This window comes from Paramacrobiotus metropolitanus, unplaced genomic scaffold, assembly GCF_019649055.1.
Source record: "Paramacrobiotus metropolitanus isolate TYO unplaced genomic scaffold, Prichtersi_v1.0 Parri_scaffold0000020, whole genome shotgun sequence".
NCBI classification, from domain to species: Eukaryota; Metazoa; Tardigrada; class Eutardigrada; order Parachela; family Macrobiotidae; genus Paramacrobiotus; species Paramacrobiotus metropolitanus.
In genome coordinates this window covers 444,376-870,654 of record NW_026570240.1, presented here as the reverse complement: position 1 = coordinate 870,654, position 426,279 = coordinate 444,376, and the positions used below count along the sequence as shown (strand labels likewise).

The 426,279-nt window shown below is 41.4% G+C and overlaps 82 protein-coding genes, 3 long non-coding RNA genes and 1 other non-coding gene across 161 annotated transcripts; 46 read left to right on the top strand and 40 right to left on the bottom strand.

Moving 5' to 3' along the window:
* Positions 1-2,070: 2,070 nt before the first annotated feature.
* On the top strand, positions 2,071-9,348 carry LOC129586190 (uncharacterized). The gene is made up of 11 exons (XM_055479251.1): positions 2,071-2,771; positions 3,015-3,221; positions 3,290-3,332; positions 4,054-4,163; positions 4,331-4,855; positions 4,946-5,128; positions 6,650-6,732; positions 6,834-7,458; positions 7,811-7,951; positions 8,097-9,083; positions 9,163-9,348. The coding sequence occupies exons 1-11, from the start codon at positions 2,708-2,710 to the stop codon at positions 9,261-9,263; spliced, it is 3,069 nt and encodes a 1,022-aa protein (XP_055335226.1). The 5' UTR covers positions 2,071-2,707; the 3' UTR covers positions 9,264-9,348.
* On the bottom strand, positions 9,291-12,440 carry LOC129586191 (uncharacterized). 2 transcript variants are annotated; one of them, XM_055479253.1, is made up of 11 exons: positions 12,169-12,440; positions 11,718-11,962; positions 11,490-11,558; positions 11,356-11,416; positions 11,006-11,288; positions 10,753-10,940; positions 10,539-10,688; positions 10,363-10,456; positions 10,049-10,289; positions 9,718-9,824; positions 9,291-9,526 (listed from the first exon to the last, which is right to left on the bottom strand). In XM_055479253.1, the coding sequence occupies exons 1-11, from the start codon at positions 12,256-12,258 to the stop codon at positions 9,504-9,506; spliced, it is 1,551 nt and encodes a 516-aa protein (XP_055335228.1). In that variant the 5' UTR covers positions 12,259-12,440; the 3' UTR covers positions 9,291-9,503. The 2 variants fall into 2 exon arrangements, with proteins under 2 accessions (XP_055335228.1, XP_055335227.1); XM_055479252.1 differs by having other exon boundaries at positions 11,356-11,419; positions 12,169-12,439.
* An 18-nt stretch (positions 12,441-12,458) lies between these two features.
* Positions 12,459-15,347, top strand: LOC129586193 (M-phase phosphoprotein 8-like). Of its 2 annotated transcripts, none has more exons than XM_055479255.1 (5): positions 12,459-13,441; positions 13,922-14,002; positions 14,185-14,259; positions 14,354-14,676; positions 14,782-15,347. In XM_055479255.1, the coding sequence occupies exons 1-5, from the start codon at positions 12,910-12,912 to the stop codon at positions 14,998-15,000; spliced, it is 1,230 nt and encodes a 409-aa protein (XP_055335230.1). In that variant the 5' UTR covers positions 12,459-12,909; the 3' UTR covers positions 15,001-15,347. The 2 variants fall into 2 exon arrangements, with proteins under 2 accessions (XP_055335230.1, XP_055335229.1); XM_055479254.1 differs by having other exon boundaries at positions 12,461-13,441; positions 14,179-14,259.
* Positions 15,348-16,080: 733 nt separating this feature from the next.
* Positions 16,081-21,206, top strand: LOC129586216 (coatomer subunit beta'-like). Its single transcript, XM_055479292.1, has 19 exons — positions 16,081-16,421; positions 16,489-16,626; positions 16,690-16,776; positions 16,847-16,973; positions 17,029-17,177; positions 17,530-17,676; positions 17,759-17,858; positions 17,935-18,077; positions 18,147-18,346; positions 18,473-18,672; positions 18,741-18,847; positions 18,905-19,048; positions 19,137-19,267; positions 19,324-19,531; positions 19,603-19,713; positions 19,803-20,017; positions 20,100-20,373; positions 20,539-20,877; positions 20,945-21,206. The coding sequence occupies exons 1-19, from the start codon at positions 16,419-16,421 to the stop codon at positions 20,978-20,980; spliced, it is 2,859 nt and encodes a 952-aa protein (XP_055335267.1). The 5' UTR covers positions 16,081-16,418; the 3' UTR covers positions 20,981-21,206.
* A 112-nt stretch (positions 21,207-21,318) lies between these two features.
* On the bottom strand, positions 21,319-23,767 carry LOC129586217 (forkhead box protein unc-130-like). Its single transcript, XM_055479293.1, has 3 exons — positions 22,855-23,767; positions 22,526-22,604; positions 21,319-22,371 (listed from the first exon to the last, which is right to left on the bottom strand). The coding sequence occupies exons 1-3, from the start codon at positions 23,449-23,451 to the stop codon at positions 21,710-21,712; spliced, it is 1,338 nt and encodes a 445-aa protein (XP_055335268.1). The 5' UTR covers positions 23,452-23,767; the 3' UTR covers positions 21,319-21,709.
* Positions 23,768-26,257: 2,490 nt separating this feature from the next.
* On the top strand, positions 26,258-28,457 carry LOC129586116 (solute carrier family 35 member E2A-like). Its single transcript, XM_055479123.1, has 6 exons — positions 26,258-26,797; positions 26,921-27,056; positions 27,402-27,650; positions 27,718-27,771; positions 27,835-28,035; positions 28,125-28,457. The coding sequence occupies exons 1-6, from the start codon at positions 26,560-26,562 to the stop codon at positions 28,291-28,293; spliced, it is 1,047 nt and encodes a 348-aa protein (XP_055335098.1). The 5' UTR covers positions 26,258-26,559; the 3' UTR covers positions 28,294-28,457.
* Positions 28,329-33,041, bottom strand: LOC129586115 (ubiquitin carboxyl-terminal hydrolase 5-like). Of its 4 annotated transcripts, none has more exons than XM_055479119.1 (20): positions 32,881-33,014; positions 32,662-32,822; positions 32,389-32,532; positions 32,263-32,320; positions 32,081-32,199; positions 31,835-31,929; positions 31,499-31,734; positions 31,305-31,399; positions 30,993-31,186; positions 30,843-30,917; positions 30,709-30,781; positions 30,502-30,630; positions 30,098-30,306; positions 29,901-30,023; positions 29,743-29,831; positions 29,553-29,675; positions 29,353-29,487; positions 28,956-29,080; positions 28,738-28,876; positions 28,329-28,636 (listed from the first exon to the last, which is right to left on the bottom strand). In XM_055479119.1, the coding sequence occupies exons 2-20, from the start codon at positions 32,788-32,790 to the stop codon at positions 28,458-28,460; spliced, it is 2,469 nt and encodes an 822-aa protein (XP_055335094.1). In that variant the 5' UTR covers positions 32,791-32,822; positions 32,881-33,014; the 3' UTR covers positions 28,329-28,457. The 4 variants fall into 4 exon arrangements, with proteins under 4 accessions (XP_055335094.1, XP_055335095.1, XP_055335093.1 ...); XM_055479120.1 differs by having other exon boundaries at positions 32,662-32,819; positions 32,881-33,012; XM_055479118.1 differs by having other exon boundaries at positions 32,662-33,041.
* Positions 33,042-33,637: 596 nt separating this feature from the next.
* Positions 33,638-39,398, top strand: LOC129586296 (soluble guanylate cyclase 88E-like). The gene is made up of 21 exons (XM_055479432.1): positions 33,638-34,355; positions 34,586-34,692; positions 34,893-35,135; positions 35,209-35,242; positions 35,327-35,352; positions 35,627-35,652; positions 35,785-35,842; positions 35,922-36,026; positions 36,216-36,317; positions 36,547-36,601; positions 36,831-36,884; positions 36,951-36,996; positions 37,093-37,122; positions 37,190-37,237; positions 37,565-37,638; positions 37,723-37,747; positions 37,842-37,988; positions 38,230-38,386; positions 38,649-38,758; positions 38,902-38,991; positions 39,068-39,398. Exons 1-21 carry the CDS (start codon positions 34,039-34,041, stop codon positions 39,113-39,115), a joined length of 1,902 nt encoding a protein of 633 aa, XP_055335407.1. The 5' UTR covers positions 33,638-34,038; the 3' UTR covers positions 39,116-39,398.
* On the top strand, positions 39,336-43,730 carry LOC129586295 (nucleolar and coiled-body phosphoprotein 1-like). Its single transcript, XM_055479431.1, has 7 exons — positions 39,336-39,399; positions 40,051-40,164; positions 40,228-40,293; positions 40,608-40,667; positions 40,773-40,858; positions 41,082-41,130; positions 41,270-43,730. Exons 1-7 carry the CDS (start codon positions 39,372-39,374, stop codon positions 43,291-43,293), a joined length of 2,427 nt encoding a protein of 808 aa, XP_055335406.1. The 5' UTR covers positions 39,336-39,371; the 3' UTR covers positions 43,294-43,730.
* A 561-nt stretch (positions 43,731-44,291) lies between these two features.
* On the top strand, positions 44,292-49,676 carry LOC129586352 (uncharacterized). Its single transcript, XM_055479535.1, has 13 exons — positions 44,292-44,588; positions 45,613-45,691; positions 46,291-46,341; positions 46,440-46,504; positions 46,607-47,809; positions 47,934-48,026; positions 48,107-48,116; positions 48,189-48,229; positions 48,307-48,334; positions 48,403-48,562; positions 48,626-48,809; positions 48,871-49,097; positions 49,252-49,676. The coding sequence occupies exons 1-13, from the start codon at positions 44,435-44,437 to the stop codon at positions 49,453-49,455; spliced, it is 2,499 nt and encodes an 832-aa protein (XP_055335510.1). The 5' UTR covers positions 44,292-44,434; the 3' UTR covers positions 49,456-49,676.
* LOC129586174 (uncharacterized) lies at positions 49,200-51,001 on the bottom strand. The gene is made up of 4 exons (XM_055479227.1): positions 50,770-51,001; positions 50,485-50,591; positions 50,207-50,416; positions 49,200-49,772 (listed from the first exon to the last, which is right to left on the bottom strand). The coding sequence occupies exons 1-4, from the start codon at positions 50,839-50,841 to the stop codon at positions 49,652-49,654; spliced, it is 510 nt and encodes a 169-aa protein (XP_055335202.1). The 5' UTR covers positions 50,842-51,001; the 3' UTR covers positions 49,200-49,651.
* Positions 51,002-51,136: 135 nt separating this feature from the next.
* LOC129586171 (endonuclease 8-like 1) lies at positions 51,137-53,975 on the top strand. 2 transcript variants are annotated; one of them, XM_055479224.1, is made up of 6 exons: positions 51,137-51,510; positions 51,782-52,001; positions 52,179-52,305; positions 52,490-52,594; positions 52,657-52,688; positions 52,830-53,975. In XM_055479224.1, the coding sequence occupies exons 2-6, from the start codon at positions 51,793-51,795 to the stop codon at positions 53,737-53,739; spliced, it is 1,383 nt and encodes a 460-aa protein (XP_055335199.1). In that variant the 5' UTR covers positions 51,137-51,510; positions 51,782-51,792; the 3' UTR covers positions 53,740-53,975. The 2 variants fall into 2 exon arrangements, with proteins under 2 accessions (XP_055335199.1, XP_055335198.1); XM_055479223.1 differs by having other exon boundaries at positions 51,138-51,491.
* A 200-nt stretch (positions 53,976-54,175) lies between these two features.
* LOC129586351 (tetratricopeptide repeat protein 36-like) lies at positions 54,176-55,975 on the top strand. Its single transcript, XM_055479534.1, has 5 exons — positions 54,176-54,374; positions 54,467-54,593; positions 55,326-55,388; positions 55,488-55,625; positions 55,764-55,975. Exons 2-5 carry the CDS (start codon positions 54,494-54,496, stop codon positions 55,973-55,975), a joined length of 513 nt encoding a protein of 170 aa, XP_055335509.1. The 5' UTR covers positions 54,176-54,374; positions 54,467-54,493.
* Positions 55,976-56,253: 278 nt separating this feature from the next.
* On the bottom strand, positions 56,254-61,021 carry LOC129586214 (DNA fragmentation factor subunit alpha-like). Its single transcript, XM_055479290.1, has 4 exons — positions 60,675-61,021; positions 60,043-60,264; positions 56,820-56,965; positions 56,254-56,746 (listed from the first exon to the last, which is right to left on the bottom strand). The coding sequence occupies exons 1-4, from the start codon at positions 60,793-60,795 to the stop codon at positions 56,567-56,569; spliced, it is 669 nt and encodes a 222-aa protein (XP_055335265.1). The 5' UTR covers positions 60,796-61,021; the 3' UTR covers positions 56,254-56,566.
* A 2,063-nt stretch (positions 61,022-63,084) lies between these two features.
* LOC129586273 (uncharacterized) lies at positions 63,085-71,203 on the bottom strand. Of its 8 annotated transcripts, XM_055479391.1 has the most exons (9): positions 70,388-70,506; positions 68,157-68,388; positions 67,446-67,947; positions 66,966-67,146; positions 66,551-66,681; positions 65,386-65,491; positions 64,574-65,056; positions 64,311-64,477; positions 63,085-63,425 (listed from the first exon to the last, which is right to left on the bottom strand). In XM_055479391.1, the coding sequence occupies exons 5-9, from the start codon at positions 66,614-66,616 to the stop codon at positions 63,348-63,350; spliced, it is 900 nt and encodes a 299-aa protein (XP_055335366.1). In that variant the 5' UTR covers positions 66,617-66,681; positions 66,966-67,146; positions 67,446-67,947; positions 68,157-68,388; positions 70,388-70,506; the 3' UTR covers positions 63,085-63,347. The 8 variants fall into 8 exon arrangements, with proteins under 8 accessions (XP_055335366.1, XP_055335370.1, XP_055335365.1 ...); XM_055479395.1 differs by lacking the exons at positions 68,157-68,388; positions 70,388-70,506 and adding an exon at positions 71,181-71,203 and having other exon boundaries at positions 67,446-67,778; XM_055479390.1 differs by lacking the exon at positions 70,388-70,506 and adding an exon at positions 67,201-67,301 and having other exon boundaries at positions 67,446-68,214.
* A 1,373-nt stretch (positions 71,204-72,576) lies between these two features.
* LOC129586291 (UPF0739 protein C1orf74 homolog) lies at positions 72,577-74,460 on the top strand. The gene is made up of 2 exons (XM_055479423.1): positions 72,577-72,909; positions 73,379-74,460. The coding sequence occupies exon 2, from the start codon at positions 73,404-73,406 to the stop codon at positions 74,214-74,216; it is 813 nt and encodes a 270-aa protein (XP_055335398.1). The 5' UTR covers positions 72,577-72,909; positions 73,379-73,403; the 3' UTR covers positions 74,217-74,460.
* A 291-nt stretch (positions 74,461-74,751) lies between these two features.
* LOC129586302 (uncharacterized) lies at positions 74,752-76,670 on the bottom strand. Its single transcript, XM_055479438.1, is given in 3 exon segments — positions 74,752-75,358; positions 75,361-76,080; positions 76,557-76,670. Coding segments are annotated over 3 exon segments (1,089 nt in total). The 5' UTR covers positions 76,594-76,670; the 3' UTR covers positions 74,752-75,026.
* A 790-nt stretch (positions 76,671-77,460) lies between these two features.
* Positions 77,461-79,352, top strand: LOC129586143 (uncharacterized). 3 transcript variants are annotated; one of them, XM_055479173.1, is made up of 5 exons: positions 77,461-77,584; positions 77,723-77,989; positions 78,093-78,343; positions 78,559-78,804; positions 78,938-79,347. In XM_055479173.1, exons 2-5 carry the CDS (start codon positions 77,849-77,851, stop codon positions 79,185-79,187), a joined length of 888 nt encoding a protein of 295 aa, XP_055335148.1. In that variant the 5' UTR covers positions 77,461-77,584; positions 77,723-77,848; the 3' UTR covers positions 79,188-79,347. The 3 variants fall into 3 exon arrangements, with proteins under 3 accessions (XP_055335148.1, XP_055335149.1, XP_055335147.1); XM_055479174.1 differs by lacking the exon at positions 77,461-77,584 and having other exon boundaries at positions 77,683-77,932; positions 78,938-79,352; XM_055479172.1 differs by lacking the exon at positions 77,461-77,584 and having other exon boundaries at positions 77,683-77,989.
* Positions 79,167-81,746, bottom strand: LOC129586142 (G patch domain-containing protein 3-like). Its single transcript, XM_055479171.1, is given in 4 exon segments — positions 79,167-79,698; positions 79,700-80,119; positions 80,642-81,154; positions 81,157-81,746. Coding segments are annotated over 4 exon segments (1,539 nt in total). The 5' UTR covers positions 81,556-81,746; the 3' UTR covers positions 79,167-79,491.
* A 204-nt stretch (positions 81,747-81,950) lies between these two features.
* Positions 81,951-89,375, bottom strand: LOC129586144 (endoribonuclease Dicer-like). Its single transcript, XM_055479175.1, is given in 21 exon segments — positions 81,951-82,351; positions 82,420-82,495; positions 82,581-82,758; positions 82,935-83,006; positions 83,008-83,281; positions 83,450-84,613; positions 84,706-84,965; positions 84,968-85,087; positions 85,200-85,430; positions 85,551-85,683; positions 85,780-86,073; positions 86,347-86,491; positions 86,660-86,821; positions 86,890-87,142; positions 87,293-87,520; positions 87,720-88,021; positions 88,196-88,321; positions 88,393-88,452; positions 88,522-88,629; positions 88,732-88,786; positions 89,001-89,375. Coding segments are annotated over 21 exon segments (4,449 nt in total). The 5' UTR covers positions 89,052-89,375; the 3' UTR covers positions 81,951-82,194.
* Positions 89,376-90,710: 1,335 nt separating this feature from the next.
* Positions 90,711-97,109, top strand: LOC129586152 (acetylcholine receptor subunit beta-like 1). The gene is made up of 15 exons (XM_055479192.1): positions 90,711-91,380; positions 93,404-93,537; positions 93,615-93,659; positions 93,727-93,836; positions 93,895-93,932; positions 94,432-94,523; positions 95,053-95,164; positions 95,254-95,414; positions 95,485-95,516; positions 95,590-95,621; positions 95,777-95,849; positions 95,921-96,088; positions 96,317-96,644; positions 96,722-96,764; positions 96,906-97,109. Exons 1-15 carry the CDS (start codon positions 91,215-91,217, stop codon positions 97,001-97,003), a joined length of 1,632 nt encoding a protein of 543 aa, XP_055335167.1. The 5' UTR covers positions 90,711-91,214; the 3' UTR covers positions 97,004-97,109.
* Positions 97,110-98,045: 936 nt separating this feature from the next.
* On the top strand, positions 98,046-105,695 carry LOC129586151 (acetylcholine receptor subunit alpha-like 1). 2 transcript variants are annotated; one of them, XM_055479190.1, is made up of 15 exons: positions 98,046-98,870; positions 100,783-100,952; positions 101,442-101,566; positions 101,630-101,698; positions 101,855-101,936; positions 102,080-102,109; positions 102,218-102,298; positions 102,709-102,832; positions 103,005-103,084; positions 103,266-103,325; positions 103,420-103,443; positions 103,515-103,601; positions 103,795-104,211; positions 104,272-104,320; positions 105,025-105,695. In XM_055479190.1, the coding sequence occupies exons 1-15, from the start codon at positions 98,798-98,800 to the stop codon at positions 105,237-105,239; spliced, it is 1,686 nt and encodes a 561-aa protein (XP_055335165.1). In that variant the 5' UTR covers positions 98,046-98,797; the 3' UTR covers positions 105,240-105,695. The 2 variants fall into 2 exon arrangements, with proteins under 2 accessions (XP_055335165.1, XP_055335166.1); XM_055479191.1 differs by having other exon boundaries at positions 98,050-98,870; positions 105,124-105,692.
* On the bottom strand, positions 105,112-112,428 carry LOC129586153 (acetylcholine receptor subunit alpha-type unc-63-like). The gene is made up of 18 exons (XM_055479193.1): positions 111,363-112,428; positions 111,156-111,260; positions 109,661-109,675; positions 109,570-109,599; positions 108,628-108,737; positions 108,390-108,482; positions 108,263-108,296; positions 108,064-108,110; positions 107,773-107,884; positions 107,549-107,651; positions 107,412-107,491; positions 107,249-107,308; positions 107,149-107,172; positions 106,959-107,045; positions 106,434-106,784; positions 105,799-105,816; positions 105,561-105,740; positions 105,112-105,495 (listed from the first exon to the last, which is right to left on the bottom strand). The coding sequence occupies exons 1-18, from the start codon at positions 111,471-111,473 to the stop codon at positions 105,457-105,459; spliced, it is 1,599 nt and encodes a 532-aa protein (XP_055335168.1). The 5' UTR covers positions 111,474-112,428; the 3' UTR covers positions 105,112-105,456.
* A 2,834-nt stretch (positions 112,429-115,262) lies between these two features.
* Positions 115,263-121,558, top strand: LOC129586222 (cytochrome P450 10-like). Its single transcript, XM_055479299.1, has 8 exons — positions 115,263-115,984; positions 116,360-116,467; positions 116,759-116,958; positions 117,531-117,724; positions 117,838-118,163; positions 120,092-120,334; positions 120,453-120,656; positions 120,948-121,558. Exons 1-8 carry the CDS (start codon positions 115,808-115,810, stop codon positions 121,170-121,172), a joined length of 1,677 nt encoding a protein of 558 aa, XP_055335274.1. The 5' UTR covers positions 115,263-115,807; the 3' UTR covers positions 121,173-121,558.
* Positions 121,559-129,919: 8,361 nt separating this feature from the next.
* Positions 129,920-143,319, top strand: LOC129586392 (protein unc-13 homolog A-like). Its single transcript, XM_055479611.1, is given in 25 exon segments — positions 129,920-130,052; positions 130,573-131,020; positions 131,323-131,463; positions 131,693-131,966; positions 132,172-132,517; positions 135,824-135,864; positions 135,993-136,086; positions 136,478-136,543; positions 136,618-136,846; positions 137,010-137,291; positions 138,103-138,218; positions 138,325-138,488; positions 138,568-138,718; positions 138,983-139,051; positions 139,176-139,265; positions 139,394-139,668; positions 139,735-139,820; positions 140,074-140,200; positions 140,253-140,349; positions 140,414-140,557; positions 140,929-141,459; positions 141,707-142,121; positions 142,199-142,355; positions 142,663-142,709; positions 142,712-143,319. Coding segments are annotated over 25 exon segments (4,845 nt in total). The 5' UTR covers positions 129,920-129,923; the 3' UTR covers positions 143,038-143,319.
* Positions 143,320-144,438: 1,119 nt separating this feature from the next.
* LOC129586391 (multiple C2 and transmembrane domain-containing protein 1-like) lies at positions 144,439-156,694 on the top strand. 3 transcript variants are annotated; one of them, XM_055479610.1, is made up of 6 exons: positions 144,439-144,835; positions 149,097-149,298; positions 149,682-150,177; positions 154,124-154,742; positions 155,061-155,473; positions 155,648-156,693. In XM_055479610.1, exons 1-6 carry the CDS (start codon positions 144,793-144,795, stop codon positions 156,416-156,418), a joined length of 2,544 nt encoding a protein of 847 aa, XP_055335585.1. In that variant the 5' UTR covers positions 144,439-144,792; the 3' UTR covers positions 156,419-156,693. The 3 variants fall into 3 exon arrangements, with proteins under 3 accessions (XP_055335585.1, XP_055335584.1, XP_055335582.1); XM_055479609.1 differs by lacking the exon at positions 144,439-144,835 and adding an exon at positions 146,811-146,931 and having other exon boundaries at positions 155,648-156,694; XM_055479607.1 differs by lacking the exon at positions 144,439-144,835 and adding an exon at positions 148,494-148,975.
* Positions 156,695-157,353: 659 nt separating this feature from the next.
* LOC129586150 (endophilin-B1-like) lies at positions 157,354-161,123 on the top strand. Of its 3 annotated transcripts, none has more exons than XM_055479189.1 (10): positions 157,354-157,930; positions 158,004-158,131; positions 158,554-158,698; positions 159,181-159,309; positions 159,439-159,572; positions 159,672-159,764; positions 160,000-160,014; positions 160,117-160,206; positions 160,478-160,578; positions 160,656-161,123. In XM_055479189.1, the coding sequence occupies exons 2-10, from the start codon at positions 158,096-158,098 to the stop codon at positions 160,891-160,893; spliced, it is 981 nt and encodes a 326-aa protein (XP_055335164.1). In that variant the 5' UTR covers positions 157,354-157,930; positions 158,004-158,095; the 3' UTR covers positions 160,894-161,123. The 3 variants fall into 3 exon arrangements, with proteins under 3 accessions (XP_055335164.1, XP_055335163.1, XP_055335162.1); XM_055479188.1 differs by having other exon boundaries at positions 157,991-158,131; XM_055479187.1 differs by having other exon boundaries at positions 157,354-158,131.
* Positions 161,124-161,127: 4 nt separating this feature from the next.
* Positions 161,128-168,363, bottom strand: LOC129586149 (choline transporter-like protein 2). Of its 5 annotated transcripts, none has more exons than XM_055479184.1 (23): positions 168,258-168,363; positions 167,785-168,025; positions 166,816-166,871; positions 166,468-166,516; positions 165,880-165,953; positions 165,694-165,778; positions 165,533-165,620; positions 165,205-165,312; positions 164,855-165,105; positions 164,673-164,785; positions 164,459-164,590; positions 164,247-164,346; positions 164,068-164,160; positions 163,887-163,983; positions 163,702-163,757; positions 163,461-163,637; positions 163,274-163,402; positions 163,080-163,149; positions 162,931-163,004; positions 162,802-162,872; positions 161,917-162,005; positions 161,765-161,849; positions 161,128-161,545 (listed from the first exon to the last, which is right to left on the bottom strand). In XM_055479184.1, exons 2-23 carry the CDS (start codon positions 167,811-167,813, stop codon positions 161,418-161,420), a joined length of 2,154 nt encoding a protein of 717 aa, XP_055335159.1. In that variant the 5' UTR covers positions 167,814-168,025; positions 168,258-168,363; the 3' UTR covers positions 161,128-161,417. The 5 variants fall into 5 exon arrangements, with proteins under 5 accessions (XP_055335159.1, XP_055335156.1, XP_055335158.1 ...); XM_055479181.1 differs by lacking the exon at positions 161,917-162,005 and adding an exon at positions 162,576-162,676 and having other exon boundaries at positions 168,258-168,361; XM_055479186.1 differs by lacking the exon at positions 161,128-161,545 and adding an exon at positions 162,576-162,676.
* A 1,898-nt stretch (positions 168,364-170,261) lies between these two features.
* LOC129586211 (pyrokinin-1 receptor-like) lies at positions 170,262-175,524 on the bottom strand. 2 transcript variants are annotated; one of them, XM_055479281.1, is made up of 10 exons: positions 174,688-175,524; positions 174,574-174,614; positions 174,289-174,368; positions 174,018-174,063; positions 173,611-173,802; positions 172,160-172,468; positions 171,350-171,394; positions 171,187-171,273; positions 170,920-170,991; positions 170,262-170,835 (listed from the first exon to the last, which is right to left on the bottom strand). In XM_055479281.1, exons 1-10 carry the CDS (start codon positions 174,924-174,926, stop codon positions 170,618-170,620), a joined length of 1,329 nt encoding a protein of 442 aa, XP_055335256.1. In that variant the 5' UTR covers positions 174,927-175,524; the 3' UTR covers positions 170,262-170,617. The 2 variants fall into 2 exon arrangements, with proteins under 2 accessions (XP_055335256.1, XP_055335257.1); XM_055479282.1 differs by having other exon boundaries at positions 174,289-174,384; positions 174,688-174,861.
* LOC129586212 (uncharacterized) lies at positions 174,674-182,800 on the top strand. Of its 7 annotated transcripts, none has more exons than XM_055479288.1 (10): positions 174,674-174,689; positions 174,809-174,912; positions 177,250-177,369; positions 177,440-177,740; positions 177,809-177,894; positions 178,035-178,127; positions 178,278-178,552; positions 180,465-181,115; positions 181,994-182,198; positions 182,282-182,800. In XM_055479288.1, the coding sequence occupies exons 3-7, from the start codon at positions 177,250-177,252 to the stop codon at positions 178,350-178,352; spliced, it is 675 nt and encodes a 224-aa protein (XP_055335263.1). In that variant the 5' UTR covers positions 174,674-174,689; positions 174,809-174,912; the 3' UTR covers positions 178,353-178,552; positions 180,465-181,115; positions 181,994-182,198; positions 182,282-182,800. The 7 variants fall into 7 exon arrangements, with proteins under 7 accessions (XP_055335263.1, XP_055335264.1, XP_055335260.1 ...); XM_055479285.1 differs by lacking the exons at positions 174,674-174,689; positions 174,809-174,912 and adding an exon at positions 176,860-177,075 and having other exon boundaries at positions 180,465-180,945; positions 181,015-181,115; positions 182,282-182,795; XM_055479289.1 differs by lacking the exon at positions 174,674-174,689 and having other exon boundaries at positions 174,759-174,912; positions 177,443-177,740; positions 182,282-182,795.
* On the bottom strand, positions 179,025-182,728 carry LOC129586210 (FGGY carbohydrate kinase domain-containing protein-like). Its single transcript, XM_055479280.1, has 4 exons — positions 181,970-182,728; positions 181,621-181,679; positions 180,448-181,099; positions 179,025-179,965 (listed from the first exon to the last, which is right to left on the bottom strand). The coding sequence occupies exons 1-4, from the start codon at positions 182,345-182,347 to the stop codon at positions 179,285-179,287; spliced, it is 1,770 nt and encodes a 589-aa protein (XP_055335255.1). The 5' UTR covers positions 182,348-182,728; the 3' UTR covers positions 179,025-179,284.
* Positions 182,801-183,922: 1,122 nt separating the features above from the next.
* On the top strand, positions 183,923-187,625 carry LOC129586127 (medium-chain specific acyl-CoA dehydrogenase, mitochondrial-like). Of its 2 annotated transcripts, XM_055479142.1 has the most exons (15): positions 183,923-184,201; positions 184,359-184,467; positions 184,530-184,558; positions 184,673-184,741; positions 185,307-185,377; positions 185,462-185,561; positions 185,738-185,948; positions 186,060-186,184; positions 186,269-186,281; positions 186,341-186,399; positions 186,469-186,520; positions 186,729-186,841; positions 186,908-187,084; positions 187,174-187,245; positions 187,309-187,625. In XM_055479142.1, exons 1-15 carry the CDS (start codon positions 184,187-184,189, stop codon positions 187,378-187,380), a joined length of 1,287 nt encoding a protein of 428 aa, XP_055335117.1. In that variant the 5' UTR covers positions 183,923-184,186; the 3' UTR covers positions 187,381-187,625. The 2 variants fall into 2 exon arrangements, with proteins under 2 accessions (XP_055335117.1, XP_055335118.1); XM_055479143.1 differs by lacking the exon at positions 186,269-186,281 and having other exon boundaries at positions 186,060-186,197.
* A 666-nt stretch (positions 187,626-188,291) lies between these two features.
* LOC129586141 (uncharacterized) lies at positions 188,292-190,585 on the bottom strand. The gene is made up of 3 exons (XR_008690105.1): positions 190,378-190,585; positions 189,052-189,113; positions 188,292-188,878 (listed from the first exon to the last, which is right to left on the bottom strand). It is a non-coding gene; the product is annotated as an uncharacterized LOC129586141 (long non-coding RNA).
* LOC129586138 (uncharacterized) lies at positions 188,423-193,751 on the top strand. Of its 5 annotated transcripts, none has more exons than XM_055479167.1 (8): positions 188,423-188,569; positions 189,038-189,125; positions 190,585-190,653; positions 191,206-191,704; positions 192,114-192,323; positions 192,538-192,630; positions 192,792-192,966; positions 193,139-193,751. In XM_055479167.1, the coding sequence occupies exons 4-8, from the start codon at positions 191,255-191,257 to the stop codon at positions 193,399-193,401; spliced, it is 1,191 nt and encodes a 396-aa protein (XP_055335142.1). In that variant the 5' UTR covers positions 188,423-188,569; positions 189,038-189,125; positions 190,585-190,653; positions 191,206-191,254; the 3' UTR covers positions 193,402-193,751. The 5 variants fall into 5 exon arrangements, with proteins under 5 accessions (XP_055335142.1, XP_055335141.1, XP_055335139.1 ...); XM_055479166.1 differs by lacking the exon at positions 188,423-188,569 and adding an exon at positions 188,673-188,702; XM_055479164.1 differs by lacking the exon at positions 188,423-188,569 and having other exon boundaries at positions 188,715-189,125.
* A 1,368-nt stretch (positions 193,752-195,119) lies between these two features.
* LOC129586139 (soma ferritin-like) lies at positions 195,120-197,896 on the top strand. Its single transcript, XM_055479169.1, has 5 exons — positions 195,120-195,342; positions 195,447-195,506; positions 195,621-195,767; positions 196,441-196,566; positions 197,439-197,896. The coding sequence occupies exons 1-5, from the start codon at positions 195,286-195,288 to the stop codon at positions 197,586-197,588; spliced, it is 540 nt and encodes a 179-aa protein (XP_055335144.1). The 5' UTR covers positions 195,120-195,285; the 3' UTR covers positions 197,589-197,896.
* A 671-nt stretch (positions 197,897-198,567) lies between these two features.
* LOC129586135 (recombination repair protein 1-like) lies at positions 198,568-203,551 on the bottom strand. Of its 5 annotated transcripts, none has more exons than XM_055479158.1 (15): positions 203,410-203,551; positions 202,274-202,524; positions 202,116-202,199; positions 201,843-201,947; positions 201,608-201,745; positions 201,430-201,546; positions 201,163-201,369; positions 200,796-200,959; positions 200,382-200,649; positions 200,132-200,311; positions 199,861-200,068; positions 199,726-199,803; positions 199,221-199,548; positions 199,088-199,153; positions 198,568-198,931 (listed from the first exon to the last, which is right to left on the bottom strand). In XM_055479158.1, exons 2-15 carry the CDS (start codon positions 202,508-202,510, stop codon positions 198,877-198,879), a joined length of 2,235 nt encoding a protein of 744 aa, XP_055335133.1. In that variant the 5' UTR covers positions 202,511-202,524; positions 203,410-203,551; the 3' UTR covers positions 198,568-198,876. The 5 variants fall into 5 exon arrangements, with proteins under 5 accessions (XP_055335133.1, XP_055335129.1, XP_055335130.1 ...); XM_055479154.1 differs by lacking the exon at positions 203,410-203,551 and adding an exon at positions 202,731-202,946; XM_055479155.1 differs by lacking the exon at positions 203,410-203,551 and adding an exon at positions 202,796-202,946.
* LOC129586137 (uracil-DNA glycosylase-like) lies at positions 203,148-206,955 on the top strand. 4 transcript variants are annotated; one of them, XM_055479159.1, is made up of 8 exons: positions 203,148-203,427; positions 203,851-203,994; positions 204,951-205,316; positions 205,378-205,432; positions 205,652-205,783; positions 206,123-206,220; positions 206,290-206,370; positions 206,550-206,955. In XM_055479159.1, exons 1-8 carry the CDS (start codon positions 203,425-203,427, stop codon positions 206,694-206,696), a joined length of 1,026 nt encoding a protein of 341 aa, XP_055335134.1. In that variant the 5' UTR covers positions 203,148-203,424; the 3' UTR covers positions 206,697-206,955. The 4 variants fall into 4 exon arrangements, with proteins under 4 accessions (XP_055335134.1, XP_055335136.1, XP_055335137.1 ...); XM_055479161.1 differs by lacking the exon at positions 203,148-203,427 and adding an exon at positions 203,461-203,617; XM_055479162.1 differs by lacking the exons at positions 203,148-203,427; positions 203,851-203,994 and adding an exon at positions 204,496-204,881.
* On the bottom strand, positions 206,927-210,360 carry LOC129586134 (uncharacterized). 2 transcript variants are annotated; one of them, XM_055479152.1, is made up of 3 exons: positions 210,213-210,360; positions 210,051-210,139; positions 206,927-209,894 (listed from the first exon to the last, which is right to left on the bottom strand). In XM_055479152.1, the coding sequence occupies exon 3, from the start codon at positions 209,795-209,797 to the stop codon at positions 207,221-207,223; it is 2,577 nt and encodes an 858-aa protein (XP_055335127.1). In that variant the 5' UTR covers positions 209,798-209,894; positions 210,051-210,139; positions 210,213-210,360; the 3' UTR covers positions 206,927-207,220. The 2 variants fall into 2 exon arrangements, with proteins under 2 accessions (XP_055335127.1, XP_055335128.1); XM_055479153.1 differs by having other exon boundaries at positions 210,051-210,131.
* A 601-nt stretch (positions 210,361-210,961) lies between these two features.
* Positions 210,962-213,642, bottom strand: LOC129586250 (uncharacterized). The gene is made up of 3 exons (XM_055479358.1): positions 213,116-213,642; positions 212,290-212,776; positions 210,962-211,920 (listed from the first exon to the last, which is right to left on the bottom strand). The coding sequence occupies exons 1-3, from the start codon at positions 213,400-213,402 to the stop codon at positions 211,240-211,242; spliced, it is 1,455 nt and encodes a 484-aa protein (XP_055335333.1). The 5' UTR covers positions 213,403-213,642; the 3' UTR covers positions 210,962-211,239.
* Positions 213,643-214,516: 874 nt separating this feature from the next.
* On the bottom strand, positions 214,517-216,099 carry LOC129586187 (3-hydroxyacyl-CoA dehydrogenase type-2-like). The gene is made up of 5 exons (XM_055479247.1): positions 215,934-216,099; positions 215,637-215,801; positions 215,228-215,392; positions 214,928-215,165; positions 214,517-214,834 (listed from the first exon to the last, which is right to left on the bottom strand). Exons 1-5 carry the CDS (start codon positions 215,949-215,951, stop codon positions 214,644-214,646), a joined length of 777 nt encoding a protein of 258 aa, XP_055335222.1. The 5' UTR covers positions 215,952-216,099; the 3' UTR covers positions 214,517-214,643.
* Positions 216,100-216,240: 141 nt separating this feature from the next.
* Positions 216,241-218,899, top strand: LOC129586185 (pre-mRNA-splicing factor RBM22-like). The gene is made up of 8 exons (XM_055479243.1): positions 216,241-216,488; positions 216,764-216,817; positions 216,998-217,160; positions 217,228-217,328; positions 217,567-217,943; positions 218,005-218,128; positions 218,238-218,479; positions 218,544-218,899. The coding sequence occupies exons 1-8, from the start codon at positions 216,435-216,437 to the stop codon at positions 218,575-218,577; spliced, it is 1,149 nt and encodes a 382-aa protein (XP_055335218.1). The 5' UTR covers positions 216,241-216,434; the 3' UTR covers positions 218,578-218,899.
* A 169-nt stretch (positions 218,900-219,068) lies between these two features.
* Trnas-gcu (transfer RNA serine (anticodon GCU)) lies at positions 219,069-219,162 on the bottom strand. Its single transcript is given in 2 exon segments — positions 219,069-219,113; positions 219,126-219,162. It is a non-coding gene; the product is annotated as a tRNA-Ser (tRNA).
* Positions 219,163-219,470: 308 nt separating this feature from the next.
* On the bottom strand, positions 219,471-220,652 carry LOC129586188 (neuropeptide-like protein 31). Its single transcript, XM_055479248.1, has 5 exons — positions 220,537-220,652; positions 220,357-220,469; positions 220,259-220,290; positions 220,126-220,158; positions 219,471-220,068 (listed from the first exon to the last, which is right to left on the bottom strand). The coding sequence occupies exons 1-5, from the start codon at positions 220,555-220,557 to the stop codon at positions 219,986-219,988; spliced, it is 282 nt and encodes a 93-aa protein (XP_055335223.1). The 5' UTR covers positions 220,558-220,652; the 3' UTR covers positions 219,471-219,985.
* A 992-nt stretch (positions 220,653-221,644) lies between these two features.
* On the bottom strand, positions 221,645-224,832 carry LOC129586186 (probable ATP-dependent RNA helicase ddx17). Of its 2 annotated transcripts, XM_055479246.1 has the most exons (5): positions 224,148-224,832; positions 223,487-223,851; positions 223,198-223,342; positions 222,367-222,442; positions 221,645-221,865 (listed from the first exon to the last, which is right to left on the bottom strand). In XM_055479246.1, exons 1-4 carry the CDS (start codon positions 224,501-224,503, stop codon positions 222,415-222,417), a joined length of 894 nt encoding a protein of 297 aa, XP_055335221.1. In that variant the 5' UTR covers positions 224,504-224,832; the 3' UTR covers positions 221,645-221,865; positions 222,367-222,414. The 2 variants fall into 2 exon arrangements, with proteins under 2 accessions (XP_055335221.1, XP_055335220.1); XM_055479245.1 differs by lacking the exon at positions 222,367-222,442 and having other exon boundaries at positions 224,148-224,829.
* Positions 224,833-226,859: 2,027 nt separating this feature from the next.
* Positions 226,860-229,870, top strand: LOC129586311 (uncharacterized). Its single transcript, XM_055479459.1, has 7 exons — positions 226,860-227,002; positions 227,127-227,225; positions 227,339-227,598; positions 227,932-227,984; positions 228,348-228,400; positions 228,546-229,512; positions 229,599-229,870. The coding sequence occupies exons 2-7, from the start codon at positions 227,196-227,198 to the stop codon at positions 229,607-229,609; spliced, it is 1,374 nt and encodes a 457-aa protein (XP_055335434.1). The 5' UTR covers positions 226,860-227,002; positions 227,127-227,195; the 3' UTR covers positions 229,610-229,870.
* Positions 229,871-230,364: 494 nt separating this feature from the next.
* On the top strand, positions 230,365-235,292 carry LOC129586397 (dynamin-1-like). The gene is made up of 4 exons (XM_055479622.1): positions 230,365-231,259; positions 231,325-231,736; positions 232,988-234,104; positions 234,185-235,292. Exons 1-4 carry the CDS (start codon positions 230,860-230,862, stop codon positions 234,917-234,919), a joined length of 2,664 nt encoding a protein of 887 aa, XP_055335597.1. The 5' UTR covers positions 230,365-230,859; the 3' UTR covers positions 234,920-235,292.
* A 140-nt stretch (positions 235,293-235,432) lies between these two features.
* Positions 235,433-239,514, bottom strand: LOC129586398 (solute carrier family 23 member 2-like). 2 transcript variants are annotated; one of them, XM_055479623.1, is made up of 13 exons: positions 239,351-239,514; positions 238,982-239,206; positions 238,660-238,817; positions 238,449-238,546; positions 238,223-238,275; positions 238,012-238,096; positions 237,835-237,931; positions 237,243-237,619; positions 236,969-237,079; positions 236,872-236,900; positions 236,488-236,767; positions 236,158-236,253; positions 235,433-236,003 (listed from the first exon to the last, which is right to left on the bottom strand). In XM_055479623.1, exons 1-13 carry the CDS (start codon positions 239,384-239,386, stop codon positions 235,822-235,824), a joined length of 1,827 nt encoding a protein of 608 aa, XP_055335598.1. In that variant the 5' UTR covers positions 239,387-239,514; the 3' UTR covers positions 235,433-235,821. The 2 variants fall into 2 exon arrangements, with proteins under 2 accessions (XP_055335598.1, XP_055335599.1); XM_055479624.1 differs by having other exon boundaries at positions 238,982-239,228; positions 239,351-239,492.
* Positions 239,515-239,806: 292 nt separating this feature from the next.
* On the bottom strand, positions 239,807-241,673 carry LOC129586288 (uncharacterized). Its single transcript, XM_055479420.1, has 3 exons — positions 241,208-241,673; positions 240,236-240,984; positions 239,807-240,141 (listed from the first exon to the last, which is right to left on the bottom strand). The coding sequence occupies exons 1-3, from the start codon at positions 241,418-241,420 to the stop codon at positions 240,093-240,095; spliced, it is 1,011 nt and encodes a 336-aa protein (XP_055335395.1). The 5' UTR covers positions 241,421-241,673; the 3' UTR covers positions 239,807-240,092.
* A 1,926-nt stretch (positions 241,674-243,599) lies between these two features.
* LOC129586228 (uncharacterized transporter YutK-like) lies at positions 243,600-248,474 on the top strand. The gene is made up of 16 exons (XM_055479308.1): positions 243,600-243,711; positions 244,003-244,284; positions 244,523-244,713; positions 245,049-245,198; positions 245,291-245,624; positions 245,707-245,810; positions 245,884-245,941; positions 246,166-246,228; positions 246,298-246,409; positions 246,481-246,513; positions 246,590-246,635; positions 246,796-246,821; positions 246,895-247,037; positions 247,105-247,257; positions 247,325-247,505; positions 248,162-248,474. Exons 2-16 carry the CDS (start codon positions 244,072-244,074, stop codon positions 248,266-248,268), a joined length of 1,914 nt encoding a protein of 637 aa, XP_055335283.1. The 5' UTR covers positions 243,600-243,711; positions 244,003-244,071; the 3' UTR covers positions 248,269-248,474.
* Positions 248,475-248,574: 100 nt separating this feature from the next.
* On the bottom strand, positions 248,575-252,172 carry LOC129586231 (uncharacterized). Of its 2 annotated transcripts, none has more exons than XM_055479314.1 (7): positions 251,892-252,172; positions 251,542-251,780; positions 251,073-251,131; positions 250,363-250,988; positions 250,214-250,301; positions 250,022-250,147; positions 248,575-248,877 (listed from the first exon to the last, which is right to left on the bottom strand). In XM_055479314.1, the coding sequence occupies exons 1-7, from the start codon at positions 251,986-251,988 to the stop codon at positions 248,736-248,738; spliced, it is 1,377 nt and encodes a 458-aa protein (XP_055335289.1). In that variant the 5' UTR covers positions 251,989-252,172; the 3' UTR covers positions 248,575-248,735. The 2 variants fall into 2 exon arrangements, with proteins under 2 accessions (XP_055335289.1, XP_055335290.1); XM_055479315.1 differs by having other exon boundaries at positions 250,214-250,283.
* A 242-nt stretch (positions 252,173-252,414) lies between these two features.
* On the top strand, positions 252,415-254,794 carry LOC129586229 (asparagine synthetase domain-containing protein 1-like). 3 transcript variants are annotated; one of them, XM_055479311.1, is made up of 3 exons: positions 252,415-253,078; positions 253,157-253,764; positions 253,939-254,794. In XM_055479311.1, the coding sequence occupies exons 1-3, from the start codon at positions 252,691-252,693 to the stop codon at positions 254,689-254,691; spliced, it is 1,749 nt and encodes a 582-aa protein (XP_055335286.1). In that variant the 5' UTR covers positions 252,415-252,690; the 3' UTR covers positions 254,692-254,794. The 3 variants fall into 3 exon arrangements, with proteins under 3 accessions (XP_055335286.1, XP_055335287.1, XP_055335285.1); XM_055479312.1 differs by having other exon boundaries at positions 252,415-253,764; positions 253,939-254,421; positions 254,508-254,657; XM_055479310.1 differs by having other exon boundaries at positions 252,415-253,764; positions 253,939-254,793.
* Positions 254,795-255,446: 652 nt separating this feature from the next.
* On the top strand, positions 255,447-258,495 carry LOC129586233 (receptor expression-enhancing protein 5-like). Its single transcript, XM_055479317.1, has 5 exons — positions 255,447-255,840; positions 256,662-256,755; positions 256,827-256,965; positions 257,482-257,623; positions 258,114-258,495. Exons 1-5 carry the CDS (start codon positions 255,627-255,629, stop codon positions 258,224-258,226), a joined length of 702 nt encoding a protein of 233 aa, XP_055335292.1. The 5' UTR covers positions 255,447-255,626; the 3' UTR covers positions 258,227-258,495.
* Positions 258,476-262,094, bottom strand: LOC129586230 (katanin p60 ATPase-containing subunit A-like 1). Its single transcript, XM_055479313.1, has 10 exons — positions 261,574-262,094; positions 261,264-261,445; positions 260,652-260,907; positions 260,472-260,584; positions 260,315-260,420; positions 259,838-259,996; positions 259,613-259,739; positions 259,382-259,519; positions 259,062-259,188; positions 258,476-258,938 (listed from the first exon to the last, which is right to left on the bottom strand). Exons 1-10 carry the CDS (start codon positions 261,736-261,738, stop codon positions 258,740-258,742), a joined length of 1,572 nt encoding a protein of 523 aa, XP_055335288.1. The 5' UTR covers positions 261,739-262,094; the 3' UTR covers positions 258,476-258,739.
* Positions 262,095-262,245: 151 nt separating this feature from the next.
* Positions 262,246-265,306, top strand: LOC129586232 (endoplasmic reticulum resident protein 44-like). The gene is made up of 12 exons (XM_055479316.1): positions 262,246-262,784; positions 262,876-262,954; positions 263,016-263,125; positions 263,268-263,310; positions 263,558-263,742; positions 263,805-263,923; positions 263,988-264,045; positions 264,111-264,224; positions 264,320-264,431; positions 264,509-264,650; positions 264,720-264,840; positions 264,924-265,306. The coding sequence occupies exons 1-12, from the start codon at positions 262,740-262,742 to the stop codon at positions 265,056-265,058; spliced, it is 1,263 nt and encodes a 420-aa protein (XP_055335291.1). The 5' UTR covers positions 262,246-262,739; the 3' UTR covers positions 265,059-265,306.
* Positions 265,307-266,207: 901 nt separating this feature from the next.
* LOC129586227 (integrator complex subunit 7-like) lies at positions 266,208-270,007 on the top strand. Its single transcript, XM_055479307.1, is given in 4 exon segments — positions 266,208-266,364; positions 266,367-266,614; positions 266,730-267,027; positions 267,343-270,007. Coding segments are annotated over 4 exon segments (2,880 nt in total). The 5' UTR covers positions 266,208-266,339; the 3' UTR covers positions 269,652-270,007.
* Positions 270,008-270,214: 207 nt separating this feature from the next.
* LOC129586202 (BUB3-interacting and GLEBS motif-containing protein ZNF207-like) lies at positions 270,215-273,158 on the top strand. The gene is made up of 8 exons (XM_055479269.1): positions 270,215-270,255; positions 270,373-270,472; positions 270,908-271,037; positions 271,498-271,777; positions 271,907-272,153; positions 272,248-272,442; positions 272,545-272,611; positions 272,670-273,158. The coding sequence occupies exons 1-8, from the start codon at positions 270,215-270,217 to the stop codon at positions 272,693-272,695; spliced, it is 1,086 nt and encodes a 361-aa protein (XP_055335244.1). The 3' UTR covers positions 272,696-273,158.
* On the bottom strand, positions 272,920-281,373 carry LOC129586201 (suppressor of hairless protein-like). 2 transcript variants are annotated; one of them, XM_055479268.1, is made up of 11 exons: positions 280,538-281,373; positions 275,589-275,916; positions 275,355-275,526; positions 275,147-275,291; positions 274,625-274,799; positions 274,403-274,540; positions 274,084-274,337; positions 273,801-273,956; positions 273,445-273,618; positions 273,250-273,369; positions 272,920-273,163 (listed from the first exon to the last, which is right to left on the bottom strand). In XM_055479268.1, exons 2-11 carry the CDS (start codon positions 275,653-275,655, stop codon positions 273,152-273,154), a joined length of 1,413 nt encoding a protein of 470 aa, XP_055335243.1. In that variant the 5' UTR covers positions 275,656-275,916; positions 280,538-281,373; the 3' UTR covers positions 272,920-273,151. The 2 variants fall into 2 exon arrangements, with proteins under 2 accessions (XP_055335243.1, XP_055335242.1); XM_055479267.1 differs by having other exon boundaries at positions 272,920-273,166; positions 280,538-281,365.
* Positions 281,374-281,692: 319 nt separating this feature from the next.
* LOC129586285 (protein XRP2-like) lies at positions 281,693-285,227 on the bottom strand. 3 transcript variants are annotated; one of them, XM_055479411.1, is made up of 9 exons: positions 285,000-285,227; positions 284,541-284,643; positions 283,954-284,071; positions 283,795-283,886; positions 283,539-283,654; positions 283,078-283,134; positions 282,487-282,752; positions 282,191-282,371; positions 281,693-281,981 (listed from the first exon to the last, which is right to left on the bottom strand). In XM_055479411.1, exons 1-9 carry the CDS (start codon positions 285,049-285,051, stop codon positions 281,806-281,808), a joined length of 1,161 nt encoding a protein of 386 aa, XP_055335386.1. In that variant the 5' UTR covers positions 285,052-285,227; the 3' UTR covers positions 281,693-281,805. The 3 variants fall into 3 exon arrangements, with proteins under 3 accessions (XP_055335386.1, XP_055335387.1, XP_055335389.1); XM_055479412.1 differs by having other exon boundaries at positions 282,487-282,746; XM_055479414.1 differs by lacking the exon at positions 285,000-285,227 and adding an exon at positions 284,826-284,970.
* Positions 285,228-285,800: 573 nt separating this feature from the next.
* Positions 285,801-288,920, bottom strand: LOC129586342 (protein Wnt-9b-like). The gene is made up of 4 exons (XM_055479525.1): positions 288,535-288,920; positions 288,153-288,454; positions 286,519-286,811; positions 285,801-286,359 (listed from the first exon to the last, which is right to left on the bottom strand). Exons 1-4 carry the CDS (start codon positions 288,744-288,746, stop codon positions 286,147-286,149), a joined length of 1,020 nt encoding a protein of 339 aa, XP_055335500.1. The 5' UTR covers positions 288,747-288,920; the 3' UTR covers positions 285,801-286,146.
* Positions 288,921-290,363: 1,443 nt separating this feature from the next.
* On the bottom strand, positions 290,364-294,544 carry LOC129586124 (GTP-binding protein 8-like). 3 transcript variants are annotated; one of them, XM_055479136.1, is made up of 9 exons: positions 294,148-294,544; positions 292,655-292,794; positions 292,298-292,585; positions 292,050-292,205; positions 291,696-291,794; positions 291,453-291,583; positions 291,055-291,157; positions 290,873-290,994; positions 290,364-290,607 (listed from the first exon to the last, which is right to left on the bottom strand). In XM_055479136.1, the coding sequence occupies exons 3-9, from the start codon at positions 292,538-292,540 to the stop codon at positions 290,523-290,525; spliced, it is 939 nt and encodes a 312-aa protein (XP_055335111.1). In that variant the 5' UTR covers positions 292,541-292,585; positions 292,655-292,794; positions 294,148-294,544; the 3' UTR covers positions 290,364-290,522. The 3 variants fall into 3 exon arrangements, with proteins under 3 accessions (XP_055335111.1, XP_055335112.1, XP_055335110.1); XM_055479137.1 differs by lacking the exons at positions 291,055-291,157; positions 294,148-294,544 and adding an exon at positions 291,174-291,264 and having other exon boundaries at positions 292,655-292,862; XM_055479135.1 differs by lacking the exon at positions 294,148-294,544 and having other exon boundaries at positions 292,655-292,862.
* LOC129586126 (akirin-2-like) lies at positions 293,006-294,718 on the top strand. 2 transcript variants are annotated; one of them, XM_055479141.1, is made up of 5 exons: positions 293,006-293,188; positions 293,490-293,631; positions 293,700-293,930; positions 293,995-294,069; positions 294,319-294,718. In XM_055479141.1, the coding sequence occupies exons 2-5, from the start codon at positions 293,547-293,549 to the stop codon at positions 294,327-294,329; spliced, it is 402 nt and encodes a 133-aa protein (XP_055335116.1). In that variant the 5' UTR covers positions 293,006-293,188; positions 293,490-293,546; the 3' UTR covers positions 294,330-294,718. The 2 variants fall into 2 exon arrangements, with proteins under 2 accessions (XP_055335116.1, XP_055335115.1); XM_055479140.1 differs by having other exon boundaries at positions 293,006-293,631.
* A 60-nt stretch (positions 294,719-294,778) lies between these two features.
* Positions 294,779-296,551, top strand: LOC129586123 (uncharacterized). The gene is made up of 3 exons (XM_055479134.1): positions 294,779-295,079; positions 295,174-295,296; positions 295,372-296,551. Exons 1-3 carry the CDS (start codon positions 294,779-294,781, stop codon positions 296,319-296,321), a joined length of 1,374 nt encoding a protein of 457 aa, XP_055335109.1. The 3' UTR covers positions 296,322-296,551.
* On the bottom strand, positions 296,424-304,568 carry LOC129586120 (unconventional myosin-VI-like). The gene is made up of 21 exons (XM_055479128.1): positions 304,436-304,568; positions 302,866-303,859; positions 302,713-302,782; positions 302,373-302,576; positions 302,036-302,200; positions 301,644-301,741; positions 301,001-301,560; positions 300,611-300,768; positions 300,454-300,545; positions 300,289-300,361; positions 299,954-300,081; positions 299,493-299,883; positions 299,178-299,308; positions 298,850-299,057; positions 298,459-298,700; positions 298,039-298,335; positions 297,823-297,971; positions 297,475-297,578; positions 297,254-297,388; positions 296,779-296,976; positions 296,424-296,714 (listed from the first exon to the last, which is right to left on the bottom strand). The coding sequence occupies exons 2-21, from the start codon at positions 302,977-302,979 to the stop codon at positions 296,551-296,553; spliced, it is 3,681 nt and encodes a 1,226-aa protein (XP_055335103.1). The 5' UTR covers positions 302,980-303,859; positions 304,436-304,568; the 3' UTR covers positions 296,424-296,550.
* A 32-nt stretch (positions 304,569-304,600) lies between these two features.
* On the bottom strand, positions 304,601-306,375 carry LOC129586125 (3-oxoacyl-[acyl-carrier-protein] reductase FabG-like). Its single transcript, XM_055479138.1, has 6 exons — positions 306,096-306,375; positions 305,977-306,029; positions 305,763-305,811; positions 305,396-305,664; positions 304,884-305,116; positions 304,601-304,739 (listed from the first exon to the last, which is right to left on the bottom strand). The coding sequence occupies exons 1-6, from the start codon at positions 306,241-306,243 to the stop codon at positions 304,718-304,720; spliced, it is 774 nt and encodes a 257-aa protein (XP_055335113.1). The 5' UTR covers positions 306,244-306,375; the 3' UTR covers positions 304,601-304,717.
* Positions 306,376-306,766: 391 nt separating this feature from the next.
* Positions 306,767-310,911, bottom strand: LOC129586121 (activating signal cointegrator 1 complex subunit 2-like). 3 transcript variants are annotated; one of them, XM_055479132.1, is made up of 11 exons: positions 310,807-310,911; positions 310,191-310,321; positions 309,671-310,033; positions 309,153-309,353; positions 308,834-309,033; positions 308,361-308,760; positions 308,260-308,286; positions 308,040-308,189; positions 307,707-307,978; positions 307,461-307,640; positions 306,767-307,400 (listed from the first exon to the last, which is right to left on the bottom strand). In XM_055479132.1, the coding sequence occupies exons 2-11, from the start codon at positions 310,311-310,313 to the stop codon at positions 306,950-306,952; spliced, it is 2,367 nt and encodes a 788-aa protein (XP_055335107.1). In that variant the 5' UTR covers positions 310,314-310,321; positions 310,807-310,911; the 3' UTR covers positions 306,767-306,949. The 3 variants fall into 3 exon arrangements, with proteins under 3 accessions (XP_055335107.1, XP_055335106.1, XP_055335104.1); XM_055479131.1 differs by having other exon boundaries at positions 310,756-310,878; XM_055479129.1 differs by having other exon boundaries at positions 310,191-310,347; positions 310,807-310,824.
* A 152-nt stretch (positions 310,912-311,063) lies between these two features.
* Positions 311,064-312,996, top strand: LOC129586122 (uncharacterized). The gene is made up of 3 exons (XM_055479133.1): positions 311,064-311,833; positions 311,978-312,432; positions 312,533-312,996. The coding sequence occupies exons 1-3, from the start codon at positions 311,113-311,115 to the stop codon at positions 312,905-312,907; spliced, it is 1,551 nt and encodes a 516-aa protein (XP_055335108.1). The 5' UTR covers positions 311,064-311,112; the 3' UTR covers positions 312,908-312,996.
* A 1,311-nt stretch (positions 312,997-314,307) lies between these two features.
* On the top strand, positions 314,308-324,587 carry LOC129586350 (protein transport protein Sec31A-like). The gene is made up of 23 exons (XM_055479532.1): positions 314,308-314,731; positions 314,867-315,158; positions 315,545-315,778; positions 315,883-316,025; positions 316,376-316,484; positions 316,645-316,806; positions 316,867-316,992; positions 317,061-317,264; positions 317,359-317,439; positions 317,531-317,648; positions 317,707-318,024; positions 318,092-318,408; positions 318,470-318,776; positions 318,849-319,366; positions 319,473-319,616; positions 319,706-319,952; positions 321,989-322,327; positions 322,628-322,749; positions 323,109-323,264; positions 323,324-323,401; positions 323,490-323,594; positions 323,744-323,821; positions 324,003-324,587. Exons 1-23 carry the CDS (start codon positions 314,619-314,621, stop codon positions 324,324-324,326), a joined length of 4,635 nt encoding a protein of 1,544 aa, XP_055335507.1. The 5' UTR covers positions 314,308-314,618; the 3' UTR covers positions 324,327-324,587.
* A 679-nt stretch (positions 324,588-325,266) lies between these two features.
* Positions 325,267-342,689, top strand: LOC129586424 (sorbin and SH3 domain-containing protein 1-like). Of its 10 annotated transcripts, none has more exons than XM_055479670.1 (22): positions 328,134-328,239; positions 329,131-329,417; positions 330,475-330,620; positions 330,856-331,126; positions 334,163-334,557; positions 334,701-334,860; positions 334,923-335,128; positions 335,208-335,283; positions 336,259-336,294; positions 336,425-336,502; positions 336,607-336,666; positions 336,777-337,045; positions 337,424-337,441; positions 337,756-337,975; positions 338,116-339,534; positions 339,894-339,986; positions 340,232-340,706; positions 341,058-341,172; positions 341,233-341,344; positions 341,540-341,620; positions 341,716-342,181; positions 342,251-342,689. In XM_055479670.1, exons 4-22 carry the CDS (start codon positions 331,000-331,002, stop codon positions 342,414-342,416), a joined length of 4,572 nt encoding a protein of 1,523 aa, XP_055335645.1. In that variant the 5' UTR covers positions 328,134-328,239; positions 329,131-329,417; positions 330,475-330,620; positions 330,856-330,999; the 3' UTR covers positions 342,417-342,689. The 10 variants fall into 10 exon arrangements, with proteins under 10 accessions (XP_055335649.1, XP_055335645.1, XP_055335647.1 ...); XM_055479672.1 differs by lacking the exon at positions 328,134-328,239 and adding an exon at positions 328,249-328,619 and having other exon boundaries at positions 329,242-329,417; XM_055479669.1 differs by lacking the exon at positions 328,134-328,239 and adding an exon at positions 328,249-328,619.
* LOC129586430 (uncharacterized) lies at positions 327,832-329,979 on the bottom strand. Its single transcript, XR_008690125.1, has 3 exons — positions 329,539-329,979; positions 329,098-329,399; positions 327,832-328,189 (listed from the first exon to the last, which is right to left on the bottom strand). It is a non-coding gene; the product is annotated as an uncharacterized LOC129586430 (long non-coding RNA).
* A 225-nt stretch (positions 342,690-342,914) lies between the features above and the next one.
* On the bottom strand, positions 342,915-346,572 carry LOC129586428 (uncharacterized). Of its 2 annotated transcripts, XM_055479686.1 has the most exons (5): positions 346,456-346,572; positions 344,333-344,543; positions 344,056-344,102; positions 343,579-343,778; positions 342,915-343,497 (listed from the first exon to the last, which is right to left on the bottom strand). In XM_055479686.1, the coding sequence occupies exons 2-5, from the start codon at positions 344,499-344,501 to the stop codon at positions 343,332-343,334; spliced, it is 582 nt and encodes a 193-aa protein (XP_055335661.1). In that variant the 5' UTR covers positions 344,502-344,543; positions 346,456-346,572; the 3' UTR covers positions 342,915-343,331. The 2 variants fall into 2 exon arrangements, with proteins under 2 accessions (XP_055335661.1, XP_055335660.1); XM_055479685.1 differs by lacking the exon at positions 346,456-346,572 and having other exon boundaries at positions 344,333-344,795.
* Positions 346,573-346,801: 229 nt separating this feature from the next.
* LOC129586427 (broad substrate specificity ATP-binding cassette transporter ABCG2-like) lies at positions 346,802-351,504 on the top strand. The gene is made up of 12 exons (XM_055479684.1): positions 346,802-347,404; positions 347,725-347,899; positions 348,047-348,357; positions 348,464-348,615; positions 348,791-349,038; positions 349,471-349,622; positions 349,690-349,730; positions 349,802-349,850; positions 349,954-350,078; positions 350,480-350,634; positions 350,804-350,964; positions 351,048-351,504. The coding sequence occupies exons 1-12, from the start codon at positions 347,187-347,189 to the stop codon at positions 351,196-351,198; spliced, it is 1,938 nt and encodes a 645-aa protein (XP_055335659.1). The 5' UTR covers positions 346,802-347,186; the 3' UTR covers positions 351,199-351,504.
* Positions 349,821-352,554, bottom strand: LOC129586429 (uncharacterized). Its single transcript, XR_008690124.1, has 3 exons — positions 352,303-352,554; positions 352,056-352,194; positions 349,821-350,151 (listed from the first exon to the last, which is right to left on the bottom strand). It is a non-coding gene; the product is annotated as an uncharacterized LOC129586429 (long non-coding RNA).
* Positions 352,555-352,668: 114 nt separating this feature from the next.
* LOC129586423 (DNA-directed RNA polymerase II subunit RPB1-like) lies at positions 352,669-361,418 on the bottom strand. Its single transcript, XM_055479668.1, has 27 exons — positions 361,255-361,418; positions 360,405-360,541; positions 360,179-360,332; positions 359,871-359,986; positions 359,621-359,794; positions 359,364-359,551; positions 359,192-359,288; positions 358,923-359,084; positions 358,493-358,846; positions 358,310-358,434; positions 358,038-358,248; positions 357,768-357,977; positions 356,473-357,663; positions 355,308-356,345; positions 354,581-355,239; positions 354,425-354,517; positions 354,342-354,368; positions 354,215-354,283; positions 354,101-354,157; positions 353,994-354,041; positions 353,847-353,891; positions 353,683-353,748; positions 353,605-353,613; positions 353,479-353,520; positions 353,372-353,410; positions 353,259-353,288; positions 352,669-353,118 (listed from the first exon to the last, which is right to left on the bottom strand). The coding sequence occupies exons 2-27, from the start codon at positions 360,492-360,494 to the stop codon at positions 353,079-353,081; spliced, it is 5,334 nt and encodes a 1,777-aa protein (XP_055335643.1). The 5' UTR covers positions 360,495-360,541; positions 361,255-361,418; the 3' UTR covers positions 352,669-353,078.
* A 197-nt stretch (positions 361,419-361,615) lies between these two features.
* LOC129586425 (dynamin-binding protein-like) lies at positions 361,616-366,983 on the top strand. Of its 3 annotated transcripts, none has more exons than XM_055479681.1 (13): positions 361,616-362,221; positions 362,418-362,621; positions 362,819-363,228; positions 363,364-363,810; positions 363,909-364,112; positions 364,190-364,339; positions 364,432-364,537; positions 364,724-364,854; positions 364,917-365,021; positions 365,113-365,241; positions 365,323-365,484; positions 365,554-365,937; positions 366,051-366,983. In XM_055479681.1, exons 1-13 carry the CDS (start codon positions 361,939-361,941, stop codon positions 366,669-366,671), a joined length of 3,336 nt encoding a protein of 1,111 aa, XP_055335656.1. In that variant the 5' UTR covers positions 361,616-361,938; the 3' UTR covers positions 366,672-366,983. The 3 variants fall into 3 exon arrangements, with proteins under 3 accessions (XP_055335656.1, XP_055335655.1, XP_055335657.1); XM_055479680.1 differs by having other exon boundaries at positions 365,110-365,241; XM_055479682.1 differs by having other exon boundaries at positions 365,110-365,241; positions 365,554-365,878; positions 366,051-366,211.
* A 611-nt stretch (positions 366,984-367,594) lies between these two features.
* LOC129586168 (alpha- and gamma-adaptin-binding protein p34-like) lies at positions 367,595-369,637 on the top strand. The gene is made up of 5 exons (XM_055479217.1): positions 367,595-367,717; positions 367,782-367,913; positions 368,152-368,510; positions 368,734-369,081; positions 369,198-369,637. Exons 2-5 carry the CDS (start codon positions 367,820-367,822, stop codon positions 369,258-369,260), a joined length of 864 nt encoding a protein of 287 aa, XP_055335192.1. The 5' UTR covers positions 367,595-367,717; positions 367,782-367,819; the 3' UTR covers positions 369,261-369,637.
* On the bottom strand, positions 369,595-371,465 carry LOC129586167 (beta-1,4-mannosyltransferase egh-like). The gene is made up of 2 exons (XM_055479216.1): positions 370,553-371,465; positions 369,595-370,446 (listed from the first exon to the last, which is right to left on the bottom strand). Exons 1-2 carry the CDS (start codon positions 371,335-371,337, stop codon positions 369,822-369,824), a joined length of 1,410 nt encoding a protein of 469 aa, XP_055335191.1. The 5' UTR covers positions 371,338-371,465; the 3' UTR covers positions 369,595-369,821.
* An 836-nt stretch (positions 371,466-372,301) lies between these two features.
* On the top strand, positions 372,302-377,205 carry LOC129586146 (protein ECT2-like). The gene is made up of 6 exons (XM_055479177.1): positions 372,302-372,594; positions 373,228-373,862; positions 374,524-374,868; positions 375,067-375,702; positions 376,092-376,403; positions 376,468-377,205. The coding sequence occupies exons 2-6, from the start codon at positions 373,420-373,422 to the stop codon at positions 376,811-376,813; spliced, it is 2,082 nt and encodes a 693-aa protein (XP_055335152.1). The 5' UTR covers positions 372,302-372,594; positions 373,228-373,419; the 3' UTR covers positions 376,814-377,205.
* LOC129586349 (transcription factor MafG-like) lies at positions 377,173-378,322 on the bottom strand (the record flags this gene model as incomplete). Its single annotated transcript, XM_055479531.1, has 3 exons — positions 377,173-377,539; positions 377,735-377,843; positions 378,158-378,322. Coding segments are annotated over 3 exons (324 nt in total), but the record flags the coding sequence as incomplete, so codon positions are not given.
* A 444-nt stretch (positions 378,323-378,766) lies between these two features.
* LOC129586145 (85/88 kDa calcium-independent phospholipase A2-like) lies at positions 378,767-384,375 on the top strand. The gene is made up of 17 exons (XM_055479176.1): positions 378,767-379,424; positions 379,521-379,742; positions 379,962-380,139; positions 380,207-380,394; positions 380,456-380,612; positions 380,722-380,815; positions 381,959-382,375; positions 382,452-382,467; positions 382,524-382,645; positions 382,713-382,863; positions 382,933-383,081; positions 383,174-383,198; positions 383,266-383,395; positions 383,456-383,535; positions 383,597-383,722; positions 383,792-383,945; positions 384,036-384,375. Exons 1-16 carry the CDS (start codon positions 379,165-379,167, stop codon positions 383,802-383,804), a joined length of 2,328 nt encoding a protein of 775 aa, XP_055335151.1. The 5' UTR covers positions 378,767-379,164; the 3' UTR covers positions 383,805-383,945; positions 384,036-384,375.
* Positions 384,376-385,381: 1,006 nt separating this feature from the next.
* On the top strand, positions 385,382-387,136 carry LOC129586278 (caspase-3-like). Its single transcript, XM_055479402.1, has one exon. The coding sequence runs from the start codon at positions 385,512-385,514 to the stop codon at positions 386,274-386,276; it is 765 nt and encodes a 254-aa protein (XP_055335377.1). The 5' UTR covers positions 385,382-385,511; the 3' UTR covers positions 386,277-387,136.
* A 327-nt stretch (positions 387,137-387,463) lies between these two features.
* LOC129586341 (uncharacterized) lies at positions 387,464-389,875 on the top strand. Of its 3 annotated transcripts, none has more exons than XM_055479522.1 (5): positions 387,464-387,519; positions 387,913-388,445; positions 388,555-388,848; positions 389,351-389,471; positions 389,540-389,875. In XM_055479522.1, exons 2-5 carry the CDS (start codon positions 387,954-387,956, stop codon positions 389,593-389,595), a joined length of 963 nt encoding a protein of 320 aa, XP_055335497.1. In that variant the 5' UTR covers positions 387,464-387,519; positions 387,913-387,953; the 3' UTR covers positions 389,596-389,875. The 3 variants fall into 3 exon arrangements, with proteins under 3 accessions (XP_055335497.1, XP_055335499.1, XP_055335496.1); XM_055479524.1 differs by lacking the exon at positions 387,464-387,519 and adding an exon at positions 387,695-387,708; XM_055479521.1 differs by lacking the exon at positions 387,464-387,519 and adding an exon at positions 387,733-387,844.
* A 264-nt stretch (positions 389,876-390,139) lies between these two features.
* Positions 390,140-392,129, top strand: LOC129586155 (uncharacterized). Its single transcript, XM_055479197.1, has 3 exons — positions 390,140-390,602; positions 390,789-391,616; positions 391,779-392,129. Exons 1-3 carry the CDS (start codon positions 390,410-390,412, stop codon positions 391,961-391,963), a joined length of 1,206 nt encoding a protein of 401 aa, XP_055335172.1. The 5' UTR covers positions 390,140-390,409; the 3' UTR covers positions 391,964-392,129.
* On the bottom strand, positions 392,082-402,543 carry LOC129586154 (autophagy-related protein 2 homolog B-like). Of its 3 annotated transcripts, XM_055479196.1 has the most exons (39): positions 402,155-402,543; positions 401,557-401,725; positions 401,083-401,229; positions 400,911-401,016; positions 400,656-400,845; positions 400,415-400,594; positions 400,107-400,212; positions 399,878-400,042; positions 399,764-399,817; positions 399,675-399,704; positions 399,478-399,610; positions 399,241-399,360; positions 398,912-399,098; positions 398,758-398,841; positions 398,439-398,695; positions 398,097-398,260; positions 397,924-398,035; positions 397,687-397,861; positions 397,481-397,626; positions 397,273-397,415; positions 397,055-397,218; positions 396,839-396,977; positions 396,523-396,704; positions 396,384-396,464; positions 396,211-396,317; positions 395,993-396,156; positions 395,868-395,932; positions 395,631-395,771; positions 395,176-395,457; positions 394,861-395,110; positions 394,536-394,663; positions 394,210-394,383; positions 393,964-394,147; positions 393,593-393,900; positions 393,449-393,531; positions 393,270-393,391; positions 393,016-393,170; positions 392,750-392,893; positions 392,082-392,629 (listed from the first exon to the last, which is right to left on the bottom strand). In XM_055479196.1, the coding sequence occupies exons 1-39, from the start codon at positions 402,320-402,322 to the stop codon at positions 392,363-392,365; spliced, it is 5,976 nt and encodes a 1,991-aa protein (XP_055335171.1). In that variant the 5' UTR covers positions 402,323-402,543; the 3' UTR covers positions 392,082-392,362. The 3 variants fall into 3 exon arrangements, with proteins under 3 accessions (XP_055335171.1, XP_055335169.1, XP_055335170.1); XM_055479194.1 differs by having other exon boundaries at positions 395,868-396,156; XM_055479195.1 differs by having other exon boundaries at positions 394,536-394,654; positions 395,868-396,156.
* A 142-nt stretch (positions 402,544-402,685) lies between these two features.
* LOC129586400 (serine/threonine-protein kinase unc-51-like) lies at positions 402,686-407,070 on the top strand. Its single transcript, XM_055479627.1, has 11 exons — positions 402,686-402,879; positions 403,042-403,145; positions 403,219-403,311; positions 403,365-403,415; positions 404,142-404,211; positions 404,358-404,599; positions 404,772-404,906; positions 404,964-406,204; positions 406,270-406,388; positions 406,466-406,608; positions 406,668-407,070. The coding sequence occupies exons 2-11, from the start codon at positions 403,056-403,058 to the stop codon at positions 406,878-406,880; spliced, it is 2,397 nt and encodes a 798-aa protein (XP_055335602.1). The 5' UTR covers positions 402,686-402,879; positions 403,042-403,055; the 3' UTR covers positions 406,881-407,070.
* Positions 407,071-407,490: 420 nt separating this feature from the next.
* Positions 407,491-410,280, top strand: LOC129586402 (multiple coagulation factor deficiency protein 2 homolog). 3 transcript variants are annotated; one of them, XM_055479629.1, is made up of 4 exons: positions 407,493-408,013; positions 408,075-408,235; positions 408,847-408,888; positions 409,268-409,643. In XM_055479629.1, exons 1-4 carry the CDS (start codon positions 407,844-407,846, stop codon positions 409,441-409,443), a joined length of 549 nt encoding a protein of 182 aa, XP_055335604.1. In that variant the 5' UTR covers positions 407,493-407,843; the 3' UTR covers positions 409,444-409,643. The 3 variants fall into 3 exon arrangements, with proteins under 3 accessions (XP_055335606.1, XP_055335604.1, XP_055335605.1); XM_055479631.1 differs by lacking the exons at positions 408,847-408,888; positions 409,268-409,643 and adding an exon at positions 409,968-410,280 and having other exon boundaries at positions 407,491-408,013; XM_055479630.1 differs by lacking the exon at positions 408,847-408,888 and having other exon boundaries at positions 407,497-408,013.
* Positions 410,281-410,302: 22 nt separating this feature from the next.
* LOC129586401 (uncharacterized) lies at positions 410,303-417,615 on the bottom strand. Its single transcript, XM_055479628.1, is given in 6 exon segments — positions 410,303-410,965; positions 411,070-411,214; positions 411,572-411,749; positions 413,173-414,412; positions 414,414-415,422; positions 417,218-417,615. Coding segments are annotated over 5 exon segments (2,268 nt in total). The 5' UTR covers positions 414,939-415,422; positions 417,218-417,615; the 3' UTR covers positions 410,303-410,785.
* Positions 417,616-426,279: the final 8,664 nt, after the last annotated feature.

Genomic DNA, 426,279 nt, shown 5'->3' with positions numbered 1-426,279 from the left:
GTTTGTTTGTTCGTCCGTTTTCTGAATCCTCTTTTTTTCATTTTATGGCGCTGAAGTATCACTCCCACTTTTTCAGCGAGCTGGGCTTGTTGTGATAAGGAGTTGTATGTACAGAAATAATTCGTAAAGCAAACAAACGCAATGTACCACACTGCGAATATCGCTACCGACTTGTGATTTCCGGTCGAATTGTGGACATATGCCGCATGTATTGATACGACATTACCCTCTCAATACCGCATCTGTCTCACATTGCATTTATTTGTACAAACTGCCTGAATTAACCTAAAAAATTTGCGGAATGCGAAAGTACTGCAAAAAATTAGCGCCCAGAACTCATCTTCCTCAGATGTTACATTTGACTCCATGCATAACATTTTTTCTTTTATACTGTTTAAAGCTGATAACGTATCTCAAGTAGAAATAGAACTGCGTACTCCTTAAAACTGATAAAACAATGGATATACGGACAGTGGAATATAATATGCATACAGATACAGTACGTGGCTGTACAGATGGGTCACATGACCCCATAACGCGTTGTTAAAACAGCCTTCTGGAGGGTCGGTGCCGGTGGTCAGATTACACTGAGGTTAAAACATGTCTTTCCAAACACCCTTTTATTGTTTATTAAAGTAAATTTGCGTTTTCTGATTACAAAAATTCAAAATTATATTTTGTGGAGAATGCGTGACGTTGCAAGTACAAATTTCATGTAAGCATGCGTATTGCTTTAATTGACTGTCATCCATCAAAATTTAGTAAATATGACGTTTTCAGCATTTGCTGCAACTGCGTAGCAGAAAACTAATAAAGTTGTCGTTATCGAGAACGGATCATGGGATTACATACTCTCATCTTCTTATGTATACATCATAAGAACACGGGTGTGTCTGCCATCAGGGTAAAACTTTTTGGTACTTAAAGAGCCGGGTTGGTGGGCTTGAACGGTCCATAACATGGCACATCGTACATGAGCCATCGATTATTTTTATTTTCCGTCCGTGTTGCATGCTTTTGCAGACAAAAAACGCTATACGTATTTAAATCGGATACGCTTTACCAGTTACACTTTGTCATGATTGAAAAAATGCCATCAAATTTGCTTATAGTTGTATTATAAAGATGTTCCCGGGATTGTACCGCTTGGCTTTTGTGGAGGGGTGTGTGATAAGGAAAGAAATGCAGATCGTCTCGTCTGTCAGATGCAGTTAACTTGGCTGTGAATAATAAACCAAATTTTAGCACTAAAATATATTTGATATTCGCGTTGAATCTGATCTATATAACATTAACAGATATCACATCCAGTAATAGGGTTTTGTCAAACCGAAATGGATGATCCTACTTGTACACATTTTACGACTAGGGCTTAATCACAGTTTTAGTCACATACAGACGCTGTACTATGCAACTTAAACAGTATAAATTAACCTAGGTTAATTATTCAGCGCTAAATAGTCCGGTTTAATTAAGATCATGATGGATTTCATCTTACAATGAAGTATTAATTTAAAACATTTAAATCTGTGCTAACTTGTACTGAGTTAACCGCACGCAGTACAACGATTTCCGTTGCCTCATGATTGGAACATGATATGTGAAAACATTAATGCAGTAATGTAAAACACTTCTGTAGAGGTTGCGACTGATCTCAAATATAGTCGTCTAACTCATCGGCAGTCAGAGATAATTATTGTAACAGCATATATATGAAATTTGGTTTTCGTGTAAAAATTATGCATCTTATGGTTGAAACAGAGCCAGAGATAATTCTGTAGCAAGCGATTGATAAGTAAATTTGTGACCGTTTGGCAAAATAGTCGTTAGCTACCCATTGGTCAAAAATCCTGATTGACAGTGACAGTTTAAATTGCTCTGCAACACATTTGCCGATCTGTATTGGTGCTAGCGGACCGCCCAAACCGTTGTCTTTGATGTATTGAGTTACAATCAATAACGCCGAACGGAAGTCCTTACGGAAGTTGCACTTCCTACCATTCCAGCTCGTAGATGGATTGCGCTATATATCTTCCGCACAGCAGTACAAGATCCTCGCTGTCTCGCAGTTCATGTCTCTTTTTTATTCCATTTTTACCGGGTCTTGTTTTTTCCCGGTTCGCAAGATATGTGCGAAAGGGATCGGTGTTGGCGATCGAGTAGGCGACAAAGTGGCAGTCGTTCTCATAAACTCCACCCTGAGCAAGATTTGAACAAGCAGCATCTGGTGGAATGTTATTCTTTATTACGAGTAGTTGATTATTTGGTGATATGAAATTACTCGTCGTGCCGCGATTGGATCTATGCCCGATTATATGTGCATTGGTGATGCGACGAACGAGCGGAAAAAGCGATTCTCTACGCCGATCACAGCGGTTGTTTTTCCGTAATAGACCATTTTAATAACCGGTTGTAATCTGTGTGTTGTGGATTTGTGGATGTGTCGTGTACAGGGCTCATCACGCAACATTTCTTTTCCATTAGCACCAATTGAGCAGTCGTAAATGAGCTGAACTTCCGCATACAGTGTCTGCTGGCGCGCTCAGGGATGCAGCTGACAAAAAAATGACCCCTTCGCTGCTAAGTGTCCTGCTTGGCGCATGCCATGCATCTAGCCGGCTAATATCCAGCTTCCTGCGCGCGATATCGCTGTTTTAGCGTGTACAGATAGAGGATACATTCAGCAATCTTTGACCAGCTTCCCGCCATGATCTACGTTCCTGTAACTATTTTCCGCCTATTTACGTCATTGTATATATTAGCGGTTCCCGGTAAGTTGTAAAATGTTTGTTCAAACGGGATTTTCGAATAAATTGGTTAGCGCCAGGCAATGTGAAGTGCCAACGAGAAATGTATGCAAATTAGTGGCACATGTTGACAGAAGCTTTTCAGCGGATGTTAAAGAGACTGGCAATATTCTATGTGTACGGCGAGGACGCAGATGTGCAGGCTGCAATTGGCATAATAAATTGCTGTTAAGGGAGAAACGCTGAGTTTTTCTGTCGTTTGTAAAGGACTGGGATCGCCTACCACAGCGCCTGTGATAAGGTCGCAATTTACACCGGACTATGCTAAACAGCCCGCGCTGTCCACTTCCATGGGCTACAGCCGAGTCGACAAATTCGGTGCCAGTTGTGATCTACTGCCTAATTTCCGCTGTGCATCGGGAGATTACTGCATACCCGTCAAACTAGTCCTAAATGGATATAAGGATTGCGAAGGTAATTATTATAAATACTGAATATCATGGATTTAAAAAGGATTGCAGATTAATATGCATTTTCTGCAGATGGCTCGGATGAAGACGCCCGTAAAATTAACTTCTGTGACTTGTAAGTACTTGCTCTGACGCACCAGAGAGGATACCGGTAAATCAATTCGTAATTATTTTTTTTACAAAAGTGTAGTACAAATAACACCTAGTAACCTACTGTACACAATAACAATTAATGTTTTCGCCAACCAGTTGCAAAGAAACCAATATCCAACAAAGGATGGACTACAGAAATTAAAAACCATAAATAATAAATAATTATATATGCATTCTTGTTCAGAAGAGTCGTACAAAACTTAAGCGCTACGTCCTGAAGACCACACTTGAAGGGCGGGAAATGACATCTTCATCGTGTCCAGTTCGAGCCATATCGGGTCACATTAAATTTAACCGTACACGTTATGTTAAGTCAGATTTCATTGTTTTTCGGTTAATCTGTGTTCACAAACCGTACTCTGTATAAATTCTGCATATTTTACTCATTGATCCAACCTTTTAACGGCAATCTTTTCCATCTGTTTTCGTACAAAAAGCAGTTATAAAGGAACACTGCCTTTTTTATGTACTTGCGGAAGTGAGGATATTGCGCTATGTAAATTTGCGTGGTTGCGTTAGTAGTTAGCAAATGCGTAGGCACACCGCCCATCAGATGCCGGTGACGTCTTGGGTTTCGGCATGCTAACGCTGGTATTTGTTTAATTGATCTCCTTCACATCTTCGGCGATTCTTGAATTAAGAGCGTTGTTGACTGATCTGGTTAATGGACATAATTTATCCAGGGGGCCATCCATCCACCGCTGTGCTCCCAATTCCAAATGTATTACCAGCCAATTTGGATATCGATGTCAGTGCCTGGACGGCTACACCGGCGATGGATTCTATTGCGAGCGTACGTCGAATTCGAGAGAGAAAAATACCAACTGTACCATATGTCATTGTTGGTTTGCGTAATGTCGCATTCCCAAAAAAGTCCGCGGTCATAAAGATTTAAGTGGCTGTGATCGAAAAAAGTGAAATTGTCATTAAAATAAGCCGGGCTTCTTCCTTATGGCGTAGGATTTCCCATGGGCATCCAGATAACCGTCTCCACCAACGATACACTGGAAGATGTGCCGGTATCTTTCAACGTCTCCATCCTAGTGTTTCCCAACGGACCCAATTCAAATCTGTCGCTGACCATTGTCGGTCTGCCGGCCAATGCCAAATTCAGTGTGGGCGCGCCGTGCAATGAAACCGCCTGGTGTTTTACTGAAGACGACTTCTCCTTCGGCACATATGTCAATACGGAGTTTTTTCCCCCACGGGACTTTTCGGGTGTTATTCCCTTAAATGTCATCGCCGAGATTTACCGCGATGGTTACTGGGTCACTGGGTATAGTGCCACCGCCTTACAAGTCATTCCTGTGCCTGATGCGCCGTATTTACGCGTCGGTACGGTGTGCTATGCCAGTGAGGAGACGGCGGAAATTATCATACCAGTCAATGCCCGCCTGTCGGACACTGATGGTTCAGAAGAATTAGAAATCGATTTCGATGGACTTCCCGATGGGTTTGATATTTCCACTTGGACGGATCAGGCCGGTAATTAGGTTCCTTATCCATATTCAGCTATTTCCGCTATTGATGGCTGTGATAAGTGTGATGTCAGGGCTGGTACTGCTGCGATTACAGATGATGTGGTCAATGTGGATACGGCCAACATGCCGGCGGAGAACACTATCACTACGCTCGTTATTAAACCGCTGGGCGAGCTCAACCCTTTCAACGCCACCATCTCCGCGGTGGCGCGTGAAAAAGCCAACGGAAAAGAGAACGTCACCGCCAAGAATATCATGATCGCGAAGTGCCCACCTAGTAAGTGTACACATAAAAAACAGCATCTAATTCTCACATCTGGTGCCATCAAAATAATGGTCTTAACTTGACTGTCATGTGACATGTGCAATTATACCTACTGAAATCATGTTACGAAAATCCACAAAATACGATTCATTGGAATTTATATTTAAAAGTTTCGCATTCTGAAATCAGTTTTCACTTATTTTATCGTTGCATCGATCGTATATGACAAATTTGTCCTGCGTTCGGCGGGATTTTATGATCGGATTATGATGAAGTGAGGGATACGCCGAAAGGCTATCCAAACATGTGCTAAATGTTTTTCCTGGATTTAATGCCCGCGCGTTTCTATATTTGAGGCATTTGAAAGCCGATTACGTCTGCATTGTTTTTTGGCCTTGAACCTATCCAGCTAACAGATTTAATGTTCCTTGCAGTAAGTGATACAGATCGATTGATAGCAGCTCTTCCCATACCCGCATAAAAGGTCACAGATCAGTGACCATGATAGACATAACCGTGACCGAGAGAATGCTTCAGTTGCGAATTTTACTAGCTAATTATTAATGGTTTGTTTAGCTGAGCGTAAACAATGATTATAGTCCAATTAGGAATCGATCGTGGCGTAGGGATGCCGGGATGGTGCCATATTCCAGGGCTGCTGCTGCTGTGAATTCTCGAGTGCAGTGCAAAGGATTATCATACTAATATACCCATGTTATGTAATTATTCCATCGTAATGAATATATCCGGCTCCTGTATAAACCGTAATTAGCAAGCAAATGACACAATAGCAAAATTTTGCTGTTTAATCGCTAATGATAACAAGTAACGATAGTCGATAGCAATGTAGGCCTATAGGACTACATTAAATAAAAACATAAAAACTGCGTAACAAACCATTTACTCGAACCAGCGGCTGTCTAGCTGGACAGCCGCTGGCACGAGTAAATGGTTTGTTACGCACAATTTTGCCATAGTGTTCCTTATTTTTCACAGTTTTTTCCCTATTTTTTCCACTTATTAATACCGCTTATGGTAAAAGATTATTAGTAAAAGGCTTGGTTAGCGCATTGCGGTTTTCAATACGTGCCATGATAATCCATTTAAGCTATTTTTCTGTTGTAAGAATAATAATTATTAATACGTATAGCAAAACGCGTTTGTTCTGCTTCGTACACAGTATGTATACTTCGTATGGACTGGTAAAATTAGATTGACATTCGGTTTATCCAAACTGTATACCAGACTCGAGAATTCTAAAACAAGGGCAAAGTCCAAATTTTGCGTTGGAATTATTTATGGATAAAACCGGAAACACTCAAAACTGCTGTAGTACTGATAGCTGATACCCGGTGCGCCGGCATTAAAGCAGTGCGACCGCGTTGGCCGATAGAGTTGAAGCTAGTAATCAACATGCATAGATCCATCTCAGATTGATTGATGAGAATTCGCTATTTGGACTGGTGGTTTCTTGTTTCACTACACATAACCATCTTTCATCTGCAGGCACTTTTTGTCCGTTGTGTCTTGCAGAGCCCAACATGAGCGTGATCTTTGACGTGCCGGAGCACGATATCCTCGAAGGTCATCCCATTCCGCTGCGCATTACTGTCAAGGTAGTCTCAGTTGCCCTTTGGGCGCTATCGCACACAACCACAGACACTGTTGGCAAACACTGAAAATGGCCTGACATTATTCTTCTTGATGATAATTACAGTTTGATCTGGAAGAAAGTCCCCGATTAATCTCCATCCAGCTGACCAATTTTACGCAGGGCGCATCGCTTAACCGGGGCCGGCGTGTGGGTAGCAGTTGGGTGTTGTCGCGCCAAGATTTATCAGCGGAAGACTTATTCTTAACGCCGCCGCAATACTTCTCGGGAGAATTGACACTGCACGCCCAGAGTGAGGCATTATACCGGGGATTTCTGTATAATTTGGACTCGGACGCCAGCATCAAGATAACCCCAGTGGCGACCACGCCCCTTCTGCATGCTTATCCCGAAGTAATCTGTCTGACGGGCGCCAACACCACCAATGTGTCCTTTGTCATTGACGCGGCCCTAGTGGATGTGGATGGATCGGAACATCTGGTAATTCAGTACAATATCCCGGAAGACTGGATGGGATCAGCTGGCACTTCTTTTCATGGCAGCTACAGTCTCATCACCGCACTGCCACACGAAACACTTAATGTCACTGTCTCCACGACCAGCGGCTTCCTCTATCCAACCGAAGTGCCGGTTGTGGTCATAGCCATTGAGAAGGAGAATGCCGATCAAAAAATTGTATTCCAGAAAGTCAAATTAATGAGCTGCGATGCGGCCATGTACAAGCAATCACGTATGTATCCAGGACACACTGCGTTTCTCCTCTGCGCTGTGTCGTAATGCAAAACGACTTCGTTCGCACATCCACTGCATTTACCATACGAAGCAGACGTGCAAAAAATCGATATCATTAACAGACGTTTAGATTTAATTTTCCTAAAGGGAATGAATGAATACCGTACAATCACCATGTAAATGCAACTCTACGAAATTTAGTTTTAGTAGAACTAAGATTATTTAAAAACGTGTATGACTAAGCACTTGCATGAAAAATCTAGTTGCTGGAGTCGAACAAAAGCAAAACAATCTGTGTCACAAAGTAACAGTAGATTACTTCTATGATTGTCTCATTCGTGTTTTTGTAGTACTGCGGCAAAGGACAACACTGATATGGAATGTTACAACGCCCGCTAGCTTGAATTCGCAGTTGCCGATTAATTTCGGCATCAATACTAGTAGCTCGACGTCGATATTTTCTCCCGTGGGGAACATTACCAACTTTACAGGTTGGCAGTTTCACAATTCGTATATAATACTGTAGATAGTGAAACGTAGTATTAGCAAAACCACTTTAATTATTCTTACAAATTAAAGCTTAAATCAATAAACCTGCTGGTTTTCTTAATACAAAGTAATATTACCCGTTCACAGACAACAGTTTCCCGGAAGGGGCGGCGTCGGAACTTGATCTCGTCCAGGAGGGCGTGGACTCCGCCCAGGATGACGAATCGGTCCCGGTGCGGTCGAACCGCAATTTCAGTTTCCTGGAAATCACGACATCCACGCCATCCACGACCACACGTAATCCGCTGAAAGTGCAACGATTAGCCAAAACGACGGAGGAGAAAACCGTCCGACCACAGCGCACCCGTCCAAGTAAACGCCGCAAGCCGAAAGGACCGCAAGTGCCGGGCCGGGCACAGATGGACCACGTCAAACTGGAACAGTACGCCACCATTGCCAACGGTACCGAGGATGTGCCGATCGGCGTCAACATAACTGTGATAACGAAGAATGCTCCTGTCCATTCCGCGGTACAGACCCGCATCTTCGGCCTCCCTCATGGCAGCTTCATGACGCGAGGAACACTGGAGAATCTCACCCACGCCTGGCTACTCAACCAGCGTGACCTCGCCCAGACACTGACGCTGTATTTACCGCGACATCTTAGCGGTAAATTCTCCCTCACGGTGGCATCCAGTTTGAATCTACCGCGAAATAAAACGCTTGTGGCCCGCGAAAACGTCGACCTGCGTGTGCGACCGGAAACGGACAGTGGGCAGTTCGAAATCACGAGTCCGTACTTTTCCTCCAAATGCTTCCAGCTGAACGACAAACGGCTGCGGTTTACCGTACGGGTCAAACTGGAGGACAACGATGGGTCGGAGGAGGTGGAATATTTGGAACTGCGCGGGCTGCCTAAGCACGCGCGAGTGGAACCGGGACGGATTCTCAACAATGACGAAGCGTATTTAATTTTCGGCCGGGAACTGCCTACTTTTGATATAATAACGGACCGAAATTTTCCGCAATTTGATATGACATTAGATGCGAAAATCCGAGAGAAAGCCACTGGCGTCAAAACCAGTGTTGTTAAACAGATTCCCATTGTGCCATGTTCAGGTGCCTCGCAAACAGGTGCGTATGGTAGTGATCGAAACTGAGTAGGCAACAGGAACATTAAATTTTGCACTGCATTTAACGGCGACACTTTTAGGAGATTTACGACGTTTTGGATGGACCAAGCGACTACGATCGTCATTGCTTTTTCTAATTTCTCTGCTTTCTGCAGTGATAATACAAAAATTAATTTGCTGACTTAAGTACATTTAGCGAAATGCATACTCCAAATGTTTTCTTTCACGCACGTGCAATACCTCAGCAGATCAAAAATTTATTAAATCCTAACAGAAATTCGTTTTACTGTGGAAAAATATATACATGACTACAAGGCACATCCAATTTCAATCAGAGACCGTAAAGTCCTTTAGTCGTGAGCAAGCACAAAGAACTTTCCAGATAGCGGAACTTTGATCTGTGCGTGGCGCCGAGAATCGTTCAGTCGGATTCGTCTGGATCATCTGAAAACAGAAAAGATACTGTGTCCAAAAACAGAAAATAATAAATCTGCGAAAACTTACATGATACATAAAAAAACTTAAGGAATCAACTTGCAAATTATTCACAATTAAAAGGTCTGTACTACAGTATTATTTGCATTTCCGAACATCCACTGTATTTACAGCGACTAGACTGACAATGAGCTTCTCACCACTCTCCGGCTCGATAGGTGTCCCTGTGAATATGAGTTTCTCGCCATCCAGACGAGCGGTCAATTTGCTGCATTGTGGTATCTTCTGCACCAGAAACTCCATCAACCTGCAAGACACAAAAATTCCAATTTCTCAGTACTGTGGAAAGAAAATATCACAAAATCACGTGCAATAACTGCAAAGAACCTCACGTGAATAGGAAAACTTTTGCTACCGAAATAGATTAAAAAACCCAAACGCGAACAAGCAACTACTTCAGGACGGACCAAGCTCTAGCACATTTGAACGACACAAAAATTCGTACAAAATTATCCCCATCAAAGTGCTTACTCATCATGTCTCAGCTCGTGCCAAAACAGTTTCTCGTTACAGACGCTGCACTTCCACCGAGGTTCTTTGCAAAACTGCTGCAAGGATAGGTAATTCTCCCCATCAAAAAAATTAATGTGGTCGCAACGAGAGCCTTTGCAAGCGTTACGGATCGGTTTGCACGTCACTCCGCAAAGTGTCGGCACAGATATCGTGCTCGGCGGTACTCCCGATGAGTTCGTGCCAATAAGGATATCATACACTGCAGCAATTCAATTTTCAAGCCAAATAATGACGGGTGAAATACTTCGATAAATCTGTTCGATATTACTTGCCCGTTTTCAGTGTAAATCTTGCTGGAATCAAAGGAGATGCCTTCATTATTCCTCCAATAGATCGAGGTTTTGCAACGAAAATATAGCCTTCATACTAAAAACAAGCATAACGCTTCTAACCAGTAAGCCGAAATACGTCAGACTGATACAGTACATAAATAGCAGCTAATACAAACCCGACAATGAAATTTGGCATCTTTTGGTCTTTCGGGAAACTTGAAATATAACACATTTTCTTCGCCCGCAACAATTCCGGCTAATACAATCGGATGACTAAAACAGGACAATTTGCTTTCCCAATCTTTCTGAGCAGGCGGCTGAATTGCCTGCAAAGATGACACCGGGTAAATGGTCGCAAAATTACGCAACACACAATCCGAAGTGCTTAACCTTTTTGAATTCTGATTTCTTGGAATGATCGTTTAGTGTGTAAACCAATCCCAGTGGATGCGTGTGTTCGCAATCATACCGTCCAGGTCCGAGAGTACGGAATGTTAGTATCACGTCACATCCATCACCACCTTCGGGTACACTGAAATTTACCGTGTTCGGAATAAATAGTCCAGTTGCAGTGCAACCTAAAACATAGAAAAAATAATAATAAACGCGTAAGCGGCTTATGCAATTAAAACGATTGCTGTACCAAAACCAAAATGCGCCAAACAAGAATGGATTTCATAGAAAGCTGGTTCCCAAATGCCCTGCAGTACACCAACATTCGCAGGAGATTCCATAGATAATGGAGAATTCGAAATCTTTAGCATGTCTGCAACATCGAAGACGCACTGATCGATTCCATTCTCGTTTTTATCCTGTGAGCAAATATCCAGCACGGGATCACGGGCATAAATTCGGCTTTTTCTGGAGATAGCACCGATTTCCGTGGGCAGCGTTAATATGTTAAAATCTTCAATGACTTCGGCATTCTGCAGTAAGTTTTTCGCTGTCAGAAGTTAACAATCTTCACATACAATGTATATAAAGACAGCTCACTTTTATTTTGGGATTTCGCGGTGAGTCCAAACCTTCGTGAGTTTTATCTGCTTCAGCGACACTACTGCCAAATCAAGCGGACTTTTACAATGAACTCTTCGGCATAAACTAAAGCTAAATGATAAATTACTGACCATGTGCTTTTGTCAGTTTCTCCAATAGTTTCCGAAGTGTTCAAGAGCGTCACATCCCCGTCATCCTCCCTGCAACATTCGATGCATAATATACAGTCAGACATTGTTAGTTAAACTGCGCATGTAATGTACCGTATTATAACGATAAGTCCAATACACGCGCAGTTTAACAATGCTAGTCAATCTCAAATACATTCAGAATTTGGAGATTCTCGACATTTTTCTCACTCTGTCTGCGAAGCGTTAAGTGGTGCGGGTATTTCATCCAACACCGAAGATTCCATAAACTCCACACAGCTGCGCACAGCTTGAAAGATTTTCACCGCTTCGATACGGTTTTTCTCCGAACCTCTGAAATAGCGATTCACACACATTTCCACTGCTTTCTTGTTCGTGATGCCGGAAGTGGCTCGGATGCTGAAGAGTGCCAAGAAGTTCTTCAGTTTGGCCATGGGAACTTCGGAAAACAACTTCTACAACGACAACATTACAGCATAAACAATTTACTACCGCAAAATATTAAATAATTAATGAACCAATTTACCACCATAATCGATTATGCTCTCTTTTTAAACCTTCAGTCACTCACGTATCATCCGACTAAGACATGACAGCATAATTAATAAGGACCAACGTATCGGGATTTCGGGAAACCTAAAAGCTTCAGTACCATGATTACCTGGATTATCCGTCTGTCGACCAAACTAAGACTCCCACATCGCGTGTGGTGCAGAATAACTTCTTCCAGCGTCGAACTGGACGAAGCCATGCTGATTGTCAGATACAAGGATGATTATTCAGTAACTAAGCGTAGAGACTAGAGTTTCCCAAGAGAATAAAGAAGGACTACATTATCAATAGTTAGGGAAACCTTTCTCCACCAGGAACGCTCCCTTAATCGGCGAGGAGCTCACAGGGCCTGACAAGTGTGAAGTGACAAAGTCACAACACATCATAGACGCCACAAACTCGTATACTAAATGTTCGTAAAAGGGGCGCACATTTCGCGCAGTTTCTGATGCTCAGCGGCTCACATGCGCCAGTGTGCACTGCGCACAGTTCCGGCTCGCCCATGAGGCGACACTTATGGGTGACTGACCGCGTTAAAAACTTCGAAGCAAGCCAGTTGTCCCAAGTTTGAAAGAACACTTCCAAAAGTAATCCAAACCTCTGAGTTCTGAGTTCGGGCCGAAAAAACGTTTTAATACGGATTACTAAAATTTATTTTATTTTCATCATTCAAAAACGTTCTGCAATTAAAAATTATAGCTTAATAATTAATGTTCGAATTTTTGTTATTTTTGTTAATTTTAAGCTGAGTGAGTGTTTTCCATAGCTTTTCGGTTTACAGTTTATACTGCTGTTTTGAAGCAAATTTTGATCGGACCCTTGTGAAACTATGCATTCTTGATTTTTGGATATGCCTGCTATCAAAGTCCCGCAAATGCCTCCAAGAAGATCTAGCACCACCGATACATCCTCTGGTGTCCGTCGTGAAACTTCCAGAGCTACGACTAAAACGCCATCCGTAGAACGATCCACACCGAAACGTCGATCGAGCACCACAAAAAGCGACATGACTTCTAAGAGGAAGCGTCCATCGAAAACTGCGAAATCGCAGACCGATAAAGATGCCAACAAAAACGGCACCACTGGAAAAAGCCAGGATTCTGACACGGCGGCATCATCAAGCACAACTGCTGATGAACCCATTTATGAAGTAGAGCAGATTAACGGAAAGAAAACGGTGAAGGGGAAGGTCTTCTATTTAGTGAAGTGGTTGAATTGGCCGAAAAGCCAGTCGACATGGGAACCTGCAGAACATGTGGCTCATTGCCATGAACTGATCCAAGAATACGACGAATTTCTTCAAAATAAAAAGACCAAGCGAGCTTCATCTGGGCGCTCCGCGAATAAACGCTCCGAAGCAAGAAATTCCAATTCGCGTTCAGGTATATTCATTGTTGTAATTTTTTTGGCAGAGTTCCAATTTGAATTTCAAAACTGAAATTCTGCGGCAGCTTTATAGATTTGTTAGCCTCTTACGGTAAATATTAACTTCAGGGACGAGTTAAGCACTTCTCGGATGGTCACTTGCCATTTGCTTCGGCCGGTTGCGAAATCAACAAATCCATAAAATTGTAATGAAAATAGACAGTTCTCCTAGCAGGTGTTACGAAAGTTTTCTTTAGTAAGCTGACCGGAATCGTTTTTCTGTTTGATTTCTTATCAAGGATCATGAACGATTTTTTACTGCAAAAATTTCTAGCAGCATACTGTCATACAGCGTGGCAGTATTAAGACAATACAACCAACGTGTTCTAAAAATGCAAGCATTTTAATGAATCTAATTAATGATATTTATACATAATAATTTTTTGTATACCCCATGTATGCATATAACAAAGAATTATCATATTTCCGATTTCCAGATACTCCTCATCCTGTTGCCGTTGAAAAACAACTGGATAATGCTGAAAAAGAAGCCGTTGACACAGCTGGAAAGCTGACTGGTAAGTATCAGCGGTCAATGCTTTCCTTGTCAGACTGGGAATGTGTAGGTTATTTCTCCTCCAAAAGCATAATATGCATTCCCTTAAGTTTTTTCTTTGCTTATCCCCTTGCTCTTATTGATATCTATTACTCCCGTTCATACAACCTCAGGCCTCAGCATTCATTAACGTGTTAGCTTCAGAAGCTGTTTCGGAACCGTCTAACTCTACTGGATTGGATAAATTGGACATTGTACTTATTAGCGAAGACGAATCAGGTACATACTAATCGTAACTTATTGTGTTCCATGTTGTAATTCATGGTTCTAAATAGTACAGTACCTTTATGTGTTTTTTATACTTACTGTTCAGATCATTCGCCGCCAAACAAAATTAAAGTTAGGAGCACTGCTCCAGTCAAGAAGGTGGAAATATCTTTGGTTCCACCCAAACCTGCTGAACAGGATGTGGAGTCTGTTGATATAGTGGAAGAGAACTCTTCGGAAACCGGCTTGGATTTGGCTGATATGGAAGATAAACAGCCGTCGTCTCCTGCTTCGGAGGTGACAAAGGAGCCGTCTTTCGAAGAAAAAAAGGTTGAAACGGCTGACAAGGAGACGGAGATAAATTTTCCAGACGCGCAGCTCTCGGAGGGGCTGATGGTTCCCATAATTGATTATGACAAAACAGCAGATGTAAGTATGACTTGATATGATTTATTCCTGTTACGAAGATATTTATTCTACTGAAATAAACATTTCGATGGACTTACCATTAAATTTGACATTGCTCGCTTTTAGGCGAATTTGTTACTGGATCTGAGACGACTAGCTATCAAGGTACAGAAACTCGTGGGCATGTCGAAAAAGCCGGGAGATCCTGATTTACACGTTGTTATCCATTTTGATGGATCGCCGTCGTTTTGTCGCAGCTATCCTCTCCGTGTTGTACGGCGGGCAATACCGGAAAAATTAATCGAGTTCTACGAAAGTTCAGCCAGGATTTTGAATGAGTTTTAACAGTGTCATCCGCTTAGGTTAATGTTAGACACTACACATTTTAGTGCTTTCATCTGTTTTTATGTATGGGTTTTAGTTTTTTAGCTGCTCTCAGCGATCTGAGTTAGGTTGTTATGAATGCGGTTTCGGATTATGCGTAACTTGAAAGCTGCATGAAACCGCTGCTGTTAATCGCCTTTAAATTATTGCATCTTAATCGACTATTCCAGTTGTTTATATTATTGTTGGAAGGATAAGTTCGCAAATTTCGCTTTCGATGATGTTATCTTCAATGTTTTCCATTGCTGTTGTACTCATCCGAAAATTTTAGCGCTAACTCGTGAACTAATTAAAACTTGCGTTGCTTGTTTTATTTTTGTTGATATTTCCTAACAATAAAAGCGCGTTTGCCAAATTCGTAAGCTGCGGTAGTTTGTACTTATGGAATGACTTCGGGCTTATGGAGGGAGTCGATTTTGGAACATCGTATGCTTCTCAAATTCTCAATATCGTGTTAACCAACAGCGGAAACTTGAGGCCGGGTCACGGAGAATTGAAAGAACAACTGGTTTGAATTAGCGGGAATTCATGCTTTTTCTAAATGAATAAGCGCCCCATCCGGGTGGATGGTTTGCACTTTGAATTCGATTTAATACACTGGCGCAAATTAAATAAGAGTTTTACAAATTTGCAACAAAATTACTAATATATTATATGTGCGGTACATACGTATTTCCATTGAGCACTGGCAATAATATTTGTAACCTAACAAAATTAATAAATTTTCAAAATTGACAAAAAGATTTGCCAAAAGGCCCGTTAATGGAGTCTCCGCTAATGGAGTTTGGGTACTGTAGTAAAGTGTAGTTGCAAATTGCAATAATAATAATAATACAGTAATAAACATCAGAAAGTTTACTTTAACCGGTTTCATATTGATTTTACTTATTTTAATACGTAGTACTTTGTGACAGAATCGCTTGTAAGCGGTCCAACCACCCGGGGAGGACATCTGTGTAGCAGTAACAATTTAACGTTGGAGTTTCCAACTTGGAAAGGACGAGTTGTGAAATGTGACGTGGCTGTAGAAAGCTCCAAAGCTGAACTTCAAAGCAAAACATGCACGGCTTTGATAAGCTTATCTTTTTAATTCTTTTCGTATTTTCCGTTTGCTCATATAAACTCCGAAGCATCCGTGATTTCTTTCCAGCGGAACTCTTGGTTAAAAAAAATAATTGTACCCACAATTAATTTTGTTTTTTCCGTATTCCATCGCATACATTTTGACTTACCTGCTTTTTATCCTAGTCAAATTTTTGTTACTGTTTGACGTCCACTCGCCTCTAATCTCCACCGCTCTCTGCATTTCCAGTGTGCAATTCCCTCATCCTGCAGGCGGACTGTTTAACGGGATTCGGTTGTGCAGAATCATTTGAAAAATGGTGAATAATCCTTTGCAGTTGTGCTAGTTACTGGCCTCTAAGATTATATGTTGTGCGTTATGTACAGCCGCTGCGTTTGGACATCAAACGGAAGTTGTCATGTCGGTCGGATCGTGTGAAGAGTGTGGACTTGCACCCGACCGAATCCTGGATGCTGGCCAGCCTGTACAATGGTCAGGTGCACATCTGGAACTACGAATCACAGGTAGATTGCCCCTCTAGTGCATCCGCCAGCGTTCCACATGACATCCTATGGCTTTTTGTGCAGACGATGGTGAAGACCTTCGAAGTGTGTGATCTGCCCGTGAGGACCTCCAAGTTTGTTCCGCGCAAGAGCTGGGTGATTACCGGCTCGGTAAGTTCTTTTCGCGTCTGCGGGATACTGTTTCCCGTAAGAATGTGGGATTAATTTACCGTCTGTGCAGGACGACATGCAAATCCGAGCCTTTAACTACAACACTTTGGAGCGTGTGCATAATTTTGAGGCGCATTCCGACTACGTGCGCTGCTTGGCTGTTCACCCGACGCAACCGTTTCTCCTCAGCAGCAGCGGTTGGTGCCGCCCTGATTTTCTGTACTGGATTGGGCTGATTTCGTTGTGATTTAGACGATATGACCATCAAATTGTGGGACTGGGACAAGAAGTGGCAGTGCGCCCAGACTTTCGAAGGACACACGCATTACGTGATGCAGATTGTCATTAATCCAAAAGACAACAACACCTTCGCTAGTGCGTCGCTTGATCGAACGATCAAGGTAGGTTTTCCTTAAGCTGATGAATTTTGCAACTATTTACGGTCATCTCACTTGGAAAATGTCGTTAGAGATTGTTATTTAATTTTTTTCTGTTAGTAAAATACATCAGCCCTCTATGTAACCATTAGTAAGATTAAATGCAAGCACCCTTAGTACTTTACCAAAGCAAGCGCAAATAATGCTCTTGACATACACTTTGTATTGAAGCGCTTGGGACGCTGTGCGAAGCTGATTTTTACACATATTCAGCTGAAGCCGATATACAGCGTTAAAGTCGCGCAATTACCCGTTTATGTGCGCATTTAACTCTAGCCATTTCCCAACAAGTTTGTTTCAGAACTTGTTGGTTTAGATCTGGCAACTTGGATCATCGCAGCCAAACTACACACTGGAAGGTCATGAAAAGGGTGTCAATACAATCGATTACTATTATGGTGGTGAAAAACCGTATTTGGTGAGCGGTGCTGACGACAAACTGGTGAAAATTTGGGATTATCAGGTACGTATTTATACAATTTTCTGGTTCTTAAGAATAAGAAATTTTTATGATCCAAACTTCTGTTCACTGGGTACGTTTTTAGAACAAAAACTGCGTTCAAACGCTAACCGGACATGCGCAGAATATTTCGGCTGTTGCCTTCCATCCTGATTTGCCGATCATTTTGACTGGATCCGAAGACGGTAATATTATATCGTATCAGCTGTGCCGATGGCCTTAAGTTTATGAAATCGTTATACTAAATTGTTTTCATTTTAGGAACTGTTCGAGTGTGGCATGCGAACACATACCGCCTTGAAACCACCTTGAATTACGGCCTAGAGAGAGTGTGGGCCATTAATTGTTTAAAGGGATCCAACAGCATTGCCATCGGTTATGACGAAGGCAGTGTCGTTCTCAAGGTAAATAATAACGTTGTAAATGCCGGAAGGTGCGCTGGTTTAGTAGGTTTATATGTGTCATCTTTCCAGCTTGGACGCGAGGAACCAGCTGTTTCGATGGATAACAGTGGTAAAATTGTATGGGCAAAGCATTCCGAAATTCAGCAGGCCAACCTCAAAACTGTTGGCGATGCCGAGATTAAAGACGGTGAACGTTTGCCACTGACTGTGAAGGATATGGGCGGGTGTGAAATTTACCCACAAACCATTGCTCATAGTCCTAATGGCCGGTATGCTAATCTTAAAAGAATTTGAAACTGGACGCATGATATTGTGATGCATGCGGACTTCAGTTGTGATACATGCAGTTGTCGTCCACCATGTGATCTTTTTGAATTTTTTTTTGTTTTTTACAGATTTGTTGTGGTTTGTGGAGATGGCGAGTTTATTATATATACTGCCATGGCTCTGCGCAATAAAAGTTTTGGACCGGCCCAGGAATTCGTATGGTCGCAAGATTCGTCAGGATATGCCATTCGGGAGAGCAGCGTTTCGTTGAAATTATTTAAAAACTTCAAAGAAACGAAATCGTTTAAGCCGGATTATGGGGCCGATGGTAATCAAAAGGATTTGATTGCGCTTTCTTTGTTCCATTTCATATATTATGGGGCTTGATTTGTACAGGAATTTTCGGTGGGACGCTGCTCGGTGTAAAAGCGGCTAATAGTCTTGCTTTCTACGACTGGGAAAGCAACCAGATGATACGTCGGATCGAAATCCAGGCCAAGGGGGTGCGAAGGATTGCATGCCTATTTTTTCTTGATAACTTGTACGTGAATATGTTGTAGGTGTATTGGGCGGAAAACGGCGAGCACATCGCCATTGCTACTGATGATAGCTATTTTGTGCTAAAATACGACGCCAAGGCTGTGGCTGCTTTCCTGCAACGTGGAGATGCTGTACCGGAAGACGGTGTTGAGGAAGCATTTAGCGTATGTTTTTGCCGCTAGTTATCATGGTTTCGCCTGCGATATTCTTTTGGTTCACGGTAACGCGAAATAATGTTTGTTTTCGATTTAGGTCGTCGGTGATGTCCAGGAAACAATAAAAACCGGTTTTTGGATTGGAGATTGCTTTATCTATACGAATACCGTGAACAGATTGAATTACTACGTCGGTGGAGAAATCGTTACCATTGCACATTTAGATCGGTAATGGTGCAGCTAATGCTCGTTTTAATTTGGCAAAACGATCTTAAATTTTTTAGAACAATGTATCTGATCGGGTACATTCCGAAGGAAAACCGAATCTACCTTGTCGATAAAGATTTGAATGTCGTTAGTTATCTTTGCTTGCTTTCCGTTCTGGAATACCAGACAGCCGTAATGCGGCGAGATTTTGCCACGGCTGACCGAGTCTTGCCAACAGTACCCAAGGAACAACGAACCAGAGTGGCCCAGTTTTTGGAAAAACAGGTAGGATTTTGGACCAGTCAAACTATTCTCTTTGAAACTGTTCTCGTTACTTTCAATGGTTCTGCCATTAGGGCTTTAAATCACAAGCTCTGGCGGTCACGACTGATCCTGAACACAAATTTGAACTTGCTCTGCAACTCAAAGATTTGAAAACGGTTTATGATCTCGCGAAAGAATCAGAAGTAAGTCTTTCTGTGTTTCATGTTTTCTTAGAAACTATTAATTGATTTAAGCTTGACAATCTTGAATTTGGCTGTTTTGATTTCTATAGTCTATCCATAAATGGAAACAACTAGGCGCCATTGCGTTGAAATCCGCCGATCTGCATTTGGCTGAAGAATGCATGATTCACGCAGAAGATTACACTGGGTTGCTCTTGTTAGCTCAGTGTTCGGGCAATTTGGAATTGATGAAACGCTTGGCTTCGATGGCCGATGAGAAGCAACAGTATAACATTGCCTTTACGTCGTATTGGAGTTTGGGGAAGTACGTGAGACAACAAAATTGAGCCTAAAGAAGTGATTACGACGTTGCATCTTGTTTTAAATGACTTTTGACTTTTGTGTAGGCTTGAAAACTGTTTGGAAATTTTGATCAAGTCAGACAGATTACCGGAAGCAGCATTCTTTGCGAAAACGTATGTTCCGAGCCATATTAACAGAGTATTGGCCATTTGGAAGGAGAAGATGGGCCGAAAGAATGCCAAGGCTGCCCAGGCGTTGGCTGACCCGATTCAGTATCCCAATTTATTTGGAAACTTCGAGGATGGTCTCAAAGCAGAACAGTTTTACACTCGTGAACGGCAAAACCTTGTGCCAGCGAACCGGTATAATTCTCTCCCGGTAAGTTTATAGCTTGTATTTCCGGTTATTTAAAAACTTTTGATGAAAACGAAAAATTTCATTTATCGAATTGAAAAATGCCAGACGTATTTCTTCTTCATACTCTGCTGGTTGTGGACGGTTATTATTTATGTTGTGTCACTTAACCGATTTTTATCCTTACAGAAAGTTGACGAGAGGAATTTGGTGGACGAAATGCAAAAAGCTGCCGAATCTGGGCGTTTTGTATACGATCCTGATGCAGCGCCAGCCAAAGCTGATAATGTTGAAACATTAACGGAAGGAACAAAATCTGAGGATGGAACATATAGTTCGCATGATCATGAAGAGAAATTTGAAACTCCTTCGCTACGCCGTCCTGTGGAAACGGAGACCATGGTGAGACACGCATCACCGGTACAAAATCCTACCCGTGCCACGGTTAATGGGGGCGACAATTATGATATTAACCAGCTCGAAACCGAGCTGGAAGAATTGGATTTTACGCATAATGCCGAAAACCATGTAAGTTTAACATGATAACATTTTGTCGTGCAGCACTGGGAATTCAGCTGTTGCTTTTCTCACACAGATCGAACTGGACGAAGACGACCAGAGCTTAATTTAAGCATTGGTAAAGAGTTTACGCATTTTTTATATTTGTCTTTGCGCTGCTACATTTGTAATTGTCGTATGAGGTACCCGAACACCAGAATTCCATGCTGTTCTCTTACATTCAGCAAATTTTATTCTGTCCGCTATGCGAATTGTGCTTCTTTTGATTTCTGTCAGATGGGGTTTCGTACTCTCTAATTATAAACTATTTATGTTATTTAAAGTGTTGCACCACATGGTTTGCGATGTTGGAGTATCGTTTTGACTTGCCGCTATGAAAATATTGTTGTAACCAGAGTTCATAACTCGCAGTCATGGCGTCACATTCTGATGCAAATATTAAGTGTCCTCTCCCGGCATTTACAGTACAGTAATGTAATCACATTTACAGCCTCTATTGCAGTTACTCTGCTTTGATGCTAAAGGCGTGAGAGAACATACTGAAAATAGTTTGCAGATTAATATTACAGATTAGTAAATAATTGTCTGGAATCAACTACGTCGTCCGCAATCCCAGAATTTGCCGCAACAATAAGAAATAAAGTGAATTATGACCGGTGATGCATGCCTCCACCCGCATAAAACCGTTAGAACTTATGTCTTGTTAAAACTAAGAGTCGAATCGAACAGTCACTAGCACAAAGGCACGGATTAGACCGGATATCAACCAAACAACAGATTTTTTTGTTAGTTTTCGAATTTAGATCGGTTTTATGCAGTGTCATAAGGAAGGTTTAGGATTTCAGGAGTATAACGGACTCACACGCGGTCTAGGGAACGAACTGTTGTTCAGAACAGGATACTGAAATCGCGAGACATTTGTGGATACCGGCAATGTCCGCGGTAACGCGACCATCGAATGACCAGTGCCAGTTTGCGCCGGTTGACCGGTATGTGTGGCGTAGAAATTAGTCAAAGGTCCAAATGGCTGCAGTCCAGAGTTGAGATTGGCCCACGACTGTAGAACGTTCATCTGGTTGCCCGGATTGATTGGAGTGAAAACAGTGCCGGCATTGCAGTGCTGTGTAAAGGCACTATTGGGAGATTGCGGTAGTCCCATCGTCATAACAGTCCGGTTGCCATGCGCCGAAAGGGCATTGGGCGGAAACGATGTGCCTGGATTAATCTGCACGGTAGCTGCCGGTGGGCAGTTAAACTTTGAATAATTGTGTTGGACATAGGACGCATAATTTGCTTGGGAAACTTGGAAAGCGGTTCTGGCATTTGGCGGGAATGAGAAAGGAATGGGATTGTCGAAATGTGTGCGTGTTGGAATTAAGATGTCGGCTATACCAGCAATTGAGTGATTCATCCGATAACCCGTGCGCTTCATTCTGCGACGTCTCTGATAGTTTCCGTCTTTGTACATATCCATTGCTGCTGGGTCGATTGCCCAGAAACAGCCTAGAAGAGTAGAAAATTCCAGAAAATTGAAAAATCAATGAACAAAAAAAGCAAACTGCACTTTAGGCGGATATGCATATCAAATTTAAAAGGACTTTTAATCTAACACGGCAATGATGTCTATCAGATGCAACAGTTTAATTTACATACTGACCTTTACGCTCTCCCATACCGGGCTCCCGCGGAAGTTTAATAAAGCAGTCATTGAGGCTCAGATTGTGCCTGATGCTGTTCTGCAAAGTAAATGAACAGCGGAGGAGATGAGCGAACAGATTTACGTTTCAGTTATGACAATGACAGTTTATAATTTATGTTTTACATATAAGAAATAACTCCAAGTGATGCAGATCACTGCCGAGAATCGGTGAGATATTTACAAAGTAGATACAAAGTTACCATTATTTGTTACAAGACAATACAATAGCTTGTGCCACTGCCCAAACAGTTCTATACGCATCATACAATTATGTGGCACATACATACCTGCCACCCTTTTTTGTTGGCACAGAAATAAGGATAATGTTTAGTAATATAAGTATAAATTTCACTCAAGGCTAGCTTTTTCTCGGGAGATTCCGTAATTGCTTTGAATATTAGAGCCACATAGCTAAGGGTCGGACGCTTTTCACTGTCGTCGGATTTCCCGGTGACGTTGACATTCGGCTTTGCGGTGTGCTGATTGGACCGATCAGTTTTCGGCTGGCTTTGATTGGACACCTGGCTATTCAGCTCCTCCGTGGCCACAAAAGCCGGTTGTATATCTCCTTGAAAGGTCAGCCCTTTTTCCGTTGGCTGGTCTTGCAGCTCCATGGCAGACAAATTTGAATAGTAAAGATTGGCACTAGCAGAGCAGAGACTGGCATACTGTAGCTGATTTGAACTTTCATCAATGGAAAACACACTGCCTTCGCATTCCGTTGTGTTGGCAAACCTTGACTCGATGGACGATACTGAAGCGCAATCAAGTGGTTCGGCATAATTAATGTTGATCCATGGTTCCAGTTTCGCTACTGGAATGCACTCCTGCTGTTCTGAATGTAATGCAATCGTCAAACCTTCCTCATCGACAAGCTGATCCATTCGATCACGTTCTTGGTGTTGTGATAGAAATATTTTTCGGAAAATACTACGTATTTTGGAAATTTTTGACTAAGCCAAACATGAACATCTAGTTGGTATTGATCCTGCTTATTATCTTATTTTCAAAAATATTTATGACGATGCAGCAGCAGTGTTTAAATTAGCGATTATGATGGTCAGCAGAACGTAGTGGACTCGGTAATAATAATAACGTGCGATGTTTATCACATACGCACTAAACAACTAGTGAAACATCCAAACAGTTTTGGAAATATGCACAACAAAAATGCAGATTCAGTAAGGTTTGGATGCGCAAATCGTGAGACCTTTGGGCTATGTAATGAACGCATCCTGTAAGTCTTATCACGAAAGTTGTTGTTTCTCACACATACCGTGTCATGTACAGATTTTTAACGGTTTAATAAGCCATGAGGTCGGCAAGACTTCACACTTCACACGTGCACAAGTACGGCTACAGCAAAGTGAGTATTAAAATGAAGACTTAGTGATGTCCATGTGGCACGATCAGTTTGGTGACTTAATCTGATATTGCACATTCTGCACTTATCACGACGACAGCATGAATGCATGTTTTTCTGTCTCGTACATGCAAGCAAACGGCATCAGTAGACGATAATCCTAGCCGCAAAAAACAGGGACACTAGCCACATTAAATTTAATACTGCGTCGACAACAACCATACAGTGCAACGTGGTCCTGTTGCAGACCCCACGAAGTTTTCGGGCACATCTAACGAAGCTTCAACTTCCCCTTTGTATAAATTAACACTGTTTTAGCGAAAAAGACACTAGTAAAAATTTTAGCTAGTCTAACCATAAGTACATAGTACTTCAACGAGCATGCTGTTTTTGTTCTTCTTCGGAGCGAGTGGCTATCACGCACGTCAAACATTATTAATTTGGTCCAAAAAATCAAAAACTACATGCTAGCAAAAACTAGAGCACAATAATTATGGTTTACTTGTATTCTTATATAAGTGCCGGGTGCTGACCTTTTACACGCGGTACATGCATGTCGCTTGTTTCTATTTTTATGCCCCGCTAATTCTCTTACAAAAAATTTCGCTTAATAACAGTAATATAATAAGACAGTGCAGTATATTATGTCTGTGGAACATTTTTTACGTGATTTATGGTGGAGTCTTACTCGTAGTCTTTTAGAGTTTCCTGGATTGACGAAGCAATAACCGTGTTACTAATAGTAATCTCATCTACTAATAGTAATCTACTCTAATTACCAACGTGAGCATTAGTGACGAAATCTGGGAACAGGCGTCCTTACCGGTCCGGGTGGGCGGTTTGGGCATCAGACGCACCGAACGACTAGCAGCTTCGGCATTCCTTGCCTCGGTCAATTCGGTGCGCTCGCTGGTGTCACACATGACTGACCTGTACACCGAAGCATATGCGACATGTGCGGAACAAGCTTGGAAATCAATGGGGCCCGCGGAACTCCCTGATGAAAATTTGCGTGCTTCGCAGCGTGCTTGGGACATCCCGGTGGTTCTTCACCAGAAAGAAGCAGTTTTTCGCCAAACCGATTCTGTTAACCAGAAAGCCCGGCTGCTAGCTGTGTCCCAGCCTGAATCTGGGTTGTGGCTCAATGCAGTTCCAGTGGCAAGCCTCGGCACTATGTTGTCAAATACCGAAGTTAGGATATCCATTGCGCAGCGTATCGGTGCCCCAGTATGCATCGAACACCGGTGCAAATGCGGCAGCAATGTTGACAAATGGGGATATCACGGGTTAGGATGCAAGCGTCTGAAGGCGAAAATTTCCCGTCATAATGAAATCAGAGATGTGATTCATCGCGCCTGTGGGTCAGCCAGTATCCCTTCAGTTCTCGAGCCACCAGGCCTTTACCGCGATACCCAGAAAAGACCGGATGGCATGACCTCAGTTCCCTTCAGCCAAGGAAAATCCTGGGTGTGGGATGTCACCTGCACGGATACCATGGCCACCAGCTACATCGCCAAAACATCCCAGGAAGCCGGCGCTGCCACCATGGCGGAGGCGAAGAAAACCATAAGCACGGATATTTACGCGATAATTTTAATTTCTCTGCTTTGGTTTTTGGAAACAATGGGTGTGTGGGGTAAAGAATCGAAATGTAAGATGTCTACACTCGGTAAGATGCTTTTTGAGAGGACACAGGAGAAACGGTCCACTCAGTTTCTGAAGCAGAGAATCAGTGTTGCTTTAATGCGAGGTAACGCTGCTTGTGTTCAGGAAACGTTTTGTATCGGTAAGAGACTGGACGAAGTGTATTATGTGTTGAAATGATGAACTGCGTAATTTGCTTTTAACCTACAGTATGTTAATGTGAATAACCCAATTAAAAATACATTCCTCTACTCGGTACAAGGGAGATCGAGCAAATTTCAGACACAGCTATTACGGCATGTTTTTATACCGCGCGGAAAAGAATCAACCCGTTACCCGACTACTTATGTTCTAGCTGCTTCAAGGCCCTTGAAGCCTTGCACAATACTCGTATGTTTTATGTTTATTTTAGTAATTTTGTTGAACAACGTTTTCTAACAGGTCAGCCGTCAGTGCAGTGCGATGAGTGAAACACAAGAAAACGAAACCAAACAAGCTAAATTACTTAACGATTTGCTTGGCTACATTTTGCAAAACGTGCAACGAATTTTGGCTTTGAGATTCCGGTACACTGTACAGCATTTCCTGAGAACTAGTTGTGTGTGCACACCGCGGCTAAAGTGACGTCATCGCGGAATTCAGCCAGCAGGTAACCCGAAAGCGGTTCAAATTTGTTACGACACTTTCCATGCAGCCCATGCTTCCGAAATGATGCCATAAACCACAATTGACACAATTCTCGTAAATTTATTTTTAGATACACACCATGATGTTGTTAATTCCAACTTTTACTCCCAAGATTTTGTGAAGACCTTATCATTAAATTATAGTGTTCGTGCTTGTGTTCGGTTGCAGGCTTTGATACTTTTGGAAAACGGAAAGATAAACTTTGACGGTTGACTCGCATTGAGATCCCCGATGATCCATTTGCTTATCTAGACGTGATGAGGGACGATCACCTGGCGAAGCTCTGTCGTGTTTTGCAATGGATCAGCCCTCCGAAAAGCCAGCGCGCCTGCAGGAGCTAATTCTCGATCCCTTGTTGCATGTGCGGGCGAACAAATCGAAAAATGCGCCACGGAATCTATCGATGGTGCGTGATGTGGGCATTCGCGAACCCCGTGTTTTCGTCATGTTGTGCCTGTGGTATTTCTTCAGTGGAGTGACGCTTTTCATGAACAAGTTTGTTCTTAATGCACTCGTCGGTGGATCGATTCTCTTAGGTACGGTTTTGTGTTGAAATGCCTATGCTGTACATTGTGTACAATATTGTTACATCGCTGCATTTCTAAAGTCACAGCGCTGTTCAAATAATTCTGCGAGGAAGGAATCGTTTTATTTTTTAGGTGTGTGCCAGGTTTTGATTACAACAATATGCAGTGCGGTGCAGTTATATTTTCCCTGTGGAATGTGGATTCCCGTCAAGCAGCCATCGCGACCACCGAGGTTTAGACGCAATCTGGTGTTGGTTGGAATTTTCAGGTACTTATTGAGTTAAATGTGAGTCTGTGACTAATCACTAGGTTTTTCACCAGATAACCTTCCTGGTTTTAAAATTTCTGTTCGATCGGGCATCTTGTAATGAATTTAACATGGTTCTGATAACTTGATTTACTTTGCGGTTACGATTATATTTAGCAAATTCTTGAATTTACATACGCGCATAATAAATTTATTAAATCTATGTATAAATAAAAATTGCTATGGCTGGAGTCTGGTTCTGCTGATCCACACACCGATCACATAATTACATTAGTATTAGCCTTAGGCAGTCAGTAGCACCTGTGTTTTATTGTACACAAAGTTAAAGTAACAATTTTGTTGTAGGTTTTTGACCATTTGGTTTGGACTGGTTGCCCTGGATTATGTAGCTGTATCGTTTGCGGAAACTGTGAAATGTTCGGCGCCAATATTTACTGTGATAATTTCCCGTGTTATTACCGGTGAACCAGCCACGGTTCCCGTGGTTCTGTCTTTGATACCCGTTATGACCGGCTTGGCCTTGTGTTCTGCTCATGAATTAAGTTTTAATTTAATTGGATTGATTGCTGCGCTGATAACGAATATTAGCGAAGTGTAAGCGATTGTGACCATACATTAGTGATGTTGGTTATACGTGCAGTAACTTTCCTTTTCCTTGCAGGTTCCAAAGTGTATTTTCTAAAGTTTTAGTGAGTGGGGATAAGCACCACTGCAAGTGGGTTCGAATTTATTTACCCTAGTGTAATTTCAGGTCGTGTTTAATGTGTATTTTTTGTAGTCCTGCAGAATTGCAGTTTTATTCTGGAGCAGCTTCTTTGATCTTCATTATTCCGTCCGCTTTCTTTTTTAAAATTCAAGATCCCTCTAATTCTATTTCTGTTGATGCATGGATTATGATCGCAGTAAATGGAATAAGTTTTCACGTTCAGAGCATTACTGCCAACGTTTTGATGGGCTATCTATCACCAACTACTTACTCGTAAGTTACAAAATTGCATCTGTTATCTGTTTTTGACCATTTCTTGTGGCGATTATGTTCTTGTTCATAATGGTGTTGTCTTGTTGCAGCGTTTCCAATACGGTGAAAAGGGCACTTCTCATTTGGTGCAGTATTTTGATTTTCGGGAATGCTTTGACGATGGGTGCGTGGATAGGGACTGGACTGATGTTCATCGGTGTTTTGCTGTATAACCGTGCAAAATCCGCAGCGGTCACTGCTGCGTTTACCTCGGACTGAACATTCCACAAAAAATAACGAATCTCACAAATGTGTTCAATGACTGGTTTTATATTTCTTATGCAGACCCGGAACTTTTTAACCCAACGAATCAAAAGTTAGAAATTAATACAAAAGATGTTTAGCAAAAAACGAAGCAAACAGCGAAAGTGAATTCAATTTACTCAGCATTTCACGCGCTCGTAAAGGTACAAATAACCCAGATCTTTTGGAGGCTTTTCCGAAAGAGCAACCTTTTCATCATTGTAGATGACCCACCGATCGTCTTTCAAAATATGAATCACATAATGGCCACTTGATGTAGAATTACCCATGTGGCTAATGAAGGCACGAAGGCGGTAGGCTATAAAGAAAATCAACCAACATAGAGCAATCGGAACGTGGTAAAACAAAGTCGTTATAAAACTTCATATCACAAACAAACTGCAAGCAACGAATACATACCGCCGGGGCCATCACGGCAAGCGGGACCGTCCTTAGGTGTAGCAGATGAGGCACTTGTGCTGTTCGTCGTATTATCGTGCTGTTCAAGATCGTCTGCGTGGCTGAATATCCAGTCGACTGCCCGTTCGATATTGTTATCCTGGGAAAAAAAACCATTACGTGACCTGCGAGCAAAATGTTCAAACGTTTTTTCTACTGCAGAAGCAGTAAATGCTCACGGTGTTCTGCAAGGCACGAATTGACTGAGCTCTGGTGAACCCCATGGTCATGATACTGGCAATGTTGTCCTCGGATATTGTAATTTCTTTCTTAGATCCCGGTATCACAAATGGACTGTTGAAATCTAGAGAAGATACAGATGAACTTTACAAACTTTGGCGTGCTTCAGGTATGTTTCATACGCACAGAAAGAACAGCAAACGACTGAAAAGATGTGCTTAAATCGAGCTACATGCTGAAAATATCACACTTAATTTCGATGCATCGTTAAAGCAACAGCCGTGTATACATTGCAATGCTCAGAGTGACGCGGAAGATCACGGTCTTACTGCACAAAGCCATAACTATGAAAAAAGAGAAGAAACGAAATCAAAAATTCATCGATGTTTCGTTTACCTGGATCAGTCATGTGTTCCACGATCCAGTTCATTGCATTTTCCACACTGGTGCTTCCGGTGCTGTACGCTCCGCGTAGAGAGCCTTCTCGCGAAAATCCCATTTCCATTAGCTGTTGGACCATGGCCTCGTCAACTACGAAAAATATTGTAAACATGCATCGGCTCCTTTTGAATGCGATGTATCACAGGATCTCTCACTTCGCACTACAGGGGCGGACACAGCCGGCTGATTTTCCTCTGGAAGCAGTTCTTCGTCCGGCTTTTTACCATATCCACGTAAGTAGCCAATATCGAGAGTCAATGGCATATCCACCAATACATCTGCATCATATTTATTTAAACCGCGAATTACGGTACGGGAACAAAAGGCTACAACCAATGCGTATACCCAGTTTTTTCGGTATCCAGTCATCCCCAACAGTAAACTTTTTGAGCTGAACAAGTAAAAAGTCAGGAAAAGTGGCGAAGCGAGTGCATCTGCAAAAGTTACCGACAAAAGGCGATACATTAAAGGCAAAAAACCATTAGGTTCGGGAGCGTACTTACTTTGCCGCTTTGGTTTTCGCCATCATGGCACTGCTGTAAAAATCCTCTAGTTCTTCCGTCGCTGCAAAAGCCTGAACGCAGCTTGAAAAGCTCAGCATCGGACGGACAATTTCTGTAGCGGAGCTAAAAAAGCAATTTCATACTTACCACAAACCACAAAAAACATTTGTTGCAAAAATATATTTATAAATACTCACGGCTTTGTTCCAGATGCCGCGGCTGCTGCTTTGCGCTCTTCAAATGCGGCTAGTTCATGTTTATTCATCGCCATTTCCATCGGAATGGGCACGGCCCAAACGTAATCCGATCGCGATACGTAGCGCACTTTGTTACTCTGTAGGCACTGGAAGCGTTCTTCCAGTTTAAATGAAAAGCATTCCGATGGGCTCCCAGTTCGATTATTACGCTGCAAACGATATTATTTTATTCTATCAGAAGCCTGTCAATTTTACTATATCGAAATCGTACGTGGATTTTCCTATATAAATTACACCGGATGACGAGCATGAGTAGAGCATCGATCAAGTAGATCAAGTTATATGTCTCGCAATACATTTATTACGTATTATACAACCATTACGCTGCTCCCCATTTTCCTCACCTCTATCATCGTAAGCAAATGCCGAAAATACTCTTCAGAATCTTGTTGGCGTTTTGTGCTGAATTCCTGATGATCTTTTCCGACCAAAGTTTTGAACATGTGCGGTCGTATACCCTGAGCAATGGGCAGCTATAAACAACAACACTTCCATGACTAGCTGTTCCCAGAATCTGTATTCACAAAAACTCCGGCAATTATCCGGCTAACCTCGTTTTCGCGAGGTGCCTCAGGTGGTGGCTTGGAATAGTGCCCCGACCATAAACCAACTGCCACTTTCGCCCTAAAACCAAAGTATTTTAATGACTAACCACCACCTGAATGTTACTGAATGCGCAACCAACATCTGAGTATTGAAATCATCCGGTGGAGGCACAGACAATCGTTTGCTGAAAATGTCCTCCGCTCCATAGAAGTACCTGTACATAATGGATGGTATAAATTTACGAAAACGGAAAAAAGTTTTGGGAGGTGGCATAGACAAGAATGCAAACCTCTGCTTGAATTCAGGAATAACGAAGATCATTTGCATCACAGAATTCATGTAGCAACTATTGCCCAGGTTGATCATGCCCGTAAATCCCGGACCGAACACTGGTTGCAGTTTGCAGTCGGCTTCCTGCAGCACCGACCACTCATCATACCGCTGATTAAGATCCAATTCCAACTCTGCCATCGACTTCTCCGTCTAAAAATAACAATAACAAACATCAATTAGGAATTAATAGTGGATTTGTCAGAACAAAAGGATTTTACAGTGACATTTCACACCTTTCGCCAAGTGAAATTAAAAACAGACAACACACCTTTTCCGCTTGTTGCACGTCGATTCCGAAGTGGGCCAAATGTTCAGCCAAAAGAGGATCGATAACCATATCGTCTTCGTCGTAAGAATACACGTCTATAAAGTGTAATTGTTCATGTCTGCACGGACATTTGTTTTCTAAGCGGCCGATAAACCACCACAATTTAAATCCGACGACTTAATACGAGTACCCACCTCCTCCTGTAGGCGTGATCGTTCCCAACTTCACAGCCAGTGGGTATTTCGTTGCGTTGTAGTGCTCAATGGCGTGGTTATTCCCACCGGTGCCGTCGAAAAATTTTCGTCCACAAAATATCCGCCCGTCGGTCAAATTCATCCACAGATTGTCCTTGAGGTCGCACTTTTCGCATTTCCAGCCCGATGGAGGCACTTTGATACCGTGATTTAGTTGCACAAGTTCGAAAGCATGCCTGTAACAAGAGAGAAGATTCAAAACAAAACATAAATGGCATGACAGCTAAACAGTTGTAATTTTCCACTGCAAAAATCAGTTTCCATAATGCAACATACTTGCTGATAAAACGCTGCTCTCCATCCCACGGCTTCATTTCCTCAACTTTCCGTGCAGAGTCGCAGTTTTGGACTCCGCTGATGGACTGCTGTACCTGAAGTAATTACACGAATGAGCCAACAAATTATTGTAAAAATTTATTTTACAATTTTAAAACTCATAAAAACTTAAATAATTTCGTTAGTCCTCTAAATATTGAAAACACGCAATGAATTCATCACAATGTCTTTTTTTTTATCACGTACCACAATCGGTAGATCATTAGTAGGCAAGGGAATCGTCAGAAAATCGGGGAGAATAACCAAGCTGAACTGTTCTTCGATGTCATACTTCGGCTCGCCCAGACCAAAGCCTCCTTCCAGCCCTGCACAGATGGATCATTACTCAGCATTTTTCGTGCGGGAATCTTTTCAGCCGCCACAATTACCAATGGCCAAACGTTTCGGTTGCTGATTCCCATCCGCATCCACCTTACTTTGAGGCACCTAACAAAACCAGGGAAAAACAATCAACATCGGTTGTAGGGAAGCGTAAACAGTTTCCAAAATGGTACCAGAACGGGATTACGCACTGGCTTTTTGGTTCGCTTGATGTGCAGAAACACCGAGTTCTCCGTTTTCGCATAATGCTTCTCCACATGCTGGCGGCCGAAACCCAGGAATGTATTTAGACATACGTACAGGCCTGTTTCCGATTCCTGCATTAAAGAACAATTGTCCGAAGGCTGCAGTTTAAATTCCAGAACTGACATTCGAACACCACACAATGGACCACAATCAGCAAAGCAGCAATTGCATGCAAAAAGCCTAAAACGTTACCAACATACCGGAGTATCGAACGAATACACACATTCATCCTTATAAACTCGATCATTGGCACGTGGAACGCGAATCTTTCCTGCATGAATGTTGTTCAACAAAATGGCTTCCGTGTCTCCTTCTCCCTTGCGAGACATGGTTCAAGCAGGTCCTTCTACCGTTCCAACTGCTATGAACTTATCGAATCAACCGCGTTTTTATAGCACAAGGAACCAGCTCGGGCTTACTAATACAATTTCTCCAGGTGAAAATAAATTTTCAAAGAGGTCACAGGACAATTATCTGTTCGCAAAGAAAACAAGCGTCAAAAGCTGAGAAAGAGAGTCAATCGGAAATAATAAAGATGAAACTTTATTAAAATTTTAAAAATCGAAATGCCACACACAGTAGTGACAGTACTCAACTACTCATACGTACGCTGTGCGGCTTCCAAGTATTGCGTTTTGATGTAGCTGCCTTCCTGTGTGGATGCCTTGTTTCCGCAAAAGTGTTTGTGTTTCGCAAAAGTTCGTCTTTTATCATTAGGAACGTTTAATAACACCGGCGACCGCACGCGCTCGCACATATTAATGTTATAAGTTCTAAATGCTTACTTCAACATGATAAAACCGTTACAAGTTAGGTAAGCAGAATGCAACTATTGATGCCACAACGTACAGATATAGTAAACCGGAAGTACACAACTTCTGATGATAAAAGGACTGCCGAATTCGTAGTAATCCCTAATAATAATGTGCCGGTAACATACAAGCGCAGCATGCTTGTCGCATTACAATAAAAAAACACGGCCTTTTTGTAGAAATTCGCAACCTATTTAGTGGTGGAGCCTTAATTGTGATCATCATCGTAATAAAGAGCACTTTAGGAGTCACCGAAGAGTCGATCTTTTGCAGATTCCATAAGCCAATATAGATCAATTACCGAGGTGTGAGGTTTACATCACGCTAACCCTGCTTTTTTCTGGAGATATCGGACATACGTGCGTCTGTAAATCCATTCGTAAAACGCTGATCTCACGAGTCCATGGTTTTTCCATTATTGTAAGTGCAGCTCCGGAACGGGATCCGTGTCATCATAACGACAGAATCCAATGCGCTCTGCTCCGTGCAAGCAACCTTTGCGTGCTAGACTGACTGCTGCATAAGCGTGTACGGTACATTGGTACCACACGCACACGACTATACCCATGCATGCGGTATCCTGCCGGGCGTGATCGCATTTAAGGCGGCGCCCGGTTGTATACTAGTGCGCAAGTTTACTTCCGATAGTTACTCCATCAGTGCCCAGTTTTTCATTACTCGAGCACGATGCTGTTAACCCTTTTGACTCTCTTACGAAGCGAAAATTAGGTGTGACATTTGTCCAGTGTAATTTAAATAAAAATCATGTACGGTTTACTGTTGGAAGCTGTGGCCCTTTTCATCAAGAAAACCTACGGAATTGACCAATGGACTGCCATTCAGCGCGAGGCCAAACTCGAGGGCACCGAAGGCTTCGGCATTCATGAAATCTATTCTGAAAATCTTATCCCGAAAATTGTGGATGTAGCGTCACAGCAGCTTAACATATCAAAGGAGGATTTACTTATCCGCTTCGGAGCGGACTTTGTAGATTTTGTGGAACAGTATGGATATGAACGTATTTTGCGCGTGCTGGGCAGACATTTCCGGGACTTCCTAAACGGTTTAGATAACCTTCACGAGTAAGCAAAATATACCGGCTTATATAGAATCCATGGTAGAACCTAGCGCTAGCTAGCGCCGCTCTTTTCTACATGTCAGCGATATGTATAAGGTATATATGGTGAACGCTCTTCATTTTCGTGATACAAAGTATTGACAAATACGTGTGGATGCCAAATATTTTCGGTAAAAGCTGTTCAATAGTTATGTCTAATCTAACTGAATAATAATGTGTTTTATTGTGCAATAGGTATCTCCGTTTTGGCTACTCCAAGATCAAACCCCCTTCATTTTTTGTTGAAAAGGAAACTATGCATGGCCTTGTACTGCATTACAGAAGCCGCCGACGATATTCCGGTGCGTCAATGTAGTTTGCTGTTTAATTGGTTTGTGCACCCGATAAAAAATAAAACTAGAATCTTTGTGTAAAATTCTATGCTACATAACTGCGTCAGTGGTTGTGAGGACAATGGAACTGCACATAATCGTGAGAAATTTGACAGTTCTTCTTTAACTGGACATGCATACGTACGGTACTTCTACCGTTTTTTTTGCAGGCTACATTAACTATGTATGCGGGCAGCTGAAAGCCGTGGCCAAAAAGTTCTACAGGAAGGATATCGACATAGAGGTTCTGTCGCATAATGTTATTGGCAGCCGGGTCCATGTAATATTCGATATTCAGTTCGACAACGAGGAATTCCTGAAAATCTCTGCGGCTAGCAAGAGTTTCGTTATTGACCGCAGTTTATTAAGAGTCAAGTCCGACCTGTTCTTTCAGATGTTTCCCTTCCACATTGGTAATTGTGTACATAAAAAATTGGTTTTCCTTTAATCGCCATAAATCGAAAGTAAAAACGTTGCTTTTTGCAGTGTTCGATAGTGAGATGGTTATCAAGCATGTCGGGTGAGATTTCAAACGTTTATTTTACGCAAGCTTCTGTTTTAAACCAATGAATGGAAGTTGGTGCAACGAAGGTAATATTTTCAGATCGGGATTATATGCGGTTAAACCAGGTAAAAGATTTGCTGCCGGAGGCTGACCGGATTTCCGGGCACTTCCGTTTTTATTTCTTAATCACTTTCGTACGACGTTGACAGCTAATCCACTCGTGTCTTAAATAAGAATCGTGGAACACCTTCAAAAATATTTCAGCAGTTTTTTTACGTTGGAATTAATGTTTTAGAATGTGATCAAAAATCGAATTCTACATATCCTATAAATTTACATGTTACGTAAAAACCCTAATTTATTAAAGTGGCAGGGTGGTTCAATAGCATCTTTTAATAGATATAATCGGATACGATGTCACACATGTAAGTGCAGCGGTACGGTGTTTTTGATTTTTTGATTGTGTAGATCCGGATACAGAAACGCTGCAGTACACTAGCAGCAGTAAAAAAACGTACCATTAAATACTGACTGCGAGATGTTTTAAACGTACACAGGTGTTCACCCTCTTGAAACCCATGATCGACTTCACATGGGATCAGCTCATCATTCACGGTACTACGACGCATGGTCAACCCCGAAAGCTGCATTTCACGAGCCAGTGATTAATATTACTTTAATGAATTTTTACCAGTAAACAACGCGTTTGAATTGAAAACTATCGATCGGGTGCTGCGGAAGGCCGGAGTAACCGATCGCGATGCGGCAGGCGGCGGGGATAGTGACCTCGACCAAGGCAGTGAGTTTACCGGCTTCGAATCCCACCGTTTATTAAAAACTCAAGTGTTCGATATACATGGTGAAATCATTAATACATGTGATTATTCAATCGTTACCCGCTGCAGGCGCTTACGCTGATTCAGTAACCAATTTAAGCTTTATGTGTTGCAATGTTATCATTTATTCTCCCTTGTGTGTCATCCATCAGGCTCCGTCCACGGATCGAAGCTATCAAATGCGACTACTGCTGTCGAGGACAGCGATAGTGAGGATTCCGATACAATCCAGGGCGTCCATTTGCATTTAAAAGGTTTGCCGGAATTAATAATTTTGTTAAGAGTAAAACATTTAATTATTTTCTTCCTACGGGCTTTACACTTAGAAGGTGAAAAACTCGCAATATCAAACAGTTATTAAATAGTACTTTGGAATGTCATAGATTTTAGCATGCAATATGCAGTGTACGGTGCATATATTTTTAACCCAGTTAGTATGAGACTAACTGACTAACCGAAGCTAATCACAAATCCAATTTGCAGGACAGATGAAGCCGATGTCAAATTGGGACTGTTTCTGCTTTTTGGGGACCCTTGTGTAAGAGTGCTTTGTTCTTATTTATATAACCACTTGGATATTACGTTTTTGCCATTTTGACAAAACAAAATAAAGCTGATTTAATTACGCTAACTGATGAAACAGCTTTAGAATTCACATTTACTCGATATACTGTACGATTTGAACGGTAACCATATCATATATATATATCATCATATAATATAATACTTCATCTGGATGTTCACAAAAAACTCATACACACTTCTAGGATGACAGACTTGTCCGTTCTCTTTAAAGCGGGACTGTATCTAAATGATTTAAGGTGAGAATTGTAAAGATGTCCTTCTTAAGTTGGTTCCAGATGTCCAGAAGCGTTGTTTCTATTTAGTATGCATGACTCGAGCCGCGACCTTTTACTTGCTGGGACACAACAGGTATGTCACGAATGGTTATCGATTAATACACTGACGTGCAACGTTTGATGCAGCTTCAAAAGCTGGTAATAATCAATTGTGGTTATGTAATTGCAGTCTGCCGAACTCAAACTCGCACTTGATCAGGTAAACTGGGCTGTACAGTAATTATAATAAGTTGTTACCAACAGCATAAGATAATACTCTCCGGCAGGAACAACAAAAAAGTCAAATCCTGGAGGACAGCATGAAGCGGCTAGATGTAAGTGCTGACATGTGGAGCGAAGGGTTTTCACAGATTCGATTTTGGTGATTATTGACTTACATATTGGTTTATACAATTAAATTTCATAAAGAACACTGTAAACAAAACAGCAAAGCGTTCAAGAAAAGAGTATACTACACAATATGGATATGACGTACAGTATTACAATAAATTCAGTGCGACTTATGCTGGAACGATGTGCGTTATCATAACTTGAGTGTTTATTCCATCAAAATTCTACAGTGCGCGCATTTACATGTGTTGTTTAATCGCCACGACATGGAAGATTGCTGTGATTTGTAATACTGTGACCTTTCTTTGCAGGACGAAAGGCGAAGAGCAGCAGAATTGTTATACCAAATGATTCCTCGTCAGATTGCGGACCAACTGCGTAATGGGTAATGTTTTGTCAGAACAGACCGAGTTTGCAATTATTTAATCAAATTGACCGGCGTGTAGAATGAATGACCTTTTTTTGACAGTGTTCCGGCAGAAGACACGTGGCAGGTATGAATATAGTAACTGGGGCATTCTGAATTACAAGGTCGTGAATCCAAAAGCTGGCATTAATTTTACACGAGTTTTCCTTTTGTCACGACAGGTGTTTTCGTCTGTCAGCATACTATTCAGCGATATGTACCAGTTTGTCAATATTTGCGAAAGCCTTACGCCACTGGAAGTAGTATCGCTTTTGAATGCAATGTATGTGAGTTTTGATCGAAAGACAGAAGAGCACAATGTTTACAAGGTGAGAACACACTAGTACATCTGCATCGTTATGACAATTTTAAACAATACCTTTAAGCCTTGCAACCAACTATGTAATCAAAAATTTAGAAGCAAGATAACAATTCTAATGCAAAAAGCCTTCTTGACGAGTTTTGTGAAATTATATTTTTGTATGAGTGCAGCTTACGCCTCATTAGAATGGGTTTATCAAAACCGATTCTTAGGTTTCTTAGTATTCAAAAGAGTGCGAAACTTTTCAGGTGGAGACCGTTAATGACAGTTACATGATTGTTGCGGGTGCCCCAGTTCCAGATAGCCAACATTGCTCTAGGATATGTGACATGGCGCTGTCCATGTTAGCAGATATTCAAAATGTTATTAATCCATCCACAGGAAAACATGTCACAATAAGAGTTGGTAAGCGTTGGTCTATTAATCCAATTTTTATAGTCCAACGATGGAATATAACATTATATTTATGATTACTTTATTACAAGTTTGTAAGAGGCACGGTGCTTACTATCGCAGATGCGAATTCAGTGGCATTCAAAAACTTAATTATATTGGATAGTGGGAACCATATGAAGAAGATATGATAACACTGCTTAATTCAAAATTTTGGATAAGGCAACATGCATAGGTACTCATATGAGAAGCTACAACTGTCTGTTTTGGATAGGAATACACAGTGGAACAATTGTGGGTGGTGTTGTGGGATTGCGGACGCCGAGATTTTGTTTGTTCGGCGACCCGGTAAATACGGCAAGCAGGATGCAGTCTTCGGGCGAGGTATACGATAGATCAAACTTAGTACTTAAATCTGTTTAATAAAACGGTTTCCTACAGCAATTTAGACTACGTCATTTAATAATTTTATCTTATACTGAACGTTTGCTTAAACGACCTTTTTTAACGCCTATACTTCTCAACAGCCGATGAAGATTCATGCTAGCGAAGCCACTGCCGAAAATTTGGACAGCAACATCTATCAGATTATTGAACGCGGAACAATCGACGTTAAAGTATGTAAATCAATTATTAAAATCAAATTTTATAAAAAAATTTATACTACTGTAGTAACAGGAAGTAATATTGCAGGGAAAGGGGTCGATGAAGACCTATTGGATTTTAGGCAAATCAGCATAATACAGCTTCATAACCGGCATTGCCGTTTATACTTGGACCTTTGGACGTTCGGAGAAACTGAAGCCACACCTCAAAAAGCAATATTTGCGAAAACCAATCAATGTTTTATTGTAGTAAATTTATGTACACTAGAGCCCAGTTTGATAACGATCTGGTGCAATTCGTAAAGACAACTACGAAATTGGAAACGATTATGATTTTGCTTTAAATAATCGGATATATTGCACGATCACTTATTCTGTAATCAGTGATTGGTATGAACCACGAAAATCGCGATGTATCATGTATGTTTGGTTCTTAATGTTAAAAATAGAAGAATAATATTCAGGGAAAAATATTCAAGGTCCTTTAAAATCTAATAACATACTGATTTGATAAAATACAGATTGTGAGAAGACATATTTATTGTTTTTAAAAGATATGACATGGTCATGGGCTCATGGAACGGAGCATTCGTATTGCGGGAAATGCGAAAGCTTTTTCTGCGCCGTATATATAACAACAACGTATTGTCGGTTTAGTCAGATTTAACGTATGCTCGTATCTCTCAAAGTTTTAAAATGAAATACATGTATGGACGTGGCTTTGCTATCTGGATTGTTTGTTGTACATCAAATTAATCAGAGCTGAAAGTCTTGCACGATAGCACTGCTGATACATGAGTCGTTAATTCATTAGACATCTGACCCAAATTAACCGGTAAACTGACCAATGGATGTGTTAAATGTTTGGATGTAGTTCGTTTTTGCATTAACAATCGTTTGTCAATCGCAACTAACTTGTGCTGCGTACAGGCTTGCAAGGAAAAAATTGGCAAAAATGTTGATGACAACTTTCATTTTCTGTAACTGCAGATAATTAATGTTCAGTTGCTAATATTCTCAGCCGATAACGCAGTTATATATATCCGTGCTACATTTGCGGAGAATTTACAGCGGCACCGGCTAATTGCTGTATCAGGATGAGAGCGTCCGCTCTGTCAAACACATGTGCCAGGATCAGAAGGACACGTGCCATGCCGATTTTCATATCCCACTTCCTTTTAATAGGTAACATTGTTATACCTAGCTCTGAATAGATCTATAACAAAGTTGTATTGGTTTTCTTTACAGTTCTTAGTTTTCTATCGCTTGCTTATTGTGATTATACGACTACTGACGGACCCACCACAACGCCGGGTAAGTCAAGTGATTATGCAGTTACCGACCGTGAAGTTCGGTTACTACAGTACGATTACTGTACTGCTACAAAACTACTGCTTCCCAATTCTAATTTTCAAAACTCAAACGAGCGATACCTTTATTTTTAGTTTTATTACGAAATCCTTCCTTCTACAAAACTATAAACGTTCTCAGATGTTTTCCGGTTTTGCATATATTATAGCTACCGATGCAATCGACTGCAGCGACCTGAGCCGAATTTCAGTTAAAATACATACTTATATATAACTTGCTTTTGGATAACCAAATAAAGATTGTGTGTGCAATTTCAGAACCACCTATCACATGGTTTGATTGCCCTGACCAATATTCTTATCACCCACATCCAGCAAGTAAGGATCAGAACATCGTTTTTCTAATGCGCACTTTTGTTAAACTACTCATTGCTTGATGCGCGTAAAACAACGAGTAAACCACGAATAAATGTTGTTTTACAGATTGTACCCAATACATCATTTGCGTTTTTGGGAAAGCTTATTTAAGAGCTTGCGAAGGAGGATTGAACTGGAACGATCAGCTGAAGGTTGGCATTAACGTGTTTATGTTTAGTTAATTTAGATTTACGAAGTGCGTAATGAGTGAATTCATAGGCTTCGTATTTAAATAATTATTATTTTTGCGATGAAAAGTCTTCTGAAAAAATTTATTCTGCGTTCAGAATAAATAATATCCAGGAGACTCCTTACTCACATTAATGATGACTGTGGATAGGGCAACATGCATGCCTTTTCTTTGTTATTTGATAGATTTGCGACTGGCCTAATCCCAAAACAACATGTCAACAAGTCGACGAAAGTAAGTCCAGCGATGATTTTTAAAGTTTATGTAATATAAAAAATGTTTCATTGTGTTTGTGTCCTTCATTGTGTAAGATAAAAATAACATCAAACATTCAATGACAAAATGCTGACCTTTGTTTATGGCTAATTTCCAGATACTGCCTACCGACCGGTAGCTTCGCCGACCGTCACCGCTCCGCCGTTATCCGATGACGATAATTCACAAAGAGACGATTACCAAACAGAAACACAGGGCCGCTACCGTGGATCGCAAGGTTTCAGTCATTTTAAGCCGGATGAAGACGCTGCAAAGGATCAGCTAACATCATTCGCCGGGAAAAAAGTCGTGTACTTCGACGCACCGACGGATGCAAGTAATGGAGACGCATCTGCATCCGATAACTCATTGGGCTCTACCAAACCCGACGGTGACGACGGCGGGCAGCCGGCTCCTGGTCAAGACATGTACAGCAGTGAGCAAAGGGCACCTCCAAAGAAAAAATCTGCAGGACCTCAAGTGATGCCCATTGGTCAGTTAAGCGGCTTTTCATCCGCCAATCGTGGCGCGCCACAACGAATGAGTTCATGGGATACCGGAAACGATGATTTTCCACAAGGAGACGGTCCAGATTCGCAACAAGCTCCAATGACCCCACCTGCTCCGCCGGCCGGTAAACCAAAGAGAGGTAGAGCACCAATGAGCGCTCAAGCCAGTTCGCCATCCGGTGGTAATCCTCCACCATGGGCGCAAGTGGCGCTGCAACGCAAAAAGGGCGGGGCGTCATCGTACACGCCTCCCGATGATGCGGCTCAGGATATCCCAGCACCAATCAAAAGCCAACCGCCCAAAGGCAACCGTATGGATCCGCCTCCGTGGTTGCAACAACAAAAACCAAGTGGTCGCAGCCCGCCTCGCAACGCGGCTCGGAACCGTGGCCCAGATGCAGCGGCGAACGGCGATGAAACAGAAGCCAGTCTGAACCGTCCGCAGAACAATTTCCCGCCCAAACAAACATCCGGTGCTCAACGAGATTACCAACCTCCGCCGCGCCGAACCAGCCAACCAGACCAAAATAATCGCAATGCACCGTCCGATAACCGCAGGATTATGCCGCAAACGTACCAACCCGACTCCGACAACCAGGTCAACGACGGCCCGCCTCCACGTAGTTCTCAGCAAGCTCCTTCACAAGGGTTTATTCCAAACGCACCACCTCGGTCAAGACAACCGCCACAAGGCGCTGCACAAAGTGCTCCACGACGAGCGTCGCCCAGTTCCGAACCGACGAGCTACCAAGGAAACATGCTTGGAAACTCCAAGCCAAGGTCACAGCCACCGCCGAAACCCTCCAATCGACGCGGCCCTACGGATTTCAGCAGTAATGATGCCGGTGCTGATTTCTCTTCCCGAAGACAGCAACGCCCTGTTTTTGGAGAGGATCAAGCAAATCCACAGGACAGACCAAGATTTCCCAATCCCGCAAGCACCAACAGCGATGACGAATCCAGCTCATCGCTGGCCATGGGGCAACCTGAACGAATAAATTCTAGACCGCCTCCTAAAGTGAGCAGAATGCCGCCGCCACCGTCTCGACAGGTATCGGGCGACGGTGACGACGAAAGTCAGAGTATTCCAAGTCGTTTTGGACCCCCCGCCTCGCAGTCGGACGATCAGATGCAGCAGCCGCGCCCATTCAGTCAACAACGAAACGGCCCGCCCAGCTCCAGTTCCAAACAACGAAGCTCCCAAAGCCGACAGCGTCCTCCGACTTCTCAACCGCAACAAGTGTTTTCGAGAGCACAGTCCAGTAGTTTTAGTTCGGACGGCGATTCTGAGCAATGGAGCAGCGGGTTTTCCAAACAATCACAAAGGTCACCACAACCCGTTAAGCAGTTCGGAAGCAACCCATCAGTTCTCGACGAGGTTAACGATGGGCCGAGCAAAATCGGAGCCCACACCGATGAGGATAGCGGTCCCGATGGACCGAGCAGCTTTGATATTCCCAAACGTATTTGGGGATTCGGCAGCAGAGGACAGGGAGGAGGGCCACCGGATATGTTCGGACCGCCGCCGCAGCCACCAGGATTTGGAGTGTTTTCTGGTGATTCCGGGGATGATCAGCCATCCGGGTCAAATTTCGACTTTCACAGATATAGGGAATTCTACGAGGGGATTTAGGTGGTTTGGGTAATAAAATTGGTACGTTGATTGACAGGTTAAAAAATTCTTAAGCAATTAAGCATGCGCGTGGTCGAAGTAACGCTATACATGCAACTGCATACCAAGAAGCAGTTTTTACTCTACCCTAAGTCTACAAATGCAGCAATAACTTTCAGAACATTTATTGAATTATTGGTAGCGTAATTGTATTGTATCGATATCATTTTGTGCTGGGTTCCTTTTTGCTGTACTTTTCTCATAAAATGTGCAGTGCCGGTGTCCTTGTGTTCTTCTTTGCATGTAAAAGAAGTGCGAAATACCGTCTGGATTATGCTTACAATTATTTACGGATGCATGGTTGCTCAATCTTACTTGTATAGAAGCATACCTTATGTGTTGTAACCAGAATCTCGACCTTGTTTCAGATGTTTCTGCAGTATAACAAGGCTTATCGGAAACTATGTGAATAGCACCGAAACTAAAAAAATGACATGCGTGTATGTTTTGACGTGCTTGTTGCGGTTTACAATGACGAAATCTAAATTTTGGCCGGCTGCAGTAAACAAATAGCCGTTATACGACATACGAGTGAATTTGATTAGTCGTTAGTTACATTAGTTAGAGAGCAGGATTGTTTTGCTTCGTTTTCAGGATTCCTTCGTGGTAATTAACGGCAATAGCGTTGAGTATAGAAGTACTATAGCCGTTTTGCTTACTACGACAACTGGGACGCTTTTTACAAAGAATTAACCAGTTTCCATCCAATGTGTTCGATTACGCACTCCTAAAAAATCTCTCGATACCACAAGTTACCGGAACTAACACATGACCATGATACATGATTTTAGCAAAAACAAGATAATTATGGATTAAGTCGTGACAATGGCGCTTAAACAAAAAATGAACGCACAATAACCACAGCACACAGCATTATACACAATTTGCCATAGACCACCGTAACCGTAACACGCTTGTGCGATGTGCGAAAATACGTTCCAGAAAATCGTGGTCATCTTTCTGACCACATCAAAAATCGCCGTAATTTTTTGTGCGCTACTCGTAGTAGTACTACAGTTCGCAGCAACTTGGCTAAACCTTTATGTTGATTATGCTAAAACTGCTAAAACAAATTATTGCATGAGCCGGTCACAGATCGCCGATGTCATGGTTATTGCCTATCATTGCAGTTTTGCTACTTGTGATATTTCGGGATCTGTGGTATTCCACCAGCAACAGACGCGAATTCCGCGAACTCACATCATTTCCTGTCAGAACTCTTACGAATGCCACCCACCAAGATTTGAGTTTTCCAGGTACGAATAAAGTATTTAATCACGTAATACTGTACGCATATGAGAAGACAGAGAGAATAACGCTTTCTTCTTCTTATTATCTACGGACATTACGGACATAATATCAACAGCAATCCATATTGCGTTAAGAACTGTATACTGTAGAATTTGTCTCATTCTACTATCTAATTTAAACAGGTACACTTACTGCAGTTACATTTTTTACGTTCAAAACGGTGCAGTGATGGCACACAAAACAGCTAGTCGAACTTATTGTTAATTAAAATTTTTTTACTGTAATTTTACTATTATTCACCGTCACACCGACTACGCACAGTTATATATATGTTGTAGTTTCGCACATTGCAATAACATGCTAACAGGTATTATATATTGTGCATGCGCACATACGTATAAAGGCCGGCTAATTGTAATTTACATCGCTACGAATATCTTACCAAAACTATCTAATGAATAAAGATTTCTCAAACCTACAGAAATTTACCTACCGAATCTGATCGTAATAATATCAGTATAACATTTACGTGGGTGCATTGGTTTGCGAACAACCATCGTTGAGCAACGATGAGCATCGCAAATAATTTGGAACTCGAAGCTGACATCGCCGAAGTGTGACGGTATATAAACCCAGTTGAGACCATGCCATTCCGAATCAGAACTATGTCAAACAACGTTTCCTCTTTGTACAATTAGCATAATCATCATTTACCTAAGAGTAGATGTCAAAATGCGGTTCAACCGTTTTACTCACAAATTTGTGATATTATCATATCTTATATTATTGCTATTCCGTAAGTAATTGCAGCTGATGAAAAGTTGATGTCTTTTGCTGACCGGTCGATGCGTGTTCTTAATTAAATTTTCGTCGCTATATAGTGATTTAAGTACTTCGCGTAATATTAGCTGACGAAATCCAAAGCAACTATGCAAAACTGTTTAATAGTTTTTAAAAAAATCTGTCCATTCACGGTTAACGAGTTTCTGAAAATTCAAATCGTGTTTTGAACATTGTTGCTGTTTTCAGTACTTGTAATAAATGTCACTGCCGATGGTACCTGTCCGGCCAAGTTTGGCTATTTCCCCGATCCTGCAGACTGCCAGGGGTAAGTCGTTAAAAGGTTGTTTAGTATTATATCAAACTGCGATAAAAGGATCGTTTTTAAAAAGCAGAACTATTTGCTGATATGCTGTCTTTGAAGAACTACAGGATGTTGCTGCTGTTAACTTTGCTGTTAACTTTTATAACTGTTAACTGTTATAAGGCATAAGCTATAATTTTGTCATGAGACATTTAGTCATACTACAAATGTAGTACAGACACAGCGGATAAATGCTTAGCGGATAAATGCTAAGCATTTATCCGCTGTGGTACAGATATGTATGGACACTGCTGCTTTCCGTTAAACTGGATGTACTGCATGTTGAGAGCCAGAGAAAACATAAAAAAGGACTAAGCAGAAACTCATCTATTTTTTTAACTTAGTAAATAATTAAATTAGAATGCCTTTTGCTTTACAACAATGGAAAGTAAGTTAAGTGAAGTATTACATGATATTTTTGTGGATATGCTTGTTTTGATATAATGCTAAGGCTCTTTAAGTGAGCACTGAACGGTTGATTTATACCAGTATCGACCTTTGAACGTCTAGAGTAGTATTCTACAAATACGACAGTCTTCGCTCAGTGAATGCGAATATTGTAGATACTTCATTTGCACATTTGGAAATGCCAAACCACGGAGATGTGGAACCGGGTAAATCCTGGAATATGTGTATACAGATTATACTCGAATATCAAGTTTGTACATTATATATCAAATATACTTCTTTAAAATTTGTTTTTGCCGAACAGACTTCATTATAAAACCACGACGCAGACTTGTGATAAGCCATCGGGTGATTGTACACAAGACGGAGGTAAATCCAGTTTTTTAGCCGATCCGCCCATTTCATGCTCTGATGAAATAAAAAACCGCATGCAGCTGTGGCATATTTTTATTTATGTTATATATGATTCAGATCAAGCGACACGGCCAAAGTATACCGGACCAATGATGAAAACCGGAAATGCTCCTCCCCAAACAGCTGCAGCACTTGCAACATCCGCTCCCACCGAAGCCGCACCCAGTGACCAGCAGGCGCCCACTCAGTTGGCCACACAAACGTCGGTTGATCAGCAGTATTCTCCAAATGCTAACAATCCTGACGACCAACAAGGACAATCCGCTGTAAACAATCCGCCACAGCCAGGAAACGTCAAGCAGATGTCGAAAAACGCCGACTTCTCCGCGCTGACCAATCGAAATTCAGGGCGTGACGCCGCTTTTGTTCCTAAATCCGTCACTGAAACGACTGCAGTTAACACGGTGAAGAAGCCCAGCTTCACCCAAATGAACGTGAAGCCATCGTTCAATAAACCAGATTTTTCAAAGCCAGCGCCGCAAAATCTGAATCCAGGGGACAAACCAAGCGCTACCGTGAAGACTCCGGTTAAAAGCAGCTACTCGGATGCCGTCAAATTAGCCTTCAACAGCAAGCCATCGTTCGGCGGTAAAAAGAAAGTCCCGGTTCAGCCCATTCCACCACCACCAACCGCGGCTGCGCCACCCGCACCGCTTCCCGATCGCGACAACAATCCGCCTCCCGAACAACCGAAACAGGACGTCAGTGATGGCCGAACGGGCGACGTCAACACGAACGACCAGAATGCGGACAATGCGCCGCCGCCGATGGCGCCCCGTCCACTCATTCCCAAAACTTTCCAACCGCGCCCGGCTGCAGCGAATAACCGGAATCCCGACGGTAACAGCTGGGGCCAAGATACACCGCCGGCGCAACCGAACCGCGGAAGTGACCGATGGTCACCGAAAAACCAAAACGACCAATCGGGTCAAGACGCGCCTGATGACCAACAAAGCCAAGACGGAGATGGGCGTGGCAGGTCCAGACCCGCCTTTGCCGCTTCGCAGATAGACCAGCAACCAGTGGACAACGCCATCAAACGGCCAGTCAACAATCGCAAACCACAGCGACCGCCACCGCTGTCACGGGAACGTAATCGCGCTCCACCAGAGGCTATTTCGCAGCCGGCCGACCAGAGCGCGTCGCAGTGTTCGGCGGACGTGTGTCAACTGCCAAATTGCATGTGTGGTGGTACGGGCATCCCAAATAAGATGCAAATTGCTGAAGTTCCGCAAATGGTGCTGTTAAGTTTCGATGCTGGTAAGTGGAACCAAACATCATGAACTCAAAAATTTTACAGCTCCAGCCGGTGCCCCTACAGTAAAATTTATGTAAGGCTTTATTTATAAAAGTGTTATTATTTCTGTTTTCTTTATTTTTGCAGAAATAAACGAAAGGAATCTTCCAATTTATGAGCAAATATTTCATAAGAATCGAAAGAATCCGAACGGTTGCAACCTCAAAGCAACCTTTTTTGGTGAGTATTGAATTTTGCGGTTTCTGTCAATTTTACCGTTACAAGCCAGCCTTCTGGTTGATATCACGTTTCTTTTGCAGTTAGCCACGAGTAAGTGCCATTAAAATCTGGTTCAACTGAGAATTAAAACAATGCGTGCAAACTGCAATCATTTGAAACTAGGTTCACAAACTACGGAATGGTGCGCTATTTGTACGAGAAAGGTAACCGGCAAGGACTGCGCAACATTTACGACCTCACACTCTATTCTCCGCTTTGTAATGTATAAATGTTTCTGCAGGTCACGAAATCGGCTCCCATTCTATTACGTAAAGATTTGCCAGAATCATACTCATGTGTACGTATGTTTTCCGAATTAAACATGCATGAACTGCAGACACGGAGTGGGAACCGGTTTCAAAGACGAACGAGCGTGGGAAACGGAAATGACCGGCGAAAAAGGCTTCCTGGCATCCTTCGCTTCCATTCGACCGGACGACATCAAGGGAGCAAGAGCCCCGCTTCTGGGAGGAGGTGGAGACGATCAATTTCAAGCGGTACGACTTTAATTCTGTCAAAATTACTTATTCCCAGTTTTCACATATCCTGGCTGACCACAGTTAGTCAATGGACAATTCACCTACGACAGCACCTTGGTCACTCCTACCTCCTCTAAAGCACCCTACTGGCCGTACACCCTGGACTACGGCGTCCCGCACGCCTGTGTGCAACCTCCTTGCCCGCAGCAAACATATGCCGGTTTATGGGAACTTCCGCTCAACCCCATCTACGGCCTATTTGGAGGTTTCCATCTTATTTCTCGTTAAATTCCCTATTATATTACTATGAAAGTCCTTTGTTTCAGAAAATTGTTACGAGGCGGATCGCTGCACGTTTGGAAGTACTGGGAATGAAGTATACAAATTAATGTACAGCAATTTCTACGACAAACACTATTCGACGAACAAAGCTCCGTTCCACCTGGCAATTCATGCGGACTGGTTAAAATACCCGCCACACCGGGAAGCGTTCGAAAGATTTTTAGATCTCGTCGCCACTATGCCAGATGTCTGGGTGGTGACCGGAAGTCAAGTAAGTAACTGGAGAAGTTTCTTTTTTCCCTATAAAGTTCATAAAGGATTTACCTGTACATTCGTTAGAAATTATGTTAATCGAAATCAAATGAATCCATAAATCGTTACGTATTATCCACCAGTATTTTAAAGCACATTCTTTTATTTTTCAGGCGGTTGCATGGATGCAGAATCCAACGCCCCTTTCCCAATTGACCAGCTTTGCGCCTTGGCAATGTAGCGCAGACGATGCCAGTCGACTGCCGCAGTGCGATACTATCAACGCATGCCCACTGACTTTTCGCAATCGATTGAGATACTTCTACACGTGCAGCGAATGCCCAGCGGAATTTCCGTGGCGACCAGAAGCAAAATAGGCGCAAGCATTTTGTTACCAAAATTAATAATTTAAAAAACGTAACCTTCTTTAGTATTAAAGAAAATTTCTCGTTAACATCACTTTACTAAAAGCACAAATAAAAAGATCAAAACAAAAATCGAAGATTACACATGGTAAGACTGGAGTTAAAAAGGTAACATTACAGTACAATAACACACTCTGGAAAACAATCGTTACCGGTGCATACCGAATGCAGAGAAATTCGAGGGTTGTGCATTTTTGCTAATAGAGTTTGTGTTAAGAGAAATATCTGCGGCATCCGACATGTTCATTTCCCTTCCAACTGGATTCGTGCTACAAAAAAAGAAAACTGATTCTGCCTGCGCTGGTTAATTCTAGGTTACTTGCGACATGTTGAGCGCAGATTACGACATTTTTGAGTTACATCAGTATTATTCTCGTTAATACAATTATTTAGTTTCTCCTGTATTTGCAAAACTGTTTCGCGGATGTGATCCGAAGTGCAATCTCTCGCACTTAAAGCATCGCACTGTCCAAGAACAACAGTATGTGAATACTGATAAGTAATGGGAATAAAACTCGAAGTACAAGCCGAACAAAAACTATCCAAGAAAACTTTCACAGCTGCAGTACCGCCAACTTCTGTCGTCGGAACGTTGCTTGTCACGCAAGTACGAATATTACGAACTTTATCTAAGTAATTTCTAGAAAATTTAACCATAGTATTTACTTAAAGGCAAAACGTTAAAATCGTCACTACCACTTGCCTGTTGCCAGCAATATCATCATCCAAAGAGCCAAAGATCCGCAAACGCGCTTCGTTATAAGCAGCCACTCGTTCCTCGTAGGTCTTTATTGGAAGTGAGGGAGCGACGGCCTTCTTTTCCTGACCAGGACGAGTCTGCATCGCTGGATCGCGTTTCAGTATTCGCACTTTGCCAATTTCGGGGGAGGAAGACAATTTCGTGACTGTGGATCTGCGAAACATTTAGGTACATCCCATACTTTGATCGACGCATTTTTTTGGTAATAAAAAGAAGTTTACGTTGTTCCCACTGCATCGTTTCGCGGAGATTCAGCTTGCGGGATCGGTTTTTCCTCGCTTTTCTTGAGGATCTTTTTGACCGTTTTCTTGGTCGCTGGCTGTGGAATCTATAGCCCCAAAGAAAACCGAAAAAACTGCAAACCTTTGTATGGTATTTGCGTTCTACAGAAAAACACGGAAATGCTAAAAGCCTCTAGAAAGTCTCAATGACATTTGCAAAAAAAGGGTTTCATAATATATGATCAGAGGCCAATTTCCGCCTTAGTGCACGTTTAGCTTCCTTACCGTCATCTCGTCAGCCAATTCTTCCCACGAGTCCCGGACGTCTTCCTCCGGATAACTGCTGGTTTTGTTCATAATACAGGTGAGATCATAATACAACAACAAATATAATTCCGTTTTGGTGCAATAATATAGCTTTGCAAGTTAAAATGAATCAATTGTCAATCTCCATTATAAAAGGTAAAAATACTGGAAAGATGTGGCGAAATCAACATTTACTAGCGCAAGCTCCGAGATAACCGAACGTACCGTACGTACGAGTGTAACGAGCACGAGTACGGCAGACGTAAATCCGAAGTGCGTAATGACCGATCCGCATCAGCATCAGCGGTGACGGTGTAAATAAAACCACGTGTTCTTTCTCACAAAGATCACATGCTCTTGCAAACGCGCCGAAACTTGCAGTCTGCTTGTCTCCTTGTTTTGGCTGGTCGCTTGTGGAACTGATCAGAATATTTTACTTTAGTCTTCTAAGTTAAGAGCAGTGGTGGATTAATGTATTTTTTCCATAGCGAATACTGGATCTGACTGTGACTTCAGATTGATTTTCCTGCGATCGTTAAACCGGGAACCATTCGCTCAGACGATCGGCTGTATGTCGTAAATGATCGTCAAGAGCCACAACTTCTAAAGGATGCCGGAACTTCCAGAAATTCATTATGCGTGCAAGTTGATCAACAAGATCGGCGCGGAAAAAAGATTCCGATCTCCCATTATAAAGTCTGGTGCGATCGTTTAGTAACTGTAAATCTGTAAATGTAATCCTTTCGCTGTATAGCGGTTAGGGATTGGGTACTGACACTGTAGGTGTCTATCTTTACAGTTTACATGTTGACGATGAAGTTGTAGACTTGTTAGCACCGGAATACCGTGTTTTAGAACTAGACTCTAGAGTTAGTTAAAGCTGACTTGTTACTTGTAGAAGTATACTCTGCCGGTGGTTTCGGTCTTTCGGACACAGTAGAAAAACCTTAATCGGACACCGGTTGAGCTGACAAGCAAATATGTGTTTCAGACGTCAGCAAAATGGAGAAAATCGAATGGGCCAAAGAGCATTTCACAGTTCGTGCGTTAAGTCGTGGAAAGGAACTACAAATGATCCTGGAGGAAGTCTCAGATAAGGCTGGATCGGCCCAGAACTCGGAATCGCTAAATGGTTCATCCAGTGAAACGAGCAACAGCAGTCTCATGTTGACGTTTGGGTTTGGGATGTCGGGGAAGTTTTCTTTTGATAGGTAAGTGAAAACGCTACGTGGGTTGAAAGTCGCAAACTAATAGTAAGTGTAAATTCGCCTTGTTATTATTTTGAATAACGCGTTTTTGTTGATGCTCGTGGTGTTATTATTTTGAATAACGCGTTTTTGTTGATGCTCGTGGTGCTTTGTGGTTGTACAGATGCGTATTATTTTCAGATTTGATGCGATTCCAAAGCACGCGCATCTGCAGTTCTTCACTGACGAAAACCCTTCCTATGTGCTGAGTTTCGTGGATTATCGACGCTTTGGAACTTGGCGTGTTGGGGATTTCGATTTCGCTCGAGTGAGGATGCGGTGCATTGTATAACAGTTAGTTTTATAATTGAAAATTGCCTGACATTTATAGTTTCATCAGTTCCTGATGTATTCTCGCTTATGTCACTGGCCAGCACTAGCAGTGATTATCGCAATTAGGAGAATTCTGATAGTTACTCTCGAAGAATTTCGCTTTGCTTTGCTGTTATTAGGGCCCAGACCCAGTGAAGGATTATAAAGATTTTCGACAGAACGTGCTTGGTAATCTTGATAAATCGGTTTTCAACAAAGCGATTTGCGAAGCTATTATGGAGCAGGTATTCATCAGCATGATTGAAAATTTGTTGCTTCGCGTGATTTATTATTTTTTTACTGGCAGAAATATTTCAACGGCATTGGAAATTACCTGCGGTAAGTACTGCATTGCAGTGACCTGCTTCTCATGCTTATTGTCGCCATCAGCTACATAATAATTGATATTGTAATAATGTGAGTTGCGGCTTATATATCCTTACTCCCTAAATAAACGCATAACCAGAATGAACGTTCTAGAGCGGAGATTTTGCACCGTGCTGAAGTGCCTCCATTTGTTGCGGCGCGAAGTGTTTTGGAGAAACTTGCTCCCAAGGATACAGTGGACGTTAATAACCCAGATTTATTGGATTACTGCAACTTGGTTCCGAAAGAAGTTTTCAATATCATGAAACCAGGCGAAGGATACAATCCTAAGTCTGATAAGGAAATTTACCGTCCGTTTAAGGGCTGGCTACGCTGCTACATGGTGGAAGGAATGACGAATCTGGTGGACCGACAGGGACGCACGATCTGGTTTGCCGGAAATCCCGGTCCAATGGTGCCTGCAAAAAATCAATCTAGACACGGAGCGCGAGGGAAACGTCGGCGATCACCATCGTCATCAGACGACGACAATAGTGAAGCTGGTTCGGTTAAAGAGAGGAAGGGTGTTAGCGAAGACAATAGTGAAGCGGAAGCTCTGCAGAGCCAACCGTCCGTTTCCCAGAAAATCAAACGTGAAGTGCCGCAAGTCACACCGGTTCGAAACGGAAAGCGTGGAGCTGGTGGCCATGCGACCTCAGCGAACGGGAATGGCTCTTCGTATTTTGTAAAAGTGGAATCTGACGGCGCTGCGGATACATTCGATATCAAGGCAACCGTGAAAGTTGCTGCGCGCTCAAAGAAAGGCAAAACAGCTCGACAGAAGGTGGAAGATCCGGAAATTTCTGAAAGGAAGCATTCTTTACAAATTAGAAAGCAAACAAAAGAAGCAGCGGAATCGGAAGGCGCCGATCCCATTAGTGGCGGAAAAACGGGAAAACGGGCTTCGAAAAAGGCAAAGGGGACGGAAAAGCGTGAAAAAGTGAAAAATGAACCGTTAATCGGAAGTGAGAAAGGAAATGTGCGACATTCTGCGCGACTTGTAGCGGTAAAGGATGAGCCTTAAGGAACTGGATGGGAAGCGGATGATGTTTTTTTTGCAAAGATGTGGAGAATTCGTTAATGTGGCTTTTTGCCCTGTGCGAAAATTCTGATGATTGTTATATTTCTTTCTAAAAAGTCACGTCGTAAATGAAATATGGTTGGTGACTGCTGTAGTTATGGTTGTGCATGGTTGATTGAACTTGATTCATAGTTATTGATCTTTGCGGACACTGATTCAGGCTTAAAATTGCACAATGATTTCTTCTGCTGATAGTTCTCCATTTAATCTACTTATCTGAGAATTGTGCATGCGGACTGTTTCAAAACAGATAAATTACGTGATAGATTCAGTTCTTTTTTGCTTACAACTTCCTACTGGAAAGATTTGGATCTGTTTAAATTAGAGCTCGAAACCTATCTATAATCTGCAAAAGTAGGCGTAGATGTATTCGAAACTTTACCGTTATCGCGGTGCAAGCGCTAGTCCCTACGGTACATATTTGAGCATGACAATTCACCTGTGCTGCAAAGTTTGTACAACATACATTTACTGTTAAGTGGATTTTGTATCTGTTCGTGCAATTTGCGTTATACTCGTAATTTTCCCCTTAACCATCTTCAAATAATCTCTTGCAATTTTATGAGACAGAATTTCTGGTAAGCCAGTTAATTTGTGTGCGACTGCATAGGATCGCCACTATTTTGTAGTTAATGTCATGTCAATTTTTACCTTTAATGTCTGAATTCAGCTGCAGATACAAACTCCTGTGCCGATCATGACCACCGTGAACGATCGCGCAGTATTAGACAGCATTTTTAATCCATATCTCCCCCTTGGTGAACATAACCTTCCTTGGACGACAGACAGCTCCACAGGTTAAAAAATATTTGAATAAGAGTTTAGCGCAATTACTTAATTACTTTGGTAAAATTAAGACTAAACGTTTTTTTGCACTGGAAAGAGCATAATTCAAATCTAAAGCTAATGGCGACAGTAAGTTATTACTCAGTATTACAGTAATAACTGCATAAGAGTAGGGCAGAAATAATCTAACCAAAATGAAATAGGTCAGATTTTCGTATATTACGCTACGTTTTTTTCTTAAGCGTCAGGCCGCAGCTTTGTTAATAACCAAAAAAGGGCTAGCATAGCTATCCGAGGCTTGCACAAAAATGTTTTGTATGAATTTCGCAGTGCATGTGCGTAATATCTGCTGACGTTGTATATGAATTATATAGTTTACGTTTAAACAGTTAGCGATGCACGAAATATACAGGTATGAAATGCATTTATTTGCACTCAACAAATTTAGTTCTCGTAAGTGCTGTAAACAGTTACCGCACCTACTGTATAATGTACACTTTAGAGTATTATGGCATACGAATGTTAAATCGCTGAAAAACTGCAGTAAAGTCTTTGCCGTGCCGGTTATCTTAATTGCCGGAAACGTTTGGTAAGACTGGTTAAGTAAAACACATACTTTACATTATTGTAATCCGTGTACTATGAAGATCATTTATTACGATACAACTAGCAAATTAAACAAAGCATAATTTTTTGATAGCTACAAGCAAAGATATGCAATTCCGAAAACAGATTTATTTCAGATAGCGCAACCACATGCGCGGACTCCGAGCTCCGTGACCCCGCTGCAGTCCAGCTGGAATTAGGTACCTTAGTGCTCCTACTGTATTGTTTTTATATTGGAACACTTAGTACACAGCAAGACTACATGTTCAATGCGTGCAAGTTTCTGCATGTGTGCTCAGATGCGGTGCAAGCTGCGGAAATAGGGAATCTGGAGGACGCTATTCGCATACTCACCGAATATGTTCGATTGTACCCAACCAGCGCTTCGGGATACAACAACCGAGCTCAGGCGTATCGCCTAAACGGCGACCTTCAGGGCAAGTACTTACAACACGTGAATTTGCAATTTTACAGACGTAGGCAGACAGTGAACTATACTCTATATACAGCCTCGCCAATCTGAATAAAGTAGGAAACTAAAACGCTGGGATAATTTATTATCTTTGTTATTTTAGAGGCGGAAAATGACTTAAATACTGCGATTAATTTGTGCCAAGATTGTGGCCCAGTCGGTAAACAAGCCTTTGCGCAACGTGCAATCGTGCGAGAATTGAAAGGAGACAAAGAAGGCGCTAAAAGCGATTTCAGTGCAGCGGCAGCACTGGGAAATACATTCGCCAAACAGCATCACCAGTCCAGTGAAAAGTCCGAGAAAAACGACTGTTAATTCTGCACCGAAACTAGAGCCGCCTTATAATTTAGAGTGATTCTGTACTGAGTGGTGTTTCGAAGTGCCGGCGAAACGCAGAACATGCTGATGAAACGCGCGAAACCTTCAGAAAGTGAAAATAGCTTTCTGAGCGCAATATCCGCATTTCGTTATTCCAAGAGCCCTTAATCAGCTGTGGTGGAATTACAGTATTCCGGTAATTTGTCGGAATAGTTCGGTACGTTAACCAGCTGAAATAATGTCAAATTATGGAAAAGACTAGGGAAACGGTGCGGTTCAGTTTGCTGGCTTTTTACTTTTCCTTACTCATTTCTCCAATTCTTCTTCGTAAAAAATAAACACTTTCGACTCCCATGGCCACTATATGCCTGATTATGAAAAAGGAAGAATGGAAACAATAAACACTTCCAAAAAATTGTAGCAAATGTACAAACCATGCAGCATGGAAAACAGAAAATGAGATCAATAAAAAACTGCTAACAAGATTGCGCCACAGCACACTCAGATTAGTGGCATTATGAGGCATTCACTGATGAACAATTCGTTGAACATTCCATAATGGTCCCGAAACCAATGAAGTAGGCAATCTCATGCTCCTTTGCTATTTCCCTGGTGATTCACCGCTTGATCGTATAAACTTAACATCCGTACGGCCTTTTGAGCGTCGTTATAGTCCATCAGTGCCTTGTGCGACATTTCCTGGATGGCATCTACAGTATCTCTAGGATACTTCAGTGCCAACAACTGCGGATCGGCATTTACAATTTCCTAGTGAAAACAACATGTTTGATTAAACTTCATTAATTATAGTAATATTGTAAAATATTAACACAAAAACTACCTCCAAATCGGTAGGACGTAAAAGAAGCCAAGGCAAGAGCTGCTTGTAGGCATTTCCGGTACACAACTGGTCTAATAAGTGAGACGCTCGGTTGTGGACGTTGCCAGAATCGACAGAATCCGCGCCGGAAGACCCAGAGGTGGATTCTGAAAAACAATACTATTAGGATTATCTATTACTCGAAACGCCTTCTTAGCACTGTTACAGATAAATTTCACAAGTAAACCTCAAACCGAAATTAAAAACTGCAATTTTCGGCGCATTAAAGTACCATTACTTAATATCGTACCGATTTAATATACTGTATTCACTGTGCTGTCTGTGCAAGAAACAGTAGTTTAAAAGCAAGTTTTTGGATATCAGTTTTAGTCCGGCCCGAGAACATCATAATATTTAGTGTTGCTTTACTTAGTAAAAGTAAATAGTAAACCTTACTTAGTAAGCGTTTTTTGTGTTTTACTAATTAAGTAAAACGTAAGTAGACTGCAAACAGAAAAGCAAATAGTAAGTAAAAAGTAAGAGCAGCCGAGTCGTGAAAAGTAAATAGTAAGTAATAGTAAGAGATACAGTATGGAGAAAGTTTATTTAGTAAATAGTTTTGTTTACTATTTGTCAGCAACAATGTAACAGTACCAAAACTCTGTCAAACTCAATTTTTTGTAAGATTTGACGTTTGGCAATACAGGTTTCTTTCTGCAGCGCTAAATTTTCGCTGCACTGCAGACGCTATTGAGCACTTGATGCGCGAGTTACGTGATGGTTAGATGGACTGTAATACCGTATCTAATATAATACTGTATCTACAAAGTAATACTCGTATAGTAAATGCATTCGCTTATTTATGAAATTTTGCTAATTTTATTCGCTATCGTGCTACCATGCATATTTTACATGTATGAGTCGGTTTGTCAAACACAGTAACTTTTAGCAAAACAAAATCGCTTCGACGGGAAAATGCACAGTCGAAGTACCAAATTTTCTGCGAACTGTTAAAATCGCAGTTCAAGTAATGATTTTTATATTAACCGATCTGTAAAAACAAAGATTGCAATATATTAAAATTTGTTGCGTACGCGGTTCATGCAAAAATCTAACAGGAATAGTAAATACTATTATTTTTACTAGTAATTACTAAGTAAGTAAAAAGTAAGTAAGACTGCGACGGAAAAGTAAAAAGTAAGTAATAGTAATACCGGAAGATTACAAAAAGTAAATAGTAAGTACATAGTAAAACCGGCGGCAGGAAAAAAGTAAAAAGTAAGTAAGCCGCTGGACCAATAGTAAATACAACACTGATAATATTCGGTGTGGTATTTTGCTGAACTTATCGTACACTCACGAAAAATTAACTATAAATATGACAATTAACCATGCATATTTTTACTTTCTTCTGTGTAATCGTAGTGTGTGGGAATTCTACTGTATTACCCTAAGAAACCATTACCAAGTACATCCACAGCTACTTTTTGTACACTGAACAAGATTACGAGGTAGTTGGGCACCTTGCAAGGTCCCCAACTCAGTCCAAATAGAAAAATGCAAATCTCCCAGCATCAGCGGTCACTGGTCAGCACTTAATACGGCATAAAAATCAACAACTACAACCACACTAAAATCTGTAGATTATGTTTTACTTACTGACATGGCTGCCGGGATCCATTTTCACTTATTATGTTTGCAACATACCGTGTACAAGGATAAAAACAAATAATCAGTTAAACCACAACACGATAAAGGCAATTTCTATATCCGCGATCTTCAGATCAAAGAAGGAGTAATCAATCACTGGAATAACTGGATGCTACAATTACCCCTGCTATTTACCACAGGAAAGTACTGGCTAGGCTGAATCAAAATGTTTTTGAAAAGAATACCGGCAATGTCAGAAGAATCAGGTTCCATTTTCATACACATCCTACGCAAATCCTAACATTTATAGGCAATAAAAATAGCGGTACCACCTAACAGCAAAATAGCGGTACCACTACTAAGATAATTATCGAACTGCAGCCTGGCTGTTTAAGAAAAATGAGACTAACGGTTAACTTCTGCTCGGGTACAGCCTTCCGACGCACATACACCAGTGATATTTTCATTTGCTCTACTATTTTGCAGTGTATCATGTTCCAGTAACGTAACCCGGATGACTAAATACATAATTCGGGAAAATGTGAATCGTCAACGCTCACATGATAGCTGCGTTTTACTGATTCTGCGTATCACCGAATGCGCCCGACTTTGACCTTGAAACGCGAAAGGTGCCTTAGGGATCGATGATGCAGCTATTCAGCACAGTACGCACGTTTGTTTATACGAGTATGGAGTGATGTCTTGTTGCATCGTTAGTTCATCCTGTACACGTACAACCCTTCCGAAAAAAACAGCTGTTGCAAACCGCAAAGTGGATTCGGTTATTTTGGCTAACACCGCAAAAGTGCTAATTATAAGCGTCTATAAGCCTGTTCGTAGCACTACTAAGAACTCCATCGGCGAAGTCAAACAGTGGATTATGCACGAGAAAACGCTATCACACATTAACAGTAAATGATTTTATTAAATGTATTTTTATTCTTCACTGCATCGCAGGACTGTTGTGCTGCATTAAAAATCCCAAACGAGAAGCCTCCTAAAACGAGGAGGTGCAATGACCGGTAATGCCAGTCATAATTACTTAAGAGGCAACATCAAACTGAAAACTGCTTATTTAGTCCTCCTGATATTTGTCAACTAACATTTTTTTTTATTTATCCAAAAACGAAATTCGCTTTTAACTTGAAAATCCTCTTCCTATGCATAGTGTAAAGTTGAATAACTTAATGTGTGCTTCACAAAAAAGCAGAATAACACCACTATAACAGAATCACTTATAACAGAATTTTAATTACCGCCGGATTTATTATTAAAGAGCTTGTAATTTATGTAATTTACATGATTACATAATTTATACAGTATTCATTTCCCAGCCGGAAATTGTAACCAAAACAAAAAGCGACTGATGGTTTTACAAATCTTGATGGAACTTTTCCTTTTTACTGCAGACATATTATTTATGAGTTAGCTCACGACGTAATTTCTTTCTCAAGAGGTTATTAACCTGACTTGGACTGTCCTCAAACCACAACACGACCGCGGCGTGCTCTTTCCAAGCCAATGAACTCCAGTCTGGCCTGATTATGAATTATCCGAGCAAGGCTGCAAGTGCTAGAAAACTTCACTGCCATACCTGCTGTACTGGCTTGAGTCCGTGGACAACTCGTATTACAGCACATGTTGTTGGGCCGCTCATAGAATATTCGAGGCATCCAGATTTCCTGATCTTTAAGGAAGATAAACGTCGAATGATCCGGGACTAACTGAAAATAATCTTCTTCGTCGATTTCTGTGCCGTCTTCTTCCAGAACTACACGGATTGGCTGATCAGCGTCGATGGCGAGTTTTCGTTTTCCTATTACAAGGATGAAAATTTGGCACCAGGAAGGAAGTGGTTAGAAAGCGCTTTTGGAAAGAAACAGCAAATTTTAATCTGGTACTTCAAAGTGATACACAAATAACAAACTGCAACACGAGACTGCAAGCTGCAAAATAGCCATGCACAACAGTAATAAGACGAAACAGCCCTGTTATAACTGAGATCCCTGTATCTGTAAGTGCTTCCGGAGAGCAGGAGAATACAGGGAACATGCAGACTGCTACATGGTAACATGTTGGATACGTTGCAAAAAATACTTAATTTAGCGTAGAAGAACTGCCAACAGGCGTCGAACGTCGATCAAAAGACCAACAACTAACAAGCAAGCTTGAATCCATCATATTATAATTTTGTTTGTCACAACATCTGCAACCTTAGTACCTTACCTTCAATTTTCAGTGTGTCAAGATTCGAAACAACACAACTTTTTTTCATCGTCCTCTTGAAATCCCAAATTTTGCAAGGTTTGGACATTGCACCGTTGTAGTCCCGTTCCAGGGCATCCATTTTTCGATTAAATACCGAATATGTTATAAGAAGTTGTGACACATTATTTAACTAGTAAACAGGTAACAGCGCAAAATCTAAGAACAAAATGATCGTCAATAGAAGTACAGCAATTTTGCGCAGATACATAAGTTTAGAGACAGAAAAACAGTGCAGTACGCACTGTCTACGCGTCTGTGTGCGAAACCATGCGGATGACCACCATGCAACGTGTCACTGTCCGCTCGCAAATACCGTATATGTGTTCATTCTGTCCGGACGTTCTGTGTTGTCGACGGTCGCGACAGCCTCGACCATGTAGAATCTATGACCCCTTCGGGGCGGGGTTTAATTGCACAGCAGCATTGTAAGAACTACAGTATCAATTTTTGTAGTCAAGTGAGTGCACTGTACGACAGTACCTTGTTGTACCGGTTCAAATTCCAGTATCCATGGTCCAGATTTGTTTTTATATTTTGTGTTTTCGCGCACATCTAGCGGATTTGTATAGACAAGTGTTCTGAACAAAAAAATAATTGAAATATAAAGACATTTTGTTGTGGATTTTTCGTATCATTTGGTATGCATACCGGAAGAGTACAGTACCGAAAATCAGACAAACACAGAGGTTTTCTCGGCGAGCAACTGGTAATAATAAGTATAGACTTTATGGTTCTCTGTCATTTATTTGGTATAACTTATCTATTGTATATATGTACTATTCTGTTCTGTTTATTGATATATAATTATCAATGATATATAAATTATGTTTTATTGATATATATAAATTGATATACTTTGTATAAATGTAGTTTGCATGACTAATGTGCATACGTTTACATACCACAATCAGTTGTCACTGATTTTGTAGCTCGGGCTGTTACAGAACGATACTCTGTAGTAAGTAACGCTACCTCAAACTAACTGAATATAAGACTGAAAAGATTATGTATTAATGTTAAAATTTACGTACAGTAGCATGATTGCGCAGTAACGCGAATTACAAGAAATATCTGTCTCGTATACATTACAAGTCGCCGCTGTCTCGTATACATCATCAAACTTCTGTTTTCTAGTACTTAGTTTGTACTTTCACGTGATACTTATTAAAGGTCCATCACACGTAAGAAATATCTACTTGCGCGAAGTAGTAACGTTTCTTTATATCTGAATATTCAGTCATTCTTATGGCTATCTGTGCTAATGTTTTTTAGGCGGTCCTTGTAGGCGCCCTTTAACTTAGTGACCTCGGCTTCCACAAGGCTGCAATAAGTCGTCAACCTGTTTAGAGGACCCTGTTCAGTGAACAGGGTCCTCCAATCGGGATGACCTTTCAACTCATAATGACCAATTTCTGTTGCAGCTACTATCCACTGCTAGCACACAGTTTAGGCAGTTTAACCTTTCAAAACAGGAAGTTGAAATTATTTACTTAGTGACTATCAAGCTAGTCGAAAATGACCTATTCTGAAAATTTTCGTTTCCGATGGTCAATTTGGATGTTTTGAAACGATTTCTGAAGGCGATCAGTATTCAGTGCAGGCAAGTATTTCTGCATGGATTTTTATTCGCTTTTTCCTGCCTAAAAGTCGGTGAAGCTTTTTGTTAGCTCATCTTGAGGTTGTTCTTTTAACGTGCAACGGCATCTGGGAAACTGTTTTGAAACAAATCTGCCTTTAAAACAAATTGCATGTGGCGCAGTTTCCAAGCATGTTGAATTCGACGGGTCGTTACTGGATAGAAGTTTTTAATTTATTTTTTGGTTGTCTTATCCAAAGTTTACGGGGTTTTGGATCGTAAAATATACTGTAGATTTGTTCCTTAATATCCTCCATCACGTGCCATCCATTTTTTAAAATTACATGTTTGAAAAAGTGCTGGTCGTAGCGCGCGCCACCCAAAGGAAATGGACAACATAACATCGCAAATCTTGCCCACGATACATACTCTACCCTACTCGTAGTATCTGAGGCTAAAAATGCAAAACTGCATTTCCATATTAAAAGAAAAAATACTATTAAAAAACTATTTCAACGAAATTATCATTATGAATTATTACTTATGTAAATTGCCACCGAGCATGTATCTAGATGAAAGTATTTAAGTAACGAAGTACTGTATTATTATAATTTAATCGTAAATAGTGAATGTTAACCGGTTGACTCAATTGACTCATTAACACGGCAAAAAGGCACACACTATACCGGCATCAACAAATCAAAGCTTCCAATAAACAGTTTCGGATAGTGAAATGGTTTCAACCTGAAGATTTACTACTTCTGGAGTATGTAGCTATGCAGTACAAAAAAAATGTTACCCACTGTACGACTAGCTTGATCAAATCCAGTCAAGAGTAATAAGTCTATAGCTAGTACTGTTATTGCTTTGTTGGCGTTTGTAAACCATATAGACATAAAAAAAACTGGAAAATATCTTCTCCAAAGCTTTGACTATGAATCCATGGATAAACCATCCACTCAAACCATTTTACTAATGATAAATGTGCAGGTTTCGTAATATCTACTAACGGCTGGGGTATATATACTCGTACAAGTGCGAATTAAGGCACAATTTTACATAAGACTAGCATCGATATCTTCTTCGGTTAGCTCTTGTTCGATCTGAAGCAAGGTCGCGCCATCGTCGCTTATCTGCAAAACAAAAGGGATTTGTCAGTTAAGGTTTTTTGTTTTTGTTATCCTCGGAAATGTCCTGTGATAGTCCATAGCTTCGTTAAGACGTTTAAAAATTAAGTACTCAAACTTAACGATAATTTTACTTATCTTTTAAATTTGTTTGGATGTAAACTAATATATGCGCCACATACAGTACTTAATCTCATCTTGCAACTACGCACACAAACGCATGGCTCTACAGAGTTACTGTAGGTAGAAAATTATATTATTATGTAATTATTGCGGTAGTTAGTACTAGTTACTGCGGTAGAACATTATATTATTCATCCCTATCCCTATAGCGCAATCGTTTTGACGCAAAACCGTCCAGATAGTCAGTTTACCATGTAACGAATGCATTGTCAACAAAATAATCAGTGAAAATCAATGACTAACTGGCATGTTTTGTCTAAACCGTAACAGATAGTGACCTTAATGAGTACTCCTTGACTGCACCAGAAAAAATCGCATTAGATGCCGTAACGCCTTTCCAAAAGATGCGCCAGTTGCATAATAAAGTTACGCTCAAAGCGTTCATTTCCAGGCCATTGAGAAGAATGGTTTGATGTTTAAAGGCCAGAGAACTTTTAGCCACTTGGGAAAAAATAATCGTCTATATCTTCCGAAAAAGGTAATGTACGACGTAAGTATGCTTATTTCCGGCTACATTTAAAAACATTTTATGGCGATGTGGAGAATGTTCTAATGAATATTTACTGTTTTATAATTCCATTTATATAGAGTTTGTATACTAAAACGAAATTGTACGTGTTCTTTGTTCTACATATCAAGTACTTATTCTTAGTTCTGTGATGCGTAAGTACATTAGACTTAATTTTCCGCGCGGCCCTTGTAACTTACACTCACTCCTCCATATGTTTTTGCACTGGACGCTTTCTTGTTAACAGAAATCAGGATTATTATGCCAATAACAGTTCCAAGTCCCAGAAGAGCAAATGTCGAAAGTAATACGATTATCAGAACTGCTTGGGGGTTTTTTTCGTATGTATCAGCAAGATTGATATCGTCTATAAAACAAATAAAACACCCCTGCTACACGGCAACCCAACGTCGGTCTGCTGCTACTAGTACAAGTATATTTTGTAAGGTAGCGGTATACTCACCTTTTTGGCTAATTTGGCCTGCAACCAATTTGCTCTTGTCGAAATTTTTCTCCATTACATGATTGACCGCTGATCCAAGTTCTTTAATATCAGCCATTTCTTCCGCTACAACAGCCTTTAATTTATCAAATTCATTTCGTAGATGCAGTTCTTCCTGCATGAGCTCCAGATCGATATTCTCCTGATCCGTTAAATCGTGATTGTCGTTGCGCATTTCAGCAATCTGTTTTTGCATCAAATACAGCTTCACGTTGCGCTGGCTTTGTGGCTCGTTGTCATGAAATGCCAAACAGCTACGGAAATATTCCCAGGTATGCGGTCTTCGGATTGTCTCACACGACTCACAGGACGTGTCGGATAAAACGCTGCACTTCCGGTCGATAAATAACAATGGCCCGCATAATGAGCACGGTTGACACTTATTCATGTGCAAATAGGATGAAGAAAATGATCGACCAGCTTCACAAGGCTCACACACGGTATCTGTCACGAGAAAACATCCATAAAGCCAATGCGACTGAACTTACCAGTTAGACGCATTTATATTTAATGGAGAGGATACTGCATGGATTTGCCCATATGAAATGTTTATTTTTACATAAAGTTTTCCAATCTTTTTCCTTTATACTGCAACTGTTGCATAAATAAGTAGCTGTTCAATGCCTTTACATGTGCTTCTAAATCCCAATAATAACTAAATTTAATCTGTAAAAAGCGGAAATTCATATAAGTACTAACTTCGAATTAGCTAGACCTATCGCACTGTAAAAACTATAAAGAAAATCCTGTTTTCGTTAGCTTAATCAGCCTACCGTGGGTGCTGTTGCAGAACGATTTCAACCCATGTCCAGCTGTACACGCCGAACAGACATGGTCATGGTGCATGGGATGTGCTCCGAAATTGAAGGCGACAATAACCTGAAAAAGTACCACAGACATTTAATAAAGAATTTTCAATTTCAAATTAACAACAACTTATTTTTAATATTCTGTTATTTAAACGCTAGCAAAATTTTAAATAAGGTTTAAGCCCACTCTTACACTTGATAAGCTTACGTCCATTATTGTGAACATGTTGTTATACCGTTATACCGTGAACATGTTGTTCCCAGCATCGATGTACCAGCACGTTTTGACAACAGAAACGACTGTGTTGGGGATACCCTTATGTAAAAATCATTAATACAAATGTTCTATCTATTGACACATGCAAATTGTATTATCCATATATCGAACAACTTGTTCGCGCAGCGGCTTATTACCGCGCTCTCTATTGATTTTGCTGGGTTAACCGAAATCCAATCCTGTATTAAGCAAAGAATTCAGGTACGCATACAAATTTATCAGAATGAGTTAGATAAATAAGTATTTAAAAATTACAAAAATTCTCAAAAATTCCTACGAAGAATTAGTCGTTTCGTACATTCTGGCGGATTACAAGAACTACCTAATAGGCTAATACATTTTTTGCCAGCCGTGCTAACACATTTTTTGCCTACATTTTTTGCCAGCCGTTTAAAGATTTGGTTTAATGTACTCGAGTATACTTGAAGTACGTATAGCAGATAATCTTCTGTTCGCTGCCGAAAATCGCTGTGTGTTGCAATTTTAGACGAAGTCCAGTCATTTTGTAATACTGAATGCACGAGTAATCTTTGTAACAAGCAAATAAAAAAACAGCCCTTTTGTAAATGATGAGATCAATAAGTGATATTATGTGCGAACTTCAAGAAAGATTAATTCCCTACGGGATGCCATAAGATGCCACTCGAGTGACACCCACTTTCCCAAATGCTAAATCCTTGTTCCTTTACGAATTAACGTACCGTGAAGTATAATAAAGAAAGAACATGCCCCAATGCAAAAGTTATCTAGAAATCGATCACTCTTTCTGTTTGCCTTACTTCAATATAACGCTCATGAGTTTAAAATTGCTCATCCTTCGTCCATACCATTATTGACATTTTACCTACTTACATCAGTTATCACAAGAAAGGTCAGGAACAAGGCGCCTCCAAGCCATGTGCATATGCCGTAAGACATTGTTGGTTATCCCTCCGTTGGAATTGAATAAGTTTGTGTGATTTGGTACCCGAAAGTGGGCAAAGCTATGAAAAACAATAAAAAATATTTTTAATTAAACCCGCCGAATCGTCGGTGTAGCTATCCACAACTAAACAATTTGTCAGTCCTAATAACAATAAGCTAAAAATAAAATCAGTGTGTGCAACTGGTGCGCGTTATGCGCTTGCATTAGGGTGTGCATTATTAATGCACACCCTAATGCAACGAATTCAAATTATATAGAAGCATGTATTTTGTACAACAGGACCTAAATAAGCATGGCACTAACGTAGGAGTAGTTCAGTATCACATAATTACCGTAACTTACAATTCGCGATCGGCCGGTATTGTGAAGTCGATTTGAAGACAAACGTTTGAATACTTAATTTAATCAGGGAGTTCTTTCATGAATGTAGACCTGCTGCTTTAAATATACCATGGCTGAGGTAACAGGACGAACAATCTGTCACATTGGGATCTTCATAAATGGACTTCCCGTGGAGTGAAATCTACATACTTTGCCATTTTATTAAATGTTCACTGCATCGGCTAGTGCTACTTACGCTGGGAATTCGATAATAAATTTGTTTGTCGACGTACACAACATGCAGTTTTAAGGGATGTGCTTGCAGTAGCCGTCTCAAACATTAAGCGAAGAATTGAACTAAAAGAATCGAAAACCGAAGAACTGAAAAATTAGCGTCACAGATGCAAATATTACGTGAAAAGCGGTATCAATCAATCTTTACTGGCGAAAAGACGAATACAGCTATGGCGAATACGGAATACTGGGGCAATACAAACTCACATGATATTAAAGAAGATAGGCTGGAAAATATGGATTTGTCTTTTGTACTGGCTGGACATGTTAAGACCGCTTCAATAGGTTTCACCGTAACCGGATGATTACGATGCTGGTGTGTGGTGTACCATTAACAGGACGGCATACTGGTGCACAGGAATTAATGGACCCAAGTGGGAAATTAGACGCGGTCGATCATTCAAAAAAATGACTCTTGAGAATTTCTCTGGGGATGTCACCTTTTCCGGCAAGACCATCCATCATGACTGTATGTCTGAGCAACATATATACACGTACAGCTATTATCCAAGACAAAGCCATGGATATCTCGGTGCATTCCTGATTCAAATTCAAAAACAGAACTGGTGCCGTACAATATCAAATTTCATCTCAAACCTTTGCAAAACCGGTAAACGGTCGCATAACTCGGCAAGCCATGCGGTCATCAAGCCCCTTGAGGGAGTACAGCGCTACAGTCATACTACGTAAATGTAAATATGCTGCAAGCCTGCAACCAACAAATATTGTGGAATTGTGCGATCAACTTTGCAAATTGATGCGGCAATTAAGTCAAATTCTGCAAAATTAAATACTAGCTGTTTTGGAAATTATATACTTATACAATATGCTGCTGCACAAGGTAACAAAATCAGCAAAATTTACGCAGCTGACGCTGGCGCCTGATTGTGGAGCTATGCACACACAAAAAACCGATACCTAAATGCAAGTTCATGAAGCTGATTTGTCAGTCTTTAAATTGGGAAGAGTTTTCACCGCAGACTGATTCCCAGCGATCTGATCACAGCTTCACAGGGAATGCCGGCAATAGCTCTTTATTTTGTACGGCAGGAGTCGACATCCGTATCAGTCGACATTTAATAGTCGAAGACGACGTTGAGTATAAAAATTCACTGAAGGACTGAAATGACGGTGCGATAACGATATGGCTCTACAGCGGGACAAAGAAATGTCAACACGCTGGATATTTGCATATTTGGATAATACTGCTGCAGCCGCTTTTCTAAAGAATAAGCCAAACACGCTTGGACTACCACCGATCCCTTCCACATTACATTTCTTCTGCGTCCAAACCCTGCCCAAATTCTGAAGTAACAAAACGTAGTGAGTCCGCACGCCGATTTTGAATCTACTCGTATACTGCATACTTATTTCGTGCATAGTATAATTCACTACCATCTTATCACGAAAGCACTGATACTGGTTTGACGCAATATTAAATACTTTGGTAATTTTCGAAAATACTGGTCTTCTTGAACAGTCTATTATAAATTACTGAATCTGAATCAAACTGAAATAGGCAGCAGGCACCGAAGATTGATTTCTCAAAGAGATTTTGTATCGCCTGGCTTCATAGAGCAAAGATTAACTTTTTCTTCTTGTACAACATGTGTTAAATATTACGATTTTTCAAACCACACCCTACGTAAACACGAGATAGGTTGTGTATTCTGTATACGAATCATTCTGAATCCAATAAAATTGTTAACTATAATAATACCAAATTATTTATTTATAAAAAAATCTAACGGTTCTTCACGAGTACGTATACGTTATAATTAATTTAAGTTGAACTCAGCACACCCACCGGTTCATTGTTACAGTAGTTTTTGTGTTCATTGTTCTAAACACACGAAACTTTCTCAATAAATCAGACTTAAAGTACCTTTGCAGGTGCGAAAAATTATTTTTTGTGTAGACCAATGCGAGAAAATTGTGAGGCGGCTATATATGCCCTCTTCAAAGTCATATACTGTATGTATAAGTATGCAGTAGCAAAAGCGTTTCCAATGCAAAAAACGCCCAGGTACGTATTAAAAAGGACAATCGCAAAGGAGCGATTTCGGTCTTTTGCCTGAAAACATAAATTATGTTAAAAATTTTACCTGCTTAACGTACAGATCTCATAATGTCATTATTAAATGTATATGGGCCGTTTGCCCCGGAAGCGATTAAAACTGCCATAAATTTGGAGTTTTCAAGTTGATCGTAAATACTAAATACTTTGTACAGCAAAACGCTGTTTGCACTTTGCATATATATTGTACGGCAGGTCAAGTTAAAAAACTGGCTTCCGCGGCTTACTCGTAGGTCAAGGATTGGTCGTAGAATTAAATGTACAAAAGCGTTGGTTATATTATTATACTATATATACATCAAAATGTATACTATCAAAATGTACAAAAATCAGATGTACATCAAAATTGTACATACAAAAACGTTGGTATTGTTGAAAACTTTATAGGTTATAATGGCTTGATTTAATAATTTCGTGAATCCTTTAACCAAATTCAGAAAGTTTTCGCACTTCGTAATCGCTATTAAAATTAAGGCCGCTAATAAAGTTAGCAGCTGTCCGGTAAGCTACGGAAACTATCGACAAACCGTCGATTTTATTATTGGGAAGAACCTTGATTTTTGTCGGAAAGTCGAAGCTACAAACACAATTTGTGTTTGAAGCATTACTTGAATAATTTACTTGAATAATACATTACTTGTATAATTTATTTTATTCTAGCTCGGAGTGTTTTGACCAGCTAAGGCCAAGGCTTTGGCTATGGCTATGGCCAAGGTGGATAAGGGATAAACCCTGGTGATGTTAGTCAATGTGGCAAAATTCAGTACTTTTTTCCGCGAGCCTTTTCCGCTTAGAGTAGTGAACTTTTTGCGGAAATCGGGTGCATATCACGGCCTGACGAGTCCAAGATGCACCGACATCGAAGTAAAAAAACACACCAAAATTTAATGGTGTATTGTGTCGAAGTGTACGTACTACAAGAAAGAATGCATGCTTACTATTTGGTTTAATAAGTAACGACAACTGTTTTGAAAGTACGTAATTTTTTCTGTTACGAGCGCAGTTGTCACAAGGTCGGAGTTTTTAGCTACGGGCTCATCCCGAGCCTCGCAGCGATAGTATACGCCAGTACCCGGTCCATGCGTCTGAAGTCCCAACTTAGTGTTCCGTTTTTTCATTCCTAACAACAAGCCTAACACAGATCGCGCAGATCTGTAGATGTGAAGCCCATCCGATTTCCCTCTGGTCCAGCCGAATTGGCGATCACCGCAGTCCATTCAACTGCTTGGCTCCCAAGAATCCCACTCAACAGAAAGCAAAGTTTTGCGATGAGATATATAAGAAAGGTCACTTTAACAGCGTCAAACTTACTCGCTCCCTTTGTCAGCTTTCGCCCTTACGGTTACACTGATTCTGCAAGAGAATGCAGTTCGTTTTGTTCTCCCCAATTTTAGTAAATGTCCTTCCATCGAATTCCGATACATAGAGCAAATAATAACTATACAGAGTAAAGCTCGATGAATCCAAAAAATAGTCACACACAAAATTCTTACTGTTCCGATTCGCCCGAAGTCCGAAACCGCCCGCCAAACTCCAACACCGCCGAAAGTTATTTTCTGTTATAATCTTTGTCGTTCCCAGTTTACTTATATCGTATTTGTAGCTTAACCTAAATTATCAATTTATAACATATGTATCGTCTTGCATATAGAAGTACACGCGCACACGAGCATATAGGACGTAATCTGAGCTGAGCGACAACAAGTTAAGCAAGAGCAATTCGTTGGACGTTTTGAGAATTATAATTTCTACCTGACCCTTTTCCGGCAAATGGTGAGGCTGCCGGTTTAAAATTCGACAAATGTACTAGTATTATGCGTTTGCGTAAATTTGTATTGTATTGTGCGACCGCTATAAAGTTATACCGTGGTTGTAGCCAGTTGTGTTTCGTTAGTTTCCCTTTTTCGGTGTGTTCGCTGCGGCTCCGACGTTCACCGAGGTGCGATCGATGCAAAAGGCAGCGAGAGTGGACCGGGGGGACGGAAAAAAAAGCTGGTGGAGAAGACAGCGATATCGCCACCGCCAAAGGGCAGAAGCGCGCGGCAGAGTTTACTCGAGCTCTCTATCCAGATACAACGAGGAAATGGCATTTGTGTAACGGGTACAATTCCCGATCAGGATATCATTGAGGAAGAGTTGCTGTTATAAATTTTTCCTACTGCTAAATTTGTGCTTGTTCCGTAGCACTTACTAAAGGTATTAACTCGTATTATGCGTAAAATTCGCGTTAGAGATGATATGCGGCCCATGGGGCGAAGGCATAAAGAGCCTATAGTACCGTATCCGTCGCGGAATAGCTCTGTCTACTAGCCAGCCACGTCCCAAAGATTTTTTCCGGCCGGCAGCGGTTGTCGAGCCAGATCCAAAGAAGGAACGCGCTATGAGCTATGGGCTTCGCTGAAAACAGAAAGCATAGCAGAAGTTTTTGCTAAAGCCTGTTATAGTTTTTATATTATTTTTTTGCTGTGCGTGTGTTTGTCAGCTGAAAATAGTATGTACATACCTGTGATTAAAGATGCACTATTTACCGGTCAAAATATACAGTACTCTAAAATATTTAAATATATATTAAAATATAGAATGAAAAATATAATAAAATATCTGTTAAAATATTTTTAATGTATGTATAAAGTAAGTATATTAAAATAAAAAAATAGAAAATACGTTTAAATATGAAAACAAACAAAAAAATTATGTGTGTTCGTACTGTTTTTCCATAGCGTCGGTTGCGATACTGAATGCCTTCAACTTGCTAGTTGGTACATAAACAGATTTGAATGTTAATAAATTAACTACATAAATTAAAAAATTTAAATGGTATGCGGAGTCAAAAGTGGTGTGCAAAAGGTGGTATTAGAGCCAACGGTATAAAGGTGGTATGCGGAGCCTTCACCTAAAATATATGTTAAAATATTTTTTAAGTATAAAGTAAGTATATTAAAATAAAAAGAAATAAAAAATACGTTTAAATATGAAACAAACATAATTATATAATATATGAATATAATTTTAATGAAAAATATTTTTATTAAAATATGAAAAAAAATATAATATAGTAAACTATAATAATATAGTTTGGCGTTTGCTACTCGCTACTCTACTCGTAGTCAAAATTTCAACCCTTGCGAATGGTTTCCAAAGTCAGAAATTTGAACCATTGAGCTCACCGTGTCTGTATGCGTCATGTGGTCACGTGACTGGCCTACGAGTACGTTTCGTTCAACTTCAGTGAAGCACGCATGGTGAACTGCGAGCATTGCTTTCTTCGACATGCGTGCTTGTGCCTCCTCGGTCATCTACTGCGAGAGCAGAGATCTAGATCTTCAGACTGTAGAACTGTGGATCCAGTGAGATTCGTAGATTTGATATCCTCCCGTAGTCCCGCAGGTCCTACACATCAAGTTGTATTAACGATTGGAGGAAGCTATTTGGAAATTCTAGATTATTTCGTATTTTATTGTGGGACCATATCTGATATTACATTAATCCGTTTAGATGATTTACGGAGGATTTTGCAGGTCTTCTACCTGATTTGAATCTACTGTATTGACTGGACGACTTCCTGCTGAACGGCCCTCGCTTGCGTCAGCCCAGGTGAGTACTATTCACGAAAAAAAGTAGCAGTATTTTGGGACAGTAATCCAAAATCGTTTCAATAAGTGCTTCATGTAGCTTTCACTTAGATCTGATAGGATTTCGTTGAGCAAGCTGACGTTGAGATTTTAGCTTGCTTTACGCTCAAAATCCACAACTGTAGTTTGTATTGGGATAACATCATAACGGCATTGTGCCACCATTCTAGGGTTATCTCAACGTATACCTCTTCCTGTTTTGACGCGCAGTAAATAGTTGATAAAAATTTTGGGTGCTGCTACATTACGTTTATGTTAATTGTTAATGGTCAATACTCAATGGAGATTTGCATGACGTTGTAGTCTTTTTTTGGGATTCGTCAAGTATTGCGGGATAAGTAATGCTTTACGTAGCAATTTGCGGGTTGATCTTTTAATATGTGAAAAACAGGAGTTGCAATAACCGAGAGATATAAGGGTTTGCTTTTCAGATTTTCCTCATCAGTGCGAAGGAGAATGTTCGAAGCTGAAGAGGAACAAGGGCAGTTCGAGAATGACCTGATACCCATCCAGGAAAGAATTCTGAACATTCTGGGACCATCCTTCGCCAAAAGAGCGGGCGAAATTGCGTTCGAGGTGGAGCGGTTGCGAGATTCGAAACCAGCTGTAATAATCGACGGGGGCGATGTGTCCTTCGAGAAGCTGGAGCGATTTGCTCCTTCTGGTCTTAACGTTGTGGAAATTGCCGGGCGCAAACTTCTGATAAACCTAGAGATTCTGGACGTACGCATGCCTTGGGGATCGCATGTGACCACGCGGAGATTACGACCTCCTATTTTTGTGGATATTTCACCTGGTCTTTCTAAGCCACGTTTGATGAACCCTCAGGATCTTCCCAATAGTTCACCGGATGTTGTTGCCAATTCGCATCTATTCTTTATGACTCTGGACATAACGGATATGATGCGTGACATTCGTGGAATGGTGGCGATGGGTGAACGGGTTATTGAGAAACGAAATCAGTGGTCCAGACAGTGGTGTGTTCCGACGGTGTACGGCTGCCTGCTTGGTTATCCAGTAGTATTATGGAGTAATTCCGAAGAGGCAAACTATTGTCTACAGAAGGACACTAAGGTGTGGAAAATCGAATGGATAGACGGAGAGTGCCGACGGCCCCTGTACTCCTTTTTTGTTCCCGATGTTGTCATGAACAGTAGTCTAAAGATCCATATCCAGCAGTGGACGGATCGTATATTCGACCGCAATTTGCCTCATCAGAATTATTATATGTTACAAACACTCCAAACCTTTGAGACTGTGATTTTATGACGAACAGTAATCCACCGATATCATACTTTCGTTGTGTTTTCACACAAGCTTTTAATACAAATATTTTTATTTTGCTTTTATTGTGCAACTGCTCGTCCTGTCCACCTGTATGACTGGCTCTGGTTTGTTAGAAACATTCTTTAATAACTTGTGCGACATCTTATCTTGGATACTGTCATTGCTTTATACTCTTGTCTTTGACATTTGACGTTTTACTTTTAATAAACCCTTTTGATACTGGTTGTTCATGTCTGCAATCCATTCATCACGCTTGCACTTACAGTCTTATATGTGATACAACTTACTACAAGTACAGTAAGGTCAACTTTCGTAATAACATGGTACCCGCATACCCCAAGTTGCGCAAAATACAAGGATTGTTCATACAATGTACGATTTACGTGAGAACTTGTGAAGCAGGCTTCAAAACACTGCTTGAGTCAGTAAAGGTTTAACTGGTATTCATATAATGTTTTGTGCTAATTCGGGAATTTATGAATGCATGCGCCATAATTCGGTCTTTCACTCGAATTTCGGCGCGCGTGGTCGTTTCTGTAGAACGCTGATGACAATTAATGTTTCAGATGACTATTGACATTGTTCCGGTTGGTACTTGGTACAAACGATTAATTGTAACAAACTGCGGTGGTTTGGCATATCAATCACGATAGAAATGCACTTTGTCACGTACTTTTTAATTTGTTAATATGCGAAAAATTGCACAAAAAGCATAGAATAAGCCAGCATAGAATTAGTGATCTTGCTACTTCAGTAAAAGACATTTCCAACGCAGCCCGTTGATTCATTGAATTAGTCATCTTGCTGGTCGTCCGATTCGGCTGACGCGGATCCGGCAGACGCCGATCCCGAAGCAGCCGCCGGTGCCTGGTCTTGTGAGTCATCCGACGACGAATCACCGAAGCCCGAAGCGCCCCCCAAAATCAGATCGGACACCTGGTGCTCGCGATTGCTAAACGAATCGGACTGGTACCTAGCCTTAATGGACAAATTAGCCGCCTTCAGGAAACTGCCGCGTGTTAAACTGTTGCGACTCTGTTTCTTCAGATGCGTCTCGCGGTTGCCGTCCACCGTCTGACGCACACTGCCACTGACCCCGCGATTAGCGTGGTCAGTTAACAATGCCCGGAAGAGAATTCGTCGGTATTGAGCGTACCCACAAACTGTGTCAGACGGTCACGGTTGCGCGTGAAGTTGCGCTCGGTTTCGGTTTTGGTGACCACCTTACTCTTGGACTTATCGTCGTTGTTTTCGGTCAGAACCGCCGTTCGCATGTTGAAACCTGGCCCTTCGAAGGTCTGCACCTGACCATTGCGGGTCGAAACGGTTTTGTTCATCTTTTTGATTTTGATGTTGTCATCCTGGAAGGAGTTCTTGTTCTTCTTTTTGACGCCCTCGTTAACAGAATCGATTGTGATTCGCAGACTCGGCTTCCGAATCTGTTGGATGTACTCCGCGATGTGGTCAGGTTGCTCGAGGCTGATCGAACCGGAATCCGGTCGCTTGAACGGAATGGAACCCGGTCTGTCGGGCTGGCCCACCAGAGGGTTTTGTACGTCGCCAGCAGTTGACCTTTGAGCCGGCTCAGGCGTTTCACTGGTTTGGTTCGCGGCTTCCGGTTGAGCTTGCGAATCATCTAATTTGGAGTTGTCGGCGGCCGCACTAGCACTTTGCGACTGGGCAGCACTTTGAACATTCTGTGGTCCACTGGCAGCTGCCGGTTCTGGCGTGGGCTGGACCGCGGCCGCATCCGACGGCTGAGCTTCTGGTGCTTGACTAGTTGAGCCGTCAGCAGCGTCATCGCCGGAAGTGTCTTGCGTTGGCGCGGCAAGGCCTTGCGATAATGCTGCACGAAAACATTGGGTTTACAGCGGTGATTGATTACGGCTTTTTTAGGAAACAATAGCTAAAAACAATATTTCTTTTCTCTGTTAATTCACTACTTAATTGCTCTGGTTTTCTTGGTTGCACTTACAAAGTGCAATCGGTAGCACCAGATAGCGCTTTTAATTTATTTTAAAAATGAATAATTTTATCTGTATTTTTATAAACTATTTCCAGTCCTTAAAAAACAGTTAATTTCAGCTTCACTGTAACCGGGTTGTTATCTCATATAAAGCCTTACAATGTTAGCGCAAAGTAATTATGGATTGTGCATGATTCTTCCACTTAAAGAACGAATGCGAATCTTCCAGAAGAAAGCGCTTTTATAATATTGACCATGATTTATGATTACTGTATTGATTCACTATTGAACGTCTAATCGTAAGCTCGATCCAAATGTAAATATGAAGACTTAGTATTAAACGATGAGGCACTCACCAAGCAGAACGAAAAGTAAGAGTGGCGTTTTATGCATTTTGGTTATGTAACACGTATTCCAACCGGTGCGGTGCAGCCAAGGTCGCGAATGTCCAAGCAAATGAAATAACAGATTATGACACAAACCGATGGACCGTTTTACACTTTATATATGTATCCATTGCTTTCCCTTTGTTATTGGAATTACTCCAATTTGTTGATCATGCGTGAGTTTATTACAGCGTTTTTTCTGTTTGTTGCAAGTAGTAATTAACACAGCAACAGGATCGCCCACCGCCGCAAGTTGGTTCCGGGCCAGGTTTCCGCGCATTCTTCTTGTGCATGACCTGACGGAAACAGGGCTTATACAAAAGGGAGTAATGCGCATGTCTGAATGTGTACCACACAAAATTCACCACAATAATCGAAGCAACGGTTTATCCTTAATGGATGTTTGTTGGCAATGTGACTGTTGATTCTGTTGGGGGATACGCAGTTTCTTTGTTTTTGCCTTACTTAAATTGTTATTGCACACTGCACATCCATAATTCTTTTTGCAAATAAAATGCATTATCAAATTGTTTTTATATTTTTTTTATTTAACTTGGTCCAATAAACACAGAAGAAAGTGGGCTAATTTTCGCAAATAATATTAATCTGCTTGCTAAAACAAAATTTGTAATAATTATGTTTATATTTACGTGTAAGTGTGCAATGTTTAACAGTACACGTGGAGTGCGGTGTCATTTTGATTGATGGGCATTGCATTACATCCCATAAATTTGTACAAAGCAGTTCTATGCGTTTATGATACCTTTTGGGACAGGTTTTCTTTTTTGGTGTGCAAGGAAATTAACACCTACTCTACGTTTGCGGTAAAGCCGTATATAATCAGCAGATCTACGCGCTAATGCCGTACGCAATACAATGTAAACAGGTGTCTCAATTCACGAAATCAAAAAATACTTTCGCCAGTTTAATGTTCTGGTCAGGCCGCAACATTAGCGCGCCGATTATTGGTATGCCGAACCCGCGCGTTACATAAGATGGTAATTGCTACTGCTGGACATTTTTGCGCTCTTACAATGGACGTAATCAGACTGCAACGCGACGTTTGCTCTGCCTTTAAGATTACACCACACGCAATGAAGCAAGAACATTCTAAGTGATTAAGATTGTTTTTCCAGAAAGGTTACGCCCAGCGACGTTAGCTGTCAGCGAAGAGTTATTTCCTTAAACTAAGCAATATTTGTACCTGCGGTCACCGAAAATCCAGTTATTACATCGACTGCTTGATATGCCTCGGTACCAAAATGTTGTCGACGAAAGTAATCCTGCTGACTATATCGTGTTGCACCTGTTTAGTTACAGAAAGCACTACCGACCGCGTACCACATGTACGCAGCTTGTCAGCATCTCAAGAACTTACTGAAAGTTTGCATAGATTATTAAGAGTACGTAATACTTGTTAATATTATATTAGCAGCGACTAAGCTGTAACGTCACAGGAAACTCCAGTAATTACTTATTAATCTCTGTGTTATGTGCAACTTTCAGGATTTTGACTCGTCTGCGGAGAGTAACGCCACCAGTCCATCTGTTCACGCCGCCGAAGGCGACATACATCCAGACAAGGAAACGGGATGGTGGAATGGACCACACGTCTGTCTTAGCCGGACCGCCACAGTGTCCGACGCTCCCAGCAATGATTCTGTTAACATTGACGGTGGTTTACTAAAAGGCCGACTGGATCGAAGCGTCTTTACAGTCTGTCGAGAAGACAAGACGATACGGATCTGCCGGACCGTGTAAGTACCATAATATTGTATATTAATTGTAAAGCACCCAGCCTAATATATCTATTTTATTCACGCTACCGTGTAGCGTGTGCGGAATAGGTAAAAAAATTAAGTAAGCACATGATTATTACGTACTTCCGCAGCAGCTTTCATTTAGTGCAGAACCGATAAGTTATGCGGAATAAATTAGAATAAATAAAACAATGTCTCTCTATTTTTTCCAGAAAATCTGTGAATGCCACGGCCACCGAAAATGTCTTGATTACCTATGCTTGCTGTGCAGGCTTTGCCTTGCACAATCACACGTGTTCCTCTGACAATAAGGAAAACAGCTCTACTAGCGATAATGAATCCACACCACACGCTGTAGTACCACCGGAAACCGAAAGAGCAGACAGCATTAAAAGTAGTTTGAGCGACGAAAAGCAGTTTTCCAGTTATTTTCAGCAGATGCTGAAAGATTCAGCGAAGTAAGCCGACTTGTTGTCTTTTGTCTTGTGATTAGTTTTCCCTGCTAACAAGTAGAAGTACTGTAAAGTACTGTAACTGTTTGATGCAGGAAGATCCAGCCTTAATCTCAAAATCCGCTTTAAATTTTTTCAGATCACAAGCTCTGTTTCTAAAAGCTCTTGATACTGATCAACCACAGTCGGTGGAAGACGCGGAAGATGATGACGCCCAAAGCGCATTCCAAAGAATGGCTCCGAAGGAGGTTGTGGACCGATCAAAGGTCACCGAATCGGCATCCAGTACTGTGAAGCCAATATTTGTGACTACGCTGGCTCCTAATACCAGCAGCATATCTCAACGAAATGCACATGAAAAATTACAATTTTCTATTTATTCATCATGATAAATACTGAGCACGTTATCAAAATTCGTTTGAGACACAAAAGTACAGTAACTTCATAAAAACGCTAACAATCGGACGGCAGAAAGGAAGCACCGGGAACATCAAGGGACAGAAATAAATAAAAACTAAACATAAATATCTAAGCAGCGCATGCTATCACCTGAAATAAACATCTACGGGCAAACCATATGGCAGTATATACCAAATAATATAAATATCTGAAAAGCAACCTACAAAGTTAACTTACTATGTACAAGCAATACCACTGCATTTTAGCAGATAGCTATTTTTAAGAGAAAAAGAGTTACTGCTTGGCTCTGTACTTGAGATTGGTGGCGGCAACCCGGCGCTTAAGCGAATCGCCTTCATCGTGGCTGTCATACCGCGTCGTAATCCTCACGCCGTTTTGTCCCGCTTCCAGAACAGCACTTTTGCTAATAGCTGTCATTTCTCGATCCAACCGTTTCACTGGCTTCCGATTCAGTGCGGGACCCAGGTAACCAACTCCTTTTCTTCGACCATGCTTGCTGACCTTCGCTCGCCAGTGCATCCGCCATACCTTCTCGCCATTTCCCAAGTCCACGCCCTTCCTTCCAACCGCTTCGCTCCATGATTTTTCTCCCAAAACCCTTTGTGTGTTTCTCAAATCCTCCTATTTTACATTGCACGAAATTATTTGAAGGACTGATTGACCGACTCCTCCTGAAGAGAGAAGGCGCTGAGCCATTCCGCATCTGGCGTTCGCGACGGATCTGCATGAAGTCACGAGCATCTTTGTCGCCAGGGCGATCCGCATCGTCCTCGTAGTACATCGACATGTCAACGTCCCAATCATCCGTCGCTTCATCCAGATCACTACCACCGTCTTGTTCCTTCCAGAAATTAGCATCCATATTCCAGACAATGCCCGGACCGCCTTTTTCCCATACAACCTGTTACAAGTAAAATTACTGTTACATATCTGTACTCTGTTACCCATAAATGTGTAACAGCCTAACAGCCAACTCGTATCTGTTATACTGCAATATCTGCAGTTCTGTACTATACATACATGAATTAAATAACAAACGCAGCCTGACAGTCATAATCATATTATTTTATACTGATGGTAAGTACACTATACCGTTTCTAAAGTTCTTACTTAAATTCGTTAAAAGCAAATCAGTCAACAGTGCAGTCGAGCGTTGTATTTCTAGCAAATAAGTCAACAGTGCATAGCAAAGCCACACTTTACTGCAATTTATCGTTAAGTGAACCGTATAATTTTGTGTACCTATGTCCTTTTTAAAAAAGAACTAAAGGTAAAATTTGAGTGCTACAGAGAAGAGTGGAATATTTGGTAATACATCTACGTAAATGATAAATACCAAGCAGCAGTCCCAAAAACAGCTTTTAATTCTGCATTCTCTTGAAGTCCTGATACTGCTTGGCCTTCTCTTGGTTGCAGAACTTACCTCTTGCTCATCCTCAAAAAGTCTTTCTTTATTCCGTTCATGCGTCGTAACGTCCTCACCAAAGGCTTCGTGTCTTTCCCATTCTTCGCACTCATCGTTGTCCGCGTCTGCTCGATCCTCGACAGGCACATCATCATCATCTTTTCCACGGCTCCCAGTTTGATGGCACTCAAATGGCGCAATATCTTCCTCTGAATCGCTCGTTGGTGCATGGTCCCGAGCGATTCTGTCATCCGTCCCGTAATTCATAGGAACCTGACCGTACTTTCTGTTTCGTCGGCCCTTGGGAAAACGCAAGCCCAAACTCTTAATCAGCGATGATGGCATCTGGCATTTCTGAATTAAAGCCAGAAAGAATTTTGTTGGCGTGCCCACGTTGCCCTGTGGCATCAGGGCTGGTGGGTTCATTTCAATGAGACTCTGCACATCTGACTCCTGCAGGTTCTGGTGATGGAGATGATAACGCCGCTCCATCCTTCGCTCGTGGCGCGTGAGATATGGTAAGGAGGGTGACGCTGATGAAGCACCATCTGAGGGCTGGTTTTATCCCCGGGCAGCTTCATAACAATAATGTGGCATCTCGACGGCAGAAGGCTACCTTTTTCGTCTGTCCAGTGCCTTCCGTTATACAAGAGGAATTCTCTCAGATTTGCGGACTTAACTTTGACAAAGCAACATCTGGTATGGTCGGGTGCTGAACTGGAAGAATTCTGTTGAGATTCCTTCTGCTCGGGTTTGCTACTCTCCGCTAGCACTTCTGGCCGATGACGATAATGAAAACAGGCAAAGCATTCTGTTTCAATCAATGTGGAAAAATAAGAGCGCAGATCACTGGAATGAAAGACTGCAGGAATATTGCGGACAACAACGATCTTGTGCTCGTCAGCCATAACATACTCGGTGAAACTACACATAAGTTAATAACTCAGTCACCTCACAGCAAAACTCTTCCATGGCAAGCGATTTAGTTCCACAAAATCCCTTTAGATTTTACTGCGAAAGTCAACAAACGGTAAAATTTCCTTCTTATGAAATCTGATGAACACTGATAATTTAAGTATAGGAATAGGCAGTCACACTTTCTTTCAATCGTAAATTTGTACTTTGTAAATTTGTACGTAAATTTGTAAACACACTATAACACAGTAACACACTGTGTTATAGTGTGTTTGAACTGTGTGTACATTCTTTACATTATTACATATTAAAGGCCCCGTTAAATGATGTGTGCAGTTGCACGGGAGTCTATAAAACTGACAGGAATTCAGGAATCAATTCACTTTAATTCACTTTCACTTTGTAATCAGAACGTAAAATCCATCCTCAAATATTTGGTATACAACTGCAACAAATATAAGTAATGTTTAAATACAGTAAAAATTAAATCCGAGGCGAAAATAAAAAATTTTTCCAAAAGAACAAAATAAACGCGTCGTATGTAATCAAAATTACGTAACCATACGAAAGCACCGCTGGCTGACATCACCAATCCAACGCACCACAATAAGTACGCCAAGGAACGTCTTCGATCACTAAAAATTTTGAGCGCCAAATCAATCACACGGCAGAGATTCGGGATACAAAGCGCGCAAAGCCTCGATGGCTGCATTGCACTTGGCAGCGCGACTGTTGTTCCCTTGTCCACGAAAGACTCCCTTATCGGTGACTTCCACCGTCGCAACCACTTTGCCCTTATCGGTGAGCTGCAATCTGAAACATGAGGGCGAGAAGCTGTAAAGTGTAAACCAAGTTTTATAAAACAAAGCAAGATTTCTTACGAAAAGCGAACATTGTTGGGCTCGTATTCCAACAGCACCCGAACCGAATTTTTTGGACAATGCTTCAGACAGAAATCTATACCATAAAAATAAGAAAGTAATACTCTTCACGTATTGGATGACAAAAATTAAAATAAAAGAAAAACTGCAAGTTATGTTACCGATTCGCTTGCGCATGAGGTTATAATACACTTTCCAAACCGCATCCAAGGAAAGTCCACTATCCAAGAATATTGCTCCCGCTACAGATTCAAAGATATCCCCTAAAACTTTTGGCGTTTCTGCAGCTTCATAGATATCAGTGTGCGCTTCCTCTTCATCGTCGTCAAATCCAGCATACTGCAAAATGCAAATGCTACAAATACAATACATTCGAAATAGAGGTTAGGAAAAATCTAAATAAAACTACAAATTAAGCCGAATTTTTCCAGTCCATTCAAATGGATAAATTAATTATTAAGCTTATTGCATCACAAATATAACAAGTCCTCATGACTCGATGAACAACCGCATACCACATCACTAGCTTTCAAAACTTCCACATCGGGATCCGCCTTCTTCACTTCTTCGGCAAAGCGAGAAATCAAATGAAAAAATTTTCGGAGCATGATATCGGATGCAGTGATGATATCCGTACTTGACAGCCAGCTTCGCAAATGTCTTGTTGTTAACCAAAGCCATGCGCAAATCCGTCAATTTTCCCGGATTTAAGGTCTTGTCTGCTTCGTATATGTGCCGAGTTACTAGGTAGTCCAGAATTGAATCGCCCAAGAATTCTAAACGCTGGTAGCAATCGGTCAGTTGATTTCGGTTATATGAATTATGCGAAAACGCTTGGAGCAAATAAGATTTATCCCGAAATCTACAAAGAAAAGCCACTTCAAAAGATAACGCTTGTAACAAGTTGTGCTAATACTAATGCACTAATGCATGTGTTATAACTTCAATAATTATAACATGCAGCATAAATTCCTTTGGTATAAATAAAACACTTTATTCAAAGTGTGCAGATGTATTTACTGCAACTTACATATATCCAATCCGTTTTTCGAAGTCTCCAAATGGAGCTACAAGTGTAGAAAGCTCCCTGAAGAGCGGATCGTCTTCAGCCCTTCGCAAAGAGCTAAATCCTTTATCAATCTGCCCACTACCAATCTTTCCGCGTGAATGAATTGCTTTCAATCCCATCCATTCCATAAAGCGCTGGGCGTAATAAGCATTTACCTCCAGAAGCATCATCCCGATGAGAGCTTCCACAACATCAGCCAAACTTTTATCGCGTAAAGGTAGATCGTAACGGTTAGGCTCTTGCAAACGATCCAAAGGGACAAAGCCCGGAGGTAAATAAAAGCGTTTTGCATCAGCCAAAACGTTCAAGTTCACAATATAACTTTGCAGATTCTTCAGCTTCCCCAATCGGTATAGATTGTAGTTGGAGACTTGAATTCCTTTGATCTCTGTCAAGCGACCTTCGTGATATTTTGGGTATTCCATAAACAAGTACAAACAAGTGGTCATTTTAAGGAATGCATCCCCGATCGTCTCCATGCGCTCCATATTGAAACAATCGCCAGCAAATGCAGTCGTCACTGCTTTGACAAATGATGTTACTTCCGGCAACGATGTCCTTGCAGTGCTAGAAAATTCATGGTCAAAAGCTTGCGGCGGTGCGACCCAGTCGCTTAAAGATCCATTTGCCACAGCACTTCGGTCCGGCATGGCAAATGAAGTAAAAGAAAATACCGGTTGTGTCGATGGACTGCGCTTAGCCAACTGATTCTTTTTCCATTCCCGGTTTCTATAGTACATCTGCTGCTTGAACTTGTCATAAAATATACCGTGTTCTTCAGCAGGCGAGTTTTCTGAGTCACTCGATCCAGTTAAAGATGAAAGCGAATCCGATGATGTGGGGCGTGGTGGTGGCCGCACATATACATCGTGATACTTCGGATCATAGACAAGTGGTTTCCAACGTTCCGGAGGACAAACGCTGCCCCACAAGGCCATTCCGACCTCTTGGTACAGATCGAAAACATTATGCATGGTGCGCAAGCGATACAAAACGTAAGGAAGGATCCGAAAAGATTGATGCCATTGAACGGAAACTGGCAAAACATGGCAAAACTCCATTGGCAGATGAATATCTTTCTTCGGGGCGGTTTTCACATCCGAAGGTTTAGGTGTAAAGCTCAGTCTAAAAATCACAGTTACAAATCCCGAAATAATAAGTCCAATATAACGCCAATGCTATCTAGTAAATTTAGCAATCTCAGTACATGTAGTTACCTTTTTGAGAGGTGACGAACATGGAGCAAGGGGGAATGTGGATGTTGTATAGAGTATCCGTATTTTCCCATCATATGCTGCACTACGTTGTTGTTCTCCTTTACAATGTAGTTCGTCGGCGTATATCCTGCTGGAACATCCATGACATAATAACGCCTTGACGGGTCTTCCGGTTTATAGGATGTCACGACCACGGCATCCCGATATGTATTAGCGTCCATGACCATCCAGTGGTCGTGCCAGCCATGGACAAATTCTTTACCATACTGAGGTCCGCAATCGTGTCCATACTTGCCGCAATTCTTCCAGTTTTCTTCCAAAGAATCTGATGTAAAAACATCCCTCCAACGGTAGGAGTGGATGCGTTCAGACTGGAGGGCACCTGTAAATATGCGGCGATTAAGATGACCATATAGGCAAAAAATTATAAGTTCTTAAAAAAATTAAAGAAATGTAAAAAAATTTTTTTTAAAAATTGTTAAGTTCATGCGTACAGTTCTCTGGTAAAACTGCGAACGACGACGAGTACCAGGTTGAGCCGACGCGATTGGTACTGGTTCCTTCTCGCGATATCCTACAAATGCGGCGATTGCATCCTTCCATTCAACTTCGTCGTCCTTTGGCAGCAAATGTTCAGTGCTCAGTTCACCGCGTTCGTGAAGCATTTGACAGCAAACGAGTGCCGCGGCCTTCTTGGCCAAAACGGGGGTTTCCATTTCTGGCCCCTGAAACAATTAAACAAAGTTCTTCCAATAGCCTAAGTAAATTACGTGTCCGTAAAAAAGTGCGTAGTCTTGCAAAATCAGATTTCAGAATCACAAACAAAATCAGTCTCCAACTCTTACCACAACTGCCTTTTCTATCGCCGCATTTAAAGGCAAATACAGTTTGCAGATGAACCGCTCGCTCCCCAATTTAATAATATCTGGCACCACTAAACAGGTGGTCATCTTGTCGTTCGGCAGTGAGTTGCAATATCTGAATAAAAAGAAAGAAGTGTAATTTCTGCTAAAAGGTCCATGATAGTTTTCGGACTCACATTACTCCAGCAGTCAACAATTAAGTACCACTCACCTTTGCAAACAATTCAATGCACTGCCCAAAGTTACACAAGCCTTACTCCCTGGAGGCCGATAGGGAGGATACTTCTCATCGGAAAAATGATCACTGCGATCCTCCTCAGTGGGACTGCTTCGATCTACGCAGTGATCTTTCATCACTGCATCCAACAGCTGGAATTCATGCAACTTGTTATTTCGAAAGTGTTCCACCTCGTCGAGGCCGACCATCATCAAAAATTTGGAATTTTTCGCCCTTGCTCTTCCTTTCGACTGCACATACGATCGGTAAGTCGTAGGTTCGTTGAATCTAGTAAAACTCCAAATTAAGCTTGTAAAAACTACAACCCCTGGTTCGTTGAAATCAAGTTATATGCCGGGAAAACGATACGGAGTAGGGCAATTGTTTACGCCATTAAGGTGCGCGGACAAACATGATAAGTACCAGTATATGACGCAGACAAAATTACATATATATAATAAATATATATATACTGTGTAAGGCAGGAGCTAACTGCGCAACGGTTGTTAAATATGTTAAAAATTCGAACATGTTTAATTTTTTCTATCTGGAGGAAATTACCTTATAATCAAATTGCATTCACGAACATCAAAACCTTCCTCGACAACGTCCGTGGCAATCAAAACATTCAACTCTCCGCTGCGGAATTTCGATAACGTCGCTTTCAATTGAGTGGCAGACAAGCCGATCTTGTCTCCAATGGTTTCTACAAAACACGACAACGTAAGTAAAACCAGTGAAAATGAAACCAGTGAAAAACCAGTAAAAAAAACAGTAAAAAAACCAGTAAAAAAAACCAGTAAACCAGTAAAACCAGTGAAAATGCGAAATTATCCGACAGGCATAAAAAAGTGACGCGAAATGGAACACTTGCCTTCTGAACCGCTTTCCTCTAGCTGTCCCACACAAAATCCGGTATTGATCCATTCATAGTTCTTCTCCCTAGTAGTACGTAGGAGCTGCAAAAACTGATGTAGAGCCCATGCGTTATACCGCTCTTTTACGAACACGATGCAACACAGTTCGTTGCTCCTTTCTGGAAATTAAGACATTGTGTGTAACAAAACCTACAGAAATAGGTACTCTTAAGAACTAAGAACATACCCCCGGCTCCTGCGGAAGCCACGACATACGGTTGAAACAATTCCAGCAACTTTATTACTTTCGGTGTCACAAGCCTCAGCAGGAAACGGTCGCTGCAATTTGGCTGCGCTTGAGGAATAGTGTAAGCCACCTCGAACCAGGTACCGATTTGTTGAAGTCTGCAGATACAGGCGCTGACCAGCTCGGAGAGGTCTCTTCGAAATAAACCTCGGCTCAGCATCATCTTCAGGTCCTTTAGCAACTGTTGAGATGTCTAAAAACGCATCCGTACTAACAAACTAAATTATCGCATTACTTGAATTATCTAACCCCTTAATTATCTAAGCCCCTAACGTTAAATTTTGTGCGCTTTATGATTTCATTAATAACTTGTGATTTCGTTTACAGCATCCTTAGTCCTTACTATGTAGGCACAGTAAATTCCCATAGTAGTCAAAGTATTGTGCACTTGTGAAACCGCATTTTTGATCTCCTTTATGGAATCTTTAACCCATTTTTCGCTGTCGAGTGGTGAGGCGTCCAAATTTGTTGGGCGCGACGAAAAGTCACATTTCTTTGCATTATCCAGCCAATCAACGGTTTCATTAATGCTTTCTATGATTTCCTGGTCCGTACCGTTGGGTCGAAAAACCTAAAATAAAATATATTCAACTTCAGTAGGTGTAAGGTACAAAGCGAATGCACAAAACTTTGTGGTATTAACTTCACATCCAAAACTACAAAACATTTTCGCCCATGTGAGTACACTGGGATTCCAGATCATGTCAGACTGTGCAAAACAAAAAAATGAAGCGTCAGCAGAACTCGGAAAGTACTTAAAGTTACCGCACCTGAAAAGTCACAATATTCGGGCTGGGACGAGCTCCATACTCGTTCAGGGACTCATCCACAGATGTCACAACTTTGCAACCAAGACATGACTCCAGTTGCTTGATTTCATCTTCCAGCTGTTCTTGTGGAGTCCTGTTTTTCTTTTTAAGCCTGACGTTAATACCAGACGCCGTCAAGCCTAAAATTCTCGGACCACGATCCGTGCTGGCATGCAAAAGACGCATAATTTGTCGATACGGATGTTCCTCTCCACCTGCGTGATGGCATTCGTCCACGATCAGCCGATTAATGTGTTTTGGCACTATAAAATATCAGAAACCATCATGCGACTGCACTTCTCAGTTATAACGAACGTCGGTATTTCACAGTTAACTATTCCAAAAAAATAAAAACTGTAACATAGGCTAGAAAACAGTCAAAAGACAACAGATCTGGATAACAATCAAATGAATCCGGAAAAGTTGTTTCTACGTACACAGAAATGCCTTTTCCAGCAAATCTTTCAGTACATCTGGCACCATCACAAGAATTTTCTTCGTCCGAAACTCGCGCTTCCATCCCGGAATATCCAAATCATCGATGTTTTCCGACGAGCAATACTCTGAAAAATATAGTTATCAGGCGATAAGCAAAAATGATTTTGGCCTCACAGTGTCCACGGAATTTCCTTACTTCCCACGCTAAGCCCAGTATGGTTGAAAAGAACGGTTCCCTGCTGCTCCACAAGAGCGACTAAAATAATTCGAACAATGCCGATTATATCCTGCGTGCGAACATGGTAAGTGAACGCCGAGAAACAACCTGTTGGAACAAGGAAAACGGATCGTTTGCCTCCGTTTTCCAAATCCTCTATCAATTCATGCCGCTCATGCTGTATGACCTGGACTGCAATGTAAGTCTTCCCAGTACCTAGATTAACAGACTGAACGTTAACAGACTGTATTCTTTAGTAACCAGTAAATGCAAGCGATATACGACAACTAAATGAATCAGTAAGCAAAATACTCGCACCAGTTCCGAGCACGCAGATAATGTCCTCTTTCAGGGCTTTTTGAATCAATTCATCCTGAAACAAAAACAGGCTGACATTCGCAATTTTCAGTCGCGCTTAACTTTTATACCGTTTTTAGCTATTCAGGCAAATTAAAAGCTAGCAAAATCGCAAACGCTCTGTGGTAAAGTATGGTTTATCAAACTACTACACGCAATAACCATCAACATACAAACAATATTCAAACTGTAGAAGACTCAGATTTATCCGGCAATTATTTCAAACTTACCTGATAAGGACGAGCTATAAACTTCTCCGTTGACGATTGTATGGCGGACATCTTAGCTTATGCGATCTTCCAGAATTCAGGCACCGGTACTGCTATCCTGACGCTGCAGGAGTTTTTGCCATCCAACGAGCTAAACCAGCAACTGCGCGCAAACCCTTGTTAGTAAGCGCAAAACCGATAAATGCGCGGCTTTCGATGAAAACAAATGTTTTGGATATATGTTAGTGCAACCAAATTAGAACAAAACAGCGCACTGCGAAATATTTGTCGCAACCACGAAACGTACACATGGTAAACGGATAAAGAAAGAACCACTCCTTACATTGTTAAAAACTTAAAATGAATATGGACCAGGCATGATCATGTTCTGATAAGTAAGCACTGCTGGAATTTTTATCAATATGCAAATGATGTCACAGCTGACGATGAAGCAGGCCAAGCCGCTGGCAGGCAGTTTTAAAGTGCAACTATCAGCACAGACTGGTCGGGCAGCGGCAGGCGGGTCTGACACCGACACCGTGCCGGCGTGCTCCAGTAATTAAGCGAATTTCAGTATTCGCTGATCGCACGATATTAGCAAACTCCATGAAATCGGAGTACTTACTATATTTACTAATGGTAAATTACAGCCTAGTAAATATAACAGAAGAATTAATTTCGTTTAAGTATAATGCATAACTTACATTGCAATACAAAAAGCGTCCAAAGGATTGCTTTGCACAAAATACACGTCAGCACTGTACCGAAAAGAAGGAAAGTTTTATACACATTACATATTACTGTCATTAGCGTTACAGGACATTACTATAACTATGGCGCACAAGTTGTATGTAAAAAGTAAAATTAAGTAAATAAAAACAATTCCGCTTGCTATATCACAACGTTGCATAATAAAACGGTTTAAGTTATGGCTGTGCATAGAAGCGGTATATCGGTACAGTATGCTTGTGTCGTTCATATCATCACTCCTGTGTGTTATAAACATCATAAACATCATCGTGTGTTATAAACATGAACGGATTTAATTTAAGCAGATTTAAGTTAACCGTACAATCATTGTAAAAAGTATTTTTAAAAAAATCGTTAGTAAGTAACCCGTAGTCTGCACTGCCCGGTAGGCAGTAAGGCATATACTTTCACGACGATTGACGCGTTTGACCATTGCACGCCGCACCGGCATTGTGACAACCTCTGCCTTTATGTTCCGTTCGAGCATCTAAAGTATTCCTCCTCAATTTTTCACTCCTTATTTCTACCGGGTACCTATAAATTCTACAGATGTGAGCAGTGGATCCGCATTCGTGCGATTACACGGGGTTTTTGACATTTATTAGACATCGGGGCGAATAGACCAAATCCCGAATCTTATGAAAAAGGTGGAAGTAAGGTTATGCTGTCAAAAAGTGGGCTGAAGTCAATACGCAGATGGGAAAAACTCTGCCGTACGTTTAGACCACGCCCTGTTTTATCCTTGCAGCTGGGACAGTGCACAAAAGGGCCGCTCTGCATTTCCTTGGCATAAACATCGTTCAACTTCCGGCCGCAAAATCTGTTCGGCCCGAAATGAGTGTTGCTTGGACAGACAGCGCAGCCAGGCAGCCATGATCGGGGAACGAATATATTCCACATGTAGGCAAGTATACAATACGTACACAGCGCACATACACATAAACATACACGAGTCGAGAGTCCACAAGGGATCGACCGCTACCATATCCCCAACGATAACTGTCCGTATTTGCATTTCATTCTCAGCCCTCTACTAACATTATCGACGTTGTAACCGGCTCCATTCCTGATACAACTGCTCCTTTATGATCACGTTATTTACCATATATAATTTTTACTTTTGAGCAAAACCCTCTGTGATGGTCCATTTAAGCGCTTGATTGATATCAATATTGGATCAGTTGATGATTTTTCTGCTGTGGTTTAATGGAGGGGGAGGTTCTCGGGGAAATGTGCAAATTAGACTATTGTGGCACTAAGATGCGGTGCGCGGTGCACGCACACCGACAGCAATAATTGTGACCACTTTCGCTGCATTTTAACATTTTAACCGAAATCACTATTTTAATTTATGTGCCTACGTACTGCCAAATGTGCATTTGTTTGCGGTCATCGGCACAGTTCTCCCTTGGAATACTTTATAGATATTTGAGTCTTAACAAGTAATGTTAACATCTGACCACATCATGGGATTCGGATATTATAATGATAATGCGGCTTTTGCAATTAATTTTGTTGTTAGCGTATAGCGGTACGAGTACTGGAGAAACAATTGCCATATATCGCCGATGTAATAGTTTTTTGTGTGGAGTACTAATCTGGATTATACGGTTATCGGTGTGTGATCAAGTATCAGCATACTCATACTTCGGTGAGTTGTTTATTTGGTAAACCTTCGTAAATGCAAGATCGATTGGCAGCGCACAATACTACAACTTGATAGCAGCAGGTAGATCACTGCATTTCTGGCTGCAAATTGTGATGTTTGGTAAAAAATCAGCGGAATTAACAATGAGCATGTCTGAGGACGAGAGCAGCGATAAAGCTCTTGGGAATTGGATGGTATAAGTGATCGGATTGAGTCTGTCGTGCTCTAGAAAACACTTTTCTGGATCTTTGCGAGTGGTCATTTTAGACGTATTCCAAGTAGTTGATGATGCTGTATGCCTAGATGCGCCATCCATGCAGCCATTCAGTAATACAGCCCGGCTTTTACTATGCGGCAAATTCGAGAATTTACAGTACTCGTATAACAAAATAGCTGAGTGGTTGAGATGGTTAATTGTCTCGTCAAATGCCATGATTATTTCTGATTGAATCATAAAGTATACACTAACAGTCTTTTCAAATACCTAGCGAACTAATAAAAAACTTCTATAGTAAACGGGTTTGCTAAACGAAACGGAATAAGAAATGCTCAACTGAATGAACTGATATCCATAGGAAATCGCCCTAGCTGGTATATGGGTTTCGATAGGCTAATTAATAGTACAACTTTCGGAAAAGAGCTGTTTGTTGAAGAAAGAAAAAAGACGTTGAAGAAAGCCGAGAAGGTTTGCCATTCAAAAAAAGTTCGATTAAAAAATTGACAAATGTAAGTGATCTGAATGCTTGCACTGCTATTCCCCGCAGACGGAAAGGTAAGCTTACACTGAATTGGACTGGCCTGGAATATGAATGTATATAAAGCAGACATTTACGTATATTAAGAGCAGTGTATGGCAGAACTAGCCGTCTCCGCAAATAAGGCTGTCCTCATAAGTGGTTCAAAATGAATGGAAAACTCATATAACCGGGTTCTAGAAAAAATTCCAGAAAAGCGTTGATTGAATGGGAAGCGGTCCGGAAAGAAAGCTCCTGGATATCGCTTCTCTTGACGAATGTTTATTCAGCGGCAAGTGGCTCGCTTGTTTGCGCTACTATACTTTATTAAATTCACATGTGCAGCGGATTCGTATAATACGACATCGATATTTATTTGCCAATATAATATTATCATATACGGCATCCGTACTCGGGCACAGGGAAGCGCATGCGTAGCACAAAAGAAAAAAGCCAATGCAGAAATACGTAAACATTGTTTTTAAGAATCTATTGCATTACGCTACTAAATACTAATTACTGCATTACGCGTGAAAATGCCGTATTTTCGTACAGTGAGTCGTATCTGCATAGCATATTATGTATGAAAATTAAGCGTTTTGACTCGCGACTACAGTAACACTTTGGTAGGTCTGCTTTTCATTTTCAGAGTTGTCAAATAAAACCTTTCCGCTTTAATGCGTTTGTTGCACAGTAGTAATAATATCTGATAATAATTAATCTAAACCCATATTGTGATTATATATTGTGTTAAAAATTTCTGTTTTCGCTAACTATAAACAGCGCATGTGGTACGCACACTGCTACATACCTTTTTCCCCATACTTATAAAGGTTACTAACATTTAACGTAGTCATTTGTTCGTGCCCTAGCAAAAAATGCGGATTACTGAATTTGTCACGCTCAGATCGAGGATTTGTTTAAATTATTATTCAAAATCTGTAAACTGTGGTTATGTTATTGCATTCTGTCATTGCAATCGAAGAATCTCCAATATGAAATTCTGGAGTAAATGCCGAACCAGTACATTGCTTGATTACTTGCCATAGCTCGCAGTGGAGACTGTTATTTTAAGTAGCCGAATAAAGAACCTTAATCTTAGATTAGGGATCCGGGATCCAATCCATCGATCTCGGAAGTAACATATTGATTATGAGCAGCAAGTTACGCAGCGATCAGACTCAGGCTACAGCCCAAGTTGTACCTGATATACAAACGCATGCGTGTGCTCCGTCATGGTGTCCGAAAAAACAATTACATTTCCTTACTAATGCCATGAACTGATGTTACAGGATCAGCGGAAAATCAAGGCGCGCTCATACGAGATCTATCATACGGCTACAACACACTGATTCGTCCTGTTACCAATTTAAGCGATCCAGTTAAAATTCATTTTGGGATTGTTCTAGTCTTAATCCTAGGCGTGGTGAGTCAAATTTGTGGGAAGGGAATTTTTCCAGTATAAGCTGCTAGTCCTGATCATTGATCATTTTGTAATTTTAGAACGAGAGAGACCAGGTTTTCAAGACTAATTTATGGTATAGGTTGGTAAGTGCTTTCGTAAATTTCGACAATTTTTATTTACAATTTTAATAACTGGCATAATACTTTCAAGGGTTGGAACGATCCACAGTTGGCTTGGACACCTGAAAAGTACGGAAATATCCAGGCCGTCAGGATGCCTGCCGATAAAGTGTGGACGCCGGACGTCGTTCTTTTGAACAAGTAAGTTGGGATTTCTTCCTGCGTGTGATTTTAAGCGGACAATTATGATCGTTTGCAGTGCTGACGGAAAGTACGGAGTTAGTTATAAATCCAATGGTAAGTCAATCTTTTGCTCTACCAGTAGAGGTGAAGGCAAATGCATGTAATCAGTTTTATCGCGCAGTTGCTAATTGTTACTTATATCATTTTACGTGAGCGTGCAAAATGGTAAAGCCGTTAGCGAACCAAGTATTGAACCGCCCATCTGGATCTGCTAATTTTCTAGCACAACCAAGTTGCACTCATCAATCTTGGCCGTAACTAAATTACTAGATATTCGTCTTCAAGTAATTTGTCATCCTTTGCGCATTCATATCTTGAAGTATCATCGAAAATATGATTCTGGAATGAGTGCAAGAAAGTTGTCAAAAACCCATTAAGCTTTTCTCCTTCAACAATCGAACTGTAGTGATAAGATGCCGTGGTGAATAGTCTGGAAACTAGAATTGCCCGGTCTAGTTCACATTTAAGTGTACAATTATAAATATGTGGTTTTACTATAGAAAGACAGAACTGTTTTATTCAAGTTTGTGTTGAAATCTGTATTTTTTTGCAGTTGTCATTTACTCTAAAGGAGACATCAGTTGGCTACCTCCATCAATTTATAAATCAACTTGCGAGATCAATGTCGTCTATTTCCCTTTTGACGTACGAAGTGAATATGCGTGTAGTAGCATCAATAGCGACTATATATTATGTTGTTATCGAATTTTACATGTATAGAAGTAGATCTGATGTTGCAACGATGCGCAGTGCCGTAATTAACAATGATGTCGACGTACATTTCATGATTTCGGTAAACTCATTTTATTATTTCCTTCGAGTAAAAAAAAGTGATTTATCAATTGTATAAATGTTATTTAAATTTAATTTTATGAACTTATCTTTTTTCAAAAACTAATTATCCAAATTGTAATGTACGGTCATATGCTGACTCAAATTCAATGTTCTCTCCGTCGCCGATCCGTGCACGTTTTGCCGATCCGTGCAAACTGACGTCGGTCAGTTTCCTGTTCTTATAGGAAAGAGGCTACCGTATGTGGAATTAGGCGAACTTTTGCTGCTCCAGTACTCTATATATTTGAATAAGAAAATATTTCTAAATCAATATATATTTACGGTCAGTAAGATTTAGCAGGCTTTCGAATGCTGTAAAGTTGTCTCGCGTTCTCTGCAGATTCAAACATGCAAAATGCGTTTTCGTTCTTGGACATGGAATTCTCAAGAAGTTCTTCTTGAATCTTTCGGCGAAACAAATTTTGTTGATCTAACTGACTTCACGGATTCCGGTATACAAAACATGCCGATTTATAATTTTTCTTATGTTATCGAAACATTTTACGTAGAAGTGTGAACTGTAAAACATGATTAATTTTAGGAACGTGGTGCATTCTGGAAGCAAAAGGCCAACCAATGTTTTACTACACTCCAGATAAACAGCCTCGCATTGAAATGGTGTATTATTTTGTGATACAAAGAAGGCCACTATTTTATACAGTCAATTTGCTCATTCCTACTTGCTTGGTGACCTTTCTAACAGTAAGTTTAGAGTAATTGCGTTTAGACGGCATTTTTTCTGATACAGATTTTTTATATAATTTTTATACAGGTCCTTGTATTTTATTTGCCTTCCGCTAGCGGGTAAGCTTTCGAATCGTTTGATTGTGTCTGTTCTTGTGTCTATGCCTGTATTAATTGCCAATCATGGTTTCAGAGAAAAGGTGGCCTTAAGCATATCGATTTCTGGTGAGTAAACTGCATAATTAGTCGCATAAGATCATCAAAAGTAAATTACACAAAACCTTAGAGCTTAATTAACCAAGAAAATAAGTAGGGACATGAGTCTGCTGTACAGAGTGATATACATTAACATTGTGCCAAGTGGAATAATTTCTTTTCAGTGACCTTGGTATTTTACCTTCTGCTGGTTTCCAAAATTTTGCCTCCCTCTAAAGACTTGCCTTTAATGGCTAAGTAAGAAATAAACATTAACTGTTAATTAAAAAACAGTCACAATACATAGATCATGTACGCTACCTTTGCAGATATCTATTGTTCGCTTTTGTGATGAATTTCGTCTCTGTTGTGGTCACTGTTTGGACTATCCATCTACATTACCGAAGCCCAAAAATCCATCCGGCACCACCCAAATGGGTTCAGTATTTATTTTTTCAGTTTTTGCCCGTAATATTCCTGATGAGGAAGCCTCGTCGGTACGTTGATGTTTTGTAAACATGATTCTCATGAAAAACAGCCGGTTTGATTGCTTTGTTCCATACATATATGTGTAACTGTATGTCACCGGTATACATACGAGTATGTATAACTAGCACTGAAAGAAACTCAAAATTCGAAATATCAGCTGTTACATTGTACAGTAGGCTGGTCAAAACTTTTGCGTCAATAATTCAAGTTTAAACAACATACTGCTTTTCGACTAGATACGTGCGATCTCATCAGTTTTCGGTTCGTAACCTCTCCATTCCCGGTGGGAAAGCCGCTTCACCGAATGTTAACAGTGCTACTGCAACACCCCGCACAAGCCACACGATGGAACCACCCGAATGCTTTCAAAAAGAAAATTTGATAGAACTGCAAGAATTAACTGCTCAAAACAGAAAACGATCCAAAATACCGTTGGTTAGGACCGAATCGATCACATCGGATTTGATAGACGATCCGACTGACGCTCTCAGACATAATCGCAGATACTTTGATGCACTAGACGTTATTGCGGATTCGTATAGGAGGAAGGATCACATACGACAGGTACAATACATCTATACAAGAATGCATTATGGTAAATATCGTAGCATGAGAAATAAAATAAGAAAGTTCGTTTTCAGATTGAAGAAGACTGGAAATGGATGGCTACGGTAATTGACCGGGGTGAGCTACTGTAAAGAATGAAAATTGCGGACCGATACTTGTATAAGCTGTCTCTGTTTACGACGCATATATACCTCGGAAATAAAGAAATTCATGCAAAAATTTAAATAGGAAATGACATTGCAATTTTTGGTACTGCAGGCTTGTTGTGGATATTTTTTATTGTCACGGCTGCTGGCTCATTGTCCATCCTTATGCAGGAGCAGGAAATCTTTGGAGATTTTCGATGCGTTCGATAATACAAACAAACAAAAGTTGTCACCTTGGAGAATGTTCAGTAATAAAGCTCATTAAATAAAGTAATTAAACGTCTTGTATTCTCTGTTTAGTGCACTGTTTTGCTTGTGATGCTTCGCGTTTGTGGATAGCTCATTATCTGCTTACCGAATGATTAAAAATGGAGAATCAAAACTGTTGTAGCAATACTGTATAGCATTAGACGCCAGTTGGCATGCATGGATTTTGTTTTCAGAAGGAAGATGGAAAGGAAAAATGCCGTGCACATTTTAGGCATATACGAAAAATGCTAATTGCTGCTACGGTAAAAGCTTAAATTTACTGCACTGATTGAACGATTTTTTTTGCCACATACATTAGAGTTTGCAGTTCTTACCATTAGTCGATAATATTTTTCAGTTACCAACAATATTAGTGAGAAATTAATCATGTTTCTATAAATATATATATTGGTCTTTCTACATATTTTTCGTTTCATGATAAAGTTTGTTACAACGTTTTTACAATGCTAGAGATTGCTACCGCTTGCTGATCGTCGTAATGATCGTGAAACATCACCAATACATTAATATTTACTAGTGGTGGAGTAAAGAATCGCCATTATACCGTGGGGTCACGACTCACAGTTGATGGTTAAAACAATCGGTATATAAGCGCGATACTATAAGCAACTTGTGCTACCAACCGATTTTTATATTTTTTTGTTTTCCAGTGGTGACTACACAGCATCATTATAAACTAGTAGAATACATCCTCCGTTTGATGGATGAGAGATAGTACATCGCGATCATCTTGCTTAATAAATTCCAAGTCTCCATACAAAAAAGGACTTCAGATCCCTTTGACAGATTTTAATGAGCCATGACGTTTTACATTTGGATTTTAAGGCACAGAATGGAATTCATAAGACAATAATCTTATTCAGAAAGGCACTTGTGACATACTTATATTGCGCATGGCTTAGAGCCATATTTAACTGCAGTATTGCGAATGATAACTACTTGCCAAAGTTTACGATGCATGCTGTAAAATGTGCGGACGGGTTCTGCACACAAGTTATACGATCAGCAGATGGCTTTATATTGTGCTACCGATACAATACTCTATATACGTGGTTGGTTAGCCGGCAAGTCAGTGTCAATGCATTCAGCTATAGATTCGTGCTTTTTCTCATCAAATCATCTCACGAAAGCGGATATCCTGCGAAGGGTCCTTCAGGACTGGACAACAGTAGAATCTTCGACGCTCAATTCGTGAGATAACACATCTTGAACGGCGCTTTCTGGATACGCCGCAGCACATACGCGGATAAGACCGCCTCCTCGTCATTCCTGCGTCCGCATAGTCAATACTCCTGGAAATTTTTTACCAATATAATATTACACAGGATCGCCTCTAATCAGTTGTGCCACCGCGTTCAACAGATTGCGCCGGTTTGGATTACTTTTAATAATGCAGTTTGGGATGGTCGTTATCGCCCTGATCCCCACTATGATTGTATGTTAAGTAGCTTAATGAACTGCTACAACAACCACTGGTATCGCACTACGCCGTACGTTTGTTTTCATTGCGCTCCGTGGTGACCTTAAGATTGGCTTGCCTAATTGACTTTAAATTCAGTCGGCAATCGTCCAGGTTGTGGTCACCAATTAAGACTGCGGAAGAAAGGATGCATAACACTTTATCACGGCATACCGGCTAAACTCGCCTTCACAAGTATTGTTAAGCTGTATGTAAACCGAGCTAGCCAAATAGCGCTTATTTCAACTACGGATGTCACGGTGGATAGCACGATCATGCTGACAGGTAAAGAAGTCATATGGGATTTCCTCCAGCTGTTCGTCCTTTCACACTCCATTCTCATTCAGTGTAAGTTCTTCGACACCCTTGCTTTAAATAATTTGAGTCTTTTTTCAGTGCAATTTCGCGCGAAATCTTGAGGTTATCTTATACTGCGCATTAAATTACGATACAATATACCGAGTACATTATTTCCAATTGAAAGATTGGAAATAATGTACTCGGTCTTGGTTTGATTCCTGAAAAGATAATAACAGTAATGTGCATAGTAAATTAATTACATTGGTGAATTTAAATTTAAATTAAACCATAATCTGCTTTAGTTGCGAATGCGATACTTTAAATTCGTATATGATTTTGGTGCTAGCATGTTTGGTGCATACCAGCTGTACGTAAGCGTGCACAGCGTACTCATTGTCAGTATTATAAGTTTATACATAAAGTTCAGTCTATACATCTACAAATTTAACCGCATAATAGGGCATGTGTTTCTTACAGTTTTTGCGAAATCATGACTAATTCTTTTACTTTTTATCAACTACGAATTATTTTGTGATAGCTATAAGTCTACAAGATGGATGAACATCTTCTCTGGATTAGAAAAGCCGCCCAAGCTTAAAAGTTCATTGAATAATATGAATATCCGTTTGTCGGCACTTGTAATTGGCAAACAGTATAACGCTGTAATGAATTGAATTCATGGACGAATTTCAAGGGGTTTATTATCATTTAGGGTATACGCTTCTTTCTATTGATTTTACTGTCTTTTTCATAGTATCTATGCCCTTTAGCGGACACGCATTTGCTCTATCCTTGATCGTTCTTGTTGAGCACACCCCAATTTCTTTATACCATTCTGTCTAGGGATTCGAATATCTAGCGACTTGAGGGCGGTGTAATCGAGCTTGCGTTAATTTTATGAGAAAACTACAAGCGTGAAAGCATGGAATTTATTCCAAACCGATTTGGACTCTCTCGTTTTATGATTATGTAAACTGCTGTGAACCAAGTATCAAAACTATTTTATGTCAAAAATGAGTGGTATGAAAGCACCGCAACTTACAGGGGCTTCCTTGCACATAATATATTCAGATTAATTGTAATTATGTATAAGTACTAGTACCACTGGTAGTATGACACGTTTTCCATCGAATTTTAAATTACCCATGCACTGTGGGCAAAACTAAATAGGCGGCAAAGCTAAAAAATGTGAAATCGCCATGACACAATATCTCATCAGAAACAAAGCTAACTGCAGTTACAAAAAGGTTTCGAACACACGTGCAAACATGTAGTGTGGAATATCTTATAAATTTAAATACTGTGCCTAGTAATAAACTCCCGAAACAGGAAAAGTTTTGTTAATACAGCTAACCCTGGCGTAACATTTTGCCACCAACAAGCCTGACAAAGTGAAACGGGGATTTCGATTCCGCCCGGATACGGTTAATCCTCTTAAAGGTCCCATATTTGCTGAAGCAGGTTGTTAACAATTTGTTAGAGCAGTGAAATTGTCAGAATTGCCATTCCGTTTTCATAGATAACAATTTCCGTTTATTTAACGCTCTGCGCATTGTTAAAAGCATTCTATTTGCTGCCTACCGGAAATGTATCGGCTTTCAGTGCCGAATCGTGTTTTACGGCACAATTTTGTCAGAGCAGATATATACAAATGCTTTGTAGAATGTACGACGACACACTAGCACAACGTCTGTTATTATTGCTTGCTACGTCCACATAATGCTGTCGGTTATTTAACCGTAGATTTGAATGACAATCGATTTTTAAATTAGGTGGCAATTAAAGACAACCCTTGAACGCAACAAAATAAAGGATAGCATAACCCAACGCTGAGGATTCGCGTATCTCATAGGCGCTACCTTAATCAGCAAGCAACTTAATTTATATATTGTATCTTACATTAAGCAATCAGATTGTTTGCCCATAAATATCTCGCTAATTAAAGTGTTGCTTTTTGTAGCTGCCTCGGCAAATGCTGACGCAAAACGTCTTTATGACGATCTCCTATCAACATACAATCGTCTAATAAGGCCCGTTGGCAATAATACCGAAAGGTTAACTGTCAAAATGGGACTACGATTATCCCAACTAATCGACGTCGACGAGAAGAACCAGATTATGACGGTTAATGTATGTACGTAAGCGCAACAAATTAAACTTCGCTCATTATTATTCGTGATTATTTTTTAAATCCGAAAACCTGCAACATCCCGAGTAGCACAAATTCTGTATAATTATATTGAAGGTTTACGCACGTAGCAATTTATTGCCGCGAATGTCTGTAGAGTTTGCGTTTCCGCTTAGCCCTTCCCAGCTTGTAAGGTAATTTTTGCGAATAGGCTTCATAATATTGGTTGAGGGCCAGCAATAGCATATACGAGTATAATTACAGTCACTGTGCATTTACCACACTGGACTATTTGTTGTTTTTTATGTGACTACATTAAATTTGATTTTAACATCAAATTTTAATGTGCTCCTGTATTTCAACATCAAATTTCGATGTTGGAATGCAACAGTGTTTTCTAAAACGCAAATGTTTAAATACTTTGTTCACATGGAATAGTTTAAATCATGGAATTAATATGCCTTACCGAATTACGAAACTGTTTTTCGAAGGTATGGGTGAGGCAAGAGTGGAACGATTCCAAGCTTAAATGGAATCCTAGGGAATATGGAGGAGTGGAGCGGTTATATGTTCCATCAACAATGATTTGGCTTCCTGATATAGTGCTATATAACAAGTAACTGCTGCAAGCAAAGCTGTTTCCATGCTAATTTTACAAGGTTTCGTTTGATTTTACCAGTGCGGATGGTAATTATGAAGTCACTCTCATGACGAAGGCTACGCTGCATCCAGACGGGCTGGTTATTTGGTAAGCTATTTTAATCCCTCTCCCGCAAGCATGCTCATGAACGTGAAAGGCTTTATACATTTCATATACTTCCATTCATAATAATTATTAAAAATATTCATACTAGTGCACAGGTTACTTAAATTAATAATGGTATAAATTCAACATTTCATTTAGGGAGCCTCCAGCTATTTATAAAAGCTCCTGCTCGATCAATGTGAAGTACTTTCCGTTTGATATTCAAGACTGTGCAATGAAAGTGAGTTTTTTCTTTAAAATTACTCAAGGCAACCGGGATTACGCTCAAAGTATTCACTATAGAAAACATTGCTGACCACCTAAACATGCACGCCGAATATTGCTGTACACAAAATGGCTTTATATAATTGTTACTGGTTTTAGTTTGGTTCATGGACGTACGATGGATTTCAGGTATTGAAATTACTGCCGCAACCATATAATTATAAATCAGTTTAAGAAAACAGATTTTATGCAAACGAATTTTGATAACGATTTCGGTGTATCGCTCGCATGGTTCAGGTTGACCTACGTCATATTGATGAAGTGGAAGGATATAACAATATTACCAGTGGAATCGATCTAGTGGAGTATTATTCTAGCGTAAGTTTTCTTATATTTTTATATATTTGGTTTAACAGAAATTTCGGCCTGTGAAACAGAGTGTATGCTTGTAATAACATTAATATTGAAGCTTATGTAACTTAACACTAACCGAAACAAACAAAAGAGTTATCATTTTTTATTTGATACAGCAGTTATTTTGTAATACAGTATCTGCCTACTTACCATGAACGAATTTAATCCGCATGACCAAGCAATGACTAAATGAATTCCACAACTAACTTTTTAGTTTTATGTAAAAATGATGTCATCTAAAATTAGCAGAAAATTCCAGCTTAGTTTTGGCTTTTAAATGACGTGCGTTCAGAAACATTATTTTGGAACACCATATAACAGGCACTATGTCGAAATGAACTACGGCGCGCGGTGGCAATATATTAGTGGTTTAGGTCGAGTGGGAAATCATTGGAGTGCCAGCTGTACGCAATGAAAAATTCTATCCCTGTTGTGCCGAGCCATATCCAGACATTACGTTTAATGTGACAATAAGGAGGAAAACACTCTTTTATACGGGTAAGAAATAGCAGCATTCTAAGATATATAAATCAGTTAGTTTTGTTTAACTAACCATGCCTTAAGCTTTAAGCCGAAGTATCTTATGGCTGCAGTAGGCTGCTGCAGTGATGGGAAGATTTAAACTTACTTATTACCAACAGCACTTACTGATATATATATGTATTTGCAGTTAATCTTATCATACCTTGTGTGGCCATTTCCTTTTTGACGGTTTTGGTCTTTTATTTACCTTCCGCAAGCGGAGAAAAGGTAAGTTATACTCTGCAGGCCCGTGATTCGTCGGAAGCTTTTCCATTAGTCTTGTGTACGTGCAACAAACTGCGTGACCTTTTGTTTTAGCGTTTTAGAATCATAGTTAGATTCAGCAGTTTACGTTAATCGTCTATTCGTACCCTATTCTAGCTTAATTACTCCAGTCTGTCCGTCTTAGGTCACGCTGTGCATTTCCATTCTGCTGTCGTTGACAGTGTTTTTTCTGCTTTTGGCCGAGGTAAGTAAATTGACGCTTTTGTCCTCATTTTCATCCAAAGTCTGATAATTCTTTTGCAAAATGTGTCGCATTATCGGAATCGTTTTTGTTGCAGCTAATCCCTCCGACTTCCCTTGTGGTAAGCAAAGTATTATAGGACAATTCGCTTCAAAAGTGAAAATAAAATCAATATCTGTTCGAAAATTTTAGGTTCCGTTAATAGGCAAATATCTGCTTTTCACAATGGTCCTAGTGACGCTCAGTATTGTCGTAACGGTTGCCGTCCTTAATGTTCATGTAAGTGCAGAGCACCTATAGTATCTACGTCTCGTAGTCTCCGAAATTCCGAATACCTACTACTGCATACTGTGCTGTGCGAAACCTGGTATGACGTGCAGTCATACAGGCTTGTGCATACTGTAAATATGCTTCTGAATTTTTAAATAATTTTTGCTGGAAAAGTAGACTTCAGCTCTTGTAATTATTTTAGTTTCGCTCCCCTTCTGCCCACCGCATGGCTCCATGGGTACGGCATCTGTTCATCGAAATTCTCCCGCGCTTGCTTTGTATGCAGCGCCCGATTGATGAATGGCATAGCAATCCCAATCAGCCGCGCGTACGTATCCGTACATGTAATGGCGTCGAAATTCGGGAGACTTTTGCGGAAGATATGACGGCTGCGGGATCGATCCGTCGGGCGCCGTTGGCCAGAGAAGCGACTTTTGACAATATACATCATAGTGGATCGTGGTTAACAAGAGCTAATGCGTTGGGCGAAACAGATCTTATGCTCAGTCCGTGTAATCAAGACAGTGATCGGGCAACCATACGGAAGCGGTATACGACGGATATACAGAAGGCGGTTGAAGGAGTGGTGTATATTGCCGATCACATAAGAAAAGCGGAGGTGATAATATAACTGATATTAAATGCCATAATTGCGCGCTACCAGATTCTTATCCTTCAGGAACTGAATGAAGTGATGGAAGACTGGCAGTTTGTGGCGATGGTGCTAGGTAATTACAAGTTCTACCCTACTTACAGAAATGCAGCTATTCAGCCAACTAATAGGCTGTACGCACATATACAGGTACATATTAAGAGTACGTTGCTTACCGCCATTGCAAACATAACCTACCTGTAAATACTGTATTACCGCTTTAAAATGAAATGCTTACATGCGTTGCATGTCACCGGTTCACAATTTTCAATTAAGTATCAATATGCATGTATATTGAGACCGCGAATGACTTTTTTACTGCTTTGATGGCTGCTGCCGAATAAACAAATGCTCCAAAGTAGTGATTTTTAACGTGTATACTTCAAATTTTGAACTTATGTCAGCGGTGGTTACCGCCAGCAGACTCGGAATTTTTTTTGAAATTCCGAGTCTGCTGAAAACTTTGAAAAGTTTCCTTTTCAAAGTATAATCTTTTGTTCCGCTCTCTCGCCGTTAGCTAAACAGCTTATCTCTCAAAAAAACATTACTTTCTAATACCTTGTTTGCAAACCGTGCGTGTAATAAGGCTGCAGACGTTAATAATCCCGATAAGATGTGTAATATTGCGCTGTTGTATCAGCTAGACTGGTGCAACTTGCGTGTTGCCGCTGCCGATTCTTAATATTTGTATATCGAGCATAAATCACTCTCCGGCTTAACAATGAATATAATTTGTAAAATTACGCTTCTGACCGCTTTAGATAAATAGAGACATTTCAGGATACACATCTGCCATGTGCACACAGCAACAGCAGCATGCAGATTGGTCCTGCTGGGTAACAAGTTTAATGACTTTCTTACGGGCATTTGAATTTCCAGATCGATTGTTTTTATGGATTTTTACGTTATCCTGCGTTATTGGCACACTTGGAATACTCTTGGATGCCCCCATGTTATTTGATTACAGAGAAGCTCTGGACAAGCGAAAGATATAGATGTTCCAGAAAAAATATATTCATCTGTTTTTATTGCCATGCGCATTCGCAGCTCGCTTTTCAGCTGGTCTGTACAAGTTGGCCCGTTTGAGGTGGGATATACATATGCATTGAACAAATATGCATGCAAAGTGTGGCTTTATTAAACGGCATGAATCGGTTTGTCCGGAATTGGTGCTCTTGGTAAAAGGTTAAATCCGAATTGCCTTTTACATCATTATGAATGCAAATCGAGCAATGCTGCTGAATCTTTCGCCTAAATAAATACCGCTCCTTTAAACCACAGTGGACACATTCTATCACAAATAGTGTGAATATTACCTCAAATAAGCATTTCATGCTTTCGTCGCTTCCTGGAATAACATTATAGCAATTCTTTTTTGGTATCGGCTCCTTTGTATCATATAAACTAGGCGCTCGCAGTATAATGACCAAAGTTCCCACAACACAAGCAATGCTAAATATCCATAAAAATAATCGATCCAGCACCATCGCCACGTACTGCAAATATGACACCGCAATTAATTGGCCGCTGTTTTTTTGCTTTCGGTCCACTTACCTTCCAATCTTGAACCGTCTACAAATTAAAGAATACAATAGTTATTATAAGTTGACTAAAGAGAAATTTAGGGTTTCCTAAATTCTTGTTTATAAGACTGAACGAGTGAATCGGGTGTAATACAAATCCGATTGCTTTTATTAATGTAAGTAATATTAGGGTGGGTTTGGTTGGAAGTAATTATCTTCTGGCAACGCTGGGTAGCAAATCAAAGTTTTATCATTAATTTTAGCGTTTTGAAGTAATCTACGTACAATGAACGTACATCATTTACAGCTGCAGTAAGTATCACAAAGCCAAACCTGACTTTCATTAATATATATTTTTTGCACGACCTAAAACATCTTTTTTTGCCAGACAAGCAATAAAATTTTAATTATTTGCTCAAAAATTGGGGTTTGTAGGCTATCGTCTCTTGGTGACCGGTCAGTTTCTCACAAAACCATTCAAAATTATGTGAATTATAACGGTCATGTAACCTTTAGAAAGTCAAACACACTGGATATGTTACCGTGTCGGTCACATTTCATTGTCTTACTTGCTGAGTACGCACATTTTACGGTAATGGTATTGGTCATTTTTTGTCGTATTCGGGCAGCGAGTATTGCTGTTACACAGTTGGGACCGAAACTTACATTTCCAAAAGCATCCGTTTCGCGGATGTGATCGGCGATGAAGCGGATCCCATCAATCGCTCTTTGGACATCCGAAGAATAAGGTCTTCTGCGCAGATGATCAAGATCGGGAGTAGACAGCAGATCTTCCTGGGTCATTACGGCAGAATAGCTCAGATGCGGCTGCGCTTGGTGGTTATACGGCGAATGCCGGCGCCGCGCGTGGTCGTCATTACAATTAAATCGCTGGGGCCCCATCAGATCCTCTTCTTTCCGGTGTGTCGGCCGCCGCATCAACAAAACACGCGGCAAAAACTGGATGAACACTTTTCGTACCCAGCGCGGCATGCGATGTGTTGCCGGGTTGCGAAACTAGGGCGCAAATTACATTAGTCTTGAAGACGCGATTTACTGTACAAGCACTCCGCCTAAGTAACCAGGAACGTTAGAATATTTTACGAATGATTCGCGTTATAAATCATTACTGGCGATAATTTGATTTTAGGCAAATCATCTGTATTTATGTATATAAGCAAAACGACTTACATGAACGTTCAGAACTGTTATCGTGACAACGATGCTTAAAGTGACCAATATCATTGTGAAGAGTAAGTATTTTCCAATTAAAGGAATCTGAAAAGAAAAAAAACAATTAAGTGATTGCTTTCCTGATGAAAAATCTTGTTGCAGAATTTGTAGTTAACGTCCTGTTAAATATGGCCGTTAGTTTACGTACCACCAGTGATGTAGGAGGAATAATCTGTAAACGAGATGGAAAGACTGAGGATTTGATGGTCAATTTGTCGGTAAGACATATACAGCTAAATAAAACTAACCTCTGCGAGAAGGAGGAAAAACACAGTCAAGGAAAGCAAAATAGAAATACACAGGGTAACCTGCAAAAGGTAATTTAATATTAATACAAACAATAGAGCCACAGCGATCTTTAGTGGACAGCACACATCTAATTGTAAACTGATATACAATGGTTGTTCTTACCTTTTCGCCACTGTCACTCGGTAAGTAAAATACTAAAATCGTCAGGAATGAAATGGCAACACACGGGCTGATCAAGTTAACTGTGAAGAGAGACAATACATAACAGTCGACCCACGTAGAAAATATTAGAAAATTACCGGTGAAAAATAGCGTTTTCCGGCGGATAATGATGGTGAAGGTGATATCCGGATACGGCTCCGTGCAGCACGGGTAATAGATGGTGTGCCGTCTTGCTGGCACCTATAAAGACTGAACGTGACTATCGATGTTTTCAAACAATACTCAGGAATATTTGAAAATCAAAAATGAGAAAAACAAAAATCTATTTCCGTGCAACACAAAGGACGAGCTGCAAACCTACCGCAATAATGTCCCATTCGATGCTTGGATAGTATTCCGACAGATCCATTCCAATAGCGATGTCGACACTATCATTGTGATATCCTCGTATAGGCTTCAGATCCACCGCCCACCTGAGCGTGCGAGATACTTCTTTAAATTTAAAATTATCAACGTGATTTGAGAAGAAATACCTATAAACAATAATATTTTATTCTACATTTTAGCAGCCGTAACATTTAGATATTACATATACAACATTATTTCATTACTGTACCTTTCACCATATTATTTGTTTCGTTGCCCAACTCACCCATCGTATGTCCAGCTTCCAAATTTCATTTTGCATTTTTGCTCATCCTAAAATTGATAACAGATTTTGTTAAACATGAAAGTAAAAAATTTGCGGCTTTATAGAGCAAAGCCCGGAAATATACTCGTATTACGCATATCGTAAAGCGTCCATTTACCAATAATAAAATATAGTGCAAATGCAAACTGAAATCACTTACATAAGGAAAAAATTCCACATTTATCAGGCAGTAACTGAAAAGGTCAATCGCATGTTTTTAATAATTTTTAAATGGCTTACGCTCAGAAGTCTTTGTCTCTCCCAAATGTGAACGATCGCCAACAAACCTTTTGTATATCGCGGGCGGCTCCCATCGTACATCACCATTGGAGCGCACTTCGACTTTTGTCATCAGTGTGACTTCGTAGTTACCGTCAGCGCTGTTAACAAATACAAAGCGATTTAGTTTTATTATGATACCGTAATCAGCGAATTTCTTATATGAAAAATTTTAACCGCATAGTTACTGCACATATTTTTTGCATGGTCGTATTACGGAAGTCACGCCTGCTGTACCGCACGTACTTGTTATACAAGACGATATCGGGCAGCCACATGTATTCACTGGGAATGTACAAAACAGTAATGTTTCCATATTCTTTTGGATCCCAGCTCAGCTTGTAATCATTCCACTCCTGAGCACAATAATAATTTTATTAACCCTAAATGTGTATATTTTACTCACAGCAAGGGTATAGTACTTATATCATTCATATTGCAGAGCTCTTCAAAATATCTACTGTGGTTAATTTGTTTTGTTTGATGTAGAATAAACAGTATGAAATCGTGCCCTTGGTTATTTTTGTGCAAAGTCATAAAGTGCAAACAATGTTGCTGCCTGATTAGTGACCGGAAGTCTTATTTCCGATCGTCCATCGATCGGACCGCACTAACTCAAGCGCAGGGCAAGATGGTTCTGTAGAGAAATGTGACGCAGCGAATCCAAGCAAAATTGTGACAGGAGCGAACTAAAAGTCTAGCCAGCTGGAAACATCACAAGCTCAGTAAATGATTCTCGAGATAAGTAACGATCCTGGCACTCTTGTTTTGGGAAATAACAGCGTAAGGAGATTTCCTTAATACCTAAAGGCCATTCCTTTAACTTTAAGCATGTCATAGCGGAGCCCAGCACATGTACAATACAGCAATCCAATTAGGCAGCTGGCTAGATTGCGTTGTGGGAACACGCACATATCTTATTGTCGTGTAGGTAACATATTCTCACCTGGTGGATAATACGGCAGTAATTAGTCAATCAATAGGCTGTGCTAATGTTACAATTCAACATTTTTTATTGACAATCCGCGCATTACCAAAAGTGGCGAAGCCTTGTGTATTGGAACTTTCTCGGTTAAGAAAAAAATTTATTATGAGTATTATTTATTATTATTTATTATGAGAAATTTATTATGAGTGGTCGCAAGGTTAATCTGTATATGCGCAATGCCATTTCGCGCGTTTCCTTACCTGGCGCACCCAAACATTTGTTGTAATGACCTAAATAGCTTTGGTAATTAATTCTCCGGTGCTTGCAGCTAAGGAATTCCAACGCTTTTACCTGATTCACTTCATCCTGCAAAAAATTTTTCACAGCATGTAGTTCAAAGGTTTATTTGCCATGCACGATTCGGCGATTTATTATTTAAATACAAATTTGTATTTGCGTACCCGCGGAGCTTCTGGTAAAAGCCGTGTGCATCTACACTGTTTTCGTTTTTACGTCGACTGCCACGGTTCGGGAATGCCCATTTGTACTTCTTGTATGATGTGCAGTTTAATGTACAGTTTAATTTTTTTGGATACGTGTTTTACTTTTCTTTTTGCACCTTACAAACTTTTGCAACTGATACAAATAAGTGAAGTACAGTTTTCGACGTGGTAAAAGGTTTAATCGAATTCAATCCAAATGACTGAGTGATGTATCTTTCGATTTTCTTCCTCAAGTGTACAGCGGATATGCAAACATTGTGTTAGTTGACATCAACATCATTTGAAAATGGGAAAATATTTATATTGCGATTTCTTTGAAATTTTCCCTTATTGCTTTTCCTGTTAATAAAATCATGTAGAAATCAGAAAAACAACTATTATTTTAAAAAAGGCATCTTCGCTTTTCCTGGTGCCATCAAGCAAAGCGTTGGCAAAGCAGTAATCAAAACCGCAACGAGTCAAGACTGGTAAAATCAATAGAAGTATTAATCATGAAATGACCAGTTACTAATGACATTATATGGCGCTATAGTACACTGTGCTCCTCCTTCTAACTTGTAAGGGACATTTATGTTTGTACTGCAGCGTGCGCGTGATGGCGGATGTTTATTCGTGAAAAGATCTCTATAAAGAGTCTGCTACTAAAAGCATACTCAAAGCAATTAAATTTACGCTTCCAAAAAGACACAAATTGACCATTTCTATAATTTTCTAGTCACGTCTGCACTATTACCGAACACTAAGCGTGAGTACTCTGTGAAACTGAATTAAAATGTACCACTGCGCAACCGCTACTCACTTATTATAAGTGTGGTATGCGGTGAAAACATTCATTCTTTGATTAGATTCATGAGGACCAATTTCAGGTACAATTACTAACGTGTTTCATCAAAATGTATAATGTGAACTTGTTTCTAAAATTCTTTTTGTTTAGACAAAATAACCTGAACAAGCACATAACTTACCTAGTATAACAACCTTTTTAAACTTCATTATTATCCTGTTTATCACAGCTGCATTTCTTGATAACCGTTTCCCGTGGAACTATGCATTTACGCTTTATACTGACTATAGCTAGGTACGAGCGTCGCGTAGGTACCGGCATCCGTGCCATTGCTGAGTTCGTAAGTCAATTAAGCAAACATTTTATAGGCTTCTCATTTTCTTCTTAGGGGGAGTTTTTAATCAAGCAGGCATGTTGATATTTTCGCTTGATGAGTATGAGAATCCCACGAGGCACAGTATTCCAGTGGACTGCACACGAGGAAGGGCGGGATGTGATTAAGAATCATTGAGCTGGGATAACTGCCACCATCCCAGAATAATTGAGACAACTAACTTACCACGTCAATGAGCTGCGTCAGCTTCAGTCCCAGGGAAACATTTAGGGTGCCCGTATTACTGCGAACCGGTCTAATCAGTTTATTGTAATCCTTCATCAGGTCATCCTGAGAAAACGGAAAAGACTTAATTCAGGCGTCAGCTGTATGGAAGTGCTTTGAATTGACACTAATTAGTTGCATCTAGAATTTCAGCGGGTACAAGCTTACGTATAAACGCTTTGCATCCTGGCTGCAGCAAACTGAATCCAAGAGAAGTATAAAAATTGGAATTATATATCTGATCCATTTCGGGGAGCGAAGTCCACAACACCACACCATTGCTCCAGACTTCCGGTTTCCGTAATGTGTCCCTGGTCCCGTGTATTGCACGAATGTTGCAAATTAACGCAATTTTAAAGCAAACCAGAGGGAAAAAAGATTTCTCAAAACCTTTTCAGATAAATTCCAAAACAGTCAATCAGTGCAACAATAACATCGAAATTCTCTCGCAATAAGTTGCGGTAAAGCGCATATCGGTAGTGTAAAAGCGAATGTGATTTTTGTGCTTTAATTAAGCAACAGCACCAACTTTGTGCACTGGATCACGGGAAAAATGCCGGTGAGATTTCGTTCGAAATGTTAATAAAAACGTAAGGTCCGTTAACACAAATCAAGCAACTGGTGATGCATAGCAGCATAATTTAAGAGGACATTTGCTACCGGGATGAACACATTATCCATCAAGTGACTACTCCCAGCGATGCCACAAATACACACAATCGAGACTGGAGAGAGTCCTTGACAGTCCAAAACATATGGCAAAATACGGTGAACGAATTAGTAGTTTTTGGCTACATCTTCGGAAAACTCAGATGAAATACTGGGATATTAAGTCTGATTTGCTGCAACCTCAAGCGTAATCACTGCAGATCCAAAACGGGTCCAAGTGCAGTTAATACGGCGGTCTTTTGCAACGCTGTCTGGTAACCCATATATCGCAAGAACGAATCGCATCGACGGATCCGATGAGCATTTTCATTGCTTATATTGCTGTTTTTTCGGATGCGTATATACGCCAGTCATATCCAAACCAGAACCCGGCTTCCGTCGACTGAGAAAACTAAGACCGTTCGATTCGATTCTCACTCCGTTAATATAATCCGCCAGACTTGAGATCCATCGGGGCCTAAGACTTTACTATAAGCCTTTCTCCAATGAAGATTCATGGCACAGATTGGAGGCGCAAGATGTTCAATAGGGTTTCAACCGGAAAGGCTTACAGCACAGGCTTTCCTTCGTTTACTCTAATTTTGGACTACTAATATTTAAACAGTGGCGCTATTACTGTACCAGTACGTAATATCTTTTTAACTGGTACGCACAAGGAACTTGTACTAACTTGTAAGATTTGTGAATCCACGCATACGAATGTCATGTACCGCATAGGCTATCTCGTCTGTGAAAGCCCCATTAACTGAACTGATAGTTGGGCTTAAATCGATGTTAATAATTAAATTGTCAGATATTTTAGTGTACATAATTTTTGACTACACTGATTAATACAAGTACCAAGCTTTATAAGAGGTTCGTCGTGCGCTAGCGCAGTAGTGTTCCGTATCTGTTTTATTATCCATTTAAGTACCACTTGGTATTATAACCGGTGACGATTCCACGTAAATTTAAATTGCTTATTAGTACACTTTGTTGTAATTGTAAGTCAACCAGATTGTATTAACAGTTCCCCTATTCGTATTTGTAAAGGCTAAACTATAACTTGTCGAATTATGTGATAGCAAAACAAAACGTTTTCCTATTTCGCGTAGTACTCGTATAAAGCTACAAGACATTTAACAGGATTAACACTACTGCAGCGTTAGTAAGCAGACAAAGGCGTCTCTACATCTGTTTCGGACAGCTTTAATACGACTTATTCCGTAGAATCAACTTAAGGAAAGCATTGCCACTAACAAGTAAAGAACCGGACATTTTACCAGGATTTAATTTAAGTTATCAAAAGTTCTTCTTTGGTTTTTATAAAACAATATTAGTGCGTATCCGATTGTCGCTAAGTGAGTAGTACATGCTCATATTCTGTACAAAGGTCACGGTTGTGAAAAGCCATAAATTACCAGACCAAGGAAAAATTTCACAAACTTGAGCTGCCACGTTAAAAATTTCGTGGTAAAAACCGCAGATGGGTAGATGGTGTTTGTAATTAATACAGGCATGAACACTTCGTAGGCTTCCTACAGATATGTGAAGCAATGAGGCTACCGGTTGCGATTTAATGAAAATGATATGCTGCTAAACATTGTCCAAATTTTTGTTCAAGATCTAGATACTGTACCGTATTCTATACGACGTCACGGGACCCTTTGGTCATATATTTTATTCCAATAGCAGTTCGAGGACTAGGGTAGCACGGGTATTTAACGCATTAACTTTGCCTGCGTAGGATTACTTGACCTTCTACAAATGTATTTTCAGAGTATTTTCACAATCGCTGTCCTCAGTATTCTGTTATTTAATATTTTCTTGAAATTACTGTAAAGTGCATCGCTCTTTTGTTAAACGTACCGTGACAAAATAACAAATACATGGCCATATGGGAAAATGATGATTGTATCGAAACCCGCGCAGTTAATTCTGAACGCATAAACTACGGCCCGAAATCCATATACGAGTACAAGTCCATGCGTTATAATAATTTCGGTAATATACTACGGTTTACGAAATTTTTTTGCCGTTCGATAATATTACATAGGTATCTGTTTGTAATGATAATGGGGCATGAAAATTTTTCGTATAAAAAAAACAGCATGACAAAGAACAAGAAATGCATATGTATGGGAGATTTGGCAATGCATACATATAAAATACGAATTACGCACTGATTAATTCGCATATCCTCAAATGCAGTCTTAAAAGTTTTGTTTGCAAAGCTTTTAACGAATTACTAGCGCAAAAAATGGGTAAAATGTAGTGGTGTGTTACTATTCTTCACATCTTTATTATCATATAATTGCAAGGAATACTTCCACGTTTACAATTAAATTAAAAAATCGCGACTTCCAGATTCAAACTAACTATCTCGAAATCCCCTTTAGTGCCATGTAAAATGATTGTACAGCAATTACAGATCGGGTACATCGATATCTGTACACCTTTGCTCAATTGTGTGCAATTTTGAAATTCTGGTTCCATACGTTAGTTACGCACTCTGAATAGCGTCATAATTATTTGATTGATATATCCATTAGGTTTCATCCAGTCTAGTAATAGTTTTAATGGTCAATCGTTTGGGAACCTGGAAGTGGAAACACGGCCATTGCAAAGTCTTGTACGGGTATATCGTGGCTATCGGTTGTAAGTGTTATTCGCATTCCTTTTCCTGGAATGTCAAATTCCCGTGCGTACTACACCTAATAATTATACTGTATGTCTACGAGCAACTTATAGGGTTAATCGTCATGCTACAAGCTGCAACAAATCATGGAAGCTGTATCACAATAATCCGACACAAACGTAAATTTAAAAACTCACATCCGAATCTTGGAAAACAACATTAATCGATACCTTTTGTAACATGTCTATAAATACCGTACACGTGCATGCATACGATGACCAGGTATAAGTAGGCAACTGAAGCCGGCTATTTTGCGAGATTCTCAAGATCGGATTTTCCGATCTTGCGAACTTGCTTCAGTTATTTTAGTACAGTAACAATCCATAGTACTATACTTAGTTACTTACCCATGCAGCTTGTACGTGCTACATATTGTTTGTTTCATCTACAACAATTGCAATTTTCGGCATTTCCAATAAACTAGTTAATTTAACAATATAAAGTCGTTTATGTAACAGTATTACGAATAACGTTCTAGTCTTTGGCATTTTGGCATTTTATTTTCGATTGTCTCGCGTTTGGAGTGGAAGGATCAATTTCGGTACATACATTCACTCATGCCGACACGTTTTTGATTGGACTGGTTCTTGTGGTTCGCTCGAGCGCGCGCAGTTCACGAACGCGTACTATTACGAAAGCGGGGCTTGACTTTCATTTACTATGGAAGTACCGAGTTTACTCAAATAGTAATCGCTTTTCGATAGCCATCTCTCTCGCTGGAGCAGTACTGCCGTGTGGTCACCAGCGTACCCGTCGCCAGCTGGGACTTCGCTTGGATATCGAGTTTTAGCGGGTTGCCCTGCAGCGGGCGGTATGTACGTGCAGTGGTGCACCGGGCTTGGGTTGCTGACAATGATGTGCGCATATTGACATATCATCGCTTACCGTTGTTTTCTCCAACTTTTTATTTTCCAGTTAAAAACGGTTACGTGCCGTTATGTTATACTTGTTATAAAACATCGGAAGTTAGTATAAAACGGCGGTGTTCATCGTTTTTCGCGAATTTTTCAATTTTGCTTCAAGCTGAGTGGCGCACCGCTACCGTCGAATCTTTTTTCTCAGCATTCCCTAGCCTTGTGGGAACCCAGAGTCTTCAGTTGCATCCCCGCCATCATTTACCGTGCGCGATACTATTGAAACGCTGGATGGTTGCTACTTGTTTTGCTTTTGCTTGCATCTAAATAGTTGCGATTGCGCATGCAAGCGCTGATTTATCGTCAGAGATCGTATCAAAAGTGTGACCTGGTCTACATATCATAGTAATATTATGTCCCGAATCGTACGTAGATTAGTAAGTCCTCATGCTTCGAATGCAGCATCTGGAACTTGTCCTTTCAAGCAATCTTCTTTTGGCGCCAATCACAACAAACATTCCACCAATTACTCAGCTGTGTACGCGGATTACAATGGCGATTCCCACGGCGAAATTGTTTCGGCAGATTCGGTAAGATTAATTTAGTATTTTATGTCTTATTGAGGTGCACAACGTAGCAAAAATTAATAGTCAGCAGTCAAGTGTTTAATGGCACAGATTGGCCCAGTTTCCGCATTATGATTTTGATCATTAATTCGACATAATACGATAATTGACGGTACCCTTCATATCGTGTGATTACTTACTTTGTGATGGAATTTATAAGCCAGCGAAGCATGTCTCAGTGAAATTAATCAGAGCAGATTTATGAATAAGTATACAACGAAAATCTCCTTGGTAATATCGCACCGCATTTCGAGCTGGAAAAGTACTACCTACGTAAACCCTGTCACTCATCGCGGTTTCGAGTCATTTTGAAAAAACAATGCCGCTGTCTATTTGCAGCTGACAAGGTGCTCGAATGAAATACCGGGGCCCAAAGGTCTTCCTTTTGTGGGAACCCTATTCGCGTATATAAAGAAGAACGGATTCCGATTTAACAAATTGTTTGAGGTGAGTTGCGGTTTATTGCCAGTGCAGGAAATAACGAACATAAAAGATAATCGGCACTGAGCTTTATTAGTTCGTAACTTTTCAAACAATTTTAATTCAGAATTTTTATAAGATGTAAAATAAACGGCTACAGCTTCACCTTGGAGTTTCTTGCGGTCTACGGTTTTCAGCAATACTGCAATAGCCAGTTACCGTATCTGTAATGAATTTTTATAGCAGTCCGAGTCCGGATGGCATTAAACACCAACCAGTAAACTTACGTTAATAAAATTATTGTTCCATTTTATTTAGGCTCACGTTCACCGATTTAACCAGTACGGCCCGTTTTTCCGTGAGAAGATTGTCGGGCGAACATTTAATGTACTGCGCGATTTACGCGAATGGAGAACAAAAGTGATTCAAGAAGAGCCCAAATGCCCGCGGAGAGTAGTGCTGGAGCCAATGGTTCGTTATCGGAAAATGCGGAATCTGAGTCAAGGCCTGGTTAATTCGTAAGTTTTAGTAGCACGTTAATTACTGATGCAAGATTGATTATGGCTTGGTGCTAATAACCACGCTTGCTGTAAGAAATTGTGTTCATATACCGCTGTTTACAATATAACCGCCTAGTACCGTTGCACACACATTATGACGACAGTAAAAACGTTGCAAAAATTTGATTCTGTATTAGTATGGTGAATAATTAACGAGATAAGGAAGACCGTGACCGAAAAGTCTGTTATTAATTTAGTTGCACTGAGTTTCTTTGAAAATTTAATTACATTCCGCTGCGTAAAAGAAAGAATTTTGTTGTGCGAATATTTCAGTGTTTGTCTCGTGCTTAAATAATTGCAGTACACTATGTGACTTTAAAAATGCGCACAGGAACGTATCATATGATTGAGATTTCGCGGAATATTTTTAAGAAATAACATGGACAAAAAGCGCTGAAGTGCATGACAGGTCACATTGTTAGTTATGCAGCAAAATGGCTAGAGTGCATCACGTCACTCGTACATGTGTTTACGAATATTACTCGGTGTACAATTGCAAAATTTTCTTATTTTAATTTGGCAAATTGCAGGCAAGGGGAGGAATGGTTCAAATTCAGATCAACATTTGACAAAAAGCTGCTTGCTCCTAAGGAGATTGAGTGTCATTTTGAACCATTGTCGGCAGTCGCAGATGACTTTATTGCACACCTGCAACATCTTGCCGACACGCAGACCAACACGGTGTATAACATCGAAAAAGAAGTATTCAAGTGGTCACTAGAATGTAAGTTAATTAACAACCTATGGTGCAAACAATATGGATGGACAGTACAGTATAATGTAATACAGAAGCACTCACACTTGCATTTTTCTAATTACTGTTTTTCTTCTTAATAGCGATTTGTGCAGTATTATTCAGCAGCCGACTTGGTTGTTTTCAAAGTCCGCCTTCGGAAAAATCCGAATATTTCATCACAAACTGTCGGAAATTTTTCACCAATCTACAGCAACTCATGTACGAACCACCGTACAAGAAATGGATGTCCAGTAAAACGTGGGATGATTTTGTGGAATGCTCGGATAATCTGTTGCGCCAAGGGATGGAGATGGTAGAATCAGTACCGAAGGATTCGCTGGCCGGTTATTTTTTGCTCAATTCGCACTTGCGAAAGGACGAAGTTGCCTTAACCGTGATTGATCTAATTATTGGCGCAATGGAAACAGTAAGCCTTCGTACTTCGTATCACAGATACATGCTATACATATTTAATGTACCCGTGTATATATTTTCTAGCACACGATAGCATAAGTGTATTAATGTGACAATGCATCATTGTGAACGATAAGTCAGTTTTTCAATGGTGTGAGCAATTGGGCTGCCCAAGTGTGAAATCGGCAACGGCGCTGTAGGTTTTGGTTTACCTGTGCGACTGTGCAGCAGCATAATCCAGTGCAGACTTCGATAAACATTAGCTCGCATGGACTGACAGTGAGCACTCAGCAAATGTTTGCAGCAAAAACCAATTTTAAAATTCTTTTTCCTCCTCACTCACGATTCGAACTATGTCACGGTCGTTTAGGGCTCGAGCGAACCATGTTACATAACGCTTGAAGTCAAAAAACACCGAACAACTAGGATTCAGTGCAGGAATAATAAGCCCTCTGTCAGATTACACTCTCGCAGATGATTGTTCACATCCGTTTCGAAACTGTTAGCAATTATCCAGAGGACAGCTGCTCAGGGCCTTGCAGATCGCCACCGTGTGATTAAGTATTTGTTTGGTTTTGGGCGTATGACCTCTGTGCCCGACGCACTATGAATTTAAGCTCGTACAAGTACTTACGTATTCTGAATTTCCAGTATTATAACTGGGGGTTTGTATACCCGCACTGTCCGGCCTTCCATAGTATTCCCGCCATTTTGTTACGGCACATTAGCACATTATGATGTAGTCTTTTGCACGTTTCGGTGAGATATGGTCGGGTGTAAGTCTTCGATATCAGAACCTGCTTTTAAACATATTTCGTAGTGTGCCCAAAATAATTGCATCGTTTTAAGAAAACGGGCGTTGCCGTCAACGGGGCTGCACCCAGTATCTGGACCACTAAATTTTTGTAATAAATTACGTTGTTCATCCTACCTTAATTGCGGTGGTTTGGCTGTTTGTCTATATTGTACTTGTACTGCGTATGACTAATAATTTTCCTGTCCGATTAGCCACTGCCAGTTATTATGAGAATCATCCGTGCAGTTTATTCTTTGGCAACCAGTTCAGAAGTTTTTCTTAGTGTTTTGCCGGAATTTCTGCAGAAGATTGATTTCTTTCCGCAAGTACGATTATTACCGCCATCATAAAAAGTTCCTTCTAGCGATCAGCAATTATTGTTGTGATTCATCACACCACTTTTTACTCTTATGTATATTATTATAGTTTTGATGCTTGCCAATGTCTTTATTAATATTTGTGGAAAACATCCGTATTCACGCACACATTTGTGAAAGTACTTTTTCCGTTTTTGGTCCTATACTTATACATGCAGCAATCGTTGGCTTCGAAATTCTTATGCTTTCTAAACTATAAATGGTTTGCTGCATATTATAAATTGTATTCTCTAACGACCACCAAATACTGAAGCATTTTGCGTACATATGAAGGCAATAAACTGGAGGTGTCGTGACACAGTTCAGTTCATTTTTTAATGTGTTGGTTAGTGTTGTGGTTGAATTATGTAAGAATAATCCCAAAGGTTTCTCACAAACCGCAGAAGGTTAGCAAAGCTTTCAGTTTTCTTTCGCACGGCATGTCTCGTGAATTTATCCGAATGAAAAAGTATGAGGGTCAAGCATGCCTGCGTAAACTCGTATTATCTGGTTAACACGTAAACAGTTATTTGTTCCGGTATAAAGCTTGCCGGTCTGATATGTGTATCAATCACAGTAAACCGGTTTCTGTCAGCTTACATTTTTTCTTATGTAGGTCGCTTGTTATGTAATATTACGTAAGGGGCATTGACCTGCAGATGCGGTGTAGATCTTGGCAAATAAAACATTTATCTTCATTGAGGCGCATTAAATGCGGTTGATATTAGTTCGCAGCGATTGGTTAAGTACATAGATAAGTCTTTTGTACACACTGCGACTGTTTTGCAGACGACCAAGACAACAATATGGAACTTGTACTGTTTGGCTAAATGGCAAGCAGCGCAGGAACGCATCCACAAAGAAATTGTGGATTCCGTTGGTGCTCGCCGGTTGAAATTGGATGATCTTCGGGATCTGCCGCTTGTTAAAGCGTCCTTGAAAGAAACATTACGACTATACCCGGCTCCTTTTGTGATAAGTCGCATACTGCAAAATGATACGAATGTGCGCGGTTACCGAGTTCCTGCTGGTGTAAGTGTTGCCCACTTCGCTTTGTAATTACGTTTTAGTGTAACAACTCAAAAGCGCATATCTATATCTTATATGTTACTGTATATATACGTACATGACACAAGGTGTGCGTTCACAGGAAGAGGTGGTCATCAGTTTATGGGCAGTGGGACATGACGAAAGTGTGTTTCCCGATCACTTGAATTTCATCCCCGAACGCTGGGTACAAAAGGATTTGACTCCCTCGCAAAAAATGTACTGCAGTCTGCCGTTCGGACATGGACGACGCATGTGTATTGGTCGCCGTATAGCGGAAATGAAGATTTACATACTTTTGAGCAAGGTATGAAATATGGTTGGTGTTACGAAAAACGACTGACCGTGTCCAGCGCTCTGCTCTTAGATAGTTGAACCGCAGCAATCTGACTGTTTCAGGAAGAAAGAAATATAATTAAAATTTTAAATTGCATAAAATAGTAATTGTATAAACCGAAGAATATTGTATGGTGCGAACCTTTCCACTATTTTTTGTAGATAATGCATTTTTCTGTGGGCTTCTGCACTCTTGCATCAGTTTCAATGCTTTTTGCCTCTTGTTTTCTTTAATTAACACAAATGTGTTGTATATGTTTAGCTGATCGGTAAATGCAAACTGGAGTGTGCCAACGAGGAGCCGGTTCAACCCATCATCGAAATGACCTTGGCTCAAGATCGACCTGTTCACCTTCGTCTCCAGAAACGTATTCCCGAATTCAACGCGGCACTCCTAAGTCATACTCGCCAAAGTAATACAGATTTTAGTCGCAATATTTGTCCGTTTGGCACTCAAACTGGAAGTAGTACGGCTGTTTGCATATAGGTCAAGCAGTACTGTAAGAAATCGCTTATTCCGTAATGGCAATAATTTGTGTTCCTCGTGTACAACCGTCCAGTTTACCATGCTTTGTTTGACGCAATAATATAATTACTTCCAACTGCTTACCAGGAATCTCTGAACGAAATCTTATATTACCTGCGTTGCGCTAGTTCCCTTTCCATGCCATTCATATTTTTACCGTTTCACACTTTTTGGCTAGTTAATTAATAATTCGTTCATGTTACGAAAACGTAGTGCAACTGCGTTGCGCTTTGTTGTTTCATGTGTTGAAGATTTCGCTTCAGTATTGAAATTGTTATAAAATATAAATACCTGAATAACGATTGCAGTAAATGAACAAAAAAATGAATAAATAAATGCCTGATTAACTACTTATTGTTCACTATTGATTAACTACTTTTCTGATAAATAAGAATGTGTTTTGTCGCAGACATGTACCGATCCAGCGAATTACTTTTCGAAGTCAGCCTAATGTTGCGAGTTATAGCATCATTTATGCAATTATTCATGCAAAAATGTTCAGAAATGAACGCATTACTCCAACAAACAATTTGAAATTGCACTATCGGCCTATCTTATGAAGACATTTAACACCCCGTCGTGACCGCGACCGGAAAAATATGCACAAATATCAAAATGGAAAACTTCGAAACGCTAACACATAAAACAGGCATCACAGAATTTGAAACCGAAAAGTTAATAAAAAGGTTTGATTAAAACCAAATTCACAAAAATTTAATTTTTTCCTATTTAATGTTGCAAAAACAATGCGTTGTGGCCTTTTCGTTAAAGATCGTGTAGGAAGTATCGTCAGCCTGTCCAGCACAAAACCGATCAGCAGGCAAAAGGATCCGCATCAGTGAGATGGATTCAAATTTAGCCTGGCAGTCAAATTTCCCCTCAACACACCTGGCAAAGCAATAACCAAAACTGCTACAAAATTTATTAATTTTATCGTAAAGCATATTGTTATGGGTTGCTGTAGTTATGTATAGAATCTGCAGATACCTCTTACTTCCGTACAGTGTGGTTGCATTACAGTGGTCAACGAATACAGATCAAAGCATCGAAGTACACTAGCATAAGGTTTGTTAGCAACATTAATAAATTATGACAGAGGGATATAATGTTTTACTGCGTGTGTTGCACAATACCAAGTCAATACTATTAAAGACAAAGACAATACCAGTAATCGTGTAATCACATTTGAAATTGTGAGGTGCGCTATCGAGAGTTCCTCTACCACAAGGCTGCAGTTGACGCCTTTTATATTATATAATGGTACCGTAGACAGCAATTTAATCCATAAAAAATTACCAGAATTGTGGTTTACCTGCTTGAGCAATTTCCTGTTAACATCCACTCCGGGAAGACCATGTTGTCCATTTTAACCCAGTGGCTGAGAAGCGTACACCCATGAGATTCTGACTTCGATGTCGCTGGACGCTTGTCACCAAGTCCTACCGTGTAAGGATTGTCGCCGAAAAAAACTAAATCATTGTCTTGAGTCATCTTTAAGGTTGATTTCGCAAAATTGTGAATAAACTTTCTGCAGTCCGCTCTTTCGGATATCTGGCCTGCTGGAAGCGATCCGCTCCGAAGGAGTAGAACCATGTAGACGCAAATAAGCCGGAACAATCGGTGAGGCAAACTCCGCAGCATCACGCAACTGCATGGATTGCTGCTAGGAAAACCCTTGGTGTGGCCAGATAGTACAAAATCATACTGATTAAGGAAACAAACAAAATCAAGGTAGGCCGTTCTAAAGTAAAATACCCTTCTGCTGGCTGACTGTTAGAATGGAGAAAACACGAAAGTCAAGCTCATCAAAATAACATCAACAAGTGCCGTGATTAAGGGTCCAAGGATGCCCCAAGTTTCAACAAAGTGAAACAATCCATATCTTCAGTTTTTGGCTTTGCCTACAGTGGATCCCTATAGCAGAGGTCCAGTGATCAACAAAGGGGGTAGAAGTTTAGAACAGGGCCTCGATATGAACTAAAAGTTTGCATTCGTATGCGTCCGTATAGGCGGTATAGCTGTCCCAAATCCGCCCACGTCCACTCGTCGTCCAGACACCATAAATGCCGTAAGCGCGTACGCTCCGTTTCCTATGTGTTTCGTTTCCATTTTAATTTTGTTATGGCATCAGTAATGCAGACCGCTTAGGACATAGAAAAGAAAAAGATACGGTACGAAAAGCATTGCAATTATGCACACAAGTGCGGCGGAAGTGTCTGTACAGTCGATTGTAACGATAAACGATCGTATAAACTATTGTAACCTGATACGATTTTGTAGTAAGTTCTAATAATTAGTTATGGCTACTTCTAACACGCCATAAATTTCAATCTACATACGAGTGCGCTTGCGATATTCAGGTAGCTTTCCGATTTGGCATAATCTTAAAGGCGTTAACGCCTTTAATTGGTTAACGTTAACCTTTGAATGGAATATTAAACTTCATAATTATGGCAGTATCAATTTGACTAACATACTGCCTACTATATCTGAACTTTAAAGCGCTTAAAACCACGAAAACATTGTTTTGGAAAGGTGTAATTAAACTGTCATTTTTGCTAAGTACGTATTTATTATCGGTCCCAAACTAGCAGCATAACGAAATTGAGGAAGCAACACGACAGACTGCCATGCAAGCTGCCAACCGGCATTACAAAAGAAATGAGTGTTCCAATTCTAAATATGTATAGAGCGTCATGCAAATGCTGATACGCACAATAGGAACTGGAATTTCAATGAGCTGCGAGATCCTATCTGTAAAGGAATTTGCTTGACAGCGTTGTCGTACTTGGCCATGGATCAATACCGAGCCGGGATTGAAATTATCCCGTATTTGTGACGCAGACATCCATCCGTGTACACTGTTGTCCCTCCGCTGACACAGCCAGCTGGTGACGTATGAGCTCACGCATACGCCGCCTGTGTTGGCTTTGATAAGAATTTGTATGCAGCACTTGGGAGACAGGGAAGAGACCGCTGCGTCCCTGCAGAACGGCAAACATAATCGAGCAATACGCTGGTGCGCGTTGTGCAGCGCCAGCGACATAGTAGTCAGCGCATGTACCGGACCTGATCCCATTTTATATCTACGTGTGATGTAATGATTTGCATTTCCTCTTCCAAGCCCATGCATATCTTCCACCGCTGTGCATTTGGATACACTTTTATTAACTCGGCACCAGCCATTTGTGAAAACACTCCATGTAATTTACCTTGTGTGCCGTCTACGGAAATTTAATTCACTTTACAGAATGGAACCATGCGGAAAATCATGTTGCACGGTTAAGGGAAACATTAGCAATCCATAACGGCGAAATCAACGGCAGCGACTGTTCCTGTGTCCTCTACGATTGCCGATTACACCGCTAACGAAGTTGTGATAATTTTTTATTCTGCGCACCGGGTTGCTGTACCACCGTCACGGATATACGCAATTCCCTGAAAATGTTTGAATACTTTTCATCTGGAAGAATGGCAGTATCTGGATAATTGATCCAGACTGTTAGTCAGTGTGTGCCGATTATACCGCAAATATGATTTGGAGCTAAAATATGTCCTTATTGTGTGTGACTGGTGAGTGATTGTAGGATTTAAGCTGCAGTGTCTCAAATAATCATCAGCGAATAAGTTTCGGAACCCAGGAAACTGTCTGATCGGTACAGTGAAATCGATTATCAAGAACCTTAAAGTGGAGACCAATACATTGACAAGTACTGCTGAAATCCATTTATTGTGAGCAAGCTCTCTGAGAAGTGCATCTGCAATCGGGGGGAGCATGCCATAGCTGATCACACGCTGCTGCATGTAGCAGTCAGTCAGTTGGCCACCGATATATCCAGAATAATTAACTTTCTGGAGCGAGTAGGTGCTGTCAGTTGGAGTGTATTTTGTCTGTTTTACTCTGCTATCAGATTCTCAGCAGGCCCATTTCGAACGATAGCCGCGTGCGAAAAGCGTCCGTAGCGAGATTCCCATAGTGGTTCGGAACAGTTTTTCTCCGAGTTTACGCCGAGGACAAATAGAGGAAGTACAAATTATACGGACTGACACGCAAAGGTCGAGTGAAGTCCACCTGAAATGGATGTGGCGGGACGGGAAATAATAGGCAATAATTGTTAACCGACCGGTTATCCAAGTCTTTCGCACGAATGATCATGATCATCGTTGTTTTTGTTAATCACATATTACAGTGATTAATATTCTAATATAGTGTGGTATAACTGACGCATTTAAAACGCCTGGAGGTTTTCTAGTTTGAGGTCATTAATTGTTCAACAGATGACGCTTCTTATGCCTATGATTTTCGGCCACCACACACGGCAAAATAATCTAAGCTAAACCTTTGTTATAAGCCACCTTCTAACTGGTAAAGTGACGTATACAGATGTATATTGTTACACCACAATCATGTATAATATCGTATCGTCAGAATAAGTACAGAAGCCTCAAAATTGGCGAAATCGAGCGTATTTAAATTGCAGTTCCATTATGCGCAAGTACTTGTGGTTTAATTAATATTAACCGTTCGTACGCGAGAATTACTTTTATCTTCATTATTTATTTCGCGGTTTACTGGTACTCTGTCGCGAAGACGGCACATTTGCGCACGCGCATATTGTCCCTATAGTGGACCCTCATCTCGTATTGTATTTTGCAATGTAAAACTAAAAGTGAAATGTTACAGTGGAGCGTAACGAATCTCAAATTTTCGGTAACCATGTGCAGCATATATTGTTCAGTTATAGCATTTTTCATACTATACTGTCATACCAATCATTACTTAATTGCGCGTTTCTTTTATTCCAGTAAAAAGAGGCAGACTCAACGGACCTCCAGGTAATTAAAGAAGGAGGATGATTGATAAATCTAGCAAACGAAAACTGCTTTAAGATACTTGCATTGGTATGTCGCAAATGTTTTCAGATCGCTTCAACAGTTACGTTACCGTAAAGCTCGAAAATGTGAAGAGCACGACAAATCCTGTGAAAGGATCACAACCATGCTGGGAACAAGAATTTATCTTGTAAGTATGATCCACTTATTTTACCTTTTGTAATTATTTATTGAATGCACAGTGCAGTTAGATATACTTGAAGCTTTAATCGTCTGATCTTAGCTACTGCGACAGAACGATCTATTCGTTAAATGGCATTGAAGTGCTCCACTGACGCCTTTGTACCGACGTTAATATACAAATGTCCGTTTTATGCGAAAATACAACTTTAAGACATATCTGATGAATTTTACAAAACTGCAGTAGTATTGTTTACGCAGCACGATGACAAGATCTTTTCAAAAAAAAGAGTGCTTTGATATCAATGCTGTTGCTTACGTTTGCCGGTGTGCTACAATGTTCAGTAATTTTTGCGCCAATTCAACCTAATAAATTTCGTAAGTTTGATACAATGTATTTGTACCCTGCTTGAAAAGCTGTATTCCGAGCTACGAAATAAGCTATCGCTGTTTATTGTCCTGTTGATGGTCTTGAAAAGGTAACTCTTTTCTAAGGGAATAACTTCCCAGTCCTTTGGACAGTCCAGTTCGTTCTGTTCCTGTCTAATCCTTTTCGTAAAAAATTATGTGGCAAGAAAATGTTCTGCGGAATTAGGCAGTGAATTTTAATTTGCAGTAACCCTTTATCGGAATGCAAATCCGGTGCGTGCATTTCAGCACCACAAGTTAGCAGTGTGAACTTATAAAATTTTGCCGTTGCAATCAGAACCGTGGTGTGGTACTGTTTGAAGTGTTAAAAAATGTAAGCAGTCGAATCGAATTGGTATTGAATCGCCACAAATTTTGCTATTGAATAATCAGCATTAACGAAGGTTTTTATGCCCATTATTTTAAAGGGCACTTTACCTGCCGACTATCGTGGTATTAATAGACTAACGATAACTTGCAAGCCTGCCTAAATTACCAACGGGTACTGCAGCATTACTTTACTTGTTAAATCAAATAAAATTTCAGCCAACGCCGAAAAGAGCTTAATAGCGTTAGTTGCAAATTGCAACTCGTAATTATGATCGGTGATACTTAATAACTTGGAATATTTAGAATTCTCCATGAAGCAGTGGTTACAGGAAAATGCCCTGTAATTGCGAGAAGTGGTTAGTGTTTTAATTGTTTACTAGCCGCGATTTCTTATTGCGTATATTAATTCACCGGGCGATTTTTTGTTAAGGATACGCGATGTATGAGTCTGACTATTAACACTGAAACAGAAATCGAAGGTTACTTGACTTTTGCGATTTCCCAATAATTATTACGGGTAGATAATCGATTCAAATACTTAATTTTTGGAACTGTATCGGGTAACTAAAATGCAGTCTGTACATGTGCATGACACATTATTTTGTCATGCGTTTCTTTGTTTACAGCACCAGTACAGTAGTAACACTAGCAGGGAAGATACAATATGCGGACTACAGTATTGTATTGTACTTCGTATATTATGTGTTACCTACTATACAATGTTGTCACAGTGCTATGTGGATATCATATTGGTACCAGTATCTGTATAATCTTGCCCACACCGGTATACTGTATCCCATTTATGTTTTAATTGTGTCTGCAGTCCGGAAAAACTCTAGTGTGGCTATGGACATCTTGAAAAATTTATAATCCCCGTCGTAGATTTACTACAATAGTCAATTTGAAAGCTTCGTGCTGCAGATTTTGCATAGTTTTCTACAGGAAGTTTTCAAAGATCCTTTTAGAACACAGACAGTCTGTTTTTAAATATTTGAGCAATGGCTAAGCCGCTTCTTCATCCCTGATGGTTTAGCTACCTGTTTTGTGTAACAGCAAAATTTTACGTGTAAAATTATGGTCAAATAAATGTACCGGTACATGTTCCATTTATTTGTGTCGAAGATGACTATTTTTATGATAAAATAATGACTATTTATTAAAAATTGAAAGTTTCCGTCCTTCGAATCCACTTGATTCTGGATGCTTTGTAAAGGAATAGAAATTTGGAACGTGACTAGAATAATGCAACTTTCCAGTGTTTGCTAAGCTTGCTCTTTTTTGCGCGGGCCTGCGTTTTATTTCCTTAACAGCGTATGCGGGGCATTTCATGTTACGTTTTACAGAACTGTTACAAATCCTGGATCCGACATTCCTTAAAACTGACACTATGAACATTTTCATACTTCCGATATTTGTACACAGTATTGTACTCCGCAGTGTATAATAGAGGATAGTTGGCGTATGACGGTTCCAGAACCATTACAGCTCTTCGTAAGCCGATTGCAAAGTCAGTTATAATTATTAGTTTAGTATTATGTTGTCTTTATGGTTTCGGAACGTTTCGGTGCAAGTATTGTACATTAGCTTTCGGTAGCATCTTTTCTAACAATAAGGTAGGTTCTAATGAAGCTGTGAAATTTTCGTTGCACTCGTATGAATACATGTATGTTGTCGTACTTTGGCGGTATTAAATGTGTTGTGATTGTGTTTCAACAGCTGCAACTAATATCGCCCAGTCTTTATTGCCGCCTGTATAGGATACAATACATGTAGCGCATGAAGTAAAGGTTATCGGAACAAATCCGTACATTTACCGCCTCTTGGATTCGTACCATAAAATTTGATGTTGCTTACAATTTGAAATTGTGGTGCTGAATTTAAGTCTCATGGGTATCATATTTTAAAGGCGAGTGAAACTTTAATGTTTTAAATGTTTATTCGAAATTGCTCTACTCCCACATTAATATGATTTTAAGATTTTTAAAGTCAAGCTGTTGTATACTTAACACATATCACGATTCACGTAGACGACCATCTTGTAATTTATATCGTAGTATTTTGCACTTGTGCAGTCGTACGTACGTTACGTATACATATCGGCAGTCATAAGGAAATAAGGCTCAGCTTGAGCGGTGTTTGAAAAAATTATTATGGTTCAGGTTCTGCTGTCCTTTTTTAAATTAATACTGTTGACTTTATTGATAGCGAAACCAACCGCCTCGACACCGGAGTGGTATTCGAGTTATGGAACAAGGGAATGCTCTGGGACAAACTGATTGGAACATTTTGGCTACCGTTGTTAAATATTCCTCATTCTAATGCGGAAGGCCCAGGCAAATGGATATTTCTTGATGCCGAATTTAATTTACGGAATGGAGAAGTTGTTGGTACCCACATTCCTACAGGTCACAGCCTCAACATCGACGCTCGCTTTGAGCTACCAGGAGGTATGCGCCGGAATTTATTGTACTTGCCTTTTTCTCGTGTTGAGATGTTGCTGCTTGTTGACACAGAAATCATTATGCATTATAAAGAATGCTGGAATATTTTTTATATAAAATTAATTGTAATTTTTTTTGTAATTTTGGTATTCCCCACGTGCTCACCGTACTTTTTAACTTTCGCAATCCACTATAAAATTTGTGGTTGTGAAAATAGTCTTATGTATCTCCAATAGTATTAAATTTTGCCGGGCCGATGCGTTTGATTAAGTGTGGTAGCGGATTCTTTCTGCAAGAACAAATTATTATATTTGTGACACCACTTCGTTTTAGTGTTACCTCTCACATTATTAAGGCAGTTGATTGCAAAAACTGTCTTTTTATTATCAATATTGCCATTTTCACCTCATATTTATCGGTTTTTAAAATTTATTTTGAACAAATTATCAGTTTAAAAAACTTATAAGTGCATGGCATATTTCTCGCTGAAAAATTGATGGTTTGACAGATCTTCAAGAAAATGAAGCCGCTGAACTGCAGAAAAAATTATCGGTGCTCAATTCCATTATGGACCAAGAACTGGCTACTCTGCATAAACAGCAACAGCACACGCAACGCCGGAGAGCATCGTATAACGTTATGCAAAATGGTAAGCCGCTGTAAATTGGTAGGAATATATTCGAGTCGAAATTCGAAATCGAAACGAAATCGAAACGAAACTTATTATGAATAAAATATATCATTTATTGGGTAAAAATTTGCACTAACCCTATGCAAGGTATCGGTGTACTCTTCGTTAGGTAAACTGCTGCGTGACCTGCGGCGATTAACGGAATATCAGTGAGACCGTTAGAAAGAATTAACTATAGTCTGTTGTGCAATTTTGAGTTAATAATTTAATAATGTGGTCTATACCCTGCAGTTGGGATAGCGGACCTACAGTTGGCCTGAAGCAGATTGCAAAGGGAATGATCGTTAGCTTTCCAACAGTAATGAGATCTGATTCATTAAGCATTGTAATTACTGACACAATGGCCGGACTGGCTCCCTATAGCGACATCCATTCGTTTCGCATCGCTGTTTAGTAAAATGTGATGGTTGCAAAAAGAAACCCAAGTCGTTCAAGAAATACGTAATGTAAGTGCGCTCATGACCATGATGTTTATTAGGCGTGTCCGAGGATTCGGATTACACCAGCGATGTCAACTACCCCGTGCAGCACCCCACCATCGCCTACCCAGCACAAATGCAGCACCAGTATTCGCCTTCCGTTCGCCGGCAGGATCGACCCCCTATGCAGAAGCAACGCTCAACCCTTTCGCCTTATTATGCCTCCATGGATAAGTCCGAAGCCAGCTTCGAGCTGCCAACGGAAGAGGGAAGCTTCGAAGTTCCCTATTCGCAGCAGTCGCAACATCGCGACATTCGGCCGCGTGACCCCTACGACGAACCGGAGCGCATTCCGCGGAGCAACAGTAACGCTTCGGAGCCCCTGTATTATAACAGCCGCCCGTCGCGAGACAGGTTGGTCAGCTCAAGCAATCGTCCGGCCAGGGAAAGTCCCAGTCAACCGCATCTTTCTTCTGTCTCCAGACTCAGGGCGAACTATGCGCGCAGGTATTGCACTGCAGTGTCTGAACTTTCAAAACTACATAGTGCATACGTAGCTGTTCAATTTGCAAGTTGGTTATTTAGTACATAAAAAATTCTGTTGCCCATGAGCTGGTGGACAAGGCTTTCGCTGCATGTTGCGAGTTTTCGAAATGAAATGCTTTATCGTTTTTCCTTCGAAATCTGACAAAATAAGGTCAGTTTTCTTTCTCTGAGATAAGCCTTCTATCAATGATAATTATGGAAATCATCTGGCGCAGTCTTTTGTGGCAGTGCAGTTGACGGTATAATTTTTCTTATTTTTACAGCAGAAGCCCCTCGCCGGATCCGGAACATTACCGATATCAAAATTCCGTCGATTACAGTGAATCGGCTTCCAATCGGGATTTCCGCACCGATGTCTATGGTGGATCCGTTGATTATCCTCTTGAGAATGGTGATTTCGACAGGTAAACCGAAAACATTACAACTTTTTGTGGAGAAAATAGCGTGTGTGTAGTGTGTACTACGTGATCAGACGAGTTGCTGAAACTGTCATTTTGCACACTGGTGTTCAATCAGTTGTGCCTACTACTGATACAATTATTCACGAAAAACCAGAAAGCACCTGAACAAGAAACCATTGACTATATCGTAGAAAACTTCTTACTGTTAATTTACATGGATACAATCATACAGGCACGACCATCATGAGCCTTCGGGTGACCGGTATTACGACGATTACAGCCCAGGAATGGAAGGATCGTTTCAGGACTACGAAGACGATAAACAACTACCACACCGCTACGATGAGCATGAGCAAGGTCACCTCGATGTTCTGGAAGATCACCGTCAAGACACTGTCTCGACAGGCCCTTCGTACCAGAGCTCCGGTGGAGAAAGATGACAAGAGACCAACAGCTCAGAGAATGGACACTGTTGAAACAAATTACTCTCAAGACCTGGATGCAGTGTACGTAGTGCTGTTGTATGCCGAAACTGATACGAGAATGCATGGGCAGCTTGATGTTATGGCGAATGTTACCCCTTTAGTAAAACAATTTGTCGGTATCTCAGAGTAGAGAATTTAAAAATGGATTTAAGAAAGCACCGCATTTTTCAACGTACTTACAGATGTATGTTATTCGTAAATGTACTGAACTAAGACCATGTATCAGGGACCAATGGAGTAAAGAGGGTAACCTCTCGGTTAGCCCTGGCCCCGAACAGCAGTATTTGGAAGAGATGGACCATTTTGATCAGAGCTTACCTGCTGATAATAGACAAGCTATTCTTCCGGTACAAAGCAAACCTGCCGCACAAGATATTCCGGAAAACAAAAAAGTTCCGCCGCTATCTCCACCGGCTATGATCGAAGAACAGCCAGTAATTACCGTATCAGAGGTCATCCAAGACGCACCTCTGCCACCACGCATTACCCGCGAACCTTCGCAAGAACAGAGGCTGGCCACAAAGCACAGGTGGCTCCTGGCTTATAACAAAGTTTGTGCTGAGTTGAATAAGGTAAGTTGTAATCTATTTGAACTGTAAATATATCGCGATGCAGCCGTGCGGTACTGAAGACGATAGGAAACATAATGACAGTAACAACACCGGTTAACTGCTGTAGAGCATGCTCAAAAGTATCAGTACGCATCACAAGCTGTGTTTGCTGTGTATAAGTGCTGATTAAATTGTAAAATGTATTGCTAATTACTCTTACATATTTCGTTGGTAGTTCATTATCAATAATTGTAGAGGGGAAATTTGATTACTGGGATGAGCAGTATTTAACTGACAGTTTTGTCGACTCTATACGGTGCACTTTTGCAAACTGACTGGGCATGAACATAGTTCAAGTAAAATAAGAATGCCTGTAAAATTTTACAATGGTAATTTGAACTCCACGGTTCTGTGATTATTATTACACTAACGCTAGACTTGATTAAAAATTTAAAATGTCAGTAAAATGTAACAGTGTCGTATTTAAAATGGCTTAGTTCAAATGCCATACGGACAAAATATCAGAATGATCTCGAGTAAAGTATCTACAATTTTGCATAAAACATCCTTATTTAAGATAAACCACAAGAGGTTCCGGATAAGATAATGAATCAAGCCGGACGTAACCGTAATTCTTTTTTTTAATTTCCGGGGATGGTTCAGTCATTCTGTCCTACGAAGCGTGTGTATGCTATATCATTCTGGTAAATCACACCTTTATCATGACCTTTTGGTGCTACATCGTAATAACAATTTCTTCGAGGAACAGTTGCAGGAATAGATCATGAGCATACTATCCTCCCAGTAAATGTAGTTATCAAGACGAGTCTGCGACATACCAGTGGTGCTTTATAATCAGTCATTTGCAATTTGTAAAGACGTAATGAGAAGTTGTCTTCATTTATCAAGTATTAAGGTCATACAGGTACGCGCTTGATGTTTGCATCCCAATCATGATTAATGCGCATTAATGTAAGTTTAGTTCACTCAATGCCTTGAACAACTGTAGGATGTAATTGTAGGTGGATAAAGCTACAATACGGTTATACATACGTATAGTAGGGTAGTGCATGGTGTCGTGTTATGTTTATCGCCTTCAGTGTTTGTTATTTTCATTCCATTATCGATCAGCGGAAGGGGATGTATTTAACAAATGGAGAATTTCAATTGTGGCATAAAATGCCGCGATGGCTGTTTGGGATATCAATACAAGTAACACTGAAGAAAGACTGCAGACTGTGACGATCACGTACATACATTGCTTTTTTATGCCGGGATGTGTTAGTAGTCAGCATTTCACAAGGAACACATCCCGTGGTATCCTGCCTGCATAGTCTCGTGTTAAATAGCCCTTCCTCTTCACATTCAGCATCCTTGTTGGCGGGAATAAGAGCGGTTTCATGGTTTGCTCTTCCATTAGCCAAGGCCGCATACACCGGGTGTTGTGTATGGAAAACGTTCCATATATAAGCTACAGCTAGGCGGCTGCACTGCATTTTCGGTACTCGGTGATGTAGATGATGGGAAGAAACAGGATAATTTGTGCTTCGTACACACACGTGGCGGGTACCGCGTATCCTTCCTAGTGGACGCCTTCTGGCGTTGCGCCTGTAAATTTATGGAGCATACTACTGGGATGATTGTACAGTCTGTGTATGTGCGGGCGCATGTTCCGCTTGCGTATACTACAGCGGCTTGATGAAGTAGCGGCTCTTATAGAATTGATTTGGACTTGGAAGCTTGTTTTATGTTAACCCAATGATGTGGGAGTTCATGAGTTGTGGAGTGCGCCTTCAGTGGCTGGTCTGTTAAATTGTCTGAACGAGCCATTTGAACTATGTTGTGTGTGTGGCGCGTCAGCGTGCAGCCAGGCTTACTTGATCACTTAGTTGTTAAATGGAATTTGACTTATTAGGTGATATGTGAACATTTACTGCTTGTCTCCAAAATTTTCCCTTCCTCCATGTTGCCGACAGGAATCGACAAACCCATCTCAATTCGTGTTCGACACTGTCGAATTATCTTGTCACATAAAATTAGCTCCTGTTTGGCACCTTCGGCGACTTAAGTATAATCAGAAGAAGCAGGCAGTTGGGGTCACGTTCTGTTGTCCAGAATCGTCCCGGTATTTGTGAAGTCGAAAATGCCAATGGGAAATCAACATATTTTTGTTGTGATAAATGGTCGCATGAACGGTGCTCGATCCGCATTCAGGTGTGAGGATTTTCGTGCCGCTAGCGGCATATGAAACTGATTCGGCATATTATTTATTTGTGATTGCAATACACCGCGTTTGTCTGGCAGCGAGATAGTCGAGGAAACATGATATATCTGTACGACGATTGAATGGTGTGAATTGATACAACAATGCCGCAGAAGGTTCTGCTGCGGTTAGAATGCGACTGCGTCGAAGCCTGCGCGTAGACTGTCAACCGCAATGGAGACACCACGTCGTCGTGGTGTCCGGCGGTCACTCCAAGACCAACAGGAGGATAAATACTCTCCTCCATCATCGCCCACGCTAGCCACGTTCCGTGCTGACTTTTTGGCGTTTTCGTCAATCATACGGAATGTAGCCAATTTGCTAACACCGAAACCGACCCGAAAACACGCACCGTCCTCGCATGCAGTGCAGCAGCCGATATTTCCTGCGCATCGCATTAAGCACTCCACCAGCCTGTGTAGCGTGCATCCCATCACGAAACAATCATCCAAATTTCATCGCTGCCGAAAACTGTGCGGCTGTGCGAGGAATGCGTATAAAAAACGAAAACATCGTCGGCACTCCGTTACCGGGGATGCCAATGTGTTCCACGAGGTTGTTTGGAATAATGAGCTCATTCGGACCAAAACAAAATACAATAAGTTTAGAAGTCGAGTGCAGAAGCTCAAGTTGGGGGTATGTATACTGTATGACAGTGGTAGCGCGTACAATGACCGTCTTGCAGGAGTTGTTTATTTCCTGTTAAGGTATTAATAGTTGATAGATCACATTTTTATAAAGAGCGCCTTGCAAAAAGTTCGATTTTTTTTGGTTGATGCAATTGATTATCTGTATCTTGGTAATCAGATTAGCAGGTGTGCTTTTATTGAATATGTGTGAGTGTATTGTTAGCTGTGGCATTCCGATGGAATCTCTTGTATCAGTTGTATGACACCGCAGTACCTGTACACAGCGAGCTGTCAGTGCGACGCTAAAAGATACTGTACAAACACAGTACGACGAACCGGGACAATTTAAATCACTTTTTCTGGGGATTTAATTGCTAGAGTCTGAATCCAGTTGCGTGGCGCTTTAAGTCTCAGCGTGCGGTATGTGTATTGCAGAACAACTTCGGACCAAATGACACCAGAAAGATGAACGGAGGGTACGTGTGGCTGTGAGCTGGCTGGCTTGCACAATATGCAGGCAGACGAGGATATTATTGCCGTTTGGCACTGTTGGGATGCTACAGCGGCGTCGTAATTAAGTTGATTACATACCTGTGCCTTGCAGGCTTCTTCCGGATTACAATCCCTTTTACAGCGGCATTGATTCCATGCCGGACATTCGTCCGCGCCGGAAATCAATCCCGCTTGTCAGTGAGCTGGTAAGTGTCGGGATGATGCACTTGAAATTTGTACCGAATGTGGCACCTGGTCTGTCTTGCTTCGTCCCTCCGTATATTTGTGCATAACTGTATAGTGTATACCATTGTAACAGTATAATATTGTCTACATAATATTGTATAATAATATGTGTACAACATATATGACGCGTTTTTTCCTTGAATCACCTCAACTCTCTCACACCTGCAATGTGCACTAACACCGCTTCCTTCTCTGCTTCTGCCTTGCATGATGACAGGTTTTGAAGGTACGTAGTCAATTATCTAATCGACAGCTACACATTTTCTGTGTTTAATGTGTGGGATTATTTTCGTCCTCTCATCTTATGCATTTTTCACCCAATCACGCGCAATTCTCCTTGTCGGCTTGCAGACGATGGCCGCGCAGAAGCGGAACGTTAATTTGGGCCCGATGGGTCCGGCTAACGACGAGGAACTCGTACGTAACTAATGTGACCCGACTAGCTAATTTATCCGTGTGACTGAGCATTGCGCCTGCCTGCTTAAATATAGAAACAGCACGTTTACAAGAAGGCCCTACAAGCGCTGATCTATCCCATATCTTCCACCACTCCGCACAGTTTCCATCCCTGGACGGCCACATCGCCGACGTACTGCTACGAATGCGAGGGCCTGCTGTGGGGGTTGGCGCGGCAGGGTGTGCGGTGTTCCGAGTGCGGTGTGAAATGTCACGAGAAGTGCAAGGATTTGCTCAATGCCGATTGTCTGCAGCGTATGTGCTGTGCCCGCTGTTGAAACAAAAATTTGTCCGCACAGTTGCACATCTGACTGTATCGGTATTTGCTCAAGGCCTTATTGGGAAGGATAAAACCGGAATGAGTGATCCCTATGTGACGGTGCAAGTGGGTAAAGTGAAGAAACGAACCAAGACCGTCTCACAAGAGCTCAATCCGCAATGGAACGAAAAGTTTTATTTGTAAGATTATTGGTGGGAGTGCTTCCCATCGGTGATTCGCCACCGGAAGCTGGTAAACATAATTTTTCCCTTCGAAATAGTGAATGCCACAATTCCTCGGATCGCATCAAAGTGCGGGTGTGGGATGAAGATAATGATCTCAAATCTAAACTGCGTCAACGGCTCACACGGGAATCGGATGATTTTCTTGGTCAAACTATCATTGAAGTGCGAACGTTAAGTGGCGAGATGGATGTATGGTATAACCTGGGTATGTACGGCAGTTAAACATCGCTTGTGGTTAGATATTCCGTGGTGAATGCCTGGCGTGAGGAGGGGCAGATAATACGTAAAGCACATTGTGGGAGGCGGATAACGCAAAATATTTGTATCGTATTTCTTTCTTCCCTAATTGATACAAAGTGATTTTTCGATAGAGCATACTTGATTTAGGCAATTAGATAGCGATCGAGCTTTTGATATCAAGCGTTAAGAACACTTTTACGTCAGTGACCGGTATCGCTTCCTAGTAAGTTAACGACGAAGTCAGGGAAATGTCCTTGTTCCTGCTGAGTGTAGTTAGCTCCACAGGTATCGCAAAATTCAAGCGCTAAGCAGGGCACGTTGTGTACAGACAGAGTATGAGCAAACAGAAATCCCATTCCGGAAAACAAGTTGAAACAATGCAAAAATGCAATATAACGTTCGTTATAGCGCGGTAGTTCCTATTTATTCATGGCCGACTGCGTCTGCTGCTTGCCGATTCATTGGTCTTAATCGGCTCCCAGTGGATTAAGCTTATAGCGTAATCCGTACTGTCAAATGAGTTCTCTTTCTACGAGAAAAATTTTCCTGTCGATAACCGTAAATGAAAATGCCAACAGTGGATATAGTTTTACGGCTCTTACCGCTTATTGATCCAAAGTGGAACCCAACTGTGTATGTATGTTACGCTTCCGACAAAGTATTACGTTTATGCGTAATTGCCTGTTCCACAACACTTACAGTCTTATGTTCAGGGGTACTTAACAGGCACGCTTTAATGGATGTTTTTGTTGGCTGACGTGTTACATGCATTGTAGAAAAACGTACGGATAAATCAGCTGTGTCTGGAGCCATCCGACTGCATATCAGCGTGGAGATCAAAGGCGAAGAAAAGGTCGCGCCTTACCACGTCCAGTATTCCTGTTTACACGAGGTATGCCGCTGTGACAGTGTCAACCACGAGCGCGCAGTCATTGATCATTCTGGCTGGCGCGTACATATGCGCCTATGTACCTAGCCCACTTTTCCCTCGTTTGCAGAACATCTTCAATTACCTTTGTGAGCAGCAACCTGGTAACGAGCCCCGGCTGCCGACAGCTAAGGGCGATGAAGCGTGGAAAGTTTATTTTGACGAAGCAGCACAGGAAATTGTTGATGAGTTTGCGATGCGATACGGCATTGAATCGATTTACCAGGCCATGACGTAAGGCTCTGACACTGCTGCTGCCCATTTGAATACGGTTAAGTAATAGACGTTCTTTTCTGTTGACATATCGATGCAGTCACTTTCAGTGCCTTTCCTGGCGATTTAACTGTCAAGGAGTCCCGGCTGTGATGAGTACACTTTTAGCCAATATCAACGCCTTCTACGCACATACCACAGCATCCTCCGCCGTATCGGCCAGCGATCGTTTTGCCGCGTCAAATTTCGGGGTACGGGATGACGGGCGTGTTTCTTATCTGTTCATACACGCAGCACGAGCATTCATGTTTCACATGTGTAACAACACACAACTTGACCTTCAAGCATCCATAAAGTTATATAACGCAGCTAAAATAATTTTCTGACGATTTCATCTTTACGCTCAACCTGTGTATATATGAAAAACCATTACAGTACTGCAGATTTTGATAGTATAATGAAGATATCTTTGCGTTTGCTATCAAACAGAAACGAAAGTCAGATCTAATTTGCAGAAAGAAAAATTTGTGAAGCTTTTGGATGGACTACATACGTCGCTTCGTTTGGAACTACAGATGTATAGGGTAATTATATAATATTTGTTAGTTTTGCTATTATGCATTCCCGGATGTCTTCAGTTTGATATTTAAGTTGCACAATATAACAGGCTATTCTTATACCAAATTATCGCAACTTTGATTTCTGCAGAACAACTTTTTGGCGTCCACACCGGCGCGACTCCAGGACTTAAAATCCACAGTCGACCTGTTGACCAGCATCACTTTCTTCAGAATGAAAGTAGGATTAATCGCCTAGCGCCTTCTTTTAATAATTTATTTGTTTATTTTTATCCGTTAAAGTTGTTTTCTAACTTCAGCATCCGTGAGCAAGGTATTTAGTAATTTATGTTTTCCTTGTTTACCCAGGTGCAAGAAGTTCCGAGTCCGCCGCGCGCCGCCACTGTTGTAAAGGAATGCGCGAAACATTGCCTCCTTAACACGTACAAGATGCTGTTTGACAACTGCAATTTAGTTTATCAGAAAGAGTATCAGCCCGATGGGACAGCTGGTGCCAGCGCAGAAGTGCCGGCTGAACATGAAGGTCCTACTTTGACAAGCTTAGCATTCTGGCACAACTTGATTGCAATTATCGTATCGGTCATCGAAGAGGATCAGAAAAGCTACGCGCCCGTACTTAATCAGTTAGTCTGGCGTTTCATTTCCCTTGGGTTATCAACAGACCGGTAATGATTTGAACTGGAATTTAGGTTTCCCCAAGAATTCAATATTGGTCAGCTGAGTGCTGCGGCCATGTGGAATTTCTTTGCTCTTGACATGAAAAATGCACTTGAAGGTATAGTGCAGTTGCACTCCAGCTTACCCTTATTTCGCTAAGTTCTTTGATAGTTTTGACGTGATGGCATTTTGAGTATTATTTATAACTGCCAGACAGATGAATTATTTGTCGTTCCTTCCGCATAATTATATTTAGAACAAACATAAATTTAGAAAACAAATATAGAAGTAGAAGTGTAAATATGAAGTTTTTTTTTGTTTAAGAAAAACTGAATTCCATGCGCCGCGACACAATGTTGGTTTGTTTTTAGAGCATGCAGTACATCGACTTTGCAAAAGCGCGGAATATATGAATTTGCATTTCAAGATCAAATGGCTGTACAACAAATACGTTGGCGACGTTCCGCCTTACAAAGACAGTGTTCCTGAATACCCTCAGTACGATGAAGGTTTCGGGTTGTCGATCGTAGTATAAGATTATGTTTTGTAGATGGTTTGAACCTTTCGTGATGCAATGGCTTGGGGAAAACGAAGACCTTTCGATGGAGTATCTGCGTAGCGCTTATGAACGCGACAAGAGAGACTTGGTAACCGTTATGAGATACGAAATTGATATGATTAATGTGTTTTACGTTGTGTATCTGTTTTCAGTTCCAACTTAGCTCCGAGCATGCTAACTTCAGCAGTTCGGTAGTCGATGTTTTCACCCAACTCAACCAATGTTTCGACGTGATTAAGAAGCTGGAGTGCCCGGATCCGGAAATCGTTAAGCATTATATGGCGCGCTTTGCGAAGGTAAACAGAGTTTCATCATTGTGCGGATGTGGAAATTAGGCAGTATTTCTCGATCATAAACCTTGTTATCTCTACTAATATGCAAACAGGAACAGGAAATTTTTTTATTAGAGTTAAACTGCGTTCTTGTGAGGGAAGCAGCTGCATGCGTTCGCCGGGTTGCATTTGATTTTGAACTTTTGGGGCTTCTACTGCTCTTCACGATTTATCTGTGCTTCACTTTGTCATATCAGTATCCGAATTACTTGCTCCGCTAAAAAAACAAAATACTTTGGTTTTAATGCGGGCATTTCTTTAAACATTTTTTCAGTGTCATTTCGCGTTCGCCTGTTAAGCGCTCATCGTGTCAAATGTTGTGTTTTCTTTTTCAGACAATCAATAAAGAATTGCTTACGTATGGTGACATCGTCAAGAAAGAATTTCCTCAGTTCATCGGCAATGATCGAATGGCCTGCACGGTTATGAACAACATTCAGCAACTGCGCGTCTTGTTGGAAAAAATGTACGAAGCAATGGGTGGGGACAAACTGGATGCGGAAGCGAGCGATATCCTTAAGGAGTTGCAAAATAAACTCCATCTCGTCCTGGATGATTTGGGTGGTATTTTCGCGCGCGGTCTGGAGCCTCGTGTGGCTAAGAGCGTTCAGGAATTATCCAAGCAGCTTGCCTCGGTTAAAGGGGATAAACAACAGGCATCAGGTGCCAGTTCACGAGTGACCGTGCAACAGGAAGCCGATGTCATCCTGCATCCTCTCTTGGAAGTCGTTGATAGCAGTCTGGGACAGTTCTTTGAAATGTGTGATAAGACCGTTTTGAAACGCTTGATGAAGGAGCTATGGAAGTTAACTATGCAAGGACTTGAAAAAATTGTAGTGTTACCACCATTAAGCGATTTCAAAAGTGTAAGTGACCAAAAATTACTTATGCAGCAACGTACATACAATGCAATGTGTAGCAATTGTATCGTTTTCATAGCGGTATAGTGCAGCTGCGGTTAGAAAGGTTTCGCTTAGACTTCTTCTTGGAAAAGATACATGTACTCGTACAGTATATTGTAAAATATATAATTGCGGAAATTGTTGATTTAATTTGTAATGGGAAAACGCTCAGGGGATCTGTACATGTTATGAATGATTTTATTGGGATTAGATCCTGCCTACAGCGAAAGTGGAAGACATGTCGCGGATGATTCTTAATCACGTGGCTACCAGCAAAGGCATTAATTTACCTGGAGTAGTTGAGCAGCTGTCTAAAGAAATGGAAAAGTCCCTGTCGCCGCGACAATGTGCCGTAGTCGATATTGCTTTGGATAAGATCAAAGATTTCTTCTACGCCGGTGGTCAAGGTTTAAAGCGGAGTTTCATGGAGAAGAGTCCCGAATTACAGTCGCTGCGATATGCTTTGTCCTTATACACGCAGACCACCGACAGTTTGATCAAGACCTTTATCAAGACCCAAACAACCCAGGATGCCCCCTGCCAAGAAGAAAACTTTGGGGAAGTCAATATCCAGGTCGATCTGTTTACGCATCCTGGTACCGGCGAACACAAAGTCACCGTCAAAGGTCTGCTTTTTTATTTCTAATTACACTGCTGTCATTTAATATTGCAAGCTAATTATTGATGGTTGCGTATTCTGCAGTGATATGCGCAAATGATCTCAAATGGCCGTCCACCGGTTTCCGACCGTTTGTTGAAGTGTGCATTGTGGGTCCGCATTTGGCCGATAAGAAGCGTAAATTCGCTACGAAATCGAAAACCAACACATGGGCGCCGAAATTTGCGGAGAGTTTCATTTTGTACGTAGCGCATGTTTATTAGAAAAATGCAGAGCCGTAGATGGTTGATTTGTCTAGATTTAAGCGTTTACCATTATCTGACAATGCAGTTAACATTTAGGGCTATAATAATTATTAATAGGTATGTGCAGCTAATTTTTATTTCGGGCGTATAGCAGTAGTAAGGCCTACGAATAAGCAAATGGTAGATCTCGCTTTTTGCCTCGAGTAGCTCATTTACATTGACACTCTGGTAGGTTTTCTATTTTTCGGTACATTCGATCACTTCCAGTCTTCTCCCAGAAGGTGCATGGTTTCTTTGCTTTAGTGTTCTGGGTAACGAAGATGAGCCGGACGCGTATGAACTGCACATCTCCGTAAAGATTACTGTTTCGCCCGTGACGACCGCTTAGTGGGCATGGCCGTGCTGCAGCTGAAAGACATCGTGGACAAAGGCAGCTGTACTTGCTGGTGTCCGTTGGCAAAACGCCTGCAGCTGAACGACACCGGCTGGACCATCTTGCGCATCCTGGCGCAGCGCAACAACGACGAAGTGGCCCGGGAGTTCGTTAAACTGAAGTCGGACACCCGCCAGGAAGCGGATGGCCCCGCGGGGCCCGGCCAGAATGCCCCGGCGCCCCAGGATGCCCAGGCGGCGCCGTCCAAGCCCAATCCGCAGCAGAAACCATCCGGCAAGAAATGAACGAAGACGACCCGATGCACTGCGTTGATGATGCAGGTTTTAGAGCTTCCGGTTTAGATCGTATCTTTCAGTATCCGTTGGTGGGGCATTCCGCTCTTTGTAGTTTTTGATTGATGCACTGTTTCGAGTCTGTTTTTGTCGAGTTTGTCGTCAGAGACGGATTCCAACTGGTCCGGTTGATTCCTTTCCTCCAAAAGTTTCCTATTTTTTATTATGTGAACAAAACTGTATTGTACAGAGTTCTTTTATGTGCCTTGCGGATCAGATTGGTTCCTATGAAAGTTGAGAAATAAAATTTTAAAAAAATTCTCCTGCGATCGATACACCCCGGAATGCAGTACGCCAATTTTGTGCTGTTTGTTATCTTGCTATTATTGACTGATCAATGAAACAAAGCCAATTTTGGGGCCAGCATAGAATTTCCCAGATGGTTTATAGGCAGTGCCAGTGCTGGTAGAATTAATTGACAACCGCCGGAAGGGCACTTTGGGATGCGCGGCAAAGTCGATAGTCACAGAACAGGCTTTGCGCGAGATTGTCCGATTCTGTAAAAATAACCCCGGAATATCAGTAGGAGAATAAATAATCGATTATCGACCCGGTCTGTATGCATTACGACTCTATTATGGAAGTGACAACTTTTAAAAAACGGTTGTGTTCAATGAAGCGTGCAAATTCTGTGGTTTATCCCTGTTGCACTGTAATTGACATAAAGTCAGTCCATTCTGGAGTCCGCACTGCTGAACTGCCGACGCGGGATCCACAAAGGGCAATGTATGGAGCGAAGTCAAATGAGAGAGCGCACTCAAGGTCATCAGCCTTCGCAATGGGCCACTGGCCAATAATCATCATTTGAAAGATAATGCTTTAATAGCATGCTTAAAAAGCAAGAGCCGACAAAAATAAATATTATGATTGATTTTTTTGATAAATAATACTGTACGTACTTGTAAAATAATTCGCGATGCGTACGACAGTTTCAACAGTTTTGTTGCTGATGTGGACGATACCGAAGTGATACAGCCCATGAAATCCTAACCAGCTCCCGTTAGGATTTGGAAAAGTTTCCGAATTGTGGCGTCCTGCGATTTGAGTTCGCTTGTTTACTACAGTATTGTAAAATGCTCACCGACCATACAAGCTGCGGTCTAGCTTCCTTCGGGATCTCTTGAACGAAACAGTGGCTGGCAAGATATAATACTCGTACAATACACCGTGGAAGTACTTACTTACATCATATTGCAAATGATAGGTACAACAGTTTTGTTGAGGGTTTATTAAACATGGTCCATGTATTAAGAATTTTTCCAGCAGATCCGGTAAATTGACCACGCCCAGCTACACCATCGGCTAATTGAGCAACGGACCAAACAAAACAATTTGTACTTATGCATTTTGCCATCGATCGAAGTTGACCGTGTGCGGTATCTAACTCTTTCCGTTTTGTCAGTTTCATGGACAGACACCAGAAGAATGGGAGAACGTACGATACGTCGGGAAGAATATTTGCCGTTAACTCGTCGGTGAATGGATCGTTTTATGATCCCATGAGAGTACTCCATTTGGCAATTCGTCCCGCAGTCAATCGGAATGCTTTGAGATTCTGGATATCTTCACTACGCCAGGACGGTTTTGTGGAGGCAAACCACTCAGCAGGATTTGACAAGAAACGACTGACGATCTGAGATTAGGTGATGATCAGCGAGTTTATCCCAGTTTATGTTTGTATTTTAACCATCACTTCCATCTGTGTTCATGGACCATCCGACACTTCCTGTTTCCCTGTCGTCCGTTCTCGGTAAGTTAACAAGTAAGGTTTAAGCTATCTGGCTGCATCTAAAGTTAAGCTCTGATTATAGCATTTATTTTACCGCATGAGGGTACACATTGGAAATGTATGACAATCGGCAAAACTTTTGTTGAACGATTGTACAACGAAATCTCGAAACGGTTTTGGATTTTCATTGCATATGAGAGCAATGTTTTTCATCATTTCCATGCAACCAAATGCAAACAGAAGTGCTACTAGTAATAGTAACTGTTTCAAATCGGGCGTACGGTCTTGCGCAACGGTGGCAGTTCATTGTCAGGTTGCAAGTACTGTACGTGTACAACTATCTGTACGTACTCGTACTTCCTGTGCATACTGTGAGGTCGAATAGAGATTCACTTTTGCCGCCCTCTCTCGGACACCCCCCTGTCAATTTTTTTTTGACAGGGGGCAACCGGTTTTGAAAAAATAGGGGAGGCAAACCCTTAAAATTTGCCGGTTGACACCCCCCCCCCAATGACACCCCTGGTCTTTAATACAATAATCGTGTAATGATTCGATTGGCATAAATACGGTTACTTATTCCCTGTTTCAAGTTCCCGCTAAAAATAAGGTAGGCTAACTGAAGGTACTTTACGCACCTTGCAGCGAACTACGTGTCGTTGTGTGACTGGCCTAACGGCATGGTGCGTAAACCACATTCGGTGAGGACCAATTTCGCAAATCAGTGGTCACCGATCATGTTAACTAATGTCAGCCTTAGCTGACACTACTTAAATGACGTTATTCAAAGTTAATTGTTATTGATTGTCTTGTGCTTATACAGATATATGTGTTGAACTACAGTAAAATGCATTTACGCTACCAAATCCAGATTTCTTCCTCTGATTTGTTATGTGCCACAGTGCCGCTATCACTCGCCATATACCTATACGCATTTTCGTTGGCCATATGTCTGCTCTCTTGTGCGATTTTTGAAATGTAAAAGTAGTTTAGCGAAGCTGGTACTTTTTATTTTGCATTGTCTAAACTCTGAAGGTTAGCTTTTGTACTAACGCGGTTCGAGTAGTTTTCAACCCGAACCATTTCTGCCTGCTGGCCGGGGGAAACAGAATGAGATTGTTAAGTGTACGATATTGACATAAGACTTATATATACATAAGACTAAACGATAATTATGTGGTTATTCGTAACAAATTAGTGTTCGTTTTATTGCGACAGTATTTTCTAGCTCTCTCATTATATCTGCGTTTTTTCCACAATTTGAAATTAGTATTACAAAATACTACTGGTATTGTATGTGACACTCATTTCTGTTAGATGTAACTACTTGTGTTTCTTTAATTCCTTTCGTGTTATAGTAGAAGTCAAGAAGTCGTGCCTGGGGTAGTGTTTTCGTTTACTACTACTCGTGGTATTAACTGGTAAAGGTCCTCTTGCGTGTTGAAAACTCCAATTCCATTCATGTTATGGCAGTTGCGCAAACAGTCTTGCTTTTGGCAACTTTTTCCGCCATGTAAATCTTTGCAAACTTGCTAAGCGTTCGTTTATTCGCATACTGTTTAGATGTTTCCAAAAAGAAATCCACAGCATCTTCTTTGCACTTAAGTTTCTTCTTTTTGCTTATTATGTTTGAATTTCAGTACGTCCATCTAAACGTACCTACGTTCTACAGTGGAAACAAAAGTCTGTTAGGCTGTGACCGGTGATTCTGCTGCTACGGGATAGTAAAGCCTGGTCAGTAGACGTACATATACATTTATCCGCTGTAGGTTTGCCAGGGTAATCTACTCTTCGTGTAGTGAGCGTCGAGTCATAAAATGTCAGTGCGAAGTACGAGTATTTCATTTTGGCTTTGCGGGAGAATATCGAGTGGACCTGCCGGTCCATAAAACCAGCATAAAAACCACTTTCATTGCACTTTCCCATTAACAGTAAATGGGATTGTGTTGCCTGCTTATAACTTATTTGATCACGGTATCGGAAAATCGTAAGGCTGGGTGTTGGGCATCTGGCTGGTGGATGAAAATTGACATTTTGTGGATGCAAGTTAAATATTAAATTGCGATGGAAAATGACGCAGAAGGTGCCGTGTGGGTGCTTTGGGATAATTAACCGCGGGGGTCAGTAAGTTGGTAATTCAACTTTTAAGTTGATATGTCTGCTTTAATGGAATCCTCATGCAGTTTTGAAACTTGTGGGTGTTCGGTATGAGCCCGATTCCGCTTCCGAACAGTACATGGCATTTGATATTAGTGTTGTAGTCTTGAGAGCGTACATCCACAAACCTGTTGTGATACTCTGCAGGTGCTGACGGGTGCTTCTTCCGGTAAATCAATCAGTAATGCACAGATCTATATACCGTACGACGGTATAAGGCGTAGAAGCTACAAGCCCATCCAACAATTCTTTGACCGCTTTAAGCGGGAATTTAAAGAAACGTGGGCTTGAGCCATTTAATGTGCTTCGACACGTCACGCCACATGGGTCTGCGTATTCAGCGTAAATAAGCAACAAATCTGCATGTGTTGCAGTTACTGTATCTGTGATATACAATGTAATATGTTTAGCATTATTTATTGCCATCATAATTTATATTAATTTTATGCTTTTGTAACAGTATCATCTTTGCTTTGCAATACAATATCGCGGTGGTACTTAATATCCATATTACTTTCAAATTACTGATTGCAACATGCCCGGGCTAAAGATGATTGATTCCACGCTGGTCTAATAATGGTCTATTAATTGTGATCTAATATATTATTATTGGTTGAATATTTATAAATATATCTGCCACTACACTACGATGCGTATTTGCATTACTGTGCGCGATTTATATGCGCTGCGCTTACAGCGGTCAAAGAATTGTTGGATGGGCTTGTACTACAATATCAACTGTTGATATCAACTGTAGTCTGTAGTCGTCTGTAACTGTAGTCGACGGTATAAGGCGTAGAAGCTACTACAATATCAACTGTTGATATCAACTGTAGTCGGTTGAGGCTGTGTATCCAGTACAATTCTTTCACTTCTATGGAAACTTGTGACTGTAATGTACAAGATTATGACATAAATTTATATCAACTGTATAACTGTATCTATACTGTATAATGTAGTTGTGTACAAGTACACTACCTGTTCTTACATCGTACAATATTAAAACCTTTACAAAATTATTATTGTTAGTTCTGGTATAGTCTGTATTTTGTATCCCTACTACAGTACGTTCGTTGTCTTTTCCATCTGCAGTGATTAAAATGTATTGCGCTTACAGTTAGGTGCACTGATTGATAAAGTACTTGCCGTATATTGAGGTATATTCCATTGTACGCCATGGCCGTCAGCTCTAGATATTATACAGTATAAACTACGCTGTATCACTCATTTGAATTTCACTGCGAACAGTTTTGTGCTTTACTTATTACCTTGGGTGACTGGGTCTTACTTGGCACGATTACCTGGCGTGGGAAAATTTGTAGTACTTCTACCCCAGCGGAAGCCTGGGTTTCGCATGCTTAGCTATAGTACTTACGCTTTAATGCTTGAGTAAATTCATTGCATTTTCGTACGAGTATTTAGGCACAAAAAGTGCAAATATTAACTACATTTGCTTAACAATACCACGGTAATGCATTTTGGAACAGAAGCAGCCGTTAACACCTGTGTACAGTTCCCATTTAACGGTGCCATATGCCTTACTGTGCCACGGGCATCACAGTAAGCACAACATTAATAGTCCGCCAAAAATGGACCGCAGATAATCAGATTGTTGGCTGACGAAAGCTATTCTTACGACGTTATTTGTTTTTCTGAAGCTTTGTGGCATACTGTACTGCAGCACATCAATGCATCTGCGCCGATAAGTTTCTATTTCTGAGTTCTCGGCTGCAGTGTTATCGCAAGTCGAAAGATAAGCGGCTTGCGTTATGACTCGGAATATAATGCTGGCTTGTCGTTTTGAAAAGGCAAAAACTAATGGTTGTTGGTGGACATTAATTTGATCGCGGAAACAAGTAGTTCCTTTATCGTGTGCTGCTGTTAAATACAGCTCTTTATACTTTCCGGATGTTGTTTGATGTAGTAGCATGAATACCTTGGATTCAGAGCCAAAAAGGCCTATGAAGCGTTTTTCCAGCTTGACATCTCTTATAAAACTCAAGAAAGGTGCAAAGCCACGTGCATTCGATTGCACTCATTGCAGTATAGAGTTTTCGTGGCCATGATTACAACACATACTCTCAACAAAATACGATCATTGAAACCCCGCTTTAAATTTACTTGGTAGGTACTAAAAAGTCGAAAGCAGAGCGACAAGGCTCCACTCATTCGGATGGCGAGGCCGAACATGCGATTCCAGAGAGCGGTGACAGCGTAGCAAAGAAGCCGGGATTGTTGGAGCGCTTAAGACCGCGGCAACGTAAGGAGAAGTTTCGCAGCGTGTCCAGCGTTGGCGATGGAACTGACGAAGGTCAGCGCCAGCGTAAAAAGTAAGTGTACTATTGTACGAGTACTTTATGAGCCTAATAAATTCGGTGTTGATCGACCAACTTACCTCTATGCAGTAGGACTTACCAGCTTGTGAATGTCATACCTGCTGTGCTTGAAAATGTAATTATTAGAATGTAGGAGAAATAGTTTTGAACCGTGTTAGTTTGATTTACTGGCTTTTTAAAAAGGTTTTTAATATATGGAAATATTTTGTAAAATTAAATAGGTAGGAGGGTAAGAAATGCAACGAAAGCAGAAATTCATAGAGTTTTTTATGTAATGTGTTGCAATTATGACTGCTTCTATCTATTCGGAACAGAAGTTTTGGCTACAGCAAAAGAAATGACAGGATTCTGGTACTTAAACAAATTTAAATTTGCAGAAAAATTTCTTTTGGATTTGGGTCCCGTAGCCGAAGCCAACCTGACTTGTACCGAGATAAGCCGACGAGTGTGGAAAATGAATCAGTCAAGAATGTTCCTAATACTCTGGATATTCTGGCCCCCGGCTCTCCTGCGCGCCTCAAGTTAGCCTCGAAACGTGATGACAATGCACGTTTGACGCCGGTAGTAGAAACGCCATCGGAAGATGATCGACGCCGTAGCTCTCCTGACATTAATCATACGAAGCCTCTCTTTAAACTCTATGAAGGCGGTGATGGCACGACAGGATTTAACGAAGATGATGCGATGCCAACCGATATGGAGAAAGCGGCGCGGCCGAAAATGGCAGCTTTTGTTCCGCCCCGCCCAAATGATACGGGATTAAACCGTGCACTGCCGGCGGCAGTTGGAGCACTGAAGGAGCAGCGTACTGTGGATGCGCCCGATCAGGCGCTGCCTATGGACTCTACGGCGGTCAATGGAAATGTTCTACAGGTATGGTTTCCGAGGTTCCAACAGCCAGGGTAAATGTGCGTTGTGTTTCGCACTGGGGCACGGACTGTTCATGACGTTTAAAGTCGACTGACAATTAAGTAGTTGTATAACTTGTATTAGAATTATTATTCCGTAACGTTGTGTAAAACTGTGCACATAAACCCTGTCAAGTTATTCATTTTTTATCCCGCTACAGCAAAAGTTTGACAGTTTCTTTAATGATTAAAGTTTCGCATGTGAGACGAGTTCGAAATTAACAATTGGAATTGTATGGAGACCGATTGTCTTAAAGTAAAAAAGGGAAAAGTATCGTCCTAATTAATGCGTGTAGAGTTGTATATTCATATATTCATTTTGTATATTCATTTTGTTGGAAAAGTATCGTCCTGATTAATGCGTGTAGAGTTGTATATTCATTTAGCGCATATTCGCGATAAGAATGTGATACCATTATTTCTAAAATGCCTTTTATCGGACTATATTTATTGTACGAAGACAAACACTTAGGATAATATATATTTGGCAAACTCGTGCGCGGCATGAATGAACCGAAATAGTACAATAGTACAACAGAATAGATTTCCTGCAAGACTGCTAGTTCTTAATATTTTATATTAAGTATCTGATTCAATATTAGCATGGGTTTTCTGTAGTTACAATTTCTTTGGTTTGAACTTTGCTAAAGGTATGCATGTACGCTAGAACTTTACACTTTAACGAAAATGTGGTGGATGTCAATTTGACATCAAAACTTACTATTAAACCATCTCATACGCAATAAGCACGATTTTAAGTATCGATTTAGAACATTACACGTCGTATACTGTACTGCGTGCTGACGTACATGAGGTGAGAGCGAACTTTTCTTTGCTGATGTAACGGAATGCTGTTTCTCATCATTGTAAGCTACATCATTAAGCGTCCCAAACACAATGAAAACACTGTCGGATTTCTTTGGCGTGAAATGAGCTGTAGATGATGGTTCCAGGCGAAAATCATCGTGCTGGTGCTCCAGTATTATGTACGACATGCCTGCTTCCCACATTACCATACGGTATACATAGTAACGAGCCGGGTTTGACAACGAAGCAGAATAATGCCAATCAATTTTTTGTTGGCCTTGCAGCTTTCGCATCGTGTATGTGTGCAATTGTATAGCCACTGTGCCGATTGTAGTTTCCGGCTTGCAGTCCTCTTGTAGTGTTGACAGGATGCATGCGCCTAAGACATTATTAGGCAGAAAATCCCTGAGGAATTCTTAATCGCGAGTTAAAGCCTGTTACGGGTTTTTGATGTGTTATTGAATTCACGCATTAATGTGCAAATTTATGATGTTTCAAGGACGATCTTGGATCAAAGGGTCACAATAAAACATCACTTGCTTGCAGTTAGTTAGTCATCCATTTCACAGTTGCAGAAGAAAAGACTTCTTTTTTGTAATTGCGAAATACCCGAATTCTTTTAGTGATCTAACGAACAATCGCAGCGTGGTTTTGCCAGCTAGTTGAAAGTATATTGCGGAAAGCTGGGTCGCGAGCTTGAAATATGCGAAGCCGTAAGGATAGCAAGAGTCTTGTGCATATCAAGGACGATGTGGAGGTACTGTGCTCTCCATACTTGTATTAGAAAAGCGGCAAAACAGTACATTTTCAGATCGGATTTGTGTGACTGAACCATGCAGTGGGAGTTTTACTTTGTCACGCTTCGAGTTCCGGTACAGTTTAATGCCAATTATGCTCGATATGCTGCCGTTGCGTTTTAGTAACAGAACGTTATGTAGCTATGTAATGTACGAAATATTATTTAATGCTATTGCTAAAATGAATTTGAACTGATAAAATGGAATTCCAGTAGGGTGAAAACTGGAAAACTTAAGAACTGTTACTAACAATAAGTCTTTATGGTCGCGCCAGCTCGTGGTTGTGACCGCAGTTTGATCAACATGCAGCTAAAAATTGAGGTACTTGCAGTGGATTACTGACGGCGTAAGTTGTAACGTAAGCAACTGCGGGATGGGACCGTTAAGTTGGGAATGCGTTACTATAGCCGAAAGTCAAAGTATTATGTTGACGATCTGCTTACCCACTGCTGTTTAGACTTTCGTTAATTAAGATAACCTGAACAGCATCAGCTGCAGGGCTTTCAGGGAAGTGAAAAGCTTGTTTTAAGTTGTGCTTCCCTTGATGTAATACTTCAAGCCCAAGGGCAAAGAAGAGAATAGATACTTACTGCTTTTGTGTTTCGCCGTACGTGGGAGGGTCGTAAAGGAGGAAACTGTGGCGAAACAAAAGCGTGTTCACTATAGCTAAACAAGTTGATTAACATATTGCAGATACATTTTGTTGTATGGTTGTGGATGACATAGAGTAAACGCTTCCGGTAGTTAGATGAGTTATTGGAAAAAGCATCAGAGCCCTAAATTCATATGACAGGAATACTCGCGAGAACAGAATTTGTTAGTTCAGCTGATCCGGACGGCAGGGAGGACAGCTAAACCACACTGGCGACATTTACTGTTGCGCCAACGAGTTGAATTTTTGAGGATCATATTGCTGGAATTGCCGCAGCAAGCATCATGTTTAACGCTTTCAATGTGAACTTCATTATTGTCACAATAGAGAGTGGGAATACTCCAGCGTTCACATTGGACAGGCGATTGTTAGGTGCGGAGCGACAAACGCCTGTAGTTAGTTTAAATGGGAACAGGTCTTTTTCCTGCTTCCTGCTGGCTGACTGGGCGATAGACTCATTTCTTCAGTTGCAGCCAAAATCATCGAATTTATGGCTAGACGGTGGTACCAACAATTTCGTTCAGTTGAACTCCCATGATCTGGAAGGGGAATGTTTAGTGTGAAGTAAATGACGCGGATAAAGTGGTATACAAAAGCTTATGGCTCTGATTCCAGTATATCTGTCCATGGATGCCCATAAACTGCCATCATGATGCGCCGTAAGTCAGGGCAGCCGCACCCGTTACTGGGAGAATATTTTCGCAATAACAAATTGCTGAAAAAGTTGCAGGTGAGCGATTGTATAAAGGAAGTCTTAAACAAGCAGATCTGGTTCCGGTTTCGGCAGTGGCGATACTTTGGTGAAGTGACTTTTCTTTATTCGAATCGATCTACAGTACCGTCGACGATTCTAACCATAAGTCATTATTGACGACATTCAACTGCAAACTTACAAATGGTGGTTGCCGGTAACCTTTTGTGTTTAGTGAGATATTACGTGCAGTTGGTATGACAGGTTATTCTTGGGATGAAATCGCCCAATGTTTTGAGAATCCCAGTCGTAAACACACGGACCTATGTGGGTACCTTACAGACTACGGGTAGAGTAGTTCGGCTACCAGTGAATAAATAGTTGATGGTGTATTGTATTGTGCGTGTTGAATGTGGCACGCAAATCTTCCTTTTCGTCAAAATATTGTTGTGAAATTCAGAATCATGAAGATTAATTAATTCTTTTACCTCAGGGCTCATATGCCCTTTCCATATGCCTTACCGTGGTTTAGGGGTAGTATTTCATTCTAGAATTGCAAAATAAGTAAGTGTTTTGCGGTAAATTCATGAGATATGGACTCGCTGCTCACAAATCAGTTGATAATTTAACGAGTCATAGCGAAAACGTTTTATTTATTAATGTAATAACGTGAAGTGCTTTAGCCGTGCGGCATAGCCAGCAATCTGTACCACATCCTTGCTGTACGTGAGCTTTGTCGGTGGTGAAATCATACTATTATGGATTACTTTAGTAGTACATTGTAGTTGTACGTGGTGCTTATACGCTGCATCTTGTTACTTCCAAGTTTACGATATAATATAAATCAAAGCTGCAGCTGCGGACTTTCGTATAGATGCAGTACCCGCGTACGCTTGAGTAAGCGAAATCTTAAGGTCGTTTTGTCTAAAAACGATTAATGTTCTACAGAAGAATGTTTTTGCAGTCGGAACTAGTTGGAGATGCTCCAAAGAAGAAGGTGCCTCCTCCTCTTACCCGTGGTCAGTCCAGCAGTCGCCTGCAGTCCCAGTCGTGGATCAACAGCGTCACCATCTTCCTTTTCGAGGGCAAGGACTTACCGGCAATGGACCGTAATGGCCTTAGCGATCCCTTCTGTAAATTCCGGCTGGGTAGTGCCAAATACAAAACCCGTGTGGCCTACAAAACCCTGAATCCACAGTGGATGGAACAGTTCGATCTGTATATTTGTGATCCAGATGATCGGACAGTGGAGATCACGGTGTGGGACTGGGATCGGGGCATGCGCAATGACTATATTGGAAAATGTATGATTGATTTGTCGTTGATTGAAACGGAAAAGATGTGCGATATGTGGGTGGACGTGCGGAATGAGACGAGCGAAATGTGTGGATCATTGCATTTATCGCTGCTGATCAGTGGAGGAAAGATGACAGCCGACAAGATTGAGGATGATACGAACTCTCCAGTGGAGGAAGCTGTCGGTGGCGGAATGCACAGAACGGCAATGTTGGAGAGGTACGACTGGAAGAAATCCTTGACGGATATTGGAGACGTCGGCATGCTGACCGTTAAAGTTTTCAGAGGTAAACAATGCATAGGTGTAATTGTATTAGAGCACTTTGCTTGGGCACAGGACGTTGTGGCAGATTATTAAGTACTTCTCTTTTTGTTGTACCACGTCACTACAAAGGCAAGGTATTATTGCTTTGAATACACAGTGGGCCGTGTGGATGGAAAATCGATAACAGCGCCTAATTGTGCTTTACGCACCTCACGGCACATGCATTCTTAGTAAAACAATTAACCTGCTGTTTACGCAGTCCGAAATTTTGTATGTGTTCATATTATATCATTTATATGTATAATGTTAAGTTAGGATCAAAAGTTTTTGCGTCTTCCAGGATGCTCCCTCCGCGCTGCTGATTTGAATGGAAAGTCGGATCCGTACTGTATACTGCAGTTGGTTAACGCCCGCCTGCAGACCCAGGTCGAGCCCAAGACACTTGACCCGGAATGGAACCGAGTATTCACATTTCCGGTCAACGATGTTCATTCGGCACTGGACATCACTGTAATGGACATGGATCAGGACAAGAAATCGGACTTTCTGGGTCGCGTAGCCATACCATTGTTGCGGATCCAGAACAATGAACGGCGTTGGTACGCTCTAAAGGATCAGAAGCTGCAGGGGCGGGCCAAAGGTGCAATTCTGCTAGAAATGGAAATGATTTATAATCCCCTCCGGGCAGCTTTTCGCACTCTTCATCCAAAGGAAGTTTGCTTTGACAGACAAGAGAGCAAATTTAAAACACAGGTGAGAATCGATATCCCACTCGACGATATCATCTGTTAACGACCATATTATTAAAAAGAAATGCCGCAGTACAATTTTTCTAAACTTGAGCTTTTCATATTGCTGCCCTGGCCGTAACTGATGACAGTGCGGGACTTTATTAGGGTGTCTGTGAAAAAAACTTTTTTGTTGCAGGTGTTCGTTCGGAATATCACGCGGTTGAAGAGCATCATGCTTCCGGTGTTGGAATTTGGACATTTTTTGCAAAGCTGTTTTAACTGGGAATCACGCGCGCGGTCCATGACAGTTTTTATCAGTTATCTTCTAATTGTATATTTTTTTCAAATGTGGATGATACCTGCCGGGTTATTGGGAATTTTTTTGATGTATTACATCAAGCAACATTTCCTGGCCTCCACTTACACCCGAGATCCACGCGATGAGGAATTAGCTGATTATTTGGATCAGAAACTTGACTCCGATGATGAAGACGAAGATAACGTTCGCTCATCCTATTTTTCTGGATCCGGTGGCAATAAAACTGCCAACGTGACCTTAATGACCCGAATGCGCGTAGCTCAAGAGCAGTTGAAAGTCGTGCAGAATTTGATGGGATTTGTAGGTGATCTGGCCGAGCGCATATCCAATACCTTCCACTTTACAGTCCCTTGGATCTCTTACCTGGTCATAATTTTGCTTACGGTGGCCAGTGTCATACTTTATTTCATTCCGTTGCGATTGCTGTTGCTGATTTGGGGAGTTAATAAATTTACCAAGAAGCTGCGCAATCCCAACGCTGCATCTAACAACGAGTTGCTGGATTTGTTGTCCCGCGTCCACACCAATGACGAAAGCAAAATGTACAAAGAACTGCGTCCACGGGATGTTCCCAATCAGGCTGCCGTGCATGTGGGAATGGCGGCCGATGGAACAATCATGCGTGAGCAAGGAACTCGACGCGAGTGAAGTTTTTGCAACCCGGTTTCTTGATAGCTTATTTTTGTTCGGCTATTAATTTTGTGATAATGTCCAAAAATATTTGTAATGCCGACGTTTATTGATCAATGTCTTTCCAAATTTGCAATGGTGTCCTTCATGGATCTCTTTTTTCGGTTCCAAATTCTGATAGTTTGTCCCTAATTTTAACGTCAGACCAAACGTGGCCGTTCAGAGTTTTAAGAGTATAAAATGTTCAGAGTTTAAAGTATTCAGCTGTTAATCATACGGGCAGATTAGCATCATATTGTCACAAGAGCACTTGAATTCTTCAGTCAGTCTTTTGATAATGCACAATCTTTAAAATATGCTTAAGAACAAATTTAGCTACTTAAATTAATAAGCGAGGATTTTGCTGCAAGACGACAAAAATATGGAAAAAAATTTATGATTGACTTTAAGGATTGACTTATGGGAAATACATTTTTTCGAACAGATAGATGGAGCACTCGTACTACAGCTAGCATCAGAGTATCGTACAGCTGCGGTTCGTTGCGACAAATACGGTTAAAGTAGAAATTTGTCCTTGTCTTCACTTATGGTTAGTTTATTGTCTATGCCGGCGGAATTCGCAACTGGATTACAATATTTCAAGGAAACGCCGGCATGTTCGTAGTGATAAACTAAGCAAAGAAACTTTATGATCCTGCAGTAAATTGGCTTTTTTGGTTGATCTGTTTTAGACGATTGCGAGATTCGTCTGCATACATGTGTAAATGTTGGTACTATGGTCAACGTACAATGTACTGTACATCAGTGACCACAATGCACGCGGGACGCCGCACCGCAGGTCTTTCCGCGGATACATGTTCAGCGGCGGACGGATATCCAGCGATCGATGCACTACAATACCGCGCTATCTTGATGGCCAGAATCTGTTGGGGCGTTATGAGTAGCGGATATACGTATATGAGACACTGCACTGCAGCCGGTTTGCATACACGGTCTACGGCAAGCGGAAGTCATGGAACAACTACAATTCCCTGGGATTATGTAATCCTGCCCAAAAAGCCGCGTCTGCTCCCTGCAAAATTCCACCACACACAACTGAATCGATACACAGCATCCCACGCACACAACTATACACCGAACAATGCCACGGCACATTGCACTGTGACAGGAGTTTGGTTAAGTGCTTTGCGGCGCTGGGGAACTGCATGTGCCACTGATCCGGCTGCTGTTAGGTGTTGTGCCACTGCTCGCAGTATGTGGCGTGTTATCCACTGTACCATGGCCACCAGCAACACAGGATCGGCAATATTCCTTGTTTCAGTCTCGGCCGCACTGTGATCTGTTCATCCCTGTTAGCAGTGATCCAAACAGCAGCAGACAATATCCGCAGCGAGTGATATTATTTTCTTTCAAGCCGTCGCCGCACACGAAGCGCCAGTGTTTTCCAGTTGAATGGGGCTGGTCATACGAAATCCGGGAACTGAATAATAAATCCGCCTGGCAGCGGCATCTTCCTACGCGTGTGCGCCTGTACGGTAATTGTTGGTAAATTGCGCCTGAACGGTCCCACGCCACGCTTTACCTTTACAGTTGTGGCCCACAGGCAGCGCGCCAGACAGGGCAAGTTGATGCACTAGTGAAATCACTGTTTCTGCTTGATTACATTTTAACGAATCTCACCCCACCGTGAACATCATGGACTTCAAAAAGATCCTTAATCGAGCGGTTCAGGTACGGTTTTATTTTTATATTCTTTTTCCCATTGCCCTGACAGTATCTGTACACGCGCATTGGTAAGCCGTAATCTGTGATTGCCGCTTTATGCGCGCCACATTATTTTTTTATTGTCTGAGCTTTACCTTCCGCATACGAGTACGCATTATGAGTCGGTGAATTTCGGTGCATGTTTTCTGGAGCATTTGCCTGTGAACGACTACAGCGCTCAATATTACGAGTGCAGTTATATATAAAACGTTCCCAAAAGTTATGCATGTTGTATGCACAGTGCGTTTATTGTCTGCCGGTAGTTATTCCTGAAAAGCACTAAAGCGGCACCAAAAGTATATGAATTCCTACTTTTTTATTTTTATTTACGAGTATCTGTATGAGCGTGGTGTGTTAAGTGCGATAAGATATTCGATATCTCTGCGCAGTTTGCGGAGGAGAAAGTGGGACGGGAAGTAGAGAAAACCCGGCTGGAGGCGGACATGGAACACCTGATCGATCTGCAGGATAAAGTGAAGAACAACACGGAGAAGATTGTTAGAACAACCGAGACCGTCTTGCAACCCAATCCCAGTAAATATTGCATACATACGTTTGCAAGTATCCCACTTTTTACGTACAATAATATTGCTGTACTGTACAATTGAGTGTGCGTCGCTGCTGCATATAAGTCTAGGAAGGACGGAAGGTCATAAGCGCGTCTTCGTTAAACTCTGGGTGTAATTTATATAGGCATTTAAAAATATTTGGTGGAAGTTCAAATTCTAATGGAAGTATTATATAGACGAAGGAATCAGCAAGGAAACCTGACAATTAATCAACCAATAATGGATTTTCTTCTGGGCTTCTCTTGTTGCAATATTTCAGTAGTCAAGTACAAATTATACCTTTTATACAGCGTTTTATACAGTTATGCATTTATGTACATACTTGAAATTATGCGCTTGACACGAAACTAAATTATGCAATGCATTATAGTCTACAACTGGGGATCGAGAACTCAAAATCGTGAAGCTAAAATGCAGTTGCATGTACAATACATGAAACCGTTGTAGATATTCGAATGGAGGAGTACGTATATGAGAAGTTGGACAAGCGACTACGCCAGCGAACCACACCGCTCTCGGAGATGGGTCAAGCCCTGATTGAGGCCGGAAATGATTTCGGTGCACAAGGCCCGTACGGTGCGTAGGCTGTATTGTGTGTCGGTTTCCGGCGCAGGAAGTTCGTTAGATTTCACAAAGACCGGAAAAACACTACCGGCAAACATGGAACCTTGTCATCAGCAGATCGGTGTTGAATCTCTGTTTCAGGCAGCGCTCTGATAAAGGTCGGCACCTACCAAAACCGTCTCGGGCAAGCTGAGCTGGATTTCGTTTCCAACAGCGCGGAAGTCTTTCTTACGCCGCTTAGGCGATTTTTGGAGGGAGACATCAAAACCGTCATGGTACACGTGGCACTGAGACGATATTAATAATATAATCCCTGCAGCTTGGATTTAATTAAAAATATTCTGTCGAGCTAATCAGGTGTTATTTTTGTTCAGAAAGAGCGGAAGGAACTAAACAACAAGCGCTTAGATCTCGATGCTGCCAAAAGTAAATTGAAGAAGACTAATAAGGACGATCCGAAAACTTACGTGAGTACATTCTTTTATTAACAGAAACACATTAAAATATATATTTCACCGTGAAAAACATGCTCAGCAGTATTGCACAACATCACAGCACATAATAATTATGAAATATCCATATGTTAAATTATTGAGTTCTGTAGTTTTAAGCGAGTGCAGACGCAGATTTTGGCTAATCAATATGCTTGTATCGTGCCATCGTAATTGCTTCTATTGATCTAATTGTTTTGTCCTGTTACAGGAAATCACAGCCAGGGTAAGTTTATTTCCGCTGTAAATGGTGTCAGGAAGGAATTCTAAATCCACATTGGAACCGGCATCCACTGTTATTTCTGCTGTCGCAACATTTATTTTGCAGATCGAAAACGAAGCCCGTCTAGCGAATTCCGAATTTGAGCGGCAAGCGGAAATTACACGATTACTTCTCGAAGGCGTAGCAAGCTGCCAGGTACTTCGTGATGCGGAGATGATCTATTTCTGATATTTAAAAACACTTGTGATTTATCATCGGAAGCAAAAGTAGGAAATTAATTAATGTGGCCAAAGAAAGGTTAATATTTCTTGCTTGACCCTAAAATGTGGTTGTAAGTCACTCGAATATCATGTTTGCTAACCGCACTCACTGGAATTTTGAATATGCATTATGTATAAGGAAAATAGGCCAACAATGAGAAGATCATGCAAAAATGCAAATAGATCATGCCGCCCGTTCTCCACAGGGAAATCATCTTCGGTATTTGAAGGACTTTGCCGAAGCCCAAATGAAGTATTACGCAATGTGTAAAAGCATCGCCGAAGAGCTGCATCATGAACTGTCATCGTACGCTGCGTGCATTATCATTTTTTTGCTGTATTATGCAACAGGGAGAAAATCGATAATATTATTTCCCCTTTTAGCGTCAATCCCACCGACTGCCAGCCGCCGACGTACAATTCCATGCCGCCAGTTGGAGCCAGGAAAGCGCGTGTACTGTGTGATTACGAGTCAGGAAACTCACAGGAACTGACTCTTCATGCCGGCGACATCATATTTATTACCTCCGTCGCCAGTCAAGATGGAGACTGGCTGCTTGCACAACGACCAACTGGCGAAAAAGGGAAAGTGCCGGCAACATATATTGAATTTCTCGAATGATCAACTGGCGCATGGCTGTCAGTGCGGTGACCGGAAGTGGTAGATTCGGTTGTATTGTCTGTCTGATCTTGATATTCACTACGGTACAGCTAGCAGTGTTTGGGTCTATTAATGCTTCGACCGATTTTTAAATGCGTGTTTGTGCGCTGTTTACCAGAATTCGGTTTTTCTGTGCCTTTCCAAGCAGAAGCGAGTAAAAGATGTAATAAAAATTCGTAAAGAAAATTCTTTAACCAATTATTTCAGGTAATTATTTGTTATATTTTTGCTCTGCAATACAGAACAGCAGTTGTCCAGAAATTTCCGAGCCATCAAAATATCACGTGGTACCTTATGTTACAAATATTACAAAAGTGAAAAAAAAAACAGACAACAACGCACTAGTTCAACAGAGTCAAGCAAACAAGAACAAAGTAAAGGTCATGCTAAACGGTAAATATAGAGGAACATGGTGTAATCACAACAACAATCGGCAGAGAGATCCAAGGATTGGCTATGCACATGGAAAGTCATGATTTTTTAAATCAGGCAGCAGTAGTTTTGATGTTCTCTTTTTTGGCTTTTTTGTTTTTCTTCCCTAAAATCTTCATTAAATTTTTGGACATATAGTAAGGCCTTTCCTTTGAGCCGTCATTTCGCTCCAAATCTTCCACTGCAATAAATATTAATTGTTGTAGATCATTCATAAGTCCCAAACTTAAATATGACTACGCATTAGTGTGCAGTGTGCACTTATATAAAAAGAGCTGCCTTTCGTAATTTACTGGCTTGATCGAAATGCATGCATGAATTTTGCACTGGAACAATTCATATTCACTGAAACTATTCGATACATCGCCAAAAAAATTATATATCCATACTACAAGCTTACGAAAGCAAAGGAAGAGCGTATCCACCGCCATCGCATAGACTCCGAAAAACGCAGACGCTATCAAGTAGCTTCCAACGATGACGGTCTACAATGGATAATGTTATGCAGTTACTAACATAAATATATATCTAGCGAACAGTCGTATCGCTCACGATAACAGGAACGTAATAATAATTTAACATGGGCGGATACTGTTCTAAACCAGGAATCCTTCTTGCGAAAAAGAAGAACGAGCCAACACCTAACAAACCATATAACGACTAAGGACACAAGAAGTATGAACGACAAATGCTCATACGGCACCACTGAAATACGGAAGTGCAACGAACAAGCACGCCATAAAACAACCACAACAGCTCATGCAATGAAAACCTGCCAAAGGTTCACCAACAGTTGGCCACAATACACCGCGAGAAGAAACAAGCATCGTGCAGCAAAAAAAAACAGGAAAAACGCAAAGATATCTAAGTCAACTAACATCATACAAACATCAATACAAAACATCAATATAAATTAAATCAAAATCCGACACAAAAAGACAAAACAGAGTCTAACAATTATTCTATGAAAATACGTGGAAAAGCACCGATATTAAACGTGCAAATGCCGAATGCGCACTGTTCGCAAATAATACACATGCCTGTCGTCCTCTTTCAACAGTTACGTAAAGCAAAACGGGACAACAAAGAATCAAACGCTCGTGAGTTTTCCAGTATGGATTCCCGGTGCACAGCAAAGAACACTCTATTTCTATTTCTAGCATTTCTATCATTTCCGTTGTTTACAGTAATAAAGCACTAATTAAACTTACAGCAACTGGCACGGCTATGTAATTCAACTGAGAAGGCTTGTTAAGCGGTGCTGGGAAGGCGTGATCAAAAGTGCCATCAAAGAAATGGAATGCAAAGACTCCTGCGGAGAATATGGTGCGAAAAAATGAAAGCAGCGGTGAGCGGCGAGTGCGGTGGCAGCATAATTGTGGAGCAGCGGCGTCAATCGAGCAGAAAATGGCAAATTTATGCAACAAAGCAACTTACCCACAGCTCCGACAATCACAAGTTTGCCCAAAAACAACAAAAAATCGGTAACTTTATCAAGGACAACAACCCTGCAAATCCAGAAATATAACAGACGTTTGATTCCAAATTATACCACAAACTGTGTACCTCAAAATGTTCCGCATTAACAATTCAAAAGCATTCTTAGCAGAACGGCAGAAATTTTTTCCGTATATGGCAACCTTAAAGAAAACAAATTCGTCAATACAGGATTAAGCTTTCTCGCTTAAAAATTTCCTTCTAAGGCACCTACTGACCATTATATACGCATTTCGGTTAATAAATTTCAGGAATTTCTCCAAACACCATAAGCAACATGCACAACACCTGCAAAGGGAAACAAAGCTATAACATATAATGATTGTAATCCACAACGTAACAAGAAAAAAACCGCAAGCAAAAAGCAAATATAGGGCCAGGTATACAAGATATAACAGATGTATGAACTTACTTCAACAAAAATCTTGCAATTCCAAGCTCCGATTTTTTCAGTTTTTGGTCAAGCTGTTCTAAAATCCATCTTATAAATCGGACAACAGCAATGATTAGGGAACCAAACGCAATGGACCCTAGATGATAACTGAAAAATACAACAGTTCACTGTAAAATTCACCAGCTGGTAAATCATAAAAGCAAACCGGAAACAACGTCCAAATGATGCTCCAAGTGGAAAAGCCGACAGGTCGTCTACTTTTCTCCGCGTGAAATAAAATGAGGCAAAGGCACCGGCCAAGGCCATCTCACCCAACCCAACAACAAAAAATCCCAGCCAAAACAATCCGAAGATGTTATACAGTTGCAAATACGCATACATGCTGTAAAATTCCTTAATTATAGGCAGTGCCAGTGGCTGTACAGTGTGAATCATAATGCACAAACCTGTCTCTTTGATAATCCCCAAATATGCATTCATGCGTGGCATTCGAAGCGAAATTCTGCAATATAGTATAGTCGGTTTGATTAAGTTGTTGAACAAAACTAAACAACATTTTTCTTGCACTATATGCTACTCGAACAGCACAATCAGATTACTCAGATACACCATCTTCACAAAACTCGATTACTTGTTTCAGATCGCAGGAAACTGGTTCTGCGCTAGTGTTTTGAGGAGCACCTTTGGTAACCAGGATTCCTTTCTGTTCACCCGCGGACGACATTAATCTGCAATCATTAAAGAAATTCATTCCTCTAAATATTCAATATAAAAAGCCATTTCCGACAGGAGCTTTAAGGCAGCGTCCTTACACTGCTAAAAGTCCCCAAAATCCAAAAACTACCAGTTGTAATATAAATGGCAGTATGGGAAACATTAAAGTGCACATCATTGTCGAAACACTCCTGCAAAAAAAACAACAGAACGTTTTGCACAAAAGTGAAACGAACTTCTGCTTCGAACGCAAATGTTCATTATTTCATAGTCATACTTGCTGGCTTCTTCGAGTAATGCCACCGCCAATCGTATCCGATTACGCAGAAATAATGCAATAAGTACCAAAATCCCCAAAACGATGGCGGAAATAATACCTAAAGAAAGATATTACACAGTTGTAATATACATAAACACACAGTTAAACAGTTATATTATACACAATTATTTATATTACACAGCTACTGAAAAACCTAGCTGCAGACTTACCAAATGCCATCCATGTTTCTCTTTGAGCCAGATAGCTATTTATATCCAATGTGAACAGCGGCGCCTGCCCACCGGGATCCCCTTTCCTAAGAGCATCGATGGCGGCCATTCTCGTAAAACAATAATAAACAGCTGAAAACATACTTTTACTTAGAGCAAAACTAATTGTTTCCAAAAATATGGTAAACAAACTCCAGGCATCATCTCAGTTTACCGTAGCTCAATAAACCCAACACTGCCAACATTCCCAGCCACACCATGGGTCCGGCCACCCAACGCATGATGACAATCCACAGAAACGAAATGACCATAGTCATTCCAAACGCTCTAGGAAATGTTAAAAACTTGTAAATCTCATGAATTAGCACTGGAAGTATTGACCTGATAAAAACGTACATGAAGATCATCCACCATGATACACTAAAGTCGTAAAATATTTTTTCGAGAACTGCTCGTGCATCGAACAGGTTTTTTGTGCCATTTGCAATCTGAGCCTGTGGCACCGGCAATTCGGGAACAGCGGCAAGGCGAGTGGCGTTTCTGTTATCAGATGATTGCAGAACGTTCAAAATTGGTATGCAGCGTCCTCCAATAGTCCCACTTTGGACGTAATACGAAGCACATCGCTGGCTTGAAGGTTTGGTAGCCTGTAGTCGCAGACTCGCAGTCATTCTTCATAATACTCCTTATCGAATTCACAAAATCCAGCTTTCAATTCACAGGCTGAATTTCTAAAGCTAATTTACCTGTGCGATTTTGTCAACGCCATCCAGACAAATAAGATCAGCCGGGTCGTTTTTAAAATCGATATTATCCCACACAAAGGTCTTGTTTGGGCATTGTGTCACGCATACCTACAAACAGTCAAACCGCTATAACACGAAAAAACTTAAAATGTTTCACAATAATAAGCAGTACACTTGCGTAAAATAAGTACATACACCAAGTCATTGATCCTACTAACACATACATGATATGAGCACGTAGAGGTAGCAGGTAGCTGCTATCAACCCAAACTTCACAACCACAACAATCATAATCACCTGCAGTTTTTAAATATTTTAGTTGGCTTACCGAAGGTGTACGGCAGCCGTGAAACAAAGTTTGTGGTCCCAGACACGTCGAAATGTCAAAATAGAATAAATATGGTCGATTTGTCAAACTTCAACCAAAACAAAAATCATGTAGTAACAAAAGGCAATGTATGGCAATATCGGCAACGGTATAAGTATTACTCGACATCCCCGTTTTGCCTTCCACATATTCTGCCACGAGAATCTGTTGGGTAAAGTAGTCGATCCCAGTTTCCATTCGCAAAAGCTGTGGACGAAAACGTGCACCCATAAAAACGGTAAAAGGAGCGAAGTTGCTGAAAACTGCAAAATTGTGCTAACGCCGAGATTATTACAGCTCGAACATACCAAAATACGCCACCACACCCCATCCGCCAATAAACGCCAAAAGCAGAATCAAACAAATGACATCAGTGCAGCTCCTGCAACAACGAAGGCGCACGTACAGTACGTATTACTATGCTGGAAGAATGCATAATTATATCCTTAAATAACCAGTTTCTGGCCGATATGAACAAGAATTTAATCAAGCTAACAAGCGCCTAAACTGAAAAAACAAACTAAAACTGTATCAATTACATGAAAAAAATATTAAAATTAATCACAAGACTGACATCATTGCAAAGCTGCCTAATTTGCATGAAGCTACACTAACAGTCCAATAGCACTGCTATAACCGCCGAATTATTAGCATGCGCCATGCAGTCAGATGTTTCACTTTTATTACTGTACTTTTCGAAACGTTACATAACTCAGTGTAGCGCAGTTCTCAGTTCTCAACACAAATGATCGATGGGAATTTGGAAACGAACCGTATGCACATAATCCCACAATGTCGTCCTTTTTAATTTAAACAACCATGGCGAGATGTGTGGTTTGACTTTAGTCACCCGTGCCGGAATGATTAATACTTTTAATAATAATGAAAAAACATACCGCTTTTTGATAGGTCCGTGAAAAGTGGGATCGAAAGTTCGTGGTTTCCCTAAAACATGTCAGAGAGCTACAAATCCAGAAAGCACTAAGCCGGTCATACAAATTTGCACGTGTAAATATGTAGGTAATTAACAACTGTAATCGGGAATATTATACAGTACATAAGTATACCGTATACGTAAGTAAGCAAGCTGCTGCATTTCACCAACCCATAATTACTGAACGGTTTGTTTCTCAAAGAAAAACCCAAAAGGCAGGGTTTCGTAGGTGTGCCATACACCATAAAAGAAAACAAATAAACAAACAGATTTCACCTGCAGTGCTAACAATACATTATTTCAAACTTACCATATTTTCCGCTGTCATCCACAGGCCCTTGAGAGCGGGCCATCGCGATCAAATCCCTGCAACAGGTGGGAAATTTAATCCGCTATATAGCGCTTCGCGATACTTCTACAGCGTGACTGCGTGAGCACCGCGGCAACACACTCGATCTCAATCGACCTAGTTCAACCAGGAAAAAATTCTGAACGATCTGCATACAGCGGAAGCCATAATCGGAACAGGTTTGGTAAACACAGAGGCAAATATGAGTCAGTTGCGTAAACGACTAAACGGCAAAACCATTCTTAAAAATGACGAATGCCAAGCGGCGCAGCTGAACAAGCAATAGTCCATTATTCCAACTGTAATGTTTTCTGTCAGCGCTGTCTCATGTACAATAACGGCACGCACAAACGTCAAAATACGAAATCAAAGCCGAATTGTATGTAAATTTAAACCACGTACGCGATTGCGACCGAAAAGTTCCCAACAAACTCTGATGGGAAGTGTGAGCTAATTCCAAACCGGTTATGCCAGTTTCGTATCCAAAATTCACTTTTTTCGGAAGCTAGTTACAACCTGGCTGCGACTACCAATTACAGATAAGTACTTCAAAAATAGCGCCGACACAGTGAAAAAGTGCTGCATGAAATAACTAGAATTAGGAGAAAATATTCAGGTGCAGAAATGGATCTCTAAAATTAACACGAGAGGCGAACGAGATTAACTTGTTTGCTGACCTAAATTATAGTACGTATCAAAGGCTGATAGTAAACACTGCCACATTATCAAGCGAACGCTTGATAAATCAACAAATATGCACTTGTTACCGCATAAAACCACGGTTGCGTCAAACACGGAATCAGATAAGAAGTTCATTAAATTGCCGGAACTGTATCGTGTTATGGTGATAGACTCTAGAGTACGTATTGTAGTACATGCTATACAATTAAAAGTGACGTTCCATTGTACAATCTGGATGTTCGAACTTACTCATCGCTCGCACTACGGGTCTCCGTCATTTTGTATTGAGTCTTTTGCAGAAGACGAAATCCAAGCTCTTATCGAAGCCCACCTAAAGCGTTCTCAGTGCAATTTTCAGGCAGGAACTCAGAAACAGCGGTCCGTGGTCAATGCGTTCTTGACAACAAAAGCTTTGAGCGGCAAACAAGGTTTGAGTAAACGTAATTGGTCCCAATGGCCAATGGGCTCGGCCCAGCAAGAAATTCAATCACTACGGACAATAACATAATTATGCAATACCGATACGCTCCGGGAAATGGTGAACGTATTACACATTTACGGCGATAGAAAGAAAATCATTCAAATTCGAAAATATGTAGCCATGACAAGTGTAGCATTGCACGGCAGGAAATCTGGAGTTATTATTGGTGACGGAGACAAAATACTTATTACTCGTATATCGAAAAAGTAAGTATGTTATTATCCAAATTTCAACAACCCACCGGGGTGACAATAATCCATTGGTAACCCATTTTTGCACATTCTGTGAATCTTTTGACGCTATCTAGTATCTACCATCTTGAGGTAATGTTGGCACACCGTAGTGCCGTGACTAGCTACAGCTAGTCTACACGCTACAGACAAAAAGGCCAATCATTTCTTTTACGGAGTCGCAGTTCATACAGTATTAGCGCCGCAGTGGTGCGAAAACCACATAAGCGAAAACAAACACAGTCGCCAGCCTATAAGCACTCACCACAGTATGCTAAATCGCTAAATAGGTAACTGGTCGATAACTTACAGTGCAGTCCTGATTAAGGGACAGCGCGTGTCAATGTAGGACAACTGACCGGCTGTTGTCTGAGTCGTACCATAAGGAGGAGGAAAACTGGAGAAGCCAGCATAGCATCCCTACTTCTATGCATATTTTGCAGTACCTCTATATCTGCAGTATGTAGTTACGAAGCATCCGTACTCGTGTTGGTGGAATCGATGCTCCAGATTACGTGCATTGACGTTAGCTCAAAGGATTAACAGTCTGAGTCGCTGACGTCAGATTCAGACTCCACTTCCGGGTTCCCAGAATAATTTGCATCGAGGGCAGGCTTCGTCAAGAGCAATAATTTGTCTGTAGCTACTAGCCACCGTCCGGTAACACTTTTCCGACGACATCATTTTCCAGTGGTGTTAGAACTCGCGCTCGTGCATTGATGTGGTTGACAACCACCGCTAGTTTTATACCAACCGCCGCCATTTTGTTTTATAGTTTTGTACAAATATAACACTTTATACTTATGTCGCAGAAAGTAAAAATACAGATACAGTTATTCATACATGCCGGTACATTCATTTGATTTCTTTGGCGCTGTACAGCATTGTTTCGACGAATCTTGAGCATGTAATTAAGAACGAAATTCTGCATAACCAGGAACATCATAATCGAATAACAGGTAACAAAAAAAAGATTACAATGTGTATCCGTTTTTTCTCAAAAACTTGTATTCTAAAATGAGTTGCTGCAGTTGGCGAAGGTTTTATGGCAGGAAGATAACAAAACACATATCGTCCAGAAACCCCGAAGGAATACAAAGAAAGTACTTTACGTACAGTATTGCGAAAAACATTTTCACGTCATCCCCGGTCGGTGTGGTAAAGCAGAATATTCATCCGCCTGATGTTTTGTGATACTCGAATTTGAAAGTGGGAATTCACAAGTCACAACCATGGCACAGTCAAAGCACTGTACGGCTAACTTTCGACCGAAGCAAAGTCAACCGTCTATATTTGCGACCACAGCAGTCTTGCAAAACCTTGGTGAATATTCAGTTTGTTATTAAACTTAAAGTATCGTCAAATTGAACACCTTTTGACCTTTCGAAGTTTTGACCTTTGATTTTTGAACTTTTGAAGTTTAAGTTATTCATATTAACCGATCGCTAGAATTTACCCATTTCTGTTTTCAAATTTTAAGTAAATGCTTTTTTGACAGTTTGGATAAAAGTCCAGTTCTAGTTGATCATAATTTAACGAAAAAAAGGAAGCACAAAACAATTTCTGGTCTTGAGAATGTGTGATTCCGCGTTCGAGCACCAACACTGTGATTCGTCGGAAATACACATTCGTCGAGGAAATCGGTAATTAAATTAATTTGTTTCATAACCCGCTGCAGTAGAGACTTCGAAAGTTTTATGACAACTTTTCAGAAGATGGTACTTTTCGTTGGCAGGTAGACAGAAGACATGACGGAAACGGCTCGCTCTACCCCTTTTTTGACGCAGTACTTGGTTGTGGTTTGCCGGGAAATGCGGCTGTACTTGTTCTCGGTACATTGATTCTAGATCAAGTAAGTCCCAAGGATTTTGGTTGTTTTTTCGGTGTTCAAATAAACGTTCCACATCGTTTTGTGTTCGACTTAGAAACTTTCTGCGCTGAACGGCATTATGGTACCCTGATCACCAAATGATTTCCGTATTTCCTATATTTTCTTTCCGCTCGATCAACTGATCATGACATGCCGGTTGTCATATTCTAGCAAAAATTATTGCGTTGGTACCAGACCGACGCTATATGTATTGTACATATGCTAGCTTCTAAGTTCAACTGTTGCTATGCTATTCCACCTACAGTACAGAATTACAGATAGAAATAAGCATTTTACAAAGCACTACATTGTTCTACAGAACGTTCCTAAGGTAATCCAGAAATTACAACAAATGCGTAAAGCAAAGCTCGCATCAACACCTTTAACGCCCACCATAAGCTAAATCTCAAATAAAAATCTTAGTTTACTCTCCTTCCAAATGAGCTCAACAAAATCATCTCTGAACTTAATTTCGTGTGATAGCATGAACAAGGAAGCCCATCAAAAAGGAGTCAGCTGCTCATTGTCAGACTGATGTCCTGTTCCACCATTGTTAGCCGTGGGAACCATGGTTTCCAGTTCGTCACTGCTAGCGCCCTGCGTGGTTGTAAGAGTTCTTCTGCGCAGGCTTATGTTACTGGTTTGGCTGTACGAAAATGTAGACGGACGTCTGGAATCAGATGCTGTCCATCCACAAGGAAGCAGCCACTTCCGCAACACTAAAAACGTTACAGAACATAACTTTAATACAAAGCATTCCATATATACAGTAAGCCAACGTATCGAATTGCGATGGCACTTACGATATCTGAATTTCTTTGTATGTAATGCATACATAATCGGATTCAGTGTCGGGTTCAAATAATAAAGTGTGCCTGCAACATTAAACTAGTTTTCTCATTTTCGTCGTTCCAAAAGAAGTTGACAATAAACATCTAAATTAAAGTCGTCACAGCCGCCATGCATGATGCATTACATCACCATTCTGCAGCACGTGCATCGATGACCGAATACCGCCACTCTCCATGCCATTACAGGCTACTGCAAATACCATACAAAGGAAGTCGTACCGGAAACCTTATGCAAATCTGTATACAAATTTTTCAGGAAATCCGACGCGGTTGTCCAGTCAACATACATCGTCATCAGGCGCTGAGCTGGGCCGGACAAAAAACGCGTTCATAAATACGTGGGTTGACAGATTTATCGTAGCGTGGAAAAGCTTTGACATACCATGAAATACTGAGAAACAAATGAAGAACGATGCCACAATTCCCACTGCAAAGCCAAAATTTGGTTAATGAGATTAACCTGCTTCGGATTAAACTAATTTAGCTAACCGGAAGTAAACACTAAACATGCTCTCGTTCCTGGAATTTAAGACTGCATAACATCATTACAACTACAGTTACTGTATTATATTCGCGTATTTCGAGACAGCAGCATCGATGAAGGTACAGCATGCGCATGCCGGTTGCTTGAATAAAAATTCAACTGTAATGTACATGCAGTTAAAATATTTTCTTTGAAAATCAAAACTGGAACAAAAAATTAGTATTTTTACACTAATTTTTCTGCATAATTTGATTAATTTATTGCAGTACGTAACACCGTTACATAGGCAGCGATAATGTACAAACCTAAAATGTTTATGTAATACATGTACTTCTCACAAGCTATAAATACCGTAATAGTTTGCATAGCAAAAGTAACCATTAGCACGCACATTATTGATCAGTTGTTACCAGCTGCTTACTAGTTGTAAATCGTATTGTAGTTGACATTTGTGCGGGGCTAATAAGTGTAGGTTAGATTTTCGTATGTAACCTACTGCAATCCCGCCGGAAATTCTAAACATATAAGAAGCAGAAGAAAATATAACAACAACTGAGAGTTACCATCTATTTCTGTCCCTAGCTTACAAAAATCTTTCAACTGATGCGAAACAGACAAATTCTTTGCCCATGGGCACATGTAATTGCGAGTGTCATCGCTTTTCACACGGTGTCCCTCATCTATCATTAATGAGCCTATCATTCTTACCAAGCATCTTGATGACAGATATTCTGGACCGTAAATGTCGGTAGTTTTTCCGGGTCTCCACGTTATTGTTGGGAGGAGGAGCGGGATGCGGATCGCCGGCAGGGAGTGGAGTCCGGTCGGACGGCGAGTGCAGAGGGGGTGTTCGAGCAATTTGCGTCTTTAATACGGCTTGCTGGGACAATGTTATCCCGATCTGTATGTATAGTGCAGCAAGCGCCACAAAGGGCAGCATGAAAAACGCCACAAAGGAATACTCCAAGAACCTCCTTATTATTATGTGCTCCCAGGCTACTCCACACCAGGCGGATTCTGATTACAAATCAGCAATTTAAATTAACGAGAACAACAAACATCCGTCCATTAACACGCTAATAGCGCTGATAGTACACACAGTAGTGCGAGATTCAAAATGATACTGTCGCAATAGTCTCGTTCGGTTCAGCTGATTACTGTGGAAAATCAGGAATGGATTAATAAAATATATAACTTGATCATGAAGTACAGTTAGTGTCCAGATCTGTGACTATGTATATATAGTTCTACTAAAAAAACAATTTTGCAAGCATTTGTATTTTTGAACACATTCTGATTTCCGGATCCGCAAACCATGCTTCCAAATATAATAGAGAAGTACATATTCTACTTATCGTATATATACGTACATCCCTTGCTATTTAATACCTCTGTTATTGCGATTTTAATGTGGCACACATCTTCTTACACTAAACCACATATGTGCCAAGCTTAACGATCGACTAACTAAATACACATAATTATGACTGCATTTGCAAGCAGCAGAATTGCGGCGTCTGCTATAGTTTTACGACCTACAATGTTCTTAGTTTTAGGATGCAGAGACAAAATTCACGGTCCCCTCGTAATAACTGATGCCGAACATCAGTCGGGCAATTCGTTTTCAAAAACGTTAAACAGACTGCTTTTCCTCGACATGGAGCTCACAATCTGCTGTTCGCAAAAATTTGCGCACGCAATATCGAATTACTTTGCTAAAAAGCAAGATTAACTCAGGAGAAAAATTTGTCTTTTACTGCCCTTTCTACGGAGCTAAATTTGCGACAAACGTATTCCAAATTCTGATCGACGAACGGTAGTCGGCGTGTACCTATACTGCTGTTTCTCCGACGGAATATCGATCACGAAAACTTATTGCTTTTGATAGCATTGATCTAAACTAATTTATTATTTACGTTCAAGACTCCAAGCTTTCTGTCTTATTTTTTCAGAGTACCGCGGTACATTTATGGTCTTTCGACTAAGCAAGTAAAAATGCAGTCGTTAATGTGAGATGCGTCGCATGGGGCTTCGTTTGACTATAACTTTTGTGTTCTAAATCTGCAAAGTGCTTCTTTTGCAAGAGCGTCAGTAGTTTACATTTTACTACAAATCCCGAAAGTATTTTAAATAAATCGTCCGATTAATGATAGTTTTACCTTTTATAAGACGTTTGGGATCGCCAGGATAAGGGAGATAATTTATTTCCGAAAATACTCCATACGGAACAGCATTTAGAATGGCGAAAATCCATATAAAAAACACAATCTTCCAGATGCGGCTCTTTCTACTGGTCATAAACATACGAGATAGTAAAGGGTATACTATCGCAAGATGTCGTTCGATCGTGACTGCAACAATATGGAACGTTTGACTCTTTTAAATACCATAATATAATTATCGCAATTGCCGAAATATTTATCCAAAGGAATACATAAATACTTGTATTTTGAAATATGTGCAAGAATTCATGAATGTATTTGTAAAGTACTCGTAAGGGTATTACTAATCTTCCTGTAAGGTGTTTATAATCGTACAGTATTGTTAACAACAATGCTGTTCTTACAGGCTAAAATGGTCATTATTGATATGTAGAGAAATGCTTCGCTTGCCTGCAACAATAAAGGTCACAATATTGGCTAATATGCAGTTGTTTACAACGGTTTTTGCATTTACTGCTATTAATGAATAATTTAATATTTGCAGGTTGGTGAAGTTAAAAATTTTTGTTTTTAAAGCTATGACTCATAACAAGATAAGTAATAAATTTTTGTTCACATATTTTGACTTATCATTACATCAGATGCTCCAGTTAAACAAGTATAATTTTAACGTACCATACTCCGAAACCGGCAAAACCAGATGTCAAAAGGAAAAGGATACTGGCTCCAAAAGCCGCGAATCTCGTCAGGTATTCCTGCAAAATTCAGAAACTTTTAAATCACTTTTCATATTAATGCCTTTTAAGCAAAAAATGTTATAGAACAGTCATTTCTTAGTAGATGATCTTGCGAGTTCCGCTCAGGTCAGCGCCGACTATAGCATCAATTAAATTTATCGTGCCTTCATTATGTGAGTTTTTATCTGCAAAGCGATCTTATCTTTACAATGATTTTAATTACCGAGTAGTAAAATAAAGATATCGGATGCGGCAAGTGAAAGTCTGCAAAACAAACGCAGTGTGGTTATGGTACACCGAAATCTTAAAAAAGGAAGTTCTTCGTCGAGCTGTATACAGGTAATAATTAGTGGGTGTATGGGTTCGGGCATTTTTTAATATGGTGATAGCGGTAGCCAGATTTCCGGTCATCCCGGTAAGGAATAGAAGACAATACACAATGGTTGATGGTATTGCAGAATTCGTGGTAGCCGGTCCAAAGATGCACTGGAGATAGCGGTCGATATCGAACGTCGTGTTTGGATTCCTTTTGATCGTTGCCAGGAACGCGGAGCAATTACTGGTGAGAGCACTCATGATGAAAAAACAAATAACTTGCACTTTGCTACTTATAAAATCATCGAAAAATATCACATTCCCAGCGTTTCCAGTCCCAGTTTTTGGCCAATCATTTCGGACGCGATCACGTGGTCAGAAAAAAGCTGTATTGAGACAAACGAGCGACAGTTTACATTGTTACAGTAGTTCACTGTATGACAGATTGTCGGCTCAATCAGTATCGTTTAATGGGAAATGTGATTAGGATGATAAACAGTATCCATTCAGCCAGGGGCGGTATCTCCATCTGTTTAAATTGGACGAATGCAGATACCGTAAAGATACATGCGGCGGATTGTAACGAGCTTTTGATGACGGATAGCTCAACGTGTCAGCAGACAATTAAACACAGCTTTTTTCTCAAATTCTGGGTTAAGATGAGCCAAATAACGGGAAGCGCACGCTAGCCAGTCAGCGTCCGTATTTTCCGGGTTTTGTCTGCGGCTGCAGCGACCGGATTGGGATGCGGGGAAACACTTGATACATGAGTAGTTAAAAAAGATAATAATATTCTGCAATTGACAACTTCCGATAAACAGTCGAGAGCAAATGTTTTGTTGTGGGCTGGTGTATAATACCAGCGCGTACAGATGCGTTCTTCGCCTGATTTTTAATTCCTACCCTGCTGCGTGCATGCCGCTACACGGACGGACAAACGTTGCACAATTGGAAGAATATCCCGCGTGAATCGCGCAACTGGGCGTAACCTGAGACGTACCGTGCAAGCTAACAGAACTAGACATCACTTGCGGATCATATTTGCATAATTCCTTCTTTTCATGATGATGTTCCTTGCCTTATAAGTGCAGATATACAAACACTTCCGCAACATCGCACGTAAAGATAACTTATGTATGACATGACATGATGTTTAGAATACCTATTATCATTCTAATAAATTGCCTTGTGCTACATATACAACAAGTGACACTTCTGCATTTTCAACTTATATCTTCGTATTTACATCATACTAACAAGCTACGCTGAAACAATGAAGCTCCACAAACATATCATGATAAATATGACTTACAACCCAACGTACTCTAATTAAGTCTGCTGCTGGAGCAGTTTTCAATTATCCAAAGAATTCAAATAAAAATGCCCAGTGCCTGTGACATGTCCGTCATGCTTAGCAGGGAGACGGTGACTCCTTGTTCGTTTGTTTGTCTGCAGTTTCTCCAATACCCATTTGTACAGTACATTTAGGGGGCGAATAATTTTCTATAACTAGACACTTATTTAAATTTTTCAAAATAAACCTGACAACACAAGTACTCAGGATATCAGTACTACCGCGTCACTTCCTAACCGGTAAGGCAAAAAATGGAATCTCGTTGAAATTGTATGAAACCTCTGTCGTTTGTAACTTGATTAATAAAAGCCGCATGGACTTATCCGTCTTTAATATCGTTAACACAGTATGATGGATAGTGATCCCAGATTTATTCAAAATTCAGAGTAGGCTATATGTATTATGTACGGTATGATGGTATGATTGGTATCCCACTGGATTCATAGCAGAGACTTATCGTTAGCATCGTACAAGTACTGTAACACATTACAATATAAGCAGGACCTACTGTATACAGTAGGTCCTGATATAAGTATGCTGCCCTCCTAATCTTTTATAATTTTTAAAAAATACATTTGCTTTGTTTTCTTATAACAATGGAGCGGATGCGAAAACTCAGGGCGTGCTGCACTGCTGCGGGCGATAAATGTTTTTAATGCTGTCGGCGAAAATTAAAAACATACATATGAATGATATGATAATATACGGTAATACATATTATTGATGTTAAAATTGCTATTGCAAGTTAACCACACACGAGCGGCAGCTGTAAGCGCGCAGTCGGTACTGCAGACCGCGCGGCAGCTTCATTATTAACGCGCACGGTTTCTTGAACTTTCTTCCAGAATAGTGCTGAGAATACTTACCAAAATTGTTTCACAAAAGACAAACCAACGTTCGGTGGATACATTTCGCAGTGTTGGATGGTTGAATCTGGAGTGAAGGATTAAACGAGCTCTTTCTTGTTTGTTGGTTTATGCTGCTGTTTGTTGTAATTTTGTTGAGATATCGAGGTTGTTCTAGCTTGCAGCTTGCTGTCATACTTTGTTGAAAATGGTGAGTACTGTATCTAATAGCTATCATGCATTCCTACGGGTGCTACGACGACCAGGGGCCAGATCTGTTCATACTGTCTGGCCTGCTGTCATTCTAAACCATTCCTCCAAGCGCTGAAACTTTTACTAGTTTCGTGAAAGATATGATATGTTGTAAATTGTATTGTATCTGTAGATGGTTCGTCGGCCTCTTCAGTCCATTCCAGTACATCAAACAATGATTAACCAAATTAACAAAACTCCAGAGCTCTGTAAACCGATGAATGACAACGGACCACTGCGAAAGAGCAGTAAGGTAAACAGAAATGGAAAATATAGTGTTAAGAACACGGGTTATCCGATCGGCTGTTAAATGAAACTGTTAGCAGGGGAACTCCGTAGTTAGCACGGAAAAACGCCTGGGTTCGTCCAAGGAGAAAAGCACCGTTAAGAAATTGCCTCCGACAGGCCAAAGTCGATCTCGCATTTCCGATGCTACGACCGCGAGGATTCCCTTCACCATATTTGAAGACAATCCATCGCCCAACCACCAACTGAAAGGGAAAATCTCACAGGAGATGAGCCATTCTGGGCTCAAGAATCGCGATAAGTCGGCGCGGCAGCACCCTCCCAAATCCACCAAGGTGGCTCCATCTCCCGACAAGGAAAATGTCTCAGCGTTGCAGAGTTAGTCTTATATCATTTTCTGCAACTAAGGCGGTTAGCTTATGCACGTAATTTTTGTTGTTGAACAGTAGCAGAGAAGGCGGCACAAGAGTGGAAGGATCTGGCGGAAACACGTCGAATGGCTTTGGAAGAAGCTCTGAAAGAGAATAAGCAGGTGCGTGGAGAATCGAGATGGTGTGCATCCATGAATGCAAAGAGTTGAAATATTAAGCCAATAATCTCGTATGAAATATTAGGTTGAAGTGTTGTACTAAGTCGCATTTGATATCTTTTTATTTTTCATTGTGGTGTTAGCTGTACAATATCCTGGAATCGTATAAGCGGGAGAATGAAGCCTTCCAAGACTTAGCAGAAAAAGCCAAGCTTCTGGAGGACTTAGTGGAAGAGGTGATTTATGACAATAATGTCTACTCTACAGCACACTGCGTAATCGACAGCATCGTCAGTACTCACGATTTTATGACATTCGTGTTGTGTAAATAATTGTAGGAATTTAATTATATTTGCGTAGGCTGTTATCTGCTTCTGTTTCTGCAGCTTACGGAGCAAGAGCGCGTCGAAATTAGGCACATTGGTACACAAACCGATTTGGGTATGGGAATTCCAAATTGACGCCAATTGGTTCTGTGATGTACCGCCTCCAGCTCAGCAGTTCCAAACGGGAGCAGCGGCAATGTTGCCATCGGGATTGTTGCTAACTTTGCATGTTTGCAAATGTTGAACGTCCTTTGATATTGTTTTGTTCTTCGTCTTTCGCCCACTGAGGCCTTGCGGTTTGTAGCGGTTGATCTGACGTAACCAATGGAACTGTCGTAAGTATTTCGTATGCTGTGTCTGTCTTCAGTGCATTTTTTATGTTTAAACCTTTTCAAATATGCGTCTGTGTCATTTGGGTGATTAGACTCGTTAGAGGTCTTGAAAAGGGCCTGGACAACTGATTCAGTCCACTGACATTTGTGAGACAGTAAATAAACATTCCCTTAACTTCCGCCAGAGCACTGAGTACAGTGATCTACGCACCACGCTGCTGGACCAGTGCTGGTCCACCGTCCACGCATCTATTTGCCATCGTTGCATCGTTATTATTTAACTTTATAGCAAGTAAGGTACCTCTGAGAACGACAGGAGTGCCCAGGACGGTCTGATCTAATGCTGATCGTACATATCGCAACAGCAGGATTACTAGAATAACCATTCCTTTATTAATTTTGTACTTGCACAAAGTACAATTATTAAGTGTTAGATTTAACGTTCCACTGGTGGGTTAAATATTAAGTCACTGGGTAATATTAGTACGAGCATATTAAGTCACTGGGCAATATTAAAAATTTTAAATATCACCAAATCATGTACTTTGTGATATATTTTTGCGATTAATACTGACTACCTAGTAACTACAGACTACAGTCATGAGTCAACTGTCCACCGGTGAAAGCTTTATGTACAGAAGAACATTAATTTACTTTTTATCAGTTTATTGGTTACTGTACTGAAATTTGCAACATTCAGAATTTGAGTGGCAGTTGTGGGCTGTAGATTGGTACTCAGAAGTCAGCCGAGTCGGGTAAACCCTCATTCATCAGTTGAAATTGCAATTTGGCTAATTTACGAAATATCTTATATCGTTTCTCGTGATAAGCTTTAACAAGCGGGTTCGGCTCAACCAGAGATCCCTTTCCTGCCATAGCGGCGGCTGCGGTCTGGACCGATTTAAAAGTTCCGGAAGCCGTCGCCGCTAAGATAGCCGCACCCAGTGTGACGCTCTCTTGAATTTCGGGCAGCATGACCGGTTTGCCGACAATATCAGTGAGGGTTCTGACAAATAAAGGATTGAGGGATAGACCACCACATACCGCTATGCTGGTAACGCGCACGCCATGCTCCCCCATGACCTCGATGATCCATTTGCTTTCGTACGCCAGACTCTGGAGTGCAGCAATGTATAACCTAATTAACGAATGCTCGGAGCTCCCGTCTAGTGTCAGGCCGGTGATCAATCCCCTGATAGAAGGAGCTGACAAGGGAGATCGATTGCCGTGAAAGTCCGGGAAAATGTGCAGCTGGTCGGACAAATGTCCAAAGTCTTCCATATGGTCCTTCTTAGCAATTTCTTTAACACGCTGATTCAACAAAGAATAGCAATCATTCATTCCCATTTTCTCCAAATTCACCAGATAGTACGGATGGGTTTGTATGATGTGGTCTAGAAACTGCCCAGCCGAACTCTAAAAGAAAACTGGATTAGCGCTCAACAGCCATTTAGAGTTACCGGCATTTTTGGCTCATAGACGCGATAGCTATTCCTTAATAAAGATTCGTTAGTGGTTTTCGCCGATGCTTGTGAAAATTAACTAGGGTAGCACATACAATTATACATAATGCGATCTGGAAAACTGATTGTTATAAAACAAAGATTTTCTTTCAGCTACTGCTGCTACGTACGCATTATATACTCGTATGTATATCCATAAAATTAACATAATAATTATTACTAGTAACACTTATCGATTTGAATTACTGACTGTAGAACAACCTTCAATTTGTAGCAGTATAGCTTACAAGTCAGCAGTGAAAAAAGTAAAAATGTGGGAGCGGGAGTGCATTATACGAGTAATATATATATCTATACGAGTATATCTGTACAAAGAAGAAAGCCAGTTATAAACTTTTGCGGTGCCGGAACGCAAATGCATGCAGAGTTTTATACCTGCCCTCCTTCTGTAGACCAACTTTGCGGAATAATCGCCGAATAGTACGGTCCCCAGACACCGGGTACAAACAATGGCCGATCACTGCTGATCATGAAACAGGTTGAAGTTCCACAAATCAAAGAAAGTCTCGACAACGGAGTGTGGTTTTCAGAGCCAGTATAAGTCGGAGATGAGCAAAAGGACAATGCCAAAGCGCCAGCGTGCGCATCGATTATACCCACTGCCACCGGTGTGTTTTCAGGCAAGTTCATTTCATTGGCCGCACGCTTGCTGAGGCCATTGCCGACCCTTTCCCCCGGATTCCTTACATTTATCCCAATTTTTTCAAAATTATTCTGACACAGATCTTCAAGGCCAATCTGCGTAAATATCGATGGATCCCACTGTTGCTGAGTGGGTTGCTCCGGGTTAATTTGATACAGCCATTTACAGACCACGGAACAAACACTGCGGTAGTCACTGTTCGTGGCTTTCCATGTCAAGAAATCACACAGGTCCATGAATTTTTCGGCGCTCTGGTAAACATTTGGTAGGTATTTCTTGATCCACAAAATTTTTGGCAGTTCCATTTCCACAGAGACTTTCCCACCGACAAATTTAAGAGCTATGTGGTCCTGCAACGCTTCATTGATGAAATCCGTTTCCGATCTGCATAGGACCATAGGTATGTACTCGTATATAGCTATCTGTATATTACGAGTATTATTAATTATACGCACAGTTCTTATGGAGATATATGGATAGCCGGTATGTTTACTTAATTTCTGCTGTATACCGTAGTAGCAGCTTGTACACCCAAGTAGATTACAGATTACCCAAGTAGTTATTTGCTTTACTCTTCGGCAAAACAGTGTACGTTAATGGCTCATAATCTGTCAGTAATTTAGATAAAAAATATTTACAGAAGGTTATGTCGTTTTCATAAAGTAATTGAACACTATATGAAAAAGAGCGTGATTTTCGTGGCTTAAAGCATTATTATTATTGCTTGCAATATGTAAAGCACCGTATTTATGATTAGTTTGCATTTACCTATACTACCGCATGTATCATGCGAAAATTTAATTACTGCTGATCCCGTCAAAAAACCGCGTAGAAAATGAATAATTCAAGTACAGTACATATTGGCATATACACGAGAAAAGAACCAGCAAGTGATTCGGGCCTACTTTGCTCGGTGATCCTGCCACATTATAATGTCAAAAGCGTGTTCCCTGGTTTGAGATAACTGTAAAACAGAATAAATACAACTGTAAGAACTTTGCGGCTAGGAACAAATACAGTATCTGATTGAATTAGACTAATTCAGAATTTAGACAACGTACAAATATTTTCTATAGTTACTAATGCAGTTAAAGACCTGCAACTCGTATCTATTTTAATAACAGCCACAGGTAACTAATGCGTTCTTTACTTCGTAAAATAGTTAATATTACAAAACGTACGAGTACGTGCAACTATCTGATGCTGAAGTAATAATAAATTTTTAATTATGAATTTGTTTATGCGCTGCCGTACGTTCCGTTCTGAATTCGGTTCCAGATTTCCAGCGAAACCAGTGGCTGAAACATCGGTAGGGATGACAGAGATTGGTTTTCCTGCATTGGAGTCAACAACCACGAGACTGCATGTGGCGTCAAATCCGATTCCCTTAACTAAATGCGCGTCCACTTTCGATGTCACAGAGCGCACACATCGGCATACAGCATTCCAGATCTGTCCAGAACTTTGGGAAATTGTTTCGCAGGTTCGATTTTGATGGCAGACAAAAGTTTGCCGATGTATAGAGATAGGCTCGGTAGCTGTTTTTATAAATCGTGTTTCCTGCAGTGAATATAATCCGGCTCGGACGCTTGCCGATCCCACATCAACACCGATGAAATATTCCTTCGACATATTTTTATTGTTGCTGCCAAGCAGGCGTCTTGTCCAGCTAACGAAATTCTTATGCAAAATACGTACTCAGTCTCTATCTCAGTCCCGCATAGCACTGTATTAAATCTATCCGATGCAGTTAAAAGTGTGTCAACTGCATACTAACGAGTATTAAGTATATCTATATATGGTAAAGGTTACAGGAGGGTATATCACAGAGAAACTGCTTATGGTTGGACTTCATGAACCTTTTTCCTGTAAAATCGTAAAATATTGCCATAATCGTCTAATCGTAAAACTATGTCCTAATGCACTGTACCGTCAGAAACACAGGTCCGCAACATAAAGATTAGAGAGACTGAAATATCTATATATTATGACTTGTGTACAATTCTCACAGTAGTAGGCATTTTTCGCAACTGTCAGTGCTGCCTCAAGGATACAATGCAGTGGTGTACGACCACAGTCTGTACAGTGTACAATATTAAAATTAATAGCCTACTTCTATATCGCTATACCTGGCATATATGGTGCTTACGTACGAGTACAATTGTACTCAATAGTCTACACAGTAAGTATTTGTTCCACATTGACAAGACTTCAATAAGAGCTCTAATATTCTTATTTAATACGGTAGATCTGTAAACAATACAAAATTTCAGCATCGGCTAAATTGGACGAAATGATCTGTACATGTGTGATTAGTCGGCCGCGGTTGAGGCGGTGTGATTGTGAAGTTAGTGCAACTACAAATCTTTTCTTTTATAGAAGACTCATGACTGTTTTATACCGCCGGTCTAAGGTGAATTTAAAAAAAAACATTGAAAACATTTTAAAAAATCCGGACTGCTCAAGATCAGTCCAACCCGTTCAGTTTGTAAAAAAATTCTAAATTATATCGTGAACAGTTATTTATCATAGGTAAACTCTGGAATTTTGTTTTGGCTGGTTCAGGAAAGTTTGCTCTTTTCGGGGTATTTGGAAATTTTAAAATCGGGTCACCCCGTTTTTAAGTTATTGCGTTATAAGAACCCGATGATGAAAGCACTTAAGCCACACTACGCGAGCCACTGGACTACAGTAACATAACAGTAAGCATTCACCGCCACACGTGTGCGGCTGCAGCATTTCTTATCACAGCGCAGCTGCTGCTGTAAATAGTGGTGAATCCATTTATTTTTGTGTGCTGGAATAACTGGATTTCCAAACAACAGTATGATTATAGTGAATTTTTTGCTGAAGTTTTAGAACAAAGTACAATTATAGTATCGGGAGATATGGAGCCAACTTCAAGACGTTAAATATTGTTCAGGTCATCGTGATTTGATGATTCATATTAATTACTAAAGATCATCAATTTGTACATTAATATGCATATTTGGCAGGATTTGGCAGGCTGTGCCGCTGTGGAAAGTAATACTCCGTTTCGCACAAGTCATGACGTAGTACACAGTACGCTGCGCAATAGCCAGATGGGTGGCCTTAATTAATTCCCTTAACTAAATTCTCTTAATTCACTGGTTGTAAAGCTTTTATACTTCGCTTATTATACAGTACTTTTTGTCAGTACTGTAGTCCCACTCATAACAGGTAAATCTGCAGTCACTGCAGTTAGGTTATCACTTAAAAGTTGTAATATTGTACAATTTTTTTATGATTTTTCTCAATCTCCATTTTGCTACTGAATCATGCCAATTCTTTGTAACTAACGCTCCGCAGATTGGAGCTCCGAAGCTGTGTGACTGCAGCTGACTCACGGAAAACCAAGTTGGAAAGCAAACTTGTGCCGTTCCTTTGAGCTTTTTCCTTCGTTAGGACAGAACATTTCAACGTTGAACAGTTCAACTTGAACTCGTGAAAATGCTTGCGCGCAAAGTAAGTTGAGTTATTTCACCATGCATGCGATGCGTTAAACTGTGTAAAACTCTATTAGAAATGAGGGTATATTGTATGCACCATAAACTGTACGGCTGCAACATTTATCTATATCCGCTGTTGTGGTAATTCCCGAGTGTTGCTTGTGCTCTCCCAGGGTCTTCCCATTGTCCTTCGTACATGCTCCCAGGCTGTCCGCTCTTTGGCGACCGTTCCGCAGACCCGCACGCATGCCAAGTCAGACGGGGTTTCCGGTATCAGTTTTGGTATGCTCCTTCTTATCTAGAGTGTGCTCGTGTTTTTCTTCAAAATGGTTTGTCAATTTTAGATTTATCGGACGAACAGAAAGCCTACCAGGTGAGGGTTACGTCTGTGATTTTGCCACCGTGCTCTTTCACGCCGTCCCACTAATCGGGGTTGTTACATAGGGTTGTTACTGGAAAATTGCGAATCATCTTTGTTGCTTTTTAGGAAGTGGTCCGCAAGTTTGCTCGTGAAGAAATTGCTCCAAAAGCAGCGGACTACGACAAAACTGGTGAAGTAAGTCGCTGTTTCTTCGCATATGATGCACATGCACTTATTTCAGTAATATGTCCGTACCAGCTTGCTGTACTAAAGTACTTATAAGTTATAGTTATGACCGTTTGAAAGTGTATATTTTTTTTGCCATATTGGAAGTTGGTGTACAAAATGACATACGAGAGTATGGTAATTACTGCATGAACACCTGGTATTGTTGTTGTGATATGTAAGATAAATTTAATACGAGATGTAAGATTTTCCTTTGTAACATTTTTTAACTGTTTTTGAAATCTGGATTCCGAAATGCTATAAACTACCGCAGCTAAGTAAGGATGGGAAATCGTTTTGTTAAGAATGTAACATTTGGTTGACATTTTGGTTTCTTTCCTGTAACGAAAAAATCGGTGCTCTGCTGTTTGGTGAATAGTGATTATATTTTTGAATTCTTTTGCTGCATATTTTGGCATTTTGTCTACTAGCAAATTGTTACAGATATTTAATTGTAAATATAGATTTGTAAAAGTCAGATTGTTAGGCTTGGCGCCGGTAAAACGAAGTTCATTTTCATTATTGTTTGTGGTAGTATCCTTGGGATATCATCAAGAAAGCTTTCGATCTGGGATTATTAAATTCCCATATTCCGCAAGAGTATGGGTAAGCAACGGGTATTTCTAACATACTGGTAGCAAATTGTCCGTTGGACGTGTGTGTTGAAGCGTTGATTTTGAAAATTAACAGAGGACCAGGAATGGGAAGTCTGGACGCTTGTGTTATCACGGAAGAATTAGCTTGGGGATGCACAGGAATTGCAACAGCCATTGCTGCGAACGGCCTTGGGGTATGCTTTCGGCTAAACAGCGTTCGGGTGTTTGTTGTTTGAATACTTGTGCCTTGTAAGCGTTATAACCATAGCGAAATTAGAACTAGTGGGAAGGTTGCCTTTTTGCCTTTTACGGTTAAGCGAGTAAAACTTGGAGAATGTTATGGACTTCTATATTTTTGATAATTTTCTAGCAAGCACCCGTTCTTCTTGCTGCAACCCACGAGCAGAAACAAAAATACCTTGGACGTATGACAGCCGATAACGGGGATAAGCCGCTTATGTGTGCGTATGCTGTGACGGAACCCGGAACCGGCTCGGATGTTGCTGGAGTGAAGACCAAGGCCGTACGGCAGAAAGACGGTTCTTATGTTTTAAATGGACAGAAAATGTGGATTACTAATGGTTAGCTGCAGAATCATTTACTCCACAAAGAAATATAGTTATCGTTTTAGGTTGTATGTGTTACAAATTAAGAAGTTAATTCCGAATAAAATGGCACTTGGCTATTTTTAGCTGGAAAGGCAAATTGGTTCTTTGTCCTGGCACGGACAGCCGACGATCCGAAAACACCTACAAATAAAGCTTTCACGGGATTTATCGTTGAAGCAGACACTAAAGGTGTAACGCTTGGACGCAAGGTTAGCTTCACTGGTATTGGGATGAATATCGGTGCACTTTTGGCTTTCTTGCTAACTTTTGATGCACACGGTTTTCTGTTTTAGGAATGGAATATGGGTAATCATCCTTTGATGTATGATGTTAAAGTGAACCATAGTTCATTCCTGTTATCGCAGGACAACGTGCGTCTGATACCCGTGGTATCACTTTCGAAGACGTTGTAGTGCCGAAAGAGGTACAGATCCGACTTTCTTCTGATTTTCTTCGTATTCGGACGTATGTATGTTTGGTTGGCTGTTTCTAGAATGTTCTCGCCGTTGAAGGCGCTGGTTTCAAGATTGCCATGGGCGCTTTTGGTAAATGTGATTTGCAGTTTAACGGTTTTCGTGGTAGTTAGACATTTCGTTGCCCGAGCATGGTACTGCTTGAGTAAGAAATCTAGGACATAACTGCAGTATGGCATCTTGCAACTTATGGGTGCAATTTAACATTTTAAAATCTAGATTTATACGAAATTGCTTAATTTTAATCACACTAAAGGATATGTTTTCGGTTTTCATCCAGATCAGACCAGACCCCCCGTAGGCGCAAGTGCTGTCGGGTTGGCACAACGGGCGATGGATGAGGCTGTCAAGTACAGCACGGAGCGGAAGACATTTGGCAAATTTATTTTCGAGGTATTTTGCCATTTAACGTGAAACTGTAGATGGTTAATTAACGAAAAAGGCCGGTTACTGATATAGCATCAATCCGTGGGAAACATTTTGGCTGACATGGCCATTAAAGTGCAGAATGCCCGCTTGGCAACATACCGGGCGGCGTGGGAAGTGGATCAGGGCAGGAATAACACATACTACGCAAGCATTGCCAAATGCTATGCAGCGGATATTGCTAACGAAGTAGCCGCGGATGCTGTTCAGGTAATAACTCACAAATGCTTTTGACATTTGGTTACCGGTAAATAATGGGCCTCGTCTGATTCTCTCGCGTTTTCATCATGACTGGATAGGTTTTCGGTGGCAATGGCTTCAACAGTGAATATCCTGTAGAAAAATTAATGCGTGACGCAAAAATCTTCCAGGCAAGACTTCAGTATTCTGTCCACGTCCTTCTTGTTGAGCTGTCAGTTCTCCTTTTTTTGTAGATTTATGAAGGCACCAGCCAAATTCAGCGGTTGATCATCGCAAGAGAATTAATCAAACAAGCTTCTTCGTGATCGGCGCTAGAGAAAACAACATTCTGATGGCACAGTTCAGATTGATTGTTGTTGTTTGCGTTCGTAATTCGGGTTATTTATTATATTTTTTGATTTTTTCTTTCTGTTTATAAGTGAAAACTTCTATAATCTACGTTGCACCACATCTACATAGAATAATAGTATTAACAGATTTTGCACCTGTCCGACATTCTTCGTCGTTTGTCGACAAAAACATATGGATGATCAAATAAAATTCTGAAGTGCTCGCAAGTGAAAAGATGTTGTAAGTGTAGGTATGTTTCTCGATCCGTCGGTGGTTGTATGAAGGGCATAGTAGTGAATGAGTATCAATTGTGAGATAATATGAAAATGCTGTATTTTATCAGTAAATGGGTCTGTCTTTGACTCTGCAACCGCTGCACACATATGTGGAAAAATGTGGACATGCGTATGCGTATGCATGGACATGCATGTCGGTTGTGCGCAACTGCTCGGATGACCTGTCACCTGGTGTCATCACGAAACATCGGAAACCATCCCAGAACCTACCATGCACATAGGTATGCTATGGTGGTCCATTAAAGCGTGCAGGGTGCAGAATCACTGGAATCGTTTGTTTTGCGCAGTTAATGCCTCATAGGCGTGGTAGCGAAAGGTCACCTGCATTTGATCACTTAATTAGTTGTGCGCATGGCAGTACTTGGACATGTACATGTCGGAGAAAAAGGCCGAGAAGGAAGACATACCCACGCGCGCATGGAAAACAAGCAAGTAGCGTCTAACGTGACCCACGGCTTCGAGTGGCAGCTCATCCTTTTCTCTCCCGTTGTCGCGGCCGTGCCCGACCCGCACTACCCAGCTCTTCAGCATCAATGCGCGTGCGCCGTGCATCCACTCGAGTGGCACGAAGACGTGCTCCGCGAGCAGAAAAACATGGCGTGATTTATCGACCAGGTAAAGAGGTGAAAACTAACATTTCTCCTCTTTAAGGTAAGTACCTGATATTACGCCTATGCTGTACTAATGATGCTTACTGATTGACTCTTCGATCCCCGCTCCTCTCCCTGTTATCGATCGCCAGTGCACTGTGTTAACGTTGGCACACTGCGCATGGCACATATATGGCACTGTTATATGCAGCATGCACTCGCTCATACCGGTACCGGAGCAGCTTGTCGGTTATTGATTTCTTATACTTACCGGCAAGGTATGGCACAGTAAAATAATATAATATATTATGTATGTACATACGGTAGGGAAAATTATTGGTATCTTCTTCCTATCTGCAAAATCGATAATCATATCCTCGTACAAGCTGGTCATGTGGAGTGATCGCACAGGTAGCTCCGACATGGATCGACAGCCGTACACGGGAATATTGAATCGCGCCTATGTGCTAAATGATCGAGAACCCTGTGTTGATCCACAGGACAACATTCCTGCTGCATGCTTCTAATTGGGCCAGTTTCCTTCTACAGTCTTCGTGGTTGAGGCGCGCTGAATACATAGTCTTGCACTAAATGAGACCGCATAATGGGGATTAAAGAGCTATTGAAATTACTGTCATTTGTAGTTGTTAGTTATTACCGATAGAGATGTGGCGTTTAATGCTTGAATTTTAATTGATCTTGAATACGATTTCTCTTTTCGTCGATATAACACCGAGTCTTTGCAGAAGTTAGCGCTTACTTTTAACTTGCACGGATTCACCAGCACTCGCGGAAGAAAACTTGGACCGTGTGGCCGGATCCCTAGATTGTATAGTAAGTAGTCTAAAAGTTGCTTTACAGTGCAGCAAAAATTTATTGCTGCCAGGAGCTAAGAAAATAGTTGATTTGGTAAATATCCTGTTTGCTTAACATTCGTAAATGCCTTATTTGGCGACAGAGTCTGCGGTTTTGAGACAGCGTTAATAGTTAACTAAGTAATTTTGTCACGGTGAAGTTGAAATGGTTAATTGCGTATGCTGTGTACAGTACACTCAGCTGTAAATGCGGAATGCGTCTTCCTTTGACTATCCCTCCTTACGTCATTTAGTAATGCAAAACTGTGGGCCTTCTGGACCTTCCTTTCGATATTTTTTCATTACGGTCAGCTTTTACGGTACTAGGTACATGTATTATTATACAGCAAATTTGACGCTAAAGTAACTGTTATGCGACACGACAAATTTTCACCCTGTCTGTTAATACTTTCGAAACAGTGTTTTTTTATGACGAATTCTTTTGTCGGTATTTTGGTTCTGCAAACATGATCCTGAATAAATTACATTGCTGTCTGCATAAGTAACATTTTCCTCCACTTTCGCCATGAAGACATAAATAATAATCTTGTCTCGATAACTAATCTTGACGCTACTATACACTAAAGTTGAGAAAGTTATAAAGAATTATTGATCGGCGCAGTTTATGGCTGATAGAAAATTTAAAGAACAATAATGATCATTGCAGCTTATAAAGAGTTTTAATGTTTTGCATTGGTGTTTATAAGTTAGCTCAGGCTAGACCGCAGTCGTTTTAATTAGAGGGCGCCGTGTGGATAAATATTATTGTTACTACGATATTTCATTAACCATACTGGCAGTACCAAATTACTGCTAGTATAAGAGTAATGTATCACACGGCACAGCCGCACGATAATAAATATTTGACAGTGTTTGCATTCTCTTTAAAATATATTTTTTTCATTGCGAATCCTTTCGTCTATGACTTTGTACTGCTTTTATATTTTTAATATCTGGGTTCATGGATAGACGAGTACGGCAGAATCAAATCAAAGCAACAACCAGCGAATCCCACAGCGTATGAGATTACATGACCCTTGCTGCTGAACGCAGGTACCAAGGGAGGCAAGACCTGTGACCTTATGAGCTAACTGTTTATAAAGAAGAACAGCGAGAAGCCATACTTCATTTTACAAAAAAAATAATAAACTTAACTGCCTTACGCATCTTGAAAGATTGTATTGCTTGCTACTGGCAGCATACGGAAAAGTTTGAACAATCCTCCGTTTTACCTGGATTCAGACATCAATCACAAGCTCGTACATAATATTGGATCCTGGATATACATGCCGGTAGAATGTCGATATGAAACTGCATTCATATCACGCATCGATGCACTGTACACAGCAGCAGCTGGAAACATTACAGGAATACCGTTGTTTATGCTAACTGCAAGCCGTATCGATTTTCTGATTAATGAAATTTTCTCTTTTGATTAGGTTTCTGAAAGAACACATTCCTACTGTATCGATATCCGGCAGCTTGGGTTGCAGCCGTCATTAGATTAGGTAAAGACCGCTATTGCGCTGACGTATTCAGACGGGACTTGCAATGATTAGAAAAATGAGCTGCGGGACTGCCAGCAAAATAGCACTGCAGCAACAAAATGATCTCGATGAACAAACACTCATAGGGCTACCTTCGTAATTATGTGCCAGGCATAGAATAGAATATACAGATTAGACAATCATCCAGCCTCTCAGACGGGAGCCTGCATTTCCACACAGGAAAACGAAGCACTTTTCTTGTCCAATGTCGGAAAGGTTATGTTGTTTCTCATAACCGATATCAACAGTACTTTCTCCGATATCATTTACATAAAGGTTAGTTAATTCTAATTCTTATTTCTGTTTCTCCTGCCGTTCAAAAACACTGCATCAGCTCCGATAAATACAATACTCCGATAAAGACTTCCCTTCATTGAACAGATTCAACTAACTTGTAAATGCCGTTGTCTTGATCAACAGTTTAAAAAACAGCGCATAATGCGATGATTATAAAGTATATCGTAGCGGGACTTTCTTACAGTTAGTAGTATTACTTATGACTTTTAATTGTAGGCATTAGAAGTTGGCTTGTCATTAGTATCACAGCGTTTATACGTACACGATGAGCCTGTATCCGACTGCAACCATTGTCAAGAGCGGCGGCATACCTGCTTCCAACAATATCGCTGGCCACAACGGTGCAACTGGATCGCAGCAGCCAATTCCCGCCGCGCCGGCCACCAATGTGTTAACGGCTCAGAATCCCACTACATCGAACAAACATCTGAGCCCAGCCAGTACCAGTTCCGAATGGCCGACTGGAAAAACCGGCTCAGGCAAACTAAAAGCTGCACCCCAACATCGGGCCTCCATTTTCGATAGTTTTGTGACGGTGAAAAATAGCCTTCGCAGCCCGCAGCTGGGAGTGGATCAAATGGAAGTGGCGGAAAACGTTACGCGTTCGCGAAGTTTCGTTGTGACCCGTGATCGTCTAACGCGTTCCCGCAGCGACGACATATCTGAACTGGATGACCAGCCTGATGATTCATCGGCATCTGTCACGGATGTTAGAGTAAGCAAAAAACAGTTGATTTTGTTGCGATTGGGGATACATATTGTGAAGAACATTAATCAGCTCTTCAAGTGCCGAGAATGCCTGCACCTGATCGTGAATTAAACTATATATCGGAGCAGTAGCAAGTAAATTACAACAGCACAACTGATAATTTTAGCCTCTGCAGTATGCTTACTAGACAAGTGAATGTCTGCATGTACGTTAACGTCGTGCGTATAACGCAGGGGTAACTATGATGGGATGACCTTTTGTGTTATCTTAGTGCTTACTGCTTACATGGAACAATACCGTAGTAAAACGTTTAAAACATTTGTGAATTATTAGGTTAGTAATGTTAAAGGCTGCAATAATTTGCATTTATATCAAATTTTATGTAAGAACGGTTAATACGCCTATATCGATACAGGTTCACATTCAAAGGGAAAATTCATTACTGTCAATCGGAACGATTACACCGCGGATCCCTGGACAACCCCGCACACCGTCTGGAAGTATAGCATATGTTGCGTGGGAAGATCATGATAGTACCTCGACCGTGGCGACCTCGCAACCTCCGTTGAAAATATGGACGGAAGAAGCCCTCCTGCAGTTTGGCCAAACTGCTTACCATGACGAGGTTAGCCCTGCTGTCGAAAAATTACTGTAATTCTCAAAAAACTATTTCCTCATCAAACGCAAATAGTCAGTTTTGCTAACATTGAACATTTCAATTCTACGCGCAAAATTATGCTATGCCAATGCGTGAGGTCAAGTTTTTTTATCACACGTATTCATTGTAAAATGTCTGATCTAACTGAGTTCTGTTATTAATCAACGTTATTTTGTTGCAGAATTTATCGCAGATAACGGATTATTTGTACATCGGTGACATTTACGCTGCAAACAATGATCATTTGATGTGTCGATTAAATATTGATGCAATTGTAAGTGCCGCTGCAAGCACAGTTAATGCACCTAGTAATGATGATGATTTATAAATACTGCACGTGACAGCATATAGAACTGCCGGTATATTACTCCTGCTTTTTTGTTGAGGTAATTTAATTCTTTGCATTCCTAAACATAGCTTTGCGGACTTATTTAGGTTGATATGAGTAATCTTCGGCCCGCTGATGTCCGGAAATTAAAGGCTTGCCATATTCCCTGCACTTGTCCAATTAGCACCAATCATCAACGAGCGAAACTGATCCTCGGCGTCAAAAATCAAGAATCGGAGGACATCCATTTGTACTTCGACGAAATTAATCGGTTTATTGAATGTGAGATCGTATGGCTTTCTGCTAAAGATTTGGCTGAATGCATAAATTATCTGCAGGGAAATTTATTTTACTGTTTCTATAATTTATAATTAACTGAAACTTGATAAATCTGTTTGCGTACAGTAACTCGATGAAACATATAGTATGCATAACGGGGAATATTTTCATACAGCAATCCGACGAAGCGGCAGGAAAGTGCTAGTGCATTCTGTGCGTGGACAAGGCCGGTCGGCAGTGGCTGTGATTCAGTACCTGATGCAGGTTCACCGTTTGAACATGCAGGCAGCGTTTCGGGTTACCAAATTAGCCCGTGTCCTGAAAATCAACCCGGGCTTCCGGGAGACTTTGGAGTTTTTAGAAAGCCAATTAAGACGAGAAGGGAAACTTCCACCGGCGGAAAGAAAGCATCGCCTGGCTCCCAGGCTTATTGTTTAATAAACGTCCTCTAACCATGGCTAGTCCTGAAAATGGAAAGGCTTAGTCATGCTCGATAATTATTTCTGATATCATGAACCGCATATTCCACAATTTCAGCACCATATGTTTGTACAATTACGTGGTTTTTGCACCATAGGCTATTTTGTGCGACCAATGGCCGCCGCTGAGTTTTATAAACAAAATCGTTCATGATTAACTATACATATTAATAATTCATAATTCACAAAATTTAATGTTGTATTGCATGCACATGATTTACTATGAAGTTGATATGCATCTGTATGTATTATAATATAGATATTTGCTCCATATAAAAAATGGAAGAGCAAAGTTTCTTTGGTCGGCAACTTCTTTGGGCTCTAAAAGGCTGGTGCAGTGTTGGTCTGCACAGTAGGGGCGAGTTCCTTTCTCACTGGTCGTGGTTGGCAGTGGTCGCCGGTCGCCTGATTATCCAACACGACTGCTGATAATTTACCCAAAAATGTCTCGACTGCAGATAATCTACCCAAAAATGTATATGTGGAAAATGGTTTAACAAACAGAACTCTGGTGTTGACGGAGATCAATGGCAGAGTATTACTTTTTACTAACTGCAGGCTAGTTTATCCAAATTAGAAAGGTAAGTACTGTAGGTACTGAACAGTAAGCTGTCTAGTTGGATGTTTTATAGCCTGGATTACCTACTCTAACCATAAGTGTTTTACAGTTTTATTTTGAAATTAAACAGAATTTTGCTATTTTAAATCTATCATGGCTCTCAGGGAGAACAATTAATTTTATACATCATTAGGTAATTAATTAATTCATGTTGCAGTTTACACCACGACGCACGCGTTATATGTGTTAATGTACATTTGAACAGTAATTACAACGTTATAATCATGATAATATAAGTACTATACACCTTTAAATTTAAAACCGGTTTACAGTTTTACTGCTTTACAATTTTACTGGTTTACAATTTTACTGCTTTGATACCTCAAAGTTTTTAATTTTTTTCCTGGACACGTACACTCGTACACGTGCAAGCAAAAATCCTGATAATTAGGTTATATTTTCTCACTCTTTAAACCATTCTTTAGTAGACAAGTTATGTTAGCGGCAGGGAGGTTATGTTAGCGGCAAAATTTGACTAGAAATATTTGGTTCTTTTAATTAAACAACACACTGCCGGGCGAGAACAAGACTTACGGTTAATAAGTTCAAGTCACATTTAACAAAAGTGAGTTACATAAGCTGTAGAAATACTCGGACGTTCGAATAAGTACTTATTGTTGACGTCTCTTTTCCAAGTGTATCTGTAATTCACTTTATCGAATTCATGACTATTCACCAATTTTAGATACGGCCTTGAAGGTATTTTTAACCATCAGATGAAAACTGCTGTAAAACATTACTTACTGTTAATTAGTGCTTTTACGTGCTTTTCTATCGTATCTGTATGTAGTTACTAGCTGCAGTACTTAAGTAACTGAATTTATTTTTCACAATCAGTTAAGTTTTTATTGATTTAGCTTAGTACGTCTTTATTATGATAGAAAAATTGTGCCTTTGTATACCGCCAATTAATAAAATATTTACTTTAAATATGTATTCGTAGTATGACGTGTGCCGCGTACAGGCAACGCATGCGCACATTCCGGGTACGGTACGTGTCATCCATGGAGCGTACCCAAAATTCTGTACTTACGTGCTCCGTCAGCCGACTTCGCCTTTCACAAACGTTATTTACTGTAGTCTGTACTCTGCAGTTACTCATAATTCATGAAAACTCTTTCGCGATAGTTTCTTGCTTTCGTGCTAGATTTACTAAACTGGTAGAAGTTTTTCCGATTATTAAACTCCTAGTATTTCCTCTTTAGCGTGCTGCGATTCCCAAAGATGGCCAATCCAGGAAACGTTAGTGCGGTCCGCCAAAACTACCATGCAGAAAGCGAAGTACGTTTGTGTTTCCCATAAATCAGTCAGATCGGTTTTCGTCAACACTTAACGAGCACTCTGTTACAAGTGTTGTTTTATGCTAAAAGAACGGCTTTTTGTAGGCCGCCATCAACCGACAGATCAATATGGAACTGTACGCTTCGTACACCTACCTTTCCATGGTGGGTTTCTGGAAGACTGGACACCATAAAAATAACTATACAGACACGCTTCAGGCGATTGGCTAATGCCAACTATCAGTTGCCGCTTTACCAGTTGGCTTTTCGTAATCGTAGGCTGCATATTTTGATCGGGATGACGTAGCCCTGAAGGGATTCGCGAAGTTCTTCATGAAACAGAGCCATGACGAACGGGAACATGCTGAGAAATTGATGAAGTACCAGAATATGCGCGGTGGAAGAATCGTTCTGGCGGACATCAAGGTTACTTTCTTACCCGTGTAATTAACGGTTTAGGCTTCAGGCTTTATGACTGCTAGATTGGTATCCTAGATAGTTATTTCATGAGTTCATGCAAGGGTGCCCTTTAATTTTTATTTACGTACTTATTATATTTTAGTAAGTCACTGACAGCACAGTACAATCGATAGACAATTTTCTGTGATTAGGCCGCTTTTATTGGTTGATGCTTAATAAGCCGAAGTTGCTTCGAAAATTTTTCTATGCAGATGTGAAGAAACAGATATCAGTCATTGATAGGCTATCTAATATGAGGCTGTGCTGTATAATTTGTAGTTGCTAACATTACTGTACCTATGTTTTTGCTAAAATTGGTAATATTACTTGTTTGCACTGAGAAAGCAATTACAGGTTGTTGAAGTGGTGCACTAGTGTACGATTATTTGTGTTATCGTTATTGTAGTACAATTAAAGATAAGGAAATTGGTGATTACAATTATGTCTAACTGAGAACCTTCCGTTTATTATGCTGTCGGTTTTGTTTGTTCTGGTTCACAAATACCAGTCAGTAAATCAGTGCAAGGATTGTGCCCTTCAAGTCGTTACCGTATTTACGCTTTGAAACTTGTTATTTACGACTACTGTTCGTTGAAGGCACATTTGTCTCATTCCCAGAAATGACACTGGCTGATTTCAGAAACCTGAACGCGATGAATGGGGAAGTGGTTTGGATGCGATGTCTGCAGCATTGCAGCTGGAGAAGAACGTGAATACGGCTTTGCTGGAAGTGCACAGCATTGCTAACAAACACGGCGATCCACAGGTATCAATTCATTACAGAAAGATGCGGTGTCGATTTAATAGCTGCCAGTGAACTATAAAAAACATTAATCTTAATACGATAGCATAACGGCATAATGGTCACTAGTTCAGAATATTTCTTGTGACGGACGCCTATTTATTTCTCTGGTGTTTCAATCTTTAAATACGGACATTTGAGGAATTCGGCCGCTTATGAAGATCTTGCTGACTTCATTTCTCATGCTTTTTGGGTATTGAAAATGAATTTTTTGTTATCTGGAATTCACATTGTTAATGTAATGTTTGTTAGGTCATTTTAGGATTGGGTATAATAATAAGATAGTCTAAAGAATAAAATTTAATTTATGGTATTTTAATGGAAATTCTAAATTCGAGCCCGTATCAAAAGACTTGTAATCTTGGAAATTTATATTCTAACATGTGTATTGTGTAACTGCTGTTCTGGCCAATAATTTTTGCGTATTGTATTATTTGGTTTCCACAAAGTAACGCGTGGTGTCTATGTGGCTTGCATAGGAAAAACAAGCAAGTGAATTCTAACAGTTTTTGCATGTGGAAACCGAAGTGTCGGTTCTGTTTTATCTTGATTTTGTATCGCTGAATTTTGGACTTTGGTAGTTACTGGTACTTAAAGGCAAAAACCTGTTTATCAATTCTTGTCTGCATTTCGTTGCAAGATTATGCAGTTCACGAATGGAGCTCCAGGTTGCTGAGTCTGATCTTTAAAAATTCAAAGGATAACCCTTTGAAAGCCTCTTATTGTTGTTTTTTGAAAACATTAGCTGGAATTGTTCTGCTGTGCAGCAGCTGTTACCTTTTAGCGTCCTGATGAGTTGCTTTTGAAACAAAGCGAAATCTGAACTTTATTTACAGATGTGCGACTTCATTGAAACCGAGTACCTTGAGGAGCAAGTGAAGTCAATCAAGGAGATCTCGGAGTATGTTACCAATCTGAAACGGGTTGGACCTGGCTTGGGCGAATATCAGTTTGACCATGAAACTCTGGATGGTGGATCTGCATAAATGTTATGCACTAATTTGATATTCCATTAGCATATTTCGTTAGAAATGTTGTTCAGATACCTTTTTCGTGCGAGGATTTTTGCGATGGTTTATGTGGTAAACTAGTGGTACAAATATGTTCATAAGAATGGCATGTTCATAATTTCATTGCGGCTGGAAACTCGCGTTCTTATAAGTACTTACCCTTCAGTTTTTGCTTAATGCGACGATGGAATACGGTTTGCATACAGGCATACTAGTTTACAGCTCTGCCTTTGAATTGAAGATACTTCGAAGCCTTGACTTGAGACATTAAAGGACTTGTTCTACTCTGTAGTCGGTACATCATACATCGAAAGGTGACCGCGAGTACTCTGGCTGTTATCAAACGCCGGGATGGTCACGTTTGATATGCTAAATTTCGTTGTCATACGAGCTTCTGCATAAAGACAATGCATAGTCGTATACTTATTGATTCAATTAAGGGCAGTCGATTGCCTCAACCGTGTACGCCTCCCTGGGCGGCTGGCAAAACAGCGTGCAATGCTATGAAATTGGTCGCCTCACAGTGTTTCATCCCATAGACTTATACGTTAAGCTCATCGACTTGTGTGACTTGTGTCTTACGGATTTCTAAATGAAACCATGCAACCGATATCTCCAAAGATTGAGAAAAAATTAAGACATTTTTCGATACCAAACAAGGTGCCATTGATGGCGATTAAGCCAAGATGTTCCCATTTCAGGTTCTCGTAGACATAGTATAGGATCTCTGCGTACAACCCTGACCAGGCATTCAGTGCTTTGTCTACGAGAAATCCCTAATGGCTCTATATTGTCTGATTTGCTTTCAATAGCACCTTTTTTGGTTTCAAAAATCGTCTTTATTTTTTCCCTATCTTTTAAGATATCGGTTAGGTAACTCTTTTGAGAAATGAACGAGGTGCAAGTGTCTGAGTTTAACACAGGAGTCAATGGAGAAAGTAACGACGAGGCGACCAATTTTATAGCATAGAATGGCGTTTTGCTGTCGCCTGACAACCGCCCGCTGCAGCCATACACGGTTGAGGCAATCGACTGCCCCTAATTTGGTCCAATTCACAAGCAATACTGAAACGACTAACACGGCATACTATTTATCCATTCACATCTTCAAAAAACGAAAAAATGAATTTCAGATACTTAGGCGTAAAGTAAGTAAGTAATGCGACCCAGGAAGATCTCAACAGACAACAACTGTAGGCTTTTTCATATACAGAAAGCTAGACCCAAAAAAGGTCAATTTCGGCAGGCGAGATTGCATTTCGCTCTAGGGAAAGTTGAGATACAACATTATTGGACAATGGTCACTTCCTCCAATCGTTCTATAAAAAAGAATTAATTTCAATTAAACTCAAACTATGCTTTTCCAGTGGAGCGTTTGTTGAGATGTAGATGCTCCGAGCTCGCATAAAAATGTTCAGTTTAGAAAGATAAGCGAATGCTTCGAGAATTTTGGAGTTTGAAATTTACGGACTCACGTGAAGTGTTTAACGCCGCAAATGGATTCCCTCAAAGCGGTGGATAATAGAAAATAATCCAAACGCCTACAACATTCGTGATAAGAGAATTTTTCGGCAAAATGAGCGTGTTATGTTTGCGGCCAATAATTACCACCCAATGTTTTTGCTTCGAGCGTTAGAGCGGTTACTCCAAAACGTGTAAGCTCCGGTTTCTTCTGGGTAAATGTGTCGGTAAACATCAATTAGTCTCAGTTCATCCATCGTATGAGCCAGGCTATGTCGCTCTTGCTCCGTAAATCCAGGATTTTTGTGATTCTTTGTGGGGTAAGTTAGATCAATGTCCAAACGAGCGCAGTTGAGATCACCGGCTACAATCACCGGCTTGCGAGTTTGCAGTTCGGCCAAAAACCCCCGAAAATCAACATCCCAAGCCAAACGTTCTTCCAAATTCTTCAACTTCATGGAGGAATTCGGGACATCTAAAGATAGTGCAACCGTTGCTTCATATCAGTCTGCAGTAAAAAATACGTAATAAAATCAACGGACAACAATAACCCTAACTCTGTAACAAACCCATCAGTAAGTAAAGTCAAGGACGCCCATTATAAAAAAAAGTCATTCTTTCACGCATTCAAAACTACAGAGTTGAAACGTACATGCGTTCACCACAAACATTCTGTCGTATTCAGCCGTGATGACATGTCCCTTTTCAGAAAATGTGCGTCCATTAGATCCTGGAAAAATTAATTTTTAAATGGAATGCCCAGCCAACATCTCAAAGTGGATCTTACGAGGAAATCCATAAAGCACATTAATCGGTTTGAATTTTGATAACAATGCAACGCCCGCATGCCCCTTGACAACACTCTGGTGCCAGTAAGCGCAGGATGTCCCAACGTCCACGCCCAGACCTTCCAACAATTCATTACTTTGAATTTTGGTTTCCTGAAGGCAAATGACATCTGGAAGATAGGCGTTGATTTCTCGCCACGTGTTTTTCTATTCAAAACATTCAGTTAAAAATTGGTTCCATAACAAGATAAAGCACCTGAGAAGTACAACCTGCAAAAATGCACTTAGTCCAGCTATATTCCAGGACAAAACACGGAAATTTGACACTCTTAATTTGGCCTCTTGTGACTGAGCCGTGGCAAGGGTGCTCGGGCACAGCGGTAATAAATGCGGGATAGGTGCTTCATCAACGTTTGCTTCGACCTCCACTCGACGATCTTGAGCCAGCCTCTGTTTCATTAAGCAAAAAGAAAATTCACTGCTCTGGAGAAACATTAAAGAACAAAAAGGCTAAAAATACTTCGCGATCTTCAGCAGATTCGTCGATAAAAGCCAATCGTCGATGTTTGTGGGGATGTTCTTGTCGTTTTAAAATTCCGCGGGGTCCAGATGTATGATCCAAGAGATCCGTTGAAGAAGAACTCAAGGTCAACGAAGCTGAAGAGCCAGTAAATTCGAAATCACGAATAGGACCACAAGCCGATACTACTAAATCATTGTGTGTTTCTTCGGGCGATGCAGCCTTTCTTTTACGCAGTACTCTTCCAGCAACTTCCGGTGATGAGATCCTAGATCCACAACCAGAATGGGTCATCATTCCCGCCGGGAATTTCGCTTTTAAATACCTTAAATTCGTACGTTAAGCTGGACTAATTTGCACAATATACTTCGTATCTCGAAACTTATCTCGAAGTACACATTTAAATGCGCTTACGTTAACCGTCTCCGGCTCCGTATTTTCTTTGCTGGCACTGTTTCCGATAAGAGGTCAGATTCAACTGAACATCCAGCAACATCGCTGCTCTGCGGAGTTCCAACATCCACACTGTGATCAACAGGTTTGTCCTCGCAATTCTTCTCTGCTATTTCAGCACGAATCTATAATACATACATCAGAGACACCGCAATTTAATTAAAACTTCACTTGTGTGTAAAGTGATGCTATAAATATAATATATGCATTATCTGAAAAAGTAGGTTCAAATAGTAATGAAACATCATTCTTCACAGAAAGCAACAAAAGTTTACACGAAGGACAAGCAGCACATCTCGTAGCACATGCAGAAGCCACAGAACCTCACATTTTGATTAACATTGCTCAGACTTGGTCGACGCTTGACGATTCGACCTGGGCTACTCAACGAAGCTTTCAACTCATTGCTCGTCTCTCCAGATGACGGTCCACTTGGAACAGGACTAGCACTACCAGACAGCGTTCCGTCCGAAGACGAAGATTTAGCTCGATCGTTGTCGCGCTTTTTCCGGCCATTTGTAAAGGTTTTCGCAAACTAATGATATCATGAAAATTAACTGCACAACTTTCTAGCGCATCCAGGTGATAACCTTACCAAAGGAGCATAAATAGACCGCCGCCGCAAACGCCGCACAATCTGGGGAGCGTCCTCTGCGTCGGGAGCTTCTCGGTTAACTGACATATGTTCCGGTGGGGTATCTTTCGGTTCATCCTGCCAACAGCCAAAAACAGCTTAACAATTACCCTGCTAAAATCACATGACTCGCCCTCACTTCACTGATAAAGACTGCATTCACGCCAGCATTCCCCAATGGAACATCCGTATATCCTGAACAAGGTTTACAGTTCTGGGCAGTGTCGGTTGTGTCGCCACGCAGGCTTTCGTTTTCCGCAAGTGCTCCGAGACATGTCTGAAGATAGAACGGAAACTTCAGTGTTCTTCGATCAACTGTTGAATATTTTGTTCAAAGCCGGCGGTCAATGTGAAACTGCCCTTATGAGTCGCACCTGCTCAGCTGTCCCAGACTGCGCATTATTTTCAGGATTACTATGCAAGCAGAGTTCGCCTTTGGCGTTCTCGTCATCGGGTTCAGCAGATCCATCAACATTCTTCTACAGCAGAAAATCTTATCCCTTATCGAACTCAAACAACCGGAAGCACGCGGCAAAACGCTTAAAATATTGATAAAACAAGAACATAACCGGTGTACATAAAATGCAAATCAACTCGGAGCGCTTTACAAGTCTGATTAGAACTGAAAACCAATCAATAACCCATACCTCGGCCAACCTCGCATCTTCCATTTTACAGTGGCTCAAAGGCGAAGCGTTCTCCACTTTTGTGTGCGCATACGCTTCATTCTTCTGAAACCAATTTCCGAAAAAATGTAAAATAGTAATCGCAGGCCAGATTAGACAGAAAGCATCGCTCTACTCACAGTGCTCCCAGTTGAAGTCGAAGGCTGCACGCTCTGGCTTTCAGCAGTTTCTTTAACGGATACCAAATACTTCCGAGATCGCAGATTCATCGTGACCGGGGCAGCCTGGCGAGCGCCTCGTTTACGTTTTGCCGCCTTCGCGGGAAGAGTTGCAAGCGACGCACTGTTTTCCACTGAACTGATGGCTTCAACGGCTACGGAACCATGGTCCAGCGCTACAGAAGGACTGCTTTCCATCTTGAATCTTTCCCCTTTGGTATATAATCAAAACAACCATCCAATCAAACACTCTCAACACATACGGTCAAGATACTCATCATTATAAAAAGAACGAAGATCTAAGAACAGGCACAACAATTTTTAAGTAACTTTTTATCAATCAATACTCAATAGGTACGGATTGCAGAACACCTTGCCGTCCTTGCGATTACGTAACCTCAATTTCCTGATAACGTACACATCTCGCAGACGTTAGCCAAGACTCAAGCACGTTAATAAAATGCTTTTCCACTTCAAACTTACAATGGCAAGACCTCGATCCGAGTTAACTAAACACTAAGAATACTATTCCACCTGGCTAAAGATTTAGGAAGTCAAAAGCAAAATAAAAAAATATTTCAAGGTTTAATTAAAAATACAACAACAACAAACCGCTCGAAAAAAATTCGTTCAAACAGGCGGGATGCAAGTATTTTCAGGCATTAGAACGGCGCGTTGACTGCATGCGTGCATGGCTGCTAAGAGCATTGCAGCAACGGCGCAGCGGTGCACAGTGCAACTCACAACAGCAAGGCAGCAAGTACGAAAACATACCTACTGTAAAGAGCCGTTCGGCGCATCATTGCGCCTTTAATACCAGTTTAACCGGCGGAAAAATGAGCGTCACTACTTTCTTTAGTTTCTCACTTTCATGGCACGTGAGAAGTCTGCCGCGGTTTTTGGGATATCTTTTTCAGATTCTTTTGTTTGTTCTGTTTTGATTGTGAATTTTGGCATTGAATTGAGTTGTTCAATAAAAATTTATTTTAAACATATCCAGCGTTAAAGTTCAGACCCACTCTGGCTGATGTGAATGCCACTGAAAAGGATCGATACGATGCGACTGATACGATGCGATTCTAAGTTCTGACACTTACCATTGTGGTCACTGGATGGTACGGCCTGATGTATTTTCGCTCCTTGACTTCTGTTTCTGCTTTCTGCTGAAACTTATAAAGGCTGCAATTTGAGTAACACTAGACTGTGACCAGAGTATAAACATTAAGGCTAGAACTTTTTCGGCTTTTCGTTTTAGGAAAATGCATTGTTGGCATTTTGTAACTTTGTTGCTGCTTGTTTTGATCGGTAAATCAACCGTAAATGACAATGTTAACAGCAATGTTGATAGCGCTTCGTTGATATAAGGTTAAAGCTTCAACCGTAAGCTTATTAGATTAAACAGTGCAAGGTGGAATAAATGGAGTTGTTATTGAATTTTGAACTTTTTAAGAATAATGCACTGGTAATAGGCTTAATACGGCGATCTCCTTGAAATTCGATTACTCGTTGTATTTCTGCTCATGTTCGCTTTGTCTTAGAAATTCGACTCGGCTGGGCCGCTGGAGCCGGAAGAAATCATGCCTGCCCATCAAAAGACTTTACTTTCATTTTTCCAGTCTGTTCCGAAACCTGAAGGCACTCCGAATTTGGCTGGGCCCGCGGTTGTAGTGGTTCCGCAGCAGGTTAGTTGCATATTGAAGGGCCCAAGACATTGGCAGTTTGACTTCGGACACGGCTGCGTATTGCTGCCTGGGCCATCGAGGGTGGTTACAGTTGATTGGATCAGGGTCAGTGTTGAATTATCGCGAAACCTCCCTGAAGACGAATTTAATATTAAAAGTTACAAAAGGGTGTGTACTCTGTAGGACAATTTCTGTTCTCGTACTGTCCCAGACGTTTATTACGTATGTACATTACATACGTAATAAATATGTACTTACTTATCATCTTATGTAATAATATATGTAATTATGTAGGTACATACCAGTACATACTTCTACAGGTATGTACTTATGCTTTATGTTTGAATAACTTGAATTGTGGAAACAGCATAGGTAGGTACAGGTAAATTAAATAAGGGCTTACTGTGTCGCAGTTGAAACGGTTTAGGCAGCTCAAAATCCATGGTATCATTGTGGCTTATAAGGATTATTAAAGTTTTTTTAAAAATTTTTTCAGTTTAAAAAATAAATGATTTTAACTTTGATGCGAGTAAAATTGTTGGTTTTAGAATTTAGACTTACTTCCTCTGTAGTCTGTACCTTACGAGTACCATAGATGCTCGAAAGTCTAGTGCGCTGCGCTTACTATTAATCTTGCATTTCGCGTTGAAGCTTGTAGGAATATGTTTCAAACAGTCTGTTCGAAAGAATGTTTGTATCATTTTCCTCCACGCTTTTTCGAGCTCGACTACATACAAATCATGTTGTGCCGAAGCTGCGGAATCTGCTTACCTATATAATGATTCCGGAATCTATGTGGAATTATGCGATGTCCATACAGCATAAATGCAAGTGACTTTTTCGTAGGAATATCAGTATTTAATAGTGCAGTACTGGTTGTGAATATGGTGCGTAGCCGGTTTCATTATCTTCGTAATTAATACTGTGTCTCCCATTGAGCCTTTTTTCATTTACAGGCACCAAAGCGTAGTGTTGGGTCTGATTTGGACAATCCAGCGGTATCGAAGAAGTTGAAAAGCGATTGCGATGTTGAGTCATCGGCTAATGCAACTGATGCGAAAGTTACTCCCGTCATCAGTGAAGACCCACAAAAACGAGCGCATCAGAATTTTCTGAAAGCCAAGTTGATACAGCACTGCCGCAGACTGCCCCTGTTGACGCCAAAATTTGGCCTTACATGGTTCGAAGCTCTGGAAAAGGAATTCTCGAAAGATTACTTTTTGAAACTCTCCGAATTTGTAACAAAAGAGCGCCAAAACGGCACCGTATTTCCACCAGCTGATCAGGTTTTCTCTTGGACCGAACATTTTCCTATTCAGGATGTAAGTCGTGCTTAAGTTTTCTTATTGATAGCGAATGAGGACAATTTTTTTCTCATTCTAGACCAAAGTTGTGATTCTGGGACAAGACCCATATCATGGCGTGCGTCAAGCTCATGGTAACGGCGACTCAGTTCTTTGCTGATTTTGCTATGAGTACTCGGTATTGAGCATAATGTTTTCTTTGTAACTGTACAAATTTTGCCTGATGGTACGTACCACTCATTTGAAGTGCATGGATAGAGTGCAGTTGTTATATGTGTCTATGAATCTACAACAAAAGAACATATATAACTTATAGCGTTTTCTGTATGTGTGTGGGCTGTTTTCGTTCTCAGGTCTGTGCTTCAGCGTTCAAAAAGGAGTACCTCCTCCTCCCAGCCTTGTTAACATCTACAAGGAACTGTCCACTGATATTCCCGCATTCTGTGCGCCATCTCATGGCAATTTGACGGGTTGGGCTCAACAAGGTAGATAAATTAAGATTTTCCGAAAACTGCATTAAGTCTGTAGCCCACTGCCCAAAAGTGTAAATTTTTTGTTTTTGTAATTAACAAGTCGCAAACTTTTGAATGCACTTATATTCTGTCTTTTGTAATAACTTTTAAATTTATTCCGCAAAGATCTCCCTTGTTTGTTAATATATCTGCATTGCTTATTGAATTTGAACATAGGTGGGCGTTGTCCAGTTCTTTTAACTCGTAACATGAAAATTAATAATTTTATGTTTTCATTGTGGTACTTATACCTGTGTGATCTAATGCTTATGTGTGTGCTTTTTTTGTGAAGTCTGACTCTGGACCTTTTAGGAGTGCTTTTGTTGAATGCTGTCTTGACGGTGCGATCAGGAAACGCGAACAGCCACAAAGACAAAGGATGGGAAGTTTTTACGGACGCAGTTATTGAGGTAAATATTTGCATACCTTAATCCTACTGAAATGGGTTTGAAGATTCATAGTTTGTAATTTGGTTTTAGTGGCTTAATTTGAATCTGTCTGGGGTGGTCTTCGTGCTTTGGGGACGATATGCTCAAGCAAAATGTGGAAAATTGGATAAGGTGGGAAGTGACACTGGGAACACAAATATTATTTTGCTTGTTCCTCAACGTACTTGTAACATGTACTACAGCATTTAAGTTGGCACTCACGCTTTGTTCCGGTGTTTAAGAGGCTAAAGTGCAAGCTCTTGTATTGAAATACTGTTCCATGGAAATTTGTATTTGGTCGTGTTTGATAGAAGCGACATTGCGTACTGATGGCAGCACATCCTTCGCCATTGTCGGTCACCAAGTTTCTTGGATGCAAGCATTTTTCGGCTGCAAATGATTTCTTGAATAAGAAAGGAAAAAAACCAATTAACTGGGCACATCTTCAGGAAGAATAAGCTTTCCTAGCCACGAATGGAGTGGAACGTTCGTGTTAAGATGTTGTTATATGTACTTCGATACTTCTACATAATAGACTCGTCAGTGAGAGTGTTTTATCTCGTGCGGGAAATTGAAGGATTTGCCATTACTTATAGTAGCACTGATTTTGTTTAAAGATTTTTCATGATTGTTGTATTTTATGGACCAGAATCTTGAATTCATTGTTGGTTTGCGCTGCCAGATAAAAGGACTATAAAATTGGCGGTCTGGTTTGAAATCTACAAAGCTGGCTGCAATATCACTTTACCCAAAAGGCCAAAACTGTCTTGGTTGAAAATTTATTCTCTAACGCCGCAGCCTTCACTTCAACTCATAAAAGAAACCCGAAGCGCGAAATTTCAAAATATAAACTGGATCTCCCTTTTATCGACAATCACAAAGTAAAACTACAAACCCAAAAGGCAACAATCGAAACGGAGAATTGTTCTTCTGTGCTAAAAGGTTGAAAACTGGACAAGCAGTTTCATCGAATCATGAACTGCTAAACTGTATCCACTGAACTTGGCTGACCGAGCGGTTCATCTAAAATTTTCTGCAAAACCTTATCCTGCTTCTCCACAGATTCATCGGACACAGTAACGAAATTGGTCGAACCAACCGCAACCGGTCTTTTGGATGCAACGGGCAGGTTACTAAACATTCCGGCTGCAGAAGGAATCTGAGATTTTGGACTGGACACAGAATGAGCCTCTGCGGCTGACTTCCCTTTTGGCTGGCTTTCTTGTTCAACAAACTTGACCAGTAAATTACTGAAGGTGTCGTCCGGTAATGGACCAGCCTTCTGTGGCGCATTGGAGAAGAAAGAACGAAGTCCGGAGCTCTGAGCAGCCTGCACTCTAAGCTTATCCTGCTCACTGAAATCTAAAGTGGACATTAACATTCGCAGAATGTCGCCCTGAGTGGATTTCGGTCCTGCGACAAATCCCAACACCATACTCCGAATGAAAGCTTTGTCGATTTTATTTGAGCTGATCGTAGCCGCATCGTCCAAGGCTTTACTCAGGAACATATCTTTTTCATCCAGCTGCTTCTTTAAATCTTCGACTGCGTCTCTCAGCAGTTGACTTTCGGCCAGCGACTGTACAGCACTAGTCTTTTCCTTGTGCATATCCGCAACCACCTCCTTTAACTTCGTGTTTTCCACTCGCAGTTCATGTAGCTGCTCTTCCAAATATCGCGCGGCTTTTTTTGCTCTCTCCCTGTCCACTTCCATCTCCCCACGGTGTTCTTTCTTCATGTGCTCCAGTGCCGTATGAATATTCGACAGGGATGATTCCATCAGGTGATTCCTTTTCTCACTATCTCGCAACTTTGTCATGGCTTCGTCGCGCGCATGCGTCAACAGCATAACCTGTTCCTGCAGCAAACCGATGTTTTCTTTCACTTCACTAGAAGTCTGCTGTTGTGATACGGTAGTCGCGCGCAGTTGTTCTTCTAACTGGACAATAACCTTGTTCAGCTCTTCCTCTCTCCCTTGGACGGTCTGGAAATCCTGAGCATAGGCTTGTTCAACGCCCAACAGGTGTGCCCGCAATCTATCGCCTTCCTTTTTCAGTCGATCGTTGGTGGCTACCAACTGGCTCATCTCCGAATGAGCCCCTTCAGCCGACTGGCGAAGCAATAAATAATCGGTTTCCGAAACAACGCCCCCGGAAAACTCTGTCTGAATTTCTTGATCATAACTATCCAGAAAAAGTTCGGCCATTGTGCTGGCATCCACAGGATGTGGGACTTCGGTCTGGCTGTCCTGATCGTGACCGGCGGGATTATCTGTCTGAATGCTCTGGTTTTCGGGTTTGTGGTCCGGTGTCTGTGTCCATATTTCAGAACCAGACTCTTCCGAAGTGAACTGCGACTCCGCATTGCTGAATTCCTTTTGAGGCGCTCTTTCCTCCGCTTCTGTCTGAATATCACGATCGCTGTAATCTCTTTCATCGGACGTCTGACAAATTTCATCCAACATAATGTAGTCGGTCTGTTGAAAGGATTCCACAACTTCTAAATCTTTGGAGGGAAGCATTTCTTGTAGAGTATTGACAACTTGAACAAATTCCGCTTCAGTTTGGCATGAACCATCGCTGAACACTTTGCACTCCTTTTCTGAATCCATCTGGTTGTCTTCCCACTGCGTACCCTGGTCAAGATTTTCGGGAACCAACATTTCTGGACTGGACGACGTCTGCGAACTGCCGTCGTTGACTCCTAAATTAATCAGGCAGAAGGTGTTCATCTCCTTCAAATCCTGCACCGGATCCACTTGTACACCATAGTCCACCGAGCTGCGCTTCAGATCATCGTCGGTCTGCATAAACATATCACTCTTCTCAACAATCTCCGCCGTCAGATCAGGGAAGACATCGCCAGGTACCGTCTGCATTTCCGCGTCGATTTTACCGTCGTCCACAGGGATCTGCGATTCCAGCAGCGCGACGGATGCTCGCGCCCGCGCCAATTCCTGCGTCAGATGCCGTATTGTGGCGTCCTTTTCCTCCAGTTCATGCTCCAGCGCATGAACAGACACTTCGTCCACCGAACGCGCGGACTGCAGTTCGGGCAGACTGGTGGGAAATGACTGTGTTGAAGTGTGCGCTTCGACAGCAGCCTCCAAGCTGTTTGGCGACGGCGACGAGGCGGTCAGATCGACGTCAACATACTGCGGTGAGTCGATGACATCCGACACGGCGGGCTCTAGCGCAACATCTTTCGAGCGGTTTTCCAGCTGCGCCTGCAGCTCATAAATCTGATCGCGCATCCCAATCATATGGGCCTCGTAATTCTTTATGATCTGCTGATACTGGATATTACTGCTGCTAAGCTGCGACTCCGCGTTGCGCAGTTTCTCCTCCAAAGTACGAAGAGCATCCGCTTCCGAGTCCGGTCTGCTGTCGTCAATCGTATGCTGTGACGGGGCATCCTCCGCGGGTTTCGGGGTCGAGGAGCGAGTGGAGGAAGGCGGTCGAGGAAATTCGTGCAGTGGCTCCTCGCTGATTATCTCCTTCGTCAGCGTTGCAATTCCTTCGCCTAATGTACTTAGGCCCTGCTTCAACCAAGAGGCCATGATAACCACAAATGCTTTGTTCAGGTTATATCGTGCACAAAGGAAAAATTACGCCTCATGTTGGGCAACTTCAGAGTTCCATCCAACGCAGGGGAAACTGCAACGAGACCAATACATACCACAACTCACAACTGTTACTTGTTAGACACGGCATGGCAAACAATAATGTACATTTCGGAGTCAGCTACTAAGAATCCAAACTGCTTGCTTAGCAAAGCTTTGTTTACCCATTACATACAGATGCAGAACCTACCTTTCCCGGTTTGTTCCTTTCTGCATATTGTACGACCATGGGTTTACAAACTCTCATAAAGCAACGATGGAAGTGGTGGCACTACGACTCTACGAGTGCAAAACATACTCGTACAGAATTACAGATACAACACTTGAACGTCTACTTAACGACTTCACTCACAGGAGTCAAAAAGCTGATAACTCTTCACCAGAAAAGATAAAACTCGTGAATATAAAGTATTTACTGATTTACAGTTCTCACAACGTTATCATATCTCTAACAACTGAATAGCTTTAAGTTTTAGCTCTGACTGTTTACTGAAAAAACTCCAAAAAAGTGTGGTTCATGTTTCACGGGACACGACAAGTCCACGTAGCGCAGTTAGTCACCCGCGACTACCGCTGGTAATACGGCGGTTACAAAATTAATGATGTTACTTTAATGCGAAAGCGGAACAGCGTTTGGGTTACTACGCGCACTTCAGAATTCGGCATAAGGCATTTGCTTTTTTCCTTTGGAACTTCTATAATTTTATCCTCCGGCCTTGTTTTTCATTAATTGAATTCAACCTTTGAATTCAAAATCAGCCCAGCGGTTTTTGCCGACTGAAGGTACGGACTACGGAGTGCTGAGCAGAAAAAATACGTACAGTACTTATTTTTATGTACACTACGTCCGCATTTACTATTTTGTGTGTTAATTATTTGAATAACACTTTATTCGTAATAATTATTATCTTCGTACAGAGTCTGTACAGATAAAAACAACTACACGACCTACGGCGGTCCACAATAATTAAATTAAAACTTCTGAGTGACATAAAACACTGTTCGTGAACAGAATATATTGTGATCTGCCGGTTCTGCCTTAATTTAATTTTACGGCCGCAGTTACAATAAACCTAGAGACGGAAAACATCCTGACTTGTGAGACTTTTAATCGAATAAGCCGCCAACCTTTGCCGGCTTTCCGCTGAAAAAACGCACGTAATGGAAGGCATCCAGCTTGCTTTAAACAGCGCAAGCTGTACACCTGCCTAAAATGTGAACATATTTCATAACAACGCCTAATTTGCGCTCTATAGACTAGTATCATATTCGGTAAGTAGCACATATAACACATACGATTCGGATCATCTACGCTAAGCGAACTGGAGGTTAGGACTGGGACCAATATTAGAGGAGCTCTGGGTCTGTGCTACTGCTACTCAACGATTAATAAGAATCCGCGTCAGATCCTCAGAGATTTTTCTCATCCGTTCATCGTCTTCCGATCTTGCATCAACTCTAGCTCTAGGAGCGACAAGATCCGCTTCCTTAGCTCCATAATCCACAAAAAGAGGCGTGAATTCCTGCAATCCGTTTTTGCTCTCCCTTTCCCGCTGGGACGGAACTAACCGGCTTCCGGTCACACTATTAAAATACGTCATAATTCCCGTGGCTAACAGAACAACGACAGATGTGACTAGCAGCTGAATAATGAAGCCGGTCCACGGACCGCGTAGTTTAGGGTCATCCGGGGAAATCTGTAACACTTCACCAGCCACTGCCGTTAACACACCCACTCCGGCGTAATGGCAGAATTTTAGCAGTCCCAAAGCGCTCCCAACATAGGCCGGAACCACCACCAGGGCCACACTGGACCAGATTGTGGGGCCGAATATCGTGTAGCCGAATCCAACGAGTGTGGTCAACAACCATGCCGGAAAGTGAGCTGTGATAACCAATAGCAAGAACGCCATGAATAAGAGCCCGGCTGCGGCGAGAAACCATGCCTCGCGATGACCGTAGCGATCTGTTAACCAGCCGAAAAGTACCGAAAACAGCGCAATGTCGTACACCAATCCCACAATATAACTGGCAGCAGATTCTGAATATCCGTACGCTTTCTGCAAAACATATCGCAAAAATGATCAGTTCATAGCCTGATTTTAAAAAACAAATATTTTTATTATAAGAATGTACACTACTTCTGCTAATAACAAATTTTGTGGTAAATTATTGCAGTTACTCACGTAATCCGATAGACTACCCTAGTCATTGCCTGGTAGGGTACATTGTTTTACATGGGTAAGTTATACATAACATGTTAGTGACCAGAGCCCACAAGAATCTACGCGGACAATACATATTGGCACGTACAGTTGGACATTACGCAAATTTTCACATAGAGTTCACAAGTTACACTTCCTTTTACAAGTTACACTTTACTCGCGTAGCATTTTTATAACTCATCGCACTGCTGTCCACATACTTACCGCTAAGAAGTTTGGTCCATTAGCAGTAAAAGTGGCCACTGTTCCGTAGTAAAAAGGCACCATAACGGCGAAGCAGATATAAACTGAATCCAGGCTTTTGAAGAAGCGCAGGATGACGCCGGTGGAGATATCAGGCGGAGACGTGTTGACCATGGCCGCTCCGCGCTCATCCAGGAAAGACATGGTAACAAGGGCACCGCATGCGATCAGCGCGAGACCGAAGCCGATCCACAAACAAGGATGCAGGCCGATCTTGGGCAGGACTGCCCCGATCAACAGATATGAAGTGGCACTGCCAAGTCGACCGCAAAATATGTGGACGGAGAAAGCCACACCTAATTCCTTATACAGGAACCAGGATGCTTTGATGCGATGGCAAATGACTGCCGTCGCTCCCATTGAAATACCGGCGATAATATTGCCGATGATCATAGATGTGAATACTGAGGGTGTATCTTTGAAATATGTGCCGCCAAGAAACAACGCTCTGTAGAAGAACACCACCGTCAGCAGCAACTGATCATATCTAACAGCAAGCCCCTTCTTAGGACCTGAACTATTTAAAAATAAGTGCTCGCACTTTGTGCGTCCAGAGTCTAGACAATGCAGTTTTCAAAAATACCTACTGCACGAACAGTCAAGCATTTTCAAACTTTGTTTTAAACTCGTCTGCTTATACTGGATTATTTCAATCACTTGCGTCTACTTACTGGGTATATGCCTATATATACAACTTGCACTGCATTTCATGTTTATGGTTAGCTTTTGATGGTACAGCAGTCACTACCCTGACCCTCCGAAAACAAGCGCAGAAAATGTTCCTTACCCGCCGAAGAGCAGAAGAATAGATGATCCCCATAATGCGTATTTGCATCCGTACCGGTCAATGATAAGCCCCGCACAGAATGCCCCAATACCGGAAGCCAAGTTGCTCGCAGTAAATAGCAAATTAAACTGTTTGACGTTCAAGTAAGTGCAGTTGTCGGTTTGGTCCTTGCAGGCGTCGGCTGTGCCCGTTAGACGCTGCACAACAATACCCGGAAGCTCTGTGAAAAAATCATTGCAGAATCCGATAAGACTGCAGCAGATCAGAATCCACCACCGAACATCCATCGCACAACTGGCTACCGCACTGGCGACATCTTTGTTAATGATTTTATCCGACTATCCAGTGGTCATGGTCAAATCGCGTTACCAATTATGCATATCAATTCGCTAAATTATCACTGCGTAAAGTTAAACGCAGGCGAATTACGGCCAGTGTTGGCCAAAAACCTTTCAAAAGCAATGTTTTCGCGTACCTCTCCCAGCAGACGGGTCTGTACATCTTTGGTTTCGGGCAAAACAACTAACAATAAGTACCTCATTGTAAAATGTACTAGAGTTAGCATGCATTGTACACACTAAACGTCAGTTATTCAGTACTTGCACTTAGAGCTTCAGGCTAAAAATTTGTGCTATGCGGTAGTTCTATAGAAATGCCAGTACTGTACATTGTACTCGTATACTTGTACATACCTCATTGCACGCACAGTACAATGTACTTGTAGCTCATTGTCAAGCGAGATACACCCAGATTTGGTGTAAATTTGTATTAACGAAATCGAGGTTAGTTATTTATTGACAGTTTTATTCATCAGTACTCGTATTCAATATTCTAACATTTTAAAATGCACATTTAGTTCCAATCACTGAAACAACGGCGGGACGTAGGACAGTAGTAAAACAAAGCCGTATTTGGCGATTGTTTAAGCTTTATTCGGCTATTTCTTCCGAGAAAGCAAGTGGAAGTACTGAGCTTGCTTAATAAATTGACAAGTAATAATTATATAGTATTCGATAGTATTTATTATTTTGCACAAGTTGCCCTTTCTAATAAAGGTGTTACGTCACCTCGTAAGCATACACCAAGAACTTACTAGAGGTAGTAACCTCACACTATAGTAAGTACTTGCATACACTTATTAGTGTATCCCACTACTTTAATACTTATGGCAGTCAAAAGCTGCTGGACTCAGTATTCTATTAATTTGCATTAAAGGTGAAAATTATCACTTAATAAAAAAACGCAACAACGGAACCTCTTAATGAAGATGTGGATCCGATCGACAACTGCTGACACATTGCTAAAGTTTAATTTCACTACTAAAAGACCCATTTATTACGGAAAACTGCTATCGGGTTCATCACCTGTAGCCGTGCATGCAGGAAGGCAACAAGTGCGAGCTGAATTACGTTTTTTTATCATCTTCTCGGTTTGCCCTTTATAGTATTTTCGCAGTAAACGCTAAAAGCCAACAAATGAAGCTAAAACAATAAAACAAGATCCAAAAATTTAGCAAACATAAGATTCCTTACGGTTGCATACGTAAACCACCATCAATCCTAACAATCTCTCCGTTCATGAACTTATTTTCCACAATCGACTGCGCCAGCTGCGCATACTCGTCGGGATTGCCCAATCGTTGTGGAAAAGGGATAGTAGATGCCAAGAATGTTCTTACTTTTTCCGGTAAGGCACGCAACAACGGCGTATCAAACAAACCTTAAAGAGCATTCAAAGGCCAATGCATCATTTCCTTTACAGTTATTTTCAGCAATTGAGCTTTTCAATGATGCACAGAATGTGAATGCGTACCTGGGGCAATGGAAACCACTCGGATGCCCTGATTTGATAAATCTCTGGCCATTGGCAGCGTCATTCCAGCAATGGCTGCTTTGCTTGTCGCATAAGCCACCTGGCCCACTTGGCCCTCGTATGCTGCAACGCTGGAAGTGTTGATAATCACACCACGATATCCGTCACTATCCGGCTGATTCTTCCCTATTAAGCCGGCTGCTAAGCGGCTCACGTTGAACGTACCGACAGTGTTCACCTGCAGAAGAACGGCTCATCTGTACGGTACTCGTACACCAGATGATGCATTTACACACTTACCATTAACACTTTTGTGAAGTCCTCCAATTTATGAGCAAAACTTTTATTAAAATTGTAGGTCTTATATGCAACGGCAATGCCTGCACAGTTGATGCATACGTCCAAGCCTCCGAAAGCCTTTTCCGTCTGCTCGAGACATGCCGTCACATCTTTTTCCGAAGTCACCTAGGCGCACAGTAGAGACATCTGATTAATTAGAATCCATATAGGCTGATATAGCGGCTAATGGATTACATACGACTGATATGATTAACTATGCTAAAATTATCATTTAGTTATGCTCTAAATATGCAACACGGCGGCACCAAATAATTAGAACTTTAATGTCTGCGGTAAGGACCAGACCAAACAAAGAATTCGCTCTGCGTTCAAATGATCAATGCACTTCCAATTATCCCAGAGTACTTACATCAATCGGCGTGAAGAGTGCACATTTTCCCAGCGTAGCTGCCTGTTCCTGGCCCTTGGAAGATGGAAGATCCGCAATGACAACTTTTGCTCCTTGACGAGCGAAGCGCGAAATGCACGCACTTCCCAAGCCGGATGCCCCTCCGGTTACTAGGACCACCAAACTCTAAAAACAATTTAAAAGATCATTGTATCATCACTAAATGTCTGCCATTAATCATCATCCCGCAAGTTACCGTAAGTCTTATTTCAAAGAAACGGGAGTCCGGAATACGCAGTTTCCTCACGAGCGCCTTACCTTAGCTGCACCGGACATCCTGTGTCGACTTCTAGAAGCCCACCAGGTGTGCGAATAACTACCGTGCAAGAAAACTTCAATACCTTACAAATTTGATGAGAACATGACAGAGAATCCCGAAGTCTGGAAAATTTATTAAAACTTCTTAAAAAGTACGTACGAAGTACTGTAAATTTTTAGAAGTTTTGCAGTTGCTGCACGATGCGCGAATGCACGACACGGCTGCGTTACGCTGCGTCACGTAGACGTACCTGCTTCGAGCGTAGCTTCACAGACATTTCGTGCGTGACTGCACATATGCCTATATCTGCACTCACTGCGGACCGAAGTCATGCATCAACCAACAAGTCCTGACGGAAGAAAAAATCAGCAGCAATTTTGGAAGTCAAATTTCAAAACCTCAGAACCCCAGAATCTCGTTTCCTGTACTGTACTTTTTAGCGGAATGGAAATTGGCCGATCATTTTGAACTTAAAAATCTGATACGGAATTTTGACAGAAATGACTTTATCTCTGGGAAATAATCCGTATAATCGGATGTCATGGGAAGACGCGGTATGTACCATTATCTGATAATCTGTCAATATGATAATCACCACAATTCCTGAGATCTCTAGTGGTGTAGTTTTTCCTTTTTGTAACTTGTATTAGTTAAGTTTTGTGTGAGCTTAGATTCTTAGAAGTCACAAGTAAGTTGATTGACGAGTACGAGATAGATTAAGTGGGTTGTTCTACTGCACAACCAGTGTTTCTTACTGATGTGGTGATTTCTGTGATCTTTGTTTGGCAACAGATGATCATAGAAGTTGAACGGTATGTTTTCATTGTAGGATTTCCCGATACTTTGTCAAACTTGTTTGGGTGACAATCCTTATTTGAGGATGGTAAGTCCGAAAATTTAACTGTATAACAAAATCACACTAAAGGAGCATACTGCACACTGAGGAACATGTCCATTTGTGGAGGTCGAAGTTGTCACTGGTTCGCTAATTTGATGTGTTTAACCATTTTCTTGTCATTTTCGTGTGGACTTCTTCTAATATGTGAATGGGTTCCTCACTTAGATGAAGGAAAAGTACGGAAGCGAGTGTAACATCTGCCAGCGGCCCTTTACGGTTTTTCGATGGTGTCCTGGCAAAGGAATGCGATACAAGAGCACTATAGTCTGCCAGACTTGCAGCAAAATGAAAAATGTCTGTCAAACGTGCTTGCTGGATTTGGAATACGGTATATCAATAATTGTGCACAACACTTCAAACTTCTTCGAAGATTACCGACTGTTTCACACCTTTAGGCTTGCCCGTGCAGGTGCGGGACAATGTCCTCGGACAGAAACACGACATTCCGAAATCCCTTGTCAACCGGGAATATTACACCCAGAATATGGAAGTCGCCGTAAGTTACTGTTACTACAAAAATGTGCTGCTGGCGAGTGGCCGCTGTACAGCTTTCGTTTTGTACACCACATTCCGTTATGAAGAGTTTAATGTTTGGTTTGGAAAATTTTAAGCAACTGTTCTTAAAGTTTGAAGATTTATTTTGCTGGGAATACAAATTATATGCTTAATGGCAGGAACTGATAGCGCACATGCTCAGTTAAAGCAAAATCATGCTGCATATTTGATTAATTTAGATGACGGAGGCAGGGGGCAGTGTTTCTGGATTGGATTTGTTGGGCATGACTCAGTCCCAGAACGACCAGCTGCGAAAATTACGCCGACATGAGCCGTACTATAAGCGTAATGCTCCACACATCTGCTCGTTCTACCTCAAGGGCGAATGCAAGCGGGGCGAAGAATGTCCTTACCGTCATGAGAAGCCTAGTGATCCCGATGATCCTTTATCATCGCAAAACATTCGGGACCGTTATTACGGTAATAATGACCCTGTTGCCGATAAGTTGATGAAGAAACTCTCCCGATTACCCAAACTGGAGCCCCCCGAAGATCCAAATATAACCACTCTGTATGTCGGCAATGTTATGGAGGCGATCACGGATAAGGACCTCCGGTGGGTTTTTGACGAATCTGAAAAAATGTGAATAAATTTCTAAAGTTTTACTTCTGTTTAGGGATTTTTTCTATCAGTATGGAGAAATCCGGAATTTGAAGCTCGTCCACAAGCAGCATTGCGCTTTTGTCGAATACACCACTCGACAAGCCGCCGAACTTGCTGCTGATCAGTCCTTCAATAAGGTTTGCGGTTATTCGTTTTAAGTGACGTTTTGATTGGTTGATGGCCAGTTGACTCTGTTCTGAAACTGCTGATGCCAGTTTTCTAATAAGTACAGTATTTTAATTTTAGGTTACCTTGCATGGTATCCGCTTGAACGTGCGTTGGGCCAAACCGCAGTCGAAGCAGAAAGAAGGCGGCACGGGCGATCCCCGGGAGAAACTGCCATTCGTTCCGGGATTGCCGGGCGCTCTTCCCCTTCCCGAGAAATTACTTCTCCAGCCACCAATGGAAATACCCCCCGTGCACCTTGGACTGGGAGCCCCTCCTATGGGACCCCCGCCTGTTTATTATCCTTCTCAAGATCCTACCAGGTAATTCACATTTCTGCAGCAAGTTTTCGGTGTGCTCTTGGTTTATCTGGGATAAAATTCGTAGACTCGGATCAGGAAAACACGGAAGTCAATATTGATTTCTCTTCCATACTGCATCCTTTCCGGAATTGAATGTGCTGCAGGCTTATCGTTTCCTGGCTGGTGTCGTCTGTTACTACTGGCCTTCGATAATATACAGTAATGTCCCGTAAAGCCTCGGCTGTAAATTTATTGGCCGTTATTTTGTATGGGAATGCATTCACAAAGCATTCATTCAAACATCAAAACCAGCGGCGACTACATTCGACTGGGTTGTTTTCGCCGTATATGTCAGCTCGATATATTTCGGATTTTCGTTGTCTGTCTGTATATTTTCCTTCTGATAATACTGTTGTTTAAAATAAAATGCCTGTACCTCGGTGTCGACTCTGTGCGGAATTACTCAACGGCTTTCTGGATTATTTTATCAAAAAAAATCGAATTCGTCGTCTTTTGGATTGGCAGGGACGGAGAGCGGCATATTTGCTGGTGAACAAAAATCATAATTTTATTATAATGACACTACTGACACGAGAACAACAAAAAAATTCGTGAAGGATGAGATTCGAACTCATGCGGGCAGAGCCCATTTGGTTACTGAGAAAATTAGCAGCCAAACGCCTTAACCACTCGGCCACCTCCACATGCTAATCGAGACTGGTGCAGTTTTCGATAGCGGCCGAAAGCTGGATACGTATAGCAGTATTGTTTTCTTACTAAAGCATAAAAAAATAATGGAGAATAAAAGTGATATAATGGATAAAAGGATACAATGGTTTTCGGCACTGGGCTAAGTCCTGTATCTTAACTTATGATCTAAGTAAGTACTGGAAAATCAAACAAAAACACTATTGTATAAAAACTGTATTGTATACTGGATCGCTTCTTTGGTTGCGTTGCACGAAAAAGAATGTCATTATTGTTAGTGGCTCGTACCAACCATGAAAATGGGAGTTAGGAGGATTTTTATTTCTCCGTGTATTGGCCGTCATGATAGCACTGCGCGTACCAACTGATTATTGCAAGATATAGAAATATTCAAGCACATACAAAAAGGTGAACCAGCAAACCGCTAAAAGACAAGCAGCAACAGATATCCAGAGTGACTCTAAACTAGTAACAACGAGCGAAATTCAGACGCCCTTTGGAAAAATGAGAAATACTAATTATAAGCTTATAACTGAAGCACCGCTAATTTAGGACAAGAAGGGAAACGATTGTATAAGCCCTTGCCAAGCATGCCCACAGTCTTGCTGAAATATTTTGAGCACAAAGACGAAAATGTCATTCACAGCTATCCATAGTCTTAGATCATCCCACAAAACTAACCCATTTACATCAGTATTAACACAATCAGCAAAACATTTCGGCAACCGGCTGGCAACCGTAGAGTTCTCGGATATTGTATGCCGAATAGCAATATAAATGTGAGTTACTATACGTATAGCGCTCTATTAATCCTTAATATCAATAGCCACCACCTCCATAACCTCCTCCATATCCATGCTCTCCAGCGAACACGGCCTTCCCGTATCCATAATCTCCCGATCCTATTTAATATCCTATTTGGCAGGAATTTCAGTTGGAAAATTTGCATAAGATCTTACCGTATTTCGAGTAAACATGGAAGCCGGGAATTCCTAAAGCAAAACCGCATTAAATTTCAGGTTACTGCTAAGCCTATGACCTTTATCGCTGAATTATGATACGATGCACCGAAATAATTATTATTGTACTTACCGTAGTAAAAGTCGAATTTGTCGTAATAGGGGCTGCAAATACAAGAGAGGGTACAGCGTCTGTTTCGTGAAAATTCGTGTTACATAGGCACCGCATACCCGTAAAGGTTGTAACCACCATATCCGCCGCCGTAACCACCTCCTCTTTTCTGCCTCGAAGCACACTCCGCTACCACAAACAGGAAGCACGCCGCGCACAGGGAGATCAAAATCTGAAAGCAACAATTCTCTTTGAAATTAACATATCCAACAGAAAATAAACAGGACAACAAGTTTTACCATTCTCAAAATGGATTGCATTGTAGAAGAGTCGAGCAGGGAACCGATCGAAAGGATTACGGTCGTAATGGGCAGCTATATGCAAAGACCAGTAAGCGGATGAAAGAGAAGTGAATGATTTGGTGTTGCCTAACAAGCTGTCTTATATACAACGCGGCGGAAGTTCAAGGCCTCGACGGCTACTGTCGACGGTATGCCGGAAATCTAACCTGAAAGCTCGTTTGCATACGGCGTACGGGAGCTGTTCGCGGAGCGCTGCTCTAGTTCTTTGGCCACTCATGTACAACCTTAGCTCTGAAGAATCGGCATTTTGCGCGGACTACTTGGTTGAATGTTTTGTGCCGTATGTTACATGTCCAATGTACGGTGATATTCGTTACCGTAATGATTATACACGAAAGCCAATCCTGCTTGAGCGATGTCCTTTTCAATTACGATGTCGCTAGTAGCAGTGCGCATTTGCTCCACGTCCACCATAGTGGACATTATTTGATCGGTATGAGCCGCATACAGTTTACGTATTAGCGGTCAATTAATCGCGATGTGTCAATGCGGAACATATCAACACTGGCTTGGATCACACTTGAATGCAGACGCACTTTTCTTTGTACGTCGACGACAGTTACGAAGGTTGCTAAACATGGTTTTCGGCTCTCGTAATTACAGATCTCCAATGACTTTTACCGTTAACGGCCTTAAACTTTTTGATACTACAACAAAAACGACAATTATGTACTTCAGTAGACCAAGCAAGCGGTTCCGAATGCTGATTCAGTAATATCGGAGTTTCGCTGATTGCTGGTCAGTATCTATATATAAAGTAAATAATAAATCTGCAATTAAGCACCCAGAAGTTGACTAAGTTAACTATTGAGATTACAGATTACTAGCACTGAAGTCGTGAATGCACTAATGAATAGTTTGCTTAATAATCAGATGCAGTGTAACCTTACAAGTTAGTTAACTGATTACGTTTATGTACTACGAAACGATATACCCTGGTTAGAATTAACTTAAATTGGTGTTTTAGTGACAATTTATCGTTTAATATCAGCTACAGTGCCATTATTACACTTCCAGTATGCATATGAGCGTCTTTACCACGAAGTCACCCTTAGAGACTTTATTGAGGGATTCGGCATTTGAAATGGTACAAATGCATAGGAAAAAATAATAACACAAACAGCTTCAGAAAGAATGAACAAAGGTCCAGTATTACCCATAAATTCACAAATATAAAACAGTTTCGGACATCGTCGGCTCTAAGATTCTGCGGGTCCGTAAAAATCTCTGTCGTGGCTGTTTCCACTATATGAATTGGAGCGGGCGCTGGAAACAAATGCAGCAACATCGAATTAATTTCTAAAGACGTTCGTCAATTAATTTATTTGACTTTACTAGAAAAAGTGATCGCCCAACCACAGTAAACTTTTTGCAGCAGCAATAAAAGTATCTGTACACACATTTGCTACGAGTGTTCTATCTGTAAGTGACAGCGTGTACTTCGGCGTCTGTTGTTTACGTAATACTGCTTGCACATAATAATTATTGAAGTAGCGTGGAGTTGTTTTAAAGGTAAAGCACTTGTATTATTTTTAGTTGTGTTCATTACTGCAAATGTGAATCATTGGTTAAGTAATCATGTGTGTAGTTAAACCATTAGGAATATAAAATTTGTGCTTTTAATTAGTGTAAAGCTGCGCACGCGAATTGTTATGTATACTGGCTTAAGCCTAATAAAGTTATATACCACTAGGATATGCATAGCTAAAAATTGCATTGTCTAGTTCAGAAACGCTTTATTAAAGTCACAAAAGCGGCTCTGCATACCTGCATCGATATTTGCAAGCAATTGGCCTTCACATAATATGGGAATCATCATCTCATATATGGACGGGATCGGTACCTTTATATCGTGAAATCAATTTTCGGTTACCCGTTACGAAAACACATAATTATTTTATGCTATGCCGCAACTGTTAATTAAAAGAGAAAAGGTGCAATCAAGTCCAAACTTCCGAAAATTGTGCATGCATGCGGCAACAATAGATTCACCATACTGTAAGTGTAAAGGATATTTGCGAAAAAGCAATAAAAAAGATTAATTAAAGAAGATCTGGTTCATGCAGTCGTAAAACTGTCCGAAGAAAATGACATATTGCCGAAAACACAAATTTTAGCAATCCGCTTCATACTGCTAGCATGCTTTTTGGATATCTTCTGCGTTGCACAATTATTCTATTTTCTTTAATGCTTCGCAATGATCTGGTTACTGATTGTTTCAAAAACTATAAAAATGATGTGTATTGACGATATTGAAACCATGCAACTATTACTGTCAGTTCGCAGGATGGTAAGAATTTCCCATTACGAATTCATGCAACATGTACAGTAAATCCATTGCTTGCAATCTGATTAACAGGTTAAGTTCAAATTACTATCCAGTCATGCGTCAGCGGTAGCACATAATTTTGTAAAACGTATAGTATCTAAACGTAGCGCCACACCTTTCGTGCAATTTTACGATAGAGCGATAGGTGCAGGATTTAGTAACAGCATCGAATAGCTAGATATTCATTTTGCTTGAGTATAGCTTGAGCAGTTCTTATATTAAAGTGCATGCTGTAAACTAATTGGTGAGCTGGGAAAAAGGTCACTTACCCATTTCCATAGTCTTGGCTGGGATATGCACCCGACGAGTCGGCATCTCCTGGGTAACTGGAGGGATAGGAAGACGGCTTATACCCACTGGGATTGTAGCCGCCTCCACCGCCGCCGCCACCACCTGATCCGCCGTTATAACCTCCTGATGCAAGAGAAACATCTGGAGTATGCGCAGTCAAGTACGGTTTGGCTGCAGCGTCCTTAAACGTGATGTACAAGGATGTGCTGGGCGGAGCTGGACTACTAGTACGCTGCACACTGTTGCCCTTGTATGCACTGTACTGACCTGAAGGTCCTCCTCCTCCGTAGCTGGGCTGTGGTGGCTGGTAGGAAGAGGGTCCAGGATTGTAGGCGGACGGAGAAGGCGGGCGATATGCCGGCGGCGAAGGAGAGTAGCTGCTAGACGATGACCCCGAGTAACCTTTCTTCACCATGTAACCGAAAGGCGAATCGTCATCTTCGTTGGCGGATCCTGCTGGATAGGACGGACGACTGCCACCATACGAAGGAGGAGGCGGGGCCGGATTATAGCTGGGTCCACTGGAGTAGCTGTTGTCGTCATAACTAGGCGCCGAGTACGACGACGATGAATAGGACTGCCCTTTTCCATAAGCATCAGGTTGCTGAACTGGTACTTGCATAGTTATATACCTAGAAAGTAATTATGGAATTATTATTATTAAATAACTTACGGTGCACATAAATCAGAATTTATGCTTATTTGGGCAAACGTAGGTTGTACTATTTGCTATTTGTTATTGTTGTGCTCTAACGTCCCTAAAAAGGATAAGTTAAAGAAACAAACCGAAAAATCATGTTATGATGATGTTATCCAGTTGAACGAATGTAAGAACACTTAAGCTTGCTTAACAATATGAACTATTAAACAAAGAAGATTTGGTCTATCAAATAATCATTACTCATTAGCAATAAAGTTCTGATCTTACCCTCTGCCAGGGTAATACACCTTAGCTTTTGTTTTTGGTCCGGGAAAATCATCAAAAAGTCCTTCAAACTTTTGCTGGAATTGCTTGGCAGAGGGCGGAAGGGTGTATCCGGTCAGCTGACGATTGCGCTCGTGTGTCATTGCCGGCGGATACTTGGACGGTGCTTGTGCCACTCCCGTGTAAGCATTGCCGCCCCCGGTAGCATATCCGTAGTCACCTCCACCACCACTTGGACTGCTGTAGCTACTGCTGCCCCCAGAATAGCTGTCATCTCCGCCGTATGTCGACGAATATTTTGCCGCATTAACGACGGAAAGTCCGAATAGCACCAAATTGGACGCTAAAGCCCAGATCATCTTGATGCAAAAATACAATATTAGAAAAGAATAAATTTAGCTCCCAGTCAACAACTACTGCATGGATTGTAGGCTGCGGTGGGATACTGATGTAGAAAGATGACTGTGTTTGTGTATGTCACAAGATGGATTGCAAGCTAATCGTCGCTGGTCAAAACGCATGCAAAGATTTGCAAATGTTCTGTATATGGAAACAATTATGTAAACGTGCGTTGCTTCATCAGAATATGTACTCACAGAGCTCACTAAAGTGATCCAAATTCGGTGCAAAAAGTCTTTGATCCATTACGAAGTCTGTGAAAAGTAGGTAATTGCGTAGACATATCGTGTAGGGTTAGCATGTTGTGGAAAATATAGTGAAGTGAGCTGTGGTGAGGTAACCTTATTATCATGGCCTAGTACCTAAAGGCTGCTAAGGAAAAACAAAAGTGAGATGTTGGTGGACATCACTATTTAAATTTTTTATCGCTGCATGGTTATTGTACATCTTCAATACTTTTAGCACCGAACGGGCGTGCATTGTGCTAGTGAAAGTAACCGAAACGATCTCATTAGGTGTTTATAGTTTTTTTCTCAGTCATAACAGCATAATTGCGAATAAAAAAAATGTGCTACTTGAACCAAACACGCTTCTTTTGCTTTAATGCATGCAGAAAAGAATGTATCATACTTATAATCATCTACTGCAGTTACCTAATGGAGGCAGTAACGTGCAGTGTGCACACAGTAAACCGGTTTTCTTGGCCGGTGGTCAGTGGTAAATATTTTTCTCGTTGTACTTTTGTACTGCAACAGGCATATTGGTTTATCAGAAGTAGTATTGGAAGAATATCAGTAAAAATGGTTGCGAAAACTTAAATACCTACTCTTACCTGGTTAGTTAAAATCTGTTACAACTTACCCCTCATTATATCCTATGTTGTTCCGACTTCGTTTTAACCAGTTTGCTTTTGTAGAAAAATGCGCTTTGCAGTAGGATGGAGTTAGGTATTTAGTTTTGGGGTTATGTACTATTGCGTTCTTGTCATTAATTGTCTTATTCTCATATGATAATATGGCGTGCCATCTTGTCATATGCGAATGGGGGTTTGTCCCGTTGCAGAAGACATTTAATTCATAATTAGTAATTAGTAAAAACAAAGGTTTTAGTGGTGAATGTTTGAAACAGTGGAATGCTACAGCAAGTACTACGTAGTAAAAATAATACAAATTTATTCAAAAACAGATATTTCGAAAAATAAAACAATATGTCCCTACACATATTGTTATACAGGTGTTAATTAGTTGGCAGTGTGCAGCAAGCAAGAAAAATGTTCTGAATCTGTTCGACTTTATTTATGCGTGGTCCGGTTCTAAAGAAAAACTTTAACTTAAATGTATTATATTTTTTAAATAAAAATTTGCTCGATACGTACGATTCACTACGAAATAAGTACCTTTACTGTGATAAACCGGTAGAATATGCTAACAAAAAAACGTGCAAAATTTTCAAAATTAAGTAAGCAAAAAGTTTTTCAATATTCTGTTAAGTCTGGTTCATGGAGTTCGGCTACTGTAATTCGATATAATAATACTTATAAAGCTGTAAATACTAATTATGAAATTTTTCTTAATCATATCAGGAATTTTCTTTATGAAGTACATGCACGTGATTTGATCCTCTACCGCCAATTTTAGTTTCAGCTTTTGCAAGTAAAGGTTAATACTCCAGAAAGTAGAATCTGCTTCTTATCTGTTACGCACACACGTTTTGTTGCTTTTTTCTACCGACTCCTCCTGCGATGCACTTATATAACTTCGTATTACACAAAGAAGTAAAAGAATACTGTTTCAGTTAGCGATTAAACGTTATATCGCAACACCTACATGAGTTTTTTCCGTTGCAATACGACCGTATGAGCAAGCCTAACCGTAAGAACAACAGAATTCGAAACAATGAGTTTTATAATTTTTACGCTCTGTTAACGGATTGGATCCAAATCATGACAAGTGCGGCACGACGACGGCGCGGTGCGCGCGGGGGCTCGTGCAGCTCCACTACCCTTGCACCCATATGTGTCGAGGTCACCTCACCTTCTTTGTGCACTGACGCAAATATTATGTACAAATGCATACACATTTATTGAATCCGCTGTTTTCCATTTGTGCAGTTGTAAATCCTCAACGTTAAACCACGTTTGAAAAACGTTCCGTTCGCCGGCCTCCGAAGTTATCACTGCGACAATTAAAAAAAGAAAAACTCAACAGAATAGGACAATGATTCTCGTATTTCTGGTTATATCATTCGTGCATAGAAGTAGATTAGCAAGTGGTATATTTAACATGATGCTGTGCAAAATTGGCCAGAGACGAGATTGTCCATCCGTTTGAATAATTATGGTTGGGTTGATACGTCGTTTAATTGGAATCTGGTGCATTGCATGTAACAGTTGCTGATCACTTGTTGGCTAAATTGGCAGTTACCGTTTGATAAATTCCGACAACTGGCATTGTAAATTGGTAAATACCACTATCAAGTACACTTCTCATTATACCTACCTACCGATGTTCGCTTTTTATTAACAATTAAGAAGTAGGGACTTAATTTTGCAACCTGACCAAGTAATACTTTTCTGATCTACAGGTTGTCCGGATCGTTTGCGACCAGAAATATTTCTGGCGTCGATGCCAGACCTGTTAGGAAATAGCAAAAATGATTTCCGCTATAAGGGTGTGGATTGGCGTAAGTGTAAAAATTAGGAGGATTAAATGTCGTCATGTCGGGCATTTTTTGCAGTGTTGGTACGGTTTTGTTGCGCGCATTTAGTGTGACATTAATGTTTCACTCTTTTACAGCTAGCTTGTTATCTTCTGTTCATATCGGCAGCAGTACCGGACCGAATAAAACCGTCTGCCTTTGATAACAGCAACGTCACCGGAAATGGCAATCAATCTTTGAGCACAGCTGCAACAGCTAACGACTTTGTAAAAAAGTCGTTATCGAGAACCGAATTTTTACTGAGCCTTTTTCCTAAAAAGGCAAACATTTTCGGTCTCATGGATTTAACGGAAAAAAACAAAAACAAGTCTCGCAGTTTGATTCGTACACCTCCAAGGTGCGTACATATTGCGTAGCCCGGATAACTACGGACTTATGCAGTTCAGAATTTGCACTGCATGGGATGTTTGTAAATAGTTAGGGATGAGTGTGTCTTTGTCTGCACTTTCATTTAAATAATGCTGTGTACTGACTTTTCAGAAAAGCATCATAATCCCGTAAAAATAATAACAGTGGTACATAGATTCGGTATATAGAAATTCGTGGTTGACGGTATGTGGTCATCGTCAGTAGTGAGTCGTGATCACTGATTACCCAAAAGGTCAGACTATGGTACTAGTATTCATGAACCGTTAACATGCAAGTCTAAAGCAGTTCCTTTCCATTACAGAACTTACAACTCATATTTGAAGTTCATGGAAGAATACCGACGCCGTCAAAAAGGTATGTTTTTGCTTCGTTGGTTATTGTCAGATTTCTTAAACACTTCTATTCAAAAGCCCGTGATATATTCCGTGGCCAGGCGTTGGGTGAAATTTGATAAAGTACTTCCAATAAAAATTTTTGGTACTCCTATGTACTTTGCAAATACATAATTCTGGTAATAAAAAATGTTTGCACGGTATTGGCGCTTGTACATTTTGTGATAAATGTTCTCACGGTGTGAGCTCTCCAAGCCTACGTACCTACGTAAATCATCGATATTATTTTCGGCAATAAGCAGTTGGCATAAAGTTAATTATTTAAGAAAACGTACCCGAATACAATACACGCAACTAGTAAGCGTTAATACAATACACAATTTAGGAGATGACGGCAAAATACTGATGTCTACCAACGTTGCAAAGAGCGACACAGAGGTAAGCAAACAAAACGAAATTTGAACTGGATTCTGGTATTCCACCACTTCTGTTCATTTCTTATGTTCTTGTAATACGGACCGCTGCACCAATACTGTGGCTCATAATTGCGGCCTCGGATAAATTAATGTTTCTTTTGTGGTAGCATCTTCGAAAGAAACGCATGTCCGGGTACGGAGGAGGCGGATCATATGGTGGCGGCGACAGTTACGGTGGAGGAGGAGACAGCTACGGAGGCGGAGGATACGGTGGAGGCGGGTATGGAGGGAAAGGTGACTCATACGGGGGCGGAGGATACGGCGGCAAAGGTGACTCCTACGGCGGTGGTGGATACGGTGGGAGCAGTTATGGTGGCGGCGGCGGTGGCTATGGGAAAGGTGATTCATATGGCGGCAGCAGTTACGGGGGTGGCGGATACGGAGGCAAAGGGGACTCATACGGCGGAGGCGGATATGGTGGCGGTGGCGGTTACGGAAAGGGAGATTCCTATGGGGGAGGCGGTTACGGAGGAAAAGGTGATTCTTATGGGGGAGGCGGTTACGGAGGAGGTGGATACGGAGGCAAAGGGGATTCATACGGGGGCGGGGGATATGGCGGAGGTGGCTATGGAGGTAAAGGTGACTCCTACGGAGGTGGCATGAGCTATGGTGGAGGCGGATATGGCGGCAAGGGCGATTCGTATAGCGGTGGTGGTTATGGTGGAAAAGGTGATTCCTATGGAGGTGGCGGCTACGGGGGAGGAGGAGGGTATGGAGGAAAAGGGGATTCTTACGGTGGAGGAGGTTATGGGGGAGGTGGATATGGTGGTAAAGGTGACTCATACGGTGGCGGTGGTTACGGCGGAAAGGGAGACTCTTATGGAGGTGGCGGCAGTTCGTACGGTGGAGGTGGTTACGGAGGCGGCGGCTACGGCGGCGGCGGCGGAAGTTATGGCGGTGGTGGTTATGGTGGCGGAGGGTATGGCAAAGGAGATTCATATGGAGGCGGAGGTTATGGAGGTGGAGGAGGGGGTTACGGCGGTGGTGGAGGTGGCTACGGGGGTGGTGGTTATGGTGGTGGCGGGCATGGAGGTGGCGGTTATGGCGGCGGTGGTGGCTATGGTGGTTGGGGAGGTGAGTACGGTGGTTGGGGTTGGGGTTGGGGTGGTGGTGGTGGTGATGATTGTTGCTGTGACTGAACATTTCGCGATGATTTTTAGCAAAATATTAACTGCTCCCGTATTCAACCTACCAAAGAGCCAGCGTGTGGATACCGGCACGAGCCTGCTTTCCTCGCACAATCATTTGTGCGCTTTACTTCCGGCGCAGCGCTGCACGTAGTGTGCTTTCCCTTGTTTTTGCTAAGACAGCTGAAAAGTATTAAACTAAACTTTGTTTTCATGCTTTACTATCGCCTGCACGGTGGATGTTCATTGTTCATGCAATGTAGTGCAACTGGTCTCGATACTGAAAAATATATGCATTGTAATGTCACGAACATTCCTGATAGCTCACCATCAGAAGCACTGACCGTTTTACGGCACGCATGTGCCGAGTGTAAAACAATGTCGAGGATACATTTATGATTTATCGAGCTTTTCGTGTCTTTCTTAAATTCTATAATATTAATTTTACTTTGCACGTTAGTAGTACCCCATCTAGCACTGCATACATTGGCAAAATCCTGTTCGAGATACAGAAGGGATGCATAATGCGCTCACCGGAAGTGGATTAGGGGTATGTCGCGCTCCTGTTGCATTTTGCACTGCCCGAGTCAATAATTAGTGCAACCGCTCAGAGATGCGGTGCACCATTGCACACAGCGAATGCCTGTTGCTTGGTGAGCCATTCTGGCTCATTCATAAGAATCGGTGCTATGATTCATTCAGATGTTGTAAGTTCAAAGTATAGAGCGGAGACAAATGAAACCGTACGGAATTAGTAATCAGGTGCAGAAGCGACCAATCACAACAAACTGTGATAAACCTGAATTGGAACGGTCTGGTGCGATCGCGACAGTCAAATCAGAAAAATCATACGATAGCTTGTTGCAATTTATAAAGAAGCGTTTTTCGTTGTTACAATGTTACAGTACGTAAGTGTTTGAAGCCTTGAAATTGGTTATTTCTTTAAAATTAAAAATAGTTCTAATTTGGGATACTACGTGTGCACTAAATAGATTTTTTTACCAAAAACTCATCTATGGAATAATTAACTAATTTAGCTGGCTAGTGGTGAGCCCGTGTGTATGCGTGTTTCTCTCAACAAGTTCTTTCTATACAGCATACATGCCTCATTGATATCGCATGATCAATAGTGCTGTGTTGTGCATGGCAGCCATAAACTCGTCGTTCGCTAGCAGTCATCAATACCAGTGCGATTGTATTTGTGGGTGTGAAGTAGCACACAGAAGCACCAGAACCAGTTAGTCCGCTGTATTATTTTCTCTCGTTCATTACTCAGCACCGTCCCCCCACCATCATGTCCCACCGAGCCCCTGGAAACACGGGCATGGAGGCCCTGATCCCCATCGTCAACAAACTGCAGGATGCCTTTAGCCAGATGGGATCGGCCCTCACACTGGACCTGCCACAGATTGCCGTGGTTGGTGGCCAGAGTGCAGGCAAGAGTAGTGTGCTGGAGAATTTTGTGGGTCGGGATTTTCTTCCGCGCGGCTCGGGTATCGTCACTCGCCGACCTTTGATTCTGCAACTACAGCATTCCAACGTGGAATATGGAGAATTCCTTCATCAGAAGGGGCGAAAATATACGGATTTCGATGCGATAAGGAAAGAAATCGAAGATGAGACAGATCGCGTTACTGGCAGTTCGAAAAATATTTCATCTCTGCCCATTAATCTTCGCGTATTTTCTCCTCATGGTAAGAATTTCTTGCTTGAGTAGATCGGTACCAATTGGCTGATCAGTGTTATGTTTTGTGTACAGTATTAAATTTGACTCTGATTGATCTTCCCGGGATGACGCGAGTGCCCGTTGGTGATCAGCCGCCTGACATTGAAATGCAGATCCGTGAAATGATTATGCAGTTTGTCAAACGAGAGAATTGTCTCATTCTGGCCGTCTCGCCGGCCAATTCCGATCTGGCCAATTCGGACGCGCTGAAAGTGGCCAAGGAAGTCGATCCGCAGGGACTGCGCACCATCGGCGTCATCACCAAACTGGACTTGATGGACGAAGGCACCGATGCGCGGGATATTTTGGAGAACAAACTGCTCCCGCTGCGCCGCGGTTATGTGGGAGTGGTAAATCGCAGTCAGAAGGATATTGACGGCCGCAAGGACATTAAGGCCGCGCTGGAAGCAGAGCGCCGGTTTTTTCTTAGTCATCCAGCTTATAGGTGAGTTATGCCTGAGCTCTGTTTTTATAGGCCATCGATATTATTGATTTTCGGATTATTGATCGCATCGTTCGCATGGATCTGTTGCTGTTTGCCAAGAATGCGGTTTCAGCGCGCAACAGATGTTTATCGATTTAGGTATTAGCGAAACAGCAGTCTGGCTTTACTGGGTAGTGGGCTCGGTATTCGTATCTGCTTTGTAAAATGTTAAATAAGACAGACCGTGATCTATTTTGATTAGATTGCTCTTTCTTTTGTTTGATTTCTTTAATATCAGAATTAATTTGTGTGCAACGAGTAGATAGCGCTAACGCCAGAAATGTTTAGTTTCAGCAGTAGAATTGGCTGCTTTCGTTTTTATAATGTGCTTTAATTCTTTCTATGTAATAGTTTCCTAGCCCAGAAAATAACTGGTCCTAAAATTTAGGACCAGTTATTTTCTGGACTAGGAAACGGTTTTAATGGTACTGGTTCATAGCCTGTTTGTGAGCCTTCCTCCCGCGTATTAGTACGCGTAACGAACCAATGGTGACATAAAACTGAGTGTTAATTTTAATGGGCAAATTTTGATGTCTGGACTTCGAAGTATGGAAAAAAATTTCTGTGGTGATTTTTTTATTGGAACAGTGAGCAGACATGGCTATTGCAAGAAAATATTGTAATTTATAAGTTGTGAAAAACTTGGATTCAGTGCAGAGCACGCTGCAATTTTTGGGATTTTCAGGAACAGGCTGGGTGAAATCAAATCAGTGCGTACTGGTATTATCGGGTATTGTGGTAGCTGTTTATCCTTCCTTTATCGCTGCTTTCAGTTTTCATAACATCGAAAGAGCAGCTTCGTTGTTTGTACTTTGTGAGGCGGTCCGCAGTATAAAGGGCCGTTCGTTATCGCAAAGAACAAAAAAATGGTTGCGTACTTCGTTTGAGTCACTCGACGATTCACACGTATTAAAGAGAAACGATCAGAGTTTGAAAGGAATAAATGATTGATTTTTTCGCTAAAAATTGCAGTAATAAAATGATTATCCACACAAACACTGCGCTAGTTGATCAGACAAATCATCTCACGAATGAAAAAGGGAAACGGTGTTTTTTAAGCTGATAAATCGATAACTTTAAATTTGGTAAATGCATTCAGCAGCGATTCAGTAATAGACTACTTACAAATTCGTCTTGTCTTTCCACAATCTGAAATACTAGCAAATAATGTTTGGGATATTCTTTAGCATGAACGAATTCTCTGTGTTCCAGGCACATGGTGCAGCGGATGGGCACTCCTTTTTTGCAACAGGTACTAAATCAGCAGTTGACCAACCATATTCGCGATGTCCTCCCAGCCCTTCGGGATAAACTGCAGAAGCAGGTTCTGTTGATGGAAAAGGACGTTGAGGAGTACAAGAACTTTCGACCGGATGATCCCTCTCGAAAAACCAAAGCCATGCTGCAGATGATCCAGAACTTCTCATCGGATTTCGAGCGCTCCATTGAAGGTTCTGGTACCAGCAATGATGTCAACACCATAGAGTTGAGCGGAGGAGCGCGAATCAACCGAATCTTTCATGAGCGCTTTCCTTTCGAGATGGTTAAGATCGAGTATTCCGAGAAAGAGCTCCGCAAGCATATCGCTATTGCCATCCGCAACATTCACGGTGTCCGAGTGGGGTTGTTCACTCCTGATAAAGCTTTCGAAAATACCGTCAAAGGGCAAATAGTAAAACTGAAGGAGCCGGCTATCAAATGCGTGGATTTGGTTGTCGTTGAACTTTCTGGTATTATTAAAAAAATAACCGAGAAGTTGGCTCGCTATCCCCGCCTGCGGGATGAGATTGAACGCGTGGTTACTACGCATATTCGAGAAAAGGAGCAGCGGACAAAGGAGCATATCCAACAGATGATTGAAATCGAATTGGCGTACATGAACACCAATCACGAAGATTTCATTGGATTTACCAAAGCCGCTCAGGGTGCTGCACAGGCTGTGGAAAAGCAGAAACTAGGCAATCAAGTGATACGGAAAGGATTCCTGGCGATGCATAATATCGGAGGATCCATGTTTAGTCGAGCAAGGGACGCTTACTTTGTACTGACCAGTGAAAATCTGTCGTGGTTCAAAGATGAAACGGAAGCTGAAAAGAAGTTCATGCTGCCTTTAGAAGGCCTGAAGATTCGTGATATGGATAGCGGATTTATGTCCTCAAAAAGACATGCTTTCACTTTGTATCATCCGGAAGGGCGAAATATTTATAAGGAATTCAAACAGCTGGATTTGTCATGCGAAAGTCAGGATGATGCCGACGGATGGAAAGCGTCCTTTCTACGGGCTGGTGTTTATCCGGATAAATCCAGTGAAGCTGTCAAAGAGGAAGAGGTAAGTGGTTGACGGTGCTACACGCCTTTTCGCGGTTTTCGATTTGTTCTTGTTCAGTCTCCAGAGATATTTTTTTATAGAGCGATGAAACTTCGATGGATCCGCAGTTAGAAAGGCAAGTGGAGACCATTCGCAATTTGGTGGAATCGTATATGCGCATTGTCAGCAAGAACATTCGTGATCTGGTGCCGAAGACCATCATGTACCTCATGATCAACGAGGGTAAAGAGTTTATAAAGGCTGAACTGATCGCGTCTATGTACGCTGCTGGAGATCAGAATTCGCTGATGGAAGAGTCCATGGAGGAAGCTGTGCGTCGGGAAGAAATGCTGCGCATGTATGATGCTTGCAAAGAGGCACTACGAATCATCGGTGACGTTACCGTGCAGACGGTTTCTACGCCCGTACCTCCGCCCGTGAATGACGACTGGATTAGACCCGACGGTCAAGGCGATGGGCCAAGAGGGCACCCTGCAATGGCAGCTGGCCGAGGCACCATCCGGCCGCCTATGCAACCATCAGCAGCAGCAGCAGTCAATCCAAATCGTTCGGCGCCTGCTCCGCCCCCTATGGGGTCAGCCAGTAGCCCAATGCTGGCTAATGGTCCGCGAATTCCGGCGCGGCCATCACCTAGCATGAACGATTTATCCAACGGGACAATGAACGGAGCATGGGGCGGAGCACCCAACGGGACAGGTGGTCTTCCGCCGCCCCTGATCCCCAATCGGCCCGGTCAGCAGCCTATGAACGTCAGCAACCCAAATGTTCCTCCTCGGATACCAGACCGCCCCATGGTTCCCACCAAGCCCAGATAATTGTGAACTGCAGAAAGTGAGTGATGTGCGTTTTCGATTAAGAGATCAGCATTGCTGTCAGCTAACTGTTTTCGGCCCGGTGCTTGGCTCTTCCACTTCTACAATTTCATGCCCGTGTTTTACTTTTATTGATAGTTGTAGGTTTTATTGTTGTATGTTAGGTATTTGGCAAAGTAATTTTTATTCCAATTTTGTCGTTACACGCGCCATTCACAAGTACTGTAGCCGATGCTGTCACTTCGGGCTTTTGGATGTAATTTGGTTAAAATTTATGGGTTCTACATTCGGCTCGTATTTGATTTTCTGATTATATTTAAATGTTTATCTGTTTATTTTGTACTAAGTGCTCAAATAAATTAATCGTTTTTTTAAATTAATGAGTGCTTTTGTCGTTCGCCAATACAACTGTTGTAGTAGACGTTTACAGTCGATACCCGCCAGCTAATGCTATAGATACCTGTCTCGGTCGGTGCTGATGCAACGGTGTTTCGGTAAAAAGCACATAAATTTATATTCGAAGTTTCCAGCATTAATTGTACCGCACCCTGATTACTGGCTTCGATAACATGTCAACGAGCACGAAAAATACTGTACGCAGGCTGCACCATCACGAGTTAAGCAAATCTGCAGCTCCGTACGAATGTCGAAAACCCAACCCAGTAAAAGTCAAAATACCTACTTCTGAAATTCTGCAATACAAATCAGCACTCGGTTGGTTAACGTTACTGAGACTGAGATCAAACCCGGTTGCCCCTCTAAAACGCTCAAACACTCGTAATAAATGCAAAATTTTGCCACATAATTTCCGCTAAACTTTGTCTTGTTTTAAACTCCCTGATACGATTCTGAAGCTGAACTGCTCGGCATCTTGCGCCTGGAAATACGCAACGTAACGGAAGTTATTAGTCGATTGGCTCCTCTTCCTTGTGCGGCTTCGGCCAAAAAGGTAGATAGCTGGTACAGCAGCACCGATTAAACAGTCGGATTAAGAACCCAGGTGGATGATAGATTTCTCTTATTAAGTGTCCGTCTTCGGTGCTCACCGAAGAGTGCATGGCGGTTAGACCTCTCTCTTGTGGCGTACCTATGGGGGTATAAATTCGAATTACCCACAGCTGGTGTTATAAAGGTCAATCAACATGTAACCCAAGATCGTTAACAAACAGATAGTACGCATTACTTACAGATATTTTCGGGTATCTGATATTTTAAAAAGTAATTTTGCTGAGCTTATTTACCTGGAAGAATATTATCGAGAAGACACGCAAGGAATCCGCCGACGAACATGCTGGTTGTTAAGAGTACCTGCACTACTTGGTTCAGTTGGGAGACACCTGCAACCAGCAATGTATATTGTAAGCACACTGCAGGACCAGCAATGATTTGTTTGCTCTCATATGGATCAAATCCATACAATGAGAATACATTAATTTACTTATCTTAAGCAAGTAAAATATTACAGATTCTTATGTAATATATAAGCTACAGATAGTTCGAACATGATAGTTTGTACATAGAGCAGTCGGATTTATGGTCAATTTGCAACTTTAATCAGCAAGTGCACTTACTGGTCATCGTGTCCAGTGTTTTTTTATGCTCGCTAACCCAATGCGGCACGGTCAATCCCATGAAAAGAGAAAATCCCAAAACAAAAAGATTGCGGGTGGAATTAAGGTCCACGGACTGCAGCTGGGAAAGTCCAACAGCACTGATCATGCCGAACAGTCCACAATACAGTCCGCCCACAATCGGATCCGGCATGGTAGCCAGCAATCCGGCGAATTTGGTGAAAATGCCGATTCCCATCATAACCACCGCAGCGCACATTACCACTCGACGGCTTCCAACCTATAGTGCATAGTTCTGCTGAAATATGGCAAAGGTCAACTTGCTTTCTGTGCATATGCGAACTTCAGAGCCTAATCCAGCCGCAACTGTCATAACGCGCTTACTTTTGTTATTCCAAGAGCCGCAATATTTTCTGCAAAAGCATGTTGTTAGCACCATACAAATCGTGATAATGAAACTCATTCAATTTCTCAGTCAAACCGGAGTAAGATGTAGTGCCGCTCCCGGTGCCCCAAATTCCTGCTAAAACGCAACCCAGACCTTCCATTCCGATTCCCCGATTAATTGCATGGGTCGGTGGAGGAGGCGCGCCTAAAATTCACAAATTACAGAAATCCAACTTTTCTGGAGGTTGGATAATAAAAATAATATAAAATATCGAACTTTGCACATCACAGACGCTGCGCATCCTTATTCATTCTACGCATTTAAGATATACACAAGATTGACAAGAAAGCCTGACACCGTCACTTACCGGCTATTCTGGCGCAGGCGTAGTAGTCGCCAATACTCTCTACAATCCCTGCCAGCACCCCGGAAATCATGCTTAAGCCGCTGAGAGAAAACGTCGGCCAGCCCCACTGAAAGGGATACGGGAAGCGGAACCAGGGCGTCTGGCTCAGCGTGTCTAGTTTGATGTCAGTGCGGGCACTGTACCCGTAGGCTTTGGGGTCATCCGGCAATGCACCGGCGGCAGTCAGGATGGCACACAGACTCCACGCGATGACCACAGTCATCAGCACCGGGAAGAGTTGGCAGGCTGTGCGGATGCGTTCTTCCCACGCCACACTGACACAGCGCCAGCGAATACGCGGAGCGTACTGGGAGAAGAAGGTCAACAGAGCAATGGCACTGCAAATGGTACCACAACGGTATTTCTGAATATCATAATCACCTTTAGCTTACCGAAATACACATGTAAATAAAAAAACTACCGCTACATGTGTTCGCGTCTACTGCAATTGCAGCGACAATGTAATGTGCATGCACTGCGAAACAATTTTAACAAATCAAAAACTATTCCGAATCGAAGCCAGTAAAGATTGTGCATGTCAGATATTGCTTACAAAATAGTAATTCCCCAGTGCCTTCCTGCCCATGGCGCAGCAACGCCGAACAATGACAAACCGGTCAAAGCAATGGTCGGAACCACCGTCAAAGGACCTAACATCGAAGGTGAAACAACTGTTAATGACCGGAAGTGTACCTCCCATCGAAAACTGCAGGTTTGTGCAAATATTCACCAATAAAGCGCACCAAAAACCCAACTGCTCCGGTAAAGCCCAACAGCACTTCCACCAAAGAAGACAGAATGATTGCGCCTTGGATCTATATAATTTCGAAGCATCTGCATTAATGAGACAAGGGGAAATGAGTTACCCTTTGCGCAGAAAAAAACTTTGTCTAATTGAATCTGTCGCATTTGCGTTATCTCCTAAGCGTCAAATGTCTCACCTCGCGTACGCGACTGAACCACAATTCCTGTCGATCTTCGTAATTCATCGATTCTGTAAAGCGAATCCGAATAAAAATCAGACGCAGATCACGCTGTCGACTCATGGATTACGGCAGTTTAGCATTGGTACGCTGCCATTCGCTAAAATAATAATTTCTACCAAAGAAACGATTAAACGAATATACTGCTATGTAAACAATGCTTCTATTTAAAACATCAACAAACCAATTGCGGATTCACTCGGGCACTGCCACCGCGGCAATTGTAAAATGGCTATGGCGGGTCCGAAGAACGTAAAGGTCGATCCTTGAATAATCGGTAACCTGTATTATCCGCTACGAATTACCTCATATTCAGAAGGCAGTGTATTACGAGTTCAAACGAACTGCGACAATTTTTTAAGCAGAGTACGGAATGTGAATTAATTTTCACTTACCTTACACCCAAAGTAAGTTGCAATAAAGTGTCCAGACCGGCAACAAAAAAGATGGAAGAGATCAAGAAAGGGACGCCGGAATCCTTTGGAGATATGCATAAATGAGGCGCCAGCAGCAGAGGCAGCGATACAGTTCCGCCGAAAAGCAATAAGAAATGCTAAAATCATAAGGTGTAGTTTAAGCGCAATCAATCAACGCATTCAAATAATTTGTAATATTTCAACGATAAAAAACCGGTACGGTAAATCAAAGAAGCTATCATCTGTTTCACGTTTTATGCTCATTATTTGCGATGAAATCGCATAGCTGTTACCGACGCACTTGCATTCCCAATAAAATGGACAAAAACCAGGGCGGTTCATCTGTAATATTGTACAGAAGCATGGATTCAGGTACTTGTACAGCATTTGAGGTGTCTTTGCAGTAAATCGATATCGTTTCTGCCGCGGGCATAGGCTGCTGGCTTTCCACATCAAACTGCCCATTTTGTAACCTTGTGCCTTCGTCGATGGACGTTTCCGGTTCACGGTATTCCGAAACGATCACCTTTAACCGAGTCGCCAAACCACTGTGCCATCATTGGTAAATCAAGCATTTACCATTTACACAATTTAGATCAAAATCGGCTAAGTTATTAAAAAATGATCTGTAAACAAGCGTATAGAAGGCTGGAAGTTGATATTAGCTTACCAACGGCACCTGCTCTTTACGATTTGTACGTTCCATTATTCTGATAGGAAAGATTCTCGACAGTTATATATCCAACTGCTGAAACTCTTCTTCTACTTCCAGACACTTTAAAGTTAGGAATCACCGTGCAATCCGCATCGCGAATATGATCCAACAAAAACACATGCATGGAAACCGGCCAACGATAACAGCCTGTGCAGCACGCCGTTGCTGCCCTTATCGGCGACTAGTCCTGTCTCCGTATCCCTTATCGCTACACACTTTGATAAGTCGGGATTCTTAATTTCCTGCTAATCAACCATTACGTCGAAATACAGTAAACAAACGTGGACTTAGCATCGCTGCGGTATTTGATAAGGTCCTGTGTAAATATCATTAACTTGACAAATGTGTTCAAGATATCGTAAATCGTAATAACTAAAAAAGCATGAGTATAAACTGCGCTAGATAGTAAGATATGTTTTGCATTTTTAATTTTACCTCTTACTACACAATCCAAACACCATTCTTTTACGAAAGCAATATCGCACCGGCAGATCACTGCCCAAAACCCATACAAAAAAACTCAATTCTATGTCATAAAATGAGATAAAAAATGAGATACCAGATTCCGCGAACAATCAGAATTCGGAACCGATAAAAGGAAGCCAACACGGAAACTTAAGCCAAAAAAAGATCATTCTATATTTTGATAAATGAGCGAAAAACCAATACTACCAAGTAATGAATCAGAGTCCGAGGATTACTTCATTTCTGCGTCGTTTTCCGTTCCACCAGATTCGTTATCCTCTCTGAAATATGGTCACAATTTAAAACGATTCCGCATAGTTTATCAAAATCGAGATTTAGCAAGCCGAGAAACGATCAAATTGCCGGCATGCTTACCGAATAGCCAGCTTCTTGTGGCTGGGCTCCAGACTCTCGTCGTCTTCCTCTTTGCGCTTTCCCGTGCCCTCTTCACCGGCGTCCCCGGCACGCTGTCCGCCCTGCTTCTGATTGGGCGATGCGGTCTTTGATGGGCTTTTTTTCCCGGCTCCGTTGGACTCCGCCCCACTTCCGTTCTTCTCCGCGTGCTTGTGGCTGGCCAACTGCGGGCCTTCGTCATCGCCGTGCCCCAAATCCAGTTTCTCTTTTTCCTCGCACACCGCGTGGCCTTGATTGTCGCGCTGGCGAAGGTTGTAGTGACCACCGCCTTCCTGCTCCTGCTCATCGTCACGCTTATCCGTTCCACCCGCGTCAGCACTCTCATCGGTTTTCTTTCCAAATTCTTCGATCAGTTGAGCCAGTCGATAACGGGGAGCCTGCATCAGCTGGTTGGCGGTATCAAACGGCAGTTTCAATTCTTTTCCGGCCTGCGGCGCAAACTTCTTGCACAGTTCGAACTCCTTCGCCGCTTCAACCAACTTCTCCTTGGACAACTGTTTACGGACTTCCACCAGATCCTGGGTCTCTTCCTTTTCCATATGCTCAATCAACTCCGTCATCATGATATCCAAATTCGGTCGGCAGTCGGGCATCGGGACCCCATCCAACTTGTCCATGGCCTTCTTCGTCTTCTCGTGATCGTCGCGCGATTCACGCGCCAGGCGCTTCCCATCACTCCCCATGTGGTTCTCCAGCAATGGGTAGAATACCTAATTGAAAGAAAGCATAAAGATGCGGAAACACGCAAAAAGCCGACAGCGAGGCGCTAGACAACAAATCTATTTGAAGTCGCGCAAACCATTCGGAAAGCAGAACAAATATTCAGAGAAGTTACAAAACGTACTGTTCTGCACAAAATTTGTTTTGCCGTGTACCATCATATCACAATATCGCATGCATCAGAACATTGCAGGGACCAAAAATTAAGAGTACCAGCTCTTCGGCGACGGCATGCTTGGCGATGCTCCATTTCAGTTCCTCCATTGTGATGTCTTCTACCTCGTGGTTCCTTTTGTGTTCGCCATATCCTGCGTCTTGCTGCAGCTTTTTGTACAAATTCTTGGTCAGAACATGATCCTCCAAAATCAGATCCACAACATCATGGTTTCGGGATGTCTTAGCATGGGCTCCTTCGGAAGCAGACATCTTTGACAAGTACTTTCACTATAACTCGGAACAATAACAAGCCGCAGACTGATTAAAAAATTATCAGCCGGTAGATCAGCGCAGGAAAGGTATAAGGACTGAAACCTGATTTTGCAAATTAACTCGTCGGACTGATTACAGCAGATTTGCAATGCGAGGAAATGCAAAACATAAGTAATTTTGCAGTACTCGTACTTACTGATTTGCAGTACTGATTGGTGAGACCAGAGATGTCTCAACAAGAGCGGCAAAACACGGACAAAGATCACAAAGCAAAGTGATAGACTCAAGAGCATAAAAATGGGCGGGTCTACACACTGGGAAACGCCGCTGTTTGCCTGGGTTGCTAGCGGCAGTGACGTAATGCGTAAAGTCGCCGTAAAATGTCAAACCATGTTTAAAAAATCGATATTTTTGCCGAGTGCCTCCTTCTCATTTATGTATAATTGTTTTATATAATTTGTTTATAATACTCACAATCAACTGCACCTTTGTTAGTGCAAAATTATTACAAACAGATCCTTTTTAAAATTGGTCGAAGACTCGCATTGGCACACATACCGGTCAGTGTAACTGCAGAGCAGTTACCGTACCTACGAAATAATTATTAAGTATTAGCTTCGATCTGTCAGGAACAGAAAACAGTCTAACAGCGTTAACAGTCAATTGTTCTAAATTAATATAGGATTATTCATTTCAGGGCGGCCAATAAAAAAAAAATTAATTACTAGACGAAAAGACAAATTAATGATAATATACTGTACTATCGGACATCCGATCGGTCCGATAGCACGTAAAGCCCTGTAAGCCTCTCTGCACAATAAACTACTGCATGGAATATTTATTTTACGTTTGCAGGTCGAATGGAAACAGACACAGTCATTTTAATGATACAATATTTCCGACTCCTATCCGCCTGATATTGCGACATAATAATAACTGTGTCCCACCAGAGTTGACCGTGCAAGCTGCATGTACTTGTTGCTCGGAACTTGCTCCCACACGGACAGTATTAATGTAGGTAACAAACTGGCCGTTACAAAAAATGCATCTTTAATTACATTACTTACTTGTTTAAACTTATACGGTATAGTGCGAACATACGCGGTATCAGTACGAACTGCTAAGTGCTAACGGTTTACAGCTTAATTAATACATAATTGCCAAGCGGGAAATTTCGATACATCGTCAGTTTTTTACTAACAGTGGTAAATACGGTAATCACCTATTTTTTTGGTGAGCTCTTCTCGCCCTGTCATTTTCGACCGAAGCGAAGCGAAGGTCCTCTATGTTCAAGAAAACGGGACTTTTGTCGGTCACGTCGGTCACGCCTTCATATTTAAAAAAATTTATAACAGGGAATTTTGTTGTTGGGAATTTTTGGGAAAAAATGTTGAAAACTGATGAACACAAAAAAAAAACAAGTGGAAATGGGAAATTTAAAAAAAAGATAAACCTCACTAAGTGTTTATTTAATTTTTTTCCCGCTTCGCTTCGGTCTTTCAGTGCTAGCCAGCAGCGGTGCACTTTCCTAGTATACGTAGGGGCATACTGTTACAAAATAAACCTACTGTTACAAAATAAACCCTGGTGACCTGGGCCAGTAAGGCCGGGCGTTATGTGAACAAACCTGCGCACGATCAGAATGATCGAAGTTCAAAATTTATTGTTACGATGTTTCGACTTGCTGTATGCAGAAAAACGCTTACGAGTATTTTAAATAACCATTTTGTGATTTTTGTTTTAATTGTTAAGACAGTTAAATAGTATTTGAACATTTATTTTTATAGATCGAAATAAATAAGTTGGTGCTGACTAGAAAAAAAGAATCTTACACAAAGATTGCGGTAGTTTTGCTATTTGCTTCCCTTTTTGTTTGTCATTTGGCGGTTTTGTTTACGTATGATAACTATATGGTCTGGACGGTCACCGGTAGCTCGCATTTACGATATTATCATGGCCAAAAAGCTTACACTCACCGCCAGTACAGTATGTGTATATCATGCGCTACAGTACGCCGGTCACCGGTACCGTAAAGCGATACGTAATTACCGGAAATCTATGATTTTATTGGTGAAGATTACTGTAAATCACATTTTAGAAGATAGTCAGCTGCAGTGTATAATCATATCATTCAATAGAACAATTTTATTGATTACGCTATCGGCCTCGAAAGAACTGCCTGTATGAACAAAAAGGTGTGATTATATTGCAGCGTTATGGCAGTTACAGCTTTCGCTTTCATGGGAATTTTTAAGGTCTTCTCCGTCAGGGTTGCCGTTTCTTGCTGAGTAAGTGGCATTATTTCGTCGGTATTTTTTTTTTAAAAAATACCTACAGCCTTTCATCCCTGTATTGTTGCGCAGTTTATTCGCCATACTGATAATTTTCTGCCAGTAGCCTACCACTTACCAGCAGTTGATCGAGTAGTTAATTCTACGTAGTTTACGACGATGAGAATTTTATTACGTATTATCGATTCTCTGCAACGATAACCAACCGCAGCTGTCCTTGCACGATAATTAATTTTACGATTAGTAAAGTGTATACATGATTTCACCAGCTGTGATTCCCATTTGAAGGTCAGGGAAATACTGCACTCAATTCCAAGATATTTCCGAGTTCTGTCCCTGAAACTTTTTCACACTAAAATGGACCACACAAACTGCAGCACTTGTTGCTCCAGCACGGCCACTCTTGTAACCAACTGCACGTGCGGCAGAGACCGGACTGCCAGCGGCAACCCAGCTTATCATCCTGACTCCGACACGCATAAAAATGCCAGAACCAATTCAATACCACTGGAAGCAGTTTCCGTCGCCGTTGATGCGGATTATTTGACGAAAAAACTGTCAGACAACGAGGTGCATAAATTTATTTTTTCCCTGATTTTAATTATTAAGTACTTCTTAGGGCTTGAAATGCGGCAGTATTTTGCAGATGTGCTGAACATAAATGAATGATTTTCTACAGTCTGGCTACTCATACATATTTGCAATTACTTACTTATGCTCAAACGAGAAAATACGAGTATAATTCAGAGACTTGTGAGTAAATGCACACCCACAAATTGTAAATTTGAAATTGCGTTGCATGTTTTAGTCGATCACTTCAAGTGAGCCGGCACCGAGTTACGAAGGATTTTTGGGATATTATGAGCTGTACCGCGATTTTGTCTTTCAATTTATCAAGAGGAACAAAGCGGTGTTTGTTTACATCCTACTGGGCACGCTTCTGGGAGCTTATATTGGATACCTGACTTACGTCTGCGTCAAGAATTTTGAAAGGGCACAGTACGTACCGGACGCAGCAGTAAAAGGCTAGGAGTGTATTTATTCACAATACTGTTACAGACGTCTTATGAAATGAAGGTGATTCACGATAATTTGGCAGTAACAAAAATTTTCTCGAACAAAGAGTATAGAGTATATTAGAGTACATATTCCCCCAAAGCGTAACGTGTGCGTAAATATTTCTTTTTTTTGCCTGTTTAACATTGCTTGCATCTACGGTATGCATTTTGCCGGGAATACGGCCTCTCCGCCTCTGATATTCGGTTTGTGATGGATAGGCCAATGCTGTTTCTTTCGAACAAAAAAAGCTCGTGTTCCAGATTAATTTTTTGCAGGTACTTGCTGTGGGGAACTGTTGCCGTAGTCGGCTTGGTGATTTATTTCAAGCTGGTGAAACCAGTGCTTGTAGCGAGTCCGTATTACCTCGCAATGAAAAGCGGTTTAAAGGAGGGTTTCACCGAAAACATCCAGAAGTGGGCCAGAATGTACGTAAACAATCAAAATAAATTATTGAAGTAACTGAGTCAAAGTTAAGATCGGATGTGACATGAAAAAACATAATTCCTTCTCCCGTCAGAGGATTGTTGCTGGCCTTTGTGATTGGAATGGGCATATTCTTGGGAATCGACGCCTACCACGACCCTCTCCGCCTGCGCGCTCTGGCTGGCATGGCCACATTTATACTTTTGGGCATTCTTTTATCAAACAGTCCGGGACACATTAACTGGAGAATTGTCGCTGCCGGAATTGCAGTGCAGTTTGTTTTTGGCCTTATTGTTCTGCGATGGGATACCGGCAAACTGATTTTTGAAAAACTCGGAGATTTTTTGCAATGGATTTTGCTATTTGCCAATGAAGGGTCTAAGTTCGTCTTCAGCCCAGGCGAGGATCAACATCGAATGGCATTCATGGTACAGACAAACTTTATACATGCAGTACCGGTTTTAGTACAACTGCAAGTATTTACCCTGACGCCGTTGTGATCTCTTAAAGGTCATGCCCGTTCTGCTGTTTGCCAGCTTTCTCATTGCCATCTTGTATCATATTGGAGCAATGGGATGGTTTGTCGAGAAAGTTGGATGGGTGATTTATCTATGGTATATATGAGAATGCATCGATTGCGTTGCTCGAGCGAATTTGTTTAACAGTTATCTTTTCATATTGCTGCAGTTTGGGAACTACCGCAGCCGAATCCATTTCTGCGGCAGCCAATGTTTTTCTTGGACAGGTGAGCAAGCCTTGGTGTCATAGATAATCCATATTTTATTGGATTGCATGGCATATACAAAGTATATTTGTTTGTCATTAAAAGTATTGTAACGCAAGAAAAAGCTAAAGTTTTGACTGACATGGAAATAGGCAAGATTTTATGTGGAGGAGGTTCCTGAATTAAAGTACTCGTACTGGATAGTGGATACTGTACTGATGCTATGAATTATTATAATTTTTCAGACAGAAGCCCCTTTAACAATAAAACCGTACATTCCTCTTCTGACCGTCAGCGAATTAATGGCGGTAAACTGCAGTTCCTGATACTTTTTTGTATTTGCATGCAATTATCTGAAGGATGCCGTATTATCGCAGGTCATGTCTGGTGGATTTGCAACAATTTCTGGCAGCTTAATGGCTACATACGCCACAATGGGTGTCGAAGCAAAAAATTTGCTAGCAGCATCTGTTATGAATGCTCCATCAGGTAAGCTCTATCCAAAAAATTTCTGCAGTTTCTTTCTATATCATGGGTTCAATCGACTTTAATTGTTGCAGCCTTGGTGATGGCAAAACTGCTCTACCCGGAACGTACGTGTGCTTATGAACTCCATCAGACTCGAAATCTTATAGAATCGCACCAATCAACTGTTATTGTGGATTTTAGGACAGAAATCAAAAACGGATTTCAAGAACATGAAACGTGATAAAGGGTGAATGCCATAACTACTTTAGCTTCACCTTATGCCGTTATACGTAGACGCTTTCGTAGTTAAATTTGCTCAGTGCATTCGACCTTTGATAGCTACAAGCCTACAGGTGGACTATGTTGTTGTTGATTGTGGTTTTTTATAAAAGATTTTTGTATTTCAGAACGGCGTACAATGTGCTGGATGCTGGTGAGACAGTATTAATGTGTGCGCAACTTTCGGAAAGAAAAGGAACAGTTCTTCAGAAATTCTCCGTTGACAGCGATGATGGCGGCGACGAACAGTGTTCAGGCCATTGCCGGAATTTTGGCCATGTTAATCTGCGCCACAGCGTTCCTCAAACTTGTGGATGCGGTTCTCTCATTTTTAGGTGGATTAGCAGATGTGCAAGATTTGACACTAGCGGTAAGGCCACTTAGCGTTGATAAGCAAGTTTACCTTTAACGAATTATGCACTCGCTTGATACTTTAGATGATTTCCGGTTATGTCTTTTGGCCCATTGCTTTCCTTATGGGAGTGGATCAGCAAGAATGCTATACGATAGGACAACTGCTGGGTTTCAAAACATTTATTAATGAATTCGTAGCCTATGAACAACTCGGCAAACTGGCGACTCCGCTGTCGGTGTGTAACCGCGCTTGCGTCTTCGAATTGAGGATTAGACATGTTGAAAACCATTTTTGCTTGGCAGAACAAAGGAAAGATCATTGCAACATATGCTCTTTGTGGATTTGCGAACTTTGCTTCCGTGGGAATTCAACTGGCAAACTTTTCCATCATGGCGCCCACACGTAAAAAGGATATTACACGTTTGGTTTTGCGAGCGCTTTTTGCTGGATTTACCGCGAACATGCTGACAGCATCAATGGCTGGTACGAAATATCGTATACATGATATACATCTATGCTCTGATAGGTAGCACTGCATTTTGATTATGATACCGGTCGGGCCCGTCTTAATGGGGGCGGGGAAAAAAGGAGGCAGAACCTGTTTTCTCCCTCCGGTAGAAAACGGGGAAATGGTGCGCCGTGCGCTGGCTTAGCTGGCGGGAGAAAATGGAAATGGCGGCACTGGCCCTGGCGCACCGAAAGTTACCATATAAAAGTCAACCGGTACATTTGTACATAGTCACCTTTATTTCAAGAGCAGCTGGTTTTTTTCCGGGGCAATGGTCTGCCAGACATTATTAATGTTGACCACCTTAATCTTATCAGAAGAAGGCGCTGAACTGCTCTTATTTGGTTCAAATTATGGCCGTATCATCATATGCACACATTCAGATCGAAGCTTATCTAAAAGTCAAAAATGACTTAAGATGGCGAATATGTATGTAGTCTACCGGTGCCTGGTTTCTATAGTACAAGGCTACGAGCACCACAGTTCTACATCTTCGTAATGGTACAAGTGGACAATTATCATCTGCTTATCTTGAATATTTTGTCTTTTATTGTACGCAATACGACGCACAATTGGTGATGTAACCCGTATTGTCCTACTTGTCTGTGTGTTATTTATGGTTCTTTTTCAGGTCTTCTCATTCCTGAATCAGAGTCGGGTACAGTCGTGAACTTGAATAACACCTCCCAGAATTCGTCACTGATGAACTTCCACACCAGCTTCCATCTTGCATTTTAATTATTTTGTTCTAAAAAATACTGTAATTAATGCTGGAAGCAAAGATAGCCATTAAGCAATAACCTCCAACGGCTGAATGTTTTTATAATTTTACGATTTACTGGCACGAAAACAGTCGTAAAATTTAGAAAGATTGTAAATACTCAAAGCTTAATTGTAAAATTGTGAGAAAACTAGGAAGATTTGACAATTAAAAGATCTCGTTGCATTGTACAGTACAAATGTTGCAACTCCGTGACCACCGTAAGCCAAAAGATGCGAGCAAAATGACAAACGTTTCTGAGCATTTGATGACCACACGAGAGCCAATGGCTAGAATGGCTGTTTTAATGCATCGACGTTACTGAACATGAGTAAACTGACAAAGAACATGACATCAATGCAAATTCTCTGCAGACATGCAAGTGCTTTATGTAAAATTTCATCCAACTTCAGCACTTTAATTTCGCGTTTTTAACGTGGCAGAGCTAGCGCTTTCTTTTCCGAGGCGAGCCAGCCAGATTCTTTGGAAAGTTCCATGGATGGCTCATACTCACAGAGAATTTATCACCGGTCTTCTGAAAGCTTTCAGAAAATCTCGCACCAATAATGGATGTCAGATGTTGGAATCTATCAAGGAACAAGATCTATAATTAAAGAGCAATAAGCTGAGACATCGAGATCGGAAAAACCAGAACCCAATAAAAAAACCGTAAACGCCATTAGATTCAGCATATTCAGAAACTGTGTCACATGCATTTTATTTCTTAAAAACATTGTTTAAACCCGTCCCACCGATGCCGGTTTCGGCAAAACTGGCTTCGGTCAAGTTTCAAGGTGACCTTGAGAATAGTAGCAGTGCCAGTTGCTTAGAACATTTATTAAAGTATTAAACTATAATAAATTTGTAGTTATTTTATCTGCAAACATGCTGAATTTTAATCGCCTGATTGCTGTTCAAATGCCTAAAAAAATCCGAATTCCGAACCATGCTTAAATTAGCCCAGGTTTCGAAGGAAACAAAACCTAGTTAACAAAACTGCTAGGGCAGTGAGTGACCCAGCAACCACCACTGTTCAGTGAACAAAATTGCTAGGTGAGCGAGTAACCGAGCTAACACCACTGCCCAGTGAACAAAATTGCTAGGTGAACAAAACTGCTAGGTGAGCGAGTAACCGAGCTAACACCACTGCCCAGTGAACAAAATTGCTAGGTGAACAAAATTGCTAGGTGAGCGAGTAACCGAGCTAACACCACGGTCCACTGAACAAAATCGCTAGGGGTGAGTAACCGAGCCAACACCACCGTCCACTGAACAAAATCGCTCGGTGAGTGAGTGACCGACCTACCACCACTGTCCAGTGAAGAAAATTGCGAGATGAGTAAGTGACCGAGCTACCACCACTGTCAGTAAACAAAACTGCTAGGTGAGTGAGTGACCGACCACTGCCCAGTTGAAGAAAATTGCTAGATGAGTAAGTGACCGAGCTACCACCACTGTCAGTAAACAAAATTGCTAGATGATTGAGTGACCGAGCTAGACTTCTTGCCTAAGAAGTTTTACAATAACTGCTAAGGCAGTTAGTGAATTTACTAACGAATTACTGTAAATGGAATGATTTGTTCAAAGCGGCCGTGGATCACAAGAAACGCGGAGGCGAAGCCGCAGCGGTTTCTTGTAGAAAATATTGCAAGCACGGCTTAAAGAGGTAGACGAAAAAAAGCTAGAAGAGCAAGAAGCAGGTTACGGAACCATGTAACTGTTAGCACATACGTTTTTCGCTCTCTTCCAGGCATATCCGCCAGCAATGTGGTAACATCAGATGTATAGTCCTCCAGATTCAACAATATCAGCAGCAAATGCGCCAAAATCTTATTTTTTCCTTTGGGGTTTATCATTCTAAAAAGAGAACGTCACTTACTAGAACAACTTAACATTCCCAGTATGCTACTATTGTTAATTTACCTGTGCTTAGCAGCAGTCATTGATGGCTTCGTAAATTCTTTCCTTAAGTAATCAGCCACTGTTCGAGGAGCTGCTTTCGGCAAAAAATCTGAAAAAAGTTTAGAAAACGAAGAATTCCAACCAGAAATTCCATATTTCACAAATCTCACCCTGCTCCGGAAGTGGTTTGATCGGCTTATTGTACATAAAGAACAAATACTCGATCAGCAGTATCTTTGCGATTCGCACTTTCCTGTCTGGAACATCTTTTGGCAAGAGCTTGAGTAACCTTAACGCACACTGGCAAAACAGCTTTTTCGATCGCCATTCTTCGAAAGAGTTATCCACGATGTCACTGATTTCTTCGGCTAGGGGGAGGAGATCCGTCACCACCTTGTCCGGAATGATTTCGCTCCATTTGTACAGCAGTTCCGGAGTGGATGCGTCAAGGCATGGAGTAGGTCGGATACCCTCTCCACTGCGCAGATCCACATCGCCTTCTTTGCCTTCATTCAGAAGCTGCGAGATGTCGTCTTCGTCGTCATGATTCAACAGCTGCTCCGTATTCTGCCGTATCATTTGTGCAGATGAAACGCGCTCGTCATGTCGGCGACGTTTAGCTTTGCTGCTGAAGGTGGAAATTGTTTTACTTGTGGGCGATATCGGTGACTCTTGTCTGGATTTCTCCTCTACATTTTCCACATTTGGTCTCTGAATTTTCATGTGAGTAAACACGTCGCCAAACGGTACAATTTTCAGTTCTCTGGATGATGAATCGTAAATTCCCAAAAGGGTACTACAGATACAAATTGTGAGGGTTACAATGGCATTTTAACATGGGAAAGTCATTAGGCAGTTGAACTGTCACAAGAATATCTACCTTGCCGACATGGTGAGATGGCTGTTGCCTTCAAAATGCATGATGCCAGCTGTGCACGCCTACAAACATTTTGAAATAAATGGTTAAGACCAAAAGTTAAAATAATGGAGGGACAGTTTGCAAGCTATCAGTAAACAACCACAAATTCATGTGAAACTATTCGACGCAATTAAAAGCATAAACGTTAAAACTATTGATTTAAAAGCTATTTTAAAACTAGTTTTGGTTGATTTTTTTATATTTATATTTTAACTGGGCAACAGTGGGCACTAGGACATTTTGTGGGTTAAAATAAGTTTCTGCCTTTTAAAGTTTGTTATTTAAAATTAGCATTTTTGGATAAGCAAGTGTCGCACTTCGATCGCAGTTAACAAAACAACAAGCGCTTGTACACCTGAATTTAGTATTTACCCACAATCAGTTAACTGGTTTTAAACTTTTATGAGAAAAAAATCGCCAAATGTCTCACCAGAGAACCAGGATAATGTTTACGAGCTGGTGTAGTCAGCAGATTTTCAAACGGATCATGCTTTGAAATGCTGTTCTCGTGATGTTCCTCCTCATCTCGGCGCTTATGCAGTAGGGCATCGGCTGCTCCAGCTGTGACATATTTACCGGGGATGTACTTTTCGATCGTGATGGCTGCATCTGCAGATTCCGTTCCACGAATTCCATCGATACCACGCTCAGCCGCATGGTTCCAGCAGACTGCAAAATCACGACAATACTCTCGTTTTACCTTTATGTAAACCGCGATCCGATATGTACACATGCAGTAATATGCTCCAAGGCTCCATTCAGCAACCAGCTCCAACTTACCTGCAACAGGTAAAGATCCAGAAGATTCGCTTTGATCCTGTGCAACTGCTATTATCATAGTTTTCTCCTTCTTGGATTTCTTCGCAGCCGAATCCATTTTGCTCCACACCCATCAACCACCAGATAAGTACAGATATGGAAAACTGGTTTTATCCAGAAGCTAACTGAAAAGCCCTGGAGTCAAAATCTGGCATAAAAACTTCAGATTTTTTCAGAAATTGTGGTCTTTGGAAGAAGCACAGAGTGACAAAATACGGTTATTAAAAGTAAGTACTCGTAACGAATCTTTTTGTGGTGCAATCACTGCAATGAAAAAGCTGGCAGTGCTCAGCACAGTCTGGTTACTCTGGTAGCTTTTTGTCATGATTGTAGCCGTGCCTCCATGGCGCATGGCAAGTTTTTACCAGCCGTTGCCGTTGCCGCCACCAGATGAGTGTGGAGTGGCCTTAACAAATCACGCTGTTCCCAACCTCCCATAGCGTACGGTACAGTCTAGTAAGTAATAAGTAAGATCAGTCAAATTTCTAATATTAATATTCAGAGCGTTCTGGAGATTTTTCGTTTCTTCTACCTTCTCACTTCAAATGCAGTTTTCGTCTTACGCCGGCTACACCTTGATTCTTGCCTTTCATGTGCCGTTTATGGTTGGAATTTGTCTCATGTTTATACGATAGTATTTCCAGCAGCCTATCTCGGTGTCTCGGAGCAGGAATACTGGTGAGTGGTGATCACAGCAGTCAACTTGTGCTCGAGCGAAACTACAGTAGCCAGCGGCAGCGATCGCAGTGCATGCTCGGAAATGTGTGGAATATTTTGCACTGTGAGCTGTCGGATGAACCCCACAACAACGGGTTGGAACGAAGCAGATCTTTCTCGACGCGGGCCAGATCACACTGGGAAAGCGTATGCACCGGTGGTCCACCAGTGCCGACATCCAGGCGATTCTTGCAAGTGCTATAAACATGTTTACATAGCCGCTACTGTTTTGCATTTGCGCAGTGAGCATTTGGTCCCGCAGCCTGTCACCGACCCGAATGGAAATATTTTGGCCTGGAATGGCGAGATCTTTGGATTTGCGCGACCTGATGAGATGCAGATAGATCTTCTGACAGAGAGCGACACATTATTCCTTTCCTCCGGATTAGATTCATGTGCTGGCGATAGCGGAAAAATCTTCGCTTTTCTCAGTAACATTGTTGGCCCATTTGCTATAGTGTATTATCATGCTGAATCGGAAACACTTTATTTCGCCCGTGATTCTTTAGGGCGGCGCAGTTTACTCTGGATGAGAACGGATTGTGATTTTTTCCTGTCGTCCATATTTCCGGTTGAAGTTGCGAAACAGCAACAGGTTGCGTTTGATTTTGGCGAAGTGCCGTTTGACGGCCTTTTTGCCCTTCAGTGCGGACGAAATAAAATATCAGTTATACTTTTTCCATGGGTAAATCTCTGGACTACCAGCGGTACGGATTTCGAGAATTCTGAATTGAGACACTTCCGACAACATAATGAAACTGTCGTTCATTTCCTGTCTTCTGCCGAAAATAGCCGGCTGTCAGAAACTGACGGCCAAAAAGACCTCTGTTCTTCTCTCATTCCGGATGGCTTCAAATCTGATACTGAATCTGGAGCAAACGTTTTTGAGTATCCGTTAAAATCTGAAATTTTGCGGTTGGTAGATACTTTTGAGGATCTCCTACGAAAGAGCATTTACTTGCGAATTTGCATGGCTAACGACACATGCCAGAATTGCTGTGAACGTTGTGAACATACTAAAGTGGCCGTACTGTTTTCGGGTGGAATCGATTCCTTTGTAATGACTTTTATGACCCTGGAAGCTCTGCCATCAGGATCTTCATTGGATTTATTGAACGTAAGAAATTTGATACGACAACGGGGCTTTATCATAAGGTGAAAGTGGTTCTTCGCATCACTCCATGTGTCTGACAGTACGAGTACGCCGCTTTGTACCGATTGGTCAATAATTATAGGTTATCCAGATTGGATGACGTTTGGTGTAATATATGATGCCGCATCTGTATCGTAGGTCGCTTTCATGGAAGACGGAAAGGTCGTGGATGCAGACAATGCACCAGACCGGAAAACGGGCATAGAAGGATACAATTTGCTGGCATCTAAATTTCCCCAGCATACTATACGCTTCGTTATGATTAACGTTGCCGGCAGCGAAGTGGAAGATATTCGTCGCAGTCGCTTGTGGTATTTGCTTCTACCGCAGCAATGCGTATTGGACAGCTCATTAGGAACTGCGTTGTGGTTTGCTGCTCGCGGAGAAGGTGTGATTAAAGATGGAACGCTGAACAACCTTGAAACTTACAAAAGCCCGGCAAAAATTGTTTTCTCGGGTTTGGGTGCAGATGAGCTTTTAGGTGGTTATTCCCGTCACCGGGCTCGGTTCCAAAGCGGAGGAGCGTCTGCTGCGGAAGCAGAAATGCTTCTGGATCTCCGACGAATTGGCAGTCGCAATTGTGGTCGCGATGATCGCATGATTTCGGATCACGGCAGAGAAGTTCGTTATCCTTTTTTGGATGAACACCTGAACAGATTTATTTTGAAATTGCCCCTTTCCAGTAAATGTGATTTTCATTTGTCTAGGGGCGTTGGTGATAAATTGTTGCTCAGACTTTTAGCGAAAAAGCTTGGTTTGGAAAATATTGTTACGCTTGAAAAGAGAGCTCTTCAGTTTGGAACGAGAATTGCCAAAATTGACAAATCTAAGAATGGATCCGACGTGTGCCCGGTTCTGCAGAGAGCAAGGATGCAGTTGAATTTCGGTTAACTTGCATTGACGCGGCCGCACTGATTGTGATATTAGTCACCTAGTGGTTGTTTGCTAACGAAATTGTTTGATTTTCGATAGTGAAAAGTGAATTGAAAAATAAAAGTGCAGTAATGTACTTACTATCTACTAGTTCTCGTAAAAATGCTATGGGGTGACCCAGACTGCACTCTAGGCCCAGTCCACGCTGTCCAGTCTAGGGGTAGCCCCTAGATTACAGTCTTGAGTGACCCAGTGACACGTTAGGTGATGACGTCAATGACATATCCTTATGGAAAATAAGTAGCCTTGAAATGCGCATTTCAGCTGCAGAGGAAGCGACTTAGAAGCGGTTTTCCTGCTTTGAAGTAAGTATTGTGTGTTAAAATAGGCTTAACATTGCAAAATACGCGCGTGAGAAAGACCATTCAACGCGTGTCCACAAACCATGATCTTATTATTCAGAATCAAAAATTTACTGTAAACTAGTGTAATGTGAAGGACTCCTAAAATTAAAGTTTCTGCGTCTTTCTGTTTAAACCGGAAGTCATTATTTATCAGTTACATAATTTTAATTCGCTTTCAGTCATGTTGTCATTTAACTGGCAGTAAGTAGCAAGTAAGTAGCTACGACCCGCCTACGTTTCAAGCGCACCGGAAGTTCGGAACATCTGCTCTACCCCAGTACGAGTGGCGACAAGATGCTTTCATGGTAAAACTTTGGTCCTATCGGTCGACCATCCTCTTGCACCTACGCTGACTGTATCGTGTTGAAAATCGAAATCCAACGTGCCCGAAATTTGAACTTCATTCATTATTGGCTTTCATTCTGGAATGGGAATTCCTTTCTTTTGAGCTAAGATCCTGTGTACTGGAGACATTAGTGGATCTTGTCTGGATACCATTCCGATCTCATAGTAAGATCTTCCCGAAACAGCAAGAGTGCCAAGCTAGAAATGTCGCGAAACAGTAATACCAACCGCAACGCCACGAAATCGTCGCCCTTGAGCACACTGGAGCAGAATCCTTTCGTTCAAAAATCCAAAGAGAGGCTGAATGTGTACAAGAGTCAGCTGGATAAGTGGCTGCGCTCCGAGGAGAATTTCATCGCCCCTTATTTAACGATTGTGGAGCAGAAGACCAATATCCCTCGAAGTGCCATTTTCCTAGGTAATCAGTTCATTCTCTTCCGTTAATTTGCTTATAAAATATAAGGTATAAGTCCAGCCGCAACAATTAATATAGTAAGTAAATTTTAGGCGTGAGGCGTAGTGATAATCTCATTGTAGGTGCGCTTGGCCGCTAATGTTGCATTTCTGCTATTAAAGTATTAAACTAACGGCAAATTCCGGTGTTATATATCATTTCCGGAATTACCCATTTTTTTGCCACGTGCAATGACTTCCTTTTCGTGCCTTCGTTTTCTTCGCTACCATTAGCTGTCTCCGCATTCTGTAATTTTTTGGCTATTTAAACTGATTTAATGTATTGGAATTTTTATAAAATTATTCTTAGTATTGTTATTGGGTATCATAATTGTTGCGGCTGGACTTATAACTAACTGAGTCGCAAGAATAGCTTTCAATGGATTTGAGCCTGCATGCGATTTTGGAAGTACATTCATGAGCTCGAATATGAATGCTTTTGCTGGTATGCAGAAAATGTGGGACGACTATCGCGTCGTATTTTATCCGATGGAAATTTTGCAACATGTTACTTAACGATTAATGCTACTTAACGATAAAATTATTTTGATTACCATTTGGCATTTACGGATCTTGAGGTTTGTTCGCTTGTCGGCTGGCGCAGCCTAAGTCACATTGTCTTAATTTCATCTTTATAATTTTAAATTTATTTGTCTTGTATGGCATCCCTTTATTACAAGAATTGCAGTTACTTACAGTATTAACACGGGTTGCTATTTGATATTCTTGTTTCAAGTGGGCATAGGTGCAGGGTGTTAAGTAATAGCGTCGTTCATCGTTTTGTAGTTGTTGTGGGCATAATCACCCTCTATCTGCTGTTTGGAGCTCATGCCGGGTTTTTGAGCCATCTGATCACTTTCGTCTACCCCGCTTTGGGAAGGTGCGTTTTGTGCTTGCTTTTGCTGGCTGTTTAGTACGTTAAATGAAAAAGCACAAATACTATGGTTTTAGTCTTCGTGCACTGGAAACTCAACGCAAAGACGATGACAAAAAGTGGCTGACATATTGGGTTGTTTTCGGCTTCTTGGGATTGTTTGAACATTTTGGAGAAAGTGTGCTCTCTGTTCTTCCATTCTATTACGTACTTAAGGTGAGTTAGATTTTATAATTGTGTATTTTGCATGGTCGAAATGTAGATTAAAAATTTGTTGAGATGTTTTAATTATAACTGGAAAACACAGTCGCTGTGAAGAAGTTTGCGAAATCATAGTTTGGTCATTGGTGCGCCCGTTATATGTAGTCGAGGACCATCAATGATGCCGGTTCCAGCCGGTGAATTTACGGTTCGTAAGGCAGACCAGACAGGTGTTATCGGTAAACTTTGTCACCTTACAATTGATAGCGGCTACACGGTGCTTTGCGAAATCATGAGTGTCGCATTGAATATGTAGCCTGGGGTGAGACGTTCCGTGCTTTGGACCCAGTTTAACATTTTTTTTACGAAGGCAATAGTTGGCATGTGCTCAGGGTGTGTAGGAGCCGCGTTCTGTATGCCTATGGAATAATACACTGTCATGCACTGATAAATGATCATGCTGCTGACTCGGTTGTCCGTAAAGTATACAGCGGAAACTTGCTGATGAAGGTGTTGTTTGCTTCTTTCTAGACCGGATTTCAGCTGTGGTTGTGTCTTCCTGGAGTGCAAAATGGTAGCTTGATCATTTATGATCGGTTGTTGCGTCCAGTGGCCAAACGCGCGCTCCACATCGACATGCCTGCTACCGGATCAGCTGCCGCTCAGTTTCAAGGTCAGGGTCGATTAGATGACGATGTCGATATGGAATGAATGAGTCATCCGAGAACTCTAGACTTTGAACAAGTTCCGCACTGAAATTTATTTCGATGTGAATCTTTAAATATGTAACTATCTTTAAGGAATTTTGTTGTATGTTTCGATCAAAATCTGCTTATTGAAAGCGTAAAGCTATAGCAGTCTTACTGGAAAGCAGTTATTATTTCATTTTCTTGTGTATTTTGGCATGACTCTTTTCCGGTTCTTTAAAATTAACAAACAGTGAAAGCACTGCAGCGAATTGTAATTAATGTTGATATCCCCGGGTGGTACGGTATCATTGAATCTACCATATGGAATTTTGTTGAGGAAATACTTTTTTCTGTATTTTAATTTTATCTATGGATCTGCATATAATAGTAAGTATGTGATGGCTACAAGCTTTTGTACACATGTTTCTATATTAATGTGGCGTATGAAAGCGATAAACATTTTGTGCTATGCAGGACGCATCAACAGCCAGGTAGATCGGATTAATTCCCAGGTGGACAACGCTGCCAGTTACGTGAAAGAAACCACTACTCAGATTCGGGACACCGTGAATTCTAAATTGGAGTAGACTCATGCATACCCGACAGTTTTGTGTTTTTTTTAACGTTTTATTCAGTTATTACTCAACCATTTGGAAGGATCAGCGTCTAAAACTTTGCATTTGCATGAATCCATAACATCTTTTCGAGTTGCGTTTTAAAGCTACGTAATTTTCGTCATATGTTTGAATTGTTGTTAATGCAGCCAAATGCTTGGCGAATTCTTTCTTTAATGTTGGTTGTCTGAGTGATTGCAACCGCTACGTTTCATTATCAGAATAAATTCAGTTTTATACGGGTCGAAATGTGGCTGCAGTAAATGGAGAGAGAAAGAAAATTTGATCTATGAATGCAAACGGCTATAAATATCATCTCTTTTTCATACGATCTAGACACCCGAATGTCAGATTATGCAATCAGAGGACGGAAATGTCACACTCCTACTCTTACATAGCAGGACATCGAACTGGAAAACAATTCACAGCATTAAAAAAACATTACAGCGGGAAGCATTATACAGATACCGCAAAATTGTTAAATAACTACAACGATCCGAATTCGGTCATCCATTTCTCATATTTCAATAATTCGGAACCGGAAACAGACTTATTGCACCGTTTAATAGCCTCTTCAAAATCTTCCATACAAATAGGTAGATCAATTTCGGCATCAGACAGTTGCTTGATTTCTTCGTGCGAAAGCCCCTCGATTCTTCGTCGCATGGACATCATTGCTGCGTCGCTAAAAATATTTAATTCGATCTTTTTTACACAAACGCTTAGCGACCAAAATCTACCGCGTAAAATTACAAGAAGTCAGTTACAGACTACAGTCTTCTGTCATAGTTCTATGCTGGTGCCTTACCGACAGACACTGGTTATGTCGGCGCACGAATAACCATCCAACCTTCCAGCAATTTCGGGCAAATCCACGTCTTCCGAAACTGTCACATCTCGTAAGGCAATTCTCAAAAGCTCGGTTCGCCCGAGTGCTAAAATACCAACATTTTGTAGAAAACGTCTTTACGTTCAAAGGTAGTACTCACAATTCAGACCGGTTAATAATTTAACACAAGGAAAACGCCGATAGATCAATAAAAAACTGAAATCTATCATTACAATGTGCCACAGCCAGTAATCTCAATTATACACGTAAATAAGATGGCTATCTGCATTTAATTTTACCATCGGGCAGCGGAATGTGCACTCTTTTCTCTAGTCGTCTCCGCAACGCTTCATCGAGATCCCACGGAAAGTTAGTCGCAGCCAGTACCATAACCATCGTACTCTTTCCGTCAGCTGTTACAGCATCTTCCGTGATGCCTATGAAGGCAGTCATGGGTTAATACTTCATGTGACCCCTTATCATAATGTTTACGGCAAACGAGAGAGGCACCGCCGACGACAGCAACATACCATCCATCTGTATCAGCAGCTCTGATTTCACTCGCCGGCTGGCTTCGTGCTCGGACTCAGATCCGCGTTTAGAACAAATTGAGTCAATTTCATCAATAAAAATGGTGCTAGGTGCGTAGAATCGCGCCTAAAATATTTACTGATGTAAAACAGTGTACACGGCAAAACATCTGCATTACAGAGTCAGAGCTGCAGCAGAGCAACAATCAGAGAGCGAGGGCTTACCATTTCAAAAAGCAACCGAACCAGTTTCTCCGATTCACCGCGGTATTTCGAGGTAAGTGTGGAGGATGAGACATTAAAAAATGTAGTACCGCATTCCGTCGCAACCGCTTTGGCCAGCATAGTCTTTCCAGTTCCAGGAGGGCCAACCATCAACACTCCCTAAACATACGAATCAACCCGCAGTCAGTAAAGATTCTGAGTATTTCACTTAATATTTAACCAAATACAACCATTATTTGCTTTATCACTGTCATAATTCATTTACGACAATAGTTGCATATCAATCGTTTTTCAAAAACAAATAATAGTGATGCACACTGATGCAATCTGAACATCAATAACTGTGCAAGTAATAATTTATTCGCTTACATTTATTAAAAGATTTTATAGTACGGACTACTACGGAGCAATGTTCCCATTCATAACAGCTACAAAGCTAAAGAATAATCGCTATAACTGCACAATCTGTTTTCTTACTTTCCATGGTCTTCGAATTCCTTTGAAAAAATTAGGAATGAGGAGGGGCAACACCACAGCTTCGCGAAGTAGTCGCTTGGCCTCGGTGAGACCGGCAATATCATCCCTGAAAGCAGTCAAATCAATTAAATGCAACCAAATCAACTCACCTCCTTACCATTTCACACTAGGATGCTTTTGGAGAATATCCCGCTCGATGTTCTCAACCAGATCTTTATCGTATCCAGAGGGATCGAAGCGCTTATCGTCGTCACTCTTGGCATCCTCATCCTAACGAAATAATAAAAAATCTACGGTGTGTGAAAAGTGGTAATTGTTGTAAGTGGTTGCATTGTACTTCTTTTCCAACGGCTTTGGAAGATCGTTTATCTCCATCCGGACTATCCCGTCCTGATGCTCGAGCAACTTTCACCTCGACGGTCGGCTTGGTAGTTTTCTTGTTGGCAGTGCTGGGTGTTTCTGCCCCACTGGAGCTGCCCTGTCGACCTTTGAGATTCTGTACAGATCGTGAAGTTGGCAGCTTTACTTTCGCGCTTGCTTTTGAGGAACTTGGAGATGCAGAGCCACGGCTGTGCTTAGAAGAACTAGGTGAACTGAAATAAATAAGCCTTACTTAATTTCAGTATTTACTCCACAACCGTAAATTCATTTTCATAAAATAAGTAAATACCACGTGACAATACAGAGCCACATTACTACGAGTAAATGTGCACAACTCACATTACAGTACAGTGTGTACTGAACACACACTATGCACAATAAACAAAACCACCGTATTAATAAGGGGATAGTGAAATTCGTTTATGTGCTATGAACCAGTACAAAATTTTTGTACAAATTATTATTAACTCCACAAAAACATTTTTCACATTTAAAAATTTAAAAACAGTTAAATGACTACCATTGTCTGATACTTTGGTTCATTTGATTCTCTTTACTGAAAGCCTACACTTTATCCGTTGGAGGTAGCCAAACATCTCGATCAATATTTCCTGCGACAGCGGGAGAGTTAAGTGATTTTTCCAAGAATGAACGATTCCCACCGCCAGGAGGAAAATCTGGAGACAAAGATTCCAGTGTTTGCTGTATATCGCGAACCATGGCAAGTTCTTTCTCCAAGTCGTCACGAGCCTTATTAAAGCAGTGAAACAACACAAATTAGTGCGCCACCACCTGAATTGTGACGAAAATATAAAATTTTGACCTGACAATGGTCGTAATTCTTAGACATCACTCGGATAACTGATAATCGCACTCACTTCCTGCCACTTCCCTCGTTGCACCAGGTCGTCCAGGCTGACGATGTATCGCTTTACTTGCTCAATCGCGCCATTGTAGAATACAAGGGAAGCGTCGTAATTATTTTGCATTGCAGCTTCGCGGGCATTGTGAACGTTATCCCAAATGTCCGATTCCATTGTCATAACCGTTTACCGGATGATCGATGTGCAGAAGGAAGAAATAGAAAATTCAGTTGCTCCTACTAAAGTCGATCTTCCGGACAGTAAGGCCAAGTAAGGCAGATCCAGCATTAGACCAGCAATTAAACAGTTATTTTACTTGATACTTGGTGGTGAAGGTACAAATTTGCTACTCTGGTGTAGCCCACATCTCGGAGAAATATTATGCCATCACAATAGAAATAATTCCACGTCAAATTTTTGCATGATTAGCACATGAATTGGCTGCCTGAACAGTTGCCCTTAAATTTTTATGCTGCCAGAATCAGGAAACCTGAAAGGTTTGTAAAATTTTTTTTGTTTCAGTGTTTTGGTTTTGTTTTTACTCGTCGCCACTCGCCAGTCATCTTCTGTCTCCAGTATAATGCACGACTGCACCGTGCATTATTGCATGAGCTCTTGTGCGTACCGCCGTATGCACTGGCGCCCAGAACTGGTCAGAATTAAAATAAATCGAGCTGGCAGTTTTCTAGTGGCTGAAAAGTGAAAAACATAGAATTTCTTGTTTGTGACAGTTTTTTTTATCAACAACTTTGGTTATGAGTTTTGCACTGATTTCACTGATTAATGGCCGTCAGTGGAGAGTTTGTCTTTTGAATATTGCCAGGAAAACGAAATTAGAATAATGTGATCTCCGTGCGTTTCCCTCAGTTTTCGGAGGCTCTTTGATTTTGGATTGCTTATCTCACTTTCATTATCTGCTTATGGGTTTACAATCAGCTGCGAGTCTGTTAAAATCTGAAAGCCCGGTCGTACATCGCAGAAGTGTGTTCGCTGTTTCCGGATGCGGTTTTCTGTTCACATCTGGTCAGAAAAGTTGAACGTGCATTGAGGTTGTTTCCGTTCTGGTCTCCACTGGGAGGGATCGTTGGAGTCTCCTCAATATTGGGGGCAAACGATCAGATGAGATTTGTCCGGCTCGCAGCGTCTCCCTTTTGCCAAAAGAATAATTCGTGAGATTTATAATGACGCAGATATGGAATGTTTATTCGCTCATGGTCCTCTATGTGGTGTGTATAAATACCTATAATCATTTTCGAAATGGTCAAGTTGAGCTAATCGCTGATGTAGTATCCGTTTGCGTGGTTGGTTATTCTGTAGATAATGCAGCACGGCATGCGAAGAGCGGCTGCTACCGATGTGCTGGACTTGGGAAAAGATAACTTGGATTCGGTTGTGGGTAAGGAACCGCTTAAAACTCTAGGAAAATTTTTTCCATTTTAAAAATGGTGCTGTTGCAGAAAAATACGATGTGGTGTTTGTAAACTTCTTTGCGGAGTGGTGCAAATTCAGCCGGATGTTAGTTCCAATTTTCGATCAAACATCGGCGAAGATGAAGGCGGATTATCCTGTAAGCGGTCCACAACTTTACAGTAGTGCAGTCATGTGTTACTAATTATTTTGTTCACATATTTGTGTCGCACACCGGTGTGATTAATGGCTTGTGGAGGTTAATTATGGTTTACATATTGCGCTTTTCGTGAAATATGTAGGGAAACAGGATTGCTTTGGGACGCATTGACTGTGATAAAGAAGGTAGGCCGTTTAATGCAACATGGTGATAAATTTGAATTTTTTTATCGGACCATTGATGCTTGTAATCTGAAAGTCGTACTGTTGATTATAATATAAATAAATAATATTTCGCGATCTTAGTGTTTTGTGTGATGCAGTTTTTTGTAAAAAGTGTGTATCCCCTGTTACTAGTTCTGCGATACATGAATTTTCCTTAAGCGACATGAAACTCATTTGAATAGTCTATAAGTATTCGTATTTGTTGCAGCTGATACGTGCGCTGCTTACCACATTTCCAAATATCCTACGCTGAAGCTATGGAGAAGTGGTCAAGTCTCCAAGCGAGAATACAGAGGACAGCGCACTCTAGAAGCGTTTATCACTCACCTCCAAGAACAACTGAAAGACCCTATTTTGCCTGTAACCAGTATCTCCGAAATGGAAACTCCTGAGGTGGTTTCTCCTAGAGAGAATTTCGTAATCATTTTTTTTAAAAACCATCTTACCGATTGCAGAAGCGGCGAAAGCGAGCTGTTTATCTGTTCTTCCAAAACAACCAAGTACCATACTGGCATAATATTCAGCGAATGGCTAGCTACTTACGAGATGAGTGTCCGTTCTATGTTATCTTTGGGTAAGCATACCTTTGTATTTGTGGAAAATGTACTGCAAACATCGAAACTGTTGTGTTTCAACAGCGCTGGTCTACCTGGTCGACAAGGAGATGCAATCGTCTTTAGAGAACTTATTGGAGAGGTGTGCACTTACATTTGAATCTGAAACGTTGTGGAACTTGAAAAATAGTTTGATGAGGATTGTAGACGTTTGTGGAAGATGTCTATCAAGGACCGCTGCAGGATTATAATCCTGTTAACCAGTGGATTTATGATAAATGTGTCCCTATTGTGCGAGAAATCACGTTTGAAAATGCGGAGGTAAGCTAGAAAGTATCCGGATTTTTTGCTGTTTTCCTAATTTGATGCGCGGAAAGGTTAAAATGGCATGCGAAATATTCGTCTTATGTTTAAAGGAACTAACAGAGGAAGGATTACCCTTTTTAATTTTATTCCACAAAAACGATGATACCAGATCGCCGCAAATATTTAAGGACGAAATCATGAAACAGTTGTCGGGCGATAGAAGTAAGGGGAATGGTCTGGTTGTTGTTAACCATTTAAAAATTTGGAGATATTTTGTGACTGATGGTTTGTCGTTCTAGATACCGTTAATTTTTTGATTGCCGATGGAGAAAAGTTTTCTCATCCACTGAGCCATTTGGGAAAATCTCAAGCAGATTTACCTTTGATTGCTATTGACAGTTTCCGGCATATGTATTTATTTCCTGATTTTAAAGATATTGGGTAAGCCTTCTCACATACATCGTTATTGGACGGTTAATGCTAGGTCGGGTTTGTATTTTTCTGCTGCAGTGTCCCTGGCAAGCTGCGAACATTTATTGATGATTTGCATTCTGGCAAGCTTCATCGTGTCTTCCATTATGGCTTCGACCCGAACGAGCCGAGCACACAAGCGCCTTCTGACTCAATTAAGGTAAGGCTTTGCGAACTTTGAATGTAATTTAACGCGAATTGACTGGTCATTTACTGACACTGATCGCGTTCTCTTGGATTCAGCCCGGTGAGCACGTTCCGGTAGCTGATTCTGGAGCAAAACATCTTCCGCCAGTTGGCTCCACTCCTCCCGAATCTACCTTCAAAAAATTGGCTCCTTCGAGAAATCGTTACACGCTACTTCGAGACGAACTTTAGATTTGCCATGCTCTGCAAATCTGCAACTGATACTTTTGAGATTCGTTTTTAGAAAGTGCTATTCTGATATTTAAATGTTGTGTTGATCACATTTGTGGAAAATTGACACGCATGCAAGAGGAGATGCTGGTGACCTGAATTTCTGATTGCTTTCTGACCCGTTGCGAGTATTCTGGAAAGCTTTTTGTGTTGCACATTTTTATGGATAAGAACGATGCAAACAAAAATGGTTTGGTGATCTAACATAACTGCCGCTCGAATGCAACATTTCTAACACTACGAACAATTTTCGCATTTAATGAAACATTATGGTCAGATCAACTGCAAAACAAGTTTACATACTGTACTTGTACACTCAGATTTTTTCAAGTCCTCCCTATGACAAGTACTCGTATGGAATTTAAGAGCGAATACTAGTATTATAATATACTGGTATTTTAAACTCTAAAAGTTTAGCAGTAAAATACATTTTGAGCCATCAGACTAGTGGCAAAATGCAGAAACATTGTACTTCCTATAATTCCCAGTAGTATGAGAAAATTCACAAATACATTGTACGTACAACTGCTTATCATCTCTTAAAGCACTGTAGTTCTACTCCGGTGTAAGGTCATCGTCCCAAAAGGAATGAAAGCAAATAAAGTATGAAATTCTTCGATGTAGCAGATCGTCAAATCAAGATTTTTTTTCAAAAAATTCTGCACTGTTGCTACCGTAGCACGGTACGGTGACCGTAGTGTTTCCCGGCCCTGCCACACTGCCAGACTGATTTGCCCTGAGAAATCACACCCGCTGAATTGGTTGTCTGCGCTGCCGCGCGAAATAACAAAACGGACCCGAATCAGAAAGGTTATTACGCAACTTCTCGAAATTCTGATTATTAATTTTTTGATTGCGATAAAGGTACGTTCGTTATTAACGGTACTTAAGTACTTATTATTTTACCTTAACCTTACCCCGGTGGTACGAGTATGCAATCAACCATTTTCAAGAATTTTTATGTATTACGACTTTTTCAAGCTGTCACCCCAGGCGGCTGCAAGTAGTGCTGCAATATAACCACTGCAGCGGCGGCTACCTTTTCTATGCTGCCACTCGTTGACTTTATTATTTTTATAATTTTAATTCTTGGAGTTTAAAATAGAAATACTCGTACTCATTTTACTGTTTTTCGCTTATTAAAATCCCAGTAATTCCATTAATTTTAAGTTTGCCGTAGCGAAAAGACAGCTGCGCTTCCGTTTTCAGTAGTGGTTACGGCCGATCGACATTTTCTGGAGAATGGTTTCTCTGGGATACTTTTTCCAGAAGAAAAGCTCTCTTTAGAATTACAGGAATCAGAAGCTCATGGCGCTTTTCTCCGTGTTATCGAACTGATGAGATCTCCGAAGGCAATAGATCATGTGGAAGGTGTGCAGTTGTGCGGGCAAATTGTTTCACGTTATGCCTCACCCACAATTGTCAATTCTGCATTTATGAGAATGGCAGAAACCTTCCGAGCCGGATCCAGTGTTCTCCAAGTTGAGGTGCTTCGGATAATCCAACGGAATACTGAGGTATGGTTTCCTTATGAACGAAATATTATGGATTTCGAGGTTTTACTTAAGTATGTGTGCTTTGGCTGCGGTCGGACAATTAATATTATTGCTTTTAACGGGGTTTGTATTGCAGCATTTGAAAAAAATTCAGAACCATACGGAGTTCATCCGTCCTATTTTCTCCGTTATGTACAGCAATGATCCTGTTGGTCGAGCCATTACACTACGACTCTTGGCTGCTATCGCCGTTAATGTTCCAGATCAGTTTGAGACTCATCATGCAGTTAGAATGGCCTTGCAGTCGTCCAACAGAAACGAACTGGAAGCCGCTCTTGTTGCCTGCCGAAGTTTAGCACGAGTTACACCGAAGTTCGCTGAAGCAATCGCGGAGGATATCATTTCTCTCATGGAGAAGCCGCACCTTTCTGATGGTTTGTCCGTTACTTTTAACGTAGTACTCGTTCGTCGTAAACAACACTTTTGCTGTAATTGTGTCGTTGTTTCTGACAGACCCGAGTATAAGTTACACAGAACATGCGAAGCTGTGGTTTACATGCTGATTGTCGGAATCTATTGTCACATATATTTTATTCTTTTCTTAATTTTTTATTCTTCATTTTACTAAATTTTGTGCTTAGTGAAGTTAAACAGGTCACAGAACTAACTGAGTTTATTCGCTGATTTGGTCGCGATATTTCTATGGTTGTCGTTCTTTACCGATAAAATAAATATTTGTCTTTTGGTAGATGAGAAAATAACGATTCTGGAAATAGTCCCCTCTATCGCCTCGTCGAACCTGGAATCCGAAACGCTGATATTCGTTGTGTCCAAGTTGTTGTCCAGCGATATGACAAATCAGAGCTCCAGATTGGTGGAAACAATCTTTTCGACTTTGAGCGGGTTGCATAAACGGAATACGGCTCTGCCATTGATCGAAAGCCATTTGGCATTATTGGGTAGGTGTATTGGTGACTCCAGATGGGAAATTGCTCGACCAGCTTCAACTGAACTGATGCGCTTTTTCGAATTCTGTGCATCACGGCTTCCAACGGATTCAGCACTAAATTTCATCAAAACTTTCCTTTTATCGAACACGCCGTTCGTAGTTAGTCAAGGCTTGAAATGCTTGTTCCTGTACCTTCGAAACACTTTAACTGACCATCGCGCCTGCGTAGCGGACGTGCAGCTGATGGATCTGCTTCCGGAAAAGACATCTCAGCTCAAAGGGGTTGTGCGGGCATTTGCTTTTGCACTATACTGCAGAATGTTTGCTGTGTCTTGTTACAACCAGACACCGCGCCCCGCTACGGCAGCCAGTAAATCTGATGATATGTTGCTGAAAAGAAGTGAAACGTTAAAGAAATGGATGAGTGATTTAGCTCAAAACGCCACCGAAACGCAGAACAGCGGTATACTGCATTACGTGCTTTTCGGACTCAGTCCACGAAACTATAAGCACTTTTTGAGTCAAATCACGCATGAGTGCTTAGAAATTCTTCCAAGATTTGCCATTCCGTCAGAAAATTTTGAGCGGAAAATTGTTATTTTCATACAAAATATTTCTGAGGAAGATCCTGTTCGGGCGCACGCCCTGTTGGATAAATGTTATCCGTTGAAGTCAATTCTAGCGGGAAACAAAACGTATGCCACTGTTGCCGCTGCTGTTGGAATTTCGTTGCGGATTCCAGATTTCAGTGAAGAATCTCAGCAACATCTTGCCAAACAGATAATTGAGTCGTGCGAGATCTCATTGTGGGATCTGTACAAATTAGCCCGCACGGCCAGTGTCGATGGTCGGCATTATTTCGCATCGGAAATTTACAACTACCTGGCGGCTGATGAGCAAGTTCACGGTTGTCCCCACAGCCATGGCTGGATCGAGGTGCTTCGTCAGATGACCGACTACGAAATTAATAAAAAGAAACTGCTCGCTCCGGGCAGCGAACTGGATGACATTGCGGATAACCTCGGCGATTGTTTGATGGAATTTATGGAGACTAGTGTAAAGCTGACGGAATATCGTACACCAGATCGATATGGATATTTCAAGAAAAACTTTCTGGATGTTAAAGTTGGCTTTCAGAGAGCCTGGGAGTTGATGCTAGAGACACTGGAGCAAATTCGAGGTCGTGGCATGGATATGGGTGACCCGGAAGAGGATCTGGAACAGGTTGCATCGCATTTGCTGCTAATGCGAGCGACGTTGCTGGATCCGATGAACGAATTCCGCACGGTTGCAGAACGATGCGATAAGTTATACAAAATGTCCTTCGATGCCGACGGACCATCCCTAGGTGTGGTGCGGCTCTATCACCAAATTTGCTGCCGATTTGCTGTTTGTCTGGCCAGTCTGGGTGGGCGCGGTTTCTCAGCGGATACCGCCATTCCATCGACACCGCTTGCACCACAGTTGGGCGTGGCAGCAGCGCTGGAACGTTTGGACAGCCTCTCGAAAACCACTTTGTCTAGCATCTCACCTACCGATTTTTATGAAGTGGTCAAAGAACTGTTTCGCTTGTCCGGATTCTTTTTATCCCTGCAAGTGCCGATACCCCGCTATTTCTTTCAGCAGTATCAGTCGACTAGTCTGGCAGTCGTTATTACACCATCATCAAATGCTGAGACGGAATTCGCTCAGACGATCAACATGGACACGAGGTTCACTCTCAAAGTGGACTGCGCGCTGACAGTGGAAAGGGAGAGAGGCTGTCAACCGATTCGGACAGTCAAAGATGTGCGGGTAACGGTGCGAATGCGCTTAATGAAGAGTCTGCCGTTTTCCTCCAAAGTGATTCACAGCCTGGAGACACCACCGGAAGTGCTGGTGCACACGGTGCCGATGGAAGAGATCAATTTTTTCTCGCACAGTTTTGTGATATTTTTGGGTTATCCGGGAATTTATCGTATCAGTGTAGATTTGGAACTCATTGATTGTAAGCTGTCCTCTTGGGATGCGATGCAGAATGCTGAGCTTTATGTCAAAGTGACGGAAGGTTTGGGCGGACCACACAAAAGGAAAGCACAGGACAATCCTCCTCAAGACAAAATGGAATAGCTTGTTTCGTGTCCTACGTCGTTGGCGTGAGTTTTGGATACATTCAGCAATCTTTCCGGATTTCTGTTTCAACACGGTTTTATGCAGCAGAGTTTTCCGTAGTTGCCGATATGTATTGTTTACTTTGGGGTTTGTTGTATTTAAAATAGTACCGTAATGTAGACTTTGGTTGTTCGGTACGTGGAATCGTGAATCGTTTTCTATGGTTTTGTTTTGTTTGTGTTCGGTCTGCTAGCACAAACCACAGTGCACACAATAACACATGTGTACAAAGCCACCGCCTGCGCCGGCGCTCATCGTAATTTTCGAGGTCTGACCACCGTAGTCCATTTTCCTGATTACAGTACTATATATATAGGTCACAGATGGCGCTGCTGCTGTACGAGTAGCCATATCACCGCTGCCCGTGGTGGGTTAGCGATAAAACATGAAACGTAGAAATTCTGGTCCGTACTCCGTACCGCAGTTTTTTACCCATTTCAAAACTGATTCTTAAAGCTGAAAGCAACGTTGGAAGAAATGTTTGGAAAAAGTTGAATTTTGAGATTATAGTTTCACAAACCATGGGACGAAAGAAGAAGAAGCCGCAGAAGCCGTGGTGCTGGTACGTGTTAATGCCACGATGTGGCAGAGTTGGATGTATGGCTCATTGGCTCTGGCTGGACCAGAATCAGAACGGATCTCAGTGGAATCTTTTGCAACTAACGCGGTTGTTTGGCAGGTACTGCAATCGGGAGTTTGAAGACGAAAAGATTCTTATCCAGCATCAGAAGGCCAAACCGCAGAAGCCGTACACGGTGCTGGCCATCCACTGCATGCAGGTACAGTACTTGGCTACTTGGGAGGATGCCACACTTTGCGGCAGCAGCTTCGTAAAAATATTATGATTTTATAGAGTTTTAGGAACTAGGATTAAAAGTGTTGATTCAGGTGGACAAACCCAGCAAAACTTGTTTAGTTTTTAACTAACATAAAGGTTTGGGTTCGCCTTTTATTGTTTTCGGAATTGATGGTTTCATCGTTCACGAATATTTTGTAGTACTGTAGCTGGATCTTCTTTACCGCTGACTCAATTTTAATTAGCTAATACACTTCAGAAAGTCGGAAATTGAATTCGAAACCAGCACAAGTTTTGTGGTTGTTGTCTACTTCCGAACTGATGTATTTTATTAAAAAAGTTTTGTGCGTTAAGCTTTAGAGCTTTCGAATTTTTTGTGGCAAAATTTGATATCAAGTAAAGTGTCTGTGCTTGGTAGGTCCACAAAGAAACACTGGATAAAATACCAAATGCCATTGTTGGTCGAACGAGTGTCGATGTGGAAATTTACGGCATGGAAGGAATTCCACCGGAAGATCTGCGCGCGCATGAACAGCAGAAGAGGGAAAGTATGTCACTCTTTCGTTATTAAAATCCTGTTTTCGGTGCACATTTTTGCATTGCTTTGTAGAGCTGCCTAAAAGGAACCATCTAAGAATTACGTAAGCAGCCAAAATTTGTTAACTTTGTGCTTTTTCTTAAAAGGTAAATTGTCATCAGTCTTTTCCTGTAGATACGGCGAAAATGGGCAATTACGTAATTCTTAGTGGACCTTTTTATACTGCAGCCTCAAATGGGCAACACATTGTAGTTTGTTTATCTCTGTTATCTGTTACTACCCATCGTTGCTTCTTAATAATCGTTAACCATTTTAACATTTACATGTATAATATTATTTTGTAACCTTAGCGGATGGCGGTGCACTGAATGGTGCAGACTGCAGAATCCTATGAAGTGCTGCATTATTGATCGTGTGATCTAGTGATCTTTCATTTCCCAGCATTGGAGATTTTTGTTCTTGCTTCTCAGGAGGAGATCAGGATGACGGGGGAAAGGATTCAGACGACGAATCTTCCAATCCGGCCACCACGCCAGCGCCTGCCCCATCCATGCCACCCGGGCCACATCCCTCCTTCGCCGGGGCCTTCCCACCGGCGCCGGGGATGCCTGGTCTTCCGCCTGGCATGAGACCGCCAGGGCCGATGCAGAACATGATGCCCTCCTTCATTCCAGGCATGCCTCCCATGCCCCACATGCAGCGGCCCCCTCCTATGCCTGGAATGCCACCTCCGGGCATGTTTCCACCGGGGTACAGATTTTTTCTACATTGAAGTGTACCCCAATAATGGATTGAATTTATCAGTAGTGAAACTTACTATGCTAGAATATGGATGATTAGCAAACATGTGCTGAAATATTACGTTTGGTATTTTTACAGCATGCCACCTGGCTTTATGCCTATGGGTGGGCCACCGCCTTCAATGCTGCAGCAGCCACCTCCAGGAATGCCTCAGCCTCCTCCCTGGGCTGCGCCGCCTCGAATGAATGTTCCACCCAATATGGGAGGCCCGCCGCCGCCACTACCCGGTCACATGCCTCCCGGGCCAGGCCCGGCACCACCGCCTGGCGCCACGAATCTGTCACAACCACCTCCGCGGCCCTTGTTTCCCGCTGCAGTTCCTGAGGTACGGACGCCATCAGTGAAAGTTTTTCACGGACCAGTGGTCATTTGATGTAGAGTTTGATAAAACTGAATTAGAGATGTTGCTGTTATTACAGCGCCCTCCCCCGATTACGGGAGGGATTGACTTTAAAGCGCTTTCCGGCGGGACAACGACAGGTGCAATGCCTACATATGCGAACCCGGCTGCTGGCAAAACTGCCGCTCCGGCTCCTGTACCAGCGGCGCCGGTTTACATTGCGGCTCCTGAACAGGGCGGACAAATATGCCACCCTGCAGAAGATATTTCTTTGGTAGGAAAGCGTTACCGTAATTGGAAAGCGGTTTGCGTGGATTATACAACAAAACACTGCTTTCTAAACTCAGCGAGTTTTTAAATATTTTTTATGGTTTAGGAGGAATTGAGGGCAAAACGTTATCGCCGGAACACGGAAAAACGGAATGCGTTGCTTAGAGAAGATGGTGAGTCATCTGTACTCATATTTAATATAGTGCGGTGTTATACCCATTTTGTTTTCAGAAGATCTACGGCCTCCTGGATTGTAAATTGATAAACTATAGCCACAATGGTCAGATTTGTCACCCAACATTTACTGCATCGGTTTCTTGTATCGTTCTCGTGTATGTTCTGATATCGATCGGCGGATAGATTACTTCTGTCGCGTGGAACCTACTATTATCAGTTTTGCTTTCTTTTTGATTTCTTGTTCTGTTTCTGGCGAAATAGTATTTGGAGGATCTTACCATTCGTCGCCTTGCACATGCACATGCATGCATAAATTATTTACAACTCCCACTTTTGTGGAATCAAATAGTTAAAACCCAGATTAAAACATCGGTGTCAAAAGAATTTTTCTTAACTAGCGAATTCAAAAAGTAAAACATGTATCAGACAATTTGTATGACTCGATTCCAGCGAATCTAAGAGACAACGCGATAAAACAATAAAACAAATTAAAGATCAACAACTGAACGAGGAGAATACTCGTATGGAAGGAGAGTTCATGGTTCCGGCTGCTACACCAAATACAAAAGGATTTAGTAGAGGAATACGCTCACTGTTCTTCGCGAAAAAATTCAAAATGAAGCATACTGCATACCCGTTCGAATCCAGTCGACAGTCTTCGATTTGGCTCCGGGGTATACGTGAACGTCAGACCAGATGGATAAATGACGCCATCATTCCTGACTAATGTGATTGCAACTTTCAGAGATTGCATCTGTAAATTTCTGAATTGCAAGAAAGACGGCGCCATATGATAGAAATAAGGTTCTGACCATCAAACGGCACTTACACTAGCATAATCCCACATGCCCCCGAACGAACTGATGTCAGGAACAACGCACAGAATGTTTTCCTCGCAGCGGTAAAGCGTTTCCGCCTGAATATGCTGAAACCACACCATCAGCTGGGGAGTGAAATTCTCGCCGATTAACTCCAGCATCGCCACATTACCACCACCGTTGAGCTACACAAAAGACAAAAAAAACAACTGATTACAAGATTAATAGACACTGATACGAAGTAAATCAGATAATAGATCACAGATTTGAGACGACTAATCAGGGGTTTAAAAAACCAGAGAACACGCCAATATGAAAATGCAAGCCGATTGGAAGGCTATTGAGCGATCAGCGAAATCCCTCTTACATGCAAACTTCTGACCACAGGAACTGGAGAAACAGGAATTGCAGCGGGACCGAGACCTTCATAAAAGCGGTACTGTGCCTGGTCAACACTGATAATAGTCCAACAAGTACCATCGTTGATCATTTCGCGATTAGGTTCTTTCGGACATATACTCGCCTGCAAACAACAACACAATACAACAGTAATCTCCGCTGAAAATTCACTACTGCTGAACTATATGCGCAAACAGCAGCAGCGGTAGCGAAGTCTGGAGTGCTTGCTACTAGAAAACTTTAAAACAAACCTGGTACTGAACGATGCGTTCGCCACTAAGACATAGGTACATTCGTTCCGTATCCTTCATATAGAAAGCGCATTTGTGCAGTTGAGACACCGGATCATCCGCATCCAGGAGAGCCATCTGCTTGTCGATCTTGCGGATAATCAGCCGTGGTAGCGCCATGCCGGTTACCGCGCAAACCAATTTAACTGTTGACCCGTAGTGAATATAACCTTCTTTCGAGGTAAATTCTTCTGATTCCGGCTCGTTTTCATCCACTAGAAGACGAAAATGCCACACATAAACATCTTAATCAAAGGTCACCATATTTTGTCCAGCTTACGAAGGTGGATGGTGAATGCTCCCCATTGTGTAGAGCTAGCGTGGAACGCTTGATTCATAACGTGAAGATAGCGCGTACTCACAGTCTGCGAGCGCAGCCGGTTGAACAAAGCGATCTTCGTTCCAGATGGAATGCACACTATATGGGCACAGGTGCAAATACACATACTAGATGCAATATAGTTACGCAACAGAAAATTGACGGCGCTAAACGATTTCTTACGATCTGTGTTTTTCAGAGATTGCTTCTTTTTCGAAGGTTTAGAGATGACTTTGATTTTACGACTGTGGAATGTCCCAATCGGATGTCCGTTTGAGTAGAACAGTTTACAAATCAGAGTGAAATACTTCCGCTTGTCCGAATCAGAGATAAACAATGTTTTCGCTGCACAGAAATTCTGCAAAGAATGTACTCTTCATGCGAGAGCGACAGATTGGTCACAAAAAAGCTTTCATACATTTGGTAAGCAGGTAAAGTTACTACTAGTCTTATTAATTATATCAATTAGTTAAAGCTATTAATTTTATAAAATTTTTCACTGTAATGTAGAACGTATACTGTGCATCAGATAATGCGTTATTAAATTGACAAAAATTGTCAGTAGTTTACTGTGAGCAATGCTCGGCTGTAGATGTATGCTTTTTATTGTGCGAAAATTCGAAATCGACAAAAAATACTGCTAGCACAGCCAAGCAGTGATCCAGTATCGCCTGTATCGGTAATCAATTCGCTTTTGTTACCAACCTTTCCTTGGAAATCCAGTTGCTGCATTTCCTGATCGCCACCAATTCCAACATAAGGACACACCTGCACATCTGCAGGCATCTTCTCCGCCTTTGCACTCCATCCATTTCCCAGCAGGTACACACAAGGTGGTGGACAAAAAAATCTAACGACAGCAAATGTTAAATCCAGAAGCAATAAGGTACAACCATAGAAATGCATCTTTTACCGTTTTTCGTTTCCGTAAGACTTTTGTGCAACTTTAGCATGGAGAATTAACACCGTCATATCCATTTTCTGTTGCTTCAAGTATTCCATCATGTGGGTATCTTTCAACTTTGGTTCCTTAATTTGTGCCAATAAATTCAGTGTGGTCGGAGAGGGCACTGGTTTGATGTAATCTGTAATTATACGGATCAAGCAAACGCCAAGCTGAAAACTTCAACATCAAAATTTCAATAACCTTTCGCATCGGATTCTGCATCCGAGTCATTTTCCGTATCGTAATGTTTGCGTTTGTTAGAGGCCATCGTGGTCAGACAATGGGCGTACGATTTCAGGTCAAATTTGCGTAGATCAGATGAGATATAACTGCATGTACTGGATGCGGGTGGAAAAGGATATCCGGAAAAGGAGACCGGAGACTGGCTGATCGGAAACGGCAGCGCAGAAGGGCATCCAGGAGACGGGTGACTGGCTGGCGAATGTAAATGGAAAGGGTAATCGCGCGCAGACGACGTAGTTGTCAGATATGGAGGGTAGGGTCCAAAAAATCGGCTATCGTACTGATGCTACAGAAGTAGAAGATTTGTACACTTTAACAGGTAAAAACATAATGATATGTGAATATTTATCCGATCAACTCTGTTTCTGCAATTCATTAAACATCTTGTCAATTTTAGAATTCCATCCACCCAAAATATTTTTGTACGATGAAGAAAATGTAAATATTACCCTATTTTTAAATGTATCTAAGTTCATATTTAGACACTTTTTATGGCGTATTCGTGTTAATTCAACAAAGCAATACCATGTCTGCCATTGTCTGGCATGTTCGTAAAGTGTGCTCATGACCAGTATAAGTGCACAATGTTCATAATGAATCTCGTATATCTATCATTTCCAGAATCTCATATATCAATAATTTACAACATCTACAGCGAATCCAGTAGAGTTACACAATTAGAATGATTTGAAAACAACAAGCTCAAAACCACATCAATAATATCTTTCATAAAAACAGAGAATATCGTTTATATCAATATCAATGTATTTCTTGCCGGCTTAGTTCAAACTTTTCGAATTTGAAGTAATTTAAACTGACCAGTCAACGGTCTTACCGGTTCATTTGTACACGGCGATTTGATGATGCTTAGCTCACTGTCACAAAAATCGCTATATAGCGCCATAAGAAATTCAAATCCGCCTCTTATCCAACGTATAAAGGGTTGATTTCCAAATGTACTAATGTAGTATGATTATTACGCAGTCAAAATACAGGGATATAAAATAAGACAAATTATAAACTAAAAGCTTGTAGCAACTATCGCTGCCCGTACACTGGCGATGATCACCGCACTTGCTGACAGTGAAGTGGTTTCTGTGGTTCCGCTCGGAAACCGCGAAACGGATTAAAATGCACTCCGTGATTTTTTTCTTAATCGAATTGCAACGCTATTTGGATACGTGACAATTAAGGACAATTATCGGTCGCTGTCACATTAACTAGACTATTCAAACGGATCAATGCAGTTATCAAATTTTTGCGATACGACTTATTTACTTTTGTGTAAATCTCAAATGCGCGCTCCGTCGACTGTCGACTAACTCATGTTACTAAACCCGTACCAACTTTATTATAAAACCGCTTATTAGAAAAAGCAATCAAAATCAGTATCACTATTTGATCTAATTCCACTGCACAACAATATACAATAGAACTACATATTAGGTCGGTAACTGCGTATCCGTTTGGTGAATCAAAAACACCCAACGTACAGCAGCATCTCGAAATTTTCTTTTAGCAACACTGCACGATCAAACTTCTTCGTAACACATACATATCCAAATCCATCAAACCCGTAAGGATTCGATGCAGTCTGCGGTCATAATGGACAGTGGTCTTCACAGCCAGCAATTACTAACTCGTACTAACTACTCGTGCTCATTTATACTTGTGCCACAAAAGCACGTAAAAGACTGCTGAAGTTCTTTCTTATCACATAATAATAAAAAAAATAAAATGTCGTAAATAAAACAGATTAAGATGTTAAGGCATTTTTTATCTCCGAACCAACGTTAGCCAGGTACACCTAACGTGTAAAGAAATTTAAAAAATTATACCTATCAGTTGACGCAGAAAAAAACATTCAATTCTGAAAATTCAGCATATACTCCCTCCCACCATCAATCGCCGGTTGATAACGTAGTTTAATTGCTCGCAAAGTAGTCATGGATAAATGCACAGATCCACAGCAAAAACAAAAAAACCGTTACTTATATTAACGACACAGTACGTGGGAAACTCTACTTTACAAGCACTTATACGCTACATTTTAAGAGACTTGACCTGAAAAATCCAATTAAGCACCTGCAAAAAAATGAGCCACTCACCTACTGCTACAGCAGTACAGCGAAGGAGATACAATATAAGCGAGCTTTCACCATTCGAAACAGCGACAAAAAGGTGCGAATAAACTATTTAAAAAGTCTGCAGATTTGCAAACAAGCTTTCAAGCGCATGAAATTCATTCTAAAATGAAAGCAACAAGCCAGTCTTAAAACTCTAAGTGGCCATTTCAAACTCCTTTTCGTATCCAGATTATTAAACGGTACAGCTAGCCTACACGTTAGCGAACAATTAGCCGCACATACAGAGCATCATGGCAATGTAAAAGGCAGATGGAATCAGAAACGCTGACTGATGTGGACATGGGAAGGACATATTGGAAAAGCTTTTCATGTCCATCTGTCGTTAGAACGAAAGGCCATCTATCTATCCAGTTAGAAAGGAATCGATTCGAGTGTGAGAATATATAGCTGGAAACTCTCACGGCGCAGTTACAATAACCCAGACAAAACTTCAGTTCTCGCCCACTTTTGCTCTATCCGGTTTCATCAAATGTTCACACGCTCACATTTATATCTGACCAAGAGGATACATGAAGGACAATACGCAGGGCGCAATCATATAAAATGGGGCGATAAAATGCAACACGAGCAAATAGGTAATATGAGAAGTGATATGAAGTCAGGTATTTGCAGAACACTGGAAGTCGCACTGGCCAGTGGCCACTATAGTGAAGGAGGTTGGACTACGACCAGAATTACGGAAAAAATTAGCTTGCTTACTGGTTAACTAAAATTTCAGTTTACCGGTGTATCGAAGGGTAAAAACGATGCTTCACTCTTCTACGCAAAAAAAAATCAAGATCTGCAGGTCCAACAAGTGGCTTTGCGATTCAAAGCTAACGAAGCTATGAGGTGCCAAATTACATCACATCAAAATTAATTACAGTTCGTTGGTCACTTGGAATTTACCACCATTTTTTAAACCACGATGTAGCATTATACTAGTTTTTTCGACGTGCTATTCCGTTTCTCTTTTTTAACTTTTCCGTTCAGTAAACTTCAATTTAATCTTTTCTTAAATGATAGTGCTGAATCTGCTGATTGTAATTTGTGTATCTATGTCCAAACATACTTATCAAATCTTGTATGTATTACAACGTCACTAACCAGTAAGTCGAGAAAAACTGCAAAGCACAACATTAAAGTGGAAGCGAACAAATCACATGCGATAACAATGTTTCCCTTTTTTTAAATTAATTAAAACCTTATTGTTAAATATAAGGTACTGTAAAAGCAAGACAAAGTTTGTGTGTTTCTAAACATTATAAAATTAGCAATGCGCCCAGGGAAACGGAAACGAGTGGCAACAACTATGTAGAGGAACTGTTATTATAAATTCACTTAAATGACATGACATGCTGGCGTACCAATAAGCGAATACGTGTTAAATTCGACAATATGCAAGTATATGTACGTTTCACAGTAATAAAAATAAAGGTGCAAAAGGTGCAAATCCACAAGAAGGACCGATGCAGGCTGATTTGATTACTTTCTAATTATATTTTTTTACGCATTGTACAACATACCGGTAAATTAGCGGTGATTAATATTATATATGAGTTAAACAAACCACTTCCGATTTTAATGTTCGTTATATGGTTAGCGCTTTGGTCGACAGTAATTTTTATTTTTTACTTTTATTTTTTGTAATTTTTATTTTTATTTTTAATTTTTTTATTTTTTTACTAATAATCCGTTTTTAATTTGAATTAATGGTTGCCCGAGCAAAGTTAGTAAAAAATCACAAATCATTAGTATCTTAATGAATACTAACATTATGGCGGGTGTACATTTAATAGTAAGTATAGGAATTTTGGAACATGGCCGGGAGAATTCAAGACTTCTTGCACATACTGCAGCCGCACAGCGCTGGCGATGCTGCATGCCGGTTCGCACAGGCTCAGTCGGCGCTGATTCACTACACTGTCGTTTTCCCAACACACCGTCAACTCGTGAGAACTTGCGCCAGCACATGAAAGCTGGTTGCGCCAGCAGCTTTGCTTTCGTATGTAGTACCGCACAGCGCAAGCATTGGCGTTTGCTGAATACCACAAACACAGCTCAGCGGATCGCCATTTCGTCAATATATTAAACCGTGTTTGATGAAAACATTGCAATCAATGTTTCAAAGCACACAAAGAACCATTAGTGCGGCTATGGCTAAAAACGTCCATAACAACCTGCACAGCGAAGTCTATGCCCTTGTGCACTGATCAGCAGCCGAATTGTATTGTATGGTTATCAACCCGAGAGCTCAGAAACCCGAACAAGTACGTACGGACAACAAAAACGTTTTACGGTTATGAGATCCAGAACGCGATTCTGGAAGAAAAAACCTTTTCAGTTTCAAAATTTTTCTGTTTGAGTAAACAATATTACGAACATCGCCGGTAGCGGAAGCCGCAAAACGGCAAATCATGAAAGAGACTAACAAATTTATTATCGATGCTATGTTCCAAGTAGCAAAGCTGAATTTGTGTTATTAAAGGCACAACAGCGAGATATGTGAAACTAATAATTCACTGCATCATTTTAAAAATAACATATATAATAAATTCAAGCTCTGTTGTTAAAGTGCGTCCAAAGTCTTATGAGTGGCTACAGAGTACAGACACCATGTAAACTGTGTATAAAACTACTGTATATACTTTGTAGCATGCAACGATACAAAGTACTGTACTTAACTGTAAGAGCAGCAATTTCGACTTTCTGAATAACTGTACAGGTTGTCTCGTATAGATAAGACAAAAAATACGATGTGATTTGATTATATTACAGTACCTGACAGGTAGAAAGAGCCGGACTCTTGGAAACAGCTAATGGCAGAAGCTGCTTCTCACAGCGAGGATCATGCACGTGGGAACGAAGCTTCCCGTAACAGTACCACGACACTTCCGGATCCCGGTCAAATAGGCTGTCGCCAGACCATCCCGGAATGCTGTTAACAAGTTCGTTTCCTCTGGTTCCTTGTCGGTTTTATGTTTGAAACAAAACACGCTATAAAACAGAAAACAAGGGAAAGCAAGCAGATAGAACTGCCACAGAAAATGTCTGTAGCGCTGCAGTTTACTGCTTCGTTACACCAAACCAGTTGAAATCACCAATCGTGAGAAAGCGAGTTTAGACTGCAGTTTAATGCGATCGAGATAAGAGAACCGTGCATATGTTCACTCAGTGCGCGGTGCGCTTGTGCAGAGTGGAGCAGACAATTTTTTGGGCTACAAAAAATGGAAAAGATTTCCGCCGGTCGGCGACGATATGAGCCATTTGCTCATAATATCACGTGCACGTGCCGTTTAATCGTCGGGATGGTACCATGCTTTGTATTTTTTATTAAGTAGTAATAAGTACCTTAATTTTTACAACTTTTCTTGTACTCGCTTACGGTTGCGGTTATATCAAACAGAAGTTCTGAACGGTAGTAACGGTACTATTGTAGCTTCGGATGTCGTGTTATAATTAATTTATGATTTTATAATACATTGGTCGATAATATCGAAAACACACTGGCCGAGCGGAATGTGGTATTACCAGCTGCAGTTTTAATAGTATACGGTTAAAACCAGCTGTACATAAGTTTGACAGAAATCGTACTTGTTAGTGGCACTTTATATTAGCCGTAATTCCTTGAATTCAAAAAAGCTAAGCGCAAAGCAAGAAGCACGTTACCTTTTATAATGATAGGACGGTCACGTTTACAGGCATTATTGCATCATGATCATAATTATTTGTAAAGTTAAGTATTAAAAAATTACCAATATTACTCACAGTTCCATGCAGTTCGTGAAAATACCGTGCAGTGCAGTACAATTACCGCGCTATGTTTCATGTGCACAAATGTTCAAATATTGTAGAAGCATCCTGTACTGTCTATATATACATATATATTACAACTTCTGCCTACATATACCATTATATACTTCTGCACTGTCTGTCTGCTTTGCACCACTTTAATAATTGGTTATTTTTATGTTAAATTCGGACAGAACTCTCGTTTTAGTAGAAACTAGAAAAACAGGCAATCACCGGGCTAAAATAATTTGTCATCATCAGTTCATCTTCATGTCGGCTAAGTTCCAAAGATTTTCAATCTGAGATTGCACAAATTCTTTGGAATTGCTAACGTATGCTGACTGTTTCGATCCCTGATTGACTGTGGAGCCAGAAACTTTGTGGCAAATTTTAATAGCTTCCGCGCCGAAGTAATGTAGAATAGTCACGGGACCTGGTGAAGAAAAACGCATCGACTTAAAAAAAAGTTATGGTACCGCTCCAACCATAGTTTTAACTAAGTTTGCATTTGATTACTGTAAGTAACTAAGTTTGAATAACAACAGATGATTAAGTTTGAATTTAATTACTATAAATGCTCATATAAAATCACTACAGTATCTCGCGCAAAATTTGAGCGTGTTATCACTCGTAATTACTTGCCTTTTTTACAAGCGTCCGCGTAAACACCGGTTTTCAAAATACGTTGTAGATCCGTTGCGGACAGACTGATTTCCCGGGAATTTATTAAAATCAGCGAAGGATGAAAGTTTTGAATTTCTTTCGTAAAAGCAACAGCCGACACTTGTGGGTAATCCGCGGCAAATATGACAACCAAACAATGCTGAAAGATAATCAAAGGTCAGGTCATGCAAGTCACCATAGTTTTGTCGAACAAGGAGCACGCGTGTCATGAGAATCAAAGAGCACCTTTGCCAGCTATTAAGTATATTAAATACCTCGCCATCTTCGTGAAGAGCATTGGTAGGAGCAACACCCATAGTATAAGGAATTACGCTGACACAGGGATCAAAATTTGCTTTAAGATCGACATCCCCAATGGACTCTGGATCGCTAAGGCCGACTTTCGCTGTGGCAAGGGTATCATGGATTAGGCTGAAGTTGTGGCTGGAGAGAATATCATCGGTGTTTGGTGTGAAATCGTGCACTTGGCTCCAGTTATTGTTAAAAGGAGAAAGTTTTGCTGCTTTTAGTTGATCTGTAACTGCAGTCTGATAACTACGAGTACGATTCCTGTTCAATATTAAGTCTGGCAAACACCAAAGATTTCACCATAGCTAGAAAAAGCTTCCTGGGCCATAAATAAACAGGATAATATGAGCACCATGAACTTGTTTGCTTATGATTAACTGTTAAATCGTTTGCATGCATACTTTTTGCAGAAAAATACTTTGGTAAGCGAATCGCTTTCTAACGTACATTTGGCTTAAGCAATTCCATTTTGCCAAAAATCTTTCTTAATTGTTTTGCGTATGTAAATATACACATCGTTATTCACAAATAATAAAATATAGGAACGTAGTACGTACCCTCCAAGCCATTGTAACTTATTTGCAGGCAAGCAAATTTTGCTCCCACAGTATTTTCTGCAATCATTGAAACATCAAAAATGTAATTCGTTGTAATGTAAAATATAAATAAATTGGCGGTGTGTAACTCTAAATTACTGAAATATTTCTTAGCCATCAAACATGCTTATGCTCGGCCGGCCGAGAATATAAACTATTAATATTATAAATACTACTATAACTAGAATGAAGTATACTTATTGTTAGGTATATTATGATACAATTGTAGCTGCGTATCGTACTGGTGCAGTATTTCCGGCAACGCCTCGAGTTACTGTTTTTCCAAATCTGCGCATTAGGCTGTCGTATCCGCAATTACATCGATCTTAATTACTCTTCTTCCATGTTTAGAACGCTTGTCTGCGTTTAGACGGTTTACGAAATTCTGCATTACGTAGCGGCACACGTAATACAATACATACCGATAATCGGCTGAGTACAACAACATAAGTATGCAGCAAGTCTCCGGCAATCGCGAGTTCTGAACTGTTGACAAATGACAAGAATTGTGCAGTCCACACAGTGGCGCAGAAATATACTGAAATAAATAAACAGATGCCAAAATACGAACATAAATGAATTCGAGGTAACATTCAAGAAGCAGAAAACTGGTGCGCGTCACATGTTATAGCGGAGCATGTTCCAGAATTATACATGTATTATAGCATATTTGCTTACCTTCCCTTGCAAGGGCCAACAAAAATGGCACATCCGGTGCAGTCCAGTATCGTTACAGTGTCACACCAATCAAACAAGAAGATGTTGCAGTTCTGTAAAACAGCGTTTTTATGGTACTAATGTTAGTTCATAACGACTTTTTGACACTTATTATTTTACCCGGCATCGTTCGATAATAAATTGTTGTCCGTTAATCGCTTGAGGTTGTTTGACCAGGGTCTCGTTTTCTTTTGCTATAAACTGGTAATCTTCCGGATTCACTTTCGGTCTGTTATTCCTGTAAGTATATGGAATAAAATCTGTGTGCGTTATTCGTTTATGATATTAACAACTGTAAGATTGTGTAATTAAAAAGCGTTTTTTGCCGCACTTTTGAAATCTTTGTGCGTTTGCTGTTGTAACCCTAGGGTAAGGATTCCCAAAATCACCAATGATTTATAAAGTTACAATACTTATGTGCATCTTTTTAAGTAGTTATGAAGTAAAAACAAATTTATACTACATAAGCCTCATTAGCTACGTATTACTTGGACTTAGAGAAGTCTAAGTAGTTGTCCCTTTGTACGTATAATATCAGTCCTCGTATAATTTGATGCAGAAGTGGTATTTAGCGTGCAGTCGTCCCTACTTGTACGTCACGTTAATCAACCAGCTAAAGATAATCATTAATTTTATCCCCTTTTTCGTCTATATAGATGAGAAGCGTAACAGTGGACAGTACGTAAGTAATAAGTATTACGGCTTACCACGAATAAACTTTAAGAGCTGGGTCACCGCTTTGACGGCGGGAACCGTTTTGGCCAGGGAGTGCAACAGTCGACGAAGTAGCCGACGCACATGTCGAAGGTCCTGAAGAACCGGAAAAGTAATTTCTGACCAAGGCGAGTACTTGACCCATTTTCAGAACATCAGAACAAAATAAGCGGCCAAACTGTGAAACTATCGAGTCAACAACCGCATCATGCAGAAATGCTGGTATTAGAGTTTTCAAATCTGATGCGCCACGACCGCGATTGCTGCGTCAAGCTTACGGCAAATCCCGAAATGGATCATCCTAAAATCTGCCGCAGATTCTGCTCGTACAGCGAGCACCTGATTGCACTTTTTATGCTCTGATGTTTAGCGGATAGCACAATATTTGCATGTTCACAGTCGATCAATGAGATTTCTCGATAATATCGGCCAATCCACAGCGTGCTGCTTACCATTAATGTAGCTTCTCCACCTGCGAACGCCAGGAATACCGGGGCGGCTCATGCACAGGTGCAATACGTATCGTATGTTGGTGCCTAAGATCGAAGTTTATCCAGCATAAAATTATGTGCGTGTACTGGATGAATTCCCGAAATGTGTTGGCACTCATTTGTATTGGGCCAGGTCACACTGAATGTTCAGTTCGCTGAACAATGCTCTGTACTTGCGTCCCAAAAAATAATCGTCATTTGTGCTGTTGGCTCTAACTTTAAGAAAACATAATCGAACTGAGTTCGTTAGCTTTTTTTGTATTGGTTATACTTTAAGAATGGGCAATTGCGTCGTAGAACAGTATATTATGTTTCCTTACGAAACAGTACTTTGCATATACTTGTACTACCCGGTATTAAGTACTGAAAGCGGCATATATACGAGTGCTTTTAACTGACTTCGCGTTTCCCTTAAAAATATGAAATTTTTTAAAAAATTTCTTGATTTTGTTTCATATATATATGTTTATGTTGCGAGTTCGCTGATGGCATTGCATTATGCTTTTCGGGCTTATAAGTTATAATCTTCATTTCTGACTTTGACCCAGCTGCAGAGAGTTGTTTTCAATTTTATTCCGAAAAAAACATCGCTATAAAATATAAATTCGTGATGGCTGTCTTCTTTCTTTATTTTGCTAAATGCAAACTGCATACTGATCCCCAAGATGAACAAACAAAAATGCCACGGTTTGTGGATTATAGTCATTATACCAAATGCACAGATAATAAAAACAAATCTAGGATAAAAACGAAGAGCTGCCGATTTAAATGCGCTGTTTAATTGCAGTAGTAACTCACTATTTTTTTAAGACAGTGATCACAGTCAACGACAAGATGATCCATAGTGCAGTTGCACAGTTGCGGTATGACTTCCATTTTCGCATGATAACCTTTGCGTGGACAGCAGAGAACCGAACATGACGATCGTTTTGCAATTTGAGATCCGAAATAACTCAGCCCAATGGATGGCTTAGACTGGCACGGTCGTCCCGCGACACCACCGAGCCAGCTGGATTCCGCGCAGAAATCGGGAGAAGCAGACCGGTAGACGAGTTGTTCTGCCGGCAAATCGCTATCCGCCGCATATTTCGGAGTTTGGAACAATCGCCTAGAGTGCGACGTTTGATTTGGAAGACGTGTCTGCAGGCCGGTATCGTTGGGCGTTTTTTTCAAATGTCATTTTCTTAGCAGAAAGGAATTTCTTCCTAATCGCTTTCGTGGTTTTGGCCATTGGCTGCACAACAGTCCAACAGGAACGCGTTGAGCACGATCCCGACACTCCGTGACACTTGCAAACAGTTGAGCGCTTCCTTTTAACCAACTAAACCACACACCAAAATTTGTTTCCATTTAACTGTGACACATATATAATTAAAGCACATATAATTAAAGCAGCTAGCGTCAGTGTACCAAGCAATCCATTACTAGTACTTGTGCAAAATATATTGTTTTAGCGTTCGAATGAAACCGATACTCTTACCTTTAATCCCACATTAAAGTTGTGCTGATCGATATGATTTACGTTGGAACTCCTTCCAAGCTGTTTTTTATTGGCAAAGTTGCGAATTATCGCTTCTGCAGCGTCGGTGTTGTCGCTGCAACCACTCCACCGCCACGCTGCATCCATTGCAGTAAGTGCCATGGAGGATATTTCGTTGTAAGATGCCTGACAGGAACAGCTCGATGCCAATTGACCACGACTGCATGCACGGGAAAATGTATGGATTAAACTTGCGGCATTGATGGCGTTCAGAAAAGCCGTTTCTTTATAGCCTTAAAAGAAAATCTCTAGATATAGTATAAAGTACAGAGGGTATATATATTTAAATAAGTATACGTACAATATACGATATATTGACAATACAGTACAGACAAGAGTGCATAACGTTTACATTATGTAAGCTACCGGAAGAGGGATCACGCGTGATATTTAAAAAAAATACGAAATCCCACCGCTGCGTTCGCATAATTTAATATGATATTGTTAACTGTTTTTTAATTGTTTCAAACTTTTAACTGCTTTGCTGGTATCTAAGTTTTAATCTGGATACACACTTAGATTTTTATTCAGATTGCTAAAACTGAAATTCTGTCTGCCAGGAAAACAAAACAATAGTTCATGGATAACACCGTGCCGGAAAAATGTGCAGTCACACTTTTCCCATGGTAAATAATCTGCTTAAATACGCGGCTGTTCAGCTGTGTTCCTGTCATCCACGATCCTATGTGCTAATAGGCGGTAATCCCGCGTGAGACACCTATCGTTTTATACAGATATTAAGTAGTCAAAAGTAAGAATTAAAAATCAGAAGCATGTAGATGTAGTCAATAAATAGACAAAGATGCTGTCTATAAACTGTTTGCAAAATGGTGGTCTGAACGTATGGTCACATACATGAATCTACAACCACTTATACACAATTTTTTTACGCAAGTGACCAAATGAAACGGAAATGCATACTAATGCAGAGAACACGTACGTATTAAGGCATGCACTGACAACAGAAAATGAATGATCGGCGCCAATCTAAATCAAATTAATGATCTCTGTTTTTAGAACGCCTGTAACTGTTGATGCTGTATAATAAATGATTTATGATGATGTGGTTTGGGTTTTAAAAATTGTTTTGTGAATCTGAAAGCATCAAAGAAAGTAACTGAAATATTCGAGTGAAAAAATAAGCGAACTAAAATTATTGAAACTTCATCCTTCTATTTCGGGAAAAGAGAAAATGTCATGAATTAAATTTACTAAAACTGAAAACATTTTATCAGAACTTGGGGATCTAATCACATACATGGCGGAATCATGCAAAACATACACATATGGCGGAATCTAACCATACGAAATTGGAGATATATTTTTTCTATAAATATAAACGTGTAATACGAAAAGTCCTATTCGCAGCAATGTAATACTGCAGTCTGTAGACTCTGTACTATATTCGAAATGCACACATCTATACAATTTACTAATAATACTTGAAAATACTTGGAAGTAGTTCGGCGCTCTGATTGTTTGGCGCGTTACAGTTAGACTAAAGGTCATACGCACAAATTGCCGTTTGTATTCTGCAGCATTTAGCTAATCACAACTAATTCACCGATACTTACGTTTCTTTAGCAGAAATCTTCGTGACCTTCCTAACGAACAATTCCACCGTTCATACCGTAGTTCTTTCTGGCATCCAGTTACGGACAAAACAATGGCTTCTTTTAGTGTTTCGGAAAATCCTTCGTGGGTCCGGCAGACATCTCTCTGCTTCCGGTGCAAATACAAAGGTCGGCAATCGTCTCCAGAAAATAACTGGTTAGATCCATGATATCCCGGCAAAACTTGATTACTAATTAACGGGTTTTCCTTCATTAAAGTTGGGACAATGACGTCATCAAATTCACGTCGGTGCGATGTTAGTCTGAAAGAAATTTCTTACATATGCATGCTACGTTTGTCACGCAGAAAGCTGATGAAAACACTACACATTTACCGACTCACCCAAAAAATCCATTAGTAGGACCCATTAAATGCAATAAAGCGCACATTGATATCTGCAGCTGTGCCAAAAAGCACATAATTATTGCCCTTTCATTGGAAAGGTCACCGAATGCTTTCCGGATGAGTAAGTCGCTACAAGCTGGTTCGCATATATAATAAAACTGGGTATATCCGCTTTGGTATTCTCTAAACTTCTTCGATGCAAGCAGCATACAACCGGTGCATGCACAGGTTACACATGGCTGAAAAACTTCCAGACGCAGATGGAATTATGCTAAGACACTAATTCACTGTGTGACAATGTTTGCCGTAAAATAAGAATAAACATTATTACGCTTCGGCGTCTGATGGATGGTTATGAATTAAGCGTACGATGGACGTCTCCTTGTCATATATTCCACTACCGTTAAAGACGTCAAAAATCATGAGCAATTATGTACACTAGTACACGGCTGACTGCGTATGTTCCAGAATATGACTTGACTTGCACATAAAATATATCACATGATACCAAAAGCTGCCGTGGTGCCGTTCGCGTAGTAACATGCTGTGTAGAAAGGAAATGTCAGATTTTCTGAATCAGACTCTGGGAGGCTCAACAGCAACAGATCTGCCCAATCACAATTTTAAGTTGAGCTTTTGTCACCCACACAGTTCATCTGCCAAAAGGCACAATACGTCTATTTATCCCGCTATGGTTTGGGTTTCGCATTATTTATCCTAAAATCTATCCCACTGTTTAAAGCTGCAGTTTCTGTCCGCATTGAAAAGTCAATGTTAATCAAGAAGATCATGTTACAGAATTGACAATACGGCTAAACCACCTGTAGATTCATTGACAAAAAGTTCGGTATACGCATATCGGTAGTCGACAGCTATATAGACTTCCAGCATTCTTCTCAGGCATATGGATACGAAAATCGTACTTAATTCTACGTGAATGCATAGATTGAGAGAAGGGAACCTTAATTCAAGCAAAGCTAACGTCAACCTGAAGAAATTCACTAAATAGTTCATTATCAGTATAGATATGCAGCTTAATTAACTGATCAATTTAAAACTTGCAAAGTGCAATTGAAAAACTCATTTCGCAAAGGAAATGCTAATCATGGACTATGCCAGTGCCTTTCGTTTGGTAAACTACACATTTGCTGATTTGCAGTCATTCATGTAGTGAATTGAAAACGTATCTGAAAACTGAGATACTTCTATCAAAAACTGCAGAATGAAATATCCATTGCGGCACTGCCCACTGCATATTGATAGTATAGTCTACCAAAACTGCCACCGCGAGCATGCAGTGACCGCTAATTGACCAGTTAGGGCAGTTGGACAAGCCACGTATTTATAACTAAATACTTTGTGCAAACATGGACTGCCAGATATTGGGATTTTCTCACATTCTTTCCGGATGACTTTGAAACTAAAAGATGTAGAAGCATTTCTGCTGTGGCATTATACATCAGAATAGCAAATAAAGGTCAGCATGGTTCAGTGATTTCGATCCGAAATCCGGTTGCAATAGATATCAGAAGGGTCCTTTTAGTTTTGATTCACTGCCTTAAAAAGTCAAGTTGTTGCTGGACAGCGGACACTGCACTGACCCAAACGTTTTTCTACAGAAGCCTTCCAAGCTTTTATTTGCTCCTGGTTTTTCATCTGGCAACACCAAGAATCTCTTAGTTTCAAGTTTGGCCACCCCCACGTACCGAATAACATTACGACCATTTCGATTTAAACTTCAAACCAGGCAGGCACTCTGACCGAATCTGTTATCTCAGACTGTTTTTCTTTAACACTGTAAATTTAGTTCAAGACAACACAATATGGTACAACATAGTTTTATGGTATGTCACAATCAGTCACAAAGTTTTACCAAATTTAAAAACTTCATTTATCGGAACATATCAATCAACATTGTAAAAAAGCAAATCCAATGATCAAAATGGCTCATTCAATAAGTCATCGCGGAAAAGTCTCCTTATTATCTATCTGTCCGACTCTAACGCCAGGGCTCCGGTAATGTGTGCAATAAAAGCTTGGATGTAAGCCAAACCTTCTCCGGTCAGTGAGCTGTAATTTACAACGTTAAAATGCGAGACAAAGTCGGCAATCGCTTCATTCAGAAAACAAAATATACAAGTATATTATTTAAACCGATAAAGTCGATGATATAAAGTACAATACCGTATGAGGTGCACGCACGGTGCTGAGAATAAGCAAAATTTTTTAAACATTTCAGAAAAAAGTGCCATGGCTTCGCGCGTAAACATTTGTCACGGAAAGCCAAAATGATATAATGCCGCAAAGCTAATACCAGTATGCCCAGTGTCCCTACCTAACAAAAAAAGGCTGTGGAAAGCAGCTGGGAGAGGCATACTGATCGCGCACTTGTCTAACCATTGCCAGCTTCTTCAAACGTGCCGTATCGTTAGCCAGATCAATTTTATTCAGCACCACCTGAAAAAAATATTCCGTTAACGTATTAAAGCCGTTTACCTCAGTAATTTTAAGGCTTACACAAAAGTATACTCTCAAAACTTCTAAGTACTGCAGCATACGTAGGTCCCTTTCGTTCCACGTATGGGAAGAACCATCCACCAGAAGGAAGACAAAACGCAAACTGTAAAACAACTTACGCAATAAGAAATTCTGAGCTTCTCCAGTATTCTTAAATGTTCCAGATTTGTATCGCTCAAAGCATCGAACATCATAAAAGTCTTCACTAAACTAAAAAGAATGAAAGATAAAGTCTTCGCAGAATTCAGCACTTAATGATCGGTCAGCCACCTATATTTTCGTATTGATGACTGACCGTCTTGCCTAATATTTTCGCACATTTTATGGTACAAATTAAAATGACTCGCCAATGTCACCGCAAAGGCTTCACTTATTCATAAAAAACATGATGCACTAACTTTTTCCGTTTCCGTAAAAATCCTTCCACGCATGTCCGGAAATATTCCGGCTGGCCAAACCCGTAACCGGGCATATCCACAAGGGTGAAGTGGTCTTTAACTTGATAAAACCGCAATGTTTTTGTATAACCCTGCGAAGAGAAGATGCCATCTGTTCAAAACAACCAATAAATGAATAAAATCCCAAATTCACGTAGCAGAGAACAGCTGTTTTTACATAACAAGTACGTAGCGATTACTTACCGGAGTCTTCGAAATCGGTACTTTCAAACGTGGCGTATTTATGAAAAGAGCTCTGATTAAAGACGATTTTCCCACGTTACTCTGGCCCAAGAATGCGATCTGAAAAAATCCACAATCTGCATCGGATTGAGAAATACCTGTGAACGCAATCAATGCACCTTTCAACAGCCAAACGAAAGCGAATTATTAGGCACAATACGATCTGGTTTCGTCAGATGAATGATATGAAGTACTGGCCGAAAAATTACTGAGTTAAATATAATAATGACTTATCAGAGTGCAATTAAAGAAAGAGATCGACCCTACAAAATGAGCCACTGCCGGAAACCGCTGCTACAAATGCCGTTCACACACCTCCGGTAGATCATACAGTGGCGCTTCATCGGGATCTATCATTGAGTCAATCATCTTGATATCGCCCTCCGTAGTAGATCGAAAGACCTCCTGGGCGGCTAGCATGTCCAGTTTTGTAGGTGTGAAAGGCTTTTCGTTGACGTTAAACAAAGGCGCCTACCAACATTCACCGTACGAGAATGCCGCGTTTGCCCGTCTGCTGGAATTTTGCAGAACTATAATTAAAAGTGCAATTCTTGTTTATTTACCTCAACGTATTTCTGCAGAGCAGCGGTGGGATCCACAAACAAGAAATCCGGATCTTGCGGTACAAACGAGCGATTTTTCCTTCGATCTTGGACAGACGGATCGGTGAAAGAAATCGTTGCATAGGACTGCGTGCAGAGAAGTTGGAGAAATTTTCGCGCCGGAGAAACCACTGTACTGGACGCTGCCAGCGCTTGTGCATATGATGCGACAGTTCGGATACAATGGCAGCACTGCCGCTGCATGGTTGTCCTCAAGCTTCGGCGGGGACCGATTTCTGACTAGTAATTCTGAAAATAAATCAAAAAATTAAAAAAAAAACATCAAAAACATGCAAGTGCAATAGTGCATCATACAACCTCTGGATCCAACAGAACAGGAAGACTTCAGGGCTGCTTCACAAGTCCATATAAGAAAACTAACTTTCTTTAAGTTCCAGCAAACTTGGCAGCGGCAACATCCGTTGTAAAGTAAAACCTACTCCAGTTAGTCCAGTACACTGCAAATGGATGTAAATGCAAGTATTAAAGTTGAAAAAATTGTTTTGACGATTGAAAACAGAAAAGTTTTAAAAACTGTCTCGAAAATTATTTCAAGTAGAATATCTGCAACTGCCCCCTGAGGTGGTATGAAACCGGAAATCGTGGATGACGTAACTCCGCAAGTCACTGCAGCTTGCGACCTTTTTACTACGCGCGACCGTAGACGCGTTTATCCACTTTGCTTCCAGTTTTGCAGCTTTGTATGACTTTTGTCCTTCTTATAACTTATTCCCAATAGTACCTTATACTTTATCTTCCAATATTTTTTTTAAAATTTAGTTCGGGAGTTTAGGCTTAGAGTACAACGTGGAGGTTAATAACTGCGCATCTACACGGTTTCATGCGCATTGGGTTTGTATAGCAGCCATAGCTACTTTGAAAACTGTTTTTGAGCTAGGGGACAGCCTGGAGTTATTCGAGATCTTTTTCTACCTTAATTCTTTATTTTACTTACCCTAAAAGCAAGCGCTCGTAGCATTCCGCTAAGTGTTAAACTGATGAATAACTAACGGAAGCCAGTCTGTCCGTTTTATTGCGTTATCGGTTATTCAATAACGGTTATTTCAAAACACTGCGGAATACTGCCTAACGCTTGTGTCGTATTCGAATGGCTTGTACTACCTTGAAACGCGCTAATCCATTCGAAGAACAGGAGTTCTCGTCCGCGTTATCCCGTTCGACATCGAAGCGTGCCTGTTCTTATTCAACGATGAACATGGAATCTTCCCCTTCGACCTCAAATGCTCAAGCGACTCCCAATGTGCTGTCTGGAAATTTTCCACTTTTAAATAATGGTAGTTGTTGCACTCCATCGTGAGTCGCATTAACGAATTTCTACCGATCTGTTTCGATTTTTGTACAGATGATTTCATCAAGAAGGTTACGAAGGAACTTCAGAAGGGTCACACGGCGAAGAAAAACTCCAATACTACCCAACAACCAAAAAATCCTTCCACTGATCGCGAATGCGCAAGTAAAGAAGATGCTATATTTAATTCCCCTCAAGTTCGATCGCTCTGTGATCGTTTGCTAAAAGAACGGGAGATCGAAATCCGCAGCGAATACGATCGTTTGCTGAGTAGCAAGCTTTCTGGTAAGGCCGAAGGCGCTTAATTAAAGTTACTTCATTTTGACTGAGATTTCATATGGTTTTGCAGAACAGTATGAGACCTTCGTGAAATTCGCCCAGGATCAAATTACCCGCAAAACCCAGCCTGCAGAAGATTTTTCTTGTAAGTACTTACTTGAATAGTTTATAGTTGTATATCAACTGTGATAATTGAAACACAACTATATTGAACACAACTTACTGTCTTTTTTTTGTAACAAAGTACTCGTAGTTTTTTCTGCTTGTTGTATTTCGAATCCATAGTATGTTAGTTCGCGTAAGTAGTGCACAGCATAATATCTGGTGAGAGAACATGAGATGACGGATCTGTCATCGTTATGCTTGTGACAATGAAAACTGCCGATAATTGCAGATTATTCGTGACTTGATCCACGCGGGAGTCGCACGCTGCCACTGCATCTAATTTCTCCGCTCAGTATTCCCAGCTGTGTATGAAAGCAACAGCGCCTTTGTGTGGATCTTCCCGTTAAAACGACAATGTGATGGAATTTTATTTTGTTGCCACTCGCAAACCTGCTTTACGACTAGTGACCACTAAACAGTCGTTTGAATCGAAAATTTATTTGGACCAGTTAGCCGATGTTCTTGTACAGCGTATGTATTTTTGTTTTCTGGGCGTATTGTGGTCATTGGTAATTAGTTTGATGTTTTCTTACATCCTCGGTTTTGGCTGTCGCGATGTTGCTAAGAAGCTGGTGTGCATTATTTAATGTTGCCCTTGTTCATTGAAAAAAATATATCGTGTTTTCTGGTTTGATGGTTAAGCGCTTGTTGATTGCATAGCGTAGAAATTAGGAGTCGTTCTTGTAATTATGTCCAATGGATTGAGGGATTATGATATCGAGAGGTTGACCGCTCAGTTGGAGAATTCGCGATTTTATCCGCAGCAAAGATTGCTTCCCCGGTCGACCAACCGCAACTGGCAGCGCAGTTTTGACATTGCGGTTCCCAAACCGAGCATTGTTCGTCGCGTGCGTGAATTTGTTCGACAGGAGAACCGTCGGCACCGTCACCATGTCCTATCGGTGGACGAGCTGGTGCGAGATCTCAGAACAAAGCAGCGGCACCTGGAAGACGCGCTGGCGTATGACTCCGCAGAAATGATTAACAGGGGTGCGGTCAGTGGATTTATGCTATTTTCTAAGTTCCTATATAACCGCTGTGCAATCGCAGCTGGAATATTTATCGATACTCTTTGTGTATCTAGTGTACCAAAAACCGCTTCTTTGCGAGTTAGTCGGCGGTGACCCAGTTAATAAAGAAACATCGGATCCCAAGTGGGAAATTCATCCAAATCCGGCGTCTGCGCGAAACGTCCAAAATAATCAAAGTAATTATCTTTACATGGCTTGCACGCGTTAAATCTATTTTACGCTGATACTCAAACAAAAATATTAATATTCAGTTGCAGAGGAGCGTGTACCAGAGAAGGTTGACGAAATCGCCCCACCCTTGACGGCACGAACGGGACGTCGCCAGCCAATGGCCGGGGGAGACACGAATGTCGACATTGTCAGCCGGAAGTCGTATAGTCGCAACGGAGAGATGCTCCAATCGCCACATCGAACCAGTAGCGGACCACCAAACCTGCTGGAGTCGGCTCGCAATCAGTACAGTCCGTTTGACCGTGAAGAGGAAGAACACTACCGCCCGCGGTCGACACGTAAAAACGCAACCCGCACGCACCCCCAGAAGCATTCGCAAAGACCTCCGGACATTAGTCTTCGTTATAACAATTCTGACAACTATCGAATTCGAGCCCATCCTGATTTGTTGAGTCCAGCCATAAAGAAACAGCCATTACAAGCCAACACAAGCGTGCGGGCAGTTGACAAAGCCGGCGACGGCGACACGTTTCTGTTATCTTCTCATCGGCAGAAAGATATACGTAGACGAGACCTGGGCGATATTATTTCCGTTGACGATATATCTACCAGTTCGGATTCTTCCTCTGATACGGAAGATGTTGTTCTCCGTAAATGTGATATGGATAATGCGAAAAGATCTGCGCAGAGGCCGCCGCGACTGACCCGATCTGCGTTGCCCACTTTCAAACCGACGGTTTCAAAGGTCAAACGCAAAGAAAGTGCTTATACTACCGGATGCTCAGAGATTTCAACAGAGACGGACCAAGCTTATTACACGTTTTCACGAGACTCGCACACCACTTCGCGAATGCAGAAAAGTTCTATTTCAAAAGGTCATGGTACGATGGCGGAGCGACGCTGGCACAACAAGAGGAAGCATAAATATTCAAGTGCGTCGTCAGCTACTTCTAACGAACGTACTTCTCGCTATGTCGAACAATTTGATCCCAGTACGGAATTTGATGGTCTTTCTGGTAGTTTTCTTTGACGGCAATAATCTTTTGGTACAGTATTTTGCACATATTTTCATGTTTCTTTTGAACTGTTAAGGTCGTTGATGCTCTTACATGAGTACAACTACTGTAATCTGCAACTGCCAAGATCAGTTCAAGTTGGAATCGGTATACAGCTGGCGTGTAGCCAGCAGTTGTTGCAACATCTTTTGTAAAAAATGGATAAATTAAGAAGCAAAACACGCGTGATCGTTATCAAGAGTTTTAGCGCCTGGATTGCCGTGACTGAGGCCGGACGTACGCTTGCGCGCTTCCGCCGTGTTTGGCCCACTCGCTCTCGAAGTCGGACTGGAGAATTTCGGCTCCACGCTTTTGCGGCAGACCGGTGTCCTCCAGACTGAGTTCGCACATGTTCATGTCGTCTTTGCCTGAATACAAAACGTGCGCACTGAAAAACAATCTAGCACCACATTGGAATACAGGAATACATACCGGCAACCAAGAGGACCGGTTGCTTGTCTGGATAAATTTCCATTTGTCTTGCAATCCACTGACCATCAAAGTGGGCGTACCACCATCCACGCTTCTTTTCATTGACCCCGTTACTCGTGGGCTTCACAAAGGGGATACGGAAGAATCGCTGCTCTGATGATGTAACCTTTCCGCTGGTTAAAAGAGGCGAATCTTTCGCTAAAACAGAAATGTAGTCGTAAGGTACTGCATGATTACATGACGATTGACGAGGTACGAAGCAATTTCAAGCATTAATAGTACCGTAGTTGCATAGTTAACTGTTTGTATAACCCGATAATTTGTAATAAAAATTTAGGAGTTAGAAGTTACCCTTGGTGTTTATATATTCACTGCATTATCATTTGGGTAATGAATACAGATACAAATATATTTAAGAGCCACGCAGTTTAATTAATTATCAATGAGTTTTTTGACACAAGGGCCACAAATTTACCATTTTCCATCACAGAATTTGGAGCACGTGGGCGGTTAGCATCGTCGTTTCCTTTGCGATTCTTGGCCTTCCAAGCGTGATACACTTTGAGTCGTCGGTGAAATTCTTCACGACATGCTTCGAGCAACTCGAGATCTACAGAAGACATGGTCAATTTACATTTATTTTATCTAGGACGCAATAGTTTCTGTTAATACATTAAGTAATAATAAGAGATTTACCGCAGGAAGTATTAATCACGTCGCGCAGGTCGGCGTATTTCCATTTGGACAGGTCATGCCTCTTCCCCGCCTGCTGTTGCCTTTGCTTCATATACGAACTCGACCTAAAAATTTTATTACTTAAAAGTGAAGTAGGCATATTACTGCTACACTTTTGGTAGTTTGTGCAGTAAGTAATGCCATTATTACTCGTACAAATTCAAAATGAATTTTTTACAATCTGATAACTGCGCTTAATACTGTACTCGAGCGATCTGACTCAGTCCCGTTATGAAAATAATACTGTATTCCTCGATAAAAAATTGTTAATACTCGTATTTACAGTGAAATATGAAACCTGCAGAATACCTTTGCAAAGGTGATAGTTCATCCACTTGACCTCCGTTATCCTGTGCCAGTCGCAATGCCAAAGCATGGTCACGCTCTTCCTGTTCCGCCAACAGCTCACGGGCTTGCGACTCTTCCAGTTGCTTCGTTCGCTCTGCTGCCAGTTTAGCCTATTCAATCAGGGAAGATTTACAGATAATACAATTCGAATAGCAAATTGTGGAGAAATATCTGTACCGCTAATTTCTTGTTATCTTGCTCCATGAGCCGTGCCCGTTCTTCTTCGACCTTCCGCCGTTCTTCCATCTGAATACGCATTTGGCGCTCTTCTTCCTCCTGCTTTTTGCGCTTCTCTTCCTCTTCCCGTTCGCGTTTGGCGCGCTCCATTTCCTCTTGTATCTTACGCAATCGTTCTTGTTCTTCTTTTGTTTTCTGGGCCTGTACTTGTTTCTGGAGATCACCCAAAACACGCTGCGCGTTCTCTAACAGGCGTTTCACCGCTGGATCAATGTCCTGATTCTTTATTTGAAGGAACTATAAAACCCAGCATAACCGTTATCATACAACTGTCAGTAACAGTAATAACAGTGATAATAGTCGCTTTCCATGAATTGCAGCCTGCAGCTAAAAAATTTTACTGAAAAAATGAACCCCCACCTTTATGTCTGATGTTAATTTTTCCATTGACTGCTTAACGGCAATGACTTGGGACAAAGCTTTCTCCCGGTCGGCTCGAAGCTCTTGCGCAAGTTCCCTCATTCGATCCAGTTGATCGTGCAATATTTGCAATCGTTTCAATCCCAGAATGCGTGGGCGGTATTTTTTCTTAGCCAGGTACATTCGCACAGTGCTTTGGATTTTAATTAAGGCAGCTCGGCGATAGAGAATTTTGTTCCTCACTACGACGTAAAACAGGCATTCTGCATAACAGTTACAGATGCGCAAACGCATGGTACCGCCAATTATTACGACCAAACTCAGAAAAAGTTTAACTTAAAAATATCAAATGTCGAAATAGAAAGAGCTTTGCTACATTAGGTTAACTTACATTTTAACACACTCCATGCTCCGTACTGAGCTTTTCTCCAACGCGCATGCAGCAACCAGACTTTGACCTTTTCCACTAACTTGGCCAGATTTTCGGGATCAGCACGCAGCATTTGGTCAAACTCAGCAAATTTTCCAGGTTTGAAGAATACTCGTGAGACGCCAAATTTGTAATCCGTATCGTTTAAGCCCAGTGCTCGGAAAAGCGCCTAAAGTGTGGTAATTATTCACAAATCTAGCACTTTCAATGCACCCGGTGCTGTTGGTGCAAATCGGTGTTGTTGAAAATTTATTTTCACGGAGACATATGGATGTTTTAAATTGACTACCTTGCAAAACAATCGTGGATCGAGATTGGCGAGGCCTTTTGGAAGGAAATCTTTGTACATGGAATATAAATCCGTAAAATAGCAACGGGATGGATAACCTTGCTGCATCAGCTGCAGGACACTGGTCATCCCTATTAAAATCACAACAGTGATCCTTTCATATAATATAACATTATGTTTTATATTGCTCTTAACGCATTCAGTCTGCCCTGCTTGGTTATATCAGTAATTGTTTTTATTTAATAGCAGCATTGTGTAATAAGTGGAAAACTTTCACAATTTACACTTTTCTTGTTGCCGCTTGCATATTCTTACCAGAGCACTGCAGTTGGTTGAGAACCAGGCCTCCTTCGAAGAGATGGTCAACCATACTCATGTTGGGTTTAATGCAGCGGATAAAGCTTGTGCCGGTCGAATTCAGCTTCTCCATCAACTGCTTCAGCTGCGTGCGGAATTTATTTCCAACACTGATAAAGGTCAGCTTGCCTTGGTTGGTAACACTTGGGATGCCATTTTGCCCACTAAAAAGGTATTTCAGGTTCTCGCTTTCCTGTATGAGCGCTTCCAGGGAAGCGTGCAACGCATCGTTATTTTTCTCGATAAACTGCCCGGTTTGATAGCACACGCCTCCTGCAAAATGACGAATCAAAAATCCTTCGTTGTCCAGCAAGTCGCGATGCTCCTTCAGTTTGGATTTGCGTGGCGTCTATTTTACCGAACACAATGGCATTAACTGAAGGTGCAACGTAGAATTGTTTATAAGACAGTATCTTTACATTTAAGCGGAAATGATTTTTATGCTTGGAGTGAATGGTTTCCGTAAAGTTTTGGTTGCTGGGTTTTGGCAGTTTGCTTTCTTCGTCTAAGAGATCCAGTAATCCCGAACCTTTCATTTCGATGAGATCTGTAAACAACGATACCTTTGTAACTGTATAAATAATTTGATAATTGTATATTAAGTGCTCTGAGATGTTTATCTTTATAACAACACACATTATGACCACTATCTACCTGTCTGCATATGTCTAATTGACTGTCTGCATCTTCCAGTCTTAACTGTTTACATAATAAAACCTTGGTGTGCAAAAATTTCGAAAAAAAACCAACGTACCAATACAATCCTGATTGTCGATATACGTAATCTTTCCAACTCCAAGACCTTCTTTTTCATACAGTTGTTGTTCCTGCACAAGCAAAAACCAATTAACAGGTAGCTCCGCAGCCACATATAGTAGTCAACTCGATATGATCTACGGGAGAACAATCGTGGCCTTACCGATTTCAGAATTCGCTCGTTGAAAAATTGCTGCAGCTTTTCATTGCAGTAGTTAATGCAGAACTGTTCGAAGCTATTGAACGTGAAATATTCTGCAAGATTCAATCAAAAATTAGTAATCCCAGCAAACTAGAACGGACACGGCGAGATGCCTTACCAAAACCGGCAATATCCAATATGCCAATGTAATACTGGGATGAAGCAAACGGAATACAATCGTTGATTTTTCCAACAATATAATCGAAGAGTTTTGAGTAAACCGCTTTCGCCAACGCATCCCTGGCACTGCCTGCTTCGTAGTGCTTAAGGTTTACCCTACAAACCAATAGTTGTTTATCAGCATGGTCTTACAGAGCTGGACAATATAAAAGTAAGATGGACACATTGTATAATGCTATTCAACTACAAGTACATGTACGCATCAGGACAAACCAGGGAAGAACATTTGCTGTCTTTACTACTTCTTATTTGCCATATTGCTAGCAATGTTTTGCCAGCGCTTTGGTAGCGGTGTTAATATTGCAATTTGAAGTGATGATTTATTTACCTAATAACGGTGCCCTTAAATCCTCCTCGGGACGCCTGCATGACACGACTGGTCAGCGCATCCCGCAATGCATCCTTGTCCACGCCCATTAAAACACTGGTCAGCATCAGCGACTGCTCGCTATTCTTCGAGACGCGACAACCGTCTTTAGCGTCACCGCTGTCTTCGAAGACAATATTGCCCAGATGCAGCACCGCGGCCACAGTGGCGTACACCATCAGTTTGTCGTCTTCGCTCAGGCCCAAATGGGTCAAGGCCACATCGGTGCGCTGGTAATCCCGCACATCATCCAGAATACTGTCTTGCAGGCCCACATTGCTCTGCAGTCCTTTTGTGGAGAGAATCTTCTGGTTTTCCTTATTGGCAAAGAATTTCAGCGCACCGCGGTTTAAATAATGGAAGTCGGCGGGCGTGGTCAACCGAAATTTAGAGCGGAGGGTTTCCGGTGCACCGGCCAACATTTGATAAAATATGTGATAATTCCGTTCACCTTCGCTCTGGATGCAGATACGAGACTTCTCCAGCAAATAATGGGAAATAAAACCACCGGCCACTTGTTGCTGTAACCATGCCAGTACATTAATATATTTTCATGCAGATGCATTTAAAAACGATTTAATGCAAATAGGGTAGTACTACTCACCTTCGTGTTAAAATGGATTTCAACAAATTTTCCAAATCGACTGCTGTTATTGTTCCTTAGTGTTTTTGCGTTTCCAAAAGCTTCGAGAATCGGGTTGGCTGTGAAAACCAAACGTTTGTAAATGATTGCAAAACTATAACATGTACCCTATTTCGTCATAAAAAGTCGACAATTTTTGGAAGTTGTTGACGGCATGCTAACATATATTGCATAAATATGACGAAAAGCCCGATATTACTAGAGTAGTCTGTATTTATGTACAACAAGAACCAGACTATTTTATGCGTTTCTTAATAAGCTGCCCTCTTAATAAGCTCTTAATAAAACCCAAAAACGGAACTGACTTATAAACCAGCAGAAGTCCATCGTCAAATGTTTACGTCATCGCTCACCTTCGAGAATTCGTTCCTCGAGTGGTCCGGCGTGTGATCCCCACGATTCACAAAGATAACGCAGGATGTACTTGGTCGATTCGGTTTTACCGGCCCCCGACTCGCCGGATACAATAATACTTTGACTCTGCTTCAGAGCTCGCATATCACGAAATGCCTTGTCCGCTGCAACGTACGACAATTTCAAAAATTTAAATGCTCACCTCACACGTTCCACAATTGTGAAATTTCACATTGAAGGTTAATGTCGGCATAATTGTGGTTACATGGGTTTAACGATGTAAATGACTGCGTAAATTGTAGCAGATCAAACGGTTCACTAAAAAATGCAACTTACCAATGGCAAACACATGCGGCGGCAAAGTGCCTAGTGATTGCCCTTGATACTTCTTGATTGTTTGCTGGGAATAAAGTGCCGGAAGTTCGAAATACGGATTAACGGCAATAAGGATATTAGCAACGTAGGTGTAAATCGAGTCTTTCGTGTAGCGCAGACGGACGTTGTGGAGCAGTGTGGCTTCGTTGACATGCATCAGCGCACCTGCATAAGTGTGGATTAAACACACTGCATTATTTTAACACAGCGCGACTGCTTATGTTAACAACTGGCGCATTGGTGCATTGGTGTATAGATTGAAGGCACTTGCAATTACAGTCCAGAACAACAGCATACGTACAGTTATCATCGACGGTTTTTTTGTCGTCCTTTTCCGCCGGGAACACTTTATCATACGGAGCAGCCACCGACTAAAACAATTAATCCCTTACAGTTACAATAACTACATCGGTGTAAATCGCTAATAAGGTGATTATCAATTTCAGCTGCATACCTTTCCATTTTCGGTTAACTCGACAGTTATTTCCTCTGTGCCGATGTCAACTACTTTGCCCAGCTTATAACCATCCACCGCATCCGGCGCCCAGACCTTGCCTTTGTCGATCATTTTCAGACTGGGCGCACAATCCAATAACAACAAGTCAACAGGAAGATCAGATTTCCGATCACAATAATCAAGTGAACGGAATGATATGCCGATCAAGGCGAGATGCAAAAATGCGAAAACCGTGGGAGATTATTCAGCAATGCGCGGTAGGCAGAACTTCCACGCGCACCGCTATAACCGACGAGTCACTCTATTGGACTTCGGATGGTTCGACAACGATAATAGCTGATAATTCCGCAATTTAGTGATAGCGTTTAATTCTCCATTGATAAACCATAAAATTCCATAAACGATAAGTGCCGCTGAATGCCTTACACTGGCATAATTGTCATATCATTATTATCTGCAGCCGCTTGAAAACGCACTAGTAGTAGGAGTTTTTGATGGTTTCCGCTTGTTGACGAAGTATCTTGTGGGTGGGCAAACGTGGGTATCTTCAAGAAGGTCATGAGACGCTAATTACGCGCTTTCCGTGCTATAAAACAAAGAGCCATTTACGCAGACACATGCTCCACTGCAACGAGATGCGATTTATTGCGGCCATGCGTAATAAAGCAGCCGTGTTGTAGGAACAGTCAACCAATCGGCAAGGTAAACGGTTGGATAGGTGATAGCATTGATTGTGCAGAATGACCGGTAACCTTGTTAGCGACCTTATGCAACTACAGCCATTTATGTCGGCTACTCAACAGCCGCCGCTCGAGATTTCCATCGAACAAATCAAGAGCAAACAATGCGGAGACTGCTTTGTGAAATATACATATAAAATTCGCTTATCATCCAATGCTGCTGCACAATACACCAGCACACATCTGACAGTCAACGCACCACGCGAAAACTTTGGATTCCGCAAAACCGGTACATATGCTAAAAAGTATACCTGCAAACAACCATACAATCGTTGAACATCCAATGTCGGGAGTTTGATGTCATTTTGCAATGGTTTGCATGATAATACGTACTGTACAGTGCACAGCAACTCGCGCATGATCTAGTTCCGCTATGCCGAGTTTTATGAGAATGTGCACGGTTGGCCGGAAAAACCAGTTATAAAACAACAGAATCTTGTTGGATGCTTTAGTCTGCTGTTAGTGAAAACGCCGTACCTCTCAACCGGAATTAGTTTAACAATTTTTTTCATGCGCCTGACACTGTAGCTGTCTACAAAGAAACCTTTGACTAATGCTTTTAAAAGTGAAAATTCAAGGAAAATGCTACACATGTCGAAAATGCTGCATATCTGCCCTTAAAAAGTGATCCATCTCATTCGGGGTAAATTGCAGATTTATTACAACAAGGGGGTTTCAGGTACAACTTCATCTTCAAAATGAAATACCTCACATACTGAAGCGTAAGAGGCAATTTCGACTAACTTGAAATGTGACAACCATCAGCCAGAGCTTATGTAAATGCGGTACAAATAAGAAATCCTAAGCTCACAAATAATGGCACTTACAGCAACAGCATAAGTCAATTATATGTTGCAATGCCGAACTGGCTTATTTGAAATGGATCAGTGCGTCGGAAATCATCCATGCATACACATGATGAGCAATGGTCACCGGAACGGTAAAAACATTGAAAGAAATACGGTAAAATTACTAACAATACTCGGACAATTGTCGGAAGACGAATAAAAACCAGAATAAAATAATTTAATCCCGTACACTAACGCACTCAACGGACGTTTGCTGCACGACGTGCAAACAGATGAGTCCACGTCCCATTTAGCCTGGGTTCAGCGAGGACACATAGCATGCCTACAATGAGTCAGTTAGTGAGTAAACGGTTTGTCATCGACCAGCGAAGGTACGGCACAGCGGGATACACACCGCAGTGCAGAACGTAGCAGCTTAGTAGGCATGCCAAAATTGTTTGTTTGGCTGCCGAAAAAATCGATTTACCTGCCACCGTCGACAGGAACACTGGCTCCGGTGATGTAGGACGCGGCATCCGATGCCAGGAATGCAATAACGTTAGCGACTTCATCCGGCGTTCCAGGCCGGCCAAGCGCATGGGTAGTCCGACTGCGCTCCACAAAGGCCTTATATGCCTCTTCATCCATCCCAGCCCGTTTATGCAGTCCGGTTACTGTCACTCCGGGGTTTACGGAGTTAACTCGGACTTGCTTAGGTGCCTGCAAATTTCACGCAAAAGACCATAAAACTTACTGCACCGAAACAAAAGATTATTATCACATAGAGAAGTATAGAAAAGCTGCAAAGCAAAGCTGTTCGATTCAGTTACCGGTGGTAAGCAACGAAAGCTACGTATCGTGCAAACTAAAAAAACAGAAAGTATTAAGTTCAAAACGACAAGTTTCCTCAAAAACGGATTGCGCTAGAAAAGAATAATTAATGTCGGAAGAAAAAGAAAAACTTTCGTGAAAAAACGAAATCTTTTGTACTCCACTCACCAATTCCAAGGCGACACATCTGGTCAACTGATCCACAGCACTTTTAGAGAGATTGTATGCCAGAACTCCCGGGAATGATCGGATACCGTTGACGCTGCTGACATTGACGATGCATCCTTTGGATGTGATCAGATGCGGAACGCACAGCATAGTTAGCTGATAAATGCTTCTAACGTTAGTGTTCATCACTCGGTCGTACTGTTCCAGGGAAGTATTCTCAATCGTGCCTGTTTCCAGGATCCCGGCGTTGTTGACCAGTATGTCTAGTGCTGATAAAACAACCATTTTATTATAATATTATCTAGCAAATTGCAGAACGTTTTGTCATTAGCCCAGGTCAACAGTAGCACGAAAAAGCCATACATACTTCCATATTTTTCCAAAGTTTTCTTAACGATATTTTCTACATCCGATTCCTGCATGCGAGAAAGCTTGTCAATGCAAAAAAATTAAAACGTACACAATAAACGCGAATATGCAAGCAATACTGATTTTCCAGCTCTGCGAAATCTAACGCCAATTTCCGTCACAGAACATTGAAACCAGGAACGTGAGCACAAGCTCACATTCCAAAAACGTACTTTGTTCAGCTCCCCACACACTGTAAAAGGAACTTCTCCCGAAGCCGCGGCGCCTGCAGACAATTAAAATAGTAATTTTGCGTTGAAACGTACCCGTTTTTAACGAATCTGAATCTTACACTCTTGCGCTATTTTCTCCAAGTTTGCTTGGTTGCGACCCGTTAGGCTAAGTTTGGCCCCCAATTTAGCAAATAGTACCGAAGTTGCTGCTCCAATACCAGAACTTGCTCCCGTTATCAAGGCAACTTTACCGCTTAACTGGGCCATTTCAATATAAAACTAACAAATCCTGCAACAAATGCTGCCACAAGAGGGATTCAAAATTTTTAAAATACAGGACGAACAAAAATGCAGAATTTGTAGCTCAGTGCAGTCTGGACTGCAATAGCAACGAACCACATCCGTCATAACAGGCGGTAAATTTAATGACGTCACGGTTGTAAACCTAATCAGCTGTTTTGCTGGCCATATGGTTTGAAGTTTGGAAGTTTATAGACAGTTTACGGTACGTACTTATACAGTACTTACTTTACTCTAATCCATAAAATAACAACAATTTTTTTCGATGCCCTAGAGCAACTAGAGCAACCTGCGTAAAACCTGTCGGCTGCCTGATGCATTTGCTTGCTGGAGTTTTCCATTCGATGTGAGGACGTCAGGCGGTTATAGTGCATTGTATAACAGTACTTTAAGTCTTACGAGTAGTACATTTTTAGTGTTTAAAGAAACTTTGTAATCTTGATCTCATGATTCTTATCATAATATCATTCAAAATACAAATATACGCAAATTGACGAGATGCAAGGTTTTACTTAAAATTCTGACAATTTTGTTTTTCCAATCATTCGCAGTATTAATCAAAAGCTCACACCTTAAAAGCACCGAACACATACGCACCGGTTGAAAGGTCTTCATATTCCAGCGGTCAAAAGCATGTCGAATCAATCATACAATATGTAAAAATTTAGCTATATTAGTACATTCCTTGACTTCTTTTCCATTGACCTCTGCCTTTTCGATTATGGTTAGCGTAATGGGCTTTATTCTGTTCTTTATTTTTCTGCACCTGTTGCTCGCTGTTTCCGCGAGGAGCATTTCCGGGGCCGGCATTTCGTCTGTTTGTTTGGGCTTCGAAATTCTGCGCCATCTGAGCTACCCAGACATCATTCAACTGAGCGGCTCTCGCCTGTCTTGCCTCCGCAGACATTTCGGGTGCGGGCTCCTCATCGTGCTGCACCCTCTGATTCCCCCTTGGTGCTCGTGGTGGTCGGCCTCGACCGCGGAAATTACCTTGACCACGAGCTCCTTGCGGGTCACCACGATTTGAAATTTGCCGTTGTTGTGGACGCATACCTTGAGGGACATTTTTTCTTTGAGCGGGAGTGGCTTCATCCTCTGACACTTCTTCGGAACTATCTTTGTCTCTGAGAAAGCGCAAAAAGTAAAAAAATATCACATTAACACTGATAAAAGCCGGCTCATACTTTCCCATTCGCTTCAGTTCATTTTCAACAAGATCAATCCGATCGTTCAAGCGCATCACATCATCAGCTTCGATATCATCGTACGTATCGTCGTATTCATCGTCATAAACTCTGGCCATGGCAATAGTAATCGCTTTCGTATCATCCGGCACCCCACCTTCTTCAATTTCTTCGTACGAACTAATAAATGAGAACACCAAGTTTGATACTCGTAATGCTGTAGTGCATGTTAAGTTACAATCGTACTCTCGTTTGCCATAATAAACCTTCTCAATGAAATTTCCCGGATTAACCACTCCACTTCTTGTGCCCTGTAGATTTGGCATGTTGCCAAAAGGAGCGGCTGATGTTGCAGACGTTGTAGCACCTTTTGACGATCCTGAAGGCTTAAGTATCGGAACAGATGGTTCGCTGGACGTAACATCAGCTATATGTTCAGAAAGACTGACTGGAACGTCCCCGCTCAGAATCGCATCAACAGCTTTATCCTTATCCATGTTGAAATGTTTCAAGCATGCCTGCAAAGAGAACACTGTGAACCCAAACTAAGGAAGTTAAAAATATTGTCAGTCTAGTCACCTTAACGTAATTTATGTTGCTATCGCCCAGTAACCCCATAATTTCTTGAGCCGCGGTTTCCAAATGGTCATCGTTCACTGAGAAGCTGACCGCTTTCTGGGTTAGGGCATCCAACGGGGGCTTTGTTTTTAGTGGAACACTTTCTTTTCGCTAAAAAATAAAATTTACGCTTACAGTTAATAATATGCACACGTCAGTGCAACATAACACTGCTTCGCACCTGTTGCTTGCCACTTTCCGCATAATCCTAGAAAATCGGCGGGTTAATGCACTAAGGGGAAAACTAAAATATCAAACCTGTTCATGCAATTTTTTTCTTACCCATTGCAACTTTTCACTGTGAAATGCTTCCTTGACGTAATGTGCAAGGCGATCCAAAACAGATTCGTCAAGCTTTCCAGAGCTTTTCGCTTTGCTAACATCCACACCAATGGGCGTCCATTTTTCGTACAGAATTGCAAAGCGTTTGTTTTGCGGTATGACATCGAACAATATTGCCCAAGCTTTTTGCATATCCTGGGGGACGACAGGATCGGATACCAAACCTAACAACTCCAACTGGCGGAAGACATCCACAATGGCGAATTCAATCAACATGCCCTGGCGGTGAGCCTTTCTGAGGGAATCCAATTCAACCGCAATATGAGAAGCACTATCGTTCAGTCTATTGCAAATTTCTTTATTGATATTCCAGATAACGGTATTTCCCAGTTGAATGAGTCTGATCAAACACGCAAACAATCAGCGTAACAGACATTTTTACAGTACACACAATAAAACTTGTAAGATATTACCTAGCCGCCAGTTTAGCATCTCGTATGGCCGCAATAATATCCGTGTTGCCAGCAACCGCTCTAACAAAGCGCTGTAGGGAACAGGTGATATCGCAAATGTAACCATTGGCCAAAACCAAATCTTCCGATGGGAAACCTTCCAGTGAGGGTACCGACATTTCATCCGTGCCACAAAACTTTTCCTCCCATAAATGAAAAATCTAGAGCAAAATTTTTTTTAACAATACTCCTAAAAGCTAAATCTAACAAAAACGTGCCACGACGAAGCATTCAAAAAATGAAAGTTCTACAAAATGTAAGCACAAAACTGTAATTTTACCGTATCGCCTAAATCGCGGATTCCGTTTCGGATCTCCGTTAGAAGCCGCCGGTATTCTTTGAAGCAGACAAACAGAATCTTTTTCAGGAACTCATGTCGCATACCTTCTTGTCCATACAGGGCACACATGTCAAACAGGAAAGGTAATTTGATAAATTTCTGCAGGAAGGCAGCATGTCTTTTCGGAGAAATATGTTCGTGCTGCAACGTTAAAACCATCCTATTAATAACACTGAATTAGATTTTTTAATGTTTAAGTAACAATAAATTAATTTATCTCTCTATGCTTTGAAAACCACGAAATTTTATATGCCATAAAAGAATTTATCTAGGCTTTCCAATCCAATACACTAAGCATTTACTCGTACAATACATTAGTATTAAAAAATACTTCAAAATACCTCCCCAATAATTTCTTAGTAAAATCTAAAAACTTAACTAATGCAGTAGGTCCCTAACGGTCATTAATGCGTGCATACAGCGCCGAGTGCGAACAAATGCGAACCAAACACGCCTACCTTCGTTCGACGATTGCAACAAAGCGTCAAAACGCAAATAAATACCAATCCCGAGATACGCGAATGAAGTGATAAATCGTCCTTACTCATGGCTACCAAATCGAAAGAGCGGGTTCCGTGCATAAGAAACGACCGAAGAAAATGAAGCAGCTGATCCGATCGAAACAAGGCATGGCACCAAAACCGATCGTAGGTCATATTCAACAACTTCGTCAATTCGTCGCAATACACTCTAGCCGCGTCTCGCCAGGCATTCAAGAATTCTGTTGTCTTCTTGTCAGCAGAAGCTCCGGGTCCGCACAATACGGCCACAGGGTACGGCTGATACCGACACGAAAAACTTAAGACTATCCATCGTTCGTCCTGAAATCGGTAAATGCTTTCAAATTACTGTAAACTATTGTATCTGCAACCTGTAACTGCTGTAAGTCAGTAAGTTATTGTAAGTACATTAGTTATCTGCCCAGTGCACTGTGCACCACAGCAGAATATCTCCTGAACGGTTAGTTTTGCCACTTACAATCACCGGAGTTCTCTGAAGGACACCTTTATGATCAAGAATCGTCAGCATTTTTTCATCCACGGAAGCACCTTGCAGCTCCGAATCCTTTACATGGTAAAACATATGGTTGAGTTGATCCATGATCCTCCCTATTTTCCGGTTCCCAAATATCAGACTGGATATCCAATAGCAAGAACTTACTATAGGTAGAAGGACTGGGAACCGACTGTGCAACGGTCGACTACGTCATCACTGTCGCATACAGATTGCACTGCTGTGCTATTGCTTACAATTGATCCACAGATTTTCTTGTCCTTTTTAAAAGATATTCTCAGTTCCTTTCTCTTCTAAAGCTTTCTGATATTTTAAAAGATCATATTGAATTTAGAAACCCAAACATAAGGGGCTAGAAATAGAAGAGAAAAGAAATATTCTGAGAATACTGAGAAAAACCGTGAAAAACGCGCATCTGTCACCATGTCAGCCGCCCTCCCGTGTATGCGAGAGTGATGACGTCTAACGGTAGGTTACCAGTCCTCCTCACACTATAGTAAGTACTTGCCAATAGCCAATTTTAACACACCAAGTTTACCCAGCGCCTGTACAATCCGCCGACCTTTATCGGAATACTTACGGTATATCACTCCTTTTTATCAAACATTATTGGTAAACACTAAACACTAAACAAATCCTCCAAAAATCATCAATTTTAGCAATTTTTTTCATCACCATTCACGAAGTAGGTAACCACCGCCTCGAAAACCAATAGTCCTTTCTATTGAGCGAGCTGAGCAGACAGCTAGGTACTCTCGAGGTGGCGGGTGGATTTGCATTTCGCTATGTTAAATAATATTATGTTGCCTCAGATTTGAGAAGTGCATACAGCTTTACCTACTGGAGTTTTAAAATAAAAAATATAAAAGCAAAAGTTGCAAAACATATGAAAACTGAAAAGTGTCAGGTCTGTAGTGAAAGTTGTAAAAGAGTTCCATCTACTGTAAATAATATGACTTCGATCGAGGTAGATTTAGCATGTGTGATTTTGCGCCATAAGTTTGGTCAAACGGAAGCCGCGGTTGGAAGAGTGCTGTTGGAGAATGGAGAAATGTTGATCAGTGACATACATCGACGAGCAGGAAAAGTTCTCCCACGGGCTCGACTTTCTGAAAAACCGATTGAAAATATTTTGCACAAGTTTTATCAAAATGATCTCCTTGCATTCAATTCGTATCCGGAGTTATCAGAAGAGGAGCCATTTATCAGCATGGATCTGAACAGGATCTTCTACTTCATCATGGAACCGGCTCTTTGCCAAGCAGCTGAAGAAATACTGGGTGAGGCCGCTGCGCAAGTGCTGTCGGTCATTTTTGCGTTTGCTTCTGCTACGGCAGTGGACGTTATTAAAGAGCTGGAGAAATTAAAAGGAACTTCGGAGATGTGGATGGTGGAATTGCGCCTGTTAGTCCAGGCGCGAGCAGTCGTGGTTTTTGATCCGCTGAAGAAACCGAGCGATGAATTGTTTCGAATTGATCCTGATGCAGCTGCGCGTAAGCAGTCTTGGACTAGCTACGTGTTGAAACCCAATTATCACAGGCTCTTTGTGATTTTTTTGTTGCATCTCATGCGGAATCGATTGGAAAATGATTCAGCCGTTCATGCAGGTTTGTTACAGTAGAAGTTCTGCTGTTAGTAATAATGGTTCTGCTGTTAGATAGAACCAGATATCGAATCATGCATTTGATTTAAATGGTTAAGATTTTGTCATTTTTTATTTTTATAAACTGTAAGAGCATCAATATTTGCAGGTCGGGAAGTTTTCCTTGGGCTGTGTCGTGCAGCGATACTCAGTACGCCGCGAATAGAATTTTGCTGCGACGAGTCCTTTCAACCGGTTACAGGGGAGCTTGTGTTTAATTCCCTGCCTGACAATGTAAAAGACGGCTACGACCTGAGCAGTGTCGTGCAGAATCTCACCATGTTGGCCAGTCATAGCGATGGATTTCTTGGTGTTGCTGGAGAAACTGGTTTCGTTTTGAAAGGTGCCAGATTACTGGGTGTGTGGTCAGAACAGTTCCTTTATGACGTTTTGCGAGCAGAGCTACCCAAAGTTCAGTTGGCCAGAACGGTGATGCACTATCTGATAAGAAACCCAAAACCGTACGTACAGCTCAGAGCCTTGGAAAGCGAATTGTTTGCCCACACCAGTCAACTTCGGTTTGGTGTTAATGAATTGTGCCGACTGGGATATATTGACTTGATGGTGCGTTTGACTTAAATTTTAGTCACACTACTGGATCCAATACGTTGCTAAAGGCTCGTAACCGATAATAGCTTCGAGTTTGACGGAAGTTTAATTTTAGGGGACATCTCATGTTGCACAGTTCGAACCGGGGCGTACGGAACACTTCCTTTTTGTGGATCTTCCGCGGCTCTACCGACAGAAAATATTATATGAACAGTGCAAATCCCTGTTGCGGAATTTTCATTCGTTAAAAAGGTTCAAAGATATGGAATACGGTATTGAATCTGGGAATACTTCGCTGACACAAATGAACCACGAAGCAGCAAGACAGTTGCTGGATACGCATGCCAAAATGGAACTGGGATATTTGGATTGCTTCATATTTTCGGTTATTTACCTTCGGGCTACCCGTACAATACTGCAAGAGCAGATTAGCATAGAGGCAAACACTCTGGTGGAGTTTTATAACCGGAACAGCATTCCTGATGATTGAATACGTACACATCTGACTTTCTCTCGGAAAGTTGTTGAGTGTAAATTGTTGTCTGTTTTGAAATCTTTTATGAATAATAATAAAGCGTGCCGCGGAGTAATCACGGGATTATGCGGTTTAGAGCCTCTCAAATGTTAATTCCGCGAAAAATTTGTTAGGATTAATAAGTACTGAAATATGACGTACACCGAGTAGCCAAAAATCCAAAACTTTTGGTTTTCATCGTTAGTACTGCAGCATTCAGAGCTTGTCAAACTATCTGTGGAAATTTCTCCCACAATTCATTGAAATTCAAAGTAAACGTCGCAACTAGATTCTTATCATTTGTAAACAGACATGCTTCACTATTAACCAGAACCGCGTCGTTAGTGAAATTCAAAGAGCCGTTCAACAGAACTTCCTCGTCTATGACAACGAATTTATGGTGAAAAGTTCCCTTCCTTCTTCCAAATCCGTTTTTCTGTGCTGCGTTGGACCGTATTTCGACACCACACGCGATCATAAATTCCAAGACTTTTCTTGCACCCTCACAATTACAAGTGTTCCAGAAATCTACGATCACTCGAACGCGCACTCCATCCAAGACTTTTCCGATCAACAACCATGCAATCCGGTATTGCGTCAGTACTTGAACAGCCACGTCCAGGCTCTTTGTTGCTCCGCAGATGTAAGACTTTATCAGCTCCGCGCCAGTATTTTTGTGGCGAAGTTTGCACTGACGCAAACTGCAGTTTTCGTAGATTTCTTTGGATGGACAGGCAGGTGGAATGTCAGGGAAAAACGCGAAGTCCACAAAGGATTCCCGCTTTTTACATCTATATAAATATCAAAATTTGGTTACCGTATTTGTTACAGATACTTCGGAGGAATCAAATAAATTGTGTCGAAAGTGATTTTCATGGATCAGCTACCGCTGGAACGGAAAGGCGGAGAAAACGAAGCCGATTGCAGCACTAAAAGATACACAAATAAGGAAGGTACACATCGCTTCCTTAACACAAACTGGAGCCTCATCAGTACTAGACATATTGAACGTTCCGATGTCAAAGTTAGCTTTTGGTATACTTGATTTTATTCAACTGCGGAAGTACAGTAATTATCCAGCTTTCTAATTTATAATTTAATAAACGGTGTTAGCAATAAGAGCATAAGTTCAAAACAGATTCCAAATTTCCAATATACGTACGAGTTGTTCAATTTGTTCACAGCTTTTTCTGTTTCATACCACGCAGGATGCACTCCGTTCACCGTTGCCTGCTGCGGTTGTCTGGCAGCAGTGGTCAGCTTTTGTCGGAAACCCGGTTGACCACGTCAGTTCACTTCCGTGCACGCTTTGCGCAAGCGTGCACCCACACGCACACACCCGATGCCAATGAAATCAATCACGTCAAGAAATTTTTCAAAAGTTTATTCATATGGTTTTGTTGGGATTTATCGTTTATTCTTTCTCTGTTTTGCCAACTCACCAATTCGGTAAATTGGATTTTCTAGAGATTCTTAGGGTTTATTTTTGCTGTTTTTCTCTAAAAAGTGCTATCCGGCTGTGGGTCGCCCTTGTTGACTTCTGTCAGGGCTAAATTTGATACCAGGTTTTCGACAAAAATCATTCCTTACAGCGAGTTACAGGTGACTAAACATCGTGTCAGACTCCACGTCGAAGTTCCCGTTTTGATCGAGTGTTTAAAAGAGCACGTCCTCCAGTCCCGTGAAAATGCGGATTTCGGAGATCCACCATACGGCGAATGTTGCGTGGTCGCCAGTCAACCACACTGTAACCATGTTGGCATGTGGAACATCTGCTTCTCAAGTGGATGCCACGTTCAGGTGTGGTTATAGATATTACGGTATTATATATCTGCGCTGCCTAAAGGCTGCTAGGAACAACTCAGAATCGTTATAGGCGCGTTGTAGCAGGGTGTTAAAAATTTTATCTGGAAATATAATGAAAATTACTTGCAGCACGGCGGCCACACTGGATATTTTGGAAATCGGCGTCGGTAGCGACTCACTTGATGCTCCTGTGCGCGGCTCAATTGCGTGCGATCAGAGAATCTACAAACTGGTCTGGAGTCCCATCTCCCAGGTGGGAAGTCAAGCCTCCTCTGCAGGCGTCCTAGTGGCGGGTGTGGAGAACGGGATTGTTGCATATTCCGCGGACGCAATCTTAAAGCGGGACAGCGGCAACGCTGTCATTAAACAGATCAGCTGCCACACTGGCGCCGTCCACGCTCTGGATATTTCCCCCCTTTTGGTGAGACGAAATAGTAAAGCATAGCGTTTTTCGTTCCCGCTAAGCCGGTTCAGACATAGGTAACTGAAATTAGCATGTGTCGTCTGGTTGTGAAAGTATTTTACTTTACATCATAATAAACACTAACTTGGAATCGATTAAGTTTACACCTTTTATTTATTAGTGGAAGTATTAACTACATTTCGACAAAGACGTAAATAGACTTACGGCCTCCCTAAAAAATCATTACGCCTGTGCCACCGTTTGTTTCCATTTGAATTATAAGGATATTAAAAAAATTGACCGAGCGTTTCGGTCCCTTTCTCTGTTCTGAGCCATAAAATTTTTTGTTGAATTACCTCCTTTATACCCGTATTATTTCATTTATGCTTGTATGTTGAAATTAGCCTAATTTGATGGCAAGCGGTGCAATGGAATCGGAAGTTCTGATTTGGGATTTGAATACACTGCAAGAAGGCATTTCTGCCGGGCCCAAATCGTTTCCTATTGACGAAGTAAATGCAGTATCGTGGAATCGGAAAATCAACTATATTTTCGCGTCTGCATATTCTACCCGATGCGTGTTGTGGGATTTGCGGAAGCACGATTCGATTATAAAGCTCGGTGACCAGAATTCTCGTGTAAGCGCTATTTGAAATAGTTTGAATGCACGAAGTGTCCTTGTGCACTGTATTGCTACATGCACGTACAACCATATGGTTTATTGGGACACATATGGTTTTAGGTACGATACAAATCTCTCGACTGGAATCCTGAAATAGCCACACAACTCGCATTAGCGTCTGAAGACGACCATACGCCTGTCGTACAGATCTGGGATCTGCGAAATGCATCCTCTGCTGTGAAAACATTAGAAGGCCATCAGCGGTACGCTTACAAGTGCTAGTTCCGTAAAACTGGAAATGCTGCTTAAAATGTGCGCGTTCATGAAACGCGTTTCATTTAGATATAATTTTAACAGTGGGTTAAAGTTCCTGATTGGAGATAGGTTTTGGTATAACAGAAATTTATGTTGACTTAATTAATGATTCCTTACAGTATTAAAATTGCTGATTCCGGTGGGTGCTTTTACCCGTTCCAATTCGGCCATACGGATTAAAGTGTTTTTGCACTTTCTGCAGGGCTCTACTTGCTTTCTAAGTTTTAAGAAATTCAACAAGTCATGCATATTCTGTGCGGTATACTGCCTGTGTACATATTTCGGTCGTTCTCTTCAGTGGTATCTTGTCCGTGGCTTGGTGCCCTCATGATGCTGATCTTCTTTTGAGCACTGGAAAGGATGGGTGCGTCTACTGCTGGGATGTCAGTGAAGGCAGCAAAGGCGAGGTATTCATTCCTTAAGAAGAGTGTGCCCGTCCTTTGAAAATTGTGAAATACGCTGGTGGTGTTTCAATAAGCAGTTGAACTGCTGTCACTTTTGCGTAATCGTTCGAGTTTCGTGTGGGCAAGGTTGCCGTGTATGAACGACGCAAATTGTTTGTTTTAGATTGTGTATTCCCTGCCACAGACCAAGCAGTGGACTTTCGAAGTGGGGTGGTGTCCGAGAATTCCGTCCGTTTTCTCAGCTTCATCCAGCAATGCTGTCGGCGTTTACAGTGTTATTGGAGGTCCAGATGGCCACGCTGCAGCACCCGTTACACCCTCGAAGGTGCCGTGCGTTGTTTCTTCATTGCGAGTTTTGCAGTGTGTTAATGTGAGCTCAATATAGTTGGCCGATTCTTTTCCTGGTATGGATTTCGGACCTCTTACGACGGGCATGAAAGCGGACTCTGGATTTGAGGGCATTAAAAAAGCGCCAAAATGGTTGCGACGACCGGGATCTTTTGCATTTTCTGTACGTTTGATGAATCTCTTGCTGAGAAAATGTAGGTTTAATACTTAAAAGTCACTTTTTTGCTTTAGTTTGATGGGAAAATCATGAAAAGTTTTAGTGACGAAAACATCAGTATTTTGGAGCTGGACCGCCTTACAACATCGAGACATATTGTCCAACAAGGCAGTATCCTGGAGCAATACCTGATGCAAAATCAGCATAAAGAATATTGTGATGCTAAAATTTCCAGTGTCAAAAATCATCAGGAACGAGAGGAATGGAAATTTATCAAGGTACAGGATGGAGCAAAGTCCGATTGTTTCAAACGTTTTTGTAATGCGTATTAGGTGTATTGTTAAGCATTGCAGTTTTTTATTATCTTTGCAGTCACTGTTGGAGTCAGACCATCGGCAGACCGTTTTGAGTTTGTTGGGCTATGGACCCGAGAAGGAATCGCTTTTGAATGATGTGTGTTTATATTCAAGATGGATTTTACCGGAACATTATTTTATTGGTGCTCGATTTCAAATCTTTAACTCATAATGATTTGCGTTTGCAGACTGAAAGTTCCATGTCCAACGGAGAAAAACCTTCGGATGTGAATTTAAAAGAATCACCCGGCTCAGAAATCTTAAAGAAGCCAGTTGGATCGACATTCAAGATTTCAACCGGGAAAGGTGAAAAAATGAGCAGCATATGAAAAAGAACGGTTGTGACAAGATTCCACAATTTTAGACACTAATGGCAAAATCACTCGCGCCCTTTTAACTGGAAATGTACAGAAAGCTGCATCATTGTGCTTGGAACATGACCGTGAAGCGGAGGCTGTTATGCTGAGTTTAGTAGGCAGTACATCGTTTTTGCCAGAACTTTTTTGGAACATCCATGAAAAATATTTTGCATCTCACGGATCGGATCTATCTAGTCTGGTGTATGCACTTGTCAAAAAGGATTCTGAATTTCTGCTTCAGAAAGCTCGAATCGACAGCTGGAGAGAAATTATAGCGGCGTTAATTAATTATCTACCTAAAGAGGAGTTCCAGACGTTTGCCGGTAAGTTGATCATCGTTTGCATTTATGTGCCTCTGGAAAGCATTTTTATGTCCAATTGCTGTCTTAGATGCACTCGGTCAGCGTTTGGAAACTGAAGTTAATGGATTGCTGCTTAAACAGAGTATACTGTGCTACTTATGTTCTGGAAACATTGATAAAGCCGTTGAATTGTGGTTGCGCCAGGAACCGCTTTCTGCTGGGACTGCTGCCGAATTGCTGCATACCACTGCAGAAAAGGTTTTGATCGCCAGCGGCGGCTTTAGTCTTAATGGAACACGACCGTTTGGGCCGCATATTGATAAATTATTTCACGATTACGCGAACTACCTTGCTTCAGAAGGCGAAGCGGGGCTAGCCTTGCGCTTCTTGAGCAGGGATTCATCGGTATGTTGAGAAGAACCCAATATGGTTGATTGGAGAATTTTTAAGCTATTATGATTTACAGAGCACGCTGCTTCCATTAAAACACCATTTGTATATGGCACTGGGCCCGAGAGCGGCTTTACGAGAGACTGGAATGAAGCAGTCGCCTATGTCGACCGCCATAATGTCGTTGCGCCGACACACTAAGAGCGGAGGCACAGTTCTCTCCAACACGGCGCCGAATAAGTATGGACCGGGACCGGCGGCACCGTTCGCAAGTACTGGTTACCCTACCGCAGCACCGAACTTCATGAATCCCTCCGTTGTCGGGGTATCCTACACATCGCCACCATCAGCTATGGGTACAATGAATCCTCCTGCGGGCAATAGTATGTGATCTGTTGTACTGTAATTTCATTTCGGTGTATTGATAATTGAGTAATAGTTTCAACCGTTCTCAGCGCACGAGCAACAGTCTGCTTGGAATTTATACGACCACACCCACCGCTCTGCTGTTCCCGAGCCCCCACGACCATCCCGCCCCCAAGCTACACCGGCGCCACCGTTGTTCGCACCTGCAGCGGGAATGCCTCCGCTTTTACCTGCTAATTCGGGTTTGCATTCGTTTCCAACACAGTCCTATTTTTCCCCGAGTCAAGCGCAAAACTATCCTGGAACCCTGCCGCAGCAAGTTCAGCCAGGGCTGGAAAACGTTCCATTGATGCCTTCCTACCAGCATGTTAAAGCACCTGGTAGTTGGAACGACCCTCCCCCATTGTTATCTCGACGTGTGTCGCAAACACCTGCTAGCGCTGCGGTGAATCCAATATTTCAGCCATTGCCAGTAGTGCCTGGTCAGGAAGTACCACCTATACCGCAATATTCGTCACAGCCTAATGCTCCAGTACCTATCACGGGCTATGGCATTAGGCCGACTACCAATTTGATCCACCCTCCACCGGCTGCTATGACCACCAGTGTACGCTTTTTATAGCAGGGCTGGCGTTTTTAACTGATTTGATTGTTTCAAAATTGTCGGAAAATTCTGGTTGGCCTATTTTGTCTTCATTTTTGCGCTGTTGTAGGAGACTCCTTTTATTCCTGCTGAGCCAGAAAAGGAAGTTTCGACTGAAAAAGCTCCGATACCTGCTGAGCATGTGCCCATTGCGGATGGTTTCGCACAATTGTGGAACATATCAAGAGAAAAAGCCAGTTCGATGGGTGACGGGGTAATTAAAGGATCCGTAATAAATTAGAACTTTGGTTTTAATGTCGAACTCTTGCTTCGTTACTATGAGAGGATCTTCTCTCTTTCCAGCACACAGTAAGAAAACTGGATGATGTTTACAAGAAACTGGAATTATTGAATGATTCTTTTCGAGCGGGGAAATTATCTTCGAATACACTGATGGGACTCCATCAGATGGTCCAGTGCATCCAGATGGGAGATCTTGGACAGGCTGTAGCAGTACACGCGCATATAGCAACCGGTGCATCGTTTGTGGAGATTAGTTCTTTCATGCCTGCCCTTAAGATACTATTGCAGTTGGCACAGCGCTTTAATGGTTAAACGGGTGTCAGACCAAAGCGTACTTAGATACGTTCTTAGCAGCTTCGTGGGTCTTTTCGACTGTCCATAAATACTGCTTTATGTATTCGTTGTCGATGTTAAAAGTTTAGCTACTGATTTTTGTATTGGGTTTGGTTTCGGTGATTTGTTCCATGTTTTGTCCCTTGTGAGGTGCTAGTGATGCGATTTTTTAAGTTCGGCAAAATTTGTTTGGCGAATTGCAACAAGAGAGTTAAACTATTGCACGCTTTCTGCATCTGCAAAATTGTAAATCATACAACGTTCCTTTTCGTTCCACCTGAAAATAATGCGGATGGGAAGCGAAATATTAAACAACTTCCCCATGTCACATCGGACGACGTTATCGAAAAACGGTAAATATTTATGATTAATTTTTATTTATGACGAGCATTTCTTAGATTGTATACTTTAATCAGTATAACGACACAGTCACGGTAGGTCAGTTAATTTTAGGATTTAATTCTGTTCACATTGCCATATCACGGTGTACTTTTTACTGTGTGTGCTTCTGCATTTTACGGAAAAATAAAATTAATATTCCTGACCTAATTGATTCGTACTCGTAACATTTGTTGTAAGCACACTGGACGCCGCACCGGTGACAGCGGTCAATCAATGCATCTTTCGCACCTGGACGATCGATCCGGTAGTTTATGGCTCTACATGATAACGTGATATTTTACAAAGGCGAAATATATTTGATTTTAGCGTCACTTATTTGAAAGCAAGATTACTTAATGTACGAGTACAGTTGTACAGTTCAAGTAATTGCACTTCTCGTGGACGCTTCTATTCCACGTTGCCGTCAGTCAGTACAGTAACTGCTACGTCTGGGATAGCTTATTAAGTGTAACGCATGCTTTGTGGTTCATCCAGAAAAGAATCTGTATGCTACCTCTGTTTTGTCAGGAGATCAGGTGAAATACAAAGCGTTATTGATCTGCCATCAATTAAGTGTTGTATTTTCTCAACACCAGGTCAATGTCGAGAACAGTTTTGCGGAGCATGTTTCATAAAGTGATAAGAAATTGCGGTGCCCCATATATCAAGAACAGGTGCACCATATACACCAGTCAAATCTTCAAGGTACCATGCACATCGATCGATTGTGGGACAAAATAAAGATATCAAGTACAGTACTTCCTTTGGAGTGTATAAAATACTGTAAATGATATCCGCAACATTTCCTTGTTGCGTTTGAAACTGAAAGTAAGCTTAATGTGTTTTGTTCACAATCAGGAGTGTATTAGTAGTTATTCTTGCTTTAAAAAAGAGAGTCGACTTATGCAATAGCTCTGTACTCCCGCGTAATGGGATAAAGTAGTATCTCATTTCGCACACGCTTGGACAAAGTCATATGGCACTGCACTAGCTGTACAATACCATAAATTTTTTAGTTTTTGACTGCCGGATGCATTCCAACCATTCACTTCACCTGTACGAACACGTACGTGTACTGGCATTTACTGACCGTATGTGTTACATCCACATTTTTTTGATTTGCCGTATACACACCGCAGGACAAGAACAGGTTTCTCGACATGCTTCTTTACCTGCGTTGCAGTTTTTGATTTTCACTCATACTCTTATGATCAATAATAATGAGTGAGCGGCGGTGGGGATGTTTTCAGTTTCACGGGTAGGTACACTGTACATGTGTGCCATGACTGCTGATGCATAGAATATTCCACCGTATGTACCGTTTGCGCTACCTTGCAGCATTGAATGCGTGTATAAATATCCGCTTTTACACGGTGACGCAGTCCACAATTATTACGTTCGCGTACGGTAATAAATAATGATAGATCGCTCACCAAAGTTCGTTTTACTACCATATCTGCAAGAATATACAGCATCACGGTGTTGCAGCGCGTTGTTTGCTGTCAACATCACTCATGTTTGCTATGCGCAAGTCTCTGATTTAGCATCCTAGAACCCACACAGCGTGACCCAAGCGATTGCCACACTGTGTACGTCGGTGAAATCCCATATGCTGATATTGTGCTTCAGCGGATTTGTTTATCATGGATTCCCATCTGCAGCCGTCTGAACATTCTGTCACCGGAACCTGGGTGCGTTTCGAGGATCCGGACCGCAACAGGACGCCGGGGCTGACCGACAATGGGGCTGTTGACGCGTCGGGTGTCCAGATTAATTTGCCACGACCGCCGCGAAAATCCGATTATCCCCCTCCCGATGTTGTCAATCTCGCCACTTCCGCCTTGCCAACCGAATCGACTTCCCGCACCGTGCAAGAACTGCAGGATGTTAGCCGCGTACAGCAGATTCTGGATTTCAATGCCGCGTCAGATAATATCCACTTGTCGCCAGACACGACAATACAAATCGGTACGTAAGCAGTTTACCAAGTTGCGTGCTGTGTTTGGGTTGTCGTTGGCGTTGCAGGTCAGCTGTCTGTCGACTTTTCCCTTGCTCACTATGAAAAAATAAAAAAACTGGGTTGTAAACACATGTCAGCAAATCACCAATGGAAATTCTGATGCCTACTGTATTATGAAAAATAAAGAATGTGTTTATAAAGGAGACTGTAACAGAAAACAGCATTTTTGATTGCAATTTTTATGTTACTTATTATTTGTATTAACATTTCTGATATGCGAATACGTTGACGCGTTGATTGTTTTACAGATGAAGCTGAAAATGGTAAAGTGCTGACCACCCTGAAGGCTACCAACGAGAAATGGGAATGGGTCACTCCGCCCGTTTACCACCCGGAAATGGTTCCGCAGAAGGTCGTAAATGTGCTGCAGGTATGCATGGCCCACAGAGCGCTGGGCTGGATCCAGTTTACTGAAAAAGGCAGGAATGTTTCACCGTCAGCTATCTTATTAAAATACACGAAGCGTCCTGATGAATTTGTTCGTTGGCAGTTGCTCTTTGGAATAGTAATGTATGGTTACGTACCTTGGCATTTGGCATATACAATATTCATCGTCAGATTTATGGTATAACATAATAATGAATGTACGAATTTGATATTAATTTTACGCGAACTTCGATTCTGTTAATTTCAAGTAATGCATCTTGGTAACTTACTGTAGTATATCCAGTATTTGCAAAGGTTTTATTACGTCTCAGATTTTATTGCTGACAGTTTTCTTCTTAAAAGATTCCTTTGGAGGACTACGTTATGTGTCTGGACGTTCTAGTCACCAATTACCGCTTCCGAACCTATGTCATTCTGTATAAGCGAGTCATTGGGATATGGCTGTTCATCACCCTTGTGGTTTTACTGGCTCTGCTGTTTTCTGGACTTCGCGGACTTGTAAGCTATCGAAATTGATCGTTGTGTGCTCCAGGTTTATTACGGTAATTAATTTTCAGAGCCTGTTTGTAGCCGGTTTGTTGTGGTTAATATTTTCCGGCCTGGGCATGTGTCTTTGCCTATATGGAAAAAAGAAGGTATTTTAAGGATTTAGTTTGCTGCATTTTCATATTAAATTTTATGTTGCATTAACGAATCATTAATTTGTTGTGAAATATTTCACAGATGAATGACGGTCTGCGAACTGTGGTTGCCAATGCAAATAAATTTTTGAACAAGCAGAGGTTGATGATTGGAGTTGAAGACAGGGGGAAATTGTCGATGCATAAGGTACGATACAAGGTCAAGCGGGAATACTGGATGAAGTCAGGAAGACCTTTGCTTCCTGTTTATTCTCTGCTAGATCTATGGCATTAACCAGTCTGTACAAAGTAAAAAAGCAAATGCTTGCACCGTTGTGCATACAATTTTTACTTCAGGTGGTTGTGGTTATCTTGCATTATGACGTCCTTCCGTGCCTTGCCAGTATTGCGCATTTGCTGGAACAACTCAAACTGGTACGTTATATATATTACCAAAGAAAGTATCTATGTTTCTATTAAGTGACTTTTAAACAACTTTTTTCCCATCACATAAGCAAAAGTTGCAGACTTTTTTCAGATAAATAATAGAAAGGATAAAACGTAAAAATCGTCATACAGTTGATAAACATAACAAGTGCTTTCTTAAATATTTCAGAGTAGACCTAGTATTTACGATCCGACCTACAGTCGTGATTTTGGCGAACCTGATGCGCTGCCCATGGACAAAGCAGAGAAACTGATGCTGCACTGCGTCCAACCTTATGTGAAGGAGCTGGTTCGGAAGCGATTAATGTTCAGTAACACTAAAGTGGAAGATTTCGGCTTTGAAGACGTTACCGCACGACCGGAAGTTGTCGAAGGCGTCCCGACCACACCCAAGCATTGTCCACGCTCCTGGTGTTTGTGCCAATATGTCGACCACATGTATCTACGCCGGAAGCCACGTAAATGGTATCAGAAAGTCTGGAATGAAGATTAATTGCCTGTACCCCACAAATGCGTAACCGCCCACTTTTGCCAATTTTGTGTTTTTTGACCTTAGCCAAATATGCCCGTCCAGAGTTGTCTTTTGATTACAGTCGTTTTGCCCGCCATTTGGCAATTTGGTCCTATCTGATCTTTCCAGATATTTTAAAAACCGCATTTGAATGTTTGAAGTTTTATCAAGAATTAATATTGCATTACTGTAAAACGTTTGTTTGTACTTGTGTGCGCAAAGGGAATGAATTTTCTTGTGATTAATTTGTTGTTGCATAAACACCTTTGGCAATACAGTTCCCAGCTTTTAATAGAAGCATGATAGAGTTATTCTGTCAACCTGATACAGTACAGTAAATGTTTTTGGAAATACGAAAAGGTCATAATGTCACACAGTTTTCAGAAATAAAAGACTTCCTGCCACAAAAATGCCGGCAAAAATGAATTGTAGTCTTTGAGGTCTGTAATATGGCTGTAACTATTTTTTCATGCACGCTTGAGAAAGATTTGACATCAAACTATTCGATAGAGCAGTGTCCAATTTTAGATAAGTCGTGCATATATTGCGCTGAATGCAGGAAATTAATCTTTCTGGCCCAGTGTAAAATCATGATTTGGGTCAGCTGAACTGAGCAAGTTGATTCTCCCGGGACGCTTTGGCATCAGCGTTGAAATTAAACGAAAGCGACATATTTCCTAATCATCTGCTTTTGAAAGTGATCTGCACTTTCCGAACTGCAAATCTGCAGTGTTGGGATAGTACCGTCAAAGTCCGCATAAAATCGACGCGTCAGTGCATAACACGGCAAAAATCACACACTGGCAGCCGAGTGGCAATAAAATGGTAGCAGTGCAGTACACAAACTCCGATCCATCATTAGGGCTTATATGTTGCAGTGCGTATGTGAACTTATGGACATTCCAGTAGCCGTCGACGGCATGTTTTGGCGTTAATATACAATGACGCGAATGGGTGTGCGGAGTAGTCAAGATCCGTCTGGCTGAATCTTTAAGTGTCCTCGATTGTGGTTTCAAGTTATTCACACTTGTTATATTTTTCAGTTAAAAACACTTGCACGGATATACATATGCAGCTACCGCTGAAGGAGATGCTGAGCTGCCTAACAACGTTAAAACATGGATTACCGGCAGCCGGTTGACTGGCGTAGAAAGCGCAATTTCTTGCTCGGGACTTTTTAAAGTTGCTTCCTATTGATCCGCTGTCCGTGCAGCTGCTGCTACTGCTGCTATATATGCACGCTCTACTAGCCCATTACACACCACTGTACCGCTTCACAATTTCCCTATCAGCTAATCAAGATGCGTTCGTGATCGATTATGTTTGAAATCCAAATAGTTTTTCTTTACTACACTGCCTCTGTGTGTGCAGCAGTGTGTGAGTGCGGGGGTTTGTTTTGGTTTATATTATTGTCTCGTGCAGTGCAGGATGATTTGCGCCAGTCTAATCAGTGGCGCTGAACATGCGCGAGCGGTAATTAGAAGCCGGTGATTATCTTTGTGTGCTGCTGCGGGCGACGACAACCGGGCTACAGTGATTCAATTCGGGATGGCGGAATACAAGATCACATTGACGGATGGTCCGCCGTGGGGAATACGACTGCAGGAGAATCCGGTGCGGGTTTCGGCAGTAAGTCGGCAAAGTGGCATCTGTCGAAATGAATGTACCGTAGTAAGAATCGCAGATCGGTTTATGGGGGAAAACGTGAAGTACTGCACGACCGGAAACGGGGTGTTGTATTGCTGAACTCTTATCGGCGCTGTCAGCAAGCGCAATGATCATTTTCAAAATTGTTCGTTTTTCCCTGTTCTCAGTAAGAGCGGCATAGACGGGAAGAACTGCACTCGCCATTTGCCGAAAATTTCTGGAATTCGAACAATTCGAAACAAGTATTTCGGAAAGTGCTGCATTGACAAATTGCTTGCAAAAGCGCAGATTTTATGATTCAAGGGAATCAGTGTTTTGAAATTTGTGTGGCAGCTGTTCGACAAAGCGATGTACATATAATTATGTATTACAAATGCGATCGCTTATTCAAAGGCCATACATTTAGCTTAGGATCGGTTATCGTTTTTTTGAACGTTGTATTTGGTTTCAGTATTTCGAATTCCAAATGCGATATATTAAATTTTTTTACGGACAGTGCTTATTGAAAAATCTTAATGGCTTATAAAAATAACCAACAAATGTTATAATTTTGGAAGTAACAGCAGATAATTATATTTTCCAGCAATAAAAATTTTTAGCGTACTACTCCGTACATTGGATATGTTGTACGTCACCCAATCGTGAAATCTGACATCCACTGATTCAACAGAATTTATAAGTTGATTACTATTTTTTTAGTCCTGGACGCACATTGAAGAAGATGAATTTAGGCATACAGATAGTTAATATAGGTTCTTTTAGGCGGGAAATTTTGATTATCTTCAAATCGATGATTGAAACAAACGGTCTACACGGTTATCCTTTTCTGCAACAGATCTACGTACTTCATCCATGGAAGTACAGTTATATCGTATAATATAAAATATATTATATTGCACAATATTAAATTCTGCGAGTTGTTTTACATATTTATTGTACGTACTGCCCGTTATTAAATAAATTAATAAACTATTTATTAATAAAATTTTATTAATAAACTAGTGCCTCGCACCTGCACGTTTAATTAGTTTGGTAACAACTAGTGCCTATTAAATAAATTTATGATACGAGTAGAAGTATGGTACATTAATATATATTTATATGTGGCAATCATACACATTACACAGGTGAGCTTTTTACGTAACGAAACGTTACTGTTGTCGAAAGCCTTCTTATATGCTCATTTTTGTTTGAAAACTAAAGTACCGTATGTGCAATAAGGAATTATACAAAAGAAAGTTGTATCGAATCACTGGCAGCTATAGCTTTTATTCAAAGTGGATTTTCATAAGGTCGGGAGCACTTGACCTGTCCATTGCCGTTTTCCTTGCGTTGCTACTTACACCGCAGCTAACAAAAACGAAAAAAATCAAATATAACGCTGGTTTTGCCGCATTCAGCTTGTGTTTGTTATAGTTTTTATTAGTACGGTCAGATACCGATGAACGTAGTGCTTTGCTGCTTTGATAAGAAGTTCCAAAACCCAAAATTACACAGGAAATCGCACTAGTACGTAGCATAATGCGTACCCTGTTGTCCAGAGATTTTTGTCGTGCTGATATGCCAACGTTAATTGACCTATCGATATTCATATTAGTATTGAATTATAATAATATTATTATTGTTCGACAGTACGAATAGGCAGATCTTTTTTGGAAATAACCATATTTGAAATGTGTGCGCAGAGAAGCGTTGGTCTCGGAAATTTGTTTTTCTTTTGGATTTTTATAACTGCAAATGTGCAATCAACGCTTTCCAACTGATATGGTACAGTACTATTAAATTTATTCATTCGTTTCTTGCAATACTTTTTAAGAACTGCTAGTATAAAAGCACCGCATGAACTTTCCACGTACGAGTATATTGGGTTTAAACTACAATACTTGAAAGTGACTGGTTCTGGATCTGCATGCTAAGCAAATTAACAATCAAGTGCACACTTGTACTCGCTCATATTTGCAGCTGATCAAGATCTTCAAGACATTAAGATGTCCCGTTGATGGTAATGCATGGCCCGTAGTACAAAAGAGCAGCAAATATTAATTCGCCAGATAGGTAAAATATTATGAGCCACTCTACTTGCACGAAGAAATCAGCAAAACCAAACAGCTACATACATTGTGCTCTGTTGATATTGATATTTAATACTGGTTGTGGGTGTCGTCCACGTTCATGCGGTTGCGTAATTCGATGTATACCTGCAGCAAGAAACGGTCGATGTAGTTAACTGTTGCAAGATCTTCGGCAGGTAAAATAGTGTACGATGCGTAGTGTTGATTATTGCCAGAAAACGTTCGAATTATTTGTACACCTTGGCGTGGTCGTAAACTTAAGGGCCGTTGTGCTGCTGCAATATTTGCCGTAAATTCTGCTGAGGTTTACTTCACGATAATGGTTTATCTACACACGCTCATAAAAACGTACCTTATCAGAATATTTATAGCCTGCAGGGAGAGTGCCATTTGTAGACCCGCAGTTTGCCGATTACCATTTTTCACCGCTAAGATTTCAGTAACTTACTGTCGATGCTCATTGTGTGTTGTACTCATTTCTGCTTAGCCACGCGCGGATTTGAATATATATTCATAAATCTATCCTGAGCGTGGAATATCCCTGGCGCGAATGGAGGTATTTCTGTTGTTCCATATCTTATTTCGCAACAGTCTCGTGTACAGTAAGGTCGTTATAAAAATTTTCTGAATGTTAAGTCACGGCTTATTTGACCATCATATGTGTGTTAATTTCTTCACCCTATTTCCACTAACGGTCGACACGGGGTTACAAACTTACAATTCCTAATTTTTAGCGGAAAATGACAGCAATGTACAGACTACAGAGCTACTCGCAGATAAAAAAAACTGTTAGAAGTACAAGAAAATTTTAAAACATTTACAGTATTTGTTGCAAGTGTTAGTATAATATACATATGTGCTGTATCGCATGTTGGTGCTTTCACCTTCTTATAGCATATTCTGCTTATTGTTTGTGACAAACACGTTGCTCGTTCAATGTTTTACTGTTTTCCACATGGCCCTTTATTTGATTATAATCTTTTCTAAAAAGCGTCTGATCGTTGTCCACGCGTTTGTTATGTTGTTGCACGTACGGGTTGTATATTGTGTGTCCTGTTTCATTCCAGTTGCTTGGTTGAATTCCCAGTCCAACATTGCCGACTTCATTTCCTTAGACATCTTTCCTGGGATTAACTATTGAATTATTAACGCACATCTTGGTCTTACCTATTTTGCAGTGCGCTTGTAGCATCTGTTTGTAATGGGGATATAAAAGGTTACCTGGCTGTTTCCATTGCGTTCCTCACCTTTTTCTGCACGAATTTTATATGCTGCTCTTGTGGAATTCTTAACCACATTTAATCAGGCACAAACGATAATAATGCCATCCCCAGCGCTAATGCGAAAGCGAAATGTAAGTACGGATGAAATCTTTAATTCAACGTCATCTGGCTTAGAAATATTGTAATTTAACGCCCTTAATTGTCTATAATAATAATATGTAAATACAACAGGGTTATATTTTCCGTACTCACACTAGCAGGTCATCCGGGTGCATGTACAGATACACGATGCTAGAAAATTAGGTAGACCCGTGGAAGTGAGTATTCAAGAACATGTGGGGGAAAGGCACAAGTTCGCCATCCAATCGGACAGTACAGTACATGAGCTATAGTTAAAAATTATGGCCTGATTACTTGTGCATATATTTGTAGAATTTAAACATAATAAGCCCAAATGTCCACAGACTGATGATAGTTCGCCAACCGCACGAAAGCTCTTCTGTCCAAACAGAAATCAGCTAAATAAAGGTCCAGCCGTGTCAGTGCCGGTACACTGTACACAGGCAGATCCTTATGCAGACAGTGATGATACTAAAATTAAATTCGGCTACCGAAAAGAACATGGAGAAGCTGTTCATCAAGTAAAAACTGCCCACGGCAGCATCTTCTGAATCTTTTTTGAGAACATTGAAATGTGAATCTGTGCGGCGCGCGTAACCTATGTGTGGTTCGTTCCACTGCAATCCATCTGTATGTCGGCTATATGTGTTGTGCATATGTCCATGTTGATGATGTGGTTATGTTTTTGACCTGTGTGCTCTTAACTAACGTACAACGAGAGAAGTCCGTGTCTGTTCGCACATGTGCTGGATGAATTCACTTTCCAACCACCACATATCCCAAAGGGTTTTTGTCTTGTGCCGCAGATAGCTACCAAATTATCCAACAGTCTAATATGTCTTCTTCGTGTATTCTTGTGTCGTTTTATAAATTTATCGGTGAGGAATTCGAATGATAAGGATTAGCTTCATCCTTTATATTTCATCGTTCAATAATGCAGATGATCACTGTTCTCAGTTCCCAGCTGTGTGCTATACAGCACCTATATATAAGAGTTTATCTGCCGATAATGACATTTGCCGATGTATCTGGAGGTGAACGCTAAGTGCCGCTTGTCTTCCGTTGCAGGTGAATCCTGGAAGTAAAGCTCACCGCCAAGGTATCGAAGCGGGTGACCAAGTGCTTTCTATAAATAACAATCCGGTACAAGACATCCAAGAAGCCCAGCAGCTGGTTCGCAGTGCCAGCAACAGTCTTGTCCTGAAATTGCGCCGGTAAATCACATTCGTCTATACTGTGTATCTATCAGATTTGCTAGATTATACGCAATGCAGTAAGTGTAATTTGTTAATTGTATTTGTAAAAACAGATTGTAACATAAGGTGTGTAAAAGGTTATTTGATCAGTGTATCTGTATAATTGGCTAGAGGATTTTTGTGATATTGTAATTCAATGATGGTATAACGCTTGTACAACACCAACTCACACCGAAACGATGAATCTTTGCAGGCCCAGTCGACCAACGTTTTTGTTGGACAAGACCCGTGCACCATCAGATAAAGAGGAGATTTCTAGTGTGAAAAACTGGAATCGGAATACAAAGCCGGCGCTAATGTGAGCCAAACCCATGTTAAGCCCTCCGTCCCATTCTCCATGAGTGATAAGGAAAACGTGCCTAATTCTGTGCGCTCGCACTATACTCCAATGGATAATACATCTTTCCAAAATAACAGACTTCATAATCAGGAAAATGATCACAGGACTACTTCGTCGGCATCAGGTAAGCAGGACATATTTCTGCATCGTCGAATTTCTTTTCCTACCAAATTTTGAAAAACGCTAAAGATCGTTCTTCAGTTAATTATGTATAGGAAATTTTCGCATTACAGGGAAATTTTCAGTGGTTCCAGCGCACAATTATAATTAATAACCTTCCTTTTTATTTGCCATCGTAATTCCTGCAAGAAAGTCTCACCAAATCCGCTTCTTATAGCTTGTTGTATTTCTTCACGCCGTTTAATGCCTGTCGCAAAATCAGTGATTTTAGTCAAAGATTGAAAGTATGCAATACTTTTAGTCTCGGGTATGCTTCTGTGCATTGGTTTTACCGTTCGTATATATATGCAAATTTTCTATGGGTGTTAAAAAGATATGGATAATCAGTGCGGCATAACCGTTTTATAAGAACCAGTTTTTTGGCAGTCGCTTTATCGCTGTTGATTCTTTGATTTGTGGTTTGGCCGTCTGAGGCAGACAAAAGAGCCATAGTTGGTCTATTATTGCTCAAATGCTTTTCTGTCAAAAATGCAACAAGGTGTTTCAGATCTTTTACAAAGGTGCTAACGCTCGTGCCAGCTGTGAAATGAAAACAATGCGAAGCCGTTTTATCGTTTCGGTTGCCGGTTTGGCAATAAGAGAAACAAATGTATCATAAATAATAACAAATATATCATAAAATTGGCGCGTGCCGACATCCCTGAAATAACACACGCTAAAATTTTTAAAAAAGTATGCTAAGACTTCGAAAAGGCGAAACGATGAAGAGTTTTTCGAGTGTGGGTTGTTTTGATTAATTTGGCCATGGTTGTCAACTGGTGCGCTCCGGTGATCGCACATTAGAATATCGTACGGACGTTTTTCGTGAAGTTGGTCAAATAGAAGATGTATATGTAATAAGGCTTTCTGATTTTGTGTTCTAGAAACTATATACTCCTTACGCTAGAAATTTGCTGCGTTAGGAAAGTAATTGTGCCGGCGCGGTTCTTTGGTGGATCATCTTAATCATCCACGCACTGCAGTTGCGACGCGTGTGAGCAGGAGTTACATAAATTCTGAATCTTTAAAATACGACAAGTTGACAGATATGACCTGTAAGTATTTATGATTGGCGTACTAGCAAATTATCCACACTTAGCTAGCAAGATTCGCTTTCGATTGTAAAAGTACTGTATATACCTACTCATACAGCAAATTTCTTTTTAGGCAACTGTGTTGTTAACCCAGCTGACCAACACAGTGTTAAAAAGTAACTTAATGAAGGAGTAATACGTAATGTCTGGCTGTATGTTAATGGCAAAAAAAGTAAAACACAGTAAAAAAACTACTACGAAGAAAGCCTCATCAACCATGAAATTTAATACACGACGCTCGGGTTCGTAACGAGGACTACTGCAGAGGGAATCCAGAAATTTTTTTTCTGGAATTTTTAATTTAGACTGAGTTCGGTGTACATGTATTGTACTTTATAATTTTACTTATAAAATCATACAATTGCCCCCTAGCGAGTTCCAGTTCAGATTGATTTATTGTCACTAATATGTAACAGTAAAAAGCCGCATGGTTTTCAGTCGGGTTTTTTCTGCAAGCCTGCCTCATTGCAGGCGAAACACGTTTATACATATGCTGCACTGCAGATATTTTTATGCGTGAAGGTATTTACGGGGTGAGCAGTGATATAAATTACGGTACAATATTATGGGTAGCGTGTATGACAAATTAAAGTGTAGACGAAAACTTGTTTATATACAAAGGCACGCTTATCCATAATTGGGCATCGTGAGTGTTAACATCCTGATTTATATGCACGGTGATAGAAGTTCAACAAGTTCTATTGTCAAAAGTCCATACCCGTGTGCTTTTACAGTATATCAGTCCAAGAATGGGAGAAAGAGTAAAACCCTTGAACGATCATATGTTGCATGGTTCTGTAGTTATGTAAGAACCTTGAACTGCCATATGTCGGCTTTGCATTTACACCAATGGACTTCTCGATTTTTACCCTTGAAGCTCGTGAGAAAACCTAACAAGCGTTATGACTAGAAGAAACAACACAAATAAAATGGAGAATTTCCGACTAGACCTACGTTATTCTATTGCTTTCTCAGCGATTTTCACGTTCTTAGAGCTTCAATTGTTTTAAAGTCCTTTCAGTGAGCTGGCTAATATATCCATTAAGCTTAGTATTTGTCATATATTATATATTAGTCCTAGACGGTGAGAACTGGCAGCAGTAAAAACAGCGTTAGACGCGTATGTGGGAGGTTTTTATGCAGCAATACATGTACAGCGAAAAATATCCAGCTAACAAATTTAAATCACTATGTATTCTGGAGTACTAAATTTCGCCCTAACACTAAATTTATCTGAAAAACACCTGTGTAATTTCTTCAGTTGCTGACATAAGCAGAAGTCAGTTTAGAACATTTACCAATTGATTGAGCACCACCTTAGAGTTACATCGTCGCTACTTCTATACACCTCTCCAATTGGTTTGGGCTATAAAAATTTTTTCTTTATGTGACGAGCGGGTTAGCGTCTTCATGTCATACATACAGTCTGTACAATGTACTAATTGTAAGTGAAGCGCACGTGGCGTAGTAAATGTTTTTAAAGGATAAGCTTTAGATATTTGTTTATTTATTACTATTCGCAGTCGCACATTATGCCGTTCGGCCGAACTATAATATTGATAAAAAATTGTGAAAGCTGTTCTTACTCGACAATACGGCTGTGCGGACATCGACGTCGCCGAATCGGTATTCTTTGTTGAAAAACGTTTGTGTGATTGCATATCTACCCATTGTATTTGTGCAATTTTACAAATGCAAACGCTTTTTTGTCAAAATAGCAATTACGGTTTGTTAATTTAGCTGCAAGAATTTGCCTGTATATCTATACAGTTACCAGTCAATTTACCACTACTTTCGTTAACTTTACTTTTGATTGGCTAGATTAAAAAAACAACCGTTTACAAATAAGACCAGCAGCCTGCATTTAATTATTGCGCATGCAGTCTGTGACGGGGAGAAATTTGCAGAAACCAAATACACCAGCGAAATGCAGATGGCCGAGAGTAATGGCGCTCCGCCACGACAGCCAACTTCCGGTCCGCCCATGTCACCGTCTTTCAAGGTTAGAGGCCTTAAACCACAGATCTGGTCGCCCACTCAATCCATGCGTTCCAACGCGCCGGCAGCAAGTGTGGCGGCGAAAGACGATAACGCCAACGTTAGCGCCTATCAGCAGCAGCCTCGGCAAAACAGCATCCAGGATAGGTTCGCGGTGGCCTCTCATACACCCGCTGTGACAGGCGTACCGCTCGCACAAGAACACGACCGGAATGCCTTCAACACTCCCAATCCGCACAGCGGGGTGTACTCTCCCAGCTCAAGCAGTTCGGGAATCATTAGCGGCACAAACTCGGAACGAACGGTAAAGGGCATATACCGGCAGTGCGCATCGGTTTATTCCGCTATTGATACTTCTGTATTGATATTTCAAGTGGAATATATGCTTCAGATAGACTGAGTTGCATTCTGAAATTGACAGCCGCAGTATCAGGTTTTGGTTGATAGGAGGAGTTAAACTTCATCCAAGATTACGACCGGCGAGCAACCAGTGCCCTTTCTGCTGACACCGAGCCGACAAGTGTCATGTTTGTCGAAAGGACATCCAACGAGCACCGGCTTCCTCGCAGCCAAAATCCCACTGTGACACTGCTGCAGAAGGCCCGAGGTATTATTGGAAAGGTGTTATATCACCTGCTTAATGTACAGCATAACGCGGGAAATTTGCAGAATCCAAGGATGGTCGAATTTCGTTACCGGCCATCGACAGCCAGTCGAGCAGGACGTCAACGCTACAACGGCCTAACGAAGATGATAGCTGGATCCGCGATCGTGAGCCCAGTCATGTGACGCGACATGTCATTCATCGCGAACCGGTTAAGTTCGAAGGCATTGGACCGACCAACGAAAAGGGGTTGCCAATTGGATTAAGATCCGTATGTAAATTTTCTTGGATGTATTTCACATGGATTAAGCGTCCATCTCCATATGCTGCTTTTGCTGTGTCTGGTACAGAACATTAAGGAAGATAATCAACACGATTGGTACAAGAGAATGTTCAAAGCCATACATCGCCCGGAAGACGAGACGGGTAAGCTTGCTCACCGCATTTTGAACACTGCAAGTTATAACACGAAATCCCTGACCAGATCCACCAAATTTTCTGATTTCTAGGATAATTTTACAGAAGTAAATGATACAATAAACAGGTATTTTGTCTGCTCAGTTTAGATGGCAGCGTTACGCATTAAAGGAATGTTATCTGAAGTACATGTTCAATTGAAAAGATATTGTACAATTCCACTAGCATTATCAAACTTTTTCCTCAGAACTTAACTAATTTAATTAAGCCGAAGTAAACCGTTCATGAATCATTTTTCGACAAGTAGGAAAAACTGGAGCAGACTTTGTTACGTGCTTATTCAACGTGCCATAAGTAAATATGCCGGTCAAATGTTGGCGATATGGATGTTGCCGGATCATTTCTGATAAACGTTGCGTAATTAAATTTCCTCCCACGCAAAATATTGTTTCTGTGCAGAATCGATGGAAAAGCAAATTTGTATAAGTATGCTAAATCCATGAGCATACGCATGCTCATCCGGCTGCATAAACGGCTAAAGGTTACGCACACCCAAATGGGTATCTTATGCCACCCCGCTGCGCTCTAAATTAGATTACGGCTCATACAGTGCGCGAAGTTGTTGTCCATCAGTAATATACCACGGTAATAAGCCCTGCACGGTTACGGTACATTGGCCATTCTCTCGGGTTTTTTTCGTGGATATTTTTAGCAATGCAACATTTGTCACTAAGCCATTAAGTACTCCCGCACACAGAGGTTGCAGATTTACAACTCTCCTTAGAAAATCCACAAACCGCAGCTGCCGTAAACCATCGACGCGCACTGCACTTTTTATATACATCTTCCCTGTGCTGTGCGCTGCGGCAGCCGTCGTTTTGGTTCAAACGTACTGTGTCTGGCTATCATAATTCCTTGTCGGAACCGGCCATGGCTGTGTCACAGCCTGTGTGTAATCTCATGTTTCCTTTTTGCTGTTTGCAGATTATGTCCTAGTGAAATACCAGAAGCCGCGAAGATGTAGGTGCTTAACCGGAAATACTTATTCGGCTATCGCTGCATCGCAGAATGGCTAATTTCTCGCGGTTCTTTGCTTCTACACAATGATAATATGTCTGATGGGCCAATCTGCAGTTTCTCTTATCCACAGCATCCGGTTACTCTCCTACGCCGCGGAACCCCTATCTGTCCGATTCTTACATGAGTGAGCCGGAGTCAGGACGCGGCGGTATGTTGTCATAACTCATATTTCCAGTATCACGCATCTGTGCATCGTTATTACTGTTCACACACATCCGTGCCTGGCAGTATGTCATTTTATCTGTGATGCAGACGATAATTACTCCTTTTCCGCGGCTGCCTCCGATATGGAGAACACCAATGATTACGCTGGTAAGTGGGCCTGATCAAAAACTACACTGCATACTTTTCTGAATTCCTACAAAATTACAGTACAGAGAAACTAACAAGGCCGGTCGTCATATATTTTTACACATTTTCAGACTATGCACGCACGCAATCCTTACCGCGATCAAAAGCATCGCCCGAACGGAATGTGTCCTACTCATCATCTGTCACACCCGCCACTCGTAATTATACCATTGGAAATTCCAATCAGCCAGCAGCAGCAGCAACCCGCGGGAAGGAATCATCACCGGGTTACCGAACGGAAACATCGTACAACATGGCCTCGCCATATCGAAATCTTCCCAACAAATTGGATAACTATATTCCTGGGAATTCGTCCGTTTCAATGCAGGAAGCTGTACAGGTGCGTCAGATAACATGGTCGACGTAGCAGTCATGGGATTATCACAACTGTCGGAAAAAATTTAAATTACGTACGCATCTCGCTCTTCTGTGTAACCGATGAACTCTGGCGTTTGTTAGTCCAACAACAAAGTTTTCTTTTCTTTAATTTTTTAAGATTTTCTAGATTTTTTAAACTGAACCGCTTGTTTGGGGTAGCCCATAAGGTTGTCGTACATAAAAAGCATATACGCTTGCGAAAACTACAGAAACTGTTCGAATATTGTGCGCTTGATATATAGACGCAGTCAGGTACATAACTATATTCGTAAATATCTATAGACTAAAAATGCAGTTAAATTAATCTGGTCTAACAAATTTGTTCATGCTGCGAAAAAAGGATCTGGACTGGAGACGGGTATGTAAGAAACTGGATCAAGTATTTGTTTTGGCTTGGTTTTGTAGTTACTTTTTGTGTTTTGGAATTGTATCATTTTCTCTGCCGCCGAAAAGCAGCTAATCTTTCAGTTTGTCAGGGATGCGCAACTGCAGATTCAGTGTGATCACAAACTTCCGTGAACAGCCACGTAACGATACTTTAATGTCATTAATGTGTGTATCCAAGTGCGAATATTGTAAACGTACCACTTGGCGCGTATAGACTTTGTATATGGACATGTTTTAAAATAATTATTCTGCGTAGTTAAGAATATCGCTTTTATTCCCTGACAGCAAGAGAAATTATACAATCCACCACCCGAAACGCCCAGGACTCAGTACAGCTTGACCAACATCACCGTGGGCAATCTGCAGCCAGAGAAAGTGATCTATCGGCGGGGTAATGTACGTGCCCTCTCACCGGAAGAGCAGCGCGAGCACTACAAAGAAATTCAACGCGGCGGTGACATTCCGCTTTCCGGGCTGGGCATGCGAACGCCGCAGAGAGCAAAAGGTTAAACAGGCTTCCTACGCATTGCATATATAATCAGCGCGCCTATCGTAAAGTGCATTCGTGTGATAAAATAATGCCTATTTACAATTTTAAATAATCGCTCGCATTAACGGTGGTGGGACACATCATGCTTTTTATAGAACGGAACATTAACGCATTAACACGCCCGTTTAAGTATTCCCACACTGATTACGATCGATCCTCTGATTTTGACCCTATAACGGCACGATTAAGCGATCAACCCAAATGGACCAATACAGCTTATGCTAATGCCAATTTGTACGACAAGCCGGTACTGCGGCCTTATCCAACCAATCGCTTCTCCTTTTTCAAGTCGGAGTTTTATTCTGATCCGCGGGGAACGACTAATTATCTCGATCCGTATCGCCGGTTTAGGGAGAATCTTACTACTGACGGTGTCCTGCCGGCACAACGGCGGGAGGTCAGCAATGACTTCAGTTTTTTCCGGGCGGTCAGCGGCAGTCCGATTCCCTTCCGCACATCGCCGACCATACAGTCACGCTCGCAAAATACACATACGCGCCGAAGAGTGCGCAGTACGTCGGGCGGAGAGGCGGACTCAATTGATGCATGGCTGAAGAAACTGTACGCGGAACTGGACGGACTGGACCAGACAGTCGCGCCCCAACCCGACCCCCGTCGATATGTCGATCCCGGATTCCGCCAACAGTTATCGGCACAAGTGGCGCGAAAGTGTGCCACGTATCATAAAAACATTCCCGCATCGTTTTCCTACGTCTTTCATTCACCGCTATGCGGGACATTGTTTTCCACAATGACAACTACTGTTTTGGACGACATTAAAAAAGATTTGCAGCCCAATTTGGCGCAATCGAAAACGATCGCTAGTTTTGGCAGTAAAGTGTCTGACACGCATCAGACCAACGGCCACCAATCGCCATATCAACGTGCAGTCGGTGTCAGTAAAGCGGTCCAATCAGCGACATCCCGCATCGCGACCAAACTGCATCAGCCGGCGTACAGCCGCGACCATAAAGACGATGCCCTGCTGGCTTATCTGCAACGAAGAGCAGAGAAGATGCGGCGTTTAACCCGAAAACTCTTTTCGTTATCGCGGGAGTCTGCACCAGGGTATACGAATATACCGCGTAGCGATAAAGGCCGCGTGCGCAAGTTAAGTCAAAAATACGAGACATGGCAGCGCGTCCGATCGGGTGCAGCGTCGCCCATCAGCGGAGCCACCGGGTTCACATACATCAGCCCAGACGACGCGTGGGTGAATCGCACTCACCGAATTCGCCGGAGTAGCAGTTCCAGTTCGCTATCATCCGACAAGGAGAACGCTCATAAAATGGTCCGGTCTAAATCGGTACCCAGTGGCTCCCACCAGGCGCCGGTGGTTACTAACAATCCTTATCGGCATGTGGGATTCGATCTCCTCGAATCTTCCATGAGTCTTGATGATCGCATCAGTTCGGTGTCCAGTTTTCCGGCCAATGCACTGGATGATTTTCGTCGCTCGCCGTCGTCTTGCAGCTCGGCATCCTTCGATCAGCACTACAGCAAATATTTTACAGGTGCTGTTCCGTTTTCAAGGCAGGTTTTTTGCCTGCCAACGCGTTCTTATTTTTCGTTCGAAAGGTCGAAAATTATTTTCAGTTATTCAAAAGGCTGCCAGTCGGCAAGTGCTTAATTTGTGACGGAAGTCATCAACATGGTTACATTGCTTCACCTTGGTTTTGATCCCAGTTCCTGTTCGTTTGCGGTGAAACGTACAACGGCGATAGACGACCTTTTATTTGCCACACATTGCATGTTGCACGCTGCTTTATTATCGTTTGTGATGTCCTTTTGTTTGACGCTTCGTTTACAGTTATGACCCTGTCTCCAAAATTATTTATTTTTATCAGGTCATAGGTTACAATATTTTTTGCAGATTCTGAGTTGAGAGGAATGGACGACTTAAAACTCGAGGCTGATATTGACAGGATAGCTGCTCCGCCTTCTAAAAAGCCTTTGACTGATACAGGTAAAACGTTTATCTATAAAGTACTCTAGGTACTATATGATTTCTTTTTTAAATTGCGAAATTGTAGAATAAATAACGAATATCAGGTAGTTCTACTTGTCCTCTTGTTATTACGTATGTATCGGATGATTTAAAAATTGATATTTAGATGAGCGAAGTTATTGAACCATTATTAAAGGATGCTAATAATTAAACGTATTCGTAGAAGTTGTTCATGCATAACAGTTTCATGCCTTTCCAAACAGGAAACCGGACGCTGACTACGCGCGATATAAATTCGCCCTACATGGCGCCATCGCGATCATCAGGCGGAAGTCTGGAAAGACAAAAGTCGTTAGAGCGGCAGCGATCACTTGACAGGCAGAGATCACGCACGTCGGACCGCGACGACGAGTTGGACTTGATGAGCGAATACCGGCATATCGATGAGATTTACGAGCGCGAGAAAGAGAGACGTCACAAAGTCCAACAAGCGGAAGAGGAGCGCCGTCGGCATCACTATGTGCCCATCAAGTCACCCATCCCCAGTGACAGATACGACAGTGTCTACGAGGATCCCTTTAAATTTGCGCCGGGACGACCGCGCTCAGCCAGTCCGGGATCAGTGGCGTTCGGCCGACACGACCGGGCCCGGTCATCCAGTGTACACAGCACTTATCCTGACAGTGAGCTGATTGGACCCTGCAGAGCGCTGTACTCGTTTGCAGCTCAAAATCCCAGGTAATCCCCAAGCATCCGCTTGCGGCACTTATTTCTATCAGCCATCTTAAATTAAAGAGAAATGTGTTATCGCCAGAATTTATAATCTACAAGTTGCAACAGGGAACAGGTGTTAAGTACTGTAGCCAGCTATTCAAGATAATTCACAATTAATGCAGTAGCCCGATCGAGTAGCTGTAGTTCATGAATTTCCTGTAGACGCTACAAAAATCTGAAATTCTAGCATCACAATAATTTAAGAATTTTAGGTTTAAAGTTATTAGTTTGATTGCACCGCCAACAGGGCATGCTCTCATGTCGACCTCCGTGAGCCATCTGGCAAAAAAATTCATGATACTTGATTTTATTCAGGGAGCTGTCATTTCGCCAAGGCGAGATTGTTCATGTCCGGCAGCAGCTGGATGCGAACTGGGTTGAAGGCAACTGCAACAATCGCGTCGGGATTGCGCCGGTCAGCTACCTCCAAGTACGGTTTACTGCACGGCTGTTAACCTGTTGCCACGACTGCATGTTGAATGTTTTTCAGAGTATGGCAGCTGAAAAGCGGATGAGGGCCGAAAAGCCCCTAACCGAAGGTCACGCACGAGCCAAATACGACTTCAACGCTCACAGCCAAGTGGAAATGTCGATTAAAAAAGGTAGCTGTTTGAATAATGATGCTTTATTTAGTACCTGAAGAATAATTCCTACCCGTAAGTAAGTTCGGTATGTTGTAGTATTATTTTTTTCACTCTAAGGACATTTTATACGGTATTCGTGCCTTTATACCACACGGTAGCTAAGTTATTTTCTTTAATACAGCAGATGCAACAGGTTTCGGTTTTCATGCTTAGGCGAAACCATAGCGCTCATAAGAAGAGTGGACCAAAATTGGTACGAAGGAAAAATTGGAGCCCGTCGGGGAATCTTTCCTGGTAAGCGGAGGTGAACGGTCATGCGTGACCAATAGGAATAGACAGTAGAGGTTCTCCTCCGAACAAGCATTACAGTAAGTGATGTGTGGTTGCAGTATCGTACGTCGAAGTATTAAGAGAGGTAGGTGGCGAAACGGTTGGCTACGCTACATACCCGCGCGCTCCCCACCTGCCCTCCTCCACCTTACCCCTCTCCCGCCCCGGGCCCCTGTCGACTGTTCGCCCCTCTGATTCCAATTACCCGGTCTCCAACCCTGCCACCCCCGGGCCCGGGTCAGCCAGCCGCACCAATACTCCCTCGCTGTCCTCCTCTGCCTCGCCCGCTCCGCGTCGCGCTTCCCTCGTCGAAGAGGGCTCCGACCGGTTACGATACGGTGATGACGTTCTTAAGGAGTTCAAGAGCCAAGTCTCCCAGATCAGTCCCACCGCGTCGCCAAGTGATCAGCTGCTGAGGAAGAGTTCCATTAAAAGCACCTCGGTACTGGATGAACTCAACATCCCGCCACCGCCTTCTACGACGGTCAAAGAGGAGCTGGATCTCTTAAAAAGGGAACCGGACAGGTGAGCGATGTGTTCGCACCGACATAGCATTCGGTTACAAAAATCGTATATTACGATGTTCGTTCGCAGGTGCCGGGTTCTTTATACATACAAAGCGCAACATGAGGACGAGCTGGATCTGCGTGAAGGCGAAATCATCACGATTCTGGAGCGTTGCGATGATGGATGGTTTCGAGGAGGTAATAAGCAGGAACAACAAGGATACTTCCCTGGAAACTACGTCCAAGCTTTGTGAAACAATGAACCAGTGGCCTTCAGAAAGAGAACCATAAGTGACCTTTAATATAACCACAACCGACAACGCGCTCAATGTCCATAGTTTACTATACGTTTTGATACTACGTAGTTGTTCCGGTGTTACTAATCCCGTTGCGAATGCTAAGTGATTATAGGAAAATATAACTTTAGTGGAACAGTCATGTACTACCGCGGAAGGAATTATGGAAGTCATTTTAAGTCTGTGAAGTTGAAATGTGTGGTGACCACTGACAAGTGAATTAAAGGCAATCGTGACTCAAATCATGATTTCTAATTTTTGTAACACTGAATTGTCTATAGGACAATTAGTTCTAGCTGCCCTATCGCGCCACAAGTTCGAATTCGGATTCGGTTCGTTCTTTTTCGATCTGGGTACAAACTACAAACATACTTCGTATATGTAGCATTAAACGTCCAGTATTACCTGTGTGACACAGAAGAAGTACAGAGGGATAGAGATATACAACGTCATGCATTTTCTGATTTCCATTTTATTCATCACTCATGATCAGGTTATTTACAAGGCTCAATCGCATAAGCACAAACAGATAAAGGATAAAAACCAAAAACTGGAATATTCAAATGCCCCATGAACAAGTTACGGAAAATACTTCTCTCATCATCCGCACGAAGCGAGTTTGTCGTCCATGTTTCGAAAAAGGGTTGCAACATAATACAATGGAAAAACTAACCTGAATCCCGCCATACAATTTTAAAGGACCGTGAAAAACACGAACTAGAGTTCCAAAGAAATGACTGCAGCGAAGACCTGAATGCATCGTAGTTTCGAAACGCGAGCATGGGATTGGGGAATAGTGTTTCGCGGTATAGGGAGATTCGACAGGGAACCGCATGGAATCCTGCACAAAGTGTGTACCACGCCAAGCATCACTCACTGCTGATTATCAACTCCCACCCACTGGGCAAACGTCACGGTCTGGTCCGGATTTTCCTGTTGAATCTGCTGCTGCCATTTGGTCTCCAGCTTCTGCAGTGTCCGAACAGGAAGTTCGAAAATGCTTTTCTGCTGAGCTTTCTTCAGCTTCTTTTCTTTTGAACTGCAATGAATAAACGTCAAGTGATTGCTTTGAAAGTCTAATACACAATCGAAAGCTCCATCAAACAATTAAATGGCGTACAGTTTGGCTTTATTCCAATAGTGCGCGTAGAGCAATTCGTGTGCGACCGTGTGCTTGGTGGTGCCAATGAGATCATACTCGACAATCAGTTCTTCTCCGTTTCCGTCCTTACTCGTCCAGCCGGGATATTTGACGCGATACAACGGCACTTTTTTTTCTAAATCAGGACACTCGTACGGTTCATCCTCCACGTTAACAACCTTAAAACCAAAATCAATCTATTCCAGTATTCCTGTACTAAATCCCAATAAATTAGCTGCAATATATAGTCAGTAATTGAAATTAGAAAGAAACTTGGTAAAAAAAATTTTCCGACAGGGGAAAACCATTATTTTGTCTAGCACACGTGATACAGTACAGTAAGTACACCGTACAGTTAATTTTATTACAGTAGTTAAAAATTTTTTAACTAGCGCCAATCAATAGTCAAAACCGTATGTAGAACCAGTATAGACTCAGTTCCTTCAGATTTCTTACAACAGCATGGTAATAATATCCTTGACAGCAAACGGCCACTGGATCCCCTGAAATGCAATTTACTTATGAAACACTCTTGAGTTTAATGAAGAACTTGTGGAAAAACGTATGTGAACAATTATACATACGAACTTAGGCTATACACACAAAAGCTTATAAGTAATAAGTACTGTGTTAATCGTACTCTTAGAAGTAAAAGCATACTGTGTAAAAGTTAATACTACTAAGTACTAAGTGACTGATTGGAAGTACGGTAAGAATACTGAATTCCACGAACCTTTTCCAAATTTCGGTTCATACGTGTACGAATCCAGTGCATACGGTTGATCCTTCACTTTCTGGATGCTGTTGCCAACTCTGTCTAACCGATCGGTCACCGATAACTCTTTCCAAGTTTCGTATTTGCTTTTTTGTTTCGAGCTGCTCGGCTCTCCGGTGGCAGCCATACTGTCGGCTATCCAGAGATTCACGTAATGCAACAAACGCCACTACGAAAAGGGAACTACGAAATCAACACAACTACTACGGACTACGGAGGCTGAAGAGCAATACTTGAAGTATGCGTTATAACGAATGCAAAAATGGTTTTCTGATTTTTTACACATCCACAGTTATACGTATACTCGGAATTTGTTAACGCACTGACACTGGGCACATCGCAAACAAAGAAACCAGGAAAAGGATCATCATTTACGAAAGCTTGTTTCTAAATACTCGCATTCGATTGTTATTACTACAGTAAGTAATAATAATTTTTAATTATTTCTTATGACGTTCATTTGGCAAGCCGGTAGGAACTGCCAGACCCCGCTTTCCGAGACAGCAGTTTAAACCCTGCTGCCGCCCTTATGCGGTTATGGTCCTTATGGAAAGCCGTTGACAACACAGCTCGTTCAGTGCCACTGCTGACCATAAGTTGCTAACTGCCTGCTAACAGCCTAAAACAAATGCCTACTACAGATACTTTGTACAAATAACAGGACGGTGACAGGACTTACTGTGTGTCACCGGCCATTTGCCTAACACCGGAAATGACTTCTGCCGCAAATAATTCAATAAAACTAGGAAAGTGCACCCGTATTTTGCGGGCACTGGATGACAGGCCGAAGTTTCACCAGAAACTTGCTTGGTACGACCTTTACGCCCGTGATGATAATTCCGCAATGATGTTCCATATCAGACTACCAACGCGTTTAATATTAGTAATCCATTAATAATGATCCCCTTCTGATTATTTTTTTAAAATTATTCTCAGTGGTAACGCACTGGTAACACACGTGGCCGTTTCGATAAGGTCACGGAATAATCTAAAAACCAACGTTTCCATGTAATACTTTCATATCTCATTGTGACCAAAACGCTCCATTTTCGTAATGGTGGCAGGACGGACAATGACATTTTCCCAGACGCACCCGTAAATTTTGAAAACCGTACGTTTACGCTCTCACGCTTTTGGGGGAAGTCCAGTTGCTGTACTGAATTTAAAATAGTGTATGCGGCAAAATTATTGGCGGATGTTTTTCTGGACCGGGGTGCACGTGTTTTACCGGTTTAAGTGCAGGACCATTCAGGGAAAATTGTAACTGTCCGGACTTATCAGTTAAGTACATCCGCCAGTTACTTATTAGTCAGGCAGTGCCGCCGTCTAGCAGTGGCGTGCTACATTAAGGGTCTATCTTCTTTCGTTTATGATTCATCCAGTTATCCTTTAAACGACAAAAAGTGTCTTTCTGTGCTTAGTTTGAGAACATTCTACCCTGCTTGAAATTTTGGAACCACCTGGTATTTCCCGAACCAATGGCAAGCGCCCGACAGAGTAATACATGTGGGAAAGAAAAAAATGTTGATCTACGAAGCCACATGTATGTGCACGGTAGCTTAATAGCACTTCACGCGGCGCGCGCAGAGCAGAGCATAATGTGGCGAAGCATTGGAACGTTAATGCTCAAGACACAGATACGGATACATTACATACAGTACATAAAACACTCTGGACGCTTGGCACCGAACTCAGGAAGATGATACAATAGGATAACGGCGAGGTACGGGCGATGGAGTAAGTATCTGTGTCAGCGGAACTGAGCGGATAAGCATTGAAATCCAACAGCCTCTGTCATGGGAACAGCACAAGCATAAGCTAATTTAGACGCTGTCGGTTGAGGCTGTGTAATCAGCGCAAACCTTTAATTTTACTTGTACATAGAAAACTTGTGATTTTTGTACCGCAAGTCTGAATTAAAAATAGGCGATACTAGATTTACAAGCACTTAAGTTAAATAGGTACATAATCTGGTCAGAAGAAATTGCGAATGCAGTTACCGTGCAGAATCAAAGTTATAAAAAATTGTGTGCTGAAAAGTATAAGATTGACGTCGTACTTATAAATTCGGTTGTACTTACTGTAGAATAGGGTAGTCCTACGACATAATACTTATATATCTGATGACTGCATTATGTGTAAGTTGTAACGTATGATAATTATGTAGGAATTATTGTAGCACGTAGCGACAGCTTAAAGATAATCATGGTATTCGATCACGATTAACTATCAGGAAAATTCTAATCTTTAGAGAATGTTCACTGCTGTCTTATCAAAATTGCGCCAGATTTTTCCAGTTCGCAATTGCTCAAATTTGTGCAAGACAGGTCAGTTTGGACATCTCGCACTCTCAGCCCTATCTTTTGGGAATTAAAGTCGATCATTTTATTGGTTTAGTTATTAGCCAGTACTTTAGGTTATTGTGATAAAGTCTTTTGTGATAAATCTTTTGTGATAAAGTCGCTGATAAGTGATAATGAATGTCGGTCGTACTACCGTATGATCTAAATTCGCTCGACGGACAATCTCTTCTGTTAGCGGGATTAGTGTTGGCGACGATTCCAGTTTATATCCTTTAAGTTGGGAAAATGTAGTTGTTAAAACGACAGCTGGACCTGAGTATCCTGATCATATTTGTAACGTTGCACGAGTATTGAAGATCGAAGTCAGACCATAGTCAGACTATATAAGTAATCACTCGACAATCTGGCCACTTTGCTTTGGCGCTTTTTAGTCACAACAGTTCACAGCGTGCAAACTGTAAACTGCAACGCAGTTCTTAAGCAGAGTATTTTTAAGTGACTGTGAATTTATGGATGACAAAGTCGAAATAAGTTTTGGGGATGATGCGGCACCTGCAGGATTTGCCGGCACCGGAATTGACAATCCTGTTTATCAATCCGAAACACTCTTGCACTTTCCCGACCAGCAAACCGACAGTTCTTCCAAACCACTGACACTTAGTTTTCACGATATCTGCTTCTTCGCCAAAATTAAGAAAGAAGAGAAGCAAATTTTGGATAATATCAGGCAGGTTGAAAATCTAGTTATTAGTGGAATTTGGACCACTTCGGCTACCCTTTTGTTATGAGATCTAGATATATAATTCTATGTTTTAGAATTTAAAGTTTCCAAAGGTTCTGTCTTCACGACTGTTTATATAATTTATGTACACTGTTTATATATGTACAGTTCTTAGTGCAGTTAACTATAGTCTGCGGCCTGTTATTCACCGACCGACAACCAAACTTCTTGGTAAAAAAATTGAACTGTTTATATACTCGTTATAAGCCGGTCTCGGTACATGTACACTGGAATCAAGTAAAAAATCCTGAAATTGCTATGTCTAGTGGAATTTTCTGCGGAGGCTTAAACGCAATCTTGGGACCTACTGGCAGCGGTAAATCTAGCCTGCTGGACGTATTAGCCGGTCGTAAAGACCCGCAGAACGTCAGCGGTAAGGTGTTGCTGGATGGGAAAGCCACACCCTCCGATTTTCGATTGATGACCGGTTATGTCGTCCAGGTACTTTCTGTACCGAAAATCAATTTTTTAATCAATCATGTATGCGCTAGTGTACTAAACAGTAAAAGTTCAAAAGTCTGTGACATGCGTAAGCATATCCAGTCAAGTTGAATGACTCATTTCGAGTTTTCAAACTATCCTGTGTAGGATGATGTCGTAATGGGAACATTGACGATTCGCGAGAATTTATCGTTTTCCGCTGCTCTTCGGCTGCCGCAGAGTTTGACAAGCGATGAACGAAATCATCGAGTGAAGCAAGTAATCGAAGAACTGCAGCTGCAGAAATGTGCGGACACGAAAGTCGGAACAGAATTAATACGGGGAGTTTCCGGTGGCGAAAGAAAGAGGTGCAACATTGGGATGGAGTTGATCACTTCGCCACGAATTTTATTTCTGGATGAGCCAACGTCCGGATTGGATGCCAACACAGCGAGTCACGTAATGAAAATCTTGCATCAGTATGCTTTCTTTGAACAACCCACATTTGTTTTGTTTTATACCCCATTTCTCAAAAAATTTTGTCCGCGCTGTACAAGTTTGCACTCGTACTGTACTGTTCTTCAGGATGTCTCAGAGTGGACGCACAATTATCTTCTCCATCCACCAACCGCGGTTTTCTATTTACCGGATGTTTGATACACTCGTGCTTCTTTCCGCTGGCAGGGTTGCGTACCATGGATTAGCCGCTAAATCGATAGATTATTTTCAAGAAAATGGTGAATTGTTTGATTTGTTTGAAAGCTTTAATTTTTTTTGCTAACATTCAGACATGTAAGAGTAGTACAATGAAATACAATATGCGGATACACATACACGTAATAAAAATATAGCTATTATGGATACAGCTCCTTACGTATCTGTAGTAGCATTAATTTTAATTGATCACTCTAGGCTACGAAATTGAATCGCACAATAATCCAGCCGATTTTTTCCTGGATGTGTTAATGGGCGAAGTGGAAAGAAATTCCCAAGCGGGACCATCGGATGAACCTCTGGAACTGTTGTACGCGAGATCTGAGATCAAAGAAGAAGTCGATCGGAAACTTGCCTCCATTTGGTCCGTTCATCAACTAAGCGGTGGACGAAGCGAAGAAAATAGCGGCCACAGGGCCGGCTACAAGACATCGTTTGCACGGCAGGTGAATATTTCGAAAAAAATAACAAAATAAGTGGATTATGTACATACGTTCTTCGACATATACTCACGGGATGGTTTCGAAGTCCACCGACAAGTAGATACCTCCGTACTGCTGAATGCGGTTACAATGGACTCTTGAACACCCAGTGCTGTTCCTTAGCCGGATCTTTCCAAATATCGAGACATTACAATACCGCAGACCATACTGTAGCATTATAAGACTACTGTGGTACTGTACGAGTGTCCATGTTAATCGTGTCCCACATGACCTTTACGCACTCACAGTAGAATTCAATTTACTCACAGTAGAATTAATTAAATCCGTTACGCAATCCACTGTATCTATACGAGTACAGATATTATATCTCTGTTCGCATAGATTCATAGAATATTCTTTGTGCAGTATAGAATTGGTAAATTTAGTTACATGTAGATCGCGATTGTTTCTGGGCGAACGGTGAAAAACCTAATCCGCAATCCGCAAACATCCATTCTACAGCTGGTGATCATGGTTGTTTTTGGAGCTATCGTTGGCGCCATATACTGGCAAGTGGATCAGTCTTATCCTGCCGGACTTCAAAATCGGTAACGAGCTCAGTATCGTCGAAGAACGCACACGTTTAACATTTATTAAAAATTTGAATTGCTGCAGATATGGTGCTTTCTTCTTCATCATAATGAATTTAGTTTTTGGTAAGGTTTGCGGGTCATTTTTTGGGAATTTTTTGCATGTTCTAACGCACATTCATTTTATTCGTTAACAGGAAATCTGGATGCCGTAGAACTTTTCGTCAAAGAGCGGAGGATCTTTGTGTAAGTTTCAGTTGTCTTACTCGAGCATTTATTTAAACGTTTGCCTTTAATCAATACGCGTGTTTTCAATGCTGATTGTGCTAAAAATATTGATACTTTTTAGGCATGAAAACGCAAGTGGCTTTTATCGCGTGTCCAGTTACTTCCTGGCAAAAGTTTTTTGTGACATTCTGCCACGACGTACGGTTCCCACGCTGATTTTTTGCTCCATTGCTTACTTCATGATCGGTAATTGTAATAAGTTAAGTTGGCGGCTTATTGTCATCGATCCATCGGAAGCCAGCAACGTTGCATATTTTTTCTGTAATTAACTAATACTTTGATTAATGCTACGCTTTTACGCATGGCATCATTGTCATGCCAGAAAATGAATAACTGTAGCGTGCTTAATAATTCCGTATAATGCTTAATAGTTCCATTAGTACTGGGAATTCGCTTTGACAGCTGTTAAGGTGACATCGATATTTTAAGTACTAGCACCGTAAGCATAAAAACTTTTTAGATAACGACGTCATATAGATATTAAGGTAACATAACTTTTGTTTGAATGATGAAAAACATAGTACTGTACTGATGTAAACCTCGGTAACATCTGCGTTATTATTATTGTTGTTCGGTAACATTTGCAGGTTTCCAAACCGACGCCGCGAAGTGTTTTATTTTTGCGCTGACGATGCTGTCAGTTGCTTTCGCTGGAGCATCCTTGGCTTTTCTGTTCAGCGCCTCAGTCAACGTATTTGCTATAGGGAACCTTATGATTGCTTTGTGCTATGTTTTTATGATGGTATGTATTACATAGAAACTTTTTTTATAATCAGAAATTTACGATGTTCGCTCGAAAGTAAAAATTAAGTTCGACTTTATTCCGATTATTTATTTCCACATAGGTAGTAACATGTCGATACCATTTTGCTTATTATTTGTTCCTTATAGTCTTCTGGTTGACCTTTCAGCTGTTTTCCGGTTTTATGGTCAATATTGGGACCGTCTTGAGTTGGCTACAGTGGATAAAGTGGCTAAGCTTTTTCCGTTACGCTATGAGCGCGGTCTCAATCAATGAACTTCATGGGATGGAATTTTATTGCAGCCCTGGTCAAAATGTCACAACGATATGGTGCGCAAAGTCATGTAAAAATTTTAGCTGTGTTAAAGATTAATTTTAAGGATTGTGTTTATATGTAATATTGCTAATTACAGCGCCACTGGAGACCAGTATTTACAACAGCAAAATATCAAGTTCGATGTTCCCTGGGATTTATGGCAAAACATAGTTGCGCTGGCATCAATGGCACTTATTTTGCTTTTCCTTGCTTACGTACAGCTTAGAAGAATAAAAAAGTTACGGTAACTGTTATTTCCAAACTATAACTGTTATTTGCAAACTGTTATTTCCAAACTTTTGCGTACTTGCTTTTGGGAACAGCTGGGAACGGCGACTAGCGCAACAACCGCAACAACCGCACTCCAATGGAAAGAATACAGTTTTTCCCCATAGATGCATGTTTTACAGATTCTGTTTTTAACTTGTAATCACTTAAATTTGCTGTTTCTGTTAACCATAAAGTATCGTACATGCTCATTCAGACTTGCGAAGACTTTTTTAGTCGGCAATTGCCCGTTCGCATTTTGTTAAGCCGGCACAGATAGACAGTAAAAATAAGAGGTTTGACATAAAGTTGGCCATATTGATAACAAAATTAAGTAAGTCTGTTGTAACGAAATTGGTTCTGGTCAAAAATAATTACGTACAACATTAGTTTAGCTAACAGCCAAATGGCAAACCAAAAATGCTGTGCCCTTGTATTTTGACTACAGTCACAGATGATGGTACTGACCAAAATGAATGTTTTGCTTTATATATAGTTTTAACTTTTAGTTGTTTGATATGAAACTTTCCGACCACGCTCCTAGCATTATAGAATCAGATTTTAGAAGTACTTGCAAGTAATAATTCTTTGTTCTGGTACTAACAGCAAGTACAAGTTGACTGTTAGCAGCTTAATTCATGTTACTATGGCTAATTTTCGTGCGTACAAGTGCAATCAAAAATACTTACTACGAACTTGCAACATACATAATATTTTTATTATTATTATTATGTCGTTTTGCGGTTTTGGTAACGTAAGGAAATTGTGTGGTCTCAGAATTTTGTTCTTTTATTACCACTGGGCAGTATTTAACCAGGATTGTAATTTGTGTACTCACCTTGGTGTCAGGATGCACGATACACCCCGCATTCGTAGAACGAATGATCTTGTTGAAATCGATTGAATTCGTAAGTATTTGAGGTATGCATGTGTACGGTAGCAATCAGCCTTCCGGAAACCCACAAACAGCTTATCAGCTACAACCAAGCACAACACATGGTTTTGATCCTCCTCCTCCTTATTCGGCTACGTCTACGATAACCTCTCCTGTTGGAATGCCGGCAACCCCAATAGTGTATGCTTACCATTATGTTCATCTGATTTTGTGATAAGTAACGATTAGCAGCCACAGCCGACTCATGGTCACAACAAGTGCTCAATGCGTTAGTGGACGCAGTACTGTTACGATTAACAATCAGCTAGAGTCATTATTTACGTAGTAGAATTTAAATAAGCATGCGATGTTTTCAGCACTGTTTATAACAAGACCTGCATAGTCTTCTGTTATCTTCCAGTTACGTCAAGGAAGTTTACCATCCTGTTCCCAAAGATGCCATGGCAGAAGATTGTTGCATGGCAGCTTTTTGCGCAGCTTTATGTTGTTGTTGTTTAAATATGAATTTCTAATAAAAAGATAATGAAGTGTATCAGACACCATAACCAACTCGCAGAACCGAATTTGCAGGTTCATTATTCGCAATCGCATAGAAAACGACATTTAGATTGGACCATTCCATAACCAATCATCAACACCACAACAGAAACCAAACTGCTTTTCAGAGCTCCAGTAGTGAAAGAAATTGCACTGCTATAAACAAATAACCACAATAAACTGAGACTTCAAATTTTTGTAAGTATTTACAAGTAAAAATACGATATCTAGCCGTCTTCCTAGATCAGATTATGGAGAACACCGCTTAAACATAAAAACCAAAAACCATGACCTTTGGCCACAAGATCATGTATTCAAACTATCTCAGTAAAAACCGAATGCCAGATGCGCGAATTCGACTGCATTCACCCAAATCAATACATCACTGTTAACAATCTAAACAATTCAAATATCCACATCATTCCTCCCTTAGTCGTTGTACTGGTAACTTGGACTGGCCGGTGAAATCCTACAAAAACATCCACATTAGGCAATTCTGTCAAAGCAGATTATATCCTATCAACACACAGAGTGTTCTGATACAATGCAAATACAGATGCTTTACAAATCAGCTTAAAACTGTCCAAATTTGAATTAAACTTCACTTACTGCGACGGCGAATAGGAGGGTGAAGAAGGTCTATAAACACAATGTACACGCATGAGGCCCATTAGCTTACTCATACTGATGGTATTAATGAAATTCACCAACTATCGACTTACGAATAAACTGGAGAAGCTGGTGAAATATATGCTGGAGAACTGGAAATGCAAAATAATATTACAGTATCGGCAATCCTATATCTTGAACTGAACATCACACAGCATACCTTGGCGAATACGCCGGACTTGCTGGAGAACTGTACTGCGGTCTGAAAAGGACGGTTGAGCGTACAAAAAGGCAACAGAGACTAGCAATATCGTGCACTAAACCCATTTAGCAAACGGCAACTTACGATGTGGGGCTGCAAAAAAGAAAACAAGGTAAGACTAAGACCTCTCTAACAGCAAGCAATAGGAGTAGTAATTGGTACCTGTACGATGGAGAAGCCGGAGAATACTGTGGAGATGTTGGTGAGTAATACGCCGGACTTGAAGGGCTGGAAAGACGCAAAGTAAAGACGGCTAGTAAAGGTTGCATGGTTTTTCATAAGTTTTCAGTATAACACTAGAGTAGATTAATACAAATATCTTGTACCTGTAAGTCGGGGATCCAGTGCCAGCGCTGTACATCTGTGGCGATCTGATTCAACGAAAAAATTGTTAAAGCCGATCTTAAGACTCAGATTGAGAGTACCATTACTACAGTACTGATATTGTCCAAAACTACAAAAAGTTCACTTACGTTGGACTATAGCTAGGCGACGTTGGAGAATATCCAATGCGCGGAGACCTAAACGGGAAGATTATCGTGTGCACACCGCAGACAAGTTGAATCAATCACAGACTTACGTAGGGCTGTAGCTTGGCGAAGCTCCTCCAAGTCCACCGGCTCCAACACTAGGAGATCTACAAGGAAACAAGGTATGCCAATTTGCTATAACAAGGGCTCCCAAACGTGCTTACAAAGCATTGTAGCTCGGCGAGGTTGGCGAATACGAATGCCGTGGACTGACAGGTGAGTAGGATGGACTCCTGCAACAGGAAAACCTCCAGTACACTACGCCTATCCGCACATATCAATCTTACTTACGTTGGACTGTAATTGGGACTCGTCGGACTGAAATACAATAACCGTCACACAGGACCAGCTAAATAAAAAGTTTAACCACATACGAATAATTTGGAGATGCGCCAGCTGGAGAAGTTGGAGAATACACAGGCGAGCTAGGAGAGTAATGGCTGCTTGGCCCGACATGCAATGGCGATCTGGAACAAATGATGTTAAATGGTTTTCCAGAATAAACAACATCATTCAAATTAAACCCTTACGAAGGCGAATAACTCGGATTCGGCGACATTGGAAACATCGGGCTGGAAGGCCCCGGTGACATGAGTCCGGCAGCAGGGGACCAAGGCGATGCTCCGCCATCTCCCCGAGGTGTCATCATCGGGCTCATGTTAGGCATCGGTGAAAATACAGAATGGCCTGGCGTGACGGCGGCCAATGGTGACCAAGCCTGATTGTATGACGGCGTGCCAGCATTGAGCCAAGGTGTCAGTGGCGCGTTTCTTCCGTCCAACAAAGCTCCCGCTCCATCTTCAATGTGAGCCAAATTGGCGATATTCATGGGTACCTCCATACCATGTCGGCACTTATCGGGGTCCAGAATTAAGTCGAAAGCTCCCGTTCCCAGCCGAGCCAGCTGTCCAAGCATGATATTCTCCGACACACCTTTAAGGTAATCACATTCTGCATGAGCCGCGGCTTCCATCAACACATCCACAGTCTCTTCGAAAGAACACTTCATTAGTGGTCCCACTTCCTGCCGATTTATGCCATGGCGGGTTATAGCCATCAAATGCCCTTTAGCGGTCATCACATCGCACAAAAGTGCCAAATGGCGGTAATTCACGTAAGAGCCATCGAAAGAAATGACGTGATTTATTTCTTTTTCCAGCGACTTACGAACCGCTTCGATACCCAAGACCTAATAAAAGGGAAATGTATTCTGAATGATATTCAGAATAATCAAACTGCCTCTGCTGAACTACTTACCGCAAACACTTCGCATATATCATTACTAACAGTCCTGACGGGGTCCACATCTCGATCAGCCAACACCCTCATCAAACTGGTACCATCCGTTTCCAGAATCCACTCTGAAATGGCTTTAAATTCTCCTTCGTCCGTTATAACAACGCGTTTCTTGTTATTCTCCACTAGTGGCAAGTGCATGTACACTTTGCTGATCGCTTCGATTCCCTGCAATGTCAGATCGGACAACAAATTCGTTTCGATACACCGCAAAAACATGTCATCCTCCATCTTATCAACTTGATCCCTCGTCTCATCATCCATTTTGTCATCCGTTGGATTATTCATGATACGGATGCGCATAACCAGGTTCTCCGCATTGTCATCGTTGAAGATGACCAACAAATCGTCGCCAAATCCTTGCTGGATTTTCTCAGCTATACTTTCCATGGTTAATTTCTTATCCGTCATACGTTTACGGTCCATTACAATGCGCAGTAGCCAGGGACTAACGCGGGAAGTATCGAAATCGGGCATTTCATAATACACATTTACAAACTCTTGATCTTCCTGGATGACTGTCTGCTGCGGGTCGGGATCGTAATAGATAGCGGTATTGGCAGCCACTTTACGAAGGGTCGTATGTTCCAGCCGGCACAGCACTTCCTTGGCTTTTTCTGCATCTCTCGCTGCTTGGCCAAGCAAAAACACGGTCAGCGATGGTGTTTTCGGCTTTTTGCTTACGTTAATCAACTCTTTCAATCGCGGCACACCAAGGGTTACGTTCTTAGCAGAGACTCCGGCATAATGGAAGGTGTTCAAAGTCATCTGCGTAGCCGGTTCTCCCAGACTCTGAGCAGCCAGTGCACCCACCATTTCTCCCGGCACGGCTTGAGATTGCGCGAACTTGGATTCTATCTCACCCAACAACCACTCGAATGCTTCCGTATTTAGGTGATGCTCCTCAGCCATCTTCCTCGAGCAAAGAGTAGAACGAATCATGGTATTAATCAAAATTGTAGCATTTTCCTGTGCTTCCCTGCTCAATCGATCTTCTCCCTATAACGAAAAATCACATAATTCTTCCCTGTTATGCGCAAAAAGCGCATCATTTACGGCGAGACGGCTTATATCAAACGAAGTACAAGAAACCGAACAGCTTCCCGTGATAAGATCCTGCCTTTACCTTGACGATCACCAATTTCTTCAAAAGCTCCGAGACACCTTCCACAACACGAACAGGATGAAGATCACTTGTTCCACGCAAGTTGATGTGGAAAGTCTTTTGTGCGTTCCATATCATACGCGAAAGATTACACGGCAACACAACACGCGATTCACCTGTGGGAAAAATCTTCCGGATAGTCTCACGATCACGCTTCATCTGCTGGAATTCTTGTTCCAAAATGTTAGGTACATCCGGATTAGCCAAAATATCACTGACCACACCCGGCTCATACAATTTCTTCAAATATCTCTCGTTGCTGGTCTGCATTTTGAAACGCTTTTCAAAAGCAGTATTGCTGGGTTTCATTGTGGCTAGATTTTGGAACTCGACAGCGCATGAGTCCAGACCGTCTTCGCCGTACCGTAACTGGATCATCGCTTGATGGGCATTTCTAACCGTTCCATCGTACTGCACCATGACGCTCTCCATGGCTTTAATCAGACGCCGCTGAATGTACCCCGTCTCAGCAGTTTTCACGGCTGTATCAATTAAACCTTCCCGACCTCCCATGGAGTGGAAGAAAAATTCTGACGGTGTCAATCCTGCTAAGTAGGAATTCTCCACAAAACCACGACTTTCTGGCCCGTAATCATCCGTGATAAAATGTGGCAGAGTACGGTGTCGGAAGCCGAAAGGTATCCGCTTTCCTTCCACGTTCTGCTGCCCGACACAAGCAATGACCTGGGAAATGTTGATCTTGGAGCCTTTCGATCCGGCGACGACCATAGCCTTGAAGTTGTTATAATCGGATAAGGACTTCTGAGCGCTTGAACCAGTTTTTTCACGAGCTTCATTCAGAATCCTGTTCACTTGGTTTTCGAAGGTCTGCCGCAACGTATTGCCTGGAGTTGGTTCGAGTTCATCGTTGTGCGCTTTTGCAATGACTTCCTCCACTTCCTGTTTGGCTTTTTTAATTGATTCCTGAATGTCGCGGTATGTCTGTGGATCAGCGATTGTATCTCCAATGCCGATACTGTGGCCTTCCAGCAACAGCCAGTTGTTCACAACAGTTTGAATATGCGACAAAAATCTCCCGCAGATTTCCTGGCCCAACTCCAGAAAGACGATATGAATCAACGATCCAGCTGACGTCCCGAGACTTTTTTTACAGATAATGCCGCTCAATAACTGACCGTGCTCAATCAACACCTAAAACAGCACGGAATTTTATTTACTGTGTAAATCCATGCTAAAACCATTAAGTCGCGGCAAAAACCCACTGAGCGCATCCGTACTAGTATTCATCGGCTTACCTTAGTATCACCAGGGGAAATCCATTTATAGGGGCCATCATCCTCGTCATCCGGATGAGTGCTGTGGGTACGGATGACATTTACGGGTCCAGGGATTACTAAGCTGAAAATCTGCTTTCCGGTCCACAACGGTTTCGGCTTCAGAATGGCTGGCATTGGGATTTTGCCATCCCAGCTAGGCAGCCACATTAGTATCTGCATCATTTGTTCCTACAACACCAAAATCTAGGAACTCCACAATCACAACAACCACTGTTTTAAAATTCGTACTTTATCAACAAATACATCGCGCTTTGTCATCTTCCGCACGGCTGTCAAAGTATCTTGCACGATACCCATGACGGGTCTATTTGCCTGTGGTGTAATAATCTGCCGCGGTACCAGCATGATTTCTGAAACTTCGGCCCTGGTTTCCATAGATTGTGGAACATGTAAATTCATTTCGTCACCGTCGAAATCCGCATTGTACGGAGTCGTAACACTGTAAATACAGATTAAAAAATTTATACAGGTGCACTGAAGGAACCATCTTCCGAAATTACCTAAGATTCAAACGGAACGTTGACCAAGGTAGAATTTTTACTCTGTGCCCCATCATAGACATTTTGTGCAGCGTTGGCTGACGGTTGAAAATAATGACATCATCGTCGTTTATATGACGTTCAACCTGAAAAGCAAAAAGGATCAGAAAGTTATCAATTTCCGAAATGAGCGACGAAACTTACCTTGTAACCACATTCCAAGTGCAAGTCACTTGCTTTCGGATGAAATCGGAGGTCAATTCTGTCACCATTATCTCGGATGATGTATTTCGCGCCGGGATGTTGATTGTGTCCACGGTAAACCAAAGCGTACAGTTTTTCGATGTTGAACGGTGTTACAATTTCAGGAAAAGTAAGATTCTGAGCGATGGTTTTCGGAACTCCGACTTGATCGATACGTAGGTTGGGATCTGGGGTGATTACAGTACGAGCCGAAAAGTCGACCCGTTTACCCATTAAATTACCGCGGAGACGACCTTCCTTTCCTTTGAGACGCGCCTTGACAGACTTCAACGGGCGCCCAGATTTTTGCATGGCCTGCGAAAATGTCCGAAATAATAGTATACAATTTAAAATGTCAAATAACGTAACGTTTAGCATCCAAGAAGATTACCTTTGGAAGACCAGGAATATCATTATCAACCAAAGTAGACACGTGGTACTGTAACATTTTCGTATCTTCAGCGATCACATGCGCTGCAGCTCCGCTCGCCTCATTTCGCTTAAGCTGATTGTTGGTTTTCACAATCTCTGCCAGCTTGTATGTGAGATCGTCCTAAACATGGGGAATCATAAACATTTGAGAAATATATTATTTCAAGAAACAAGATGCAAAGAAGAAAGAACTTCCAATGACGAAAATTACTTATCACTTTATGGTACCTGGCTACGAGCAGATCCCATCATGACAACTGAAGGTCGAACTTGAAGCGGGGGCACCGGCAGTACAGTAATAACCATCCACTCCGGTCGAGCGAACCTAAGGAAGATCACAACATCAAACACATCCACCCCGAAGTGAGCCAAAGCATAGTGCTGACAGCGAGATGCATACTTTGTGTCAAAACCCAGCAGAACACAGTCTTCGTCAGAAATGTTCCGAAAAATTTCCAACACTCGATCTGCAGAGATTGGAGTTTTCCGCTCTTGGTTGTCTTCATTCAAATTTTTCCATTCACCAAAAAGATCCAAACCGCTGCGCTTTATTCGCGGTTGGTAGCGTCCACAGCCGGAGAATCCAGTCTATATATAAATAAAAAACACTATCTAGCGTTCAGTACACAACATGAACCTACTCCTACATCAGCTCACTTTTTTCTTGGTGGCATCTTCCGGTGCACCATCGCCATCGTCTGGTTTTTTCGCGTCCAACTCCGCCCCACCCTCACAAATACTCTTGGACTTACAAATATCGTATACCACTTGGAGGCGCTTCTTGGGATTTCCCTTGGAGAGTGCTATGGCTCGTTTCATTGCATCTGTTTCCTATGCAGCACGTACGAAAGAAGTTGGATACAAAGACGTAACAAAGTTTTCAAAAGCTTATTATTTCAAAACTTACCGGGTTCACCAACAAACGGGAACAAGTGAAGCAAACACAGCGGAGCACTTTGATCGTTTTTGTTAGAAACCCGACATGAAATACTGGTTTTGCCAAGTCGATATGACCGAAATGCCCTGCCGTTTAAAAAGACAATCAAAGTAATTTTAAAACAATTTTTATACAACATTACTAAATAATAAATATCGTATATCGCCGTATCAGGAAAAAATTAGAGTGCAAAGATTATAATCTTCATGTATGGTTTCCGTAACAGATATCATCCTTTACGGCAGCATTGGCGCTAGTAACAGGAACTGAAACAATACCTGGGCACTCCGTCATGTTGCCAGCACACGTCTGACACCGCATCATCCTGTCCACAGTTCCCAAACGCGGATCCATCAGTCCATTGAGTTTGGGTCGACCCTGTTCGTAGATTTCGGGGTACTTGATCCCACCTTCCGACGCCGACATCGCGCGCTAAAATTTTTCAGATTAGAACAACGGCCAGATATATTCCCATGGCTTTACGTTAATACAGACTTCGCTTACAATTTCGTCCGGACTCAGGATGCCAAACTGCACCCGTTTCACCGTCCGGATCGGCGCAGACGAGTCCATAGTGAGAGCGGCGACCGCCATTTCGGACAATCGCAATATTACCCTTCCCAACTTTCCACTTCACCAACCTGAAATTCAAAATCTTCTTTCTCCATTTCAAACAGTGAGTGTTTCACTTCACACGACCACCGCGTAAATTTGAAGATTATTACGAAATTTCGACAGGTAAATTGTATTAGCATTACAATTAACGATCGTAAATACTGCAATACAAATTAAACACACACTATTTTTTCAAATTTTTATAAATAATGCATACAACGACTTCCGTTATCCTATTTTCAAATACTCCCTCAAAACTAGAGCGTGTCAGAAATAAGTTCGCTTAAGTCCAAAACAATTGTTATCAGTTATACAACGAGAAGGGAAAATCGCGAAACCAGTCCAAGTCACTACTGACTTTTGATGCGCATACGCTACTCTTTCTGTATACCAGAAATTACGATCACCAACACAGAACAAGGAGCGCACAGGTTTACAAGCATTTTATAAATAATTCACACTCCACGAGCTTTCACCCTATTTATCATTCACGGATGTTTATGATTTATCGTTTGCAAATTTTACATGCGTAATCCATTCATTACCACACTTCAAAATAATGAAACACCTGTAACTTTGAAATACAATTTCTATAAACAATTTATATTAATAAAATCCTCCCAGTCGCTTAACATCTCAGTCACGGGTTCGTCGTTCAACAATCAGCAACCACCGCACTTTCAAGTTTTCAACTACTACTAGTACTTACACTATTACCTATTCGTATGAGTTAAGTTACCTTTTCCTAACGAAATCCCATTTCCCTTCACAGTCTGATCTCAGATGATTTATTCATTCGCAAATATAAATCACGAAAAAACTTACATCCAGCAGTTTCCGACGCAAAATAAAAAATTACTTGAATTCATACTGTACAATGTGTACGTAAGTACATCCAGCACTTTGTGATGATTAAATTTGTGAGCGATCAGCATGCGGATTGAAAGTTGCACTGCCGTGCAGCAGCGCGACCGTGCGAACAGATTGACCGATAGCGTGCATTTTGTTGTGTGGCTGTGCAACCGTAAAAGCCTGCACCGCATTGCACTATACGTATAGAATCTACATGCGCGTCTCTTGTCAGTGCGCACACCGTCATGATTTGTTTTGCTTTTGAGTTATGAGTTTCGACAGCTACTCGGTAGTTAAAAAGAATGCCGCTTATATTCTTTTTTTTCCTGTTGTTATTGTCATCGTTTGCCGTTTGAAACGAAATTGTTTACTTGAAAAGTTAAATGGAAGCAACTGATGACAGTTTTTCCTGATAATTAACTCCCTTGTGGCGCACTGGCGCTATAGATTGTGGAAACGTTTGTGGATTGTGGAAACGATCGTAGTTACCTGCTGTCGCTGCTTTTGACAACGCATAAATTTACTGTTATTAACAATTAGTGTAATAATATGGTTATTGACGATTTGAATCATGTCGGACTCGTGCAGTTTTGCCAGAGCGATTACAGACTTTTGGACCAACGATACAGATGAACTATCATGTACGACGAACGATATTCTGAGGATAATATACAAAGAAAACCGTAAAACAGTGTTTGCGAAAAATCTCTCCACGGGATTAAGCGGAAAACTACCCAGTTACTGTTTAGAACCTTTCGAGATTCCAGTCTTAGTGGATTCCAGTGCTCAGATCATTTTCGTTGCGGTCAAAGATTTTGCAGGGTCTGAAAATGGGGATTTAAGCTTTGGAAAAGGTAAGCAGTAGCAACCAGTGGGAGGCTGTGCGAGAATTGTTTGGTTTTCCAGATGGTGGATTTCCAATATCAGACGACAACAGTCACAACATAATATTATTTACAAAGTCATAGAAAGTCGTGATTTTAAGTTTTTTCGCTTGTTTACATTTAATTTGTCACGCTATGAAGAAAAATGAACTGCTAATATCAACAGGCTCCGTAATTACTGGTGATCGTGCGGTGGATGCTAACTGGTGGTACGGATGGATTGGAGACAGACATGGAATATTTCCTTTGGAATGGGTGCGAGATGTCTCCCAGGACGTTTTGCAAGAGCGAAGCAATGGTTTTTTCTCCTCCCAACCAATTACAAGCGATGTTAGCTATTCGGAGACGGCTATTACGACGAAAATCAACGGTAAATTAATTTCACGCAGGATATATTTGAAATAACAATAACATTAATGGCATCGCAAGAACGGGAAGTTCGGTTTTATTGTGTTCAGCTGATCAGAGTCTTTGATTTCATAGTAAAAAAGTGAAACATAAATTCTTGCTGAGCATTCGCTTCTGTAATAATAGCATGAAATTCTGTACTAACCTTTTTTGGAACAGGCAGCAGCCAGGCGCCGATTCCCGATCTTCTGTCTAACCACATGGTTAGTTCCATTATGACGCCTGCGCCAGACGTGTCGGTTATCACATGTCCACACGGACGTGCGTTATACGATTTCCACACCGGTTTGACGAATGAATTATCATTTAAAGCCGGTGATGTTGTTCTCCTGCATAATTATGTTGACCCTAACTGGTTGGAAGGAGAACTGCCAAACGGTCAACGCGGCATATTTCCCAAAGATTTCATAACGATTATTGTGGATGTACCTGACGGCAACGCGATAAACGACGATGAAATTGCAAACCATTTCCAGTCGGATGAAGAATTCGAAGATTTCCCCCCAGATACATACGCTATTGCGCTTTCGGATCACATCGGGCAAAATGCAAACGAGTTACGTTTGAAGGTAATTTGATATGAAACTATGACAAATATCGGGTTAATTTAATTTATTTTGCATATGGTTTGCTGCGTCATAACGTTTTGATCTGTTGCAATATTGTAACAGCTTCTGATTATCCAATTCTGTCGCAATCTTTAGAGTGGCGATGCCGTTACGATTCTTCGGAAACGAGGTCAGGACTGGGTAGAAGCAATGGATGATTACGGCAACGTTGGTTTTTGTGCCGCTAGCTGTCTGGAAATTATCGGCACTGAACCGGATGAAATTAGATCGAGCAGCCAATTAGATAGCTCATCCGGCAGCAGCTTTCGCAGCAGTCGTAGTATGGCTAGTCCTACATTTTCTATGGGTTCTGGTGATGCTAGCAGTTATTCTGCCGACAAACGTTCTTCGTGGCATGGCAGTGATTATGAATTGCGAACTGTGGAGAGCACCGGAGCCAGTTTGAATAGCGATTCTGCTAACACTATGGATAAAGGCTACCGTTCTAGTCGGACGAAAGTGATCGACGAGATAATTGCTAGTGAAAAGGATTATATCGAAAGTTTAGTGGTCTGCATGGATATTTTGCGAAAAGACTCTCCGGTACTGTACTGTGGTTCTGTTGTTGCTGTTATCTTGTCTTGTGCAGCATTTCAAGCGGTGATCGTTTACAATTATTTTTGACGAGGATTTTTTTTCAGCCGGAGATATTCGACTGTAAAACTGTCTTTGGTACCATTGATGATGTCTTGAGCGTCGCAAAGGACCTGCTGCACGATTTGACATTTGCTCGAAATAACGACGGACAGATTGGGGAAGCGTTCTTGCGTAACATTCCCGCACTGAAGCGTGCTTACATGACCTATTGTCAGAACAATGATGCGACGATTGGGCTGTTATGTCAGGTAGGTTGACGAAAATGTTTAGATATAACAGTAATCATCTCTATTTATTGACATAATAATTTAGTTGAACGTTTCAGTACAAGGACATAGCACTTCTGGATGAATATATGAAGCGAAAAGTGGCAGAAATTCGGCTTAGAATAAACTGTTTTGACTTGGCATCCATGTTTATCAAACCTCTACAGCGTGTTTTGAAGTATCCGCTGTTATTGAGCGAGCTACTCAAGGTTAGTGTTAAGTCGCGTTTGTGTTGTACTACGACGTAATAATGCATCGGAAGCCGTGCTAATCACTAACCAAAGGATGTGTCATATAACAGGCTACCGATAAATCACATTCCGATTACGTGTTTGTCCGAGAGTGCATGAAGCACAGCACCGACATCGCTAGTGGAATCAACGAGCTAAAGCGGCGGAAAGAATTAGGTGAACGAATTATGATCCGATTTTATCTGGCGGTCAGAGTAATTAGCATTAGTTTGGGTTCATGGTCATTTTTCATACAGTTTGATAAAAATATGGTTATGAAGGTGCCACATTACTTGTTGCTACTAGTTCAAAGGCAGCTGCCTTTGATCGCGTTTCCGCTGACTGTAATTTTTATTGTTTCAGTGGCCAAATACCGCGACCATAGTGATGCGTCCTTTTCGGAGCGGTTGTCACGATTCAGCTTCCACTCAGTTGTCAAAAAATCAAGTCGAATTGGTTTGTTAGTATCGAGCACGATCGGATTAACGACATTGGTATGGATTACACCTAATGTTCAAACAATTGCTCGGTTGACAACCTCTTTTGTTATGCACAGATGCAAGATCCGACTTTCCAAGCGGCAGAGCGGCGGTTCCAGATCACCAAACGGACTATCAAATGGTTTTTACGTAATGTAGCCGAATTTGTTGAGCAACTACGGGTGCGCAGATGTTCGCTGACAATTTTATAAATAGTCAATGAAGCTCTATGTATTTGCGTTTACGTCCGCTAACCGTTTAATTGTGCAGCAGAATCTACTACCGATTTTGACAAGTATTGCTGAGGATTTCGCTCTGCTACTGAAGAATCGACCTGACGGCGTGGCGGACGCATTCAGTGGCAGTCAAGAAGCTATATCTAAGCAAATAATCCATGAATTTGTATGACACTGATTATTAGCTAGAATTGTTTGGATTATGTTACAAGTGTCGATGTTAACCCTAAGCTGAATGTTGTCACAGGTACCGAAAATCAAAGTCCACGTGGTGCACCCTCTTGAAGAAACGCTGAACCAGTTTTCCGGACCGGTAAAACTGATTAGTAAGCGTCACGCCAAGCTGATAGATTATGAGAATGCCAAAAGGAAAATTGATCGGATAAAGGACGGACAGCGGACACAAGCGGTTGGTCGGGTGTAGTTGACCTTCCATCTGTGTCTATTATGTCTGAAAATGTTTATTGTAAATACCTAGATGCTTGACGAGTTGGATTTGGCAAAGAAAGTATATCAAGCACTTAATTCGCAGCTAGTCGAAGAGCTCCCGAAATTCAATGAGGCCACCGCAAACATTTTGCGTACCCGTGTGGATGGTTTCCTACACTTTCGGAAGTTATTCTTTTACGCTTGCTCATCGGCAATTCTGCCATGTGTGAAGGCTGTTTCAGCAAGCGGTCGAAAAGGATCAGAAAAAAGCTTGGCACAGAATCTTGAAACTGTGATATGTGAATTGAAGAAGCTGGATTATGGATCTGCCATTCGAATTCCAGAAATGGGCACTATCAATCCTGTGGAAAATGGTGGGGTTTTCGTAGCTGACAGTACTTCTACAAATTTCCACAGAGAACCAGGAATAGATGTACGGGATTGTTTTCAGAGTGACTCTTATTGTAGTGTTACTGCAGCTAGTTCGTAAACACTTTATTTGGATTCGGAGTTTGCTCTTTTGTTTTTAGTAACAAAATGTTTTAGGTTGCTTCTGTTGACCTTTCATCTGGAAATTTTCGGCGGAGTAATTCAGTACCAGCGGGACATTCTCAGTCTCGAGCCGTACCCGTTGCTGCGGCGCCTCCGGTGCCCGCTCGGTCGTCGATTCCTCCAAGATCACCAGGACTGCGTTTTCGTGTTATAAAGGAGTATCAACCCAAAGACAGCTTTGATTTGAGTGTTCGGCCCGGAGATGTCGTCGATGTGATCAAGCAGCACACGCCGATGGGAAACAGTGACCGCTGGTATATACAACACAAAGGGAAGACGGGATTTGTCCCGCAGAATATTTTAAAGCCGTTTGACGCACTGGATAATGCCGATTATGCCTTTTTCGAGGAAGGAAAGATTATGCCTTTTTCGAGTGGAGTCGCTGCTCTTTTGAATGATCTGAAGCCAGTGGAATCACAGTGTGTTGCTGCCTTTGCATTTGTGCCTTACGGTCCTCACCAGCTGCCTCTGAAACAAGGGGATAGAGTAACCGTCATGGCCGCTCATGATCTCGATGGGAATACTGAGTGGAGTTATGTGGAAAACTGCTTTGGAGCTCGGGGTTATGTTCCTACTACCTATTTGAAGCGGTTTGTAGGAATGACATCTCAATGAAGCGAATTTCGTTTTGCAGTATTCGATGGGTAATATCAGTTTTGATAAATATTTACTTTCAAAACCTTCTGTTTGTATTTTTGTATTATACTCGAAGGCACGGTGGTTGCTGGTCAGCAAACGTTGTTAACGGTTTTTTATATTGTGTTAGTCAGATTTTTACTTCTAACCATAGATTACGGATTTCTGTAGAATTGTAATTATGGTCACCTTTTGGATTCGTGCGATGAAATGATGAACAACAGTTTTCGATACTGTTCTGTGATTCGTTGACAAAAGCTGGGAAATACATTTCGAACTTCTACTCCAAGTTTCAAAGTGTGTTCGTTCTGGCACTGGCCACAAGTCCCCAACTAATGGCAACTATGCACCGATCGGCTCCACTTCCATATGCTGTAATTTTTTAGCCAGTCTTGGTCCTGCGTTTATTACCCCTCAGATCAGATTGCACTCTTTTAATTTGTATCTTTTAATTTTAGATAATGCATTATCTGCAGGAGAAAGCTTTTCTGTGTATTGGGGGTATAGCACTATAGAGTATAGATCATATAATTAAATTTTTGTCAAGTGTGGCGTTTGTCTTGAAAAAGATTATTATGCGATCAGTGGTTGGTGTAAACAAAAATTCCGGTCGTTCTGGGCGTTCCGCAAAAATGCCCCTCTACATGCCAGGTCAGCTTTTCTTTTCAGCTACGAAAAATATGTAAGCCCAGTGTGTTGCGTACTGGGCAGTGGGCAACCCCTGCCGGTTCAGCATTTCTCAAAAATCTTTTCAATTTTATTCAATCTGTTCGAATTATAGCTAAGAAAATACAGAAAAGAATTTTATTCTGAAAAATAGGAAGTTTACAAGTAAAACGTTTTCAGAGAAACGAGATATCAACGATATACGCTTTTTGCGTTTACATAGCATTAAGCATACTACTCTATGGGGCAGTTTGTAATAGACTTTGTTACTTGTATACCAAGACTTACGGCTAGAGTGTGATTTATTTGACCAATATTTACCAATACTGTTCATAAAGTTTTCAGTTTTGGTTACTTTGGTAGGTCTTCCAAACTCCACACCAAACTCAAGATTTGTTCGTTCAGCGACGTTTCGTTTTGCAGTTGTTTTTTTGTGCGCCAAATTCCACGATTCTTACAAGATGACCGAGTCAAGTGATTCTAACCTGGTTTCAGTGCCATCAATCTTAGCTGTATCTTGTAGTGAATCCAAATCATCCAAAGATTTGATAGCAGGTAGGTTTACCGTTTACTGCAGACTGATTCCTGCTTCGTAGATGCAACATCCTGTTGACTACTGCACTCAGGAGCCCAGTATTGCAAACACCGTTCCCAACTGCAGACGCGAAGCAAACCTTATATCGGTCTTAATTAGTGTTGTAGAGTGAATTACGAATGACGCTGTTGTTGTTGTATGCAATCACTTTACAGTAGTGGCTTTCTCTTCCGGTGAATTTTCTCTGTGATTCTCTAGATCTTCTGCAAGGTGTATGTTCTCCAGCGCCGGATTATATGGAAGAGAACATTGATGGATATAAATGGGATATGAATACGAAGTATTACACAGCCACCGTTAAAGTTTGTGCTCCAAAGTATCGGACGGTTCCCAGTGCTGAATTTGCGGAATCCGTGGAGGCGGTGATGTTATACTTTCGGCCGCAGTCCAGAGATGAGTTTGTCGTTGTGCAGTCATGGCTCCGTACTATCGATCAGCTTTACGCACCGACCGTGAAACTTCTAATCTGCGAGTTTTCTGTTGATGGCGATGAGGTTCCTAGACAGGAACTTATGAATTTTTGTATTGATCGCCAACTGGAACTTGTGGAGCTGGCGGTAAGAATAGGTTTTTGAGATCTTACGAAAAAAACATCGTTAGTGGTTCTTACTTACATCAAGCCTCCCACTAATTATAGGATTAAACTGATAGTATCCTGTCCAAGCTGTGAAACTTGAAATATTACTAAAAGAGGTGAAGCTTTTTTTCTGTTTTCCAGTTGTCTGCTAATGTAATTGTGTATGTTGTTGGAATGTTGTCTTTGCATTAATTTTATTGTAGCCTGTTGAGATTGATTCAGAGGAAGAAGAATTTGGCGGAGCAAGCCATGGATTTGCGCGTATTCGGAGTGCCCTGTACGCCCATATGTGGTCGAATTTAACGATGAAAGCAGAAACGCCGAGGAATTTGAGAACCGCTCTTGACGCTGCTGCCTCTCACCATCAGGAGGAAACTGAAAGATCGTCTGCCAATGTATTGGAAGCAACTGCGGTGGAAGGAAACCAGGAAGAAATGGGCTTAGAGGAAAGAGAAGTCGACATGTTTGAGCAGTTGTTTTCTCGTTTGCACCAGTTCAAGTCTACGGCGGAAACCTTGTCGAACGAAGAAAGACGGTCGTATGCCGAACAGGTAAGTCGATAAGAAAAAGATGTTATTTTTTACCAGCGGTTAGCTGTGAATTTCATTTGGCTGTACCAGCATATGTATAAATATAAATACTATTTTTACAAACGGTTTTTTTCCAGATAACCAAACAGTTTTGGAAATCAATGGGCGATGATTCTGAAGAAGACTCATTATCTGATTAAGGGGGCAGGCTGGCGCATTCATACATATTCCAGCAGGGTCGGCTTTCAAAGTTTGAAATTACAACCTCTGTTATTTAGTAAACACTTAATTTTGCTAAAGCAGTTGATTAAAGATTAGTGTTATATTTTTCCTTGTACTTCCACTTTCCAGTGAATTTTCATTGTTGGTTTCCGAAGAATATAAGTAATATTGTGCGCTGTAGCTGTAACTTTTAATGATACTTGCTGATACCGGTGACTTTGCTCCGATATTATGATCTCTTTGTTATTATACTGCATGTCTATTGCAAATCTACAGTTCATTGAAGAGCATGATGGCGAGAGCGTCCTGATTAAAACTGTATTTTACTTCATTGGTCTTGCTGAAGGTTCTTTAACGCTTTCAACTTAGTGCGTACTGCGTACACCGGTGATTAAATAATGTCATGATATGGTGACACGACTGAGCCATATTGAAATGTATAAAAATATCACAGCTGCAACATGGTTAAAAGAAAACGCATACATTTACGAAGCAAATCAAATACAATAACGCGAAACTTCCTTCCAAAGGATTACTCATTACACAATAATCGTTATGCCGGACTGTGGTAACGTTTTGCCCAGATAATCTTTGTCAACGATGTAAAACTGGTGCTTCTCAGAAACTACAGCCCATATTACTGCAATATTTTCAATCACGATATTCATCGGTATGCAGCAGACTGCTCCAATCAGGCAGAGAATACTTTTCAATAATCCCATTCTTCGAAGAGGAAATGACTTGAGAGCTCCAAATATAAACATATAGACATTAACGCTCATAATCCACGTTGTTGTAATTTCCAGCCAAGGTGGGAATTCAGCAGGATATACGAAATTCATCAAAACAGTTATGCAGGATAGCGGAAGCGATAACCAGGCATATAGAGACATCGCGAGGAAGACTTTATAGCGGAATTTGATTTCACGATTGTGCACAACAAGGAAAATCCCTTGAATCCATCGCTTGCGCTGCTTCAAAAGATCACCCAACGTGAACGGACTCTTCTCCCACATTTCACCTTCGATCCAGTTAAATGTATAGCCTTGCTCAAAGGCTTTCATGGCAAAATAGCAATCTTCGGCTATACTCCCGTCTGGGCCGTTATCGTACGATACGCGCTGTTCAGCTGCAGCGTTTGTCACAACGTAGGAACCTTTCCAGCTGTTTTAAAAGTTTAATATTGTTATTATTGTAAAATTAGAAGTAATTTTCGCAAAAGCTTATGTATCACTCTTGTTGTACAAAAACCGGTATTTTCGAAATTTACCTAAAAAGCGGGCGATGGAAAATTTTCAGTTGCGTCCGTAGTTTTCCCATATCATCCGCAACGCGGAAACTGTCAGCGGTCGTAGTGATCCAATTTACGACCACGTCGTTCGCGTACGTAACTAACCCCTGGCCAAAATGATGTCGGCCGTCGCAGATAAAGTTAATGATGCCTTTAACAGAGTTTTCCGTTAAAAGCGTCTCCTCATCTAGATGAACAATCCAGGTTTGCTCATCGCAATCGTACACTCCAGGTTCCAAACAATACTGCAGCGCTCGCGACTTAAACAATGCTCCAGTTCGTGATCGGTACTCCGGAGGCACAACAATCTGCTTTAGCTGGTCATGAGCCGGAAGACTGACAGGATTATCCGTAACAACTTCGTACAGATAGTTAGTGACACCCATCTGCTCAACGAGAGCCAAGTTCCTTTCGACAATCCGAAACACGAGCTCCGGAAAAGTTCCACGAGTGACAGCACGTATTCGCATTCTTGGAGCGGTCATCGTCGAATATTTCTGCACGACATGATCGGAAAAAGCAGGCATAAAAAACAATCCAAAGCAGTTGAACACAACTTGAGGAAGCGCAAGGAAAGCGATCATTCGGAGGCTATATAGCGCGATCGTTATGGGCAGTCCGTAAGCGATTACTGGATCTGGCGCAGTTCCTTGAGAATTTGAGCGAGTCAGCTTGGCTGTATACTGAAGGTAAACAAGGATACATGCGTACAGAAAAATATGGCACGAATGTTTCAAAACGGAAACAAAACTTTCTGTCGCCATTTCAAAGTTGACTACCGAAAACAAGTTTGTGTACTTCTATAAAGGATAATAAGAAACACATGCGGGGGCGAAAGCTTCGAAGGCACAAATGATACTGTGATTATTAGTGTGATACACTATACAGTACAGAATAGTGAAGTTGATCAGGAGGCAGAAAAGTGCAGAAAAGTGGCTGATAACATAAAATGCATAACCGCCGTAACGCAACGCTCTTTAAACCGGCGCTGTACAGTACCCTAGCTGCCGGCAGCGCGGAGTATGGACAGCGTATTACGGATGAATTTTTATACTAGCAAAATCCTTTGTGGGGAAAGAGGAAAAAAGAACTGATGAACGATGCGAATAAAGATTTAACTGTATTTGTAAGAAAATATTGTAAAACACATGCTGCCCACAGCTACCGTCCAGTACTAGTACCAATTTGCACAGTTATCAATTTAACGACGTACATAACTACTGCTTTTTAAAATTAAACGCACGATATATAATTGGAACTATGCAAATTTCTGAGAACTGCTCTTAGTGCACTATTAAATTTAAATTACAACCATAAAGTAATTTTTCATATATACTGTATTTGTGCCTAGGCGTGACTGTGAGAGCTACTGTACAATTTGAAAATTAAGCATGTTCAATGGTCCACGTTTTTTGCCTTCTTGCTCACACTAAAATTCGATTCTCGAATATATATTAATGCGGCTGCTTTTCGAAGGTCAAGCTGAGGTCTGCTTGACATAACTTTAGGAAACGTTTGTTGATATTATGCAATGCTTCCACCGATCGTTAGCATTCACACTTAGAAAATGCTGTCTGATCAGCAAAATAACGTCGTTGGCCTTGCAGAAACATTTGGAGGCGATTGTTGGATACCATCCAGGAGCAGTGTCCTCTTTTTTGCCTTTCCAGCAAGCATCGCTATTTCTAGTTCATGTTTTCTTTGCTTGTACCAATATTAATTAAAACTTTATGGTGATTCAAAATTACAAGCATAACATGACTAGTATCAGTTTATCACATAGTGTAGCTCAGTTTAAGCACGAGCACTGATAAAGTGACGATCGGCTTTGTTCAGTTTTAAGAAGCCTGGAGCAGAGTATCAATTTTCCGATTTTGAGTTGATTTGGGATTCTAATTCGCGCGCAGCGAGATTTACAGTCATCAGGACCATCGGAAACGCGTTCTCAGGTAGCAAGGGCGCAATGACCAACGCGCATATATTCCATACCATCGACCTTATCCTCGGCCTGCCGTATGCTGGTATGTATATCATATCTATATATATTAAATTTACATTAATATTATCATGCACTTTCGGTAAGAAATCGCAAAGTTAAGGTTAAGTAAGTAAATGAATACATCAATTACAAACTTTTTTACCGTAAAATTACTTACATTAGTCTATTTACCATAGGTGTATTGTACAAACGTTACGTACTATGAATAATAACAATGGCCAGTGCCCAGTGGCCACTGGCCAGCTGTGCATGTATTAATTTTACGTATAGTCACATCAAACGCTTCCAGGTACGGCGGTTACCTATTGCGGTAGAACGTAGCGCTAAACCGTTGATTCAACTTGATTTCTGAATTTTTTTGAGAAGCTGAAGGCCAAAAGGCAAAAGTCCTGTTGTTAATTTTTATGTTTTAATTATTTACGGTCAGCATTTAATACATGTACTTACTACTTCATGTTGTTAATCATAAAGCCAAACTGAAGCCATTATTTTATTGTCTTTATTTTGTAACCATTTTTGTGTCGCACAGCTTACTGTCATAGATTAACGGTCTGAATGATGGGACTAAAAGTTTGACACCTGCCTGACTGTGTCAGTTGTTAGACAGTCAGAGGTTCATTTTGCAAGAGGGTAAAACCATTAGAATATGTTTCAGCTCTAAAGTCTTCCTGGACTGATTTTTAAAACTGAATTCCTACTCCAAAGTGGACCGAGCCATATTAGTAAACACTCGTGCACGCTTCGATCTTCTCCGAGCTCGCCGTTGACAAACTGGATCAGAATGAGAAACGGACGCATCTCAGAGAGAAAAATACAACGTGACGTCCGCGTACGAAGAAGCTGAAGCATGGATATCGGCAAGCATGCGCCAGCAAAACTTCAGTTCTGCCTTTTGGATAAAGAGCTGGAACACAACACTTCCGTGAAACAGAGCGTAAAGCTTTTTCACGCTTGCTCATTCCTGTTCTGTGAAGAGGCCCTTCGTGCGGCTTCGAGGAAGAAAAATGGAAGGAAGATCGTTTTTATCACAGAAAATTTTGATGGAGATTTGTTTAAGCGCATCAAATCGGTTTCCAAGCAAATTCTTGGTCCGCCTGCACTGGCCCATTTTGCTGCGATCTGCACCGATCACCTGCCAGATATTCGAAGGCCTATCTACAGTCTGGCAATGGAGGGCGTTGTGGCTGTCGTCAGCGGATTTTGCGATCAGCAGACGGGTCAGATTGTCAGAGAGATCCATAATATGGGAGGCTTGGTCATCCGCAGACTAGTCTCGTCGTCTTTATCGCTGTAAGTTTGAAACATTTCCAAATGAAAGTGGCTGTTTAAGGATTCTTAATGGAATGTCCAGCTGTAAGCACATCATTGCCTTTTATTACGTGGTTTTGCTGTTGTCCCTGTCCCATTGCGGTTTAAATTAGTACCAATTAGCCACCTAACTGCTAATAATAGGAAGTACCCTTTGGAACAAAAAATAGTTTAGGAGGTTAATATGTACAGTACAGTGCTGCAGATGCAACTGCCTGCAAAGTTGGAAACCAATGCAACTCACGCGTTACAGTAACCAGCTTTTGCAAACGTTCGTTGTTGCAAATTTCAACAAACGTTCCGGGCCTATAGTGTCCGGATGGCAAAATGTCGTACTGCTTACCCGCTATTAAAGAAGTTTAGGTCTAGCAATTTTTAAGGTACTGTACCTACAATTTACTGACTTCAATGATTTGCGAGATGTTACAAATAGGTGATCCCATTTTGGAAAGAGCAAAAATTTGAAATATTTATACAGATATTAGTCGATATTTATGTACAGAAGTGCTTTGTTTAAAAAACGTGTAGAATAGCAGAATGACTTTGAATGAGACCTGACCTGGTAAAAAGCAAAATTGTTATCAGTACTGTACTGATGAGTTCGTATCGCCGCGGGAGTATATGACTTTGGTTGCCCTTGAAGGAATCCTCCAGTGAAAAGACCGACCCATCTGATAACGTACAATGCCTTAAGTGCTGGTTACCAAACAGCCATCGAGAATCCGTCCAAAATCGAAATCATGACCGAAGATTGGCCTGCGCAATTGTGGCGTCGGCGAAGTACGCGCAATACCGGTAGCACACCTGACGTCATCCAGCGACGCTGCAGATTCCAGGGATGCTTTTTGCGGCACATTCGTTTTCATTTGCTCGGCTTTGGCCAGACGGAGCGTCTGCATTGGATTACTTACATTGCTAATGCCGGGGGTTCTGTTGAAAGTGACCTTTCTTTATCTTCTGATATTGTTGTTGTCAATCACCACAACAGGTACGAACAGTGGAAAAAATCGTAGCCGTGTTGTTCTTTTCGATCTTTGATCTCGCAGAGGATTTCATAGGTTTAAAATTTAAAATTTGAAGCTTGAAACGTTTTAGCCTGAAGCTTTAACGTTTTGATCTAAAATTTTAATTTCGCTTTGGGGTTAGGTGAAAGTCGTAATTTTGTCATTTTGCTTTTTTTTTGCAGAAATATTGAGGCACGGCTACATGTTAGCAGCGAGGAGCGTCATGTGGAATTGATTGTGGATTCTGTGACGCGGTGGTTCGTTCTGCACGATGGCCAGCATGTTGTTACCGCCGATCTGCTAATTGTTTCCTTCAGCCGGAAAATTTTGCCTTCGTTGCTTCAGTTTTCTGTATTCCGGGATGGTAACAATTTCCAGGGGGGAGTCCACGTTCGCAAACGGCGACTGTCCCTGGAAGACGCAGAACCCGAACCGGAAACCTTTTGCAGTCCCAAGCGCCGGCTGTATCGTTCCGCGAAATCGATGATGCCTCGCTATCCTCCATCCGACAGTCCGACAAAGCAGTTACGATCATTAATTTTGGGATCTCCCGCTCTGACGGATCAGCCGCGAATTGAGCAGCCGGTTTATCGTAAGTCGGAAACGTCCACTGATGAGCCGCCGAAAGAAAGAGAACCATCCAAGCGTCACCAGCGGATAATGGAGTTGTTAGATACGGAACGGAACTATGTCATCATTTTGCGAAGTTTGCTGACACATGTTAAAAGTGGATTGGAATGTGGTGAAAATGGCCGCGGTGGATGTCTGGATGCCGGCCAAGTGGGCGCCATTTTTGGCCGCCTTCCTGATATTTTCAGGTAGTGCATCTGTGCAAGTGGTGCTTTTTATTCTTCGAATATTTTAGGAAACCGGCAGCTATTTGGTTCAGGCTTTAATAACATTTTTGAGACAGTGACGAATATTCTACGGACCTGTAAGACCTGCATTATGCGGCAAATACTTTTGCTGTTACCTTTTCGGTATATAATTGAATTCTGTGCAAAATTGCACGATGCTGTTATATCTGGCCTAACATACGGACATCTTTTTTATTGTCTACCGTGCCAGCAAATTAATTTGTCAACAGAATCTGTAAAGCTACTGTATTTGCGTAGAAATGTAGTTCAGTGCAACGGGCTTTAGGTTTTACGAATAAATGTACGAAGTATGCATTTCGTTTTAATGCTTGCTTTTTTTCAATTTGCAGTATTCACGAGCAGATCGTGAGGGAACTGGAAACTGTGATGAGTCCATGGGATGATGGCTGTGAAATTGGTTCCTTGTTTCTACAACATGTTTTTAATATTTCAAAATCATATCCTCCTTTTGTATGTTCTTTTGAGGAAATTCAGCGTATTGTTCAAGACACTTGCATTGGTAAAGCGAAAGTTCGAACTTTATTGAAACGACTTTTGATGCTTCCTGAGTTTGGTCGGCAGTCTTTGTCAGATTTATTGATCCGCCCGGTTCAACGTTTGCCTACAGTCGTTCTTCTGTTGAAGGACATACAAAAGTACACGTAAGTTGGCATCAGAGGGTTTTTGCGTATTAGTGGTTTTGTGGTGACCTTTATTGTTCGGCAGGAGTGATAACCATCCCGACCATGAAAATCTCCAGACAGCGATTAACGAGCTCCAGATAATACTGCGCGCAATGAACAGCCACGCAACGGGGAACAACGATAATCTGGAGAATGAAGCGGAAAGCTCGTGTGACATGAAAATGTCGGATGGATTTAATAAGCGTGCAATGGAAAAGGCCCGCAAGCTGGCATCTCAGACGACGCTTCGTGTTTCCAAAGTATTTTCTGGATTGGGTACCCGTTCCGGTTCTGGCATCAAACGCGCAGCTTCTATGATGCTCTTTACACCGGCAAAGAGTGCCCGAAGTCAGCCGAAATGCGATGAAGAATCTAAGTCAGAAGAGTGAGTTGCTTTCTTTATATTAAGAAATTGGAGGAGTCATTTGCAGCGTGTTTGTAATTTTTCTAATGTCTTTTGGAAGTGTTTTCTGACAGTTTATTGTATCAACTATAATTTCCAATATGCATCGAGAGTATGCTGGGAGTTAATTTTGGGTAATGTTCTTGAATTCAATCGGTCAGTAGCTATACGTTTATTGTTGTAATTGATGGTGGTTAAAAATATTGCACTTGAATTGTGGCGGCTTGATACCATGTTTTACGAATTTTGTTGAAACCTGTTGACAACCTTTCGGTTCTGTTTGTGTACTAATCTTACACGTCTGTTAATTCTTATTTCTAACATGTGTCTTGTTCATTACTACTTTGTTCCATCAAAACAATATTGGGCAAACATTAGCACTAACATTCGAGTATTGTGTGTAAATATCGTAAACAGACCACGTAATCGTAAGCAAATTTCGTTCAGGACTTCTTGTTTATTGTAAGACATTGTGAGGATGGTTAGTAAGCAGCGCTCAGTATACAAGTAGTGAAACTTAAAAATTCTCATCGCCCTGTGTAATCTGTTCGTCTCTTAGACCAAAAGCTGAAATACTGACCACTGAAACCTTTCCATGAACCTACACAATGCGGTACACTTATACAAACAACCAAAAAAAAGAAAAATTAGCATCTTAAAAACTACAATGACTTTCCCGTGGCAGCAAGCTGGATTTTCAGGTTAACGATATCTGCAAAGTGCAAACAAGCTTTTAAGTGATTTCTACATAAAACACTACGATACCAATTTGGGCATACAATAATTTGAAAAATTATAAACACCAAGTCTAGTACAGTTTCGGTAGACCGTAGAAGTACATATAGATATGAGGATGAGCTCAAATAAGTAAGTTAATCTTTGTGCGGAATCTACAGTACATAGTTACCAGATTCGATTGTTTTTGTTTCGTTTTTCATTTTCTTTATTTCCGCCACCAAATTTTCTCGGACCGTTTCCAAGCCATCTTTTTGTTCTAAACGGCGATTTCTACAGTTCTACAAGACAAAACCAAAAATTGTAACCGTAAAGCTAAAAGCCTAAAAGTTGTTCACCAGAAACAACACTCACGGATTCGATAAAATGACAAAAACCTTACGATTATGTAATTAATTACTAGTAATTTACCGTTATTATTTACGTATAGTATAAGCCTAAGGTACCGTACATTGTGAGTAAGCATTCTAAATTGTTTAGCGAGGACTCAAGGATAGATCGCTAACTTATAAATTATTCATATCTTAATCACTGTATTACCGTGAAAAAAAAATACCAATTAAAACTAATCTTTAAAGAGGACAAGGTATCTCACCGCAGCATATCCCCTGTTTTTTAGCGTTCGTCGACGCTGCTTTAAACGTTTCACTTCTTCCTTAGCGAGGCCTCGGAGACGACGATTGAGCTCCGGAATTGATAACGTGACTAGTTCGGGATCAGAAACAACTGTCGATTCTGCTCCCGGTAGAAATCGTCCCCATCAGTAGAATTGGTTTCTACAATATCTTCCAGAGGTTCGTGGTTCATTGCAGAATGGAATAGGTGATTATAAGTCTGCACGGAAAGGAACTAACGAATAGCAAATAATCTGTTCACAAATCTAATAATAACTCACTGTTGATAAAACAGCATACAATCGAAATTTTGGTAATTGTTAGAACAGAACTTATTAATAATACTCTTCCTAAATATGATTGTGACAATTTTGTAAGTATACTTACTGGTTACTTCTACAAATAAGATTAAGAGTTTTACAAATAAGATTAAGAGTTTAAGATATAGGGGAATATGTTTAAGACATGTCATGTGACTCACTCAAATAATGTGAATTTGAGATGACGCAGCGAAAATTCTACGAGCCGAAGCTTTATTCTAGGGAGAGGGGGGATGAGGGGGGAATAGAGAAAGACATTTCAAAAAAAAGGAAAATCCGTTCACTTGCTTTCCGTTTGTTTTTTCAGTGATCCTAAAACAGTAAATGACAATACGGTTTGGATTCGTGAGTCATAACAATTATGTGGATTTGTCGTACATTGTATGATTGTACTATATTATTAAAACGTAAAAGCTTATCTCCTTGACATGCTCCTAAGACCTCTTTCGACGGCATGTTTGTCTCCTTTGAGTCGGCTTTGACGCACTGGGATTGTTTGAAAATTACTCGAACCATGCCATATCCTTTTGGGCATTTTGATTGCTACTGAACTGCCCTACAAACCACAAGTGACAAGTCCTGTACTCGGCTTACTTCGATCAGTTCGATGCCGATGATTTTGGTTTGAAATTCTGACATCAGCTTTGCTTTCTGGAAGAGAATTCGGCATGGATTACATTCGCAGCAATTTGCCCAGTATATTTCGTGGACAAAAGCGTTTGACGGAGTTGATTCTACCTTTTATGTACACGGTCGTCCCAGGCAGCGAGAATGACTACCTGGCTGCCAGTCTTTGCAAATTCAAAGCACCCTTTGCCGTCTACGCCAAACCGATTGGAGAGAAGCCTGCAAATTTAGATGCGGATGCTGTGAGAAAGTTATCCGTAATTTATGATCTGGTTCTCCTTGGTCCGAACTGCGTGTTTTCGTAAGTTGTTGTGCGATTGTGCTTGTTCGTAAGTGTAAACAGTGAAGAGAAACTGATGGCGTTTCACTCATGGCTTTCAACTTTTGCTCTCCGCAGCATCTTCCGCTCTCCATCCCAGGAAAAAGTAAACGAAGAATTCGACGTGCTGTTTCCTGCCGTAAACCAGCTTAGTCAAATCGATGGCATTCCGGATTTTTGGCATCCCGTGACTGTGAAAAATGTATGCAGTTTCACTTCGGCTAACAAAGACTGGCCGACTGCGCACATCGCCACGTTTTTTGGTTGGATGGAAGCCTGGAAAAGTGAAGCCATAATTCAGTATGTTGTTTTTTGGGCTTTCATTAAGCTTTTAACTGCGAAGCGCTTTTGCATACGTATAGAAACGAGCTTCTTAAGCGAGCGTATAAAATCTTGCATTTCTCTCTGCAACCGGCTTTCGCATCCGTTAATTACGATAAAGCTGTGCGATTAATTTTTGTTTCAGTTTTGTTTCTTTTCCCGTTTCTTGCACAATTTTTGAACCTGTTTTTATTGCAGAAATCTTGATTTACCAAACCCTGCAAATGGAGAAGTTCCTCTGCATGTTGCTGTGAAGAGAAGCCACATGGATCTAATTGTGCGCTTTTTGGAACTGAATTGCCGGTTAGACATCGTGAACAACATGGGTGATACAGTCTTTCATTACGCGGCCACCTCATCTCCAGAAATCATAAAGGCACTGCCAGACCATTGTTAGCACAGCGTTCTGCGTTGCTCATTTCACTCGCATTTTCTTGCCATAGATTCTCGGAGCTAAATGTTCTCCCGTGATCAACGCTGTAAATCACGCTGACCAATCTCCATTGCTGCTGGCGTGCATGGCAGCTAAGCAGGACTGTATAGAAGCACTGTTTTCCGTTGGTGCGGATTTGGCTCAGAATGGCATCGTTCCTGTTAATTCAACCCCGGCTTCCAAATCTCTGCAAATGCAGTATGCGATCATGCTTTATCCTACAGGAATTCAGCTTGTAGGTGATTGCAGGTGATTGTAGGTGCGCTGAATCTCTGTGCAAAGTTTACCCTGACCTCTTGGATCCAAGCGGTATTAAATTCGGAGGCGGACCGCTTCACTGGTGCAAGACAAAGGCTGGAACTATGCGCTTTATACTTTGTAACGTTAATGTTGAGAGCAGGAATGACCTGGGAGAGGTACGCGAGTAATTAATTTTATAAAATTATTTTATTTTCTTTGTACAATCGCTTTTCGTTATTTAACCCTTCGAATTTCGTCATTTTGACTTATTGTTATGTATTCCAGACCCCTTTGCACCTTATGGTAATGCGGTCAAGGCTGGACTGCGCTATTGTGTTATTTAGTCATGGAGCGAAAATTGATGTGGTCGACTATAAAGGTAGTTTAGTGTATGTAGCTGTGATGTATGTAGCGGCAGTGTATACTTTATTAATACAACTGCTCGCTACCGAGCCAACCAGCCAACTGATCGCTAAACAAGGCGACAACAATGGACAATAGGTACGCCGTTGCTACGGCACATTAGCCATAGCCACAGGACAACAATTCACGAGATACTTTGCACTCGTACGTCGCTGTACCAATACGTACAGTCATACACTACACTCGCCCCTTACTTCTGAAAATCAGAAGTACATACAATCATGCACTCATGCAGTACACATTACACAGTGGTTACCAACAATGCTTCATTCAATGTACAGCAACATTATGCAACTCTTATACATTGTCAATACACTGTCTTACGTCCTAGCAACCAACAGGAACTTTCACATTCGGTTCGTCATTTTCCTGGGTCCTCCTTCACTGTAGGTACGCCAAGGTCATCGAACCATTCAATGGACTACGCCCTTCTTCTGGCTTCATGTCCAAGCACTCTTTCCTTTCACTTCTGGAGGATTTCACGTTCGCAGGCCTGCCGTCCTCCTCAGGCTACCTGTCAGAACTTCACCTTCACTTTCATTCCATACCGTATGGACTACGCCCTTCGGCCAATGCCTTCGCGCTCCATATCCGGTGACCTTCATTCTTCTCTCCGGTGAGCTTCTTTCTCGCTCCTCCTTCTTTTACATCCACGGGCTGGATGGAGTTGTGGTCTTCGTGGGCTCTCTTTCCGTCTCCTCTCGCTTGTGGTCTTAGGACCAATACACTCCCCACATGCGCTTTGAGTACGTTAATAGACAACATCCTAGTCACGCCATTGTGATGTATGTAGCGGCAGTGTATACTTTATTAATACAACTGCTCGCTACCGAGCCAACCAGCCAACTGATCGCTAAACAAGGCGACAACAATGGACAATAGGTACGCCGTTGCTACGGCACATTAGCCATAGCCACAGGACAACAATTCACGAGATACTTTGCACTCGTACGTCGCTGTACCAATACGTACAGTCATACACTACAGTAGCACAGAATTAGTATTGAATGTGATTTATCTTACTCTTGTGCGCTACAGATAAAATTTTATGTTGCAACACAACCTGGCGCAGCTGATGTAATAATTATTTATAATTTAGGCAACACTCCTCTCCATACTGCCGTTTTCTACGGGTCTCTGGACATTGTGAAAGCGATGGTGGTCTTCGGATCGGATATGACCATACCAAACAAAATGGGTGATACAGCGCTTCATCTGGCTGATACATGTGCCTTGTCGAAGCGACGAGATGAGCTGCTTATGGCTTTAAGTATTGCCACGGGTTCGGTTACGGCGTCGAATACCTTTTCTCCTCTTATACAAAAGTATCGCAGTCAGCTTCATGACGAAATGAAAAAGCATGGTCAACTTCCGGACGAAAATCTCCCTGCGGGCCTTGAATTTCTGGACGACAGTTGGGACGAGACATCTGCTGTGGATGAAGACGATGATGGAATGGACGATTCAGTAGTCGTTCTAGGACCAAAACGAAAGTGTAGAGTGTTATGTTTGGATGGTGCGTCCGCGATAATTGTTGAACTGGCAATTTTGTTTTTTGTAACCTTTCACGAGTTCTTTCTGTTTATTCACAGGCGGAGGGATTCGAGGGTGCGTATTAAATGTCACTCGCGTTTTTGTTGCTTCTTGCAACATTTGCTTTCCAGTTTGGTGTTAATTGAATTGCTTATGGCTGTGGAAGATATGGTCAAACGTCCACTGTCGGAGTGTTTTGACTGGGTTGCTGGAACCAGTACCGGCGCATCCATTGCTCTCGCTTTAGCTACAGGTTTGACTGGGTTGAATGATCTTCATCTGGACATTGGTTAATTACTTATCCTGATCCATGGTTTTAGGAAAAGATATGCGTCATTGTATGGCTTTGTACTTTCGCATGAAAGACAAAATCTTTGTTGGATCCCGCCCTTATCCGGCTGAAACATTTGAGAGCGTTTTACAAGAAGAATTTGGTGCTGACAGAAAAATGACCGACATTGTTGGCACAAAGTTAGTGTACTGTTGAAGACTGTAGGTACTGTTAGCTGATAAAATCATTGAGTTGTGATTTTAATTCAGAGTGCTGATTCCAAGTCTCCTGGTCGATCGTCATCCCCCGGCACTGCATATGTTTCGAAATTACGATCATCCGGTGCGACCGAATCACATTGAATCCATTCCTACGAAAAGTGGTCCCAAAGTATTATGCAAGCCGTTGGAGCCTAAGGGTATCTCGTCACTTGCTAATAACTCGGATCGAATTGTTGTTTTTTTTCTTTGTAATAAGCTGAATGTTATCGGAATTCTTCTCATTTTCCAGATCAACTGATTTGGCGTGCGGCGAGGTACGTGCATTAGTGATTTTTGTGCTTGCTACTGGCTATAGCTTCGGGTTTTTTGTCATGGGAATAGAGCTTCGGGCGCTGCGCCAACGTATTTCCGGTCGGCAGAAAACTTTTTGGACGGCGGTTTGATGGCCAACAATCCAACGCTGGATTGCTTAACGGAAATTTTTGATTATAATGCATATTTAAAAAATCAGGTTTGTTCTGGTTTGTCTTCGTCATCCGTTTTTTACGGCATAACATTAGGAATATTTTAGGGTCGAAAAAGCGAAGTTCAAGAAATTTTGTGCGTGTTGTCCTTGGGAACAGGACGTCAACCTATGTTGGCTGTTCCAAGGTTACTATTTGGTGCTAACCGTGCAAGCCATTTTTCTACACTAAGTTGATTGATGTTTTAGTATTGATGTTTACTGGCCTGAAAGATTCTGGGATGCCGCCAAAATTGGACTGAACGCTTCTGCTCTGGGCAGACTTATAATTGAACAGGCTTGCCAGAGCGAGGGCCGCGTTGTGGATAGAGCGCGGTAATAACATATTAATAGCAGTAAAATGTTGTGCAAAACGACAGGTTTTATTTTCTTGTTGTTTTTTAGCGCCTGGTGGTGAGTGAAATTATTGACAGACAGAATGGAATGAATCTCGAATCATTGGTCTTGATGTTTCAGTGAATCGCATAGTATTCCCTTCTTCCGGTTTAGTCCTCAATTCTCCAGAGAAATACCTCTCGACTGCACGCACGATGAAACGGTAAATTCAAGATAAAGTTTAACAAATTTTAATTTGCCAGCGCAGATTGTAATATTGAGTGGTCCTTCTCCTGTTATTGATGTTTTGCAGCTGATTGAGATGCTGTGGGAAACGAGAGCGTACATTGAGAGCGAGCATGTTAAACTTCGACGACTGGCCAAACTATTACGCCAACGCGTTTGAAGAATTTATAGCTTTTACAAAAGTGTCGCAGAAGTCTTTCACGAATTCATTTTGTATTGAATATGCATTTCTAGCCCAGTGGGTTGCTTTGTCAGCTGCGTTGTAATGACTTCTGGATGTTTATCATTCATTAGCAGAGCTGCCAAAAATAACTTCGCAGAAAAAGTGTTTCGTGATATGTATGTGTCCTGGCCAGAATTGGTTTAGCGTCAGTCTTTGAGACCGGTGTTTCGCATAAAGTTTTGGTTATTTGCATCGAGCGCAGTATTGTGCTTGCAGACGGCAGTGATTCGTCAGGAATCAGGATAATATGAGAATTAGTATTCAATATTTATTAAGAATCAAAATATTAATAATTATTACTGTATCGCATAATAATTACTTATTATAAAACTGTATTACGTATTTCATTAACAACGCGTACGTACCTATCTACTGTAATTTGTCGGGTTCTGTACCAGTTCACCGTCGTGCGCTGTCTTCTATGCACTGACTGGCAGTGGCTACACTGGCTGCATCCCGTTGGAGGGAACTTGCGTCCCCTGGCAGTTTATTGTTGACAGAGACTCGAGAGGATTCTGGTCAGAAACAGTGAGAGACTGAAAGCGATACAGATCTAGGTCAAATAAAATTGCAGTTAATTCGGGAAGTCCCGCCCCGCAAAGCTCATTGTTAAAAACAGGGATAAACATGCTTTCTATCTTCTAGTGAATCTGGTCTGCGAAGTACAGTACTAATACTTTTCTATGCTAATACTGTCAGCACCCATGTCATGGTCGCTTACACAGGAGCAGTATCGACTTTTAGGGACGCGTACCGTATCAACGGTGTCGGTGTCGTGGATTAAGTGACAGATTATCATATCGCGAGCTGTGTTCCCATCCGAAGTTTGAATTTCAGATTTTGAATTTTGCATCATTTCCACCGTCCCAGGACTATCGTTGGTAATTGTGACATTGTCCACGAATTGTTTATACCACCTTTTTATTCACGAGTCACTGTATAACTGGCTGATTAGCTGTGCATATTTGTATTGCATCAAACTGAGAATGGAGCGTCGGAGAAATATTGTTCCTGCGCAAACGCATGTACGGGACTTCCGAAATGGATTCTCGCATGTGGACTATTATCACCAGAATCACAAACGGCAAGGGTATGTGCTGATCTTTGATCAAACTGAGTTTGATGCAAAAACCAAATTGGAACCAAGGCGTGGGTCTGAACATGATGTGTCTGGTTTGGAAACTACATTCAAAGATTACGAATTCGAGATCGAAGTGCATCCCAATTATACCAGAAGAGAAATGCTGGACACTTTAGAAAATGTTGCGTGCAGGAAGGCTATGAAGAACTGCAATTCCATAGTTGTTATATTTCTATCCCATGGAGGAACAGACTATATTTGCCCGTGATGAAATAGTGTTGATCAAGACAATCACGGGGATTTTTGTCAATGATAAATGTTCTGGTTTATGTGGAAAACCTAAAGTGTTCTGTTTTCAATCGTGCCGCGGCAGAAGTATTGATAAAGGAGTGGATATTATCTGGGATGATTATGTGTCACAACAGCGTCAGTACCTGGATATTAATGCGGCGAAGGAAGGTCAGCCGATGGATACTGATAGCCGGTTTTCTACAACGGATGATGAGAGGACCGAAAACCACGAACCGATGGAAGTAAAAGGCAACGATGAAATCGACGGCGGGAGTCAAGGCGATAGCCGCGTTCAGGAGCAAAAAGTGCTGCAGCGCACAACCAGGCTGCCGAATGAAGCGGATATCTTGCTGGCTTACTCTACCGTGGACGGCTACGAATCTATCCGGGAAACATCACGGGGCTCAGCCTATATCCAAACGCTATGCGAAGTTATGAAAGATAATTTGTTACGTTGGAGGAACAGCAAGGGACAACAAGACCACTTTACTGATTTACTGACGAAGATCAACCACAAGGTGGCGAATTACGACTGGTTGCCAACCAGGAATTTCAAGCTGCAGATGCCGGATTTTTCTAGCCGGCTGACTAAAAAGTTTTATCTGCTCCCGGTATCGGAGAAAATTACTAGTATGACTCAAGGAAGAATGGTGGCTAGCAGCAGTATGACGGAAAACGTTGAAGGGGGCGCTGAGCCGTTACCAGCGGGATAAGAACTCGCACTCTTCATTGCCAGCATTATTATCATGGTTGGACAAGGTGATCCGGATATTTTTTGTTCATGAAATTCCGTCCTGCCAACTTGTAACTGCACAACTAAGTTTTTCCAACGTGACAGCGTCTACTTTTTACCCACCGAACTGAGTTGATTGTGAGAAGCAATCATCTGACGTAATCGTGTCTTACAGAACAGTGGATCAGTTATTCTGATATCGTAACGGATTCGTCAATGGCAAGAAAATACAAAACGTCGACCAACTATCCCGTGTCGGCTAGAAAACGGACTATTGCCAGCTGGAAATAGGCTTAATTTAAGGGAATGGTTGCCCGTGACGCCAAGAGCAGCATGGATAAACATCATAAAATAGCCACTGCCATCTCGCAAACTGTCACCGTACAGCTTTCTAACTCACTGTTTTCAAATTTCTTATTTAAAAGCTTGATGTCAACTACTGTGTGATGAATTAAATTGGTTTTCGAGAATTTTTATACTTGAATAACTTGAGGACTGTAGAACTACTGTGCATCTGCAGAAAGAGCAGGCCCGTTTTTAAGCTTAGTCTCTCCATGCTTTCCCTTTTACTCCATTTTTTCTAAAATTTTCGTTAAATTTCTCGGAAATTTCATAAGTTAAAGCTAGAATAAATTAAGTGCAATTGGAGGTTTTGGGTTTTAATGCCGGGAGACTAAGCGACTGTAAGAAAACAGCATAAGAAGTACATGTATGAGTATTAAGCATTAAATTTTTTGATTTATACTCATATGCTTTACTTAGGTGGTAATAATATGGTCCTGTTCTTTCCCGCAGCTGTAGGAATACCCGAATTGTTATTCCTGTTGATTGCGTGTTGTGTGCCTGTGTAAGAATGGATACACAATAAAGATTATTTTTTTACTAACCAGAACTAAATGAATCTTTGAGGCTCACCTCTTGGCAAGTTCCAACAGTATTGAAGCATAAAATGTACATTGCACAACAATGCAAAACAATCTGAAGCAACCTGGCATCTGGAATCTCTTGTATTGTACTCGTATGTATTGCATCGCATAACTGGCAAACGCGCACAACTGCAAAATTCACTGCCGTTTTTCACTAAAATTAAAATAAATATATTCATCGGATAATAAACTTCCTAATTCGTATACTTAATATTATAAGTTATAAACAAGCTGGTATACCGTTCTTGCTGTACAGCCGACGCCTGAAATAGACTTCCGATTGCTTCTCAGAATACTGTAAGTATATCTGAGGAACCGCGACCGCTTTACGTATGGTTTAAGGCTTAAGCCCTTGCTAGGTAATATACATAAGTAGCACCATTCTGGTTTTAAAGTGTTCCGAAAAAAAGAAAAATTATTTCAATAAATGCTGAAGTGTCCGTATCGGTCTGGATGACGAGCATGCGCATTACGTACTACTCAGGGGTCAGTATCACGCGAACTGATACAGATTGCCACTGGCATTCGGTGGATTGCAGCTTTGCATGGGCGCGCAGTTTACGCATGGGCAAAGGCCAGTTTCATCGGGTTGTGCAGTCTCTTGTAGCTGCAAATTCTAATTGTGAGCTCACTGCACCATTCTTTTTCTTGTCAGCAATACGCTTCTTCATTAGTTTCTGCCTGCTTCAGCCCCATTTCGGAATTGATGCGGATTGCACTGATCTGGCACCATGCAACGATCGCGGTTGGTGAACGATGTGTTCCATGGCAGCCAGTTTTCTCAACCGCCACAGTTCTGCGGTTCCTTTTTCCCTTCCACCCAGTCGTTTCCCACGTTCCAGGGATCGCAGATGATGTTTCCTTCGTCCTTCCAACCGCATTTTGCCAGTTCCCAGCCGTCCAGCACAACTACGATGAGCGCGCCGGAATGTATCGGAATGTACAATCTCGTTCCAGCTACACTGCAGCAACCACCGGGCAGCGCTACGCAGGCGGCGTCCAGCAACACAGGCTACAACAAAACGCTGCCTCCCACCGGAAACTGTAACAAGGATCCCGAAAACGAAAAGGCCATCCAAACCCGATCAGGGAGAACTGTCAAAAGAAAAATTATGAGCACCCCGGAAACGACTTCTGGAAAACAGACTACGGTTAAGCGTGGCAGAAAACCGCGTGAGCGAAAGCGAGGAGGCGAAAAAACGACCGGCGCTGTTGCGCAGAAGGTACGGATATCAGTGACTATAAGTAGTTCTGCTAACTTTTACGGTTTTTCATCGATCTTTTTTGGTTGTCATTTAAGCAAATAAGGTACGTATTTGAATTATTCAACAGACATGTGTGCCTGCGGTTAAAGCATCCGGTGCTCCTGCGCAGCTGTTTTCTTTGCCTGCCCAGCGGAACATTTCCGCAGCATCGCTGCCTTTCGACGGTGGACTGGTGACTCAAAATTCCCTCTATGAGATGCTGAAGAAGATGCTCTCAACAAACCAAGAAATTTTGTCTCGCTTACATAAGATAGAGTTCCAGTTGGCTGGCAGAAAGATGTTTGTCGGCTGTGCAGAAAATGTTCGTACCCAAAGAACACCAGCGGTTCGAGTGGAGAACGGAAGTACCGAAACCGATAAGGTAAAGGCGATCGATGTAACTGTGAACAGAAAAGCGTTCATTCTTGAATTACAGATATATAGATAGGAGTTCTAATAAATTCGTCGCAAATCCGTTTGTTCATTGTTGGACAACGCTTCTGTATTCGTATTAGATGATATTTTCACTACTTATAAGTGCGCGTGTTGATATAAATGGCCATCTCGTAACTCGCATTGCGATTTCCGAATCGGAAACAGGCATGGTGATTGCAGGCCAGCGTCATTCACGTCTGTAGTTTTATATACAAGGTGCAGACATTCAGAGTCCTTTAAACGTGGAACGTTAGAACTGTGTTGTACCGTACTGTAGATATCGTGTTTTAATCGAAAACAACAGGGCAGTGCCTGTGTAGCACGCTAACGCTGAAGGTTGCTTTAAAGGGGCCATCTAAAGTGTCACACGATATTTTCCAAACTTTAATTAATGTTTTACCATTGAACTGCCACTGTATTGATATTCAAGACCGTCATCTATTTTTCAGGAGAACGATAACGGAGTGAGCCCAGAGGAAGAGACAGGCTGGTGGAGAAACGGCTCTATCGAAGACGATAGCGCGTATTTGGATCTTGACCTTTCGTCGAAAGATTTGGCGGCCGATTCTGGTAAAGTGGCTGTTCGATCGGTCTTTACATGTGATTTATTAAAAATAAATGTAAATACTGTTTTATAGAAGCCGATGATGTTGCGAAGGGCAATCCTTGTACTCGCTCTTTGGACGACTTCTGAATTGAGTTGGTGATAGGCGGATCATTGTGAGCCAATATACTAACTTTGTGGGAAGTCATGTATGTGCACGTTCTCAGCGCTTTCCCGTTGTCCCTGGTGTCGCATCCTTGCAAAGTTGTGAATAGTTTGTGTTTATTCTTACAGGGTTTTTTGTTTTATTTGTTTCTTTGCTTAATCATATACTCGTTTGTATGACTTTGCTTTTATTAGCGAATTTTAGTTTTGTGCCAGACTGCTAGCTAGCTGTTATGGTCATGATTGCAACCCATTAAAAAGCGTGAAAAAAGTTGTAGTTTTATTAATTATCAGTAATCTTGAAATTAAGTATTTAAAATTGCAATAAGTGAAGTAAATAGCTAAATACGTGACATAAAACACGATTTTATCGTGAAATAATTAAGGTCACTTCTGTGCGCCAGGAAATTTTCTGGTACATAGCCCTTTCGAAATTATTATTTTATTATTACTTATAATTTACTCTTCATGACATGAATGTCACGCAAGCACGATTCGTGGGCAAAAACACCATTAATCTGTCCACTACAGTTTTTGATTTCCCTGTTATATACTTACATGGGCACTTATGGTTGCGTCGCATTCACAAAAAACGAGAGAACGCAGGCATATTAGCATGTTTAGCAGGTTTAGCAGGCAGCTCAGTTGCTAAGGTTTCCTGCCTCCAGTCAAATATTGAAAAAACTTCGTAAAGAAATATTGGCCCATCGAGACTATCTTTTTGGAAAAGTGGGCACTAGACGACGTTTGCTTGCACTTCACTGAAGCCGTTCAAATTTCGGATTTTCCACGGCCAAGAATGGAACAAACCCCCGTCTTACCCAGCCGAGATACGGTGCACCATATCACCTCCTTTCGCGATCCCACCCAAACCTACCTGGAAAGTCCATGGACATTGTGGCTTGTAAATAAATTAGGCACGCAGAACAAATCGTGGATGGATTGCATTCACCCCGTCGCCACCTTCTCCACAATCCAACAGTTCTGGGTTGGTAAAATTTTAGCAGTTAAATACGAGTACAGTACTCTGTAGCAACCGCGCGTTTTTCGCTATCACAAACTGTAATAATGTAAGTGTTATTAAGGAGCGCACGCAAAAATGGCATCTCAAAAGGGATAACGATTATTTCTAGTGGCAATTTGTAATTCAAAATTGTCAGTGGTTTACATGTGCACAGGAATGTACAACAGCTTGAAACCGCCTTCCGAGCTGCCCGTGTACTGGGAGTACGCGTTATTCCGCGGTGGTCTCGGTCGGCGGATAATCGTTCCCGACTGGGACGATCATGAGAACATTGGTGGCGGTTGCATGCAGCTAACGGGCTTCAATCTGGACACGAAAATCATCGATCACCTGTGGCGGGATATCTGTCTGAAGGTCATCGAAGAAGCCTGGATTCACACGTCCGACTACATCAACGGAATCATGGTGTCTGGCAAGAGTGGCACCACCCGCTTCTACGTATGGGTGGCGCCGTGCAAGGAGCACATCTGGGAATGCGTACGCGACCGCATCGAAGGCGTGTTCGCGCAGGACTGTCGTACGCCCATCAAATGGACACCGCACATTGAGCGCAAAGCCATGCTGGACAGTAAGATTGCCGCGAAGCGTAACGCGCCGCAGAAAGTGCGCCCGCCCAAGGTGCCCACTCTGCCGCGACACTTCCGGAGTCGCTCGGTCGGCTACCGGACTAAACTGGATGTGGACGTGAAGACCGATGAATTCCTGGCCGCTAAGCGTGTGGCGCCGGAAGTCAAAGAGGTGGCCGCAGTGCCGGCCAAACGGCCGTTCCATGTGAAAGCGTCGCAGAGCAGTATTATGCTGCGAATGGGCGGAGGCGACAGTATGCGCGATGTCTACCATCATCCATACAGTCTGCTGCCATCGCGACCCAGAGGTCGATCCTGTCATGCGTCGAAACCGTACGCGGATTATCCGGTGTTCGGACCAGAAGGAGACGGGCGTCGCCTCTTGGGAACCGGTGATATGCCTGCTAACGCCGTGGGTAAATTTAACTTTCTGTGAATGCAAATCCTTACTAGGGTCGGCCTCAACAGGTCTACCATAATATTGCTGGAAATGGCTGACAATTTAGATTTGGCAAATACAGCTAACTTGTAAGATTTAGCAATTTTTCCCAGTGATAATTTTTTTATTTTTTTCCCAGGGAATTTCAAGTATTTGTACGGAAAGTCGCATGAAGAGTGTGCCATGGCTAAGCCTTGGCGCTCCCTTGTTCATACAGGTAAAGAGATGGTGGATGTTAGCACGCAGTTTAATGCACGGACCACAAATGGTGCCGGTGATGCGGACGCGCCAATTAGAAACCTGGATCCTGTGGAAGAAAACTAAAAACCATCTTCTGAAATTTATTGTGCTGTCTCTGTCCTTGTTTGCTAATTTTTTCTTCTCGCTTGTGCCTGTTAAATTTTTCTTCGTCAGCATTTTCTGTTTCTTGTTTCTTGATCACAACGACTTCGTTAGCGACTCTGATTTCTCTAGACATTTATTACAACTACGGGTAACGAAATTTACACCATCTCTCAACTTAAACAATCACAATTAGTGACGTCACAACTCTCCAGATAAGAATTCAAAATATAAGACACGAAATGAGCAAAAGCAATGGTAAAATCATTTGCTTAAAACATATCAGTAGGCCACACTGCTTACGGATCTGCAGTGAAAGTGTTTCACAATGGTTGGAGACTACTTCTTAAGTTCTTAATAACCCCTCAATCATTTCCTCCGTCACCGGTCACTACTGCGTGATTTAGGCGCGGACCGTACGTCGTCATCCGTGCGCCATTTCTCCAACTCGTCTTGCCTAATATCCGGTTGTAACTGGTTGCGTAATCCACCCAGAACATTGGAAGTCGCCTGACTGGCAAGAATGAGAGGCTTCACGATAGCCGGAGGGATTTGTCGCAAGGCCCCGCCCACGGCGCCGGTCATTCCCTTGTGCTCGCGCTCTTCGCTCACAGCATCAACGATTTCCTGCGCTGTATCAGTAAAGCCCTAAAAAGAAATTATCTCACCAACGAAACACTCTCGCACAAATTAAGAAGAGAAAAGCTGTATTATAACGGTGCTTATATGAAAATCGAGAAGCCTGTGAAATGTCGATTTACTCCATACCTCTCGCAGAACTCGGTAGGCAGTAACAACACCTTCCCGCAGATCCCCAGGCTGACTTTTTGGATATATCACATTAGACTTCCGTCGTTTCCGCTTGAAGCTTGGTCCTGGCGATATCACATCATACGCCGATTCTGCTGCAACCTATTGAAAAATATGCAATTACAAGCACGTTTACATCGTTGGTATAGAAAACATCACCAGAACTAGCACTCAGCCTAAGGAGAACTACCGTCAACTACAGCAATAAAAATTATTATACTCACTTGAACCGTTTGAATAATGCGATTGGTTAGCTCTAATGCAGCAATTAATGTCGACGTGGTAAAGGCACTTGCACCGCGCTGTACACCCCGTACGATACGTCCATCCTTTCTGTATTGCTCCACCGGAAGCCAAAACAAATCACGAATTCCTTGAACTATCAACGAAATAACGATTTCACTCGGACGCATCACTACCGGGATAAACGATAAACTGGAACAATCCAAGCAATACCAAAATTACTATCGTTTCTTACCAAGTTGCACAAAACAGTGCATGGGCCCGACGCCAGCTAGAAGATTTGCTAGCTGCGTTTTCCGAACGTCATCTAACCAGTCGTTCAACAAGGCCAAAAGCATCCGATCCAATCCACGAATTCTAAAAAAAACTGCCATCCTTGTCCATCCAATAAACATAAAAAATCAACATACTTACCCTTGTCGATTATGTAGGGCTTTGAGTCTGAGCATAGTGCAGTTGAGTTGAGCCAAACCAATTAATAATCCTCCCAGGGCACCCTTCAAAGAACGTACTAGCACAATCAACATGAAGCGAAATCACGATATATTTCAACCGTACCACCCGTTCCACATCTACGTGCTTTCCGTGATAGTCCAGCATAATAGGCACATCCGGCGAAAAAGTTATTGACTTGAAAAATATTTCAGAGTCAGGATCGGCTAGAATGGGTGGTGGTATAGCCAATAAATCATCCAACTTTGCATCAGCAGCAGCCTTCTTCGGAGCATCGTCGAATCGAATAAGGGGATCCTGAGCGAACATCTCTTCCTCTTCTAGTGATCCCAGTCGTGTGGTTCGTATGGGAATCTGATCTTTGGGAGACTGTGATACTGCCGAATGGGGCGACGACCGTTCAGAGAAGTCTTCTACAAAACCCATACGGTATTCATATCAGCATTAACTAAAATAGTGTTATCCGGCAAAATTACCTTCATCAGTAATCGTTTTTGGTGGAACTGCCCCCGTGTCAGAAAGCGCAGCAAAGAAATCGCCCAAGAAAAACATAGATTCTTGATCTATATTTAACCGAAGCGGCTGAAGGGAAATTTTCAGTGTGCATTCTTGCATCGGTAAAGCCGGATCAGGTCGCTCGTGTAATGCTCGTATTGAAAACTGCAAGCATTCACTGTCGATCCTAGTCAACAGCATTTCAACTACATCATTAACAAACGTACCATGCTAGCATAGCTCTGTTTGGGCATAGACGCAGCAACGTATTGGTATAAAAATTTGTTGATTTCCGATGATGCCAATCTGTCTCGAATCTCAAAATCCTGAATGAATAAAACTTGACGGGCCGCTTTCACAGTTTTTCCGTCAAAGGGATACTGTTCATGCTGGAATTTCACCTAGTATCGGAATCATCGTTAAAAAGTACTTTGTTACCCATGATCAGCCAATAACAGATACAACAGGATCACTTATTTCATAATAATATACAGATACCAGACTTCGTTAGCAGAAAATATACCATTGTTATCTACAATCTTCGAGGACGTACCTTGTTGAGATGAATTTCCATTAGAACGGAATGATCACGACCGGCTCCGCCTTTCAGCAACCATGATGGAGAATGGCCGGCATCGGTTTTGTCTGATCTACTGCTAGATCGTGTCTTCCCTAGATTCGCTGAGAAACTTATCACTTAGATATGTCATTATAATAAAACACCCGCGCATGGCCTTAGATATCAGAAAATTCTTTTTATATTAAAAAGACGAAAAGACCGGAAAAAATCTTTTAACTTTTTATTCTTTTGCAGCTACAATTCCGCCACGCCCCAACTACACCGCGGTATTGACTAGTAGCCCTTTAATCAGACTAACCTGGAGCACTATGTAGTCGATTGTGGGAACTCAGTCGGCGAGGATAAACCACCTTATCATCGAAATCCTTCCCTCCGTACAGGCACCAAACAAAGGACATTTCCTTTAACGTCACCCGCACTATCGGCAATGGATAGCCATCTGGTGCTTTGAGTTGATCCGTAACGGCCAGCGGAACGGCAAAATGATTTTCCACTATTCGGATAGGCTCCATCGTGAGAAGTTTTACGCCCGGTTCCCCACTCTTTGGCTACAACGTCAAAAAAAAACCCATCACAAGCGCTACAAGCTTGACTGAATACAAAAATTTATTACTGCTATTCCAACACCCAAATCTTCATCAATAATACAAAAATCATCATCATCAATCGGATTTGCGTCCGACATCGATGTCTTAAGTGATGACGAGATTGTGGCTGCCATCGGGAAATGGGCATTATTTGCCACATGCAAAGGGGTGTGCATTGGATAATCATGTTTGGCCAAAGAATCTCTTCGTGGCGGACTTTCTTTCATGGCATCCATCATTTCATCAAAAACATTTTCATCCTGACTATATTTAGCCTCCAGAGAGACTGTTCGCGGGAATGCATCGATCTGAAAATTTTAAACAGTTCATCAAAATGGCCAACAATGACAGTCAATATAATAAAAATTAAGTAAGTTTGTAACCATCCTAAATACAGCATGTTCTGCATCCCATCAGTTCTTAACGAGTCAAATACCAAGACTAATTTATGAGTTTTTACAATCGGTAGGAAACTACTGACCTTTGGTGCTGCGGGCGCAATATTAAGATCTCGATATTCAGCCAAGTATTTCAGCAAGTTGCACAATTCCAAGCAGGAATCAGAACAGGTCCGCAGGTAGCAGCAATCATTAGAAGCCCGAAAGTCAAAGCGCGGAAAATCCTGCAACTCACAACTTTATACTAATACCGCAACTACAATGTTCTAGTGGGGAAGGCTTAATATCATTATATTCAAAACCGAACTGGACTGACTTACTGGACTTCCTTCTGCAATTTTAACCTGAAACTCCATGAATGGAATATCCAAAACGCAGACATAATCTGTAAAACACGTGCTCAGAAAAAGACAATTTTTTATTATGTTGCGCAAAAAAGTCTTGCCTTCTTTCAATTTAGCAGGTTGTTTCCGTTTACTAAGATGTAATCGCAGATCCTGAGCTATTACTCGAAGAAGGGTCTGCGGGCTTTCCGCAACCAACGTACTGGAAAGGTTCAACTTGTTCACAGCTACAAGTGCGGCCAGTGGGGAAGGCATGTACTTTGGGCTGAAACGAATATAAGCAGCATCTTCGATTTATTTAGATGAGTAAGATGAGTACCGGTATTCCGCAGCTGAACTGCCTATTGACAGATGAAATTCCGTAATTATGGTTGGACTATTGTATCCCATCACAGGAAAATCTCGTAAATTCAAATATTCGATGAACTGCAAAATAACGGTAGAACGGGTTGTTTCAGTGTCACCAATCGGTCCCCAGTTCGAAAAATATACCTGTGTCAGCCAAAAATCATCAGGGAGGGTTACTCTATAATGCATTCGCAGAGCGTTCAGTTCCAAAGCAACTTTTATATCCTAAAAGTGCATATAAACGTTTACAAATGCCACATGGCCGTACCAGGAAAAGTTTCACCTTAATATTACGAAATGTATCAACATGAATGTCCACTGCAACATTAAGCATGCACGCATCATCCAACTGTGTGTCGGGGCTTCCATAATCCAAGAGCAATTCATCATCCAGCGGTTCGATTACCGGCAACAAGTGGGCCGGTCGCTTAAGAGACGCCACCGGTACATCCGGTGCAACAAAATCTGTCAAAATATTTAAGAACTGACCTTCAGTGCACCTCTAAATGTCATGCATGTATACAAGCAAAATGCTTAAATGCGTTCGGTTAGCGGCTTTTTACGACAGTTACAGTGACATTCGATCATCAGGTACAAACCTCCAAAATATAACTCCAGACGCTGGACTTTGACTGAAGAATACCGGATTTCCGGCTGTCCCCGATAGCCACTAACACTGAAAATACTTCCTCGACTAATTTCCACCCAAGCTTCATGTGCTCGGCGCTCTCCGTGTTTCTACACCATGCATAAGTTTTTGAATTAACCCGATGTAGCCCCTGATGGATTACTTTATAAAGTATTTCACTAGTTACCCCAATTTTCGCTCCCACGGAGGCATTACCAATGTTGAGAACGACGCAAACTTCGCTGGGGATTTGAGCACGATATTTCGACAATCCACTGGCTTTCAATTTGTTTATGCGTTGCGCATGATCCCAGTTTTCCTCATCGTCGATATCAGAGCCGGTATCTGAATCTAAGAAACATAACAGTGCAAAGGTTGTCCAAATTAGGTTAAAAGCAGTGTTACCAGCTGCGCTCTTGCACATTTCAAACATGACTGGACCATTATCAAGCGAATTCCGTCCCATCAGGTGAGCCGCACTTAGCGGTATCACCTGCTGCCCGGATGCTGGCCCAGCTGGCTCCCACAGAAGAAGATCAGTGTTAATTCTGTAAAAAAACATTTCTAAACAAATGCACTGCGCTATCGTCTGTCTAAGTTGCAATGCTGTTACCTGTTGTAGAGAATTTCCAAAACATTCTTGTCCGGAATAAATGCTGTTATTTTAGGAACCACAATCTCGATTGACATCTCCGAGTTTAACAATACGTGGTCTTTGAATGCAGATGCCTGTTCGGAGCGGGCCGGTTGGACACAATTCTAGAAAGGATCTATGAAACATCATACAACCTAATAATGTAACATTAACACAAATCTTACAATTTCTTCATGTTCCACAATATTTTTCGATGTCATGAATAATGAAGGCTCTTTTTCTGTGGTTTCGCAGATATCTTCCAGTGATCCGGCTTTTGCATTACCATCGTAATCATGATCAACCAAAATGTCTGCTGATACGACATTTCGAGGAAACTTCCGCAAAATTATGCCCAACCTGCAAACGCATTTGTTATGGCCGCGACCTCCGCTCAGGCGTATGATCAGCACTTATCATACTTTAAGCGATTTGCAAACTCATTCCTCCTCTTTTCATCAATGGAGTAATCCACATCCATTTCTGCTTCGAGGAACATGATCGGTTTTTCGTTCGCAGAACTTTGAAAACCAGCTGCAATACACCCCAGTAGGTATTGAAAGTGTCAGAAGACCACAAAATTTAACCACAATACCTGATAAACTTCGGCAATTAAAATCGAGTTTTGTCACAAGCTCGTCGCCCAGAGCTGTGGTAAATGCCAGTTCTGAAAAGATCACAATCAACTTCTCCTTGTGTAGCGCTCGTTTCCAGGTAGGAAACCTGTCCCGTGCGGGCCGCAAATCCAAGACCGGAAATCTGCACCAACAAAACCATTTACAGTACTTCTATATCATTTTCCATATCGTTACAATTGCACGCATTTGCGAGCTGTCAGCAAAAACGACCAAATGCGAAGTGATCGAGTGCGAAATGCGAATTATCGAAATATTCTGCACCCGATTCATCTTAAACTGATTTCAAATGCCCAGCTAACCTTATGTGAACAGTCAGTTCGACACAGCTAAGGGAAACATTCATCTGCAATCCATCGCTTTTCACCCTCCGCACGGGATGTCCAGCAGACCAAGGGTTTTCCGGTAGATCATGACCCGAGTCGGGCAAACTTAGGGCAGCAAAGAGTTCGACTAGTCGGTCAATAATTGTAATATCCAGATCAGTTTTGGCTGGTTGTAAAGCGATCTTCAGTTCGCTGTTTTTTTGACTGGATGTTTTAGAGGTAGCCCCGCCAACCTAAATGAACTCAAAAATATCAGCGAATCGGAAAATAACATGTGAAAAACTGTAACCAGTACCTTTTCAGTTGACTCCAGTTCAATAGTGATACAGCTTGTAAACGAATATCTGTCTTCGGAATTACGATTTGGAAACGAAAGAATCTGAAGCCACATTTCACAGCATTCAAAACCACATAGGCAGAGAGAGAAAATAATGGTTAATCTGTGTTACCTCTGTGCACAGCGGCACTGTTTTTAAATGATACAAATTCTCCTGATGACGCTCGGGCTCTACATCATCCGATTTAAACAAGTGCTCCCATGCTTCAAATCCACCAAATGAGCATTTCAATGACTGCACAATGGCTGATGTCGAGCGCTTTTCTGAGCACTCTATTAACAGCGTAGACGCGCTTATCCTACAAGCAATGAGATTAGTTACCAACCCGAAAACGGGTATATATCGCAAAATCTTTTCAGTCTCCTGAATACTAGGAAATCAGCACTGTTCAGAACCATGTACCATGCTTCACAGTTTTCCACAGTGGAAAATATTTTTACCATAAATGTCCATGTGGAATGGTTCTAGAGAATCTATGTCGAAGCAAGAGTGTGTCCTGGAAATCCCAGTTGCATACATCCGATGTGGCAGAAAAATAGTCTCTTGCAGTCTTTTGCAGTCTGCGCAAGAAACACATTTTCTTTAATAAATTTACAAATATTCAGGGAAATAAAGGACACAATTATTGTAAAATACAGAGCATTTCCCGCTTTGTTCTATCCAGTTTGCGATCGTACTCTGAGAATGGAAAACTGGGACACGATCGAGCGCCCTCGGGGTCTTCCTGCACAACTGTCAAAATTAAGGCCCGGATTCGAATATTTGCGGCGTTGATGGTAGTCAGCTGCCTTTCCGAAAAGGAAGAATCAACTACAAATTAAAGACGGAATAATTTTGCGCCAACTTTGGACAGGTCAGGACATTCTTTTCTGACCGGTAACAGATTTTCCCGGTTGTCGGCGATCTGTAAACAAAACAATCTGTGATTAAAAAAAGAACAATCCCATTCGAAACTCGACTTACGAATGCCATCATCATTTGAAAGTCTCCTTGAGTCAAAGGAAAAAAATTCTTCGTCTAGAAAAAAATTATTCGATAGATAAAATCCTGGACAAATACTTAAGCAATGCTTTACACCTTCTCGCAATGTTCTATCGGTATTCCACGTGGCCAGTTCTATATTGTTGCCACCTTGAGTCAGATGCTGGCGAGCGTCGATATCTCGCTGCAACTCGCTTTCTATCTTTGAATAATCGGAAGTCGTCATGGGTTTCTGCAGTTCCAATCTATTTCGGCCATGATCTATCAAACCAACAAACCTGGAAGACGTCGAACTTATGATGCTCTGCAAAACAATTACACCCACCTTCAATGCTTCCAGGGAACATATCACGGAAGAGATTCTTCAACATTTCCAACTGCTTAGGCCATACAATCGCATGGATAACCCCAACATGTCCACTCATTTTGAACTAAGCAAAAAAATCATAGCTTAGGAGAACAGATACGAGTACAGATAGCAGGAAGTTCACATTCAATTATATGTTGCCAGTTAGTTTCCAATAACGAAATGGGAATGACCAGATCTTTACGCAAAAAACCGAAATTATTTCGCAGCTTTCCTTCTACCAAGACCGGTCAAACCACTATTAAACTAGAGAACCAGAAGCAAACCTTAGGAACGTTAACCCCGTCGGTCTGTTTCACTTCCAGTTGGATATCTATCATTTCATGGCACGCCGCAATTTGGACTAAATTTTGGCTGGTTTGTTTAGGTGTTTGATTTTGCTGTTCCATATCTGGCTGACGGGTGACTGTACCCAAATCTCTGGCGGAGTAAAACATCTCGGAATTCTGTAACAAGAATGTTAACAACAACACACAAAGATCACAGGAATACACCTGCAAACATTACCTCCAGAATTTCATGAGAAGATGGAAACATGGAAGTAGATTCGGTGGTGCCAAAGGGATAAGTGTATTCATCAGAAAACAAATCCACTCCTTCCACAATAAAACACTTTTTTGCAACGGCTGCCGGTTGGTAGTTGACAGTTTCGTCATCGTCTTTAGATTCTGTGGCGGCTTGATCGAAATATTTAACGCTAAAAAACATTAAGCGTATTTGAGGGCAAAGTGCGACGCAGCATTTCCAATGCGAAAACATTACTTTTTAATACGAACTTCCAATGCAATCGCTCGAGTCTTGAATCCATCTTGCTCCTGTTCAAGCCGGACAACAATGTCGCTGAAGTTAACCTTTATCCGGGTAAGCACTGCAATCACCATTACAACTTTCAACGACAAAGCATTTTGCGAAAAGCAAGAAATAACAATTTTACCAATATCAATCGCCTGAGCAAATTTCTCCAGCCCTTCTAATTGATTTGCCTGGGCTTTCCTCGCTCGTTCATCCTCTCGGAGGCATTCTTCTGCTAGCTGCATACTCGATTTCGTCATACTGCCCCACATCGAGTCCAGCATCACCGCTGCAAAGTACCCGATCAGAGAATTCAGTATGTCACGCTCCCACTAATAGCAAACAACAGAAATAGCAAGAATACGAACGGCTCTAACCGTAAAACCGTAATACTCGTACGGTAAACTGCCACAAAAACTTAATGCCTGTGAAAAATGAGTACTAAAGTCCATCATTAAGCGATTTTAGCAGCTAGTCTAGAATATTTACGTAATCACACAGCACACTGTCAGAAGCAGAATCAAAAAGTCAAGTGCGAAAAACATGCAATAATAAGGTAATAATGTACGAAAAAATACGAAATAAGACTATTAGAGTATTAGACTAATCAACCCACATTTCTCGAATACGCGCTTCGGTCTGAGAGTGATCTCGAGTCCTTTGATTTCCACACGCGTGTTGTCGGATAGGAGCGCTGACCACGGAATGTCCACAGAAACGCACCCAATGTATCCATCCACGATTTCAAAGGGGAGATTGACGGATTCGAAGGATTCATTTATCAGCTACAAGAAATGCAAATTTATTGGCTGGAGGGGGGGCTGAATTTCCGAAATTAATTTCGAGATATTAAGCCATGCTTAATCGATTAGCCTACGAGTACGAAATCTTGAAACCAAGAATTTTCTTACTTTTGATATATCTAGAAATAATTGGCGAAAAATTTAGTTACAGTTTTCGCTTACATATTAGTTATTATTAGGATTTATGACATCTTTTTTTCCATTCGGCAATGGTTGCCAGAGACTTCGTTTAGAATGATACCAATTTATTTAATAAAAATTAATTAGACCGAACTTGATTAAATTAATCAATTTAACTGACATTCTAACATTTTGCTATTGTTGACATCTAGGAGAAGCTAAAGGCAGAAGCTGATAACTGATTATTAAATATTACATTATTACAAAACAAGTCACGCTTTAGTCGCTTACTTCTGAATCCAAAACAAGTCCATTAACAACACCTGTACCATTAAACAATGACACAGATAACTGGTCGAGATCAACTTTTTCCTTGAGAAATTGTCCAAGGTAGCGTTGCAGGAGATATCGACAAGCACGCTTTTTTACGGACTCCAACCAAGGAAAGTTCCAAGGCATGGTGACAGTGTCGCTAGCACGCGCTCTGACAACTCAGGAGATTTAGATTCTTTACTGACCCAGCGTTACATATTTGCGACTTTGATATTTCGCAATGCTTAAGGATACTGTTAAATTATCATAAATGGAAGATTTAAAGGCTATCAGATAAAAAAAATTTCTGGAAATGACAAGCAGCGTTTAAATAAAATTCGATGATAAGTACTGTACAGCAGTCGTAACTTTTCGGAACAAGAAAATTTTGTTAAAAAGTGGTCGTACGACTGCGCACGGCTGAAAGTTTGTAAACATGTGATGAGTGAGTCATAGCGTGCAGTCATACGTTTCGTAAAGCTACAGTACGTACAAATAGGATCATAGGAATGCGAGTTGGGATATAAACGGTGTCCGTAGCTTTTTAACTGGCCTACCATCGTTTGGAATCCATGAATCAATTATACTACTTATGTCTAGTAACTAATTACAATTGTTTGTTGGCTACAATGAAATCCGTGCAGTATTGTAATTGATTTGGGGATGAAATTGAATGGAATCTTGGCAGTTTCTATCGCTATGATGTAACCCTGACTTAGGGTTTTCTGTTGACAATAATCACAGATTATCACAGATTGCATACAACTGGTTTCAGATCGGGCAGGCGATTGTTTTCGACGTCCCACATCTTAGCTTTTTTCGATATTCCTCGGTTGTTAACCGTTAACGGCATTATTTTTGTGCAGTTAAAGATTTCGTGATGGAGACAATAGGAGAATATTCTTATTTTCGCAAGGATCTTATCGGACATGGAGCGTTTGCCATGGTCTTTAAAGGCAGACACAACAAGGTATGATAATTATTGTGTACTGCTTGTAGATTTTACTTTTTAATTAAACGCGATAGCTTTTTTATGGTTGCAGAATCTGGATAAACTCGTGGCTGTTAAAGTGATTGCGAAGAAGAATCTCTCTCGGTCTCAAGGCATTCTCGGAAAAGAGATTAATATACTTAAGGTACGGATAGATGTTGTTTTCCAATTGATTAATCGCTCATAGACGGTTTTTAGGAGTTAGCATCTCTGCAGCATGAAAATCTTGTGTCGCTCCTCGATTGCAAGGTGAGTAATTCAGTAACAACATAAATCAATAACGCTTACGTAGTAGGTTAGCAGCTACAGTAATTTTTTTAATTACAGTAATGTGTAGTTATCGAACAGTTACTGTAGATGTTGATTATTAAGCCAACCCTTGCTTTTATTATTGTAATTTTTTTAATGTTATTTTTGTATTCATAGTGGGAAAAAATGATGTTGTTGTACTACAATAGTAATTTTGAGTGGCCAGTGACGCAGTGAGGAATAACAATAACTTAAGAATATTCCCGGTGCAAACGAGTGATAGAGAAGTACAATAGTAGTAGCTGCACCAGTGTATCCACTGTAAATACCTTTCTAATACTTGTTGCAGAAAAGGCGTCTCATGGAAATGTTGATATTGTGATTCCCGAAAAATTTAATTATCAATAGTCTTTCAACGTTTTTTTTTGGTTGTTATTATCGGCATCGGCTTGAAAATATTTTTCTGAGATTCGAAATATGATGCGCAGTAATATGGATTTTATCGGTTTTTTAAGGTACTATTTTTTATTAACATGTAAGTTCCGATATTTGCATCATCTGTCTTTACGATACCGTTTTGTGTAAGTAATATCGGAACTTTCATGTAAACGTGCACAGGTGGCAAAAGTATGAGTATGCCTTTGGACGGCAAAATTTTGCAAATCATTAAAATGTGCGGTCCCACCACACTTAATTTCGTGGGTTATACGCTGTTTTTTATTGCAGGAAAGTGCACAAAATGTCTATTTGGTGATGGAATACTGCAACGCAGGGGATCTGTCCGAATATCTTCACGGTATGCTCCCATGAAATGTTTAGTCGCGGCAGCTGGTTATGGCAACCTACACGCTTTATATGGCATCAGTAAATTATGCCTTTTTTGGATTTTATCCGTTTTATTTGAGAAAAATTGCTTTCATTGTTGTGATTTTTTTACTACAGGAAGCGGCGCCTTGACGGAAGATACGATTCGGTTATTCGCTAAGCAGTTAGCGGCGGCTATTCGAATATTAAAATCGAAGGGCATAGTTCATCGAGATCTGAAACCACAGAACATTTTATTGTGTTGTAACGACGAACGTTACCGCGCTGGTAGCAACAAGGACCGTCGCCCCGATCCTCAGAGTTTACAACTCAAAATTGCTGATTTTGGCTTTGCTCGTTTCTTGCAAGATGGTGTAATGGTGAGTTTATGGTGAAATCTTTGGTAATTCGGTAATCAGTCCTCATTTATTCACTCGAATTTGCGTACATATTATGTTTCCCACTCCTTGTTATGTTCATCTACGGTGTTTAACTGACAGTTTTCTCAATTTATTTAAGAAATTTAAAATTTATTATTTTCGGCACTAATAGGCTGCCACCTTATGTGGAAGCCCCATGTACATGGCACCGGAAGTCATCATGTCGCAGCATTATGACGCTAAAGCCGATCTTTGGAGCTTGGGAACGATTCTTTATCAGTGTTTTGTTGGTCAGGCTCCATTTCAGGTGGGCTAAAGTTGAGAAACGGGTCTAAACAAAACCGCATTGCACTGATTTTTTCAGGCCAGCAATCCGCAACAGCTGAAGCAGTTCTATGAGCGTAATCAGGATTTGAAGCCAAATATTCCTAGCAAGACTTCCCCGGAGTTTCGTGATCTTCTTCTTCGACTCCTGAAACGAAATCCTCGCGATCGGATCGAATTCGATGATTTCTTCGTACATCCCTTCCTGTACACATCTGTGCCTAGAGTCAAGGAGCCCCAGCTGCTCCACGAATCTGTCATGGAAACAAATGCCACTCCAACCATGACGCGTAGTCAGCGAAGCGCGCCACGACTTAGAGAAGCCGAAGAGAATTCCAGTAATCACTCTTCATTATCCGCTGATGACTATGAAATGGTCCCTTCCACTGTTGATTCTCCCGAAGAAACTGAAATAGACGTTGCAAATGTTACTCGTGTTCAGAAGGAGATATCTCCACAGCGCATGGTTTCGTCACCGAGACCTATCTTGAGCCCGCTCCGGTCATCAGTCTCACCTTTGCCTGCAGCGTCAGCGCCTCCCAGAGTTAGTCTTCCAAATTTTGATAACCGACCAAAGTCAGATCCGATGCTGGAGTCCTTAACGCCTCCTCCGGTGCAGTTTTGCATGGGAACCCCTCCCAGCCATGCTACTCGCATAGTTTCTATTCCCCGGCCTATACATAACCCCGAAGAAACGGTGCCCGATTCACCGCGTTCAGGGTTTTCACCAATTTCGGCCCTCTCCAAGCTGCCACGACCGGTGACTGGAATATTTGACGTAACTGCAATCGAGCAGTCTCAGTCCAAAATATCGAGGGCCTACACACTGCCGGAAATGCATGCTTTAGGCAACGTTACCGCTCCTTTGGAACCCGATTCTCCCCAGCCGGAATACGGTGTACCACCGGCCTTTGCCGCTCCTATGACATCGCCTGTGTTAAGAGCATCCACGGTATCGCCTAGAGATAGGAGAATTTCGCTCAGCATGGCCCGAACGCGCAACCGCAGTGGTTCCGAACTTCCAAGCCAAGCCTCCCCAACGGTATTCGAAGAGCTGATGAATATGGTGCCTCCGGAATTATCACAAGAAATTTTGCTAGAGAAGGAGCACAATGAGTGCTTATCTAAACTTATCTTTGTCAGACATTTGGTGCAGTGTATCACTGAAGTTGCCAAAACCAGGGACACACCAATTCGGTTTGCGGGAGATGTGGGATCGCTGACTGCTGGTCAGGGAACGGAAGCGTTGCAGCGCTTTAATGTGACCAGCCTTAGTCAAAAGTAAATTGTTACTGCGCACTTAAGGTTTTTGTCCTGTGCTTGATCGAACGGTCACATGTGTTTAGGTGGGCGGAGAAACTAGTTCTTTACTGGAAAGGTCTGCAAATACTACAGACCGCTTTGGCATACGCGCGAAATGAGTACTCTTCTCGAAGGCTGCAACCATCGAATTCTATGCGGAATGGTAAGCTTGTGTTGTATAAAATTTAGAGTAGCTACGCTTTATATTTTAGTAATTCCCTTCATTCCGTGTTTTTGCAGCTGTCTCTTCATTGCATAAGTTGTATGTGGAATGTTTGGCGGTTGTTAAACGACTCAGTCGGAATCAGTTGTTTGAGTCACTGGACATGCAAACTATCAATATTTCAGCGGATGCTATTCTCTATGCGCATGCGTTGGAAGCGGTGAGGAAGTGTTGAGTAGCCTTGTGATGACAATTTATGATTTAATGTCTTTCCTGCAGTGCCAGTCTGCTGCTCTGGATGAATTATTCGGCAACCCGGAAGAATGCTTTAATCGCTACGAAACAGCCTTCACCTTGTTACATTCATTGCATCAGCAAGCTGACAACGAGCCGGACAAGGCCATACTGCAACGCTACAAAGAAGCCGTACAGAAACGTTTGATGATTCTTCACAGCAAAGGTTATATAAGCGCATATGAAACAACGTTTTAACTTCGAGTCATACAAAGCTTTAGCTGAGATGCTTTTTTAAGTTTTACTGTGCTTCGTTTTTTAACGGCATCATGCATGTGATTATGTTTGATCATTTGTACAGTGTGTGAAGATTTGGCCGGTTCATCTTCATTTGTTTTGTTTTAGTCATGGATGTACAATACACTTTGTATAAAAAATATTGTATTTGTTCATAAGGTTGGATGAAATTTTCTATGACATTGGCCACGGGTTTCTTAATCTTTCGTTCCAGTTACACTTTAGATGCTTAGATGAAACTTCTGGTTGTTCAGATTTCAGAGCTAGAACAATCACTAACTTGTAAGTTGTAAGTCTTATGGAAGATCAGAAACTGATGTGTTCGTAACTTCGTAAATGTTTAGGTCTGGCAAATATGGATACAACTTTCGTAAATTTTTTAGTTTGTGAAAAGTTTTTAAATCACCGCGAAATTGCGAATTGTGGCACGACACGTCATGCATTTTTCCAAAAGACTGCAGGTTACGCAATCGACGAAACCTGTACCTGAAAAAAATCCAAAAAGTCTTGAGCTGGCTGCCATACGTTAGCGGTTGTGCTGTGCCTACAGGATTGCTACGTTGACACTTCAGAACTGAGTCAACTGACCCACATTATTCTAAAAAAATCTTTTTAAAATTTAAAAGACAGGTTGACAAATTTTTCAAGTGCTTCTGTGTGTAAACTGTAAGGAAGCATGCCACCGTGTTAAAAATATCCGCGAAAATTATTCGGTAGCGTCATCCACCAATATCCTCCTCAGGATTCGGTCGATTTAATTCATCGTTGTAACTTCGCTGTCTGCCGTGACACCATAAATTCCATTCTGTCTGGGTTGTTTGGGTCAGAGATCCAGGAGGCAAGAGTTTCTACGGATCCCAGCTGACAACGAGATCCAGTTAGATTTGGATTGATCTGCCAGAATCTCCGTCAGCAGACTCAGAAATGATATTGAACCTGATAAATCTCCTATTTATATGCGCGTGTGCCCTGGTGTTGCGAGACGTAACCTGCCATGCTAGTAATCAAAACTACAATCTCCCTCCAATTCCTCAACCGCATCTACAACCTGGCCAGAATCCCATGCACGACAAGGCCTTCGTACAGGATAAAGCGTACGATAACACGTGACGGTGCAGAAAAGTTTTCTGTGTTTCATATAGCACCTTTTCTTAGGCATATTCAAGAGCATTTAGAAGGCATCACCAACAAACGACCGGAAGATATGAACGAACTGGAACTGCAGTTCCATTACTTCAAACTCCATGACACGGACAGCAACAACAAGCTTGACGGATTGGAGCTGATCCATGCTATCACGCATTATCACGGCGGAGGTACGGTTAACACCTTCACCCTATTTCTCATTGTAAATGCTGTGGTTTGTGTTTGTACTATTGTACGCAAGCGCATGATCCCGGAACTGGTAGCTTGTCCTTATCGAATTTTACCGCACCTTATCGCTGCTGGCTTTATCGCTTTGTGTCGTACGTTAGTAGCTTACTGCTTGCAGTAAATTATTAGCCCCATATCTGTTCACTTAATTGTGTTATTAGACGCTATGTATGTGCATTCGCGGGATCGGCCGAACGGAATGCCATTAATTGCGGCTATGACGTTTTAGTTAGCGAGCGGTTTCGGACAACCTAACCATCGAGAGTATGACGTGATAACAGTGGCTGGCACCTATTCGCAATAACACAGGTTTAACAATAAACGGAATTTTAAACTCTGCCTGCTTATTTAACAACTTGAGGAAGGAACTGATAACCCGCGCGTAATGCGTACTGCAACAGCGATGCCACAGTAACCGCATTAAGTACTGCATCTTATTACGTATGTAATTTGGAGAGGAATTTTGTAGAATTTTAGCACACCTACTTTAATAGAGCTCACAGACTTAGCGCCGACTGAGAACATTTCTAGTTGATGTTTTTTTGTGGATAAGATTTAGGTCCGCTTTTCGAAAGAAAGGATTTAGTTGTGGAAGGTAAAGAAGTTCGTGAGTGGAGTTGAAGCTCTGTGTTTCCTAACATAATAACAATAATGGGTGCACGATTACGCAGCTCGGAATTGAATGACAAACTGCTAACTAAAGCGTAGTGAAGGCCAGATACCAGCTTGAGCTGCTTTTAAAACTGAAACGACGTTCATGGTTCGTATTTCGTAGAAACAGTTTGCAGAGCACCTTGCCAGTGGGTTTGCGGTGCTGCATGGCGGTTTTTTGGTATTTTAGTTTGTAACAAACAGTAAGGCTTGCAGAGAAAGCGTTTTCTGTTTCTGCATGACAGATTTGCAAGGCTTTTCTTACTCTTTCTTTGCTCTTTTTTAATTTTATGGAAAAAATTAAACGTATGTATGCGTTGCAGAAGTTCCGGATGTGAAAGGTCCTCGTATGCTGACCGATCACGAGCTAAGCATGACAGTGGATGCCATATTACTGGACGATGATAAAAATAATGATGGTTATATTGATTATTCCGAATTTGCTACCTCGCAGACCAGAAATCAGGGCCCAAATAATCCGAATAGGCAGCAGTCTTAGATTTATGCTTTTTTACCGGCTGGCTTACCTTACGTTTTTGACAAAGTTTTATTGTGTATTTTTTCTACAGCGTAATTGATTTGTTTGCACTGAAGCAGAATACCATTCAGTTGAGTTTCTGAGTTAACTCACTGCAAATGTTTAACTAACAGCAGAAAATTATTAATAAAGTTCTGGCGGGATAAATTTCGTGATAACTGTTCGATCGAGGTGCGTAAAACAGTTACAGTGCTTTGTACATCTGTAAATTTACAGTAGAGTTTTGTCATAAAATAAAAACCTGGATGTGTACCGGAATTTGATCTCAGTACTTTGTTGTAGCAAGACGACACCTTCCACTTGTCACACTTTCTTGATCTCGCAATCAGTACGAGTACGATTCCAGTGGTTGCTTTGCTTTGTAGTGTTGTTGCTTCGCGGATTAAAATTTGTTTGGCCCACTTTAAGATCCAAATGCAAGATACATATAACTGACACAATCACCTTCTTTATACTTTCTCGGTCAGATTGTTTCTCAATTTCAGAGGGAGATCTTCCTGTGATAGATGGTGTAGCTCGCATGTATACTGAAAGCGAACTCAGCACGACTGTGGATGCCATACTGTTGGCCGACGATACGAACAATGACGGTTTTATAGACTATTCCGAATTCGCTTCCAAAGTTACTAAATAAAAATGCTCGTACTTGTTACTGCTTGCAACATGCACTTAATCGTTTCGATCGGTTATCATTTTCAAAACTGTTTGCGGTATGTGTATCGTCACCTTTATGCCGTTGCGATATCGCGATATGGTAATAGTTAAGTAATTCGCGAATCGCAATTCAGTGATATTTACATTTATTCGCACAAATGCTATACAAATTAGGAACTATTTACCGCGCAGATCAAAGAAGCAGTGCAGAAGAAACATAAAAATACGTAGTAACGACAAGCACTCTGTACAAAACTGGATTCGCACAATTAGGCTACAGGTCGAAGAGGAACAAGAAATTACCATACAGAACCGAAAATTTCTCGATAAACACTTGCATTCTTTTCCAGACAGGATAGCGAAGACAGCGACTAGATGTAATCAACCGAAGGCATTTTGCACCAACACAAATAAAATGAAACAAAAATTTAGGAATGAAATGGTCTCACTGACTCGGACATTTAAAGCCGACCGAAGAACACTGTATTTTTGCTGGAATGGTTTTCTCAGATCACGACGGAATATGCATCTCCTATTCTCCACAATCCTGACCGAAAATTTACGAGACTAATAAACTGTCAGTACAACTCAAGGGGGAAACGCACGTTGGACGGTATTTGTTGATACGTTGGGGGTTTTTTGATCAGGATTATTCAAGTTGCTCCAAAAAGTGAGCCGACTTGAAATATTCGGGAATAATGTCATCCATTCGATTGATGATTTTGTAAATGGCTTTTTTCCATGACGGCTCCTGGTCCCGATTAACTTGGATCGCCTTGAAAAACTCTTTAAGCGTCTCTTCCACCACTTCACGAAAGGCATCGGGGACCTTGAACAAGAGATTCATGAGCAAAGCTACCATAATGCAACTTACAATTAATAACATACACTGGTTCGAACGAAGAGAAACTCCTAAGCGATAATTTACTGTACCTCGATATGGTTATTACGATTGTAGTGCAAGTTTAGCGTCCGGTATAATTCGCAATCCTTGGAGACTTGAATATCGTCGGCATTTTCTAGTCCTTCTGCTAAGGCTTGCCGGGCATACTTCTCCATTTGGATATAGTAGAACTCCCTGTGAGAAGAACTGGATTATGTGACCTTTACGCCAATAGTTTAACCGGCTTTCGCGAAAACGTTTGCTGTGTGTATAAATCGCGAATCGTTGCTATCACTTGAAACTTCTGTTGTGGGTTGAAATAGGATAAAACTGTACACACACCATATTACGATGTTATACACAGGAATCAGGAATTAGGATAACCAGAATAAAATATCGCAATACCGAATATAATACATTTACAAAAAATCTGAAAGGTTTTATTTCCAAGATTAATGTGACGAATAAAAACATAAAGCAAAAATCATGCTGTTCTTACTTGTCTGTATGCTCGGTATATTATTGGTTATAACAAATTTGTGATGTACGTACCGGAAATTGGAAAACCATTTGACAAGTTGGGCCGTGTTATTTTTATTGAATTTGATATCCGGGAAGAAGGTCTTCAGCGTGGCCGAGTTGGGATAGCGTGTGTAGAAGAACATCAATTTGGCTTTACGCAAATGCATGGGCGTTAATGTGCTCGAGTGGGCGAAAGTCAGGGAATCGCCTGTAAAATATTAATTTCTTCATTGACAAAAGATTTAATTCAAGGCTGACAGGGGCGCACACATTGTGTCGGATGGGTAATTCGGTATGCGCGCACCACATTGACACAGGATGGGATGCGCGATGCGGGGCTGCCGACAGCGAGAGAGTCAGCGAGCGAATAAGGGATTTTAAAGGGAAAGATTAGAACAATCCTTAACGGCTGTCCCAGTGGCCCCATGTCAGCTCGCATCTATCGATCCAAATGTGCGACTATAAACTCCTGTCTGCATCTCTCCTTGGAAGAATAGCAGGAGCAGATGATCTTTATCACGAATAATAATGCCATTTTGCCAACTTGGCTTTCTCTTCTCATAGCCTTAACTGCAGGATACGCCAGCACTTAATGCGACAGCAGATGTTTCTCTGGGATGCGGCAGCACGCCAGTCGCGTGGCCTCTTTTATTCACAAGCGCTCATGCAGTTTGTGCTTAAGATTCCTCTTTTCATGCAGCAGCCAGCCCACAGCTACGCCTGCGCCTGATCGGAATAATATGAGAATATTTCAATGTTTATCTGGCACACTTCATATTTCCTGCAATCATGCCTGTCGATTTATAAACCTGCAGCTCCTTATCTTGAGGTCAACCATCAGTGCAGCGTCGGTATTGCGTGCCGCGCTCACACACCAACGAGCACCGGTCTGATGATCCCTGAAATGCATCCCCTACTCCCGTGTGTACTTAGCTGACCATTGCTCACTGTTGGCAAATATTTTCGTCTTTCTTATTCGACCATGTTTACCTGCTCATAAATGCGTTTCAACAACAGATTATGCATTCGATCGACATGTCTAATAAAAGATGAGCCATTTGTGCGGCTACCCGCGACTTCTTCTCTACCAAAATCGCACAACATTGATTGTCTTATTAGCAAAAGAATTAACAGTCATACCGAAATTTCGTACTTCAGTGAAAAATTACCTGAAACATTTGTCTATCCAGAGAGTGCGCGATTGATTTCGAACTTAAACTCATATCGAAGATGTTGTCTACATCATTAATTTTGCAGCTTACGTCATCGGTTATGGGGTGACGAAATTAAATAAGTAAATCAATAACAACCTAAACCCGGTTTTCCATATTTTTACGTAAGTCGTTTTCTTTTAATTATAAACTGGTGTGCCCCGTCTACGTAAGAACGCCATGATTAGCAAATTAAGGTTAAGGTACAGACAGATAGGTTGATGTTGCTTGTATTGGTATCTTTTGGGCGTTTCCCGGCTGTGAAACGTTAAGTGTTTCACAGTCAACGCACAAGCGCGGTAAATTTTTGACGCTATGGGTGCAAGAATGGAATTTCTTGCTTGTTTGTTGCTGATCTGATTTGAAAGGATATACAGTACATACGAACGCATGCATCAATGACCAAAAGCTTTTGCGTACCTCTCGAAGGAAAAGGAGCACTTGGCTGGCGACCACCGGATATTTCGGTAGCGGAGTCGCTTCCGTCCAGCGAGTTCTGTTCATTCATGTCGTTACTTCCGTTTTCCATACTGTTCTCTGTCGGACTGACTACATCCCGCCTGTCCAGTCCGGGGTGGGCGTAAAAGTTACCGCCGCCCGCCGGTAACAGTGTTCGACTGACATCCAATCCCGACGGATGGAAGGCCGATGATTCGGAATGATTCAGTGCACTCTGCGTCGCCAGAGATCGTGCCAGCAACGGATGGCTACTGGCGCTGAAACCCATGTGCACGGCGCCGTTGACCGCATTTGGGGACGACGGGAGGAATTTGCGGTTGTCGGACACCAACTCCTCCTTCTGGTTCATCACTTTACTCATTACGCGCGGTGTGATGCGCGTATCGGTGACCTTATGACGCTTCTTTTTCTGTGAGACCACCAGCGGAATGGCCTCCTGTCTGTTCCGGGTAGAACCGGGTCGGAGGAAATTCTGAAAATGCGGATTGTACATGGTGGGCGCGGCGGACGCCATGGCCGCGGCCGCAAAGTGCGACATACTGAAGAAATCATTGCCCAGTTTGCTTTCGTTACTGAAGAACGGTCGGGGCGGAAAACCCATACTGTACAGCGGAGTGAAGTGCTTGTTGGTGTGAACCATTTCGCCGGGCAGCTGGTTGACTGGTTGTTTGGTTCGCTCGATTTTCACCGCGCGCACGGCCTGACTGGCCACCGAGGGCGATCGGGCTGGTGTTTCCGCTTGAGGCGCCGGTGTCGGCGTTCGGGTGCGTGCCTTATTTTTAGCCGGGGGCGGGGCGTTCTCCTTGGGCTTGCGAATATACTTCGCCAAAACGGAGGAGATAATTGGGTTGATTTGCTCTTGGATTTCCGCCGATATCAGCACGGCCAACTTCCTGACTTCCTCATTGCTAACCTGCACATTCTCCAGGCCACGCTCAATAACAGGGATCATAAAGTCGTTTCCTCCGGCCGGTCCATCTATGTCATCCAGCTGGCGTTTAATGCCGCCGCCACGGAAGCTTGGCAGGTTGTCATAGCGTTCCTGCATAACGTTGATTTGCTGCTGCATCATCAGCAGTTGCTTCCGCCATAAATCTTTTTCGTTCACCATGCCGTTGTCACTGTCAATTTGTTGCTTGGGATACACCTGTTTGCGCTTAGTTTTACGGCTTTCCCCGCCGATACTTTCCGAGTTTTCCGGATGAGGAGGTGCCGTTTGATGGTGCACGAATACTGGAGACAATGCTTTCCACTCGGCTTTTCTTCATCTGTACATCGCTACCGTTTTCTGACATGCTTTCCCCGTTTCCCATAATCGCGCCCATTGTCAGGCTCGCTCCGTTCTCTTCCGGCTTATTACCCATATCATCGTCACTCTCATTCTCAGAAAAGGAATCCACATGGCTGGCGTTATCGTGATGGTCATCGGCGTTCGACTGAATGTCGTCACATTCTTCGGGTTTGTTGTTCTGCAAGATCTCGCGTAAACTGAGGCGTGTTCCGGTGTTACTCTGATTGGTTGTGGCTTGTGCGTCAGCAGGCGGAATCTTGACCGACAAGTTGGTCGGTTCACCGCCATTAACTTCGTGGGGGGTTCGACTTCCGGCCGGCACACTCATATTGCTGCCGTTATCAACGCCGCCCACGACGCAGCCGCCGTTATTGGAGCCTATGTTCAGGAACTCACTATTGCGTCTTATCGCAGTTGCCGCATTCTGATAACACATATTTGTTGTGTTCGGAGTGGCTCAGAAAGAGCTCTTTTTCCTCCTTGTCAGGAGAATAGGAATGCACGTCGTAGGATGGCTGCAGTAAACGGGGAAAGTTGCGCGCAAAGGAAGAAAATGCCGCGCTCTGATTGGTCAGTCCGATGGGTGACGTGAAGCATGCTTGAGAATCCATATTGGACTGTGCCAATAGTAGCAGCACAGCAGCTAAACGCGCTGAATGTCTTTTAAGATGCAACGAATGCCGGCTGTAAATTAGCACGGTCGATCTCGCTGCGGCGGATCCACTCACATCCGCCGGTAGCGGCTCAACTGGGACGTATCACCTAAGATGTCCAAGCTGTCGCGTTAAGTGTCGCTGTCGCAGAATCTTGCTCGATAGGACAAACAGTGCAGTGCAAGAGTGAATCCATCAAACGCACTCGAGAAGAATCCAACTTTCACAGGAATTAACTTCGGATGATGATCTTTTGGCGCTTTCAGTCTGTATGAGCAATAAACATATTTAGCACCGCTTAGTATTAGTACAGCAGCTCAGAATTTAAACTGTTAACACAAAAATAATATACGAGTATCATACAAAGACAATGCAGCTGTTTTTAAATTTATGGAGGCCGCACCAATGATCAAGATTTTCCATTCTGACTATCCACCGCTTCGCAACTTTCTAGTTCCAGGATCACTGCATTGGATCGTATTTTAATATAATACTGCCATTTGGCGGCGGCTCTACATTGGTATATCACAACTGCTGTTCGCAGTTTAATCGAAAAGATGCATCTTTAAGTTTATACGCGAAGCACGTACACACAATAAACTTTATTCTCAAAGGAGATCATATGCACCTCCAACACTGGACATTTACAATGTAGCTTTTGGTGTTTCAAAGGATTACAAAATTACAAATTCTGTTCGTCAACCTGCTGTAACTTCTGCTTTGAATGGCTGTTACTAACATAATTGTTGTCGTAGTAGACTCAGGAAACAAGTAATATTCATAAATTTCTTCGCTCTGAAGCCGGTGCTTCAAAGGAGTGCAAAGGTTTCCATATTGCAATTGCACGCTCCATACAGCGTACTGCACCTGGCTGTCCTGGCATACAGCATAATAATAAATCATTGGGCTTTTAAAGTACAACGTATACCTTGCGTGAAATTTCCCTGCATATGGTTATTTTGAGTAAGCAGTCACGCGGCAAAATGCTATTTCTTGTGCACGTCCCAATTAGTCATTAAGAAATCCTGTATACAGAAGCCGCGTCGTCAATGACACATTATTGCTGTCGTAACCTTTACCATTTTCTAAGCAAAAAATACGGTCCAGAAATTATAAAAATTACAACCGACGCCGCACAGAGAGAACACCTTTACTGTTAAACATGTGAAATCTGGGAGGAAATGTAAAAAAACGGGTGGAAAAAATTGACAAAAACAAACAGTGCTTACCTACTTTAAGCCGGTTCGTTGCGGCGACCAACACCGGCAATAAGGAAAGTGAACCAAATTATTATAAGGAACAGTTTGTACTAAACAAGGCAATGATCTCGATTATATCTCACATGCTCAAGCATACGGAAATTTGCAATGAAAGATCAAAGTCCATATCTGTAAATACCCGTCTTTGACCTGCATTTTTGGCATAACAAATCAGTTTTTCTGCATGTGTATTGTAGTGTTTTAGTCTCTGTTCACTAATGGTGTCAAACATTACCACGACAAGTTTTTTGTGGATCATTAATATATTACAATTTGTAGCACAGCTTTTCAAACAATTAAAAGATGATTTCTTTGTCAGCTTTCTTGTGTCAACACATGGATGGTCATAGGTGAACCAATTGCCGTCTGGCTCATAATTAATAATAATGTAGCGTGCACGCATAATAATCAACGTCTGTATTGAACACAACCTTTGTACCCCGTGAAGCGATTACGTCTCATTTATATTTATTTATGTATTAATCAGGCTAAGAGAGAGAGAGTTTTAGATTCTTACAAAACTTGAAAACCATGCGCAATTCCTCGGCACCATGCTACCGAAAGCTAAAATAATACTGTAATTTTAGTGTTTTGTGATATTATAAAAGCTACAAAAAGTAAAGTAAAGCAGTAGCGTTGATGTCAGTACGCTATAACACCAAAGATAATTGATAACTTTTAATTTTAGTCAACAACTCAACATAATCAGCCTGACTGCAAATGCGTTCTTAACCATTTTTCTCTGATTTTGGGGGTCAGTTACTTATAAAGCTAGTCTGAGATAATTTGTAAATGTTACTTACCACAAGCTAGTCGATCTGCAGGAGGGGACAAAACCGCTGAAAACAATTAGATTTTTTGATGGCTAATGTTTCAGGTTTCAGGAAAACACTATGCAGAACAGTACAATAACCAACGAGACCTTAAAAGCACGTCGTAAAATAGCGCAACATGCAGTAAACATTAAGGCAGTGTTATAATAAATGCGCCAGGAACAGAGCACCGAACAACACAAACTGATATGATATTTGGTGAATGTCCGCTAGGCAATACTTAGACGATATTCTTTTAATGTTGGCTTGTTCTGATAGACAATCCCACAGATGTAACCTCATTTTAAAGTTGAGTACACATCAGGCTCACAACGTTTACGTCTGTAAACGAACCTAAAGAGTGGCCTTTGATAAGATGCCAAGTTATACGACAGATCAAGTGGGCTGGGGAAGGTTCAGTGTAAGAAAAAGTATGCCTAGCACCGTTGCAGTCCACATGAGATATATTGCTTTATTAGGTGAAGTAAACAAATGACGCGGAATACCTTGTACCGCAATAAACTGCGATCTGAGGAATTCAGCGCACCTCAAATCTTAAGTAAATCGTGTCGTTTATTTGGGAAACGGCTTCCTACCTTTAATCAAACTTTTTGCAGCCATTATGTCACAGCAATAAATGTATGAGTTCGGTTTTCAAATCGAGATAATTATTTACAGACAGTTATTTCAAATGAAATGGAAAGTGCAATACGTTGCCGGCTGGATCGCAGTCTTCGTGATCTACGATACGTACTTACATATAGGGATCAAACTATATGAATATTAAATGTTTTGCTGTACAAAATATCAATAAAAATACGAGTAATTTTCACTTTATCGATTTTCGCTGTAGTTATTGTAATTATGAGAAGGTAGGTAATTCATGTTGCATTTAGTAAAACTGTACAAGTATCTACTTCGTGTTTAAAAACTATACGAGCTTATAAAAATGATGAACTTAATAAGTACGCCTAGAAAGAAATCGCTCGATGATGTGCGTAGTACGCACTGCGTACACTGCAGATAGTATGAATTACAGGCTCTTTTCTGCTAAACACCATGGAATACTAGGACAATTATTCGTAAATTTCTCATTAATTATGCAACAACAATTATAAACACTGCTCTTGGAATAGAAAAAGGAATAATATTTATAGGAAGAAACCTTTCCCGTTCGGAGTTTTACACTTAGCTAATTATTTTAAACTGCAGTTTAGAATTAGTAAAGTTTTTACCGCTTATCAGGAAAACGATCGCTAGTCGGTTAGCTCAAATACACTCGTACAAATTCCTTTCAGCATTGGTATTAGCTGCCAATTCTGGGTCCGCGGTTTTTCAAGCGCATTGAGTTAATTAACGGAAAGGTCACCCACCATTCACGCGCTACTTCATGTAACATAGTGTATCCAATGACGTTATTTTGGATATACAGTATATGCGATGACATCTATCGTTATATTGTGAATAAAAGCGGAACACCACAACATCTCAGGTTAGCAATAGCTCGAGAGCAGACGTGGCATTTTTCTATTTTATTGTTTACACGAAAAGGAGATCAAACATCGTCATATCCGTCCGAGACGCACTTAGAGGCTTCTGAATCAAACTCCTAAGTCAACGTTTCGCCTAATCGTTTGTTCATTGTAATGTGGACTTAGGCTGTACGTATGGCGCTCAAACGTTAAAAGTGACTTAAAGCCAATGCACAATACAGAAGCAGCGAAGGATGATATTCACGCTCGCTCCCGCTCCCACCCACACATATACGCCACAAAACTCGCAATTAAGGCCACAGCAAAGGTAATCAAATACGTAGCCGGCATACAGCAAACAAATGCCGAACCGACGTGATCCTGGTACACAGGATCATTCTCCAGCCAAACACTACAATTCCCCTCTGAAAACGATACGACAGATAGCTGAGAAACCAATCGATTCTTTGGATGCTGGCTTCCAAGATTCATTTGGTTTAGCAAGTTTATTCTGCCATCCTTGATCGCAGCGGAAGAAAAAGAGATTCAGAGAAGGAAGCTACCGTACATTACGCTATATATATGTATCTACGTATAGTAATCGATCAGGGAAAAGCTAATCAGGTGGGAAATCGGTAACTCTCACCTATCACTACGATGACGAAGTTTAGTTTCTAGTTTCTAGGGCCTACTGCAGCGCGGAAAGACGTAGTCTGCATCCAGCACGTACGCTTTACATGCGCCTATGCAACGTGATATTAGAATACAATAGTACTCTACTACAATCATAATCTCCAATATTTTAAACGATTTCGCTATACCCCATCAGCAAATATTTTAAAGAGATATGGAAATGATGGAGGTACGGTCTTGCTTAGTCGGGTCACTTTGGTTCCATTATATACAGAGAGGAATTGTCGACCTTTCTGTTGAACACTTTTGTATTTCTAAGAAGAGAAGAAAATCGAACATAAACAAGGTACATGCTGCCAGCAGCTTCGCTAAGTGAGGTTCTTTAGCCATTAAAGATTGATATAATATAATATTGTCGACACCGTAAAAGAACCGACAACCACTTTAGTTAGCCGAAACACGCTTCTCTAAACTTATTCACTCAATGCACAAGCGTTCCTCCCTCCTCAACAAATGATTTAACGACTTCGCTTTAACGCCATTTCCGTTTCTAAGCTCTTGTCCACAGTACACTGCTTTTAACTCACCATTTCGTGCTCAAACTGCTCAGCTTACCTGAATGTATGCACAGCATCACAGCTCCGAGATCGCACTTATTAAAACATATGTACATAAACGACTTTAAATGGCTTCTAAGCCAACCCATCTCCAGCCACAGAAAAAAGGGCTTAAAAATTTAAGTCACGGGGCTTTCAACAGTTTCACTTTACCTTTACCGGTACTATAATTTTATCGCGTAATGAAGTGGTTTTCTCTTATAGAATCATGTTATTAAAGTTCTAAGCATTCGCACTGCGGTAAGGCGCTTACCACCATAGCGCCGACTCTGTGCTGGTACATACGTATACACTATACAGTATACTGTGTACACGAATAACCGATATTTTTGACTCGTAAGCAAAGGATGAATTTTTGTTGCGAAAGTGCCGTCTGTTGTTTATCCGGGCACTTTTGCAGATGCATCTGTACATCGTTACTAAAGGTCGCAGTTTCTTCCGTTTAGGTAAATTATGCGGATGCCAAATCTTAAGTGTCGGAAAAATGAGTGCTGACCAGACAAACTTTTCTATAAACTACTAAACTACATCTCTTATTACTTCACTACTGTGCCACAAATTTGTTTTAAGAAAAGTCACACATCGAAACTTGAGAACTGTCCACAAAGCTAAATCACAAGAATTCCCTTGTCCGCTCAAGAATAAACTAGGAAGTTTGTTGAGTAGGCAAGTGCCAGTCGTACCAATTAAATTTACTACAACGAAGCTTCAAATGCAAGCGCAGATAATATACGTATACAGGTTATAATGTATGTACAATATGTATGGACGTTCTGAAATATTGCATATGATACCACTATAGTCGTTGCGTTACCTCAGCTTTAAACTGCCGGCTTTTTTGCGAGTTCTTACTATTATTACGCTTTTTCATAAATCAGACACGAAACATGTTGTTCAACGGTGCAAGATTCCAAATACATCAAAGCAAAACAATAAATTATGTTCATAAATGAAATCCTTGCAGTTGATATGTCACCCATTGCCTTGTTCGCTGCAGTGACCTGTTTGCAATTTCGCATTTCGTTGAATATTAGACTTGAACGTAAATATTGCATGTACTGATCATGACAGACTTTAGCGATCGGTTATAAACCGAGCAGTAAGCTCTGGAGGATACATGACGTGAGGATTATCTTGTAAAGAAAAGACAGATGCGCATTAAGCGTAATCAAAATTCCAAGTTGTAGCCAGTAGCGAAAGGCCAAGTCCTTATACGCCTAAGGAATCTCAAAGGGCTAACTTATATTAATCCTCCGGCGACATGGAAGAAGTAAGCCCAGCCAAAGCAATTTTTAAAATTGATTTCTGTCGTCACCATCCTTTCCAAGCTGGCAAGATTGTTTTCGATTACAAATTTGTGATTTGAAGAAAACTATTTTCCAATCAAGTATACATAAATTAATGGAAAATCCACGATAAAAAATACGTAATGAGCTTCTTAACTTATACGAGCAACAAATTTACCACACCGACGATATACGATATACGTAAAAACGAGCAGTGGATACGTATTTGGCATGCGTCGGTAGCGGCTTAATTATTACCTTGTAATTAGGCAACTTATTTGCCGCCATTATCACCCTAGGTAACTGTAATTGCAACGTTAGCATGCCTAAATATGCATATATGTGTGTGAAGCGTAGAAGCGTAGAAGCGTAGATCTGTAGAGATCTGTAGTGACGAGTGACGGAACTAGAGCTTCCTGCAAAAGAATTTCCATCGTAGACGTACGTAGCACCGTAGGCCACTTGCCGTATTTTAATAAAATTTTGTGTAGACCGGAAAGTGCAATACATCATAGAGCCGTGATGAAACATGAAGTCTGTCTAATTTGAAAAGTGTCCTCACCTTTGGTGCATACGAACGTTATCAAGCATGCTAATTTCCGTTTCACTCTGATCTCCTTGGACGTTAGCTTTCGACTTTTTCAACTTGCTGCCAGCGAACGTGAGAGAAATCACATATTTTTCAAGTATCACAGGAAAGGAAGGCCGTTATATCATTGTTAAATGTGAAAGAGATGCTTTACGGGTTCACAGCGATAGGCCAAGGCGAATATTAACAAGATCAACCGGCAGTGCAATATGATACATCTTTTCCAGTTCTTCCCATCACATTTACGTGCAACGAGAAAAATGTTGTTTTTTTTGTATATCGGTACAGCCGACTCTTGGGCTGTGCTATCTCTCTAGGACATACTCAAGACTTGCATACCCTTCAAGAGCAGAATAATAATTCAATAAATTAATACCACCTTCAATCGTGCACTTCATAAAGACTGGCCTTGACAAACCGGCGTCCAGCGCAATTTGCGATATGAGATGCCCGGCAAACAAGAAATAACTGTGACAGCAAGCACTTACCAATACACAAAGATACGCCTGCGATTCTTGAAAATTAGGCATTTTTGTCCTACTGAATTTTCTGCGTTGTAACTATAATTGTAGTGAGTAGCTATAGTGAGTACACCATATCGAACAATATGTAAGTTGTACGCGGTTCAAAAACTGATCACCTTTAGGCTTGACCATGACTTAATTGAAAGTAACAGTCGTCTATATAAGAACTGCAGAATATATTTTTGATTTCTCGATTGTAGGACTCGTGTGCTTTTTTGAAGCATTATCTGTCTTTGTAGAATTTCGACAAAATGTAAGAGTATTACCGGTACACAAGGATTGCGAAAATCAATTCAGCTGTGTCAATCTCAAATTCAAGAACGAATCGAGAATGCTAATCGGCAAAGTCAAATGCAAATTGCATTATTTAGAACAGTTAAGAATGCCCGGAACCGACACGCAATGACAATGAATTTTGCAGAAACGATGCTAGCAAGATTAAGTAAACCCGTTAACCTAAGAGCACTATCATGGGAGTTGGGAAGAAGTACTACTTTTACATCCCAGGGGGCATACACATCAAGAACTTAATGCATCACGCCATATGCCGTTAAATTCAACAATGTCCTTTACGCTCTTCTCGCTTCCTATAAGCGTGAGGCCTAGAAGAGGATCCATAAATAAAATACTGCATCACCGTTTGCATACCGTTTTTAAACGCTTCGCTTAAGACAGCCGGAAAATGTTGTGCTCTTAAGTCCGCAAGTTTCACAAAAAGCTCGAATACGTCTGATTTAAAACCAGCAGCACAGACTATTACCAGTGTATTCAGCGGCAGAGCATATGCAAAGTAACCGGCATCATGCACAGTACAATCTACTAACACCGTACAAGAAAAATACAAAAATACTAAAAAGTTTTAAAAGGAAGAGAAATGCTTCACTTCTTAATTTAAGTACCGATCTTTAAATTCTTCACTTCTTAATTTAAGTACCGAGTATTAATTTAAGTACCGATCTTTTAACATTAACTCTGTTAGGTGTCAACATCCTAAAGAATTATGTAACAACCATTCCTCCGGAAAATTTCGCCAAAACTTAAACGCTTATAGATTGGGTTTAATTAATGGGTTTAAACAATCGTTAAAAACATTATCTTATCCGCGCCCTTGACAGAATACACAAAGAGTACATATACCAGTAATCGGATAAAAAACTAAAATACGGCGCCACTAGTAATAAGAATTATTTTGATTTTCGCTCCCGAATCGCCGATGACTGTACCGAAACATGCAGCACGCCTTACTTAAAGGGGTACATGCAGCGCATACACAGTTCTGCACTGTTGCACATTTTAAGACGCCTTGAAAACAGATGAAGCGCAAAGTGAAAGCTGGAATATTAATAATTAGAATGTCTCTGTGCACTCGTATTTCATAGAGCATCAAAGGAGCTGGCTACAATGCCATACACACAAGGAAGATGTGGACTACTAGTTATTCATCCATAATTCCATAATTCAAACCAGCAGCTGTATCATTTGCAGTTGGCCCTAAAGATTTACATCTATCCTGTGCCTGGCTTTATCTCTAATTGCTACCTATTTCACTGTGCTGGGCGAAAGCAATTTGACGTTTTTAAGCTTTACCACGGTCATAATTTTCTCGTTTACCGTCATCGACGATGCCTCATGCAACAGGAAACACAGCAGATTTGACAGATTGTTGTCTACAGGATCGCTATTACCGTGCTATTGCTCCTCGTATATCTCGAAGGTAATCATACGATGTATGCTGCAGAATTTCATTTCCGCTTCTCTCACGTACACTGGCCAAGCGACATGTAAAAACAGTCTTTCTGCCAAGCGTTTGGGACTTACCGCGAATCGAGACCGTCTTGGGCCGATCGAATAGGCGCACACGTAATATGGCGGCTGCCGTCAGATGTCTTGAGATCGATGTGTCGTCGTCTTAAGCCTGCCTTATCGGTGACAAGTTTCCGGAGGGTGATGAAAAGCACGCAAAGCCGGTTGACAACTTGTTACTGTGCTGTTAAGAGTCCTGCAATCACAGAACTTTAAAAAGTAAAATTACCTCGTCGGTTTCTTGCTGTGTCGCTTCGCTACAGTTTTTTAATCACTTCAATGGAATACATAGGAACAGTTTAACAGAAACGATATATTGTAGATTATCCTTAAAGAAACACGAAAATTAACCGCTTACTTAACGTTTTAGTTATAAAGCCACATGAATGTTAAGGTGTTAGTATAAAAGCCCTGGAGCCGTCAAAAAAGCAGACTTCAACCAAAGGTGAACTCCCACCAACACGCAACAAGATTAGAAATTTGTGAGCCCTGTCGGCATATGGTCGCCGGCACGGTGGCATCAACGGCGCTTACGATGAACGTCTACGATACATTGCATGTAATGCGGCTAACAAGTAGCAACGTTGGTCTCATCGTCAGTCGTTCAAGAAGATTTTGTTGAGCTCCACAACATCGTAGGTACAACAACGTTAACGCCCTGTCGCTGTGAACCAATCAATAACGATAAGTGTCGCAAGTTGCAGTCAATTATCAAAGTATTGATGCAACTTACTGACCGCTGTGCGTAATGCTCAAAGGAAATACGGAATCCCACCTCTGAGGCAGCTAAAGGAGGTTAACCACTGTCAAAATGTACCCAAACTCTGGGGATTGCGAACTGACTCTCTTTGCAGTCGGACGTCAAAGATTGTTAGTGCCGAAACAGACACTTACCACAGATACATAGCATATTATTGTTGGGCAAGAAAAGGAGGAAAGCAGTAGACGTATCACAGATGATTTTCAAAGTTATACGCTCACAAGGGCGAAATGGCCTGCTGTTCTCCAAGTTTTTAAGTAAGGTTTGTCACCATACTACACTAGTATAATACTACAAAGTAAATATTTTGCATTCCCTGTACATCTATTAGTTCAACTGCTTCCTTAAAAAATACACAGTAACTAAAAAAACCACATTAGGTATATCAATACCTGCAAATTAGAAATTAAGTCAGTGGATGTGTTTGTAGTTTTTTGTGCTTTTTTTGTCAGTGGTGTGTTTAAAAGTATGAGATGGGGTATCAGGTATTTGTATCAGTAAGTTGTATCGAAATAAAAGTGTTTACTATAACGTATGAACGGACTCTTAAGCATAAACTTGCGTTAACAATACCAGCGCTACTGCCTTCTGATCGTGAGATTGATTGCCATCTGCTCTGGTACTGCATATATGTACTGTACGTATAAAATGTAAAGTTGCACAATTATTACAATGAAATGAATTACAATAAGCGCTCCTACGCACGCCACTAACACATACCGAGAGCGCAATTTTTATTTTACATGAACTGAAATTGTAATGTCGATTAACAACAAACACAAAGTGTTGTAGCCATTACTGCGCCAATTATCGGAAAATCAGAAAAACAGTGATGGAAATCCATTTCTGCGTCGGTATCTCAGCAGTTCTTTTCCTCATAGGTGATTGAACAAAACTTTGTTCGATGCGCGACGCTTGCAGCGGATGTAAGTACTGTACGTATACGATAACATTCCGTAATTTATCATGTCTACACAACTTGGTGTTACTTTATTCTTGGTTATGTCGAAAGATGTTAAACTCCTGAACGTTGTATCGTGGAAAGGAAAAACAGTTATATCTATATATTTAGAATCGAAAAGGCGGAAGGTCTACCTCGAAGAAAAGAAGCACACTTTTTTGAATGGACAGTGTCGGTGTGTAATTACAAAATGTATCTCCAGTTGTTTGTGCAGGCTAGCTTTTGTGTTTATTAGACTTATTGGTATGACCACCATGACTTCTTTACGCCCGAAGAAACACAATCGACTTTTATTTTGTTACGATCGTTGACAAACAAGCAGGCTGCAACAAACGGGAAGAAGAGCATGCAAAATTGTTCAAGGCGCTGAACAGCGTTTACTGCGCCCTACTATTCTTTGATCTGGAC

Bases quoted from the DNA above. Each gene is read 5' to 3' on its own strand.
- LOC129586190 (XM_055479251.1), top strand. From the start codon at position 2,708: ATGATCTACGTTCCTGTAACTATTTTCCGCCTATTTACGTCATTGTAT. The intron at 7,952-8,096 runs GTTGGCAGTTTC...ACCCGTTCACAG, and splicing joins GAACATTACCAACTTTACAG to ACAACAGTTTCCCGGAAGGG. The intron at 9,084-9,162 runs GTGCGTATGGTA...CGACACTTTTAG, and splicing joins TTCAGGTGCCTCGCAAACAG to GAGATTTACGACGTTTTGGA.
- LOC129586191 (XM_055479252.1), bottom strand. From the start codon at position 12,258: ATGGCTTCGTCCAGTTCGACGCTGGAAGAAGTTATTCTGCACCACACG. The intron at 11,420-11,489 runs GTCAGTAATTTA...TTGATTTGGCAG, and splicing joins GAAACTGACAAAAGCACATG to TAGTGTCGCTGAAGCAGATA. The intron at 9,825-10,048 runs GTAAGCACTTTG...TGTGTCTTGCAG, and splicing joins CACGAGCTGAGACATGATGA to GTTGATGGAGTTTCTGGTGC.
- LOC129586193 (XM_055479254.1), top strand. From the start codon at position 12,910: ATGCCTGCTATCAAAGTCCCGCAAATGCCTCCAAGAAGATCTAGCACC. The intron at 14,003-14,178 runs GTAAGTATCAGC...TTAACGTGTTAG, and splicing joins CACAGCTGGAAAGCTGACTG to CTTCAGAAGCTGTTTCGGAA. The intron at 14,260-14,353 runs GTACATACTAAT...CTTACTGTTCAG, and splicing joins TATTAGCGAAGACGAATCAG to ATCATTCGCCGCCAAACAAA.
- LOC129586216 (XM_055479292.1), top strand. The intron at 17,677-17,758 runs GTACGTATTTAT...GTACGTTTTTAG, and splicing joins TGAAAATTTGGGATTATCAG to AACAAAAACTGCGTTCAAAC. The intron at 19,714-19,802 runs GTAAGTCTTTCT...TGATTTCTATAG, and splicing joins ATCTCGCGAAAGAATCAGAA to TCTATCCATAAATGGAAACA.
- LOC129586217 (XM_055479293.1), bottom strand. From the start codon at position 23,451: ATGGATCAGCTTGTCGATGAGGAAGGTTTGACGATTGCATTACATTCA. The intron at 22,605-22,854 runs GTATGTATGTGC...TTTACTTTGCAG, and splicing joins CCAACAAAAAAGGGTGGCAG to AACAGCATCAGGCACAATCT. The intron at 22,372-22,525 runs GTCAGTATGTAA...CTACTCTTCTAG, and splicing joins CGGTATGGGAGAGCGTAAAG to GCTGTTTCTGGGCAATCGAC.
- LOC129586116 (XM_055479123.1), top strand. From the start codon at position 26,560: ATGGATCAGCCCTCCGAAAAGCCAGCGCGCCTGCAGGAGCTAATTCTC. The intron at 26,798-26,920 runs GTACGGTTTTGT...TTTATTTTTTAG, and splicing joins CGGTGGATCGATTCTCTTAG to GTGTGTGCCAGGTTTTGATT. The intron at 27,057-27,401 runs GTACTTATTGAG...ATTTTGTTGTAG, and splicing joins GTGTTGGTTGGAATTTTCAG to GTTTTTGACCATTTGGTTTG.
- LOC129586115 (XM_055479118.1), bottom strand. From the start codon at position 32,790: ATGTCTCGCAAGGGAGAAGGAGACACGGAAGCCATTTTGTTGAACAAC. The intron at 30,782-30,842 runs GTTGGTTGCGCA...CTTTGGTTTTAG, and splicing joins GATGATTTCAATACTCAGAT to GGCGAAAGTGGCAGTTGGTT. The intron at 30,307-30,501 runs GTGAGGAAAATG...TATCGTTTGCAG, and splicing joins ATTTGCTTACGATGATAGAG to CGTAATAATCGAACTGGGAG.
- LOC129586296 (XM_055479432.1), top strand. From the start codon at position 34,039: ATGTACGGTTTACTGTTGGAAGCTGTGGCCCTTTTCATCAAGAAAACC. The intron at 34,356-34,585 runs GTAAGCAAAATA...ATTGTGCAATAG, and splicing joins GGTTTAGATAACCTTCACGA to GTATCTCCGTTTTGGCTACT. The intron at 37,238-37,564 runs GTAAGTGCTGAC...CTTTCTTTGCAG, and splicing joins ACAGCATGAAGCGGCTAGAT to GACGAAAGGCGAAGAGCAGC.
- LOC129586295 (XM_055479431.1), top strand. From the start codon at position 39,372: ATGAACCACGAAAATCGCGATGTATCAT. The intron at 40,859-41,081 runs GTTGGCATTAAC...GTTATTTGATAG, and splicing joins ACTGGAACGATCAGCTGAAG to ATTTGCGACTGGCCTAATCC. The intron at 41,131-41,269 runs GTAAGTCCAGCG...GCTAATTTCCAG, and splicing joins ATGTCAACAAGTCGACGAAA to ATACTGCCTACCGACCGGTA.
- LOC129586352 (XM_055479535.1), top strand. From the start codon at position 44,435: ATGTCATGGTTATTGCCTATCATTGCAGTTTTGCTACTTGTGATATTT. The intron at 44,589-45,612 runs GTACGAATAAAG...TGCTGTTTTCAG, and splicing joins CCAAGATTTGAGTTTTCCAG to TACTTGTAATAAATGTCACT. The intron at 48,563-48,625 runs GTACGACTTTAA...GGCTGACCACAG, and splicing joins GAGACGATCAATTTCAAGCG to TTAGTCAATGGACAATTCAC.
- LOC129586174 (XM_055479227.1), bottom strand. From the start codon at position 50,841: ATGAACAAAACCAGCAGTTATCCGGAGGAAGACGTCCGGGACTCGTGG. The intron at 50,417-50,484 runs GTAAACTTCTTT...AATGTTTCGCAG, and splicing joins AACGATGCAGTGGGAACAAC to ATCCACAGTCACGAAATTGT. The intron at 49,773-50,206 runs GCAAGTGGTAGT...CTTTTTTTGTAG, and splicing joins GATGATATTGCTGGCAACAG to CACGAATCCAGTTGGAAGGG.
- LOC129586171 (XM_055479223.1), top strand. From the start codon at position 51,401: ATGCCGGAACTTCCAGAAATTCATTATGCGTGCAAGTTGATCAACAAG. The intron at 51,492-51,781 runs GTGCGATCGTTT...TATGTGTTTCAG, and splicing joins ATCTCCCATTATAAAGTCTG to ACGTCAGCAAAATGGAGAAA. The intron at 52,689-52,829 runs GTAAGTACTGCA...TGAACGTTCTAG, and splicing joins GGCATTGGAAATTACCTGCG to AGCGGAGATTTTGCACCGTG.
- LOC129586351 (XM_055479534.1), top strand. From the start codon at position 54,494: ATGACCACCGTGAACGATCGCGCAGTATTAGACAGCATTTTTAATCCA. The intron at 54,594-55,325 runs GTTAAAAAATAT...GATTTATTTCAG, and splicing joins GACGACAGACAGCTCCACAG to ATAGCGCAACCACATGCGCG. The intron at 55,389-55,487 runs GTACCTTAGTGC...ATGTGTGCTCAG, and splicing joins TGCAGTCCAGCTGGAATTAG to ATGCGGTGCAAGCTGCGGAA.
- LOC129586214 (XM_055479290.1), bottom strand. From the start codon at position 60,795: ATGGATGCCCTGGAACGGGACTACAACGGTGCAATGTCCAAACCTTGC. The intron at 60,265-60,674 runs GTAAGGTACTAA...TCCTTGTAATAG, and splicing joins TGACACACTGAAAATTGAAG to GAAAACGAAAACTCGCCATC. The intron at 56,747-56,819 runs GTAGTTTTTGTG...TGTTTTCACTAG, and splicing joins TACGTCCTACCGATTTGGAG to GAAATTGTAAATGCCGATCC.
- LOC129586273 (XM_055479395.1), bottom strand. From the start codon at position 66,616: ATGTCTTACGGCATATGCACATGGCTTGGAGGCGCCTTGTTCCTGACC. The intron at 65,492-66,550 runs GTAAGTAGGTAA...GTACTTTTTCAG, and splicing joins CCTTTCTTGTGATAACTGAT to GTTATTGTCGCCTTCAATTT. The intron at 65,057-65,385 runs GTAGGCTGATTA...TTCTCGTGACAG, and splicing joins GTTCTGCAACAGCACCCACG to ATACCGTGTGTGAGCCTTGT.
- LOC129586291 (XM_055479423.1), top strand. From the start codon at position 73,404: ATGTTCGAAGCTGAAGAGGAACAAGGGCAGTTCGAGAATGACCTGATA.
- LOC129586143 (XM_055479173.1), top strand. From the start codon at position 77,849: ATGTTGTCGACGAAAGTAATCCTGCTGACTATATCGTGTTGCACCTGT. The intron at 78,344-78,558 runs GTAAGTACCATA...TATTTTTTCCAG, and splicing joins ATACGGATCTGCCGGACCGT to AAAATCTGTGAATGCCACGG. The intron at 78,805-78,937 runs GTAAGCCGACTT...AAATTTTTTCAG, and splicing joins ATGCTGAAAGATTCAGCGAA to ATCACAAGCTCTGTTTCTAA.
- LOC129586152 (XM_055479192.1), top strand. From the start codon at position 91,215: ATGATAATGCGGCTTTTGCAATTAATTTTGTTGTTAGCGTATAGCGGT. The intron at 93,538-93,614 runs GTGAGTCAAATT...TTGTAATTTTAG, and splicing joins TAGTCTTAATCCTAGGCGTG to AACGAGAGAGACCAGGTTTT. The intron at 95,165-95,253 runs GTATACAAAACA...GATTAATTTTAG, and splicing joins AACTGACTTCACGGATTCCG to GAACGTGGTGCATTCTGGAA.
- LOC129586151 (XM_055479190.1), top strand. From the start codon at position 98,798: ATGCTGACAGGTAAAGAAGTCATATGGGATTTCCTCCAGCTGTTCGTC. The intron at 103,326-103,419 runs GTAAGTAAATTG...TTTTTGTTGCAG, and splicing joins TTTTTCTGCTTTTGGCCGAG to CTAATCCCTCCGACTTCCCT. The intron at 103,444-103,514 runs GTAAGCAAAGTA...CGAAAATTTTAG, and splicing joins TCCCTCCGACTTCCCTTGTG to GTTCCGTTAATAGGCAAATA.
- LOC129586153 (XM_055479193.1), bottom strand. From the start codon at position 111,473: ATGGTGTGGTGTTGTGGACTTCGCTCCCCGAAATGGATCAGATATATA. The intron at 107,309-107,411 runs GTAAGAACAACC...TACCTTTTGCAG, and splicing joins CGAGTGACAGTGGCGAAAAG to GTTACCCTGTGTATTTCTAT. The intron at 107,046-107,148 runs GTACGTAAACTA...TTTTCTTTTCAG, and splicing joins TTCCTCCTACATCACTGGTG to ATTCCTTTAATTGGAAAATA.
- LOC129586222 (XM_055479299.1), top strand. From the start codon at position 115,808: ATGTCCCGAATCGTACGTAGATTAGTAAGTCCTCATGCTTCGAATGCA. The intron at 117,725-117,837 runs GTAAGTTAATTA...TCTTCTTAATAG, and splicing joins ATTCAAGTGGTCACTAGAAT to CGATTTGTGCAGTATTATTC. The intron at 120,335-120,452 runs GTAAGTGTTGCC...GTGCGTTCACAG, and splicing joins GTTACCGAGTTCCTGCTGGT to GAAGAGGTGGTCATCAGTTT.
- LOC129586391 (XM_055479607.1), top strand. From the start codon at position 148,897: ATGAATACCTTGGATTCAGAGCCAAAAAGGCCTATGAAGCGTTTTTCC. The intron at 149,299-149,681 runs GTAAGTGTACTA...TTAAATTTGCAG, and splicing joins GGTCAGCGCCAGCGTAAAAA to AAAAATTTCTTTTGGATTTG. The intron at 150,178-154,123 runs GTATGGTTTCCG...ATGTTTTTGCAG, and splicing joins TCAATGGAAATGTTCTACAG to TCGGAACTAGTTGGAGATGC.
- LOC129586150 (XM_055479189.1), top strand. From the start codon at position 158,096: ATGGACTTCAAAAAGATCCTTAATCGAGCGGTTCAG. The intron at 159,573-159,671 runs GTACACGTGGCA...ATTTTTGTTCAG, and splicing joins GAGACATCAAAACCGTCATG to AAAGAGCGGAAGGAACTAAA. The intron at 160,207-160,477 runs GTACTTCGTGAT...CGTTCTCCACAG, and splicing joins AAGGCGTAGCAAGCTGCCAG to GGAAATCATCTTCGGTATTT.
- LOC129586149 (XM_055479181.1), bottom strand. From the start codon at position 167,813: ATGACGGAGACCCGTAGTGCGAGCGATGA. The intron at 165,954-166,467 runs GTATGTTTTTTC...TCGTTGTTGCAG, and splicing joins CACGGACCTATCAAAAAGCG to GAGCTGCACTGATGTCATTT. The intron at 165,106-165,204 runs GTAAATTAGCTT...CTGCGACTACAG, and splicing joins GCGTTGACAAAATCGCACAG to GCTACCAAACCTTCAAGCCA.
- LOC129586211 (XM_055479281.1), bottom strand. From the start codon at position 174,926: ATGAGTGCTCTCACCAGTAATTGCTCCGCGTTCCTGGCAACGATCAAA. The intron at 174,369-174,573 runs GTAATTAAAATC...TGAATTTTGCAG, and splicing joins TATCTTTATTTTACTACTCG to GAATACCTGACGAGATTCGC. The intron at 174,064-174,288 runs GTACGTTAAAAT...TTATTGTTGCAG, and splicing joins TTTGCCGGTTTCGGAGTATG to GCAAGCGAAGCATTTCTCTA.
- LOC129586212 (XM_055479283.1), top strand. The intron at 177,370-177,439 runs GTAAACAGAAAT...TGAAACTGTTAG, and splicing joins CACTGCGAAAGAGCAGTAAG to CAGGGGAACTCCGTAGTTAG. The intron at 177,741-177,808 runs GTTAGTCTTATA...GTTGTTGAACAG, and splicing joins AAATGTCTCAGCGTTGCAGA to TAGCAGAGAAGGCGGCACAA.
- LOC129586210 (XM_055479280.1), bottom strand. From the start codon at position 182,347: ATGTCGAAGGAATATTTCATCGGTGTTGATGTGGGATCGGCAAGCGTC. The intron at 181,680-181,969 runs GTACGGCAGCGC...TCTGTTTTACAG, and splicing joins AACCGAATTCAGAACGGAAC to TTATCTCAAACCAGGGAACA. The intron at 181,100-181,620 runs GTAGGCCCGAAT...GGTCCTATGCAG, and splicing joins TGGCAGGATCACCGAGCAAA to ATCGGAAACGGATTTCATCA.
- LOC129586127 (XM_055479142.1), top strand. The intron at 186,400-186,468 runs GTACAGATCCGA...GGCTGTTTCTAG, and splicing joins ACGTTGTAGTGCCGAAAGAG to AATGTTCTCGCCGTTGAAGG. The intron at 187,246-187,308 runs GCAAGACTTCAG...CTTTTTTTGTAG, and splicing joins GTGACGCAAAAATCTTCCAG to ATTTATGAAGGCACCAGCCA.
- LOC129586138 (XM_055479167.1), top strand. From the start codon at position 191,255: ATGAGCCTGTATCCGACTGCAACCATTGTCAAGAGCGGCGGCATACCT. The intron at 191,705-192,113 runs GTAAGCAAAAAA...ATATCGATACAG, and splicing joins CATCTGTCACGGATGTTAGA to GTTCACATTCAAAGGGAAAA. The intron at 192,324-192,537 runs GTTAGCCCTGCT...ATTTTGTTGCAG, and splicing joins AAACTGCTTACCATGACGAG to AATTTATCGCAGATAACGGA.
- LOC129586139 (XM_055479169.1), top strand. From the start codon at position 195,286: ATGGCCAATCCAGGAAACGTTAGTGCGGTCCGCCAAAACTACCATGCA. The intron at 195,343-195,446 runs GTACGTTTGTGT...GGCTTTTTGTAG, and splicing joins ACTACCATGCAGAAAGCGAA to GCCGCCATCAACCGACAGAT. The intron at 196,567-197,438 runs GTATCAATTCAT...CTTTATTTACAG, and splicing joins ACAAACACGGCGATCCACAG to ATGTGCGACTTCATTGAAAC.
- LOC129586135 (XM_055479154.1), bottom strand. The intron at 201,370-201,429 runs GTAAGGTTATCA...TGATATCATTAG, and splicing joins GGTCTATTTATGCTCCTTTG to TTTGCGAAAACCTTTACAAA. The intron at 200,650-200,795 runs GTAAGCGCATTT...TTGTGGATCTAG, and splicing joins CGGAGCCGGAGACGGTTAAC to GATCTCATCACCGGAAGTTG.
- LOC129586137 (XM_055479159.1), top strand. The intron at 203,995-204,950 runs GTTAGTTGCATA...TTTCATTTACAG, and splicing joins TTGTAGTGGTTCCGCAGCAG to GCACCAAAGCGTAGTGTTGG. The intron at 205,433-205,651 runs GTAACGGCGACT...TTTCGTTCTCAG, and splicing joins TGGCGTGCGTCAAGCTCATG to GTCTGTGCTTCAGCGTTCAA.
- LOC129586134 (XM_055479152.1), bottom strand. From the start codon at position 209,797: ATGGCCTCTTGGTTGAAGCAGGGCCTAAGTACATTAGGCGAAGGAATT.
- LOC129586250 (XM_055479358.1), bottom strand. From the start codon at position 213,402: ATGGATGTTCGGTGGTGGATTCTGATCTGCTGCAGTCTTATCGGATTC. The intron at 212,777-213,115 runs GTAAGGAACATT...GTTCTTCTACAG, and splicing joins ATTCTTCTGCTCTTCGGCGG to AGCGTTGTTTCTTGGCGGCA. The intron at 211,921-212,289 runs GTAAGTATGTGG...TATGTTTTGCAG, and splicing joins ATGGACCAAACTTCTTAGCG to AAAGCGTACGGATATTCAGA.
- LOC129586187 (XM_055479247.1), bottom strand. The intron at 215,393-215,636 runs GTAAGTACTCTG...CTGTGCGCCTAG, and splicing joins CACTCTTCACGCCGATTGAT to GTGACTTCGGAAAAAGATGT. The intron at 214,835-214,927 runs GTACGCATTCAC...ATGCTCTTTAAG, and splicing joins AGTGGTTTCCATTGCCCCAG to GTTTGTTTGATACGCCGTTG.
- LOC129586185 (XM_055479243.1), top strand. From the start codon at position 216,435: ATGACTTTATCTCTGGGAAATAATCCGTATAATCGGATGTCATGGGAA. The intron at 216,818-216,997 runs GTAAGTCCGAAA...TTCCTCACTTAG, and splicing joins ACAATCCTTATTTGAGGATG to ATGAAGGAAAAGTACGGAAG. The intron at 218,129-218,237 runs GTTTGCGGTTAT...TTTTAATTTTAG, and splicing joins CTGATCAGTCCTTCAATAAG to GTTACCTTGCATGGTATCCG.
- LOC129586188 (XM_055479248.1), bottom strand. From the start codon at position 220,557: ATGCAATCCATTTTGAGAATG. The intron at 220,291-220,356 runs GTATGCGGTGCC...TTGTATTTGCAG, and splicing joins GGTGGTTACAACCTTTACGG to CCCCTATTACGACAAATTCG. The intron at 220,069-220,125 runs GTAAGATCTTAT...GATATTAAATAG, and splicing joins CCATGTTTACTCGAAATACG to GATCGGGAGATTATGGATAC.
- LOC129586186 (XM_055479245.1), bottom strand. From the start codon at position 224,503: ATGATCTGGGCTTTAGCGTCCAATTTGGTGCTATTCGGACTTTCCGTC. The intron at 223,343-223,486 runs GTCAGTACAGTG...CTCTTGCATCAG, and splicing joins CGGAGGAGGAGGACCTTCAG to GAGGTTATAACGGCGGATCA. The intron at 221,866-223,197 runs GTAAGTGACCTT...ATTTGTTTCCAG, and splicing joins AGCCAAGACTATGGAAATGG to CGCCCGCTCCAATTCATATA.
- LOC129586311 (XM_055479459.1), top strand. From the start codon at position 227,196: ATGATTTCCGCTATAAGGGTGTGGATTGGC. The intron at 227,226-227,338 runs GTAAGTGTAAAA...ACTCTTTTACAG, and splicing joins CTATAAGGGTGTGGATTGGC to CTAGCTTGTTATCTTCTGTT. The intron at 227,985-228,347 runs GTATGTTTTTGC...TACACAATTTAG, and splicing joins ATACCGACGCCGTCAAAAAG to GAGATGACGGCAAAATACTG.
- LOC129586397 (XM_055479622.1), top strand. From the start codon at position 230,860: ATGTCCCACCGAGCCCCTGGAAACACGGGCATGGAGGCCCTGATCCCC. The intron at 231,737-232,987 runs GTGAGTTATGCC...TCTGTGTTCCAG, and splicing joins CTTAGTCATCCAGCTTATAG to GCACATGGTGCAGCGGATGG. The intron at 234,105-234,184 runs GTAAGTGGTTGA...ATTTTTTTATAG, and splicing joins AAGCTGTCAAAGAGGAAGAG to AGCGATGAAACTTCGATGGA.
- LOC129586398 (XM_055479623.1), bottom strand. From the start codon at position 239,386: ATGGAACGTACAAATCGTAAAGAGCAGGTGCCGTTG. The intron at 238,276-238,448 runs GTTTGTTGATGT...TTCGCTTTACAG, and splicing joins CCCGAGTGAATCCGCAATTG to AATCGATGAATTACGAAGAT. The intron at 237,080-237,242 runs GTAAGTGACGGT...TGTGAATTTTAG, and splicing joins CGCCTGCGCCAGAATAGCCG to GCGCGCCTCCTCCACCGACC.
- LOC129586288 (XM_055479420.1), bottom strand. From the start codon at position 241,420: ATGTCTGCTTCCGAAGGAGCCCATGCTAAGACATCCCGAAACCATGAT. The intron at 240,985-241,207 runs GTACTCTTAATT...TCTTTCAATTAG, and splicing joins ATGCCGTCGCCGAAGAGCTG to GTATTCTACCCATTGCTGGA. The intron at 240,142-240,235 runs GTAAGCATGCCG...ACCATATTTCAG, and splicing joins CACAAGAAGCTGGCTATTCG to AGAGGATAACGAATCTGGTG.
- LOC129586228 (XM_055479308.1), top strand. From the start codon at position 244,072: ATGGACCACACAAACTGCAGCACTTGTTGCTCCAGCACGGCCACTCTT. The intron at 245,942-246,165 runs GTGAGCAAGCCT...ATAATTTTTCAG, and splicing joins CCAATGTTTTTCTTGGACAG to ACAGAAGCCCCTTTAACAAT. The intron at 247,506-248,161 runs GTACGAAATATC...GTTCTTTTTCAG, and splicing joins GCTGACAGCATCAATGGCTG to GTCTTCTCATTCCTGAATCA.
- LOC129586231 (XM_055479314.1), bottom strand. From the start codon at position 251,988: ATGGATTCGGCTGCGAAGAAATCCAAGAAGGAGAAAACTATGATAATA. The intron at 251,781-251,891 runs GTAAGTTGGAGC...GTGATTTTGCAG, and splicing joins TGGATCTTTACCTGTTGCAG to TCTGCTGGAACCATGCGGCT. The intron at 250,302-250,362 runs GTGAGATTTGTG...AACTTTTTTCAG, and splicing joins CAAACCACTTCCGGAGCAGG to ATTTTTTGCCGAAAGCAGCT.
- LOC129586229 (XM_055479310.1), top strand. From the start codon at position 252,691: ATGTGTGGAATATTTTGCACTGTGAGCTGTCGGATGAACCCCACAACA. The intron at 253,765-253,938 runs GTAAGAAATTTG...TCTGTATCGTAG, and splicing joins CTTCATTGGATTTATTGAAC to GTCGCTTTCATGGAAGACGG.
- LOC129586233 (XM_055479317.1), top strand. From the start codon at position 255,627: ATGTCGCGAAACAGTAATACCAACCGCAACGCCACGAAATCGTCGCCC. The intron at 256,756-256,826 runs GTGCGTTTTGTG...CTATGGTTTTAG, and splicing joins GTCTACCCCGCTTTGGGAAG to TCTTCGTGCACTGGAAACTC. The intron at 257,624-258,113 runs GTCAGGGTCGAT...TGTGCTATGCAG, and splicing joins AGCTGCCGCTCAGTTTCAAG to GACGCATCAACAGCCAGGTA.
- LOC129586230 (XM_055479313.1), bottom strand. From the start codon at position 261,738: ATGACAATGGAATCGGACATTTGGGATAACGTTCACAATGCCCGCGAA. The intron at 260,908-261,263 runs GTAGGCTTTCAG...TATTTATTTCAG, and splicing joins CTACCTCCAACGGATAAAGT to TTCACCTAGTTCTTCTAAGC. The intron at 258,939-259,061 runs GTAAGGCACCAG...AAATATTTTTAG, and splicing joins GACATAACCAGTGTCTGTCG to CGACGCAGCAATGATGTCCA.
- LOC129586232 (XM_055479316.1), top strand. From the start codon at position 262,740: ATGACGCAGATATGGAATGTTTATTCGCTCATGGTCCTCTATGTG. The intron at 262,955-263,015 runs GTAAGGAACCGC...GTGCTGTTGCAG, and splicing joins TAACTTGGATTCGGTTGTGG to AAAAATACGATGTGGTGTTT. The intron at 263,743-263,804 runs GTGGTTTCTCCT...TACCGATTGCAG, and splicing joins CCGAAATGGAAACTCCTGAG to AAGCGGCGAAAGCGAGCTGT.
- LOC129586202 (XM_055479269.1), top strand. From the start codon at position 270,215: ATGGGACGAAAGAAGAAGAAGCCGCAGAAGCCGTGGTGCTG. The intron at 271,778-271,906 runs GTACAGATTTTT...GTATTTTTACAG, and splicing joins CCGGGCATGTTTCCACCGGG to CATGCCACCTGGCTTTATGC. The intron at 272,612-272,669 runs GTGAGTCATCTG...TTTTGTTTTCAG, and splicing joins TGCGTTGCTTAGAGAAGATG to AAGATCTACGGCCTCCTGGA.
- LOC129586201 (XM_055479267.1), bottom strand. From the start codon at position 275,655: ATGGCCTCTAACAAACGCAAACATTACGATACGGAAAATGACTCGGAT. The intron at 274,800-275,146 runs GTTGGTAACAAA...CATTCTTTGCAG, and splicing joins AACTGGATTTCCAAGGAAAG to AATTTCTGTGCAGCGAAAAC. The intron at 273,370-273,444 runs GTAAGTGCCGTT...AGAAATTTACAG, and splicing joins GCATGTGGGATTATGCTAGT to ATGCAATCTCTGAAAGTTGC.
- LOC129586285 (XM_055479411.1), bottom strand. From the start codon at position 285,051: ATGAGCCGCCCCGGTATTCCTGGCGTTCGCAGGTGGAGAAGCTACATT. The intron at 283,887-283,953 runs GTAAAATAATAA...GCTGTTTTACAG, and splicing joins TTATTATCGAACGATGCCGG to AACTGCAACATCTTCTTGTT. The intron at 282,753-283,077 runs GTACGTACTACG...ATCAGACTGCAG, and splicing joins AAGTTACAATGGCTTGGAGG to TTACAGATCAACTAAAAGCA.
- LOC129586342 (XM_055479525.1), bottom strand. From the start codon at position 288,746: ATGCTGCTTGCATCGAAGAAGTTTAGAGAATACCAAAGCGGATATACC. The intron at 288,455-288,534 runs GTGAGTCGGTAA...AATTTCTTTCAG, and splicing joins CCTACTAATGGATTTTTTGG to ACTAACATCGCACCGACGTG. The intron at 286,812-288,152 runs GTAAGTATCGGT...TTTTCTTTTAAG, and splicing joins AAGATTTCTGCTAAAGAAAC to GCTATAAAGAAACGGCTTTT.
- LOC129586124 (XM_055479136.1), bottom strand. From the start codon at position 292,540: ATGCAGCGGCAGTGCTGCCATTGTATCCGAACTGTCGCATCATATGCA. The intron at 290,995-291,054 runs GTAAGCCTTAAA...TATTTTTTTCAG, and splicing joins TTTTGAGAGTATACTTTTGT to GTGGTGCTGAATAAAATTGA. The intron at 290,608-290,872 runs GTAGGGACACTG...TGTAAATTACAG, and splicing joins CCACAGCCTTTTTTTGTTAG to CTCACTGACCGGAGAAGGTT.
- LOC129586126 (XM_055479140.1), top strand. From the start codon at position 293,445: ATGGCTTGTACTACCTTGAAACGCGCTAATCCATTCGAAGAACAGGAG. The intron at 293,632-293,699 runs GTAGTTGTTGCA...ATTTTTGTACAG, and splicing joins TTTTCCACTTTTAAATAATG to ATGATTTCATCAAGAAGGTT. The intron at 293,931-293,994 runs GTAAGGCCGAAG...ATGGTTTTGCAG, and splicing joins GCTGAGTAGCAAGCTTTCTG to AACAGTATGAGACCTTCGTG.
- LOC129586123 (XM_055479134.1), top strand. From the start codon at position 294,779: ATGTCCAATGGATTGAGGGATTATGATATCGAGAGGTTGACCGCTCAG. The intron at 295,080-295,173 runs GTGCGGTCAGTG...TTGTGTATCTAG, and splicing joins CGCAGAAATGATTAACAGGG to TGTACCAAAAACCGCTTCTT. The intron at 295,297-295,371 runs GTAATTATCTTT...ATTAATATTCAG, and splicing joins AAACGTCCAAAATAATCAAA to TTGCAGAGGAGCGTGTACCA.
- LOC129586120 (XM_055479128.1), bottom strand. From the start codon at position 302,979: ATGATCGACAAAGGCAAGGTCTGGGCGCCGGATGCGGTGGATGGTTAT. The intron at 300,546-300,610 runs GTAAGGCATCTC...TGAATCTTGCAG, and splicing joins ATTGGATATTGCCGGTTTTG to AATATTTCACGTTCAATAGC. The intron at 298,336-298,458 runs GTGGGGGTTCAT...TGGGTTTTATAG, and splicing joins AATTAACATCAGACATAAAG to TTCCTTCAAATAAAGAATCA.
- LOC129586125 (XM_055479138.1), bottom strand. From the start codon at position 306,243: ATGGCCCAGTTAAGCGGTAAAGTTGCCTTGATAACGGGAGCAAGTTCT. The intron at 306,030-306,095 runs GTAAGATTCAGA...AATTGTCTGCAG, and splicing joins GGAGAAAATAGCGCAAGAGT to GCGCCGCGGCTTCGGGAGAA. The intron at 305,812-305,976 runs GTACGTTTTTGG...TCTCGCATGCAG, and splicing joins TGTGTGGGGAGCTGAACAAA to GAATCGGATGTAGAAAATAT.
- LOC129586121 (XM_055479132.1), bottom strand. From the start codon at position 310,313: ATGGATCAACTCAACCATATGTTTTACCATGTAAAGGATTCGGAGCTG. The intron at 310,034-310,190 runs GTAAGTGGCAAA...TACCGATTTCAG, and splicing joins TTCAGAGAACTCCGGTGATT to GACGAACGATGGATAGTCTT. The intron at 309,354-309,670 runs GTAGGCGTGTTT...TTAACGTTGCAG, and splicing joins GTTGCAATCGTCGAACGAAG to CACGAACATATTTCTCCGAA.
- LOC129586122 (XM_055479133.1), top strand. From the start codon at position 311,113: ATGAAAACTGAAAAGTGTCAGGTCTGTAGTGAAAGTTGTAAAAGAGTT. The intron at 311,834-311,977 runs GTTTGTTACAGT...CAATATTTGCAG, and splicing joins TGATTCAGCCGTTCATGCAG to GTCGGGAAGTTTTCCTTGGG. The intron at 312,433-312,532 runs GTGCGTTTGACT...GTTTAATTTTAG, and splicing joins TGGGATATATTGACTTGATG to GGGACATCTCATGTTGCACA.
- LOC129586350 (XM_055479532.1), top strand. From the start codon at position 314,619: ATGCGGATTTCGGAGATCCACCATACGGCGAATGTTGCGTGGTCGCCA. The intron at 318,777-318,848 runs GTATGTGATCTG...AACCGTTCTCAG, and splicing joins GAATCCTCCTGCGGGCAATA to CGCACGAGCAACAGTCTGCT. The intron at 319,953-321,988 runs GTTAAACGGGTG...ATTGTGCTTCAG, and splicing joins GTTGGCACAGCGCTTTAATG to CGGATTTGTTTATCATGGAT.
- LOC129586424 (XM_055479674.1), top strand. From the start codon at position 331,000: ATGAGTGATAAGGAAAACGTGCCTAATTCTGTGCGCTCGCACTATACT. The intron at 337,976-338,115 runs GTTAAACAGGCT...TGCTTTTTATAG, and splicing joins AACGCCGCAGAGAGCAAAAG to AACGGAACATTAACGCATTA. The intron at 342,182-342,250 runs GTGAGCGATGTG...GTTCGTTCGCAG, and splicing joins TTAAAAAGGGAACCGGACAG to GTGCCGGGTTCTTTATACAT.
- LOC129586428 (XM_055479686.1), bottom strand. From the start codon at position 344,501: ATGGCTGCCACCGGAGAGCCGAGCAGCTCGAAACAAAAAAGCAAATAC. The intron at 344,103-344,332 runs GTTCGTGGAATT...ATTGCATTTCAG, and splicing joins TGAACCGAAATTTGGAAAAG to GGGATCCAGTGGCCGTTTGC. The intron at 343,779-344,055 runs GTAAGAAATCTG...TTTGGTTTTAAG, and splicing joins GATATTATTACCATGCTGTT to GTTGTTAACGTGGAGGATGA.
- LOC129586427 (XM_055479684.1), top strand. From the start codon at position 347,187: ATGGATGACAAAGTCGAAATAAGTTTTGGGGATGATGCGGCACCTGCA. The intron at 350,079-350,479 runs GTAATTGTAATA...TAACATTTGCAG, and splicing joins CATTGCTTACTTCATGATCG to GTTTCCAAACCGACGCCGCG. The intron at 350,635-350,803 runs GTATGTATTACA...TTGACCTTTCAG, and splicing joins TGTGCTATGTTTTTATGATG to CTGTTTTCCGGTTTTATGGT.
- LOC129586423 (XM_055479668.1), bottom strand. From the start codon at position 360,494: ATGGCGGTCGCCGCTCTCACTATGGACTCGTCTGCGCCGATCCGGACG. The intron at 355,240-355,307 runs GTAAGTAGTTCA...CCCTTTTATTAG, and splicing joins ATATATGCGAAGTGTTTGCG to GTCTTGGGTATCGAAGCGGT. The intron at 353,411-353,478 runs GTATGCTGTGTG...TTGCATTTCCAG, and splicing joins AGTCCGGCGTATTCGCCAAG to TTCTCCAGCATATATTTCAC.
- LOC129586425 (XM_055479680.1), top strand. From the start codon at position 361,939: ATGTCGGACTCGTGCAGTTTTGCCAGAGCGATTACAGACTTTTGGACC. The intron at 362,622-362,818 runs GTAAATTAATTT...TTTTTGGAACAG, and splicing joins TATTACGACGAAAATCAACG to GCAGCAGCCAGGCGCCGATT. The intron at 365,485-365,553 runs GTTGGTCGGGTG...GTAAATACCTAG, and splicing joins ACGGACAGCGGACACAAGCG to ATGCTTGACGAGTTGGATTT.
- LOC129586168 (XM_055479217.1), top strand. From the start codon at position 367,820: ATGACCGAGTCAAGTGATTCTAACCTGGTTTCAGTGCCATCAATCTTA. The intron at 367,914-368,151 runs GTAGGTTTACCG...GTGATTCTCTAG, and splicing joins ATCCAAAGATTTGATAGCAG to ATCTTCTGCAAGGTGTATGT. The intron at 368,511-368,733 runs GTAAGAATAGGT...ATTTTATTGTAG, and splicing joins TGGAACTTGTGGAGCTGGCG to CCTGTTGAGATTGATTCAGA.
- LOC129586167 (XM_055479216.1), bottom strand. From the start codon at position 371,337: ATGGCGACAGAAAGTTTTGTTTCCGTTTTGAAACATTCGTGCCATATT. The intron at 370,447-370,552 runs GTAAATTTCGAA...CTTTTAAAACAG, and splicing joins TTCCATCGCCCGCTTTTTAG to CTGGAAAGGTTCCTACGTTG.
- LOC129586146 (XM_055479177.1), top strand. From the start codon at position 373,420: ATGGATATCGGCAAGCATGCGCCAGCAAAACTTCAGTTCTGCCTTTTG. The intron at 373,863-374,523 runs GTAAGTTTGAAA...TTGCCCTTGAAG, and splicing joins GTCTCGTCGTCTTTATCGCT to GAATCCTCCAGTGAAAAGAC. The intron at 376,404-376,467 runs GTAAGTTGGCAT...ATTGTTCGGCAG, and splicing joins AAGGACATACAAAAGTACAC to GAGTGATAACCATCCCGACC.
- LOC129586145 (XM_055479176.1), top strand. From the start codon at position 379,165: ATGGATTACATTCGCAGCAATTTGCCCAGTATATTTCGTGGACAAAAG. The intron at 379,743-379,961 runs GTATGTTGTTTT...TTTTTATTGCAG, and splicing joins AAAAGTGAAGCCATAATTCA to AAATCTTGATTTACCAAACC. The intron at 383,082-383,173 runs GTATCTCGTCAC...CTCATTTTCCAG, and splicing joins CAAGCCGTTGGAGCCTAAGG to ATCAACTGATTTGGCGTGCG.
- LOC129586278 (XM_055479402.1), top strand. From the start codon at position 385,512: ATGGAGGAACAGACTATATTTGCCCGTGATGAAATAGTGTTGATCAAG.
- LOC129586341 (XM_055479522.1), top strand. From the start codon at position 387,954: ATGCAACGATCGCGGTTGGTGAACGATGTGTTCCATGGCAGCCAGTTT. The intron at 388,446-388,554 runs GTACGGATATCA...ATTATTCAACAG, and splicing joins CCGGCGCTGTTGCGCAGAAG to ACATGTGTGCCTGCGGTTAA. The intron at 388,849-389,350 runs GTAAAGGCGATC...TCTATTTTTCAG, and splicing joins GAAGTACCGAAACCGATAAG to GAGAACGATAACGGAGTGAG.
- LOC129586155 (XM_055479197.1), top strand. From the start codon at position 390,410: ATGGAACAAACCCCCGTCTTACCCAGCCGAGATACGGTGCACCATATC. The intron at 390,603-390,788 runs GTAAAATTTTAG...ACATGTGCACAG, and splicing joins AATCCAACAGTTCTGGGTTG to GAATGTACAACAGCTTGAAA. The intron at 391,617-391,778 runs GTAAATTTAACT...TTTTTTTCCCAG, and splicing joins TATGCCTGCTAACGCCGTGG to GGAATTTCAAGTATTTGTAC.
- LOC129586154 (XM_055479194.1), bottom strand. From the start codon at position 402,322: ATGCCTTGGAACTTTCCTTGGTTGGAGTCCGTAAAAAAGCGTGCTTGT. The intron at 401,230-401,556 runs GTGGGTTGATTA...GGTACTTTGCAG, and splicing joins GAAGCGCGTATTCGAGAAAT to CGGTGATGCTGGACTCGATG. The intron at 394,148-394,209 runs GTACGTTTGTTA...GAATGCTTGCAG, and splicing joins AACAGAGCTATGCTAGCATG to TTTTCAATACGAGCATTACA.
- LOC129586400 (XM_055479627.1), top strand. From the start codon at position 403,056: ATGGAGACAATAGGAGAATATTCTTATTTTCGCAAGGATCTTATCGGA. The intron at 403,416-404,141 runs GTGAGTAATTCA...TTTTTATTGCAG, and splicing joins TGTCGCTCCTCGATTGCAAG to GAAAGTGCACAAAATGTCTA. The intron at 406,389-406,465 runs GTAAGCTTGTGT...GTGTTTTTGCAG, and splicing joins ATCGAATTCTATGCGGAATG to CTGTCTCTTCATTGCATAAG.
- LOC129586402 (XM_055479629.1), top strand. From the start codon at position 407,844: ATGATATTGAACCTGATAAATCTCCTATTTATATGCGCGTGTGCCCTG. The intron at 408,236-408,846 runs GTACGGTTAACA...TTTGTGGATAAG, and splicing joins CACGCATTATCACGGCGGAG to ATTTAGGTCCGCTTTTCGAA. The intron at 408,889-409,267 runs GTAAAGAAGTTC...TATGCGTTGCAG, and splicing joins AAAGGATTTAGTTGTGGAAG to AAGTTCCGGATGTGAAAGGT.